Below are 569794 nucleotides of genomic sequence, written 5' to 3'. Positions count from 1 at the left end.
AAATAAATAAAAAACGTTGAAAAAAGATTTAAAAAAAAAAAAAATAAATAAAACCCTGCTTCTGTGGAGCTCGCCCACCGTCCCTGCTCTTCTGCCCCTGAAGGCCACGAGCCGTGGGGATGCCCCGGGGAACAGAGGGTTCCACCTCTAGGATTAAGTCCCCTTCGCGGGCCTTCAGGCTGTTCAACATGCCAGCAGCTCAGTGTCAAAGGGCTAACTGGCTAGAAGTCGCTTAGGAGAAGGGTACGACACTGGAAGAGCCGTCCCCAAGGACTCCGAGAAATGAATTAAAAGGTATCTGAACTAAAGGTAGCGTCCTGTCGGGCCCAAATGACTTGCTAAGTGAGGGAGCGGCGTATCTGCTTCCCAAATTGTCTCGTGCTGCCCGCGGCACTGATGTCCTTTGGCTAAACCGAGCTCCTCTTGGACACGAGAAGGCCGTGTGCTGCCACACGCACGGAGCGTGTCCTTCCCGGGTCCGAGGTCATCCGCTCTGTGTCCGCCTGCCAGTCCGGCCGTGCGTGCCTTCAGGGCGGCACAGCCCGGGCCTCCGCGGCTGCCCCGCACGGGGCCTGGCTTTTCCCTCCACAGCCCGGAGCCCGGGGCAGGGCCCGGCCGGGCACAGGGGCGCAGGCTGCCCTGGTGGGCGGGTGTCACGCGGGGCAGGTATACGTGCCGGAGCAGGGAGGAGTCCTCCGCCGGCCCGCGGGCACCACGCGAGGTGAGCAGCCACCCTGCCCCCGGCAACGCCCCCCAGCCTTCCCAGCGCCCCGGCCGTGGCAAGAGCGGCACCTACTTTTGCAGTGCGTGACGTTGGTGGAGCCGTCGAAGTCGGTGCTGGTGTTGCCCGGGCAGGTGATGCAGTGGTTCTGGCCGAACTCAGGCTGGTAGGTGCCCACGGGGCAGCGGATGCACCGGTGGGTGGTGGTGTTGTAGTGGTGGCCGGGGGAGCAGTGCACTGTGGGGCGGGGACGCCGGTGGGCAAGGGCAGGGCCTCCTGCCCTCGAGGCCTGTCTCGGCACAGAGTTCGAGGCCCTCCTCCACCACCCAGGGACGCCCCGCCACGTGCGCCCGGTCCCGACCCTGCCCACAGCCGTGCGTGTGTTCGGGGGCAGCAAATGGGACACGAGACGCTGTGAGGCCGGGCGTGGGGTGGCTCCAGAGGTGCAGGGATTTTGAGTGGGGACTCGAGTCGTGCGCAGCTGGCCGGGAGGCTCTCTGCGGGGAGGAGGCGGCAAAGCGCGGGCCCGGGGTGGGCTGCACGGCTGCCGGGTGTGGCCAGGGGGGAGGTCAGAGGCCACGGGGACGAGCTCCCGGGCCCAGGGGTCATGCTAGGCTTTGCTCTGAGTGAGGGCACCCGGGGCCCTGGCATGTTCCCGGCGGCCGCTCTGGGGGGAGGGGTGGCAGGACAGGCGGCAGGGGCCTGGCTCGGGTGGCAGTGGGGTGGCGAGAAGTCATCGGTCAGAGGAGCTGGCAGGGGCTGCGCACAGACTGGGCGTGAGGTCAGAGGCAGAGCACTCGAGGGCTCCCCGGGTCTCCCTGGAGCACCTGGCCAGGCGGAGCTGTTGTGAACTAGAGTGGGGGTTGCCGTGGGGCAAAATGAGGGGCTCTGGCCACGTGGGGTGACAGGTGCTTGCTGGACATGTCCGGGGCCGTCCCTTGGCAGGAGGGTATAGCATCGAGTTTGGGACAGAGGCTGGGCTGGGGACAGAAAGTGGGGTCACCGTGCAGATGCTCCTTCTGTCCAGACTCCGGAGTGAGTGCCCAGGCCGGGGACCCCGAGCACGACCGGGCGGGGGTTGGGTGAGGCCGAGGCGTGCTGGGGCCACCGGCACGTGGGAGGTGTGGGCTGGGAGTGGACTTGGCTCTGGCCTTGAGGGGAGCGGTGACCGGGGGGCAGCGGGGCAACAGACTGACTAGTGGGGTTCAGGAGAGGGCGCGCGAGAGAAATAGAGTCCACACGCTTTTGCTACAAGGTTCCCAGTAAGGAAGAGAAGTCCTGGCAGGAACTGGAGGGGGAGTGGGGCTAGAGAGTTACGACTTTTCCTTCCAGAAGGGAGGCTTCAGAGCAGTCTGTCTGTTCCCAAGAACACGGGGGTCAGTGAGCGGGCAGAGTTGTCCCAAAGGCCTTGGCGGGCCGGAGCGTGTGGACGGGGAGGCGGGCTCATCAGGGACACGTGGTGACGTGGAGGGGAAGGTGTGGCTGGACCGCAGGGTCCCCACGGCCCAGGTGAGCTGAGATGCCCGACCTCGCCCCACTGTCCCTGCTGCCCCCGCATTTCTTCACCTCCCCCAATCTTCCTTCTAGCCAGGCTCAAGGCTCCGTCTACAGCCACTGCGCCTCCTGCCCCTCCCATCTGAGACCCTCGGGCAGGCTTGTGTTGGGCCCTGTGTCCCTGTCCTAGCGTGCGGCATGGTGACGGTCACCAACGTCCGCTGCCTGACAGCTCCCGGCTCCTCCGCTGCCCTTGGAGGTCTGCCACCCAGGAAACGAGAGGGGTGGAGGGCAAACGTCCCCCAGCAGCCCAGCGCGCCTCACCTCTGGCCTCGCAGTCTTGGAAGGAGGCTGTGCCCTCGTGCTTGGTAAGTATCCCTCCTCCGCAGGGGAAGCAGCCCGTGCGCCCAGGCTCTGGCTGGTACGTGCCCACCGGGCAGGCTTGGCAGGGCCTGAAGCCATCCGGGGAGAAGAAGCCTGGGGAGCACTGACCTGGAAGTCAGAGGTCACGGCTCAGGCTGGCCGGAGGGGGCGCCTGGGTCCCAACCCTGCTCTCAGCCCTCCCCTGCCCTGGGGAAGGGCACTAAGGGGGTGGTGGGAGGGACCTGGCCCCAGTTTTGACGTTGCCAGTGGCTCAGGTGCTCTGGGACCTTGGCCGGGCCTGACTTGACCCTTCCCACTGTCAAGAAGGGCTACGGGTTAGAGAGCAGGTGGCCTTGCTGCTGAGCTGGGATGTGTGAGGTTGGAGGAGGTCACTTCCATCAGAGGGGCTTCCCCCAGGGGAAGGACCACACTGTGCCCTCGCGAGAGGAACGGGGGCTCCAGGCTGGCGCACCTTGTCTGTCTGCAGGGCTGGGCCGAGCAGAGGGAGGGGGCTTGTGAGGTCCCTGAGGGCCCCGCTGGGACAACGGGAGGGGACAGCACATCCAGCGGGAAGTCGGATGTAGAGGGCGCTCCAGCACTGAGTGAGGGGTGGGTGGGGGGCCCTCTCAGCCCAGACCCTGAAATCCCTGTTCCTACCAGTGGCTACTCTCTGCTCTCAAACAGTCACCTTCCTGCCAAGAGCAGAGGTCATACTCCTAGAGGGCACAGTCGGCCAGCCCGCAGAGACTCAGGGCTGGGCTCTGATCTCTCCTGTACCCCAGAGAAGGCTGGCTGTGGTCTCTGCTGTCCTAAGGATCTCACTCATCCACCCTCGGGGGCACACCTTTCCCCACCTGTTCTCTTGGGTGGTCCCCACGATGGCCTGGGAAGGGAGGCTGATGGGATGTGGGGTATGAACCCATTTCACAGATGTGGTCATGTGAGATGTAAGTGGAAAAGCTCTTTGTAAACCAAACTGTGCTTGGTAAATCAAAAAAGGGCTTTCCAAACCATCTACAGGGCAAACTGTAAAGTTCTTTATAGAGTACAGTTCTTGCCGAGTATATGGGGCGCCCCATAAAGCATTTCGACGATGAGGCAGTTCTCCGCACAACGTAATGTGTTTTGTCAACCGTGAAGCGCTATGTGCCTCTGCGACGGTAACTTGTCCTGTAAGTGACTGAGTATTTGTAAACTGTCAAATCCTTTCTGAACCGCACGCTGCAACTTTCAAGTGCGCTAAGTACAGCCCGTGCTCGCTGGCACACAGACGCTACGGGTCTGCAGCGTCCTTTGTGAGGGCAGCGACGTGGGAGTCATACCGGGCTCTGCGAACGGCAAAGAGCTTTACAGACTGTCACAAGGTACCAGGCCTTTGCTTTGGGGACCTCAGTGGAGACAGGAGGTACTCCCAGCACCCCCACCCCATCCCAACCCCTCCCTCCTGGGGGGGCCCGCACTCGCCTCCACATTCGGACACGTTGCGGGCACCAGCTAGGCCGAGCCCGTCGCTGCTGGGGCATGGCGTGCAGCTGAGTTGGCCGTCCCCGTCCTGGTAGGTCCCCGGGGCGCAGGGCACACACTGGCCCGGCTCTCCGCTGAAGTGGGTGCCAGGCCCGCAGGCCACTGCAAAGGCAGAGTGGAGAGATTGCTGGTGGCAGAGGTGGGAGTGGTGGCCGGGTGGTCTCTCGGGCTCTGTCCTACCAGATAGGGTGCATCCCTCGTCCCCGGGGCTCAAAGGGCCCGGAGGAGCCCAGACCCATCTCAGGAGAGAAGGAGCAAGGCGGCAACCATCTGTGAAGGCCCTGGAGGCCTGACCCTGGTCTCGTGCCCCATCGCGGCTGCTCCGCTCAGGGTCCTGGGCAGACCCTTCCTCCTTGTCCTGCCCTCCAGCCCTGACCCCTCGGCCTGCGTACCAACTGCTTCCTGGGCATCCCTCATCCAAACCCAGCTCTCCTCCCCTCCCCTTTCCTTCCTCACGTAGGGGGGTTGCCATCTGAGGAGATACGGGGTGGTGCAGAGGGCGTGGGGCGGGTGACAGAGGCAGGGGCAGGAAGGTCCGGTGGCTGAGGGTCGTCCAGGGATGGGGGGCTGAAGGGAGAGCAGTGTGGTTGGCTGCATTGAGCAAACAAGCAAACCGGTGAGTAAGCAAACTGACTGAGCAAATGAGAAAGGGAGTGAATGTTTCTCTGGAGAAGACATTTAGAGAGAGAGAAGGTTAGAAAGAACCCTGGGAAACTGGAGGTTCAATTGAACGGGTGTGAACTCATGGTTTTATAAAACACACACACGCACATGCACACACACACACGTGCACACACGTGCACTCTGGTGTATACATCTGTATCTATGTAAATGTATACATGTGCTAATGTACGTGTGTATTTGCACATAGATAGAAACCTATGCTTCCTAGTTCCGTCCGGTGGGAGGGCCTAGAAGCAATGAGTACCCCACCTTTGGCTTTTCCATATCCTCCTCCTCCTTTAGGGGTCCAGGGGCCCTGACCGATTCCAAAGGGGCAGGGGAAGTCCAGGTTTTGTGCCAGAGAATCCTCATTGAGTGACAGAGGCATGGGGCACGTCCCAAGGACGTGGGAGCCAGTCTGACGGGGCACCTACTGGCTACAATGGGGATGATCCGAGCACTGAGCTAAATAATGTTAGGAATGGATTACAACCCCTTGGGTAAAAGAAGAATGTCTAAGTCCGCACTGACATAAATACACAGCCACGCGGACACGCAGACAGATATATAAATGAGGGGGGAAGCAAAGCTCTTTCTTACGGGAGAACGCTAACTTATACACAGACAAGGGCCGGCAGGAATAGAGAATACCGCCCGGTAACCACTGTAGAGGAGGCTGATCTGGCAGGAGTTGCCACCGGGTGCGACGGCTGGTGGCTGGGGGGGATGTCTGATGGGGAGCAGGATGTTGGTGTAAACTCAGACTACATCCCCAGAAAAATCCTCATCAGTTACAGACGGAAGGAAAAGGGTGAATTAAGGTGGAGGCACCAGCCGTGGGCTGGGTCAGTATCCTGTGCCTCCTGATGGGGGCGCTGAAGAGCAGGCGTCCAGCGTGAATGGGGCTGGTCGCGGAAACGTGGGGGCGCGGCCCGGTAGCACTTGGGGACAGCGGGGGCAGGAGGCGCAGGGAAAGAGCAAGGAACTGGTCCAGAATGAAGGAATCTGGGGAGACAGGACGCTAAGTGTGGAGGACAGGGGCGTTGTGGGAAGAGCGGGTGAAAGGTAACGGGTGTGCGGCCCGGATGGTGGTGTAAGGGTCACACGCGCACACACCCCAGAGGGCGCAACACAGCACACGGGGGAATCGGGATGAGGAGAACACGGAAGTCCCTTGCTCTGCCTGGCGATATTTCTGAATGTGTGAATGGTTTCAGAATGAGCTATTAAAAATAAAAGAGTGACATCACGAAGGCCGTGGTCCTCCCTCCCTGTCCGCTCCTCCCTTCCCCCCACTAAGCCCCGCCTCTCCTCCACCGGCTCCCCAATTCATCTCTGTGGCCCAGCCTATGCTTCACCCTCCAGATTCCCCAGCTCCGACCACCCATTCGACGTCTTCGCGAGGACGACTCGGATGCGTCTGAGCACAGGAGGACAGACAGAACACCCTCCACCAGCCCCTCCACCCCCTCGAAGCCTCTCCCCTCCTCCCCCCCGCACAGCTGCCCCCCCAGAGTGCACTCACAATGCGCCTCATTCCTTCCTGGCCTGCTGCCAGCCCCGATCCCCGTTCAAGGCTCTGCCGGCTCCCACGGGGCCTCCCCTCTGTGGTCCTCCCACCGGGAAGCCTTCTCCTGATGAGAGAGCAGGTAAGGCTGCTCCCCTGCTTGGTCAGGTCACCTGCGGCCTGGGCCTGGGCCCCGGCTGGCTGCCCTGGCCGAGCTCCCGCTGGGGGCCTGGCCTCACCTGCTCCCCGCAGCTGGTGCCCCCTGAAGCCGATGCTCCCCGCAGCGGGTGCCGCACTCTGGGCAGCCTCGGCCTCCTGTGCATCCTTGCCCTGCTGCTCCTTTGCCCTCGGCTCCTACGTGGCCTCCGCTGGGAAGCCTTCTCTAGCCACATGGACTAGTCCTCACGCCCCCCACTGCCCCTTCACTGTGGCCGTGCCAGCCTGTGCTCTCCCTGTCCCACCCGTCCTCAGGATTATGGCGAGGGTCAGATGTACAAATGTCTGCCCGGCAAGAGCGTTGCCCAGGGGGCAGCACCAGGGGAACGTTCCTCAAACGACAGCCATGATGACGAGCACGACAGCGCTTCTCCCTGGCAGGCTTCTGCGTCTGACTGTCCCCTCCCGAGGCATCTGTTTACCCAGGCCACCCGTGGAAGGAAGGGCAGAGGGAGTTTGCCCAGTGGGCATCCCAGTGGCCGCGGGCAGGGACGCACCGCATTTCCCGTCCTGTAGCACCTGGCCCGTGCTGCACGCCCCCGGGCCCTCCGGGGCCTTGGCCGGCCACTGGGCCATCGCGTACTCTGTGCCTGCGACCTGGATGGAGAACTGCTGTCGGCCGATGGACCTCCGCAGAGTCTTGATGGCGGCCTGTAAGCTCTGCTCCGCGCGCTTCCGCATGCAGTCGGCCTCACAGGTGTCTGCAGGGGCGGGAGGGACGGTCACTCACAGCCCCTCGGGACTGCCTCTTCCCGAGCTGCCCCTCTGCCAGGCCTCTGCCGAGGGCACAGGCTCGCAGCGGCCGCAGGCCCCCTTGTTGCGTCCACCTGACAGATGAGGAGACCGAGGAGGATCCGACAGGCAGGACCTTCCCCAGGCCGCCCAGCAGGCCTCTGCCACCGCGACGCGTCACCTCCCTAGGGCACGGCTCACGGACGGGCGCCCCTCCCTGCCACTCAAACAGCCTTGAGGCCGCCACTGTTCCCAGGATGACAGCCAGCTCTCTGGCCTTGAACCCAAGGCCCCTCGTGGTGGGGCCCCCGCCCGCCGTGCCAGCCCTGGCCCCCAGTCCTCCGACACCCACCGTGGACTCCACTTTCCGCCCTGCCCTCCTGAACACACTCCGTTCTCTCTGACCTCTGTGCCTTTGCCCGTTCCATTCCCTCTGCCTGAAGGCCATTGCCTGCCACCTTTTCCACTGGATCTTTGATTTCAAGCCCTGATTCACACGGCACCTCTTCTGGGAGGACCTCCCGGGCTCCTCTCTCGGGGAGACGCCTCAGCTCTGTGCCCCCCACCCCGGGGGTCTCCCTTGGCACCGGGTAGTTTGTGTGCGCGTCGGCCTCCCCGTGGCTGGGGGTGCCGCCAGCGTGAGGACCCTGGTCTGGTCCCCTCTTTCCACGGTGCCCAGCGCTGGGCACACGCAGCACACGTCTGTTGACAGAGCTCAGAAAGCACGGACACGAAACACAAGCCGGCCACGTAAGCCCCCTTCTGGAACATGGGAAAGGCAGGCCAGTGGCTCAGTTGTTCCGGAAAGGCCACAGGCGTTAGGCCCTTCCGGGCCCCAGCGAGCGCACGGGGGACGGTTGGGAGAGGCCGTGTGGCCATCATGTGGGCCCCTGAGCCCCGTTCCTCTCACTGCCCTGGGCCTCCTCTCCCACCCCGGGCTACAGGCAGCTGTTTTAAGGACCCGGCGCCGACCCGCACCAGTCCCCCCATCTGCCTGGCTGGGCCTCTATGTCCAGGAGCCGTGGCTCGGGTGGGAGCCCGGACCCCGCCAGCCCCCCCCCCCCCCCCCGCATCCTGTGTCCTCCCTCCGGCCTTCAGGAGCCTCACCCACCTGAGGCCTCGTCCGTCTTTGCCTCCACCTCGAACTCCGCCGTGATGTGGGTCACCTCCTTGGATGGGGACTTCCGGCCACGGCGCCTCTTCTTGGAGGAGTCACACTTGAAGCTCACAAAGGTCACGTGGCAGTTTTCTGGACAGAGAAGGGACCGCTGTGGCGCAGGTGGCACAGGGCAGGAAGCAGGGTCCTCCCGAGCCCCGCGCACAGATCGCCACCGGCGGGGCTCCCGCTTCGCCTAACGGCCTGCGGTGCGGATGGGGAAACCGAGGCTGGAGAAGGCCAGGCTGGCTCCGGGTCTCACGCGGGGCTGGTGGCTGAGCCACGCCCCGCACCAGCCATTCTGAGTCCGTCAAACCGCTGCAGGCGGAGGCGCCTGGCGCGTACTCGCTTCGTGGAGCCGTGCCGCTCAGTTCCGTGGGGCCCGGCCCGGGTCGGGGCTGCTCGGGCGCCGGGCTCTGTTAGGTCTGGAAAAGGAGTCCTAAGGTGTCCGGGAATCTTGGTGGAAACAGAGCCGGGATGCTTTTCGCCCCGGCTCTTCTCATCGGGCTTTCCCTACGCTAACCCCTGACCCCCCTGGGGTCAGAAGCCTGGAACGTCCTTCTTGGCCTCCCTCATTCAAGGATGAGCCACTGCCCGACTCCCACGAGGCCTTCTGGACACAATCAGGCTGCACTTGCCCTGGGGGAGCTCATCTAACCCGCTCCAGGTGGGGCAGGGGCAACGGGCCCCGGGGATGCTGGGGGACCTGAATTTTCCACTCAAATGCCGGCCTTCCTCCCGAGGGACACCACCACTGTCTCTGGTGCTTCAGGCGTGGCTCCTGGGGCTCAGGGACCGTGATGGGGAGGACAAGGAGAGGCCCCCACGCTTGAAGCCCAGCCCCACTGGCCCCTGGGCTCCCAGCTCCCAGGCACGGGGACCCCCGCCACCCCCGTGTGGGTCAGTGCCACGGCCGCCCACTCACCCAGCAGCGGCTGCCTCGGGGCCTCCTTTGCTGGCTCCTGGCTGTGGGCCCAGAGGCGGCACCTGGCATCTCGGATCTTGAAACGGGCCTTCTGCCTGATGGAGGCAGGCGCACCTGGGGAAAGCCCAGACCCCCCCCCGGTGGCGGCCTCTCCTGCAGGCAGGGAGGTGGTGGGGCCGCGGGCTACACAGGGGGCCGCCAGTGGGACAGATCCACTGGGAGCTGGGGCCGGGGAGCCTCCACTGCCTCATTTCTCTCCCCGCAAGGCCTGAAGAAGGTGGGCGTGTGGACGGCGGGGTCAAACTCAAGCCAGGGGGCCACCCAGCCAGAGGTCTCCTGTGGAGGAGGAGAGGGAGGCCTCCCGCCTCCTCCCCCATCAGCGCGGCCGGGGCACGTGGCTCATGCTGCTGGGAAACGGGGTTAGAACAGAAAAGAGAGGGAAGCAACGGAGGGAAGGGGGTTTGAAATAACACAGGTGCTGTTATTCACTGTGTGTGTTAATCAACACACTGCTGATTCCTTTAAAGAGCCAACCACAGCTGCTGGTACTGAAGAATCCTACGATCGCAGATACTTAGACTCACATCCTGTGTGTGTGAAATGGACACAGATGCCCCCATATCATTGAATTCAACATCCCGAATGGGAAAAGCTGCTGGAGACAACCTCCTGCGTCTGCCGGGCCGCCTGGGACCTGGCTGGTGGGTCCCAAGGGGCGTGGGAGGGGGCTGGGCCTCCAGTACTGCCCGGACCTCGTGCTCACAGCACACGTGAGTCACTTCACCGAAACGGAGCCTGAGACCCACAGGCTCCTAGCACCTCGGGGTCACTGGAGCCGCGGCCCAGAGCCTCCGAGCTGGAAGGGCCCTTCCCTCCGCGGCTTGCTGCCCCTGGGCTGGGACTCAGCCCGCAGAGCAGTTGCTCGTAGGTCCCAGCACTGCTCTCAGCCCCCCAGGACCCTGGACCGTGCGGGGCAGGCCTCCGGCCAGGAAGCTCTTCCCCGGACAGCGCCCCTCCCTCTCGCCCCAGCAGGGCCCTGGACGCCAAGTCCAGGGCTCACCCGGGCACGGGCAGCACGGACAGGCCGGGGGTACCTGAGCAGCTGGGGCCAGCGCTGGAGCTGGTGCTGTTTCGCTTCTGTGGCGTCTTGCCCTGGAGACCCGGGACGCCGCAGCTCAGGCTGTAGCTGTTTTCCGAGTCTGCGGAGAGGCCGGTGGCCAGATGGACTTGGGTGCCCCCCACCTCCCCGCCAGGGGCCCCTGATCCTAGAGGTCTGAGAGAGATCGCTCTGGGTAAGTGGCTGGGCGGGAACGAGCCCGCCACACTTGTTGGGAGGGATGCCGTGGCCCGCGGAGAACCAGCCAGCGGGCCGGGATCACTTGGCGATCAAGGCCGGGGGCTGGGTGGGGGTGGGGGTGGGTGGGTGGGTTCATTCCTAGGTTGGGCTCTTTCCTGGAGAACGGAAGGGAGCAGGGGCTGCACCTCAGGGAAGGAGCCCCCCACTCCCTCATCCCCTCCCGGGGACGGCCTCAGGTTACCTGGCACGAAGAGTGAGTGGGCGGGGCAGAACAGGGAGCACCTCTCCACGCCGCCCACCCTGCTGCAGGACAGCTGGGCCCAGGTTGAGGCTTTGGCCCGGGAAAGGCACCTGCCGGTCTCTGAGGAGAGGGAAGACATAAGAGCAGGTCGGAGGGGGCCAGGGTGGAGGCTTTCTGGAGGCCCTGCCCTTGAACGTGGACCATCAGGGACTCCCACCACACCTCTGCCCCGTGGCCAGACCTCGGTGGGAAGGGGCTGGGGGATGGCAGGGTCCGTCCTCCCTCTGACCAGTCCAGGCCGTCTGTGGCAAGGGTCATGCCGCTGGCCTGGGCCGGAGGGCAGGGCTGGATTCTCTAGGGCAGGTGCCCATGCCCCTGTGAGTAAGGGAAGAACTGACAGTGGACACAGGCTTCGTGGCAGTGACTGACCTCGAAGCACGTGAGGTCGTGGTCACTGGGAGCCCCTCTCCGGGGCAGCCGCTGGACACGGCCATCAGGTGTCTAAAGACGTCCCCCAAATTAAGCCCCCCAGAGTTTCTCATGTGATTTTTAATCTTTTGAGGATGACAGAAGTCCCCAGACTCCCAGGAGACTGACAGGTCTGCGGCCATGGCAAAATCGGAACAGATTTCGTGGAAAAACAAACTGGCCGGTGACAACTGGCTGAGATGAACTCGCCTCTGGAAGCGTCGCACCCAGTGTCTGTCACCAGCGGTCGAGCTGCTCCAGCCGACGGGCTGAAACAGGGGACGTAGCCGGAAAAGCAAGCTGAGAGGGGAAGCTGCCCATCTGGATGGTCTCTGACATGTGGCTGAACATTTTCAAGGAGTCTTAGAAAGCAAATAATCTAGAAATGCAAACAAACCCCTGGCGCTCCAGGTAAAACCCCAGATAAACACAAGACCAAAGAATCAAGAACCTTCAAATAAAACCCCCTGCAGAAGAACCGACGTTCACGCTGGTTAACACGCAGCGGGACAAGCATCGGCAAACTTCCAGGGGAGACGTCAGCCCCCAACCGTTCCCCGGACTGTCTCTAAATTCCTAAAGGGGACTGTCACTGACTCTGGCGGACAGCAACACAGCCTTCTTGTCCTCACGGGGGTCGCTCGTTGGGAGAGGCAGACCCTCCTGGCCCCGAGCATCCTGTGTGCTCTTGCGGGGACGCTGAGGATGCACAGTCCCCGGACAATTTCTCAGGGTCGTGTTTGCCTCCAGCAGCCTCGGGGATGAGGGAACATCTCCCCCCTGGAGAAGCAGCAGGCTGGCTCTGTTCCCTCCCTCGGCTGCGATGCAAGGTCTCTACCTGCACGGCGTCAAGGGCGCAGATGGGACGTGGGGGTGGGCGAAGGGGAACCCGCACAAATGTGCTAGGTTGCCGTGCTGTGTACAGAAGTCCTTCGTCTCTGGCCCAAGGGCTCCAGGACTTCCAGAACTTTCCTGGCGCCCTGAAGCAGCAGCAGCCTAGCTCGCTAGCTGTATGTGGGCAGAATCTCTGACCCACCACGTGCACCGCTGAGTCCACCATCACGGAATGCCAAAGCCCAGAGAAAAGCTTAAAGTCACCACCTAACAAGCAAGAGGGAAGGCAAACCGACCGGTGGTAAGTGGGGGGGAAAAAAAAAGAAAGAAAAAGTATCGTTAAAGTAAGGATGTCAGGTTGTGGGAGAACACGAAAGTAGTAGTAAGAGGCAGCTCCGAAAGTGGGCGAGAAGTTGCAGAAGGCCTGGCGGCCGTGACCTTGATTTGCTCTGGTTTACTGCATCAACCACGCAAGTAGTGAGACTCTGACAAGCCTCGGCTCTTTCCCAACCTCCAACCTGCGACCGCTCCTTGGGGGCCGTTATCAGACGACAGCCCTCCCTTCTGTGGGTCAAAGCCCCTACCCAGGTAGTGGGGCAGGATCTCCTCCACAAATGGAACTGCCAGCTAAAAATATGCCTAAATATAATACACCTGAATAATACCTGTGAGGTTACTTTTACAAGTCCCTGAAAATCCTCCTACATAATTCAGATTATAGCTGATAGGAGCCTTAATATACCCGTATTACGTATAACTCACCAACAGGACCCCAGGGCGCCTGGGTGGCTCAGTTGGTTAAGTCTCTGACTTTGGCTCAGGTCACGATCTCGTGGTTCATGAGTTTGAGTCCTCTCTGCTGTCAGCATAGAGCCTGCTTCGTTCGGGTCCTCTGTCTCCCTCTCGCTACCCCTCCCTCTCTCAAAAATTAATAAACATTAAAACGATTTAGGGGCGCCTGGGTGGCTCAGTCGGTTGAGCGCCGACTTCGGGTCAGGTCACGATCTCGCGGTCCGTGAGTTCGAGCCCCACGTCGGGCTCTGGGCTGACCGCTCAGAGCCCGGAGCCTGTTTCAGATTCTGTGTCTCCCTCTTTCTCTGACCCTCCCCCATTCATGCTCTGTCTCTCTCTGTCTCAAAAATAAATAAACATTAAAAAAAAAAAATTAAAAGAAAAAAAAAAGATTTAAAAAACCAGGATCCCTGGGGCAAAGCTCCCACAACTTCAGTAGAACAAATGGAACGGAGTCCAGGAAGAGTCCAGACTGAGTGTTCCCGGACTGCCATACACATACATATTTTTTGGTAATGAACACACAAAAGTTAGGCCATGCTCTCAGGACGCAAGGTCAACAGCATGGCAAACATCCATGGCCAAGGCGTGTCCTCCCTGCCTCGGGGCAATGCCTTGGCTAAAGCAGTTGGAGCATCTTTAGGTCTTGTCCCAGAATCACCTTCAATCCAAGGGTACCACACGCAGTATGATCCCCACCGTGAACCGGGAGCACCCGGTATTTTTTCTGCTTGTCATTGAACTAATTATGGTATCTGGTTCCTTTATCCTTCTCATGTTACCACGGAGCAACTCCTACCCCTTCCTGAGGAGGAAACTCATCTTTGGGTGTCTGTACTTCAGAAGCGTTCATATCCAGAACAGATCTTTTGGACATTCCAAGCCAAATCCTGACTTAATACTGTTTGTTGAAGGCACCTGTCTTAAAAAATGAAGAGATTTAAAAATTCATATGGAAATTCAAGGTAAGTTTAAGAACAGCCAGATCAATCGTGAACACCAAAAGACTAAGTTGGAAGACTCTCACATCATGATTTAAAAACTTACTAGAAAGCTACATTAATCAAGACAGTGGGCTACAGACATAAGACAAACAGAACAATGGAAAAGACAGTCCAGAACTAGACCCACACATTTACAGCCAATCGATTTCAAGAGGATGGCAAGGTCATTCAGTGGGGAAAAAGAATGGTCTCAACGATTGGCATGGTGACATCTGGATATCCGGACACAAAAGAATGACGCTGGATCCCTATCTCACACCATACAAAAATTAATGCACCGTGGATCAAAGACCTAAGAGCTACAATGCTAAAGCTTTTTAGAAGAAAACAGGTGTAAATCTTTGGGATTTACGAAGATTGGATTATTCAGTGGTTTCTTAAAAATGACATCCAAAAGGAAACAAATAGGTAGATTGGACTTTATGAAAATTGTGCTTTATGAACCTTTGTGCTTCAAAAGACACCGCCAAGAGAATGAAAAGACAATTCACAGAATGGGGAAAATTCCTCGCTGACCCTGTATCTGGTGAGAATATACGTAGATTATATGTAGATGTCTCATAACCGAATAATAAAGACAAATAGCACAATTACAAAATGGGCAAAAGATCTGAATAGACATTTCTTGAAAGAAGATCTACAAACAGCCAACAAGCACACGAAAAGGTGCTCAACACCACTAGCCGTCAGGGAAATCCAAACTGCAATGAGAAAGCGTTTCGCCCCCACGGGGTCGGCTATAATCAAAAAGTCAGAAAATAACAAGTGTGGGTGAGGATGTGGAGAAAATGGAACCTTATCCACTGCTGGTGGGTGTCAAATGGTGAAGCTTCTTTGGAAAACAGGCTGGCAGCCCCTCAAAAGTTAAACCCAGCGTTACCGCACGACCCAGCCATTCTCCCCCTAGGCGTATACACAAGGAAAGCGAAAACATGTGGGCACACAGAAACGTGCACATGAGTATTTACAGCAGTATTGTTCATAACGGCCCCAAACTGGAAATAGCCCGAATGCCCTATTCGGATAGATAATGGATGAATGTTATCCATGAATGGGTAAATGATGAATGGATAAATAAAATGTGGTATAACCATACAATGGAGTGTAACTGGGCAATAAAAAGGAACAAAGCAGTGACGCGGGCTACAGCATGGGTGAACCTTGAAAACATGAGGCTAAATGAAATAACAAGCCAGTCACAAGAGGCCACATGGCACACGATTCCACTTATCCAGTGTCCAGAATTGGCGAATCCACAGAGACAAAAGTAGACGGTGGTTGCCTACGGCTGGGGGGTTGACTGCTATGGGCACAGGGTTTCCTTTCGGGACGGCGATGAAGACGTCCTAAAATGGCCTGTGGCTGCACAGCCCTGTGATTCTCCTAAACACCACTGAGCTGTGCGCTAAATGGGGGAATTGGATGGCATGGGAATGATATCTCAATAAAGCTGCCGATAAAAACAAAAAACAAAAGGAAGAGAGACAATACTAAGGCCGGATACACAGGAACGGTCCAGGCTGGAATCAAGCCCCAAGGGACTCACGCTGGCTCTGGCGGCCAAGCCTGTGGCCCGCTGTAGGGCCTGCGGAATTGTTACCGATAAAGGGCGGATAGGTAAACGGACAGCTGTGGCGTTCGACTTAGCAGTGCTTTGGAAACAGAGAGGTTTCCTGCCCGTAACTGAAATGCGGAGGCCCACACTACGAGGGATGAAAGTCAGAGGAGATGCTTCTGGGATCACCACGCTGAATGGGCTGCTCTGACCGTGATCCCTAGGCCAGGACTTCCGACAGTGCAGAGAGGCGCATCCGTGGAGAGGCGCGGGGATTCCAGCACAGGCACACGACGTCTGCCTGCCTGCTCTGGAAAGGGGCCAAGCGGGACAGTCGTGTGGCAAGCTCCCTGAGGGTGCCATCTGGCGAGCCAGGACGGCCCCCTGGAACCACCAGACGGCCTCATATGGACGTGCGCTAACGTTTTCTTCAAGATAGCTCGTCCCAGTAGGGACAAACCAACCGGCTGTGGTGGCAGACGACGTGGTGAGAAACTCTCCCAGGACAGCGCAGGACTGGAACCAAACCCTCGGGGACCCCTTGGGCATCCCCAAGTGGATTTTATGGGTTATACATGTGCGCTCATAATAACCACGTTTCCTTTCTGAGTGAACCAAAGCAGTTGCTTGTTGGAAAAAACCCCAGCACTCGTAGGAGCTAAAATATACTAGACCTTGTGTTCCTTATTTGGGACATTCCGACTCATTTATTTAGAAATATGCAGACACCCTTTTACTGGGAGGGTAATTCGTAAATCACTCGGAAGGTTCACTGTCTTTTTACCCCGTATCTTTGGGGGGAAAACAGAGGTGGCTTTTTCAGAACTTACTACAAAGTGCACAACTGACAGCTCTTGAACTGGGTGGGGTTCCTGAGAAGCTCCAGAAGCTGGTTGCACACAAACCAGCTACACCCCAAGATGCTCGGGACAGGTAGCAGCGGTTACGAAGCTCTCGCCTAAGACCACTGGGATGAATTCTCCCTGATGCTTGCAACCACTGTTTTCCACACACTCCGTTACACGCCTTTGGGCTTCATTCTTCGGGTCACGCTTTCCCACCTGATGCATTTAAGGTTATATACACTTTTGATTTACCCTATCACGCTTCCTTTGCCAATGATAACTGGCCTGGCTCCTGGCCTTGCTACTGACAGCCACCATCGTAATTCTTTAGATCCGTCCTCCCAAACTACAGCTGGGGAAATGGATACCGAAAAGCAGGATAAAGTGAGTTACGCATGCCTTATTAATTACGCCCCTCTTTGTAGACCATACAGAGAAGAGAAGGAGGACGCCCTTGTGCTGGGAGAGGTGGATTCTGCTATCTGGCAACATAACCGACTGGCTATCACAACCCAACACCCACAGACAGTATCCCTACAGCCCCCCGGAGGTGGAGCCCATCTCTTGTATGGGATCTGGCTCGTCAGCGCCACCCAGGACCGCAAGCTGACTGTTCTGCGGGGCTCTCGCACTGTCCCGAGTGGGTGGCTCTCCCCACCCCTCGGTGAACGCCGCCTTCTTGCGAATCATCTGAAGCTAGAACACCCTTCCGAGAGACACCAACAGCACCTGGTGGAACTGATCATGGAGGCCGTCGGTCCCACGCGTAGGAATCGGACAGCTCCAAGTGGTCATCGAAGACGTGCCCCTCGTGTTGGGTGACAATAACACAGTCACGGCATGGTGCGGGGGGGCAGGACGGACCAGTCTGTCTTCCTGGTGCAAGCGGTCGTGGGTAACAGGAAGACCCTGGATTTTCTTTTGGCCACCGTGGGGGTGTGTCACTGCCAGCCCTTCACTCTGAACCTGGACTCGCAGCAGAGGTGCTGGGACAACCCACATTGCGGTAATGAGGGAAAGCAACCTGAACGCCGAGGGTGGCCTCGGGGAGTTGGTGGAACCAGTTTTCTTGGTCAGCCCCGGGGAACTCTTAGATCACGGGTCTGGAGGGCCTTCCGGCACCTTCCAACAAGGTTACGCTTGTTCGTGTCAGTCACCCCACATCTAGCGTCCAGAATGCTAACTGCTTCTACGTCGTCACCGTGGTCCTGGCAGATGACTTAAGATACAGGAACGGGGTAAGATCCCGCGGACTGACAGTGACAGACAATCAGACCCCCGATGACCCTTTGTGGGGGGTGGGCGGCAGCGTGAGGACCTAGACAAGCCCCCGCGGCCTCTCCTGCAGCGCTGACGGAGGGCGGGGCGGCCGGAAGGGTGCTGAGAATAAAAATGCCCCTTCCCCCTTCCCTAGGGAAAGCCTGCTGGCCCGCAGCTTTGGTAACAAGTAAATGGCAGGCCTGGCAGGACCCTAACCAGTCAGTAGACACGTCTCTGAAAGCCAATCCATCCACGACAGCCCCAGGCTTGGAGATTCAGCCATCGGGTGGCAGATTCACTCAGCGATCAGTCTACCAAGGCTGGAGTCAACCCATTCTTCCTCGGTACGCAGCACAAGCCACACCCCGGGTCACATACCACCCAATCCTTTGTCTCCAGCACAGCCCCTAACGGGCTCCCCCCTGCAACTCAGGACGAGACCAGCGGTCTGCTTTGCTCACCAAGACTGCCTGAACAGCACAGCATTCCTTACTTAAGCGAGCAATACATTCAGCCTTTTGGTATCAGATGGCGAGTGACGGTATCCATTCTTTAATACGTTCACTCATTCGTTCAGCAAGTATTTACTGAGCGCTTACAACTGCCAGGCTCTGTTCTAGGCGCTGGGGATTCAGTGGCGAACAAGACAGGAATATGTGCTCAGCCGCGTAAAGCGCGCATACGTCTGGCGGTGGGAAGCCCAATGACAGAAAAAGCAAAGTGGGGAGGCAGGGGGGCGGGAGGGGGGCGGAGGTGCTCAGGGAAGGCCGCCCAGAGCAGACAGCTACAGGGGCGAGGAGACTCCAGGCCAAGAGGAGAGCACGGGCACAGTCACGTCAGTTGGGGGGGGTCGAGGTCACTGAGGCTGGCATGGGGCGAATGCGGGTGAGGGCAGAAGGCCACCAGGCCAGGGTGTAGAAGCCTCTGGGCCACCCTAAGAATTCTGGTTTTGCTTCCGCTTGGAGAGGGGTCCTGGAGGGCTCTGAGCAGGGAGGGACACACCCCGAGTCAGGTTTAAAAGGCTCGCTCTGACTACCCCGGGCATGTTAGAGCACCGCGGGGCAGGGATCCGAGAGCCCTTTCGGGGCCGTGGCCCCAGCACCCAGAACAGGCCTGGTGCCTGGTGGGCAATCATGTGCTCGTAAAACCAGAGAATGTGGGGGGTTGTCCAGAGTTCAGCCCAGAGCTGCCCCGTCTCCGGTGCAAGTCAGCGGAGGACACGGGAACCCCACGCTCTCTGGGAGCCCATCTCCCTACCTGTGTCGGACGCTGTGGGGCTGGTGGCCTGGGCAGGTGGCGGGGATGCCAAGACCCAGGGGCTCCCCTCCGGGCCCTGGTGCCGCTGCAGCCCGAGTAACCAGCCCCTCCCCTCTCCCAGCTTCCTGGGCAGGACAAGGGGGGGCCTCAAGCTGCACGCCCTGAGCCCCGGGCCTTCACCTCGGTGACCCCTCCCCCCCCACAGGTCCGCTTCTGTGCCTCTGACGCACCCCAAGTGTGCCCTCTTCCGCAAGCCCCGCTTCCCGTCAGCCGCATCCCAGGCGAGGTCGCCCCCGTGCCGCTCGCCCCGCCCTGACAGGCCCCTGCCCCTCCCGCCCAGGCCCCGGGTGGAAGGGGGGAAGCCAGCGCCCAGGCCCTCCTCGTGGGTCCCCACTCACCCACACAGTCCTTCCGGTTCCAGTGGAGCCGCCTCCCCGGGGGACAGACGCATTCGTAGCTGCCCTTGGTGTTGACGCAGCCCTGGTCGCAGCTCCCGTTGTTCACGCTGCACTCGTCCACGTCTGCAAGCGCAGGTGGGGGTGAGGGCGGGAGGCTGGCAGGGCAGGGCCGCCCAGGACGAGAGGGCCGAGGATCCCGACCCCGACGACAGCCCGACACCGTCCTCGGATGCAGACGTGCGGCCGCACGCGTCACACGCGGGAGCGCACACACACGCGGACGCCGGCCCACGTCCCTCCCCCGCCGGGGACCGTAGCGGTTTGCTGAACTTGAGCGGCTGTGCCCAGACTGGGGGGGAGGGCAGAGGCGGCACAAAATTAAAGTGCCAAGCAGGTCTCATGGGGCCCGGTCGTGAGGCTTCTCTTACCAGGGCCGCTCCCTCCTGGGCCCCGGGCCCCAGTGTCAAGGAAGCCGCCTCCGAGGCCCTTCCTTCGCTGACCACCAAGGAACCATGGCCCCCCCTGGAGATGGGGACGGGCTGGGCCACACTCACACTGGGGTGCCCGGCTCTGAGCATCTGGGTGGCCGGGATTTGGGCAGCGGCAGGCCCAGGGGAGCTAGTGCCCGGGTTTTGGGGGGGGTCCCTCCAGAAGAATCTGCAGCCCACCCCAGGAGCCACCCCCGTGCCCCACACCAGCTGTGCCCGATCATGTCGCTGTCTGACCCCATCCCACCCGCAGAGCCGCCCAGCAGAGGGAGTGTGGTCACAGGAAATGAGGCCCCTAGGACCTCGGGGCCATTCTGATCTCTTCCCACCTTCACCTGCCGCCCTGCGCCTCTCCAAGTCCCATCGTCTATAGCTAAGCACATCTAGAACCTTCCCCTTCTCTGGACGCCGCCCCCCCCCCCCTCCCCCCCGACTTCACCCGAGCTCTGGAGCTCTGGCTCCCATGCCTGGAGTTGCCTCCCTATTGGTGCCCCGGGTTCCTCTCTCCCAAACACGTGGCAGCTAGTGACCTCGTTACACGGACATGGCCATGTCACACCCCTACTCAAACCCTCCAACAGTCTCTCTTCGCCCTGGGGGTAAAACCCAAGTCACCTCCAGGGCTCACCAAGCCTTGCCTCCTCCCTGCCTGCATCTCCCACCACGTTCTCCTTCCCTCACGGGGCTCTACAGGCTGCTTCTTGGCCCCTCGGTGCTGCCTCGGTGACTTTGCACGTGCTGATCCTTCTGGCCTGCTTCCTTCACCTTGTGCCGGACACCTCTCCTTTAGGGTCCCCCCACTGTCTCCACACGCCTCCCTTCTCTGTCGTCACCCTCTCCCGCTGGCATGAGCCATCTGTGGGATTCTCTGTGTGGCAGTCATCCCCGATCCGGACCGAGGTCCTCTGGAGCTGCCGTCCGCAGGCCTGAGGCCACAGCCTGGCAGAGGCCGGGCCCCTTAGCAGACGCTTGCCGCTCCCTCCCCCATCCTCCACTCTGCTCTTGGCTGAGCCCCTCTGCCCACCAGCCCCCAGCCTTGCTTAGGTCCCCTCCCGGCCCTCCGGAGTCAAGGTCAGGGTGAGGGTGTGGGGCGCAGCGTGGGTGGCCGTGTGGCCAGGCGCGTGCCTCGGGGGGGAGGTGGCCCTGGCGGGCGGGCTGCAGACCTCCGCAGTGGGTTGTCCCGTAGAGTGTGTAGCCGCGGTGACACAGGCACTGGAAGCTGCCCGGGGAGTTGATGCAGATGTGGTCGCAGGTCCTCTCGAAGGAGCACTCGTCGATGTCTGTGTGGCCACAGGGAGACAAAGTGTGTTTTCCTATTCGCTTCAAGATGTCTCTTGAGGCAGTAAGGAAAACAGCCCAAACAGAAGGGGGTATGCCACTCACGAGGGTTAACAAGGTAGCCTTGACACTATGTGAAATTTGATCCTGAGCTTCCTGGTGGCCAGAGTAAAAAAGGAAAAAGGGTCACAGAGTGCTTGTTATCGGACAGAAAGGAAGAAATGAACCACATGCTCATAGGAGACAAGCCTGTCCTGGCCAAAAATTCTGAGGAAAATGGCTCTCGTGGGATAGCCGACGGGGCTCCTGAGGGCCAAACAGACACTGACCCACCTCTCCATGGGCACCGTTCGCTCTTGGAGTACACTGAATGTGACCACACATATTGACGATATACATGTGTTTGTAATAATTCCAGCACAAGCGAGGAATCGCACTGTGGGTGCTCCAAGGAGGATATGATCCCTCCCTGCAGCAGAATCTGGGAAGATCTCCTGGTACTTGTGGCATCTGGGCTAGGCCTGGAAGGATGGGACTAACTCGGCAGTTAGGAATGGAAGTGGGGGAAGGGCACTCCAAGCAGCGGCTGGGAGGGGGGAACGAGGCACCAGGGGACTATGTGGAACTCAGGGGGGTGGGGAGGGGTGTCTGAGGTCCCCATCCCAAGGGCCGGAGTGCCAGGCAAAGGAAGGCAGGCTCCTCCCTGCTGGAGCTGGGGAGCCCAGGCTGGTGCTGGAGCAGGGCTGGGAAGTGGCCAGAGCCCCAGGGCCTCAGAGAGGGGGGCCTGGTAGAGGGTGGAGGGGACTGGCTGGAACCCAGAGGCAGACGCCTCATCGCCTCCTCTCGGCAGCTGCCCACCTCTCTCGTGGGACAGCTGGGGGTACAAAGTCAAGGGCTCTCCCTGAGCCCTCCACAGACCTCGGCAAGGCAGGTGGAGAAGCTAAGTCCGAGCGTAGAGGAGCCTGGACAGGTGCTGTGCTCCCAACAGGCCTCACGCCCTGAGAGGAAGATAGAACCCGGAGATCCACCGAGGGATGAGGAGGCGGAGCCCGGGAGGGGACTTGCCGGGCTCAGGTCACATGACAGGCTGGCGGCAAGCCAGCCCCGGCCCCTCCCTCACGTAGGTGCCCTTGGGAGAGCACAGCCCTCGCCGCTCATGGCAGCGCGCTGCCCCAGGGCCAGCCTTGAGCCCCACTAACAGGCAGGAGATACAAGCCCTATGGCCCGACTCAGCGGTGTGCAGCCTGCCACAGAGGAAAGGACTCGTCTGCAAGAGTCACTGATGATGAAACTGAGCCACGCTCCTGCCACACAGGACACCCTGGCTACTGCCCCGGGACACCCCTGTCTTCTCAATGACCTCATACAGTTCCACGGGGCTCCTTACGGCTCCCCGAACTCTCCTTGGGTGGGTTTACCTCCCTGGCTTCTCCAGGAAAATGCCTATTCACCACTGTCCCCTCCACCAGGAAGTCTTCCCCGACTACTCTCTCCACTGCCCATCCTCTGGGCTCCTCCTGCAGCCCTGAAGTCTCCTGGACTTGTGCTGGGCTGTGATGCTTGGCTTCTGCCCAGGCCTGTCATCACCCCATTGGCTCCTTGCAGGCACCCGGGAACCCTAAGGAAGGACTGCAGGAAAGTGTAATGTGCCCTGCCTTCCAGCAGGTGGTAGCATCTCACCTCCGAAGCCTCCGAAGGAGGCCTGGGACCACAGGGATGGAGGGTGGAGCTTCTGAGCTCTGCCTGGACTCACTGTGACCCCCCTGCCCCCCTCCCATCCCCGGGCGCATGTGCAGATGCCTTTCCGGGCCTCACTTTCCCATCCATAAAGGGGCAGGTTGGCCTCGGTGGCTTCTGAGGGCCCCCAGAGTCCTGAAGGACAGAGAAGGCGGGGGCGGGGGGGGGGTGGGGCAGGTGCACATGCTGGGAATGGGAAATCCACAGCTGCTCTCTCACAACAGCAGGGCTGATGAACCTGGCCCTGGGCCTCTGCTCCTAGGAGCCTGCATAAGCCCGAGGTGGGCGGGACAAGGACGGGGTGTCCCGGGGTGCACGGGAGGCTCACCTTGGCACGTCCGCTCATCGGTCAGCAGCTTGTAGCCCTTCCGGCAGCCACACTCGAAGCTGCCCACGGTGTTGCGGCAGAAGTGGTCACAGCCTCCGTTGTTGGCCAGGCACTCGTTGATGTCTGCGGGGACCAAGCAGGCGGGGCAAGGCGAGTGGGCTTGGCCACCAGGTGGGGGGACAGTTCGTCTCTGCTCCTGACTGCCGATGGCCCCCCATCTGAGCACAGCGAGCAAGGGGCCTGGCTCACAGCAGTGGGGGTCAGGAGGATGAGTCATCCCGCCTCCCCCAGACTGGGCATTCGTGGCATAGAAGGGAGAGGAGTGACGTGTGCTGTGCCCGGCAAGATGACAGGGACAATGACGTCCACCGTGTCCTTCCACGTGCACATTTGGGGCGTCAGTGTGGCCTGGAGCAGGCTGGCTGCTTCCCGATGGCCGTGACCTTGGGCAAGCTACTGACCCTGGAGCCTTGGCTCCCCGGCTGTAAGACAAGGGTCAGAAGCACACCTTGGAAGGACACCATGAGGATTAAATGACAGTCCTGGGGGCTGGGGGCTGGTGCTTAGGGAGGGCTCAGTCAACAATTTGTCGCTTTAACGCCCCCGCTTTACTGATGGGAAACGGAGGCTTAGAAAGGTAACTGTGTTCTAGGGGGGTTGCTAACGTCCCCGGTTCTTGCCTGTTGGCCTAAGTGGATTCTTCACTCATCATTTAACCAGCTGTGGCTGTACCCTAAAGGTCACCGGGCCCAACCCCGTGCAATAAAGGGCCCTTCCCAAACATCCCTGCCAGTTGGCTTCTCCTTGCATACCTCTGGTGATGGAGGGCTTTCTCCTTCACAGCATGCCTGTTGGCTGATGCATCACCAGCTTCTCCCTGACTCCTGTGAGTTCCCTCCTGCCTCCCCTGCCCTGCTTCTCTGGGTTTTGCTCTCTGGACTCCAGGCCAGCCCGGCAGACCGTGTCATCAGAGACCTCATCCCTGAGGTCTCTTCTTGGTCCAAAGTTCCTCTTGGGCCCTGACCCCAAGGCTCCCCATGCTGACATGACCCAGCAAGCAGTAACAGATGACTTTCAGAATGGTGTTTTCACCCTGGATTGCGGGGGGTGAAAGGAAGCGATGGAAAACAGAAAGGACTTCTCTGTGTTGGCCAAAGGCCACATCTCTGCAGAGTGGCTGACTCAGACTCCAGCTATCGCTGAGCCTGTCCTGAATGTGAGGGCCCAGGTGCCCCTGTCCCATGAGCAAGGTCCATCTGCCCCCTTTGTGCCGAGCTCCATGGAGGAGACTCCGTCCCATCTCAGCGGCTCCAAATCTCAGATGGAGCCTCACTTCTTCTTCCTCAAACCAAACAAGCTGGACCTGACACGTGCAGAAAGTCCTAGAGCAGTGCTCCCGCAGAGTGCTCTCCAACAAGATAAAACCCAAGTGTGGCCCAGGACACTAGGAGAAGGAGGCTTTTATAGACAGCAAGGCTGAGGGGCCAGGCCTGGGGTGGGGGTGGGGGGCTCAGTCGGTTAGGCGTCTGACTCTTGATTTCGGCTCAGGTCACGATGGCACGATTCGTGGGATCGAGCCCCACGATGGGGCTCCGAGCTAATAGCACAGCACCCGCTTGAGATTCTCTCTTCCTCTCTCTCTCTGCCCCTCCCCTGCTCTCATGTGCTCACACACATACTCTCTCTCTCAAAATAAATAACCTTAAAAAAAAAAAAAAAGACGGCAAGGCTGCAACCCTCCCACCCCCGGCAGGCAGTTCTCAGAGCCTCTGGGAGGAGACTGGCACAACACCGGGGGCCCAGCGAGCCTGGCAGGGGCGGACCCCAGAGCTGCTTTTCTGGGGAGCCCCCGTGGGAACCGCCTCTGAGGAGTGCAGGACACCCAATGGGCGTGCCCCTGCATCTCCTCGCCCTTGGTTGCCCCCCTCTCCATGCACCCCCACCCCAAAGACCCATTCGGTTTGCAAAATCTGGTGACTCTGGCACGGGGAGGAGGCGGAGGAGGGGAACCGGAGGTGGTCCCCACTAAGTGAGGCCTGCGGTTCGGCCTGCCTGGCCCTGACTCCTGCTGTGCCACCTCCTGGGTGACTTCACCCCTCTAAGTACAGTAGGTGCTGTATATGTGCGCAGCGAGATGATCGCTCACGACAATCTCAGCTCTGGACAGCTCTGTACACGCCCATGTTCCAGGAGCAAAAATGCCCAAGGGTAAGGCTGCCCAGACCCCAAGGCAGGTAGTCGGACCCTCTGGGGGGTCCCTGCACCTACTGGGTACAACCTCATGCTGGCGACTGGGCCAAGCGCTTTGTGGCAAGGCCTTGTGTGATCGTCAAAATGACCGGGGGATCAGATTCCCCGTTTTACAGGGGGGGGGGGGGTCACAGCTACACGCAGGAGCCAGCTTGGAGCCCAGCTCCAGCTGTCTCCAAAGACGAGCCTTCTCCAGTGCACCCTGCTGGCCCTGCGGCCTCCAGAGAAAGCAGACATCAAGTCCAGTTGAGGGCCTGTCCAGGGCAGAGGCTTGGACATCTCTCTTGTCCTCTCCCCCTGGGGATTATGGGAAGATGGGGAAATTTCTTAAAAACATTTTTTAATGTTTACTTATTTTCGAGAGAAAGAGTCAGACTGTGAGCAGGGGAGAGGCAGAGGGACAGGGAGACACAGAATCTGAAGCAGGCTGCAGGCTCTGAGCAAGCCGTCAGCACAGAGCCCGATGCGGGGCTCGAACCCACAGACTGTGAGATCGTGACCTGAGCCGAAGTCGATGCTTAACCGACTGAGCCACCCAGGCACCCAGGAAGATGGCAGGAGAGTGGAGGCCCGTCTCGGCTCTGACCCAGGGAGCTGTGTGATCCTGGGCAGGGAAAGGCGCCTCTCTGAGCCTCAGGTCCCCCATCTGTGAACCGGGCTGCCAACAGGCACCTCTCACAGACTGAATCCGCAGACGGGGTCTGCCTCTTCAGGAATGCCTCAGGGCTTCTGGACCCCCCAGCCCCATCCCTATCCCCATGTGGGCCTGTCAGCTGAGGGACTGTCACAGCAGCCAGACAGGCCGTGGGAGGCATGCTTGCTTGAGGCCAGGCTGGTGGAGAGGCTGCCTGGGGGTCCGAGTGGGAGAAGTGCCCCCCGCTCTAGCCCGAGATGCAGTCACGCAGGCCCTGGACCTTCATTCTGACGGGCCTTGGCCCCTCTAAGGCTCCTCTCCCTCTTCACCCTGCCCCCACCTCCACCAGGCAGCCAGCAGTCCTGTACCTGCTTACAAGTCTTCTGTGGCCCCGGGTCATCCCAGGACGAAGGCCCAGCCCTGTTTGCAGGCCCTCCCCTTGGCCTCCTCGGCCCGGATGCTCTGCCCTCCTCTTTCTGTGTACTTGACTTCTGCCTTGGTGGCCCAGACTCCGGCTGCCTCACTCGGGGCAGCCCCCACCGCAGCTTGGGAACCACCACCTCTCTAGGAAGACTTTGCTGACGTTCCCTTCGTCAGCGTGGGCTGTCCCCTTGTCATGGGACCTGGCCTCAGCGGGGGGCGGCGAGAGGGCCCCGAGGACACAGATGGGGAATCTGGCTCCCGTCTGGAGCCCCAGGGCCCAGCAAGAGGCTGCACAGAGTGTATTCGCTGATGAATGACGAATGAATGAGTTACGGTGGCTAAGAGCAGGGCTCTTGAGGGCCTTGGGCCATCAAGGAGAACTTTCAGCCGTATCAGCAATGTTCAAGCATCAGTGGGAGGGGGCACAGCCTGGAAACCCAGGGGCCATGTGGGGGGCTTTTGGGTGGGAGTGGGCTGATGTCACCCTAGGGCAGCCTCGTGGGGAGGGCAAGCCGCTGGGCTGGGCTCGCTGGGCAGAGTGAGGGAGAAGAGGAAACAGGTGGTGGGTGGGCATTCTTCAGACTGTTCTGGAAGGTGTTGGGAGGAGGGCCTGGTGTCTCTGAGGAAATCCGGGCTCCAGCTCAGGGAGTTGAGGCTCCAGACCTCCCTCCTCTCAGAAGAGCCCATTAGCAAGGTGCCCCCCTTCCCAATATCAAACAGGTGCAGCACCAAACAGGGGGCCTTGAGATTGGACCCCTGCCGTGCCCACACTGTTGAAAACAAAGCTGGGGGCAAATCCTTCAGACAACTCCACAGCCCTCATGTTTCAGGCAGGACCCCCCCCTCCCCTCCCCTCTTCTATGCCGGTCTCCACATGCCCGTGTGACCCCTGTGTGCTCAGGGCTTTCAGCTCTGGATTTTCCAAGACCTCTGTTACCTTTACCCTCTAGTCACGGGTCTTGCTTCACCATGGCTTTTGGCTTCCAGAACATACTAAACCTTTGAAATCACTCCTTTGATATCCCCTTCTGGGCCCGGGCCAACGCCAGGGTGTGCACGCCCACCGAGGAGGCAAAGCCCCGGGGCCGGGGATTCCCAGCCGGCCGGTCCTGCCAGGTGCCCGCGCCCTGACCTGCACCTCACCGGCGGCCCCGGAGAACTCGGGCGGTGAGCACGAGGCTCTGGGACCCCAAATCCTGGGGTCTGGAGGTCAGCGTTTGTTCCCCAGTGTTCCCTGAGTTGAAGACGTCATGATGCTCATCACATCGGGCAGTTCTAGACCCATGCCAGTCCTGAAATGCCAACTTGTACGACAACATCCGGACTGCTCTGCTTACCGCCGCCTCCGCCTGGTCCAAGCCGGGTCGTCTCCAGCCCGGGTGACGACAGCAGCTGCCTCACTGCTCCTCCAGACCCCGCTCAGAGCCCCGTCCAAGCGGTGGTCAGGGACCGGCTCAAAATGCAACCCCGGGCCCGTGCTGCCCCTGTTCAGTGGTGTCTGGGGGCTCGCCAAGGCTCAAAGGGTACAGGGCCGAGACCTCCCCGGCACACAGGCCCCGCAGCATCTGGCCTGGCCTCCCCCGCATCTCACAGACCGGGGCGCACAAGATGTCTTTGGGGCCTTAAAGCCCTTGGCCTCTGCACGGCCGCCCCCATGCTGCTGGAAACGCGGCCCGGTAGTGCCTCTCCCCGCGCCCTCCCCGCCCCGGTGCGGGGCAGGCTCCGGTCCTCAGTCTTCTGCCGGGCGGTACGCCATCCAGCACCCAGCGGTCTGTAATACACGTCCATCTCGGTGATTTTAAAAGCTGAAAAGCTGTCTTTTGCATTCGCTAGAACGGGAGGCGGAGCGGCCTGACTTTACCCTCTTCGGCCCCAGCTCAAAGGGCACGGGGCCAGGCCTGCTGCGACGCCGCTGGCTGTGAGGACGGCCGGGACTGCGGGGAGCCCTGGCCGGTCCCCCCTACATCGAGTCCATGTGTCACAAGCGGGCACCGAGCGGGCAGAGCGGGGGCTACGGAAGGGCTTTCTTTTCAAACAAACAGGTGGAAGGACCTCTGCTTCTGTCAATAACCCCTCGGTTCTTCCCCACAAGGCAGCTCAGAAGGAGTCAGATGCTGTCTAGTTTTACAGGCTTAAGAGAAAAGCCCACCTCAGACTATTTAAAATCGCTAGAGGCCTCTGCTGTCCGTATTGTCACCCACTGGGCTCTGGAAGTTCACACTCCTCTGCCCTTCCGCTGCCTTCCAGCCAGGCCTGCTTCCTGGCAAGGCGGGGAGGCAGGTGGCCAGCGCTCCCAGGGATCCGAAGGGTCAGCTTGGGGCCTTGTGAGCAGCACTGAGGGAAGCTCTCCCTCCCCTGCAGGGGGCTCTGGTGCCTGGGGCTCCTTTGCGAGGGCTGCAGGGAGGCCCCTTCAGTCTCTGGACCTGCCAGCTCTCGCTTCTTGTTTCCTGATGGACCCCTAACACCACGAGCACCTCCGGGGGCACTCAGAACCCTGTGGGTTGAATCAGGGAGCGAGAGGGGGAGGGGCCGAGCAAGCTCCATCTGCTGTCACGTCCAGTGGCCAGGAAAGCGGTCCATTCCCGCAAGATTCTCATCCTCCCGGAACCTCATCTCTAACTGCAAGCGGAAGTCCTTCTGCACCCCTAGTCCCGAGAGCCCCCACAATTTCACTCCTCCAGCCACAAGAACACGCAGCGTTCTCTTTTTTCCAACGGTGACAAGAAGACAATCCCGTCTCTGTACAAGGAGACCTGCCCTCCCCAAACCTCCCCGGGTCGTGCCGATGCCCCAGCTCTGCCGGGTGCTCCCGCGAAGGGGAGGGGAAGGGACGGCCACAGCTCTCACCCCGGGTGTGTGTCTGTTGAGGGGACCACGATGTATCACTGTGGGCCTAGGAGGCCCTGCAGTGAAGACGCTGCTCGCCCAGCACAGCACAGCACACAGCCGGTTTCTTGGATCGCAGAGCGCCACTGTTTTGCTCAGGACCCTACCGATGCAGTGTTCTCTTGAACCCTGCTGGGGGGCACTGGTACCGACCCTCCCCCTTCTCGGCCTCTCCAGCAGAAGCCTCGGGGACCGCTGACCCCTGCCCTTGCAGTCACTCGTGGCCACACACCGGACCCGAGCGCGCGGCTCCGTCCCTGCCTGAGTGGCGAGCGCAGGGGAGTACCCGTGCCGCCGTGGCTTTGCGCTGACCTTTGCACGTCTTCCCATCCGGTTGCAGCGTGAATCCCACCGGGCAGCTGCATCGCACGCCAGTGGCTGTGTCCCTGCAGGTCCGGTCACAGCCTCCGTTGTTTACTGCACACGTCTCTGGGAGAGGGGAAAAGAGACAGAGATGCTCAGTCTCCCGGGATGGAAGCCACCATCGCCTTTCTCCATTCATGGGGGGGGGGGGGGAACCTCCTGAGAGAGGAGACCTGAATTTGAGTTCTGGCTGATGCCTTCTAGCTGTGGGCTTCCCTGAGCCTTGGGCTCCCCATCTGTAAAATGGGAGAATGACACCGTTTCCGTGGGATTGCTGGTGAGGACCCACTTCGATGATGGTGGATGGGAAACCATCTGCACACGACAGAGGGCTGTGCTTGTGTAAAGGTCTCCCCCCCACCGCACAACAGGATCAACACGGCCACGTGGAGCCATTGCTGAGATCAGCTTGGCTGGTATTTAACTGCCCAGCGCCGGATTCCTAAACCCTTGTCCTGCCTGGACTCAGACTCCAAACCCGGGGACTGGCAGTCCCTGGGGCTCTGGAACAGGTCTCAGCGTGGACTGGCTTGTGACCCTGGCCGTGGGGTTCCCAGGGGGTGGTTCCCCGAGCCCGCACACCATCCATCACCTTCATGAGGCACTCAGCTCAACATCTGTTCTCATTGAGCCATAAGCCAAAGGCATCTGGTTTTCGTCCACTTGAAACTTGTCTAGTGCGGTTTTTTTTTTTTTTCCTTCCTTTGCAAATTCAAAGGGCCTGGAGTGGCTGGGGCAGAGCCCCAGGTCATCCAACCCGTCGTGTGGTGAGAGTGATCCTCCCCAGGCCTGGAGAAGGGGCTGGCAGAGCTGGGTCACCAGGGTGCAGGTGGCCCGCACACGGAGGGGACCGTTCCTAAGGCCTCTGAGCTCTTTCTGAGCCTCTGTGTGCTTTGATTTTGTGGGAACCGTGCCTGAGTGGACTTCCCCTCTTCCCTTCCACGTTGGGAACTGAGGAGCCGAGGGCCCCATCTTTTATAACCCGAACCCCCCCTGCCTGTCTACCTTGGCTTCCTCCGCGCACCTGGCCCTGGGGGCTTTTTTCCCTGAAGCCTCCCCCTGACAGGTTTATTCCGTCTGTCCTTCTGTGGTGTCTGCATTCCTGCGGGAGTGATGACTGAATACATACCCCGATAGCCAGGAGTCCCTGCTGCTGATTCTACCAAACTCTGATGCCTTTCCTTTGAACTTCAACTCTGTGTGTGGGGGTGGGCAGGGCAGTGAGAGGCGGACATCCGGCTTTCCCTTCCGTGTGAGTGTGCAGATTCTGCGGGGGCCGTGGCGGGCCTTGTCCGGAATGTCCCGGACACAGGGGCCACCGGTGGCAGGGGACCACCGGCCCTTCTTCTCAAGGCTAATGCCTTCCCCGTGATGGGAGGAGCTGTGACTATTACTGAAAGGCAAGCATCCCGGCCCCCGACTCCTCCTGGTCTGTCTTTCCGAGGGTCTGCACAAACCCCAGCCCCGCAGCCTGGTGTGCCGGCCCAGGGGCTCGGAGGCCTCTGGCTTGCTCAGGTCCCAAGGCCCAGCTCAAAGACCACCTCCACGCAGAGCCTCCCCAGCCCCAGGCGCAGACAGGCCCCCGCCCTTCCCTGCACCAGGCTGGCCTCCGTCAGCACCAGCCACGCTCTGACCCGCACGTGGCCTGCTCTTAACCCGACTGTTAACTGGGGCAGTGGAGGTGCGCGGGCCGGGGTGTCACTCACCGAGTGACCGAAGAAGGCTACCCCTCGGGTTGGTCCTCGGCACCCTCGCCCGGCAAGCCTTCCCTCCCGAGAGAGCCGCGGTGAAGTTCAGACAAACTCCCCACTTCACAGCCACTGGTCTGGGGCCCCGCGGGGCGGGGGGGGGGGATTGCTTAACAAGCGTCAGTTTCCCCTCCTGGGGTTCTAACCAGAGAGGCCTCCCAGCCCCAAATCAAAGAGCCAGCGCAACCCTCAGGTGCCTTTTCGGCCTTTCATGTGGGACAGCCCTCTCTAGAGCGGGGCCGGAGGACCTGTCTGCTCTCCAGGTGCAGGTAATTAGGGCCCAGGCCTTGGAGAGCCGGGACGGGGGCACAGCCGGGACCTCACTCGTGACCGTGATGGCGCCTGGGGCTCCCCGTGGCAGTGGAGGCGGGGTGAGGCGGGGGCACTGAGGGCTGTGTCCCTGAGAAATGGACCTGACCAGGCAGGCTCCCGTGGGCCCTCCCCACCTCCGGAGGCCCCGATGGGGCTCGGAATCTTGGCCTTCCAGAGCGCTGGGGCCTCGGGACCCACTGGGCAGGCAGAGGCCGGGAGGAGGCTGGGGTCAGCTTGGAGGGTCACCCCCTCTCTGGCCTCTCCCCTGCTCTGGGTACACTTTTAATCTCTTATGTTGCTCTAGATGAGGTGTGGTGTCTAGACTTCAGGTCCTGAGCAAGGAGCTCTGGGCCCCCAAGAAAGGCCCTCAGGGGCTATTCTGGGTCCAGACCTCCTCATCCCATAGCACCTGGTTATGGTGGGTCACCTGCTCCGGACCCAACTCAGCCTTCCAAGCCTCGTGTGCCCCGGGCTCTTAGCAGCAAGGTGAGGCTCTCCTGCCCCCTCCACCTCCCTGGAGAGGAATCTGCCCGGGGCTGTGTGGCCGGCGAGTGGCCGAGCTGCTGGGCCCTGCTGGGTCTGACTCCAACCCACCTGACGGCCTGAAACCTCCAGCCCCGGCCCAGGACCCCACACAGCCGAGCAGGTACTATACTTTCCACATCCCTCCTGTTCCAGTGTTCTCTGTGCATCCTACCCCCACCCATCTGCCCCCTCGCCTGGGGCCCCCAGGCCTGGTCTTGCCACTTCTTTAACATCTGATTCCAGCCCCTGCCCTTACTGCTGCCATTCTGGGCCAGGCCACCAGTGTCTTCCTTTGTGACAATTACGGCCTCGCAAGGGTCCCTCTCCTCCAGACCACTGCCTTACTCTGGGAAGGACCCCGTGAGCCCTCTAGTCTCTCCCGGAACCCGCCTCTCCAAGACAGCTACTGGGTCTTTCCAAAGGCCTCTCCTCTCCCCCTGGAGAGATGAGGAGAGACCCTCCCGGGGCACAGCCCTCTACAGCCAACAGAGGATCTTCTCCTCCACTAACATCTGCTGGCCTCACAGCAGCCCCAGAGGCTGGCCTCTTTTGCAGGAAGAGAAACTGAGGCTCCAGGAAGTTAAATAGCTTGTCCAGGCAGAGGGCACCTCATATTATGAGACCCAGGGCAAAATCAAAACGAAGGGCCCTTGTTCAAAAATTAAGCATTTCAAGACAGACAACAGAGCACTCAACCAATGGGGGGGAGGCCCTTCTGAAGGCAGGGCCTGGGGCAAGCCCCCTCACTCCTGGAGCTCAGGCTTCCTGACGTGCGAAGTGGAGGTGATGGTGTTGACCACGGAGTTCGTACGGGGCCCGGACAGATGTGGATGTCATGGTGCTTTGTGAGTTGTCACAAAGCGTTTCTTGGGGGCCCAGAGCGGGTCGACCACACGCTCACTCTCAGCGCCACCTCTTACGACCTCCCGTGAGGGGTCTTAGCACCCAGTCGGTTGCTGACTCGGCTGACAGCTATTTCCTGAGCTCCTGCTCTGTGTGGGGCACGTGCGCCTCAGACAGTCCCTGGTCTTGTGGAGGCCTCAGCCTAGGGGGGCGGCAGATGGGCTCACTGCTCTGACCACCGGTTTGGGAAGGACTCCTTGGCACAAGGTGGCTGAGGACTGAGGGAGAGGAGCTCGAGAGGAGTCTGACGGCAACCAGGCCTCAGGGGTTAACGGTTTATCGGGGGAGACAGACTCCTGCTCTTCTCACAGGAGTCCGGGCCCACCGCCGCCCTCCACCCCATCAGGCCTCAGCCCTTGGCCCTGGCTCGCGTGCCCCTCACGACCCAGGAGGCCCCTCCGAGCTCTCCTGAGCCCTGCTGGCTCTCCCAGGCCCTGGCCTCGGTTTGGGTGGCGGTCTCCCCCAGGGACCACTCGCTCCCCAGGCAGGGCTGTGTCAGGGTGACCCCAAGCCCGGTGTGGGACTGATTTCTGCCGAATGGCCAGAGGAAAGAACAAGCCTCTGGAGGAATGGGATGAAGCGGAGAGACCGAGCCCCGGCCCCATGCTGGGCCTGGCAGGGGGAGGACCCGAGTCCAGCGGCACCAGCCTACGTCACGGGCCCTGGGCGAGGCGGGCGCCCACGTGGGCTGACTGCAGGGGGAGTGGCTTCACCTGGCTCAGAAGGCAGGGGGGCGTCTCAGGCCAAGGAGGGCGTCACCAAACGGCGCTGGGCACTGTAGCACAGGGTGGGGCCGAGGTGGCATGCCCTGATGAGAACCGGACGTGGGTCCAGAGGCCCGAATGCCACGCTCAGTTCCTGATGTGCCATGGGACGTTAGGCCACGGATGCTCCCGTCTCGGGGCTTCTCCCCTGTGGTGGGCCTGGAATCACAGGCTTGTCTACAGTGCAGGTGTCAGGCCCCGCCCCGGAGGCTTCGATCTGGTGGCTGAGATGTGAGCCCAGTGACCCACGGAGACCCTGTCAGCCCAGGGTCTGTCCCTTTAAGGCCCTTACCCTGGTGGCGGGAGCACCTGTCTAGTCAGGGCTGGTCCGCCTGCCCTTTTGCCACTAAGGTCAACTGAAGCCAGCTGGGAAGAGGGGCTAGCCACTGGCTCTCCCAGCCCAGCTGTGGACTGTCTGGCCTTTGAGCTCTCTTCCCTCAGCTGATTCCTGAGCCTTCCATGGCTCCCGTCACTTTGGGATGAGAGAACTCTTAAACGCTGGCCCGGCTCTCCTTCGCTGCCCGTGTCTTCGAGCAGACTCTACTGACCTCCGGGCGGGCCCGTGGCCCGTCATGGGCATTGTCAGCAGGCCGATGTCCCTCACTATGCTGGCACAGTGAGGTTGGTCACCTTCGTGAAGTCCCTCGGGCAAGTGAGAAGAGTCAGGCCTCAGGCCGACAGCAGAAGTCGCTTCCCCAGCCCCTCGGCAGGGACCGGGGGGAGTAGGGGTCGTCCCTGTCTGCCGCCTGCCGCCCCTGCTCCTTACCACACTGCCTCCTCACCTCTGCCCGGAAGCCCCGCTCTGCCGGCTCCCGGGAGCGGTCTGCGGAGGGGGGTCTTACCCATGTGGGGAGCAGCACCGTGAGGGCCGGGTGCCGGATGATCCCACCCCAGGAGCACCCCGGTCTCTGAGCTGGGCCCTGGGGGACACGCTGGTGGCAGTGTGATATGGGGGCTGTGGGGGAAGGGGGCGTGTGGAGCCGGGGGCGGGGCAGTTGTGGAGGCCGGGACCGCAGGCTCTTCAGGGAAGGGGCGCCGAGCCGGGGTTTGAGGGGAAGTGGGAGGGAACCTCGGAAGCTCCGCTTAGCACCCAGCACTGCTCTGTCACATCTGAGGCCAACGGACCCTTGGGCCCATGATTTTCAAAGAGCCGGCCAGCCCCGAGGCAGCCTGAGTGGGTTCTGGACTCTGCCCTTGTCGCACATAGGCAGGCGACTGTGGGACGCCCCCCCTCCCTGCCCCGGGCCCTGTGAGGGCTCTGGCCAGGCTGCGTGGAACAACCAGGCCCTCAGGCCCGCATCACCCCATGGGCTCCATCCACTTGGGCCCCGCCCCGGCTCAGGGCAGTTTGCTGCGAGTAAGTGTCCGTGAAACTGTCCTCTGGAGACACTGGGCAGGTGCATGATCTCAGGGACCACACCCTCTCACGGGCCTGCCTGGTGGGTGGCGTTTCCACTCCGGTGCTCGGAGCGCAGGGCCCTTCCGGACCTGAGGGACGGTGCCCGGCAGTCTGTGGCAATGGGGGTGGGGGCTGACGGCAGGGAAGAGGCCGACCAAGAGTGAGATGAACAGACCTTGGGGAAGTTTCTCCAACTGAGGTTTTATATTAATGCCGGGGGCAGGGGCAGAGCCGCGGCAAGCCTTTACCCTGGCCTCTGACTCCCGCCTTTACTCTGGTTCCTAAGGGGAGGGGTGCTAAGGGCAGATCGGGGGGGGCTCACACGCACCCTCTTGTTTGAGGCAGTCCTCACCGGGGAGGGGGTGGTCATTGTGCCCGTTCTACGGAGGGCTCCTGAAGGCCCGGCTGGTGACCCTTCCAACCACGTGTGGCCGTGGAGGTTTGGGGGTCGTCAGACCCTTCTTCCAGAACACCCGCCACCAGCAGCTAAGGCCCTCCGGCCGTGCGTCACCTGCCCGCCTTTCCCTGGAGGGGCTGTGGGAGGGTCAGGGGGCTCCTCGGCCGCTCACCCCTGTGCCTCGGTCTCACCTGTACCACGAAGGGCGCCCTGGTGATTGCTGGGAACATCTACGTGTCTACGTACACAAAGTCTCAGCCCAGAGGCTGCCCGGCAGAGGGGAGCCTTGTTCCAGATTCCTGATGGCTGCCGGGACTCGGGGACAGCCCGGTCCGAGCACGGTCCTGGGCTGAGGGAGGCACCGCCCGGCACCCGCACACCAACATCTGGCGCTCCCCCTCCGAGCCCGGGACTTCCTGGGGCCGGTGCAGCCGGCACACGGAGCCCGCCCTCCCGCTCCGGAGCTCCGGCCTGTGAGCTGGGTGGACCTCACGGAGGGCTCTAGACGGCAGGGGCCTGGCTGGCCTCTGAAAGGCGCCTGTTCACCCCGCTGGCTCTTCCGGCCCCCTTTCTTATGGCATCACCGCCCGTGACCCGACCGAGGTCCGGCAGGCCCGAGGCCTCTCGCCTCATGGCCTGGGCCCGGCATTCCGGGTGCCCTAGTACAGTGCCGAGGGCCTGGGGAGGAGAGGGTGGAAAGACCGGATGCAGCCGGGCGGCCGCCCTGTGCCCCACGTGGGCCAGGTGCTCCACATCAAGCACCTCATCCAAGCCGCTTCAGAGCAGAGACTACAACCCCCTCCTTGCAAAAGAGAACGCTAAGGCTCAGAGACGTGAGGTGACCCCAGTCACTGGGTCGCCAGGATGCAGCCCGGGTCTGGCTCCAGAGCCCGGGCCAGGACGACAAACTGGAAAGAGTCACCGTCAGCAGAACCCTAATCAAGAACGCGTGGTCCTTAAGACAGAGACACGGCCCGGCTGAGCAGCGTGACCCCCCCGACCCCTCCTTGGGACAGACCTGGAAATATGCAGGAAGCCCTGAGCTCTGGCTGTTCCTTGGTCGGTGGTCAGCCGGCCTGCAGCCGCCGCCGGGCCTGCTCCTGGTTGGTGCCGGCCCGGGAAGCCCCGAGCGAGGCCAGGGCGAGCAGCAAGGGAAGGCGGGGCAGCAAGGTGGCTGGGGCAGGAGGGGCGCAGGGGAGGGGGGGTGGCTGGGGCCCCGGGGGGAAGTTTCACTTGTTTCTCCCCGCTGGGGCTCCTCTGGAGAGCGCAGCTGAACAAAAGATCGTACTGGTAAAATAAAGATGCCCTGTGCTCCTTGGGGTGCCTTCCGTCTGCGGCCACCACGGACAATCAGTATCGCCCCTCCAGGGCCCTCCTGAGTGTGGCAGGGCAGGGGAGCCACGTCGACCAGCAAAAACCTCAGGAACTGGGCCATTAGGTGTGGGGGAGGGGCGTTGAGGTCACATCCCAAAGGGCTCTGGGACCCACTTGGACCAAATCTTGAGGGGCCAAGAAAACTAGGGAAGGGTTACGGCAGGACAGCGAGGGGCTGCGGGCAGGGAGCGTTGAGGCCCAGGAGTGTGCGGGGGTCAAGTGTGCCCGGCCGCCGGTGGCACGGAGCGGAGTGAGGAGCAGCGGGGCAGGCCGGGCGTTCCAATGCCCAGTTCATTGCCCCTCACCCCACGCCCAGCCCTCTGGTCCAAGCATGGATTCCCCCAGGGAAGCCACAAAACACCTGCCCCTGAAAAGCCAAGGGACCCTGGCTTAACCCTCACCTCCCTGAGCCTGGCCACCTCTGCCAGCGGAGGACGACTGTCTCCCTCAGTCCTCAGGGGTCATCCCACCTGGCGGTCTGACCACGTCACTCTCTTTTTGACACCATTCGGAGCTCCCCGCATGCTAGACCCCACCCCCCTCTGACCTCCAGCTTCACGAACACGCTCTGGCCTGTGCCGCGTCCACACCGCCATACGCCGGCTTCACGCTTTAGGATTCTCTGCCGCACGCCGTGTCTGCAAAACCCCCGTCTACCGCAGGGTCTGAAGCCCAACAACTGGGCCTCGGCCCACGTTTCCTGCCAGGTTCTCTCCGCCCCCCGCCCCATCTGCGGTCTCCCCTCACAGAACCCGCCCCCAGAGCCTGGGCCACGGCTCGCCCACACTGACCTGTACCCCCACATGTAGTTGGGGGGGAGAATGTCCGCAGCTCCCCGTACCCCGCCTTCGCCCCTACCCTCATTCTGGGGGCCGAGACAGGGGCGTGCGGGAGAGGTCTTGTGTTAGCTGTGCCCCCAGAAGGATCGTCTCTCACAGTTTTTATACTTTAGGAGACGGGCCTACAGACCGGCTAGAACCAGATTCAGATTTCACGTGGGGCCCGGAGAGAGGGGGAAGGCTGCAAGGCCTCAGGCTCCAAAGGCAGCCCAGGGACTTGAGGGCGAGTGCCCTGGGCCTCTGCAGGGTGGGGGCGGGCCCGCTCCCCCGGCGGGCCCGCTCCCCCCCCCCCCCCCCCCCCCCCCCCCCCCAAGCCAGGCTTGGTCCTTGCAAATGCAGGGCCCGGGCACCAGGAACCTGGTTCTGCCTGACCTACTGGGAGGCTGGGGGTGAGTCACGCCCCTCTAAGCCTCAGTCTCCCCTCTGGGTCAGGAACCTGCCCCGTGTCATCACCTCCCTTGCCTCACATCTGCCTGAGCCCCTCCCCACTGCCAGCCTTGCCCAGGATTCAGGATCCGGGTCTGCCCCTTCTCTCCCAGCCGGACACCTGCCTGTGTGAACAGCGAGCAGTGAGGCCCCACTCAACCCCGGTCCCCTCCTCCAGGAAGCCTTCATTCATGCTCTCGGCCAACCAGCCTACCCTGTGCTCCCGCTCTGGGCAAGGCCCCACGCTGTGCCCCCAGGGGCCATCAGAGCTGGCATAGTCTTGGCATCTGCCACACGTCAGGGAGTCCCAGGCTTATGACAAAAGAGGGTGCTGGTGGAGGAGGGGCAAGGAGTGGAGATGGGGGTGGCAAGGAAGGACCAGTTAGGTCTGGACGAGCCTCTGTCAGGTGGAACTCTCTAAGATGGCACCTGGGTAAAGAAAGGTGGGTGACAGGGCCCACTAGAGCAGGAAGCTGCAGGTGCAGGCCTGAGGGACAGGCAGAGGGTGGCTTCCAGGAGGTGACGGATGCCAGCCAGGTGGGTCTGGGGGGGAGGTGGCCTGGGAGGTTGGTGAGGCCTGGGAGGTGGTGGCCGCACAAAAGAGGTGGCAGGCGGGCGGCCCCTGGGTGGGCAGAGGGGCCGGGAGCTGGGGAGGAGGAGTGTGAGTATTCCCTTTGCGGGGCCTCATCTCCATCTGCAAAGTGGGGACGTCTGCCTCAGGGCTGCGGGAAGACTCCCTGGTGAGGAGCGCGAGTCAGCAGAGGGAGTGGGCTGAAGGGCACTGAGGCTGCCGGAAGGAGCGGTGGGTGCTCACCGTGGTGGGGGGGTGGGCGGCGGGGGCTCTAAGCCCACCTGCGGGGGCGGGGGCGGGGCTTCCTGCACCATCCACTGCATCCCGTGCTGCCAGCCTCGGGCTTGTGCCGGGAGAATGGTGGCCCTGGGATAAACCAGTAAAGAGGGCAGACGTGGGCTCTGCCTCTGGAGCTCACAGAGGCCAGACATCCCGGGAGGTCCCTCCGAGCCCAAGCGTGAACCCCCTGCGGTCAGTATAATAACAGCTCCCTGAAACGTCCTTAATTCCCCATGACCCTGCATGGCAGAGGCGACTCTGCAGATGCGATTAAATTAAGGCCCCTGAGATGGGAGCTTGTCCTGGATCATCTGGGTGGGCCCGATGTGGTCACAAGTTTCCTTAAAAGTGGAGGAGAGAGATCAGAAAAAGAGACGGGAGCAAGGTCAAGGAGATGCAATGCTACCGGCTTTGAAGACGGAGGAAGTGGCCAAAAATTCAAGAAATGTGGGTGGTTCTAGAAGTTTCTAGAGCTTCCAGAAAAAAAATGCAGCCCTTGCTGACACCTTGATTTTAGCCCGGTGAGTCCTGAGTCCGGTCTCTGGCCCGCGGGAGACAACGAATTGTGCTGTTTTAAGGCACTAAGACTGCGGTAGCTTGTTTGCAGCAACGGAAGCTAACACGGCATCCAACCCACGTACACTGTGGGGAAGGGACTGACCGAAGACCCGGGCTGACACGAACAACAAAACAGCGCCTCATCAGTCTTGCTGTGAGTGGGGCCCCAGGGGCCCCTGGCAAACTTAGCGGGGTGTTCAGGGGCTTTGCACAAGTCGGCCAGATATTTGAAATTTATCACTCCAACCCTCAAACCCAAATATTTCAATTGATTTTAATGTCAACAGAAAAATCTCCTACGTATTTGGAGCCTCTTGAAAGGAAATGTAACCGCCCCTGCTCTTCGCCTGTGCTCGGTGACTGGGGGTAACTACAGACAGCAACGGCTGGGTGCAGCCGGGACCCCAAGGGTGGGGCAGGGCTCTGTAGCCCTGAATGGCCCCAGGCTGTTCTGTTACAGACCATCACCCTCTCTGTGGCACAGAGAAGGGGGTGTCACCCCGAGGCTGCAGAACCAGTCTGTCGTTGACGTGGGGCACCATGGACAGGGCCGGGATGGCGCGTGCTCACGGGGCCTCACGGGGCCGCCAAGCACCGCCCTACCCCCCTAAAAACGAGCCCTGTTGACACAGGAAGGTCACTGGCATCTCAGCCACCGGGGGACTGCAGCACGCGTGCCCTGCTCTGGCGGAAGCCTGTACCGTGACTATAATGGGCACCGCTCATAGTAGACGGTTCCAGGGCATTCCGGCTCTGCCCTTCCTCGCTAGTCTCTGCCCTCTCAGGAGGATCCGGGTCAAGGGGGGCAGACTCTGGAGCTGGGTGGCCTCAAACCCTTGCCCTCAAACCCTTCAGTGTCTTGCCTCCCTCATCTGCTCCTGGGCCACAGAACAAGGTCCTTCCCTCTGCCTGTTCTACCGCATCCCCTCCAAAGACCCCAAAGGGGGCTCACGTGCCCACCAGCCACAGGCTCCGTCACACCGGCCAACGATGCTCATCCAACTCTGGTTCCCTTCACGGTCTACGCTGCTCTTTCCACACAGGGCCGGGCTCTGAGTGTGATGCCCCAGGCGTGCTCTGACCAGCACAGGGGACAACGGGGCTGGCGACCTCCCTCGTTCTCCATTGTTGTGCCTCCGTTCACACAGCCTGGGAGCAGCTGTCCTCGCCAAGTGCTGCTAGTTAGAGCCTGGAGTTCAGTAGGATCCCAAGTCTGTCCCACATGGGCTGCTCTCAGAGGAGACAGGTGCTAAGAATTATGGGCTCTCGAGGGAGGGGCTCACCAGTGCTCTAGACGGTGCCTTTCATGGAACCCTCAAGGATGGTTACTTAGCTCTGGGTCCTGGAGAGTCGTGGGCACGCCTGCTCGCTGGGGCCTTCAAGCCCGCCCCGTGGCCATTTCCAGCCCTTCCCAGGCCAGCCCAGACAGCCCAAGTCAACATGACAGTCCCGTCCAGAGAGCTTGTGGAGAGGGGACTTCCAGACAGAAGTCCCGTCTGCCCGTGTGACCAGAGGTGAATCCTCCAGACCCCCTGGACCCTAGTGTTCTTGTTTGAGAAAACAGGGCGACGCCTGTCCTGCCCGGCATGGACTTCAGGCTTCACAGAACACTGTCAGCCCGGCTCTCCTCTGCTCCTCGAAGCTCCACCAGGGAGGGGAGCCTCAAGCCTAGTTCCCAGCACGAAAGGCCCCATCCCTCCCGTGGCCCCATTTACGTTTCCCTTCTCCCTAGATGCCTGGACTCTTTTGAGGTCCATATGAGGACCATGAAACTAGGTGACCTCTCCGGGACCCCGAGGCTCTGACTTCCATGGCCCCGGGACCCTGACGCTTAGGATGGCCCACACAGCCGTGACCTTCGGGCTAAGCTCAGCTGCGCGGGGTAGTATGTGACTGCGGGCAAGCCAGAGGACCCCACGAACTTCAGTTTCCTCCTCTGGGACATAGGAAATGTACCACCTGACCCACAGCGCCCCAGGCTGGTGTGCCACAAGGAAGGGTGTGACAGTCCCAAGCGACCCTACGGTTGTGCTCCAGAGGCCCGGGCAGCTGGCACCACTCAGGGGCCAGCAAGCGCAGAACTGGAGAGCTGAGGGCAGGGGGATGGATGAATGAGGGGCAGACTTGCCCCGTGCTTCCGCAGCCTGAGCTCGATGGACGAGCAGCCAGCCGGGTCCTCCTCCTCCTCCTCCTCCCCCCTCCCCTGCTCAGGGTCAGCCACACCAGCAGGCCGCCCAGGCCACCCTGGGCAGCGCCAGCCGTTTCCGGGCGAGCCTCCCTAGAATCTGGGTCCAGCCCGGGGCCAGTGTCTGGAGCGCAGCCGCCATCACACCTGCCCCCTCAAGACAAGCGGGGGCCTGAAGCAGGACCAGCACAAAATGGGCCAAGGCTGTCCCCGTATGCCCACCTCAGGCTGGGTCGTTCACAGAGTCAGGAGCCTTGGGGCCGGAAGGGGCCGAGTGAGTCTTGCTTTGACCTTAACGGTCCTCTCCTCTCTGGGTAGCAGATTTCCCAACTATCAAGCAGGCCCCGGAGATCCCCCGGCCCCGAATCTAGACGGGTCTTTTTCGCCCTGAACGTGGTTTCCCTCCTCGGCAAGGAGACCGAGAGGCACGGTGCTGCCTGAATCGCTGCTCTGCGCTAATGCCCTCCTTTGCTTCTGTGTCTCAGTGTCGCTTTGCTGACCTCGGGGCTCCTGACAGCCAATGTGGGCATTTACGGTGGGTAGAGGGGTCTCCTTACCCGCGGAGGCCCCTAGACACCGGCTCTGGGTTCTTGGCTACAAACACACAGAGCAATACACGTGTTTGGTGAAGGGCAAACCCTTTAACAAGGGAGAAGCGAGTTCACATCTGGAGTGGAGCCCCCTCCCCCCCTCTCGGACACGGCACGCGCGGGCACACGCAGGGGGGCCCCCCCCCCCCACGCACGCACACCCCGCACGCCAGCACGCACTCCCAGCCCCACACCGCAGCACGCACGCACGCGCACGCACACGGACAAGGGTGCAAGTACAACAAAGGAAGTGGAAGAAAAGTGTTACCCATGAGTAGCCGCCGTTTCACCCGCTTGTCCACATCAGCTACTGACGTGGCATTGACCTGAGAGCGCTCAATTGCGGCCTCATCCTTCTCTAAAACACAAGTAAGGGACAAACACGGAGCCGCTGGTTAATGAGAGCCCACTTCCCGCGGCCCGAGACAGTCAGCCTCTCGGCGTGGCGCACACACAGCCAACACGGCGTGCCGGGCCGGCGCGGCGTCTGCGCCGAGGGGCCAATCCCGGGAACCTCCGAGGGCGTGTTCCCGGCAAGGGCGAGGAGGCAGCAGGGTGGGGGGGTGCGGAACGGGGGTGGGGGTGGGGGTGGGGGCGGGGGCGGGGGCGGGGCGACCACACGAGGGCACAGACGGGATGCGGGGCCCATCTGCCGACAGACAGAGGAGGCGGCTTGAGGTCAGAGTGGACGGACCCAGCCGCGGGGGGGCCGCCGAAGCAGACGGCACGGCCTCAGCGCTCGGGCAGACACACGTGACTGCAGACACCCCGGCTCAGGCTGGACGGGCAGGCACGGGCACAGGACGAGGCGCAGGACAAAGGGACAGACAGGGCCGCGAGGTCCGGTGATGGCTGTGCCTGGACAGCAGACGCCCCGTCTCGAGGGCACGGACGTGCGTCAGACACTCATGCAAAGTTAAGAACAAAACACCCGGGAGAACAAACACATGCACAACGATGGACCCAGTCCGACAGACAGACAGACAGACAGACAGACAGAACAGGGGCTCGATTGGGGCAGCGCTGGTTGCCTGCTTGTCTATAGAGGACTAGAGCGAGACATTCAAGTGCTTGACAGGGGCCGCGAGAGGGGCCAGTCATCTCAGGAGCGTGCGGAGAGAGAGGCGGGCCGGCCGGCAGCATCCTGGCCGTCGGGCAAGACGCTGTGCCCCGATGCTGCCCGTGGAGGCGCACGTGAGGTTAGCGGCCGGGCGGTCCTCGGCTGGGCCGGAGGTGCGTGGGGGGGACACGGGCTCCCGAGGGGGGGAGCCTGCGCGGTGGTGAGCGGAGGCACACGGGTGGTTCTCCTGGCCCGCGGGGGGCGATGGCCCAGGAGCTGGGTCCGGAGGAGGACCGCTAAGGGGAGGGGAGGGAAAGAGGGGGCGAGGGAGGTTACGTCAGAGAGGAGAGTTAGGCAGGGGCCTTGACATGCAGCAGACGCTGAAAGGTAAAAAAAATGAGGAACGACGAGTCAGGTGGACAGAGACAAGATGCGTGAGACCAGGCTGGGTGTGTGTCTGGCCGGCGGCTGAGTGCACTGGTCCCGTGGCCGGCGGGGGCCGCCGCGCTGCAGACACAAACAGGGAGGGCGACCCAGCAGACAGACAGGAAGGGGCTGGGGGGGCCTGGGGGGCCCCCCTGGCAGGACAGTGGAGACAGGGAGAGAGGCGGGAGAGGGGGTTCTAGATGGGATCAGGCTGCAATAGAGACACTAGTCTGAGACCAGGTTTTGCTTTGAAAAAAAAAATTTTTTTTTTTTTTTTTTCATTTTTTGGTTGTTTCGTTCGGTTTGGCTTTTGGCTCTGAAAATACTTAATGAACGTCGGTTATCAGACAAGACAGGCAATCAGGGACCATCACCAGAAAAGCAGGAGGAAGGAGATAGGATGAAACCAAAAAGGCCGTCTGAGAGGAGACCACACAGAGGAGGGGAGAACCACGCAGGTAGCAGCCCCTGGGAGACAGCCGGGACCAGGGTGAGACGCTGGGGGCCGGCCCCGGCCCCGGCGCCCCCGCTCGGCCCCTCACAGGACGAGGGAGCACTCATGGGGACAGAAGGCGACAGCAAACTCTGGCTCCCCGGCTCTGCCTGCTTGCCACCCCTTGTGTGTTACTGGAGAGTCCCTTCAGGAAAATCTTCAGAGTCAGTATGAAGAGATGCCCCCCACTCCCGCCCTTAAAAAGAACAGACGTGACCACCGACCGTGGGCTTCTAAGGGTGGCTGACGTTGAAGGGAAGGAAAACAGGATGAACAAAGTTGGGTGGGTGCCAACTTTGAATTCTTCTTTTTCTCAGCTGGAAGATGTGCTGTTATTTTTGGGTGGGAAAGAAGCGACTACTGATTACGGCAGGAGGCAACCCCAGATATTCTAGCTTCCTCTTGGAAATAAGGACCGGGGGGAAGGGGACTCCATGTGACGACAGGTGAGGTGACAGAAGGGGCAATGCTGACAAGAAGGGACTCTGGTTGGGAGAAGTCCAGCGAGAGCTCCGTTAGCTCAGGAGTGGAGGCAGTTAAAAACACCCAGAGTCCCCCCCGCCCTACCCCGGGATTCTTCCGTCCGTCTCCCCTGGTGTAGACGATGAAGACTTAAAGCCGCTTTCTGAGCAAACCCCTTGGCTTTCTAGACTGTGGCGGGCAGCTCACGTCGCTAATGGGGCCAAGATGCAGGTTAGGCGTATGTGCTGTGCGTCCCCGTATCGGGAGGGAAACCCCTGCGCTTTAAAGACAGAAGGTCCCCTCCTCGGGCGCACACACCTTCCTCCTCCCCACAGGCCACCCCCCTGTTGAGGAGGAGGACCCGCAGAGAGCCCACAGTGACACGAAGCAGAGGTGCTTGGTCCTGGGTGGCTGGATGGCCCTGTGTAAGTCTCTACAGAAGGCTTCCCTCGGGGACGTGTGCCGGCCCCCTAGGTGGGGACCTGTGTGCTCCCTCAGGCTCACTTCCTGGGAAGCGGGCCGCGGTGGGGTGCTGGCCAAAGGTAGGGCCACACGGTGCACCCTGGGGGGGCGGGGGGGGCGCACGGGTGCCAGTGCCCGGCACACTTACTTACCGATGCACGTCCGACCGTCTGAGTGGAGGGCGTACTTCTGGTGGCAGCCACACATGGGGCCCGTGTCTGTGTCCTCACAGCTGTGCTGGCAGCCTCCGTTTCCATAGTTACAGGTTACTAGTTAGGCCCAAAGCGTACATACGTGTGTATAAAAGGAAAAACAACAAAGAGGATTAGTTTATCGGTGCTGGTTGATTCTCTTAAGGGACGGGGCGGGGGGGGGGGGGGCGCAAAGTGACGGCATAAGATAAACAGCGAGTAAGCACACGTTTCCCTGGACTTCAGCCCCACCAGGGTCTTGGATGGGTTTGCTCGCTCCCCGGGCGTGAACTGGTGTAGGACGGGTGGACTTGGGTCATGTGGGCTTCAGGGCCGGCTCCAGCTGACAGACTCGGACGGTGTTTGGGGAAGAAAGCGCTAGGGGAGACAATTTTATCCTTCCTAGGTTCCAGGGGCACTTAGACACTGCCTGTCTGGACGGGACAAGTGTCTGTTAATGCCAGGCATGCCCTGCCAGGCGAGGGAGGGAGGTGGCGGGCCCGTGGCGAGGGGGACACTCATTCCGCGTGCGGGAGGGTGTCCCCACAGAAGTCTGCTCCCTCCTAGTCCCAGCGGCCGTCTCCACCTGTATGCCCTCAGAGCCCGGATCCCCCGGAGGCAGTGTTCAAACAGACAGAACATATGCACGTTAATGTCATCTCAGGTGCGCTTTTGAGAATGACCTGTTATGGAAACACGTCACGTAGTTTGCAGCGTCTAACAGAGTCTTAAAACGTTTCACGGCATCAGCGACCCGGGTCGGCTAAAAGGGGGCCGAACAAAACACAGCCAGTCTGAGGTAGGAGAAGATAAATTCCGGTTTATTTAAAAGAAAACCGCTTGTTATCCCGTCTCAGGGTGAGAAGTATGTGCGAGGGGTTCTCACAGCCCCCGCTTTACTCAGCTCGTAAGATGACAGGGTGCCCATCGCCTGTATGCAAACGGTGCCCCAGGGCCTTGAGGACGGGCTGTCTTCCTGGCACCTTAACCACTTATCTAGAATTCTATCTACACTCTTCATGTATTTGGCAGGACCCCAGTGATGATCAAATATGCAAAAGTAAATCTCAGGCCAACCACCGTCGGAGGGGCCGAAGATTCCGGAGCGGCAGTCTGGATTAACGACGCTCCTTCGGGTGGCAGATCCCCACGACGGGTCCCAAGCATTCCAGAACCGAGGCCCGCGGCCGCCTCTCCCAGGCACCCCTCTCACCCAGGGCACGGCACAGAGCCTCCATGGCGTCCGTCCCCAGTGATGGCGGGGACCCTGTCAGCCTGGACACGTGCCGTCTCCCTGCCGGCTGAGGAGGACACGAAGAGAGTGGCTTCTGCTCAGTGTCTCAGATGCCGTCCTTGCAACCAGAGACTGGCTCTGCCGGGCTGCCTCTGCCACAGGGGAGCTAACGTCCCATCTGGAGGAGGAACCCAACCTCCGGGGTGACATTTCGAGGACGTGCACAACTCTTCAGGAAGCACAACGGGGACTTAGGAGTGCGGAGCCCCTCTGGCCCCTTCTCCACAGGAGCATCTCTTCTCTCAGCTTTCCAGGGGAGCCCGGCAGCCTGCGGTCACAGTCTCCCGTCTCTGAAACAGCTCAGCTCTCTGCCTAGGAAGAGCCCCGGGGAAGCCAAGGACAGAGGCCACCACAGATTTCAGGTGAGGGCAGAGCCCCAGGCACAGCCCTGCCTCGGGCTGGACGTCACGCGTCTCCCAGATTGAGAGAAGCTTCGTTTCACAGGGGGCAGGGGTGCAGGCGTGAGGAGGCCGTGAGGACACCACAGACAGTTGTTTCCAAGCTCTGGGCTCCAGGAGATGGGCCGCGCCCTGCAAGCGACTCCGAGGGCGAGGGTCTGTCCGAGGCAAGCTGGGGGAGGGCCGTGCTGAGGGTCCCGTGCTCCCCTACACGGGCGTGCCCGCATCTCATGGACCGTGGGGGCCGAGCTAGCGGGCACCGAGAGCGCCCACAGCTTGTACGTGGAGGTGCGTGCTGGCACCTTGAGCTCCGGGACCACCAAGAAGGGATGGAAAAAGCCCCTCTGGACCCGGCGTGGGCCCCGCACTCTGGATAGAAGAGTTGGGTGCCGAGGCCCTGCGGTCCTGCTGGCCCACGGAGGCGGGCTAGGCCCCCAACCCAAATCCGGATGTAGAACTTCCTAGACCTCAGTCGGCCTCAAGGGCCAGGGGGAAAGCCTCAGAGCCAACTTTATGCTAACCCTTCACGTCCACCACATGGCAGGAGCCCGGGCCATCCGTGCGGGCCCTGCACGGGAGGGCTGTGGTCACCCACTCCTTGCCCCCAGGACCGGTATCCGATTCTATAAACACCTTGGCAATACGGAGCCCCCGCCAGCGGAGAGGGCGGGGCTTTTATTTCTTTAACCAGCAAACATGCGGGTTGAGGGCTTGAGTCTTCTCACTGAAGGGTGGGGAGGTGGGGGGGGGGGTTGCTTCCCTGCTCACAGAGGGCCCTGCCTTGTCCCCGACCTCTCAGATCAGCTCGGCCCCTCGGGAGATGTCCTCTGAGCAACCTGTTCCCTTGCAGTGCTCATCCCAGACGGTTCAGTGGGTCCCAGCCACCGCCTGTGGCTCGCAGAGCTCTCTCCCCAGCACCCAGCTCAAGGCTTGGCCAGTCTTGCTGTGGAAGGAACACTCTTTACTTCTGGCTGAGCCTGTCAACAAGCCTGCCCAGTCCACACGTGCTTGTCCCTGGCCTTGGTCCGGAGGACTGGGAAAGCTGCAATTCTGCACTCTCGGTTCTGAAGGGCACCAGGCGCAGCGGGTTTCTCTGTAGTTAAAGGAACTGTCCGATGCAGAGGACAGAGGGCCTGGCAAAGTCCTGGGGCTGGAGCTGGGCACTCGCCCGTGGTGACCACCCACACGCTCATCTGTGAGGCCCCACAGGAAAGGCCAGCAACAAGGAGGGAGGCTGCCCGCATCTCGGGACGTGCCTGGGGAGAAGGAAGCATCTCCACTTTGGGGAAAGGACGCATCACGAGTGGGGGCTGGAGCACAAGCTCCTTGGAGACAGGGACTGTGTCTAGTGCATGTGGGTCCCCAAGACCTTGGTGACTGAGGAGCATGGGCTGGGAAAGGTGTGGCGGCCACCCACAGAACAGCTGATGACAATCGTGGACTAAGGACGACAGGCCGGCAAGGGCCAGCTGTCTTCTCCACAGAACGAAGGATGGAAAGCAAGGCCAGTTTCTCTGTGAGCACTGGTCAGCTCAGTCTCCCGTTTCAGTGGCAAGGCTGGGGCTGCTTTCTCTACCGGGAATCGGATTCGGACTCCTCCACACCTTTCTCTGCATCACAGAGCGGGGCTGGAATGAAGCAGGCGTCTCTGGCCAGACGTGGGCAGCAGGCACACCGGCCTCCCTCAGCTCTTCGTACACACAGAGCAAACGCGGCACCACGGCGGGCATCCCAGCTGCCCAGTGAGCCGAGGCCGACCCCGCCACTCCCCACGCAGCTGCTGGGAGCTGGGTGGGTCTGACGCTCTTGGGGACTTGTGTTCGGCCACGGTCCTGCTTCGTTTGCGGGCTCCCAGTCCTCCCGGGGAGGACCACATTAAGGGGCTGAATGACACCTGTGCCCCGTGGGCTGACCCCCGAGCTGGTCCTGAATGGCACCTTTGGCCAGAGGCCTCATTCAACCCAGATCTCCCAGGGGATCACCATTTACAGTGGGCCCCGCGGGGGCAGCCTCCAAGTTCCGATCTGTGATCCTGGAAATAAGGTCAGCACGGGCTGGGCTGGGTCCCCTCCCCCCCAAGCTCCTTTCCTTCTTGATATCATCCTGTCACCAAGGGCCAAGCCCTGGCCCCAGGGAAGCCTGGGCTTGTAGGTCTCTGTGCCACAGCCCTCCATACCCGTGGGAGGGCTCGGCTCAGGGCCCATGGGTCTCTGGGGTCAGGGTCACAGCTCGCGCCGGCAGGGCTATTGTAGCAGGGTCCTGCCCCGGGGCTGTCAGTGATTCATGCCAGGTGGGGAAACTGCCGTGTCTAGCGATCACAGCCCTTATCCCTCATGCCTCCCCAGGCCTCTTCAGGGACCTTGCCCTCCTCTCGACCCCGAGGGGCGGAGAGCCCTCCCTGGGAAACGTCCAGCCAACTGGACAGATCCCCCCACCCCCCAATAAAGCAATGGCAGGAGACGCATGGGGATGTCTGACCCATTTGCCTCCATCTACCTACGTGTGCAGTCCTTCTGATTCTGGGCAAGGTCAAAGCCGGGCCTGCAGTCACAGGCCACCCCACCTTTGGGCGTCTCCCGGCAGATGTGGGCACAGCCGTGGTCTTTGTTCATGCAGTTCATACCCTCTGGGAAGAGACAGATGAGAGAGAGAGAGAGAGAGAGAGAGAGGGGACCGGAGGAGGGAAGAGAGAGAAAATTTCAGGCTGAAGAGAGGCAGCCTCTAAAACGTCACCATCAAGTACAGCGTTCTGGGGCCGCCGTTAGCACGTGTACCGTCCGCGCACGGCGGGGTGTGCACCTAGCCGTCCAGCTGGAGAGGTCTTGGGGAGAAACCAGGGGACCCATTGAAGAAGCGTTCCCGCCCTAGGTCGGATTACGGAACCGAGTTCAGGTCGGGGCTTCGGACCGCTTCCCTACTAAAGCAGGTGCGGCGGCATCTCAAACGATGGCGGCAGGCGGCTGGGCCCCGAGGGGACGCTGACGGGTCAGGGGACCGCGGGGGGGGGGGGGGGCAGCAGCAGTCAGGAGAGGTGTTGTGTGGCCTGGGAGGCGCCGTCGGCCCCGCGCGGCCACCCCTCACCGCGTTCCTGCACGAGTCAGAGGCAGCCATGCTGCTCTCTTGGACCTCAGGGTGGCAGAGGCTCGTCTTCACCAGCCACACGGCCACGCCCTGACCTACACACCACCCCCCAGCTGCCAGAGGGGGGTCTGTCTCTGTCCCCGGTCCCTGCAGTGCGCCCCAGGACCCAAGGAACCCTCACCCCCAAACGCAGAGCCCCATACAACCTCCGGCTCCGTCCGCACGCCCCTGTACCCCCCTGGAGCCTGTTCCGCGTCCCGGGGCACGTGGGTCACCATTGCCACAATCTCAGCCCGAGGCTCCTGCTGGTTGGCAGACGCTACTTTTTAAAGGCAAACGTTTGCAGACCTCAGGTGCCTTGCTCTGCGAAGACTCAGCCCCCCCCGCCTTGCTGGTTGGGAGGCATCAGAGAGGGGAGCCTGCCCCAGGGTGCTGGGGCCGGGCCACCCCACCGCCTGCTCGTGTCCCCATCCTGTAGCTGGAGCCCTGCCCCTGTCGCACCTGCTTGGCGGGCCCTTCCGACTCGTCCTCCTGGCTGGGCTCAGAAGCCCTGTCCCTCACGAGGCTAGCTGTGTTCCTGTCTCCTCTCTTTCCAGGCTCCCCGAGACTCTACTGGGGCTCCAAACCCTAGGCAGGAGCAATGTGCTCGGGCTCCTTGCCCCTATAAAGGCAAGCGCTCCCTTCAGAGGTGGGGAAACCATGCTTGAGACACCTGCCCAAAGGCCCACGGTACGCTGAGAGGCATCACAAGGACGTCGACCAGCACCTCAGACTCTAAACCTCTTTCCCACTCCTGGCCCAGAGGCCTTGTGGAGCGCAGAGAGCTGGGCCACCCTGAGTTTCCGGGGCAAGGACCATGGACCATTCACCTCGAGGCTCCAGAGGCCTGGCCTCCAGTCAGTGCTCACGGAGAGTTACATGGAAATGTTCCCTGAGGGCTCTGGCATAATGGGGACAACGAGGGGCGCCTGGGGTGGCCATGTGCCTCTCTCCTCAGTCACCCGTAGTTCTTGGGACATTCCCCCCACCCCGGGAGCCTGCCTGGAGTGGCTCGGACCCCCTCCGGTTGACCCCAGTTGATGTTTATCTTCCTGGTGATTTGTGAGGAGTTTCCAGGATTTATGAGGTCACTGGGGTCAAGTGAGAGGTTGTAGGTCACAAGTCCATCAAGAGGCTAAGGGCAGATGAAAGGAGGAGCTGCTGTCCGCCCACACAGTGCCCTGAGACCTTACTTCCGTGTCCTACCCGAGAGCAGCCAGCCTTGGACGGAGGGAAGGAACGCCACGGGCGGGGACACACGGGGGCCTCCCTTCCCCTAGGTGGCCCACGTGTGTGTCAGGACTGGCTCAGTCTTGACCCTGTCCACTTTAAGCATGGGTGGCGGCGGGGGGGGGGGGGCGGGCAACTGAGATCTGACATCTATTTAAAAACACAAACACCCTGGCAGCTACAACCAAGATGTATTTTTAAATGTTTATTTATTTTGGGGGGGGGGGTGGGCAGACAGCCCGATGCGGGGCTCAAACTCACGAACCCGGCGATCATGACCCGAGCCGAAGTCAGAAGCTCAACAGACTCAGCCACCCAGAGGCCCCACAACAGAGAGTTTTAAAAAGTCTAAATATCAGTAAAACGAAGAAACGGCCACGAGTAAAGCCTGCAGTTTGCTCAGCGCGCCGACCTCTGGTTTCACCTGACTTGACTACCCACGTTGTTCCTTCACCTCACTTTCCTTACTTATTCCAGGCACGCGGTTGGACAGACGCAGAGCGTGACCAACGACCCAGCAGCGGAACAAACAGGGCTCCTTGTAGGAAGCTTCAAGTTCATCCGGAGAGACAGCCCCTTCCTCTGGCCAAAGTCCACAACAGCACCCGTGCGCGCCTGGCGGACGGGGGCGCTGCGCGACGCGGAACCGGGAGTGGGGGTGCCGACGGGGCTCGGGGTGGGCGCGAGCGTCGGCCTGCTGCCGGGGTGCGAACGCCCTAGCACGGCTGACGCCCAGCGCCAGGAGAGGTCCCTGGAGGTGCAGCTGGGAAGCGGTGCACAGCCGGCCCTTGTGAGCCGGGGAGAGCCAGCCTCACCAAGGTGGCATGGCTCTCTTCGGTCACTGCCAGGGCAGCAGCTGTGCGCATGGGCCTGGCCTCCTTCCCGGTTGTGTGTCTCAGAAAAAATTGCTTCACTTCTTGAGTCTCTTCCGTAAAATGGGAATGATAATCTGTGCTCCACAGACAAGACAGCGTAGGTATTCCGACGCTAGGTCTTTCTACGGGGGCACAGAAGGCCGGGATCTTCTGTGGATCTGGAGAGAGGTCCTCACGGGGACCTTGTCTAGGCCCGGCAGCCCCCGCTCAGAGAAGGCTCTCAGTTGAGGGGATCTCACGGGCCACTGAGACATACGCAGTCTCTCATCAGGTCTTCCGAGAGACTCCCGCCTTGGCCAGGGGCCAGCCAGTGGGGGGTGGCCGCCAAGGGGCCTCCCTGACCACCACCACCCTGATGATGGCTCCCTGGCGCCCACGAGGTACAGGGGCTGGTGTTCGGGCTTCTTCCCAGCTTCGTCTCCCTCCGCCTCCTACTCGTACTCCAGCCTGCGATTTCACGCTGCCTGCTGACCGACCCCTGGCACCGCCCCCTCCACGCCCTCGCCCCTCCTGTCTTCCACAAACAAAATCCCAGGCCTGTCTCAAACTGCACCGGTTCCACAGGGCTTCCCGATGGCGACCCCACGCGACCCCCACACCACCACCCCCCGTATTAACCGCCCAGGGCTGTCCTGGGGCTGGCACAGGCAATCGATGCCACTCAAACGGATCCGTGCTTTCTCCCTAAACTGGGAAGAGCCTGAGGGCCCCTGTTTGCGCTCAGGCTCATCTGTGAAGAGAGAGATTCAATTTCCATTCCCAGCCAAAGAAACACAACTCACCAGAAACCCTGCTAATTATCACTAACCATAAATTTGTCACTGGGGAGCGGATGTGGCCTTGAACTTTGGCTGCTAAACCGAGTACAAGGCTTTAGAAGTCCCTCAGCTTTTTCTTCCACTGTGGCCTTGCAATCAGGCAGTCTTTCTTTCTGAGAATCCAGACTTAAAAATGAGCCACGCTGTTGTTGTTTCTCTGGCAAAGGATAATTTAGGGGGTAATCCGGAGTTCCAGTCTAAGTCGACGTGGAAGCAGTGACATTGGGGCCGGAAGGGCGGGCCCCAAGCCCCACCAGTGATGGGCTGACCTCAAACGTGTCCACTTCAGTGGCCTTGGCAGCCGTGGGAGAGGCAGGCGAGGCCCCCGTCTTCCGCCTAAAGTCCTGAGTGAGGTCAGGGGACCCACCGAGGACTCCCCACCCAGGCTCCGAAGCACGGGGCACTTTTCCTCCAGCCGAGCGCAGGGCCAGTGCTGGATCGTCAGCGGAGAGGGCTTTGGGACCGCTGTACGTTTCTGACCGTTACACGGGAGCCTGCGAGCTTCTGTTCACGTGTTGACGTGCTGTAGCTGCTAATATCTGCTATCCTGGAAACTAAATGGGGCGGTTTGTATTTGTAAAAATAGAAACTGAAAATCTATCACATGTTAACATTAACACATTTTTTAATTAAAAACGATACTTTCCAAGACAAGGGGAGAGTTGGCTGAGAGGAGAGTCATTGTGGAGGAGAATGGGGTGGGTGCTGACTCCTGACCTTGCTGTTGGAACCCCTGGGGGTGCAGGTGGGCCTGAAGCTAGGTCCCCATCCCCCATCCATTCTCAGGCACTCATCACCTCTCGCCTCTTGCCGGGGCAAGGGGGTGTCTCTGTCCCTGCACCTGCCACAGACTGGACGCTACAGGAAACGGTCAACCCGTGAGGTGTCCCATAAGGTGTTCGCTCCATAAGGCCAAATGCCACTGCGTCCCTTCCTCCAGGAAGCCTTCCTCGGTCCCCAGCCTCACTCGCAGCGCTGACACAGTGGCCAGATTTCTCCTCTCTGGGCTTAGCAGGACTCTCTGGCCGGGCCCTGCGGGCAGGCTGAGCTCTGAGCCTTCTCAGTGACCTCACTGTCCAATAGAAGTCCTGCCCGGGAGGGGATCCTCCACAAAGGGAGGGGAATGGAATAACCTTCCCCTCTTCCACGGGGGTCTGGGACACGGGTCTGGGCCTCACACCCAAGCAGCAACCGTGCTGGGAAACAGGCCGATACGGAGCAAGCCGCCGAGGAGAGCAGCCACCAACAGCTGGCTTCCCGTGAGGCTGGGCTCCTCTCGGCCTGAGGGCTTCTGGAGGCACCTCCTCCCCGCCATGGCGGCCCGCCGGGCATCACCATGGTGTCAGCGACCATTCCCCAGACGGCTACGACCGCCGGCCTGGGGCCTGGAAGGAACCTGGCCGCCTCTGTGCCCGTAATTCGGCTTCACCAGCTACAGACGCAGTAAGCACAGGACCTTCTCCTCGCTCGGGGGCACACCGGCTTCCGCAGCCCACGAGAAGAGGTGAGGCATGGCTGGCAGAGCCACAGATGGATCCCTGCGGCCCATCTCGTCCATCCATCCTGCAGAAGGGGAGAATGAGGCCCCCAGATGGGAAGTGTCTGTCCCAGATCACATGGCGGGACTGTAATCCAGGCTGCTGGGCTCCCAGCCAGACTCTCCCACCCCGGGGTCCCTGAGCTACACTTGTGGGACCCAGAAGGCAGACTGGCAGCATTTCGCGGCACCAGTGGTTGTCTTCGGAACTAAACACCTATTAAAATTCAAGGCCGGTTCAGACACCTCCTCCTCCGTGAAGCTCTCTGAGCAGCACCTCAACAAAGCACGTAACCCCTGGCTCCCGTGAGCTCGCACCGGCTACCACCGCGCGTGAGGGCGGAGCCTCAGCTCAGCTACAGGACCGTCAGGCTCGCACGAGGCCTCGACTCTTGTGCCTGCGTCACCCCTTTAGCCTTTCCGAGCAGCATGAGGTTCCCTGAGCAGCCTGCCCGCCCCCCCCCCCCCCCCACTCCTCGCCCGCTCGTCCTCGGAGTCCTGTTCTCCCTTGGCAGCCGTGCCGGCCTTCCCATCGGGCCGGAGGCACCAGGGCGGCCTCGGACAGGCCTGGCCCACACCCACCATGACCGCTCAGAAAGGTCGCGGGCTCTCAGCTGAGCGACGAGCCGACGCGCCAGCCCGTGAGACCGATGCCTCCGGGCAGCACTGGGCACAGCCCCCGCTACGTGACGGAGACGTGACCGAGTCTCCTGGCTCCGTGTCTCTTCCTTCCAGTCGGCAAAGTGCTGACGGGGTGGGAGGCAGGGACCGCTCCGTTTCTCCCCCGTGCACGTCGACCTGCGGCCACCTCTCCCACGAACCAGAGAGCTCCCGCAGGAAGGAAGGGGCCTCGTCCACCGCTACGTCCCGGTGCCCAGGACCCTGGCTGCACGTAGCGGGTCTTACCGAACGCGGAGAGCCAGAGGGAGGGGCCAGCTCCCGGGCCCAGAGGGTGGCCTGCCCGTGGGCTCGCCATCCTCTAGGCACCCCGAGGAAGGCTGTGCAGAGCTCAAGAGGGGCTGGGGCTGAGATGCGTTGTACCTGAGCCTCTGGTCAGATGCCTTCTTCTCCGGGTCTCTGTTTTCTAAGCTGGGAAATGGGTTGTCATGACCTTTACCTCCGAGGGTTGCCACGACACTCGAATGATAGAACTACGTGATGCGTGTGGCACAGAGCGGGTTCCTGCCTTTGTCTACCTTGTGCTACATGCACGTGGTTGCGAAGTCACCCTCCTCAGCCGCCATGGGGAACTTAGAGGGACATCTTTATCCTTGTCTGTGTCCTCAGTGCCCAGCACAGGGGTGAAAGAAATACAAGGAGAGCAAGGGTGGGAGAGGAGGAGGGAGGGAGGAAGGGAGAGACGAAGGCTGTCCCACCTGACAGCATCTCACAGAGAATCGTGACAGCGTTATGTGGCATTCGCAGCCATGTGTTCTCTGGGACGGCACCTCGGGAACTCCGCAGCACACATTAAAGGCTCTGACAAGTCCCGCGGTCACTCGTGGGACAGCCCCCTGCCTCTCCCTTAACACAGTCCAAACCTACGATGACCCACGTCAGTCCCTCACCTTACGGATGAGCTCGACCAAGGTGGCTCAGGCCTGGGCAGGGGATGGGGCTCTAGCTCCGTCTCCTGGAGCCTGGCGTGGGGCTTCCTCTGCCTCGGCCCCAGGGGTAAAGAAGGTGGCACTCCCTCTGCCCTCTCCCGGGGGGGCTGTCCTGAGGACAGTGAGCTGACGGGTAGTGTTACCAGCACAGCTACTGCCGAGGGTAAGTGAGTTTGAATAGGTGAACCCCACGGCATGTGAGGTGCTCCAGGGGAACGGTCCTGGGCTCCTTACCGGAAGAGGCCTCAGCGTCTTCCGCTCCACCCCCTGTGCTGCAGCCCCACCCCGGCTCCCCTGAGGGGGCCGGGGCACTCTGGCCAGTTCTAACCGGCACGCCGTCTCCACCGATGCCAGCCGGTAGGCTCCTTCAGGGCAGAGGCCAAGCCCGGGGCCGGGCACGGCGCGGCTCTCCGTGAGCCGCAGAACGGAAGGACCTTGGCCCAGACTCTGTCCTCCTGCGGCCCCTGCTTTGCACGGCATGTGCTCTTGGGAGCCGGACGACAAGACGGCATCCTTGGGCGGGGTGCAGCCTCCCTTGGCCCGGCTCCCCGTCCTGATATGGGGAGTAACCACAGTGCCAAGTTCAGCAGGAAGCCCTGTTTACCTCCCTGCCTAGAGGGGAAAGAAGATCGAATTTCAGAGTCGTTTCCAGAAATCCTGGTCTTCAGGGACCCGGTGCCAGTCAGGCCAGGCTGCCCGCCAGGTCGAATCTAATTTGATCTAACCCGTCCAAATCTAATGATGCTCTGCAAACTCCGACCGAGTGTCTCTTTGTGCCCAGGATGGGGCGGGGAGCGATGAGGAGACAGACGCTTCACAGCCGCGTCACGGGGTCCGATTTCAGACTCTGCCACTTGCCCTCAGGACCTTGGGCAACCGTGTCCCTCTGAGCCTTAGTTTCCATCCATATAAAAGTGGCTAAGTCACAGGCTGGGCCTCCCAGGCGCTCACTCAGTGTGCCCTCCCCTTCTTTGGGCCACTGAGGCTAAGGACACAGAAAAGAGCTTGAGGGACTGCGTCCCCAGGCTGGGAGGGGGGCGGGCACAGGAAGGTTGTAAATAGGGTAGGGGTGCACTTCCGTGGCAGAGAGCTGTGGATGCTGTCGGAGGGCAGCCAGCACGGGCCACAAGCACATGGGAGGCGCTATCACCCTGAAAGGGACAAAGGAGCCTAGGGGAGGGCAGTGGCCGTGGGAGAGGGAGAAAGGCTGGGTCTGGGACACAATCAGGAGCCCTTTCTCAGTCTTTCAGAACACGTGATATAGAGACGAGGGCTCTGACGACGCTCTCATGTGACTGAGCCCTCACCATGAGTCGAAGACATGGGTACGGCCATGCCCATCTCATGAGCAAGCACACGGAGGCTAGATCAGGGCGGGGAAGGACGTGCCAGGGCCGCGCCGTGCCTCGGGAGCAGGGCCGGGGTCCCGGGCCCTGCCTTCGGCTGCCCGGTGCCCAGGGCTTCCTCGCGATGGTCCCCTTCTCGATTCTTGCCTCCTCCGGGCCCTGGGACGGGCCCCGGCAGCCCTTCCCCGCCAGGGCCTAGTTTTCCCAAAGGCCTTCCGTCACGTCTGGATTCTCCACGAGAATGTGCACAGAGCTAAACCACTGCAGAATCTGCCTGCCCCAAGCCAGTGTGCACATCGCGTCTTCTCGGCAAAGCAAAGTTCACGGATGCATCTCAAGCAGGACGGGGCGGGGGGCGGGGGGGGGGGTGCGGGCCCAATCTGTTTGTCCTTAGGAGCTGGGCCTTTCTCTCTGCCCTGGCCCAGGATAACAAAGCCGGAATGCGTGCCTCCCGAGGGTCGTTGCTATGGCGACTTCATCAATAACATCATTTTCCGCACCCATGTCCCTTAAACACACGGGAAGGGAAGGCGAGCTGGGAACGGGAGAGAAGAACAATTACCCTGCTCCGCCCTTCCCCCCACCTCCGGAGGGAGGGATTCTCCTCCCCTTCGACCTCGTCGATAGAAAATTACGGAGCCCAGAAAGAGGCTGGAGCCTTCGGGGGTGGCAGGAAGACGCTACTGCCTTCCCCAACCCAGACGAGGCAAGCCGTCCAAGCGAGGCAGGCGAAAACCAGGGGGATGAAGGAAACATGGAAAGGCCGTGCCACGACGGAAAGGCACAGGAGCGGTGGCAGGGATGGGCCACTGGGGGAGCGGGGATTCGAACGACGACCACGACCGAGCCCGACTGCCCAGAGCTGCCCGTGTGCCGAGCTGTTCCACACACCAGGGTATTAGCCCCACTTAACAGACGGGAGCGCCGAGGCACAGAGAGGTGACCACTGAGGGGAGGCCTGGGGATCCAGGGGGCCAGATCTGGGGGCCCACCAGAAACTCGCTGCAGGCTGATGACAACCACGGCTACTGTCAGTGAGCGCGTGCTGTATACGCTAACTCTTTACATGAATAATCTCCTCAAAGCCTCCCGGGCACTTCTCCGAGTAACCTGTTCTCCCCACCTTGCAAGTGAAAAGGAGGACAGAGTGTAGAGAAGTTGGGTGGCTTGCCCAAGGGACACGGAGCAGGGCGCCCCCACCTGGGGAGTGGGAGTACAGGAGACCACAGACTCCCGCTTACCCAGAGCCCCTCAAGGCCAGGCCCCGTGCAATTTGCCTCTTTGCGAATGTCCCTAATTGACGGTCTGCACGACTCTGGGCACAGGTCCTGTCAGCAGGCCCACCTGAGGGGTGACGATGCTGAGGCTCAGAGAGAGATCTCCAACTGGTGTGGTGGAGCAGGGACAAGGTCCCCTTGGGCCCCTCTCCAGCAGCGGTCACACGCTCGCCCCACACCCTACCTACCCCCCTGGGGCCCCCTCGGCTGCCTCGGGGCCCTCAGGGGACTCTGCTCCCTCTTCCCCCCTGCCCGTGTCTCACTGCCTCGGTGGGTCTGATCTTCCCTCACTGCCCCCCGCCCCCACGCCCCCTAGGCAGGACCCTTCAGCCCTCCTACTACCGGCCGCCCTTCCTTCAGGCTCAGCGGCGCCCTGCCGGGGCGGACCGGCCCTTCTGAACTCGCACGCCGCCTCCTCTCGGCGCTTGCCGCCCAGGTGGGCCAGCCGTGGAGGTCCAACCCTCCTGCGACTGGACTCCTAACACCGTCCCTGTCATCTGCTCACTGGCCTACCTGCGCTTTCTTCCCGCGTATGTTTAGGCCGGGTCCCCTCTACACCAGACCGCTCCACAAGACCGGGCTGCTTCTCCTCTGTGCCTTTCGCGGGCTCCGCTCTCGCAGGGGCCGCGACCACAGTCGAGCCGCTCGCGGGTGTTCAACACACGCCCGCGGGGCGGTGGGTTCCAGGCGCAGCGGTTGTAGACGAGAGTCATGGCTCTAAAGTGAAGCGGTCTCGCTGTGGGACCAGTTTTCTGGAAAGCTAGAACTGGAAGGGACGTTGGAGACCATCTAGACAAAAGCCCTCCTTTTCCACTGGGTCACGCAGCAGTCAGCCCGGCGTCTACACACAACCTTTCAACTCTGTCCCCTGGGCTCCGCGTTCTTTCTGCCACGTCAGGAGGCGGCTCATGAGGCGCTCTTCGGCCCTCGCACATTCCATGAGCCTTCGCAGAGCACCACCTGTGCGAGCCTCCGTGCGGAAGCCGCGAGCCAGGCCAGCGGGATGCCCGGCCCACACGGTCACCGCTGCTCACCGTGTGGGCAGGCACCGCGTGCAACGCGCTGCTGAGACGTGGCTGGCTCCCGGCATCCCGGGTGACAGCAGGGGGGGTTGGGCCCGGCCTGCCCTCTCGGAAAGCAGGGACGGACACCAGCCTTCCTCCGGCGCCCCGCCGGTGCCTGGACCAGGTCCGACACCCGGGCCCCCGGAAAGCTGTCTCTGTGGGATGGGAGGGAGCCCGTCTAGCGGATGCGAGGACCACGCGGCGGTCTGGGCAGACACGCGTGGACAAACGTTTGCAGAGCTCCGTGGGCGTCGCTGAGGCGGGGTGGGCCTGGTTTCCGGGTTCTGCCTCACGCCTCCCATCCCGGCCCATTTGAAGGTGTGCGGCCCCGAACCGGCCCAGCCTCCTGCTCTGTGAAGCCCCTCGGGTCTCAGGTGCTCCGTGAAGGCGACCTGTCTCCCCCGTGTCCCCTCTTCCCCGGCCCCTGGGTCACCTCGCGGCCACCCCCCTCCCCTTCCGACCCCCTGAAGTTCCCCTGCTGACCACTAGGCGTCAGCACGAGCACGTCCAAGCCCGTCTGAGGCCCGGCAGGCTTTTCGCTCCGCCCAGGCTCGAGAGGCCTGAGGTCTGGGGTGTCCTTCTCCTCCTCCCAGGGCTGCCAGATTTACACACGTGCCTGACAGACACAGAGGATGCCCAGTTACGTGTGGATTTCAGAAAAACAACAGACACTTCCAGGTATCAGTATGTCCCAGACGGCACGTGGGTCATACCTACACTAACAAAGTATTCGTTGCTTACCTGAAACCCAAGTGGCAACAGCGTCCTCTCTTTCATCTGACAACCATATCCCTCCCTAGAGGAAGCCATGGGGGACAGTCAGCTCACAGCCCCCAGACCACGGGCCTGGCCGTGACCAGGGAACAAATCGTTTCTCTCTCGACAGGCGACTAGACGGAGGGGACCTGGGGGGGGGGGGTGCCCGGCCCCCACAGTGTTGCCACAGCAGCCCTGGGGCCCCTGGGAGGGGGAGCCGGTAAGAACGCTGGGGGACACGCTAGCAGGAGGTCCTCTGAGGACACAGAGCAGCCCCCCGGCCCCTGGCGCTTCTCCTCCGAGGCCTGCCGCGGCGCAGTTCAGAGCGGAGGCTCGAGAGACAGAGACACTTTGTGTGGCTCCGTCCCAAACCAGCGGTGCTGCGGTCCCTCCCGGCACCCCCATCCCCTGCTTTGTGCCCTGTGGTGGCGGCTGTCCCTGCCAAGCGTCCTCTGGGAAGTAAAGGGTATAAAGGGCTAGGTACACAGTAGGCACTCAACAAATGTTGAGTACGTCTCCCTTTCCCGCGAGCTCATATCAAAGGCAGGTATAACCACTTGTGGGAACTTAACGCAGATTCTCACCGTTGATTCTAACTTAGACGGCCTAGCTGTGGCTTCCCCGGATACATGTTTGGGTGCACGAGGGGGGAGGGGGGAGGGCGCCGGGAGGAACAGGGCAGGGTTGGGGCAGCAGGGAGGAAAGGTGCCCCGATGAAGAATCAGCGTAGGCAGAGAGGTGAGGAGGTGGCCGTGGCAGGGGAGAGTCTCCGAGCCTCTGGCAAACTTGGGCTCTCCCGCTGGAGGGGCCTCGGCCGACTGCACGCCGAACGCAGCCGGGGAGCCAGCCCAGGCGAGACCGGCAGCCGCGGCCCCCAGCCGAACCACGGCCCGGCTCCACGCGCGGGGCAAGTCCTCGCCGGGTGCCGCGCATCCTGCCCACGGGAGGGACCTGCCACCGAGGCCACACACGATTCAGACCTTTGTTCCCCCCACGAGGTCAATCCCATCCCGTTTCACTGCCACTCGGCACGTCTCCTCTGCTCCCCGCACTGGGTTCGGCGTAAGAAACATGTCTGTGCCCTTTCTAGGAGCTCACACACGGGTCTCCTGAGAGAGAGAGGGAGCGAGAGAGAGAGAGAGAGAGAGCGCGCGAGCGAGCTGAGCCGCTCAGAACCTTGTGGCACACACGGAGAGGAAGACGTGTCTGGCAAGAGTCAGAGGTGGCTTCACAGAGGAGGTGAAAGCGAGCCGGGTTCTGAAGGAGGACGACGAGTTCTCCAGGAAGCGAGGGGCTGGGGAATGGCATTTGAGGCAGAAAAAGAGCACCCTCCGAGGCCCGTATTGGGTAAAGGACACACATAGGAGGGCTCCATGGACAAATCTCTCTGGTTCTCAAGGTCCACTTCCTCGCCTGCAAGAGGGACTTAGCGGCACAAGACTGTTCTCGGGATCTGATCACTCGTGGCAAAGCACAGGCACGGGGCTGGGCACACAGCGGTGCCTAGGCACACTGTGTCCAGAGCAGGCCTCGTAAATATTAATTCGTGAGTATCAACGGATACCGATGTCTGCCCCACTTCACGGAACAGAAACTGAGGCCACGGGACTTGTGGCCGCCAAGGGGGCCAGGGCTTGGTGCCTCTCGGGCTGGGTCCACCGTCTGCCCTGCACGGTCCTCTCTGGGCGGCCTGAGGCGCTGCAGCACAGGGAGATCCCCACCGCCAGCGCCACAAAGTAAGTGCTGGGGTCCCGGTGCCCGGCCAGGGCTGGCTGGAGGCCAGGCCAGGAGAAGGGCGTGAAGCTGGGCTCACCAGCCAGAGGAGTTGTTTATGGGGTGGGAGGCTCGTAAAAAATAATGGGCTGGATTTATCGTGCCCGCCTCCGGGGCCGTTCCGGACTGCACAGGGCTGGGACGGGTCCCCTCCGGCGGCACCGTAAATCTTCCCGCTAAATGCGAGAGCTGTTTATTCTCCCGCCCACCTGGCCTGCAGCAGGCAGGGGGATCGAGGGGAACCTGTGCACAAGCCCTGCCCTGTGCTCTCGGCCCGGCTGGTTCACCCCGGGGAGAGCTGGCAGGGGTAGCCCTGAGGCCAGGGTGGGATCCGCTAGTGTGGCCAGGCCGTTTCCCCTCATTTACAACAGATACTTCCCAGCCCATACACCTGCGGGGTCCCAGCACCCACAGCTGATGATGGAAAGCTCCGGCACAGGGCAGGAGATGTCCCTGGCCCTGTAGGAGCCACGCTGGAGCCCCCTGGGTCAAGGCCTGGCCTTGGGCCAGGGGAACCACATCTTGGGAGCCCAGGGGAGCCCGCCAGCCAGGCACACTGATAAGATCCTAAGCTGTGCTTTGTGGCTGGGGTAGCTCAGAAGGGACTGTGGGTCTGTCCACAGGCTTGTTTACTGGAATCTGGAAGTAGATGGAGCAGGAGAAGGGAAATGGCTGTAGCATTAGAAGGTCGGCCCCTCCTCGTCCTGAGGACCGTCTCTTGGGGTGGCCCGGCTCAGTTCTCCCTCCAGGAGTGGGGATGACAGCACTCACCCAAAGTACCTCCCAGAGTGGATGCAAGTGTCAGAGTGATGGGGAGCGTGAGCTGAGCAACAGAGGGGTGGGGATGAGCCTAGCAAGGGAGGACACCTGCTCGCAGAGAAGGTGCTGGGGACGGAGTCCAGTCTGACTGCCGGCCAAGGTGAAGGCCAAGTCAGAGCAGGAAGGGCAGGGTAGAAGACAAAGTCCAGAGGAGGGCCAAGGACCGGCCTTGGAGGAACGCGGAAGGAGGGTCTAGGACGAGCGCAGGGACTGACAGAGAGGCTGCTCCTGGGGTCTCGGCAGGCGGCCCTCTGCTCTGGCCCAAACCCAGGGCCCTGTACCCGAAAACCCCCCAGTGGCTCTTGCTGGGGAGTTCCCCAGTCAGTGCCTGAGTGGTGTGGGCTTTAGCAGCGGGCTCAGATCCCGAGGACAAGGGTCCCGAGGACAGAGGCTTCTTGCTGTGGCTGACTGGGGGGGGTGTGGCCTGCAGGGCTGGAGTCTGCGTGCTGGCTGGAGGGACTTCATCTGAAGTGGAGCACTCGGTCTTCTCTGCTGACTGAGTGAGTGGGCCTGCTGGCACTCCCCCACAGCCCAGGACCCCTGTGCCGGAGCCTAGTCCCCCCTCCCCCCCGCGCCTTGCTGGCACCCCGACCCACAGCCCTCACCTTCCTGTCTGCCTCCCCTGCCGTCTGTGCGTCCTGGGAGTTCACGCCCCGGCTCAAAGGTGGGGCTCTGAGCACTGCCCCCCAAGCAGGACGGGGGAACCCAGACCCTTCCCATGCCCGGTCACAAGGTCACTCGGTGACATCGATGGCAATACGCCGTCCCCAAGCCCCCAGAACACGTGCAGGGAGACCAGAAACTCCACTTGAGTATCCCAGGCCCCTAAACCCCGATGAAGCCCTAGATTCTGGAGATTTCCCTCACATCCGTCAACGCCCAGAGAGTTGCTGAGGCTCCAGGCCGGGGCCAGGCCGGGGCTGACCAGGCGACGGGGGTGGCCACTTGCACTGGCCCCCAGCCTCTCCCCGGGTCAGGGTGCTGAGCACGTTCAGCCTCATGGGAAGCAGCGGTGGACTGGTCCTGCGTGGAGCCTGTGGGCTCCCCTCCCGGGCTCCTTGGGTGGCTGGAAGCCAGGCCCTGTCTCGTCCGGAGGCGGCTGCCGCTGAGATACCCTGCACCCACGTGACTCGGGCAACAGGCTCCCCAAAGTGCAGACCTGAGGGGGCGGGGCTCTGCAGAAAGTCCCATCTGCCCTGCCTCTCACCTTCCCTCGGCCACCTGTCACCTCCTTGACCGCTGTTCTGTCACCTTCCCTTCCTCTTGTCACCTTCCCCTCGGCTGCCCTTCTGTCTTCTTCCCCTCGGCTACCCTCCTCTCCGCCCACACTACCCACATGTGAGTTCTAGACCCTGACGCCCGCCAGCATCACTTGCCGGAAAACTGCTTTATCTCACTGCCCACCCCAAGGTGCTTAGTGACCGTCCCGAAGTGTGGACCCTGCCTCCGCCCCCCAGGACCGACAGGGTGCCCTGCAACATTCACAGCAAAGTCCAAAGTCCCACCGAGCACAGTGCCTTGACCCTCTCACTCGCATCCGCTTTGGGTCTGGTTTCAGGGTCTGGGATGCACTCTCTCCAACAGGCAAGAGGGGCTGCTGGGACACAGGCTCTCCTGGCCAACCAGAGCAGAGCTGACATCTTTTGTACAGAGGACCCCTGGCCAGACGCGAGGCCACGCCAGCCTGTGTGAAGGGCCAGGCAACGAAGGGCAGTTGGGTGACCCACGGGGAAGAGAAGAGTGCGGGGGGTGGGGGAGGGGGTGGGAGCGGCCAGAGACCCGGAGTCTAGGCTAGGTTGGAAACCAAATCAAAAGCAACCACATATGAGAAGCATCATGCACGTCGGAGGGGCTCAAATCGGAGACCCCTTCCCTGCACGGTACAGACGTGACCTGTCGTCACTGCAACCTGCCAGGCCCAGTCCGATGGCGCCAGGGGGTGGTGTCTGAGGGCCCTCCCCGCTCCAGATTATTCCAGAACTCAGGCCCATGAAGGGATGAGGTGGGCCCCCTGTGTCTCGGGTTTCTGCCTGTCTCCACGGCCCACTTCGAGTTGTTTTTCAAGGTTAGCTGCTTCTGACCCATTACTTTCAACCCAGGCCCAGACGCAGATGGTCCCAGCAGCCTCTCACCCTTCCCTTCCCACCGCAACCCCCACTGCCCCGCAATCTCCCAGGGGCCCCTCTGCCCGCCACCTGCCCTACTCACTACCAGCTGGCTCCCTCAGGGGCCACCCACTTTGAGGGACTTCCTCCGCCCGCTCCACCTCCCCCAGGCTCCCAGCCCCCAGACAGAACTGAGTTCCCTTTGGCCGAGCCCCTCAGCACTGCTGCTCCGGGCCCACGCTGACCACCCAGGATGCCACGCCATGCCACGCCATGCCACACCCAGGGTGCAGGCTTGGGCACCACAACCCCAGGCCAGGTTGGCAAGCACGCTGGACGAGAGAGTCCCTCCTCTCTTTAGAACCCAATTTCCATGCCTAGGAGAAGAGGTGATCCACGGGGTCGTGGTGGTTCCTTTCAACAGCGGTGGTCCGGATCCGCAGCCAGACCACCTGGGTGCTGGCTCGGCGCCCCACCCCCCCAGCCACGTGACCCTGGGCGCATCTGCGTGTGGGGGTAGCTGGTACCTACTTTGAAAGGTCCAATGAGTCACACGAGGAAATATTAGGGTGACCGTATGCCTGGCTGTGCCCAGGACAGTCCCAGTTTGTAGCTGCTGCCCTGTCGTACTTAACCATGCCTCTTTTGCTCTCGAAGCGAGCGGGCGTAGATACTAACTCATACAGCCCCCCGTGGAGAGAGGCGGAGAGGGCGCAGCGTGCCTGGCAGGACGTTCAGCTATTGAGTGATAATTCTAAGATTTATTGACTCATTTAAGTAATCTCCACACTCAACGTGGGGCTTGAACTCACTACGCCGAGAGCAAGAGTCGCAGGCTCCAGTGACTGGGCCAGCGAGGTGCCCCCACGATGTCAGTTCCTGATCGCTGAGGCGGTTACGCGAAATCGACATGAAATGGGATGGCCGAGAGCCGTACGCATACACAGTACGGCTGTCAGCTTCCCCGTGTAGATGCTGTTCTCCAGTGACGGGAGATGTGGCCGTGGGGGAAAACTGGGTGACGTGTACACGGGACCTCTCTTCACTGGTTTTTTTTTTTTTTTTTTTTGCACTTTATGAATCTGTAATTATTTCAAAATGGAAAGTTAAAAAAATCCTATCGTCTTGTCTCCAGTTACGCTTGGGTATGTACCCTCATAAGCCTACAGGAAAAAGGAACAGATTCTGACAGGCTTTCCTGTAGAGATCTAATGAGCAAAATAATTTTTAACTCAATCGAGGCCATCTTTGCATAACGCAGTCACCCAGAGTCGGGCTGTGACCTGGCAAATGCGTGAGAATGTTCCCACGGGGCAAACGGCTGGGGCAGAGCCCAGGCACGTCACCAACCGGTCGGGAGTCCCCAGCGTCCCACCTGCGTGTGCACGTGGAGCCCCCACCACAGTCTTTACAGCAAACCCGCCGTGAGGCAGCAGCACGGATCGGCTGACGGCAGCAAAGTCAAAAGGGAAGGGCTATTTCCGGCTCGGGTGTCTGGGGACATTCGGCACGGGGACAAACACTAACGAGCATTCTGTGGCCCTTAAGGGGAGTGGCTGTCTTGGTAACTGAAGTCCATAAAGGTTTTATGAAAAGAGGCCAGGCTGACTCAGGTTGTTTCCCCGAAGAGGAGAGGGAAATGGGTGTGCCATTTCGGGAAATTTCCACCACAAAGCGTGTTTGAAACTCTTGGCGCTCAATGAGGCATGTGTGGCGTAGGGAACGCTCATGTCTGGGGAACGCCGAGGAGGTGTCCTGGGTCTCACCCCCACTGGGCGGACTAGGCACAGGGGTCCAAGCCTTGTCAGAACCCTCCACGTAGTCTGCCTGGGCTTAGGGGCCAGACCAGCAGAGCAGTGGCTACGCAACCTTGGGCAGGTTCCCTAACCTCCCTGTGCCTCAGCTTCTGAATCTGGAAAATGGGGTCATGGCAAGGATGCGATGTGCGAGTGTGTGAAAACGTCCGGCGTGTGGTAGGCATACAGTAAATGCAGCTCGTGCTATCGTTCGTCATTTAACACAAAGGAAGCCAAGCTTCCCTGTTCCAGGCCCCACGTCTGATTCTCGCTGGAACCAGAGTCACCCCTGACGCCAAGTCTTGAGCTCTGTGAGAAAGTGCCACAGGGAACGCCGGTGGTGGGAGGGCAATGGGGTTTCCCACCCGTGTTTACATGTGCATTTAAACAGGCTCAGAGGGCGTTAAAGGGAACGGTAAATGTGCACGGGAAACCTGTGATGCCGCTGCCGGGACAGTGCCAGCCTGGCTCTGCAGGGGGCTCAGCCTCCCAGGGGCACAGATGCTCAGCTGCCCTGTGGCCTGTTCTGGGGCATCGGACGCGGGGAAAGGGGGCAGCACGGCCCGGCTTCCGTGCGCTCAGCCATGCGGCAGCCCAGCCTCTCCCCGGCGGCCTCACAGAGCCTCCGGGTCCCTCTCACTGGGCTCAGTGCCTGGCCCAGGCCACACCATTCCCTAGCTCGCACTGACCAGGAATCTGCCCGCACAACCCGAGGCTGAAGAGGGCCTGGGGGCCCAGGGAGCATCATTCTCTTTTCTCCCCTTGTCCTTTCCAAAGGGCCCGATGTTGGCACAGGACACAGGGCTGGAGCGAATACAGTCCCTGCCCACGTGGAGCTCCCAAGCTGCAGGGGCACAGGCACCAGGTAGAAGACAGTTTTGAGTAGCCAGCCAGAGACGGGGGGGGGGGGGGGGGGGGGAGACGGGCCGTCGCTGGAGCACAGAGGGGGCAGAATTCTCCCTGGGGTCGGCTCAGGCCGGGCTGCAGAGAGAGAGCGGGTGGGTGTTCTCACTGAGGACTGGGAAGGAGCGACAGTCAGCCGATGGTGGGTGGGGCACCCCAGGCCTGGGAACACTGTGTGTGACCGACACCCGCTGACCTCTTCATGCCGGGGTTCCCGACTGCCCGTGCCCGGCAGGGGCTCGGCACGCGGCTCAAACCTCAGCAGCAGGATAGGGGGCTGGTGTGACCTCCGCAGCCCTAGGCGGAACAGAGGGTGGATGCTGGCGAGCCTGTGCCGGCCGAACGAGTGAAGCCAGTCATCTCGACGGGCCCCAGGCGTTGGCACGTGCTGTCCTGTGTGCGGATAAATCCAGACGTGAGGGCGAGCGGTTCGCCCCTGGGAAGGGGGGGTCTCTTGAGGATGAGGACTTACTCCCTATCTCCCCTCCACCCTCAGCTGAAGCTCAGGCTTCAGCCAGTACCCAGCACACATCGGCAGAGCCTTGCCCAGGGTGCACCTGCTCTGCCCAGGCTTGCTGTGGGCCTGGGGTGAGGCCCCGTCCTCTCCGGGCCCGTTTCCTCATCTGTGACCAATTACCGTAATCGGAACCCACGTTTATCAAGTGATCTTTGCGGTATCTTTCCCACCCTATGAAGCAGGTACTGTGCTATCCCCATTTTATGGACCGGGCACGGAGGAGTTGAGGGACTTGCTCAAGGTCACGTGGATCATGACTGCTGGAGCTGGGATTCTGATCTAGGCAGCCAGGCCCCAGAACCCGTGCTCTTAATCGCGGTCTGACACAGGGATGACAGGTCTCCTTGGGTGTCTAAGGGCCCTCTGGGTTGGGCTGTAACATGTGCAGCCCCTCAAGCCCCCTCGCGAGCCTGTGGCTGTTTCCCACAACTGTGGGGACAACGTGACGCTTCTCTTGACCCTGGTGCCTACCGCCACCGCCAGAGATGAGACCGCGAAGGTCTGGCGAGGTTTCAGGGTGCAGGCGTGCAGGACGGCTTCCTGCTTAGAAGGGCGTGGACTTCTCCAGCCCACCGTGTCAGCACCCGTGGCAGCCGAGGACCAGTGCCGGGAAGGGGGCAATCCTCCACCAGGCTGGTGAAACCATTTTCTTCACCACCTCCCCTGCTCAGACCCGAACGCTAGACCCCTAGGAGCTCCAGATCCTTCCCTCCAGAACGTTTTTTTCTCAGCTCGTTATTCTACAGCAACTCCAACCCTTATTTAGCATTCAGTCTTTCTTCTAGACCGAACGCTTCACAGGGGACCATGTCTGCTTTCGCTCACACTGGGATCCTGAGGACCAGACAGACACCGGGCAACACGAACGAATGAAACGGTGGCCTGCCATCACACAGCTGGTTAGACCTACGCCTTCCTGAACACCTTCTTCTCCTAAACCCGTTCTACTCAGACCGAAGGAAAGAATTCTTCACCAGGAGGGAAGAGACAAGTTCATCCAGGAGGAAACACCTTCGTGGAACACAGACGTGACGTAGATTTAGGCAAAAAGGGCAGGCGTGGGAGAGGGGGAGAGCTAGAAGGTGCCGGCTCCTCGGTGGCCCATGGCCCATCCGCTCTGGGCTCCCAGGACGCGTGACCACAAAGGGGGCGGTGGAGGCTGGGACTGGCCTGGACCGGCTGCCCCCAGGCTGTTACCGCTTGCTGGGCCAGGGGCTGAGTGGGGGTGAACGTGGGCTGTGATGGCACCAGAACCAGCACCTGGAAGCACCGAGGAGAAGGAGATGGGCCCCAGATCCCAACAGCTCTTCATCACCCCCCGCCCAGTGCCGGGACAGAGCCTGGGTTCCTCACATCGAGCCTGGGTTCTAAACACCTAGAGAAGCTGCCTGCAAGTGGCCTCCCCTAGGGCAGGCGCTGCGCTCGACTGCTTCACGGGGTTTCCCTAACGGATCCCTCACTTGCCTGGGAGGGATCACCGGTCCCGATTTACAGAGGAGGAGACCCAGGCAGGCAGGAGTGGCTGTGCAGGGGCCACGGAGAAGAGCTGAAAGCCTAAAACTCCCAACCCCGGCCCGGCCAGATCCACATACCTCCGGCCAGGGTTTGCACCGGTGCCTAGGAAGCGGGGCCACTCAGAAGGGCTGAGTCCCAGGCGCTCGTTTCTCGGCCAGGAGCACAGACCGACCCTGGCTGACCTTGTGCGTGCATCCAGGCCCCTCTAATCAAAACCAGACCTCGTGCTCTCCTCCCTGCTCGGGGCAGGCTCCAAGGCGCCGACAGGCATTAGGAGAAGTCAGGTGACACGAGGAGTCTGATTTGCCAAATGGCCCTGGGCACATGGGCCCTCCCGGGAGGAACAGGGATCAGGGGGCATTTAGGTGCAAAACAAGCTGGGTCTCTGCACCCCGACACACTCTGAGTTTTGAGTGATGCTCCAACAAGCATCACTGTGGTCGGCATGCACTCGTGGCGGGCAGTTGTCACAACCGACGGAGGCTCAGGAGGGAGGCAACCTGCCGGGTCACCTGCGCCCGTCTCCGGCCACTGGCATTAACGAGCGGTCAGCAGACGTGCTGTGCACTTGGCCTGTCTTCTTCAGACCTTCCACACGGCCTGTGGGAGCCCTGGAAATGCTGCCACTCGCCCCCCGGGAGGTATCCCGGAAGTTGTCTGCTGCTTTTTGGATGGACTCGTTCCCCAGATTTAAAACTTGGGAGGTTGACACAAAAATCGTAATAAGAGAAGGGACTTCTTTCACCAACGTGCTGGTTGGTGCTGGTTAACAAAGACTGGGCTTGAGGCCCCCAAATCTGCACTCTGGCTAAATCTCAAGTCCTGGCGTCAGGATCCGGTCACCCCAGGGCCTTTGGGAAAGGTGAGGCGCGTGGGCTCAAGGCTCTGCTGCACGCTTGATTTGAGGCCCAGCCCCTGAAGTATCTGAGAGGCCCTGGAAGTCCTCCACTCTCCCCTCCAGCACGTTTCCCACCTCTGCCCAGCCAGCTTCCCACAGCTGCCCTCTCTGCACAGCCTCTAAACTCCCGCCCATGCCCTGGCGGCCTCACAGGGTCCGGGCCCTGCCAGGCTCCCCTCCTCCCGGGCTCCTCTCCCCTTGGCTCACTGTGCTCCACAGCCCTCGCCTTCGTTTTGCCTTTTGCCCGAGTCTGGTCCATTCCTGCCTCAGGGCCTTTGCGGACGTGCTGCCTGGCACGCTTCCCCCAACTCTTCCCGCGGCGGCTCTTGGCCATTCTGTTTCAGCTCACGTGTGGCTTCCGCAAAGAGGAAGCCCGCCTACTTCTGTCTGTTCTGCCACCTTCTTTCTTTCCTGACCGGCCTCATCACGTCACAGCTCAAGACGTGCGCTGGGATCCCGACTCCGCCCTTTCCCTCTGGTGTGACCTCGGGCGAGTCTCCTAACTTGACTGCTTTGGCTTCCTCCGCTGTCCCAGGGTCATAACATCCCCGCCTCACCGGGTTGCTGTGAGGGCCTCGCTCAGAGAGTAAGCACATGACCCCTCGGCAGCCAGCCGGCCGCTCTCCACGTTAATGTGTCCCCTGACCCTACTCCTCCGGCTGCTGCTGAGGTTTGTCCGGTGACATCCTTAGCCAGACGAGTGCCTCCGGGCCAAACCGGGTCCCGGTTACCGACAGAACGCGGCCGGGGTCTTGTATCCAGCGGCCGGGGTCTTGTATCCAGCCTCGCGTCGGCCCCCCCTTCCCACGCATCCTCCTTTTTTTTTTTTTTTTTTTTTCAACGTTTTTTTTTAAATTTATTTTTGGGACAGAGAGAGACAGAGCATGAACGGGGGAGGGGCAGAGAGAGAGGGAGACACAGAATGGGAAACAGGCTCCAGGCTCCGAGCCGTCAGCCCAGAGCCTGACGCAGGGCTCGAACTCACGGACTGCGAGATCGTGACCTGGCTGAAGTCGGACGCTTAACCGACTGCGCCCCCCAGGCGCCCCCCACGCATCCTCCTTTCAACCAGGGGCCTCACAGCTTCACCTGGACCCCGCTCGCGGGAAAGCTGCTCTTCAAAGGAACAGGGCAATACCGCCTGGCTGGAAAAGAGGCTCGGCCACCCCGGCCTCGGGGACTTCACGGCTTGCTCAGAGCCGTCACCCTGTAAACCCCCCCTCCGCGAGGAAAGCAGGAACTCCCTCCTCACCACCAACTTGCACTCGCTTCCCCATAAATCTGCTTCCTATAAAGCTCGGGTTGGGCCCCCGGTCCTCATCTGGGACAGCTGGACCGCGCAGCCCTGCAGCCCCACAGCCCCGGCCGCAGGCTCCCGGGGAAGTCCGCACGACACAGCGGCAGCGGGCACCAGGGCACGCAGAGCTTGGCGCCCACGTCCTTCTGGGGACACGGCAGAGTGGGGACCGCCGGACTTATCGCGTCCTTGAGGAAATCGCCTGAACAAGCACGGAGCATCGAAGGCATCCAGTGAAACGGCTCTGCTTCCCTATCCCGGGCTTTGTACTTTTAACTGTTTCCTTTTCTTTCTCAGGAATTGCTTCCAAATAACAAGCACACCCAGCGTCCCCCAGCCTCGCCTTGCAGCCCCTGTAGCTTTAGTGCACGCAGAACACTGCACACGCAGGGTCCCGTCCCCCCTTCCGGAGAGCCTGGCGGGGCACCACCACATCTCCACGCTGTGGACAAGGAGGCTGAGGTTCTCGCCTCACCGCCAGGGAACAGCAGCACCGGAGTCGTGCCCGGCAGGCTGAGCCGGAGCCCGGGGCCTGCCCTTCTGTCCCCACGTTTCAGTGTGAGCCACTCCCTGGTCTCCTGCTGGTGCCACGGACCCCGGGCTGGGCCCTCATAGGGGCCCCTCGAGGCCCCTCCGGTATCTCCGACGTGTCAGGGGTCAGCGATGGGGGAGGGGCTCAGGCCGGGGCCAGGCGGCTGTCCTGGCCTCCTTCCCCATCTACTCTCTTGACCGCACACGATGGCCGGGCCCCAGGAGCGCTGGTCCCCGCCCCTGCCCTCAGCCCACTCCATTGCAGCACACAGCCTGCCCCGAGATTCCAGACCTTGCCATTATCTTAAGCAAGATATGCCTCTGTGCCTTTGCAAATGCTGTTCCCTCTACCTAAAAGCCCCTCTCCTCTACGCATGTGGGTCCTGCCTTCTGGCCAGCTGTCCTACCTCACAGTCCCGCTTCTCTGGGCCCAAACTCTGACCACCCCTCCTCTGATACTGTGGACCTTCACTGCCAGGCTTGGCTGGAGGCCAGGCTCTCTCCCAGCCTGGGGCTGTCTCCAGGTTACTCTGGCTGGCCAGTGCTCCCCAGTCCCTCTATACTGCCCCGGGCCGGCCTGCCATCCCACCCAACAACCAGAGGGAGGCAGGCTCCCGACCACAGGGACCCTCTGCTGGCTGGTGACCCGGTGAACGTTTCAGAGACCAGGAAATTGGCACTCGGCCTGCTCAGGCCTCCAGCCCACCTCGGGGAAGGGGACCATGGAGAATGGGGCCCCACTCTTCCTGGCCACAGCCGGCCTTCAGCCCAGAAAGGAAAACAGCTTCTCTGGTCACATCTGCCCATTTGTGGCCCCACCTCGCCTCCACATAAAAACACCAGGAACACCAGCAGTCCCGGTGTAGCGGGCGGTGGGCGGGAGCCGGGAGGAGCTCCGCGCAGAACCGACACCAGGAGCACAAAACAGCCATTCAGGCCACCACCAAACCGCCCCCCGCCCCCCGCCTTGACCCTGAGGCCCCCGGAGTCAAGATGTGGAGAAGGGGGTTTCCAGGGGCCGCCGGATTCTGCGGGGCGGGGGCGGGGGCGGGGGCGGGTGCCTGGTCAGCACGGGCCGCACTCACCGTTGGAGCGGTGGATGCAGGTATGCTGGTTGTCGCTGAGGAAAAAGCCACTGTGGCACTGACACTCGTAGCTGCCCATGGCATTGACGCAGATCTGCTGGCAGCCACCGTTGTTGTCCTGACACTCGTCCACATCTGCAAGGAGAGACGGAGAGGGGGAGGGGAGAAATCGCACCTGGGGCCGGAAGTGAGACGCGACCAGCTTCCCAGCACACGGCAGCACTCTGGTGGCGCTCCACAGGGGGACCCCGCGGCTACACCCCGCAGGGGGGCCAGGTGCTCCGCAGAGACACTGCACAGGGCTACCAAGATACTCCGCGGAGTTGCTCCATGGAGGTAGTTACGATGCTTGTAAGGCCAGCTGCCTGTCGGTAACCTACGCGACCGGCGCTCCTCTAAGTATCCGACCCGTACTAACTCCTTTCATCCTCACGGCAGCCCTGTAGATCAGATCCGGGTATTAGCCCATTTGCTAGATGAGGAGACCGAGGCCCAGAGGGGCCAAGTCACCTGTCCCGGGCCCCACCTGATAGTCCGACTCCCAAACCGTGGTCTCACTGATCCTGTTGGACTCTCCCTCTCCGGGAAGACTGCAGCCTGCACTGCCCTTCCCCAACCCACGGAGCCTCGCCAAGCAAATTCTCCCGTCCCCTCCGTCTCCAAGCCTACCTCAGAGTTACAACCAGTAACACGAGACCCTGCAGCCTGCTTTCTGCCTCACAAATGGATTTCAAACGTCTAAGAATGGGGAATTTTTTAAAAGGCCCTGACCTCTGGCCACCAAGACGGCCGCAGAAGGCCTCTAAGCGGTCTTTCCTGCTCTCTAGGAGAGAGAGACCTCAGGGCTGACACTCGGCGTTGACCAGAGGCTGCTGGCACAAAGGCTGCTATTGGCTGAAAAGAGCCTTTATGGAGTTCTGGACTTGAACAGAACAGCATGTTTCAATTACCAAAGTCATAACCCCTAACACTGTCAGTTTGTGTAACGAAAGATGGGCTTCTTAAACCTTAACGCGCCGTGTCTGTATCGTCATTTTAACAGGCAAATGTATGAAACCACAAAGGCAAGGTGAGCTACCAGCCGCTTCTAGCCAATCCCCTGGCCCCCAACACACACACACACACACACACACACACACACACACACACACACTTTGGCCGTAAGCTTTTAATACAGTTGTCCTTCACACAGCCATCTCCCAGTACTGCAACCAGAGGGATGTGGACATGTAAAGAACCAAGAAGACTGACCTGCACTGAACCAGGAGAGGACTGAGCCCTGGAGCTGGGTCAGCTGGGTCCTACTGAGGCTTAGGGACAACAGGTCGCTTCACCACCCAGGAGACCACATGGCTGCCTCTGCGGCCGATGCTGAGGCAGGCCATTATTCTCTAGCAAGCTCAAATGTCAGCTGTGTGGCAGCCCGGAGGGAGGCAGGACTCTGAACTCTAAAAGCCACCAGCAGTTACAGCTGAAGTGGGGAAGGTGGCTCTTGCTGAGAGGAGACACAGTGGGGTCCCGGGGGAGCTGGAAATGACACAGAGGGATTATTCTGAAAACCTTTCTCCACTCAACGGAGTCTTACTTACTGATGGCTCCCTAAAGGGCCACTGCCAGTGCCCCCTTTGCGGGGGGCACCTCCCCTCCAGGGGTGGCTGCCTCTGGGGGTCTGTCCCTCGCCTGCACTAGACCCTGAGCAGCTCTAAGCCAGGGACCGAGTCCTGTTCATCCTACCGATAACGATGCGAAGCTGACATTCCTCGAGGGCTCCTTATGCGTCAGGCACGGGGCCTCACAAATATCCCCGCGCTCCACCCCTGCGGCAACCCTGAGCGACAGGCTGTGTTATGGCCTCCACTCTACAGGTGAGGGCACTGAGGCGCAGAGAGCCAAAGTAACTTAAGCAAAGTCACACGGCTGCTCAGAGCAGAGGCAGGACTTAGACCCGCCGTTCACCTCCTGAGCACGTGGCTTTGCCCCGCCGCTCAGCTGGCCATGCCAGAAAGTGTGTCAAGACCAATGCTACGAAGAGCCAGCTACTCTTAACATGAGCCTGAGCGGGGTGCCACCTTGAATGTGTTTGGGAACCCCAGATGCAAACGCAACGCCGTGGGTAACACGGGGCCTGTCCCAGCGTACGTGGGGTTAGTCCCGTCTCTGTCCCAAAGACACGCCACTGAGGCACTTGCACCCCGGTGCTGGCACACGTCTCACAGCGAAACCCGCTTCTGGGACTCGGTCCAGACCTCCTTCAAATCACATGCTTTGCTGTTCTTCCCATGGTTCTCAGCTTCTTTGCTCTGTACCTTGGCTTCTCCAGCCCTAGTGAAGGTTCAGTTGGTAAAACAAACCAGATACAGGCCCTCAAATGCTGCACTGGTGGCGAGAAAGCGCTGCTTTGACCCCACCGTGAACGAGCTCCCTGGAGCCCCCCGCCTGGCCCGGCCCATCTCCCTTCACTGGAAGCCAGGAACCCGAGGGCAGTTAAATCTGCACGCATCTACAGAAGTTCAGGGAGCTGGCAGAGTGGCTGTGCCTTGGGACAGCGCTGTTTACACTAGCAGGGAACAATGACTCTCAAACACTGATGAATAATTTGAAACAAATGCAAGGCCGTGTAAACATTTCTTTTCCCCGCTCCCAAATGACAAAGCCCCAAGATTAAGCAGGGAGGGAAGGGGGCGGCCCCCTCTGCGCCCTTTTTCCACTGTGGTCCCAACACAGGCCTCCCTGGAGCTGGGCAGGAAACCACAGCCTCACAATCCCTTTGGGGAGCCTGCGGTCGTCACCAGCTTCTCTAAGGGCTGGATCGGGGGCCTGATGCCCACCTCATGCCCCTCACACCCCCGTGGCTCAGCCCTCCACGCGGGGCTCACAGTCAAGTCTGAAGAGGGACCAGCTGGAGGAGCTGGGGCCGTGGGTTGGCCACCCACCGGCCTCGGGCAGACTGGGTTCACCTGGAGGCCCTGGCCAGGCCTAGCACAGCACTACGGGAGACACTAGGCCCCCGGGCCCTCCTGATGGGGGCAAGCCCAGCACACATCGTTCCTTGGCCCCCTCAGGACTTAGAAAACTCTGTCATGAGAGGTCCTGCAGGGCAAGGAGGGAGCCTACATCTGGGAATTCTGGCTCTGGCCTTTCCCCGCTCTCCTGCGATCTGGTTTCTCTCGACGAGGACGCCTCAAGCCCAATCACGGCGACGAGAGCCGGTTCCCCGAGTAGTTCTGCTTAACACACCACCCCCGACCTTACACGCTCATGTCTCCGACGCTCCTCCTCTCTGAAGTCTTCCCGGCGCCCGGAAGACTGCGCTCGTCCCCTGTGCCCAGGCTTGCTCTGCCCCGGACCTCGGGCTCGGTCATCCTGTCTCTGTTCTGGGCTGAAGAGAGCCCTGAGTCTTTATATCCCTGCGCTCCGCTGACGGTCAGACCGAGCAGGTGCTCAAGTGTCCGCAGGAAGAACCGAATGGCACACGTGTGTCTGCACTCGCCACCGATGGGGAGCTCCCGACCCACAAAGGCCAGTCCCCCGGAGCGGCGTGCTGTCCCGGTTCCTTCTGGGCACACGGAGGGGGCTCGTTCGGGGCTCCCCGCAGCTGCACTTACCTCCGCTGTTCTCTGAACAGCCCCCTGTTCACGCTTGCCTTCCTGTGATCACACCCACCTCCTCCTGGGATGCCCTCTCTCTCCTTGTCCAGATGGAAGTTCTTGCCTTTGAGAACCACCCAACAGGCTTTCGTTCATCAGTTCCCTCCACAAACACTGGGCGCCTGCTACGTGCCACGCTCCCCAAGGGCCACCAGGGCACCAAAGTGAACCCAGCTGCTGCCGTACTGGACCTGAGCAGAGGCGGGAGGCTTCGTGGAGGGCCGGGCCGAGGGCGGCAGGGAGGTCTGTGACCCGAGGCGTGGCAGGGCACAGATGGGGAAGGGCCCGCGACCACTGGGGCAGAGGAGGAGTTCTGGAAGCTGTGCAGCCTACACACCCCCCATCAAGGAGACCCCAAGGGCCCTCACAAACCCCGGCTCTGTCCGGGGCCCCCTGGCCCCCGTTCTCACCGGTGCTGCCGGGGGAGGGGACAGTCCTCGGGGAAGATGTCTGCGCAGCCCGACAAGCCACAGTAGCGCCACCGCCATGGCCTTGGGCAGAGGCTGAGCCCGTTGCGTGCAGTGAGGGCCCTGAGCAAGCCTGTTTCCGATCCAGGCTGCACGATGCCTGAGTGGGCTCTGGGTGGGATACAGGGGCTGCTCTGCCTCTGAATCCTGCCGGCAGCTCATGGTCCTTCATCTGCTTTTGCGGCCACCGTGGAATGTTCCCAGAAGGCAGGGAGCGCCCTGGCACGAGGACTTTGCGATAAAGCAGACAGGAGGCCCTGTGGGTTTGGGGGCAGACCTGAGGCTCCTAGTGGGAAACTCTCTTAACTGGCAATGGAAGAGCTGATAACTATACTATGCAGGAACGACCCCAGCAGCCGCAGTGCTGCGAGGGTCTCGGGTGGCCCTCTGTCAGGGGCTACCTGCCCCGGCCGGGTCACTCTCTGGAAGGCCCCAGCCCGCGGCACCCTTCCATTCCCGCCCCCCAGCCCCCAGCCTTAACACACAAACACACCTCTGTGCCACTGGGACTGGTAGAGCCCCTGACTCTTTTGGGCTGGGGTGGGGGCAGCAGGCGAAGGGTGCTGGGAGGGGAGGGGACACTGAGCCGCGGCTGGCCACGGCGGCAGGGGGCCCTTGGCCGGCGGGGCTGAGGGACACCCTCAGAAACAGACCATCCCAGTGCATTCTGGGATAAGACATGGGGCCGCCGCTCTGTGCAGGCTGCTCCCCAGCCTGAGGCCCAGCGTCTGGGGGTACGGTGAGCACTCACTCGTCCAGCCAACGGCTGAGGGAGGACCGAAGGCGGGAGGCAGACCAGGGTGCCAAGAGGGGCTTCACTCCAGCCCTGCCCTACCCCCGCCCACCTCCCCTGGCCTGAGCAGCCCCCTTCTGTCCCTCCCACCACCCGAGCAGTCACCAAGGATGCCGACTTCCTCACCACCCTGCCCATCTGTTTTGCCTCCACTACTGTGCCACAGCCCTGGGTCGGGCCTCGACTCCTGCCTGGAGGCACAGTCTGTGTGCTTCCCCTAGGCCTCCGGGCCCCCGGCCTCCCCTCCCAATCCCAGCGGCCACCGTGACCAGTTCTAGTCGGAAGAGGCCAGGGCACCTCGGCACCAAAGACGGAGTCCGAGCGGGGTCTCTGGGGTCAGGTGCCCCCACCTTACACCGTAGCGCCTGACGGGAGGTCTGGGTGCTGGGGTCGGGGGGGAGACAGCCCTCAGCTGGCTCTCCGGCCAGTGTCTGCTCGGTGGGCCCGCCGGTCCCGAGCACGAGAGTGCTGCGTCTGCGACGGGCTCACGGGCTGCGACGGACGGCTGCTCTCTAGCCGACGCCCACAGGCTGTAGGCTGAGCTGGTTCCGAAAGGCCTCTGCAGGCAGGGCTGCGGTTTGCCCATGAGGTCTGTTTATTTTTATTAATAGCTGGCTGTTTGTCCTCCTTTGGACCAAGAATCCAGGTTTGCAGTTATTTATAATAACTAAAAATTACTTCTGGACCCAGCTTTGCTTGCTTTGTGTTTCCCACGAACATTTCACGATTCGAAACAGAGACTCTGTGTTCTGCCCGGGCCCCACCCGTGTTCTCGTGGCTGCCAAGGGCCTACTATGTGTCAGACCCCGTGCCTGGCCCCGGCACCACAGGTCCCACCGAGGGTCCGAGGACAGAGGCAGAGGCCCCGGCCCATCGTAGGAACCGAACTTGACCTCCACCCCTGAGAGCTCCCTCCTGGTCCCTGAGGGCTGAGGCCCCAACCCTCCCCTGGCCCCTGTCAGAAGGGAGGCTTAGGCACAAAAGCCTCTTGGCCATCGAGCGGCTCTTGCAAAATTGCATTTGATGAGTTAAGTGTAAATAAATGAGAACCAGATGGATTAGATTTCGGGTAAAATACACACGGGTCTCAGAGCTTTGAGGCCTGGGTTCTGCCAGATCCAGAACATTCCCTGAGCTGTCAGAGGTGCTGGCAGAGGCAGGGGGGAGGTATGACGGGGCCTCCCGGGACCTCTCCGCTTCCTGGTCTGGGCATCAGCTGGGCCTTCTCTGGGGGGCCTGACTCTTAAGCAGGTCAGCCGTATGCAGAAGACACACGGTCCCCCACTGTAGCCCTGCTCTGACCCTGAGCCCCCCGGGTTGGGCCTGGAGGTTGCTGCCTGGTCCGACTGAGGACCACTCTCTTTACGCTGTCTCTGCGATGTCTCCCTGGGACCGCTGCCCACGGGTTCTAACTCTTGCCCTACACCAGCTGGTCACACCAGCTGGGGTGTAAGATTTGGTGAGTAACTTGCTGCGTGACCTTGGGCACGTCACTCACCCCTTTTGGGCCTTGGTCTCCTTCTTCACAAAACGGGGATAACAGGCACCTTAAGTTGTGTGGGGAACTAAAGGAAATAATGCAGTGAAGGACTCGGCTCGGTGCCTGGCACACACACACCACCAGTGAACGTTAACAACCGTTGGACAAAGCCGCTGCAAGGGCTTCGGGGAATCACAGGTGTGAATGTGCCCCAGGGGACGGTAAGGTCCCTGCCACACTGGAGAGTGACAACAAGCTGCGTCCAAGGGAGCCCCCAGTGTGGCCTCAGCAGAGCAGCTTCAGCTTCCGGAACCGCTCCTTCCTGACACAGGTTCTGGCTAGCTCCCCACCCTGTCACCCTTGTCTGGGGGACCGCAGTCTATCAGGGGCTTCACGTTGGCTCAGAACTGGACTCAGAGCCACGTGTGTGGCCTGCTCGGGCTGTGGGACAAGCCCCAGCCTCTGCACGTGCCACCTCTGTCTTCATTCATTGAGATACGACTCACGTTACATAAAATTCACCACCTTAAGGAGGACGGGTCAGTGGTTCTTGGCACATTCACGAGGTGGTGTGAACATCACCAAGATCCAATTCCAGAACGTTTCCCACCACCCCAAAGAGACGCCCCGTGCCCATTATCAGTCAATCCCAATTCTCCCCTCCCCCAGCCCCCGGCAACCATTAGTTTACTTTCTGACTCTACGAACGTGCCTGTTCTGGACCTTTCATACCACTGGGGCCATACAGCGCGCGTCCTCCGCGTCTGGCTTCTCTGACGCCCCATGGCGTCTTCAAGGTTCTCCCACGGCGGAGCACACGTCATTCGTTCTTATGCCTGAATAATATTCTATCGTACGGATAGACCACGTTTTGTCTACCCGTCCACCAGCTGCGGGACATTTGGGTGGCCTCCCCCTCCTTAGCTGTTAGGACACACGCTGCTGTGAACGTCACGTACGAGCTTTTCAGTGAACATGTTTAAACTCTCTCGGGTGGGTACCTAGGCGCGGCATCATCGGGTCATAAGGGGATTCCACGTTTCACTTCTGGAGGCACTGTCACACTGCTTCCCACGGTGGTGGCACCATTCCACGTTCCCATCGGCAAAATACGAGGGTTCCGATGTCTCCGTGTCCTTGCCAACACTTCCCGTTTTCCATTTTTTAAAATGATAGCCATCCTGGTGGGTGTGACATGGCACCTTATCGCGGCTTTGACTCGCGTTTCCCTAAGGACGCTGAGCACCTTTCCACGTGCTTGCCGTCGTCCGTTGGTACATCCTTTCTGGAGCAGTGTCTATTCAAATCCCTTGCCCACTTTTACACGGGGTTGTCTTTCTACCGTTGAGTTCTGAGAGTTCTTTGTGTGTCGCAGATACTAGACCCTTACCAGACATGTGGTTGGCAAACATGTTTGCGTTCTGTGGGCACAACCTCCTGTAAAGCAGCCTTGGGAGCACAGTGCCCTGGCCGCCGCGCCCCTGTGGGGCCCAGGTCCACGAGGCCTGCGCTCCTCTTGGGCTCCGATCTCGGGAGATGTCGCCCTGTCCCACGGCTTTAACTGCCACCTATTTGCCAATGCCGCTAAGCCCTCTAGGCCCGCTTGCTCCACTGTCCTCAGGCTGAGATGTCAACGGCTGACCCAGATGTCCAAAGCCATGACAAGCCTAACAGGGCCCTTGCTGGACCCCTGATCCGACCTCCTGTGACAACAGAACAGAACAGAACCGAGCGAAGCCTGGCCCCGCCCTCAGCCTTCCCCATCTCGGCCAATGGCAACACAGCTCACGGTGGCTTCTGTCATCCTGGAGCCCCCCGTTCCCTGCTCCCCGCCTCTAAGCCCTTAGCAGGTGTGGTCCTCAGCTCTGCCTGCAGATCCAGCTCCCCGCCCCCTCCCCTCAGGTGGCCGCCGGGTCCAGCTCCCCTCCTCTCCGGCCTGGATTACAGCGGTGGCATCCCAGGTCTCCCTCCTTCCACCCTGGTCTCACCACCCCGCTAAACCACCCTGGAGAGTGTCAACGAGCCGTGCTATCCCCTGCCTGAAAGCGTCCAGAGGATTCCTCGTGGGCTTCGAATAAAACACAAACTCCCCTCTCTGGCCGACGAGGCCCGAGCAAACTGCTCCGTCCTCGCCTGGGGAAACACCTCTGCCTGTGTCGCTCTCTCCCCAGGGAATGCAGAGTCCTCGAGACGGAGGACCACGGCTGTCTCGAGTGTTGCTGTATCTCAGGGTTTGACACACTGCCTGAGGCACATAATCCACGTCCGTGGGCCGAGTGACTGACTGACAACTACAAAACGTGGCTGGGGGCGGTGGCTCTGGCCCGGAGGCCCTGGTTCTCGGCCTGTCCCACAAGGGCTGCCCTGTGTGGCCCCGGAGGGGCTGCCTGGCGACACCCAGTTCCCGGGTCCAGCCAAGGAAGGAGCTCTGGGTGAGTGAGAAGCCTGAGTGCTGGCCGGGGGGTCCCGGGGGGCAGAGGCTGTGGGCCCGTCGGGAGGGCGAGTGAGGGCTGGTCAGAGAAGAGCTGTGCTCGTTTATTCACCCGCATCAGCCTTGCCTGGGAGTGAGCCCCGTCAAGGAGGGCGGCGGGGGGGGGGTGGGATCGGGGTGGAGGAGGAGCGGACGTCCTCAGATGCTGGCGGCCTGGGAGCTTTGCTGCTCGATGAACGAGTGAAGCCACACAGGGCTCTTGCCACGTCAGCCCTGCCCACAGTGTCCGGTGTCCTCCTCCCTCGCCAGTGCGTTCAGTGGTACAAGGACAAACGTCTTCGGCCAGAGAGAAGCCGTTCTAAGTGGGCAGCGCTTTAAGAAGCAGGGAGAGGGGACGGGGGTTTGGAGGCGGCGGGACGCGCTCCTGAGGGGCGCCGCCCTGGCCTCCGCCACACCGCCACGGCAAGACCAGCTCCTCCTTTAATGTCTCAAGCACGGGCGGGAGAGGGGGCTGCAGGAGGCGGCAGGGGAGCCGTGTGCCCTGAGCTCCTGCTCGGCGCCAGGCGCGCTCGTGACAGCGTCTCACCCAGGGCCTCAGCCCGAGGCAGCGGGGGCGTCACAACCAGGAGCTTCGAGGGGCGAACGGCCCGCCCTTGGTCACAGCACGTGCGCGCCGGTGCCAGGATGGGAACTGGACACTTTCATCCCTGCAGCCTCGGGCCTCTGACAGCCCAGCTGTGAACGCGATCCTGGCTGGACGTCTGTGGGAGGCACTCGAGTTTTAAAAACTTCTTTTGATGGGGAGAAGAACAGAGGACTGGGAAGGGGGAAGGGGAGGAAACCCAAACAAACAAATCCCAGAACCAAAGGGAGAAGCCGTGAGAAAAGAAAGGGGAAAGGCTCTGACGGATTCTTCGCGAACATCCTCAGAAATAAAACAGGCCCCGCTGGAGGCAGTTAGTTCCCCCTCGGGCCCGTGCGCGGGGCGGGCCGGGCACACGCACGGCCCACGGAACCCAGGAGGGCCCCGGAGCTCCCGAGGCCACCCGGCTGACACAGTCCTTCCTGCCGGACGCTGGCCACGGCACGTGACTTGCTCCCGGCATGTGCTTCCCAGCCTCGGTACTGCTTGGAATTCTGGACCAATTCTTCCCAATTAAAAACCAGTATAAAACCGGTATAAAAACCAGTGCCCTCCCCACGAGTGTCAGCACCGCCGGAAGTTCTCCGTGAAGGTGGGGCCCCCAGGCCCCGCGGGCTCCCGCCCCTGAACGGCCACGGTGCCTTAACTGGGCCTGCTGTGGACTAGTTGGTTCCTTCCCACACTAAGTGGTCCTTTGCTGACAGGCCCTCCTGTGGGCCACGGAGCTACAACGGGATGGGAAATGGTTTTGTGCCGACAGAGCTGACACTTAAGAAAATGGCAGAGGGGCCGTAAGGGGGCGGACGTGGAGGGGTGAGTGTGGGCACCAAGGGGCTCCCCGGAAAAGGGGGCACCGAGGGTGGCTGACGTGCTGGGAGACCACCACGGCTCCCCGTGGCCAAGCCCACCCTTTCTAGCCCATTTGTGGCCCTTCTCCCCTCAAGACACGCAGCACGGCTCCCTATCACTTGTCCAACAAAACTATTTAAGATCTTGAATTTACAAGGAATTCTGAAAAACAGTGGGAAAAAAAACGGGTCAACCGTCCTATGCTCTGGCTGCGACCGTAACCATAGGCGTCTATTTTGTTTCTGTCTTTTCTCATGGGCCGATGTTCTCCTAGTGCAAACGGGTCTCTCTGTATGTGACCTGCTCGTTCACCCTTCACTGAAAGCAGCGCTTTCCGGGGCTCAGCCCCGGTGCCCTCCTCACCTGCTGCCTGTCCAGCCGGCAGGCGACCCCCGCCCCACCACTTGGTGCACTTGTCTCTGTTCCGGACCCCGTTAGTCAACTCCCCTATGAGGGACACAGGGCACGTAGAGCCCTTTCCGTTTTAGGGTTTCTTTTCTTCAGACGGATTCCCAGAGGCGGAGTCCCAGCCAGAGACCGCCAGCTTTTCGCTTCTCATCCCTCCCCAGGGGACGCCCTTAATCTGCTGGTGTTGCCCCTTGGAGCCTGCCTGTGCCGGCCGCTGCCTCTTCCGAAGTCCCTTCCTAGTGCCCACGTCTTCCCGCAGAGAGCCTTCCGTGATCAGTCCCGTGTGTCGGTTCATTCACGCCCTCACTCAACGAGGGCGCAGTGAACGCCAAGGCAAGGCCTGCCCTCAGGGAGCTGCCCGGCCAGGGAGAGAGAGGTGGGGGAATCAGGAGGGATTAACTACTGTGGGGGTGGGGGGTGGGGGCTGGGGCGGAGGGCTGCAGGACAAAAGAGCGTGTGTGAGAGGGCTCAGAGGCCACGCTGACAGGCGGAGGGGTCTCTCTCTCTCTCTCTCTCTGCCGCGTGCGGACAAGCACGGGGAAAAGATGTGCTCGGTGGTGGGATGTGGTGGGATGCAGGTGTGCATGCGTGCACGTGTGTGTGTGTGTGTGTGTGTGTGTGCGCGCGTGTGCGGCTGCAGCAGCGGGTGGGGCCCCGGTGGCTGTGGAAGGGGGGTCGGGAGGCAGGCTTGAGTCTGGGATGTGCCCGACGCGCAGCCGAAGGGGAGCCCTGACATGCTCGCGCCTGCAGACACAAATCTCCAGGTCTCGGGCGTTTAGCCGACAGAAACTACCCTCTTACGTGTCACCGTACTCCGAGCCCACTCTCCTGCCTGGCTAGGCCTCTCCCACCTCTAGGCTTTGCACCTGTTACGCCTCCTCCCCTCACCCCATCCCTACCTGCCACCCGGTGCCCTGTCACTCGGTCCTGGTGGGGTGAGCTGCGTCCCATACTTGGTTTAGTATTAATTATGCCACGAAAATCATCTCAGGACCCCCTGACCTGGCAGATAAGGGCACACAGGAGGCATCTTTGGACCCAGAGGTCACAGATCCTTCCTCCCAGGCGTTTCTAACCAGCCCGCCACAGCAGCAGTGGCTCTCAGCGCCCACAGGCTGCCAGGCTCCCACATCCCGGGCTTTGATTACCGTCCCACCTCTTGGCCACATGATGATGTGTCAACAGCGAGGAAAGTTCTGACAGAACACCGGGAAAGCAGCCTAAAAACACCCGTGCGTGATCGTAACCGCGGAAAGTCAGGGCTGCGTGCAGACGACACGGGCAAGAAGCCGGGGACGCGGAGACCGCAGAGCGGGGCGGGTGGGGAGCTTGTGGGGGTTACCTTCCGTGCAGTCTGTACTCCCTTAATGTTTCTGTATAATCGGCACACAGGCGGAAGACGGCTGTGTGAACAGAACTTTTCAGCCCTGCGTGAGGGGCACTGTGACTCCTCAGTTCGAACGCAGGGTGGGAGGCGAGTCCCCTGAAGGCCGAACTGGAGTGCTTGGGACAGGAAGAGAGAGCGCCGGCCCCTTGGGCAGGGGGAGCACAGGGCTGCGAGGCGCCCCGGGACGGGCTCAATATGCACGCGGAGCAAAGGCGCTGCTGGCTGGCCTGGCCGGGGGAGCCCAGGCCACGAGGGGCTGGCTGCCAGGCCGAGGCGGCGACTCCCCGGCGGCAACGGGGGCCCCGGGAAGACCCCACTCAGGGGGGGACCTCCGCTAAAGCTTGTCCCAAATGACTGCACGGGCGTCTGGCCCCTCGGTGGCCAGCGAGCGGGTGCGCCAGGGGAGGGAAAGTCGGCCTGTGGGATGGGACCCTCTTCCCCCTGTTAAGGCAGCCCAGGAGGTTGCTGAAGACCCCGGCCGAGCAGCCGGGTGGCTGCCGTGGCTCCCCACGTCCCACAAGCAGGCGTCACAGCGGGGCACAGGGCGTCTCTATTAGCCGGTCTATTTCCAGCCGCGCGCGGTTGGGACGAGACGGGTGACGGGGAGGGATGGTGAAGCCGGCAATACACGGGGCTGGCTAGCGGCCACCGTAAACACGGGGCCAGGCCTGTGGTGCCGGGCGAGCAGGGTCACGGCAACATCTGTCCGGAGGCAGTCAGGCTCAACAAACGTCCAGGGTGACCCCAAACCCCGGCGAGGGCCCGGGCGGCTCCAAAGTAAGCGAGATGGTTGGCAGAGGTTCTGGAGGTTCTGGGACAACACACGTGTCGACTGATGCCCCCTTTTAGGCACATGGCTCATCTCTGGTTTGGGATGTCTGTTTTGGTTGGTAGAGTATTTTTAAAGAGTCTTCACAGGACCCTTAGTTTTTGTTGATTGCTCAGATTCTGACCGAGCCCCTGGCACATAGACCGCAAACAAGATGGAGGAAAGAGTCTGCCGGCCCGTCGCGTCCTCTGCAACTGGGCGTTTTTCTTTGCCGTTTATGGGCTTGGCATGTTCTGCCCTGGGACAGAGCAGGACTTCTTCCCCAAGCTCCCAAATCAAGACTTGGTCAACGGTGGGGCTGGCACAGGGGGAGTGACGATCGATTTCAGCCGGGTCCTACCAACGGGAAGGTTGGCCTCATACAGTGATGCGGTCCCTGCCCTGGCCCCCCAGCCAGAGGGAGCGCAGGAAGGAGGAGAAGGCAGCGCAGCTCCTGAGGCCTGCCGGGCGCCCCTGTGCTCACGGCATTTCCGTAGCCCCCTCCCTGGAGCGACAGCGGACAGCTGCCCCCCAACACGCTGCTAGGAAGGGAGCTGGGAGCCAGGCTCCGTGTGTCAACTCCCAGGTCCCCATCTCCCCTCGTCTGGAACAGAGACCAGCAGGGGCTGGGCGTGGGGTTGGGGACACGGGGCGCTGCAGTCCCACGGGCTGCGGGGGGCACCTCCGCAGCAGATCTCTGCAGCTCTGAGTGCACTGATGCTCTGCCCCCGTGGCAGGCTCGTGCACCCACCACTATCAAATCGTGCTCCTCTGGATGGTCAGAATCAAACATTCCGTCCCGTCTCCAGCCACCTGCCGTCCCCCCATCCCACAAATGAGCCTGTGCTGGGCCTGGGGAAAAGAGCAGAGCCATGCCGGAGTGTCGCCCTCCAGGGGCCTCCTGAGGCATCAGGGGAGGCCCCAGAGAGGTCCCGTGACAAGCCTGGGGGCTGCGGGCGCCCACGGGAGGAGTGTGTAACTTCTGGAGGGCCTGAGGCCCAAGCCGAGTCCTGAGGGACAAGTGGGAGTCAGCCCTGCATTCGTAAAGAGCAGGGGGAAGGCGGTTCGGGCAGAAGGGACCTCTGCTTATGGACTTGGCGGGCTCTGTCCGGGGACAGACAAGGTGCATCGGTGCAAGGATGCTGCTGGGCAGGATGGGGCCGTGTGTTTAGGGGAACGAAAGCTGTTTGGCCGGCTGGAGATGCCAGTTCTGGGAAAATCAGAGAGAGAGAGACGGACAGGGGCTGCGTCTGGCAGAGGCGGGAGGACACAGCAGTGGGCTCCACCCCTGTCCTCGAGGACATGCCATGCCACCGAGTCATCGAATCACAAGATGCTGGAGGGTGAGGAAGGGCTCTGACGCCACAGCCAGGCTAGGGGTTCCAAACAGTGCTCCAGCACCCCCCCCTTGCAGCGGTGCTCTGCAGAGAGCAGGGCTCTCACTCCTGCCGGCCCTGCCCTCCCACTGCAGCCAGGGCAGTGCCACCACTGCGGGAGTCGGCTCGCACTTAAGGGTTCTGCTGCTAGAAGTCTGAGAACTACCGGGCACATCCCACCCCTCCCTTTCACAGATGATGGGGAAACTGAGGCTCGGAGAGGTGGGGAGTTTTCCAGAGTCCCCAAACAAGTCCATGGTCCAAAGAGCCGGGCCCGAGACATTGCCTTTCCACCCCAGCACCGCCTGGCCCCCTCCGCTCTCCCACACTCCTCCCTGTCCCCATCCTGAGCTGGCTGTAGGCAGGAGGCCACACGAGCTCACTCTACCCCCAAAACGCCCCTGGGTCTGAATCAACCCCCCTCCCCACACCCCTAGCTCTACAGTGGTTTGGGGGGAAGAAGGAAGCCCGTTTATAATGATGCACAAGTTTCCAGCATTTTTCTTTTTCTCACGTTAAAGAACCTCCACCAGATGAACAGTTGTAAAAAGCTGGGGGGAGGAGCGGGCCTGACTCTGGCTGGTCCTGGCAGGGCAAGTCCCTCCAACCAGGCGTGTTCCCATCACCTGAATGTGGGCCAAGAGTAGGGAAGGGCGGGGCACAGATAAAAAGAACAGGAAGAGGCCTCTGGAGTTCACCTTAAAAAACACTGGTGTTTGTGACTGTGCGAAGCTCGTCAGTTTCACATTAAAGTGGGCGGCGTTTCTTTCCCAGCAAGAAATGCATTGGAGCTGTGGAAGTATAAAGACAAATAAACAGAGGCAACTGGAACCTTCTCCGTGAGGGGTGTGAGGGAGCAGCACATTGTCTCCAGCTGTCCTCCGGGATGAGAGGGGGTGCCTTCAAAAGGGCCCAGGCAGCGCGACCCTTTCATCCTGCCAGGGAAGGCCCAGCCGCCACCCGGAGCATCTGGCATCTGCAGTGACTTCCTCCCACGGGCGCAGCTGGGTTCCTGGGCCTCGTCAGCCTCCAGGACCCCTCTCCTCTTCCTCCTGAGCCTCTGCTTGGCAGCCCGCAGGGTCATCTGCACATCTAACTTCCCTTCGGATCCGAACGGGCAGGGATCATGCCCGTTTTGCAGAGAACAAAATTGAGCCTGAGAAGGAGGTGGCATGTGTCCAAGGTCACAAAAGGAGTACGTGGCCCAGAGCTGGGACTGGAAGCGCTGAGGCCACATGGCCCCGTGTCAGTAGACAGGGACAAGCATCAGTGCAAGAGGATGGGGGGAGCTTTCTGACCCCGGGAGGGCGGGGAGCAGCGGCTCATATGCGGCAGGAGCGCCGCGTGGAACGTGAGGCGTGGGCCCCGGCCAAGGGGCTTCACCCACGGCCCAGGGTCCAGCTCAGAAAGTCATCGGTTCTCTTTACAAAGTATGCTGGCTTCACACACCAGCGGTAAGTGAGAATTAGGTAATTCACACCCGTCGAGCCCTCGGTCACGTGCCAGGCACCGTGCTACGTGCTGTACGAAGCTCGCCTCATTCCGTGTCCCCATCATCCCTGTGCAGCAAGCGGTGCTCGCAGCCCCGCCCTACCGATGAGGATACGGAGGCCCAGAGAAGTGACGTTACTTGCTCAAGGTCACAAAGCAAGTAAGTGATCGATCCGGGATTCAAAGCTAGGCAGGCTCACTCCCTATACTTCTTGAGGGCTGGGACCATGACATCTACTTCCTGACAGTGAGCTCAGGACAGGTGCTCGTTGAGATCTCTACGAATCGAATCCAGCTTTCGCTGCCATCTAGGAGCTCCAGACTCTCATATACCGCCCCCCCACCCCGCCCCACCGCCCAGACCTGATTACTCCGCCGACTTCTGAACTCACACACCGTTTCCATCTGCACGGCTGTCGCGCGTCCCGACCGAACGTGGCCAGACTGACCCTCAAGTCCGCCCCTCCCAGCTCCAGCCTGACCTGCCCCCCAGGCTTCCGCACCTGAGCCGCTGCCCACAGTCGCCCGCAGACTCCAGGCAGTTGGTGGTGGTTACGCTTTTTCCCCTCACCTCTCACGTCAAACCCATAAGCGATTCCTGTGGGCTCTGCTTTCAAAATATGTTCTGAATTCAACCACCTCTCGTCACCCGCACCGCCGGCACCCTGGAGTGAGCCACCACCGTCTCAGACCCAGACGGCCACAGTGGTCTCTCCCTCTTCCTCCCTGGGACACATTTTCTACTTCGTAGCCAGAAAGCAAATCCCTTTAAGTTAACATGTCCATCAGATTATGTCAATCCCTAGCTAAAGTGTCCCATGGCTCCCAGCTAACTTAGAATAAAATCCCAAGGCCCTTCTAGAACCTATAAGGCCCTGCCTACCTCCTGAGCTCATCTCCGGTCCCTCTCCCTCACTCCCGGGCCTCCAGGCACATTGACCTGTTCCCAAACTCACCCAGCTTCTGCCCATTTCACTTGTCCTCTCCCTTCTGTTGGGTGGGAAGATCCTCCCTGTAATTTTCTAATGGTGGCTTCCTCCTCCTCACCGAGGCCCCCGCCCCCATGTCCCCTCTGCTCGAATGTGGGGACGAGGCCTTTGTAACTGCCTTGACCAGCAGAATTTCGCGGAAGTGCCCGCTGAGGCCAGACCGTCAAACTTCCATGCGCTCTCAGACCCGGCCGCCATGCTGCGAGGAAGGCCACCCCAACCCCTGTGGAGAGACCGCACGCAGGGGCCGCCCCCAGTGTTCTGGCCGACGGCCAACGTCAACCACTAGACAGCGGCCAAGGAAGCTCCAGAGGATTCTAGCCCGGCCACCGAGCCATCCCCAGCCTTCGTGACTTCCCAGCCGGGGCCCCAGACACCGTGGAGCAGACGAGCCGCCCCTGCTGTGCCCCATCTGAATTCCTGACCCAGAGGATCCAAAAGCCAAATTAAATGGTATTTTGTGCCACTAAGTGTGGGGTGGTTTTTCTGCGCAGCAGCAGTAACTAGGATTCTACCCTATCCGGTGCATCATCTCTCTCCCCATCACCCTCTATCACGTTATTTTGTTTTATTATTTTCAGTGGAGCTGACCTGCCTGAAGTTACCTTACTGACTTACACGTTCGCTTGTTTGCTGTCCCCCACCCCCCACCCACCTATGCAGGTTCAACTGGATGTGGGTGATTCTCCTTTTGTTCACTGCTTACTGGTTTCTCCAGCACCCGAAACCATGTCTGGCACACGGCAGGTGCTCCGAACAATTTTCTGGAATAAACAAATGGACGAACACTAGGCGGAGGGCTTTGGGGTCCCTGCCCTCACGGCCTTCCACCTGCCATTACAGTCGAGAACGTTTCTTTCTTATGATCCCGGGAGTCCCGAGAGAGATGGCCCTTGATCTTTGCCATGAGCCCAGCATGGAGGTCCGCTGAGTGAGAGGGCCCAGGTTATAAGGCACTTTTGCAAATGTGTTTATTTTTTCATTCTGCAAATACTTTTCGCATGCCTGTGATCTGCCAGACACGGCACTGGGCCCCGAGGAGGAAGGTGGAGGGTTAGAGGAGACAGCTTCTGCTTTCCTGGGGAGAAGAGAGGACCCCAGCCCACAGCCACAGTGGCCATGTATACAGCGTGGTCACAGGACTTCAGAGCAAAGGCAGAGGCAGGCTGGGTCTTGGGTGACAAGAAGGACCACACCAGGAACCCGCTGCGGGAAGGGCCGCAAGGGAGCAGCAGGGAGGTGCAGAAGGACTCTGTGGGCTTAAGGACGGCTGGGCCAGAGGGCGCAGGTTGGCACAGGTGAGGGGTGAGGGGGAACGGCTGACAGGGCCCTGATGAGGGGCCTCATGAGCCAGTGAGCAGAGGCACTGGGTGCTACTGTGGAAGCCATGGGAAGCACGAGAGAAAGCTCTGGAAGAACAGGGCTCTGCACAGTCACACAGGCTAAGGCAACATCCTGAGGGAAGCCCAAGGGGGACACGGGAGGCAGGCTCCTGCCTGGGCCAGGGGAGGCAGTACGGGCTTCGGGGGAGGAGGTGCCCTGGAAGCGAACTCTGGAGTCAGGGGTTCCTTCTTGCCCCCCAGCACGCCACCCACCGGCTGGGCTTGGCAGATGCTAGGATTTCTGGATGTCCTCAGTGACTCCCCAGCTCGCAGGGGGTGCATACCTATCAGCCCGCGGAAGGAAGCCCCTCCTTGAACCTGGCCAGCCTCCCAGAGCTGGTGCTGTTCGGGCACCAGGGGGGGCAGGGGGCGGTCGGTGACTTACAGGCCTGCGGGCTTGAGTGGCCAAATGGTCCCAGCTCTGCTGGGTGGCCTTGTGTGGGTCACTTTCCCTCCCTGAGCCTTGGTTTCGCCATTCATAAAAAGGGGATACTAATGGCTTCCGCTTGTGGATGCCACGAGGACCAAGTGACAGACGGGAACACCATATCCTGGACCACTCCGGGCGCGTGGTGGAGACTCATGCAAAGTTCCCTCATCCCGCCCAAGTGGAACTGCCTGCCTAGCACAAGGCTAGGCATAGAGTAGGTGCTCAATAAGCATTAATGGGAAAGGAGTGATGTCGTTAATGATGCTTTTCTGCGGAACCCGGCTACAGATGGCTTGTGTTCGGCAGGGGAAAAAGTGCTGAGAAGCAAGTTCAAAACTCAAACTGTGAGCAACCTGAGAAAGATATTTTTCAGTAAGTCAAGGTAAAGACCGGGGTCAAAGAAAACATCTGGCTAAGTGAACGAGTGGCTTTGGAGAAAAAGGGCCCTTGCTTTGCGGAGATGGGGAAAAATTATCCACTGCTGGTTTTAATTTAAGATGAAAAAAACATCTTATTCTATTAGCCTAAATATTGCTCTCATGTCCAACTGCATGGAGTTTGGAATAATATTTTTCAAACAGAACTACTGCTATTTCAAGTAATTACAATGCTAAAAGCAGGCATTTGGGGTTGAGCAAGGATCTCATCCTGGTTTCAAATCCCTCTGGTGTCATTTTCTGTTATATTTGAGAAATTCCTCAATAAAGATGTCAAATAGAGAGAGGGTTTTGCTCCCCAGAGGGCAGATTTGGCCACCCTCCCAGGCAAGCCATCTCCACAAAAAAATAACCTCGTTTGCTCAAAAGAAAAGGTTCAACTGTGAAAACGCAGGCGAGAAAGGAACCCGTAAGCCATCAGCCTCCTTTCTCCTAATGAAGTCGGAATGCTTTTCATACTCTGCTGATCAGGATTTAGTCCAGCCTTCATCCCCAAGGAGTTCAGTGGTGGTTGAGAGAGGAATGTTACGGCTGGACAAGACTCCTGACCCAGACTCCTAGACACCAAAAAACAGGAGGTGCAAACCAGCCTAACTGTCCCTGACGGCCGACGGGCCGTGAGTGGGGCTCACAGTGACGGACTAGAGACGGTCAGGACTACGCAAGGCAGTGAGAACGGACAACCTTCCAACAACTCTGTCAGCCCCCAGAACCACTGAGCACCCACCGGGCGCAGGCCCTGTGCTGGCGGCTTCACCGGGAAGCACAAGCACAATTCCCACTGAGACCAAGCAGGTAATTAAATGCCTAAAGCTGCTGATTGTCAGCAACAGGGCACGGTGAGGACTGTAGCAAACAGGAAGTACACTCCCCCTCCAAAGAGGGCAGCCGCAGCACAGCATCCGGGCTTCGGCTCTGGCAAATCTCGAGTGATGTACGGGCAAATCTCGCCACGCTGAGACGTGGGCAAGAGATGTCCCTGTGCTGGGCCTCGTGCTTTGCGGGGGGCGGGGGTAGGGGGGGCGGTCCCTGCTCTGCCCCTCCTGTGGCTGCAGCCCTCCCTACGGAGTAAGGAGTCCAGAGGGGGTCATGTGCACCTGGAACACACACACACCTTTCTAGACCACACTCTGGGTATTTGAGACCCTAAAATTCCCTGCCCAAATGGCCCCAAATCTTTTCTCAAAGGGACAGATGACACTTAGGACCAAGCAATGGAGAAAGGACAGGTGGTGTGGGAGCAAACGGCCAGAGCCTGAACATTCAGGTTAGCGTGTCTTCAGGCTCCCCGTGGTGTGGGGACGCAGCCAGCCATTCCACTGCCGCTCGATGACGTGAAGCTTCAAGGACTCCCGGATTCTAAACTCCAGTCTAGCCTTCCAAAGGTCATTAGGAAGGAGTATCGCTCAAGGCAGAAGACAGGGATTATATTCCAGCTTTGAAGCTTTGTAACTTTTACATACATAGCCATGTGGCATCCAGGCCTCCGTCTGTATTCCTGCCCAAGCCCCACAGTGTCAGGGGCTGGGTGAATGTGGCCGAGCAGGAACGATGCTGGAAATTACGACTTTTATGTGACATTCTTTGACTTTTTAATTTTTATTAGGTTGATTGGTTTCTAAGTTTTTATTTTAATAAGCTGGCGCTCATGACGGCAAGTGCACTCCTGAATCCCCCCCGTTTCACCCATCCCCTCCCCCCTCTGGTGACCATCAGTTTGTTCTCTATAGTTGAGTCTGTTTCTTGCTTTCTCTCTCTCATCCCCCCCCCCTTTGCTCATTTGTTTTGTTTCTTAAATTGCGCATATAAGTGAAATCATTTGGTATTTGTCCTTCTCTGACTGGCTTACTTCACTTAGCACAATTCTCTCTAGCTCCATCCATGTTGTTGCAAATGGCAGGATTTCATTCTTTTTAACGGCTGAATAATATTCCATTGTATATACATAATACATCTTCACCCATTCATCAATCGATGCACACTTGGGTTGCTTCCGTATCTTGGCTATTATAAACAATGCTGCTATAAACATAGGGGTGCTATAAACATTAGTGTTTCTGTATTTTTTGGGTACTCAGTCTGATTGCTGGACTGTAGGGTAGTTCTATTTAAAACAATTCTTTTTTAACGTTTATTTATTTTTTGAGAGACAGAGAGACAGAACATGAGCAGGGGAGGGGCGGAGAGAGAGGGAGTGATAGATTCCGAAGCAGGTTCCAGGCTCTGAGCTGTCAGCACAAAGCCCGACACGGGGCTCGAACTCACGAACCGCGAGATCATGACCTGAGCCGAAGTCAGACGCTTAACTGACTGAGCCACCCAGGCGCCCCAGGGTAGTTCTATTTTTAACTTTTGGAAACTCCACACTGTTTTTCACAGTGGCTGCACCAGTTTGCACTCCCACCAACAGTGCATGAGGGTTCCTTTTTCTCCACATCCTCATCCAACACCTGTGGTTTCTTGTGTTTATGATTTTAGCCATTCAGACTGGTGTGAGTGTATCTCATTGTGGTTTTGATTTGCATTTCCCTGATGATGAGTGATGTTGAACTTCTTTTCATGTGTCTGCTGGCCATCTGGCTGTCTTCCTTGGGAAAGTGTCTATTCATGTCTTCTGTCCATTTTTTAATTGGATTATTTGTTTTTTGGGTGTTGAGCTGTGTGAGTGCTTTATGTATTTTGGATACTAACCCTTTATCAAATGTGTCATTTGCAAATATCTTCTCACATTCTGTAGGATGCCTTTTAGTTTTGTTGATTGTTTCCTTTGTTGGGTAGGAGCTTTCTATTTTGATGGAGTCCCAAGAGTTTGTATTTGCTTTTTTTCCCCTTGCCCCAGGGGACCCATCTAGAAAACAGTTGCTACAGTCGATGCCAGAGACATTATTGCCTGTGCTCTCTTCTAGGATTTTTATGGTTTCAGGTTTCACATTTAGGTCTTTAACCCATCCTGAATTTATTTTTGTGTATGGTGTAATAAAGTGGTCCGGTTTTCCCAACGCCATTTGTTGAAGAGATGGCCTTTTTCCCATTGGATATTCTTTCCTGTTTTATCAAAGATTAATTTGCCATATAATTGTGGGTTTGTTTCTGGGTTTTCTATTCTGTTCTATTGATCTATGTGTCTATTTTTGTGCCGGTCCCATACTGTTTTGATGACTACAGCTTTGTAATAACTTGAAGTCTGGAATTGTGATGCCTCCAGGTTTCCTTCTCTTTTTCAAGATTGCTTTGGCTACTTGGGGTCTTCTGTGGCACCATACGAATTTTAGGATTGTTTGTTCTAGTTCCTGTGAAAAATGTTATTGGTATTCTGACAGGCACTGCATTAAATCGGTAGATTGCTTTGGGTAGTATAGCCATTTTGACAATATTTGTTCTTCCAACCCAGAAGGAGGAATGTCTTTCCATTCCATTGTGTCGTCTTCAATTCATTTCATCAGTGTTTTATAGTTTTCAGAGTACAGGTCTTTCACATCTTTGTTTAGGTTTATTCCTAGGTATCTTATTATTTTTGGTGCAACTGTAAACAGGATTGTTTTCTTAGTTTCTCTCTTTGCTGCTTCGTTATTAGTGTATTGAAATGCTATAGGCCTTTGTAGATTGATTTTGTATCCTGCAATGCTACTGAATTTGTTGATCAGTTCTAGCAGTTTTTTGGTGGAGCCTTTAGGGTTTTCTGTCTCTTGTATCATGTCATCTGTGAATAGTGATTTGGATTTGGGGTCCTTTTATATCTTTTTCTTGTCTGATTGCTGTAGCCAGGGCTCCCAGTGCTATGTCTAATAAAAGTGGTGACAGTGGACATCCCTGTCTTGTTCCTGATCTTAGGGGAAAGGCTCTCAGTTCTTCCCCACTGAGGATGATGTTAGCTGTGGGTTTTTCATATATCACCTTTATTATGATTTTTTTTTAATTTTTGAGAGAGAGAGAGAGAGCAAGCAGGAGAGGGGCAGCGAGAGAGAGGGAGACACAGAATCTGAAGCAGGCTCCAGGCTCTGAGCTGTCAGCACAGAGCCAAGATGTGGGGCTTGAACTCATGAACCTTGAGATCATGACCTGAGTCAAAGTTGGATGCTTAATTGACTGAGCCACCCCAGGTACCCCTGGCCTATATTATGTTGAAGTATGTTTCCTCTAAACTTTTGTTGAGGGTTTTTATCATGAATGGATGTTGTACTTTGTCAAATGCTTTTTCTGTGCCTACTGAAATGAGATGGTTCTTATACTCTCTTATTGACATGATGTATCATGTTGATTGATTTATGAATTTTTTTTAAAGCAGTGCCTTTTTAAAATGTTTGTTTATTTTGAGAGAGAAAGAAAGAGAGAGAGAGAGAGAGAGAGAGAGAGAGAGATGAGCAGGGAAGGACAAAGAGAGAAGGAGAGAGAGAATCCCAAGTCGCTTAACTGACAGAGACACCCAGGCACCCTGATTTATGAATACTGAGCCACTCTTGCAACTCAGGAATAAATCCCACTTGATCGCGGCGAATGCTTTTTTCTTTTTTTAATGTCATATTGGACTTGGTTTGCCAGTATTTTGATGAGGATTTTTACATCTATGTTCATCAGAGATGTTGGCCTGCTGTCCTCTTTTTTTGTGTGGTGGTGTCTTTACATGGTTTTGGTGTTAGGGTGACGATGGTCTCATAGAATGAATTTGGAAGTTTTCCTTCCTCTTCTATTTTTTTGGAATAGTTTTGAGAGGAATAGGTATTAACTCTTCTTTAAATGTTGGGTAGAATTTGCCTGTGAAGCCATCTGGCCCTGGACTTTTGTGTGTTGGCAGTTTTGTGATTACTGAATTGATTTCATTGCTGGTAATGGGTCTGTTCACATTTTCTATTTCTTCCTGCTCTCATTTTCATTAGGTTCTATGTTTCTAGGAATTTATCCATTTCTTCCAGATTGTCCAATTTGTCATAATATTCTCTTATAATTGTTTGTATTTCTGTGGTGTTTGTTACTTCTCCTTTTTATTTGTGATTTATTTAGGTCCTTTCTCTTTTTCTCTTGATAAGTATGGCTACAGGTTTATCAATTTTTACTATTTTTTCAAAGAACCAGCTCCTGGTTTCATTGATACGTTCTACTGAGTTTTTTTTTTTAGCTTCTATTTCATTTATTTCTGCTCTAATCTTCATTACTCTCTTCCTTCTGCTGGCTTTGTTTTTATTTGTTGTTCTTTTTCTAGCTCCTTTAGGTATAAGGCTAGGTTGTTTGAGATTTTTCTTGCTTCTTGAGGTAGACCACCTGTATTGCTATAAACTTCTCTCTTAGAACAACTTTCACTGCATCCCAAAGGTTTTGAATGGTTGTTATTTTTTTTAATGTTTATTTATTTTTGAGAGAGAGAGAGAGACAGAACATGAGCAGGGGAGGGGCAGAGAGAGAGGGAGACATAACATCCAAAGCAGGTTCCAGGCTGTGAGCTGTCAGCACAGAGCCTGACGTGGGGCTTGAACTCACAGACTGCAAGATCGTGACCTGAGCCAAAGTCAGGTGCTTAACTGACTGAGCCACCCAGGCGCCCCTGAACTGTTGTGTTTTCATTTTCATTTGTTTCCATGTACTTTTTCATTTCTTCTTTTATTTCCTGGTTGACCCATTCATTGTTTAGTAGCATTTTATTTAATGTCCAAGTACTTGTGGTCTTTTCAGAATTTGCTCTTGTGGTTGACTTCTAGTCTCATAGTGTTGTGGTCGGAAAACACGCATGGTATGACTTCCATCTTTTAGAATCTGTTGAGGCTTGTTCTGTGGCCTGATGTGTGATCTATTCTGTGACATCCCTCGATTTCTTTTCTAGTTTTTTTTATGTTTTATTTTTTATAGTTGAGAGAGAGACAGAGAGCGCATAGGGGAGGGGCAGAGAGACAGGAACAGAATCCGAAGCAGGCCCCAGGCTCCGAGCTGTCAGCACAGAGCCCGACGCGGGGCTCGAACTCACGAACCACGAGATCGTGACCTGAGCTGAAGTCGGACGCTTAACCGACTGAGCGCCCCAGGGACCCCGACAGCCCTCGTTTTTTAAACATTCACAAGCCATTCACTGATGATGGCGACAGTGGTGATTACAAAACCACTGGGAGGACGGACCAAACGTGCTTGCAGGCTGGATGGCGACTGCGGGCTGCCCGTTTGAAACCTCCACCGCGCCATGACGACAGCATGCAGCACCTGTGCAAAGTGTGACATCTGTACATGCAGCTCTCTGTATGTGCTTTTGCACGTGACTGTCAGGGTGACCCTCTGAGACGGGGACCTATGTTGTCGTTAGGGGAATGGGGCTTGCAGGGTTTGAGGAGCTGGTCTTAAACCGTTGACTCTTGAGCGGTGGTTCCGGAACTTGAGCCTGCATCTTCCAACTCCAAGCCCAGTTTCCTCTTGTAGTGTTCTGTGTTTCAGCCAACGTTCATCCCGACACACACCGGACACTTAACCCTCACGGCATGTTACGGATGAGGGATTTGAGGCTCTACAAGGTCACGTGATCAGTGTGGGATACAGCCGGTTGGAACCAAGGTCTGACTTCTCTAGAGCCAGAGTTTTGTCTTGAGAAGGAAAAAGCCCAAACAAAAACAAGTCTGTTGGGAAGGTTCCGCCCTCAGCCAGAAGGAGAGGAGCCACAGAGAGAGCCTTTTCTTGGTTGCCATATGTGTGAGAGCCGTATGAAGGTGCAATCTGTGCTCGGAGGTGGGGGCGGGGGGAGTCTTACCAGTTCTTGAAATTAACCAGCATGAAGAGAATATGTTGTAAAAATAAAAATAAACCCACCCAGACTTTGCCGTTAGATGGGAGGCACTGGGCGAACGTGCCGTCGTCCAGAACCAGGCTATTTACAGACACGTGGTCCCGCGCAGGTGCGAGCGCCGTGACCAGGAGGGGAGCCCCACGGGTCAGACACAGCCCGGGGAGTGCGTGTGGCTGGCTCTGGCCTCCACGGGCCCACCTCAATGAATCTCTTTCTGAAAGTCGGTCGGCGGATCGACGCCCGTGACGTCTGGAGTCCTCGGTGACAGGCACTCTGCTAGACGCTCTATAGCCACGATCCCGTTCATTCCTTACAAGACGGGGACTACGGATCCCATTTTACGGGTGAGGAAACTGAGGCAGGGGGGTGATGTGGCTGGCCAAAGGGCACACGGCTGGTAACTGGCAGAGCCAGGATCTGAGCCTGGAACTGGTGGTCCCCGAGGTCCATCACCTTGGCCACAGGGTGCTGTTCCCTGTTGTCTCGCAGAGATATCAGCTCTGCCTTCCCGGACTAGTCAATTACCGAAACCAGCCTGACTGTCATCTGAGAAAGTGGCAGACTACTGGTAAAAGTAAGGGCTTATGCTTTGGGAGGATTGAACGAGACAGCGCTCGGATGGTACTTAACTCGGGGTCTGGCACAATGAACGTCCTACAGGACAGCCCCGGTCTTTCCGATCTAACCGAATGCCCTGCATACCTCTGCAGCCTTCTGACGTGCCTGCCACCCACCCTGAGCCCAGCTACCCGCCCCCCCCCCCCCCAGCCCTCTGCCCAGGCTGGGCCCTCGTCCCAGCAAGTGGCCTTCTAACCTCTGCAGGACCTGCTTGAGGAGTCACCCCGTGTCCAACCCCACCCTCGCCCGATGCAGGGGAGGCCCCTCACAGGCCCCATCTGGGCTTCAACGGCCCGCTGTCCAGACTTCCACTTCACCACTTACTTTGGGTGTAATTACGTGTTCACAGATCTGTTTCCCATAACAAGTTTGTCTGAGATCCAGCATGCATTAAACAGAAACAGGCAGGGGAATCTACAGCTAATACGCCACGGAGAGGGAAAGTTCCAGGGCACCGGGGACGCCACACTTCCTGTGCCATGCATCACCACGCCCGCTGGCACAGGGGAAGGTCGGCTGGGCCCTTTCATCGAGTTCTGCATCGAAAGCCAAAAAAACATCCAAATGACCCTCTGACCCAGTGGTTCCGTTCCTGGGAAGACTTGTTAAAGGCAACAGTTAAACAAATAAGAAAAAAATAATTTCTTTCTTTCCTTATTTTGAGAGAGCGAGCGTGCGAGCAAGCCCCTAGCCGGGGAGGGGCAGAGGGAAGGAGAGACAGAATCTCAATCAGGCTCCGCATTGTTAGTGCAGAGCCTGACGTGGGGCTTGAACTTGCGAACCATGAGATCATGACCTGAGCTGAGACCGAGAGTTGGATGCTAAACTGACTGAGCCACCCAGGCGCCCAAGAAAATATAAATTTAAAGCCCAGAATCACCTCCAGCCTCGGTTGCTGAAAACAAGCAAACAAAATAAGCAAACGATCTTATTTGCCAAGCATAAAAGGGAGGTTGAGTCACCCAGAGGAATGGTAATGCCTGCTTGTTGATTATTTGCACGTGCTAAACGCCGATCACTCCACTTCACCGTGTCATTTCGTCCTTGCACACAACCTGCATAATTGTCCCTATTTCACAGTGGGGAAGACTGAGGCTCAGAGGTTGTGACGATAGTGACAGCGACTAGAATGGAGAACTCCGTGCTGGGCATGCTTCTCAGCATCAGGACATCATGTCAGCTCCTGCTCACCAGGGTCTGTGAGGAAGCCGCCCTTTGGAACCCCCGCCACCAACAAGTGACCGAGACCCAGAGACAGTAATAATGTATCCACAGCCACACTCCCGTCAAGTTCATGGTCTTACTTCCTCAGCTCTAGCAATTGTGCCCTGTGTCACTCCAGCGGCCAGTCGCAGAAGAGGGCCTGGGGGACAGGTACCTCTGCTTTGAGACCCTGTGCTTCCTGCCACGATGGTGTTCCTGCTGCAGACCGCAAGCCACCTCTGTGATGGGTTGAATTATGTCCCCCAAAAGATGCTTAAGTCCTAAAGACCAGCATCTGTGGAACTGTAACGGAGATAGGGTCTTTGCAGATGAGGTCATGGGAATATGACTGTGCCCGTATAAAGCAGGGAGGTTTGGACACAGAGACACGCATGGAACAGAGGCAATGTGCAAACACGGGGAGACCGTGACTGACTAGCACAGAATGCCCGAAGCGACCAGAAGCTAGGAGAGAGGCCTGGAGCAGATTCTCCTCGGAAGCCCTCAGAAGGAATCAACTCTGCTGACAGCCTGACTTCAGACTCCTGGCCTCCAGCCTGCGAGAGAACACATTTCTGTCGTCTCGGCCACTCAGCGTGGCACATCGTTATGGCAGCCCCGGGTTATTAGTCAATTTAGCAGATTATGAGGCAACCACAAAATGGTGAGCACAGGGGCCAGGCTGAGAATACCCGAGGTGCACATGATGTTAAAGGGGCCACCTGACTGCCACCAAAGGAAATCACAGCTGGGTGCAGAGAAGGCGGCAAGCAAACGCACCAGCACGACTAAGCTATTTTCCAATTCTTTCCGTTCTCTTCCATCTTCCCAATTTTATTGTATTACTCTTATAACTGGCTTAAACGTATGCGTCTGAACCAGGAGAATCTGGAGATACAGAAGAATTCCTTGTTACGGGCTGAATTGTGTTTCCCAAATCCACATGTTGGAGCCCTAACCCCCCAGTGCCTCAGAACGTGACCTATCTGGAGACACAGCCTTTAAAGTGGTAATTGAGTTACAAATGGGTTGTGAAGACAGGCCCCACTCCAGGAAGACCGGTGCCCTTATAAGAGGAGGTGAGGACACACACAGAAAAAGGAGAGACACAGAGAGACAGAAACCAGCTACGTGTATGCAGAGATGGCCTTGTGAACACAAGCAAGAAGGTGGCCGTCTGCAAGCCAAGGAGAGAGGCCTCAGAAAACCCAACCCCGCCAACGTCTTGACCTTGGACTTCCAACCTCCGGGACTGTAAGAAAATAAATTGCTGTTGTTTGAGCCTACCGGTCTATGCTATTCTGTTCTGGCGGCCGTAGCAAAGCAATACCAGGAACCAGGGCAGGGAGGGGGCGAGACTTCCCACGGCCCCCAGCACCGCACGCTGGAGCCGAAGAACAGGCGGGGCGAGCCTCGCACAGGCAGGGCACGGCGGCGTCACTCACCCAGGCAGTTGTGTCCATCGTGGGCCAACATGAAGCCGTCAAAGCAGGTGCACCTGTAGTTCCCCGGGATGTTGATACATTCGTGCACACAGCCCCCATTGTAGTGGTCATTCTCACACTCGTCGATGTCTGCAAAACGAGGGCCAGGAGAGGGATCAGAGGAAGGGCCTGGGGGTCTGGCCTCCCCACTACCACTGAGGCCCCCAGGGCATGACTGGTTTGGGCGTGGTGGGGGGAATGACTCAGTAGGTGTTTCACTAAAGTCCTTGCCGGGGGCCGGGGACCCACAGACGACAACGACAAGGCTCCTGGCTCTGCAGCGAGGCCGGCCACCTCCTCACAGGGCAGAGCCACGTGCCAAGCCACATGCAGGGGGCCTTCACCATAGCGAAGCAGACACGATTCACACCCACCCAGCGCTGCCTCCCTCAAAAGCCTCCCAATAGCTGCATGTGGGGACCCTGTTTAAAATCCCCCCACGCCGGCTGCCTTCAGTCTATCTGAAAGCCTCCCAGAGACAGAGCTCATTACGTGTGAAGCAGGGAGTACTGAGTAACGTGAACTTTGCGCACCGCCAAAAGCGTCGCCTCTGCAGTAAGAGGAAAGTCCGCACACTCTGCCGAAACAGTTTCCTTCCCCAGCAACGTCTGAAGCCTGGATTTCCACCGCTCCAGTTTCCTTGTTGTAACAAAGGCTTCTGTCTCATAAACAATGGCCAACAGCCTCTGTAAAGGTCACCCCCTTCGCTGTTTTAAGTCTTTTGCAACATTTCCCATTAGGGGTCAAAGGGCTATCAGTTCTAGAGTTCCAGAGAGATTTGAGAGACCTCAGAGAATAATAGGAACGCGCCTAGTTAACATTCAACGAGCCGCTTCTATCCCCAAGGCCTGCTGGCAACACCATATGTCATTACCTCCTCACACCGCCCAGTAACTTGGGAAGGGGGACACCGTTATCCTTATGCCAACTTTACAAGGGCACCAAAGAAAGTGAGGCACAGGGACGCCAGACCCCGGCCCGAGGTCACACACCTAGAAAGTGGTACCAGTGGGATTCGAACCGGGCAGCCTGGCCTGGGAGCCCCATGGGGCGCGAGCCCACCGCATCTCTGGGAGTAGCAAGCAGGGGGAGCTGGGGCCCAGGGAGAACCACCCCCAGCACCGCCTGGGGGCACCTGCCCTTCTCCCAGCTCTGCCTGGGCTTCGGCAACCCCTGCCCAAACACTCCCCGGATTCGCAGTCTCAGCCCCCACCCCGGCCGACTTCCACAGGCAACACAGGAAGGCCTGGAAAAGGGAGCCGGAAGTGCCCCAGGGGGAACCGGAAGTACTGTGCTCGGGGCAACCGGAAGCGCCCGAGCAAAGGAGAACCGGAAGTGTCTCTCGGGAAAAATCAGTCCCTCCCCTCCAGGGTCAAAATGGGATACTGGAAGCCAGGTTCCGGCTGCGGAAGCCGGTCCAAAGAAGAGAGCGTTCTGAAGGCAAGCCTGGCTGCTCCCTCAAAGGCCTGGCATAGAGAGACACCCAGCTCCATACTCTCCCCGTGCTGGTCCTGAGGGTAGAGCTGCACCCAGCGGAGGAAAGCCACGGGGGGGTGGGGGGGGCGAATTGGAGTTCGCAGGTAGGAATGTCCATTTGGTCAGAGGCTCTCTCAGGAGGTAGTGAGTTCCCCGACTCAGGAGATGACCAACCACTGTCTAGACGCCTGCCTGCCAGTGATGCTGCCAGCAGATGGGATAACTTCGGTGAAAATGGCGGCGCGAAAATGCCAGAAAACAGAGCCCGGACTGTGCCCACCGGTGCAGCTGTGACGAGGGAATAACAAAGGAGTCTGGATCCCCAAAGGGGTGGGAGACAGGAGCTCCCACCAAACCCGCCTGCCATGGCCGTCAGCGTCAGCTGGGAAGCCGACTCAGTTCTGCAAGTCAGTTGGATTGTTCTTAACCATTATATTTAATGCGCTGAGACATTTTAAATACCACTGAAGTTAGAGATAAGATTTCACGTTTGAAAGGGCACATGGGTTTCTAAGACGGAGACGTTGATTACTTCTCATTCTCTGCGGCCCTGACCTTTTGCCAGAGCCCCAGATAAACCAATCCAGCCACCTTTCCCCCTGAATCTTCCGGACACTCCAAAGGTAACACGGCCCGATTTTAATTCATCAGCCTGTACTTCCCTCGGGGTCCCTGTCCCCGTGGATACTGTAATCCTTCCACCTCTCCACCAACGTCACAGCAGCTTCCAAAGCATGGCTTTTCTACACCCTTAACATGGTTGCAGTCTGCCCACTGGTCACCCAACCCACCACCCGCTCAGCATCAGCACCGTCTCTCATCTGATCTGAACGCAGCAGCTCCCAAACCGTTCCCTTCCTCCTTTCCTTCGTGTAAACAGTGACTCAGGAGAAGATGGCCTGGTCCCAGCTCTGGGGGGGGGGGGGGGGGGGGGGCGGCCTGGTCAGTCCAACCCAGACAGTACCTGCAGCAGCTATTGGTTCCAGGGCGGGCATGCGACTTAGGTTGGATCAGTCAGATTGAGCGGAAGGACTTCTACCCCATGCTCGGGTAAAAGAATTCTCTCTCTCAAGTTGTACCCCAGAAGGAAGTGTGCAGATGTTTCCTCCTGAAACATACACCGGCTCATTGAATTCTCATAGCAACCCTCCGGAGCAGGTATTTTAACTTCATTTGAAGGTTGAGCAAACTGAAGTGCAGAGAGGCGAGGTAATTGCTCAAGGTCACACAGTACATGGTAGGGCAAGGGTCAGAAGGAAGGTCTTTCAGTCTGAAAAAGCGGTGTCCTTTCTAGTGAGTTAGAATGCCCATGACGTGCCAGGCATTGGCAAATTACTTTATGCCCCTTATTTCACCCTTGGCACATCTGCACCGTGTGCTGCGAGAGTGTTATCTCATCATCCAAACACCTATTTGTGCATCCATCCTTCCACGTGTCTATTCATGCTAACGTCTATTCATCTAAACAGCCGACCACCCTCCCATTCATCCAATCCTCTATTATTCACCCATCCAATTGTGCAGCCAGATATCTGCCCACGTGTCTAACTATGCATCCATCCATCTAAATATTAGGCTAGGCACCCATCGTTAACACCTAAACATCCATTCACTCATCCACCTACCCAAATGTCTAACCACCTATCCATCCATCAATCCACATCCATCGATCCAAACACCTATCCATCCCTCCGCACATGCACACACACACCACCCTTACCCACTCTTCCATTATCCAGCCATTCACCCACCCATCCATTTCTGCAAACGCAATCCATCTAAACAGCTTATGAAATACATACAATAAGATTTTCAAAAAGAATAAGGTGTTAGGAAGAAGAAGAAGAAGAAGAAGAAGAAGAAGAAGAAGAAGAAGAAGAAAAAGAGGAAGAAGGAGGTGGAGGAGGAGGAAATAATGAGGGTTGAAGAGTAAGAGAAAGCTGGTGAAACCCTGCAAAATTACGTTTGGTAATTTCCAGCACGATTTCAAAAAGTTGGCCACAAATACGGCTCTGAGCCTCCTGGAAGCTAAAGCAAAGAAGGAAACACTATCAGAGTCACCACGTCCATAAAATGCAAGGAAACCGGCTCTTTCAATGGCGGGAAGGTCTAAGAAAAACATCTCTTACCCTGGTTAACATAATCGTATGCCCCAATTTGCTTGGCATAGTCCCAGTTTATGCTGGAATCACTAAGAAAACACTCTGCACCCGCAAACTAACAAACTATTTGGTCACTATACCCATAATGCATTATAAAGAGATTGCTGAGTAATCAATAAAACAACTCTAGCCTTTCCTTCCTGGGACACCCGATAGTGTCGGCCACAGTCGATGCCAGTTTGGCAGAAGAGTGCAGGCATGTCTATGGCTCACTGTCTTCCCTTCATTTATCTCCGAAGGATTCCCCCACATCCAAGCATCTTAGAACCATCAGTTCCCCTTTAATCCCCGGGCCTGACGTGCTTCTGAGATCAGCCTGTAATACCTGCTCACAAACGAAGCCCCCCTCCCCTGAGGTCTGTGTCTGTGCGTTGAAGTTTTGTCTTTTGTAATCATGTTTGTTTTTTTTTTTTAATACATAAGAGATGAACACACAAACAAATCAGCTAAAATCATCTCTGCCGAAGCAAGTGGATTTATTACTGTGATAAATGTATCCGTGAGCTGCCAGCCCCGGAGAAGGCCACACAGGCTTCCAAGATGCCCCCTCGGGCTCTGACTACTTTTTCAGGACTGTTAAAGCCGGAGAGTGAGGGTGCCTGGGTGGCTCGGTCGGTTAAGCGTCTGACTCTTGGTACCGGCCCAGGTCACAGTCTCACAGTTCGTGGGATCAACCCCGCTTGGGACTCTCTCTCTCTCTCAAAATAAATCAATAAGCCTTGAAAAAAAAAAAAAGCCAGAGAATGAGAAACAGGCAGATGGGGCAGGGAGAGGGTGAAGGAATGGAGGGGAACAGAGCCAAGCTCTCTGGATGTTTATTCCAAAACGATTATTGTGGGTTGAACTGTGTCGTTCCAAAAGACGTCTCGGTGCCCTAACCCCCAGTATCTGTGAATGTGACCTGATTTGGAAATAGGGTCTTTGCAGATGTAAGCAAGTTAAGATGAGGTCATACTGGAGTGGGACGGGCCCTAATCTAATGACTGGTGTCCTTATAAGAAGAGGGAAATTTGGATACCCGCAGAGAGGATGCTGGGACAAAGAGGAGAACACCATGGAAGAACAACACACAGACACACAGAAGGAAGATGGCCAGGTGACAACGGAGGCAGACACTGGAGGGCGGAGGCTGTGTGAGAGCCAGGTGTCAGGGCTACTCCCATTTCACTGACATGGAGGCTGAGGCACGGCGTGGCTGAGCACCCTGTCTCCGAGCCCCTGGCCGGGGGCTGTGTTCAAAGGCAGATGCCGCACCTGTTGGAGCCATATCCTTAGGGTGCAAGAGGTGAAGACTTTTTAAAAGTGCTTCATGCTCCAAAAAGTTACTAGGGAGAAAGTGGGAAGGAGACGTCACATGCATCGTTATTTGTGTTTCCCACGTGCATACCTAGGCTTGAGGTTGAGGGGTGGTGATGGGGAGGGGTCACGTGAGTGGGAACCGCAGGGAAGTGGGGGGGGGGGAGATCTGACCTGAGTGCTCGCCCCAGCCATCCCTGCTCCTTCTCCAGCTTGCATTTTCTTTAAAATAAAAGAATTTTTGGGGCGCCTGGGTGGCGCAGTCGGTTAAGCGTCCGACTTCGGCCAGGTCACGATCTCGCGGTCCGTGAGTTCGAGCCCCGCGTCAGGCTCTGGGCCGATGGCTCGGAGCCTGGAGCCTGTTTCCGATTCTGTGTCTCCCTCTCTCTCTGCCCCTGCCCCGTTCATGCTTTGTCTCTCTCTGTCCCAAAAATAAATAAAAAACGTTGAAAAAAAATTTTTAAATAAAAGAATTTTTTTTAACGTTTGCTTATTTTCAGAGAGAGTGACAGAACGTGAGCGGGGGAGGGAGACCCAGAATCCGAAGCAGGTTCCAGGCTCTGAGGTGTCAGCATAAAGCCCGATGCGGGGTTTGGAGCCATGAGATCATGACCAGAGCCGAAGTCAGATGCTTAACCGACTGAGCCACCCAGGTGCCCCGCATTTTCTTTCTTTTTTTTTGTTTTTGTTTTTCCTTTTACATTTATTTAGTTCTGAGAGATAGAGACAGAGCACAAGTGGGGGGAGGGGCAGAGAGAGAGGGAGACCCAGAATCCGAAGCGGGCTCCAGGTTCCGAGCCGTCAGCACAGAGCCCGACGCGGGGCTCGAACCCACCGACCGTGAGATCATGACCTAAACTAAGTCGGACGCTTAATCGACTGAGCCCCCCACCAGGCGCCCCGCATTTTCTTTCTTTAGTGAAAATTCATTCCTCAACAGAAAACAGCTCCCAACATCTAACAGGGCAGAGCAAAGCGACACAGGAGCCACTCATTATGGGATTTTTAAAAGGACACAGAGTTCCATTTTTCCTGCATTAAAATGGCAGCGTGTGCGATCCCACAGCTCTGGTTATAGGCCAACAACACTGCAACTCGGATGAGAAGAGTAGAGTTTTGTTTTGTTTTTTTTCCATTTAATTCAAAATTGATTCTTGCTGCCCCATAAAATATATATTTATTCGGTGGTGCCTAGGTTCTAAAAGATTGTATTGCAATGAGTCAGAGCTCCTTCTCGTTTTATTTGAATCCTATTTCAGGGCATTTTTCCTAAGAATCAGGACTGACTGGAAAGGTTCTCGAAATGAGGATTTTTAAAGCACCCTGCTCTCTACTTTCAGAGATCATTACTGAAAAACGTCTTCTCATTCCTTCTTGAAACTGGCTTTTTTTTTTTTTTTTCCTTGACGTTCGTTGCAGGCAGTGGAGACCAAACGCTCTAACAAAGACCCCTTCCCTGGCTATAGCATGTCTTCTCCTTTGTCTGGGGGCTTTAGGAAAAACCATGCACCCCTCAGATCAGGCATCCATTCTGGGAGACATGTATGGCTTAGGAAGTTGAGTCCTTATTGGTGAATAAATCTTAATCCGGTTTGTTGGCTAATTACGCTCGAGGGAAGCTAGTTTTGCAGGGCGCCTAGCAGGAAGGATTAAGCCTCCTGTCTCCGGTGGCACAGGGTTAAGCTCTGGGTTTGTAATGATTGAGTAATGAGACCCGGCTCTCTGTGGACCCCTGGCATCCATTGATCAGGTTTCCCTTCTGGGGAGACAATGCCAGAAGTGGGCCCAGCAGTTAATTATGGGAAAGGTCAGAGGTCACGCAAAACCAACACAAATCTATATACGTTTTCATTCCTAACTGCACACAATGACCGTGGCTCAGCCGGAGGGTGGGAAGGCCCTCTCCACTGCCCAGTTCGAGATCCAAGATGACCATGGGGTTCAAGCTGCTTGCTGACCGCCCCCACCGTGGCCGGCATAGATTCAGGCCACCACACTTTTGCTCATGCTGTTCCCTAGCCTGGGGCTCCTTCCTGTTCATAGGACACCTACGAGCCCCAGTGTCATCTCCCTCTTGAAACCTCGACTGATCCCCTGGCGGACAGGGCTCCTCCTCCCCCTCTGGGCCCCAGAGCCCCGTGCATGGAGTCTACCACGGCTCTTGTTTGCTATGTATCTGTCCTTTGGGGCTGTGAGTTCCTTGGGGCACGAGCCGTGTTCTGTTCAGCGTAAGCCTCAGCACTAGCAGAGCCCTGCTCGACAAAAGTCTGCTCAACACAGAACAAATGAGCAATCGTCCCGAGCGTAGCTTCCGTTCACCGACCCCCACAACGTGTGGACGGTAGGCAGGCCCTTCACGTGTGCCCCCTCGGAGAGGTACATCCCAACATCTTTGTTTTGTAGCAGGGGAAACCAAGACTCAGAGAAGTTGCCTCCTCTGCCCAAGATCACACAGCTGCTACAAGTGGAGCGAGGCCACTTGACCTCAAAGTTAATGCCGTCCACGTCACGAAGGACCACGTATCATAAGATTCCATTTACATGAAGTCTCCAGAAAAGGCAAATCTATCGAGACAGAGAGTAGATGAGCGGTTTTCTTGGGCTGGAGGGCTGGGGAGTGACGGCTAAGAGGTGCAGCGTTTCTTTTTGGGGTGATAAAAAGGTCCTGTAGTTGACTGTGGCAATGGGTACACAATTCTGTAAGTGTACCAAAAGGCAACGAACTGTAGGTACACCTTAAAGGCATGGTGTGTGAATTATATCTCGATAAAGTTGTTTACAGTTAAAAAATTTTTTTAACATTTATTCATTTTCTGAGAGAGAGAGAGAGAGAGAGAGAGAGAGAGAGAGCAAGTGGGGGAAGGGCAGAGAGAGAGGGAGACACAGAATCCGAAGCAGGCTCCAGGCTCCGAGCTGTCGGCACAGAGCCTGACGTGGGGCTTAAACCCATGAACTGTGAAATCACGACCTGAACCGAAGTCGGATGCTTAACGGGCTGAGCCGCCCAGGCACCCCTGTTTACAATTTTTAAAACATTAATGCCGTCACCGCTGTCATCTGTTGTGCTGGCTGGGTCACTGGGGCTCTGCCTGGACACAGGAAAACCAGAAGGATGTTGTCCCGAACCAGCCTCAAATACCACCTGCCCGGTGTGGGCTCACAGCGGGTGTGTGGCTCCCAAGCCCCAGGAGGAATTTTCCTACCAAACCAAAGGACAAGGGGCAGTGGATTATTCCCCTTCTCCCCACCAAACACCCTGAACCCTTCGCCGGGGGCTCTTCCCAGGCTCTGGCATCCAGCCTAAAGGATACCGAACCTGGTCAAGGGAAAGCTGACCTGTCGGAATGTTCGAGATGGAAGCGACGAGGGGCCCCGGGCGGCCAGCTCAGAGCTGAGGCCCCCGTCGGTCCCCTCTGCCAAGTAGAGGCACGGTCATTCTCCTGTCCCCTTAGCAAAAGGCAGAGGAGAAGCCCTAAATCCCGCTAAACTGCGGGCGCTGAGGGACTGCTATGTGGGCCCAGCCACCTCTGAACTCAACAGGATGACAGTCAGAAACACGGAGCTGCCAGAAAGCCCGAGCCGCCCCTCAGAATGGGTAAGCCGGCACCCCGGAGCCCCTCTGATGCCCACTGGACTTTATAAAGGGCTAGCCGAGCCCACAGAGGGGAACTGAAGAGCTAATCTTATCAGCAAGTCAGGGGCGGACAGCACCTTGAACTCAAGACTCCAACCTCAGAGGCTCGGGCAGGGGGCAGCCCGCGCTGGCCTGGGGCAGTTCGTTTTCCTTCTTTCTCTCCAAATCCCCGGTGGGGTTTCTCTCCAACACAAACAGCAGCAGCAGTGGCAACTCCACACCAAACACCATCTTAATGGCAAGCGGCTCACCCCTCACTAGAGCCCAAGCAGGAAGGCTTAATTAGCTTCCCTCATCACAGACAAAGAAACTGAGGCTCAGAGGGTTTAGGCGACTCGCCTACGACCACCCGCTGGTAAGGGGCAAAGCCAGTGCTGGAACTCAGGCGGGCCGGTTCCAGACTCTGCCCCCCTAACCTTACCACGACCGTCTGGAGAATCTCCCGGTCTCAGTGACCGAGGAAGTCAGGGCCCACGGTCCTTACCGAGGATCAAGGCACCTCCCGCCTCCTCCTCTCCCTACCAATGCCTTCCCCAGGCTGGCGCCTCACCCTCAGCCCGGACCCTGGCCACAAGTCGCTGCCAGCCTGACGAGGGACGACGGCCCAGACACAGATGAACCCGTCTCATATGAGGAGAGCCTCCCCCACCAGCACACCGGCCAGGCCCGGGCCCGTCCCCAGGGCTGCCGGTGGGAAGGGACAGGGGACTGACAGTCCAGCCCAAGCCCATCGGCCAGCCCCAGAGACTAAGCCAACATTAGGTGCCGCCGTGGCAAGGGGCACCCTGAAGAAGGAGCTGCCCGCTACAGGGGTCCGAAGGGACCTGGGCTCGCCTAGCTCTGGCCCTAAACTTTGCAGTCAGCCCACTAGGGCCCAAGAGGGCCACAGACCTGCCCAAGGTCACCCAGGGCCGGCATCCAGTTCTCCATGGACCCATCCCTGGCTCCACTCCCCTTGACACAAGGGGCAGGACACCCACACGGAAGGATGGCCACTCCCAGAGAAAGTACATTCTGGAGCCTGGAGGAGAGTAGGGAGTGATCGATACCGGCGGCCAGAGTCCAAGCAGGCTGACTGGGGTTTTAAACTCTGTCCTCCCAGGGCTACAGCCCCGGCCCATCTGGAGGACCCCCCCGGAGTCCCTCCGAGGCCCCGTGACCTTGCCCGCGCACACACGAGCCCTCTGGCCCTCTTTGTCTCAAGGCCTTGGGGAAAGGCCATCATCCATTTCAGTAGCATCCAAAGGCCGACAGGCCCGCAGTTTATTTTCTTAGAAATAATGGTTTTTTCTGGTTAGCATTCCTCAGATGGAAAAACAAATACAGCCACTGTAATAAGAAGCAGCCAAGAGGAGGAGAGAGAGCCCAGAGGAAGGGGCAGAGAGGGGCTGCTGCCTGAGGGTGGGGGGCTGGGGCTCTGGGGGCGGAGGCGGGGGCAGAGACCCTCGAACCCTAGGAGAAATGGGGATTTAGAGGAAAAAGAAAGCACGAGACGCAGGCCCTGGGCTGCCTTCGACACACTCTCAGCCACAGCACAGAGGCCCTTACCTCTGCTCAAATGCTCTTCTGGGAGGCAGGTGCCACTGGTCTGACTGGTTGGATAAGGAACGAGGCCTCCGGAAGGTTAAGTCACTCACTGGACTTACTGAGTCAGCCAAGACCAAAAAAGGCCTCTGCATGCATGCTACGGATGCCTTCCTGGACCGTCAGAGCTGGAAGGAACGTCTGCGTTCCTAACTTAGCCTGCATAAACGCTTCTCCAAGGGAGCCTCTCTAACTTCTTCCCTCCCGAGGCGGAGATCCACACTGTCTCTTCTTTACCCCCCGAGTCAGGTCTGTATTTCCACTGCTGCCCTCCCCACACCCTGTTATGTTCCCGTCTTTCCCAGTCTGTCTCTCCCACTGACCAGTGAGGCCAGGAAAAAAACGTGTCCTGGCCCCAACACCAAGCCCGGCACAGAGTAGGCGCTCAGTGAACATTCTCAGTTGCAAACTGAATCCGGTCCAGCGGACACATTTTACAGATGGGCCAACTGAGGCTCACGGGGGCCAACTTGCCTCCGGTGCCTAAAGGCCAATGGTATGACATTGTCACTTTTCCTTCTCAACATGGATATGGGGCTCCGGGAAGCCTCAGCTCCGAGGCAGAGCTGGGACCGGTTGCAAAAGCAAGGCCATCTAATGGCTAGCTGACTTGGAATTTTAAGCAACTTGGAATTTTAAGTCACATCTGACTTCTTCCTGCCTGCTGGTCTGCTGGACTAGAGTACTTTCATGTTCAGTGGGACACACGTCAGCATCATAATTGCATGTTTTAAGACTTGAAGAAGAATTTCCCCTCCCCAAGCCTGCCCCCGCCCCCAGCCCACCTCCTACTGCCTTTCCTGGCCTCCCAAAAAGCAGAATTTTACCTGAAGTTCCAATAAAATGTGCAATAATGATCGATGAAAATGATTTAATAAGGTCATAGGCATTATTCCCTAAGGAGGCCAATTGGTTTTAAGATTTCTTTTTTTTTTTTTGCTGATGTTAAACTAAACGGATCGCCGGGTGTGTTATTAGGAGTTTTCTTAAAACGCTTAATAGCATGCCCTGTAATCTACCTGACTTCAGTGACTGACAAGTGGACCCTGGGGACATAAAATTCAGGAAATGGCTATTTATATTCATTACATACATGCTCATTTTGTGATCTCTGATGCCTATAGGGTTGTCGTCTTTTTTTTTCCTTCTCACACACAAAAAGGGGGAAAATAATAATATATTTGATTTTCTGTGGCCCAAACAAAAAGTTATTTCCCCTAAGAGTTTTAATTATAGCATTCTGGAAAAGGCCCGAGTTGGAACTTGCAAGTGGAATAAACGACTTGAATAAATAGTCTAAAAATTAAGTACCCATAGAAGGGGTGATGTGCACTGTTGGTCGAGACTAAACAGTGATTATCAAGAGGGTCTTAGTTATTTAAACAAGCCATTTGAGGGCGGTTTGCTCCTCGTTTGGGGTCTGGTCCTGATTATAAACGAGAGCTTTTAATTAAGATTAGTAAGACCCAATTCAAGCTATAATTTGGTCCTTTTCCTTAGCAAATGTCTATGAAAACAAAGCAATTAAGGTTAAATGAGTTGAAGCATTTAAAAGGGATGAAATGCCCCCTCCTCGCCCCTGGCCTGCCCCCTCAGCAGAACAAGCATAAACAGGCCCAACTAATTCAGACCAGGAGGCCAGTGCACAGGGGTCTGGTGAGCTGGGGAATGCGTGGGCTTAGCTAAATGAAAAGAGGCAGGGGAAGTAGAACGTGCAAAGGCCCTGGGGTAGGAAGGAGCTGGCAAGCGTGAGAAGTAAAAAAGTGAGTGATGCTGGGATGCGGTTCGGAAGGGAAGGGTTGAGAAGGGACAGCAGCTCAAGGCGAAGGGCTGAGTGCTTTCTCTCAGCTCTATGGATGGGTGGTGAGCTCAAGACCCTCGCATCCACAGAGCCTTGCTCAGATGAGCTGGTGGCAGCAAAGGGGGGATGTGAACATAAGAAAAGGTCTCCACAGCCTCCTCTAGCTAAGGAGCTCTTTCTGCTTTGTTCAGACAGGCTGCTAGGGGCCTGGCCTGCAACTGGGACCCCGTGGCTGACTCGGATTGGATCCAGGCCCTGCCACTTCTCAGCTGGGTGGCCTGCTAGAGACTGACCTCCCAGGGGCCATTTTCCCCAACCTTACTCCGTCTAGACTAACCTCTTCCCTTCTCGGTCCGCGGCTTCCTCACCTGTAAAACTCTCAGAGCGTGGAAGCTCTGGGAGGCCTTTCCTGGTATCCCTGGGATTTATAATGGTCACTTGTTGTCCACTGGCACCGGCTCTGGACCCAGCCCTGAATGAAGTCATCTGGGTCATTGCAACCCAGTGTCACAGGTGCTCTGCAGGGGGGATGCTCACAGGTGACATGGGCAGCCGGGAAGACTTCCCGGAGGAGGTGACTGCTAGAACTCATCTACCCACCCTTTTACTCAGCAGACGCCTTCCAAGCCCTGTGCCAGGCCCGGCACCAGCTTCCAGGGAACGGAGCAGAACAGGTCACGGACACTGCCCTTGTGGAGCCCACATCCCAGGAGGAGACACGGGGAAACATAAATTCAGGGTGACGTGGGCCAAAACTGAGGTGTGTATGGGCCTGGAGAGGGTAACAGAGACAGCTGGTCTTCTGCAAAACACGGGGGCTACCCTGGATGCCCGTTCTGCTCCCTTCCAACCGGGCACATCCGTGAGTGTGCCTCGAGTTACCTGAGGTTCTGGAAAGACGCAAATCATCCAGAAAACACAGATTTATCCTCAGCCTCGCCCAGAGCCCTTCTGAACCACCTGAGGCACCTCAGCCTGGCCTGGGCAAGCCCCCCTGCCAGGGTTCAGCTGACCACACAGGGCTCCCCACAACCTGGGTCCATTTCCCTCGAAGAACTAGTGAGAACGTGGCACGCTTTGCCGAGAATCTGCCCTCTCGCTCATCACCGTAAACAACAAAGTCCGCCAGATCCGTAGGAGAGGGTACCGATCGCCCCAAGGCTCCATCGCCAACCTCCGCGCAGCCCCATATCCGCTCAGGACCCGAGACGAAGGGGCCCAGGGAGAGGAACAGGTTTTATTTAAAGTGGAAACGGCCGTCTGGAGGGGGCCATGACTGATTACCGATGTCTGCTGTGGCAGAATGTGGTGGCCTCTTCGCCATCCCTGCGGTCGGTTTAGTGGAACAAAGGAGAGCTTTCTGTCACTTGTAATTTTCACTGCACATTCTCGGTGAATGGTCATCTGCGAATGGCACGTGTGTCTCTACATGTCTTTGAGGATATGGAGGCATGCGTGTGGTGTATCTGAACAGCCTGAGAGCCAGAATACCCCATTTCCCAGCCACGTCAGATCCTGGGGGCTGGCGGAAAGAGACAAAGTTTCACTCCTCTTCGTATATCGGACAACATGATGATCGGCGACGAGCGACAACATCGTCAGCGTGATGATGGTCAATGTCATCGCCAACATGGCCATCACCACCACCGTCATTATTACCAGCACTGTCACCAACACAGGCACCGTCACCATCGTCATCGTCAACATCACCATCACAGGAACAGCAGGTACGGCTCACCTGGTGTGCCTTTTGGACCAGGCCACGTCCAAATGCTCTGTGGACATTAACTCATCTCATTCGCACACGATCTCTCTGAAGCAGACACTATCCTTACCTCTACTATATACACAAACAAAGGGAGTCTCACCGAGGCTACCCAGGCAGGATCTGGACCCGAGAAGCGTGGCTCCAGAGTCTAGGCTTCAACCACTGTGCCCAACTGAATATTGACTGTTGATTCCCTCTTCTCAGAGCAGAGAGTCGCGGGTGGCAATAACCCCTTGCAGAACGCATTGAGAGAAATGAGCCCACCAAACCTGGACCCTGGTCCCAGCTCAGGCACGACCCCTGCCTCCTCGGGCCTCCATTTTCCCATCTGTAAATCGAGGAAGTGAACGCACATCTGGATGATCTCCAAGCTCCCTCAGGCCACCACCGCATGTGACCTGCCGGCCCCCTCCCCTCCCCACCAGATTCCAAAGCCTCCAGAAGTCCGCATGGTCCCTCCTGGGGAAGCTGGTGGGCCAGCTGATGGCCCCGGGGGAACACTCCAGCAGGCTCCGTCAACCCTGACTGATGACTCTCCTCAGGATGAGAAAACCTCAGTGCAAGGGGCACAGCGTCCACTCAGGTCCCCAGAGCCCCTGCCAGCACTCGCTCCCAGAGGTCTGGGGACTGAGCAGCCAAATGGCAATCCTCTTCTGGCAGCTCAACAGGTACCGATTTACCACCCGTGTGACCCTGTTCATTAAGAACTTCCACTGATCTAGGCACGCCTGGCTGTTAGCAGGGTCGTGAGTTCAAGCCCCGCGTTGGGCACGGAGCCTACTTAAAATAACAAGAAACCGAGCAGACAGAAGTTCCCCTTGATATGTAATTTCAGCTCATGCGGCCCAACCCAGATCAAAAGCTCCTTGAGGGGAGGGGCAAGATTGCACTATAATTAACACCCCCGAGGCAGGCAGCACGGAACCATCTTCACAAGTCTCCACCATTCAAGATGTCATTAAATGAGCCAGCTCACACCGCCTCTCACAGCCGGAACCGCTGAAAGGCGTTGAAGACAGATGATGGCGATGGTGACAAGGACAGTGATGGCACCGTCATCTGTGTCCCGAGCCCATGCTGTGTAGTGAGCGTCTGCCGTGAGCCAGGCAGTGTGACCGGCCCCCGGTGCCCTACACCGCATGTCGTTCGATCCTCAGGACAGCCTACGGCGGCGGGTATTTGGGGCCCATATAACCAGAGGGTAAACTAAGGCTCAAGAGGTCAAATGACCACCTAGACTTTCACATCAGCTGCAACGCTCCCATGCAGAGGCCAGGCCCACTCTCGCTCCCCTCCCTCATCAGACAGGGTGGAGGTGATACCATGGCAAAACCGAGTTCCCACGTGGACCCAGCACTCCACGCTTCCTGGCCGCCCGCACAGCCCCTCTGTGGGCATACCATCTGATGGGAACTCCAGTCTGGGCAAAAGACAGCCAACTTGGACTAAGCCTTTTCTGCGTCATGCCAGGCCCTGCCCCAGGAGCTGGGGAGATGGGGACAGACCTGGAAGGCAAACTAGGGGCTCACCGTGAGCCCAAGTGTGACAGCGTCAGTGTGGAGGCCCCAGTGCTGAGCCCATGGCCAGCCCTCAGTAAGTGAGCTCATAGTTGGGTGGGAGGACAAGACACTTAAGTATAATCCGAAGGCAGAAATGCTATGATGGAGAAAATCCCAGGGGCTTCTGGGGCCAGAGGAGATACACGATGGGGCCGTGTGTGTGTGTGTGTGTGTGTGTGTGTGTGTGTGTGTGTCTGGGTGTGTGTGTAATTGTGTAGGAGAGCTTCCCGGAGGAGGCAAATCTAAAGCCTGATTAGGAATTGGCCAGGACACAAAGGGTGGAAAAGGAACGCCTCGTAGGGGAAAGACTCAAGCTGGGGCTCAGAAACACGGAACGGCCTGCTGTGTGGATGTGTGCCCAGGACACAGGTGCTATTGAGGGTTTCAGGAGGTGAGGGGCAGAGGCTGGAGAGACAGCCAGGCCCCTGGCGGTTCCAGAAGCGCATTTCCAAGCCTCCTCCTTTTTCGTGCTTACATTGAGTCAGCGGGTCTAACTCCCAAGCTGGGCTCAAGCAAGTGGAGAGCTGAAGCCAGACTCTGAAGGGCTCCAGGGGAACAGGCAGGAGACAAGATGTGGGCCTCTAGGTTGGGGGATAGCAGGAGGGGGACCGCAGGAGCTGGGCTGGAGGAGGACAGGTCAGGTCAGCGGCTTACGCAAGCAGAGATGGGGGGTTGCCCCCGGCCCTCCCTTGCTAGAGCCCTGGACCCGGAGTGGGGAACGGAGGGTCAGGAAATGGTCACGCAGCGCCCCCACACGTGCCACTTGGAACCTCCAGGCACTGCCGGCAGGGGGGCCGCCCGTGCCACCAGGCTTCTTGCTCGTGACCTGCCCTATCTGCCTCCAGCCTGGCCTCCTTCCAGAGGTCTGTGGGTAGGCGCCAAGCTCCCCCCTCAGGCTTCTGGGCCCCAAGCAAGGCCGGAGGTCTGGCCAAACCAGGCAGGATCCAGAACGCTGTCAGCTGCCCGGCGCTCAGCCTTAAGCGGATGCCCAACAAGTGAGACGGGTGAACAGTGTGAGCATCCCAAGGAGGCACGGCCACATCGCAGAAAGCTCCCGCAAAGCCTTACACAGAACGGACATCTTATTCTCACGGGTTGCTTTCCCAACGCGAATCTTCCGCTTTGCGAAAGCAAGCTGGGAGGGCTTGGGGACAAGAAAGCGAGATGCTAGGGAGCCGTGGAATGGCAATTAAGAGACCTGGGGCTTAGTACTCGCCGTGCCCTGTGGGACCTGGGGACTTGTTTCTCTCTGAGCCTCAGCCTTCCTCATCTGTCAAGTGGGGACAGACAGGGAAGATTTGGATCAAGGGCTCTCATCTGGGTGTGCACGTGGGTCGTGGGGACAGCTGTTTCCAGCTCCCTGATGATGGGTTTCCCCAGAGCCACCCAGTCAGACCCTCCCTGACAGAGGCACCCACGGGTTCCATCCAGTTTGGAGAGTCCTGGCTCCAACGACAGCCAAAGCTGTTCATGTCTCTCCGACTTTCAGCTTTTTGGGGAGGCAGTTCCAGTGCCGAGCAGTCAAGCCAGCACTCTGGGTGCAGGGAAGGAAAGGCTGGACAGACAGATGGGCACAGCACACATTTACATCTTTGCCCAAGCTCTCGTACCTGAGCTAGCCCCCAAAGGCCAAGGCTGGCTACCACTCAGGTCTTTCAGGGAAGTTACAGGCCACACGGGGTGGTTTTGGTGGTCCTGAAGTTTGGGACCCAGTGGAGGGTTACCCCAGGCCTTTACCCGCCCCTCCCCCCCCCCCCCATCCAGTCAGGGACTGAAGGACAAATAGATCATTAGACACTTCACCTCACTTAATACACAGCAAAACAAAAGTTTCAATTCCAGGGTGAGTTAGGTACCCCATGACTCCAAATTCCTCCCTCCAGGGAGACAGTAGGTTCCCAAGAAGCCCCCAGCCTCCCTCCCAAGGCTGAGTGAGGCCTGTGACGCTGGCACCCGTGGGGTGCGGGTGCTGGAGAATCAGCCCCTGCTGGTGTCCACGGGGGCGGGCATCAGCCACGTATAGTGGCCGTGGCAGCCGCAGGGTCCAGCGGGGAGGGCTGGGCTGGGCTCACCTTCACACTGCCTGCCCTCTCCTTTGTAGCCCGGCTTGCAGAGGCATTTGTAGGACTTGGGCGTGTTCTGGCAGATGGCATCGATGTGGCAGTCATCTGTGCCCTCCGAGCACTCGTCCACGTCGACTGCCCCTGTGGGGGAGGGGGAAACACCTGGTCAAGTGTGGCCGCAGGGGCGGGGGGACAGGGAGCTCCTTCTGTCCCCCACCTTCCACGGATCACAGGGGTAATTAACAGTAATAGCCATCACATGACAGTGTGTGTGACAAGCGGCGACTGGCAGCATTTTGGGGAGAGCTACCAGGCACCATGCTACCTAAAGGCTGGCCCCCATTTATTTTCACAACAATCCCATTCCGAGGCGCAGGAGCACGGCCAGGAAAGCCTCTCTGTGCGTCTTGCTCTCCCCACAAGCACGGCTCCAGCCCTCCTCCACTCTCCTTATTCTAGAATTTGAAGCCAGAAGGCTCTTGGGAGAATTTGAGTCCATCTTCTTTAGGTTACAGGTGGGGAAACCAAGGCCAGGATAGAGCGATGAACAGAGGCCAAGCCAGGAGGCCCAGGTGGGTGACCTGCCCCCACTCAGCCCCCAGACTGTGAAAATAGATGGATCTTCACCCAGCTTCTGCCCCCAGGCTGCAGGAGCTGACCGTGGAGCCACGTCCTCAGTGGGGCTGAGCCGGCCTCTCCACGGTTCTGACCTGCCCATCCCCTCTCCCCTACATCTCAGAAACCAAGGGGCGAACCTGGTTCTTGGATCCCAACTCCTAAACTCAAGTTCAGTCTAGGTTTAAAAAAATTTTTTTTTTTTTTTACATTTATTGGTTTTTTTTGTTTGTTTTTTTGTTTTTTTTTTATTTATTTTTGGGACAGAGAGAGACAGAGCATGAACGGGGGAGGGGCAGAGAGAGAGGGAGACACAGAAGCGGAAACAGGCTCCAGGCTCCGAGCCATCAGCCCAGAGCCCGACGTGGGGCTCGAACTCACGGACCGCGAGATCGTGACCTGGCTGAAGTCGGACGCTTAACCGACTGCGCCACCCAGGCGCCCCGTACATTTATTTGTTTTTGAGAGACAGAGCGCTGGTCGGGGAGGGATAGAGAGAGAGGGAGGCAGAATCCGAAGCAGGCTCCAGGCTCTGAGCCGTCAGCCCAGAGCCCGACGCGGGGCCCAAACTCACAAACCGTGAGATCATGACCTGAGCCGAAGTCAGACGCTTAACTGACTGGGCCACGCAGGTGCCCCAAGTTCAGTCTAGGTTTTGAGGGCTCTCGACACTCCTCGCCTCCCTCCCCAACACACACATACACACCTTCCGTCTGAAATAGCTGTTGGCCAAAATAACGCAAAATAGATTCTGTGTATCTGTACATACATCCACCCCATTCCTCCCTCCCCACCAGCACAGAGCTCAGACAGGGAAAGGACCCTCGGGACCCAGGATAGCACAGCCAGAAGAACCTTAGCTATAATACTGGGGCAGGAAGCCAGAGGCCAGGGAGGGCCAGTCTGCATCCTTCCAGTGGGGAGGGCTGGGGCCACTTCTGAGTTAGGACCAGTGGGGAAATAGGGCCATGGATGCACATCCCAAGGGTCAGCGCACAGGAATGAGGGGGAGGGAAACTGCCTGCGGTTCTGGGACCCCTTTCGCCCTTGTCGCTAATCTCTGACCTAGGCAGGTATCCTCGTAGGGATGGAAGGGGATGAACCTTAGCCGAGGGGCTGGGGGGGGGGGCACTCCTAACACATCTTCGAAACATGTCTTTAGGTGGGGGCTGGGGAGAGGGACCATGTGTTCCCCCGGTTTGGGCCTTGCTCTGTGCTCAGGGCCGGGGACCCCCTCCGGAGGGCAGCCCAGCCCTTCCATCACCGGCTGTTTGCTTTGACTTTGGTTTGTCTCAGGCACAAGGCTTCCAGGGGTGGGACACAGAGACAGACACAGGGGAGGGACAGAGAGCGGGAGAGAGGCACCTACAAAAACAGGGAAACAGGGGGTGAAGGACCCGAAAGTCCGAGACAGACACCTACAGACACAGGGAGGGGGAGTGTAGGCAGCAGGGCCCAGCTTCCGTGGGCTCCAGCCGTGGACAGTTTAAATGGCCTGGCATCCTTATTCAGGGTACGACTCCCGTGCCAGCAAATACAGACTTCAGGGAGCCCAGCATGGCAGCCTGGGGGTGTCCGGAGATAGCCGAGGAGAGCGAGGAGAGAGCGGGAGCAGAAGCAGGCAGGATACCCCACCCTACCCCCTAAGGAGAGAGGGAGGAAGCTCCTCTAAAGTGGTGGGTGGAGAGGCTGTCCTTGTAGCTTTGCGGGAGCACCCCTTCCGGGAGCACCCCTTCCAGACAACCAAGAGAGCGGGAGGGGAAGGAGCGGGCACATGGGAGTTCCCTGCGGAATCCTGGGGCACCCCTCTGCTGTGTTAGCCTCTGCTGCCTGCCCCCAACCCATGCCCAAAGGCTCTGGATGCTGTTCCCTTCTTCGGTGCCTCCCGCCTCCCTTGCCTGGGCCTCCTCCCTGATGTCCCAAGTCTGGTCTCCCCTCCCTCTGGATCCTGTCCATCTCCTTCCCTCTGTGTCAGTCCCTCTGTACCCTCATTCCTGTCTGTGCGTCTGTCCATCGCTTTCCGCACACGTCCATCCTTCCGTCTTTCCCATCTGTCGGTCTTGCTCCCTCCCTCCCCTCCCACCCCTAGTCCTACGTCTCTTTCTCTGCTGTCCCCCGCCTCTACCTCTCCTCCTCTCTCTTCCTCCCCATCCCTCAGCCCGTCCCTTTATCTGTCTTTTTCTTTCCAGCTGCCCATTGCCTCCTCCTTCCTCCCTCGGGTTTCCTCCTTCCCCTCCGGTCTTCTGCTCTCCTCCCTGCTCTAAGCGTCCGTCTTTCCCTGGGATTCTTTCTGGGTCCTTTTGTGTGTTCCCTCTGTGCCTCTCTTTCTGTCGGTCCGTCCCTCTATCCACCACCTCCCCCACCCCCCTTCTCTTTAGGTCGGTCCTCGTCCCCGGCTCACCTCCTCTCCGTCTCCCCTCCGGGCCTCCTCGCTCCCGCGCGCCCCTCTCCCCTGGGTTGGGGGGGGGGGAGCGCCCGTCGGGCTCCGGGGTCCCCACTCCCTCCCGCCCGCGGTCCGAGAGCGCCGGGGCTCCCCTCGGCCTGTCGTCGCGCTTTCTTTCTTCCTCCCGCCCTCGCCCTCCCCTCCCCTCCCCTCCCCTCCCCTCCCCTCCCCTCCCCTCCCCTCCCCTCCCCTCCCCTCCCCTCCCCCGGGGCCCCAGCCCACCCCGCCCCTGCTGCGGCCCCCGCCGGGCTCCCGGCGTCCTCCTCCCCCCTCCCCCCCCCCACCCCGCTCGCCCGGGGCCGCTGGGGCTTCGGGGAGGGGGGCGCCCGGCGTCCGCCCCAGAAGTTACTCTGCAAAGAGGCGGGGCGGGGCGCGGGGCCGCGCGGGCTGCAGCCCTCCCGACGGCGCGGGGCGGCGGGGCCCACCCGGGACCCCGCCGCCCCGCGCCCGCCGCCCGCCGCCCGCCGGCTCCGGGCTTACCTGGGAGCCCGCTGCCCCCCGCCAGCCGCCCGCGCGCGCCCAGGGCGAGCAGCACGCACAAGTGCCAGCGCACGGCCGCCGCGCCCATGCTCGCTGCGAGCCTGGCCGGGCCGGCCGGGCGTGCGGGCGTGCGGGGCGCGGGGACCCCTCCGACCGGCCGCTCGGCGAGCGCTCCTCGCTGCTGGCTCCTCGGCCACCGCTCGGGCTCGCAGCCACCGAGCCGGCGCGGCTGACGAGCTGACAGCCGCGCGCTCATTGGCCCGCGGCCGCCGGGGGCGGGGCTCTGCGTGCGGCCGGCCAATGGGCGCCGGCCGCCGGGCCGCGGGGGGCGGGGGGAGGGGCGGGCGCGGGCGTCGGGGGCGCCCCCTCCGCTCCGGGCGGGCGGCAGGTTGCGGGGTGGGGGGCCGGGGCCCGCTCGTGCGGCCGCGGGGCGCGGGGTCGCCGCCGGGCTGGGGCTCGCTCGGAGGCCGCCCCCTCCCGCCGCCCGCCCTGGCCCCCGTCGTCGAGCGCGGCCGTCGCTCGGGGGGCAGCACCCCCACCTCTGCAACACGCACCCTCTAGGGAGAGCGGGGGGGGGGGAGGTGGGGGGGGGCTGCCAACCGGCCCTCGGGGGTTGAGAAAGGCCCGGCGACATCCATTCGTAGTGAAAGAAATGGGACCGCGCAAAGCAGCATTGCGCACTCATCCATTGGGTGAACGTTTATTGAGCACCTATTGTGTGCCCAGCGCGGGCGATGCAGCGGCGGCGAAGCCAGAAAGGAAGAAATCACGAGGATGCCTTCAAAACAAGTGAACTTTTCACCGCTCGCCAAAGGACAGTGGCTCATAAGTGCGCGCGGCATAGGACAGCCGCGGCAGCCGCATCCAGGAGGGGCGCCTAGAAAGCTCCTTGCCCGACAATGCCACTTTGCGGGCAGTCCCTGTCTGGGCGCAGCCCATCTGCGGGCCGACCTCTTAGCCAGCCAAGTTTGATGCCCTGAGAATTCGGGGCCTGGGGCCTCCGCGGTGGCAGACTCCGGCTGGGATGAGCTGGGGGGCAGGAGGAACATCACCGTTTTCCAGCCCAAGCCGTGCTCTGGCCTGACCTGGGATCTACACCTGACACTTGTCGGCCTTTGGGCCTCGACAGAGACCCCTGCCCAGGAGTCGCAGCTGGAAATAAATGGCCCCTCTCAGCCCGAGGCAGGACGCTTTAAGGAAAGAAAGTTCGGCAAACCCCAAGGCCCATCTCCTTGACAACCACCAATAGGAGCTCCTTTTTTCTTCTCCTGCTCTCCAGGCCAGACTCAAAGACAAGACTTTCCTCTTTTTGTCCACTCTGCCCGTCTCGGTCTGCGCCTAGCTTCCCTCTCCATACCGGCTCCCTTCCCTGCCCCCAACACACACACACACACACGCACACACACACACACACACACACACACACCTCCCAACACACTGCCCTCAGACATACAGACACATGCTCTCTTTCTCTCTCTCTCACACACCACACAATCACACGCACCCTCACGGACACACACCCTGCATGCACGCTCACACGGCCTTCTGTAGACAGTCACTGCAGTTCTGGAAATTGAACATGTGTGTCCAGGCACCCTTACTCTCAGTCTGACTTCATGTCACAAATAGCTCACGGCAGTGGCCTGGTGGCTGAGGCAAAGGGGGCCAGGAAGGGTCAGCTGTGGCTGTCCAGGAATGAGAGGGGAAGGCAGTGCTGCTCTCTGCCTCCTCTAAGCCTTAGCCCTGTGACTCCAGACATTTCCTTCTGCGTGGTTGCTCCTGGCTGGTGGCTTTATTTGGGAGACCCCATTATCTTTGCAGGCTTTATTTTGTCCTCCTCCCAACTGCGTGGTTTTGGGTTTCCGGGGGGGAGAAAGCTCCCTCAGAAATGCACACGGTCTTGTGCGTCAGTAACGGGGCAAGAAATGTGAGGTTGAGGGCGAGGTCCTTTTGGGGGGCGCTAACTGACCAGAAACAATGTCTTTCAAAGGGCCTGTTCATCAGGGGCCCCTCGCTTCTGGCCAGGTGGCTCCCAAGCTTGATGACAGCAGAGGAATTTTCTTCCAGGCTTTGTCCCCACTCCCCCCCCCCCCGCCGCCCTCCCCCGCAGATCAAGCAGTGAATGGAGGCAGGGCGACAGCTTTTTAGACTGTGATTCCACAACCCCGGGGCAGCTCTCACTCATACCAAGTTCTAGTCCCCAGCCTGACTGGTGGAAGGTGTGCAGATAGAGAAAACATGGTTCTTTCCAGGAGGAGATTGTGGTCTGTGCAGAGGAGTCAGGGAGCAGGGGACGGGAGTGGAGAGGAGAGACACTGGTAAGTCCCCACCAATGCACTAGAGGCGGTGGCAGAGAAACGGGTGGTCACTTCTGCTCCTGGGTTGGTCACGGAGGCACCCGAGACCCTAGTGCTGGGCACAAAACAGGAGAAGGATATTTTCCTGATAGTCAGGAGAATGTGCCAGCATCCACTGAAGAAGGCAGGGACCGAGGAGCGAATGCTCTCGAAGTGCCTCGAAACTGTAAAGCATTGCACGTCTGTGATGGTGACACGGTGGAGAGCTGCCCACGGAGACAGCAGCAACGGTGGGCGAGGACCAGTTGGCCGGGGTGAGAACACGTATGCCTGGACTCCAGCAAGGGGTATCTCACAGCTCTTGCAAACTGAGCCACGAGAGTGGAGGTCTAGGGATGAACCCGACAAGTCACTTTGGGAGGGAACACTCCATAGCTCCCTATCACCTTCCAAGCAAGCCCTGAATGCTTTGTGCCGCTAACAAGGCACCTGCAGCAGTCCCAGCCTCGCGGAACCACAGGCGAAGAGGGCCCCACAGACGTCCTGCTGTCACACCCCTGGGCCCTTGCCTGTGTGTCTCCCTCTGCCGGGAGCGCCCTTTATGCCCTTCTTCACAAAGCTCACCCTTCTCTTCTGCCCACACCTCTGCCCCACGCACCTGGGGGCTGCTGTCCTCATCGGAGTCTGGCTCACCTGGGGTTTCACAGCTCCCTCTTCCCAAACTGGGGGTTCCTGAAGGCGGGGTTCACGCCCCATCTGCGTCTGGGGCTGCAGCCCCCCCCTGACGTCTAAGCAAGGATTGGTGAATGAACGAACAAAGAAACAAGAACGAACGTCACGTAACCGAGAATTCACATTGCTCCAGGGAGCGGACAAAGATTCTTTGGCTGTTTGACGGGGTTTTGGGGAGTGAACCCCGCTGCCTGCTCGCCTGGCCACCCTCATCCCCTCTGCCCTGCGGGGGAAGCTGAGCAGGCTGGCAGGACTGCTGGCCTCCGGGGCCCTTTAGCTCCCCCTGGTGACGCCTCACAGAAGTTTGAGGAAGAGGGGGGCTTCCTTCCAACACACACACACACACACACACACACACACACACACACACACACACGCAGCCTCTGCTACCCGGCTGTCCCTGATGACCCCAGTCCTCAGCAAAAGAATACCTTACTTTAAAAAGAAAACTTCTTCAAGAAGAAGTCTCTTGATTAATAACAGTTGCAAAAGTTCTTTGAGGAAACAAAGTTCTCTGCCGGCATGAAATGTCATTCCATGAATTTAGAGGCTTTCTTGTCCTTTCCTATTAAAAATGGGGTTTTGTAATAATCCCCCTTATGCCACACACTTCTTTAGACCTTCAAGGAGAATCTCTCTTGCAATCCTTCCATGACCCTGGGCCCCGCCAGTTGGGTTTCTTGGCTTGAGCCCTGGCTGTCAAATGGGGGTCTCAGTCCCCAGGACCTTAGTCATCTCCTGCTCACATTCTAGCGACTTCTCTGAGATGACCCACCTGTGTTCAGGCACGCAGCATATCCTGACCTCCTTACTAATTCCTCCCCTGTGATTACAGTAGTTCCCATGTTCTAGTGTCCCTGTGTACCTGAGACATGTGCACACGCACGCTGTTTCATTACATCCTGAGGGGTTGAAACCGCCCTCCCTCCCCCACCCCCACCCCCCTCCCCCCCCACTAACCACCAGAGAAAACAGAGACTCAGGCCGCTTGTCTGGGACCACAGAGCTAACAAATGGCAGAGGTGGGATCTGAACCGAGGTCTGCCGGACTCCGATGACACTCTTCACCATTACCTGTTAATAAAACTCCCTCAAAGGCTCAAAGGGCACAAGAGTGCTCCTCTCTGGAAGGCACAAGGTTTTCCTCTTTTGGCTTTGCTATTGAGAAAAGTGGTTTCTACATAGTGGCCAGACAGACTGTAACAGTTCATAATTCATGGGGCTGATTTTAGGCACCACCCAACTTTATGTTGCCTCATCTTTCCAACAGGTGCAAAAAGAATTTTTCCCCCCACGTAGATGGCAGTCCCTCGCTTTTGGGAAGGGGCTGTATAGAAGTGAAAGCAAGGGGTCATATGACTCACATACACACTCCATACCCCGTGCAAATGAATCCTAGAGGTGGCCCAGCCCACACTCATTTGATAGACGAGGAAACTGAGGCCCAGCCTCACAGATCTGCTGCCCCCCTCAGGCACCTCTAACCGCACTGCCCAGGTCAGCTCCCCTTAGGGCTCCCTGCCTCTTCTCCTCACCACCCGCACCAAACCCTGTCAGCTCTGCATTCGTGACCTCTCCTCTCCATCCCTTCAGCCACTGGCTTGTTGAGACAACACCAGCTCTCACGCAAGTGACTCCACAGAGGCTCAAACTCGTCCCTCCGGGCTAGCTGGAGTCAGCTCTCCAAAGGCTGACCTGACCTCTCCACTCTGCTGCCTACAGGACAGAGTCCGCCCAAGACCCCGAGAGACAGGACCCTGTGGACCTGTTCATCCTCAGCCCCCTGCCTGGTAGACTTCCACGCTGCCTCACGCCTCTGGGCCACAGCATGCTTCCTTCCCTCCTCTCTCAATACCCTTCCCAACCCATAGATCTGGCACATTCAGACTCAATGCTCGGCTCAGATGCCCTGCCCTCAGAGGTGCCCTGTCCTACCTGGGGCTTTGGGGAGTCAATCCAACTGCCCACTTTCTCCTGGCTGTCTCCATCCTCTGTGCCCCACGGGGAAGCTGGACTGGCTGGTTGGACTACTGTCTTCAGGGGCTCAGAATGGGTGGTCTGGGGCCCTTGGGCCCTGCATGATCCCCCATCACGGGCACTGGTTCAGCTTTGAAACCTGAAATTTTTGGTTAATAGATCTGTCTCCTCTTCAGGTCAAGATGAGCAGGTTAGTTAGACTTCCCGGTCACCTAGTATCCTTTCCAGACCCAAGGCCCAGTGGTGGACAGGTGGCTCTGGATGGGCCATTTCTTGTATCCCATGCCCCCAGCCACATAGTTGGTCTAGGCGAGGACTTGTGGCTACGCCAAGCCAATCAGACGCCTTCCCTGGGAGTCTCTACATGGGCTGGTGGATGTGTCTACTCTCTATGTGGTCATGGAGCAGTGAGGATGGGTGTCCGGATAGGCTCTCGTCACTGTGGTTCTGCGATGATGTAGACAGCTGGCCTGAAAGAATGGATCCATCAGTCAGAGAGAAGCAGAAGGGTGAGATGGAGAGGGAGAGAGAAGAGAGAGAGCAGAGAAGGAGAGGGGAGGGGAAAGGAGGGACCTGACAGTGTTTGAGGCCCTGGTTGAGCCCTGCCTTCTGTTCTTAAGACAATTATGTTAGTTCCCATCTCTTGAAGCCATAAGTATCCTGCTTAATGGATGCGTAGGGTTGGGGATATCTCCATGAAATGACACCACCAATAAATGACCCTTTCCAGGCCTTGTTCTAAACCCTTGATATATATTAATTCATGTCATTCCACAATCACCGGTTGAGGTAGGCGCTGTTATCGTCATTTATAGGTATGCAGTGTAGCCCAGAGAAATTGAGTGCCTTGCCCAAGGTCACACAGGAATGAACGAATGAATGAATGAATGAATGGGAAATGTTGCCCTTGGTCGACCCAGCCAGTCAGAGTCAGGATGAGAAGGAGCTGGGGGCTCGTGACACCCTGTCCAGTTCCTGGACCCTCCCTCTGACCCACAGTCTGAAATGTTCAACGGCGGAGTGGAAGGAAAGAGCAGGGGGTTGGCAGATCAGGACTTGAATCCCTGCTCTGTCGCTTACTTGCTGTGTGGCCTTGGGCAAGCCACGGCACTTCTCTGTGACTCAGTATCTTCCCTGCTAAAAGCAAGAATGCCCACCTCACGGAGAAGGCGTGAGACTCTCCAAGGATCACATTTGTGAAGTGCCAGCCACGGGGTCAGCAGTGAGCCCACGGCGGCCAGGTAGTCTAGTGAGTCAAGGGATATTTACCGAGTACCTCCTTTGTTCCAGACGCTGTTCTGGGTCTTGGGGATACAGCAGTGAGCCCGCCAGGCTGGATCCCTGCCCTCGTGGAGCTCACAGTCCGCTGGAGGGGGGACAGACCACAAGAAACCAGAAACAAGAAAAGCCTAACAGAGTGACGAGGGCTGCGCAGAGAACTGAGACGGGGTGGTGGGATACAGCCGGCAGTGGGGCGAGGGCACCACAGTGGGGGGGGGGGCGGGGTGGGCAGCGAAGCTCTTTCCCAGGAGCTGATTCTTGCCCCAGGACCCGAATCTCAAAAGGAGCCACGATGCCAAGATGGGAAGTCTGTCTCAGAGAGCCATGGAGTGGCCTGGACCTTCAAATTCCCTTTCCACCACAGTGGAGCCTGTTCTGAGTCCCCTGCACCAGGGTGACCCATGCGGCCAGCAATATTTAAACAGCGTTGTGGGAGGTGCAGGGATGAGTGTGTTCTCACCACATGCTCTGCAAATGCTGATTTGTGCAAGAACACCTTTTACCTAAAATTAACACTTTTCCCAATTTTAGAAGTTATGTCTGCTCAACGTAGGAAATATCCAGAGAGGATGACAATGAACCTTTTGCTGTATTCCTTCCAGTCTTTTTTCTATGAGCGTATACACTTAAAACATGAAATTAAGGGGCGCCTGGGGGGCTCCGTCGGTGAAGCGTCCGACTTCGGCTCAGGTCACCAATCTCACAGTTTGTGGGTTTGAGCCCCGCATTGGGTTCTGTGCTGACAGCTCGGAGCCTGGAGCCTGCTTCGGTTTCTGTGTCTCCCTCTCCCTCTGCCCCTCCCCGACTCGTGCTCTGTCTCGCCCTCTCAAAAAGAAACATTAAAACAAAATATTTTTTAATGAAATTAAGATGATGTTATACATAAAGCATATTTTCTGACCTCCATGTTTGTCTTAAAATTTTCATAAATCCATTTTATACAGGCATACTTACCATAGAAGAGAGTGCACCAGTTTAAGTGCATGGTTTGTTGAGTTGAAAACAATTTTTTGTACTAAAATATACGTAACATAAAATTGACCATTTGAACCATTTTTAAGTCTGCAGATCAGTGGCATTAAGTACAATTTACGTACTTGCGTGACCATCACCACCATCCATCTCCAGAATGATTTCATCTTCCCAAACTCTGTCCCCATTAAACACTAACTCCCCTGGGGTGCCCGGGTGGCTCAGCGGGTTAAGCATCCGACCCTTGATTTCAGCTCAGGTCATGATCTCACAAACTGTGAGATCAAGCCCTGCGTCGGGCTCTGTGCTCACCATGCAGAGCCTGCTTGGGATTCTCTCTCTCTCTCTCTCTCTCTCTCTCTCTCTCTCTGCCTCTCTCTTCCACTCACGCTCGTTCTCTCTCTCTAAAATAAAAATTAAAAGTTAAAAAAAAGAAAGATTCATCTGTGTGGTATTATGATCAGAATTGTATTCCTTTTTAAGGCCGCATGATTTTTTTTTTGGTATCTATCACACTTGATTTATCTGTTCATCTGTGGATCGACATTTGGGATGCCGCCACCTTTCGCTACTGTGAGGAATGCTGCTAAGAACATGGGTGTGAAGCCCTGTTTTCAGTAATTTGGGGGAAATACCTAGTTGTGGAATTGCTGGATCGTATGGGAATTCTATGTTTAATTTTGAGAAACTGTTATTCGGTTCCAAAGACGCTGCACCATTCAGTGGGTTTTGATGAATGCACAGAGCTGCGTAATTTCCATCACAATCAAAATAAAGAACATTTACCACACCCCCCAAATCTCCACCTGCCTTTCCCATTAATTGCCCTAACTCCCCGGACTCGGGCAACGACTAGTCTGGTGCCCTTGACTATGGATTAGTTTTGCCTGGTCTTTCTTTTTTTTTTTTTTTTTTTTTTTTTTTTAATTTTTTTTTCAACGTTTTTTATTTATTTTTGGGACAGAGAGAGACAGAGCACGAACGGGGGAGGGGCAGAGAGAGAGGGAGACACAGAATCGGAAACAGGCTCCAGGCTCCGAGCCGTCGGCCCAGAGCCTGACGCGGGGCTCGAACTCACGGACCGCGAGATCGTGACCTGGCTGAAGTCGGACGCGTAACCGACTGCGCCACCCAGGCGCCCCATAGTTTTGCCTGTTCTAAAACTTCATGCAAATGGACTCCTGCCCAATGAGGTAGTCTCTTGCCTGCTTTCTTTTGCTCAGCATGCTTTTTGCGTTTCATTCTGCACATACAGCTTTGCAAACTGCTTTCTCTCATTTCATTCAGGACCATAAGCATTAAATCCTCTTTTAAAATATAATTTAAGGGGCACCTAGGTGGCTCAATCTGTTAAGCGTCTGACTTTGGCTCAGGTCATGGTCTCGCGGTTCATGGGTTCGAGCCCCGCGTCGGGCTCTGTGCTGACAGCTCAGAGCCCGCAGCCTGCTTTGGATTCTGTGTCTCCCTCCCTCTCCCGCTTGCGCTCTCTCTTTCTCCCTCAAAAATAAATAAATAAACTTTAAAATGTAATTAAAAAAAACTGGCTTTGTAGTATTCCGTTGCAAGGATGCGCGACAACTTACCTAACCAGCCTAAACGGATTCTAATTTTTTGCGTTATAAACCGCACTGAGCGGAACATCCTTGTACCCGAATCTGTGCCCACCTCTGATCGTCACTCTGAAATAAATCTGTGGAGGTGGAATAACTGGGTGGAAGGGAAGCAGCAGCTTTTGCCAAATTGCTTCTATACCTGTTGCTACGTTGCTTCTCAGAAAAGTGTTACCATGACCTGTCAGTCTTACCCCCTAAGTGTCTCTCGAACCTGTGGACCCTTCTCCGCATCCTCAATCTCTTCTGCCCTCTGGGGTCACTGCCTGGCACGCACAATGCTGCCTGCCTGAGTTGTAAGCAACCCTCAAAACCCAAGACCACACAGTCCTCCAAGGAGGCAGAACTATCAGGAAGCCAGGCAAGGACCTCATGGCTGTGGACAGGGCAGAAGCCATGATCCTCGGTACAGAGTGAGGATGCCACGAGTGAATTAGGGGTCACTAGTCCCTTTCCATGCCTCCCGTCACCAGTGCCCAGCAAGGGGTCTAGCAGAGGAGGCACAGAGAGTAGGCATGGCTCTGGAATCCCTCAGACATCTTCTTTGGGCTAATTGGTGGCAGTGGTGATATACACAATCAGGAGGCACCAGTGCTGGTCAGCGACATCCCAGGGTGGGTCTCCCGGGGACCAAAAAGAAGTCAAGGGCTCGTGGCCCAGAAACCCACCGCTTTCCCACCCTCGGGAGGCCTTGCCCTATTTGGCCATTTAACGGAAGGTGCCAGCCCTTCTCTGGTCCCAGGCCTGGACTCGTTCAACTTCAAGAATGCCCCTCACACCAAGGAGGAGGGGCTCGTGTGACCACGATAAAGGTCTCCCACAGCCGCCCACGGCCGGCTGGGGATGGACGCGCCCTCCCCCCCTCCTCCCCACACCCCATGCACAATGAGCCATTATGGCTTTCTTGCCTGGCAGCCTTATCTCCCAGGAATGTTGAGGGAGTGAAAAAAACTGGCCTAAGGGGGCTTGACCAGGGGACCTGGGCTCCCTGGCTCTGCCTCCAAGGTCAACTGAGCTCTTTGGTAACTAGTCTCACAGGGCAGGTCACGCTGGTAGTGACAATGGGTGTTTGTGCGGGACTTTACAGCTTACCATTCACGCCCATCGTCTTGTTTGATCCTCTTAGTCGAAGGCTGAGGTCAGGCGTTTCAAATCCTCCATTTTACAGAAGGAGAAACTGAGTCCCAGAAAATTAAGTAGCCCTCTCACCCCCACCCCTCCGAGCTGTGCTGGTCCCACTTAAATGGTGGGGAAAAAAAAGAGCTACTGAGTTGTATTAGTGCCCAACGAAGATGGAGGAAGATTTCCTTTTATTTGGAAAAAAGGATGCCAGATGCGAGGGACACAGACGCTAGGGACACGTCCCTGCCGGTGACGGAGGAGCCCAGGCTGGAGAGAAAGACTCTGGTACATGAACTTTGCAGGAAGCAGCCAAGACTCCAGCCAGAGGGCCCAGTTTCCCCAAACCACCCTTGTTTCTCTGCTATATTACAGGTCTCCTGCAACGGGCCGCACGATCTGGTTTTAGACCTGGGTGGACACGACCATGTAACCGGCTATGTGCCCTCGAGGAAATTCCAGAGCCTCTGAGCTTTTTAGCGTCACCATATGTGACACGAGAATAAAATGCTCTCATCGCGGGGGCTCAGTGCGGGACAGATGAGATGACACACGGAAAGTTCCTGGCACGGTTGTTGGCATACAGCTGGCGCTCAATAAATACGGATATAAAATTTGGGCAGGATAAAGTGCCAAGAAACATATGTAAACAAGAGGGGGGAGGATGCCAACCTGGGTGGGACAGGGAGCACCGCTTGCAGACGAGGAGCACGGTTGCAAGTGACAGAATGTGAGTCTGGATAACTTAAATTACGCAAGATCTTTCGCAAGGAGGTGGGTACCTTTGGGAGGAAAAAGGACAGCATAAAACATAGGCAGAACAGAAACCAAGGCAGAAGTTCAGGCAGAAGGAACCAAGGCCATGCTCTCCGGGCCCAGGATAAATCAGCTCCAAAGAGCCTCTGTCCTCGAGTCAAGATTCAAGTTCCTTGCAATGCAATGAGTCTAGTGGGTGAAGCTAGGGTCACACGCCCACCTGGGCCAGGGGGGTTTGAACTCCTTGTCTGGTGAACCCACCAGAATGCAGCCCATACGAGGCTGGGGAGTTCCCAAAGGAGGCGTCATAGCTGGAAGGGGCAAGGCAGATATCTGCTCTAGGAGAGAAGTAAGAAGAAAAAAAAAACACCTCGGCTGAGAGCACATAACTTCCTTTTTGAGGTTCTGGCCCTAGATAATCAATCCACCATGCTCAGTGAAAAGAAAGTCGCATCTTCAAACCACCATGCTTTTGTTTGGGTGCCATTCCGTTAGAGTTTTAACAAACATTTACCAAGCACTCCCTGTTCTTGCTGAGCTGAGCATAGCTGAGCTACGCTGAGCACTGTTCTTGGCAGTTTCTGCCCTGCGGGAGTTTCGAGTCCAGTCGGGGATAGGAATGAGTCGATAGTTACCTCTGAGAGAGGTATTTGAGGCCTGTGCAAGGTGCAGCTTTAAGGTGAAGGGAGGAGGCACCGAAGCGGCAGGCGTGGTGGCACGGGGCCGGGGGGGGGGGGGCGGGGGTGGGGAACGGCCCGCGCGAGGGTAAAATTTCACGGAAGAGGTAAGTCGGGTTTTGTCGGATGAATAGGAGTTCAGCAGGTGGTTGGTGGCTTGAAGAGCATTCCAAGTGGACGAACCGGTGCAAAACCTCCCGGGAAGCAGAGACAACCGTACACGGTTCCCGGGGGCCTGGAGGCAGAGACAAGGGAGGCCAGTCTGGCTCCCCAGGAGCTCCAGCTTTATCCTGAAGGTGCTGGGGCACCATGGGAGGGTTCTAGCCAAGGGAAGCAGCTGGCAGATTTGTGTTCTAGAAAGACCCCTCTGCCCTGGGTGGGGCACTGTGAATCGGGTTGAGGCATCCGTGTAACCGTCCCCTGAGTCCTCTTTGCAGGTGGCTCTCTCTGAGAGCGAAAGCCTGCTACTCTGGGAGTCCAGGGTCAAATCCACTTGGGAACCGCCTAACTTTGTACCCGCCTCGTCCTCTTGGAGAATCCTCCCAAATGGTGGCCGATGAAGGGCTCTCGGAGACCCTGCAGCAGACGGGTCCTGTGTCTTTGCCTGGCCCAGTGAGCATCACATTGATTTGACCACATTCCCTTCCCTCCTTTATGTATTTGTTTGTTTACTCTTTTTAAAGTTTATTTACTTGTTTATTTTAAAGTTTGTTTATTTATTTTAAAGTTTATTTATTTGTTTGTTTATTTTAAATTTCATTTATTTGTTTTGAGAGAGACAGAGTGTGTGCCAATGGGGGAGGGGCAGAGAGAGAGAGACAGGGAGAGAGAGAATTCCAAGTAGTTACCTGAGCCACCCAGGCGCCCTGCTTTCTTTGTTTAAAAATGTTTATTTATGGGGCGCCTGGGTGGCGCAGTCGGTTAAGCGTCCGACTTCAGCCAGGTCACGATCTCGCGGTCCGTGAGTTCGAGCCCCGCGTCAGGCTCTGGGCTGATGGCTCGGAGCCTGGAGCCTGTTTCCGATTCTGTGTCTCCCTCTCTCTCTGCCCCTCCCCCGTTCATGCTCTGTCTCTCTCTGTCCCAAAAATAAATAAAAAACGTTGAAAAAAAAAATTAAAAAAAAAATGTTTATTTATTTTTGAGAGGGAAAGAGAGAGACAGAGTGCAGGGGGGCGGGTGGTGGACGGGGAAAGGAGCAGAGAGAGAGAGGAAGACACAGAATCCGAAGCAGGCTCCAGGCTCCAAGCTCCAAGGTGTCAGCACAGGGCCCGACGCGGGGCTCGAACTCAACGAACTGAGATTGTGACCTGAGTGGAAGCCGGAGCTTAACCGACTGAGCCACCGAGGCGCCCCTCCTTTATTTTAATCATGTAGCTCCTACTAAACTTCTTTGGGACATTCTTTGAAGGACAGCCTAGACACTTTTTGGCCACAAAGATTTGAGCAAATTGCTTTCAAGTAAACTTTGGGATCCTCAGCACTGTGGACCTTGGAGTCTCTAAACCCCCAGTCATTCCGTGCCTTTTGGCAACAGGAATCCCATTCCAGGGGCTCCACTTTGAAACCTCGAAAGGGCTGGGAGAATGGGGAAAGGCTGGGGCCGGTCACCCTTCCTGCTGTTACCCTTCACTGACTGCATTCTCAATACAGGCCGACTGGCCACAGCCTCACTTCATTCACGGAACACCCTTGCCATGAAGGTGTGACTATCCCCATTTCTTAGATGGTGAAACCGAGGCCCAGTTAGGACTAAACGACACGTCCAAGGGGTTTCAAGGGAAAAACACCAGCAAGGTAGGTACCCAGAAGTAAACACAGCAGAACACGTAAACTCTTCTTTAACTTACAGGGTAAAGAATTTGGAAGTGTGAAGCCGAGTACGGGGCGGGGAGGCGCTCAGACCCATCCCAAGCTTCCAGATGGCCAAGAGAATGAATTCTTGAGGGACCAGAGTAAATGTGCCACGGAGGCAAAGTGGCAGTTTACAGAGGAGGAGTTTCTAAAGCAGAGGGTGCTCTTGGAGAAAAGGCAGTCCGGCTCCACTCCCATCAAAGGGGTCACCTAGGTCAAGGGGATTGGCCAAAAAGACAAAGGTCAATAACACCCAGGGCTGAACAGTGCTGGGTGCTGTCACAGGAGGTAAATTAGAGCAGCTTTTATGGAGCGCTCGTCTGTCAAAATGTGAAATTCTCCTTCCTTACCTCTAGAGTGGACGATTGACTGGGAGGGGGCACAAGGCCCGCTTCTGGGGGGTGCTGGAAGCATTCTGTATCTTAGCCTGGGTGGGGATAACACAGGTATACACCCGAGACAAGTGTATCGAGCTGAATAGTTAAGATCGGCCTGTGTTAGGCAACTTCACCCATGTGTTGCATAAAAAGGAAAAATAAAATAAAATGTAACAACCTTTGAGACAACAGTTGCCCATCCGGGGATCTCTACAGAAATGCGTGCCATATGGACCAAGAGAAGTCGAAAACAATCTAAAGAGCTTTCTAGAGGGGAATGGCTGAGTTATGACACGAACACAATAGAATATTAATAGGCAGGCATGGGTGGCTCGGTCGGTTGAGCGTCTGACTTCAGCTCAGGTCATGATCTCCTGGTTCGTGGGTTTGAGCCCCGTGTCGGGCTCTGTGCTGACAGCTCAGAGCCCGGAGCCTGCTTCGGATTCTGTGTCTCCCTCTCTCTCTGCCCCTCCCCCATTCATTCTCTCTCTCTCTCTCTCTCTTAAAAATAAAGAAACATTTAAAAAAACCCCAAGATCTGTATGTGAACCTGCTTGTAAAAGCACGACTGAAAATGGCTCTCTGCTTGTGTGTATTTGTATAAAGAAGTCTCAAAAAGCAACCTCCAAATGTGAATATGACTTTCCTTCTTGGAGGGCCCAGTGGGAACTTTTGCTTTCTACTGGGTACCCACAGTGGGGCATGGAAAAGTTTTGCAATTGGCATTCACTGCTTTTGCAATTAAAAAAAAAAATCCATAAAAATAAACTGAATTAGTAGAAACGTCTGGCACATAGTAGGTGCTCACTGAGTCTTTGTTGAGGACCGGGATTCAACCATCAATGGGCTCTTGTACTTTGTCCCTCAGATGGGGCCCACTCAGGGCGGCGGGGGGCAGCGGGCGGCCACACAGGATCCTGACTGGGTCCCCCATATCCCTCAGGGGAGGCTCTCAAGTTTCTGGAATGGATGCTAAGGAAGCTGGAATCTGGCCGCCACATTTCCGTGTGTGTGTGTGGGGGGGGGGGGGGCTCCTTGAAGGCCAGAGCTCTGTTTAGTTGGCCCCAATTGTTATTTGCGGGCAGACTAAGAAAAAATAAAATAAAACACTTAAAGCAACAGAGCCCCCCTTTCTCGTCCACTGAGGGTGAGTGAATGTGAGCTCTGCCTGCAGAATCGCGCCCCAGGGGACAGTCCCCGCTGTCTCCGTGCCCTCCCCTCCCTGGCCTGCCCGAGACCACCCCCGCCCCCGCCCCAAGGAAGACTTTTTGAAGTTGATCAATGAAACATGTTTTATTTAAGGACCCATTGGTGCGCAGGGGCTCTGTGAGGCGAGGCCTTCATTGGAGCCGCATAAAGAAAGAGTGGGCGAACTCGGGGCAGGAGAGAAAGGAGGGAAAATCAGAGTTCCGTCAGCTCCCTGGAAGATAAAGGGGCGGGGAGAGGAGGAGGAGGAGGGTAGAAATTGTGGATTTGCTCAATAAAGAGCCGGCCAGGGAGAGGTCCGCTCAATCCTCTTAGTCCAGACAATGTAGGGCCCCGGCCCCGCGGATTCCACCTCGAGATGGAAGGGCCATGGGCTGTTTAAATTGCTACTTAGGTTTCCAGCTGTTTTATCAGTGATTTGCCCAACTTAATAGCTCTTTAAGGCTTTAAACAAGAAAATAGCTCTTCTCACGACTCAAAGGAGCGGCCCTGGTTAGTTCAGACTGCCTCCATTGTCTGAGGCTTAACCCTTCCCTGCGCCCGATCCCCTCCCCCTCGGTCCCAGACTTTGTCCGGCGCTCTGAGACTATTTATCCTTTTAACATGCTGGTTTTCTGGGCCTCCGTCCAGAGGACTTCTAAACAAGTACTTATTTGAGGGGACTCCCTGTCTGCGGCCTTTCAGCATCCCCCAACATATTTATAACAACTAGCTAATAATTATTATTATGTAATGCCTAGCGCCCATTTAGTGAGCACCTACTATGTGTTAGACCTTGGGCTCAACGCTTTCTTTATGCATTCCATTCCATTCTCACTCTTGCCTGGGAAAGAGGCGGGTACTCTACTATGACGGCCATCTTAAGGATGGGGAAACTGAGGCACAGGGGAAGGAAATATTTAGCTGAGTTCACACAGGGGCATAGGGCAGGGTCAGGGCCGGTCTGATCTCCAGGGTCCAAACTCTCAACCACCATACTGCTGCCAGTTAGCTGTGGAGGCTTTGACTGGGCAGGAGAGGGGGATCCTGTGGTATGGGGGTCTAGCTTGGTGCTTCTTCTGGCCATGGGCGCTTAGAGACAGTGTTGGGCCCAGTTTTGCTGGGGGCGGGGAGTCAGCAGAAGGCGGGGGGCGGGGGGAGAACCGCCAGAAGGTGGGGAGAGGGGCCTGACCTCAGGCGCCTGCATCCAGAACCTGCCTTTAACTACATGAGACCAATTCTCCATCTATCGCGATTTGACTCTAATGTGCTAAAAACACAGCGGTTGTTTCTGCCACCATGAAAGTCACACGTGGAAATTGTAAATGGGAGCCACCATCATCATCACCATCTGGGTTATCATTATGGAGATACTTGCAGATAAGAGTATTTGGGCATCGTATTGGGAGTGTATTTCCTTCCAGTCTTATTTTTCATACATATATACATACTCAACCTTGACTGTAGTTACACTATGCCCTATCTTGGACATGTATGCTTTTTAAAAAATTTTTTTTAAATGTTTGTTTATTCTTGAGAGAAAGAGAGAGAAAGAGAGAGAGAGAGAGAGAGAGAGAGAGAAAGCGTGAGCAGGGGAGGGGCAGAGACAGAGGGAGACACAGAATCCGAAGCAGGCTCCAGGCTCTGAGCCGTCAGCACAGAGCCCGACGCGGGGCTCGACCTCATGGAACCATAAGATCATGACCTGAGCCCAAGTCAGACTCAGACGCTTAACCGACTGAGGCACCAGGCACCACTTGGGTATGTATGCTTTTATTTTTTCTTGGAGATTCACCAAGCCAGAAAGCTTTGATGACGGCTTGTCATCTTCCTTATTGACCTTGTGCCCTTTGATTCTTAACACCAGATTACGCACTATAGATTATGTGCAAGGGATTATCATTGGGCAAAGGAAGTCATTAGAGATGGACAGGAGAGATTTGCAGAACAAAGCTCAGAGGAAAGAAACCCCCCCCCCCCGCCCCCATAAGGTGCATGCTGAAGGCTCAGTTTTTTGGAAGTGGAGGCTGTGTGTCTGGCCAGACCCTAGAAGGACGTGGGGCTGGAACCTGAAGCCTGAAGGCCAGAATCAGCCCAAGGGTTTAGCTTTACTCCTTCAGGCAATGGGGAGCCATGGAAAGTTTCTGAGCAACAGCTGTGATCATCAGAACAGTGGTGGATGGCCCAAACCTAAGACACCGAGAAAGGCAGTCCCGGGGTCCAGCCTGCCTCCTGGCAGAAAAGCATCCACTTCTCCAGCAGACTGGAAATTGGCTTCCCCACCCTCCTGGGCCACAGGTGGGGAATAAGACCCAGCCCTGTCTTCCCTGGGCTGGGCCCTTCTGGAGCCCCTGGTGTGACGGTATCTCTGGTGGGTAGGAGGGATGGCTTCTCATCTGCCCCTGCCACTCCAGACACTCACAGTTAAGAGCAATTCCCTCCTTTGGTGGGTTGGTTTGAAATGGGTCCATCTATTTCATTCCTTTTATTTTACAGAGGGGGAAACTGAGGCCCAAAGGGGGGAGGGGGCGTGCCGAGTATCTCGTGGTCAGTAAATAGCAAAGGCAGAACTGAGAAACATTTTTTACATTTGTACCACAGTTTGTAATACCCATCCATTCCTATCTGGTTCCTCATTTTTTTTTTTTAAATGCTTATTTACTTATTTTTGAGGGGGCGGAGGAGCAGAGAGAGAATCCCAAGCAGGCTCGGTGCTGTCAGGACAGAGCTTGACGTGAGGCTCGATCCCATGAACCCGCAAGATCATGACGTGAGCCGAAATCAAGAGCCGGACTGAGCCATCCAGGCGCCCTCCGCTCGCTTGTAATAACACACTTAACAAAACAATGTTGATGTTATACTTGTTGCTGGAGAAGGTCCGGGGACACGGGAATTCTCACACACAACTGGTCAGGGTATGAACCGCCGTAACCTCGTGGGAAGGCAGCTTGGCTACGTCTGCCAACATTTTCACGCAAAGATCCATTCACTGAGCAATTGTGCTGCTGAGAATAGTTCCCACAAATATATTCACTTACGGACACATATATGTACAGACAAGGATATTCAGCACAGTGCTGCTTTTTGTACCTAAAACTGGAGGGGAAAAAAAAGACCAGCAACTCTGAATGTCTATAAATGAGCACTGGTTGGGGCACCTGGGTGGCTCAGTCGGTTAAGCGACCGACTTCGGCTCAGGTCACGATCTCGCGGTCCGTGGGTTCGAGCCCCGCGTCGGGCTCTCTGCTGACAGCTCGGAGCCTGGAGCCTGTTTCGGATTCTGTGTCTCCCTCTCTCTGCTCCTCCCCCATTTGTACTCTGTCTCTCTCCTTCTCCAAAATAAATAAACATTAAAAAAAAAAAAAAAAAAAAAAAAGACTGGACCAGACCAATATGTACCTCCGCTAACAGTGTTTGAGAATGAGTATTTCCCTAGAAGTTTGGGTATTTTGAAACTTAAAATCTTGGCTAATTAGACAAGTTAAAAAAAAAAAAAAAAGAGCATCCTATCATTTTTGCTCACATTTATTAATTCTGAGTGAGGTGGAACATTTTTCATGTCACTGTTGTTCATTTTTAAATCCTTTTTCTGGGGATTTCCTTTGCAGAGACAGCTTTTGCCCCTTTTCGTCTTAGGTTTTAAGTCTTTCCCTCACGCGTACGAGCATTTTCTAGATTAAAGCGGTTAATCCCATGAAATGTCACTCCCTTTTTAGTTTTTGGCATGGTTTTGTTTATATCTTTTTTTTTTCCACACAGAAACTTCAAATTTTTATGTGGTCTTCTCTTTTAACTTTGATTTTGAGGGGGGTATAGAGTATATATATATATATATTTTTTTTTTTTAATTTTTTTAACGTTTATTTATTTTTGAGACAGAGAGAGACAGAGCATGAACAGGGGAGGGTCAGAGAGAGGGAGACACAGAATCCAAAACAGGCTCTAGGCTCCGAGCTGTCAGCACAGAGCCCGACGCAGGGCTCGAACTCACGGACTGTGAGATCATGACCTGAGCGAAGTCGGACGCCCAACCGACCGAGCCACCCAGGCACCCCCTAGAGTATATTTTTAAAAACGAGTTGAATCAGTTCTCCTTCCCCACCACCCCCACCCCCTTTTTTTTATTCCCTTAACTCATTTTGAAGCCTGGAAGGCTCTCATCCCTCCAGAGAGCTGGTCAATATTCCCTTATATTTTTGGTCAGTCTTTTTTTAGAATTTGATTTGCTTTATAGATAATTTATTTGTCAGCCTATGTGAAAACGGGTTTAAACTTATATATTTCCTTACATGGTGCTCCAACTATCTTTAGTTAACATTCCTTTGATTGGTCATTAGGTGGAGAAGACACTGTTATCACGGTTTGAGCTATTTTTATGTAGGACTGTCTCTTTGCTCTCCATTAATCATGTATTTTAATGTTAGAGAGGGCTTGTCCTCATCTTTTTGAAAAGAATCTTTGGATTTCTCGCTCACTGAGTTCCTCCAATCAATTTTATTATGGCCTCTGGGTTTCCTGCTTAGAGAGATCTTTTTCTCCCTTAAGATTATAAATAACTTCACCTATGTTTTCTTTTAGAGTTTTTTTTTTTTTTTGGCCTTTTTTTTTTTTCTGTGTGTGCGTGTGTGTGTGTGTGCGTGTGTGTGTGTGTGTGGCTTAAATCTTGGATCTGTCCGGAATTTGTTGTGCTATAAGGGGTGAGGTAGGGATTCAACTCAATTTTTTCCAGGTGCCTGTGACTACCAGTTATCTTGATGCCCTGCTTTGGTTAGTGCACCCCTTCTCTCCGATATGAAATGCCTCCTTTTTTTCCCCTCACGTGCTGACTTCCCACATATGTTTCCATAGATTTCTGTACTCCGGGCAGGATGGAGTGTCTAGTTCTTTTCCTGTACTAGACTTTAAAAATTATTGTACTTTCATAATATGTTTTAACATCTGGTAAAGCCAGTCCTGCCTCATTACTTTTGTTTTTCCTTAGAATTTCCCTGGCTAGTCTCACGTGTTTATTTTTCCAGATGAAATTCGGTATCATTTTGTCAAGTTCCACAAAGTGAAGTATAATAAAAACCCAGTTGGCTTAAGGGTTTTCTTATTAATGGGCACAGTTTTGATCATGGATTATGTTTATTAACCCTTTGACGTTTCCTTGGTTATCAGTCCCTTTTTGTCCCTGTCAGCTTTTTTTTGTTTTTAATGTGGTACAGAAGATTTTGTTTTGTTTTGTTTTGTTTTTTATATGGTCAACCCTGTTCTCCTTTCCCTTAAAAACAAATCTCCTTAATAATTTTAAAGCCTGGAAACATCCCATTCCTCCAGAGATGTGGTCAATATTCACTTGTATTTTTGGCCTATCTTCCTAAAATCTGATTTGCTTTATAAATCATTCCTATTTTCAGCACACGTGACAGGAGAGAAGCATGAGCTTAAACTGATTGTTTTCTGTGCGGTCCCTTCACGGCTCCTTGTCCCCCAAAGATAACGTTATCAAATATCAAATCCTTTTACGTGAGAAGGCTTCTCCTCTCTCCATTCTGTTCCATCCATGCCTGCTCCGATATTTAACCCAGGGCTTAATCATCAGTTCTAACATCCGAGAGGGCTGATGGCTTGTGTTTCTCAGAATATTCTTTGGATTTCTCACCCTTCTAGTTCCCAAAATACCCCAGCCTGCGTGATTCATTTGGCCCCACGAGAACCCAGTGAAATAAGTAAGAAGCATTAATTATGCCAGCCGTGCGGCCGCTCGGGCTGAGGGGCTGAGGGACAGACCAGATGACACACACTTGTCATAGCTCTTGGGGCGGGGGGAGTGTTCCTTTGGGATCTGAAATTCCCCTCAGGAAGGGACTTGTCTGGTCAGCAGCAACTTTGGTTGTTGAGTTTGGCACAAACGGGAAGAGAGTGGGGATGTGTGTGCAGCCAGCCTCCGGTCCTCAGCCTCACGTGATCAGGGGCCGTCACCTGGGAGGCCTCAGGAAAAGCTGCCACCCACAAGAGTGAGTCAGCGTGGGGCGTCAGAGAAGGCGGCGGGGAGCCCCATCTGGGCTGGGGTGGGGGCGCGAGAAGGGATGAGGTCCCGCCGCATGCCTGAGGCGGTCCCCCCGACGGATTCTACTTTGTGTCTGTGACCTCAGGTGCTTGGAGTGTCTCTTGAGGGCCCGAAGCATCAGCCTGTGCCCGTGTCATTAGCCTGTGCCTGTGTGTGGTGACAGCCACAGCTGGCAACAGGGCTTAGGGACCTTGGTTCTGAGATGATGGGCCAGGCCGAGCATCCCTGGGACGATCCCTCACTAGCAACTGACATAGATTTGTCAATACCAGCGGCCCCTGAATGAACTGGGAGGTGGATGCCGATGGGGTCTCAACAGGCCAGTCCCTGCCAGGATCTTCAACCAATCCCCGGACGGCCGTAGCTCACAGGAGGGAGATGGCCCTGATGATGCTGGAGGGCCAGAGGGGCGTCTACCAGGTCAAGGGCAGAGTCACAGGGGTAACGAAATAAAGGGACTACATACATGTCCTGCCCCAGACCCCGCCCAGGCAGCCCTGGCTTGCTGCTCTGTGCAGGATCAGGGAGACGTTGTTTATTTCTGTTCTTTATTTTTAGCTTTTATTTTGATCAGATTTATACAGGCAAGTCTTTCTACGAGGTTTGTTAAGAAAAACAGCGGTTTCCTGCCTGTATTCCCCCCACTCTCCCCCGTATGCCCTTCCAGAGGCAACTATATCCCCTCCTTTAACTAACTGTTTTGGAGTTTACCTCTGACTCTGGGGCTGCAGGTTGATTTCTTTAAGGTTTATTTATTTATTTTGAGAGAGAGAGCAGGGGAGGGGCAGAGAGAGAGGGAGAGAGAGAGAGGATCCCAAGCAGGCTTCCCTCTGTCAGCCAGGAGCGCCACGCAGGGCTCCATCCCAGGAACAACCGTGAGATCAGGACCTGAGCGGAAACCCAGAGTCCGACCCTTAAGGGACCGAGCCGCCCAGGAGCCCCTGCAGGTTGATTCTCGAAGCTGTCAGCCTTTTCGGCTGGCTTCTCCCTCTGGAAGGTGAGGATTTCGCTGTCGCCTGCCTCACCCCTCACCGCCCACACCTTCCCCTGTCCTCACACCTTCTCCACAGAGTCTTAAAACTCCACTCGCTTCTGTGGCTGCTAATTAAGGGCGTGCACTCGAGAGCCACCTTCCCAAGTTCCCGTCTGCCGCCAGCCGCTTCCTAGCTGCGTGATCCTGGACAAGTTACTCAACCTCTGTGTTGACAGCTGCCCACCCAACCTTCCTGGGCTGTAGCTCTCCATGAGTGAATTCACACAACACGCTTGCTACAAGCAGAGTCTGATAGACCAGGAGCTCCATGGCACTGGGGACAAAAGGCTACGCTGTAACAACTTCTCTGCTCCGTGATCCCCCTGCAGCCTCTAGTAATGGTCTGTTTTCTCCTTTGCTTTGTTTTCCATGTTGTGAATTCAGTCCCGAACTTTCCCCACAGGACTTAGGGATGCTCCAGGCCTTCTCTTCTGGGGACCCCCAGGCCTGGAGCCCAGCTGCTGTCCTGGGGTCTCCCTTCCCTAACAGCAGGGCCGTCCTCTTGCCTTTTCCTCTTTCCTGTACCCGATACTTTCCTTTTCCTTGATTTACCCACTCATTCTGGTGAAGGATCTTCTCTAGTAATCTCCCGAGGAAGAGTATAAGGGTAAGTACCGTTGGTTCTCATTATTCGGAGTAGTTCTGTTCTAGAGAATGTATTTGATAGAACATAGAGACTCTGACTTTGCAAATAAGGAGTCTGTGAATAGTGATCAACTGTAAATGTCTCAAGATCCCGCGTGCTAAAAATATCTTCATTCTGTCCCCACATGGGGTTGATAGCTTGTCTGGGGAAAGAAATCTAGTTTGGAAAGACTTGTCTCCCAGCCCTTTGCAGGCATCTCTCCTGTGCCTGCCTGCTAGCAGCCCGTGTTGTCAAGAAGTCCAAGGCTATTCCCGACCATCATGGGTGGCTCTTTTCCGCTCCCTGGAAGCTTGTGGGACCTTTCCTTTGCCCCAGCATTTTCACCTTCAGGATGATGTGCCCTGACAGGTCTCCTGTTTATGCTTTGCCTAGAGAGGTACTGGATGGGTCCTCGTGATCTCGAAAGTTAGGTTCTTTGGTTTTGAAAAATTCCCCAAATCGTTAATGAATTATTTCCTGCCGTTTTCTCTGGTCTGTGTTTCTGCAACTGATTTTAATTGGATGTCAAACCTCTTGCTCTGTGTTTTCCTCCTGTATCACTGGTTGGGATTCTTTAGAGCAGTCTAGATTTATAATTGTACCTATGCCTATATCTATATTCTATTGGTTCTATCTAAATCATCTCTATCTATCTATATCTTATTGGTTGTCTGCCTATCTATCTATCTATCTATCATCTATCTATGTCTACTCACAAAATCATGGAGACCGAGAAGTCCCACAATCTGCCATCCATCAGCTGGAGACCCAGGGAAGCCAATACCTGTTAGTTCCAGAGGCTGATGGTGTAAGTTCTAGTCCAAGGGTGGGAGGTCGGTGTCTCAGCATAAGCAGTGAGGCAGAGAGAGTGCCTTCAGCCTTCCTCCACTTTTCTGCTCCACACAGGCCCTCCATGGATTGGAGAGTCCCACCCACATTGGGGAGGGCAATCTGCTTTACTCTGTCTACCGATTCCAATGCGAGTCTTCTCTGGAAACATCCTCACAGACACAGAAATAATATTTAGCAGAATACAGGGTGTGCTGTGATCCAGGCAAGTTGACATAAAATTAACTCTCACACCTCCTATATTCCATCCCTGTACTTTTGCTCTGCTTTCTGGAATATTTCTTCAAATTTATAATCCGACTCTTCTGTCAAGTGTTTAAATCTCCGCTATTTTTTTTTTTTTAATTTCCAAGAGCTCTTTTTCTTTATCTTTTTATTGAAGTAAAATGCTCAATGTTACATGAGTTTCAGGTGCACAACATAGTGATTTGACAAGTCTATACATTATGTTATGCTCCCCACAAGTCACCCAGGAGCTCTTTTTAAATTCTCAGAATGTTTTTTTTTTTTTAATTTTTCTAATGTTTATTTATTTTTGAGAGAGACAGAGACAGAGTGTGAGCAGGGGAGGGGCAGAGAGAGAGGGAGACACAGAATCCGAAGCAGGCTCCAGGCTCTGAGCTGTCATCACACAGCCCGATGTGGGGCTCACACTCACGGACAGTGAGATCATGACCTGAGCTGAAGTTGGACGCCCCACTGAGTGAACCACCAGGTGCTCCTGAATGTTCTTTTTTAATAGCATCCTGTTCTTGTTTCATGGCTACCGGATCTTCTCTTCTTTCTCCAAGGCTGTCATTGGGAGCTTATTTTTGTTTGTTTTTCAAGTTTTCCTCCCCTCAAATAGTCTCTATTTTCCCCACATTGTTTTTCCCTGATTGTTGTCTGTTTGGTCTTTATGGCTCATGTGCCTTGCTCTCCTCCCGTGTCTGGTCATTTTTGGTTGGGCGCTCACAGGAACTAAGAGCTGATTGGTCTTTCTGAGTGTGTGTGTGGGGCCTGGTGATGTGAGCTTCTCTGAGTCATTAGGCTGGACTGTTTAGTTTGGGAAATGTTAATACCTCTGTATCTGAAGATTTTTTCTCCTTGGGCTGGTCAAATTCCTCAGAGAAAACTCTCCTAATTTCTTGTCTGGCGGGTGGGGACTAGACTGCTGGTGTTCTAGGACATGAGTGAGGAAATACTAGGATTCTCAGTATCTTTTTTTTTAATGTTTTTATTTATTTTTGAAGGAGAGAGAGACAGAGAGAGAGAGAGAGACAGAGCATGAGTGGGGGAGGGGCAGAGAGGAAGACACAGAATCCAAAGCGGGCTCCAGGCTCTGAGCTGTCAGCACAGAGCCCGATGCGGGGCTCAAACCCACGAACTGTGAGATCATGACTTGAGCCAAAGTCCTATGCTTAACCGACTGAACCATCCAGGAGCCCCTCAGTATCTTGAATATACCTGTCCAGAGGGATTCTGTCCTACTCTCCCCAATGTATAACCTTCAGGCTTGCCTCTTGGTTGCCTGGGGTTGAGGAGAAGGCACTGGGTTAACTATTCCTTGGGCGGGTGATCAGTCAGTTCCCTCCTTGCGTTAGACAAGCCTAACATTCACTTCCTGGTCCAGCCTGTCCTCAAGCCTTTTAGGGATTTGTGATTTGGTCTATTGGGTCTTAACTTTCCTCATCATAGTTTGAAGAAGTCCCTTTACTGCGCTTTTCATAGGGCTTTGGGAGAGAAAAATTAGATGTAGGTATGACATATAGAGGAACGTGGCATCCCTACTGAAAGCCCCTGTTTATGTCTTTAAACGTCCTTCTGGCCCATTTGCGCGTGAGTTTCCTCAGGATAAGGAGTGGGTCCCGTTCATTTCCAGGTCCTCTGAGTGAGCCCAGAACCTAGCCTCAGTAAACCCTAGTTGGATGTTTTAGAAGAGAAAAGCAGCGTGGACCTCCCCATAAGACCTCAAGCCAGGAGATCTGAGTTCAAATCCCAGTTCTGCTACTGACCTGCTGGAACGGGACAAGTCATTTTCTTTCTCTGTGCCTCAGTTTCTCCATCGGCAAAATGGGTAGATCTAGGTTACCTCATGAAGCTGATACAAAAGAGAAGCAGGAGGGTATGTATGTGAGCACTGGGTGAGCATCGAACCACTTTGGAGGTTTAGTTGATGGTCACCTGGAAAGCAGGGAGACAGCATTGGAAATGACCAATAGTGAGGGAATACGGGATTGGAAATCAGGAGAACTGGGCTGTAATTCTTCTTCTGCTGCTGCTTTAAAAGTTTTTTTTAAATTTTTTACATTTCATTATGTTTTGAGAGGCAGAGAGAGACAGAGCACAAATGGGGGAGGGGCAGAGAGAGAAGGAGACACAGAGTCCAAAGCGGGCTCCGTCCAGGCCCCGAGCCGTCAGCACAGAGCTGGTCGTGGGGCTCAAACTCACAGACCGTGAGATCATGACCTGAGCTGAAGTCAGGTGCTTAACCAACTGAGCCACCCAGGCGCCCTTTTTTTTTTTTTTAAAATGACTTTAATTATGTCTTCTTTTTTCTTACATTCGATTTCTTCATCATCATCATCATCATCATCATCTTGTAAGTCCTGATACAACAATAGAAATGCAGCATCTGTGGGGCTCCTGGATGGCTGAGTCGGTGAAGTGTCCGACTTCGGCTCAGGTCATGATCTCACGATCCGTGAGTTCGAGCCCCGCGTCGGGCTCTGTGCTGACAGCTCAGAGCCTGGAGCCCGTTTCAGATTCTGTGTCTCCCTCTCTCTCTGCCCCTCCCCTGTTCATGCGTTGTCTCTCTCTGTCTCAAAAATAAATAAACGTTAAAAAAAAATAAAATCTTTAAGAAAATGTAGCTTCTGGGGTGCCTGGGTGGCTCATCCATTCAGCGTCCAGCTTTTAAGTTCAGCTCAGGTCATGATCTCACAGTATGTGAGTTTGGATCCCTCCTTGGGCTCCATACTGACAGTGTGGAGCCTGCTTAGGATTCCCTCTCTCCTTTTCTCTCTCTCTGCCCCTCCCTCTCTCTCTTTCAATGTTTTAAACAAACATTAAAAAAAAAATGCAGCTTCTGTCTTACAAGGAACACTTCGTATGCTCTAGGAACTTGCTAAACACTGTGATTCTATATAATGGCATGAATAATTTTATTCGATTATTATGACAACCTTAAGAGGAAGGTTAATTAGAATCACCTCCGTTTTATGTTCAGAAAGCGGAGATCCCAGGTGAGGCATGGGCCCAGGTCACACAGCTGGACAGAGGTGGGGAACGCTTCAGACCCAGTGTCATCCGACTCTCTAGCTCGCCTCCCTCCTCTGAACTTGGCCGCCCCAGGGGGCCCTCGGGGGCTCGCTTGCCTCCAGCGATTCTTTGCGAACCCCGAGGCCACACGTTCTGGGGCTGAGAGGCTGCCTCCGAAGATAACTCGGGACCGTTTCCTCGCTGACCCTCCTTCTCACCGGTTTCACATCGCAAGTGTTTTAAGGTGTTTTTTTGTAGAGTTAAAATACACTTTCACAAGGTTGGCGGATCTGATGCAGACTTTTAGACACTGTTTGGCTTGGCACAGCTTCCAAACGTCTCCCAGCCACTGTTGCTCTATATTTCTTTTTGCCAGGACCCAGATCAGAAATAACTCAACTGTGAAAAACATATATAAGCTGCCAGCAGCCCCTGAAGAAGACAAATTGCTGGTGGGTTATTTTTCCCCCTTGAGTCAGAAGTGTGAAGGTAGGTAGGAGAAGGAGCAAAGTTCTGAAAGACCCGTGTATATTTAGGTACCAGGATTCATTCCATTTTAAGAGAGATGAGCTCTCTCAGACAATCCGGCTTATTCTCTGCCAGGCTCTTGACGCCCGTCGGTCGGGCCTTCTGGTTGAGGCTGCTGTAACCCGCAGGCCCCAAATTTGGTTGGTGTGATTCCAACTGGCAAGACGTATTTTCATTTTGTGGCATTCAGACTTATTTTTTTACTGGTCATTTTTGAAGCTTTCTGTGACCATATCCTGCTTGAAGTGCGGCCCTCAGTACCAAGGTGGGGCTGTGACTAGCAGTGAGTGATGGCAATTATCCCGCACGAATGCCATCCTTTGTCCCGGCGTGCTGGGAGACTGTAAGACCAGACTAGGGCACGGGTTGTACTTGAAATTCAGAGAGTGTGCAGCTGAAGCAGGTTAGATGTTAGAGCGAGGATCCATCCATCCATTCATCCATCCATTCAACTGTCTGCACGCATTTCTCAGGAGACTTCATTGTTCTGTGTTCGCATCAGGATGGAGAACTCTGAACTTTCCTTCCTCCCGGCCCTCCTGTGCCATCGTTTAACAGAGAAGAGCAGGGGCACCTGGGTGGCTCAGTCGGTTGAGCGTCCAACTTCGGCTCAGGTCACGACCTCACGGTTCATGAGTTCGAGCTCCATGTCAGGCTCTGTGCTGACAGCTCAGAGCCTGGAGCCTGCTTTGGATTCTGTATCTCCCTCTCTCTCTGCTCCTCCCCTGCTCACGTTTTCTCTCTCTCTCTCTCTCTCTCTCTCTCTCTCTCTCTCAAAAATAAATAAAGATTAAAAAAAATTAAAAAAATAAGTAAATAAAAGAGAAGGCAGACTAAAGGCAAGTTCTGGAAAGTTCTCAGGGAGAACTTTTGTTTCTGGCATTCTGACAGGTTAGGTAACTTTTGTAACTCCCCTGATTATGATGAACATTCTGGATAAAATATTTTTTAACTTTCCTTTTCTTTTTTTTTAAACACTGCTGAGTTGATAGGAAAGTAAGTAAATGATAAATCCCCGAAATGAAGTGAGGCTGGGACCCTTTACCTCCTGCCCCTGTAGCCGCGTGAGATGCAAGGAACAGGAGATAGACACTGACATCACTCAAGGGGAGAATCCTCTAGGAGACCCTTTGGAGTTGGAGTCCAGGAGGGCCACATCCAGAGCATAGGAAAGAGTGACAAGTAAACCTCACCCTGCAGAACAGAACAGAAAGGAAATCTGCCTCTTCTGAACTTGACATTGAGTTAAGAGAAAAAATAGCTCCCTTGAGAATTTGTAATCACAAGCTGGCCCTCCCACGATTTTCAGTTTGCATCCATGCTCCTTGTGTGGTTCAAACAAACCCGAGCAGAGAATTTAATTTAAGGTGGCCCTGCTTGGTGGTGCCTCCCATCAACTGGTGGAGTGGACGGGAGCCCTAAAATCTCTCTTGAGGAATCCAACTACATGTCAGCCTTATAGAATGTCCACAAATAAAGCTCCAAAGAAAAGGCACAGGTCACAGTGGAAAGCAGTAGACTTCCCAAGGAGGTGAAGAAACCAGTGGAAACAAGAGACAGTAGAAAAAGATCCTTAAAGCCTTTAGATTTGGAACGATCATATGCAACCAAACAAATTTAAAGGAACTATTTTTGTGTTCCTAAAGACATCAAAGAGAGGCTCGAAAATAGGAGCAGGGAGTAAGAGACTGTGACGAATAGCCAGATTTGGGGGAAAAAAACAAAGAAAGCTTACAGAGATGAGAAATAGAATACTAGGAATTTGAAACTCAATGGACAGATTGAACTGCATATGAGATCCAGACAAAAGGAGGATTAGTAGATTATTAGAGCCAAGGGAGTGATCCAGAAGAATAGAGGGGGCCTGATGTACATCTCTTCAGAGTTCTGGAAGGAGATAGTAGAGTAGGGGAACAGACGGGATATGGAGGTAATGCCTGATACCTTTGTAGAATCCCTAGACCCAGGAAGCCCACTGATTCCAAAGGAAATAAAAAGACACTCACGTGTAGACACACAACAGTAAAATCGTGGAACATCAAGGGAAAAGGGAAGATGTTACAAGTGTCAGAGGGAAACAAGATTCTCTCCAAAGGCTCAAGAATTAGATTTACAGCTGATTTCTCACTCTCAATAATGGAACCCAGGAGACAGTGGAACTATATCTTCAATGCACTGAGAGAAACACATAACTGTCAAGTTAGAGCTTTGTCCTGTCCTTCAGGAATGACAGTACAATAAAGATGTATTCACACAAGAGCTGGGAGAGATCCTTCTGAAAGAACATTCCAAATGTAGCGTACGTAGGGCAGAATAAAAACCATTCCAGAGAGAAGAAACACATAAGAAAAAATGGGCAGAGATATTGGCAAATGTTTGGAGAGAAACTAAGAAAAATATGGGTGGTTTGACCCCATGATAATAATGTCTAGTTTAGGGATGCCTGGGTGGCTCAGTTGGTTAAGTGTCCGACTTCGGCTCAGGTTATGATCCCATGACTCATGGGTTTGAGCCCAACGTCGGGCTCTGTGCTGGCAGCTTGGGGCTTGGAGCCTGCTTCCGATTCTGTGTCTCCCTCTCTCTCTGCCCCTCCCCCGCTCACACTCTGTCTCTGTCAAAAATAAATAAACATTAAAAAAAGTAATGTCTAATTTATGGGAGGAAAAAACAGGCTAGTACTAAAATACTGGATGACACCATATAATTTTGGAGGAAGTGGTCAAAGTTAAAGTTTTCAAGTCTCTCCCATTATTTGGGAGGAGGGCAACTATATTGATTGCATTTAGACTTTGTTAGTGAACTGCTCAGTGTTAAAAATAGCAAGGAGAAGCACAAATAAGTGGTCATTGGATGTATAATTTCTAAACAGAAAGAAAAGAAAAATAAGATAAAAATCTCAAATGATTGAAAGGAAGGAAAAGAAGGGGGGGTGAGGACAGAAAACATTAGAATGAATAGAAAATACATTACGAAGCGTGCCTGGGTGGCTCAGTTGGTTGAGTGTCCGACTTGATTCCAGCCCAGGTTATGATCCCAGCATCATGGGATGGAGCCCCTCAGCGGGCTCCATGCTGAATCCTCTCTCTCTCTCCCTCTGCCCCTCTCCCCCACTTGGGCCCTCTCGCTCTCTCCCTAAAAATTAAAAATTAAAAAAAAGAAGAAAATATATTATGAGACCATAGAAATTAATCTAGATTTATATGATCAGCAATACACTCCAAAGGACTATACTCTTAAGTTAAGAGATAATTGTCAGATTGGATTTCTAAAATATCTAGGTTATGTTCTGTTTACAAGAGACTTGTCTCCGGCACGAGGACCCAGGACTGTTGAAGGTCCAAGTACAGAAGAAGTACGCTAAGCAAATACTAACTCAAAGAAAGTTGCTGTGGCTGTGGCTGCATTCATGCAAGATAAAAGTAGACTCTAAGAGAGACGAGCATTATCACAGATAAAATGGTCACTTAACGGAAGGTTCAAATCCACCTGGAAGCAGTAACGGTTCTTAATTTACATAGGACTCATATAGCTGCAAAAGAATAGAAACAAAGATGGAAAGAATAAGAATAAACATATCCACCTCTGTGATGGGGTATTTTTAGACCATCTCAGTGAAGATACGGAAGATTTGAGGAACACCACGGCAAGCTCAATAGAAACATATGGAAATTATGGAATCCCGAACACATTCTCTTCAGGCTTGCGTAGACCATGTGGAAAATATTGCCAGACTATCTAGCTAACCTGAATAGATTTCAAAGATTAGAGTTGCCGACTGGGTTTCCCGGGAACCGAGATGGATATTGGGGTGCAGGATGGTATTGGGGGACAGTCCTGGGCCTGGCAACAGCGGGAGGGAGCCTGGGGGGCTCAGTCGGTTGAGCAGCCAACCCTTGACTTCGGCTCAGGTCATGATCTCACGGTTCATGAGTTCAAGCCCCACATTGGGCTCTGCGTTGGCAGCACGGAGCCTTCTTGGGATTCTGCCTCCCCCCCTCTCTGCCCCTCCCTCACTTGCTCTCTATTTCTCTCGCAAAATAAATAAAGATTATGACTTGCTGAACGAGGAGGCACTAGCCGTCCACATGGGGTGAGCAGGTAGCTTCCGTGGCATCAGAGCTCCTACCTTGGGGAAGTGAAAACCCCAGGGTGGCTTTGATTGAAGGTGCAGTTTCAGGATGTTCACACAAAGGAAGGGGAGTTGCAAGATTTGTTACTTACCACTCTCAGAATGGGAGGGCAATGAGCTGGGGAAAGGCAGCCTCCAGCCCCAGGTCCCTAGCAAGTAGGAGACCTTATTTACAAGGTGATTGGGACAGGGCTCAGTAGTTTTCCCAGGCTGAGCTCTGTGTGGTCACTTTATTATTTTTTTTTAATGTTTTATTTTTTATTTTTGAGAGAAGGAGAGAGACAGAGCACGAATGAGGAAGGGGCAGAGAGAGATGCAGACACAGAATCGGAAGCAGGCTCCAGGCTCCGAGCTGTCGGCACAGAGCCCGACGCGGAGCTTGAACCCATGAACCGCAAGATCATGACCTGAGCGGAAGTCGGACGCTTAACCGACGGAGCCCCCCAGGCGCCCCTCTGAGTGGTCATTTAAAATTTTTTTTAAATGTTTATTTATTTTTGAGACAGAGACAGAGCATGAACGGGGGAGGGTCAGAGAGAGGGAGACACAGAATCTGAAACAGGCTCCAGGCTCCGAGCTGTCAGCACAGAACCTGACGTGGGGCTCGAACTCACGGACCGCGACATCATGACCTGAGCCGAAGTCAGCTGCTTAACCGACTGAGCCACCCAGGCGCCCCAGTGAGTAGTCATTTTAAAAGATGACCAGAGATGTTTAACCCACTGAGCCACCCAGGTGCAATACATACATACATACATACATACATACACAAATAAACAATCCCCAAGAAAAGCAAGGTGGGAACTTGGGCCAGAATCTTAAGCCCCAGTCTCTATCTGCATGTCCCGACTCAGGGTGAGAGCAGGGCTGTCACACTGTCAAATGCCTGGGCAACAACTTATCACAGCTGCCCTTAGACTGAGGTATGGCCTTGGTTGGGCCATTTCTTCAGCCCAGGCAACCCCCAAAGGCTGACCACCAAGGGCCACCTTCTGGCAGTTGCCCAACAGCTGGGAGAGTGAGTCCCTCTCTGCTGCAGGGACATCTCGGCACTAATTACAGCATCCAGCACAGTTTATACACAGACTGGATTTTCTGATTACAATCCAAAAATGTCTGAAGGGGGACAACCAAAAAGATAACTAAAAAAACAAAAACAAAAACAAAAACAACCCCTCAGACTTCTGGGAACTGGAGAAGAGACACCTAAAATAGACTCAGGGGCCAAAAAAGAACTCATGACCCAAATTAGAAAATACTTAGTACTGACCAATAACAAAAATATTTGTATCAAGCCTTGTGAAATGCAACAGGGGTGGTGTACTTAGAGGAGACTTTAGGACTTAAATGCTTGTATTAGCAAATAAGAAACGCCCAAAATTAACGTGCAAAGCAGCCAACTTACCAAGTTAGAGCAGGAACAAATAAACCCACAGGAATCAAGTGATTAGGATAAAAACAGAAACTGATGCAATAGAAAACAAACACGGAGAGGAGAATGGCTGGAAACAAAACATGATTCTCTGAGAAGACTAAAAATATCAGACAGGTGTCTTACAAGATTACTTAAGGTAAAAGAGAGTACGAACCAATAACCCTAGGAAGGAAAGAAGGACATAATAATAGATGCAGCATAAATCAAATGGATAATATAAGGATATTGTCAATTACCTCTATGCCATAAATGTGAAGTCTTAAAATAAATGGTCAGATTCCTACAAAATACCACGTATCAAAATTGACTCGAGAAGTAATAGAAAGCCTGAATGGTCCTATAATTTTCTTTTAACGTTATTTATTTATTTTGAGAGAGAGAGAGAGAGAGAGAGAGAAAGAGCATGAGCAGGGAGGGGCAGAGCTCTGAGAAGGAGAGACAGAATCCCAAGCAGAGCCCGATGCGGGGCTCGAACACATAAACCGTGAGATCATGACTTGACCTGAAACCACGAGTCGGATGCTTAACCAACTGAGCCACCTAGGTGCCCCGGTCTCATACTTATTAGGTAAATTAAATCAGTAAGTTAAAATCTTCCTATAAAGAAAATTTCAGTGCCAGATGGGTTCCCAGGTAAATTCTGCTAACCATTCAAAGCACTGATCATGTCACGCGTACCCAATTTCTATCCCAGGGTGGAGAACCCGGAGATCCATAGTCAGTCAACTTATTTTATCTTGATAATCAGGTAAAGACAGTACACTAAAGAATAATTTCAAGTTAATTTCACTCATGAACAGAGATTGAAAATTTATTTTGAAATATTAGCACAGCGAACCAAGATACAGACTGTCAGCTACAGAGAACACACTGATGGTTACGAGGGGAGGCGGGTGGGGGATGGGTGCAATCGGGGATGGGAATTAAGGCGGGCGCTCGTCATGATGAGTACCAGGTGATGTGTGAAAGTGTCGAATCACTACACTGCACACCTGAAACTAATATTACACTGTATGTTAACTAGTTGGAATTTAAATAAACCTGAAAAGAGAGGCGCCTGGGTGGCTCAGTTGGTTAAATGTCTGACTCTTGGTTCCCACTCAGGTCGTGATCTCACGGTTCGCGGGTTTGAGCTCCTGCACTGTTAGTGTAGGGCCTGCTTGGGATTCTGTCTCCTCTCTCTGCCCTCCCCCTGCTCTCTCTCTCTCTCTCTCTCTCTCTCTCTCTCTCTCTCTTTCAAAATAAATAAATAAATGTAAAGAAAACCTAAAAAAAATAATAGCACAGAAAATTCAACAATAATAGTTGAGAAAACCTAGTACATCATGATTAAGTTGTCTTTATCTTATGAACGCAAGGTTGACTAATTATTAGGGAATTATTTAACATAATTTATGACATTAACAGTTTTAAGGGAAAAACATGATCATTTCATTAGATGAAACTATTCAATATTCATTCATTATAAAAATTTCATACAAGTCAGGAATTGCAAGGACTGTCATTAACTTGATAAAGAGAAACATCTATCTAGGTATAGTTGCTATCTATATCTATAGATACCTAGATAGATATAGATCCTAGATAGATATAGATGCTATCATCAAGAATAATGAAATATTAAAAGTATTAACTTTAAGATCAGAAACTGGTCAATGATGCTAATTCTTTTCAACATTGTGATTAGGGTCTAGCCAGGGTTGTAATACAAGAAAAATGAATAAAAGGCATAAAGATTGAAAGGAAGCAATAAAACCAATACTATGAATAAGTGATAGGATCATCTATGAAGAAAACCCAGAGAAATCTACCAATAAATTATTAGAATTAAATATCTAACAATTTTGTCCAATATATAAAAACACAAAAAGCCAATTGTATTTGTAAATATCATTAACAATTAGTTAAAAATGTAATTAAAAAATACTATTTAGCAATAGTAAAAAAAGATAAAGTACCTTGGAATTAATCAACCAAATAATTTCTTATAAAGAACATTATAAACTAAATGGTGATGTTGGGATGAGCACTGGGTGTTGTATGGAAACCAATTTGACAATAAATTTCATTAAAAATTTAAAAAATAAAAGAAATTAATTAAAAAAATAAACTAAATGGTGAGATTTTAAAGAAAATCTCCACAAATGCAGAGATATCCCATGTTCTTGGATAAAAAGACTCAATATTTTAAAAACTCAATTCTTCCCTGGGGCGCCTGGGTGGCTCAGTCAGTTAAGTGGCTGACTTCAGCTCAGGTCATGGATCTCACAGTTTGGGAGTTCAAGCCCCATGTCGGGCTCTGTGCTGACAGCTTGGAGCCTGGATCCTGTTCAGATTCTGTGTCTCCCTGTCTCTCTGCCCCTGCCCTGCTCACACTCTGTCTCTCTCTCAAAAATAAATAAAACACTAGAAAAGAAAAAGAAAAACTCAATTCTCCCTAAATTATTATGAGCAATTTCAATGCAAACCCCAAGAGAAATTTTTTTATAGTATTGAAAAGCTGAGTTTAAAATGTATGTAGAAGAGAAAAGGTCTAGGGATAGCCAAGACTTTCCTGAAGAAGATGAACAAGAGAAAGACTTGCTCTGTGAGATACTGTAAAATAAAGTTATAAAAATTAAGAGCGTTATGGTGTTGTTTATTTATTTATTTATTTTTTTTTTTTAATTTTTTTTTCAACGTTTTTTATTTATTTTTGGGACAGAGAGAGACAGAGCATGAACGGGGGAGGGGCAGAGAGAGAGGGAGACACAGAATCGGAAACAGGCTCCAGGCTCCGAGCCATCGGCCCAGAGCCTGACGCGGGGCTCGAACTCACGGACCGCGAGATCGTGACCTGGCTGAAGTCGGACGCTTAACCGACTGCGCCACCCAGGCGCCCCGTTATGGTGTTGTTTAGACAGACTGAATACAGAGCCCAGAAATCAAGCCACCCCTATGTGGAAAGTTGATTCACGGCAGATCTGGCAATTCAGATCATTGAAGAAATGGCACCAGGACACTAGACATCCATATGCAAAAAAAAAAAAAAAAAAAAAAAAAAAAAAAGATCCTTTCCTCACACCATATCAGATCTGATGCATCATACTAACACATAGCAGACAACGCATATAAGAAGACAATAAAGGAGAATATTTTTATGACTTTGAGTAGAAAGGTAAAGGAAAAGTTGACAGATTTCACACCATGAAAATTAAGATTTTTGAAAAAAATCAAAAGACCGTAAATAGGTGGCAAAGACAAGTCACGGAGTTGGAGAGGTCTACAACGTGTATAACCAAGCAAGGGTTGTCCAGAGCATATCACGAATGCCTGAGAATCGAGAAGAAAAAGTAAGCAACTCGGGTTGCCTGGGTGGGTCAGTCAGTTGAGCCACCGACTCTTGATTTCGGCTCAGGTCATGATCTTGCAGTTCGTGGGTTCCAGCCCTGCGTCGGGCTCTGTGCCCACGGCTCACAACCTGGAGCCTTCTTCGGATTCTGCATCTCCCTCTCTCTGCCCCTTCCCCACTCACATTCTGTCTCTTTCTCTCTCTCTCAAGAATAAAATAAAACATTCAAAAAAATTTAAAAGAACTAAACAACCTGATAGAAAAATGGTCGAAAAATATGCAAGCATTTCACAGAAGTAGAAACCCGCACGGCCTGTAAACACATGAAAAAAACAATCAACTTCATCAGAAATCAGAGAGATAAAAAGTGAAGCCTCAGGAGACATGGCTGTAGGCTCACCATTTGGACAAAATCTAAGAAGCAAAACCAAGGGTTGGCAGAGACTGTAATGTGGTTCAATCACTTTGGAGGGCGTTTCGGCATTCCCTCCAAAAGCTGCAGGTGCAAATCCTCTGTGACCCAGCCGTGTTTCCTCTCCTGGGTGTGCACCGCGGGAAAACGCTTGCCCCTCTGCTCCAGGAGACGCGAAGAGAATGTTCACAGCAGGATTGATCCTCACACCCTGAACGGAAGCTACCCAAAATGTCCGCGGACCGTGGAATGAACCAACAGTGTGGACTATTCCACCACGGAATGCATACGTACAGCGGTGTCACTGACTCAACTACAGCCACGTGCGACAACACGAATGAGTTCCCGAGTTAGGAAAAGGACCAAGCCGTGGAAGGATACCACATGCTTCCATTTATATGAAGTTAAAAACAGGCCAGACCATCATGGGTAGTAGATCGTAAAAGAAAAGCGAGGGAGGGGCGCCCGGGTAGCTCAGTTGGCTGAGCATCTGACTCGTGATCTCTGCTCAGGTCATGATCTCAGGGTTCATGAGTTCAAACCCTGCATGGGCTCTGTGCTGATGGTGCAGAGCCTGCTGGGGATTCTGTCTCTCCTTCTCTCTGACCCTCCCCTGCTTGTGATCTCTCTCTCTCAAAATAAATAAATTAAATTAAAAAAAATTTTTTTAAAGCGAGGGAGGGGCGCCTGGCTGGCTCAGTTGGTTGAGCCTCTGACTCTTGATTTCGGCTCAGGTGATGATCCCAGGGTCATGGGATTGAACCCCATGTCAGGCTCCATGCTGAGTGTGGAGCCTGTTTAAGATTCTCTCCCCCCCCCCCCCCCCCCCCCCGCCCCTCTCCCCAGCTCACCTGCTCTCTCTTTACATATAAAAAGGAAAGAGAAGAAAAAAAAGAGAAGAGAAGAGAAACGTAAGGATTAACTTGAAGGTCAGGAAAGCAATAACTTCTGGGGAGAACAATACCCTATTTTCTTGATCCGAGCCGTGAGTATGTGGGAGAGCGTTTTATTATCGTGCCTTAACAGTTACGTATATTCCTTTTTATAATACAGTCTTAATTTTAAACATAGAAAAATAATGAACACACACCCAGGATCATCCTCATTTCTTTCAGGGGACAAGAATTAAAAGGGAAGAATGCAGAGGGGAGTCCCCACCGGGCCTACATCTAGGGAGTGGGGAAGGGACAAAACAAGATTGAGGTTTAAATATTAGTGATGCCCCATCTCAGGAGGAGCGTGGAATCGAAGGGTTGAACCCAGATTGAGCCTTCCGCCCTCCATGGATAACAAAGAGAGGTGGCATGAAAAACCGAAGCGGCTCGTTGTGATTCTGGAAGGTTCCCCAGCCGAGAAGGTGGGAGCTGACACAGTTCCGTTCCCGTACCACAGAGGGCAGCAGGGAACCGGGGGTGGGGGCGGTCATCAAATCCACTGCCCGAGGTGCAGAAGCGGTGCTTTCTTTGTAAGAGTTTAGACCAAACGACAAATAGTACCCACCCTGTGAGGTGCTAACTTCAGAGGTAGGGACCGGAAGCCCCCCCTTTGGACAGGATGGACTCCAAGATGTAAGCTGCACCCCAAGGGTTGCCAGCGCCAAAGACCGCAGGGGGCAGACAGGCGGCGACAAAGATAATGTGAGCGGAGTGTAAGAAATGTACAAACACATGTTGGTTTCGCGCTAACCCTTGGAACGCGCCTTTTCTCCCATGAAGAAAATTGCCTCTGATTTTCTTTTTTCTTTTTTCTTTAAAGAGGCAGCCTTCTCTGCCCGGCCGTCTTTCCTGCACTGTCAGGAGCACACGGTGCACCCTAATGCGGGATCAAAGCCGAGAAGGGGTCCCGAAGTCAGAGGTGCGGCAGGAAGTGGTGTGGCCTGTGTCCGTCCCAAAGGGACAGCTTTCACGAGGCTCCAGCCAATTTTGTCGTCCTAAAAGGTGGGCCTGGGGAGAATTGACAGGGCGTGGCGACAGCCTGGGTGTGGGATGTGGGGTTGGAGTGGGGTGGGGGGGTGATCAGAAAAGTTGAGTTTCAGGCTCGAAGGACTCTGTGCAGCGATGTCGCTCGCCGGGCGGGGAGGCAGGGGAGAGGTTTGGGACGGGCTGCGTCTGTGATCAGCTTGGGCATCCTGCAGGCGGTTGCTGGCGTGTCCAGTTCAGCCGGCAGCCCAGCTCTCCCTGAATCACGGTGGGACTTCAGAAATGGGGGCAAGGACCCAGTGCGGTGCCTGAGTCCTGGCTCTGCTCCTACCTCACACTGGACATGTGACCTCGGACAAGTCACGTCAGCCTTTTGCAATCTCCTCATCACCCTGGAGGCAGCGACACCTGTCAGGCCTCTACTTCCTTCACAAAATGAAAGGTCTGTGTGGTCTCCACGCCTGGGAGAAGCACGCGACGTCCGGAGCCCGGGCTGCCTCGCTGGGGTCGCGCATAGACAGACCCCGTGAAAACTTCAGACTGACGTGAGCACCCCTCCCAGGAGTTCCCTTATGGGCTTTTGCAGCTCATCTTAGGGGGAGCCGGGGACCAGAGGGTCAGACCCTGTTGTGCTGTCCCAGAGTCTGGGACCTGTCCCTCTGGACCTAACCCTCCGGCCCTCAGACAGCAAAGAATGATCTGACCCAAATTGTCAATTGCGAGGTTGAGAAATGCCGCCTTACAGGACATCGTTGCTGGGGAGTCCCCGGCGGCCTCCAATGCTAATGCCCCCCGACACCCAAGGGCCACAGGAATGAGTGTGTGGGGGTGGGGGACAGTGGTGTCCAGCTCCATTGTTGCTTGGGTAGGCACCCACTGTTGTCAGACTTTTTTGCCTGGAAATCTGAATTTGGGTATGAGATCTGATTTTTAAAAATGCTGGCAACCAGTTATAATTTTTTGAAAAACTCTATAGATCGAACAAAACCGTAGACGTCCCCCTCCCCCCCCCCCCCCCCCCCCCCCCCGCCATGGCCGCGATGCTGCTGCCCCCCTGTGGCCACGGTGGGGAGGTGCCAGCTGTCATGGGGATGAAGGAGCCTGGGACTTTCTGCAAGGACCCTGGCCCAGGGTCCAGGCTGCTCCCCTGGTGGGTGGGCGCTGACATAACCCTAGACCAGCTCTGATTCCAGAGCTGCCCCGCTTGAATCCGGCAAAGCGTGACGCTGGGAATGTCCCTCCTCTCTGGGCTGAAAAAGGTGGGTAGAAGCAGGACTTCCGTGAGGGTTCAGTGGGTGTCCAAGTGCCAAGCACCGTGCAGGTGATTGGTGTGTGTGCCGGCCGTCAGGTCTTCGTTCCGCATTTGGGGAGGATGCGCTCACAGGCGGGGTTGACTCGCTGTGCGCCAACGATGCCCAGGCGCCCTGCCCTCTGTGCAGAGGGCCATTTCAACTGTCCCGTCCGCCACCTGGGAGGCAGGTGCCACCATCATCTCCACCTCACCGGAGACGAGACGGGACACTAGCAGACAAGTTAGGTGACCTGCCCCGCGGCTGCTGGCTATAAAACAGCAGCCGGATGCCAGCCGGCCCCCTTCTCGCACCCTGTTTATGGAGGAGTGCATAATTTAGCCACTGGAGGGCTTTGGATTCCCGCTCAGGGAGGGTCTGCAGATACATGGAGGGACCAGAACACAGAGAGGGAGCGGACTTGGCCCGCGGGTCTGGCCTACTGAGCCCTCCTGGTGGCCTGGGGCTGCATCACTGTGCCGCCCTGTGGACAGGGAGTCTGATTTGCCTTTGCAATCTGAATCGTTTTGGCTCTGGTCTCGCGAAGATGGGTCGCCTGGGGGAAACTGAGGACGCCCAGCACTGCTAAGGGGTCAGTGCATCTCTGCGTGTGCTGATGAAGGGAGGTGGGTGAAGAGGGCATACTACTCAGATCGACCTAGCTCTTGATAACATCCGCTCTGACCTCTCGCTTGACGGGAAGGGAAACTGAGGCGGGGGAGGAGATGGCAATTCGCAGGTGGCTTGGGGACCGACACATCTTAGTGCAGGATCCTTTTCCCTCATGAAGGATGCTGGGCTCATTCGATGAAAACGGGATGGGGGTGGGAGAGCAGAAGGTGGTCTCGGACAGAATTCGAGGACTCCACGTTCTGTCCGCTCATCCCTTTCGATGGGACAGGAGCACATTTCCCGCAGGAGGTTTGGTCTAACTCCTAGCAACGGCAGAAACCCACTGAAACCGGCCTTTGGAGAAACAGTTGTTCCCTGGGGCCTTTCAGCGAAGGAGTTGGGGGCTGTCTCTGCAGCCCAGCAATGGGTCTGGCGGGGATCCCGAACCCTCCTGTTTCCAGGGGCCTGGCTCGCCTGGATGACTGCCTGAGCGCCTCCACCTTCCTGGGCTTCGTCTGTAGAACAGCAATCACATCCTCCCTGGCAGAACTGCCTGGGGGTTCGATGGAAACAATGCGCGCTCTCCCCTTCCCCGCTGTGCACGATTACCTTTGTAATTAAACGGGTTCGCGTGCAACAGGTTGTTTAATCTCGGTTTCCTGCCTTCAGGGCCTGCAGGGAAGGTGGCCGTCTTGTTGGTCACCATGGCATCAGTGCCCAGCATGGAAGCTGGCGCTGGGCGCACATCTGGGGAGTTAGTGGCTGACACACCCAAAGAGCGACACACTCCTGACATGTAAAAACGTCACCTCTGTGAAAGGCGTGTGAAATAGCTGTTGGGAGAAACTTCTGGGGAAGAGAATGCTGCGATCCCTCCCCCTCCCCGCCTTCCCCCCCTCACCCACCTCCCGCCGGAGCTCAGGGCACACCTGCCTGGGGCTGCGGTCCCCAGCACAGCCTCAGTCCCGAAGGACCAAAGGGGAGAGTGGCATCAGATGCACATCTCACCTGCGCCCAGCAGGTGGCGCCCGTCCCTGCCCGCAGCCCAGTGGGCGCCCGGCTGTAGCGTGGGTCGCGGCTGAGGGGCATCCGATCCCAATGTATTCGTTTTGCAGGGCGTGTCTACCCACAGCTCCCGGAGGGGGCGGGGGACTTTTGCCTCTCCTTCAAGGCCTAGCTCAGGGGTAGCTCCAGGTGGAGGGGACCTTTACGTAGTGCCCAGCCTGGGGCTTGTCTGGGGAAGGTGCTCAAATATTGTGACCCCAATGATGGAATGAGGCTAGAGAAGTCAGAAAGGAAGGCTCTGGTGGTGGGAAGGAGGGAGGCCCCCTGGGTCTCATGTTTCATTGGTTAGAAATGAATAGATGCCTACATCTATAAAATCTTGTTTTTGAATACGTAATGAGTGCCCAAGGAAGGAGGGAGGGAAAGAAAAAAGGGAGGGAAGAAACCCAAGCAGTACAAAAGGGCATAAAGTAAAAACTCGATCTCTCTCTTTCCCCCTCCCCCCGCCCTCCTACCCTAGCTCCCAACCCAGAGACCCCTTGTGGTTCTGGCTTCTTGAACATTCTTCCAGAAGCATCTTTCTGCCCAGATCTGTGTGTTTGTGTGCTGTATGTGTGTGAGTGCGCGGCAGGGGGGGGGGGGGCGCACAGAGCCACAACTGTGTGGGAAGAAATGGCCTTATCTCAAAAACCCCTTAGCCAGAAAGATTTGGGTCCGACTCGAGAAAGACCTTCTTGGCAGCTTGTGGGGGTGGGGAGGAGGGTAGAAAGCAGACCCCAAGTGGGTGCTTCAGAGCCTGACTCCCCAAGCTTGGGGACAGTGCTTCGTGGTTTGCAAACCCCCCCCCCCCCCGCATTTTTTAAAATTTTATGCTCAATATTGTGTTTAAGGATCCCAACAGCTCGTTTGGACCATACTGCAGTTTCCTCCTTTTACAAATGGGGACTAGGGCGAGAAGGGCAAAGGGACCGCCCCGTGCCACATAGCTGGTGACAGAGGACCTGACTGCCTCTCCCTCCCCATGATTTTCCAGCTACCAGGTGGTGGGGGAAGGGGCAGAGCACCTGGGAACTCTGACCTCTGGGACAGCGGCCCGGCGATGGGTGGGCAGATGGGCACCACAGCGGCTGACCACACCCAGGCCCTTCCAATGCGGGGGCTCCTAAAGCCACTTAGAGACCAGCCTTCAAAATATTTTCCTGTTCTCCCTCCTCCTCCGTCTCCCTCCTCCCTCTTCCCTGCCTTGTCAGGAATCTGTAAGAAGAGTGGAGAGCAGTTGATAATTGCCCCCCGCGGAACTCACCTGCCATGAAAGGGTGTTAAATAACACGTAATTTACATGTCTTCCCTGTAGGAAATTATAGAATCAGAGCTTTCAAATTAGCAATAGATTTTTCTAATTGAATCTATTTCCCGTACGGCAGGTGAAGTGAGAAATGATCAGGTAGTTCAGTTTCCCCTGTAAATGGACCACCAGACAATTGAAGGAATTAAATGCTTATTAAAAGTGCAGGTAAAATTGATATTATATTTCTGGGAAATGTGTCTGCAGAACGATATTGCAGGTGCATTTGTGTCCATATGATCAGTTCGTGACAAGACAAAGGGTGTCTGTGCTCACGGAGGAAAGGGAACGGATCTGGGAGAAAGAAAGGGAACTGGCTGGCTGTCCCTGGGCTCACTCCCCTTTCTCTGACCAATTCTTAGCACACAGCCGGGCTCTGGGATCTGGGCCTTGCTCTGGCGTGTCTTTTGGAGTTTGTGTTTTCATCCACAAATGATAACCACCGATGGTTACGCTGAGTGTCAGGAGATGTGCTTATTGTCTGTTGCTGCATAATTACCACCACGACATTGGCGGCTTCGAACAACACGCATTTATGATCTCGTGGTTTCCACGGGTCAGGAGGTTGAGTATGGCTTGACCGGGTCCTCCCAGCTTCTGGGGCTGCCCAGGTCACAATCGAGGCGTTGGCCCAGCGTCTACAGTGTCACCTCAAGGCTCAACCAGGGAAGGATATGCTTCCAGACACTCATGGTTGTTGGTTGGGCTTCAGTTCCTTGCTGGCTGTTGACTCCTTGCCATGTGGGCACCTCCCAAGATGGCGGCTGAAACACGGCAGCATGCTTCTCAAGGCCAGCGAGAGAGGGACCCTGCTAGCAAGACAGAAGTCACCATCTTGTGGAGCCTCATCGCAGAAGTGACATCTCACCCCCTTTCCCATAGTGTTTGGGTTCCATTCAAGTCACAGAATCTGCCCACACTCAAGGGAATCAGCGGTGGCCCTCGTAGAAGCTGTCCACAGCAACACTCCGCCCTGGGGCAGAGGTTTGGGCACAGAGGACAAGCACCTCAGCTGGCCGTGGGTCCTTGCCTGTGGGATGACCCCAACCCGCATTCTTTTTTCAATTAAAAAAATTTTTTTAATGTTTATTTATTTTTGAGAGAGAGAGAGGGAGAGAGAGGGAGAGAGAGAGAGAGAGAGCACGAGCATGCAGGTGAGGGGCAGACAGAGAGGGAGACACAGAATCTGAAGCAGGCTCCAGGTTCCAAGCTGTCAGCCCAGAGCTCGACCTAGGGCTCGAACTCATGGAGCATGAGATCATGACCTGAGTTGAAGTTGGACACTTAACCGACTGAGCCACCCAGGCGCTCCCACTTTTTTAAAGTTAATTTATGTATTTTGAGAGACAGAGAGAGAGAGACAGAGAGAGACAGAGACAGAATGAGCAGGGGAGGGGCAGAGAGAGAGAGGGAGAGAGAGAGAATCCTAAGCAGGCCCCACACTGTCAGCACAGAGCCTGATGCAGGGCTCGAACTCATGAACGGTGAGATCATGGCCTGAGCCAAAATCAAGAGTTGGGTGCTTAACTGACTGAGCCACCCAGGCGCCCCTGATCTCTAAAACGATTTAACACCAGGAGTCAACACAACCCTCCCGTGTTTTACCCAGCACAGGAAAAAAAAAAATCTCACTGGGGGAATCCCCAACCCCAAATGAGACTCCCACACCGTATTCATTTAGGGGTTGAAGGAAGAATCAGACCTTCCCAACCCAATTTCGAACTTGCAACAGCAGTCCTGCAAATATTGGCCTTGGCGGAAAGGAATTGCCACCAGAGGAAACCTGTGCGGCAGAAGCCGGAATGGTCCAGGGCAGCATATGGTTGAAGAAACCGTTTGAAAGACGGAACCCTCAGTGAAAATACCGCAGGGGGAGATACTGATCCCTTTGAGAAATAAGCCCAGTAAAATGAAAATGAAAACAAAAATCACAAAGTGGAAACAGGTTAACCACACCGGAGAAGCCCAACCAAGAAACGAAATTAACGTTGTTAGGAGCTTCAGTGTGGAAAACCGTAGTCTTGAAAATGATACGACGCCGATGAAATTCTGAAAGCGTGTGTCTTCATAAACCAGGGGGTCAGAAGGCTGGGCCAGACGTCCTGCTGTCTCTCATGGCTCACACTGTGTCCCCACCAGGCCTCGTGCTGATCCCCAGCGCGAGGGGCTCACAGACATGTGTGTGAGCCGTTTCTTCCATCCCACAGCGGCACCGACCCGGGCACTGTCTGCCTTCCCAGATAGAGGGACCTGACGGCAAAGAGAGGTGTGCCCTCCTCAGGGGCCCTCTGGGATGGGGACGGGTGTGGTACTCAGCGCTGGAGCAGTAACCAGGCAGCGCCCCAGGCAGAGATTCAGGTGCAGAGGCTAGACGGACCTATCGCGGGGCTCTCCCTTGAGGACGAACCTCGGCCCACCTGGTCCTGAGCTTAGGAGCCCAGAGCAGAAAGCATGCTGGTTCTCCGGGCCCAGGGGACAGTGGGGAGGGGGCCCTGCCAAGCTCTGGGTTCCTGGGGTCAGGCCTGGGATGGGCATCCTGGGGGGGTTTGTCAGTGAGCCTGGGAGATTGGACTGTAAGGAGTGAAGGCAGTCTAGGACTATTTACTGAGCACTTACTGTGTGCGTGGCACCGACATCTGTTGTCTCATACAGACTCGTAACAACCCGTGGGGAAGGCATGGCTATTTGTCCCTTTGACACAGGCTCGGGGTAAGGACGTCTCTGGTCTAAGGCTGCACGTTAGGCAGGTTTCAGGCCCACGTCTGTCTGTCTTCTGTGTCTCCCAAGTCCCCCTTAGGCACGTGGCCTCCTGGTCCAATCTTCCCTTGGGATCCTTTCTTGTGGATTAATCCCCCTCACCCCACACCCCCCAATTTTCCCTCTGATGAAAAGCACCCTTGTCTTTCCCCTGGAAACTCTCCTTCTCGGGAACGGCTTCGCTCCCCTCTGCCCCTTTGTCCTAGACCCCAGCCTCCGGGCTTTCCCAACCTGGGCCTGGCCGACCCCCAGCCCCCCCGCTCCCCTCCTGGGCCCCATCTCAGGAGGCCCCGGTGAGGTCATCCTTGCACAATAGAGCCAGGGTCTGCTTTCTGCTGAAGAGGGAGACTCGGGGTGGGGGAGACAGGCAGGAGGCTGCAATTACAGGGTCCACAATGGGGAGCTGTCAAGGGGGCCCCTGCCAATTAGAACTGCTGCAGGGAGCCGGGGGAGGGCGAGGGCGCAGGGGGGCAGGCAGGCCTCGAGGATCAGGTCAGGTAGGTTCCAGCACTCATTGTCCGATCGGGCATTCATTCATAGACACACACACACACACACACACACACGCACACACACACACACGCACACACACACACACACACATTCATTCATGCTGTTAATATTGTCTGGGCACCTGCTATGTGTTACGCACTGTGCTATAAACAACAGCGACACAGCAGTGACCCGGCAGATAAGGCTGGGCTCCACTGGAGCAAACCCTGGGGTAGACAAGACGAGCAGCAAACAGATAAATGCGCGTCACATTCACGAGTCAAGTGCCACGACGGAAATAAGATGGCACGAGACCACAGAAAGCAGCAGGGTGGGTGGGGGTGGGGGCGATATTGTCGACGTGGTCAGGGCAGGCTTCTTGGAGGAGGTGACACTTGAGCCGAGACCCGGAAAGCAAGACATGGTCAGCCATGCCACAACCAGAGGAGGAATGTTCCAGGCAAAGGACACCATAAGTACCTGAGTCGGGAGCATGCCTGGTCGGGTGGGGATCAGAAACATGGCCTGTGCGGTGGAAGGGCGGTGGGGGAGGGAGAAGGGAGGCTGTGCGGAGCCATAGGATTTTGGAGCTGGCTCCCCAGAGCCATTGCATGCAGCTGTTCCCAGCTCAGTGTGCAGGCCGTGAGCTTGAAATGGACCAGAGTGGGAGGGTGTACACCCTGGAAATCAGCAAATGCTGCAAATCAGGGCTTTTCCCCCCCGGGGGACCCACTGTTAAAGGTTCACCAGCACAGGATCTTGTCCCTGTGTATTGAATCTGATAACCACCCCGGGTGGCCAGGAGGCTTCTCCCCTTTGTGCATAAAGACTGAGGCCCAGGGGCGCCTGGGTGGCTCAGTCGGTTGAGCGTCCGACATCGGCTCGGGTCATGATCTCACGGTCTGTGAGTTCGAGCCCTGCGTCGGGCTGTGCCGGCAGCTCGGAGCCTGGAGCCCGCCTCGGATTCTGTGTCTCCCTCTCTGCCCCTCCCCATTCACATTCTGTCTCTCTCTCTCTCTCTCTCTCAAAAATAAATAAACATTAACAAAAAAAGATTGACATTAATTTAGCTCCTGCTGTTTGCAGACACGCCCTGGACCCCTTCATATACCTTTTCTCGTTTAATCCTTGCAAAGAGGTCTAGCAAGATTAAATGGCGTGACCAAGGTCACCCAGCTCTTACATGGTGGAAACATGTCTAGCTGACCCGTCGCCTGGGTTCTTCCCACTTTGCCAGGCCTCTGTCCCTCATGCCCACCCATCTTTGCAGCCCCCGTATACACCGCCCCATGACCATAGCACTCCACAAAGCATCTTCCCAGGAGGGCTCAGGGGGCAGATGACAGCAAGCACAGCACGTTTCAGCTGAGCACTTACTATGTGCTGTGTACCTGCCACGGGCCTGATGTCGCCAGCCCTGTTTGCCAGAAGAGGCTCACGGCGGTTCGTCAGGACCCTGGGTTTCCCGTGGATGCTGTGGCTCTTAGGGGGCGGGTGGCAGTGGCTCCCAGACTGTGGGCTTCTGCCAGCGGGCTGCCTCCTCGTTTCTGCTTATCCTGATATATCGTCCTTCCAGGTCCTGGGGCTCAAGACATTCAAGGGGACGTGAGACAGGCCTAAAGGGAATTCCGGGCACGAGACCCTGGCAGGGGCCCCTGAGAGAGGACAGAAATTCCTCAAGGCTTCTTCCCACCCCACCTGCTCTGTGTGAATGACAGAGGTGATTTTGGAGCGGACTGCATTTCACCAGCCTGGAAGGAAGGACCCGGAGGCGGCAGGGACCCATTGGAGCCGGGACCTTGGGGAGCTTGAAGGTCCCCGCCAGAGGGAGGGGACAGGTAGGCCAGCGTCCACGGCCCAGTGGGAGGGGTGGCTTCCCTAGCCCCACCTGAGATGCGGCCACAGGGCTGCTGGCTTCCTGGGGCGCACGGACACCGGGAGTTCTTGGGGAGCCTCTCTGACAGGCACTTTGCACATCCCCATCCCCCTGCCCCCCACCGCCCAGTTTGATGTCAGCTGCCTGGAGGCTTTGTGGTGACCTCGGTTTTCTCTTCTCTTCTATGGGTCTGACGAAGGCCAGCTGGCAGGGCTTACGAGGGCAGAGGTGACAAGTCCACGCATCATTGCTCCTCCTCCGGACCCACAGTGACACCTGCTGAACTCATGTGCCGCGCCAGGTACTTTTTAAACACTTTACCTGCCCCGACTTATCTAATACCCGTGATGGCCCTACAAGTGGAGCTCACGACTAGCATTGTTCCATTTTACCGGTGAAGAAATGAGGCCCAGGGCAGTGCGGTGACTTGTGGAAGCTCGCCCAGCTGGTGAGAGGCAGGTCTGGGAGTCCAGCTCCTGGACCGGTGAGCTCCCGTCTTCTTCTTACGGCTTCTGTTTGTCCCCTGGGCAAGAGCCCAGCTCCTTTGCGTCACCTGCTGGCATGAGCACAGCCCTTGGCACGAGAGCATCTTGGTAAAGGGGTGAGGGATGGAAATGAGTCTCTGGGGCACAGTGTTGACAGTGATTAGGGCGGGGGGGGTGTGTGTGGCGGGTAGCACGGGAGACGGGGAGTTGGGGCTGCCGAGGCCGGGCAGGGTAGGGAGCAGGGAGCTGGCCCGCTCTGTGTTTCTGCTACCCTGCTCACCAGGGCCAGGCTGCTCAGCTGGGAGGGAGCCAGCTCACTGAGGCACAGCACACGGGCTGCTCCCCCAACCATGTGGGGGTAAAGCGCATCCCTCCACCCCTACACGGCACACCGCACACCGGGACAGCAAATGGAGCTAATCAAGCTCTGGGGTGCGGGAGGCAGCGCGAACCCCCGGGGACCACGACAAACATGCCGCCAGGCACCCGGGCGTCTGCACCTCCCCGCCGCTGAATCCACAGTGCAATCTCTCCAAAGTCTCTGTTTGCCGTGTAAACACCTGGCTTCCTGTGTGAGGCTGCCCGGTCCTGCCTGCCTTCCCTCAGTGCCAGGCAAGAGCGGTGGGGGGTCCACTTGGCTTCCTCGGGCCTCCTGGGCCCCTGGGTGGCTGGTTGTTTTGAACGCGAGCTTCAAAGGGGCCATCCGTGTGACCCCGATGACCGCTGTCAAAGAGACAGGCCCAGCCAGGACTCAGCTGGGACCATGTGACCAGCTTCACGTTAAGACAGGTGAGCCCAGAGGCCTCAAAGGATGGGTGTGATGCAGGCACACCAAGTGAGGGCCCAGCACAGGCAAAGGGACCGGGGCACCGGGGGGGAAAGTACTGGATCACATTCACAGGAAATACTGGGACTGTGCAGGTCCCACAGCACTGCCAGACTGAGTCCCCTGCTGCTCTATCCCGTCAGCTACCTGAGGGCAGATCCTTTATCTCTACGACACTTCTATAATATCTATGTAGTTTTGGGAGGGAGGGAGAGAGAGAGAGAGAGAGAGAGAGAGAGAGAGAGAGAGAGAACAAGTGGGGGAAGGGCAGAGAGAGAGGGAGACACAGAATCCGAAGCAGGCTCCAGGCCCTGAGCTGTCAGCACAGAGCCCGACGCGGGGCTCGAACCCACGAACCGTGAGATCGTGACCTGAGCTGGAGTCGGACACTTAGCCAACTGAGCCACCCAGGCGCCTCCTTATGTCCCTTCTGATTCCTGTTGGTCAACACCCAGCATGAACAGGGCCCCTCCCTCTCCGTGCCAGACAACCGTTCAAAGGTCAACCCACTGAATCCCTATACCAGCCCTGGGAGACAAGCATATAAACCCTATTTTACAAATGACGAAACTAAGGCTCTGACAGGTGGTCCAGGCTTGGCCAAGGGCATTCGGGTAACAAATGGCAGACCCAGGAGCCGGTCTCCTGGCTGGTCTCAGGATGAGCCTGGTCTCATCAAGCTCCAAAGGTTGTGCTGGCTCTGGGAGGTCATGGCACCTCTGGAGTTGGCCCCCATCCGAGAGCTCCTCTGGCCTCATGCTTCCTTCCTGAAGCCACTGGTGTGTGTGGCAGCTTTTCCCCGGAGTCCAGACACTGGTGGCTGACCAGAGTGGAGGCGCTGGCTCACTCCTGGCTTCCCGGCGAGAGCTGGGAGACCTGTAGGATGGGGTTCTTCCCAGCCTCATCTGGTGAGTCTAGAGAGGGCACTGTGGCCAAGCAGAGGCCCAGTTCAGGCTCCCGGATGGTAGGGCTGAGGACTGGGGAGAGGAGTTCTAACCAGAGCTCTCCACCTCCCACTCCCATTTCATGGCCATGAACTTGACTCATAGCATCTCTTGGAGCATGGACGGGGTCAGGAGGAGCGCATGCTGGGTTGGGCACCAGGGTCTCTGGTCCTGGTCCCAGTTCTGCCTCTGACTGTGCGCCCTCAGATGGGCTGCTTCCATTTGTTTTCCCATCTGTAAAATGGGGACCACCTTGGCTTTGCTAGGAGGCCCTGGGAATGGAATGCTGCTATTTCCCAGCATGTTTCAGACACTGGCTCCTTCTAGCCAAAGAAATCTCTGCCCCTGATGGACGTCGTGGTCATTGTTCTCAACACAATGGAGAATTGCACCCAAATGTGAAGAATCGGGGGCACAGAGAAGTGTGGTCTCTTTGGGGGGAGCGTCTCTCTTCTCACTTCCACCATCCAGCCCCCTCGGGGACCCTCTCCTCAAGGTCTGCTGTGACCTTCTGGTTGTGAAGTCCGAGTTCTCCCACTGAGGCCCTCCGGGACTCGGTCTCATCCCTCCCGTTCTCTTTCAGCTTCCTTGCCCACTTCTCCCATTCCTTCCCGCGACCCTCTTTAGAATGCTGGGCTCTTCACACTCTGTCCTGACTTCCCTTCTTTTCTAGGCATCCCCCAGCTGATCTGGAGCACTCTCCTGACCGTTCAGGCGACCTCTGCCCATGCCAGTCACCCCCCAATCCCTGATGGCAGCCCAGGCCCCCTCCTCCGTGGCCACCACCCTCCCGTCTTCTCTCCCTCAGGCTCAGGGTGTTTCAGACCGACCTCTCCAACCTCCCCCCGAGCTGGCTTCCCTCCCTCGCTCCATTCGCCCTCTCACCCAGAAAGCCCACCATGCACCCTGGAACCCTGGCCACAGCGTCCTCTCCTCTTCCACCTGCCCCCAGTGGCTTGGGTCACAGTATACTCTCCTATTCCTGTCTGCATCCACGCCCCCTCCTCCTGGATCACGTGCTGGCCCCTCATTACCAGCGTCAATGCTTAAAACAGGGACCTCCTCTTGTCTGTCCTGCCCCATGTCCGGAAGTCCACCCCCTGCCGTCAGGGTCTCCCTCCCATCTCAAGGTTTTTGGGTTGGTCCAAGAATGCTGGGACACACTACCGAGGGGCGTCTGGACCCGGGGAGGCCGGCCAACCTCCCACCGGTGAAATGAGAAGACACCTGCCCACGGCTGCCCCGCCCACAGATTCTCCTCTCTCTGATTGGCCAGGCTCACTCTGCGCTATGGGACCACGCCCTCCCCGCCACAGCTGATTGGTCCAGGCTGGACGCCGGACCCAAGAGCGGCCCAATGGGATTCTTGCCCATGAGCATGAAGGTGGAACCCGCAGACCCGGGGCCTGGAGTGGGCAGGCGGCTGGGCGCTGACGGTGTGGGGGCCGGGGCCTCAGGGCTGCGTGGGTCTTGCCCTTCCACATGCTTGTGTCTCGACCTTTTGTCAACTCACCGTCCCCCGCAGGTATCAGCCCTTTTCCTTACCCTCCTCAGACGTGGTTCCAGTCGCGGAAGCTCTTCTCCCTCGCTGCGGGGCCCTTGCCTGCAGCAGGCATCCCGTGTCCTGCAGGCCTGGTCTGTGCTTCTCCACGGCACCCCGAGGGGGCAGACGGAGGCCCCAGACGGGCCGGGCCGCTGCCTTTGCCTCTCTGCAGGGGCCCTTCACCACTCACAGCTGTCTCACGGAAGGGAGGGCAGCAGCAGGACAGGCGAGGGCAGGCCGCGTCTGTCACCCCCTTTCACCTGTCACCGGCCTGACCACGAAGAATCCATTTGGCAGAGGAGGAAGTGAAGTGTCAGAGAACCAGCAGGGATTTGAAGGAGCTGATCCTGGAGCCAGAGCCGGGCTCTCGTCCAAAGCTCACTGCCAAAGATGTGGGACAGAGTTTCCTAAGGTCACGGGCCTCTCTGTGGGGTCAGGTGTCCCTGCCCAGCTCTCAGCTGCGCCTGGGGGCTCAGAGTCAGGATGGGGACAGAGGTCCAGCCTGTAGGAGCCAAGCCCAGCTGTCCTGAAAGGCCGGCCAGGTGCCCGCACACCTGGATGGTGGAGCCCCGAGTTTCCTTAGTCATCAGATGCCCCTTGGGCTGACCACCCGCCAGGCGTCTGGGGTGGGGGCTACGAACGCTGCGGGGGCGCTTGTACCCGGATGACAGGCAGGACCCTCTGAGGAAGTGCCCACCCTTGCTGAGCTCCCAGGCGCCCACGGCGGCGGGTCGAATGGAGAGCATCCAGCAGAGGGAACTGCCTTCCACAGATTGTCGCTCAGTGGGTTGACTTGACAAATTCAGACAATTTCAGAAGAGGCAGACCGATCGATCCCCAGCCTCAGTTTCCTGGTTTGTAAATGGGGAGGGCTGGATCCCCCCCGCGCTGACCCCCTCCCCCCCTTCTGCCGCCACGGGCCTGGGGCCAGGTGCCCGCCCTGCCGGCCTGACGTCTGTGCCTGAGAACGCGTGGCGGGTGGCCGGAGGCGGGTCTGTGCCAAAGAAGCTGCTGGCGCTCCCGCCGGCTGCCTCGGGGTGATGAAAGGAGCTGACGGCTTGGCAGTGGCTCCCGGGGAGGAGGCAGCAGCCAGGCTGGCGGCTAGGTGGTGGGGATGGTGGGAGGGGGCTCCCAGGGAGGAGAACAAAGAGCCGAGGGTGCTGGACCCCGGGGGCAAAGGAGGGGAGGGGGCGGGGTGGGCAGGATTCCGGGTCCCATTCGGAGGGGAGGCGTGACGTGGGGGGCTGGGTGGGTGTAAGGTGCTAGGGTCTGCCTCATGGCTGTGTGAGCCCAGACAGGCCTGTTAGCCTCTGTGAGACTCAGTTTCCCCACCTGCACACAATTGGACCAAAAATACCGGCATCACAACTCACCGCCCTACCCTTGTGCTTACAAAAGAGTGCGGCACATAGTAGGTGCACAAGTCAGTGTTTTTGGAGTCAGTGAGTAAAATAGACTTGACGGAGGACGGGGTTAGCTGATCTGTTTCTGCACGATGCTGGGTGCAGGGTAGTTCTGAATAAGCGACAGTTTTGTTATTGCTGCTGTCATTATTCGCCACGGGCAGAGGATTGAGCCAGAGTGGAGTCCCAGAGCCAACCAGAAGGAAGTTGGTCAGGGTGTCTGGAGGGTAGGGTGGAGGGTGGGGCACAGGGCGAGACCGGAGATGTCCCCAGGACCAGGACATGCAGAGCTGAAGGCCATGGCTGGGAAGCTGGACCTGTCCCGATCGCAGGGGGAGAGGCCTACATGGCTGGGGATGAGCTGGACCATCGTGGGCACCAGGAGGCTGTTGGCGGCCATGCTCTGGCCTGAGGAGAGGGCAGGTGGGGCAGGGAAGGGGAGAGGGCACGTGTGGAGGCCCTTTTTTGGGAAACTTGGCTAAGAAGCGGGAAGAGATGTGTAGTAGCTGGAGGGTGACGTGGGAGGGACAGAAGTCTTATTTCCTGAGTTGGGAGACATGAGCAGGTATAAAGGCAGGTGGAGAGGAACCAATCTCCTGGGAATGCTCAAAGATGTGGCAAAGGACATATTGGCGTATTGGCTATATGGGTCCCAGAGGCTATAGGGGTCCCAGAGGCTGGAGGGGAAGTCTGAGAGGGGGTTTCGGGAAGGGCTGCAGCTTTGGGTTGGGGGGGGGGGTGGTTCAAGGCTCAATGGTGCAAAAAAAATGGCCATCTTCAAGGTTGGGGTGGTTAGAGGCCCCGGCGAGCTATGGGGAAGGGGCAGGTCTGTGGGGAGAGAGGGTGTTGTGCACGGCTGGGGAGCTCTGCACAACCACCGTGAGTCCCTGGTCAGCTCCAGGCCTGACGTGGCAAGGAAGAGACGGCCTCTGTTACACATGGCGGGGCACGATGAGGCCCCACAGGCAGCTAGGAGATCAGCCGGTCCAGCAGGTCCTCTGGCGGAGGCAAGTCGATGTTTCTAGGGTCAGTTCTTCACAGAGGCTGCCTTCAGCCCTGTGCAAGGAGTCTGAGGCTGCATCCCAGGGGACACAGGAGCACCGTAATCGATTAGCGATGTCTGCTCTGGGCACACGATGGAACGCGTAGGGCTCGAGCTGTTCCGGTGCTGCCCCTCTGGCCCAGGCCGCAGCAGAGAGCCAGAGGCCCGGGATGGAATGGGGCCGGAACTGGGTGTCACTGCAGCCCTCCCAGGGGTTCGAGGTGCGACCTTGGGCAAGTCCATTCCCTCAGCCCCAGCTTGTCATCTGTAACCTGGAAATAACAGTGCCATGTTTCCAGGTGGTTTGAGGACTAAAAGCATAATGCGTCTGGATGTGCTACAGCGGCAGGGCGTGCGGTGTGTGTGTGTGTGTGTGTGTGTGTGTGTGTGTGAGAACGGGAGTCAGCAAGGAGGCTCAATGAGTGATGTTCCATCAGGGGTGGCCTGGGGATGGTCCAGGCACACCCATCTTTCCCTTTCCCTCGGCTGCCTGCAGGGCACTGTCACCTGGAAGCACGTGGAGGTTGAGGTCAGGAAGATCCGGGCAGTTGCAATGCCTTTTTTGGCAAGTCTCTCAAAGGCTCCCACCTCACTTTCCTCATCTGTAGAATGGGTGACTATCCTGATGAATTCGAGCAATAAGGTTTATCAGCAGCCCCTATGGCCTCAGGCATCGTCAGTCCCAGATGGGGAGATCACAAGTCTGTTTTCAGCCCCCGCCCCCCTCCCTTGACCCTCCTCTTCAGGAGCTGTTTATCCTTCCCTCTAAGCTGGAGACAGAGTATTCCCTCTCCCAGGTTTCTTTTGTAATCCGGACCTCAGTTTCCTATTTGTAGACCTGGGGAGTTAAGATGACGTTGGAACAGAAGGGCAATGAGAGCTCTTCCTACCCACCTTTGATGATTCTGACTCAACTCTTCTGTTAGAAAAGGGCTGGAAACATTCAGACTAGGGTGTGAATGACTGCTACAGTGCTGATTTGGATGTCACACCTGGAGGTGAGAGAGAACCTGGAGAAGAGGACCAAGATGGGCAGGGGGTCCATGGCCAGGTTAGCTGAGGGACAGTCGCTGAGGGATGGCGCTGTGAGTCTGGGGAGGAGCAGATTCGGGGAGTTGTGCTGGTGGGCCCAGGGCCCCTCACGGATTCCATGCAGCCCTGGAAGCTGGGCGGGGAGCAAGGCGGGGAAGGAGCTACGAGCTCAACATAAGGAAGAACTTCTGATAGGAAATGACCTCTGGGGAAGCAGGGCATGGTGGCCATCTGGGACATGCCAAATAGAGGCATGATTCCCTGTGGGAGTGTGGGGGGGCTTCCTTTCCGAAGGAGGGGGCTGGGGGCCATCTGCTTGAGGAGGCTGGCTCGGCCTCCCCCAGCTCTGCTGTTCCCCCACCTACTGTAATGCCGCCCTGGGATTTTTGTCTTTCACCAAGGATAACAGCTCCCCGGTGCGGAGATTTCAGGCATCAGCAAAAGTGGGGGTGCCTCCTGGGGTTCCTCTCATACCTCTGGCGCATTTAGTGTTTGCCGAGAGCCTGCTGGGTGGCAGGAATGGAGCTGGGGCCTGGCAGTGAGTAGCCTGGGGACACGAGTATCCAGGAGGGGCTCGGGCAGGGGCCTCCTGGGTCTCCTGGGGACCGTTACGGATTTGTACTTCCTGAGAGTCACAGCCAGCACTCAGCAGCCCACTATCCTTATCCCATGTGATCAGCGCAAGCTAACAAGGCGGGTGACTTTACCCTCGTCTTCCAAGTGAGGCGACAGGTCAAGCACCCTGCCCAGGCCCCCAGCCCAGGCCCAGGCCTGCCGGCTGCCCCCTTGGCTCTTGATCCCACCCGAGGTTCACAGGCTCAGGGCCTCGCTGCTTACCGGCCACGGGCGGAGGGAGGCAGACTAGCACAGCTCCATTCCGGTGGGGGGGCCCAGGAGGGGTAGGTTGCCTGAGCAGGCGTATCCTGGGTGGGAGGGGCAGGATGCAGACATAGAGGCAGTGGGGAGACACCGAGGGTCTCCACGCAGGGCAGGGCACCACGACTGCAGTGTGGGGAGCAGGAACCCCATGGAAGGACGTGAGGATGTGAGGGACTGGATTTGGGGGGACAGGTGGACCGGGCTTGGGGTGCGGCGCAATGCAGGAGTGACAGATATGAGGTGGGGCACAGGGATGGCCAGCTTTCAGCTCTCATTGCCTTTGAAGGAGTTGCCCTCTCTGAATGGGTGCCTAGTGCCTTCGCCTCCCCAGGGCACTCGTTCCAGGGTCTGGCCCACCCTGGGGGCCCTGCTGTCTGCTGGGTCCTGGTCAGGTGTCTGTGTGGGGACCCAAGCCTGTGTCCCAGGCATCTTATCTGAGCCTCCCACAGGCCTCCCAGTTGGAGCAGCAAGGGTCTGGGTTTGGGCTTCTACAGCCAGAGAGCCAAGAACCGCCCCCCACCCCCACCCCCATTCATTCCTTTCCTGGGTCCCAGGAGCAAGCCCAAATTTCCTCCCTTCTTCTCCGTATTTGGCTCTGGCCCCAACATTGACCTGGCCCTGGGGCCAGACAGTCTGACTCAAACCAGTACTCTTGCTACTAGCCGTGGCACCTGGGCCCTCTGTGAGGTCCTCGTGTGGATGGGGTCACCTGTGTCCCGGTGCCCACAAATCCAAGCTGGGTTTGGACAGAGTTATTGGTGTAGGGCAGCTCTTAGGTGGCTGTCATGAGTTCCAGCAGCGTGAGCCAAGGACAGACAGCCCGATTTTCAGGTCCGGTCGACAGTTGACTTGATCCTCACCAGGACCGGGTCAGGAGGTACTTTTATTATTCGGATAGGACGCAGAGCTCAGGGATGTTGGGGAAATCATGAGTTCAGCTGGAGGGGACAGTAGCAGCCTGTGGAGCCCACTGGGTCCCGGTCCCTGCCCACCGCTTCACACTGAGCTGGCGGGGCCACGAAGACTGAAGGAGACATGTGTCAAGTCGCTGGGACGAGCTACTGTGACTGTATCTGCAAGTCACGGAGCCTTGGCCTTCCTACCTCTTCACCATCCCTCTGTCCCAAGGGATCTGACCAGGCTTGCCAGGCCTGCCCTTCCCTGGGGCTCTGCTCTGGACTCCGGAGGTGCTGGGACAGGTGCCACCCCTTCCCGGGTCCCTCCCTCCTCTAGCCCAGGCTCCCCTTTGACTCTTGCCTCCAGGTCTTGGCTTATTCCATCCCTACCCCAGAATGTCCTCTCGTATTTGCCCTTGTCACACAGCACTCCCCAAGCACCTCCCCTTTCTGCCCCTGGGAGGGGTGGGAAGTCCCTTGTGCTCCCTCAGCCTGTGTTCCCCTCTGCTCATCAGTGTGTGGCCCTTGTTGGCTTCCAGCCCCCACATTTGCTCAAGGGCAGGGCCGGGTCCAGTCTCTCCACAGCTCTGGCTTTGCCTGGCCCCGAGGAGGCGGCTGTTATATCCATGGAAATGTATTGAATATGGACCCCCTCCCGTTCTGCCCCACGTTGTACCCATTCTCTGGAAGAGGAAAACAGCTGCGAGTTGCGTGTGGTATCCCGGGGCTCACAGGGAGTGCAGGCAGTGCAGGGGCGGAGCTGGGGGGCAGGGGCAACTTCCCCCGTTCTTGCTTCTTTGATATCCAAGAGGTGGGAAGAAGTGATAGCCTGGGAGGGATCAGAGTAGACTTCAGGGCAAGGCTGGGCCTGGCCAGGACCCTGGACAGCTCAGCAGAGCCCAGGAGGCCCTGGCGTGCTGGGATGGTAACTGAGATGTGTGGGGGCCTTTACAGAGGTTGGAAGGGGCCTGCCTGACACCTGAGGGGGGACAGAATGGTCAGAGGGGACAGCAGGTGTCCTGAAGTCTGAAGATTGGCCTTGCAGTCCCAAGTGTAACGGATACTTGCTGGACAGGTCTTGAAACCTCTTGGGCCTCAGTTTCTTCATCTGTAAAATGGGCCTCTTAGTCTTCCTTCACAGGGCAGGTTGCCCCTAGCTGAGGTCCCAGCCAGGCTGTTGTGAGAAATAAATCAGTTACCAGGCAACTGGAAAAGTTCCCTAAAAATGAAAAGGGGCTCACAGGCAGCATGAGGGCTCACAGCCCAGGCCACCCACAGAGGGAAGCTTGGGAGGGGTGACCGGAGGGTTGGCGGGGGTGCCTGGCGGTGACACCCAGAACTTCCCCCACCCTTCCTGCTCCAAGAGAGCGGCGAGCTGCAGCCTGCAGAGGGTGGCTGGCCCTGCCTGGGTGTGGCCTCTGTCCAGCTCCTGGGGACTCCAAACCTAGAGCGGCATCACCTGGGGCAGAGGCCATCATTCCTGAGGCATATCTTGGGCATGTTTTCTAGTGACAAATGGCTCCCCCTCCCAGCTGGCCTCCCTGGAGCCGTCCCCTGTGGCATAATCAGCTAGCTAGCATCCTGAAGTTCGCTTTTACAAGGCTCCTCCCATACCTGGCTGTCTGGGTGATGGCCCGAGTCATATGGGGGAGTGTCCTGGAATGAATGGGATGGGGGGGGGACTCATTTGGGCAGCGGTCTGGCTGGACCCTCAGTCAAGGGCAAGAAGAGGGGGCTCCTGGGGTCTTTCCGCGTCTCCTTGCTTCATCTTTGGTCAAGGGTGGGAGTGAGAGACTACATCGTTTCCCCCCTCAAGTTGAGAAAGTTGAGGCTCAGGGAGACACGAGAATGTGCCAAGGTCTCAAGCCGGTTGGCAGAACTGGGTTAGAATCCATATCCCTAGACTTGGGATCTGGAACCCTGACAGCATTAGCAAACACCACTAGTGAGTGCCAGTTGTATACCAGGCTCTCCACAGGCACTGCCCCTCCCTCCCCGGGGTTGAGATTATTGGGGCAGCTTCACAACAGGAAAGGTCAGGAGGCTGGGTTTCCGAGTCACAGGCTGTGAGTGGCAGAGGCAGGATTTGAACCAACGGTCAGGGCCTGGCTCAGGAGTTGGGGCAGTCACTGGAGTCTGACCAGAGGTGGGCAGGGCCTTGGGTCCCTGACAGGGCATGGCTTTTCCACCCTGGGCCTGGAGGAAGGTCCTGGATGAGGCCGTGTCAGACAGCTGCTTTGAAATAAATCGACCTCCCTCTGGGCTGTGTCAGGATTCGGACAGACCTGGGCTGGCAGGTGGAGACCTTGGAGATTATAATGGGGCATAGGTGGGGGTGCAGAGCCAGGCTTCATCCTCCCAACCCCAGAGAGCTTCTCCCCACCCCTCCAGCACATACTGATGTCCCCTCTCTGAACTGCCCCGGCCTCCCCTGCCAGGGTGACTGCTGGGGGCCTGACACAGCTCTGGCTGTTGTGGGAGCCCAGTGACCATTTGCCAAAAGATTCACCATAGCTTGCACGTTGGCTGTGTGCCAGGCACCACGGAGGACCTAAGCAGGTCCTGAAAACCTAAGCTCCTTTGCCACTGGGGCATGAGAGGTCGTGTGTGGCATTGGCCTTGCCCATGCTTCCAGCCCCTCCCAGCCCTTGCCCTACATGCCCCCTTCATGGTGCTCACACCCCTCCCTGAATGCCCCCCGCTCTCCTTTCTTCACCATATTCCGACGGCCGTGGACAAGTTGGAGACCACAAGGCGTCCCATCAATAAAAGCAAAAAAAAAAAAATCACCTATAATCTTATCCCCAGGGTCGTCTTGCTGTACTGTGCTCCCTATGTTCTTCCCCCACTGCCTTTCTTTTTTCACGACACAGACTCAGGTGCCTACTTTGTGTAGCCTACTTCGCTGGCTCGTGGGATGTGTGCAGAGCACGGACATCATTTTCCTGCCATGTCACGTGCTGGCAAGTGGTTGCTTGAAATTCTCTGGACATACCATAATTTTTTAAACCGATCCCCTCTTGCTGGGCTTTTAGCTTGCTTCCGATGTGGGACTATTGCAAGCAATTGCAGAAGGTGGATTCTTGGCCAGTGGATACCATAGCATGCTCTTTCGAGACTCTTGTGCCTTTGTACAGGCTGGTCCCTCCGCTGGGCGGTCTCTCTGTCATTTATCGTCATCCCGAAGTCTTACTCCTCTGATGTGCACCCACAGCCTTCTTCCCAGGTGTCCCTGGGCTGCCGAATCTGCTGCCCTTTTCCCTGTCCTCAGCTGTCCTTTTTGTCCCTGGTGTCATGAGCGTCTGTCGACCTCCTGCCTCTCTGAGGCCAGACAGCCTGGCATCTTCTCCTTCTGTCCCCGACACATAGGAGGCTCGTGGGAAATGCCTCCCAGATGAACAAGCCATCCCCTGGCTGGCTTAGCAGTGTGGGATTGTGTGGTGTTTCTATTAGTCTCCATGAACAAGTGCCACTGTGTTATTAAATTTTTCCAAAAGCAGAATGTCTGCTGTGTTTGCTAGTTGGTTGCTCTTTTAGGAGTGGGTCTAGCCTGCCCGTCCTGTACTCCTCAATCCATCTTTCAGAGCCCGCTCTCCGGACACCCACTGAGCTACAGGCCCCGAGGGCTGCCGTGCTGGGGACCGAGGCGAAGCAAGAGGCCACCCGGACCAAGGCAGGTGTGGGTCAAACTCCGAGCTCGGTGCCTGCGACTGGGTGGTGCAGGTAACGGCGGGCCCTTTAGGTGGGGAGCTCACGCTTGGCTCCAAAAGAAGCGCTGAGCGTCAGGCATACAGCAAGTGCTCAATAAATGCGCGTCACAGGCAGGTTAAGAGATGGTGTCTGGGAGCTGAAGGGCGGGCTGGGGGGATTGGAGGTGGTGAGGAAGCCAGCTTTAGAGAATGAGCGTCACAGGAACTTCTCTGCTCTGCCCCCCAGGGACCAAGACTGACAGTTCTCCGCTATCCCGGACCATATGTCCTCCAGGGTCTCCTGAGGCCACTACCAAGCTGTGGCTCTGTCTTTGGCAGGCAGCAGGTGGAGTCTGTTGGGCTGTTGAGCCCAAGCCCTGTCTCTCAGGCAAGCACGACCGTTTCCTCATCGTCTCCCTTGGAGATGCTGTGCTGGAGAAGCCTGCGGCCCTAGGGCGAGAAAGATGCTCCCTGCCCATTTGTGATGCCCCCTCATGCTCCACAGGGCTGGGCAGCACGGCTGGAGGAGCTGGGAGGCTCCGTGTGCCAAGAGGAGTTGAGGTCAGGGGGTCTCACCCTTCACATGCCCACTCACTCACTCAGGAGACACTGGCCTTGCCCTGGGCGCTGGTCACAAGGCACCATAGGGCATTTGGCCTCCTGTGGCCTGCTGAGCGTGGCACTCAAGGCCCCGCATGGCCTGCCTCAGGGCCTGCTCCCGTCCTTAGGGAGTCCTCGCCTTCCCGATCTTCCTTCACATCTCCTCCTGGGTATCTGCAGTTCCTGCCGTCGGGAACCCCCATCGAGCCACCTCCCCTGTTCACCTTCTGTACTTTCTTCCAGGCCCAGTCCTCGTGCCCTCTTCCGTGGGAAGCCGGCCCCCTCTCCCAGGGTGGGTATCTCTCCCTCCCCAGCCCACACTCGGTCCGGGCTGGTCTCTGGGCATGTCTGCCCCGTGGCTTTTCACTGGCCACGGCTGGATGGCAGGGGCCGCATCCGGGTGCCCCCTGCGTCCTCGGCCCCCCGGCACAGCCTGGCACACACAGGTTTCCGGGATGACACAGGTGGCAAATGGATGTTGTGGCCACCTGAGCAGTGGAGGTGACCGTGGATTTGGGCCACTGAACAAACCTCCTCCTGGGCAGCAGGCCTGTGTGTTTATCTGGGGTTTCTTCCCCGAATTCCCAGGTGACTGCTCTCCCACTCCTCTCTTCCTGGCTTGGGAAGAGCCCGCCTTGGGGCTCTGACCTTCACTAGGCAGGCAGACTTGAGCTGGGCCTCTGCAAAGGTCAACGTGGCCCCGGGGGTCAGAGCGGGTAATCATGGTGGGGGCACCTGCCTGGTGGCTCGAGGGCACTGGGGAACCCACCTCCCAGAACGGACCCTGGGAGGCGACCGTGTGGCAGCTTCCTGCTCCCTAGGAAAAGCGTAGGGGCTGCTGGCACTGTGCTCACCACCCGGAGGGTTTTGCCCTCTGTCGGACCATCCTTCCCCCTTGCCTGGCTGAGACTGTATTTCTAGCCTGGCCTCTTCACTCTGCCCCAGAATCGCCCCAGCCCAGGGTGGGAGAATTCAGGACTACAGACAAGGAAGAGGAGGCCCGGTGCCCACCTGTGGCCCCCTCGGCCAGTCTCTGCCCCCCTCGTTGGCCTCAGGGCCCCAGCCAGGCCTCCATCGTCTCCCTGAGCAGCCCCTCTCACTCCTCTGTCCGGGCTGCCGGAGCGATCTCTGCAAAGATAAACCAGACCAAGGCATGCCCCTGCTCAGAACCTTCTATGGCTCCCCACTGTCCCTGATAAAGTCCACCCCCTTAGGCAGGCATCCAAGGCTCTTCCTGCTCTGGCTCCTGTCTGTCCCCCTCCCCCACCTCATCTTCCCTTCTCCCCCCCCCCCCCCACTTCCTCTTTCTCTAGACCCATCCAAGCTGCCATTCCAAACATGCCAAGGCCTTTGCATGCACTGTTCCCTCTGCCTGGAAGGCCTTTTCCCTACCTTCTCTCCTGGGCATACACTTTTCAGCTGGGGTGTGTCCACCTCCAAGAAGCCACACCAGGTAGCCGGCCCCGCTTCTGCTCTGGCACTTGTGCGGGGAATTTTTCTGTGTTCCTGTCTGCCTCCCTACCAGCCTGGGCTGTCCCCAAGGGCAGGCCAGGCCTGAGGCGCCCACACGGAGTGTCCTCAGACTGAGTCTGAAGCCGTGGAGAATGCAGGAGTGGGAGCCACCTTGCCATGTGAGTGTGGTGGGGGAGGAACCCACAAACATTATCGAGGTGCCCTCCGCGGGCTTCTGAGGGGCCACACCCCCTTCTCACCTTGCTCCCAGCCTGGGAGGCCCAGGCCCGGCCCGTGCCCTGGCTGCAGGCCCTGTGGACGCGGCCTCTCACCCGGGGCAGGGGGCTGGAGGTCGTCAGGGGCCCCTCAAGCTCCCCAGGGTGGGACCACGGCCTCTGGGGGTGTTGCTCTCCCCGACCAGGCAGGACTTTCTTCAGACCAGGGGCCTGGCTCTCTGTGGCCCCGACCTGCTTACCTGCCCCGCTCCGGGTCAGGCCTCCGCCGGCCACCCTCTGTCCCCTGGGATTAGGGACCTGGGACCCCGGGGAGGAAGTGATGGGGGCGCAGGAGGCGCACCCGGGGCCTCTGCAGCCTCGGAGCCGGGGTCCGCGTCTCCCCGGAGGACTGGGGGGGAGGCGGGGGGAAGGGGTCCGGAGCGGGGTGCCCTCGCGGCCCCGGGAGGGGGTCCGGGCCGGAGGCGGGGGGCCCGCAGCGCCCCGGAAGGAGCCGCGCACGCCCCGGCACGCGGTCCCCGCCGCGGCGGCCGCGGATCCGGAGGTGAGAGCGCCCCCGCCCCGCTCCCCGCCCACCCCGCGCGCGGCCCCGGCCCCGGGGGGAGGAGGGGTGCGGGCCGGAGAGGGGCGCGGGGCGCGGCGGGGCGGCCGCCCGCTCTTTTCCGCAGCGCGGGCCCGCTCCGCCTCCCCGCGTCCGGCCGGCTCCCCGCTCCCCTCCCCGCGGCGGCGGGATGCGGGCTCCGGGCCCGGGCGGGGGCCGAGGGCCGAGGCCTGGGCGGCGCGGCAGGGGCCCCGGCGGGCGGCCGCGCGGGGCCGGGGACCCGGGGCGCGAGCGCGGCCCTCCCGGCGCCGGGGCGGGGGAGGCGGGCGGGCGGGAGCGAGCGAGGGAGGGAGGGCGGCGGCGGGAGGGGGAGCCGGGGAGGCTCGGAGCCGCGCGGCGGGCGAGGGAGGGGGCGGCGGGGAGCCCCCCGCCCCCCGAAGGAGGAGTCTGGCTCCCACTTGCTGCCTCGGACGCGCGGCGAGGCGGCCGCCGCCGGAGGAGCCCCCGCCCCTGCGCGCCTCCCTCCCCGGAGCCGGGCCCCTGCCTCCCTCCGTGCGCGCTGCTGCTCGCGGCCGCCGCGGCCGCCGAAGAGGAGCCCGGGGCCAGGTAGGGCCGGGGGCGGCCGGGGCGCGGGCCGGGGCGCGGCGGGCGCGGGAGGGGGCGCGGCCGGGACCCTCCCCGGGCGCCAGATGACGCCCGCGGCGCGGCGCAGGGGCGCCCGCAAAGTTACTTTGGCCGCCTTTGCCGGGTGCCGGCGCCCCGGCCGGGGACCCCCGCCGCCCGGCCCGCCGAGCGGGTGACGCCGAGAGGGGCCTCGGCCGGGGCGCTGGACTCTGACTGGGGCCGAGGGGTCAGCGAAACTTTTCCCCGGCTCGCCGGTCTTGGCTGGCTGCTGGCGGAGTTGCTGGGGGAGGAAGCGGACTGGCGGGGCACTGGTGACGGTGATGGTAGTAACAATAGCCGCCCCTGGTCGCTGAGAGCCTACTGTGCGCAGCGAAGCCCCTGCTGGTACTTGGGGGGCGAGGGAGGGGGCGGCTGGTGCCGGCCTAGTGGCCGCTTTTGCAAGGCATGGCTGGAAACTTCATCCGTCCGTCCGTCCGACCGTCCATCCATCCATCCATCCTTCCTTCCATCCATCCACTGACTCATTCCACGCGTATTTATTACTACCCGCTGTGTGCCTTGCCCAGAGGATTCAGTGGCTAACCAGGCAGGTCCCAGCCCTCACAGGTAATACTTCCATGCTAAGGAGCAGTTCTGGCTCTTGTGTGTTTATTCTGGAACTTGTTACAGGAGAGCGAATTCACACACAGCCTCCCCTGATCCAGGTGGAGACAGAGGAGGGTCAGTCTGAGAGCTGATGTGTCCAGGAGCGGGGGGCAGACCGTGGCTTGGGGTCTAAGACCCACCACCCTCCATTCCCTCCCGTCCCTCTCTCCACTCAGGCCAGATGGTGGGATCGGGAGGCCCCACGCTGGACCCGGCCCCCAAGTCTGTCCAGCTGACCTCTCTGAGATGCATTTCCCCCCAGCACTGGGTCAGACCTCTCCGGTTCCCCTCCAAGAGCTTGGTTGCCTTCCCTTTCCATTCCCAAGGCCCCAGAGGAGAGCTTGTTAAGTAGCAGACAATTATGAAATTAAACTGGGGAACGAAAGTGGGTGGGCTGGTGGATGTTTGAGCCGGCTGGACAGGACTTGAATGGTGGTGGGAGACTTGTTAGCACAGACCAGCCACATGGGGGTGGAGGTGGGGGGTGACTCAGGCAGGCACTACCAGCCTCAATACCCTGGCCGGTCTTTGCAAAAAAAAAATTACACCAACTTCATGAATAATTTGTCACATTGGCTAAAATGCTCTGGGGAATGTTGGTGAGGCCACCAGCTGACTGCCACATCCAAGTTGGAAGCCAGGCCTTGGTCCGTGGGAACCAAGGCACTAGGAGACCATTCTGGGGGGGGGGGGGGCGGGGGGAGTGTTTGGCAGCGCTGAAGCAGGCTTCTGGCCGTGGGGAGCACCCCGGGGCTTGAGAGCCAGCCGGTGGTGATCGGAAGGCATTCTGGAGCTGGGCTCTGTGTACAGGGGCCTGTGGTGCGGGAGCCGTGCATAATCAACTGTGCCTCACGAGGCTCGGCTCCCCGCAAATTGGCTTTCCAAGTGGCAGGCCCCACAACACTTGTAAAATCTTTTTTCTCAGGATGGGTTTCTGCGAAATGGTTACATCTATTTGAGTACTCAGTCGGTCGAGGTACAGTAATTGGCCAATGGCTGGTCAAAAAGCGATAATCCATTCACAGAGGTTGCATCCTGTGTTTGGGAGCGGTTCAACATGGGGCTGCCTTTCTATTTATTTCTTCACCCTAGAAATTTCCAAAGACCTGGATTGGGGTAGATCCCTTTAATGTTGATGTAGGCAGGCTCAGGGTCATCTGCATGTGGGATGCCGTATGTCTGATGTGCCTACTGTGTGTGTGTCCTTAGCGTCCCTTACACACACCCTAGCTGATGCCCCGTGGGCCATGTTTATGGACAGAACATGTCTAAGTTTAGGTAAAAGACCCAGACTTTGGGGTCTTTCTGCCAGTGTCTGAACTGTGTCAGGAATGCATAGACCAACGTCTAGAATGAGCTTTCAAAAAAGCCTGCTTTGGAAAAATTTCCCCGTCCACCCCTGAGACTGTGAAGTCTTCATCCGATGGAAGTAATTTAAGTTCATTAGTTTTCCTTGAACTTGCTACATTCCCTGGCAGGGATAGCCCCTCGCGTGCTCATGTAACGTAGGACACAGGAGAGAGAATTTGCTCTCGTCTGAGGAATGGAGGATGGGAGCAGGATTTCACTCAAGGAGAAAAATCAGCATTCCGGGTCCAGACTAGGGGGAGAAGGAAAGCCGTCCCCCACATGCCATCATCTTTCAGTCTATCAAAATGATTTTGTTTTTCTAGTTTCGGGCCTGTGAACTGATCCTGAATAGCGGGGCAGAGGAAAATAATCGGCCAGGCAAAGACTTTTAACAAGTAAATATTACGCACAGAAAAACATGCAATTAAGTGGAGGTTAGTTAATGCCTTTCAAGTTGAGGCCGAGCTGCAGTTAAGGGCGGAATTTCTGCGTTATCCCTGAATTGTCTGTCAAAATCTTTAATGTGACAATGTGACACGTCTCTCCCGTCGCCCCTCCCTCGCCGCGAACAGAAAAAGGGTCTTTTCAAGCTTCCCCCCACCCCATTCTTCTTTTCCCTGAGATCTCTCAGTTCGGCAATTGGTACCTTTGTCTGCCTGCCCCTCTGGAGCCTGGGACCCTGGGGGAAGGGCCTCCCCAGGTGCAGGGGCCGGAGAATGGGTTCTCAGGCTCACTCTGTGCCCACGGATCACGGTTAATGGCATCTCGGATGAGACAGGCTGCTTGTGGGGTCTTCCTTGTGGCCAAAAGCCTCACCCTCTGGGATCAGACATGCCAAACGCTTGCGGGGCAGGTGACAGAGGGGTGAAGGGCATGCTTCACACAGTAAGGGCCGTGTAGATGATGCTGGGTCACTCTGAAAGCAGTTCTCTGTCGCTGCGGTTCCTGGGGTGTGGCTATCCCCATGGCATGAGACCCCAGCTAGCATCCTCTCCAGACTGCCACTGAAATTGTTTGCCTTGAGTCTGGAGAAGTGAAGAAAATGTAAAAAGCAAAAGCAACCCCAAGGGAAAGGAAAAAAAAAAAAGGAGAGATCCCTTTTTTGGGGGTGGTGTTGGAGGGAAGGTATAAATAGTTCCTCAGTTAATTTGATTCACTGTGGTTCTCTCCCTGGTGATCTGGCCGTTCTGCCGCCAACTTTATTTTGACTTTTTTTTGGTCCCAATGAGACGAGATTTAGTTTATATCTTATTTCCACTTAAAATATCCATGGCAGAGGAGGACAGCCCAATCTCATGGAAAAAAAAAATCATAACAAATTGAGATTATATGTTTTATTTAAAAAATTTTTTTAATGTTTATTTATTTATTTATTTATTTTTTTTATTTTTTTTATTTTTTTTTATTTTTTAATGTTTATTTATTTTTGAGAGAGAGAGAGAGAGAGAGAGAGAGAGAGAGAGAGAGAGAGCATGAGCAGGGGAGGGGCAGAGAGAGAGGGAGACACAGAACCCGAAGCAGGCTCCGGGCTCCGAGCTGTCGGCACAGAGCCCAACGCGGGGCTCGAACCCACGGACGGTGAGATCGTGACCTGAGCCGAAGTCGGACGCCCAACCGACTGAGCCACCCAGGCGCCCCTGTATGTTTTAATGTTGACCTCAGATACAAGCTTGAGATAGTCTTTGGTCTTTTCATGCCTTTCTGTCCATTACTCTTTGGGGGTTTTCTTGGACGTGAATTTGGCCAGCTTGATGTCACAACCTGGTCGCAAATAGAAGCAGCTGCAGTGAAAAAAAGAACTCTCCCCTCTGGCTGATGGTGATACTCCTTGAGCTCAGAGCCAAGGATGGAGGGAGGTCCCTCCCTCCACCTCCCCCCGCCCAAATCCACACCTGAGAGTTTGCTTGTTTTGAATGCCTTCATATTTCCATCCGCGCCTTCCCTTCCGAGGAGGATTTGAGACTCGGCATTGATGCACACCAAAGGCTTTTGGCATGGCCCGTGCTAATTCCATCACTTTAAGGAGCAAATGATGCCTATTTGCAATTTCTCACACACCCATTGCTTCCCCTTCATTTCATTCCTTTGCATTTTCCGACAGTGCTGCAGCCTGGAAGGCTGCAAAATATATATTGCACCGGCTACCTGAGAAGCGTGAGCCCTTCCCCGTGCCTCGTCCTTCCCCCTTCACGACGAAGTGCTCTTTGCATTGCAGCCTTCGTGGAAAAGGCAAATGTTCCCTCCCCCACCCTAGGCTCTCTGCACAAAGGGGGTGTGGGGGAAGAGCATTGAGTTTTGCTGTTTTTTTTTTGTTTTTTTTTTTTGTCGTTCAGACACATTAGTTAATTGATCATACTTTGGAGGCTTAATCCTTAGTTGCCAATTCCCGCATGATCGCAAAAAAAAAACCCCCGCACTGAAACTGATCGTAAAAATGGCAAAACCTCGATCTCAGACTTAAGTGTAGCATTACCATAGTGCCGATTTGATTATGCTTCATGACATCTGCTTAATAGATTTCCACGAGAACTGTAAATCCACATTCACTTTCTTTGCAAATTGTATTTCGATGGTGAGCAACCAGGACCCTCTCGCTTCCCCCCTCCCCAACCGCGTGTGTCCCAAACCCCCACGACTGTTGAGTGGGACTTGACGAGCTACAAAATGCTGGTTTTTACACATTTACCTCTCGTTTCCTTTTGTGTGTGGGTATGTCTGTGTGCACGTTTGAAACGGATCTGAGCAGCTTTTCCTGTGTCAACTCCGCAGATACGTGAGTCTCCAAATGCTTTATTTTGAAAACTAGGACATAGCACTTTGCAGAAGAAAAATCATTCCATTCACTATTATTTATGTGATTGCTGATCTGCTAGATGGAGAGAGAAAGCACCAAGAATTATAATAATTTATGGAGCGGAGCGCTGGTTTACAAACATATTTCCCAGCCCGAGCTTTGTGGGTTTTTCTTTGCGTCTTGGGCCTCGTTTGGTGCTGTGGGGATGGAGAATATTCGGAATTTGAAGACCGGCCCGATGAACGGACTGCGTTCGTGTCTGAAAGGAATAAGTGAGCAGCTATTTGTGGCAGACAGGACACGATCCAGTAAGCAGCACTCTTGATCATTCTGAAATAAAAGTACATAATTGGAAAATGAAACGGCAGCCACCGCTTGGGGGTGGGCGGCGAGGAATTAGAAAGTGTAATTTAAAATCATGTAGTCATAATTCAAAATGGGCCCAGCTAAAAGGTTTTTAAGTGGTAAATGCTTTAAAGGCACTCGTGGTTGATCCTTTTTCAAGGAATATGTGTAATTTTCACGATATTCGTGCACTCCTTCGTCGGCTCGGCCCGTCACTCATTCATCATTTGGCGTGGCCGTGGGGACCAGCCGTGGGCTGGCGCTCTCCGTCCTGGACCCGCGGCTGACAGAGGGGGAGGGTCAGATGTGAGGGCTGTCATTTTCGGGACGTGCTGGATTAGGTCTGATCCCTGCCCTCTCCCACCGCCCCCCCCTCACCCCCAACTCCCTCCGCTGGGCTATATGCTCTTTTCCCTTTAAGTTTCTGTTTCTTTTCATTTTTTTTTTTTTTTTTTTTTACCCTTTATGACATTTTCAACTATTGACTGATCAATTGCATATTTTCAGGCACGAGCCAAACAAGGAAGAACAAAACCACTTAGAAGTGATTTTTGAGCTTGTGTGGAAGGGTGGCTTGTGAAAGAGTTCTTCCCACCCCTCCCCCCAACCTTGGTATTTTCCTGTTCAATATTATTTCGCCTGCATGTTGCTTAGGGAGGACTACTTAGGTGCTCGCGCGGTTTCTCTGTGACATTTCGCCACATTGCAGTGAGATCTCAACAAAAGCCTCAGTGAGCAGTGACTTCCGCTGAGCTGGCTTTCTCCCAGCATGGCTGTGGCTGATCGGTGGGGACAGTCGCCTGTGCACTGGGCTGACCTGTGGAGATGCCCCCCAACTCGTCGTTGAAGAAGACGAGGTGTGGGGTAAGGATGCCCTGAGAACCCCGGAGAAGGCTTTCTAGGTGGGGACAGTGACTGGTGGGGACAGGTGTTTCTCTGGGCTTTCTTCTGTTCCTGTGTGGTCACTGTCACCTGATTTCCGACCCAGGACCACACAGTGTTGTCCTGGCCTCACCCTTGTGGCTGCAAACACGCCGATGTTTGAGAAACACGGGTGCCTTTTGGGGATGGTTGCCTTAACAGGGTGGCTTTGATGATGGAGACCTTTACCCTTTGTGACGTTTCCAGTATTGGGAGTGGAAGAAACACTTAGTGAGCGCCTACTGTGTGCTGGGCCCTCAGCCAGGTGCTCTTACAGGTACTGTGTCCTGTAATCCTCCCAGTGGTTCTGGGGAAGGAGGATTTAGCGTCCGTGTGGTTGTAGGGGAGACACCTGAGCTTTGGGAGGCGAACGCTGCTTTTGAATCCGGGTTGTGAGTTGTGAGGGCCTGTGCGGCGTCCCTCTCCCACTCCTGGGATCACCTATCGTTTTATCCTTTGGCTTCTCATTCAGCTCAGACGGGGGCTTTGCTGAGAGATGTCTGGGGCAGTTGTAGGTGGCGGGTGGCAGTGCCTGGCCCAGCCTGGGGAGGTCGAGGACACGTCTGGGAAGCAGGTGTGTGTGCACAGAGGCAGGGTAGCATGCAGAGCCTTTCAGCAGAGGGAACAGCACGTGTGAAGGCTCAGAGGCGGGACTGCCGGTGTGCTGGGGGAAACCCGGAGTGGTGAGCTTGGCCTGAGTGGTGAGAGGGAGGCCGGGGACCCAGCCTGGGCTTCTGAGCTCATCTAAGGACGTGGGGCTTTAGCCCAGAGCAGCAGGATGGCCCCTGAGGACATTTGGTGCACCGGAGGGAATGGCTTAGTCAAAAGTGCATTTTAGGACATTCATTCTGGAGGCTGGCTTGGCACTGGCCTTGACCGTTCAGCAGGAGAAGGCCAGACAAGGCTGTGGGGGCAGTCAGAGAGCACAGGGCCTGGAGCTGGCCTCTTTCCTACATGCGACCTTGCAATACAGCTGGTGCCTAATAGCTCCTTGCTACTTCCTGCCTCGGCTGATGTCCAGGTTCCTCTTCGAGAACCCTGGCTTGACTTGATTCGTGGCATCTGAGGACCAACAAGTACATGTCTATGAGAGGGAAACAGAAAGACAGATCGCTCTGTGAAAGAAGGACTAGAAAAGGGAGCCCTGGGAAATGGAGGCACTTTTTCTTTCTTTTTTTACATTTTCTTTTTGCTTTTTAATTTTTTAAATTATTTTTGAGAGATGCAGACAGAGCATGAATGGGGGGAGGGGCAGAGAGAGAGAGGGAGACGCAGAATCCGAAGCAGGCTCTGGGCTCCGAGCTGTCGGCACAGAGCCCGACGCGGGGCTCGAACTCACAGACCACAAGATCATGACCTGAGCCGAAGTCGGACGCTTAACCGACTGAGCCCCCCAGGCGCCCCTGGAGGCGCTTTTTCAACAAGAAGTTTTCGACCCAGAAATTTCAAGAATTTTCAACCCTCCTAACTGGGCTGATTGGACCTTTATGGAGAAGCAGGCACAAGGCTCCCTTCTCCTCTGTTACCCGGCGAGGGGACTCGTGCGGCAGTGGAAGCACAGAGAGGTTAAGTGACTTGCCCGGGGTCCCACAGCTAAGCAGCACTGGAGACCAAATTTGAACCCGCTGCCCCTGACTTCAAAGTTCAGGCTCTTCTCCACTGCAGAAGCACACCAGTGGTCAAGAACAAAGACAGTAAGAGAGAGACCATTTCTTGATGCTTCCCCTGCCTCAGGACCTTTACACTGGCTGCTCCTGCATTGCGCAGGGCTCGCCTTTCCCCGGGTCTGGGTGTGGCTGGCTCCCTCTCAGCCCTCGCTTTTGAGGTGACGTCACCTCCTCAGACAGGCCTTTCTTGATCACCCAAGTTTAAGTAACAGTCCCCTTTTCCCCATTACTCATTATTACATCACTCCGTTCTTCTTCCAGGCACATGATTATCTTGTGTGTATCTTGCGTGTTTACTTTGTTGCCCCCTGCCCTTTCCTTGAGGGCAGTGACCTGTTTGCTTTCTCCTTGCTCTTTCTGGCACCTGGAACAATGACTGTGGTAAATGTTTATTGAATAAGTAAATGCATTAATGAATTCACCCCACCCTCCTCCTCCTGGGTGCGTTTTCTTCCCACTCACTGGCACGGAGGAGGCACCTGCTGCCGGGCCAGGATGTGTATGTGTGGCTCAAGGTCGCTCTGCTGGATGGAGAGAGTCAGGACACAAGCCCAAGCCCGCTCCACGCAGCAGGACCCAGTGGGGTCCCAGCGGCCCCGTCGCACTGCCCACATGCTGTGCTGTTTTGTGGACCAGGTGTAAACGCTCCCCAGCTAAAAGCCGTTTGTTTGGGCAACGCCGCTCCCCTCCGTGGATCGGCTGTGTTCTCCGCATGCTGGCTGACGCGCTGCTGTGGCTCCATAAATATTAAACGGGTATTAAAAGAAGGCTCTGCGTTCCCAGTTTCCCTGATTCCTTCAAGCAGGGCCCGTTGCGAACCCCCTTTATGTGAAACGCAGCGTTTCACTGCAGAGCGCCTCCCGGGATGCCTTGCCGCCCGCTTTTCTGGCCGAGTCCCCTGGTGCAGAGCCACCCTCCCCCTGCCGCCGGCCTGAAGGCGGGCCATGGAGGTGCGGGCCCCTTGGGGCAGGGACAGGCGGAAGTGCCCGAGACCTCGCCTTTCAGAGGGTGGTGCCCAGCCTGGCCAGCCTCCTTGCAGGGCTGTGCGGCGGGTCAGGGGGGGAGGGGCCGTGAGTCCTCAACCTTTAGCTGAGGCCTCTTGGCACTCAGTCCCTGCCAGGCCTGTGCCGGGCGCTGGGGAAAGAGACTGGCAAGACACGAACTCTGTCCCTCCATCCGTCTGTTCTTCCCCCCAACGTTCCCTCCATCCGTCCATGCATCCATCCATCCTTCCGGCCAGCCAGCCAGCCAGCCACACCTCCCTGGGGTGACAATGATAATAATGGCATAACAATAGCTGACATTTGTTGGGCGCTTATTATGTGCCGGGTCCTGTGACAAGAAGTGTACATGTGTCACCCCAATTAATCTTCGCGACTGCTGCTTTTCTCTCCGTGTCATGGATGAGCAAATTGAGCTTCCTGGAAGTTAAGCCACTGGCTCAGGACTACAGAGCTGGTGAGGGCTGGCGCTGACGTACGGGGGGTGGGGGGGGGGTGCGGAGTGAGTGAGACCCAGGCCCTGCCTCCAGGAGGCGTCTGGCCCTTCGTGGCGCCCTGGAACCAGGGCCCCCGATCTCTGAGAAGATGCCAGCTTGGTCGAGGGGTAACGGGCGAGTCGGGTTTTGCCAGCCAGAGAGGAAGGCAAAGAGGCCCGGGGGGAAGGAGCCAGAGCCCTGGGGTCAGGCTGCTAACAGCTAGCCCTCAGTGGTGCCCACTGTCTGTGCTGAGCTGGGCAGCTGTCCCCTCTCGGAGACAGGCCTCTCTCCTCTGTAGGATGGGAGGCGTAGGGATGGCCATCTTGTAGGTCGGCGGCGAGCCTGTGAAGCGTTGGACGGGGCAGCTCTGAACACGAGCACGGCACCTCGTAGCCGAGGGCCTCCGGGCACTGGAGCCCACTGGGCATGGGGTGGCGTGGCTGAAGTGTGGGCAGGGCCAGGCCGTGCAGGGCCTGCGGACATGGGCCCTCATCGGAGGAGCCAGGCAAAGACGTGACAGGCAGGGGTGTGATCTTAGGTAGGCTTGGCTTTGAGAAAATTCAGGTTCTCCAGGGCTCCTGGGGCTCCCCCTTGACAGCCTTGTGCCACAGACGCCCCGATACCTGGGCGGCATCTGCTCACAGCAGGCCCTCCATGGGCAGGTGTCACACTGAAGGGAATAGTGATTACATAGTAACCCAGAGTATTGGCTGGGCACTTCATACCTGCCAGGCACTGTGCTTAGGACCCCCATTTGTTTAACCTGCCCAGCTGCCCTGGGAGGTGGTGTTACTGTTGTCATACCGGTTTTCCAGAAGAGGAAGCTGAGGCTCAGAGAGGTTAAGACATCAGCCTGAGGTCACACAGTCAGTGCAATGCTGGGGCTCAAACCCCTGTCCAGATCTGGGCCCTTGGAGGCCTGGGCCACAGCATCTGCTGCCCCCAGGCCTCTCCCAGGGTCGCAGATGGACCAGGGCCAGCTCCCACAGAGATTTTGTGAGTCCCACAGCCAGGAACCCCCACTTGCCCACCTCAGAGGCCTGCCCGGAGGTATCTGCTGGGAGAACCGAATCACAGAGAAACAATCAGCAGGACAAAGGACAGGAACAAGTGTTGTCCTGAGGGAAGGGCAGATTTTTCTCCTTGCCTCCCCAAGTGGAGAAGAGGGAGGGACATGTGTTGTGAATCAGGATGCGTTTCTTTTTTTGGGGGGGGGGAGGAGGAGGATATTGCTGTTTATTACACCTTGTATGGGCATGATTGTTGAGATTTTTAAAAAATTAATAATCCATTTCTCCTTCGCACGTAATTAAAATGTTCTCCAGTCTCTAATTTTTGTCATTTTCCTAATCTAATTTGGTTTCTGACGGTGGTGACTCCCCTTTGCTTTGCACGGGGATTTTTCTCCATTTAACGTGACTGGGATATGACTGACCAAGAACAGTTTAAGTGACGTTATTTTCCCCTTGGTTCGGTGCCGTGGACACGGAATCCTCGGAGGGTCTTAATGACCCCGCGTTGAAACAAGACACGACAGAATATCTTCAAGGCCTGATCTGTTTACACAGTTTAAAAGGATAATCACGGCAAAGAACGAGAACGCTGGCCGGTCTCAGGAAAGGAGGCGCTGGCCGATACGGGAAGTGCGTGAGCGGGTCCGGGTAGGATGGAGACTTAGCCGCCTCCACCCCCCAACCCCGTTCCCAGGATTCCACCTTGGAATCAGTCAAAAGGACATTAAAACCCAGTAGCTGCAGGCGCAGACCGCACTTTCCAGAGGATGACATTTGCAAGCTGCGGTTCTGTATGGATTCGAGGTTTGACGGGAACACCAGAATTCCCGAGATCCTTGCAAGGCATTCGGGAAGACTTTTGTTTTTCAAGGAGATCCTCCCCTGCCCTCCCTCCCCCCACCCCGGGCCACCTCCTGAGCTGAGTTGGTGTATGGCAAATCTGTCTGGGAAAATCCCTTCTCCAAGCCCTGCTCAGAGATATCTTCAGGCGACGTTGATGTTGAGGAAGGAATTTTCGCACGGTGCTCTGCACCTGCTCGGGCTTGCAGGGGGGCGGGGGTGTGGGTGCGGTGTGTTTCGGGGGGCTCTGTGGGGAGGGGGTGGGGTTGGAGGGGAATCCTCCCGATTCCCCCGCTCCGAAAAGTAAAACTTACCTTCCCTGGTTACAGAACACCAGCCATCGTGTGGCCCCATCTCACGGTCACCCTGTGGGTTCTGGAGGATTTTTGTCGAAGAGAAAAAAAAAAAAAAAAAAAAAGTCTTAAGTATTTAAACATGTCGGACCACGCATGCATCCGTTCCCAGCGTTGTGGGTTTTGTTTTTTGGGGTGTTTTTTTTTTTTTGTTTTTTTTTTTTTGGTCTCTTCCCTCCCTTTCCCTTTTCTTTTTACCAAAGTATATTCATCAAACTGCTGAGTTGGAAAGATCTGTAATGAGTTTTTGAGCTGTATGACTGTGTTTTTTTTTTTTTCTCTCCCCCCCCCCCCTTCCTCTTTCTAAATCTTCATCTGACATTAAATAAAGCAAATCCCAAACAGATTCACTGCCTCACGGTTCTGCTCTGTCTCCTCAGTCTGTTCCCAGGTCTGGCTCGGGGCCGGGCGGCGGCGGTGGCTGCGGGAGATGCCCGGGCGGCCAGTGGAGGCCCATGTGGCGCGCTAGGTGGGACCCCGGTGTCCTGAAGGCCGAGGCCCTGGCCCTGCTGCCCTGCGGCCTGGGCATGGCGTTCTCCCAGTCCCACGTGATGGCCGCTCGGAGGCACCAGCACAGCCGGCTCATCATCGAGGTGGACGAGTACAGCTCCAACCCGACCCAGGCCTTCACCTTCTACAACATCAACCAGGGCCGCTTCCAGCCCCCGCACGTGCAGATGTAAGTAGCAGCTCTCGGCGGGCCCGGCTGCCCGGGGCCGGGGAGGGGGGGGGGGGCGGGAAGGGGCTTGCTACAGGCTCCAAGCAGGTTCGGACCCTAGTTTTAGGCCGCCTGTCTTCCCTCACCTCTGCCCCTCCCTCCCTCCCTTTCGTCCAGACCCCTTTGCCTCTACTGAGATAACAGAGATGCTTTTTCCAGTCCCGCTCCCTGCCCCTTGAGGCCGATGGAAAAGGCCAGCGATGTCCCAGCAGTAAGGCCAAGGCGAGGGCACAGACTCGAGAGCCCCCGCGACCGGTGGGGGGAACCTCTCCCCTCCCTGGATTGTTTTCTGAGGTCTGGAGAGGAGAGGGGGCCCAGGGAGGAAACGGATGAACTCCTTGCTCTGCCCCAGGCAGCTAGCTCCTTGCGTTCCCGGGAGACCCTCCTCCTCGTTTATCCCCCACTTCCTCCAGGGCTGCGAGCACCGTCTCTAGGGAGCCCCGGTTCCGTGGGGGCCGGGCGGCTGTTCCTTTGGGGAGACTGGAGAATCTGGCACGTGGACCGCTTTGGAGAAGGAGCCCGGGGGGGTTTCCAGTCCCAGGCCGGGAGGTGGGGGCGGGCGGGTTGTGGTTCCCTCGAGAGCCGTCCTCTGCTGTGAAGGGTGGGTGCGGGGAGCTTCTTCACGGGAGGAAGGGCTGAGGGAGGCAGGCGGGCACCGGGCCTGGGGTGGGCTCCAGCCCATCTTCCCTCCGTGCTTGCTTGGAAAAATGCTCATTTCTGTAGGGACTGAGGCCTGGCGTTGTCTGTAGCTGCCTACTTTATCTGTTTGGGAGACGGCCTCCTGTTTCCATTTTGGGGCCAGATCGGCAGGTTGGGGCAGGAAGGTCTCAGCATTCTTAGTATCCGGGACCTGGAGGTCCGGCAGGGCTGCTGCAGGGAGGGGGACCTTCCCCAGGCCGGGTTTTCTCTTTCGTCGATGGGGTTAGTCTTCCCGGGCCGGATGGGACCCGGCCTGAGGTCCCTGGATGCTGGGCTGGACTCCTGCCCATGTGGGCAGAGCGGGTGGGGTTCGCGTGGCCAGTGCCCCCTGTGCGTCCCCACTTAGAAGGGTCCCCAGGATGGGGTGCCTGAGTGGCTCCAGCGGTTGAGCGTCCGCCTCTCGGTTTTGGTTCGGGTCACGATCTCACGGCTGTCATGGGTTCGAGCCCCGCGTCGGGCTCTGTGCTGACAGCACAGAGCCTGCTTGGGATTCTCTGCCTCCCTCTCCGTCTGTCTCTTCTCTGCTCTCTCTCTCTCTCAAAATAAGTAAACATTAAAAAAAAAAAGGAGGAAGGGTCCCCCGGGTGCCAGAGCTAATTCCCCGTGGCACCGTGCTGTCACCTACGGTGCCCCTGCCCGGGGCCCAGCAGACACCCAGGCAGGCCTCTGCCCCAGGACAGAGCCAGGGAAACAGGAGGTCGGAGGAGAGGAGGGCCAGGGGGCGGAGGAAGGACCCTCTGGGGAAGATGACTTCTAGGTTGAGACCCCAAGGAAGATGAGCGAGGGCAGCAGCTGGGAGAGGGTTGGGAAAAGGGGACACGTGAGGAATGCAGAAAACGCCCGGCTGGGGGCTGGGGGCTGGGGGCTGGGGGCTGGGGGCTGGGGGAAGCCTTCCCGTGCGGACCCCTGCAGGCCAGGCTGCATCCTGAGGAAGGGCAGTGAGCGACCACGTGAGAGAGGGGCCATCTCCCCCTTTAACCCCCGAGCAGCCGCGGGGTCGGGATGTTTGTGAACAGGTGCATAGCATGCCCGTTAGAAGTGCGCGCCCTGAGCCCGCCTGCCTGGCTCTGAGCCCCTGGCTCTGCTACTGCCCTGTGAGGGGGATCTGGGTGCCTCGGTCTCCCCATCTGGAAAACGCTGAGGATTCAGTAGCTAGATCCACCCAGAGCGGGGCCAGGGAGCAAATGTTCCATGCCGTTAGTCCACACTGGGCTGGGCCAGGTGCTTGATACAGCAGCGATCAAAGACACGTCCCTGCCATGCCGAGCTGACTTTCCCACGAGTGTGTCAGAGCATAAGGCACTGGTGCAGTGGGGAAAATGCTTCCTGGCTTTCCTGTGGTCACCCAGCTAGAGCAGACAGAGTGGATTCACCCTGGCCTGCTCCGAGCTGCCACCACCTGACATGGGGCTCCCGGCTCCCACTGGCCGCGGGGCTCAGGGGGTTCGGGCACTGCCTCGGGGAGGGCGTGTGCTGAGCCCTGCCTGCTCAGACCAGCCCGGCTGTGAAACAGAGCTTTGCATAAAGCTGGGTGAAGCCAGGGCCATGCAGGGACCCGGGGGGACTGCTTCGTCCCGCCCCCTCCTTTCAGACCGCAGCCCCCAAGCCCGAGGGAAGCATGCAGGCTGCTGGAGGCGGCTGTTTGGATTTCCATGACGAGTTTCCATCGAGGGGGAGACAGGGAGGATGGATGCCGCTTCCCCACACGTGATTTATCACCACCCTGGGCTTTGTCTCCGGGGTGAGGGAGCGAGGGGGCCTTATTTAATAAATCCACAATTTATATTTAATAACAGCAGTGACAACCCAAACATGGCCTCCGATTGAGCTGTGTGATTTATGCGATTGCCCCCAGAGACCCTGGTGGTGGCGAGGCTGCCTTTGCCTCAGTAATGAATGTCTGGATCTGGGCCTCCCGGTTTGGGGCCCTGAGGCCCAGGACCCCTCACTCTGAGGGCCTAGAAACCCTGCGGTGGCCTCGGGAGAGCCCCTCCAGGCACCAGCCCTTCTGACCTGGGTGGGTGGGCGGGCACCGGGCCCGGTGGCCGGTGAGAAGACTTGACCGCCAGGCCAGGGTCATCCTGGGGGGTCTGCCCTAGAGGTGCCCTGGGGGTTGGTGCCAGGCATAACAACTCTTTTCTCTGGCCTTTAAAAGGAGTCCTGTTGGTGGGGACTTGAGTCATCCTGTGTAAAGACCCTCCAAGCATGTCTTGAAGAAGACAGCAGAGTCAGGGGAGCGGCGCTGTGTGTCAGGCCTGGGGAGGCCCCCTCCCGGCCACACTTCCCGGTCCCGGCGCTGACCTCCCTCTCCCGTGGGCTTGGGCTTCAGAAGGGATCCTGTGGCCCCAGTCCGTCCATGCACTGAGAGGCCCCCGGGAGACAATGAGGGTCCGCTGTGAGCCCAGGGAGCGTGAAGGGGCAAGGCAGGAGGAGAGGACTAAGCCTGGAACATTCCGTGCCTCCTTCTGCCTCGGGTCTCTGCACATGGTGTCCTTTGTGCCTCCTCCATGCTTTGCCCTGCTAACACGGTCTCATTCTTCAGATCTCACCCAGATGTCACTTCCTTGGGAAGGCCCTCTGACCGCTCCCCAGACCAAATCTCCCCTTCCCTTGACCCTACCCCCTACCGCCCGGCTCTAGGGTCTGTCCCTGCCACCAGCATGGGGCTGGTCCCTCGAGCCTGGCACAGCAGAGAGATGGAAAGAAGAAAGAAAAGGGAGTGAGGATAAGGCAGGGAGTATGGCCCCGGAAGAGTGGGGGAGATCAGGGGGGGGCTTCCCGGGGGCAGTGGCATAGCCCCTGGGGTTGGGGGACCAGCAAAAGCAAAGGCTGAGAGGTGGGAAGGGAAAAGGGAGGGCAGCGGAGGACTCAGAACGAGGGCCTCGTGAAAAGAGCACTGGGCAGTGGACACCAAGCTAACCAGTCACTGCCCTCCTCTGGGCCTCAGTTTCCTCACGGTAGAATGAGGGGATTGGCAGACTCTCCCATTGGGAACCGCCGTGGCTGCTGCCCAGTCACATGTCCGGACGGGGTCCGAGCCTCACTGAAGGGAGGAGTCCTCTGGCCCCAGCCCCCTGGCCTTCAGAGCTTCCCATTTCCCCAGAAGTAGAGATGACGGGGGAGATGGCCTCTGCTTCTGACGTCGGGGAGCTGGTGGCTGACGGGAGAGGGAGGCCGAGGAGGGGGCCGGGGCCCAGGGAACGGCTGCAGGGGGCACTCACATCCAGGCTTCCAGCTGCGAGGGTCCTTGAGCTCTCCCGCCTTGTCCAAGAGTGAGTGGGTGGCTCCCACCTTCCAGAGCTGGCCTGGGGGCTGGGAGGGTCCAGGGCACGGCGAGGAGGTGGCCGGATTGGGGTGCCGGCCGAGGCCTGGGTGCCAGAGGGCGTGCTCTCTATTCTGCACCCTTCCTGCTGCCGTGATTCTTGTGGGAACACCCCTTGTTAGGCTGGGGACAGGTGGCAACAGGTTTCAGGTCTCGGTGAGAGAGCCGCGGCCGTCCCCTGTTCTCTGAGGCCCGCAGAATGTCGCTGGAAAATAACCATTTTGCTTTGTTAGCCTCAACAGGTTAGATGCCCAGATCCCTGTTGTGGAGACCCAGGTGCCAATCCACTCTGTAACTTACTAGCCAGGGCCTTGGATATGGGACTAACTTTTCCAGCCTCGGTGACTCCAGTCTCGCTGTGACTCAGGTGTCAGCCAGGGTGTTGCATTACGAGTGTCAGAAACTCAGTGTCAATTGCCTGAAGGATAAAAGAGTTTACTGGCTTACTTAGTTAGTAAGAAAGCCCGTGTTTGGACCCAGCTTCAGGTACAGCTGGATCTAGGGATCAACTTATGCTGTTAAGTTCTCCCACCTTCTTGTCTGCTCTCTCTTTCTCTTTCTCCATATCTTGACTCTCCTTGTTCTTTTCCTCACTCCCAAACACTTCCAGGCTGGGTTTTTGGGGACTCCACGAGGTGACCTCAGGGGGTATCCTGTCCACAGGTATATCCCTTGTGCCTGGCGGATGCCCGGCCTTTAGGAGGCCTTTAGGAAGCATTTGCGCGTAGATTGAATGAATGAAATGAGCTGGGTCTAGAAACAGTCCAGTCCGGTGGGGGTTTTGGAACCAAAGACTGGCTTCAAATTGCAGCTTTACCGGCCTGCATAGCTGAGATCCCGGACAAGCCTTTCCTGAGCCTCAGTTCTCTCATCTGTAATATGGGCATACCCATAATACTCTGCCCAGACGGTCACGGTGCGAAGACAGTGGATGCATGTAACGTGCTTAGCACAGGATGAGCTCCCGTCCGTGGGGAGCACCCAGCATCGGTGTCATTACTGTTGCTGTTATTTCAAGTTGAGCATTTGTTACAATCTAAATAGCCGGAGGACAGTGCAGAGAAGCAAGAGTCTTTATTTTTTCCTCAGGGGATTATTAGGTTTGCATCCTCACTGAGCTCAGTAGCCTCGGGGTGGAGGGAAATAAGAATAGTTAATTAAAGAGCCCAGGCTCCAACAGCCCGACTGGAGCCCTCGGAACTGGTCCTGCTTTTGGCTGGCTGATGGTGGGCGGGGCTGAGGCCTGCTCAGGCTCCATGCTAAGGGTTCACAGGAGGAGAGGTTGTTGGGACCAGAGGTGGCTCTGGAGGTGGCCTCTCGCTCCCTGTCTCTCTCTCCCTTCATCATCCCTCTCTGTCTCTTTGACTTGGCCTCTGTCACCTTTGACATGCTTATGACCTCGGTATGTGTAGGGGTGAAGGAGGGAAGGAAAGCAGGAAGGAAGAAAGGAAAGAAGAAAGGAAAAAAGGAAGGAGGGAAGGGAGGAAGGAAGGAAGGAAAGAATGAAGGAAAGAAGGAAGGAAGGAAGGAAGGAAGGAAGGAAGGAAGGAAGGAAGGAAAGAAGGAAGGAAAGAAGGAAGGAGGGAAGGGAGGAAGGAAGGAAAGAAGGAAGGAAAGAAGGAAGGAGGGAGGGGAGGAAGGAAGGAAGGAAGGAAAGAAGGAAGGAAAGAAGAAAGGAAAAAAGGAAGGAGGGAAGGGAGGAAGGAAGGAAGGAAGGAAAGAAGGAAGGAAAAAAGGAAGGAGGGAAGGGAGGAGGGAAGGGAGGAGGGAAGGGAGGAGGGAAGGGAGGAGGGAAGGGAGGAGGGAGGGAGGAGGGAGGGAGGGTGGAAGGAAGGAATTTGATTGGCTCACTCATGTTCCTGTGCCAGGACAAGAGCCCAGTAGCAACCATCTGCCCCTTGTCCAATCGGCTGCACTGGGGGCAGGCAGGATGTACAGGTGACCCAGAGGCCTAGCTCCCTGCCAGACCGTCTGTCAAAGGGTTGGGGGCAGGGGAAGAGGGCAGGGACTCTGAGGACACAGGGATGGGAGGGAGTCTTTAGCTCCCAGACCAGCTCAGGTCCCGCCTCCTCCTGGAAGCTTCTAGGGAGCCCCTTGCTGGATTAGGGCCTTCTCTGGCCCCCAGCTTCTCCGTTGCCCGGTCAAGGCCGGTGGCCTTATTGTCACTGCCTAGCCAAGTCTGCCTCCACCATCAGTCTGTGGTCTCCTGGTCTGGGTTTAGGCCCGGTTCATCCCCGGGGCCCCGGCACTGAGCTCGGGGCCGGCCCACAGTGAGTGGGCAGGATGTGCTTGGCTGAATGAATGAGTGACTGACTGAATGGATGGAGGCAGAAGGAAGGCGGGGCGGGGGGGGGGGCGTGCCAGGGCCTTCTTGTTGGTCATCATCAGACTCTGGGGGTTTTCCTCTTCTCCCCGGTCATGCCCCACTCTGACCTGCCGGGAGTCTAACTCACCTTGACCGGCCCCGGAAAGGCCCGAGCGTGCTCCCTCCCGGGACGAGGGGAGGCTGGCTTGGTGCCTCCCACTGTGGTAGATAGAGCGCACTAACGCTCCCCGCACATTAGCACGCTGAACCCACGTCTCTCGTAAGGTTGTTAATTAAATTTCTTCGAAGTATATTGTCTGGAAAAAAAAAAAAAAGGATAATTAGAAAGATGTCTTTAAAAGTATTTATGTAACTGATATGGTACCGCTTTTGGTTTGCCGCATAATTAGATTTAAACACAACTCCTCGAGTGGCATACTCGTTTGGAGAGAGCCGCTCGTTGAAATGTCATTGCGTTGTTTTTAAGAGTTTTGAGCCTGGCAGAATCATTCAGCTGAGGAGGCTGAGCGTGGTTTGGGGAGCACCGGACCGGCAGCCACGCGGGGCCACTTAACTCAGCCCTGGCGTCCTCGAAACCAGAGGGCTGTGACGGGCTTCGCGGAGCAAGAACTTACCTTTCTGCAGCTCTTTTTCATTTCCCGATGGTTTTTGCTTCGTGAGGTGGCTCCATGTTCCAGGCGAGCGGAACGAGGCCACGTGTTTTGCTGAAGGTCACACGTCAGCGAGAAATGGCGGAGCTGGGATCCGAAGCCCCGGTCTGATTCGGGGACCCTTTGCCCGCACAACCCTGGAAAGCCCTTGTTTTAAAAATGAGGAGACCGGGGCGCCTGGGTGGCGCAGTCGGTTAAGCGTCCGACTTCAGCTCAGGTCACGATCTCGCGCGGTCCGTGAGTTCGAGCCCCGCGTCGGGCTCTGGGCTGATGGCTCGAGAGCCTGGAGCGCCTGTTTCCGATTCTGTGTCTCCCTCTCTCTCTGCCCCTCCCCCGTTCATGCTCTGTCTCTCTCTCTGTCCCAAAAATAAATAAAAAACGTTGAGAAAAAAAAAATTAAAAAAAAAAAAAATGAGGAGACCATCTCACGGTTTTGAAAACCTGCTGCCTATCTTTCGTGCTTTGATTTCCCGCGCTTCCTGTGAGATTCCCCCCCACCCCTGCTTTTGCACCCCTCTTTCCCTGGATGCTGCGTGCCCCCCCGCACGGTGCCTGGGGCTGGTTCTTCCACTCGGACCAGAGGCCGTAGAACTTACAATTCTCGATGGGGTTAATGTAATGTATGTAATGTAATGTAAGAGAACTTACATTCTCTGGAGGGGGGCGAGACTCGTTTTTAGGGGGTGAAGAAAGCTTATTCTTCTTAGAGAGCCCAGATATGCATACATACACGAACAGTTATCTGTGGGGTTAAAAACCTCACGGGAGGGGAGCGAGGTAGGGGAAAAACTCATCTAAAGAGGGTCGATGATGGAAAGGGCCGCGGCAGCCAAAGAGCAGGTCGTAATCGCACCGTGCCCACAGGTGCTCTCCACTCCGTAGTTACCTCCTTTAACCCCTGAGGGCCCATGTTACTGAGGGGAAACTGAGGCCTCAGGGGGACACACGTTTTGCTCAGCCAGCAAGCGGGAGAGTCGGGACTCGGAGCCCCCGAGGGGCCCACCCGGGAAGTCGGGGCGCGCCGTCTGTGTCCGTGGCTGGTGGGGCCGTGAGCTGTGCTCGGGCCTCGTGCTGGTCGCACACCGCCTGCAGTGTCTTCTCTCCCCGCAGGGTGGACCCCGTGCCTCACGATGCCCCCAAGCCGCCCGGCTACACCCGCTTTGTCTGTGTGTCTGACACCCACTCGAGGACGGACCCCATCCAGATGCCTTACGGCGATGTGCTCATCCACGCCGGGGACTTCACGGAGCTGGGGCTCCCGAGCGAGGTGAAGAAGTTCAACGAGTGGCTTGGTAGGTGCCGGGCCGGAGGTGGCCTTCCTGCGCTGCCAGGGCCCCCCTCTCAGGCCTCGCTTTGCCTGCCCACCTCCCCTGGGCAGCCTTCCCTGACTGCCCGCTCTCGGCCACGCCTCCATGTCTCCCACCCCAGCTTTTGCCTCCCGCTGTGACTTAGTTTGTGCGATTCTTTTGGCCTGGGAGACGCCCTCCAGAAGGGATTTTGTCGAGGTTTGTTTATGTCCATTTGCATGTCTAGCCCCCGGCGCCTGAGACAGGTAGGTGCTCAATATATAATTGGTGAATGAATGAAGGCATGAGTGGGCGAATGAATGGATCAGTCTCTACGAGCGGTGATACCAGGGCAGGCACCCAGCTGGTCTGTACCGGCTCAGCCACCACCACCGGCGTGAAGGCTTCCCCAGTGAGGGGATCCCCAGGCAGGGGACCCGTGCGGACTCCTCCCCGGGGGCAGCTGTTGGGAGAAGGAGTGGAGCTCGATGGGCGATGGTGGACGATGATTTATAAGCGTGCCCCCCCGGGGTTTGTCTTCAGCTTTTTGCTTTCTTCCCCAAACAAACAAACAAACAAACAAACAAACAAACAAAAAACATAAATGTGGAGTGCCTCCTGGGAAAAACAACCTGCCCAGAATCCAGAGAAACCGCACAGCGAGCCGTCTCTGCCGTGGCCTGGGGGACACATGGACGGCCCCTGGGCGGCCCAGCGTGCAAGTGCACTGGCTTGGAGGTGTGGGTGCAGAGCAGTCCCACCTCCGTGCCCAGCGCTGCTCGGCCGCCAGACGGTCCCCACCCCCCCCGAGCCCCCCCAACTCCCCCCCCCCCACCCCCGCCGCGCACTTGGCTGGGAGCTCCGTGAGCAGAGGGCCAGGAGCGAGGCGGGGGGAGCCGCAGGAGCGAGAGGCCCAGCTTTGCCAGTCGAGACAAATATTTACAAGCAAGGCCTTCCCTCCGCTTGGCAGGCTTGGAGCTTTAAATATTGATTTTTCAAACGGGAGATTCTGGTCAAGCGCCCCGTTTGGGCTGGAATGTGTGGAGGCCGAGGTGGGAGAGGGCTCCCGCAGGGCGGGTCTGTCTCACGGCTCCTTGCCTTGTCGCGTGCCGCCTCCTGGCCCCAGGCTGCCCCCCCTAGGGTGGGGTCCCCGCTGGCTTCCTGTCCCCCCCCCCCCCCCCCCCCACACGGCTGCGGGTGTCCAAAGATGTGAGGCTGAGCCAAGCCTGTGTCCCAGGCAGGTGCCAGGCTCCCGCTTTGGGCCAGACTCCTCTCCGTCACTGCCTACTTGACTTTTGGGAACCAGGTGAATTTGAGGACCAGTGCTGTTTTTGTCCCAATTAGAAGGAGAGTTAGCCCGAGGGTCTCAAGGGTGGGGACTGATTCCAATGAGGTCCGTCACTGAGGAGGGGATGAGTGAAGCAAACGGCCGCCCGTGCAGCCGGGATGGTGCCACGTGCTCCAGGAGCACAGGTCAAGGCTGACGATGGCCTTCTGCTGGCAGGGGAGGCTTCCTGGGGAAGCTGACTCCGGGCCAGGCCCTGACTTAGCAGTTGCGAGTCAGTGCAGGGAAGGGGCAGCTGAGGTCAGGGGTGCTGGTGGGCACTGGAGAGGAGTGGCCGGGTGCTGTGGCCGGGGTGAGGGGATTTGGGGCGTTGAGGGTGAGGGCCCCGGAAGGAGGGCTGGGCTGACCGTGACTCTGAACGTGAGGGGAATTGGGGACCCCAGAGGGCCAGCATGGCGAGCCGGCCATTTTTAGAAAGATGGTTCTAGCTGCCCTTTCATAGAAGTCAGAACAACGTGCTGTGGGAATTTGGGAGGGGGGCGTGGCGGGGTCTTCATGTGACCCGGAGCTGGATCGATTTATCTGCCTGGGTTGTTGCAGGTGGAAGGATGAGCTTACACAGGGGGTCCCCCAGGCGTCTCCCCTTTGCTGCCTCGAAGTGTTTGCCGACGTCAGTGCCCGTCACTCAAGTGGGATAGGGTGGGGTCGGGGGGGGGGCTCCAGACTCCAGACTCCAGAATGAGAAGCCCCTCCCCTACTTGACTGAGCGGCAGGGAATTTGCGCGTGAGTGAACACGTATATAGGAGCAGGCTCCTAGAGGTCCGCCTGCAGCGGGCTTTTAGGGAGCCTGCCTGTCGCCCAAAGTGAGAAGTGAGACTCCGCCTCTGTGGGCTGGCAGTTCGGGGCCCCGGGAGGTGGCGACTGTGGCTGAGAGCCGGGCTGGGGGCTCATTAGGCCCAAGTGCATGGTCAGGACAGGTGCGCTCTCACAGACGCCGAGCGGTTAGTGAGTGTTGATGCGTGCGGGGCACTATTCTCTGCGCTTGGTGTGTCTTATCAAATCCTTTCATCCTCCTGGCGACAGAATGAGGCAGGAGCCGTTGTCACCCCCACTTCACAGAGGAGAAAGCCGAGACCCACCGCCGTGACGTGACTTGCCCAAGGCGTGTGGCAGAGCTACTTGGATTCGAACCCAGGCAGTTGGGTTCTGGAGCTGAGCTCCTCCTCAGCCGTTGTCTCCTTTCTTGTTCTTCGTACGGTGAAACCTCTCTGACTCAACGTAAACGTGTGCACTTTGCCATCTTGGGTCTGCTTCCTGCCCGGGTAATTACAGCAGCCACGCGACCTGTCTGGGCTTCAGCGGCCTCCTTTTAGAGGCAGGCGGTCAGGCTCCCCTTGCCCTGCCTACCTCTTTGGAAGTAGGTTGTTTTGAGCCTCCATTAGGATAGAGGAATGATCGGCTTCTGTGAAGTATTGTGTATGTGGCATTGTCGCCCCCCCCCCCCCCCCGCCCCGAGCTGGCGTTTGCCAGATCAGGTCTCCCCTTGGGGTAGAGGTAGGTGTCATGGGCGGGTCCCCCAGGAGAGGGGAACATCTGATCTGAGCCATGGGGGTGAGTAGCAGGAGACAGAGAAAGTGGTAGAACAATGTGTGGGCAAAAGTGTGTGCAGCTCCTGAGAAGTGTTGATGTATGATCTTAGCTATGTCTGCAGTTACACACACACGCACGGAGAAAAGACTGGAAGGAAGTACTCATTCATCCATTTGGTCTGTCTCACTGGGAACCTCCCACGTGCCATGTGTGTCCCAGGCACCGGGGTGACAGCGCGGTGGGAGGGACGGGGCATGCTTGCCTTCTGGTGATGGGGACACAGTGCATCTGAGGAGCGGGGGGCGGGGGGCTCCTGTTCGCAGGCCTGTGGGCCAAGGATGGGATTTGGGGGTTGGTTCCAAGTGCAAAGGGTATTTGGGGGAGGTTTGTGTAGTGTAGGGGAGTGACCTTTAAAAAGGTATTCAAAGGCCTGAATTATGGAGTTAGAGTGAGGGCAAAGTCTCCGAAATGTTCCAGAATTGATGTCTGGGTGGTGGGTCATGGCATATTTTCTTCTTTATGGTTTTCTCTCTCCTCTACCTGGATTTTCTGTACGGAGCATGTGCATCATATAAAGGCAACAGTAAAATCTTACCGTTTTTCAAGAAATCTTGGCCTCTCTGGTATCTGGTACAGAACGTGTCCCAAGATGGCGGTGAGGGCAGCCCTGGCCTTAGGTCAGGCCTGGTGTCATCCATCTACTCAGAATGCCACCTGGAGCCCTTCCCTAGGACAGCAGGGCTTCCCCCTCACTCCCCATCCCTGGAAGGGCCAGGCTCTTCTCCTTGGATAAGAAAGTTATGGATTTGAAATCTACAGTAGCCTGCTTCTTCCCCGTTCATTGATCTCACAGAAAGCATTTAAAATCATATTCTAGGGGTCACCTCCAGGCAGTCAAGAGGGGATTTAAGAAATTAATAAAGACCTTCTTTGCAAGTCAAGATTGGACACCTAACTGCGGTGTGTGTGGCTAAATTCAAGCTGACTCTAATTGGCTGGCAGGTGCGCTGCTCTGGGCTTGGCTGTGAGTGGTGACCGTGTTTTGCCCATTTGCAGGGTTTTGTCTGGGTCTGTCTGTTGGAGGGGGCAGGTTTGGGGGCGACAGGGTTCTCCTGAGAAGACCGTTAATACCTTTCCCGTCGCCCATTAATATCCCAGATATATTCATGAAATAGAAATGCCAGCTTGGTTTGTAAATGTTCCAGGAACAGCTAAAAAATCACTAAGGACAGGCTTTTCAGCTAGAAAGGGTGAAAGGAACAGCAAAACTTGCTGAAAATGGAAAGGAATGTGCTGGAAGCTCCTTGTTTTTCCATAGCTAATGACCTCAGTGTCGGCCGAACCGGCTGACGCTGTGCTCCTCCGTCCCCACTCTTGGCCTTGGCTCCTGCTCTCCCCACAGTGGGGAATGTTCTTCCTCCTGTCGTGCCGAGTCCTGCCCGCCCTCCAGTCGCTGCGCGTGAAGGCTGCCCCGCCCAGTAGGGCAGCGTTGGCCTCTCTTCCCTCTGCACCCAGAGCTCCCCGTTCAGATCCTGGTGGTGGCAGGGCATTATCTGTGGCTTCATGCCCCTGTTTCCCACCTAGACCATCAGCGCCTGGAGGGCAGGGCTGAGCCTCATCCCCAGCACCAGGCAGCACTTGGCCCGGGGTGGGGGTGGGGGGCGGCCAGAGGCTGTGGGCTTGGGATGGACGAGTGGGCAGCACACTGATGTGCTGTGAGCCGGTCACTGTGTCCCCAGCAGGGCTGTGCACAGCTGACTGTCGTTGGGTGGAAGCAGCTATAAGTGGGGGCTCTGGGGAGGGCAGGGCGGTCTGCAGGAGGGTGTGAGCTGTGGCTGTTGCAACTCGGAACTTGGGGTGGGTCTGAGAAGACCGAGGGTTGGAGGCTGAGTTGGGGTCTCCACGATGAGGCCAGGAGCTGAGGCCAGCAGGGATCTGGACCCAACCAAGGAGGGCCTGGTGTTTCAGGTGGCTGTTTGGGGTCCACCTTGGAGGCCAGGGGTGCCGAGAACAGGAGGAGACGCTGAGCCCCAGCAGCACCCACCTCCCAAGATGCTGGCTGCCGAGGCTGCCGCTGACCCGGGGTCTCGACACCACACGCATCGCGCCCCAGGCGTGAGCACCAGGCTGCTGGCTTCCATTGGCGACCTTGCCTTGAAGGACTGATTCACATAGGGTCACCAGGCTCGCTCTCTGTGACCAGCAGGTGCCAGGCTGGCCTCCTCAGCCCTGGCCCCTGCAGCCCTCACTCCCACCCCCTAGCTTTGGTGGCCTCAGACCCCTGCACGGGCCCCAGAGGCCACAGGCCAGTTGTTCCCTCCCCTCCCCTCCCCTCCCCTCCCCTCCCCTCCCCTCCCCTCCTGGCTTCTCCACCCTCCCCCCTGCCCCCACCGCCCCGGGCTGGACACCGCCCATCTAACTTGGGTTCTCCCGCAGCAGTCTCCACACCACCGTCCTCTCCGCACCGTCCCATGCCCGTCTCCTTTTGCTCCTTGTTTTGCCCCTGCCTGCTGAAGCCTTGGTTCTTTCCAGATGACAGTCACTCCGGCCCCGTCTTTCCACACTTAGCTTTCCCTTTGAGATCCAGCTGGTGTATTATTGTTCACTCTTCTCAGAAGACACTTCCTCCTGGCTGTCCGCCAGAATTTCAGACTCGTTCTGTCCCAAACCTGCGTGCATCCCTCCAGCGTGCCCTCTCCCTTCCCTGAGGCCCGTATCAGCTGTCACTGTTATTCTGACCTTGCTGCTGTCTGCCTGCCCCCTTCACCTGCTTATATTACCTGCTGAGCCACCGTGAGCCCCCAGGCGGGCCGGCCAGCCAGGCTCGCCTTCCCCCTGCGGGATCCTGTGAACCCCTAGAGCGTGGAGATAGTGCCCCGGTCAGCGAGGGTCCTCAGAGCCCCGCCCCCGCTGGCCCTGAGGGCTGCCGGGCAGGTGTTGGTTGAATAAAGCGTGGAGACGTCTGACAAGCATAAGATGTGCCAGTTAATTAAGTGGCACTACCCTTAGCAGAATCAGGCAGGGGAGGAAGATGGGGGCCTGGTAATGGAGTATTTGGAAGTTATAATTAACTTTTTACTGGGGCCCTAGCATGAAACGAGATATAAGACAATATAAAAGGGGTCCAAGGATTTAGTTAAATAGAGCTGGGTCTCCTGCAAGGAAACCCTTAATTAAAGTCTGTGAGGGAGGAAGGGAGAGGAAGGGAAATGGGGAAATCATTCCACGGCAGTGTTTTTGGTTCTCGCCTCATCTGCCACAGTGTTGAAGGCCCGAGGGCCGCAGGGGTTCGGCCGCAGAAGTGGGCCGCCCGCAGCCTTGTGCCTCTTTGCGATGTAGCCCAGGAGCCCGCGGGATGGCTGCAGGTGGAGGTGAGGGGCCCCGGAACGCGCAGGGCGCCGGCCCTCCCCACGCAGGAGCTGGAGGGTGCCCCCAGGCACAGGGATTGTTAGGGCCTGCGGGAAAAGATGGGCTCCCGTGCGGCTGGAGGGTCCCCACCCCCAACCCTGCCAACACCGCTCAACCACTTGCCTTCCCGCGGCAGCCACGTCCCAGGTTCTGACTGTTCCCTGATCTCCGGTCTGCCCTTCCTGGCGGGGTAGCCGCCCTTCACGTGGAAGGCTGAGCTGTCCCCATCCGCCGCCCTCAGCTCTGTCCCCGGCAGCGTGTGTGAGCACGAGACCCTGCTTTTGTCTTATCCCTTTAACTTTTTGACCTCCGTCCTTCCCGCCTCTCCCCACCAAACATTTCTCATTTGTGTGCGTGTCACCTGCTTGCCACGCCTGGGCCGTGACCGTGGCGCGTCTCATGTTTTGCGTGCAAGGCTGCAGAGACGGCCCCTGCAGAGATAGTACATGGAGCCCCTGCACCGTCCCCGGTCCCGGGGCACCCCGCTGCAGAGCAGGACCCTTCCTGGGTCCCCTCGGCATCGGCAGCGTGCTCTCCAGGCAGCAGAGCTCTCCCACTGTCCAGCACTGTGCGGACAGGGCACAGGCGAGGAGCTCTGCCGGTGTGGCCGGGATCCCCAGGGGTGCAAGCAGCTCAGCTCCTCGGGGACGGGCCTCACCCTGATCTGTGGACAGGACCCGCAGCCTCTTCAACCAGAGCAGGGGATAGAGAACGGCAGTCGGGGCTCCTGGGGCCCGCCTCTGGCTCTGCCCTGCACCAATCGGGTGACCTCGCTTTCCCCCCGCTGAGTGTCCGACCTCCATAAAATGTGACATGTGGACCATGTGTTAACGAGGGCCTCCCCAGTGCTCTTGCTTGGCTGTGCGGGCGCTGTCCGGGGAGCAGTGCCCCAGGCCCACTTTCCTCCTGGCCTCTGGGCCCCGGTGGGTTGGGCGAGGGTCTGCTTCTCCTGCTGGGCTGTGACCGTGGGAGCATGGGGGAGGGGTCCACACTCACCCCACTCAATACAGGTGTCAGGAGCCCACTACATTCGCTGGCTCGGTGTTGGGGGTTCAGGGATGTCCACCGCGGGTGTGGTTCCTGCCTGAGGGGCCTGAGGCAGGGATGAGTTATAAAGATAAAACAGAGTAAATAGACAAGATCGTTTTGGTGATTAGATCAGTAAATCAGGTCAGTAAACAGGGCAAGGTGAGAGTGACTGGGGCAGGGGTTTATCTGACATAAGGTGGTCCAGGAAGCCCCCTCCGAGAGGGTCCTGCGCTGAGAAGAACCCAGTTCTGAATTACCTGGAGGGTAGCCAGAGGCCCTCAGGGCTGAGCACAGTGGCCCTGGAGGCCAGGGAGGAGGCCCGGTCCTGCTGGCCAGCAGCTGGGGAGAGGACGTGGGTTTTATTCTAAGTGTTAAAGTGGCCGGTGGGGCAGAGGCAGGGGAAGGACATGGTCTGACTCAGTGTTTTGAAAGACTCCTTTGGCTGCTGGGTGAGCTGGGCTGCGGCTACTGGGGCACCAGAAGAGACTTTACAGGTGTCCTTGAGAGGCGAGGGGAGCCGGGACTGGACCTGGGGGTGGCCGAGGGCACAGTGCAAAGTGCAGGGTTCGGCCGCATTTTGGAGATGACATCAACAGGGTTTGCTGATGGGAGGTGGGGGTGGAGGGTGAGGCGGGTCACTGACCTGGTGTCCACGGAGCCCGGCAGGCCTGGCTTAGGAGGGCGCTCAACCCGTATTTGTTAAGCAAAGGAAGAAAAAGAAAGAGAAATTTTATCATGTGGTCACATCAGTCAAAATGTGCAGGGGCGCCTGAGTGGCTCAGGTGGTTGAGCTGTTGTCTGAAGTCAGTTGTCTGACTTCAGCTCGGGTCACGATCTCGCGGTTTGTGAGTTCGAGCCCCGCATCGGGCTCTGTGCTGACAGCTCGGAGCCTGGAGCCTGCTTCAGATTCTGTGTCTCCCTCTCTCTCTGCCCCTCCCCCGCTCTGTCCCTCTCTTTCTCTCTCTGTCAAAAATAAATACACATTAAGAAGAAAGAGTCCTTTTTTTTTTTCTTTTAAAGATCTTACAGGGATTATCACCGAATAGTAGATCTAATGTGGATTCCGGTTCCTTTCCTCATTAGTTGGATATAATGGCCCGATTCAGACATTTCCAGAAACCTGTTATTCTTGCAAAGACTCAAGACTGAATTTTTTTTTTTAACGTTTATTTATTTTTGAGACAGAGAGAGACAGAGCATGAATGGGGGAGGGTCAGAGAGAGGGAGACACAGAATCCGAAACAGGCTCCGGTTCCGAGCCGTCAGCACAGAGCCCAACGCGGGGCTCGAACTCACGGACCGCGAGATCGTGACCCGAGCCGAAGTCGGCGCTCAACCCACTGAGCCACCCAGGTGCCCCAAGACTGAATATTTAATGCAAAATTTTTCTTTGACTTCGGTCCCTATTTCTGGCAGCTCCCTCCCTGGTCGGGAGCCTGGATGGTGCCCGAGGAATTTGGTTGTAGATAGCACAGTGGCCAAAGTGAGGGATGAGCAGGTGCTTTCCCAGGGGCAAGATTGATGCCTAGATTTTAAAAAATGGGTGAACAGTGCAGCACAAATTTGGTGTTCATTTAAAAAATTAATTTTTTATACTCATCAAAAAAAAAAAATCTTCACAAAGCCAAAGCGTGTTTTAGGGGCTAAAAGAGAGAAAATTAACTTCTAATGAAAGGGAAAGAATCTAGAATTTCTAGCTGTGGTCAAATGATCTTGGCTAGGCATAATTGCAGTGTTTTCGTATTAACATATAACCAACCCCCTTGAGAAGTGTGGTTAAGTGCGAATTATCTATTTGCAACAGAATGGCTTTGGAAATGAATGAGACCCACTGGGGTGTGTGTGTGTGTGTGTGTGTGTGTGTGTGTGTGTGTGTGTTTGTGTGTGTGTGTATTGTTTTTTAAAATGTTTATTTGTTTATTTGGAGAGAGAGAGAGAGAGAGAGGAAAAGGGAGAGAGAGGGGAAGAGAGAATCCCAAGCAGGCTCTGTACCATTACTGCAGAACCCGATTTGGGGCTCGAACCTCATGAACAGGAAGCTCATGACCTGAACTGAAGTCAGATGCTTAACCGACTGAGCCACCCAAGTGCCCCGCATGTGTATATTTCAAACATGTTTTGCAAGACCATCATCCTAAAAATCTCTGCCTTAAGTTAAAAACAACAACAAAAAATTTATGCTTAAACAAGGTATAGAAGCACATCTCTGAAAGGCCTGGGGTCTCTGAGATTTCTTCCTTCGTTTCATTTTGTTATTCTGGGGGATTTTATGCTTGCTTATTTATATCCCAGTTTGTGCCGAAAGATTTGAGATGATTTATAGAAGCAGTAAGGATAGTAAAATGGTAACACATTACTGATAAATGAAAAGCCAAGATTTAAAAAAAGAAAGAAATTAGAGTAGTTCAAAAGGAGGGCCTAGAATATCAACACTAAGGGCTAGATGGACCCTGTGAGCTGGAAGTAGGAGCCTGAGCTTCCTGAGGGCCAAAGTGAAAAGGGTGATGCATTTGGTAAATGGCTTTGATAATTGGAAGGAGGAAATCTTCAAGCCACTCTGACTGATCCACACTCTGTGTCATGTCAGGCATCCGTCTCACTCAGCTGTGAGTGTCTTGAAGGCCAGACTTGTGTCCCTGTCATTTCTATGTAGGAGGATCTTGGTAAAGATTTTTGTATTTGAATAATACCAATGAATATTTGTTTGGTGTTTCCTGTATATTAAACCTGTCCGTTTCTGCCATTCATTGTATGCCCCAGCCCCTGCTTGGGATTGATTGAAGTTTGTTTTTTTCCCCTCTACTGGTTTGGAAATTCTACATTCTTTTTCAATTTGTTTAGTGGCTGCTCATAAATTTTTAATATGCATATCTGACTTAACTCAATCTGAAATTAATCGATGTCTGCATTCTTCCCTGAAGGTCCCTGGAACGCACCCACCCCATCCCCTCTTGCTGCGATCTTATGTATCTTTGTTGTCTGGTGTCTCACTTCTGATGTGTTTATAAGCCTGCCCTGAAGTATTCGTCATCATGATTATTAATAATAATCTTTTCCAGTTTACACTCAACGTATGTTTGCTGAGCACTTGGTATGTGCTGGGCATGATCCTGGACACTGGGGATGCTGCAGTGAACAAACAGAAGACAGGCCATGGATAAAGAGAGCTGTAGTGTGTTGGAGAGTCAGAATAAGGGGTCAGGGCAGGACCCGATGAAGTGACATTTGAGCAAAGTGCCGAACGGGGGGAAGCCAGTTAGGGAGAGCATTCTGGGCAGAGGCAGCAGCTTCGAGTCAGCAGTGCTGGTGGCACCTTTGAGGGCCACTGGGCAGGCATGGCTGGGTTGCCACGGAGGGCCCGAGGGAGTGAGTGAGTGGGAGAAGCGGAGGCTGGATAGGGGACGCGAACCAAGTAGGAAGGTCAGGAGGCTTCACGTAGGAAGTGGGCGTTGAGGGAGACCTTGGCATCTGAGCGATGTTTGGTCAGGTGAAGGGTGGGTTCAGGCCTTCCAGCTTGAAGGAGCAGGCCAACCAAGGGTCTGAGTCTGGAGCTCTGACTTGCCATTGGTTTGCAGTCATTCACTCCCTCAAGAAACATGTATTGAGCACTTGTGTTGTCCTAGACCCTGTGCTAGACGCTGAGGATACAGTGGGTGGCAAAACAAACAAGATTTCTACTGAAGAGACATGTAAATGAGAAAACACCATGACATGATGCCTGACATGGTAACCTGTGATCAAGTTAGACCCATGGAGGTTTAATTCACAGCTCACCTGCCTGCCAGGTATGGGACCATGGGCAACGGACTTACCTGGGTCTCAGGTCCCCATCTGTACAATGGATCCTCCCAGACTGGAGGAAGTGTGGAGGAAGGATGATGTGTTAATAACCACATGGGCTCAGAGGCTTTGCTGGGTTTCCTCCATGACCCTTCGCTTCACCCTGCGGTGTATCTTCACTCCTTAGTGCCCGTTCGAGGCTGCAGAACCATTGGAGGGAATTGTTGGTTAGTAGAGAAATACCGGCTTGGTCATTCAAAAGCTGAGGAGGCAAGATTTTCTTGCTGGTATGCTTCTTTCCTTTTTTTCTACCAGCTTGGAGCGATGTGTTTGGATGTGAAATAAGCCTGTGGGTTTTTTAAAATGTCATTTTCATGCTGGACTTCATTCCAAAACAGGAATAGTCCACCGCTCGAACATCCTGGCTAGCACAGAAATGAAATATTCTGTCCCCGTGTGCACACAAACCTCTGAAATGTCTGGAAGATCCCACCATTTCTCTGTCCGCACCTTCCCCCGCATGCCTCCTGCACCTGGGCTCAGCATAGACTTTGTCGGAAGCTCTGTGTCTGGTTTCGTTTGGAGACTGTGATCACCACTTAGAGAGGGCGTGGAAACTGCCCTGCCCCACTGCTGTCGTTATCACAGAGCTGCCCCTTCTCATGGGGCATCTCCCTGCCGGGTCTCTCACAGAATCCTGACAGCCAGCCCTTCCCAGACTTCAGGTGCGTGAGAAGCTCCTGGAGGGCGAGTCTGGGTAAAATGTGGGTCCCAGCTTGGCAGATGTGGATGGGCTGGAGATTCCACATTTCTTACAAGCTCCCAGGTGGTGAGTAGTCAGGCCCTAGACCAGTGCAGTCCAGTATGGTAGCCACTTGGCCTCATGTGGGTATTGAGCACTAGAAATGTGGCTAGTGTGACCGAGAAGCTGACTGTTGTGTTTTATTTCATTGTGATTAATTCGAACTTAAATAGCTATGGGGGGTTCATCACCATCGTACGGGACAACACAACTAGACAGCCCCTTGAGGTGTTAGTGTCTCTACAGATGGAGAAACTGAGCTCAAGGAAGTGAAGAGCTTGCCCAAGACCTTAACAGCAAATAAAAGTGGGATCAGGATTCTCACTCAAGGTCTGTTCTCTTTCTTAAATTTGTAGTATTTTTCAGTACCTAAGGTGACCTTTTTTTTTTTTTTAAATATGGGAACTTCTCCTGTGTATCCAGAAAACCCTGGCCTTTTCAATTAGCAAATCACTCCTTTTCAAGACTGTTTTGATATTCGTGGTCATGAGTAACACTTTATAGCATCGGGGCCAGCCAAATAAAGTCATGTTTAAGTTGCTGACAGGATGTGAGAATTTGTCCGACACCCTACGTGTCATATTCGGAAAAACACATTTTGCTACAAAGACTCATTTCCAAGTCTCATGGGGGCTTACCAATAATGCCTTCCTCTGGATGGCACTTTACAGTTCAAAAACACTTTACAGTCTAAAGGTGTTTTCATGTTGTTTGCTCACTTCTCCCCCGCGACAAAAAGCCCACGTTCTTTGTAATGTTGTCCCCACTTTGCAGATGAGGAGACAGAGACCCAGTGCGGGGATGTGGTTTCCTGGAGGTCGCCCCAAGTCTTGGCTTTCAGAGGTCAGCTTCTCAGACCTTCCCTGGATTGGTCAGCTTCCCCACCCTGATGCTTTCTGTCCAGCTCGCCTGCCTGGCTTTATTTTTTTCATATCAAGTATCCCCACCTGACCTGGTACTTACTTGTTTATTCCTTTGTTGCCAACATCGCACGGGGCCCACCACTCAAAGGCGGGGATCTTGTTGGTCTCATGCATGCCTGAACTTCAGCACCACAGACAGCACCCCCAGTTGGCACTTCATATTTATTATTTATAAATTAAATCAAATTCCTAACAGGAGAAAGGAGCCAGTGGGAAGGATGCCGCCTTTGGAGCAGGCGGATCCCCTCCCTGGCCCTGACCAGCCACATGCCTGCTGGGCAACCTTGACGTAGTTATTCCTCTTATGCCTCAGTGTATTCATCCAAAAGTGAGGTACCAGGTAGGACGATGCCCTTTCTTTGTAGAGCTATTGTGAGGATTGAGTAAGGCATTGCAGTTGGGATCCTGCTTAGTTAAGCATGTGGGTCCATAGAGATCCCATGGGTTTGGATCCTGGCTCCATTCTTCCCATGGGCATGTTATGTCTTCTCTCTGAGCCTCAGTTTGCTCATGTGTAAAAGGGATCTAATATTGACAGAGCTCAGTAAGGCAGGGGGTGATCTGGGCTCAACATGGGACCTGGCACAGGATAATCACATCATATATTCAGCTACTTTTTTTTTTTTTTACTTCGAGAGAGAGAGGAGAGGGGGGAGAATCTTAAGCAGCTACACGCTCAGCACAGAGTCCCACATAGGGCTCAATCTGATGACCCTGGGATCATGACCTGAGCCGAAATCAAGAGTCAGACACTCAACCGACTGAGCCACCCAAGTGGTCTTCAGCTACTATTTTTGTTGTAGCTATTTTATGAATGCATCTAAAGTGCCTGGCACAAAGTAGATACTAAGCTGATGGGAGCCTTAATTGTTATTATTAATATCTCCAAGGATGCCGCCTTTTTTTTTTTTTTTTTTTACAATCAGATGTTTAAGAGTTAGGATTTAGTTCTTTGAAATTTGTTTTAAAAGGAAAGCAGATTTTTTTTTAAGCGTATAGGTTTGTTTTTTTGATTTCTCTTAAGAAGAAGACGAATTTCACACCTTTCTGAGTGTGCACGATGCAAATGAAGATCTGAGACTCACCGAAGGCCGTTTGGAGCTAATTCTGGGCTGGTTTGACAGCCATGACACTGAAGGGGAAGCATCGAGCTGACAAAACGGGGCTTTCTTTGGTAATGTCCCAACCTCTCCAAATAGTCACTTTCCAGACTAACATTTGTCAGATTGGTGTTCTAAAGAATAGTTTGTGTTCATTGATCCGGCTCTGTCCCCTTCCTGCTCAGCACTCTTCACTGATTCCTTGCTGTGTCCTGGGTAAAGTCCAGACTTTTGCCTCGTAGGGGAGGCCCACTGTGGTTGTGATCCCAGTTGTCCCTCCCAGGCCTGCTTCCACCCACTTTGCCCGCCCTGGGCTTCTGAGCAATTGACAAACACCTAGCAGGTGGATTTTGTCACCTCCAAGCATTTGCTTGTGTGAGGGGCTCTTCCTAGGATGCCCTTCTACCCTGGGAACCTATTCATTCTACTCTATTCATCTGTGATACCTGTTTCTATGATTATCTCTCTCACCCACCGTTTCAGAGCCCCTCCCTTGCTCCTAGTCAGGGAAAGGAAAACTTAGTGCTGTATCGTGCCCTATGACTTGGTATCACCCCTACTACAGATCCCAAATTATTTGCCTGTATCTTTCCCACACTGGAGGGCAGGAGAAGGGGCTGTGTTGCGACGTCTCTGTTCCCAGTCCCCAGCACTTATTGGGGCCAAGGAAAAGGATTGTGGAATCCAAGAATGAATAAACTGATTCTACTTTAGTGCATCTTAACAACCAAAATGTCTTTTTAGCTTCAAAATGCTTGGTTTTATGAAGAAATACTTTAAAACTAGGAACCTCAGTCTTCGTCATTTTCGAATACCTATTTCAGTGGCTACAGCAAAGAACATTGCTTTGGGCCATATTTTCCCCGCTTTAAAAGGGTTCTTTATAGCCAGAAGGCACCTGTGGAACCTTTTGGAAAGGACCAGGTATCTGACCCGGTAGCCATGCCTTTAATCCAGGCTGTCAAAACCCTAGGTGAAATCTGTGCTGGGAATGGTTACGCAGGTAAGGCGGGGGCTTCTTGTACCAAAACTTCTCAGCTAGGACTTTTTGATGCGGGGAGAGAGGGGGTGATGATGAGGGGGCCAAGGTTATGGATGGCCACTTAGCCTTTTCACCTCTAAACCATGATGACCTCTGAAATTCTAAAATTGTTTGTATCTAAGATTAGAATGATTGGGTTCTAAAGTTCTGAAAGCCCCATTTCTAGCATTCTGAGTTCCCAAGAACCTACGGTTCTACTGCTCATAATTCTAGTTGTTTGGGATTCAGCGTCCTTGGCATTTTTCTTCTGAGATTAAAAAAAATTGTGGTAAAATATACATAATACTTATCATTTTAACATTTTTTAAAGAACGTGTGCAGTTCAGTGGCATTAAGGACATTCACACTGCTGTGCAACCATGACCACCATCCGTTTCCAGAACTTTCTCATTTTGTAAAATTGAAACTCCATACCTATTAGACTATAAATCCCCATATTCCCTTCCCTCCCCCAGCCTCAGGCAGCTACCATTCGACTTTCTGTCTCTATGAATTCGATTACTCTAGGTACCTCATATAAGTAGAATCACACAGTGTTTGCCCTTTGGTGACCACCTTATTTCACTGAACATGTCTTCAAGGTTCACGCATGTGTCGGAATGAACATCCTTCCTTTTTAAGGCTGAACAGTATTCCGTGGTGTGGATATACCATATTGTACTTGTCTGTTCGTCTATCAATGGACACTTGAGTTGTATCCACATTTTGGCTACTGTGAATAATGCTGTTACGAACGTGGGTAAGCAAATATCTCTCTGAGACCCTGATTTCAGTTCTTTGGGGCATATGCCCAGAAGTGGAATTGCTGAACCGTATGCTGGTTCTGTGATCTTTAATTTTTCAGGGAATCACCATCCTGTTTTCCATAGTGGCTGCTCCATTTTATATTCCCGCCAACAGTGCCCAATGGTTCCCATTTCTCCACATCTTCACCCATACCTGTTGTTTTCTGTTGTGTGTGTGTGTGTGTGTGTGTGTGTGTGTGTGTATTTTGTAATAGCCATCCTAACAGATGTGCTCATTGGCCATTTGTATGTCTTCCTTGGAGAAGTGTTTTTTTCAAGTCCTTTGCGCACGTTTTTCTTGCTGTTGAGTTCCAGAGTTCTTTATATGTTCTAGATATCATCCCCTTATCAGAAGTATAATTTGTGGGGTGCCTGCGTGGCTCAGTTGGTGAAGCATCCGACTTTGGCTCAGGTCATGTTCTCACAGCTTGTGAGTTCAAGCCCCACGTTGGGCTCTGTGCTGACAGTTCAGAGCCTGGAGCCTGCTCCCTCTCCCTCTTTGCCCCTCCTCTCTCTCTCTCAAAAATAAATAAACATTAAAAAAATTTAGAAATATAATTTGCAAATATTCAACCCCCCCATTTTGTGGGCTGCCTTTTCACTCTGTTGATGGTGTCCTGTGATATACAGAAGTTTTTAATTTAGAAGTTATTTTTTTTCTTGTTGTCTGTACCTTTGGTGTTGTATTCAAGAAATCAATTGGCAAATCTGATGTCATGAAGCATTGCCCTGTTTTCTTTTGAGGATTTTGTAATTTTAGCTCTTATAGGTTTTTGTTGCATTTTGATTAATTTGATTAATTTTTGATTAATTTGATTAATTTTTGTACGTAGTGTAAGGTAAGAGTCCACCTTGGTTCTTTTGCATGCAGATAGCCAGTTTTCCCAGAACCACATGTTGGGAAGACTGTTGTTTCCCCCGATTGAGTGGTCTTGGCACATTTGTTGAAAATCATTTGACCATATATGTGAAGATTTATTTCTGGGCTGTCTATTCTATTCCATTGATAGATGTCTGTATTTATGTTGGTACCATACTGTTTAATCGCCGTAGCTTTTTAGTCAGTTATGAAATCAGGAAATGTTTGACTTCCAACTTTGTTTTTCTTTTTCAAGATTATTTTGGCTATTCAGGGTCCCTTGAGATTCCATATGAATTTTAGGATGGGTTTTCTACTTCTGCAAGAAATGTCATTGGGATTTTGGTAGGGATTGCGTTGAGTCTGTAGATTGCTTTGGGTAGTATTGATATCTTAACAATATGAAGCTTTCCAATTCATGAACATGGGATGCCTTTTTATCTCTTGGTGACTTCTTAAGTCTCTTTCACCAAATGCTTTGTAGTTTTCAACATACAAATCTTTTTCCTCTGGTTAAGCTAATTCCTAAGTATTTTGTTCTTTTGGATGCTATTGCAAATGGGATTATTTTTGGATTGATTATTAGTGTATAGAAAGACAACTGAGTTTTTGCACCTGGTTTTTGTATCCTGCATCTTTACTGCGTTCATTTAATTTGTTCTAACGTCTATACTGCTTTTTAAAATTGTCCTCAAAGGCTGTTTACAGTGTCCACAAGATCTTCTCCAAAGCATTGTGCTATTTGAAATAAAGTCATTCAGAGCTCCTCATAACAGGAGCGACCTTGTGAGGACTTAAATATATGGCAGTAGTCTTTTTTTTGAGGAATATTTGATTTAAAAAACTCTGGCACATGTAATACGTGTTGATTGTGACAGAGAGGGGGACGTTCACTTCTCTGCTTATCAATTGTGTAGTTTTGTAACCGCACTGAGCCCCAGTTTCTATATCTGTCAAACACGGTGCCCGTTTTGTGAGGCTGTTATTGTGAGTGACAAACAGGGATGAGGGGGCTTGTCTCAGGCTCTCAGCAGGTGACATCTGTGACGTCATTAATGGCTGCCTGACCTGCCCGGGGAAGGAGCTGCTTGGCCAGATCACCTGCTGTGGAACCTGCTGCCAGAATCATCCCAGCACTTAGATGCTCAGAATATCAGAGGAATCAACCAGTTAAGATTTTCTGCCTGTTTTGTCTTGTTTTTTTTGTTTTTTAATGCCTTTTTGTTTTTTTATTTTTTTCCTTTACGTCCACGTTAGTTAGCATACAGCGCAACAATGGCTTCACGACTTTGTGTGTCGTCCTTGCCCGGGGGCCGCGCTAATCTTCCCCGTGTCGTTGCAGTTTTAGTGTATGTGCTGCCGAAGCGAGCACCTGTTTTGTCTTTTAGTTGGTCTTAACTATGTTTTGGTTTGATTTGGTTCTAGGTTTGGAACAACAGGCAGAGCAACTGAGAGGCCAGGCTGCCCCTGGGGAGAACTAGGAAGTGGTCAAGGGGTGCCCGGCCTCCTGTTGCCTTCTTATTTAATTAAAGTCGTATTTGTGTTAAGGCAATACGCACACACAGTTAGTCACAGTGTGCCGTGAGGCTGACCAGCAGTCTTGATTTCCATTTCCCATATAGATCTGGTGGCTTTTATTGCCAGGTGCCTCTAAGTAACAACTTTTATTGCTATTTTTTATTTTTTAATTTATATATATATATATATATATATATATATATATTTATTTATGCTTATTTATTTTTGAGAGAGACAGAGACGGAGTGTGAGTGGGGGAGGGGCAGAGAGAAAGGGAGACAGAATCCGAAGCAGGCTCCAGGCTCCGAGCTGTCAGCCCAGAGCCCGATGCCGGGCTCGAACTCGCAAACTGTGAGATCATGACCTGAGCCCAAGTCGGACGCTTAACCACTGAGCCACCCAGGCGCCCCTCCTTTTTCAATTTTTTGATGTTACTTTTTAATTTCTTAAAATTAAAAAATGGCGATTTAGACTTAGCCTCTCCACCCGTATACACACATCTCTTCTGTCCTTTTTTAAGTTTATTTACTTATTTTGAGAGAGAGAGAGAGAGAGAGAGAGCACGTGAGTGGGGGAAGAGCAGACAGAGAGAGGGAGAGAGAGAATCCCAAGTAGGCTCTGCACCATCAGCACAGGGCTGGACGTGGGGCTTGAATTCATGAGCTGTGAGATCACGACTTGAGCTGAAATCAAGAGTTGGTCACTTAACTGAGCCACCGAGGCGCCCCTCTTCTCTTGTCCTTTTAATAGCGTTTTAAGACAGTTTTAGGTTCACTATTTGTTGTGCAACTTACTGTTTTTCCTAAAGTCGTTAATTGTTTTGTTTTCTTGCTTGTTTTCCTGTGTCCCCACCGTGGGTCATCCCCGTGTCCTGCCGAGTTTTAAATGCCCCTCAGCTGAGGAGCGGGCCCGCCTTGGATTCTGTTGTCTCCCTCTCTCTCTGCCCCTCCCCCGCTTATGCTCTCTCTTTCTCTCTCAAAAATAAAAAAAAAAACATTAATTAAAAAAAAAATTTATTTTATTTTTTTAAATTTTGAGCCAGAGGAAGACACAGAATCTAAAGCAGGCTCCAGGTTCCAAGCTATCAGCACAGAGCCCGCTGCAGGGCTTGAACCCATGAACCGCGAGATCTCGGCCTGAGCCGAAGTCGGACGCTTAACCGACTGAGCCACCCAGGCGCCCCTTGTGCAGCCTTTTTAATGGAACAAACTTTGTCCTCTAATCTGGGACATTTTCTTGTATTATTATATTTTTTAAAATTTCCCTCTTCCCTTTTATCTCTGATGTGTCCCTCTACAACTCAAACAACTGATTTTTGTATCTTTTCTCGCCTGGTACTCAGGTCCCTGTCTTTCTGTTTCTGTCTCTGGGAGAGTTTCTCAAATTTAGCTTCCCACTCTTTGCCCAAATTTGAGAAACTCTGCTAAGATTTTCTTTCTTCTGTGAAGAACACCCCAGTAGAATTTCACGGGTGCCCTATCTTCTATTATCTTACCAAGGGCGTTAATTATATACTAAGTCATTTCTCCCGTGTCAGCCCCATTTTCCCCAATTTCCTTTCTCCGGTCGTTTTGGTCTCTAGCTGTGTTCAGCCTGAAGGTTTTCCTCCGAGGTCTGGCGGTCCTGTGTGTTTATGCGTCTGAAAGCTGTGCGTGCAGGGCAGTGGCTTGCCGTGACGGGGACCCGGCCATCTCTTTGGGGGAACCCCCTATGCCCTGTCTTTTTCCCCAGAGAGGGGTTCCCTCTTTGCAAGCCTGGCTCCCGGAATTTGAGAGCTGAGTGGGGAAGGGGCCTGGGCTCTCCAAAGTCCCCACGTTTATGCTTTCAGTGTTCAGCCCCTACCTTGCTGTCCATCTTCCCTGGGGCCTGATGGTCCCTAAATGAGATTCTTCTGAGCTGTTTATTTTCCCTTGAGACTAAACTCCCTCCTTCTGTGGAGATTGGGAGGGAGGGGCGGGTTGGCTGAACGCGTGTGTTAAGAGAGAGCCCCAGCCCCACCTGCTCCCACGGGTGCTAGGTCAGACCACACACCTGGGTCTGCATCCCTGAGCCGCCTGGGACTCTGGCCACAGCCGGGTCTGCTTCCTGGGGTCCCCTCCCCTCCCCTCCCCTCCCCGCCTCTCCCCAACCCCCTCCCAAGACTTTGGTTTCAGTTTTGTCTGCTCAGCCAGGCCAGTCCACTCGTCCGTCCCTCCAACTCCCAAACCTTTGGAGGGTCGTGCCTTTTTGATTCCTTTACCGTTGATTTCATGGGATGTCAGCAGCAAGGAGAGGAACGTGGGCCTTGCAAATGCCCGTGCTGTGCAATTGCCCGTTTGGTCCTGCCGTCTTACCCTGTGACACCCCCCTGGGGAGCTCCCACCCCAGCCTCGCTCCCACACCCGCCTGGCAGGTCTCAGCTGAAAGGGCTCGCAGGGTTCATGACCTGCACGTCACGTCGTCATGGAAGAGAAGGCGTATCAGGCCTCAGCCCGGGTCTGGTGAGGTTGAGGCAGAGCTGAGGCCGAACCTAGGCCTCCTGGCCTCCAGTCCAGGGCCCTTCCCACGGCCCCGCCCTGGGCCTTGGTGCCCACGGACTCCTGACGTCTGTTGAGTGAACACCACGACTTGTGGAGGCCGCCACGTGATAGGCTGGTCTGCGCCTTAACGACCGTTAGTCCCATTCACGGTAATTAGCTTAGCCTTCTAGAACATCCTTAGAGGATTGGTTGGGAGGCCTTAGGCGAGCCATTGACCCCTCTGAGCCTCATCATCTGCCCTACGTGGATGATGATACCTTGTGGGTTCAGTGAATGTGTGTGACGACCTACCTGCCTGTACTAGTCCCGTGCCGGGCAGGTCCCCGGCAGGGTGCCCAGGCTGGTGGGGGATACGAGAGCACCGGCTGAACAGGGCTGGGAGCCCTGGGCGTTGGGGAACCCCCATCCCCCTGCCCTGGTTGGGAGCAAGAGGGTGTTCCTGGCAGGCCTCTTGGAGGAAGCGGCACTTGGGCTGACTGTGTAGGGTGAGCGGGATTGGGGTGGCCTCAGAAGGAAGGGCGAGAAGGGGGTCCTGGGTGGATGGGACAGCAGGAGCAAATGTCAGGAAGCCTTCGGCAGCCCAGGGGCGCTGGGGCAGGGCAGGGCAGGGCAGGGCTGGGGGTGTTGCACAAGGTGAGGTCAGAGCACTGACAGGGCCTGGCCTGGAGGGGGTGCCATAGCCTCAAGCGCCAGGCCTTACCAGCTTGGTCCCCGGCTGAGGCCCGGGCGTTTGCTGAACACCTTTGTGCAAGTGTGTTCTTCCGGGCTGGGACTTCCGGGGAGGTTCCTGTGAGACCTTTCTGGCTGCGTTCGCTCTCGTTCTGGGGAGGAGAAACAAGAAACTCTTCGGTTGTCCTTTCCAGTCTCAAGTCACCTGTGCTCTGCAGTAACAGTGCCAACAAGCACTTAAAGAGGATTAGGACCGAATATTCCCGTTTTTAAAACATCTCCCAGGAAAAACAAATGTTTGGAAGTTAAGCATTTTGGCTGTTAGGATGGAACAGAGGAAAAATTGCATTTGCCTTTTAAATATGGGGGCCAGTGCTGAGTTGTGGATCCAGAACCCTCGCAAACGCTGGACCACGCGGGCCGGGCAGGCTGGGGTCCGCCTGAGGGTCCGCGCGGCGCCTGCGGTCCTGGGACGCGTCCTTCCCGCCCTGGGTGTCTCCACACCCAGCTCTGGGCAGGCCGGCCTGCTAGTGTGACCCCAGGCAGGGGACCTGACCTCCCTAGCCTCCTTTTTTCATCTTGACCTTCCCGGCGAACATTTCTGGACCGCGTCGTAGAACACAGTGTTTGTTCCTCCTAACGGCCCTGGAAGGCAGTGGTCATGCTGTTATCCGGGTTGTATTCACGTGCCTGTAATCTTCTGTATTCTGATGCTTTGACATCTTGGGGCCTTGCTGAGCCCGGAGGGAGGGTCCTCCCAGAGGTAAGGACCCACTTTTGAGTGTGCCTTTCTTTTTCCTTTTTTAAAAAAAATTTCTTTTAATGTTTATTCATTTTTGAGAGAGAGAGAGAGAGAGAGAGAGGGAGCATGAGTAGGGGAAGGGCAGAGAGAGAGGGAGACACAGAATGTGAAGTAGGCTCCAGGCTCTGAGCTGTCAGCACAGAGCCCGACGCGGGGCTCGAACCCACAAACCGTGAGATCATGACCTGAGCTGAAATTGGACGCTTAATCGACTGAGCCCCCAGGCACCCCTGAGCGTGCCTTTCATATACAAACCAACCAACCCAGAGCTCCTGCCCACCCCCCACTGCCTCCTTTATAGGCCCTCATGCTCTCAGCCCCCTATCCCCTGACCAGTCACCCTAGGGGCAGCCCCTGTCCCCCCGGGCCTGCCAGAATTGTTCAAACTAGCCAATCCTAAACTTGCTTCCCCTGCTTCCCCTGTCTTTTCCCTTGGAAACCACAACAAAGGCTCCGGTCCAGGTTTCTTTTTTACTTCCTCTGCCTCCTGACCGGCCCTGGCTTCCCCGTGTGGCCGGGTGTGGTGGCCCTGAACGCCACCTGTGTCTAGGGATCTGCGAGTATAGACTTCCTTACTCACGACAGTCATTTCCACGTGTGCGTGTCTTACTATACCTGATTAAAACAAACCTTTACGTGCCTTCCTACTGTGATTGTTGCAAGAATCCTAAGCATTCTTCTTATAGATGAGGATACTGAGGCTCCAAGAAGTAAGAGTTTTCACCCCAGGCCAGACAGCCAGTAGGTGGAAAAGGGATTCAGGCGTTTTTGGCTCTGCGGCGTGCACCCCTAACCACTGTGCTTTACTGCCTCTCACCTGGGGAGGTAGGAGCGTCTAGAAGCACTGAAGTAAATTGCCTATTACACTGCCTAGCACCGGAAAATGCTCACAGCAGGGCAGCAAGAAACAAATTTTGCAGGCACAGCCCATGTGTGTGTTCCTGTGCCTCGGCTCTGGCCACTGGCCCAGGCCCGCGTCTGCAGACCTCTCCAGTCAGTTCTGGAGAATTCCCCGTCTCCTCGAACTGCCAGCCCGCGTCCTCCGTGTGTTCTTGGCTGTGTGATTCCATCACCGGCATTAACGCGCCCGAGCTGTGTCGAGACCCACGGGGGGCTCAAAGCTGAGTTGGGGAGCCTGCCCCATCCCGGTGTTATTCTAGACCGGGCGCCATACCGAGAAGCCTGCTAACGTGAGTCTCCCAGACATTGGCAAGTGTTTAAACACAGAACTGACAAGGATGCGCTGAAAATGCAATCAGAGATCGTTACGCCGTCTCTTTATTCCATCCCCCTCTGCTGTGTTCCGTGAGATGGGAATGGGCGGGAAAAGCCGTAAGTGGGCATTTTCCTGATTGTTGCCGCATTTAGAGCGCACTAAAACTCCGCCGGGCTCAATGCGCCACTCCGGGAATGGCATAGATTACAGAGAAGCGTGCACAGATCTTGTTGAATTTAACAGATGACGCAGTTTGGAGGCAACACTTTCTGTTCAACGGGATGGGTAAGTGTTAGCGATAAAGAATCGTAACCTTTCGGAAGGAGCGTAATCTTGGAAGCGCAAGAAGCAGAGGTTTTGATGCGTGTCCCTCCGCGAGCCCCAGACGCCGCGCACACTTGCTCCGTGTGGCTTCTGTACGCGGATGCGTTTCTATTTGGGTATATACGGCAAATGGAAAGTTAAAACAGGATGGTCGTCCACTGGTGCTCAGCTGATTCGTAACCTAATGGTCTTTTTACCCCCATGACTAGCAAATGCCAGGGTCTTAAATCATCTGGCCGGAGGAAAGGAAGCATTTGGGGAAGATGGTCGAACGTTGTTGTGCAGGATATAAAGGTATGACAATGTCCCCCAGTCCTGGAGGCGGGGGAAATAGGGCTGGTTTCCAGGAGGACTTGGGGCTTCTCAGAGATCAGGTTGGCCCCCGATCTAACCTGCCCCTCGAGGCCACGCTCCGCTTCTCTCAAAGTCCACAGCTTATCGGGCACGTGGCCCCAGAGGCTGGTTTGGCTGCTGATTGGCAGTCTCGAGGTGCAAACCCCGGCCGTCCGCTGTCTCGCTGCGTGACCTCAGGCAGTCGCCTTCCCCTCTCTGAGCTTCAGTCGCCTCCTCTGTCCACTAAGCGGTGTGGACTGGAACGTCCGTGTGTCACTACTGGGACCGACCTCGTGACTCAGTCTTGTTCCCCAGAGTGTCCCCGACGGTGTCTCACCAGGGTCTAGAACAGGGCTCCTGCTGGATCAGAGCTTGTGGACAGCTGACCAGGGCATGGGGTGGTGTTACAACAGGCCCCAGGGAAGGAAGCGAGTGTGTGGCCTGATGGGCTTTTGGGATAGGCTGACTGGATTCTTTGCTTCTGTTGGGCTGATGAGGGGAGGTGAGTAGGGAAAAGCACTTGGACCCATCTGTCCCCTCTCTTCACCAGGCCAGCACGGCCGCCCCGACACCTGCCCGGAGGACACCTCCCTCTCCTGCGGTTCAGGCACCTCTGGCACCTTGTCAGGCGCTGGGGAGGCCCCCCTGCATGCCAGCCCGCTTCTTTGCTGCCAGGAAGGACAGCAGCAAGAAGGGACAAAGGGAAGAGCATTAATTTCCTCTGTGTGCTGACGACTTTGTATTCATCACGTCTTTTTACCCACAAAGCCCCTGCAAATTAATCAGTCCCTAAACACCCCCCTCCTTCACTGCACAGATAAAGAGCGGGGAGCTGACGCCACGCAAGAAAGCCTGTCATGATTGGTCATTGGGCGTTTTATCCGGTCAGGTTGTGAGAGCTGCAGGATGATGTGGCCACCTGAAAGCTAATGCAGCCTCAGGCTGTAACAACAGAGGTAGCAGTTCCAGAACAGAGGAGGGGACTTCTCCACACTCCTCCAGGATGGTCAGGCTGTTCCAGAGCCTTGGTTCTGGCTCCCCTAGCGAGAGAGCAGGTCCATCTGGAGAAGGCAGTGCTCACGATAGTTTGGGGGGCCAGGTCAAGATGAGTTTTGATGAGGCCGAGCCACAGGGTCTATCACGTGTCCAGCGTCCTCTGTGGTGACGAGTCACTTTATTATTGATTTGTGTAAACTTAGGCAACCTCGCCGAGCCCGGCTTTTCCCAGATGCAAAATGGGGATACCTACACTTGAGCGTCTGTGAATGTCATACACAGCTGGCGAATTGCCAGGTTCAGGTGGCCATCCAGACAGATGTGTCTGTGGCTGGCCCTCCAGCTCAGAGGGGCACGGCGCCCACTTTGCAGGGAAGGGAGAGCCCGGACGGGATTTGAAGGTATCGTGCAGCCTCTCGTGGCTCCTTTCCCCACCTGGCTTTGTGTACAGGAGCCTTGTCCCCCCATCTCCCACCCACTCTTCCCTGGGAGGGGAGAAGCCTCAGTTCCCTCCTCTGCTGAGGTGGGAGGACGAGGGGAGAGCTGACAGCTTCGTGCTCACTCCCCGATCCCCGGTAGTCGGGAGCCGCGGAGATAAATGAAACCGTGCAGTTGGAGTAATTTGTTAATTTGCTTAAGGAACACCCCCAAGTCGGAGACATGACATAAATACGTGAGTGTGGCTCGGGCTCCCCCGGCCGGGGCGACGCCGAGGTGGGACGGTGGGATGGACGGGTGACGTGAAGCGGAAACGTAGAGAATCCGAGCTTGAAGGCGGCAGGCTGAGTCCACCTCTTGTCCCCCGACTGCAGGGTGGGGAGGGGGTCCGTGAGGGCCCCCAGCTGACTCTGCGGCCTGGTGGCCTTGAAGGACTCAGGAGCCGCTGACCCAGAGGTGTGGGGTCAGCTGGACCGACACCCGGTGTCACCTCCCCTGCTCACCTGCTGTGGGACCTGGGCAGGTTCTTGGCCTCAGAGCCGTAGCTACAGAGTGTATCTCGGAAGGTTCCGGGGAATCAGAGGGACCAGCCTTTCCCCAGCTGCTCAGGCCCCTGCGAACCTCCTCCCTCCCTGCTGGCAGCTGGAGCAGGGCCACTGAGGTTCTCTGCTCCCTGTCACCCTGTGGTGCTTCCTTTGCCAGACTTCTACTGGGACCCGCCGGGCACGAGGGGAGTGAGGCCAGCACGTCTACTCCTGTGCTCCTGGGGCTCTCCGGCTTTGGGGAACAAGCAGATACTCGGCACCCCTGGGCCGGCCCAGCAGGGTGGGCCGTGATAAAAGTAGGTGGGGAGGCAGAGGGCCTGGAGAGCCCATCCCCCGCCTGACTGGTGGCACTGAGGGACAAGGGCCAGGCCTGTTCCCTGCAAGTCTCCAGGGATGCGGCGAGGGCCAGAAGCCAGGTGCCTGCCGGGAGTGGGCAGGACTTCCAGTGAGTGACGTGGGCTGAGTGTAGGGACTGGGGCAAACTGACATCTACTTTCTGCCTAAGGGAGGCACAGATCCGCAGCATTTGACTGGGCCAGGATCATGAAATGTGCAAATCGGTTGATCGACTGTTAGAAAACAAAGAATGGCATTTTACTGGGAATTTTTCGAGGGGTGTGTGTGTGTGTGTGTGTGTGTGTGTGTGTGTGTTTTATGTTGGCAACAAATTCAGGTAAAAAAGTTACGGCAAACAACATGTGTCTGTGGGCAGGTCTGGCCTGCAAACTCTGGCCCCGGGAAGGCTGCCTGTGAATATCATGTGAGTATCCTGTGTTGTGATCTCTGTTCCGTCCCTTCTGAAATCCCAGAACAGTTTTGCGAGGTCGGCATTCTTCTTCCCACCGTACAGGTGAGGAAACTGAGGCACACAGCTGGTTAGTGACAGAGCTGGTCTGTCATCGTCTCGGGGCCTCCCCGAGTTGAGAAACACCGAAGAGGAGAAAACACTCTTTTCTCAAGCTTGTGAAGAATTCTGGGGTGGCTGGTGAGAAGTGTGAGCAGATTGTGGTTTTCTGCCAGTTTTTCAGAAGACACTTCTGGCTTCCCCTCTTCCCGCCCCCCGTGGCTGTGCTGGGAATCAGGCGGCCTTCGAACAGCCACAGAGCTCAAGGCTAGACAGGATTTGTGTGTCCCAGTTTCCGGGGTGGGGTGGGGATGTGGAGAAGGAAGTTTCTAACCGGGTTCTGGACTGTTCTGTTTCCTCGCGATTAGAATATAATAATTGTAGGTACAGTACCTGAAACATTGTTATTGTTCATTATGATGGTGATTTATTGTTTGCCATGAGACTCACTCTGCCGCTTCCTGGACCTCACACAGGCCTGGGCAGACACACTTCTCCCTAAAAGGCCTATGGGAAGTCGGGTCTGACCACAGGTCGACCACATGTGATCCAACATTGTGGGTGTCAGTTCTCAAGGCAAATAGTCCTTAGGATTTGGGGCATTTTTTGGAACTGGGTTCATGATAAAGCACTCAGACAGCAGAGGCCATAGAGTTTCATGTCACAGTCAAGGGGGGGAAGGCCCTGCTGTTCCTGGACTGTGGTCCCCCCTGGAGAGCCAGTCACAGGGAAGGAACTCTGTGGAGCCTGGGGTGGGGGGGGGGGGGGAGGCACAGAGATCCTTAGCCCCCAGGAAGGGGCATTCCCCAGGCACACCCACCTTGATCAGAGGGGAAACTGAGGCTCAGAGAGGTTAAGTGACTTGCTCAGATGATGGTTGATGGAGCCGGGATTTGAGCCGAGGTCAGCTGGCCCCAAAACTAAGCACTTTACCCTGTGTCTGCTCTTGTGGGGGGTCACGGTCACCCGGGATCAGAGAAGATGCACTGTGAGGGAGGGGTCTCCACCAGCCAGACAGTCTTCTCCGTGTGCCAGGAGCCAGGGGGGGTTGAGGACCCCCGGGAGGGTGCCCTTTCACATCACCTTGGGGCGCCAGGACAGAAGGCCAGAGCCAGAGGCGTGGCCGTGGCCTTTGGTGTGCTGGGACACAGCTCTGTGACCTGGGCTTGTTGGGGCACTCTCCTGGGCTCTCCCCAAGCAGGTGGAAAGTGTCAGGGGCCACGCGGGGCTGGCTCAGAGTCCAGCTCTGCCACCCCCAGGCCACACGTCCTCCACACCACCGCACCCGGGTGTCCCCTGCGCCTCAGTTTCTACATCGGCACTGTGGACGTGGTGGGTGCCTGGCACAATGTATGTGCTCCAGCGGCCCTCTGGGATCACGTGAGCTAGTCATTCATGCTGAGGAATTCGGGGCAAGTGAAGTGACTCTCTTGCTGACACAGGTGATGGTAAAGCTTAGTGCCCCTGTTGTCGCTGTGGCTCCTTCAGAAACCAGAGTCAGGTCATTTAGAAGTTCCTTCCGATGGCCACGACTGCTTCTCTGTGGAACGGCCATGGAATGTCACCACTTGCCTGCCTGGACACTCCTATCCGAGGCCCCGAGCTGGGCTGCTGTGTTCACGAACCCCTAGTACTCGCCTGACCCACAGGACCCGCCCCGCCGGGAGGGGCCGCGAGAAGGGCTTGGGCCCCCGGGTTGGTTCACCTTCAGCTTTTCATTTTTCATCCAAATCAGGGCCCACAGGTGCCATCACGACTCTTTCTCCAGGCCCGGCGAGCCCGGCAGCTGAGGCTGGTGGGAGATGGGGAGTCAGGGGCCCCCTGAGCTTGGGGCCAGGCTGGCTCTGGGGAGCGGTCGGGGCTGGGGGTGGGTGGCGGTTTACTGAGTCCACGGGGTTGTGCTGGTTGGGGGGGCAGCTGCGCTGGAAGCATCTGGGAGGCAGCCCCCACAGCTGCTTAGGGCATCTGCCAGGTGGGGCCCCAGAGGACAGGCAGGAGGTATGGCGTGGGCTTCTGCCTGGGCTTCTGCACAGAGCGAGGCCAGAAGGACCCTGTTACTGGTTCAATGTATGCTACGCATAGCCAGCTTTGTTTTGGTTGCACTTGGACTTCATGGTGGGCCCTGGGACAGTGAGGCGGGGGGCGTAGGCCTGGGGGTCCAGGTCAGGGTCTCCTCTCCGGGGAAAAGTTTCCCAGACACAGAAAACAGAGGCGGGCAAGTCCTGAGCGTGGGGCGAGGCACGCTGCAGCTCAGAGGCCTGGAGGAAGCTGCACGGGCCCCTCCCGCCGGCCTGGGGTCTGGTGGCCTGTCCCCTAACGGCCGCCTGGGCGGACGGGCTGCAGGGATGATGATGGGGCTGATCCGAGGGCACCCGCTGGGAGCGTGCGGCCGGAGCTGCTCTGCCCGGGACGCCGGTGGCTGTCGTCTGTCCCTCCCCGCTGCAACCCCCCCCCTCCCCCGGGCCTTGTCGTGGCTTTCAGAAGGCCGACAGCGATGTGCTGTGTGTCTGTCTGCGTCCGCCTCTGCAGGGAGCCTGCCCTACGAGTACAAGATCGTGATTGCTGGCAACCACGAGCTGACCTTTGACCAGGAGTTCATGGCTGACCTCATCAAGCAGGACTTTTACTACTTCCCGTCCGTGTCGAAGCTGAAGCCAGAGAACTACGAGAACGTGCAGTCCCTCCTGACCAACTGCATCTACCTGCAGGACTCGGAGGTCACCGTGCGGGGCTTCCGGATCTACGGCTCCCCGTGGTGAGTGCGCCGGGCGCCTTCCCGACCTCGGCTGGGGGCGCTGGAGGAGCTGAGGCTGAACACGCAGAGGGAGGTGGGGCGCGGACAAGCACCGGGGAGCCCCGGATCCCTGCTGGGCACTGGATCTGGGCTCTCCCCTCACCCGCTGTGTGACCCCTGGCAGGTCACGGCTGCTCTCTGAGCCTCGGTTTCCCCGTATCTAGCTGGCAAGTAGTCATATCAGCTGTGTCCTCCGTGCGGTACTGTCTCACATACAGGTGGGTACTGTCATCAACCCCGTTTTCCAGGTGAGAGTGTGAGGCACAGAGAGGGTGAGGACCTTGCCAAGTGTCACACAGCTAGGGAGGGGGCAAAGCTGGCACTCCGGTTCCAGAACCCATGCTTTCAACCATCATTCTATATGCCAGGAGCCTCCCTATCGCCATGTCCCCTGACAAGAGGCATAGGTGAGGGGGGACGATTGATCAGCCAGGCCAAGGAAAGGCAGCTGGAATTTTCGTGGAAGGCCAGAGACCTGGTGTACTGTGTCGTTTTAATCACAAGTCCACATCAGACCCTTACCCTCTGCCGGGCATGCAGAACAATCAGGCCTCATCCCTGTCTTGGTGGGGATCAAGGTGAGAACAAGTTGTGACTCTTCTGTGTATGGTCTGTGGGTCCATCGGGGCCCTGGTGATAATGATGGTGGTGATGGTCATGTTGATGATGGTGGTGATGATGACGATGGTGGTGATGGTGGTGATGATGGTGATGGTGGTGATGGTGGTGATGATGGTGATGGTGGTGATGGTGATGATGGTGATGGTGGTGATGATGGTGATGGTGATGGTGATGATGGTGGTGATGATGGTGATGGTGATGGTGATGATGGTGGTGATGATGGTGATGGTGATGGTGATGATGGTGGTGATGATGGTAATGAAGGTGATGATGGTCATGTTGATGAGGGTGGTGATGATAGTGATGGTGATGTTGATGATGGTGGTGATGATGGTCATGATGGCCATGTTGATGATGGTGATGGTGATGGTGGTGATGGTGATGATGGTCATGTTGATGATGGTGGTGATGAGGACGATGGTGGTGATGGTGGTGATGATGATGGTCATGTTGATGATGGTGGTGATGATGATGGGGATGGCCGTTATAGTGGTGATGATGGTGATGGGGATGGTGATGGTGGTGATGGTGATGGTGATGATGGTGGTGATGATGGTGATGAAGGTCATGGTGATGATGGTGATGATGGTGATGGTGATGATGGTCATGTTGATGAGGGTGGTGATGATGGTGATGGTGATGTTGATGATGGTGGTGATGATGGTCATGATGGCCATGTTGATGATGGTGATGGTGATGGTGATGGTGGTGATGGTGATGATGGTCATGTTGATGATGGTGGTGATGATGACGATGGTGGTGATGTTGGTGATGATGATGGTCATGTTGATGATGGTGGTGATGATGATGGGGATGGCCATTATAGTGGTGATGATGGTGATGGGGATGGTGATGGTGGTGATGGTGATGGTGATGATGGTCATGTTGATGGTGGTGATGACGATGGGGATGGCCGTTATAGTGGTGATGATGGGGATGGTGGTAGTGGCAGCAACAAATCATTCCCGAGCAAATTCTGTTAGCTGGTCCCTGGGCTAAAGTCTCATAAGCATTGTTTCTAATTCGTACTCAGCCCTGAGAGGACCGATTCACTGTCCCCATTCTACAGGTGGACAGATCAAGTGTTCCCTAGAGGCCCAGCTGGCAATAGCCACAGGGTGCCAAGTGCCGGCAGGGTGAGGAGGGTACCATACACGGTGGAGAGAGACCACGTGTCCTTGAAAGTGTGGCATGATCCCAGAAGGCTGCTTGGAGGAGGTGAGGTGACCTGAGTTATGAGGGAGGAGAAGGGCCTCCCCAGTTATGGAGGGGTAACAGGGCCCGAAGCCGTCAGAGTAGTACACGCAGGGAGGCTGAGGGACGATCTGGGGGCACACGGGGACTGTAGGGTGCAGGGACTTCAGGGAGAGCTGCTACCAACACAGTGTCTGGGAAACCCCTGGGCTGTCTGCTGGACGCCACACCGTGACACCTGGTGGCCAGAGGCTGCGGGTGGGTTTAGGACCTTGTCCCGTCCTGCCAAGGCCTCCTCGTGGGGCAGAGGGATCATGTGGCTGTCCTACCGTCCCCGAGCCCCAGGAGGTGCCTGCTGTCACCTCTCTGGTCCTCACCGTGTCCGCGGTTGGTCTCCATGAGCTCCCCGCAGCCTCTGAGGTCTCAGATGAGGACTGCTGGGGCACTGGAGGACGTGGTGAGCTCAGTGCCCAGGACAGGAGCAGAGGGGAGGTGGCTGAATCTGCCTGGCAGGCCGCCGGAGCCCAGACTTGGAGAAGAAGTCTGGCTGGGCACGGCAGAAGGACTGGAGCGGGAGGCCCGCGAGGGAGTCAGGAGGGCCAATGGGAAGGCCTTCAGGTACCAGACCAGCCAATCTGGACAGCATCTCTGTGCCCCGTGTTTCCCACACCCCCTTGCCCCTACACACCCGCATACACACACACCCCTTCTTAAAAATGTCATGTTCTGTAGGAATTAATAGTGTGGCTTTGGAACCAGACTGCCTGGGCTGAAACCTGGGCCTCACCCTTGATGGGCTGTGTGACCCTGGGCAAGTCACTTAACCTCTCTGTGCCCCACTTCCCTTCCCTGCAAAACGGGAGTGGCAGCACACCTCTTGCAGAGGGTGGTCGTGAAGGTGTTGGGGGGTCCAGCCGGGCCTGGTGCCCGCACCATCAAGCTCTCCGCGAACGGAGACACCATTGCTGTTCTTTGCTCCAGAGGCCAACCTTCCGACACCGCTTGGCCAGAACCCAGTAGGTGGGACGGAGGACAGGCAGGGGGTGGGGACTGGCCGGTGTCACCCAGCGCCCACCCACTTCCCCCCAGAGCAGCTGTGTGCACCCCCAGGGCTGGGCACTGAAGAACCCCTTTGGCAGCCTGCTCTTAGGGCTCATGGGTGAGTGGAGGGCCAGGGCCAGGGCCCCGTGGTCCCCTGTGCCAGCTGGAGGCCAAATCCTGGTGCTTCCGAGGCCAGAGTGAGGCCAGCGGTTGGTGCGAGTGCTCTGTGCTTGGGCCGCCAGTGGTTCCTGCGTTTGGCTTTTGTGACTTCCAGCACGGACAGTTCTAGACTCTTTAGTTCTGGTTCTCCTGGGGCCTTACTGCTTTCTCCTTGACGTCCTTACCTGTCGTCCTGACTGTCTGTGGGAGTGGGAGGGGCGCAGGACAGAGAAGGGACCCAAGGAGGCCTTGGTGAAATCCAGGAGGGCTCCCTGTGGGAGGGGGGATTTGAAGTGGGGTTTCCACAGGTGGAAGAGGCAGGAGAGGAGCCATGTCTCTGAGCCCCGTTCTGTGCTGGGCTCCACCAGACTCTTTGGGGTGCTGTTTCATAGCGCTCGATGCTGAGGGCTAAATGGTACCTCCTCTGTGCTCCCCGTGCAGGCTGGGAGCTGGCGTTCTAGCAGCTGCCCTGGTTTCCCGTGGGCCCCATCTGGGGCTGGGAGCAGGTGGCGGGAATCGTAGCAGCAGCAGTGGCCGGGCAGTTGGTTGGTAAGGGAAAGGCCGTTCAGATCGGGGCACCGTGACTATGTAGCTGTGTGACTTTGGGCAAGTGCCTTAACCTCTCTGATCCCTCTGTAGAGTGGGGAAATGACACCACCCACGTTACAGGCAGTTGTGAGGTCTGTGTGGGCCCATCCAGAGGAAGGCCTGGCCCAGAGCGAGGCCCTGGAGGTTGGTTGTAATTACTGTTACCCGGGAGACCCTGGGGTGGAGGCCGGGATGGTAACTCTCCTCTGGCTGATACCTCAACAGCCCCCAGGGCAGGGCCAGGACTCTAATGATCCCATTTCACAGAAGGGCAAATAGAGGACCTGGCCTGCCCAGCTTGTCTGTAATGACTGGCTGTCTATATAATGACTGGTTGTCTAGACTCCTAGTTGGGCTCTTTCTGCTCCAGGTTAGAGGCCATTCGGTGTCCTCGTATGAACACCTACTACGTGCCAGGCCCAGAACCACGGGCTCTATGTGTGTTCCTTGGTTCTCCAAAAAGCCTTCTGATGCGCCTACGCCTTATTGGCCCCGTGAGGATATGGCGGCCAGGGCACCCGACTGATGCTCTCAGGGTGACCTGTTAATTGCCTACTTCATTTGTCAGGGCTTTATTGAGTGCCACACACTGATCTGGGTCCCGGGGACATGCTGGGAACCAGACGGGTGCAGCTCTTGCCTTCACGGGATTTGTGTCCCCCGTGGGAGGCACATCAGCCACCAAGTCCTTGATTCCACAAAGGCCAGGGGGCCAGGGCCTGGGAGCTGGGCTCCGGGCAGGCTTCCCATGGGAGGGGCAGGGGCTGAAGAGGCACAGGTGGCTACGGAGGGTGGGGGGCCGGGGAAGGGTGTGACGGTCAGAGGGAACAGCTTGAGGGGCCGTGGGCGTTCTGGGCGCCGAGCGTGGCCTCCAGCCTGGGGGTGGGTCGCGGTGGGAGAGCAGAGGCCCTCACCCTGGGCGCTCAGCTCTCAGTGAGTCACAGCTCCCTCTGCCTGTCGCCCTGTGTTATCAACCCATGGGGACCCAGCACATCACAGCTGAGCTGAGTCCCGGAAGGGAGACCGCGCTCAGAGGCGCAGGCCCGGCTGTCAGTCAAGTGCTCATTCCCTGGGCCCAGACACGGCAGACGCATCCCTAGGCTCTGCCTCTCGCTCCGTGTCTGACCTGGGGAGTCACGCCTCTCCGAGCCTCGGGGTCCCAACTGCACCAGGGGCACCGTGGGAAACGGCACGAACCTGTCCCTGGAAGGCTATTCACAGCCGGGGCCGATTCTGCCTGGTGCAGGGCTCATGCACCGACTCCCCCCAACTGTCTGTCGAGGCTCAGCCCCCAGCCCCCGCCACCTGGGCACAAGGCAAAGCTCATGGCAATTGTTACTAAATTCGGATGTTCAGGTTTTCCTTTCCTTTCCCTGCTCTTCACGTGCGGACTCACCCGGACACTACCAGGAGACGTTCTCTCCAGCTTTAGATGCCTAGTTATACCAGCGGGGAGATCAGAGACTGAATAAAGCACCACTAGCCACGAGGACCTCATGGCATAGGCGTCGGAAGCACGTGGGCGAGGCTGACCCAGGTGGAGACACAGACCTATTTAGTGTGACCCTAGCAGGCACGGGGGGGGCACAGAAGGCAGAGAAAAAGGCAGGCTCTCATCCTCGAGGGAAGAATATCCTGCAGGCAGGAACCCAGAAGAGAGGTGGTGAGACCGTCCTGAGTGGTGAGCTGCCCATCACAAGGGGCGTGCAAGCACAGACCCTCTGTGTTTGGGCCTGGTGTCCTCCCGGCCCCTCCCGCATCTGCCTGCACTGATGATCCCCACGCAGAGGGACGTACTGGCATGCTCTGCACTTGGTCCTGCACGCGGAGGGAGGGCAGTGTGCCCAGGCTGGCCTTGACATTGGGGACTCTCCAGAACCAGCTGGGAAGGGGACGCAGAGAGCAAACTCGTGGTCACCGCGATCGGCTCTTCTTCTAAGTGGTGCCACCAGGAGATAGATGCTGTGCTTGGGAGAGAGAATCGTTCCAATTTTTTGTGGGGCCACATACCCTGAAGGCCACAAGGCCGTCATGTGCCCAGCCCCCTGCAGGGCTCTGGGGACCCCGAAATGGACCAGGCCTGGCTCTGCCCTCTGGGAGCTCAGATGAGGTGGGGGATGTCCGTAACCGCTGACACCCCGTGCTGACCCAGGCCGTCCCTGGCCCCGGGCTTGCCTTCAGGTTCCCATCGGCCCTTGATGTGCCCCCCCCCACCCCATGACAGGGCACCATTACCTGCAGCAGGTGATGAGCCAGACAGAATAATTTATGAGTATGTCCCATGCAATCTTTGGGACATACTTACACTAAGAAATTCTTTGTTGTTTATCTGAAGTTCACGATGAACACGCTGGCCTGAGACAGTCTGGTTCTTTGTGAAAAGGGCTGGTACACTGGGCATTGTGTGGTGTCTTGTTTTCCACTCAGTATTATATCGTGCTGTGTTTTCTTTATTTATTTTTAAGTTTATTTATTTAGTTTGGAAGAGAGAGGGAGCGCATGAGCACAAGTGGGGGAGGGGCAGAGAGCGAGGGAGAGAGAGAATCCCGAGCAGGCTCTTGACGGTCAGTGCAGAGCTTGACGCGGGGCTCGAACCCACGGACTGCGAGATCACGACCTGAGCCGAAGTCGGACGCTGAACGGACGGAGCCCCCCAGGCGCCCCGGTGTTGTAAGGGCTTATTACGTCCATTCTGCTGTGCTGGTGCCTCAGGCCGACTTTCCTGCGCGGTCCCCCGATGGCCAGTGAGGCTGAGACTCTTATGTCAGACCCTTGGATCTCTTCTTTTGAGAAGTGCTCACGTCTTTTGCCCATTTACAAAAAAAAAATAATTGGGTTGTCTGTCTCTTTCTTATTGGTCCGTAGAGATTCTTCAGGGGTTCCGAACAGGAGCCCTTTGTCAGCTGTAACACGTTACAAGTGGCTTTTCCTCCTCTGTGATTTTCTCTCTCTTTGCGGTGCCTTCAGATGGCCAGAAGTTCTGAATTTTGGTGTCGTCAGCCGTATTGGTGTTTTGCTTTCCGTGCTCTGTTCGAGAAATCTCCGCCTCCCTGGAATCGTGAAGATACGTCTCTATTGTCTTCCGGAAGCTTTGCCGTGTAGCCCTTTCTGCCCTTTCTGCTCTGGCTCAGTACTGCCACTTTCCCCTTACGCGTGGGGTCTGTGTGTGGGCCTCTGCTGCTCCCTCCGTCCACTTAGGGCCGCACCGTCCACGACAGGGCCACCCTGTCGTAATGACTCTGGCGACGGTTTTCTTTCCTACTGGAACGCTTGGGGCTTCCTGAGAACAGGGACCTGAATCTCTGTTTGGTGGTCCTCGCCTGGCTTAGCAGAATAAATGTTTGTTGGATGGATGGATGGATGGATGGATGGACAGGTGACAGATAACGGGCCGTGGGGACTCAGTTAAAAGTCAGACCTGGCGTGGCGTTCCTGCGTCTGTCTTTCTGGGGCGTCTTTCAAGTGCACCCTCAGCCTCCTTGCCTGCAGCGTCCTTCCTCCTCTCCCTCCTCCTCCTCCTCCTCCTCCATGCTGGTCTCTCTAAATCAGGGCCCGTCCATGCCGTCTCTCAACTTACCCCCAGGCTGGAGGCCAGATCCCTGCCCCCCCACCGCCGCACCCCGTTCCCTCCCTACCCCGGCAGAGGCTCCGTCACTGAGGCCCGCAGTCCAGAGTCTCGCCAGGGCTGTGTGTGTTTGGGCCGCTGTCCCTGGGGCACCGCGACTTTCCAGGCCTCAGGGGAGCCACGTCCGGGCCCCTCGGGAACAGACTCTGCGCTGAGCCCTCACCAGCCCGGCTTAGAGGAAGGGGTGGGAACCAACCGCCGAAGAGAGGAAGAACTCAGCTGTTACAGAATCTTAAGCGTTGGGAAAAAATTCTGTATACATACCGTATTCATTTATGGGTCTTGGATACATTTTTTTGTTCTCATTTAACTGAAAACGGCCTTGATTTGAAAAAAAAAAAAAAAAAAGAGGAGCGCGGGAGGGAGTGAAATTGGCATGCAGCTTGTCCATCTGGTCTAATTACTTCTGGTATTTTGAAAGAAGGAATGTAAACCTGCTGAGACATTAAACTTTGAGAAGTGGCTGCCGGCCGTTGCTGGGCGTCTGGGCGCGGATCCTGGTTCTCAGCTTGGCGGCCTGGCACTGCCTCCTCCAGGCAGGTGCCCTGCCCCTCTCCCAGGGAGCCAGGGGCCCGGGGGACTGGCTGTCTTTACACGCCAGGCCACGCTCGAACGCTCGTGCTGCTGGGCGGGTCCCGGCCGGGGGATCTGGGGTCCGAATCCAGGCTTTCTGTGAGATGACAGCATGGGGAGAGCCCCTGTGGCATTGTTCTCGGGATTCTGGGAGGTCACGGGTGTAAAGTGCTTGGCACAGAGTAGGCAGTCGGCACACGGTGGTCCCGCCCACCCCCTAACCGTCTACAGCTCGCTGCCTGGATTGCCCAGAGATCAAGGTTTCCTGTACAGCCAGGGGCTGCCCACTGAGCCACCCCGGGGGACGGGGTGCGGGCAGGGGCTGAACCTTCCATGTCCTTCCCTCCCTGTGTGTGCAGGACAGGCCGCCGGGAGCGGTGGGGGCAGGAACTGAGCCGTCTGGGCATTTTAAGGAGCAAAGGTCTGCTTGTTGGTGGATGATCCCGATGGCACCTGTTCTCACCGCTGCCCTGGAGGCCCCGCGCTCAGCCGCTTCTAACCGTCTTAGCCGTCAGTGGGGTCTGGACCCTTGTCCCCACTGGAGAGCTGAGGAGGCTGAGACCCAAGAAGGGAAGGGACTTGCTTCGGGTGCCCCATTGCCTGAGAGGCGGGTTCCACCCGGACGGAGAATGGTTCCCCCCCCCACCGCCAGAACTGGGTATAGAGAGGTGCTAAAAGGTTTCTTTTTTAACTTCATTAGATAAGTCTTTTGGAGAAAAAAAGAATAGAGGCTAATATAGTGAAGTCCTGGCTTCTTCCTTGCCCCGGAGGCTCCCGCCAGGATGTGGTTGAGGTCCTGGGACCCTCCAGGCCTGAGGCCTGTGGTCGCCCATGGCCCGCTGTGCCCGGCTGTAGCCAGAGGCTGCTGGGGGCACAGGGAAGCCCCCCTGCCCCGTGGCCACGGCCCCCCGGACTTCGGGGACACCGCCCTTCCCAGGAGCACTGCGGAGTCCGTTTGCCACTGGTGCCCTCTCCACCGCGCTCCGGGGAAGGCACAGGGAAGGTGCCGCTGTGGCTCAGCTCCAAGCCGCTTACCCAGAATGCTTTGCTCTTTCTCTTAAGAAAACCGTTTCAATCTTTCAAAAAAACATTTATTTTTTTTTTTAGTCTCCCTCTAATAATTGCCCAAGCTGTTCGGGGCGTTGGCCAGTGGGATTGCATACTGGTGTTCTATGAAGCTCTGCCCGGGGACGTCCCGGGCAGCCCAGTTTGGGGGTGTAGCCTGGTTTGGGGGTGCCCATAAGACAGAAGTGTGCCCGCCTCGGTCTGTGGGTGCACGTGGCTGGGGATGGTTTACTTTTGCTTCTTGACCGAGGGCTTCCTGGCCGTGTGGACCCGCCTGCTGGAGGACAAGCCCTGGCCCGGGGGTCAAGGGCATCTTCCATCTGGTGGAATCGTCCTGCCTCTGTGTGGTCACGGGGTGGCCTTTTCTGCTGCACTTCCCTGCCTGCCCCCCGAAGCCCTCTGGGGTCCCAGCTTTACAGAGGGAGGGTGGCAGGCTCAGCTCCCTCCCCTTAAGCCCCTGAGGCCTCCTGCTTGTTACTTCCGGGCCAGGAAGACCCACCTTCCCTGGTTCAAAGGCTGCTGGTCTCTGTGTACCTACTGCTGTGTTTCTTAGAATTCGTCTCATGTTTCTAGGTGGTGTTAGCACGGGGCTGTGGCCTTCCTCTCCCGGCTTTGCTCCCTCTTCTGCAGCACGAACCCTGAGACCCCTCACTCAGCAAGCTCCCCAGGGCCTGCTCCGCCTGCCTAGCAACCGGGGCGAGTCAGGATTGTTTTCATCCCCATTTTGCAGATGGGGAAGGTGAGGCTTGGGTAGCCGAGGAACTGGCCTGAGATCTCAGCCCTAGGCAGAGCTGCTCGGGGGTCCAGCCCAGGCAAGTGGGCTTGGTCAGCTTTGGGAGTGACCGGCCTGGACCGGCCAGCAGGCAACCTCGTCAGCTGCTCCTTCCCTTCCGCCCTGGCCCCCTGGCCCCGTCCCGCTGGCGGGATGCAGAGCCCCGACGGCGCTTCCTGGATCCCTGGGCCCAGCATGTTCTCCCTGAGCTCCGGGTCCTGCTTCTGTGAAATCAGACTCGGATTCTCCCCTCCCAGGGCCGGCCAAGGGCGGGATGAGGGCGGCACGCAGAGCCGCTGGGGGGGCATCGCTGTGACCTCGACCTCGGTGCTATTGCCCCGCCTGCCCCCTCGGGTCGGGGACGGGCTGTGCTCAGTGGAAGCCACGGGGCCCGCCGCCGGCCCCTGGGACTGGCCGCAAGCCCCACCCGAGCCTGATGCCGGCCTGTGACAGTGCGAAGGGGGTCGGGAGCCAGTCGACACAGGCGTGCCCGCCACCAAGGGTCTGGCTGCTGCTCACGTCCTGTCTCCTCCCTCCGCTGGATTCCGGCGGCCGCCAGCCCCACATGCCACAGGCAGCCGGCGAACTCTGGTGTCGGGAAGAAATTCCTCATGGTCCCTGGTCCTATGCTGTGCTGCCTCCGCTCACACACACGCGCACACACACACACGCACACACACACGCACGCACACATGCACGCGCACACACGCACGCACGCACGCACACACATGCACACACGCACACACACATGCACACACGCACACACATGCGCGCACACACATGCACACACACGCGCACACATGCACGCACACACGCACCCCCGCTCCTCTCTCTCTCGCAGAATTCCTCCTTTGCCCCTTTCCCGTCCTTATCTTTGTCGCTTCCACGTTGTTGTTATTTTCTTTACAGAGGGCCCCTCAACACGTATGCGCACGATTCTACAGGAGATTAATGTTTGAAACGAATTGTCTGCCTTCTGAGTCCCAGCGAAACAAAAGATGAATGGTCCGCACCTCCGAAGGGTGGGGGAAATTAATTAGGAATGACAAAGGACCCCATTCTTCGGTTCCACTTATCTTGCTGCTGACTTGCGGTAACTGCTGTGTGCCAGGGCAAGGTGTGTGATTGACAGTCCTTGGGGACGTGTTGCCAGCCCGCGTGGCCCTGCCCCCTCGCTGGCAGCCGCTGCCCCTGCCGCTGCGAGGTGGCTCCCTCAGCCTCGCCCTTGCCCTCGGGGAGGGCAGAGGAGAAAGGCCAACCCCTCTATCAGAGCTGGGCAGGTGGGAGCGGCAGCCCGCACTGTGGGATGTCCCCAGGGGTCAGGGGACCGCCTGTGGGGTGAGGGGTCAGCATGAACCCTCTCGGGGAACCCTGGCGTGTCACTGACCTCTGAGCCTCGGTTTCCCCTGCTGCCGAATGGGAGCACAACCTCCCTGGAGTGCCGAGAGTGTCCCGGGCAGCACTTGGGGACAGTGACACGGGGCAGCCTCATCTGAGATGCTCTCCATACTGGCCATCTCTGAGAGAAGGCAGAAGCTTCCTCTCTGTGGGGAGTGGGGCCACTGCCTTCCTCAGACCGCAGCCTCTGCCTCCGTAGCATGAGGGGTGGCAGTGAAAATGTGTGGCCCCGCGGGGTCCACTGTGACAGGCTGTCCCCTCAACCTGGCAGGGCAGCCGTCCTCAACCCCCAACCCAGGAGTGGGCGGCCTGGGGAGGCAGGGGTTCCCCCAAAGGAGGTGAGTCAGACGCAGCAGAGGGTGTGAGCACACTGAGCCTGCTTCACCTCTGAGGCCTCATCTGTGAAATGGGCACATGAGCCCCCCGGGCAGGTCATGGGAGGCGGGATGCCCAGTGGAGGCTGAGTGTCTGTTCTCGTGCTGGTTTCTGCTGCAGCTCTCGGGGCTTCGGGACTCCGGGGGCTCTGGGGGGGGGGGCGGGGCTCCCACTGGGAGCGTGCGCAGAAGAGGGGGCCGATGCTTGGTTCTTCCCACCTGCCTGCCTTCCAGATCGAGCACCTGCTGTTAGTTCTATCCTACATTCATTCATTCCTGCATCCCAGGAGCAAACCCTCCTTGAGGCCGCCTGGGCTCTGCCATCCAGGAGGGATTTTGACCTCGGCCTGCCCTGCGGGAGCCACCATGAGGGCACGCAGAGAAGGGAGGGTCACCTGTGCTTGGGGGATGATGTGACCAGGGGAAGCCTCCTGGAAGAGGGGGCCTTTAAGCCAAGCCTGAACAAATAATGGGTCATGGACTCTGAGGGGAGGCTAGGAAGGGCCTTTCAGATGGCTGGAACAGCAGGTGCAAAAACCCAGAGGTGGGGCAAGGCTGGGCTGTGTTCAGGAAACAGAGGGGCTTGTCGTGGCTGGCGAGTGGTGAGGTCAACAGGAAATCTGAGCAGGACAGTTCGAAAGGTGGGCTGGGACAGAGCCCAAGGGCCGGTGTGCCAGGCCGTGAGGTCTGGGCTTGTCCTGCAGGCATAGGGAGCCATGGAAGGCTTTGGAGTAGAGGAGTCACATAGGGGAACAGTTGAGAGGTGGGGCACCAAGGGCCAGAATCACAGGCTACTTCCTCTCTGTCCAGCCAGGCCAGGCTCAGAGGGGATCTGGCATGGCCAGGGGTGGGGCTGGGACCTGGCAGGGGAGACTGGGAGCTGCTCAGAGGGACAGGCAGGCAGTTGCCATTGAAGAGGGGGGAACCTGTGGCCTGAGCACCCCAGCAGGATCCTCTTTGGGCCAGTCGCCCATTGGGCACAGGAGATGGGAACCGGGAATCCCCGGAATCTCTCTTGCCTCCTGTGTGTCCTCTTAACCTCTCTGTGCCATTGTTTCCTTGACTTTAAAGTGAGAGCCTCCCCGGACTTTGTCCTGAGGGTTGCTGATTTGAGATGGGGAAGTGGCCGGTAAAGTAGGGGTTTGCTGAGGAAGGGGAGGCAGGATTCCTGGTCCTATTTGCATAATTCTGGCTTGAAGGCAGAGAGCCCAGGCTCTGGAATCCGCTCTCTGGGTTTGAGCCCTGGTTGCGTCACTTGGTCACCAGGTAACCCTGAGCAAGTCTCTGTTCCTCCCCACACCTCGGTTTCTGCATCTGTAAAATGGAGCAGTGATGGCAGCTGCCTCCCAGAGTGGGTGTGAGGACTGGGGGCTCATGGAACCCCCCTGGAGGTGTGCTGGTGTGGGTGCCCTCTTGGGGTCCCCGCAGCGCCCCTCGGCATTGGCCGAGGGAACCCCCGATGCCTGCCCTTGGGCATCGTACCCTGGCCTGGGTGTGCCCCTGGGCCCAGCCCCACTCCGGGGCACCCTGGGGCCTCCTCTGTCCACACACCCCAGCATCCCCGGGAAATGGGTGGCCACCCCTCAGGCTACCTGAATGGCCCCAGGGGACACCCCCGCCCGGGGGCTGCACGCCTTACCTGGCAAAGCGGAGCGGCTCTAGGCGAGCACCGTCCCCCTCCCTTCTGCCGTCGGGGACCCGGGATTCACACTTCGGGGGGAAATCATTTAATGATTGGCCACGAGGAGGTCATTTATATTGGCTAAGCGAGCTTAATTAGACTGGATTCGAAGGTTACCATAAGCGCACAAAAAAGCTGTTAAGGGGTTAACCTCTGAGAGATTACATTGTATTCAGCGCTCTGTTAAAGTTTGAATTAATTTTTCCCATGGGTTTGTTCACATTCTAATTTTCAACTAAATGAGACATCTGTTTCAGAAAAGGAAAATTTGCTCTGGTTGTCATGGCAACTATCATTCTGTAAGAAAATTATTCCAATGGTTACTTTAGAACAGAAAGACAGAAATTCAGGACATAAAGCCGCTTCCCATCGCTCAGTCGGGTTTCTGATTCATCCGACCTCCTTGGGGTCTGGGACGTGTCCTGGAAGGCATGCAGACGCTGCGTTCCTGGCCCTCCGCGTGGCGAGGCTGGGTCCCAGGGCTAGGTCACACTGGAGACGGGGAATGTTCTTTTGCAGGGTCCCGGGATCCTGTCTTGGGCATTCGCAGTCCCAGACCACTGGCTGCTCCCGATGTGGGTGGGCCAGTAGCGGGGGCGGGTGGGGGTGCTGGACCCCGGCTGCTTAGGCGGGAGGCCTTTGGGCCTCTGCCTGCCCTGTCGTCAGCCTGGAAACCCGGGCAGCCTTGCGCTTCACCTCTGGCCCCTAAGGGGCCTGACCGGATGAGGAGGAGGTCGATGGACCATCTGGGGCTGACTTCACCTTGAACTGGCACCACCTCTTCCCGTGGCAGAAACCCAAATGCGCGTCATCTGGGAGGGGCTGGAGAGTTTTCCGGGCCCCATGGGCTGGTCTAAGGCCTCTGGGGAGGGCGCTCACCCTGAAGAGGCTGTCTCTCCAAGTGCTCTGGTCCTGCTCCTGGCCACCCTGGAGAAAGCCCCTGGCCCCACAAGGGTGCTCCCCAACCCATGGGCCGTCCTGGGAAATGTCTCCTGTGGATGTCTGCCTGTGTGATTTGACCCTTCCTGTTCCCCCTAAAATTTTGGTAACAGCTAAAACACCCCCTTTTCCCATTGACAGAGCTCCTGGGTACTTAGAAAGCGTTTTCCTAATGGAAGTACAACTTCGTCCTTTTAAACCTCCTCCCTCTCTTCTTTTCCTCCCCCCTGTGTCAGGGGTACAGCACTGAACAAGAAGGACCCCCACCCCTGCCCTCATGGGGTAACGTCTGGGGACACAGGCATCATTGTCCTGCTGGGAGAGGTAAAGTGAGCGGCCCCGGGGGCAGAACCAGGAAGGATGTCTGATGCCAACTTCAGGGCCTTGAGCAGCCTCTCAGGGCATCCCCGGGGGCAGGGTGGATTCCACCATCCCAGGACTTGAGGTGGTGAATCTCCCAAGAACTCGGCAGGTGCATCTATGGGGAGATGCCACCCCCAGGGGAAGGCTCCGTGGTGCTGGGCGAGGAGAAGCTGGGCAGGCGGAGGCAAGCGTGGGTTGGCTTCTGGGGGTCTGTGGGGTCTCTGATGGATTTCTAAGCGTCTCTTTCAAAAAGCCACCCCTTGCTGTGGCTCACAGGAACTAACAGATGCCTTCTCTCCATGCAGATGAGGCCTCGTCCCGTCTTGTAAATATTTGATTAGAGTTTTGAAGAATGGATCCTGTATTTGGAAGGCAGCACCAGAAACACGTTGCTCCTTTCCCCGGAGGCTGACGGGCTTTGGGCTCCTGGGAGGACCCCTAGGCTTGGCTTTCTGAGTGGCTTCCAGAATGCTGCTGCCTTCCCTGCAGTGCCTGAACCCTGGCTCAGCCAAAGCGGGGCTTTGCGTGCGCTCAGGGTTCTAGGGCCTCAGAAACTGCGGAGCCAGGAGCTCAGCGTATTAGGGCAGGAGCCTGGGCTGGCCCCTGGAGCGGGACTGTCAACCGTTTCTGACCAGGAACTGTGGTAGGAGAAGTATTTTACGTTGTGATTCAGTACATCCATCCGTGGGTGTCTATTTAAATATAAATATATTTAACTGAAGAATCCTTTCCCTGCTAGGAGGTACCTTTTTCTGTGATGTTTTCTTTTCTTTTTTAAAAAAATGTTGGGACCCATCAAAATGCCGTTTGAAAAACCCAGCCCTAGGTCAAAGGTTTTTCATGCAGGCTCCGTGGATGGATTTCAGGAGGGGCCCACAACAATGATGGTGAGAGTGATGGGGACAAGGACGATGGTGATGGGGGTGATTATGGCGGCTGTAATGCATTGAACTAGATGCTGTTTGAAGCACTTTGGGTGGATTTACTGGTTTACTCCTCCCACCAGCCTTATTGAGATGGTATTATTATTCCCGTGTCCAGATGGGGAAATTAAGGCCCAGAGAGAAGTTGAGTCACTTGCCCATGGTCACACAGGTAGTAAGAGGTGTACCCATTGTCACTCAGCTCGGTCTGACCCCAAGGTTGCCATGAAGTTGGGTATAAAATTGTGTGCGTGCAGGGGTGCATCTTCTGTGGAGAGAGCTCTCACCTTTGTTCAGATGTGCAAGGGCAGCCCTATGTGGATGTGCCAGTGATAGGAGGTGTCTTCTGAGGGCACTGTCCCCAAGGCCAACCCACCCAGATGCTATTCCCCAGCCCTGGCCACCTGGTCTTGTCACCTGGCAGGTGCTTCCGGTGGTTGGGGGTTCCTTGGGCAGCCCAAACCTGGGGACCCAGTCCCTCTGTGCCTGCTTCTCACCATCTATCCCTCCTTAGGCTCAGAGTGCAGATCCCAGACCCCACCGGTCCAGGTGGTTCTCCTGGGGCCCATTCATCTCTTGGTATGAGGAACCCTCCTTGGCTCCCCCTACAGAACAAGACAGGAGCTACAACCCTTCCCTTCGAGGCCAAAACTTGGGCTGGCAGGGGCTTGGGGAGATGGTGGCCCGGTAGGTTCTGCCCACTTTTGTAGGTTTTCCTGAGTGGCACCTGGGGGCTGTCTTTTGGATACGGGGCATCATTTTCAGTTTTGAAGCTTCGGCTTCAATCCCAAGGCAACAGGAAAAGGCCTATTTGACAGCCGTTAACAGATTGATTTATTCACTTAGGCCTCACTCAACACCATTTGTCAACCCGCCGTTTATTCCCTGCCCCTGGGCTGGTCCCGGATGTGCAAGGGAAGAGGAGGAATGGAATAGACGGGGCTTTGAAGGCCGAGGGGAGAGAGTGTCCGATCCGGCTCAGCAATGACTTCTCCACTCACGAGCTGTGTGACCCTGGGCCCCTGGGCCCATCACCGAACCTCAGTCTCCTTGTCCGGAACCTGCCGTGAGCAGATCAGGGTTTTCAAAGTGTGTTCTCTGAGACCCCCAGGGTTCCAGAGAGGTGCTTTGGGTGGTTGCCAAAAGGTAGAGCTGTTGGGTCAACCGCCAGAGGCCTGTCTCACCGTGGAAGGGCATGTGGGCCGTGAGAGGCATTTTAGTGGCAGCTTTGGGCATGGGAGAGACTTGGAAGTCAGAAGGCCAGCTCCGCTGCTGACTTAAATGGTCTGTGCTGGCCGGGCGAGCGGTAGTGAGGTGCCCAGCCCGGGAGTCAGCACATGCTGGGGCCCAAATCCCCAGGCTAGCTCACCTCTCTGAGCCTCTGGTTTCTCATCTGTAAAATGGGGATCGTCTTTAGTCCTTAATTCACAGGGTTCTTGTGACAGGTAAACCATCCCTGTGATGTGCTTAGATGGCACCTGGCCAAAAAAAGAGTAGGTATCCAGGAAACGCAGGTGACAGGTTCTATTTCCCGCTCCCTTCTTCTCAGTTTCCTCATCCATAAAACAGGAGGAGACCCGGCTGCCCACCGTTGCCGTGGGTGCGAAAGTCCCTGGGGTAACAGGTGGGGAGGTGGCGGCGGCAGGGTGCTTAAAACAACAGGAATTTACTCTCTCGCGGTCCGGAGGCTGGAGTCTGAGATCAAGGTGTCACCGGGGTTTGTTCTTTTCGAGAGTCCTGAGGAAGAATCCGTCCTCTCCCAGCTTCTGGTGGTGGCTCGGGGTACTCGGCACTCCTTCGCTTGGAGACAACGTCGCTCTAATCTCTAAGCCCATTGTCGACGGCCCTTTTCTCTCTGTGTCTCTGTTTTCACATGACCTTGTAAGGGCGCCCGTCATCGGACGAGGGGCACGCCCTAATCTGGTATCACCTCATCTTAACTTGATGATATCTGCAAGGACCCTATTTCTTTTTTTTTTTTTTTTTAAGGGTTTTTTTTTTTTTTTCAACATTTTTAATTTATTTTTGGGACAGAGAGAGACAGAGCATGAACGGGGGAGGGGCAGAGAGAGAGGGAGACAGAATCGGAAACAGGCTCCAGGCTCCGAGCCATCAGCCCAGAGCCCGACGCGGGGCTCGAACTCACGGACCGTGAGATCGTGACCTGGCTGAAGTCGGACGCTTAACCGACTGCGCCACCCAGGCGCCCCAAGGACCCTATTTCTGAATAGAGCCCCATTCTCAGGTGCTGGGGGTTAATACTTCAACATATGTTTTTGGAGGACACGATTCGGCCCCATAACTGGCGATGCTGACGGCCTTGTAAACACCAAAAGGCTATGCTCACGTGGGAACTTATAACGACTTAATGTTTAAGGGATGTTTCTTAGCAGGGATGCTTTTGTTAGAAATGAAAACCCAATCAAATGGCTTCCTGTTGGCCCATGTAATTGAGAAGCGCAGAGGTATGGGGGGTGTCTGGTGTGACTTTGATCTGGCGGGCTCCCTTGGGCCCTGTGGTCCAGCCGTCGCCCTTTGGGACAGCTTAATAGCTGCTGATGGCTTCCAGGGCAAGGAGCTCACTGACTGATACACAGGGATGACAGTATCCTAGGTCCACGGGGAGGGACCCAGGTTACATGTTCACCGTGGAGCCAACCCAAGGGAATGACTTGTATCGCTCAGTCTACGTGTGACGTTGAGATTCCATTCTTTGGCCTAGGTCCCTCTGGCCTTGTCCTTAGAGCTGGGATGGAGTCAGCCTGGCTGGGAGCTTCAGGGGAAAGCAGGAACGAGCATCCTCCACTTGGAACCCGTTCTCTCTGGGTTGAGTCTCCCTCTGCCCCAACTGTGGGGGTGGGGGGGTGTCGGGAGAGCATTTTCCCGGGGAGGGGTAGGTGAGTGCGTTCTCTGTGAAATTTCCTCGGAAGGGCTTGGAACAAGAGGGGCCTTTGGCAGAAGCTGGTTCTTTTTAAACTTTCGTTTTTAAAAATGATATAAATAGGGGCGCCTGGGTGGCTCAGTCGGTTAAGCTGCCGACTTCAGCTCAGGTCACGATCTCGCGGTCCGTGAGTTCTATCCCCGAGTCGGGCTCTGTGCTGACCGCTCAGAGCCTGGAGCCTGCTTCGGATTCTGTGTCTCCCTCTCTCTCTGACCCTCCCCCGTTCATGCTCTGTCTCTCTCTGTCTCAAAAAGAAATAAACGTTAAAAATAAATAAATAAAAATGATATAAATAATATTTATTCATCGTAGAAAACCAGAAACTGTGTTGAAGGAAGGGAAAAGGGAAGAGAATGCTCGGGATATCGCACGGCCCACAAGTTGGTCAGGATTCTGACTAAGTACAGGCGATACCCATCTTTACTTTGGGTTTCTGGCATCGGGCCAGCCCCGAAGGTTCTTGGGAGCTGTGGCCTGCTTCCCCTTCCCGTGATCGCCCCACGCGCTCACTGGTCCCCTCCGAACTGCCTGTTCTTCTTCCGTAGGCAGCCCTGGTTTTACGGCTGGGGCTTTAACCTCCCGCGAGGCCAAGCGCTGCTTGAGAAATGGAACCTCATCCCCGAAGGCGTAGACATCCTGATAACCCACGGACCACCACTGGGTAAGAGTCAGCTGTCGCCTCCTCGGCTGGCCTGGCCAGCGGACGCAGAGGGTCGGGGTGTGGCCCGGCCTGGGCGCCGAGATCAGGGATCTGTCGGGCCTGTCGAGAGGAATCCCGGGTGAGCTCTGTTCTGAGTCTGAGCTGCCGTGGCGCTGGGGACAACTGCCCCCAGCGCCCCCCTTATTTCCCAAGCACCTACTATGTGCTGGGGGTTCCACTTGTTACCTCGCGACTCCTCACGGCCACCCAGGGAGGTCGGATCGCTGCCCGTTTTACGCATGGGGCTCATTGGAGCTTAGGGAGGTCAAAAGGCAGGGCTGGGGCCTTGACTCTCCAGACCTGGATCCTGGGGGCCGGATACCTTCAAGGTCGCTCTCTAGGCTTCGTCCTGTGCACCTCCCACCCCATCAGACACCTGGGGGGCCTCACCCCCACCCACCCCCACGGTCTCCAGGGCCTGTGGGTTCCACCCTCCACAGCTCCCCTCCCGGCCCCCACTGCCACCACCTTGGTCCGAGCTGATGTCACCACTCACCCACTCGTCCGGCCCTGTGTTAGTCTGCTAACCACCTCTGGGCCCCCTCTGGCTGCCCCACGAGGGGCTCTCTCAGGCCTCCCGTCCCCCTTTCCTCACACACACTTCCTGTCTGTCTGCACGCCCCTCCGATTCCACCTCTACAGCTCCACCACTGCCGTCCCCCCCCCCCCCCCCCCCCCGCCGGGTCCAGGCCAGCGTCTTCTGTCTCTTTGATGACTGCCACGACCTTCTCGCTGGTCCCCCAGCCCCGGAGTCTTGTCCCTTCCGCTCCAGTCTCCTCACAGCAGCAGGAGGGGGTTCTCTGAATCGGCAGCTATGCCGTGCTATCCCTCTACAGCCCTCCATAGCTCCCCTAGTCCTTAGAATGCTGTCCAAACTCCCAGCAGTCCGGCCGCTACCGGCCTCCTCTTCCTCCCGGTGCCTCCAAAGAACCTGCCATCACCCCTGCAGTGTGTGGGGCCGGGGCAGGTGACACTGGATGGGGCGGGCGACGCTGGACAGCGGGCCAGCCTGGGCGGTGCTCGCTAACCAGGGCCTGCAGGCTGCCGGGTAGAGGGGCACAGAATGGCCAGGCCGGAGGCACCCTTGTCTCCCTCCCTCTGTCTCTGTCTCTCTCTTTCTCTCTGTCTCCCTCTCCCTTTCTCTCCTTGCCTCTCTCTCCTTCCCTCCCTCCCTTCCTTTCCCTTTGTCTGTCTGTCTCCCTCCCTCCCTCCGTTATCCCCCCGGGCAGTGTCAGTTGCCAGTTGCCGCCTTCCTGATTGGGGACTCGGAGGATCCCCCTTCCCCTCCCCAGCATGCGCAAACCCGTCTCACCCACCCAGACAGCGAGGGGCCGAGGGGCCGAGAAGGACCCGAGCCGCTCGCTTGGAGTCATTAATTATTCTTCGTTTGTGCAGCCATGTGAGGATAATAAGCGGCCGCCATATGGGGCGGCTCCGGGAGGCCGGCGGCGTGGGCCACGCCGTGCGGAATGGGGTTCACGCTCGTGAGTCTGTGATGTTTGTTCGGGAAGGTTCCGACATGGAAACCTCGCTCCTGGTGCTGCCCCGCTGCCAGCCGGGGGGGTGGGGTGGGGTGGTGTGTGTGCCCTGGGGCCTCACCCGTCCCTTTCAGGCCTCGGTTTGCTCATCTCTGTAATGGGTGGATGCCGCCCTTGAGGCCGCTGGGGGCGGGGGCCGGGGGGGGGCCGGCCTCCGGGCCCCGTCATCGCCCTCCCGTTGTCTCCTCGCTCAGGCTTCCTGGACTGGGTCCCCAAGAAGATGCAGAGGGTGGGCTGCGTGGAGCTGCTCAACACGGTGCAGAGGCGCGTCCAGCCGCGGCTGCACGTCTTCGGCCACATCCACGAAGGTCGGTGGGGGGCGGGGGGAGGGAGGGGGGGGAGGGGGGGCCCCTCACCGGCCCTTTCCAGGGGCCGCCTCGTCCCCCTGCAGCCCCGTCACCTCCTCCCCGTCTCAGCCCTTGCTGACACGGGCTGTGCCAACATGCTGGCTCCCGCCGAGATGTTTGCATGAGGGGAAGACGGTTCCAAAATCTGGCGGGACTTAGGGGTGAGTTTGCTGACCGGGAGCCCCCGCCTCCAGCCCGCGAAGTCTTGGGGTCACGGGCTCTTGGGAGGAGCGGCCGTCGGATGGGGCACGGAGGACGGGTCAGGTTCGGCAGGTGCGCTGTGCGCGCCCTCAGGCTGGCGGCCCGGTCCTGTCGCCTACGTCCCTAGAGCCTGTGGAGGGCCGTCTGCTCGCCTGAGGCGCTCTGGCGCCCCCCTCGCCCCCCCCCCCCCACATGGACGTGGCGTTCTGGCTCTGTCCCCGGGGGGGGGGGAGGGGGCTGGGGGCACGCGTCGTGTCCACATCGTTGGGATGGCGGGGGACGGCCACTTCACCTGGAGGGGCGGCGGGCGGGGCGGCCGTGAGGTGACGGGTGAGGTCAGCCCCAGCCCCGGCTGCCCGCACGCCCGCACCCTACGCACGGCATCCGAGTTACCAGCTGGGCAGACCCCTCCTTTTGTTCCTCTCGAGCCCTCGTCCCACCTGTCCAAGGCCTCCCTGTCCACCCCACCCCCCACCCCCGCCAGAGAGCACACGGGCTCCCACGGGGCAGGGGGCCTGACGTGTTGTCCCCAGAGCCGTGTCTGCGTGGGGCCAGGGCCGCTGGGCCTCACAAGAGCCCGGTCCACATCAGATCGCTTTCCAGCCCAGAAGCAAACAAGCCTCAGCCCTTTCCCTGAGGGCCACGGCCGGGCGTTGTCAGAGGGCAGGAGAGAGCAGACCCCCCCTCCCCTGGGCCCGAGGAGCTCACTGGTGACGTGTATGGATTATTATCCCATGTAGTGCTCACAGCAGACTTGGAAGGAACATCTGTCTCCATCGCCTCCGTTTATAGACGAAGAGGCGAAGCCGGGTGTGGGGGGGGGGGGGGGTTGGCAGCTTGCCCCAGACCTGTTCAGCCCACCGTGGCCGAGCGCCCTCTGAGCACCACACCCACTGGACCCCCTCACTGCTCTGGGTCCTGGCCTTACCCCTCGGCCCTGACAGGCGTGTGCTTACTTTCCAGGGTACGGTGTCATGGCAGATGGGACGACCACCTATGTGAACGCGTCTGTGTGCACCGTGAACTACCAGCCTGTGAACCCGCCCATAGTCATTGACCTCCCCACACCCCGGAACTCCTGACTGCCCCTGCCTTCTCCGCCCTTCCTGCCCACATCAGCTATGTACGCCTGACCGAGAGCACGGACCCCCAACCACCCTTCCTTCCATGCAGACAACCTGTCTGGTCGAGGGGACCAGCCCAACGGATGGGTTGAGGCCTTGGAATGAAGAAAATCACCCCTGACTCTTCAGCCTCGGTCACCTGGAGCCAGGAGCCTGCGGGTCCCTGTCAGGGGTTCCGCACTCATTATTCTGCGTGTACATTCCCGCGTGTACCTTGTCAGAGGACCTAACGAGCTTGTGGTCCCGTCCCGCTCGGGAGTTGACGGCCTCTTCGTCCTTCTCAGTCGGACACCCTCGTGGGTTTGGGAAGCTGCTGCTTCTGGACGGATTTTGGAAGTTCTAGCACAAAAGCTCCCTCTAACCGAGGGTCTGTGTGGCTGCAAGCCCCAGGGCTGGGGGTGGGTGGGAGGTTTTGTAGCCGGGGTGCGAACAGCCCGCCCTCTCCTCCCGGGCTGGAGAGGAGACGGGCCTGCTTCACAGCCGAGGCCCTCGAGGGAGCGATCAGGGACGTCTCAGGAATTCGGACCGCACCCGGCCAGGCCAATAAGCCGTCTGCCTCGCCTTGTGGCCCTGCTTTCTTCCTGTGGGCATCTTTGCTGACTTGCACAGTGGCCTCAACCTCCAGGTACTTGCTCGGAGCCTGGATCTGGGGGGTCGGTTCTACAGAACGAGCCATGTCAGTGCCCAGGACCGGCTGGAGGGTTCCCGAGTCATGGACGGCCCCTGGTCCCGTGCTCCGCAGAGCTCAACAGGCTGGAGGCTCCTCTGCAGACTGAGGCCACGCTGCCGCGTGTATGTGCCCACGCGAGTGTGTGTGCACCTACACGCACACACACACACACACGCGCACTTCTTAACTCGATAAAGTGGATCCCGTGTTTCTCACTACTGTCCTTGAATGGGGTTCCATCCCTCGGTGCAATTTCCCGAGCACCCTTTGGGTTCTGTCTGGCGGGCCCACAGCTGAAGAAGGCTGAATGGTTCCCGGTCCTTGTCAGTGTCAGTCTGTCCTGTTAACGGGAGGGCGGCACGGTGGCGGAGGGGCCCTGGGCTCTGGCAGCTGCCCGCAGGGGGCTTCTCTTTTCTTTAAATTAGGCCTGGGGGGTTTGGGCTGAGTCTCGGAGGGAGAGGGAGCCAGCAGGGTCTCGTTAGGGTGAGGCCAGAGAGGCAGGGTCCCCGTGTGCAGGGTCAGATCCTGTCTTTATTTCCAGTTTTGATGTTTTGTCCATCCTGGCTATTTTTCTGAATCGATTTGGATTTTTAAAAGACGTTGGGTTCAATAGCATCACATTTATCTCTCTTGCCGAGCTTTTTGGGACCCCCCCCACCCCCGCCGCCTCGCGCCTCTGGGAGGAGGGCCTTACTCACCTCACCCCAGGCCCAGCCCTTCACAAGCCCTTTGCAGATACAATCTCATTTAATCCTCAGGCAGTCCGGCAAAGGTTAGCCCTGCTGGCCCCATTTTGGAGATGAGGAGATGGAGATCAGAGAGGTGAGGTCACTTGCCTGAGGGTGCACAGCTCAAAAGGGGCAGAGGCAGGCCTTGAGCCTTGGTCTCTGGCTTCATGACCCCTGCTTTGCCACCACCCAAAGCTCTACCCCTACAAGGCACTTATGTTTTAAGGGTCCGGTTCGGGACCCCTCCAGCTCGTTCCTCATAGAGACCCCCTGGGGCCCACAGAGGGATCCTGATCTCTGAGCCCAGCACCCGGCATCCCTGGAGACCACGACTCCTTCCTTACTCACGTGGGGCTCCCCACGGGGCATCGTCCACAACGGGAGCCTAGCAGCTCTGCCCTGACCGAGGCCGGCTGGGCTCCGTGGGGCACAGGACTTCGGGAGTCCGTTCGGGCAAGTGGTTCCTGGCAGCCGAGGATGTTTACAAGGTCTCTGGGGAAACCCCGGATGCATGACCCATGTGCACGCGTGGGGCGGAGAAGACACAAGGCCCTTTCAGACACCTCTACCGAATTTCTATGTGGACCAAGAACTATAAACTTGAAAAAAAATTTTTTTCCTAAGGTATCTTCAGAATATGGTGTATTTTTATGTGGAAAAGAAAAGTTATGAAGGCAGCTGTTACTTTGAAAGAAAATTCATTAAAAGTCCTTGAGGTATGAAAGACGATGGCGTGCTCCTCAATCATTTTGGCATAACTTGATTGTGGCTGTAATTTTTTTTGTCAAGCATGTCAGACAATAAAGTCTTTGTAAAAAGAAGGAGATGTCCACGTGGCGCCTCTTCCTGTGTGCGTCTTTGGGTGTCGTGTGAGGCACGTGGGGGAGGACTGGCATCCTCTCGGCCCGGTCCTGAGTCCTGGGCAGAGTTCAGAGGCCAAAGACCGTCCACACGGCAGCCGCAGGCATCCTTTTGCTTGCTCCAGTGTCCCCAGGGGCGGGCCAGTCTCAGGGGCGGTTGGCATGGGCCGTTCTGTGCCTTATCGTGTTCGTTTTGACTGATTCCTCAAAACAGAGGACCTCAGGATGGTCTTAGCTCTGGGCCCTTCCCGGAAGCAGTATGTCCAACCCAGTCCTTATCAAACCAAGGGTCCAGGTCTTGCCTAAGAAGAGCACTGACAGGTCTAATGACACCAGACACTGAGCTACCTAAGCTGTAAAAGTCCTGCCATTTCCTTCCATCCATCCATCCATCCATCCACACACCCATCCATCCATCCATGCACCCATCTGTCCATCCATCCAACCATCCACACATCCATCCATCCATCCGTCTGTCCATCTGTCCATCTGTCTATCCAGCCAGCCATCCACACATCCATCCATCCATCCGTCTGTCCATCTGTCCATCTGTCTATCCAGCCAGCCATCCACACATCCATCCATCCATCCACACATCCATCCATCCATACGCTCATCCATCCATCCATCCATCCACACATCCATCCATCCATTCATCCATCCACCAACCCACATACCCATTCATAGATCCATCCACCCAGGCCCACAAACCTTCACTGAGCACTTCCCATGGGCCTGACTCGGACTAGGGAGGTGGTGGTAGATTAAGGAGGTAGGATTTCTGAGGGATGGATGTGGGGGTGAGAGTGAGGGAGAGCCAAGGATGACAATGGATGTTGGCTGCCAGTCATGGAAGGGACAATGGGAGCTGGAGGGTTTGAGGAAGGACCTGAGTTCTTTCTGGGACTGGAGCCGGAAGTGCCCTTGGGATATGCAGGGGGAGGAGTTCAGTGGCTGGAGGGATAAATGGCCCTGGATGGAGAGGAGCCTCTGTGGAGATCTACATTTGTGGGTCACAACCACAGCCACGGGTCTGGAAGAGGCCTCCCAGAGGGGTGTGGGGAGGGCAAGAGGAGAAGCCTGGGGCCGACTTCTCAGCTTCTCCATGACCATTTCGTGTCCTCAGAATACCCCACCTGTAAACTGCCCCTCCACCGGGGCCTCAAAGGTTCCTGCAACAACTCCCCATCAGTGGGCAACGAGGAGCCACTTGACTCTGGGTAGTCTCGGCTGCTGTCCTTGGCCAATGTGAGTCCGAGCAGTGCTTCTGGGCATGAGGCAGGGAACCCTGTGGTGGCTGCTGCCTCCTGTAGGCCCTGCTCTAGTGCACGGGTCCCCGAGTTGTGCTGAGACTCCAGATGCAGCCGCTGCTGAGCCATGGGCTCCTGCTGCCCTCAGTGTAGACGGGTGCTGATTGGGCTTTGGACAAGTGGTGGAGGGGGGCCCACAGCAAGGGTGCCAGGGCCTCTAGCCCCTCGCCTCTTAGTGCTTCAGTACCTGGGGCTCATGCACACTTAGCCATTTTTGCCATACAAGATGGCGTCTCAGACAACCCTCTTGTTGTCCATGGGAGTCTAGTGGGCAAATGCAGCAAGCCGTCTCCCCTCCCGAAGTTCACTGTCCAGGAGAGACCCCTGCCCAAGCCCCCTGAGTAAACCAGTGGAGGTGACAAGCTCTACAGACAAGGGCTTCATCCCGTGCTCTCCCCTAATGCCACCCCCAGCTCCCCGCTGGGCCCGACCCTGCCTGGGGGCCCTCAGTCCTACCCTCCCATTGAAGGCGCAGACCGTGAAGATCTCCAAGATGTGGGAGTCGGACTCTGATGTCTGGAAGCTCGCGGTGTACTTTGGGAGGCTCATCTGATCCCAGAAAAGAAGGAGAAGCCTCAAGTCTTCCATGCTTGGGGCCCAGAGAGCAAAGAGGGGATGGGCTTGGGGCCCCCGAGGAAGAGCAAGCCCAGCGTACAGGGAGCTCAGGGAAAACTGTTCTGGAGGAAGGAACTGAGCTGGGCCCTGAACCATAGAATATGATTTTCCCATTTAAAAAAAAAACCCTTTTTATTTGGAAATAATTGTAGATTTACAGAAGAGTTGTGAGGTGGTGTCCCCTGGCGTGAACATCTTGTATAACTGTGATGCATTTACCAGAACCAAGGAATGAACGTTGATACGACACTATTAAACTATAATCTTGATTTGGATTCCAACAGTTTTTGATTAACGTCCTTTCTCTGTTCCAGAACCCAGTCCACACTACCACATCGCATATGGTTGTCATGTCTCTTTAGGGATGGTCTCTCAGTCTATTCTCGCTTTGCCTGACCTTGAAGGTTTTGAATACTGGCTGAATGCTCCGGAGAATGTCCATCAAGCTGGGTGGGCCTGGTGTTTTCTCATGATTAGTCTGGGGTTATGTATGGTGAAAATACAACAGAGCTGATGGGTCCTCAAGGCATCTTCTCTGGGGTAACATGATACGGCCGTGACTTATCACTGCTGATGTCAATCTTGAGCACACAGCGGAGGGGATGTCTGCTGGGTTTCTCCACCATAAAGATGCTAGCCTTCGTTTTCCATACTCTGTTAGAACTGAGACACCAGTCTGGCTCATGGTCAAGGGGAGGTGAATCGAGCTCTCCCTTCCAGAGGGAAGAGCAGCAAAGAATTTGAGGACACAGTTAAAATCACCACATCAATTAATAAATATTTGGGGGAGGTATTTTCAGGCCATGCAAATGTCTTATTTCTCCTTCAGATTTTGCCTGCTCATTTTAGCATCGGCTGTGGAGGGATCTTGTCTGGAACAATGATTACTGAGGTGCTCTCATGGTGATTTTCTAGTTCTTTCCTCAGACATTTCTTATTTGGAATTGTTCTGTAAGGATGGCTTGTCTCTTCTCTGCCATTTATTTTCTATCAGCACAGGCTCATGGTTATTTTATCCATTAGGTTAAAATCTAGTACGAGCATTATTTATTTTGTTGCTCAGATTGTTTTCATTTTGTCCACTGGGAGCTCTTTCAAGTTGGCTCCTGTGTTCTTTTCACATGTTCCTATCTTTCGTTTGCCTCGACTTCCTCGATTTCTAGCACTACCAGATGCTCCAAATCCATCTTGCATTTTCCTTGCCCCTGCCACAGAATCAGCCATTTCTCCAGAGAGTTCTAACTGCTTTTAGAAACTAAGATCTAGGTGGTAGATGTGCTAGCTGCTACTGGGGTATTTCTACTTCTAGGTCCTCACAGTGGACAGAATGAGGAAATGTATGTAGTATATTAACCCATCTATATGCTCATGTATCTCTCCAATATGTATATCTATATCCATCCATCCATCTTTCCATCCATCATCCATCTTTCTATCCATCTTTCCATCCATCCATCTATCCATCTATCTATCCATCCTTCTTTCCATCCAACCATCGATCCATCCATCCATCCATCCATCCTTCCATCCATCCAACCATCCATCCATCCATCCATCCATCCTTCCATCCTTCCATCCATCCATCCATCCATCCACCTACTCACCTATCATCTATTTATCTTAAAATAAGCATTAATTCACGCTGATACAGCAATGCACAATGCAGCATGCATAATTTATTCTTGCCTTTCACCTTGCTTATTTGTGACTTGTTCCTTTGACAAGGAGGAGCCCAGCTCCCATGTCTGCAATCATGTGTGTGTTCTATCCTAGTATACCCACAGAGCAGTTTCAGAACGGTTGATCTGTAGCCCCGTCAGAAACACAGTGACACGGTACAGGGTTCCCATAGAATCCTTTTCATCTTCAGTTTGACAATCGAAACTCTGTTTTCCAAGGGTAAATTGATCAGGTCCTTTCTCCCAACCCAGTTTGGTGAGGTAATGTCACACGCGGTGCAATTCAATTCCGCTGTTGCAGTCTGCATTATATCCTGAGATTCCCTGACATCCTGGTTGACTGTTTTAAATATGCATACTGCCAAGTCGCTCTTTGTCGTGTGTGGTTCTAAGGGTTTTCAGAAATGCAGAGTCAGGTATCCACCACCCCAGGACCCTGGGGAACAGTTCCATCACTCAAAAAATTCCCCTTGTTTGACCCCTTTTGAACCATACTGTTTTCCAAAATGGCCGCCTGTTTCCATAATCCCACTGGCAATGAGTGAATGTTCTTGCTGGTCCACATTCTCATCACAATTTGGTATTTGTTCATTTAAAAAATTTTGGCCCTTTGAGTAGGTGTGTCTTGTATTTCATTGTAGTTTCAATTTCCATTTCCCCAATGACTAATGACGTTGAGCATCTTTTTACGTGCTTATTTGCCATTCATGTACATTCTTTTCAGATTTTTTTGTCCTCTTCCTTAAAAACTGGGTTGTTTTGTTTTGTTTTGTTTTGTTTTCCTGTTTGTTTTAAATGTTCTTTATGCTCTGGATACAAGTCCTTTTTTTAAAAATTTTTTTTATGTTTATTTCTGAGACAGAGAGAGACAGAGCATGAGTGGGGGAGGGGCAGAGAGAGAGGGAGACACAGAATCCGAAGCAGGCTCCAGGCTCTGAGCTCTCAGCACAGAGCCCGATGTGGGGCTCGAACCCACGAACTGTGAGATCATGACCTGATCCGAAGTCAGACACTCAACCGACTGAGCCACCCAGGCGCCCCTGGATACAAGCCCTTAATTGAATATGTGACTCGCAAACCTTTTCTTCTAGTCTGTGGGTTGTCTTTTCATTATCTTCACAGTTTCTCAGAGCAAAAGTTTCTAATTGTGCTGAACTCCAATTTACCCATATTTTCTTTTAGGAGTTATGTTTTTGGTGTAGTATCTAAACACTCAGTGCCAGACTCAAGGTCCTACAGATTTTCTCTGATGTTTTCTTGTAGAAGGTATATAGTCTTTTGTTTTACATTCAGGTCTATGATGCATTTTCAGTTAATTTTGGTGTAAGGTGTGAGGTTTGTGGAAGTTTCATGTTTTTACATATGGATGTTCTTTCTCCATTGAATTGCCTCTGTGCATTTGTCAAAAATCAGTTGACTGTATTTGTCTGGGCATACTTCTGAGCTATTTTCTTCCACTGATCGCTATGTCTGTCCTGTTGCCAGTATCTTCTCTCTTGTGATGACTGTAACTTTATGGGTAAATCTTGAAATTGGATAGGGGCGCCTAGGTGGCGCAGTCGGTTAAGCGTCCGACTTCAGCCAGGTCACGATCTCGCGGTCCGTGAGTTCGAGCCCCGCGTCAGGCTCTGGGCTGATGGCTCGGAGCCTGGAGCCTGTTTCCGATTCTGTGTCTCCCTCTCTCTCTGCCCCTCCCCCGTTCATGCTCTGTCTCTCTCTGTCCCAAAAATAAATAAAAAAAAAAAAAAAAAAGAAATTGGATAGCGTAAGAGGTCCAGTTTTGTTCTTTTTCAGAATTAGTTTGGGCTCTTCTGGTTCCTTTACCTTTCCATGTACATCTTTTTTTTTTTTTCTTGAGAGAGAGGGTGCAAGTGAGTGAGGGGCAGAGAGGGAGAGAGAGAGAATTCCATGAGGAACAGAGAGAGAGGAGGGAGCGAGGGGGGCAGGGGAGAGAGAGGAGAAAGAGAGAGAATCCCATGAGGGACAGAGTGGGGGAGGGGGGGAGAGGGAGAAAGAATCCCGCAGAGTCCAAAGCAGAGCTTGAGCCCATCCGAAGAGGGGCTTGGGCTCACCCGATGTGAGGCTCAAACTCATGAACCGTGAGATCATGACCTGAGCCACAGTCAAATGCTTAACCAACTGAGCCCCCCAGGCGCCCTTCCATATACATTTTTGAATGAACTTGTTGACATATAAAACAGATCTTGTGGAGATATTGAGATTCTAAGGGATTTATAATGAAATTGGAGAGAAGTGATATTTTAACAATGGTGAGCCTCGTTTCATGAAAAACATTTCTCTCTCCATTTGTGTAGATCTTTGATTTCTTTCATCCATGTCCTACAGTTTTCATCATACAGATCCTTCACACATTTTGTTAGATTTATTTCTAAGTACTTCATTGGGGGGAATATTACAAATAGTACTGTTTTTAAAGTTTTAATTTCCTGTTGCTCACTGTGGGTACATAGGCATACGATTGACTTTTGCATAATGACTTTGTAATTCACTTAGCTTAGTTAGCCTTTTCGGTGGGTTCTTTGGAATTTCCTATTAGGCGATCATGTCATTTGCAACTAGAGACAATTTTATTTCTTCCTTTCCATTTTTGATTTTTCCTTTTAGTTTTTCTTGCTTTTGTGCACTGGCTAGGACTAGAAAGTATGATGTTGAATACGTGATGAGTGTTGGCTGTAGTTTTTGGTACATGTCTTTTACTCAGTTGAAGGAATTCCCTTCTGCTCTAGTTTGCTAAGAGTTGTCCCTATGAATCCATGCTGAATTTTGTCAAATGCTTTTTCTGCATTGAGATGATCCTGTGTTTGACACGATAGGTCTAAGTGCGGCTCTCCTTGAGAATCTGTCCTCTTGAGGGTTCACTGAACTTGGATACATAGATTCATATTTTCCTTCGAATTTGGGGAGTTTTTGGCTACTGTTTCTCCAACTATTCTTGCTGACACCTGCTTTCTCCTCTCCCTTTGGGCCTCCCATCGTGTTTATGCTGGTATGTCTGATGATACTCCACAGGTCTCTGAGGCTTTGTTCATTTTCCCTCTTTATTTTCTTCTTTCTGTTCTTCAGACTGGATGGTCTCAATTTACTTATCTTCAAGTTTCCTGATTATTTCTTTTGCATGCTCAAATCTGCTGTTAAGTTCCTCTAGTGAATTAAAAAATTTTTTTTTCAATGTTTATTTTTGAGAGAGAGAGCAGTGGAGGGGCACAGAGAGAGAGAGGGAAACACAGAATCCGAAGCAGGTTCCAGGCTCTGAGTTGTCAGCACAGAGCCCGACGTGGGGCTTGAACTCATGAACCGTGAGATCATGACCTGAGCTGAAGTCAGATGCTTAAATGACTGAGCCACCCAGGTGCCCCGCCTCCAGTGAATTTTTAGTATGTTATAGTTTTCAAACTCCAGAATTTCTATTTGATTATTTTTAATGCGTTAAATCTCTTTATTTAATACTTGTAATATTTTCAATCTGGTGAGATGTTATTCTGATATGCATCCCTTTAGCTATGTGAATATATTTAAAATAGTCAACGTAAAGATCTGTCTACTAAATCCAACATCTGGGCTTCCTCAGGGATAGTTTTGTTTATTTTTATTTTTGTTAAGTTTATTCATTTTGAGAGAGACAGAACAAGAGAGGGAGGGGCAGAGAGGAAGAGAAAGAAAATCCCAAGCAGGCTCTGCACTATCAGCACAGAGTACCGACATGGGGCTCGAACCCACGAAACGCAAGACCATGACCTGAGCCGAAACCAAGTCAGATGCTTAACAGACTGAGCCACCTAGGCGCCCCACCCTCGGGGACAGTTTTTATTGATTACTTTTGCCCCTGTGTATGGGCCATACTTTCTTCTTTTTATGTCTTGTGATTCATTGTTAAGCACTGGACATTTTAAATAACATAACGCGGCAACTTTGGAAATTAGATTCTAGCTCCCTCCAAAGGTTTGTTATTGTTGCCTGTTGTAGTTGTTGTTTGTTTCGTTACCTTTCTGAACTAATTCTGTAACGTCTATATTCTTTGTTCCTGTGTGGCCACTGAGGTCTCTTCTGTTAGCTTAGTGGTCAGCTAAACATTGGACAGAGATTCCCTTAAGCACTTGGAATCAGTGACTCAGACTTTGCTGACGAGCTCTGCGTGTATGCGGAGTCACATCTTCAACACGCAGCCAGGTAGCTGAAAACTCTGCCTTAGCTTTTATTTCCTGCTAGTGAGGGGCCTCAAGGTCACTCAAAGGTGCGAACATAGGTCCTTCTCACATCTTTTCTGAGCATGCGCGCATCCCTGGACATGTGCCAGCCCTGTGCACACACATGGCCTTCTAGAATGCCGAGGAAAATCTTGGGAACCTTTCAAAGTCTCTGTGAACATCTTATTTTTAAGTTTTCTTAAATTGGTTGGCCCAAGTTTATCCACTACCTCAAGCAGCCGCAAAGTTAAGATACTTGCTGGTAATTGTTTTTGACAAACGTGCCCTTTGGACTCTTGGGAAAAAGATTTTTTGTACCTGAGCGATCTCTGAGTTCAGTACAGACAGTCTCCCAGGGAATCACCAGGCGAATCAAATGTGACAACTCTTTGGGAATGAGGCTTTCAAAGTGTTCCGGCTCTATTCTACTCCCTTGGGGACCGCCACTGCACACGGAGAGGGTAGGCTGTTACTTTCCTGAGCCATCGTGGAGCTGGAGAATGGCTGACGGGACTAGAACAAGTTAAAATGTCACAAAGCTTGTTCTTTTTTTTTTTTTTTTTTTTCCTCTAAAACTCAGCTGCTTTTCTTGAATAAATGCTCCTTGGGTTCCTATGTAAATACTTGGTTAATGTCCAGAATTTTGAAAACGTTGATTCTGACGCTTTTTGTCCCCTGCGGACGTACTGCTGGCTAGCATGAATTTCTGCCTCTCCCCCAGGAACAGGGCCTTCTCTGTTCATGTGCTCCCTCACCCACACTGGGTTCCAGTTGGTGCCCTCGGGCTACAGCTTTGTCGTCCTTCTACACCTTACTTTTCCTGCTCCCTCTGAGCGACGAGAGGTGGGTTCGGGCAGTTTCTGCAGCGGCTGAGGCTCTCTTCTCCCAGCCGGCATCACTGGGGAAACAGGAGAGAAGCAGCATTCTCTGGATTCTCCCTGACTTCTGAGAGCTCCCGGTGACGTTTCCAAAGGATGCGCACGCCCCTGGGCCAACAGCCCCCAGAGACTTCACATCCTCAGGCTGGCCTTTAGCAACTCGTTAACATTTTCCAGCTGAATCCTCTTACTGGCTTGTGTGGTGTTTGGTGGTACAATTTCACCCAAGCAAGCGCTTTGGGCCCTGCTGCTTGCTCCCTGCAGGCACCTGCCTCCCCCAGGATTGTGGCGGGTGGTTTTGGCGAACTCTGTTCTCAGACGGATTGAAGAAAAGTCATTGGTCTGCATTAGTGATGCTCTTTCCAGCTCCCCGCCTCGAAGAAGCTGAAAAGCACCGGTGTTTCTCGAGAGTAAGAGTAAGCCAGAGTAAGTCATGTGGCTGAGCTTGGATTCAGGGAGCGGGGAAATGGACATCGCTTCTTCAGAGACAGGAACTTCCAGATAAAATGCAAGGGGCACAGACACATGAAAGGGAGACGAATGGGGCCATTTGTTCTGATAGGAGGAGCTCCACCAGGGGTGGAGAGATGGGGACTTGAAATTTTTAACATGATAGGATTCAGAGGGGACACTGCACTTAGCTGGGTGGAGCTCAGGGAAGGCTGTCCAGAGCCCAAGACACCTGATCGGGGATGCAGGGCCCAGGGAAGGGGTGGAGGGGGATGGCAGTCCCATCTGGGACTTATCCCCCTTTAGGTAACAGTCCAGGCCTCTCAGCCTCCCGTCTTTGATTCCGACCTCCCTCTCGGCCCCTTGCTGAAATCCTGTCCTGAGGTCTAGCTCCAGGCTTTGTGCTTAGGGCTGGGGCCCTTTGGGGTCCCATAGACCAAGGGCTTCCCCCACCAGAGCCCTAACTCTCCTCTCTTTCGATTGCTTGTGACCTACCATTTTGGGAGCTCTAGGGGCCAGGCACAGGGTGAACTGGCCAGCTGGCCGGGCCCACGGATAGATGGTTCCAGAGGAAGGCAGAGAGGGGTTATTACCTTCATTTTGCAGACACGGAACTAGAGGCTCAGTCCAGAGGGGTAAGTGGCACAGAGGCCAGGGGATGGGCAGGGGGAGGCCGGACACCCTCTCAGTCCAGCGCTGTTCTCCTGACTCAGGCTTGAAGGGTCCAGGCATCAGGAAAGTGGCTGGCCTACCTCTTCTGGGGCTGAGGGAGGAGATGGCTGGTAGCCCACTCGCCCGCAACCCTCAGCTCGGGAACTCTGCCAGCTCCCCAGGAAACCCCACCGCTGAGCCAAGCCCATGGACGGCCCACACTGGCTTGAGGAGGAGAAGACGTGTGGGCACTTCCTGGTGCCAAGCTACGTGCTAGATCTTTCCACCTTCGGCCCTCCCGATGTCCTCTGAGTTGATCACTCATTTACAAGAGTGGAAACTGAGGCTCAGAGGAGCCTGGGTTTCCTGGTAGAGCTCGAATTCGAACCCAGTCTCACGAACAGCAGAGCCGCCCTGAAAACGCTGCCCGTGTGCTTACCTGGCCTTGGCCAGCTGTGACCGCACACAGAGTCCTGTTTTTGTCAGGATGAGCCATATGCCTCTTGAAGCCCCTCCTTGACCTGGAGGCTCCCCAAACCCCTCAACGACGGACCCACAAGGCCGCTGAACGGCATGAGACTAAAGGTCTGGCTCGGCCTTGGGAGGTCAGGAAGGCTTCCTGCAAGAGGGGGCTCTGAGATGAGCTCTGAAGGACACGTCGGCATTTCCTGAGGAGCAGGTGGGAGAAACAGCAGGTGTGGAATGTGAGGCTGGGAGCAAGCCCGCTGGGGGAAGACTGCAGCTGGGCACGTAGGCAGGGCCTTGAACAATAGGGCAGGGGCACCCGGGAAGGGTATCCACCCGCCTGTCACTCCTAGGAAGAGCTGCTGGGGCCGGGGCCAGGGCCATCCTCACGACACGACACCCACTTGGGGTCAGCAGGGGCCATGGCCCTCTCTCCTGCTCCCTGCACTCAGGCCGCCTGGGCACCCCTTCCCTGCAGCGGGCAACTTCCTCCCCGAGATTCCTCTGGGCTCCCAGGTTCTCTGGGATCTTGGGGCATCCCCTGCCCTGGCCAGAGCCCCCGTAGCCTCACCCTCGATGCCCCCTTGCCAGGCTGGGGAAGTCTCACTCTCCAGGGCCAACCTGCCAATGCCTTCGCCTGCCACGGGGGCCTCCCTGCCTCTCTCAGCACTGGCCTCAGTGTTGCCATATCTCCAGTGGGGGTGGGACCCCATCTTGCCAGGGGGGTGTGGCCAGGGGGTCGGAGTGCCCTCAGGACAGTTAGCTCTGGCCCCTACTTCCCGAGAACTGGGTGAAGGCCACAGGAAAGGGAGGAGAATCAAGGCCGCTGGCCAGGGCCCTGTGAAGCCGCCCTCCTGGTGGCTGGGCCTCCCTCACAAGGAAACTAAGTCCTGTGTGTTTCTTCAGGCCCCATCTTGGTGAGGCCCTCAGACCCACAGAGTCTGGCTGAGAGTGAATTTCCACAGCTGCACCAGTTTAGGTCGATTAGCGAGAAAAACCAAACGCAGTGAAGCCAAGAGAGGATTCTCCCCGCCTCCGATTCCAGCCTGGGGGTCCGGGGCTACCCGAGGCTGGGCCGGAGCAGAGCCGGCGCTCCGGGGCCTGTGACTACCCCCAAGGCGAGCATCTGGCAGAGGGGGCCTCCTCCTGGCTCCGGGCTGACGGGGCAGCCTCCAGCGTGAGCTCACCCCGCTGGGCCTGGGGGTCCTGGCCGAGCTGAGGCTGGGACCCAGCACACGGGGAGACCAAGGTGTCCGCAAAACACCTTCATGGAAAGAGAGGGCCTGTGGTGGGCGTGGCTCTTCTCCCCACACCTCACTGGCTTCCGGCGGGGAGGCCGAGACCCGCCCCGCCTCGAAATTCTGCGTACTTCGAGCTGCTGCCTCCCTGGGCCCCCGGTGGGGAGGGGTCTTGGACCTGAGGTTCTGGCGCTGCTTCTCCTCTGGAGCCACCTGGGGTGGGGTGACAGAGGGGACTCCTTGCTCCCACCCCTCCCTGATGGCCAGTGGCCACACGACTCGGGGGCACCTCCTCCCAGTTCCTTCTAGAACCTTCCAGAAGGCAGCAAACTCTACGTCTCTCTTCCATTTGCTTCACAAAAGGTGGTAAGGGTCGCCGGGATTGGAAAGTTCTCTTGGCTTGTCAGACCCGTCATGTCTGAGGAAGGGTCTCTCCCCAAAAGGTCACTGGTGGGTGCTTCTAATCAGCTGCCCGCTGGGCGGGGCCCTGGAAAGGCTGAACAGGGATGAGGCCTTAGACGTGGGCTGCCCCACCGTGAAGTCAGGCTGGCGCCCGCGTCCCTAGGGACAGAGCAACAGCCATGCAGACAAGCCCAGCAGAGACACAGATCCGATCCGGGAGGCAGGAAGGCCTCTGGTCTCCCCTAGGCAACCATGCAGGCTCTCATGAATGAAACCTCCAGAAATCTAAGTTTCTAAGCATTTTATCATTGGTGCTTCTTTTGAAGTCTTACGAATCATTTCTGCAAAGACTAGCATTTTATTTGCTTCAACTGAGTGAAGGGTCCCGTGGCTCTGTGGGGCGGAGCTGTGGCTGAAGCTACGGCCGTGGGGCAGTGCAAAGCCTTAACCGCCGGGAAAGACACGGGGCTGCGTGTGTTTCTGGAGCCGCCCCCCCCCCCCCCCCCCCCCCGCTCCCGATTCTGTGATCTCATTCGTCTTAGGGACAGGCCGCGTGGTCCCCACCCGTCTGCACTGGAGGCCCCCGTCGGCCGCCTACTGGAGGAAGGCCCGCAGGAAGTCGTTGTAGGAGATTTTGGAAGACAGTGTCTTGTCATAATACTCCAGGATGTGGAAGAACTCCTCCTCCGAGAGGTTGATGCTGTGCTGTCTCAGGACCTGTGGGAGAGGAGAGCAGCCCCCGCTGGTGTCGGTGACACTCGAGGGGGCGGGCAGCCAGGAAGGGGCTGGGACCCACCCGCCTCTCCTCCTCGGACCCTGAAAGGCCCACCTCCAAAGTTGCCCCGAGCAGCCCTCCCCCTCGGTGCACACCCCCCTCCCTCTCCCTCCCTCTGCCCCCTCTCTTCCCTCCTTCCCTCCCACCTCCTCTCTCCTAGGCCCTCGCCCTCCCAAGGGCCAGCGGGTGTGACAATGGAAGACTTCCAGAACAGGGGAAGGTGCTGGTTCCCCCCCGTCCCAGCCCCCCCCGCCCCCAGCCCTCCCAGAACAGGTTAATAACCGTTGCCTCCCTGCAGGGTAGTGAGGCTGGTCCATGCGTTCAGACAAGGCCTGGACGGAGAGTAGAGAGGGCTGGAAGGGAGACCTGGCCACAGGGCCTTAGCTAGGGTTGGGCTGGGGAGGAGGGCAGGGCTGCAGGTGCAGGGCGCGGGGCGTGGCGGATCCCGCAGCGCCACAGCCCCCGGCAGAGCTAGCTGCCCACCCGACAGCAACTGCCCCTTCCTCCTCAGGGAGCAGACCCCTGTGTCTCCAGCTAAAAGGCAACACTTCTCGGCCTCTTTTGGGGCTAGGCGCGTCCTGGCCAGTGACACCTGAGCGGGAATGTGATGTGGGACTTGTGGGAAGCCTCCTCTAGAGAGGAGGCCCTTCCCCTTCCCCTCTCCTCCTTTTCTCTGCTGCCGGGAATATGGAGGCGATGCTAGAGCCCCAGCAGCCACCAGAGACCATGAGGCGACTTCGTGGACGGAAGCCAGGTGCTGAGGGTGGCAGAGGAAAAAAAATGAAGGCCCCGGTGGCTGTCCGGCCCCGTGCTGGCTCTGGCTTCCTAGCTCGTGACTTGTTTCAAGTGAGAGGGAAACGGACTTTCAGCCGCCGGGTCCCCGCTGCTACCCGCAGCTGAGACAGATCCCTTACATGCGTTCTCCCGCCGGGAGCAAAGGCGGAGACTAAGTTGCAACTTAATTTCCTACCGATGCTTTGTGTTGTGCTTTGTTTCTAAGAGGGGACTAGAACGTGGGGCTGGAAGGTCCCGGGGTTCCTCCGGGCAGCGGGCGACGGGCCCCGTCTGTGGGGCTGAGGGCTGGCAGCAGACGAGGAAGCCGAGCCTGGGTGTCTGAGGAGGGTCCTCGGCACCCAGCTGGCCTCTGGCTCAGGCTCTGCTGAGGCCCGCCTGCCCCTCCAGTGCCCCCCCTCCCTCTGCCGCCCACCCCCGGTTCCTGGGACGCAGACGGGACCCCGGCCGCCTCCTTCCTCTTTGCTGGAGACTGAAGGGGAACCCGGGGCTGAGAGCTGACTTGAGCCCAAAGACAAGACAGACAGTGTGAACTGGAAAGTCACGGGGGAGGGAGCCCTGAGGGCAGGTGTCCCTGGGGGCTGCGGGGACCGGCCCTCCTCCTTCCTGCAGCCCTGCCCGCCCACCCTGTGCTACTCATCTTCCCGGCTTAAAACAAGAGGGTTTCACTTTTTTTGTTTAGCTGAAGCAGAGATGAAACTAAGGGACAATTTTTTTGTAAGTGCATTTCAAGGTCATAACCCTTCGTGTCTGTCTGACGTTGTGACTGTTCTTTTCTGACTGTAATATGTGATTTTGAATCTAATGTCTGGACCTCAATCATTTGCTGGACCGGCCGGCTGCTGTGCGGGGTGGCCAGCAGCACACGGGGGGCAAGAGGCAGAGAGGAGTGAGTGACCGGCTCTCGGGAGGCAGTGCTGGGCTCTGCTGCCTCGGCGGCCACAGCGGGGACCCTGCTTTGTTTAGCTCCTCGATGTGGCCGCCTGCTCTGTGGGTCTTGCGGGGCGGACGCAGGCCCCGGCTCCCCCATGCAGCCAGTCTGGGCTCCAAGGAGCACTGGCACCTGTGGTGGTGACCTGAGCCCTCAAGTCATGTCCCCACGGGGTTCTAGAAACCTTCAGGGAGGAGAACCTGGGGTCTGCAGGTGCGGGGCAGGGGGACGTAGCCCTCGATAACTTGGGGGTCCCAAGGAAGTGAGGTCCGGGACAGCCGCTCACACCGGGGCCTCTGCCGGGGGGCGGGGGGTGAGGGGTCCTCTTTTGAGGTCTTCTGGCCGCTGCTCCCCGTTCGGACGCCGCAGGTGCCCAACAGCTGAGCTCACCTTCCGGAAATCAGCCACGCTCAAGAGCCCCGTCCCGCCCTCATCGTAGGCTTTGAAGGTACGTCGCATCGGCCTCCAGCAGTGCACAATTTGGGGCTGAATCCGCAGTAAAGCCGAGTAAAAGGAAGAGGTCTCAGCACCAGCTTCTTTCTGGGGGAGAACAAACCCCACAGAAACCGAGAGGTGGTGAGAAAGGAGCTTTCGAATGGGCAGCATGGGGTAGACAGGCACAGCCCAGCGGCCGTGCGCTCCCCTCCCGGGCCTTAGCCCTGCTTTTGCCCCTGCTCACCCCTGCCTTGGGCTCCCCCCGGCCCACTCCCCTGTGGAATGGGGCCTGCCGGCCGGACTCACGAGGATAATGGGAGATCGCTAACCCTGCTGTTGGTACAAGGCAGCCCCCGCCTCCCCTGGCCCCTCCAACCTGGGAGGAAGGTCACTCCCTTGACCCCCGTCATCTCCTGGACTGGGAAACGGGAGGCTTGGGGACTTGAAGTGGCAGGTTCAGGACCGATCTGGGCTCTGTTCCTCCCAGGTGAAAGAGGAGAGAGAGGGCCAGACAGAGATAGCCGGCCGGTTTTAAAACACTTTGAAGGAAAAAGAGATTTCAGACTGGGTCTCCTAGTAGGTTTATCATAATGAACAGAGTTTTCTCAAAAATTACAAGGTTGTAATTATATCTTGTAATTAGACAGCACACTACCCTGTGATTATTTCATTTAGGTGCTATTAGATAGAAAACAAGATATTTTAGCACGATTTAACCCTAACGCATGTCTGAATATCAGAGGTGAACCATAGGCAATAACGTGTTAACACGTTTTGGGAAAGTTTAATTTTAATGAGGCACTACGTAAAACCAATTAGCGCAAGTTTGAATTGCTTTCGATTTTTACATCCTTTAGCACCTAGGATGGAAACTCACCAGATACCCTATAGCTTCAATTAGCTGCCAATTTACCCAATCTGCTGATCTGCACGGGGGAAAAAGCAAGGATTCTGTCGGCTCCTCCCACACCCATGCGCCATCTGAGAGAGCCTCTTCCCGTCCTCGCACAGTACAGCCAATCGCTCTGGAAGGCCTCTGCCCCCAGCTCCAGCGTGGCCGCAAAGCAGAGTCCCAGGTGGCCTCCCCAGGGGGGCGTCTCTGCTGGCCTGGGCGCCTTACTCGTGTGGTGGGGGCCTTGGCGGCCTGCAGAGGGGACAAGTCACCAGGGCCAGGCGGGGCTGGCCCCGCTCTTTCCTCGGAAAGGCCGCTGGGGAGAAGTCTCCTGCCGTCACTCACAACGCAGAGTGGGACGGGATGGAAGGCAGGACCCTTTCTGAGTGGCAGCCGTCGTCCGTCGGGGTGTGAACACCAGAGCTGGGGGGCGGGATAGAGCACACAGGGCGCGTGCCGGGACCTCTGCCCAGGGGCCCGGCTCCCAGTGGGGCCGGACTGGAGCACCTATCACCTCACTGAATACAATCTCAGTCTGACACTCCTACGAGTTCCCGGCACCTCGGTGTGGATGGGTGGAGGGTCTGGAAGCCTCACAGTCTCTGTATGGGGCAGGGCTCGGAAGGGCTCACCCTTCGCAGGCCTTAGAACCCAGCGGATCGCCCCCTCGTTTCCAGAAGGGGAAACTGAGGCCCAGAGAGGCAGAGGAAGGCCAGAGCTGGCAGGGGGCCTGGCAGGCTGTGTGGCCTCCAGCGTTCCCCACCTGTGCTCCTGGGTCCCATGAAGATCTAAGGAAGGCGGGCCTCTCTCTGCTCACAGAGGAACCGAGTTTAGAGGAACAAGTGTCTCAACTTTAACTTTTTCTTCCGTAACTCGGCCAAAGCCTTTGATGCCAGCTCGTGCTTGTCTAAAGTGGAAATTCCACTCGGATGGGACCTGATCTTGCGCAAAACTACCTACAAATTTAGCTGCCTAGAAATTTTCTGCAAGGGATCCACTGTTTGCTGGGCTGACCCGTCATGACCCTGTGGCTGCCGGGCGCGGGCGGGGACCGGCTGGGGCTGGCCAGGTCTGCCCCACACCCTGGTCCCCGGCGCTGAGCCCTCAGGGGCCTGGGAGCCGCTGTTGGTTCCCCAGATGGACAATCCCAGCTGTACTTGACTTGCTCTTTAATTCGACAGAATGGAATTCACTGTTACAGATGATGGAATATGAGCAGGAAAAAGGGGTTTGTTTGTTTTCCTTCATAGTTTGGAAAAGACCGGAGAGAGGCGAGTCTGGGCAAACACTGGCTGGACTGTGTGTGGGTCCAAATCATTGAGAACAATGGTAAAAATCCTCCAGCTGCTATGTAAGCACCTTTAGGTTCCCAGTCCTCTTAAAAGAAAGAAAGAAAGAAAGAGAGAGAGAGAGAGAGAGAGAGAGAGAGAGAGAGAGAAAGAAAGAAAGAAAGAAAGAAAGAAAGAAAGAAAGAAAGAAAGAAAGAAAGAAAGAAAGAAAGAAAACCACAGTCCGTGCATCGTGGGTGCAGTTTATACAGAAAGATGATGAGTCTCCAACCTCTACCACTGTGCACCCGGAGGAAAGGGTCTGGCCTGCTTCAGATGGTTGATGAATGAATACACTTCGATGTGTCCGTTCAAAATGTTTCACTTTGCTATGAACCGCCCCCCCCCCCGCCCCCGCCCCCGGCTTCGCCTTTTCCGTTAACTGACTGATTACTGTTCCCTGTGCCTCGTATGAACAGCCGTGCTGTCCCTGACTGTCCGCCATACAGATGTCTCCAGGTGCTGGGGGAAGAGTCACCATAACCGGGTGTCAGCCACCCGGGGAGTCTGAGGACCTGAGATCCAGTCTTGGGTTCCCAGTCTTGGGTCTCCAGACCCGTACGGGGCTCCAGAAGGAGAGAAAGAAAATGTCTGAACTATTTCCAAGAAAGGAAATTCTGAGCTGTCTGCAAGGTTCTGGAAGCCTGGCGGAGGCCTTACCTTCAGCTACACCTCTTGCCTCCCAGGCAAAAGCTCCCCGAAGTACCTGCCAGCTCGCTGGCTTTGGGCCCGCCAGGCAGACCCTGGCGGTCGGGTGCTCACCTGAAAAGTGCCCCGTGCTGTATAGGCCTTTAAGTAATGGAGGAGATCGGGCAACAAAGAATTGCGTGACAAGTGTATATACACACGCCTTATACGTGTGCAAACACGGGCCACATAAGCATCACACACACACACATCACACGTGTACACGCACATATCCTGTAAGTGTGGTGTACACACATATCACATGTGCACACACAAGTATCATGTGATATACATACATATCACACGTGTATATCATACCCTGTGATATACATGTATCATTTATGTCACACACACGCGATATACACATATATGTGCATAGAGAACATCTCAGCCAATTTTCTGGGTCCACGTGGAGGTGGCAGTGAGACTGGAGACATTTGACAAGTGGGTCCTCACTGGCCAGCGGCCCCCCGGAGCCTCTGTGTCCACTTCATCCACCTTTTCTTTCTTTCTTCTTCTTCTTCTTTTTTTTTTAGTTTTTAAAAAAGTTTAATAAACATTAAAAAAATTTTTTTAAAAAAGGGGGGTGCCTGGGTGGCTCAGTCGGTTAAGCATCCAACCTCGGCTCAGGTCGTGCTCTCACAGTTTGTGGGTTCGAGCCCCACATCGGGCTCTGTGCTGACAGCTCGGAGCCCGGAACCTGCTTCGGATTCTGTGTCTCTGTCTGTTTCTGCCCCTCCCCTGCTCATGCTCTGTCTCTCTCTTTCAAAAATAAATAAACATTAAAAAAAAATTTTTTTAAGTTTATTTATCTCGAGGGGGGTGGTGGTGGCAGAGAGAGGGAGCGAGAGAGAATTGCAAGCAGGCTCCACGCGGTCAGGGCAGAGCCCCACGTGGGGCTCAAGCTCACGAACCGGGAGATCATGGCCTGAGCTGAAATCCAGGGTCGGACCCTTAACCGACTGAGCTGCCCGGGCGCCCCGCGTCCACCATTTCTATGGACTTACGACAAACTGAGACAGAGGGGCGGCCCACGCCCACACTTCCCAAGAGTCAGTCTACGCACCATCTTGTTGGCGTTCCGGATCTTCATTCTCTGCATCAGCGAGGTTTCCTTCGCTTTCAGCAGGAGGACACAGCTCTGAATGAAGTCACAGTAAGCAAATTTCCCGCTGCTCTTTACATCGTACTTCACGGCGAGCCGCTGAGATTCCTCTTTGCTTATGTCCAGACTGAACTTCTCCACGAGAGCTAGAGACAAAAACGTCAATTCAGTTGGTGGCAAACTGTTCACTCACTCGTTTGTTCACGCACGCATTCATGCCGTAGGCCCTGGCTTGGGTCCTTGCTACAAAGGCAGACTTTGCATAAGTGATGCCTTCCAGCCAAGCGCAGCCCGTGAGATGCTGCTGTGTGTGATGGGCACACGGAGGTCCCTCTGCCTTGGCACCGGGGAAACAGCAGAAGCAGCGTCACCGGCGTTCGCCGGGCAGGGTGACGCTGGGCTGGGGAGCCCACAGGAGTGGCCTGAAAATGCCTTTGATGTTCCAACTTGCAGGGGGTCCACGGCAGGGCACGGAAAATACAGAATAACTTCTGAGAATTAATACATACTTTTTTTTTTTTTTTTTTTTTTTTTTTTTGCAGAATTGAATTTTCGATGTACCACTCAAGTCGGACCAGCTGAGCAGAGTAAGATCTGGTGGCTTCGGTGGGTTCATGGTTAAAAACTAAACACAGCAAGCATGCTGCCAGCAGGGCCAGCTAAGGTTCATCAGTCTCAAAACCAAGAGGGTTAACTAAAACACGAGTGCAAATTGAAACATGCGTTAAAACCGACGTTGCTGATTTGGTGTCGGTGAAACACGTCACGTTAACACAGGGGAGCAACGTTGGACTATCAGTGGTTCCACACTGTGTGTTTCATTTGGAAGTGGCTACTTTTTGTAGGAGCTGTTCACTTGAGAGAGTTCACACGTTGTTTCGTTTGCACGTTGGGAAGCCATGATTGTCATAAAAGTGATTTACTAATACTGGAGATTCTCAAGAAAAAACTTCCCTTAAAAAGGGATCTAAAGATTAGGCCAGAGGAGGGGGCGGTCCGACTTCAGGGGGCTACCAAGCAGGGGGGCGACAAGGCCAGATCGATCGTGTAAAATGTTGCACAAACAAGACTCGACCATCAGTGCAAGTGTAAGTCCAACTGATAGAATTTGAAGAGCTCATCGAAGTGACACGTGGTGACAGCTGGATCAGTGGGACACAAGCAATGGGGTGGATGGGCCTGCAGGTCCCCGGCCACCGCCCTCCTCCACCTGTCCCACCCTGGAGCTCTCCAAGTCTGTTAACAGAGACCACAACCAAGTCTGTGATTCCTAAGGCGGAGAGTCACGGCTTGCTGACTTGGTCACCCAGGCATGAACGTGCCCTGCAGTGGGTTGAGAGGCATTAGGAATTCTTTTTCTTTTTTTTAACGTTTATTTTTGAGAGAGCGAGCGAGAGAGACAGAGACAGAACATGAGCGGGGGAGGCGCAGAGAGAGGAGGAGACACAGAACGTGAATCAGGCTCCAGGCTCCGAGCCGTCAGCACAGAGCCCGACGCGGGGCTCGAACTCACGGACCGCGAGATCATGACCTGAGCCGAAGTCGGACGCTCAACCGACTGAGCCGCCCAGGCGCCCCATTTTTTTTTTTAATTTTTTTTTTTTTCAACATTTTTTTATTTATTTTTGGGACAGAGAGAGACAGAGCATGAACGGGGGAGGGGCAGAGAGAGAGGGAGACACAGAATCGGAAACAGGCTCCAGGCTCCGAGCCATCAGCCCAGAGCCTGACGCGGGGCTCGAACTCACGGACCGCGAGATCGTGACCTGGCTGAAGTCGGACGCTTAACCGACGGCGCCACCCAGGCGCCCCTAAATGTAATTTCTTGTCAAGTTGGCTAACGTACAGTGTGTGCGGTGTGCTCTTGGTTTTCGGGGTCGATTCCCCTGATTCCCCGCTTACGTACAACACCCAGCGCTCATCCCAACAAGTGCCCTCCTCAATGCCCATCACCCATTTTCCCCTCTCCCCCACCCCCCATCCACCCTCAGTCTGTTCTCTGTATTTGAGAGTCTCTCATGGTTTGCCTCCCTCCCTCTCTGTTTGTAACTATGTCTTATCCCTCGAGCCTGGCGTTTATGGAGGTGCTTGGTAGCCACGGCGAGGGAGATGCTCCCGCCCGTTCCCTGTGGATTTGTGCCGCCAGGGCGACCCCATTGTGAGAACGTACCTAGGAACTCAGCCGTGGTGATCTCCCCCTGCTTGGTCACGTCCTTCTCTTTGCATTCCTTCAGGAACTCCCGCCAGCAGCCCTGAATTCTCCTCCGGAGCTTGCTCTCTATGGGCTCACAGTTCTGCAGGGGCAGGGTGCCTGCTGTGCTTGTACTGGCCGGGGTCTAGCGAGAGAGAGAAAAGGAGGGGGTCTTGCAGCGTGAGGTTCAAAACGAAGAAATAATACAAGCTATCACAGACAGGCCTCGGGTTGAGGTTCACAACTGCGCCGGCAGGATTAGTTCAGAAATAAGGGAAAAGCAAAGCGTAGATGGTAATTCTGCCATTTAACTTCCATTTCCACCAGCGGGCCATATTTGTGCCGAAACACAGTAACCAACGTGGTTTTGGAAATAACCATATAGCCAAGATTCAAGTTTAGGGAGATGTTATTTAACTATATTAATTACTGGGGTGTGTGTGTGTGTGTGTGACAATATTTTTCACCAGAGGAAGAGTCTTATCAAAGACAGGGAGTCACCTGTCATTTTCATGGATGTCCAACCCTGTACTCCCTTCCAGAATGTCCTGTATTGTGAAATCACATGGACCAACTATAAGGCTGTCTAGCTTATTGCATTTTCCGTTTAAATATGGGGAATGAATTGAATGGAGCCCAGGCATTGCCCCTGAACACATCCTGTCGTTATCTAATACAGTAATGAACCTGGGGCGCCTGGGTGGCTCAGTTGGTTACGCGTCCGACTTTGGCTCGGGTCATGAGTTCGAGCCCCACATCGGACCGTCTGCTGTCAGCGCAAAGCCCGCTTCGGGTCCTCTCTCTTTTCCTCTCTCTCTCAAAAATAAAATAAACATTAAAAAAAAAAAAAAAGTCCAATACAGGAACAAACTCCATTGAATTCCTGGTCTTTCTCCCAAATTCTGTACCACCCGAGCCTTCCCCCTCTGGGTTGATGTAACGCCCTTCTCCCAGGTGTTCAAGTCAAACCCTTAGAGGCTCTCCTGGACTCTCTCCCTCTCCACCCCACACCGAATCCACTGGGAAATCCTGTTGGCTTTACCTGACTGCCGGCCACCGGCTCCCCACTGCCCATCTCACTCAGAGCCACCGGGCCTCTCCCCTGGACCACTGGAGCCTCCTCCCCACCTGCTCGCTTCTGCCCACCCCCCTCCAGCACCCACTCCACCCACAGCCTCTATTCAACACACAGAATCCACAGGAGGCTTTTTAAAGACGCTGCAGCCCACATCACTCCTCTGTTTAAACACCTGCAAGGACTCCAGCCTCTGGAGTGAAAGCCAGAGTCGCCCCACACCGCCCGCCTGTCCCCCCCGCACCGCCTCAGCATGTTTTCCGCGGCTTCCCTGACATATCTAGACTCAGTGGCTTAAGACAGCACAGTTATTCTCTTACAGTTCTGAAGGCCAGAAGCCTGAGGTGGGTCCTACTGAGCTAAAACCAAGGTGTCAGCAGGACTGTGTTCTTTCTGAGGTTCTAAGAGAGAATCTGTTTCTTACCTTTTCTGGCATCGAGAGGCGCCCACACGTTTTAGCCTGTGGCCCCTTCCCGCACCTTCCAAGTCAGGAGCAACAGTGGAGACTTTCTCAAATGGCGTCTCTCCAACACGGACCTTTCTGCCTCTGCGTCCCCCGTTTACAGGCCCTCGTGATTGCCTCCGGCCCACCCGGACACTTAGGGATCTTCCCTTGTTAAGTCGGCTGATTAGCACCTTTAATTCCACCTGCAACCTTGATCCCCCCGTGCCATGTGAGGTGACATATTACAGGTCCTAGAGATTAGGACGCCGACATCTTTGGGGTGCTCCTGACCCCACCCCTTCATTCTGCTCTACTCAGCGTCTCCAACTCGCTAAATACGTGACGTGCCCATCATCCCCGACAAGAACGTAAACTCTGCCAGGGCAGGGACGCTTGTTCACTCTCAGCTCTCGAAAAGACCCAGCACAGAGTAGATGCGCAATAAATTCTGCACACGGTTGGGATCCTCTCAACCACCCTTTCTCGGGGCTGCTGCCCTCCGGCTTGCAGACGAGGCGAGCGCCTCAGTGAGGCCGGCCCCCTTCCCGCACCCCAGACCGGGCGGCTCAGCCCGGGGCCAGAGCCGCAGAGTTAGACAGGCCTGGGTTGGAAACTGGATCTCCCCGGGTCTAACTGAGGGACCCTGAGCACATGAGGACACCTCTTAGAGCCTCGTATCTTCAACCGTAAAATGGGGGTGATGACACGTTGCGGTTGGGCGCGTGTAGGGCCCTTGCACAAAGCGGACGCCTACCATGGGGTGTCCGCCTTCCTGCCCGATGAATGCCCAGCTCGCTGATCGAGAGTCTTCTGTCCCCGCTCCCGTACCCATTTCCTACCCTGAATCCTTATTCCTCCTTCCAGCCCTCACGCCTTCCTTCCACCCAAGCCTCCCCCAGCCCCTCCCCACACCTCCCTCCCCCCTCCAGGCAGGTGAATGCTAAGGACCCACCTTGGGCTCCTCTCCTGTGCCCCGCCCCAGGCTCACCCTATGGCACCTTGTCGGTCACCTGCCACTCAGGACCACTGGGGTTTGGGGATCTGGGGACCCGGGGCGCAGTGGCGCCGCGAGACGAGGACTCACACAGGGGTGGCTCTGCGTTTTCAACCCTGCTTTGAGGTGGGGAGCAGGCGTTGATGAAGCTGCGGATGTGCTTCTCTCCGAGACTTCGGGAACACTGCTGCCTTTCTGGGCCTTGGTGGAACTGCCAGTGGCTGGCGGTGTGGCCCCTCTCTCGGAGCTGAACATGCTCAGGAAGTCCAGATACTTGAGCCTCCCCTTGGCGTTGACCGGCATCTCGCTCCACAGTCTGTCAAACTGGCAAAGAAGCAGAAGTCGTTCCCAGGGGTTAGTGTAAAAGCCCAGCAGGGTCCCTGCAGCGTCCACGAGAGTGGACAGAAGCCAGTGGAGGCCAGCGCTCACGTCGGCAGGGGGGGCCGAGGCCTGCGGCAATGAAAACAAATTGAAAAAGAAAAAGGAAAAAAATCCGCTCAGCCTCCACTTGATGGAGGCATCCGTAAGACAGGAAGAGCAAAGACAAGAGGATTATTCACGGCTTCCACAGGACAATTTTTTAATTGAATTGGGCCCTTAGTGAGCAGTTGAACGCCATTAAATGTTGTGATTAGTCACAGAGACTGAGCGGCATTCTATGAGAACACTTTAGGAGAAAATGCAAATCAAGGCCCTGGCCCACCTTGGTCCCGGGGAAGCCCGGCCGGACTCATTTCTCTTCCTCGTGGGCGCCTGAGTTCTGCCAACAGCTGGCCAGGCACCGCGGCCCTCAGCCGCTGTGTTCACGGCCAGGTGCCTGTCCCCAAAGGGCCAGCCCTGTCCTCTCACAAGGTGGAAAGGGAGGCGTCTGGGAAACCAGAGAGAAGGGTATGGCTTTGGGCTGGTACCGTCTGACGTCACAGGCCATGTTGGAACCACACCGGTGGAGCAAAATGACTCCAGCAACCTAAATGAGCCACTTTGGATGACTGAGCGTTTTCAGGAAGCTGAGAAGAGGGGTAACTTATTCAGAACCAGTGGGGTCCCAGCCTCCTGTGCCCAGCCAGGAGAGCAGCGGCCTCTAGGGGCAAGGGGAATGGTGTTTCCCGTCCGTCCCTCGGGCCTGACCTTGACTGGAGGCCAGCATCGCTTCTGGCCTCCGCTGGGGTTTCCAAAAGGCAAATTATGAGAGACTGTACCGGTTGAGTTTGAAATTCTGGAAATGAAGTACTGGGGGGTGGGGAAGAGAGGAGGAATGTTCTAGGCCCTGAGAAGGGAAGAAGGTTTAGTTTGGGACAATATTCTTTTTTCTTTTTTTTTTTTTTTTTTTTTTAACATTTATTCATTATTGAAAGATAGAGAGAGACAGAGCGTGAGCAGGGCAGGGGCAGAGAGAGGGGGAGACACAGAATCCGCAACAGGCTCCAGGCTCCGAGCTGGCGGCACAGAGCCCGACGTGGGGCTTGAACTCATGAGCCGTGAGATCATGACCTGAGCCCAAGTCGGAGGCCCAACCGACTGAGCCACCCGGGCGCCCCATAGTTTGGGACAATATTCTTGATTCGTGTTTTAAACTTTTTATTTCAAAAGAATTGTGGACTTGCGGGAAGTTGCGATGACGACACAGAGAGAACCCTGGTACCATCCCCTAAAGGTTACGTCTTCGGAACAACTTCAAAACCAGGTTGTGGATGGTGCCGTGTGAGGACGGGTCACCGTCATTTGTGACGTACGCAGAAGCGCGTTGCTTTAATTTTGATCGGTGAGGTCAAACCAGCTGGTGGAGGGGGAAGTGAGAGACCTCGAGAAAGTGACCACGTGTCTGTCTCAGACAGACCTCACCGTCACCAATGGCGGTCATCACCCCCAGTCAGGAGGAGGCTCGCCACCCGTCTCCTTCCAGGAAAGTTCTCCCAACCCCCCGGAGCAGGCGTCCGGCGCTCTTCTCCACCTTCCCGCCTGTGCTGAAGCCACCTCTGCAGGTGACGCCAACCTGCCTGGTCCTGCAGCTCTCTGAAGGTTGTCTGAGATTCACCTTTAAATGTCCTACATCTCCCGAAGGGGCCGGCACATGGCAGGTGCTCTAGAAATGTTTGCTCGGCTGCTGAAAGTCCTGAAAAACTCACCTAAGACCGATCAGACAAGGGCAAGACCCTTTAACAATGAAGGGGACAGACGGTGCTAAGCCACATCGTGATCGCATTCATCACGAAAGGCCTTCGGGAGGCAGAGCAGGATGCGGCCTGGAAGAGGAAGTGGGCGCCACGGGCTCTCGTGCACTCCTACGTTAGCCACGTTGGGGAGGAAGGAGGAGGAAGGTCACGTTATCGAGGGGAGATACAAAGAAGGGTGCCGGTGTTAAGGACCCCGTGGAAACCTGAAGCATGGGAGTGAGGACGTTTCTAAAGCCGCTAAGGACAACAGTGGCGTCTCCTGTAATCTTCTGGTGCAAACGAAGTCCAGGAGGGAGCCCGGAAATCCTCTCTTCGCCAAAGGAGCCTCACCATGAAGGCAGAATGAACGTGGCCAGGAGGACACCGAAGCGGGTGGGTGGGAAAGGGAAACCCACACGTGGCTCCTCGCTCCTGACAGATCGCGCCCCAGAATGCTGATGAAACCCCACAGATGCTGCAGGGGATGGAGGCGGGTGGGGCTGGGGGGACAGGAGAGGCATCAAGAAGCCTGCAAACAGGGCACCACACAAGGGGATTCTGACCCGTGAGCTGGGCGTGAAACCCGCGCAAAATTCTGATGGTTCGTGAGCGAGTTGGGAGTAAGTTTCCGCGGCCTGGCGGCGGAAGGTGTGCTTCCTGAAACGTCCCCCTCAGATGCAGAGAAGCCGTTATTAACTACCTTCCGAACGCCTAAAGATCTCTGACTTTGGGCCCCACTTCTGCAGGGAGGCAAGCTGCCGGAGATCGCCACTCGCATCCAACAGCAAGAGAAAGCCGAGTATCTACACCGTCAGAAGCGTTCGGGGCGCCCGGGTGGCTCAGTCGGTGAAGCGTCCAACGCTTGGTTTCGGCTCAGGTCACGATCCCACGTTTGTCGGTTCGAGCCCCGTGTCGGGCTCTGCGCTGACAGTGTGGGGCCTGCCTGGGATTCTCTCTCTCCCTCTCTCCGCCCACCTCTCTCTCTCCTTCAAAAAAATAAATACATAAACTTAAAACAAAACGAAATCAGAGCTGTTTTAGAGCCCATCAGAGAGCTGAGGTTCCAGGGAGCCGAGGGGACCGAATGCCACGGAGCCCCAAGTCTCCGAGGAGAGCCAGACACGCCAGCTCTCACGCCTCGCAGCACTCGGGAAGAAGCCAGCCAGCGCGTTCCAGGCCGAGCGTGTGCCGGCACGTGAGGCTGGGATGATGGAGAGGCCCAGAGACAGGGAACGCTCGCGCTCACAAGCTCCCCTCCACCCGCCTCTGCTGCTGCTCCGGAGAGAGAGAGCACGGGAGGGGACAGACTCGCAACACCGCACGCTTCTCCAGACCCTCCTCTCACGGGAAGCGAAAGCCTTAAGCCACTGGGGGAGGCGTAGCAAGCCCACTCAAGACCAGGACCCCTGGGGGAGGGAAGGAAGCAAACCCTTGAGTCTCTAGGAAGGGTAGATCCACAGATCCACAGCCCTAGGGGGAAGGGTGCGGGCAAAAGCCCCGTGCTTCTGGAGGAGGGGCAGCGACCCTAGGATCTGTACCTCTACCAAGCAAAGGCCAGAGGTCGGCTACCTCCTCTCCCGCCCAAGACCCACCCACCACGGAGACCGGGCAGAGTCTGACCGCCACAGAAGGGGGTGTGGAGGGGCAGGAATGCGGAGAGGGCGCCACCCTGGCCTAAACCAGGCCGGACCAGGAACGCCTAGACAGAGCCACCCTGCGTAAGCCTGGCCCTGAGCACGGGGGACCCTGTCCTGTGGCCCGGACGTGTAGGAGGAATACTCAGCAGCGTCCTGGCACCCCTCCCTGCTGGAGGGTCTGACGCCCGTGCACCACGCACCCCTAGGGTGGGGGCAGCAATGGTAACACTCGAACGCAGCTCAACTGCCGACCAGACTGATTCCGGAACGCCCTCCCGTCCGTGGTCAGCCAGACGAGGCATGTCCACGTTCAGGCATAAATACTATTGATATCTCTGTCTCAGCTCTTCTGTACATGACGTCTGGCTTTCAATAAAAAGAAAGGAAATCTAGACCTGTCGACAAAAGATGAACTGACCCATCGCCAAGAGATACAGCAATCACCCGACGAGAGTCAGAGGAGGCTCCTTTTGTGGGGTCATCAGACAAGGACTTTCCAACAACTGTGGTTACCACGTCAGCGGACCGAGTAGAAAAGGTATGTAACTTGCACGAACAGAAGGGGTAGAGAGATGGAAGGCAGTTTTGGAAGATGCATGTCCTGGGGCGCCTGGGGGGCTCAGTTGGTTAAGCATCTGACTTCGGCTCAGGTCACGATCCCCTGGTTCGTGGGTTCGAGCTCTGCATCGGGCTCTGCGCTGACAGCTCAGCACCTGCTCGGGAGCCTCTCTCTCTCCCTCCCTCCCCCGCTTCCTCTCTCTCTCTCAAAATAAAATAAAAAAAAAAAATAACAACAATAAAAATGCACCGTCTTGTTCAAGCACAACGGGGAAATCGGGCTGAATAGAAATGGAGCCGTGACACCAGAGGCCCGTGGGTGTGTGGCCCACAGGAGCCGGGGTCAGCTGCAGGTAGTGGGGGCGGCACCCCTTCCAGGAACAGGGACAAGATGCCCCGTGTGAGGTGGGCCATTAGAGGCAAGCCACCGACCTGCTACCTGAGGGGGAAACAGAGGCAGCCAGGCAGAGCTGGGACGGGCCTGTGCTGCCAATGGGCAGCCTTTCTAGAGTCACCGAGGACAAGACCCCGAGGCCGAGGTGGGAGGCGTCCAGCCCCCACAACCAGGCCGAGCCACGGCGAACCGCCTGGCCGTGGGGCCGTGTGGAAGGGCCACGCCGGGCAAGCTGCGTGTGGAGGTGTCAGGGACTTCGAACAGCCTCCTGGCTCCGTCCCTCCTCCTCCCGTGTCTCTGACGGGGTGCTTTCTTCCTCTTCGGGGTCGGGCGCCCGGAGAAAGCGTGCACAAACTAGCAGATACCAGCACCGAGAGACGCTGGAAGACAGGTTAGCGCTCTCTTCGCAGTGTCGGGGGGGGGAAACGTCAGACGTAGAATCCCGTCCCCAGACTATCTCCTAAGGAGAAGGCTGAAGCAAGCGAGCTTCACGGAAGAAGAGTGAGCGGGAAGCAGGAGTGCATGGAGGATGTGGCTGCGGGCAGAGACCCAGGAGACCCCAACATCGCCCCCGCCCAGCCCCTCCACCCGCAGCACCCCACCCCTGTCCACGGCTCCCCTGCCCTTCGGGCTCCTGTGGTCCACTCACCCTTCTCCCGCACACCCGACCTCCTCTGCTCCCAGGCCCCGAGCCGCCTCCTCAGGGAGCCTTCCCTGACTGCCCCACGCAAAGGCTCCCTCCGCACCACCCTGGTTCCCACTCCCGGGGCCTCTGCGGCATTTATCACCAGCCAACACGCACGTCTCACTCACTCCCCCGCCCCTGAAAAAGCGCAGACCACGAGGGCAGATCTGCGGTGCCCACAGCAGCTCATCTAATGCAACATGCTCGCCGCTCCTGCTTCCGGAATGTTCCCTCCACCTGCATTGCTCTCTCCTGTCTCCTCTCAGTGGCAACTCCCACGACCCCAACGTCACGCCCTTAGGGAAACTGCCTTGACCCCTGGGTCCAGGCCCCCACTGCCGGCCCATCCTAGCGGGGAGCAGCTTGTAACGACATAAAGGACGCACAGCTCCCCCCTCTGTGGATCCAAGCTCAAAGGAAGCAGGGAGCAGGCCCCCCTTCGTTGCTCAGGACCTAACATCACCACTGTGCACAGAGGGCCCCCAGTAAGTGAACGAGCAGATGCGTGCCGCCTTCAGCCACTCAGTGCATCGTCAGGACAGACAGCTTTGTGCCGAACAACAGGCAGACGTGTCCTGTGAGCCAGGCCAGGGGATCGGGAGCTCAGGGTAGAGGCGGGGAGGCCAAAGTGGGGCATGGCCAGTTCCTCCAGCTACAGGTACGGTCAGGAAAGGCTTCGCTCGGCTTGGAGCCAGTCCTGAAGGAGGAGCTGGCGTGGCTAGATGTGAGGGGGCAGGGGTAGGGAGACAGCAGTGAGCGGGAGAGGCTGAACAGCCCGGCTGGAGGGGAAGGCATCGAGCTTAGGGAGTGTTGTGTGCTCCCATTTCATAGGGAGGGACAATGAAGCTCAGAGAGGTTGTGTAACTTGTCCAAGGTCACACAGCTGGACAAGCACAGAGGCAGAACTGAAACCCCCGCCTGTCTGCCTGAGAGACTGTTGGTTCTTTGCCTGTGTTCTTCTAGTGTCCCAGAGGTGTCTAAGAAACACCACGCTTGAGGGGTGTCTGGGGGGCTCAGTCAGTTAAGCGTCAGACTCTTGATTTCAGCTCAGGCCATGATCTCGTGGATCATGAGATCAGATTGAGCCCCACATTGGGCTCTGCCCTGACAGCACAGAGCCTGTTTGGGATTCTCTGTCTCCTGCCTCTGCCCCCTTGCATGCACTGTCTCTCTCTCTCTCTCAAAAATAAATAATAAAAAAAAAAAGAAAAAAGAAACACCACACCTGAAATGGTTGGAAATGTCTGATCCTTCCTTTCCCTAACGTAGCTGTAAATATAGCTAAATCCTCACGCAATTACCAAGACTGACCGAAACTGCCTGACCGGAAGAGGCTCTCTCTGTGGGTCTCTCTTTTCTTAAGCAACACCCAAGTGGACCCAGTTCCCAGGCCTTTATACCACGCTTTCTGGGGAGCCACAAAGCCCCATCAGTTCCCAACTCCACCAGCTCAGAAAGTTGCTCTCCTTTTCTGAAAGGTTAATTACACCGCAAGTTTTCAAAGGAGCTGGTACTTCCCTGCTTACGGAGTTCGGTCATCCAAGAAAGCTGACCTCTCGGATTCACGATGGTTGGATGTTTTTCTTAGGATGAGATCGTTTTTAGAAGACATGAGATCTGTACTCAGATGCTGGTTAACACGGCTGGAACTGTCCCAGAATCTTCGGGGAACCCTTCTGAGTGGTGGCAGTTGGGGTCTAGACATGTTAAGGAGCCAAACTACTTCTGTGTCTCCCTGTACCACACCTTGTCCCATTGAACCAAGAAGGTCATGGCCCACGGGTCACACAAGGATCTTTGCGTCCTGCTTGCCAGCCTGTGTCCAGAAGCTCCCTTCTCAAACAGTACACAAGTTTTGCTAATCATCACCCAACTTAAACCATGGTTCTTATGCCAGATTTTGATGTCCTCGGTGATGCAGACTGTATTTGCGATGTGTCTGCGTATTTTTAGAAGGCAGAATATAAAAAAAAGTATTTGATTTTGTTGCAGAGGCGGGGGGTTGGGTGTGCCGGGGATGGTGAAGCTTTCTTGGTGGACGATTAAAATCAGATTCTCTGGTACAGGTGTTTGATATGCTAACACATTACTAATTTATATCTATAATGAGAGTAACAGTTTACTCATTTAGATGAAATGAAAAATCTTCATTACTAAAACCTTAGTTAGTTCGCCCCATAGAACCATAAACACAACTGGGTGAATCGTAAAGGTTCCCATCCATGTATAGTAATGGGGACGAGCGTTTGCAAACAGCGATCTCGCTCAGCTCTGACGATCTACGAGACCGAACTGGGGAAAAGCACTTTGATTCGGCTTAGCAAAAATTATCATGATGCTTTAAAAAGGTGATATTTTAGGAAAGTGAAATCTGATGCTCAAATTCTTCATGTTAGTGAATTCGTTCTTTAGGGTGGGGAGTCCTGAGGCCTGGGTGGCGAGGGGCATCGAATGTGATGGTCTCCCTTCCATGTGAATACTCTTAGTTCTCATCTGGGACCCCCTGAGAAAATGAGGCCTGAGGGTAGAGCGCCCCATCTTGGGGGGCGGAGGGTGACCTCTCCACCGGGAGCTGCAGGAAGCTACCCGGGCTGAGCCGGGGAAGGAGGGCGGTGGAGTACTTTCCGAAGTAGTTTGGATCTTGGTTTCCACCTGAGTGACTCTGTGGCGCTAGGGCACCGGCTTGTTTGACAAGTGGGGAGGGCTTGCAGCAGTGTGTCTGCTGTCGGGGGCGGGGGGAGCTCTGCTTCCGTGCTCTGTGTCGCCCCAGCTGTTCGGCCACTGGACGGTGGGGGTGGGGAACGTGCACGCTAAACCCGCCACGCTATCTGTTCACCGGGACTTGCTGAACACCCGTTCTGTGCCGGGCTCTGTTTTGGCGTTTGGGCCACAGCGAGGAGCAAGCCACCCGGGGAACCGTCCCCCGGCACTAGCATTTAGTGTTACTATCGACCGAAGTCGGGAAACTGCAAGGCAGGTCCTCCGGATGCCATCCTGCTGGCAGGCCCTGGGAGGCAAAGAAGCCCAGGGTGGCAGGTTGCCAGAGCTAAAAAGAGCACCACTGGTTTTTGAGGAGGCAGCCGCAGAGAATCCCTTCTGGGGGTTCTGTGTGGGGCAGCAGGGCCTCAGAGAGGGTGGCCTTGTCCAGCCTGTGCGGTGGGCACGTCACCAGCATGCCTGGGGTGGGATCCCCAGAGCATCCGGAAGTGCTAGCAACAGAACCAGGGAGAGGGAAGGGGAGGGGAGGCAGGGTGGCGGGAGGCCCAGAGCAACTCACAGGCTCTGAGCTGCCCCGTTCAGGTGTTGGGGGAAGACCGGCTGCCTCTTGGGGTCACACAAGCTCTGGGATTATCCAGGGAAGGAGAGGGAGAGTGGCCGCTGGAACTGAGTTTAATTTGATTTAAAAAAACAAAAGTGACTGGGGCACTTGGGCAGTTCAGTTGGTTAAGCATCCAAATCTTGATTTTGGCTCAGGTCCCGATCTCATGGTTCATGAGATCAAGCCCCGTGTCAGGCTCTGTGCTGACAGTGCAGAGCCTGCTTGGGATTCTCTCTCTCTCTCTCTGTCTCTCTCTGTCACTCTCTCTCCCTCCCTCCCTCCCTCTCTGCCCCTCCCCTGCTTGCACACACACTCTCGTGCGCTCGCTCGCTCTCTCAATAAACTTTAAAAAATAAAGAAAAAAAGTGACGTAATTTGCACCCCGATCGAAAAGTTGCAAGTCTTACTTGTCAAACAGAAAACTCCTTCAATGAGATTGAAAACAAAACAGTAACGACAACACCCCCTGCTCCGCCCCCAAGCCTTCAAGTATTCTAAACTCTCCATGCCCTGGGGAGCTGTTGGCCGGGCACTCATACGTTAGATGAGGAACCAAATGCATTTCTTACTTGCTCCTCGGTCAGAACTTGCACGTGGCGAGCACAAAGAGCCCTGAATTCGTCCCTGGAGGCGGTGTTCGTTTTCATGGTGTCGAAGTTGTCAAACTCCTGAGCAATCGCACAGTAACAGGAGCCCACTGCCCTGTGGATCCGAGCCAGGAGCTCCTGGTGTGCTGTTTCCTTGGGAGTCGTGGGTGGTGGGCCTTGGGGCATTTTCTCGGCCCACTCGGCAGCAGTCTGGGCAAAGCAGAAAGGAAGATTGATTCGCTTAATAAATTATAAATCATCTCGTGGCTCTGGGCCCCGGGGGAGCCCCAACCAGAGGTTCGGACCTGGCTGACGGGGAAGCCTGGGCTCACCGACCATGGAAGAAGGAGCAAAAGTGAGTCAGTGCCACCAGGCAGGCTGCATGCAGAGTGGGCCCGGGGAGGGCGGGACTTTGTCCTCATCCGTTCACTCACTCGGTCTGTCTTTTGGTCCATTTCACAAACACACAGCGAGTGTCTGCTCTGAGGTAAGGGGCGGAACAGGGGGTATGTCTCTGGACTGCTTTTATTTCCCGACATTAGTGCAGTGGATTTATACTTACAGCGGTTAGAATCTGAAAGGCAGGTTTCGATGGCCGTTACTACGTGATGCTGCAGCGCCACTGTGGGCTAAGTGTTCCCTTAAGCCCCAGATTTCTCAAGGCTCACAGAGATTGAGTCACGGGGAGGGCAGAATTTGTGGGATCGGAGGCAGAGGCGGGCAGAGGACCAGACCCCTAGCATTCTACATCTCTCCCTGGGCAGCGCGCCTGCGGGTTGGGGGCCTCAGGACGCTGTCCATGGTGCCAGGGAGCCCCGAGGAAGGGCTAGCGGCAACCTGGGCTCGGGGACCCCCTTCTGGAGGGAGGAGGAATGGGCTCTGGGGAAAGAGGGGCAGAGGAGGACCTTCTTAGTGTATGTTTAGGCTTCTGGGCTGGCAAGAGGGCTTGGGCAAGGTGAGCGGGAGGGGTCTGGGGAAGACCACAGCCCACGTTCTGCACATGCTGATGCCCACAATGGTGGACAGGCGGGACAGCAGGTGCGCCAGTCAGGAGCACAGACTGAGCTCACAATGAAGCCAGACTTGGGGGACCGGGGCTCAGAGGGCAGCTGCGTCCCGAGCCTCCTGAGAGGGGACAGCGCTCAGGGATGCAGTCCTCGCATCACCGACTTGCTGCAGTCAGAAAAAAGCCCCCCACAACCAGACCTGTGGCCCCTGCATCGGCAGCTCAGCTCTTCGGGTTTGAGGAAGGGGTGAGGCTGGAGGTGGGAGGGGACACCGGGCTCCGTGAGAACCCACAGGTGGCGACGCACAAGAGCTGTGCCCGGAACCAGGGTGGACTCTGAAATACGCTGCACTGCCTCCCTCAAACCCTGCCGTGCCTGTCAGCTGCGGCACCTCTCATGACGCACGGCGCTGCGCTGAGACCTTTACGAGATTTTCACGACTAATCCCCCCCAAACGGTCATGTCTCATTTTCAGCAACAGATGTATCATGCGTTACTATCCTTCAGGACAGATCATAATGTTACTTTATGAAGTCGGGTCAAACACAGAGCGCTGCTGCAAATGTCTTCAAAAATGTACCCACACTACACTCGGACCACAGCCTGTCTCATCTTCAACCGCCGAAAGGTTAAAAGGAGCTTTTAAATACGCCCTCTTGGAGACATTCAAAGCAAATGAATGCCTTTCCTTTTTCATTCTAGAAACTAAGAGTGATGTTACTGATGCAGATGATACACGTTCCAACAGTTAAAGTTCACCTCCCATAGCTAAGCACGTGGCTAGCCCCCCAAACGTCCCAAGGGGTGCTGGTGTTCAGATTGCAAAGGGAGCCCCCCCCCCCGCCCCGACGGAGGGTCACGCTCAGACTGCATCCTGACACTTGTCACTCCTTTGTGTCCCGAGAAGGATGGGCCCCAGGTGGACGTAACTGGAAAGAACACGGGTGGACAATCTACAACCTAGCACCAGAAGGTGGGAGCCCTGAGTCTGACGCTAGACTCTCCCTCTAACACACTGTGTGGCCCCATGCAAGCCACTAGCCCCTTCTGCCTCGGTCTCCTCATCCATCAGGGCAGAGTACAGGTGACATGAGATGTATATGTGAGTGCTCTCTGAAAGTGTTAAAACGCACAGCAAATGGGAAGTACTACTCTTCTAGCAACAGGTATAGAAGAATTCTCACCAGGCGGATTACGCAACCTTAGGTTAATATGGTTTTAGCTCCAGAGGAAACTGAATCGTTTTTAAGCAAAATATAGATTACTAAATTTAACTTGAGTATTAGAAAGGTCTGAATAGACAGGTAACCATAAAAGAAACTGAAAAGGCTCTTATAAGATCTCCCATCTATTATTAAAAAGGTGCCAAGCCTAGCTGATTTTAAGGGCAAGCTGAATCTCACTTTTATGCAATAGATAATTTTTATGTAAGTCAAATTGTTCCAGCACACGGACAGGAATACATAGTATTCCAGCTCGTTATATATCTCCCTAAATACCTAAATATGGTAAACACTTGAAATAAAAAATGTGAACCAACCTAATTTGTGGACATTAATGTGAAGACATTAAAACATTTTTTAAAAGACCATTAGAGATATTTAGCACCATTGTCCTTTTTTTAAATAAAAAATCAACTAGGATTTATTCCAAGTGTACGAGTCCTCTAAGAATTAGTAAATCTTGCGACACCTGGGTAGCTCAGTCGGTTGAATGTCCGACTTCTGCTGAGGTCATGATCTCGCAGTTTGAGTTCAAGCCCCACGTCGGGCTCTGTGCTGACAGCTCGGAGCCTGGAGCCTGCTTCGGATTCTGTCTCTCTCTCTCTCTCTCTCTGCCCCACCCCCACTTGCCTTCTGTCGGTCTGTCTCTCTCTCAAAAATAAAAATTAAAAACATTTTAAAGAATTAGCAAATCTTTCAATTCCTTACATTAGGTCACATACTGACAGATGGCAAAAAGGCATTAACAAAATTCAGCAGCTCTTCCTGATAGAAATGGTATAGAATACAATGGATAAACCACATAGAAATAAAACGAAGACTTTATGTGTAATACTCCCTCCCTATAAGAGAATATTGGCCAGATGCCATCTGCAAACATATTAAATGGGTGACAAAGTGTTAAAGTCAGAAACATGATAGGCATGCTCACTGTCAGTTCTATGATTCACATTTTTAGAGACTCCAGCTTTTGAAATAAGACAAGAAGATGAAATAAACGGCATAAATGTTGGAAGACAAGATTCATCCTTATTTGTGGATGTGACTGCACAAGTAGGAAGTTCAAGACAACGAGGAAAGTGCCTGCAATGAAGCCAAAAATGCAAAAAAGCAAGACCATTTTGGGGGCAGTAGTTATAACTCATTAGAAATTGTGTTGTGAAAACAACACATGTTTACATTAGTGACAAGCTCTTGAGTATCTTGGGAGAAATTTCATATGCAAGAGTAAGGTACATATACAGAAACAGCGGTGCACGTTCTGGGGGGGGAGGGCTAGAAAGCAAGGATGGAATGGCAAAGGGACGTGCACTGTGATCCCAGATGTGAAGACTGCATTTCAAAAGGTCTTCTCAAATTATAAATACAAGTTAATAAAATCCTAAGAAACATCTCAATGGATGGGGCGCCTGGGTGGCTCGGTGGGTTGAGCGTCGGACTTCGGCTCAGGTCATGATCTCATGGTTTGTGAGTTTGAGTCCCGCGTCGGGCTCTGTGCTGACGGCTCAGAGCCTGGAGCCTGCTTCCGATTCTGTGTGTCTCTCTCTCTCTCTCTCTGCCCCTCCCCCGCTCATGCTCTGTCTCTCTCTCTCTCTCTCTCTCTCTGTCAAAAATGAATAAACATAAAAAAATGTTTAAACCATTAGACACGGGGCGCCTGGGTGGCTCAGTCGGTTAAGCCTCCGACTTTGGCTCAGGTCACGATCTCACGGTCCGCGAGTTCGAGCCCCGCATCGGGCTCTGGGCTGATGGCTCGGAGCCTGGAGCCTGCTTCAGATTCTGTGTCTCCCTCTCTCTCTGCCCCTCCCCCGTTCATGCTCTGTTTCTCTCTGTTTCAAAAATAAATAAACGTTAAAAAAATTAAAAAAAAAATAAACCATTAGACACATGGACATTAAAGTTGATATGGAAAAATAAATATAGAGAATAGCTGCGACATTTTTGGGAAAAGCAAGTAATCAAGCCTTTGACCTGCTGGATATTAAAATGTCATAAACGTGCTATGATCAGAGTAGTGTAGCTGGTCTCGGACCATGCCAGTAAATCCGTGGCCACCTGCTCGGGCCGTTGATGGGTGGGAAACAGGCCTCTGCTGTGTCTGGGCCATGACGTCAAGGCTACTGAAGGAGCGGGGAACGGCGTGGCTGACCCCAAGTCAGCTCTGGGTTAAGAGCGGTCCTCGCAAGCAAGAAAGAACATCCGAGCTTCACGAAGGAAAGTTCCTTCTTCTCTCCTGACTCGTCAACTTCAAACCATCGGCCTCCCGAGGTCTCCACCTCCGCAAATGGAGCATGTGCTCTCCGAGGAGCTCAGGCCCGGAGTCACCTGCGAAAGACCTACCCCCACTCCCTAACCGCCCACGATCCCAATGGAAGTTGACTCTCCATTCTCACCTCCTGGTCCAAGCCACCATCATCTCTTGCACAGATTACTGCAACTGTCTCCCTGCTTCCACACGCAGCCATCGCCCTCTGTGGATGACCTTTTTAAAGTGCACACACACCTGTACACACCCCCCCCCCCCCCAAGTATTAACACTTGTTCCCTCGACGGAGTGGTAGGCGAGGGCAGAGCCATCATTAAAAAGCCATCGTCCTTCTCTTCTGAGAATGATCTTTTTAAGGTGTACATCAGGTCAAGCAAAACTCTCAAAAGGCTTCACCTGTTGCCAAGAGTAACAGGCAGAGCTTCACAATGGCCCTCCCTGACTTGCCCTCATTACCCTCTGACCTCGCCTCTGTGACTGTCTTCCTTGCTCACTCTGCTCAGAGCCACCAGGCCTCTTGCTTTGCTTCAAACACAGCCCGCGCCTTTCTGCCTCAGGGCCTTTGCACTTGGCATTTGCAGACTTCCTTCAAGGTCTTTAGAACATGTTTAGAACCACACTCCACACTCCCTCTCCCCTGTCCTCGCTGGTGTTCTGTGGTGCTTTTTGTTCTCCGATCCCCTGTGTGTTTATTCCCTAATTGTCTTCTTCACCCTAACAGAAGATAAACCTCATGAAGGCAAGGGCTCTAGTCTTGTTCACTGCTGAATCCCCCACTGACTTGGCACACAGCAGGGTCTTATACTTGTTCAAAGAAAGAACGGATAAGCAATGCGCCCATAGAACGGAAAATGTCACGACCAATGCAACGAATGAACTGGTGGGATCCTTGTGGGCCACTCGGGGCAGTGGCCCTGAACCTACGGTTAAAAGTCTCTGACCTTGTCACGATGCAAAGCAGTGGAAATGAAAATGAGATCCGACTGTTTTCTTTTAACAAACTGGCACATTTTTTGACTGATGAGCTCAATGCTGGAACAGGCGGAATAAGGGATCTAAAGCCGTAACAAGTTCCTGTGACCCAGTACCTCTCCTTTCAGGACTCTCCTTAAGGAAAGAAACACAGTGAGCTCATGGAATTATGATCATTACAGGATTATTTACAAAATTTACGAGACAGAGAAAAAAACTGGCGACAATTTGGATGTCTGACATCAGGGCAACAGTTAAATAAGATATGATATTTCTATAGGATGGATTACAATGCCGCTATTTGCAGTCTTTTAAGGAATTATTTAACAATACGGTAAAACGTCTGTGACGTACTAAGTGGAAAAGAACCATAAAATGGTCCAAGTGATCACATAAACACAGACACAAGACACAGACACACGAATATTAGTGCTTGTTCTCTGGGTGGAGAGGTAAGGGAAGACAAAGTCAGGAGGATGACGGGAACTCCCCAGCCAGGAGTCCTGCCGCCCCCGGGGGTCAGGGGTCCTGAAGTCCGGGGCTTGGGACAGTCTGGTTGTGAACGGTGCTGCTGAGAGCCTGGGCAGGGAGCCCTGCTCAGTATGACAGCCGTGGATGTGAATGGAACCCCTGCTCTCCACCTGTGCACGCGTCTGAGTGACGCCTGACTCCCAGAGCCCTGTGCTCACACGGGTGAGCACCTGTGCTGGTGCACTCGCAGAGAATGAACGTGGAATGCACGCCCTCGAGTACTGTACGGAGTCTCACCAACACCCGTGGGACATCTGCTGTGTGCCAGGCGCTCTTCCGGATACTGGGGAGGCGGAGGTTAAGAAGTAATCCTTTGAAAAAGTCTCTGCCCAGGGGGAGTGTCGAGGGGGGGATAGAGAGAGACCGGGGCGAAGTCTCAGGGGCGAGCGGAGATCCTAAGCGGGTCGTGTGCTCTGAGAAGGGGGCACCCTGCCAGGGACGTAGCTGGGCCTCCCTGAGGAGGAGGGACTGACCTGGGAGGCAAGGAAAGGCAGGGGCAAGTCAGCCAAAGACCCGGAGCTGGAGGCCACGTCCTCACACGGCAAGGTCGGGAGGCTGGGGAATGCCCGGGGTCGGAAAGAGACAAAGGCGCTGGCCCGCAGATTCTGGGCTCTTTGCACACATGCCCCCCCCCCCAGCCCTCCCCCAGGCCGGGGACACACGCGGGCACTTCCCAAGGAGAACAGAAGCGGCACAATTTCGTGGCCAACACACAAGAGTGTGGGTGACTGAAACTTCTCACCAAGGTGGATTTGCTGCCCGAGGGAAATACTCTTTTCCTGCCTGCAGCAATAATTACTGTGTGTTCACTGTCGAAAACTTAGCAACGACAAAAAGGGTACGAAGAACACACGAGGATCACCAATAACGCCACCCCCAGCGGCACCACCGTCATCACCTCGGTGCCCAGGGATGTGCCACGGACCTGGAGGTCCCCGGGCCCGCGGCCGCTCCGCACGCCACGCTGCCCAGGGCACCCACCGGCCTCTGAAGGGCAGAGCCTCCTGGCTCTTCCGTCAGGGCGCTTAGGAGCCGAATCCGTTAGGCACCCGCATTCTGGTTCCCATCCCTGCTTTTTAACAAAGCCGCTCAGCCACCGCCAGCCTCGCTCCGAGGGACTGAAGACGCCAGGGAAGAACAGATGGCTGTTGGTCTGGCGCGTCTGTGTCCTGGCGCTTCTCACGTGATCATTATATCTGAATGGGGGAAAGAAATGGTGCTTTTTCTATAACTAGAAGGAATGTGTCTCCTAATCAGAAAGGACACCGCTATCTTGAGATGCAAATGTCACTTTCCGATACTAGCTACGCTTCCCATAAAAGGCACCCTCACCCGGCACAGCAATCGTAGCCGCAGCACCAAGAGCTACACAGGGAAGGAATCGGGTGCCGGGTGACCACCTTCGTCCGCACCGTTGTCTGGAACGGGAGCCGCGGGGCCCGCACCTTGGTGCTCCAGCCCTCGACGGCTCATCTGACAACTGTATGCATGCCTGGCTGTGCCGGGTACTGTTTAAATGCAAAGAAGAAAAAGAAAAAAAAAAAGTGGAATCCTGTACACCATAGGTCTGACCCTGCTGGAGAATGATTTATATGTTTCGAAGGAATTTTCCCTCATTTACCCAAGGGTACTCATGGAGCCTTGTTTTACCCATTGTCCCTCTTGATGTTGCAGAGAAAAACCGTCCCCCACTGCCACAAAGAAAATTCCTGGTCCCTGTTGGCGAAACATATAAAAGAAATAACGTCCCAATACATGAAGTATACAATCCTCACAGAGCCTGCAAATAACTTGGAGTGCTTCAGTTTCAAACATATCCACATATCTCACTTAGTAAAAACCAAGTCCCGGCTTTACAACATAAACCTGTGGTTCCAAATCCAGCCATTGCTCAGGATCCCCCAAGAGCTGCCCAGTGGGTGGGAGGCAGAGGGAAGCAGTGTGTGCGGGCAGGTCGGAGGGAGGAAGTCTAGGGCGGTCCGAGGGAGGCAGCCTGGGTGGGGGAGACCAGAGGGAAGAAGTCTAAGTTGAGGGGGTCAAAGAGAAGCGAGCGTGGACCTACGCAGAATTCATTCGGAGCCCATCCCTTTGGCCCAGCTTCAGGGCTCCTCTCCCTCTTCCAGGCTGATGTCTCTGCCACTGTCTTGGGCCCTCACACAGCCATTGGCTGAAGACATGGGGAGAGCCTCGTAGGCACAGCGCTGGGATCCCCAGCCCGTGGCTCATCCTCCCCGCTCAGGCCAGGGCCATCTCTGGGCCCCTGCACGAGCACACTAAGAAGGGGCCCGCCTGGCCGCTGCAGGAGCACAGTAATCCGACAAGGGTGTGCCAACCGGATGGAGTGCGCCTGCCGGGGCCAGACCTTCAGGCGGAGGGTGCTGGGCCTGGAGGGCGGGGACGTGAACCAAGGGCTTTGGGGCTGCTGAATGGAGCTGAGCTCTGCCTTTTTCTTATGGCCTTGAGCAAGACATACAGCCCTCTCTGCCTCATTTTCCTCACCGGGATAAAAACAGAACCATCACAAAGGGCGGGCCTGGGATTTCAGCAAAATAAAACCGTGCAGTGTTTGGCTCAGTGCCTGGCAAACGCGGGCTGCCATTCTCGCTGCTGTTGCTGCTGCTGTTGGGGGGTGTTATTACAGATATTTTTGCCTGAGTCTGCCAGACCTGGGTTTGAGTCTCAGCTCCCGGTTAACACCGTTTCTATCCTGAGTAATCGGAGGCATTCTGGTGCATTCTATACCTGTAGGTCAGGCCACCTGCCAGGGAGGTGGAAGCCAGGTCTGAGGTGTGGCCACGCACCCCAGGAGCCGGGGCATGAGCCCAGGTACCCCGTGACTGTTCCACAGGACCCGGGTCTCCTGAGCAGCTGCCCCAGGGCCCTGGGCGGCAGGGGTGCCGGAGGTCAGGTCATGGGCTCAGATTCAGGATGGCTAAGCCAGCGCCTTGGTCGGACATCGTGTGGCTGGCGACTTCACGCGAGTCACTTCACCTCTCTGGGTGTAGGCTCTCCGTCTGTAAAGTAGTGACAGCCACAGCAGTCGAAGAGAACCATCCAGCGGAACGCAGACACAATCAAGGAGCACACCATCCATTTCAGGAAGGCACTGTACCGGCCCTCCTGAGATAAAGATGAATTAGCCTGTCTCTGCTGCGGGAAACTCACATTTGAAGTGGCGGGGGAAGCTCCAGGCGAGGGGCTGGCTGACCTGCCTCTAACCCAGGAGAGGGAGCAGCACTTGAGGAGGGGGTTAAGCCGGCGGCAAGAACCAGGGTGTGTGCTCCAGAAGGGTTAACTGAACCCGGAATTTTGTTAGCTCCCATGCAGTCTATCGTACGCTTCTTGCAACAGCTCGAATAGGGGAATGGTTCCCGAAAAGAACCTTCCAGCATCCTGTCACTAAGTTATGTCCAGCCACGGTCTTGGCTGACTTAGGAAATCGATTTTGCACTACATTGTATCCCAAACAACTTCTCTAGATATAACAGGGAAGAGGGAATGTAATAGGGAAGAGGTGGACTGAATTGTCAACTAACCCAATAGAGCTGGAAACGGAGACACACGTGTATTTGTTCCCTTGTGGGATATTGCATTCAAGGCTCTATTTTTCTCAACTCTCCCTGTATCCACGTCCTCTGTCTGCCACGTGGCTTTGGATTCAGCCATACGACTTGCTTTGGGCAAGGGAATGTTGGCAAGTATAACATGAACAAAGAATATAAAAAGCACTTGTGTGACTGGGCAAATCTTCCTGTGCCAGCGACACTGTCTTGAGAAGAACAGGCCTGGGGCACAGCACTGGTCCGAGGAGGAGGGTGAGAACACGTGGAACAGAGACGACCCAGGCATGCCACCCAGAGCTGAGCCAGCCTAGATCGGTCACAATACAGATGGAAAAACGAAATAAATGCTGCTGTTGTGGAGATGTCGTGGTTGTTTGTTACTTAGCAGTAGCTGACCAACACAGTTCTGAATGTCTAGTTAGTAAGAAATAGACGAGAGTGGGCGCAGAGTACAAAGAAAAGGAGTTAAGTTGTTTGGTGTGGATGGTTTTTTGCGCTCAGTGTTCCTTGACGATGGGCACGCTGCAAGGGAACTTTGGGACCCTCCTCCTGAGGGTGTCCCAGGTGGCGGTCACCTGGCTGGGAGCAACAGGCTTGACAGTGTGGTGTATCCAGGCATCACATTAGAAATATGTTGGTGGAGGGGCGTCTGGGTGGCTCAGTCGGTTGAGCGTCCGACTTTGGCTCAGGTCATGATCTCACGGTTCGTGGGTTAGAGCCCCGCCTCGGGCTCTGTGCCAACAGCTCGGAGCCTGGAGCCTGCTTCTGATTCTGCGTCTCCCTCTCTCTCTACCCCTCCCTTGCTCATGCTCTGTCTCTCTCTGTCTCAAAAATAAATATAAGCATTAAAAAAATTTTTTTAAAGAAATATGTTGGTGTATTAATTTAACTATTACGAAGGTTATAATTAGCTAATCAGATAGCACAATTCTCCTACTAAGTTTTGTTCTAAATACTTAGGGACACAATTGTATAGTTTCTCAAGGATTCCTTACAGGAGGAAAAAAAAAAACAACACAACCTCGAAACTTCATACAGAATAAGAACACAGCAGGTAGCAAAACTCCTAATTAGAAATACTCTGTAAAGAATTCCTCCACTTCCTTTTAAAGAACAGTATAATTACTTCTAAGAATTGAAAAACTGCTTCATTTGATCAAATATTTTGATTAGCAAAGAAAATTAATCGTACTGTATCTTCATTTGTATTTACAGTGAATAAATGAATGTTAAAAATAACAACATAAGCGAGACTGCCTGTCAAAAAACAAGAAAAAAAGATAAAACGTTAAAAAATCCAGATGAACATAAAGTGGAAGCTCTGTGCACAAGCGCACTGCTGTAGACCCTTACCACCGTATCGTGACCCAGACTCTTGCCACTCTGAGAGTCCCCCAAGCCCCCCCCCCCACCGAGGGTGGACTCTCGTCCACTAGGAGGTCTCGAGATCTGAGTGACCAGCGAATTGGTGTCCATGACCCAGTGCACTGTTTGCGGAAGTGGGGGAGTGACAGTAGGGTTCCAGGCATAACCCAGGTTTCATGGCGCCATGACCACTGCCTAGACCTGAGATCTCTTCCATGCAAGAATTCCTTCTGGGCAATGAGTAATGGTCGGTCTAAAGGTTCCCAGAACTCCTTTGGAAAGGCTGTAACCAAGACATGCTTCCAGTCAACTGAACCAAGGTACTGAGACCCAGTTCCGGAGGCCACCTTTCAATGCGCCTCCATCATGCAGGTGCTGGGCTAGGGTGTTATGGAAGTTCCTCCAATCCTTGAATCGCCCCCTGAGGCAGCCATGGTTCTTCCTGTTGTTTAGACAAAGGAAGAGGGGCTGAGCTTCGAGGGGTGAGGACTCCCCTGCGGTTGGACCCCAGGCTACTCCCCTCAACTGACAATAGAGCTCGAGATGGTCTGATGTCAGGGCTACGCTCCTCCCACGCAGCATGACTACAGCCGCCTACCACACGCATGAGAATATAAGTACCTACCAGTCATAAGGACGTGACAACTCATACATAGGACGAGGACCTACCCACTGTGTATCGCGCGCTGGCCCAGGCACTGGGAACAGAGGCCTGGATGGCAGGCTGACCCCCTGCCCTGGAGGAGCAGAAGCTTTTGCAGATGGCTGGGGGAGCCAGGCGGGGAAGGGAGACCCACCCTGACAGCCCCGCCCTGGGCCTGCCTCCCTGAGCCCTTCCCTCTCTGGCCTCACCCCCACTGCTCTTGCCCTCTCCCCTCACCCCAACCCATGCGAGTCATGCCCACAGTGAGGAGCCGTCCCCACGCGGGTCTCTGCACGCGCGGGTGCCCACCCGGGAAGCCCCATCTCCCAACATCCCGGCTTGGCACAAGCTCATCAAAGCTGCTGGCTCTCCTCTCTGCCCTGATGATGCAGGGCAAGTCCTCCCTCCTCTGGTTCCAAGCTCACCTCCATCAGACAGCTCGACACTCACAAAGGATCTCTCCAAGATGCCTTTGCAAACGCCCAATTCACAACCCCTTCGCCAGCGTGAAATTGCCATAAAATGCAGGGAAATAAAGGAAACATTTGAGCCACCCCTTCAACCCTTTAATGAGTCAATAAACTCATGGCTGAAGTCGTTTATGAAACTATTAAAATAAATTCTTCCACTCAAATAAATCCCACACCATATAATCACATCATTACTAAACATTAAACATTAAACACACACTCACCGAAGGAGGAGAGAATAAAAAAAAGAATAGCGAATGCAAATATTTGGGGTTCGCTGTGCTCGGTACCAGGCAAAGCTCTTTCCGCATTAACCCACTAATCCAAGTAACAGTCGCACAGGGTGGACGTGAGGACGTGGGGTCCCATCTGACGGGAGGACTCTGAGAGCACGAGCCTGCTGGCTCTTCACTTCTAGCCGTGTGACCGGGAATGGATGCCTTGACCTCTCTGTACCTCAGTTTCCTCAACTGCAAAATAGGGATAATGATAGTGCCCGCACCTTCAAAGGCTGCTGTCAGGAGGTTGGCTGGGTTAATTTACGTACAGGCTTAGACCAGCACCTGCACAATGTGTACATCTGTCGGGATGCTGGAGTCTGACTGTGGGCGACAAGATAGATGGTGTTGGTAACTGGCCAGGTACGATCATTAGGGGGGTGGGCGACTTGCTCCTTCCTCTTAATCTCTCAGCATGGACCACCCAAATTCAGGCCTCCGTAGAACTCAAGAGATGGAACTTTCCAGTTTGCATGCCAGTGGTCACAGCTATTTCTGCCAGAGCAGGAGACACTCGGAGGGAAGTGGGAGTATGTCTACCTGTCTTCCCGTCTGCCCGGCCCCCAAGATGGGTCCAGTGCCTGGCACACATTCTCATCCACCTTTGATGAATGTTGGAAGCTCAGATTCTTGGGGAGCCCGGGTGGCTCAGTCAGTTAAGTGTCTGACTCTTGATTTAGGCTCAGGTCATGATCTCATGGTTTGTCAGTTTGAGCCCTGGGTCGGGCTCTGAGCCGACAGAGCAGAGCCTGCTTGGGATTTTCTCTCTCTCTCTCTCTTCTCAAAATAAGTAAGTAAACTTAAAAAATATTTTTTTTTAAAAAAAAGAAAGTTAAGATTCTTCCAGGAGAATACTGCATCTGAGCCAGAACACAGATAGCTCACCTACAAGTTAGACACCAAGGCATATGACAATAAACAAGACACCAGCCCTATCCGTATTCTGGATTTTCTCTGCAAGACTTATTTGGGACAATGACTCCTTGGGTTGATTCCCGGCTTCCTGATACACTCATGACCTTGTACAGCCAATGGTACAGCACAACTCTGGTCCTTAATTGACCACAAATTATAATTAACTTACACTGTCCTGGCTCCAGAGGGATCAATGAATGGGGACCTGCCTGGCCCGGCCACGCCACAGTCCATTTATTTTGAACATCTAGGTAGCATCTCACTGAGGCTAGGAATCAAGAAAGGATGCCAAGGCGTATTGGAGAGGGCGTGCTTGTGAGAGTGTTTTGAGAATGCCAGAGCGAGTGACAGACACAGGGTGCAGCGTCGGAGGAGCTGGGACACGGAGGTGGACGAAAGCCCGTCCCCGCCCACCCCCTCCCACCAAGCACGGAATGTTTGGGTTTGAGAAAATTCACTCACTCAGATTCATAGTAACTACTTGACTAGAAATTCAACATGCATATGCTTTCTTGCAAACCCTGTTGACTGGACAGGATCACCTCCCTGTCTGCCTGAAACGACTGTGTCTGAGAAGGGATCCCTCAGATGGAGAAGTGGTGGGAGGGCAACGTGACCTCCCTGCACAGGTGGAAGCCAGCCTGCTGCGGCCCCCTTCACACTTCTGCCAGGGGCATCAGAATCCAGCCTACGCTCCCTTTGGCGGCAGCCCCTGTCCTGCCTCCAGGGCGTCCTCACTGGCAGCTGCTAGGGCAGCGGGCGCCTGGCCCCTAATCCTTCCTCGGAGGCGGCTCCAGGCGCAGGTGGGACCCGGGATGCGCGGCACAGGAGCTGTAACCGAGCCGATCTGGGAGAGTTTTTAACCTTGAAACTTGAAAGAGTGACTTTGCCCAGGCTAAGTGGCAGCCACGTAAGTTTACCAGGTTGTACACCGAATTATTCATCTTCCGGGACGACGGTATTTTCATTCTGCGGCTTTTTTTTTTTTTTTTTTTTTTTTTTTATTTATTTTTGGGACAGAGAGAGACAGAGCATGAACGGGGGAGGGGCAGAGAGAGAGGGAGACACAGAATCGGAAACAGGCTCCAGGCTCCGAGCCGTCAGCCCAGAGCCTGACGCGGGGCTCGAACTCACGGACCGCGAGATCGTGACCTGGCTGAAGTCGGACGCTTAACCGACTGCGCCACCCAGGCGCCCCCATTCTGCGGCTTTTATCGCTACGGTTGGCTTCAAGCGGGCTGTCTGTATTGTGCAAATGCTGGGTCAGCGCTAGGACCAGTGCAGACGCTGATGCCCAGAGGGAACAGACATTTGGTCGTGCCAAGGTGCTGGCAGTGACCACCAGCAAGGTAGCCGGCTCACCCAGCCCAAAGGGCCAGAGCGGGGAGGTGGATGTGTCCTGTCTGCCGGACTCCCACGGGGAGCCACCCAACGCCTGGAGGCCCCGCCGGGCACCTGCTGCCAATATCCAAGGCTATGGGTGACAATACTCCTCTTTCTCACTTTAGGCACGGTCAACCCAAGAGCCCTTCCCCTGGCCGGTCACCAGGGCCACCCCACGCGTCCAAGTCGGCCTGCGCTGTCCCTCACAACCTGCCACGTCCTCAGCGGTCTCGAAGACAGTAGGTAGTAAATGTTGGCTAGCAAGTAGAGAGTGAGTGAAATTTAGGGGAAATGTGTAAAAAAATCATGGCGATCATATCAAGAGGACTTTGCCTTTCTTGCCATCGGGAGCAAGAGTAAATAACAGTAATGATACATCTTAATAATTTACTTAATTTATCCCCAATAATCTTAGCACTGTTTCCTGAAAAGAGAACCCCTCGTTCTTCATCCATTCATTAAAAATACATGGACACCATTATATTTACAATAAAAAGAAAGATAAATCCAAGTAATGCTGTTAGCAACTAACATAAATACAATGTTCATAAAAGATTACAAACATTTCGATGTGCTTTACGGTTCCTTCTTCGGCTAAAAACTACAAGCTTAAATGCTCTCTCGGAAAAACCCGTCTTCAGGTTATTTAACATCTCGCTGAATGACTTTAAAGACCATATATTATGAACACAAAGTATGGGAGGATCTCATTGGCTCTCCGTGTGCTCCAATGTGACAAAATAATTACTCTGCATTAAATAAGGATGCGTTTTGTTAAAAAATTCCATTATTTCCATGGTAATAAAGTAGAGAGATTTTATATGGGTTTCTGGTATGTCTTTTAAAACTTCTATCTCTGCTCTGAGCGATATTTTTCTATTCACCGAAGGTACTAAAAGTGCACTTTAAGACTTAAAAGAAATGTTAAGCGGGGACGATTTTCTAAAAACAAGGTGATACTCTCTATTTTGCACGTGGCGTTTTGAATGTAAAATGCTTTTCCCAGAAGTGAAAAAGAGCTATTTGCAGAGGACGGGAATTCAGGTAATGTTTTCACCCAGTCTGTGGGAATCTTGTGAAAAAGGCACCGACACTGTGGTTCAGTACTTGTCTTTTTTCTGCTTTTGAACTAAGCCACCGGGTAGCATTTCGGTTTCAGTACTCCGTCCCCCCTTCCTTCATGCCACACTGGTTCGTGCTTCTCATCTTGAATCGGGGTGTGACGGTCTGGCAGGAGGGAGGAGGCATGCAAAGACGGGGGCCCCTCTGGGTTCCCCGGCTCACAAGTCTCCGGGCCCCCAGGAAACCCTGCGTGTGGCTCCCGGAGCCGAGCGGGGTGCGCGAGAATGACGCGTCGCCACGGAGGCCCCGCCCGGGCTGGGGCGTGTCGATCCGCCCTGGCCCGAGGCCCGTGACCTGCGCTTTGAGAAGTGCTGTCTGACTTTGGCGGGGCGTAATGAGGCGGCAGAAGGAGCACGGAGGAGACGCTGCTGCGCCATGCCAGAGTTGCATACCAGGATCTGAAAATAATGCGGCATCTGTTCTGAAAAGCGCTCGGATGATTTTCACATGTCATGTGTGACAGGCATACGAGACAGGAGATCAATAGAAGTTTCGGAGGACAGATTTAGCAGGGTATCCAATATAAGAAACGGGTTGTGAGTAGGTGTAAAATTCTCGTCTCTACTCTCTGCATACTTTCAGTCTATTCGAGGCCTTACAAAGCGTGTTGAAAAGTTGCTCCTTCTCCAAGAACGGATTCGGTTTGGCGAGGGATTATTCAGGGTGAACCTCCTTTGCAGGGAGCGGTACCGGCTGTCTTAATTACATTTTGGTAATCTGCTTTTAATTACTTGTCTCCCATGTGGCCCCTACAGGGGAGGGATGACTGGTATCATATTTAATGAGCTTGAGGACGATGCATTAACTATTCCCATTATTTGTTACTTCTTTTCCTTCTATTAAAAATGCCAGCCCAGGACTGAACTTTAGAAAGAGGCTCGGCTCTCCCACAGCCTCCTCCCCGTTCCAGCCACCTGACTAAGCTAACTCACGCCCTTGCTCAGAGGTCTCAGTGATCTCCAAGGGACTGAACTCTGGGGCAGGGAACAAAGGGCAGGGGTGGCCCCTGCCCCTCTCGCCCTCTGCAGAGAAACAGGAAGAAGGAAAACCCCCACAATGCTTGCTCTGATTCGAACCGCCTATGGTCACCGCACATCGAGGCCACGCACCCTGGCTTCGTGCCGGGCTTTCAGCCTACAAGTCCCTCGATCTGCTTGTTCTCCTGGTCGACGCGCCTCTGCCCAAGTTCGGGCCTCTCAACAACGCCAGGAACAGCGGGAAGAGGGCTGTGCGGGGGTCCGGGCGAGGCCGTCTCCGTGTCCCCAGCCCCGGCCACTTCCGGCCCAGCACGCTCACTCCTGTCCCTGAGCACATTTCGCATCAACACTTTTTTTTGCGCTTCATCCGGAAACCTCTCCGCGAGAAAATTCGGCAAAGTGTTTCCGGAGGCGAGGGAGACTCTGGGAAGGAAAATCAGGGTCAACTAACGTTCGCGAAGCAAGCTGGTCACATTGGAAGCTTCACCCTCGGTCCGGGAATTCCCGAGTGGACAGAGATGCTCACGGTGAGCCGTGAGGGAGGATGGCCGTGGCCGCACTGAGGCTTGAGCCCTGCCTCCCCTGCTGGTGGGCCGGCTGCCCCCTGGCACTGGGCTGTTGGGAGGGCTCAAGGCGGTCAGGCACTATGCCGCTGGAAGGGTTTGGGCTCATACTCCTAAGTGCTCAACAGAGGCATGCTATTGCACTAGAATGCCGAGCACTGGAGGCACCTGCAGGACCAACGCCAGGGGATCGGCCAAGTCCGTTAGGACACCTGTCCCAGCAGACCCCTCCGCCCTTTTTCCTCCCCCTAGAGGCCAGAAAGCTGCGGCCGTTCCTGCCTCTCATTCCTTCACGGAGCATGGATCAGTGAAGCCTGTCTGTTCCACTTTCCAAATGTTTCTAGAACAGAGCCACGCCAGCAGCATCCCTCCCGGAGCCGTGAGCCTCCCGCCACGCTCTGGTCCTTGGCCCCACTGTCTCTTCTCCAGACAGCAGCCACAGTGAGTTTTCTGACTTTCTAACCGACGCTCCTCTGCCCCAGGTCAGCGCACTCCTCCAGCCGCCGCTTCCGTACGTCGCTTACAGTCAAAGCATTGCAGCCTGCACCCTGACCCCAGGCGACAAGGCCGCCTGCCCCATCCCTCCCTGGCTGTATGTCCTCTCTCACGCCCAGGGAAGACACGCCGCAAGCTGATGGGACACCTTCCTGCCGAGTCCTTGAACCAGCTGTGCCCCTAACGCCCCTCCCCTAGAGGTCACCTCCTCTAGACTCTTCAGACACGCCCTCCTTCTGTCCCGCTTTATTTTCCTCGGCAGCATGTTCTGGAATCTGACGTAGGATACATTTCTCATTTCTCATCTCCCCATCTCACAAGCCCCTGGAAGGCAGGGACCGCATCAGTCTGGGTCACTGCCGGCCCAGCACCAGCTGATCGCCGGCACGTAGGAAACGTTGGCGGATGGAGGGGTGAGTGAGTCCACACCGTGGGAGGGCACGCGTCAAAGGAAATCCAGGTTCTGGAGAAAAATCAACAGCCTGGAAGATGCCAGTGACACCACAGTAAGTGAAATGGCAGTTCTGGGGGAGACAGTGCGGGGCAGCGAGAAGCTGGGAGGTGGAATGAGAAAGCGAGGCCTCACCTCTCGTACCCACAGTCCCGAAAAAGGCCCAGGAGGGTTGTTTTAAGAAATCCAAGGGTGACCAAGAGGGGAGAAGGTATGCCGCAGGAACAAGTCTCAGTGACTGCTCTTGGGGGGCAGAGGGGTGAAGAGTTGGTCCAGTAGTCTCTGCTTTTAACGCTCTCGCCACCGTTCAATTTCCTCTCCACGGGGCATATATTACTTCGATACAAATACGAAACGATTGTTGAAAAAGAGCCTCTTAAGAGCTGAGAAAATCCGCCAACAACCCCCAAATCAGCAGTGTATGCGCGCTGTCCTACACATACCCCCAAAGGATACTCGCACAGAAAACAGGATTGGAAGTGAACACACCAAAATGTTAACAGTGGTTGTCCCTAGGGATAACTTTAATTCTCTCCTTCAAAATTACCAGAATATTCCAGATCGTGTAAAGTGGGCATAAATGACTTCTACAGATATTAGCTTAGGCCACATCAAATTGTCAGTATTCGGTCACTTCTGGCTCTAAAAACGGCGATTTCATGTGATTCCACCCAATAGAAAAAGTTACTTTAAAAAGTACGGGGCTGCTCTCGAGACCAATAAAAATATTCCTATCTTTTGACTTCAGTTATTTATTTCTTTGGATTCTTTTCTCTAGGAAAGAATCCAAAACGCAGATATAGATTTACATATGAAGTGTTCATGGCGGAGTAACTTACAACGGCAAAAGCTGGAAAAAAAATTGAGACGCTTAAAAAGCGGGGAGGAGATGGAGTGCTACAAAGGCGTTTTGGCCCATGTTTGGAAAACCTTCCAGCGACGTGGTGCAATTTAACCTGAAGGAGAAAAGAAGCAAGATCCACGATCACATAGCCAGTGTCACCTCCATTCTGTAAAACAAGGGAGCATATCTGCACACTGTGCTCACGGCATTATTCGTAACCGCTAAGTCATGGAAGCAACCACCGATAGATGAACGGATAAGCAAAACCTGGCGTATCCCTACAGTGGACTATTATTTAGACTGAAAAAGGAAGGACATTCGGACACAGGCTACAACATGCACGAACCTCGAGGACACTATGCTGAGCCGAAATAAGCTAGCCGCAGAAAGACAAAGGCCGTACGGTTCCACTTCGACGAGCGGTCAAGATCACAGCGACACAAAGCGGAGCGGTGGTCACCAAGGGCTGGGGCAAAGGGGTTGGGGGGTTAATTAGTGTCTAGTTTCGGTTTTGCAAGATGAAAAGAGTTCTGGAGGGGGTGGTGGTGATGGTTGCACAGCCGTGTGTACGGATCTTAATACCACTCAACTGCGCACGTAACAACGATTAAGAAGGTAAGTTTTACGGTAAGAGTGTTTTGTCACAATAAAAGGACTAGGGAAAAGATGCATTAAGAAGGGGGTGGGGGGAAGATCTCCAAGGCAGTGTGGCACATCGAGAGAATGTCTGCTCCGGAGCTGAACCTGCCTGGTCTCCTCTGCTAGTTGGCCCGGCGGGAGTCTGACTCCCGGAGAGCTTCGCTGGGGTAAGAGCCTGGTGAGACCGTGTGGGGAGAACGGCCCAGCACACGGCGGGGGTTGCTCTCGCCAACACGGCATCAGCATGGGGTTTCGAGCCCCGTTTTCTTTTTCGCACTTTCCTGGATCTGCCAGGATTCCCACAGTGAATATCTAAAGTCGGGAAAAAAGTGCACTCGTTAAAAATAGTGAGCATCACCATAAACAGAGACAGAAGACGAGTCACAGGCCAGGAGGAGGTATTTGCTGCTCACGTACCAGCAAAGGACAGGAACCCTTCTCAGATAATGAAACCTGAATGGCTCATAACACAAGAAAACGCGCAGGCTTACTGATATTCAGATGGGCAGGAATGAAAACATCTGCCAATACCCAGGACTCCTGGAGACCTGGAGCGTTCGCAGCTCTCACCCAAGGCTGGTGGGAGCGTGCACTGATCAGTGTGCAGCCACAGCGGCGGCCCCTGGGATGCTGCCCATGCACGTGCCCTCCGATCCCACGCAGGGTAACTCCGAGTGTCACGAGGGGACCGACGCAGGAGGCTGGCTGGTGCTCTGCTTGTAATGGAGAGAACTGTAAACAGCCTACACGGTCATTAGCGGGAGGCTGATAACCGAACAGGGTGCGTCCATTTAACAGAATGTATTCGTTTGATGGATTCATTTTATGGCAGCCTAATAAGGGAATGCACTAAGACCAAAGGGATAACACGGCTAAGTCCTGAAGTTGCGTGAGAGCAAACAAAAAAAAGTAAGCGCAGAACACAGTATTCGATGGAGTACCACTGGCATGCAGTTTGAAAACGTGCAACCCGACAGCATCCATTGTTTAGGGATGTCCGTCTAAACGGCAACGAGGAAAGAAGTCACAGCCCACACGGGAGACACGGCACAGCATCGAGGGGCCTGGAGCTGGGAGAGACCTCTTGCTCACAGACCGGCTCTGCCGCCTGCCATCAGGGGGGCTGTGCGCAAATTAATGTCTCTGTGCCCTAGGGTCCCCATCTATAAAAAGGGACATTAATAGCACATGCCAAGTATTGGTATTAAAGGACTGGGCGGGTTCATGTATGTAAAGGACCAGGAAGAGTGGCCCTCGGAAGGCACTGTGTAGCGTTTGCTGTTGTTAGCATCGCAAAGAACCTCGGACCTTAAAAATGTTCACGCTGTCTGCTCGAGTATGTGAATGTCCAAGGGTCCGTCCTGGATCAGTGATCAAGGATTTGTGAACGTAGGTGTTCGTCACACATAAGAGCATATGCCATTGGAAATGACGTAGGTATCCGGCTGCAGAGGGACAGTTCAATATACGGCAGGACAGGCCCCCTGTGATTTGACCGCACAGAATGGCGATCAGAGAAATCCGTGTTGGCTGAAACCGGACTGTGATTGTTGCTAACGATTCGGGTCCGTTTCCGGTTAGAGATCAAGAAACAGCCTCAGGGTAAATACCTGGTGCGGCCAGAAATGCAGTCTGGGGGGGAGGAGCGAGAGCCCTGCAGTCAGTCACACACCCTCCTCCCGGGAGCCCTCCCTGACTTTCCCAGCAATCTCTCCTCCTGCTGATCATGTCTCTGTTAAGGCCCACCCTCTCCACGCTCATCTCCAGCCCAGATTTGGCTGATACACGCCCCAGGGACCGGCACATAGGGTGTCCTCAACAAACATCTCCCAAGTGAGACCCGGTTCCCTCACTTCCGCCTCCGGGCCCGACACACTGTGGGCCTCACTTCTGTGGACACCAGGTCATCTTCAGGGATCTAAGATTCCGGAGAATTCTGAAGCAACCAGACAAAAGCAAGCTCCCAAGTTTCTTTGAAAACAAAACAAAACCAAAACAAAACAAAATAAAAAGGTTTTCAATAAAGTATACACACTTACCTTTTAACACTCTATGTAGAATTTATACCAAATTTTCATTCGGAGTTAGCTAATTACATGAGGCGATCGCCCTTTTACCTGATGTGATTTTAATCAATTACCCATTTGGCAAAAACTACTTTTAACCCGGTTTCAAAGAGAGGTGCTCAGGTAATGCCAACCTCCTTACCTCTTCGGAGAAAGAGTCGAAGTTCTGGAGAAAATATTTCCAATTTATATGGGGGCTTAGATGAATTTTTAGTTTTCTCAAAAAATAATGATACTGGTTATCTGTGAGTTTGTGACAGAAATCCTTAAGAACTTGTCCAAAATCTGAAGCCTTTACAAACCCAGTGTCCTCTTTATCCAATGCAGAAAATGCCTACAAAGAGACAGAGAGAGAGAAAGAGAGAGAAGGCAGATGTTACCATCCAGTGAATATTTAAAAAAATTTTTTTTATGTATTACTTTCTGACTGCGAGTGAAGTCAAGCGTGTTCGAGGCCACCGTAAATCCTACCTTACTGATCAAAGGCACCATGACTAAAACACTGAGACAGGTAAAGGAAGCATGGGCCTGGTGTGAGAGCTTCTGTGCTGCAGGGAAGGGTCGCTTCACTGGCCCCCCACCGTGTGGCTATGGAGAGGCAGGGGAGTGAGGAGCCCTGGCCCCTTTCCCATAGGGCTTTGAAGCCACCCGAGCTCCAAAGAGGCCTGCTTGGCAGAGGAGGAGAGAGGCTCTGGGGGGGGGGGGGGAAACATGCCCAAAGTGACTGTCACAGGGGGTTCAGATGCAATCCTGCCACAGTAGGGGTGGGGCGGGGGTCCCAAGGTGCAGCCTGATTGAGAAGTGGCCAGGAGGAGCAGTTAAGGGACCACCCTATCCCCACTCCCACCCCGAGGCTTCTACTGGGAGGCTGCTGCCCTTTCCGCGACCCAGGGCCAGTGACCGTGTGGCCTCGGCTCATGGGTGGATCCCCGTGGCCACGAGCCGGTGTTGGAGGGGCGGGGGTGGGGGGCGGCCAGGGCCAGCCCAGCCGTACTCCATTCAAACTGAAAAAGTGCAAAAACGTGCTATAAAAAGAAAGCACATTTTTTTTCCATCTGTCGGAAAAAAATCATTCATTTTTATTGCACTAGGAAATCTGTATCAAGTGGTGGGTTAGGATCTTTTTTTTTTTTTTTTTTTAAGTGAGAATTGAATGTGCGTGCAGACCCCAAACCACATTCCCTGCTGGTTAATTCTCATTCAGGGCTAATTAAGCCCATCCCATCCGTCCATGGGGTTGGTGATAAGTGTGTAACCAAATTAACCTTAAAATACCGTCTAGCGTCAAGTTTTTATTTAGCGTGTGGTAACGGGACAAAGCCGTGGGTGGTGGAAAAACCCGGGACACCCCCCTCCGCCCCACCTCTGCTCAGAAGTGGACTTTGAATTCCACCTCTGCTTTCCTACCATGAGATCTTAACCTCCATGACCTTAGCTTCTGTGGTAGGAAAAGACGGACTTTGCAACTCACACTGTTGTTTTACTATGGCCCGAAAACAGCTGTACGTGTACTGGACACATAGTTGATCTCAACAAATGTGGAGGATGACCATAAAAATGAGCCCAGTCAGCTGAACATCTGTGTTACGAGGACGTTAGAAGGCAGTACGCTGAGGGGCGCCTGGGTGGCTCAGTCGGTTAAGCGTCCGACTTCGGCTCAGGTCATGATCTCGCGGTTCGTGAGTTCGAGCTCCAGGTCGGGCTCTGTGCTGACAGCTCGGAGCCTGGAACCTGCTTCGGACTCTGTGTCTCCTCTCTCTCTGCCCCACCCCCTGCTTGCATCCTGTCTCTGTCTCTATCTCTCAAAAATAAACAAACATTAACCAAAAGACAGAAGGCAGTGTGCTGGGCAATCTATAAACTCTATAGAAATATAAGTCATTGTGATGTCGTTTCAGAAACAAGATGCATGTGAGACACATCTCCAGTGATATGCAAAGACGCACAAACGTGCCCGGTATCCTCGCTGATGGCTGTCCTCAGACCTCGCCATTCCTTCTGTGCCTCGCTGCCCCAGATGCCCTCTCTCCCTTCCATCTGCCGCTCTCTTGGCCCGACCTCACTGTCTCGCTTAAAACATCACTGCCTAAGGAGTGTTTCTCAGAGGTGAGAATCATGGTTCCCCCTAGAGGTTCCACGAACCTCAGTGTGAGAAACATCCTGATGGATGTTAATAGTGCCACTTTACGTCAGAAAGAGGCAAAACCATCCTGCAAATGGACTTGTTTGGTCTGGAGAGTGCTTTAAAAACCTGAAGTATGTCCTGACATTTAGAAACCAGGAGGTTTCAGAGCGTCTCATGAAAAATGGAAAGCTCTAGCAAAGTGGGGCCAGTTTTCAGCTCAGCAACAGTCGGCTGAGACTGAGGAGAAGCTGTCCTTTCAACAGGGCTGGGTCTCCAGCCTGCTGCGGCCACTGCCTGGGCCCCTTCATCGTCTCTATGACCCTCATCCCGGTGGACATCCGTGTTCGCAATGCTCATGGGGTGACCGCTGGGCCCAGCGCCATCTCACACACGGGCGCTGGAAGGTGCGTAGAAGATGGCCTGTGTGCTTTCCAGATGACCCACGTGTTCAGACTAATTTTTATCTTTGCAGAATCATTAAAATAAAGACATAAAAATCTTAAATCCTCACAGAGAACTCCTAGATGTGAAAAATGTCTGCTCACCAGCACAAAGGTCAAGTTGGCTGACATTCTAGAACTTTCACAGGCTGGCTGCGTGGCACTTGCCTTTCTCCTTCTCTCTAGTCCCTTATGCTTGGACCCCAGAGCCCACCTTGCCGCCATACCCTAGGGGATTATTCACTCGGGGGATTTAGTGAGCATGGTCCTAGGTTTTTGACAGTGTCTGAAGGACAGTCTTGTTCTGATTGTGTCCAGCATGGCCCCGGCTGCTTTGAACCTTCGATCTCATTAAACTGCGAGGCCTGCCCTCTGCACACAGCATTTTCTCTTCTTGCTGCTGCTGTAGGGGAAATGGAGGTATGGACCAGTCTCGGGGACCGCCGCCCCACCACGGGCACGGCCACAGCACTGTTTTCCAAGGACTCCAGCACGGGCCACAGCATCATCCCTACACGCTCTGCAGTGTCATACAGATGTCAGCGGTCAAGTATCTGTCACTGTACTTGGGGGAGCACCTTGCACGTCGCCTGGCTCCCGGTGTCCTTCCCGATGAGTCTTTGTGCCACAGCCGGGCCCCGGGCAACCTCTCCAAGGCCACCTGGTGCTATGGGCCCAGTGCTCACGGGACACACTGGGCCTGCTCTCCCCTCGGGACCTCTGTGCTCTGCCCTCTCTGCCCAGAGCCCCTTGCCCTTGCAGACACAGCACCTGCTAAACACTGAGCACTCCTACCTCAGAGAGCACACGCTGGGCACAATCCTGGCAGCTCCTTGCAGAGCAAACACGGGTACACATGTGCTCAAAGGCACAAGCTGATCTTGCCTGACCCATCTGAGTTCTGACACCCCACGAGAGTGAAGAGAGGGGCGGGGGGCCGGGAGGAGGGGAGGGCTGACAGCAGCTCTTCGTGAATTCACATGAGCACCGGGACTTCAGTTTCTAAAGTAAAACTACGTTTCGCTCTGTCATACCGTTGACAAAGCCGCATTGGAGGAGTCGACCATTTCCTGGATACTCTTCACAACCTCCGCCGGGTCTAGTGTCGCAAAACTGAGGGGCACGCCCTCTTTTTCTTTTGGCGGAGGTCTTGTTGGCTTGCTGTTCTCCACCGCCTTCAAGAAGTCAAGGTAATTGAAGGAGTTATCGTGCCAGCTGATTCCCCAACTTGTCCCCAAAGAAAGAAAGGAATATATTAATTACAAAAAGCAACCCCACCGCTTATTCATTCAACAAAGAGCTGCTGAGCACAGAACAGTGTGCAGAACAGGAATAACGTTAGGACGCTGTGCTCTGGCCCGCAGGTGCTCACCTGTCAGTTAGCTATGAGAGCAGACGGGCACACACCGACACTGCAATATGACAGAGTGAGGTGAGGGCTGCGGGGGCCACAGACTTAAAGCCTGGACAGCGGGGCTCACAGCTTTGGACAGCAGAAGAAGGGAAAAGGAGGCCCAGCTTAGGAACCTGATGCACTGACTGGGGCAAACAAAGATGCCTCCGCAGAGACGAGGAGGGGCAGGGCAGTGTTATGGGAAGATACACCCGACAGTGGCAGCAGGGGCGGTCAGGAAATAAGACTGGAGGGTGTGCGGGCTCAGGGCTGTGGTCATCGAGACCTCGGCTCATGAGGGCTGGACTGAGAAACGGTTGGGGGAGGTGGAAAAAAAGAGAAACATGTCAAACAAAGGCAGTGGAAAGGGCAAGAGGAACTGAGTAAAATGTATGTCAAGTTCTTTTTCAAGACTGGTCGGAACTGAGTGGTCAAGCTGAAAGCATTCAGAGGACAGTTTCACAAAACCTACACAGCTTAGTATTTTCTCAGCTAGAAATTCTGAGCGCATGTCTCAATGAGGACAGCCATGTGGAGACTCCTCCCTGCCCTCCACTCTGACACACAAGAAAATACCTTTACATTCGAGAAGAAAATACGGCGAGAGAAAATCCCAAAGTTTCATGAGAACATAGATCCTACTTAAAGATGTAAACTGATGCAAAATAAGGTTTAATTGCATTCAAAGTTCACATTTTCTGGTCACTTAAATTCTCTGGGGGAATACTGGCACTTTAACACCTAAGCTTTCTTTCCGTGGGATGGAGTCCACGTCAGAGAAGAACAGTGTGGAATGTTGGTAAGCCAGATAGAGAAGTTTCTAGTGACTCAGATATCTGCTTCTCAAGAAAATGAGCCCAGAGCTGTGCTTTTCCAACCCACAGCTGCAGAGCGGCCTTCCACAGGCCCCGCGTCGCTGGCTCCTATGATGGAGACATGGGGGAAAAGGCTAATCAACTCTATTTTATCAGCAGGATAAATTGCCAACTTGGTATTAACATTTAGTAATAAAATCAAATGCATATGCTAATCGCAGTATTATTTAGAAAAGTCTATTTTGGATCTAGAAATGAGTAATCTACATATAATTACAAATAACAGAGATGTTTATCATCAAGAGGTCTTTGAGAAGAAACAATTGAGCGATGGATGCTTATTAAGGTTTCAATTTGTAAAAAAAAAGTTGATCACCCCCATTGAAAGGTGGACTACAGAAATTCCACAGTCTTTTTGTTGTTATTTATAAAAGTACCAAGCCTAACTATATTTTAACAAGATTCTCTTACAATCATTTAGTTAATTATTTATCTGGTGCCGTTTTCTATGATTTATTCATTGAACGCATACGAATTCTTGTTCAGCTGGAAATACATTTAGTGAGAGGAGATCCTGTTTAAGGAAGAAGAGAACGTATAGGCATACTTGAGGATGAAATGATTCTTCTTCCGTTACACACGCACACACGCACGCACGCACGCACACACACACACACTGCATTGAACTTCTCTCAGCTCAAACACACTTGAGTAATGGTTTCAACATTTTAAGAAAAAATTATTTTCTCCTTAGGATTCTATGCTCAGACAGGCCAGCAATCTGTGTGAAGGAGATTAAATAATTTTTTTCAGACAAAGAACTCAGAAAATTTATTTCTTGTCTGCCTTTTCTTAGAAAGTTACTTCAGGAAGTACTCCAACAAAACAAGGATGGAAATTAAGAAATAAAAACGGGGAGGGGGGGGCGCCTGGGTGGCTCAGTGGGTTAAGCGTCTGACTTCAGCTCGGGTCATGATCTCGTGATTCGTGAGTTCGAGCCTCACGTCGGGCTGTATGCTGACAGCTCAGAGCCTGGAGCCTGCTTTGGATTCTGTGTCTCCCTCTCTCTCTGCCCCTCCCCTTCTCAAGCCCTGTCTGTCTGTCTCTCTCTCAAAAATAAGGAAACATTTTAAATAAATAAATAAATAAATAAACAAATAAATAAATAAATAAAAAGGTATGTGATACAGGAAATGGGAATGGGATCCAACCTTGCTGGGGAATGGTAGGGACACACCTGGGACAGGACAATGTGGGGGCCCGGCTCCAGAGTGGAGGGTACCAAGGAACACCTGGGAGAACTGTAAGTGGGGTGGAGTGTTGGGGAAAGCGGAAGGGTGACAATGTTCAATTTTAACTGAGCCCCGAGTTCCTAGAAAACAGCTCATCGCGTTCCTGGAAACAGCTTACACAAAGAACCACCTTCCCCCATGTGACCTAGAAAAGACACATGGGTACCCAGGTTTGCCTACAACAAGGTGGACACAGAGGCTCAGGGATGGTGCCGTCGGGAGCAAAGCTAGTTTTCGTTCACGCTGTGGGCACTGAACACATAATCATAATTGTGAAATGCTGGTCAACGGTTTTTGAGTTTTAGAATCAACCTGTGAACCAAGCACAGAAGGCCTGGTTGTGGCTGCAGGATAGAAGGTTAACTTTAACTTCCTTTTCCCCAAATTAAAACCGCACCTGGCAAAAGACGGGACATGGAAGAGTCAGAGAGGGACGGTGGTAGAAAGAGGAGGGGAGGCTGGCACGAGCAGAAACGGGAGGTGTCGCTCTGTCCTGACAGTAAGAAAAAAAGTCCAACAGACTGAAAGCCAACAGCTTTCCCTTGTCCCCCAAGAGAACTGAGGTCACAGGGCAAAACGTCTCCCCCAAATCTGGAGGGATCCGGGCAAATACAGAGGATTACAGCTAAGATCTGCTTTCCTAGACTGAAAGCCTTTGGAGCCGGAAGCTGGAAGGAACACTTAAAAGACACCGCGGAAAACCGGTCGGGGCCGTGAATGGACTGTGTGCGGGCAAGAGACTCACGGGGGCCCCTCTCCAGCTAGAAGTAGGCATCAACGTGGGGTTAAAAATAGAAGGACCAGATGCTCCCCATCCCTCATCCTCAGGGAAACGCAAATCAAAACCACCATGGGATGTCACCTCACACCCGTCAGCATGGCTAAAATCAGTAACACAGGAAACCACGGGTGTCAGCGAGGACGCGGAGAAGAGGGAACCCTCGGGCACTGTTGGTGGGAGCGCACGTTGGTGCCGCCACTGTGGAAACTAGCATGGAGCTTCCTCAAAAAGTTACCAATAGACCCAGCCCACCATACGGTAGTCGCACTGGGTATTTACCCCCAAGGTACAAAGACACGCATTCGGTGGGATCCATGCACTCGGATGTTCATAGCAGCGTTATCGACAAGAGCCAAATTATGGCAGCAGCCCAAGTGCCCGTCAACAGGCGAATGGATAAAGGACAGGTGGTGCGTGCGCACAATGGAATATTACTCAGCCGTCACAGAGAATGAAATCTCGCCACTGGCAAAGACATGGATGGAATTAGAGACCACAACGCTAAGTGACAGGAGGCAGAGAGAGAAAGACAAATGCCGTATGATTTCACTCATAAGTGGAATTTAGGAAACAAGACAAACGAGCAGAGGGAAAAAAAAAAAGACAAAACAAACCAAGAAACAAACTCTTAACTATGGAGAACACAATGCTGGTTACCAGAGGGGAGCTGGAGGGGGGATGGGGGATACTTACCGTGATGAACAAAATAAAGAGAAGGAAAAAAAGAAAACAATTACGTCATATAAAAAGGAAAAGAAAACCAGAAGGACTGGTTAAAAGTGTGTGCAGGAAGCACTTGGGCCCCATGTCCCTCCCCAAATTCCAAGCGTCTGGGTACCTGTGCCCCTCCCCCAGCACTCGCAAGGGGGGCTCTAGAATTCGTGCTCTCTGGAGTCAGTGTTTCTCAACTGAAAAGCATGCGTCCCTAGTGCAAGATAGGGAGGGTTCTTAATGCAAAGAGGGATTAAGCCGAAGTTTATATCCTGATTGTACTAAATAGTTTTCTATGGCTCTGCAACAAAACACCAGAGTAGCGGGTGGCTCAAAGCATCACACATTTCTTTTCTTACGGTTCTGGACACCAGAAGTCAGAAATCGGTTTTATTGGACCAAGATCAAGGTGTCGGCAGGGCCGTGTTCCCTCCAGAGGCTATGGGAGAATCTGTTCTGCACCTCCAGCCTCTGGTGGCTGCTGGAGATCCTTGGCTGGTGGCCACGCTATGCCGATTTCTCCCCCTGTGCTCACCTCTGGGCGAAGTTCTCCCCCTGTGCTCATGTCTGGGTGATGCCTCTCCCTGACTCACTTTCATAAGGACACTGGTGATCTGAGGCCCACCCGGATGATCCAGGATCATCTCCCCACCTCAAGACCCCTAATCACACCTGCAAGGACTCATTTTCCATCTCACATCACATTCACAGGTTCTAGGAATTAGGACCAGGGTATCTTTGGGGGGCGTTATTCAGCCTATCACACCGACTGCTGAAACTTCCAGGCTTCCCCTCCCAATCAGCTCCCAGACTGCCGGCAGCAGGGGACCAGAGAATCTTCTCTGGTTGGGCTGCCAGATTTAGAAAAACAGACCAACGATAATCTAGCAGGGCACCCAGTTAAATTGGAATTTCAGACAAACAAAATAATTTTAACATAAATGTATCCCAAATATTGCATGGCTCATCCTTAAACTGAAAATATTATTGTTTCTCTGGAATTCAAATGTAACGGGGCATCCCTATATGTTACATGTCAACACCAGTCTCTGGGAAATCTGACCAGCACTGCCCCCCTCTCCAAATTTTAAAGATCCTGACACTGGGGGTCCTCCAAAGAAACCGCATGCCAGACTGCCCTGCCACAGTAGTCCACACTGAAAGTTCAAAGCAAAGTCAGTAAGTTCTACCCCTCTGCACGGAACTTCTAACCTGCTTCTTAGGACCTCACTCTTAATGTGGAGACTTTTGAATAAGGAAACTAGTAGAAAAAAGCAACACAGAGGAGAGACTCCTCAGGCAAAGAAAACTTAAAAAAAAACAACTCATCATTAACACCTTCAGAGAAATGAGATCACACATCCAGGACACGAGAAGGTGATGCTCCAAAAGAGGAACACCCTGGGAACAAAGACAAGGTTCTGGTCATTAGAAATATGGTTAAGTGTGATGGCAGAAACAAAAGTCCCAAAAGAAAGGGTTGAGAGTGAAATTGAAGAAATCTTCCGGACGGGGAAGCAGGAAGGAAAAGATGGAAGATGGGAAAGACTTGAAAATATAATGAAACATAAATAAACTGTAACAAAGAGGGAGAGGGGGTGCCTGGGTGGCTCAGTCGGTTGAGCGTCCAACCTCGGCTCAGGTCATGATCTCGCGGTCCGTGAGTTCGAGCCCCGCGTCGGGCTCTGTGCTGACGGTGTGGAGGCTGCTTGGGATTCTCTCTCTCTCTGCCCCTCCCTGCTCACTCTTTCTCTCAAAGTAAATAAATAAACTTAAAGATGTATATAAGGAAACATCCTACGTGGTTGAATGTCCAATAAAAATAGGAGTTTCCCAAAGAACGGGAGAGGAAGTCAATGAAATCATCAAGAAACTTTCTCAGAATTAAAGGACATGGCAAAGGCCATCCAGGAAGATGAGTGTGAACACTGTAGAAAAAGATTTTACAACCGGAGGTGAGTTGGGGGTTTAATTACTGATCGTAAGTACGCAGGAAACGAAGCAAACAGGAAAGAAAGAAAAGATAATTATTAATTCCGGGGAAAACAAAATGCTACGCAGGAGGGGAAAAGCGATCCGTGAAACAAGTCATGATGTTGCAAACCCCGAATACTGATCTACCCGAAACTGTGATGCAGCGGCACGGTGGCCCGTGGAGGGAAGTGTGTGTGGGTTCCACAGAGAGGCGGGGGGCGGAGTGGGTGAGGCGGTGGGTGCCGGTTAAACCCACAGCTTCCGGGTACAGAGTCAACAGACAGACACCGTCTAAAAGTTAAAAACCGGGAAGCAGCTATAGAAGCTTGTCACTTAGACATTCGACTCAAGGACCAGAAGGGATCAGTGAAGCCGTCAGACTTGTTGACTCTGGGGACGGGGAAATTCGGAGGTTGCATTCTCCTTGCGCTGGGGGTTGACTCAAGCTGCTTACAACGGAGCCACGGGGATGCCTGGGCGTCACCTCGGTGGCGAAAGGCTGTCGGAACGGGCAGGGAGGGAGAAGCGAAAGCAATGCGCCGGCCCGTTTTCCCGTCCCGTCTATGTGAGAGGCACAGTGAACCCAGTGGAAGAAAACCTGTTCAGAAGATCGGTCAGGTCCTCTTCCTTCAGGTAACAGCCGCATCCCCGCATCGCTTCCTGCATCTTGCTTACGGGTATGTAGCCACTTGGGGATGGATCGACTTTGGTGAGTGCTTTGCTGATATCTTGATAGTGGTCTTTAAGCTTGTCCCTGAAAGAGAATACGTTTGAGGCGTCCCCAAACCAGGAAAACAGATCATTTCTTTAAAGCAAGGGTTGGTGATTGTTCTAATGTGATGATTTGCTGGGTCGTCGAGGAACTGATCTGGAAGGCGTCTTGCAGCCTTGGTGTAACTTTTGCATTAAAAGGTGTTCTGGAAAAAATAGTGAGTTTGTACCGTTATCATCTTATTATTATTATCTTTAGCAGAACTATATTATAGAAATTACAGCCTTGTTGTTTTTTTTTTTTTTTTACTAGAGTTTGTTACTTTAAAAATAGAACAAGGAATTAAAAACTACAGAGAGCGATGCTCCTCGATGCGCTCGGTGAAAACTGGGGGAGCACCTCTTACATGCCAGCTACGGCTCTGGGCATCGGGACGCGTCTAGGGGCTCAAACAGGCATCCCCAGAAGAACTTTCATCCCAGTGGGGCGAGGCCGGCTTGAGACAGAAGACATCGGGAACGCTGCGCAGGGGGTCAGTGGAGATTGCGGAGCAGGACTGAGGACCCCGCCTGGGAGCAGGCTGCAATTCCCATGGGGAGGTGCAGGTACGCCTCTCGGGGAGAGAGGCACTCGAGCAGATATGGGTGTCACCCCCCATCCCCAGAGAGCTCTCCTGGGTTCAGGGGCAGAGACCCCTAGGCATTTGGCATTTTATTAGTTTTATTAGGTACTGTGTTGTTAAGAAACACAGCCACCAGGGGCGCCTGGGTGGCTCAGTCAGTTAAGAGTCTGACTCTTTGTTTTAAATGTATTTTTGACAGAGAGAAAGACAGAGCATGAGCGAGGGAGGGGCAGAGAGAGAGGGAGACACAGAATCCGAAGCAGGCTCCCGGCTCCGAGCTGTCAGCACAGAGCCCGACGCGGGGCTCGAACTCACCGACCGCGAGATCCTGACCTGAGCCGAAGTTGGACGCTTAACTGACTGAGCCACCCAGGCGCCCCAAGTGTCTGACTCTTGATTTCGGCTCAGGTCATGATCTTGCAGTTGGTGAGTTCGAGCCCCGCGTCGGGCTCTGCGCTGACAGCATGAAGCCTGCTTGGGATTCTTGGTCTCCGTCTCTCTCTGCCCCCTCCCCTGCTGGCTCTTTCTCTCTCTCTCTCGAAAGAAAGAAAGAAAGAGAGAGAGAGAGAGAGAGAGAGAGAGAGAGAGAGAGAGAGAAAGAAAGAAAGAAAGAAAGAAAGAAAGAAAGAAAGAAAGAAAGAAAGAAAGAAAGAGAAGGAAACGCAGCCACCATTTGTGTGCGTCGATGGGCAAAGCTGGAGCTGTGTGGGCTTCATGTACGTTCTCCCACTGACTCTTTTCAACAACCCTGCAAGGGAGGTGGGTAACTATCTCCTCACTTTACAGACGAGGGACAAGAGTGCCGTCTGTAAAGTGGGCCCATCCAGGCCTGCCTCTTGCAGGGACAGAGGCGGCGCCTGGCCACAGCCCCTGCGGGAGGGCTGTTCTCCTTAGAGAACATGTTCAAGAACGTATGACTCCATCTGTCAAGAAAATTCTTCCCCGGTGGGGGGAAAAATACAAATATTGTTAAGGGACTAAAACAAGTGTAGAAACCTTTCAGCATGAACAATCTTGCACCTGGCCTTGGTGAACTGATTGTAAATTCCATGACCTCGGCTCACCCAGGTCTCTAAGAAGAGCGACATGCTTGTCTGGCAGGCTCGGGCTCGGGCTGGGCTGTGGGGTTCTTATTCAGGGAAGAGACTGTGCTATAAATTCCAAACCCGGAATCTTTGCCGGTAATTGTCTGCCACCCCAGATATGTATTTGTGGAGACAGCAGTTCCTTCAGCATGCCTAGAAAAAAGAATCCACCCAGACAGGAGAGTCGGGGGGAAGCTGAGCGGGAGCGTGCAGGTCAGATGGGGACAGTGGCACTGACTTGGAAGCTACGTGGGTCATCATCTGCCCCCTTCCCTCCCTGGCCTCCAGTTTGGAGCTGGCCAACTGAGGACTGAGCTCGTTTGAGCCACAGATACAAATGAGTTGCGTTAACCGTTCGGCAAATGTATACCAACAGCGGCAACATTCTGGATTCCCTTACAGGTGTGTGCTGAATTCAGTCCCGCATTACAGAATGATTACTCGTCATCACAACTATTATATTCCACTTAATCCTTCAAAATGAAGGCAAATGAAGGTATAAAAAAATCAAAACATTTTTTGAGATACATATTTTTAGAAAATTGAGGCATTCAGCATTTCTTGGACTGGTTTCTAGGCAGTAATTACTTCCCTTGCAGAGTAAATATGCGCACAGAGTAAATGAGGGTTTCGGGCACAGATCACACCATACCGCTGAACTGAACGAGTGTGGGCCGACACTCTGGGACAGGCTGCCACTGCTCCGGGCCCGTGGCTGGCTCCTGGTCCGGACAACGAGTCAGAGTCTGAAGAGGGCACAGTCATGGCCAGTGGGATGGCCACAGAGCCCTCCCCGACACCACCTTGCCGGGCCCGGCTCTGCTGGTTTTGTTCACACACCTCCCGATCTGATTTTCGAACAGGCCACGGCTTCCGTGGCTGGTTCACTCTTTCTGCTCTGATTCAAATCTTCAACTCAGACTTGGGCAAAATAGAGCAAGGCGTGGAAAACAAGCATGAGTTTGAAAAAGGATTTTCCATAATTTTTTAAGATGTATTTCTGGCACGCCAAACAAGTTCTCTCGGATTTAAGAGGCAAATCAAAATTTCGGTCACTGTAACAGACCTGTCTCCTCATTTCTCATCCGAGGAGCTAGAAGATCCTGGAAACACCAGGAAGACTCACTGTCCCCAAATTTGAAAGCGGGCCATTCTGAAGGGCAAAGTTACTCGACAATTTTATAACCTGACGTCTTTGAGGAAACAGAAGTCGGTCATGCATTTTCATGAAATCAGGCTTGCCTTCTTTGGTCAGAAAGTGTGCTGGTGGCAGAGAGGGCAGGGTGAGTGTGAATCAGTTAACTGAGCTCGGGGATCTGAGAGACACTGTTTGGTGGCTCCCAGTTCTTTCCGCTGCGATCCATGTTTGCACAATAAACGGAAACTCAAGAAGAGGAAGAATGCGGCGTGAGCCCGCCGAGGATGTGAGATTTCTCTTGGAGCCTCATTACTCACAAGTGGCAGGAGGGAAGACACGAGTGGGTAATGAGGCCAGCCCTGTCTGGTAAAGATAAATTCCACTTTCTCATTAGTTTTATGGCGTATTTGATTTATACCAATCTTGAGCATAGTTTTACTTCAAATCTCACAAATTCGATTCTCTTGCTTCAGGCTTCATAACTCAGTGAACTTGGGACCTCATTCAGAGGTGAGTTTGAACTGCTTTTCTCGGAAACCCCATTTAGCCATTACGTTTCTTCCCCGTGTCCTTGGGGGTTCTTATTTCCTTTGGGGATTCTTCAGCAACAACCCATTCGCTCATTCCGGTGCCATTTGAGGTGGTGGTGGTGACAGCTGAAGTGACAGGCAACAGACAGAAACACAGATGAGAACAGCATGGAGCTAGAGACCCAGCCTTGGTGGGTGCTGACGGGAGACCACCAGGGCCTGGGACTGATCAGGGACATCTGTCCCATGGGTTGATAGTTACATCGAATGCAGCAAAATTTTCTCCTGTTATAAATTAAAAAAATCTTTTTCATGTTTATTTATTTTTGAGAGAAAGAGAGACAGAGTGCGAGCGAGCAGAGGAGGGGCAGAGAGAGAGAGGGAGACACAGAATCCGAAGCAGGCTCCAGGCTCCGAGCCATCAGCACAGAGCCCGACGCGGGGTTCGAACTCACGGACCGCGAGATCATGACCGGAGCCAACATTGGACACTTAAGTGACTGAGCCACCCAGGCACCCCATCCTGTGTTATAATTTTTTTCAAGTAGTACATTAGTAACTGGTTTTAAACTTTGAAGATAGTAATATACAGTCCCATCATCCAAATACAACACACTACCCCTCGCACATCATCTTCTGGTCCTTGTGAACAGGTACCCACGTTTGACGTGGTTCCAGTCGTGATACACTTACTGGTTAAAACGTCATTTCCAATCAGCCTTTGATCACAAACATTTTCCAGTCTTCAAAATGCTAACTGAATAGGCATGTAGTTTTCCATATTCCTGGGGCCATACTTTATAAGGCAGCACACTCACTGTGACTGGCAGGTGTCCCTTTTAGTTGTTGTTGAAGACATGCTAGAAATCGTATCTTCCAACCACTAAACGGTTGGCTTCTACATTATTTCTCTGGGATAAAGTTCCCCAAGTGGAAGTACTGAGCTAAGGAATATGTCTTGTTCATTCACTCATTCATTCATTCATTCATTCATCCATGCATCCATTCATTCATCCATCCATTCATTCATTCATCCATCCATTCATTCATTCATTATGAATCCATTCATCCATCCATTCATCCATCCATCCATCCATTCATTCATCCATTCATTCATTCATTCATCCATTCACCAACAGAGGTTCATGGGGTGTCTACGAGGAGTCAGGCAGTGTTCTGCACTACACGAAGACGGGCATGTCCTTCTGGAACTTGCCATCTGGTTGGGCGAGGGGTGGGTCCCGGGTGTGTAGGTTAGTAAACACCTGAAAAGTTCTCAAAGGTGACCTACAAAACAGGAATGATGTGAGGCCGTGACTGAAGACGGCTCACAGCTCTTTAACTCCTTTATAACTCTGCGACCTCGCACCCATTTGGAGAACCTATAGCAGCGAGTAGAATTTCATGACGACTTTGCCAGCACTGGGAGGTACCACTTCAAACCCACTTTGGCTGCAAGGGTACGCGTCGAACAGGTGGCCAGCTCACGGTCCCGCGATACTTACGCACTCACCTGGCCAGCGCGGCCCTGTCTGGGCTCTGCTGCGGCTGTCGGGCCTCCTCGTGCACCTGCTGTGGCTTCGTGAAATGGCCCATGAAGTTGAAGTAGTCCTCGGCATAGGGCCGATGAATGTCTGCCGAGTAGTTAATCCCCAATTTCTGTAAAAATTCTTGGTAAGTTATGTGTCCTCTTCCGTCGGCGTCATAGCTTCAGAAACAAACAGGACCCTCGTCAGTAGCCACCACGGTGTGTGGGTGCTCAGTGTTCTGACAATATCTGCACTGTTCGGGGGCAAGGTGGGGGCTCGTCTGGTTCCTTGCCACGCGGTGCGCCCTGCAGATGGGCAGCACCGCTCAACGGGGGGGAGCCGGAAATGCAGAGTCTCTGGGGTCACCCAGACCTGACCTGAATCTGCATTTAACAAGATCCCTAGGTGATTCACAGGCACATCAAACTAGGAAACCTCTTATCAACAGAACGATCACACCTCACGTGAGGTGAGCTTGGCCACCCCGAGAGGGCGTCCGAATTCATGCACTTGTCATGCTGTGAGAAAGATGTCCGTGGCCACAGAAAATGAAAATCAAGCTTTCCATTCATTCAGCAGTGTGGGTTTTTTTTTTTTTTTTTCATTGAGCACCTACATGTAAGGACTATGTTAAGGTTTAGAAGAAAGTCCTTCAAAAAACATACTCAATCTTCAAACTCAAATAAATGAAGGCCATTTGATTCAAATTCCCCATTTTCTCTTTGAAGAGATGCCAATTACATACGACCAACGAGCGAGACCAGTAAGGAAAACAAGATAAGAATTATGCTACGTACCTTTTATGTCATTTTCTATTAGTGAGATGTTTCTGAATTATAATTCATTAAAAAAGGCGTAATGGAGGGTTTTTATCTCCCAGCATTATTCAAATAGAATAGAATTACTTCAATAAAAATTTTAAGGCAAATTGCCAATTTTCTTTAAAGGAAAAAAAAAGCATTTATTTTTACCAAAAGATCTTGGTCCTCATCTAACCGATAAAAATGCCATTTGCGGATGTGAGTTTTTCCCAGACGAACTCAAGAGTTACAAGAACCAAGCCTATATTTAAACGGCGTTGTGGGCATAATCCTCTGGCAGGCTGTTTGGACGTTTGTCTGAGCATAAGGGCGGACGGCTTTCCTTTGTGAGGCCGAGCTTCCCTCTGCTCGTTAACTGACAAGACGAGGAAAAATCTGCCGAACCCCACGCTCGCTCGCCTCTGACACACGGAGACCTTTCCACCGGCTTCAGTTGAGCAGCAATGAAGGAGATGTATTTATTCACCTGACTCTCTTGTCCTCGAGGGGTGGGGTGGTGGGTGGGGGGTGAGGGGTGGGAAGTCCAGGCAAACACTCCATGCCCCTGTGCTAAATCCTGCAGCGCGTTCCAGGCGTGGGAATGCTGTCCACCCTTCCCCAAGGCCAAGGGGGCTGTTCCCCCGAGGCGTCCACAGAACCGGAGGCCTCTCCCCCTCCCCACTCTTGCTTCTGTGCCCTACACGCTTGTAGCTTCCTTCCCTAGTGTCTGACTCTACTTGCCTTATCGGCACCCGGACCTACTTTTGTCATGTAGTATCTTACAAAGGAAGGAGCTTCACCCCCCCCCACCCCCCCCCCACCCCCCCCCCCAGTGATCACGAGGTGGCCCAGGGCAGAGAACTCCAAGTCAAACACAAGCTCCCGGGCCCGGAGACCCTGGCAAGGCGCTCAGCCGTTCTGGAGCTCTGTGCCCTCATCTGGGAGCCGCCAAAGGCCTTCCCAGACCTGACGTCTCAGATCGGCACCCGGACCGCCCCTCCGACTAGATTCACGAAAGCCTCTGAGGCCTTTGCAGGTGTCTGTTATTGGTACAACCTTCGTAATTGCAACCCCCCCCCACCCCCCCAGATACCATTCTACCTGCATTCAGTGGATTTTGTTTCTAAAACAAAACAAAGTGCCACACCCACCAAAGGGGGCCGGTGGGGTATCTCCTTGCCAAGGCTCGTCCTGTGATTCTTGTAGGGTAGTGACGCTCAGGCGGCACAAGGCCTCTAGCAAACAGCTCTTCCTGCTACTGGGGGTAAAATTCTGGCTGCAGAAAGGGCAGTGGGGTTTTCCATCGATGGACCTAGGGAGGGGTGCCGCTCCTTGAGCCCCTAGGGTGATCCCAGGGCCGCGCGTCTCTCCCTGAACTGCATCGGGCCCGACCGGCCTTGGGCCAGCAGAGCGACAGAATAATGCAACTCTGGTCAAGACCCCCCTTGGATAAAGCCCCCAAGGGCTCCCCACTCCTGCAGGAGGGCTCCGGAAAGAATGGTGCGGAGCCCACCCGCTGACAAGCGACCCCTCTCTCCTCCTAAGTCGCAGCAAGTGCTGTGTTTCCACCCGCCCCTGGATTCCTCCGGGGTCTGGTGAGGGTCGGTGGGTGAACGCTTAGACCAGGGCCTGGCACCCAGGGAGCACACGCCGGTGTCCTGTGGCTGCTTGACTCCCACAGGCTCGACCACGTCCTTCTTTTTGCCTCTGCATCTGTAGCACTTGCCTTCCTCCCCCGCCAGACGGCAAGTTCCTCGAGGAGCAACCACGCGTCTTTATCTTACAAACAGACTCCCAGCGCCCGGCAACAGGCCTCCCAAAGCTTCATTATCAATACTTGTCTGTTGAGCTAACGAAGGCAGGGGACGCGTGTTCCCCAGGAAGCACTGCCATCCTGGCGTGTTGTGCACAAGAGACTACTGACAACAAACTCTGAATCGTGACACTTGAACTGAATGAAAAGACGCTTCTTAATTACTTCATTAATAAAGATCATAAACATTCTATTCTCATCGCAGGGGAACGGAAGACCAGATTGCACAATTGCGACTAAAATATTGTTGTGAACGTGAATAATAAGAGAGTTAATTCAGCTTACATAACCTCGCCCTTCATTATATAATCCTTTGCGTAACATTTTAAAAAATCAACTTGCCTATAAAGGTTGAATTTTAAAACGGTTCGGCAGCAGATGTGCTAGGAAAAATGTGCACATAAACAGAGGACCCATAAAAGCCTGCATTTGCATGTGGCAATGGCCACTAATTTATGATATGATCAGATTACCCTGCCCATTTATTGTACACACAGCAGTTCAGTCGCACTCATGATTCGAATAGCTTCGCACTGATTGCTTTGCTGGAAAGTCTTAGTCCTTCGTGCTCAGTTTAGGTGCTCGACTCTTGCGTCAGTGACAGGTCTACCCCCTAACACCGACCCCAGAGTCAGGGGGTCTGGGGTAAGCCCCACTGATGACTCAGGCCAGGCAGCCTGGGACACACGGAATCCTCTCCGGTGTCGCCTGTGAGGGTGGTCTGATGGCCACGGCATTCAGCAAGTCCTGGTGGAATCACGGGTTCTGGAGCCATCTGGGGCCACGATCCCTCCTCTGTGCCCCCCAGCAAGTAGTGGTCTGGCCTTGGGTAAAGCCACGCCAGGGATGGGAAATGCACCCCTTCAAAGACCGCCCGCTGGAGTGCCAGACAACCTGAATCATAAATAGTTCTTCATGCTGAGCTAGGAGCCTATGTGGCCAGTCATCTCCAAGCGCTTCCAAAACTCCTTCCCTGCCATTGTGTCCCATTCAGTCTCCTCCTTCCTAATCTCTACAGACCTTGCTCATTGGACCCCTTCAAGTCCTTTCCCACCTTGGGGCCCTCCGTGTCCAGGTGTCCCACAGCCCGATGCTCCCAGGTTCCAGCCAGGAGGCTGCCGTGGCTGAGCCGATGCCGAGGACCCAGCTTCTTGGGAACCTGAGAGTCCGGGCTGCTCCCAGGGAGCTGGTACCTTTGGCACAGGCATCTTGGCACCGTCTCTTCTTTTGATGCCGGAATACCAATATATAACTTTCTACGAAATTATGAAATGTGCAAAAATGGGGCACCAGTGATCCCCAAAGCTTTCCATCAAGTCCACTTGGTCGGCTGGCTTTATACAACTAATCATCTCTACTGTTCATCCTGAGACTTGCTTTCCTGCTTTAGTCTTCTGTGAATTTTTACGGTGTGTTTTTTTCATGGTTGTTCAGCAAAGTCTGTTTTAGATCCAAAATAGATGAATTCTGTCTGGCGAAACGAGGCTAGAGAATGTACTCAGCACGGTGCGCATGTCCCACAGTGGGTCCTGGGCAGTCCTCTCGGTGGTCCCCGTGCTGGACAGGCTCTGCCGAGACAGGCAGGGCCCTTCCTCTCCCGTCTCAGACCTGCCCCTCCCCCGGGCCCCGGGCCTCTGCTCACCGGCATGCCCTTCCCCACCCCTGGCTAATGACTGTTTATTAAGACTCAGCTCAGGTGTCCTCGCGTCTCCTGGGGTCCCTCCCCTGAACACACCGCCCCGCCACCGCCACCGTCGGGTTCCTTGTCTGCCCTCCCTGCTGAGCTGTGAGCCGCCTGAGAGTGAGGGCTGCCTCATCTCTGGAACCCCAGAAGCTAGCACAAGGCCTACAACGCAGGAAGTTTCAGAAACGCCCTGCTTCATGATTGTTCAGATGAATGAAGGCATGAATGAAGACGCTTCCATCTTGTGATTTATTCTTAGCGGGCTCTCCAAAACCAAAGCAAACACACTGCTCCTTACAGATCCTAATTTGGCTTCAGTTAGCAGGTTTCCTTTCACACCAGCCTCCTCCAGGCTCGAACATTTTGTTCCTTTAATCCCCGGTAAGCCAGTCCACGGTATGGCTCGTTTAACTCCCAGGTGCTCCCCGATCTGTCCGGCCCCTGTGCCCGAGCAGGGCAGTGGACCAGCCCCAGGCCGCAGGCAGGAGGGTGTCACCTGGGGCTGAAGCCCGCCAAAGCCCGTGTGATCCTGTGGTTCCGCAGACGCCCCCCGCTGAGACAAGGCAGCCACAGGCTGGAAGCTGGCCAAATCCCCAAATCACCGCTTGGGAGAGAAGCGTCCAGAAGAGATGCTACACGTGCTACAGACGTAGGATGAGTAAGAAACAAAACGGAGAAACAAAACTTCGATGTGCTGCGCCACTGCGATTTGGGGGTTAATTCATTAATTTACTTCCACAGCATAAACGAGACCCTCCAGACTCATCTGAGGCTCTAAACTAATGTACTTCACAGGTGCTTAATAAATGTTGAGTGAATAATGGATGCTGTTTTTTTTTTCCTTGTCTGTATTCTACCCTATTTTTAAATTTTGTATTTTTGAAAGAGCAGATGTTATTTGTCCGCTCACGTCCACCTACCCATGTCGGGGGGCTTTCCTATTCTGACAGTCGGACCCCCCGGGCTGACAGAGCGTGTCACAGCGGTCCCAGCTCCCTCTGGGTGGGGGAGAACGCCCCTCCCATTGTTCGGGCGACCGCAGGAGGCTCCTGGTGCCTAGACAACCCATGGCTGGCCAGCCCCCTGTCGCCGGCTCAGCGCCTCCTGCCCTGTGGTCCAGAGCCGGACCAGGGGCGCGAAGCAGGGCGGGGAAACTGCCATTGCCAGCAAAGACCGAGCGGTTGAGAGGAACAGGCCAGAAGGGTGAGTGAGGGTGAGGACGACCAGCTGAGACCACGATGGGTGGAAAAGTCACACTACCAGGTCACCATTTATCATTACAGCTGCTTTGCTGTTGTCTTGTCTTTTCCTTTACGCTCTTCCGGATTTTCTGAGACTTCTAAAACGAGTGTTGCATTAACAGTGCAATCAGAAAAGAGTCTCAAATCTGTATCATCTTTTTGCGACCACTTTTTACGCTTATGTACGCCAGGTATTCCACATATATTATTTGGTCCCCATTGCCATCCCATTTGATAGATGACTGAAGCCCGGAGAAGGCGAGCCACGGGCCCGGGGTCACACAGCTCAGTCTGGGGCACCACGGGACAAGGTGCAGCCCTCGCTAGACCACAGCCCTTAGCCGCAGGCTACCCAGCCACCTAGGTTGTCTTCCCAACTTCCGCAGGAGCATCCGATCTCCTCACACAGCCTCTCCCTCCGGGCCGCTAAGGCTCACTTCTCTTCCTAAATCTCCCTCACACCTGTCACTTCCTCCCCAGTCCTCCCTCCACTGCCAGGAAAGCTCACCACGTCCTCTCACTTGGCCCGCTGACCTCTGTGCTGCCCACCCAGTCTCCTGTAATCATCCTCCCCACTATGGCCAGAGTGATCTTTCTAGAACGCAGGGCTGCCTAGGTCTTTCCCTGCTAGCCACCTGGCCTTACGACAGCGTCCCTACCTCATCCTGCCCTTCGTAGTCCGGTCCAGTGGACGAGCAGGCCCACTCTCCTGCACAGCCCAGGCTGCCTACGTCCCGGCCGCTCAGGTCAATCCGCGGTCCTGGGATGTGAAGCCCTCCTTGGCCCGTCAGCTGGATGTTCATCTGGTGGCATTCAACCTCGTGCCCATCCTTCGGCACATCTTCCAAGTTACCCGCCGGCTGCTCCCAGGGAGGTGGGCCCAGTCAGAAGGCAGGAAGAGGGCAGTCCCGGCTGTGTCCGGTGTGCCTCCCGCCGTGGCCGTGGTTCCTGCTCCGCACAGTGGCTGAGATTCTAGCAGATTCGGAGGCAGCCTTGGGGTGAGATGCCTCCAGAAATGCCCGTTTCCCGTTTGTCCTCCAGTCCCAGGTTAGAGAGCGGTTTCCTGATCTCTGGTTCACCCCCTTCCTCTTCCTCTTCTAGCCCAGGGGGGCGGCAGCCTCTGGCCTGTAATACCACAATCCACCCCCCACCCCCTCGCCCAGGCTTCCGGTCCTTTGACCTCTTTGTCGTCCGTCACTGCCTTAGGCCCCACTTGGCCAGAAATAGTAGAGTGGTTTCTGCTTTCCTGCCCAGATACTGGTGTCTAACATTCCTGAAGTTTCCTTTGTCTCGAATGCCCCTCTTCCTCATCCCTCGGGGGTAGTTCCACCTGTGGCAGACGTCACCACTGAGTTCCCCTGTCACCGTTTCTTTTTGCCCGGGACACAACTCCAGACCGCTTCTCCCAGCCTGCCCCGTAGTGGGCGCGGCCGCGTGAAAGGACTCTGGCCAACAGAACTCGGGGAAAGTGACGGCCGCGTTCCCAGGCCTGGTGTCACGACAGCTCCAGGGGGTGGTGGGGCTCCTGGTCCACTCAGCAGCTTGTGGGCAGACCCCCCACGACGCCCACGCTAGATCAGGACACCCTTGTCTGTCACCGCGGCTGGCCTCCCCTGACCGACACATGCAGCAAACTTAGCGGAGCAGAGCGAGGCCCAGAGAAGTTAAGTAACTTGACAGAGGCCCCGCAGCTGTGAGGACGGAGGCAGGAGCCATGGCCACCCGTCTGGCAGCGGGGCGCCCTCCCTTTGGGTCCCTCAGCACCCGTGGCGGGCAGTCGGCGGACAAATGCAGAAGCAGTTCTGACTTCATCAGTTGTCAGGGCAGACGTGTGTACGTTTAATCATACGTATACGTATAAAGAAACTCGAGCCGGAAGCGGCAGGGAGTGTCTCACTCCCACTGCGACGGACACGTGCTCTATCCCCCCTTCAGGAAGACGAGTGAGCGTGCCCTTCTTCTCCCCCTCGAGGGGGACACTTGGCCCCAACACCCCTCTTTCCCGTGGCCCACGCCCAGCCCGGGAACTCGTCCCGCCCCACTGGGATGCAGGCGACAGTCTCTGGGCCCACCCATCCCTTCTCTGAACGTTCCCTGACCCATCTTCCTGAAGCGTGGCTGGGTGATCAGCCTTCGCTAGTCCCGAATGCCCGGCTGATATAATGCCTGAAGACCAGGGCTTTGGGGCCCTGATGGCCTCACCCCTCCTTTCTCACCCTGGGAGCCCTGGGCCAGCACGCATGGAACGTCTCACCGACATCCCATGGGTGAGGGGATCCCCCTTCTCCTCTGACCCCCGGGAGCTATTTCAACCTCCCTCCGACCGCGACAGCTTCCTGTTCCTCCACACACCCTCCCCGCCCCCACCTGCCGCTCCCGCTTTTACTCCCTCTTTCCTCCACACGTTTCCTCCTCTGGCATTTATCATAGGCGACACTGTGCCCCCGCATATGGGCGACTGCTTGTATCCCCTGACAGGTCCTCGAGTATTGAGACCACACAGTCGTCTTTGGATCATCCAAAAGACTGGGGAGCCCAATCTTCTGGTTACTCAGTGGGACCCACTCATTTAATCTACTGAAAGAGAATATGAATAAGGAGAGCCTCAATTGGCCCTGTGTTGGAGCTGATCTAAAAAAGAATAAGGATTTTATAAGAACTTCAAGTTGCTTTTCTAAATTAGACACAAAACAGCCCACCTCATTCTAAACTCGGCCAACATTTCAGCCTTCCACTTTGAACAGATGAAAAGCTAAAAAATTACATGAGCTGCTCCGTGCGCTTGCCCCTGGGGGGATGCACAATAGTGTGCACCGTCCTGCGGGGACGGGAGCGGCAACCAACACACGACGAGGACGGAGGTAATTCAAAGATGGATCTGGAACTCGGAAATTGACCTCATTGTTAGTGCACCCGGAAACTCAGGCCCCCACGCGGGGGATACTGCAACTGGGGGCCTGATTCAAGAACAGCTGAATCTAAAATACTTTTTGAAATATGTAACCGATATTAGATATTATTTTCCGTCTAAGACACCCTCGGGAAACTACCCCAAGTTGCCAAAAGTTTGGTTATTTTCTTTCAACGAATTCCTTATCTACAAAAAACAGTTGTGCGACATTGATTTCCGTCTGCAGGCGATGGGGAGAGACTGCTTCTCCCCACACCCGTGGCAGGACTGTCTGCTGAGCTAGTTGCGTTAGGATTGCGTTTGGGGAGTGACGTCGCTTTCTAAAGCGATATAAGGATGGGCTTGAACTCCTGGTTCCCTGGAAATGCAAACATCTTAAGTCTGGTATCGATGATGAGGGTTTACCCGGATTCTCCATGTTCCCGGAGACCAGCCTCTATGGGGAGGAAGGGCAGCAGACAGACACAACCAGAGGAAACCATTCCTAGCTGAGCACCTTGCCCCCTAGCACAGAGCAAGGCTGGTGCTGAATTTGCAGCAGCCGGCAACCTGGGACCCTCGGGATGGAAGGGGGTCGACTGGTGGATCCCACTTACCTCATCCAGAGCTTTTCAAATTCCCTCGGTGTTAGAGGAATATCAAAACCGTACAGCGCGTTCTTTATATCCCGCCGCCGAAGAATGCCGTTGCCCTCACTGTCGGTTTCTATAAAATTCTACAATATTACAAGACGACAATTAGTAACCTACACAGTGTGTTCGTGGTAGTTTAGAGGATTGTCCACAGCCAATACCTGGAACAACAGAAGACGTGTCTCTCCCCTCTCTACCTGCTTAATTACTTTTCAGTCAAAGCTCCAGATACCCTCACCATTTCGGTAAAGAAGGTGACCGAGCAAAACTTGCGTTCAAGTGTCATGAACTGGAAGGGGCTGGTTTCTGGGTGATGAGTGGTCTCAGGTGTATGACCCGGCCAACAACTTGGGCTCAAGAGCTATTAGAAATGAGGGTCCCAGAGCCTGGGGATTGAGACAGTAGCCCACGCTGCTGGAGGTGGTCATCTTGACAACGCAGCAGACTTGGTCCTCTGGTTGTAAGACAGGGATGAGGCACGTGAGACCCCAGCTCTGATGACGCGATGATACGGTAGCTTTATTTTTTTAAGTTTAATTATTTATGTTGGGGGGGAGGGGCAGAGAGAGAGAGGAAGAGAGAGACTCGAAAGCAGGCTCCACGCCTCTGAGCAGAGCCCGACGTGGGGCTCGAACTCACGAACCGTGAGATCGTGACCTGAGCCGAAATCAAGAGCCGCACGCTTAACCCGCCGAGCCACCCAGGCGCCCCAATACGGTACCTTTTTAATGTCCCCGAGGGATGCAAAAGGTATCTGGGGAATTTTCGGCCTGTTAAGAGGGCCACAGACTAGCAGGTAATGTGTGGCACTCGGCACTGACTTGAACTGTTTGGAAGTAATAGCTCCTCTGACCCTCTTCCTCACAACACCGTGAGGTAGATGCAGGGGCACGTCTAGAAAGTCCTCTGCAAGCATCACAATCCATGGTGAAGGCAGAGACATTCCCTTTAAGACCAGGAACAGGCAAGGTCTCCGCTGCCCTCTTTTCCACGTCGTACTGGAGGTATCAGCCAGGGTAGTCAAGCAAGAAAAAGGAATAAAAGGTAAAAAACAGGACAGGAAGAAATACAGCTGTCGTTATTCACAGACGACGTGGCTGGATACGTAGGAAAGATCCACAAATGAATTACTATGCTAAGAGAATTTAGCAAGAAATCTGGATTTCAGGTCAATAGGCAAGATCATTCATGTTCTTACATATCAGGCACAGAGAACAAATTTTAAAAAATATTTATAATAGCATCAAAAATAGAAAGTCTTAGGAATAAACCTTTTTCTAAGTTTATTTATTTTGAGAAAGAGAGAGAGAGAGAGAGAGAGAGAGAGAGAGAGAGAGGGAGAGAACAAGTGGGGGAGGGACAGAGAGAAGGAGAGAGAGAATCCCAAGTGCGCTCTATGCTGACAGGTTTAAACTCACAAACCGTGAGATCTTGACCCGAGCCAAAGTCAGACACTCAACTGACTGAGCCACACAGGTGCCCCATCCCAGGGAATAAACCTTACGAGTGATCGTAAGACCGCTACACAGAAAAGTCTAAAAATTTATCGAAAGATATTTAAAGATATCAGAATAAATGGAGACGCACCATGCTCGTGAACTGGAAGACTCAAAATTGTAACGACGGCATTTCTCTCGAAACGCTTTGTTGCCTTGTGGAACTTGACAAACTGATTCATAAACTCTCAAAGGACAGGAGGAGGGACTTGCCTACCAGCTGATCAAGACGTATTACCGAGTTACTGTGATTACAGTGATGTGGTAAAGGTACCAAGACAGACAAACTGACCCGGGGAACAGAGTGAGGAGCCCAGAGATACCCGCAGGCCTCGAGGCAGGACAGCGGTGATGCCATACGTCAGGGGGAGAAGGATGGGCTTTACGGGGGCCAGACAACCGGGTCTCCATATGGAAGAGTGGGAGTGAACCCCTGCCTCCCAACACATAGGTGACACGTGGTGTGGATCTCAAGACCAGGATGGGAAAGGCTTCACTGGAGAGCTGCTGAAAGGTCTTCATGACTTCAGATGAAACACAGATTCTTGGGCGAGACCTACAGGAAATGTTAACACATTTCACATTTGACTCTATCAACAAGAAGAACCCGGGGCGCCTGGATGGTTCAGGCAGTCAGGTGTTGGACTTCGGCTCGGGTCACGATCTCACGGTTCGTGGGCTCGACCCCCGCGTCGGGCTCTGTGCTGACAGCTCGGATCCAGATTCTGTGTCTCCTTCTCTCTCTGCCCCTCCCCTGCTTACTCCCTGGTCTCTGTCTCTTAAAAGCGAATAAACATTAAAAAAAATTTTTTTTAACGAACTTATATTTACCAAAAGATATCATATGAAAAGGGTGCAAACACAGAACACAAACTGGGATTAGCGACTCGCACCACGTATCATTGACAAAAGACTAGCAGCCAAACCGTGGTACGAGTTCCTATCGACCAATGAGAAATCACCAGAGAGCCCAGTGAGAAAACCAACGAGCAGGCCCTTCATGGAGAAAGGAAACCCGCCTCAGGAATAAACGAAAAGATACCGCACGCGAGTAACCAACACACGCTACCTAAAACTAGAATGACACGCTGTTACGCATCCACTGGGGAGGAGGAAGCGGAGTGTGACAGCACCGAGGGCCACACGGTAGAGCTGAGTGGCTGTGTCTGAAGCCCCTGCCTCACAAAGCCAAGGCCGGTCACCACCTGGCCCTTGATGCAAAGTGTGTGCGGCGCTAAGACATTGAGAGTGTTCTCCTCCTTCGTCTGGATGGCGGGTTACACGGTGGGATACAACTTGGGATACGCGGTGACTACCTTAAACGTACCTAAGCTACGCACGTATATTGTTATTGTACGTATTACTACATACACTATATGCATTCATGCATATTATACACATACAAATACACACGTTATATATATATATAATATATATAATATGTATTACTATTACATTGCACTGTAGAGTGACAACTTGAAGAATGAGCTTTAAAAAAAGCTCCTTCAATTATAATACAATTCTTTAGCACTCTTATTGGTGCTTATACCACAAGTCTCTTGGGAACAGAGACCGTGTCTTTTTTTTTTTTTTTTTTGGTCGCTGTGTCTTTAATATCTTGCAACGGTGCATAGTTAATTCATAATAATGTTTGCTGAAGAAATCGATGAACTTATTTTCTAAACATACTTAGACGGAAGTGAGCCTGTTAAGCTGCCCAGGATAGGCGGATTGCGGGTGCGTCCAAGAGATCGGCCGGTGGTGTCCTTGGCCGAGCCCGGCTGAGTGGCCAGCCGGGGACCCTCGCTGAGGACAGCTAGAGGACGCAGTACCTGACTTGTTCAAGTTCCAAATGCAGTTTTACTGGGGACCACATCCTTTCCGACATTCGCGGGTCTTTTTGGCGAACCCACAGAAGTGCCCAGAGAGGAGACAAATGCCGCGTGTCTGCCACGACCCGGAAGGCAAGAGCAAGGCTGTGCTGGATGGTAGGAGAACACCCGCCTCGTCACCAGGCGTCCGTCATTAATGCGTCTTATCTATGCGTCACCCTACTTTCTGCAGGTTTGGGATTCAGAACGAATCCCAAAAAGCTTTAGAGCTTTTTTCAAGATAAATTGAGAGAGTGGGAGAAATGTCCGATCGAATACTAATAAAACACACAGGGGCACGCAGTCCCGCGGGGGGGGCCGAGAGAGGTGTGAGGCCCGGCACGAAGTGACGCTTGATCCCCTACAAAGTGGCTCCACATGCCCCTGCTGATTCCTCTTCCTCCGTAAGCCTCCAAGTCTTCTTCCCTTCCCACACTTCCACCAGGCTCCCTTCTAGAAGGGACTGACCCGAGGCTGCTGGCTTAGCAGCAGAGCACTCCAGGGTCTCCACACCTCCCCTTAAACACACTTGGGGTTCTGCAGAACATCAGGGATAAAGATGGTTATGAGAGGCCACGGGAATCGGTGTGGAGAGGAGGGGCGCCTGGGGGGCTCAGTCGGTTGAGCTCAGGTCATGATCTCACAGTTTTGTGAGTTCGAGCCCCGCATCGGGTTCTGTGCTGGCAGCACGGAGCCTGCTTGGGATTCTCTCTCTCCTCTCTCTCTCCCCCCGCCCCACTCTCCCTCTCTCTAAATAAAAACAAAAACAAAGTATGGAGAGGTAAGTGCAGAGGACGTGCTCAAGGGAGTGAACACACACAGAGAGGGTCACCGAGCCCGAGAGCGGGCAGGTCCAGACAGGGAGTGGAGGAGGCCCGACAGAGCCATGGTAGGGCCAGGGGAGGAAGCATTCCGGGAAGTACGGATGCAACAAGGCAGAAACAAAGGCCTCCGGCAGCCTGTTCATTTTCCCCACGGCGCCCACCTGCTTTGTTAATAAGCTGCCTTTGTTTCTTAACCGCCACCTCTCCTGGTCTGTGAGCTCTGAAGGCTGGAAGAAGATGGGTCTTCGTTACCACTGAACCCCCAGCACAAACCCACGTACCCCGGAGATGTGCTGCGCGACATTCATCAGAGCAGGGCAGGACGAATCCAGGAAGGGCCTGGAAGGGGCCGTGGGAGCCCCTGGGTCCACGGAGGGCAGCATCAGCAGAGGGGGCATTATAGGGGCAGGAGGAAGAGTGGACAGAAATAGCAGGGAGGAGGGGAGAGGCAGGCCCAGAGAAGCTGGGGTGCAGGGTGTGGAGGATGATGTCACACAGTGAGCTCGGCCCTCTCCCGGCTGCCATGCCCATGTGGTCGCAGAGTACAGCCCAGGGCTGGCCCCGCACTCCCGCCGGGCGGCTCGGGAAGGCCAGCCCTACCCGTGGGAGCGGGAGGACTCCGTGTGATTTGCCACCCTGAGCCGCACAGTCAACTCTGACGGCAGGGGACTGGGGAGAGGCAGCCCAGGGGCGGCACAGGACTGACAAGACAGAACTTCACATCGGACACACGCCAAGAGAGGCAAACATTGAAAGAAAATGACCAGATGAAACCAAGTGGAGGCGTTCTTCACAACAATGTGAAAATCCTTCTGGGAGCGTCGGCGTGGCTCCATCGGTTAAGTGTCCGACCCGATTTCGTCTCAGGTCATGATCTCGCGGTTCGTGAGATCAATCGAGAGCCCCACGTCGGGCTCTGCGCTGACAGTGCGGGACCTGCTTAGGATTCTTGCTTTCTCTGACCCTCCCCTACTTGTGCTCTCTTTCTCTCTCAAAGTAAATAAACTTAAAAAAAAAAAAAGAAAGAAAATTCTTCCACAGTACAGTTTTAAAGACATTTCCCAAGGTGAAGGTGTTGTGTCCTTGTTGCGTTATGAAATGATCACCCACTCCTGGATGAACTCAGTCCCGCAGGCTCCGTTCTACTGCCCTGTGGGTACAACTGTCATTAGATTATGCGCCCATCTCAACACCAAATTGGTTTACACGATTGCCCATCTACAGCATTCACCTTCAAAATGTGCTTTCTATCGTTTTGGAAGACAGGAAGAAATCCCACCTACCCAGAAATGCAGGTTTTGAATGGGGTAAAAATAATATGACAGGGTTCTTTTTTTTTTCTTTAAAATTTTTAATTCATATCAAACCTGAGATACATCTAGGAATTTCTGTCCACATAACTCCTACAAATACTCCTTTTTCTAAACGTCAGTTGACCTCGGATGGGACAATTTATGCTGAAAAAGTATTTTAGGAATAAAAGGAGTCACCAGTTGGGTATAGAACATTGTTTTCCCATCTCAGCGACGGGATCTAAACAGCTTGATTATCCCAATGATCTGAGAACACTGAAATAGATTTCCTTTCCTTTTAAGGAAATAATCGTTTTCTTACCTTAGATAAGTCTGACCATCTGGTTTTTGCTTTGGTAGCAAGATACTGATGAGCCTGCTCACAAGCTAGTTCTGAATCTGCAACCTTCTGTTTTGGTCTTAAAAGAAAAATAAATAAATAAGTAAATAAATAAGTAAGTAAGTAAATAAATAAATAAATAAATAAATAAATAAATAAATAAATAACTGTGTTTAAATTTAATGGACTCATTAATCTCCCAAGGGGTTCCCCATCCCCGTTTGTTTCAAAGATACCGTTAAAGTCTGTTATTTCACATCTGGTCTAACTTAATTCTCAAAATACGGTCTTATTTCCCCAGCTGCATGTTAGGGAAGTCTTCTTAAATTTTATAAGTCCTTGTTTATTTTCAGATAAATGCTGTTCAACTTTCTCTGCCACTCACAAAACAAACAGGGCTCATTTCTTCTCAGAAGGGGGAAAAAACACCATAGAACAGTGAAGCCTCTTCAGAAGAAAACAACCACAAACTTTTATTTCTGAATTGGCGAATTGGAATAACAATGCAGACTAAGAAACGGTTCAGGAACACGGGGCGGGGGTGGGGGGGGCACCGCTTTCTCGGTCCCAGCTACTGTTCAAAGGTTGGGCTCAAGTATGTAAAATGATCAAAATTCTGTTTATTTCCTCCTAGGATGATGGACGCCAAAGACACTTTAAAAAAATGCCCCACGCTTAACACCGTGGCTAAGCCCTGGATTCCTCCACTCGAAGGACGGGGGCGGATAAAACCTGTAAAACCCCTCCCCACTTCTTTTTCTGTAATTGCTCTGCTCCTCGGAGCACCTATCCCTCCCTTTCTGGCAACTTGAGCTGTTTTCCACATCCAGATATGCATCTGAAATATTTTCCCTGCAGATATCAGGGCGCTCAGCACATTCCCCTGGCAAAACTGACCATATCCACATCACCCGACAGTTTCCTGAAATGGGACCACATCTGAGACCCCCCACCTGGGACCTGCTCTTACTCACAGGCATGTTGGGTGCTAAGCGCATCTTGCCACCGGACCGAGGCCCATAGAGACCCCAATATAAATTTCTCCTGAAGGGTCCCCAGAAGACCAGTGTGGGGGATGGACAGCAAGCAAGCCCCACAGAGCTCCTTTAAAGAAGCATTATTTACGCTTCTGCAAATGAACCGCATATAAGAAAAAAAGTCTAAGGTCAACCAGTATGCTGCCAGTTGAGAAAATGCAGGGATTTGTGTGTTGCAAACAATGGAGGTCAAAGGCTTACACAATCCCCCTAGAAGGGCCGCTCTGAACGTGACCCTCTGTATGTGACACTCAGGTCGGCAGCACCGTGTGGGTTTCTCAGGTGCTGATGGCCACCACGAGGTCAGTGACCAGCGGGTGCTGAGCACAGCCAGTCAAGTGACACATGCTGGCATTACCATCCCACTCTGCGAAAGAGGAAGCTGTGTTTTCGGGAAATTAACCAACCTGCCAAATGACACAGCCAGGACCTGGAAACCATTCAGACTCAGGTCTCCGATGCCATGGCTAGCTTTCTCGTGACCATTTGGTTTTTATCCGAAGCTACAGGTTTGCTGCCCCTGTAAGTTCACTCTTCGTAGGAAAAGATCCCTGAAATCTTACACTTCACAGAGGTGAGGGACACCTCTGGTTTTTACGCACTGGGGGTCTTCTTTCCACTTAGCATTTCTGTTTCTGTTCAACAAACGCAGCATTGCCCAGTGCGTGGCTGGAGCGCCGGGCTCGGTGTGAAGGCTGGAAAAGTGGAGCTGCGGCTCCCGCCCACCAGACAAGGCTCCCCTGGAAGTTCCACCCTGGCACGCATTTCAGAAGCAGACGGCAAGCCAGGTCACGGTAACCCGAATCAACAAAGCAAGCAGCAATCAGTGTTCTTCATGTGGCTTCTTCAAATCCCTTCCAACACGCTCTGCTGCCCCCGGACAGCTGTCCTGGACCGCTCCTCAAGTTCCTTGATGACTGACCGTGCCCAGAGCCCACGAGTCACCAGGTGCATTGGTATCCATGATTACCCCCAAAACCTACACTGGGCTATACTGGGCCACAAAGCGTCTTATTTTAAGCAGCTCTTCTTTGGCGAATTACGTAAACTGTGACCCCCACAGTTTGGCGAGCACAAACTCCTACATTGCTACTGTTGAACCAGACCAAATGAGGGCTTTCCCAGTTTCATTTTCCCTCCTGGAAAATGCCAGCTCATGGGGGTACACGGTAAACTATGGCGGGCACGCCTCCCTTTATTAAGAACCCACCCTGGTCTTCAAATTCACCAATTACTTCTATATTGCTGAATCCAGGAGCCTTCGCTGACTTGTGTGTTCCATGTGCCCCTATTAACCATCTCTCCCCTCTCTGGTTGCCTTCATTATGCTGCGCTTTAAGGGACACCACGTGTTGGAATACCAATCCTGGGGCCGGGTGAACGTGTGCCTTCAGTGAGTGTGGTTTTCCCTCCCCACCTGGCTCCCCCAAACCTTGACCACTCCTCTCTCTTTCCACCCCTAAGTTTATTTACTCTTCTGAAAGGTCATCCCTTCTCATGTCCCCAGCCATGCCTTCCTGCCATTTATCCACACATCTGTACCGCTGGGGCTGTAATCTCCTCACCTACTTTTCTGTTCCATCTCTCTCCAACTGACTACTGGACTTCACAGAATCATGGAATTTCCAGGGTGGAAAGGGATCCAAAGGTCAACCAATCTAATCCTCTGTCACTAGTTCACCACTAAACGTTTGGGAAGGTTGGGGGGACTAGGTTGCATTTTCACAATTATTGCTTACGAGGACTGTAGGTCCTAATAATGATGCCTACTCCCCTGTCTTCACCTTAAGTTCCTCCTAAATCCAACCTGCACCCACAGGACTCACCTGAACTCTCCCCAAAGGATAGAGATTCTGAGGGGCACGTTCTATGTCTGCAAAGTCAGCAAACCCAAACTGATCTCGCTATCTAAACACATATCTGAACGGCTTCCACCAAACCAATTTCTTTTCTAGGCTGTAAGTCTTGAATGTTTTCTCAGTGAGCCAGGCTCAAACCAGGGACACCTATGATTTTCCCATCCATTTCTCCCCGTCCCATTTTATATACTTGTCTCCTCAAGAGATCAGAAGGTTTTTCTATGGCCTTTTCCAAAAGTTACTGATTTCCTCTATTGCCTGACTCTTTAGATCTTGATAGTCAGGGAGACCCAGCCTTGTTATCAGCCAGTCTGTCCGATGCAAACATATATGACCTCTTACTCTGTGCTGCTCTGGGTTCTGTAGACACCCTGACCAGCGATGTGGACAGAGCCCACATCCTCAAGGAGCTCATACCATGATTGTGGGAACTTACAGCAACATGTGGAAAATGAATGAATCAGATAACTTGGGATATGAATGTGACCAAGAGTGATGGGTGAGAGGGGAGGCTTCAGCTAAGAAGGCCAGGGAGCGGCTCTCTGAGGCATGAGTGGTGATGAGGCAGCTGTGTGATCACAGGGACCAGCACTCCAGGCAGGGCAAGAGTCCTTGTCCCTCTTGTCCAGCTAAGATGGAGAAGGCACACACTGCACCCTCTCCCCCCCACTGATTACAACTAAAAGCTCTCGACAGAATACAAGAAGTAATTCTGAGGACACCAAAAAGTAAATAATAGAAAGATGATGGAGGGGTGCCTCGGTGGCTCAGTTGGTGAAGCGTCCGACTTCGCCTCAGGTCATGATCTCACGGCTCGTGGGTTCAAGCCCCATGTCAAGCTCTGTGCTGACACCTCGGAGCCTGGAGCTTGCTTTGGGTTCTGTGCCTCTCTCTCTCTCTGCCCCTCCCCTGCTCACGCTCTGCCTCTCTCTCAAAAATAAGCAAACATTAAAAAAAAAAAAAAGAAGGATGATGGAGAGGGAAATCAAAACTTGAAGAATGACTGATATGAGTTTCATGGGTTCTTTATCGCCCATATTCCCAGCTTAGGCTTAAGGACAGTCCTACTTCTGGAACTATGCAGCGGGCATGGGCCAAAAAAGCTCCACAAGAAAGCCTGTATTTCTGACCAAAGAACCAGAAAGGATAGCCCTGAAGTACAAAGTATGTGGGGGATATAATGCCCCCTTTGTCTCTTTTCACCCTCCCTGTTCTGATCCAAAGACTCTGAGTTACACACCTACACTTTTGTGACATAGCCAGCAACAGTAGTGGCCAAGTAAGTGCCTAAAACTAAAACTCTTCCCTTTCACCAGAAGGCACACTCTGTGCTCAGGGAATACTGAAGGTATCCACATTATTGTTTTCCTCTCACTGTGTTGCACTGGGGGCAGGCCCAGTCATAGGAAGTACATAACCATACAGATAGGCCCAAACCTAAGGGTTTCCAGCAAGAAGGCCAAAAAAAAAAAAAAAAAAAAAAAAAAAAAAAAAAAAAAAAACAACAACAAAACAAAACAAAAACAAAAAAAGAGAGAAAATAGGTGGGTGGGGGGACTCTCTGGGGGCTGGAAAGTATGGGGAGAAATCATACGAGAGGGCTGAAAAACAGGATGCCTAAATCTGTGCGGGAAGTTCCAGATTCACTTCTGCTGTGCTCTTGTGTGAAACTAATCCAAAGCAGCACAACAGAAGCTCTGAGAACTTCACTACTGTGTACTGAAGACTTGCTCCCTCCACAACTCCCCACCTGGGGGGCTGCGCACATGGGCTGGCCTCACAGTGCTGCAGTGGCCTTGAAACTCAACTGACATAGAAACCACAGAAGGCAGGTTAGGACTTGCAGTCTGAACCTAACTGGATTGACTGTTTGCTTACAAAATAAATAAAACACAAATCAACACACAACTGAGGATTTTAACTGGGCCAGAGTATCATAATATAATACTTAAAAAGCCCATGATACAATCCAAAATAACTCAATATACAGAGAACCAGGAAAATCTCAACAATTTTCAAGGTAAAAGACAACAGACTCCACGATGACCCAGCTGTTGAAATTATAATATTTTAAAGCAGCTATTAGAAACATGAAGTAAAAGTAAATGTCCTCAAAATACGTGGAAAGGCAGATAATCTGAGCCAAGAAATAGAAGGCTGGGGGAAGACAAGAACCAAATGAAAACTTTAGAAATGAAAAGTACAAATGAAATAAAATTTTTACTGGATTGGCTCAATGACAGAATGCAGATGACAGAGGAATGAGTCAGTGAACCTGAAGACAGATGAACAGAATTAATCCAATCTGATCAATGGGGGAAAAAAGAGAAGAATATAGCTTCAGGGATTAATACAGGGACCAGTGGTACAAAATCAGCAAGTCTACATTCATGTCATTGGGATACCACAAGAGGTGGATGGAGGCAGAGATTGATACCAAAATAAAAATTTTTTTAAACATGAGGAAATAATAGCTGGACCCTTCCCAAAGTCGATGAAGAACATAAATTTACAAATTCAAGAAGTTCAGTAAACCAAAGAATGATAAACAAAGAAAGTCATGCCCAAACACATCATACTAAAACTAATGAAAACCAAAGATAAAGAAAAAACATCCTGAAAGTAACCTGAGGAAAATGACACAGGCCATCTAGGGGGCAAGACCATTTGAATTCTTGCAGACTTCTCACCACAAACCATGAAGGCCTGAAAACAACGGAGTAACATTTTTAAAGTGCTGTGAAAAGAACTGTTAACCCAGAATTCTATACCCAGCAAAAATGTCTGTTAGGAATGAAGGAGCAAGAGAAATTTTCTCAGTGAAGGGTTAGGGTTAGGGTTAGACATGCTCTAAAAGACCTGCTGAAGAAAGCTTCTCTGAGGAAGGAACATGATAGCAGAGAGAAACAGAACTTCAGAAATAAGGGAAGAGAAGCAGAAATGGCAAGTATAAACACACTCTTTTTCTCGGTTTCAAAATTCATGAAGCACAAATGGATAGAACTGGAAAGAGGTATAGACAAGTGCTTAACTATTGTCGGGGACTTCATCACTCCTCTCTAGGAAGTGATAGAACAAACAAACAAGCAAGAACACTGAAGACCTGAACACTATCAACTAACTTGATCTCATCAGCACACTCCACCCAACGACAGCCAAATACACGTTCTCACCAAGCATCCATGGAATACTCACCAACACAGACCATCTCTAGGGTCATAAAATAACGCTGAACAAATCTAAAGGAATTAAAATCATACAAAGTATGTTTCCTGACCACAACAGAATTAAACTAGAAATCAATAACAGAAAGATAGTTGGAAACCATGGACATATTTTAAAATTGACAGAACCAGGGGCGCCTGGGTGGCGCAGTCAGTTAAGCGTCCGACTTCAGCCAGGTCACGATCTCGCGGTCCGTGAGTTCGAGCCCCGTGTCAGGCTCTGGGCTGACGGCTCAGAGCCTGGAGCCTGTTTCCGATTCTGTGTCTCCCTCTCTCTCTGCCCCTTCCCCCGTTCATGCTCTGTCTCTCTCTGTCCCAAAAATAAATAAACGTTGAAAAAAAAATTAAAATTGACAGAACCACACTTTAAATAATTGTGGATCCAAAAGAAAGTCTCAAGGGAAATTAGAAAATATTCTTAAGTGAATGAAACTTAAAACTGTAATAGATCGAGGTTTGCATAATGTAGCCAGCTCAGTGCCTACAAGGAAACTGATAGCATTCAGGGTCTCTGTTAGAAAAGAAAGAACTCAAATTAAAAAATCTGAGTTTCCAAACTTAAGAGAATAAAAAAGAAGAGTAAACTATATTCAAAGCAAGAAGAAAGTAGGAAGTAATAAAGAAGAGAAATCAATAAACAGAAATTTGTTTCTATTACACAGAAAACAATAGAGCAAAATCAATGAAACAAAAAGGTGGTTCTTTGAAAATATCAATCAAATGATAAATCTCTAGCAAAACATATCAAGAAAAAAGAAGAGAAGACATTACCTACCAAGTATCAGAAATGATAAAAGGGATAACACTAAAGACCCTACAGATATTAAAAGAATATAAGGGAGGAATATTTTGAAGAACTTTATTCTCATAAATTTAACAACTTAGATGAAATGGACCAAAAACACAAACTCCAAACACTCATTCAAGAAGGAATAGAAACCCTGAATGATCTATTAAATTAATGAGATTCATAGTTAAAATCTTCCCAACAAAGGAAACTCCAGGACCTGATCAGTTCTTTGGTGAATTATATCAAATATTTAAGAAAGAAATAACAATTCTATATAATCCGGAAACTGGAAGAGAATTGGCATTCCTGACTTTCAGTTTTTCTTACAGGGCTTTCAAAGAACAACAAAAAAAAATTATTTATTTTCTTTATGAGATAACACTCATTCTATCTTGCAATACCACCTGGGTCCATTGATGGGGTCAATGGGGTCTTACATACATGGGGCCTTAGTGATCTTGATTTCAATTTTACTAGATCAATTTCATTATCCCAAGAAATGATCAATCATTTATTCTTTAATTATTTCCAACTATGCTAAAAGAGAGAGAGAGAGAGAGAGAGAGAGAGAGAGAGAGAGAGAGAGAGACTAAAGCAGTAAGAAGAAAACAGAAAATGAGGGAATTACTTAGCCAATGACAGGAACTTGAAATGAATCACTCCCTAGTTTCCTGACTGTACTGCCCAAAGTATAACAGCATCTTTAGAGAAGGTGAAAAGAACACAGCAACACCATCTTTGTAGTCTTATGTCAGTTTTCATCGAACATAGTTAAAAATTCAGAATTCTTATTTCATGTTCAAATGGCAAAGGGAAGAAAATTGAGATAAGAAGACATCTCCCAATGATCAGATGAACCAGAAGAGGAATCCACACAGAACAGGACTCTGGATTCCAGAGATGATGACGAGACTGATCATACAAGCCAAATTTTTTTTTTTTTAATTTTTTTTCAACATTTTTTATTTATTTTTGGGACAGACAGAGACAGAGCATGAACGGGGGGGGGGGCAGAGAGAGAGGGAGACACAGAATCGGAAACAGGCTCCAGGCTCCGAGCCATCAGCCCAGAGCCTGACGCGGGGCTCAAACTCACGGACCGCGAGATCGTGACCTGGCTGAAGTCGGACGCTTAACCGACTGCGCCACCCAGGCGCCCCACAAGCCAAATTTTTTGACAAACAAATGATGTATTTCTAAGAACGAAGGGAAATTTGGCCTTTCGATTCAGCTAGCCATTCAACATGAAGGACCTGATCATACAATATTTTGTGACAAGAGGCTGAAGCATCAAATTTTGCTAAAAGGGCATGTGACAGTGTTGTTTCATCTTTTATGATGTACATGAACCAAAATGGACTTGATGTGGGTTGTCAGTAGATAAATGGACAGGCAGGTGTGTTTTAAACAAGGGAACAGACTGGAAGGGAATAGATGATGGAGAAATGAAACAGGCCATTGGACTGATCGTTCTAATCGGCATTTATACATCTAAAAATGAAAATGTGTTGCGGTTATGAAACAAACAAGGTGGTCTTACTCTCTTCAACAAAATTATGAGCCCTCAAATTTTCCAAAAGTATTGTGTTTGATGATGCTGGTGGAAAGGGAAGGCCCTGAAGGTAGAGGGGCCCAAATAAGAGGGCAGGATGGCTTCCAGAAAGGGATGGTGTCTAGGTGTGGCCGGTGGCTAAAAGTGAGGCTGGTGTGACAGGCGGGTGAAGGAGGGTGAGGCCTCCAGGCAGAGAAAGGGGTCCCTCCAAACAGGCACCCTGCATTCACATCTCTGCCCACCACCCATCACCTGGGTCCTTCACCTGGCAAGTCAAGTGATAGGGCCTCCTTGTAGAGTACTAAAGGATACATCTTCTCGAAGCAGAGGCATGGGGTCTGGCCATGGGAGGCCTTCTAAAGCAGTGGCTTTCTAAGGCAGTGCCTTGGTTGAGGTCTCTCCACCAGACCCTTGGACGCCATGCTGGGTCTCCCTGGACTGCAGGGACTGTCCTCCTTTACATCTATCCTCCGCTCTAGGACTGCCCAAGGGTCTTCCTGCAGCACAATGCGACCCTCTGCCTCCACAGCATAAAACCCTCTCCTGTCTGCTGGTAAAGGATGGAGTCCTCAGCCTGGCTCTCCAGCCCCTTCTCAGCTGGCCCTCCTGCCTCTCCAGGGCTCTCCTCCCACCATGCCCCCACGGGGCATGCCACTTCTGCACACACATCCTCTCCCCGTTTCCTGAATGTGCTCGACATCTCCACCTCTGAGGTGTTGTACATGCTGTTCTCTGGCCTCGAACCACCATCTGGTAGCCTGCACCTGAGAAACTCCTACTCACACCTCAAGATGCAACTCAGATGTCCCACTTTTCCTGTGCACCTCAAGCAGGCTTAGCTGTTCCCATCTCGGAGGCACTTCAGACATCCTTATGTTTCACTACAGCTCTTTATTTTTGTACCTGTTCCACATTCACCCAGGAGCCCCCTCAAAGGCGGTCTTCTTCATCTTTGGACCACCTCGTCCTGGGGCCACATCTAGCCCGGAGCAGACCCTCAGTAAACACTTGATGAGCGAAGGAATGAATACAAATAAGAAGGCTGAGTCATTTGAATGGGAAGATTGCACTTTGTGGTTGAAATTTTCTAGGTTCATTCTGCACACATTCTCCAGAAAATTCTTTCTGAAGGATATTTTTGTATTGTTTCAATGGTAAGCAATCAAGTCTCATATTACAGCTCCTCAGAACTTGAGCATTTGGAAGCAGGTGTCCAATTCACGTGTTATGTGATCATTTCTTTCACTTAGAAAGAGACCACAGTTGTTTTCTTTCTGGCCGGCTTTTCTTAAAGTACAGGCAAAACAAAACCAGCGAATTCAGAGAGAAAAATTAAAGAGCGATATCAGAGGGCCTCTGCAGCCTAGCCAAGTATCGCGTAATCTGGCCCAGTAATGGGGGCTTCTGGGAGTTCTTGGCTCCAGGGAGCTCCCCAGCCTGGCGGAAGGGAAGGGGTGGGGCCGCCGGTACCTCCGGGGCAAAACAGCCTAGTGAATGTTACTATGGTGCAGAGAACACATCTCTGTATTATCATAGTGGATGGGAGGGTTTCAGAAAAATAGTACTATTCCACTTATAATAATTGGTCAAGGAGGGGCTGAAGGGCTACTTCATTCATGCCTGTTGGCATCAACAGATCTCAATGGGGTGGATGTACTGGCATTGCTGTTCCTGCTTGAAGGGGCGTAGGCGCTTACTGAGAGAAATGGAGGAGACGAATCACGGCCCAGCTGACACGCAGACTCGCCTCCTCGACCCAAGGGAGGCTGGCATGGAGTAGACAGAGGTCGGGGGAGGAACACTGCCTGGGAAGGGGTGGCGGGGGCATCGTCCTTGTAGCTCCCCAAACAGTTGGCTCAGCTGACCCCAGATTCATAGAAAGTAAAAGACGTATACTTGACCCTTGAACGAGGCCCGGGTTGGGAGCGCCAACCCCCCCACAGTCAAAAATCCCCATATAACTTTTGACTCCCCCCAAAATTAATTAGTAGTAGCCTACTGTTGACCGGAAGCCCTGCTGGTAACACGATCGATTAACCCATATTTTGAACGTTATATGTGTAATACACCGTGTTCTTACTATAAAGTAAGCGAGGGAAGAGGACGTGTGAAGAAAATCGTAAGAGAAAACACATGTACATAATCACACTGTATTTATCCCCTCCCCCCCCCAATCCACATACAAGTCAAGCTGCAGGGTTGAAGCATCCTGTGGTTATTCAAGGGCCCCGCGTATGTACGTGTTTACACTCATAGAAAAAAGCCTGACGTGAAACTCAGTTTCCATCAATTACCAGAAGGTGCTCTGTGGCTCCCCAAGTCATGTGATTGCCTGGGCTGACATGTTAGTGCCTGGACCAGTGCTCTCTAGACAAGCGTTAGCTTGCACAGCTCAAAGGCAGGGCGCCGACAGGTCTCGCAAGGCTGGGCAACACCCATAAATCTGACCCCAGCTTTATAAAAGAAAAAACACAGAAGTGCCTGCACGTAGTTGTTGCGTGCCTAGGAGGAAGGCCGGCATGATTCACAGTGACACGCGAAACCCACGCTCACGGGTGGCTAGATCGGGTTGTACCTTCCAATCCGCACCCGGTATCTTTCAGGCTTTCTGCATTGAAGGCTATTCCTTGCGTGGTTTTTCTCGAGCCCCCCAAAAGGCAAAACGATCGCTCCCCCGGGCGGGGCAATTCCGTTCCTCCCCCTCCTCCGTGGGCCCGGCGGGAGCAGCGGACCCCATGGGGGCAAAGGTGCTGAGCCGCGTGCGCTCTTACCTAACGAGTCTTTGAGGCGGGTCATCTGTTCTCAAAGACGTCTTCTCACACAGATTTCGAAATTCCCGAAAATTTAGCGTGACGCTGAGTCGCAGGCCAAGAAGGCCCAGGAAACGCTCAAACTCGTCGTCTTTAAGGTTGAACAGTAAGAGCCGTAGCAGTCTGTGGACATCGCGCATGTGGATGATGCCATCCCTGTCACTGTCTATTTTAAAGAAGGCGGAGTAGGGGTCCTAGAAACAAAACGCACGCGTCAAAGCGCTTCCTTCTGAACCCCCGCGACAACACACTTACAACCCCGCGCGGGTGGGCTCCTCTCCAAAACGAGGAAGGGGCGGTGTCCCCGCCACGGCTCCGTTGGCAAGTTCCCTCCTCCAGGAACATCCTTGCCGCCATATGCTTTTCCCAAGGAACCACGCACCGCGTTCTCCCGTGCCCTCTTGTAATGCGGGGAGGCCTGGGCAAGGGACAAGGAAGGCTTTTCTCTTTCCCTTCCACTCTCCGCCTTTATGGTAAGAGGATGCTAAAAATCTCGCCCTCGATGTTCCTATAGAAGCTTCATGATGTGTGGCAGCTTCTGTCTACAGGAAAACAAGGGCGGTCCTGGATGTCACCTCCAGGGGCCATCCGGGGGCCAGTACCCGGTTTTGGGTGACGGTGCTGGCGAGCTGGCCCTGTCTGCTGAGCCAGAGGGGCTTCGCACGGGTGCTCTGCTCCGTCGGTGACGCCACACGAGGGCACCACAATCCCCATCTTGCGGATGAGCAGATGGAGGCTGGGAGGGAGCCTGTGACTCAGAGGCCACGCGGCACGCCGAGGGCCACTCGCCGGCAGGTTGCCCGCTTTCAAACCTCAGCTCTGCCGGTCAATACTGGCGAAACCGTAGGCAAGATATTTAGCCTGGCCGTGCTTCCATTTTCTCATCTGTAAAATGGGGATTACGGAAGTCCCTCTCTCCTGGGGTGGTTGTGAGGGGTGAATGTGCCGTTTTCTAAGTGCCCTAACGTGTTGTTTGTTACTATTGCTGTCGCCTGAGGCCGCACAGCAAGTGCCCGGTCTGTCCCTTGTTGTACCTGCAGCTCAGAGCAGCGCATAGTAAACACCTGCGGAACGGAGCTGGTGGGTATGGAGAGGGCAACAAGTGTTTCCTGAGCACCTACAGTGTGCCGAGCACTCTGCTCAGCACAGAGACACAAGCTCGCCACGACGTGGTCCCCGACACCAAGGTTCCCACAGTCTAGTGGGGAAGAAAGGCCTGTCCGCTCATGTAACAGCAAATCAGTGTGGCCGGGACGGGAAGATGGGTGTGAAGGCCGTGCTCACTGCCAGCCTGGACTGCCGGACGACAGGGACAGTCCAGATGCCATGGAATGCACGTTTATAACCCTCACAAATGTAAAAACCTTCGTCATTCCCCTCATCTCGGTCTTTGGCCTCCCAGAATGAAGACTCCTACTTTTATTGGAGTCAGGTAGATGTTGTTGCAATTCCTGGCTCCAACCTCTGCGAGACATGTGGCTTTGGGTAAGTTTCTCCCTGTCTCAGACCTTCAGTTTCTCCATCTGTGAAATGGGAACACGAATGCCTACCTGAGCGGGTCCTGTGAGGGTTTAAACAAAGGAGGCCACGGATGTAATCCCTCCGGTTCACTGCCTACACGTAACGTGAAGTCTTTTGTTCACTCAGCAAATACATATTGATCACCGATTACATGTCAAGCACTGTGGTGGACGTTTGAGTTATTTGGATGATTTGGGAACAACTCAGCCCTACGGTCTCCTAGGATCACAAGTCCGCACACGCTTGTACCGGGAGGGGAACGGGCCGGCGGCAGATCTCCCCGCAGATCTGAAGGCGTGTGGAAGGCCCGAGTGCTTAAGAAAGACCAGAGCCTGGGTAGGAGTTAACTGGTCAAAGGGCCTGGACTGGCAGTCCGGGCAAAGGAACAGAATGTGCAAAGACATGAAGGCGAGGAAGAACACTGGCTGGAGTGTGAAGGGAGGAGGAGAGGTGGGCACAGCCAGTGTGGAGCCGGGGCCCGCAGGCCGGGCAGGCAGGACGGGCGCTGGTTCTAAGAACGGAGAGGACGCTCTGATCAGGCTGCATGCTGAGATCACCACGCAGGGTCAGACGTCGAGGACAGACAGTGAGGTGAAAAGTACAGTTGCAGAAATGTATGTAGAGAATGATCCCATTTCGGGGGGGGGGGGGTTGGTTCCAGATTCTGATGGCTTTGAAATAAATACCTGAACCCGGGGACACATGCCTGACCCTGCAGAGACGGTGTCTGGAGGGGGAGCCCTTGGCCGAAGGAGAACCGGTCCTCAGGTCATGCCCCTGCATCACCCGGGGGCGTCTGTGCCTGCTTTCCTCACCACGGTCGGGGAGACAAGATGTCTCTTATTGGGTCATGATGAATTATTTCCTCAATTCTTCATGGTCTTGGACCTGAGCCGTGGGGGCACAACTCACCTGGCTTTGTTGTTGTCTGTAAACCTGAGCTGAGTGCTGAGACGACCTCGCGTGGCTACAAAATTGCCAGGCAAACAACAGCAGCGGCTGTAATAGTATTTTAGGCTAACCCAAGGTGGGTTTTCCATTATTGATGAGGAGAGATGCTCAGGAATTTCTCACGAATGGGAACTCAATAAAATAAGTAAGGTGACTGTCCCTCCCCGCTCAAAAATCAAGGCACACACTTGGTCTCATTACCATACACCTGTGAGGACGACAAGCAAATCCCCCGTGATCCCAGAACTAACCTGCATCCTAGTACGGATCATGTAAACCCTGGCAATTAGAGATTCACTTCTTTGTCTCACCCCTAGATTACAAAGTCTTGGCAGGATAGAGTGGGTGGCAGTGAATGTTCATTGACTCAGATCATTATGTAATTATTTAAAGTAAAGATCATCAGGAAATATGGCACGTGTGTGCACCGTAACCAAGCTGCACGGGTTCCAAAGACAGGCGAACAGGGGTGCCAGCGCAGAGCCCGGCTCCCCCTACGTCCCCTCGCTGGGAAAGGTGAGCAGAGGGGAGAGGTGGAGGCAGAGGCCAGAGAAAGGAGGCTGGCTTGCGACGGAATGGGTGAGTTGGCCCCCTGGGTGAAGACAGCAGAGGGGTGCTGGCCGTGAACCCCTCCGGGCCACCCCGGTGACAGGCAGGGAACGCTTGCTCCCAGTGACCCTCTGCTTCCCCTCCTGCCCTCTCACCCCCTCACCCTCTCGCCTACCTGTTCCTGCACACCCTGCGGCCTCCACCCTGCCTTGCAGCTGCTACAGTCGGCTTGTTGAATTGACCTTCCCCCTTTAACTGCTCTTCTACTTCGCAACACAGAAACAGCTTAGGTCATTCTCTGCCTGCCTCTGTGTTTAAATGGCTGCTGTTTCTCCCGTCTTACCCATTACAGCTTCCACATGCAACCCGCCCTAGCAATCTGTGAGCTTTTCCCTAAAGCCCATGACCATGACCCGTCCACCGCCTGCCTGGGGCGAGCTCCCTCCCCTAGTGTTTGCGCCTTCCTTTCTCTGGCCAGCACTTGCTGGGGGTTTAAGATTCGGTGCAGGGGCCACCTCCTCCAGGAAGTCCTCCTTAGTGGGGTCTTTTCCCTGTGCCCCCATGGCATGCTACCGTTCCTTCTACAACAGGCCATCCCATGTGTCTGAACTACCTGTTTGCCATCTGTTTACCAATCCCATCTGCGTCTGAGACTGGACTGGGGCCCCCTCTTTCATCTCTAGCCTTTAGCAGAAGTCCCAGCGGATCGTAAGGGCGTGCTACTTGTCTGCCGAGCGAACGGGTGGCGTGGATAGGATGGACGAATGCGCATCCCGAATTCCTCGTTAACTCCCTGACCCGCCCCTCTCCTTCCACATTTCTCCAAAGTCTTCGAGAGGCAGAAGGCAGACCCGGCAGAGCGGGAGCAGGGGAGGACCTCAGGGCTGGGAGGGGATGGCAGAGTTAAGCCCGAGCCACCCTCCCCAGGAAGGGGAGAAGGGGTGAACCTGAGTCTACGGCGAGGGGCGCTGGGTCCCGTGAAGCGCAGGGCATGACGGGGCTCCAGGAGTCCCAGCCGGTGGGGCTGGATGGCTGGGAGCAAGGTGCGGTGGGGGGGGTGTCCAGATAAGCCAAGCAGTACATAGGTCATAATTTACCCGGAAGACTTCCTTCAGTCTCTGGGGGAAGTGCTTCACGCACTCTTCAGCGGTTACAAAGTAGCCGTCCAAGTTACTCTTCGAGAGAACCGGAGTCTGCGATGGAGCCCCTTGTGGCCCATTCCTCGTAGCGTCTGAAACAATGACAAACCAGAGGACTTCCGTTAATGGCGCGCCCACCTCTTTCGATTTGGGCACTGGATTTCTTTCTGTCCCAAATCCTGTCGGGATACTCGACAGCGGTAAGCCTTGCGATGCGAACGTAGCACTAACTTTGTGATGGTCTGGGTTCTTTTCCTTCAGTTTCTTAGAAATTCTACCCTTGCAGGAAGAAGGTGCTGTCTAGACTGCGGGGCCAGGCTCTTGCCCAGCACACGGCGCCCGCCTCGCCTCGCACACTCCTTCGTCTCCCTGCCCTGCCCTCCCTACAGGACCGGGCTGTATCTCACTGATCTCTCCGTTCTCGGGGGAAGAGGAGGAGAATTCCCTGCCTGGCTTCGGTTCCCAGAATCGTGTCCTAAACAGAGCAACGTGGAAGTCGGTCAATGTTTGTTAATTCACAGGCCACATGCCTGCTGGACACTGTAGGAGGAGCCTTCAGGTATGCGTTGGTCCTCTCAACAAACAACCCTAAGAGGTAGATTCTCTTCTTGTGCCTCGTTTATACACAAGGAAATCCGTTATTACGTCCATCTTACATACGAGGAGATGGGGGCTCGGGGGCTCCCCGGCTTCCCCAAGGTCACAGAGCTCATGGAGCCCGTCAGGCTCCAGAGCCCAGCGGCTTAACTACTGCGTTATGGCCTCTCTCCCCTAAAACTGAGGAAGACACTGTAATCTCTACTTTAAAACCAACCCAGGGGCGCCCGGGGGGCCCTGTCGGTACGCAAGTTGCACCCATGGGTCTGCGGGATGGATGGTGGGCGGGGCACCTGCAGCTCGTGGGCACCCTATGGCCCAGTCTTGAACCTGGCTTCTGCCTCGCCTCCACCTTGGCCTGGAGTGGCCTCCCTCAGGTTCACTACAAGTGCAGGAAACACTTCTCCTGCTGCTTACCTCCCCCTCCGCCACCCCGGGTCCCTGGCCTGGGGCCGGCCCAGAGCCGAGGTCTCTACCCCCACCCCTGCCAGCATCTGGCCATGTGGGGAGACAGGCAGTGGTGCGGGACAGATGCAGGGAAGAGGAGGAGGGGGACAGTGGGGGGAAAGGAGCGGGGCAGGGAGGAAGCCAAGAGCATTCAGTGACTACTGAGTCAAATTCCCACTCAGCCACCGACTTACTGCTCTGGGACCACGGGCAAGTGACTGACTCACCCTGCGCCCCAGTTTCCTCACCTGAAAAACAAGTTCAGCCGGCACACTGGGAGCGCTAAGATAAATGTGAAAACTTTTCCTTCTTTTTATCTTCCTTCAAAAGTGTCAAAACGTATACCCAAGGGGTCAAAACGGTAAATTCTATGGCTTCTCGAATTGCCTGTTTCTCATGTGGGCGCGCCCTCTCTCCCCTAGGACAGGCCTGTCAACTGATACTCTGGTGTGGCCAGATAGATGGTTGACCTTCTCATTTTCCTGGCGAGGAGTCCCGGCTGCCAGTTTCTCTCGGGGAGGCCCACTGCACCGCCCTGTCATCTCCCAGACCGAACGCGGGGGAGATGGCAAAATGCAAACAGGGCTTCTGGGTTCTGCCCTGTCCAGGCTGCGCTGCATTTGCAGCAAAAAAGGAAGCGTATTCTGTCAATGTATTTGTGGGATTACTGTGGCCTTTCTAGAGGGCTTCTCTGTCCATCTAAACTCTAGCAAGAGGGGATGCGAGGGGGAGGATGACCCAGCTGCTCGTCCTCTCCCTGCCAGGTGCGTGGACCGGAGAGCAGAATCCGAGCAGGTGGCAAACAGGAGGACCCAGCCTCCAGGCTTGACTGCACCGTGTAAGACAGATTTCCTGGCAACCGCTGGGGGCAGGGCGAGGGGAGGGACAGCAGCTCAGCGATCCTGGGCATGTCCCCGGATCTCTTAGGGTCTCTGTGTCCTTATCTACCAAAAAGGAGGAGGAATGCCCGCCTTGCTGATGCCTGGGTGTCACTAATCACAGAGAGGCAGCATCTGTTTTTAGGAGGAAAATCTTAAAGGACATGAAGCGTGATTGAAGGAGCATAGGCTCTGGAGCAAATTTTAGAAGCCGTTTGTGCTCTGAGTTTGTAGAAGGCTCCGTCAGGCAAAATTCTGCACTCACAGTTTGGTTTAGTGCAAAGAAAAAGGCCGAAACACAGTCAGATGAAGCTAAACAAGAATGTCTGTTTCCAGTCTTAGAACACACGCTGTCTCGGCACCTCAGCTCACACTACCTCACCCCGGTGGCCTCGCGGCCGCGCTCACAAAGACTGGCGTCGCCACCGGTGGGAAACGTGTCCCAGCAGGGCGTGTGCCGGCGATTAGCTACCTCCAAGGCCTGCCGCCAAGTCCAGGTAGCTCGTCCCTCCTTTCTCATGTCCTACTTCTGCAGTGAGCGGAGCATACTGGTCATCATCCACGGGCATTCCGCGATTTCCCAGTACCTGGCGAGGAAGGAAGCGAGGAGAAAGGCAGTCGAGCGATCCCGGGGTCCCGGCTGACCGAGGCCCTCCAGACCCACGGTGGGCTCGGCCCCATGGCCCCTGCGCTCTGGCCTGTGATTGTTACTCGTGTGTCTCCGCCCACAGGCTCCCTACAGGCGGGGCCCAGGTGTCCTGACTCCCTGGGCGAGATGTGTTTGTTGAGCGAGCCAGCGAGCGAACAAAGGGGTAAGTGGGCTCACAGCCTTGGGCTCAGCGGGCCTGGCCCCGGAGGCTGCAGTCAGCACTGCAAACCTTTCCAAAGGCCATGCCATCCAAGGTATCCAAGCTCGCATCTGCTGTGACTGCGGTGGTTTCGGGTCTCATTAGTTAGATTTATATTCACACACATCCTAGGAAACACAGACCGAATAAAGCAGGGTGGCTGCATTCTGTGGAGAAAGCTGAGGGGGGAAAGGAATAGGGGATGGGATGAGATAGTACTCATCATCACCACCATCATCACCACCATCATCATCAATATCACCACCATCATCAATATCACCACCATCATCATCAATATCACCACCACCATCATCAATATCACCACCATCATCGCCATCACCATCACCACCACCACCATCACCACCATCATCAATATCACCACCACCATCACCACCATCATCATCAATATCACCACCATCACCGCCATCACCATCACCACCATCGTCATCACCACCATCATCATCAATATCAACACCATCATCACCATCACCATCACCACCACCACCATCACCACCATCATCAATATCACCACCATCGTCATCATCACCATCATCATCATCACCACCATCATCATCACCATCATCATCAATATCACCACCATCATCATCACCATCATCAATATCACCACCATCATCATCATCACCATCACCACCACCACCATCACCACCATCATCAATATCACCACCATCATCGCCATCACCATCACCACCACCACCATCACCACCATCATGAATATCACCACCACCATCATCACCACCATCATCATCAATATCACCACCATCGTCGCCATCACCATCACCACCACCACCATCACCACCATCATCACCACCATCATGCTTATTGCCTGCTACGTGCCAGGACTGTGCTGAGCTCTTTACAGACGCAGAGCCTTCTGCCCCGGCCTCTTCACACTAGAGCTGCAGAGTGTAAACCCACTTGGCTGCAGCAGGGTGCCTACAACTTGTGTGTAGTGCTTGGCTCCTTCTGTCTGGGTGCCGTCCTTCTGGGTGTGTGGCACTAGGACCCAGGGAGCTGGCACCATTGCCTTGTTCTTATTCTCACCATCAGTGTCAGTAATGAACTGAACGGGACCGTGGCTCGCTGTACCTGCACCAGCCCAGTTGGTCAGGCCCTGGCCGTGGCTTGGCTCGTGTGTGTGGCTTCAAGTAAACAAGCCGCAGGGTGTATTTGGTGCGGCATTGGAAGCAGAGTGGAAAGGGCAGGGAATGCAGGTGCTGTGGTATTGTCTGCAGGGGCCCGGTGGAGAGCGGCGCCGGATGCCAAGACCGTCCCCGAAGGCCTGCCTGGGGACCTGGGCAGGCAGTGCTGGCCGGGAAATCTGACAGCTCCGCGCCACCTGCACAGGCACCCCGTCCCAGCTCTGCGGAGGAGACTGGCCCAGCACAGGACGACACGAGGGTTTCGATGGAAAGCTGCAGCCCACGCAGAAGCACCCAAGCGGCAGGGGGACTCTGAAACGGATAGACTGGTTGCTTTCTTTGAAAAATAACTTTATATTTTGAAAACAATTACACATGAATTATTCATTGCAAATTCCTCCTGCTCAGTCCTTTCATAAAAACATATGTAGCGGATAGTAAGGAAATGTCTGTAGGCAAATGTTTCGCAGCCTGGAGGCTTGTGAGGCACCAGGGAGGCTGGGCACGCCTTCAGCAGCCTGTCCTGGGGTTGTAGGCGTGCCCTCCCCTGCGGGCACAGAGCATCACAGAGGACGGGAAACCCGGAGGGTGTGATCACTAGAAGAGGCACTAAGCACTTTCCAAACATGCGTGTCTCTAGAGCCTCCCCTTTGCACACTCTCATTTCTGGGAGGAACACAGCAGCAAATCAGCTAGACTTATCATGACGCTCGGAGGCAATTTACCAAACAGCGTAAGCCCAAACTGCAGCATCTACAAGGCAGGTTTCAAAACGTTTAACCATTCAAGCCAAGTCCTTTGGTCTTTTCTAGGAGGCATCTCATGAAGTGAGTTCCTCAAAGAGTGACAAGCCATGGTCTGGTACATTCTGATTCACAGAATTGTCACTTCTGCTGTCCCTGGGATGTCCCTTAGATCTCAGACTGGTTCTTCCACAGGAGGCCATGTCGTTGCACAGGACCCCTGCTGGCTCTCTCGGTGAAGACAGGGGCTCCCCAAGGGGTGCCCACAACAAGAAGCGGGGTGAGGGACTTGGTCTTTCCAAGCCCGGCCACTGCAGAGCATCCGGGGATAGAAACATCACCAGTCTCACGGGGCGCCTGGGTGGCTCAGTCGGTTAAGCGTCCGACTTCAGCCAGGTCACGATCTCGCGGTCTGTGAGTTCGAGCCCCGCGTCGGGCTCTGGGCTGACGGCTCAGAGCCTGGAGCCTGCTTCCGATTCTGTGTCTCCCTCTCTCTCTGCCCCTCCCCCGTTCATGCTGTGTCTCTCTCTGTCTCAAAAATAAATGAACGTTAAAAAAAAATTAAAAAAAAAAAGAAACATCACCAGTCTCTCCATGTGAGTCACGCTGGTCTGCTATGGCTCTCTGCACCCTCTTCTTGGTGGTTGCTCCGGGGAGAATATATACCGCTAACTTTTCTTTTTTTTTTTTAAATTTTTTTTTCAACGTTTTTTATTTATTTTTGGGACAGAGAGAGACAGAGCATGAACGGGGAGGGGCAGAGAGAGAGGGAGACACAGAATCAGAAACAGGCTCCAGGCTCCGAGCCATCAGCCCAGAGCCTGACGCGGGGCTCGAACTCACGGACCGCGAGATCGTGACCTGGCGGAAGTCGGACGCTTAACCGACTGCGCCACCCAGGCGCCCCATACCGCTAACTTTTCACAGTCTATTTGGAGCTCGTAGCGAACCACCTCACATAAAATGAAGAACCCTAGCAACCATACAGGCCCTACCCTGCCCCCTGTCCTCTAAGCTACAGGTCTACATATGTTATTAACCCAAGACAATGTTATAATGTTTGCTTGAAGCACTCGGGTGCATTTTTTTTAACGATGAAAAACCAGGCTTCTATATTTCATCGGCTAAGTACCATTTCCAACATTCCTTATTCCTTCTTGGTCATCTGAGCTCCACCCAGCATCAGACTCCTTCAGCATTTCTTACAGCCAGGATCTGCCTGCAGTGAATCACCGTAGTCCGGAGCGGCTCAGATAAAAGTCCCCGGCAAGAGAACACTGCTGGCGGGAGGTGTTCCGGAGACGGTGGCTCAGGTGCGAGAGTTCAGGCTGGCGAGCGTCTGGAACAGAGACTCAGCACTGACGGTCTGACGACAAGGGCAAGGGCTGGCCTCACCGCCCTACACACGCCTTCCTGATGCCAGGTAGTAAGGGAAGCTTCACAGGCTTCCGTCGAGAAAGAGAAGCCGGGCTTTCTCTCTCGTTGAGAAGGAGAATTTGACTGACGAGCTACCGGGCGCCGGCCACCGTGCCAAGCGACTTTCGCGCGTTATTTCATTTAAACTTCACAACGCTCCGTCTCACAAATGAGGAGGTCAAAGTTCAGGGGGAAGGCTAAATAAGCCATCTGTTTCCTGAAAAGACACAGCTACAGCTGCTAGAGCCAAGGTGTCGCACGGGAGAGCCTGGACAGCATCAGCTTCAGCCTCGCCTTTTACAGACGAGGAGCCCGGAGCCCGGGGACGCCTGGGAATAGTGTGCAGAAACTCCACTGGGGTGACTGCCCAGGGACGCTTGGTGGCCAGTGGCAACAGCCCAGCACTGGCGACTGAGTCTGGACTCACGGTTGAGGCTTCCGGCTCTGTCAATGACGAGCAGTGGTGGTTTCTGCCGCACAGCCACACGCTGGCCAGTGTGTCACTCCCTATTCAAATGACACAGCCTGGGCAGTCTGCAGAGGATGCCACTGAGGCTGGGTTTGAGAGTCCCCCAGCCTAGACGTACTACATGTTTGGAACAAGGTTGCAACGGGAACAGGGGCTCCATGAGCCAGCTTCTGCATGACAAACGTCCAAAGCCCGGCGGCTGACAAGGAAACAAGCATTTATTCTCACGCTCACGGCTCTGCAGGTCAAGTCCAGTCTGGCGGATGTAAGATGGATTTGGCTAGGTGTTTCTGATTCAGGCTGCGCGTCGACTGGCTTGGCATCGGGCCGCAGGTTGGATTCCGGCCTGTTCCGCGTGCATTCATTCTGGGGATCAAACTGAAGGGACACAGCTGCCCCGGGCAGGCCCTTCCACTGGCAGATCGCTGGAGCACCGGGCCAAGCAAAAGCACGCAGCAGATCTGAGGCTGCTGCTCAGGTCACATCTGCCACACGCCAGGTCAAGGAAAGCCACACGACCAAGCCCGACACCCCTGGGTGAGGGAAGCATCCACTGAGATGGTGAACAACGGAGGAGCCGGGGTGAAGAGAGGGTAACGATAGGTGCACCAGCTCTGAGGGCCTTTCCAGCTCTTTGCACCTATGAAATTCTATCAATTTGGTGGCAACGCTGTGACCACCGGAAACACGCCATGATCACAGTCCGACCACATCCCTGATCTAGAAATTTCTAGTCCATAAGGCTAGCTCTGTCTGGTCCACCTGATGTAACCCTACCCGTTCCCCCAGCGATGGGAATGCACTGCTTTTTCAACAACAATCCTTCCTCCAACCTAGGGCCCGACCGCGGACCTTCAAGACAGAGCAATGGCTTGTCAACAGCGACCCCAAGTTGTGAAGCCGTAGTTTTTTTCTCTTTTGCTGCGGGCATGATGATGACAATGATGATTTCGTTTAGATTTTTTAAAATATGTTATTCCTGTAGAATCCAACAAGACTAGAATTGTGTTCCAATGGCTCAGAAGGACAAGATGCTGAACCAACACTAACCTTCAAAAACCGTGAAATGAGATGGCCTCCGTCTGAGAATAGAAGATAAGGTGCTCTGATAGGTTTTCAACGTCAAGAGGAATTCCAGGCGTGATGAGTAAATCGACCAGACACGTACTTCTAGTGGCAAATACCCAGAACCCGGCTCATTTTTGCACACATGTGTAAAACCTTAGAGAGTTCTGTGGGCGGATGAGTAACAAATTGTGAAGACTGAAGACAGGAGCAGACAAGCCACTCCCCCCTTAGAGGAGGCTGTTCTCAAGTCCTAGGGCCTGATCTGTTGTCCAAGGGGCAAGTGGACACAAGCTGTGAAACCCAGAGCTGAGGGTCGAGTGCAGTGGGCAGAGTCGACTCTGAATGACTGCACTCCCTTAGGCAACAAAAGGCCCTCCGTTCTCCCCTTCTGCACATCCTGGTATGCTCTCTCTCCATGATTCCAAAGGAGATACATTTCTAATACATAAATTTAATGTAAGTCCAATTGTGATTATAATAATGCATTTGGGGGACAAATGGGTAAAATTTATATGGAAAAATACAAACATAGCCTCAGAATAGCCTAAAAAACATAAAAAGGAAGAAAAAGGAGGAAAAATCAGTTTCACTAAGTTAAAAAAAAAAAAAACATATTGCATTGATACAGAAAAGATGTAAGACCAGTATAACAGAATGGAAATTTCCAGACTTAGACTCTGGTATAATGAGAATTTCACAAGTGACAATCCAGTGGGAAAATACAGAAGAGCCCCATCTTACACCAAAAACAAACATTAATTCCATATAGACTAAGCATTTCATTAAAAAATAAAATGTAAAAATTCTTGTAAGAAAGTCTAGGACATTATCTATAAAATATGGGAGGGAAACCTGGGGGCTAGAGGCATGACAACTTATTAACCAAGACTACAAACCCAGCATTTATTTTTAAAAAAAGAAAAAAAGGAAGCCAGGAAGGAAGACAAATATATTTGGTTGTACAAAACTTAAAACATTTTAATGGCAAAAGATATAATAAAACAAAAAGACAAATGATAGATTTTGAAAATATATTTGTAGGCCAGAGGACAAAGCATTGGTCCATTAATTAATTCACCAGATTATTTTGGACACCTGTAGGCCAGGAATTATCGAAGGCACTAAGGATACAAGAATGAACCCAAGGGCCAAGCCCTACTGAAAGGGTTTACATATGGTACTGAGTCGAATTATGTCCCCTCAAAAGATGTGCTAAAGTCTTTATAAAAAAATTGTTTTTAATGTTTATTTTTTAGAGAGAGAGAGAGAGAGAGAGAGAGACAGAGACAGAGACAGAGTGTGAGTAGGGGAGGGGAAGAGAGAGAGGGAGACACAGAATCCGAAACAGGCTCCAGGCTCTGAGCTGTCAGCACAGAACCAAACATGGGGCTCGAACTCACGAACCGCAAGATCATGACATGAGCCAAAGTCGGACACCCAACCAACTGAGCCATGCAGGCGCCCCAAGATATGTTCAAGTCTTAACCCAGGTTCTCGTGAATGGACCTTGAATGGAAATAGGGTCTTTGCAGATGTAATCAAGCTATGATGAGGTCATACTGGACTAGGGTGGGCCCCCAAACCAGTGAATGGAATCCTTACTAGAAGGAACTCTGGACACAGACACACAGAGAGGAGACAGCATGTAAAGACACAGAGAGACAAAAGGAAGCAGTCAGATAATGGAGTAATGGCAGCTTCAAAGCCAAGGAATGCCAAGGAATGCCAGCAACCATCAGAGGCTGGAACAGTCAAGGAAGGGAAGGATCCTCTTCTACAACCATCAGAGGGAGCCTGACTCTGTGGACACCTTGATTTCGGACATCTTGCTTCCAGGAGTATTCTCTGCGAGAGAATAAATTTCTGTTGTACTGAGCCATCTAGTTTGTGGTAATTTGTTACAAATCCCTAGGAAACTAACACACATATATGTGCTCATTTATTCTAATAACAATCCTATGGTGTAGCTACTCCTATGATTTCCATCTTAGGGATGAGGAAACTGAGGCATAACGAGGTTTGCCCAAGGTCCCACAGGGATTTTTTTAAAGAATTTTCCATTTTAAATGGAAAATAAATAAATAAATATTTATTGGGGGGTGGAGGGGCAGCGAAAGGGAGAGAGAGAATACCAAGCAGGCTCTGCACTGTCAGCAGAGAGCCCAACTTAGGTCTTGATCTCATGAAGCGGGAGATCATGACCTGAGCTGAAATCAAGAGTCAGATGCTTAACTGACTGAGCCACCCGGGCACCTGGGTCACACAAGTATTAAATAACAGAGCTGTGATTCCAGCTCCAGCAGTCTGGATCCAGAGTCTACATTTTAAACCATGATACTGTAATGCTTTCCAAAATTGACTGGGTTCATTTAAAAAATATCTATTGAGCACTTTTTTTTTTAATGTTTATTTATTTTTGACAGAGAGAGAGCGCGAGCGCACGAGTGGGGGAGGGGCAGAGAGAGAGGGAGACGCAGAATCCGAAGCAGGCTCCAGGCTCCGAGCTGTCAGCACAGAGCCCGATGCGGGGCTCGAACTCAGAATGGTGAGATTATGACCTGAGCCAAAGCCAGACACTTAACCGACTGAGCCACCCAGGCGCCCCAATCTATTGAGCACTTTTATGCTGGCCCCTGTTTTAGATGTTGAGGATAAGGTAGAGAATGAAAAAGACACAGATAACTGCCCTTGTTGAGCCCACAGTTGAGTGAGGGAGATGGGGCTACCAGTAAGCAGTGCCCTAGGAGAGAACCGGGCTGGAACTGGCCAGAGAAGTGTCAGAGAAGAGTGGTAGGAGCTGGGAGAGCAGAGGCTGGGTTCTAATTAAGAGGCATACAGGGGTACCTCAGTGGCTCAGTCATTTAAGCATCTGACTCTGATCTTGGCTCAGGTCATGATCTCACAGTTTGTGAGTTCAAGCCCCACATGGGGCTTGCGCTGACAGTGTGGAGCCAGCTTGGGATTCATCTCTCCTTCTCTCTGCCCCTTCCCCACTTGTACTCTCTCTCTCTCTCAAAATAAATAAATAAACTTTAAAAAGACAGAGAGAGAGAGAGAGAGAGAGAGAGACTTGCAGGGAAGAGAGTCGCAAGGGTGAGAATCCAGAGAATAGGGGTAAACTGGAAATTCAAAGCATCTTATGAACACAGGATAAATAAGGATATCTATAATAAACATCTCTTAAACATTAAGAAGAGGGCAAAGGATGTAAATAGGCAACTCACAGGAGAACAAATCCTAATATCAAGAAAATCATACATTTACTAGTAGTCAGGGAAATAAATACAAATTAAAGTTAAACTGAACTATTACTTTAAAACTATCAGACCAGCAAAAATTTAAAAGAGCTATAATGACTACTTCTAATAGAGGCTGGAGAAAAATATACTCTCATACATAGCTATTAGAAATAGGAAACGCTATAGTGTGGCTTTATTTTATTTTATTTTTTTAAATTTTTTTTTTTCAACGCTTTTTTATTTATTTTTGGGACAGAGAGAGACAGAACATGAACGGGGGAGGGGCAGAGAGAGAGGGAGACACAGAATCGGAAACAGGCTCCAGGCTCCGAGCCATCAGCCCAGAGCCTGACGCGGGGCTCGAACTCACGGGCCGCGAGATCGTGACCTGGCTGAAGTCGGACGCTTAACCGACTGCGCCACCCAGGCGCCCCTTTTTTTTTTTTTTTTTTTTTAATTTTTTTTTTCAACGCTTTTTTATTTATTTTTGGGACAGAGAGAGACAGAACATGAACGGGGGAGGGGCGGAGAGAGAGGGTATAGTGTGGCTTTAGAAAGCAGACAACGCGCGCGCGCGTGCGTGCGTGTAATGTTAGATCAAGCAATCCTACTCCTGGGAATCTGCTCCACAGAAATAAAAACATCAGTATTAGAGACACATAAAGAAAGATAGTTTAAAGGGATTTTAAAAAGAAAAGGAGAAGCGAATGCCCATCAGAAAGGGAATGGTTGATGTTCAGTGTGTTGGAGCGCCTCGTAGAAGGTCTATACTTCCATTGAGAACAAATAGAAAAGCCAGATAAAATACAGAAAAACATCTGTTTGAAGTACAGAGAGCTGCTGAGGCAACCAGGACTCCAAGGGACAACAGTCTGAGAGGAGGGGGCCCTCACTCAAGCATTCTGGGAGCAGGACAAGAGACTCAGGGCTGGATGTGGCTGGTGACCCAGGCAGACAGTCACTACCAGCAGGTAGAGAAGCCAACAGAACTTGTGATGAGCCCATGGGACCCCTGATACCAAAACCAGAGACTTGAATAGATTCCTCGTGAGAAGGGGTAGCAGAGAACTGAGCCCAACACTACTGGTTTCCCCCTCAAGGTGTTTGCTGAGTTCAGAAGTTATGTGGAACAGAAAACTAAGTATCAAGGTAGAAAGCTTCTAAAAAGCAGATGTGATTTTTTTTTTTTTGTCACTTTGTGGTCCTGACAAACAAAAGTTTAAAGTTCAGGATTTCTCAGAAGCAAAGGCTCAGAGAATAACCCAGATTCTGGGTTGCAAACTTTGGAGGCTATACTCTAGGAATAGAAATTTAAAAATCAAATCAAATGGAGCCTTTAATCCAGCCTCAAATAGACTCAGTCCCTAACTAGATTAAGGTCATCAGTTTCCACTCTATGTGCCTAGCAAAGGAAATGGTACCACTATCTAGAGCCTCTCAATTTTCTTAACACAATATCTGGCGTTTAATAAAAATCTGTCTGGCACTCCCAGAGACAGAGCCATCTGACTCAAAATCAAGGGATAAAACAGACAATAGAAGAAGATCCATAGGTGACACAGATACTGAATTAGCAGGAAAAAAGTTCTTTAAATAGCTATAATATGTTCAAGAAAATACAGGTATATGTTGAGACAACAGAAGAAAAGACACAAATATGGAATATATTAAAAATAACCAAATGGAAATCCCACAACTGAAAAAATACTAAAATTAAGAACTTATATGAATAAAATTAACCACAGATCAGAAAAAGCTGAACACAAGATTAATGAACTAGAAGACAGTGGAAAATTCTGGGGCTGACGCCCTGAAAGAAAAATAGTGGAAAATGCATAAAAGAGTGAGATACAAGTGAGATATTGTCAAAGGGTCTAACATCCGTAATTGGAATCTAAGAAAGACAGAGAAAACTGGCATAAGTAGAAGGAAAAGAAATAATGGGTGGGAATTTTCCACAATTTATTTATCAAACACATCCACCTAAAGATTCAAGAAGACTTGCAAACTCCAGCAGAACGCATTCAAAGAAAGTAACACCTTGACACATCTAGAAAACTGCTAAAACCCAAAGACCAAAAGAAAAATGCTAAAAACCTTCTAGAGAAATAAAAAGACACATTGCATTCAAATGTACAGCAGTAAGACTGATGGTTTATTTATCAACACAACTGATAGAAGGCAGAAGACAGTGGAATGATATCTTAAACATGCCAGGAGAGAGTAATTGCCAACCTAAAATGCTATTATCCCCAGCTAAAATATCTTTAAAATGTAAGTGTGAACTTCTGCTTCCAGGTTTAACACGTGAAGAGTTTAGAAGTCATCACTTCCATTGTTACAACAAGAAAAAGGATGAACATACTGAAAATCAGTAACTTTCTTAGAGCCATCAGAGAAATCTGACATCTGGAGAGACAGGTGAACACACACAATCACAGCCAAGATCAGCTAACCTGGAGCAGAAGCCACTATAGCCACAAACTGGTAAAAACATTTACGTGGTAATTTTGACAATCTGCTGCAGGCTAAGTGAGCATTAGCTTGAGACTGAGAAACTCGGGGGTGGGGGGGTGGGGGGAGGGTCCAGTCTTTTTGGGGGGGGGGGCACACTTTCATGGATTTTACCACCAGGAATTCTACCAGGTTCTCAAGGTGAACCTTCCAAGAAAAAATCCCCTTCTGTGTCAGGTAAATTAAATCCAAAAGAAGTAAAAATAAGTAAGTAAAGTAAGTATAAAAAAAAGAAATGAGACATAAGAGTAGAAATGAATGAAATAGAATATAGACAAATAGAGAAAATCAGTGAAAACACAGCTTGTTTTATAAAAACAATCAATCAGGGTGCCTGGGTGGCTCAGTCGGTTAAGTGTCCGACTTCAGCTCAGGTCATGATCTCACGGTTCATGAGTTCGAGCCCCATGTCAGGCTCTGTGCTGACAGCTCGGAGCATGGAGCCTGCTTTGGATTCTGGATCTCTCTCTCTCTCTCTCTCTCTCTCTCTCTGCCCCTCCCTGCTTGTGCTCTGTCTCTCTCTTGCAAAAATAAATAAACATTACAAAATTTTAAAAATAAATAAAAATAAAAACGATCAATCAAATAAACAATAAACCTCCAGCTAAACTATTTGAGAAACAAAGAAAAGATTAAAGAATTATCAATACCAGTAGAAAAGGAAGCCCTATAAGGATCATACAGACATTTAAAGGATAATGAAGCATGAATCCATACTGATATAAATAAATGAGTAAGTTAATACATGGGACAGAAGATACAACTCTCCCACACAGAAGCATTCCAAATAGTCTCTGTAGATATTCTGCCCTTAAAGATATGGAGCATAATAATTCCCCACTCCTTCACTGTGGGCTGTGCATAGTGACTTTTTCCCAAAGAGTGCAGTATGGAAAGAGAAGGAAACAAGAGTACATTTACAGTGGAAAAGCCTGACAGACACCTCAGCGAGGTGATCAAGGTCAATATCAACAGTGATCGGTCATGTTGATGGCGTATCCTCTGATTGGATGCGATCAGAGGGTACTTTACCTCTATGGTCTTCCTTCCAAAAACATTACCCTGCTCTAATCATGAGGAAAATATCAGACAAATCCCAACAGAGTGACATTCTCAAAATATCTGGCCAGTAATCTCAAAACTGTCAAGGTCATCAAAAACAAGTCTGAGAGAGAAACTGTCACAGACAAGAGGAGCTAAGGAGATGTGACAATTAACTGTATGTGGGATCCTGGGTGGGGTCCTAGGCCAGAAAACGGACCTGAGGTACCAACTAAGGAAAATGGAGTAAACCATGGAAACAGAGTTAGTTTCCACCACACTCATGTTAGCAGAAGGACAAAAAGGAGGTCTTTAGGCAGAATAAAAAGACGCACAGGTGCAAGCACAAAAACGTACGATGGAAGAACAAGAGAAGACTAGACCTGTAGATACATGTGACAGCTTATTAGTAATAATAATAATAATAATAATAATAATAATAATAATAACAATGTCTTATGGGATTTAACTCACATATAAATTTAAATGTGTGACAACAATAACTCACAAAAGACAGGGACACCTGAAGTTGGGGCACTTTTTAAGTTTATTTATTTATTTTGAGAGAGACAGAGACATCATAAGTAGGGGAGGGGCTGAGAGAGAGGGAGAGGGGGAGAATCCCAAGCAGGCTCTGCACTGCAGGGCTTGAACCCATGAAGCCATGAGATTATGACCTGATCCAAAACCAAGAGCTGGATGCTTAACTGACTGAGCCACCCAGGCACCCTGAAATGAAAGCATTTTGAAATCCAGCATTGTTAGGGAAGTGGTAAACATAATAACCTATAGTTAACTACAAACTATAAGATAAGGATGCATGTTGAAATTACTGGTGTAGCCTCTGTCTGAATGACAGAAGAATGTTCTCACCAATAAGCTAACAGAGGGGGAAATGGACTAAAAGAAATAGCTGAATACTCTTCAAAAAAGGTAAGAAGCTCCATGAGACAGCTGGTCAAATAGAAAAAAAAAAAAAACTCAGATGATAGATATAAAACCAACAATATTAGTAAGTAAATATAAAACAGGCAGGATACTTGAAATAGAAGACTGTCACACCACATCTTCTAAAATATCAACTATATGCTGCCTATAAGAGACTTACTTTTATTTCTTTTTTTTTAAAGATTTTATTTTTAAGTAATCTCTATACCCAACATGGGGCTCAAACTTACAACCCTGAGATTAAGAGTCACACATTGCACCAACTGAGGCAGCCAGGTACCACAAGAGACTTACTTTAAATTAGGCACCCAGAGGGGCGCCTGGGTGGCTCAGTCAGTTAAGCGTCCAACTTCAGCTCAGGTCACGATCTCGTGGTCCGTGAGTTCGAGCCCCACGTCGGGCTCTGGGCTGATGGCTCAGAGCCTGGAGCCTGCTTCCGATTCTGTGTCTCCCTCTCTCTCTGCCCCTCCCCCGTTCATGCTCTGTCTCTCTCTGTCTCAAAAATAAATAAACGTTAAAAAAAAATTTTTTTAATAAAAAAATAAATAAATAAATTAGGCACCCAGAACGTTTGAATTGAAAGGGCAGAAAAGCTTACATTGTGCAAACATGAATCAAAAGAAAGTCAAAGTAACTATATCATTATCAGACAAAAATAGCCTTGAAGGCAAGTAGCATTGCTCTGTATCAAGAGTCATGTCATAATGATAAGGGAGATAATTCACAGGAAGGTGCGGCAATTCTAAATCTATGTGTACCCAGTAATTTAGTGTCAACTGAATAAAGTAAAAATCAACAGAATAAAGAAGGATCTCACTAGACAAATCCAAAATGAGATGAGTGACTTTAACATACTTCTCACAATAGCTGATGGAATGAGCAGGCAACAATTTGATAAGGATACAGAAGGTCTGAAACACAATTAATGAAATCAACCTAATTGACATACTTAGAAAACTGAAGGACCACAATGGAGTACACATTCTTTTCATGGATGTATGGAACATTTACCAAAATTGTCTATGTGTTGGGTCCTAATACAAGCCTCGATATATCTCAAAGGATTGGTTGAAGTCATTTAGGCTTTAGAATTTATTCTCTGATCACAATGGAATTGACTTTAGAATCAGTAATAGGGGCACCAGGGTGGCTCAGTCAGTTGAGCCTCCGACTTCGGCTCAGGTCACGATCTCATGGTCTGTGAGTTTGAGCCCCACGTTGGGCACTGTGCTGACAGCTGAGAGCCTGGAGCCTGCTTGGGATTCTGTGTCTCCCTCTCTCTCTGATCCTTGCCGTTCATGCTCTGTTTCTCTCTGTCTCAAAAATAAATAAGCATTAAAAAAATTTTTTTAATAAATAATAAAATAAAGTCAGTAATAAAAGGTAAATTAGAAAATCCCAACTGTGTGGAAATTAAACAATACACTTTTTTAATGCTCATTTTTGGGAGAGAGAGAGAGAGAGAGAGAGAGAGCGCACAGGGAAGGGGCAGAGAGAGAGGGAGAGTGAGAATCCTAAGCAGGTTCTGTACTGTCGGTGCAAAGCCTGACTCAGGGCTCAAACCCGTAACTGTGAGATCATGACTTGAGCTGAAGTTGGACACTCAACTGACAGAGCCACTCAGGCGTCCCTAAACAACACACTCCTTAAATAAACCGTTGGAAGAAGAAGAAATCACAAGGGAAGCTATAACATATTTTAAACTGAATGACAATGAATGGTATACCCAAACCTGTGGATGTAGCTAAGCCTGTACCTACAGGGCAATGTGTAGCCAACAATTCATACACGAGAGAAATGAAGGCTAAAAAGCAATGATTTCACATTCTATCTCAAGAAACGAGAAAAAGAAAAGCAAATTAAATCCCAATCAAGGAGAAGGAAAAAAAAGATCATTGACCTCACAGCAGAAATAAACAAATATAGAACAAATACATGAGAAAAGAATGACAGTACGAGGTTGTTACTTTGGGAAGACTAACAAAACTGACAGGCTCCAACCGCTTCAGGGTGGGATGGAGTAATTCCTAGTGCCCTAGCAGACACCCTGACTGGGTTCCCTTTCCAGACTAGCGCCCAGCTCCGGACCTGCATGCAAGTCCCCACACTGCGGGATTTAGGAGACCAAGGCCCTCCAAGGGAGCCAGGCCCTGAGAACACGTGGCAAAACGGAAGCCCGGGAGGCGTGGTCTGTTGAACAGTGGGCGTCTGCAACGAACGAACGGCTCCTGCCCTGGAGGATCCGGCCAATTTGGGCGCAGCCAGATGCTGAAAGAATCCAGCTGTGGCCTCTGGCAGGGCAGCCGCTGCCAGAAGGTGGAGAAATACAGACTTGTGATGATGGTGTGCTGGGCGTGGTACAGCGAAAGTGAGCATGTGAGGGACTCTGAACACACAGCCGTCACCCCTTAAAACATGGGCACCGTTGGGAAGCTGTTTGGAGCAAAGCTAAAGAACCAGGTCTACTCACCCTACCCCTGCCACCGCTCCTCAAGAGCACGGCACTTCCTCTGCTCCTCCCCAAGCGTTTTCTTACCTGAGTCATGAGCCCCCTCTCCCCCAACAAGGACAGACAGCCTGGGCTCCGTGCACTGAATCTGACTGGGCCGGCAGATCGAGCATCGAGAACTTCTCTCTGTCCGCGCAACAGTCACAATGCAACGTGGTATCAGAAGCCTTTAGCAGCAATACCCTTAAAAGGGCACATGTGGGGAGATGACCCCATAGAGATCAGCTCTCAGGGTCTCTGACTCTGTGGGTGTATCTGTGTCTTTTACTATAAGAGCTTCAGTTTGCCCTTTTATAACTTCTTATTTATTTATTAAAAATTTTTTTCAAAGTTTATTTATCTTTGAGAGACAGAGACAGAGCTTGAGTAGGAACGGGCAGAGAGAGAGGGAGACACAGAATCTGAAGCAAGCTCAAGGCTCTGAGCTGTCAGCACAGAGCCAGATGTAGGACTTGAACCCAAGAACCGTGAGATCACGACCTGAGCCGAAGTCGGATGCTCAACCGACTGAGCCACCCAGGAGCCCCTAAACTTTTTAAAACCAAAGTATGATTGACATACAATATCCTATTAGTTTTCGGTATACATCATAGTGATTCAATGTTTTTATACGTTACAAAATGATCCCTGCGATAAGTTTAGTTACCACCTGTCACCATGCAAAGTTATTACAGTATTATTGACTGTATTCCCTATGCTGTACATAACATCCCCATGACTTATGTATTTTATAACTGGAAGTCTGGAGCTCGTAATCCCCTTCACCTACGTCACCTATATCACCTATCCCCCTTCACCTATGTCACCAGGCCTTCCCACCTCCGGGAACCCACACTTTCCCGTACCTATGAGTCTCTTCCTTTCTTTTGCTTGTTCCTTTGTTTTGTTTTTTAGATTCCACATGTAAGTGAAATCACATGGTATTGGTCTTTGTCTGACTTACTTCACTGAGCATAATGCCCCCGGGATACATCCATGTGGTCGAAAATGGCAAGAATTCATTCTATGTTTGTACTTGTTATTGTTCCCTTATTTTCACTTTTCCCCCTCACGAAACTGACCGTAATATACAACCAAGAGCTTTTACATATCTGTTTTATTTACCGGAGTCGTATGCTCCCAATGGAAGGTTTAAAACCAGACAAAGGAAAATATTTAATACTCAACTTGAAAACAAAATCGACTTCTCCACGAGTCACCATACTCGTTTAATTTGCTCATCCACACCCGAGGCCCTTGCGAGGCTCGATGGTGTTTGTGAAGCTTGGTTTATATTCAGGCCCCTGACCCCCAAGTGGGAAAGGCTGTGTGATTAGGAAGTGATGGTTAGGGGTGGCAAGGGGCCAGTTCCCGGACACGTGAGTCTGACCAGCACCCAAAGGGCGTGGGGTGCTCTGCTGGAACGAGAGCTCACCTCCTCCTAAGTAAGGCAGGTGAGAAGCCAGAAGGCATAGGCAGCAAGAATCTGGGGCGCTCGGGGTGCGGGGCGGCTGCTACAGACTCTCGCTTTGCTAATATAGGCCTCAGGGGCTGTGTAGGCTTGCTGGTGAGCTCTGCAGCCCTACGTCTGTCTCCAGAGGCCTCAGCTGGGACTCCGGGGATGGGACTAAGGAGAACAGTGAACCGAACAACATACAGTGTATTTACTGTGGGCGAAGAGTAACAATGTCCCGTCAGGAACAGCCAATTACACGGAACTGTAATTGTAAAGCTGCCCTCAAATTCCTGATGGATGGAACAGCTCCATTAGTCTAATTATACACAATTAGACGAATGTCAACTCACGTGTCCTTGGATGTTTTGTCATTTCATGTTCCCCATGGGTCACTGGCCCCAAGCAACAAAACCCCTGCCTTTTCCACATCCCCATGGGGTTTAGTCCCATACCAAGTGTGAGCAGGCAGCCTCGAAATGTTTACCGAGAGAAACGATGGCAGAGACCATTATGTTGGCCTGCCCGATGTATACTCTCTCCTTCTCCCTTAGGAACGGAACCTTGCTTTTTCTAAAGGTAGTTATGTACCCAGCAAAAAATCACATATATCTGCTTATAAGTCCTCTGCATAACATAGCCTGGTCCATAATATGAAGCTGCTGAGAGAAGCTTCCAAGAGAGTGAAGAAAGAAAGAGGGAAAGAGAGGAAGGAAGGAAGGAAGGAAGGAAGGAAGGAAGGAAGGAAGGAAGGAAGGAAGAGAGAGAGAGAAAGAGAGGAAGGGAGGGAGGAAGGAAGAGAGAGAGAAAGAGAGGAAGGGAGGAAGGAAGGAAGGGAGGGAGAGAGAGAGAGAAAGAGAGGAAGGAAGGAAGGAAGAAAGAGAGAGAGAGAAAGAGAGGAAGGGAGGGAGGGAGGGAGGGAGGGAGGAAGGAAGGAAGGAAGGAAGGAAGGAAGAAAGGGAAAGAGAGAAAGAGGAAGGAAGAAAGAGAGAGAAAGAGAGGAAGGGAGGAAGGGAGGAAGGAAGGAAGAAAGAGAGAGAGAGAAAGAGAGGAAGAGAGGAAGGGAGGAAGGAAGGAAGAAAGAGAGAGAGAGAAAGAGAGGAAGGGAGGGAGGGAGGGAGGGAGGAAGGAAGGAAGGAAGGAAGGAAGGAAGAAAGAGAAAGAGAGAAAGAGGAAGGAAGAAAGAGAGAGAGAGAAAAAGAGGAAGGGAGGAAGGAAGGGAGGAAGGAAGGAAGGAAGGAAGGAAGGAAGGAAGGGAGAGAGAGAGAGAAAGAGAGGAAGGGAGGAAGGAAGAAAGAGAGAGAGAGAAAGAGAGGAAGGGAGGGAGGAAGGAAGGAAGGAAGGAAGAAAGAAAGAGAAAGAGAGAAAGAGGAAGGAAGGAAGAGAGAGAGAGAAAGAGAGGAAGGGAGGAAGGGAGGGAGGGAGGAAGGAAGAGAGAAAGAGAGGAAGAAAGAAAGAGAGAGAGAAAGGAAGAAAGAAAGAAAGAAAGAGAAAGAAAAGAAAAGAAGAAAAGAAAAAGAAAAAAAAAAGGAAGGAAGGAAGGCAGGCAGGCAGACTTGTGTGGCTCAAGCCTTTTGCCTTCACCTGCCCCTTCTTTATGGTTGAGAGGTGTGTGTGATGGCTGGTGCTCCAGCAGCTGTGTTCCATGCACGGGCAGGAGGCTGAAAGAGGAGAAAGCTAGACGCGGCCTGGACCTCTGAGACCCTGCAGAGCTGATACCCTGGCCTGTCCAGATAGCATCTGGGCCCCCTGTTACGTGACGGAAAAGTAACCACCTCTCTTACATAAGACACGGTTTGGGGGTTTTTCTGCTAACTCAGCATGTGCAGGAGAGGGCAAGAAGAAAAGAAAAGCACCCAGAGAGGGAACATAAAGATTCTAGATCACCCTGGAGTTCAATGCCAGTTTTCCTGCACCACTGCTGGTTCTCAACTTGTCATCTAAATAAAACGACACGTTACGAAGTATGAGAAAGTCACAGGCCATGCGGTACAGCAGCCAAAGCAAACAATGATCAGGGAGAGGGGCATTTCCTGGGAGACAGATACGCCTTCAGGGCTGCCGTGAGAGATGGTTTAACGTCGGGTGCAACGTGCCCAGACCAGATCTAGTGGCGTTCCAGAAAGAATAGCCCCCCCACCGTCCCCAGAGGAAACGACCCATTTAACCACAGAAAGCACACCGAGGTCATTAAGACCCCCACAGCTCTGCCACTGGCAGGACTGTCGACTCCGTGTGCTGTCGCTGGTCACCTCGCTCTCCAGAAACTCTGAAATCTTTTATATTAAAGAGAGAAAAAAGAGGGGGAGACAGGCTATTAGTTAACAAATGAATCCTACTGTAGACAAAATCTTCCTGACCGAGGTGGTGAAACGTGAAACGGTGTTCCCAGCAATGACAACAACAGGGGCTCCCAGGATTTGGTGACCCCTAAGTTCCCACCCGGTTGGAGATTCTATTACACCTTTCCCTCGCTGAACCTGTACGGGCGGCCACTGGTTAGGCAATGGCTGGTGAGAATAAATAATCAGCACTTCTCATTTAGAGGACAAGGTATCTGGACCAAGGCTAAGCGCTGCCTACGTTCAAATTATGAACAACCGCATGCAGGCATAATTGGGCAAGCAGGTGCATGTGACTGAGAGCCTCACTCCCAAGTCCTCTGGGATGAAAATCGGCAACCACCGTATCAAACTAATTGGGGCAGTACAGATCTGGGGGGAAAGGAGGGCAAGAACATTGCATATCCATGACCAAAATGATAGCAAGAAATTACAGAACACTGTTAGTAAAATGAATGTTCGTCTTCCAAAATCCTGAGGCCAGATACAACCTCAAAGCTGCCAGCAATTATATCCAGCAACGCCATCTTACACCCAGCAAACCCACCCAGCAAGGGTCTGAGGCTGAGAGAGACTGACGTGGATTCCAGTCCAAGTGCCCGAACGGCTTACCAGCTGAACAACACTGAGCCACTGTCCTAACTCCGAGCTTCGGTCCCCTCAACTTGTGGAACGGGCACAGCGTCACGTCCACCCCACAGTGTCTCTCTGAGGATTAGGGATCAGATGCGCGAAGCAACAGGGTGCAATGTGGGCGCACAGGAGGGGCTGGACCTCTGGTGGCCGTGGTGATGAGCACGCTCAGCATTGTCACTTTCCAGGGGCGGCCGTCATTGTCATCGCGGCTATTACTGCTGTTACTACGATTACACACTTGCTATTGTCATTTATCCTTGAAGACCTCAGAGGAGTCGATTCCAAAGGTTTCCTTACCGTTACCACTGAAGTTCGACATTCCCAAGCCTTCAATGTCCAGATGCCCTGCATTATGTCTAATCTAAACTCTTGTTTCTTTCTGTGGTGTAAGACCTTTTCTCCAGCTCCGACCTCCCTGGTAGGAGAAGCGCCTTGATCTAGAAACAAGCTCTTCGATTAACAATGGAGTTTATATTTACATAATGCTTTGAAGTTATTAGCTTTTGAAGTTCAAACCTAGGTCCCAGGTGGACTGTTTAAAATCACCCCATGGTTGTTGACCTTTGGGCTAAAAGGTTGGTCAACGACAGGATGCTTCCCAAAGGTTAAACCCCACAAGTCACCAGGGGGGACATCAGCCGATAATCTGCCTCATCGGGTTCACAGCGAATTGCTCGTTAAAACACCCATCAACTTTTCTCCCGGCATGTTGGCCCTGTCCTTTTGTGGTTTCTCCTTCCCTGTCCCCTCACCGTGGGCACACCTTCAGGAGGCAGGGGAGTCTTGGGGAAGCCAGGAGATCCGAGAGGGAGAAGGAGAGGCACTCAGGCACTGCCAGGAATCAGGCAAAAGAACAAGTGTTCTAGTAGGTGCCCCTCAAGGTCAGCAAGAATGCACGGAAACTCAGGGGGCGGAGGAGGGGGCTTGGGTGGGCTTGGGCATCGCCACGGGCGGTGTGGGAGCCAGCCTCATGCCTAGAAATCCTGGTGGGTTTTCGACACACCCGTCTCCCTCAGTCCCCAAGCGGCGTCCGTCCTGGGCTCCCCTGGGGACTCTATAGTTACTCTTCAATCCCATCCACTCATTCAGTAAATGTAGGGCCCTGCTTCACGCCAAGCATCTGGGATGCATCACTGTCCCAAAGACACAAAAATGTCCACCTTCGGAGCACACGTTTTAATGGAGGAAATCGAGCAAACAGCAGAGCGAAGGAATGAACGGAAGGGTTCTAAGCACAAGATGTGTGGTAGTGGGTGGTAACATCGCGAGAAGAAAAATGGGGTAAAGGAGATCGAGGTGGGAGAGCAGGTTGTATTTGCCATAGGAATGACAGTCCTCCAGGTGGAGGGGACAGCCCGTGCCAAGGCGGAGCGGTCTGCGGGAGAGCAGGAGGCTGGCGTGGCCCGAGCGAAGTGAGCAGTGGGGAGGGCGGGAAGAGTGGAAATCAGAGAGATAGTGAGGGGCTGGGCAGCGCAGGAGCCTCTAGGCCCTGTGAGGACTCTGGTTTGTATGCGAGCGAGGTGGGGGGCCGTGGGAGGGTTCCGAGCAGGAGTGGCCCCTTCTGTCGGACCTGTTGGAGTGTGACTCTGGCTGCTGGGTTGAGAACACACAAAGCCCGTTGGCTCTGTTCATGCACCGGCAGTGGGTGTGAGACAAAGAGGAGAGTCAAGGAAGACCCCAGACTGGAGCCCCCGGCAACTGGGAAGAGGTCGTCCTTGAGCATGGCCAGGCTGCCAGCAGAACGGCCTTGGCGAGAACACGGGCGTTTCTAGACACCCGCGTGAAGAAGTCCAGCAGGCAGGCGGGGAGCAGAGACTGAAGTTTTAGGACAGTGCTCCGGGATGCGAACTAGAGGTGCCCGCAAGGGGGTCGCTGGCCTAGCGATGGCGCAGAAGCCCTGGGATGGAAGAACCCGCCGCTGAGCTTACTGGCCTGTTCTCGGGCGAGCAGTGGAAAGAGCTGTGCGGGGGGTCTGCGGTCTGGGCGGGCGTCCCCGCTCTGCCGCCACCCACCGCCCTTCTCTAAGGGAAGCACCGTCCCTCTGAACAACCAGCGGCAGCCTGGTGGGTTCCTGGTCTCCTGTGAACCTGTGAACCGACTCCATAATCGAGAGCATTGAGCACATATATGGTCGTTCTAGACTGTGGGGCGTGAGGGGTCAGGACTGTGCCAGGGGACTTGGGGACAAAGGAGTCTAGGACAAGGCACCCTGGGAGCGTCAGGTGATTCGCACCCACATACCACCATCCGTCCCGCTCGCCGGAGTTATCGACGACTGATTATCAGCCAGCCGGTCCCTCAACCCAGAGATCGAGGAACTATCCTTGCCCATTTGCCTCTTTCTTATCCATTACCCATTCTCCCCAAATATTTCTTGAATCTGTCCCCCTCACCATGCCCCATGTCTGCACATCATCCAGTCTTGGGAGGGTGGCGGGAAGTCTGGGCTGTTTCAGTAGCTGCCCACCCCACCCCCAGGCAGATAAATAGTAGCTACTGATATAATTATTCTCTTCTTGGAAATACATTTCATTGCCTTCTTCTAAATTTGTCCACACAGACACTGCTACATATTAACTGCAATGCTTTTCTTAAAAATAGCTGGAGATGATTAGCTGGAGGGGTCGTAACAGGAATTTTAAGCAATCATTGAAATTAATTCCTGAGAAGTCTGTGCAGAACCCTTCAAGCTGAGTCCTTTCTGGCAGAACCTTCCAGCTCCCACAAGCGCATGCAAATCAGCACTCTGAGCTTCCCAGCTTTTCCTGCCAGATTTTTTTTTTTTTTCACTTTCTCGAGGCACAAACCCCAGCTCTGTGACCACAGCATCACCAAACTCCTCGCTGGCAGGGAAGGGGCCTCAGAAGTTTTTGTTCCCAGCACCGCCGTTCTGCCCCAGGATGCGTTCCACACGCAACGCATGGAGCCAGGCACCCCGCAGCCGTCCAGAGCGACACTTCAGTGAATGCTTTGTTCGAAAGTTTAAATATCCCAAACTAGCCACGTCCATACATATCCTCTGAAGGAAGTTGCCAAGGACATTTTTGGCCAAAAGAATCCTTTTACGTTGTTGAACGATGCCTAGAAATGAATGTGCTTTGCCGGTAAGGGAATGAACCCTCACTGAAAATGTAAGGCCTACTCTTTAAAGCCTGTTCGTATGAACCTCTCCAGGAGCAAAAGAAAACCCAGAAACACAGAGAAACCCATCCCCCTACCTTCTTGAAGTCATGCACATTAATTTTGCCATCCGGCTCCTTGCTGAAGTCAGGAAATATTTTTTGGAATGCTGGGTCCTGCTGCTGTATGCATCTTTTGAGTTTTTCGATCACTTCCTCCTTAGTCATTTTCTTGGTCAGGGTGCTTTTGTCCCCAGTGGGCTTGGTTCTAAAATCACAATCGGGAATTTAGCAGAGTGCTTCCTACAGACCTCACCCAATTTCGATTCAACCCAAGGCAACAGGAGGCCTACCAGCCCCTTCTCACAAACAAGGAACCAGATTCTCAGATAGATGGAGTGGCTGGGGAACTTCTTACCCGCCCATGGCTTGTGGGTTCCAGAGAGGTCCGCAGCACTGTGTCAGGTGAAAACTCTTCCCGTGTGGCGAGTATGTGGCCACAGGCCGGAGCAGGGAGCTCCAGGAAATTGTTCTCCTTGTGCTAAGGTTCTCAACTGTGCTTTGAGCTGGCTCAATAGGGCATGTGACTGGCCGACATGGCGGGGGAAAGTAAATATTTGTGTGAAGTCGGGAGATGAAAAGTCACAGCCCTTTACAAAGCTTTAAATTAAATAGGCCATTTAGAGATAGCCAGGTCCAAAAAGTCATCAAACAGCCATGGGAAGGAAGGGAAGTTTGCAATTATTCCAAGTTGATTTATACAGTCAACTGGATTTATCAAATCCAGATTTTATGCCACGTGCTATGTGGGGAAGAGAGTGTGCAGTTGAGGATAATGAATTCTTCAGCTCTCCAGAAGTCTCTGGGACCCCACTGGAGTCGGGGAAGGGGAAGAGCTGAGCCTTTCTCTTGGAGAAAGGACTTCTCCTCTCCTGCTGCTTCCATCAGCTTTGAAGAGCTCTCCGGGAATGCCCACATTTTATAAAACACATAATTATCACTACTTCTTCCATTGGTTTTAGGAGGCAGACATATCTTATCACAGACTATTTAACCTTTCCCTTAAAATACCATCCTTCTGCCCATTTATAAAGCTACCACTGAAATGTCCAGATATTCAAATTTCATTAGCACAGCATTAAAATATTCCCACTGCTCTATACTTAAGAACTTTTTAAAGGGAAATGACAGAGCGAAGTCTGCTGAATAGGTCTACGTTTTAACTTTCCTTGTGGATTTATTATAAGCTATGAACCAGCAAGTTAAAATAGTATCTTTTCATTAGACTAAACCTATATTTTTCAAAATGAGGAAGGGCTAGAATATTCATCAGTCTGATGTTTAATAGATTTGCTAAGCATGTTTTATTGTTACAATTCAATTTGGTGATCATTTGAATAATTCTATCATTCATGTCAGAAAACGTTAACTGGTTTAATGGGTATATTTTACCATAAATATTAAACAGTCGTAAGAGGTCTACGTTTCTGGAAAAGAACAAATGTGAACGCAGGCATGTAATGGTTGTGTGGCAGACAGGTTCTCTGGGAGTTGAAGGTCCTGGGTTCTTGACCCAGGGTGGCCACTAAGTTTGCGAGTAACCTGAGGTCAGTCCCCAGACCTTGCAGACCTAAATGCTTTCATTTCCAGAATTAATAGGTCAACCCACTAATCCCTAAGATCTCTGCTTGCTCTCAACTCCCCTGACTCTACTCGCTGTATGTATGGTTTGCCACTTTTCTCATTTAAGTAATAAAATACTAAGACACGCGTTTAGTTAATGAGTATTTACGAACCACCTCCCCTCCAACAGACACTGTGGTTTTGATACGCGCCTTCCTTTTGTTCCGTTTTACCTCTCAGGAAGGTCTGGCTGCTGCTGTTCCCCTTCATGAAAATGGTCACTGAACACTTGATCCTTCGGAACAAGAGCTGGAGAGATGGTGGGTGGGCCGCTAATTCCGACGCGTGCCAAAAGTTTCTTGTAAAGGATTCTTCCTGAAGTGGTATCCTGAAACCTACTGCAGAGTCTGAATTTTTAAAATGATGAGAACACACCCATTAGGATGGCGGAAATGAAAAAGACCGACCCGACCCAGTGCTGACGAGGATGGGAATCCCTGTGGCTGGTGAGGTACAAAATGGTGCGACCATTCTGGGAGACACCTTGAACACTCACCTGGCACATACACCTTGAACATACACCTCGCATACACACCTTAAATACATACTCATCCAGAGGAACCAGCCCCTCTGCCCTCGGGTGTCTACCCAAGAGAAATAGAGATGTAGGTCAATAGAAAGACCTGTACGAATCTATTGAGCTTTATATGCAGGAGCCAAACGCTGGAAACAACCCAAATGTCCCCCATGTGAGTGGCTCCACAAGCTGTGGGAAGCAATGGAATACTACTCAGCAATAAAAAGAGACCAGCTGCACATACACATAACAACGTGAATGAATCTCAGAATCATGATGCTTGGGGAACGGGGCCTGACCAAAAGGAGAGCATCCCACATGCTTTCATTTATATGCAACCCTAGAGAATTCAAAGTCATGTGCAGTGACGGAACGCAGATCAGAGGTTGCTAGGGCCGCAGAAGAGATGACTCACAGAAGGGCATGAGGAAGCTTTGCGGGGCGGGGCGGGGGAGGGATGGAAACGTTCGATATCTTGACTGATGGCTTGTGAAGGCTTCATAGATATGTGCACATGATGGAGGTCCTCGACCTGTATCATTTAAATACGCGCAGTTTATAGTTTGTGGAGAATGCTGCAATAAAGATATAACACATACAAAAAGAATAACTTTTTTTAATTGCAAGCTCTGGTGTGGAATCATGGAAGTACCTATAGTGGAAATTTGGCATAGGCAAATATTTTAGAAAAATGGAGGAACCCACCAATAGGGCAAGGACTACTTTTCTCCCCCCACATTTTATTTGTTAATATTTTTCTAATCATAAAAGTTGTACACGCTCATTGTGGCAAGCTTGGTAAAGCCTAGAGACCAAAACAACATTCCACGTATTTGTTAAAATACAAAAGGCAACAGAGCGCAGTGACTCCGGGTGCGGGCCCTGGAATCTGCCTCCCTGGGCTTGAATATCAGCTCTGGACTTAACAGTCCCATGACTGGGGGCAGCGGGCAGGAGGTGTGGTGGGTGGGCACTTCCAGGGCAAGCGGGGGGGGGAGGGATCCGAACTATTTTCATACAAGCACTACCCCGCGCCTCTCGTGCACAGTGGGTTTATCGGAGGCCACATGACGTGTGACAAGCGCCAGAATGTGTGGTCAGGCAGGTTGTGTCCTCTAACGTTTTCAAAGGGCTGTACAAATGTTTTGGGTATAAATGAGGAGCCAGAGGGAGTTTTCAGAGGTTAGCTTAGTTTCTTGACAGCCTTTTACCAGCTCATTACCAGCTACCTGTGCCTACACCTGCTCTAATCCCTGTACCCTCCTCATCACCCAATATGTCATTATTTTGAAACCCCCAGGTTTCTCCGGAGCCTACAGGGAAACGCAACGGGGAAATACACGTTGATCTTCTGCAGTAACGTTTTCCAAAGGTCTCGGTCTGAATTTCTAATACAGTCATACTGAGAGATCTATTCCACGTAACGAAAACTCTGAGGCCCTCAAGAACTTTTAAGCCTATCAGAGGGTAGAGAATCGCCGACCTGGGGCACATCACCTTTTCTACGCCTCAGTTTCCTCGTCTATAAAAGGCACCTACCTCAGAGGACTACGATAAGCATTAAGTAACACGATCCACAGAAGGCTCCTAGCACTACACGGATGTGTGCATGCGCTCAAGAAACTGTAGCTGTAATAACAGCATCGCGATTATCACGATGATGCTTTACACACAACCAGGGGCACCGCACGAGCTCGGAGGCCATCCTCGGTTCAGGAAGCTCCGGCCATGGATAGAACCGCTTCGAGAAATATTTATGCGGCCAGGTAAATGACGCCGTGCTAAGCGTCACAGCGACAACTGTGAACAGACAAAACAGTCCGCACCTCATGGGGCCAAGTGGCCGGGAAAGTGGGCATTTGGAACTGAGGGAAGAGGCCATCTAGAAGCCCAGACGTGAGAGAGCTGCGTGTTTTCAGGAAACAGAAAGCAGCTCAGTCCGGGCTGGATGGAGAGCAGCGGAAGTAAACGTTTCTTAAGTTCAGCGCTGGATGGAGGGCTCTGCGTCTAGGAGCTCCCTTGACCCTTACCACATTCTCCTAAGTAACATCTGAGCAAGGAAATTGAGGCTCAGAGAGGTTAAGGAGCTTGCCCAAGTGCACAGCTAGTTCAGGGCTGAGCCGGGATGTGAACCCAGGCAGTCTGGCTGCAGAGCCCGGGCTCTGGGGGTGCGACGATCATGAGGGGCCTGGGAAGTCATTCTTAAAAGCGTCTGGATGTCTTCCTAACAGCGACAGGATGCAAGTGTTTTAAGCAGGGATTAGCATGAACAGATCTGTAGTTGTGACTGGAGACTGGAGAATGGATCAGACACACTCCCATCTCGAAGACCCAACTACCTGCATGACCAATCCACTGGATTTCATTCATTCATTCTTTCTTTCTTTCCTTCTTTCTTTCTTTTTTTTTTAATTTGAGAGACAGAGAGCTAGGAGAGGGACAGAGGGACAGAGGGACAGAGGGAGAGGGAGAGGGAGAGGGAATCTTAAGCCCAGATGTGGGGCTCAATCCTATGACCCTGGGATTATGACCTGAGCTGAAATCAAGAGTCAGAGGCTCAACTGACTGAGCCACCCAGGTGCCCCAGCTTATTTATTTTTCTTTCTTCCTTCTTCCCTTCCCCCTTCCTCCCTCCCTCCCTTCTTCCCTCCTTTTCTTCTTTCCTCTTCCCTTCCTCCTTCCCTCTTCCTTCCTCCCTCCCTTCCTCCCTTCTTTTCTTCTTTCCTCCTCCCTCCTTCCCCCTTCCTTCCTCCCTTCCCCCTTCCTTCCTCCCTTCTTCCCTCCTTTTCTTCTTTCCTCCTCCCCCCTCCCTTCCCCCCTCCCTCCCTCCTTCCCCCTTTCTTCCTTCCTCCCTGCCTCCCTCCCTTCCTCCCTTCTTTCCCCCTTTTCTTCTTTCCTCCCTCCCTTCCTTCCTTTCATCCTTCACTCAACACTTACTAAGCCCTGACCACACGCGGACGCTGTTCCACCCCGGGTACTGGAGCTTCGGGAGTCAATCACTTCTCAACGCTGCATTCTCCACCCTCCTTGCAAGCTCACTGCACCTGCTGGGTCCACCTCGCCCCTTCCAGCCACACGGGTCCTGCATCTCTCCTGAAGCCTAGTCTGCTAAGGCAACAGCCACTGTGTGTGAGTGCTCACCCCGTGCTTCCGTCCCACGTGCCCCCTGACCCACAGACTTCCTCCGGCTTCCTGAGCACCCCGCACCAGAGGCTCTGGACCGTCACCCTGACCAGAATTCTCCGCCTCCCTTGCTGGCTGTGCCAGCCAGGTCACTGGTGAGTGGGTGGTATTCTGCCAGGTCCTACCCGCACCCTCTCACCTCGGACGGTCTGCTATGTGCTCCCAGATGAACCCCTGCCGAACAGATGCTCAGGCCGTCCGTGCAAGGAAGACTCCAGAACCGTGCTGCAGCCCAGGCCGCTCTGTGCACCCACACCCTCTGGGAGTCTCCTTCCGGAGTGTCACTCCGTGTTTCCTAACTGGCCGACGACACTGCCTCCGGCCGGCATCGGGCCCCCCTCCCCCGCCCCGTCCACCTCCACGTCCAGTCACCGGGTCTCGTCCTTCTGTCAAGCTTACCACCCGCAGCCGCCCCTCTGCGGTGCCACCGCCACCGCCGCGTCACCCACCCGTCCTCCTCTCGCCCTGCGCTTTCTCCACGGTAATCCTTGCAAAGCACAAATCTGAAATTGTCACCTGACCCCTGGGCTGTGCTTGTCCACCACGGCTGCACGTGAGAGCCAGTGGGGGCTTCAATATAACGGTGCCCTGGACAGGGCATGGGCACTGGGGGTTTCAGAGCTCTCCAGATGATTCTAAGATGCTGCTAGGGAACCAGATGACCTGTCAAGACGCCCTGCCGGCTGACCCGTCCCCTGGTTGGGCTGGGTCATTCCTGCCTGGCCCTCGGCAGCAGCCCTGCTGTTCCTCCCTGTATAACTTCCTGCCCCGACAGCCCCACGTGACTCGCCAGCCGCCCAATGTGCCTCCACTCCTCTGCACACTCGCTTCTTCCCCTGCCCGGGCCCCACCCAGTCCCCCCTGAGCTCCCTCTAGAATCTTCTCTGGACTTGCTGCCACCTGTCTCTCCCCTTTCCCATGTTTCCCACCCTCCAGCAAACCGGCCTTTCTGCAAACGTCCAATAAACTCAGATGAACGCAAACACCGAGCTCTGCGAGCCCCTCCTGCTCGGGAAAGCCTCGGCCTCACCCTCTTCCCGTAAACCCTTCTTTTCCTACAAAAACCAACCCCAGGGAAAATGGGTCATGAAACAGGAATGTTCACAGAGAGGAGACTCAAGCGGCCAACAGCTACCAGGAGACCGACTGTTTTGGGTCACCTGAAATCGATGTAATGCAATCAAAAGCGACAAATACAAGATTTTAAACTTTCCACACGAGAGGACTGAAAGGGAATTAGAGTAACTTCCTTCCCCCCGACTCCATTGGATTTCCACCGAAAGTAATCTCCCAGATCACCGTCCACAGCAGGACACATGCACCAGTCTCTAAGGTCATGCAGCTCCAAGTCCTACAGCAACAAGCTTCAGCAGACAGTGGGACGTTCGGGTAGTGATGTGGGAAGCGCCACCCCCTGCAGAATGGCAAGATTCGGGCCGTAGGTTCTCGAGGTCACTGCAGAGAGGGAGGCAAGGGGCCCCACGCCCCAAGGGCAGCCGTGGGCAGGGTGAACGAGACACAGGGGCAGGAGACCCTCAGGGGCCCTCTTCTCTCTCTTAAGTTCCCTGCCCCCCTCCAGCTTCGCTCAGCCACCACAAGGCAAGTTTTAAACTCAAGTGAGATAGAACCACAATCCCGGCGTCTCTCCACAGGATGGCTGATCGTAGCCAGACGCCCCGGGAGGGAAAAATGGTGTCACGATTGAGAGCAGAGAAGTCACAGAGACCGGGAAGGAACGAGGCTGCACACAGCCTCCGGGCTACACGACTCTGAATAGCTACGTGGCTTCTCCAGACCTTGGCTTCCTTACCCACGAAAAGGAGTAGCAGCCACCTTCCGTGGTTGTCGCGAGGACTAAATCATAGAGCACATGCCCAACTCTCGACCAGTGTCCTACGTTAGTAAGCACCCAGTAACCAGCAGTTATTATCAGTCCTCCCTATCGGTACTGCAAACATATGTAGGAAAAGGTTGAGGATTATAAACGGGCTTGATGAAAACACAACACGGATTAATTTTGTTACCAAGAAACTTACTTCAGTAAACGCTCAGCTGTTAAAAAGGGGCAGAATATGTGCATGATTTTCTTGAAATTATTTTGACCAATGAGCCCTGTGTCTCCGAGGTCATATGCCTGTAGCATTTTATAGAAGGCTTGTAGATTCCTAGTAATTGAGTCATGGACGATCTCTTCCACCTATCATAAAAAAAGCAAACAAACACATCTACCAAGCGGCACATTTGTAACCTGGGGTGGTGGCACCCTGGGACCACGTGGGAAGTGTTACTTACTGAATCCCAAGCCAGGAAGAGAGGCGTTTTGGGGTCTGCAACTTGTTTTCCTGTCTAATTGGGAAAGAGAAAAGTATATAAACACACATCACTCATAAAGGCAGGAGGACCTTTGGAGGCAGACAGACTTGGACTGTCAGCCCTGCTCCTGATTTGCCAATTCACTTTGAGTTCGTGAGCAAATGAGTTTGCCCACTAATCCCCACCTGGAAATGGGGATAATAGCATTTAACCTGAACTTATTTAAAAAAAAAAAAAAAAAGTACAATCAACGTAAAAGAAGTCTATCACCTAGTAAGTAAATGCAACATAAAACAACAAATGGGATGGCATTTCTGCCTTTCAGAATAGTAAAAATGAGAAAGGAGGTCTATTGCCAGTATCGACACGGGATAATCGTGGACAGTCTGCTAATCCACAGGCCGTGGGGCGGCAGCAACCACCTGTGGGGTGGCGAGGGAACAGAGGTGGAAGAAACACTCGACTGTCACCGTGTTCCCGCTTGCACGTTTTGCATTTTGTACTTCACACATATATTCCCCTTCTCAAATAATTAAGCTAACTTAAAGAATGAAATGTATCCTTTGACCCAATAGTGCCATTTCTAGAAATCTATACTAAAAGAATACTCATAGGGTGGTTAAAAAAGCAGGCACCACAATATTCACTGTAGCAAAATTTATAAAAGGGGAAAAACCAAACACCTGGATTGCAACAGGGAATCGTTACTCTGTATCTTTTAAGATCATACAGAATTTTTATGAACAGTGTTAACAGCATGTTAATAAGGGACAGCATGGACTGAAAAGTCATTAATTATAGGATCTCATTTCATTTTATTTTATTTTAAGTTTATTTATTTATTTTGAGAGAGAAAGTGTGTGAGTGGGGGAAGGACAGGGAGAGAAGGAGAGGGAGAGAATCCCAGGCAGGCTCCACACCGTCAGCACAGAGGCTCAAACTCATGAACTGTGAGATCATGCCCTGAGCTGAAATCAAGAGGCAGATGCTTAACCAACTGAGCCACCCAGGTGCCCCTATAGTATCTCATTTTAAAATAGAATAGATATCATATATCGAAGTATGTATCTAACTCATAAAATTGCATAAATTAAATATGCGCAGCTTTTGTATAATAACGGCAACAAAGCTGAAAACAACGTGTGTGTGGGTGTACGGGTTCATAAGCACATACAACAAAGGGTAACAGTGAGTGGGTAACAACTCCTCACCGTTAGAATTAGTGGTGTTTTTCTTTTCCTTCTATGTGCGTACCTGTGTTTTCTAATTTTTCTGGTTCGTTCGTATATGTTCATTCATCCACTCACCGCACTGTTTTGTGAGTGTGCCCGGCACCGGGCTAGCCCCCGTGGCCACGATGGGCCTCCGTCTTTGTGGAGACGTGACCACATAATGACAAAGTTGTGACACCACGATTGGGCAGGTATGTGAGGTCGGTGGCTGCCAGAGGTGCCACAGAGGGACCCTGGGAAGGCACCGGTGCCCCAAGACCTACAGAATGGCCCCAGCAGGGGAGAGCAGCATGGATGGAATCCTGGCAGGAGCTGCAGCACCCCAAGAATGGAGGAGGGACCTGGGGGCGCCCGAGGACCCGAGCCAGTGTGGCCTATGAGGCTTCTGGGAGCTGGGCAGCAAGGCTGGACCATGTGGGCCCCTTACCAACCAGGGTAGGAACTTCACCTTTTACCTAGGAGCCCTGACACCCATCTGAGGCTTTTAAGCATGGAAGCTGATGGGTGTGGTTCATATTAAGCAAAGACCATGCCACTTGCCGCGTGGAGAGCAGATGGTTTCCATGTCCATGTTTTGTTTTTAATTTTTTATGTTTATTTATTTTCGAGAGAAACACAGTGAGAGCAGGGGAGGGGCAGAGAGAGAGAGACACACAGAATCCGAGCAGGCTCCAGCCTCCGAGCTGTCGGCACAGATCCCCACACAGTGCTTGAACTCACAAATTGTGAGATTATGACCTGAGACGAAATTGGATGCACCCCCCCCCCTTTATTTTGTTTTTCGAGAAAGATGCTGTGTGTGGGGTTGCTGTGATGGTCAGAAGCCACAATTCTCAGCAGCTAACACAGGAGCCACACAGCAGAGTTCAGGAAAAGGTGCAATTACTCTCTCCTGTGTGAGGGCCCCGGGACTTACTTTTGAACTAGGACTCAAGAAGGACCAACCGACGTTGGTTTAGGATGCGGTCACCACCTTGCACAAGGTGGGTGCTCAGGAAATCGCAATATTGATGAAAAGCTAATTTGCACCTGCTAAAAGAAGTCTGTAACAAACACTTCAACAAGAATCTCCCAATGCCTATCCAAGCATTGCCTGACACTAATCTAATTTTTTAAAGTTCTTAAAATTTTTAAGCGCTAATAGCTATTAAAATTACAAAACAACATTTCTAATAATAAAATTCTGTCAGCCTTTCCGTCAAAGGAAAAGCAAGTATTGGGGGCGCCTGGGTGGCTCAGCCGGTTGAGCGTCCGACTTCGGCTCAGGCCACGATCTCACGGTTCCTGAGTTCCAGCCCCTCGTCGGGCTCTGTGCTGACAGCTCGGAGTCTGGAGCCTGTTTCAGATTCTGTCTCCCTCTCTCTCTGCCCCTCCCTCCGCTCGTGCTCTGTCTCTCTCTCTCTCTCTCTCTCTCTCAAAAATAAATAAACATTAAAAAATTAAAAAAAAAAAGCAAGTATTGGTCACTAGAGGCAATAAACAGTTACTGTTTAAAATGGGAAACCGTGTAAGACGTGGTTGCAGGAGGGGTGTCACTGGCACGCTGTGAAAAGAAGGTTACATCCTGCATATATAGGTGCCCTCATTCTAGGATGGCTTCCCAGAAAACGTCAAACATCACCCTTGGATAAGGTTTAGACATCAAGAGTTAAAATCAAACAACTCAAACACTTAACTCTTCCTTAAAATGAAAATCAACTCAGCTGAAAAACGTGTAGTCATTTATTTAAGACCAATTTCACCTGCATCCCGTATTTCACTAAAAACACTTAATTTCCTGCCATAAAGAGAAAATCAAACATGGAGTTGTCGTAAAACTCACCTTAGGGTTCTCTTCAAGCAGTTGGATGAACGTGTTGACGTTGACCCATCCAGTGCCCCCAGGGTCAAGGGTCTGCATTAGTTCTTTGAATTCTGAATCGCTGATTTTTACAGCCTCGCAATTTAGAATATGTCGCAATTCTTCCCCTGTTATTCGTCTGCCGGGTTTCTGAGCATGAGAATGTATATAAGGGAATTTTCTTTTAAAAAAGGAAAAAGGAAGGAAAGCATTGTATAACATGCAATAACGTATATAACATATATATACCATATATATGTAACATATATACAACATATGTAACATATATATTTTAAATGTTATATATATTTTTTAAAAAGGCATTTTTTTTAAAAAAGGAAAAAGGAAGGAAAGCATTATATATATATATAACATATATAACATAAACATATATATATAACATATATAACATATATATAACGTCAAACATTGTATGTATATATATATACATACACACATTGTGTATATGTATGTGTGTGTGTGTGTGTGTATATATATATATATGTGTGTATATATATATATATATATACATATATATATATATGACATCACTGAGTAAAGAGTGGGCTCTGGCCAAAGAGAATTATGACAAAGCAATAATCCCTCAGTTGGTGGTCACTATGTAACACTGGGAGCCAAGGGCAGTGTGTGGGGTGGGGCAGGGGTCGGGGGACGCTGGGACCCTGCAGGGGCTGCTCCCACAATGCTGTCTGTCAGGGCACGGGCAGGAGAGGGCCCCAAGAGAGGAGGGAGACCCATCTCGCAGGCACAGGCTGATCCCCTCCCCAGGACAGGCTGAGCGCTGGCAGTGACAGTTCCTCCTACCCTGTCCCCACCTGAGGGCTATGTGGCTCCGTCATACAGGGCACACAACTTCCCGGCAATTCAATTAACAACTTGCCGATTTACTAAAAATATTAATGATGCTTATTTTCACTACCACCAACCTCATCAATTACATAAATGGACAATTACTTAGCAAGAAAAATCTCAGCCATGCTGCATAAAGAAAACATATTATCAGCAAAATACTGTGAGGCAAATTCTTCCGCCAGAATAAAAAATTACCAATAAGTAAATTAAGTATCAAAAGGAAGAGATACTGTTTACCGGAAAAAAACAGGGGGAATAAAGAACCCCTACCTCCTCATAGAGAGTGTGAATATTAACGTGGCAGAGGGGCTTACTAAGTGACAAAGTGGTGTGCAAATGTCAACCGTTACTTTGGGGTCCAAAGCCAGAAAAGGATACAAGGTTGTCTCCGGGAAAATTAGATAATTTAGAGGAATGTATGCCTGCTTACTTTTTAGCTTGGGAGTGACAATCAACTATTTATTGTCCAAGTAGGACAATTATGGTTTTCAGTAAGCGTATAGCATTGTGCAACCATCAACCACCATCTGGTTCCGGAACATTTCCGTCACAAGAGAAACCTCGCGTCTACTCGCAGCCACTCCTCACTTCCGTCCCTGACCCAAGGCAACCGATCTATTTGTTGTCTCTCGGTGTTTGCTTTGGTCTGGATATTTCGTGTATACAGAAGCATACAGTTAATGCACCAGTATGCATTCTGCATCTGGCTTCTATCACCTGCCATAACATTTTCGCGGTTCAATCCAGGATGCGCCATGGATCGGTACTTCGTTCCTTTTCATCCTTGTTATTATTCCACTGTATGGATATGCCACATTTTGTTTCTCTTACCGCAAGCAGATAAACACTTGGATCGCCTCGTTTAGAGATTATGAATAACGTGGGTACGAACATCTGCACACAAGTCTTCGTGTGGACAAAATGTTTTTACTTCCCTTGGGCAGCTACCTGCGAGTGGAATTGCTGGGTCAGGTGGTAAATTTCTGTTTAAATTTTAAAGAAACGACCATGTTGTTTCAACGGCAGCTGTACCATTTTCTATTTCCACCAGTAGGAGAGTAAATTCCATGTCCACATCCCTGACGTGGTCCACTGACTGCTGCCTTTGTGACTTCGTCACCATAAACTGGCAAGTGGTGCACCAGCATGCTTCTGACTCACATCCCTGGTGTCTAAGGATGTTGACCATCTTTTCATGTGCTCATTGGCCATTCATATGTCTTCTTTTTTTTTTTTTTAATTTTTTAATGTTTAGTTTTGAGAGAGAGAGAAAGACAGAGTGCGAGTGGGGGAGGGGCAGAGAGAGAGAGAGGGAGACACAGAATCCGAAGCAGGCTCCAGGCTCTGAGCTGTCAGCACAGAGCCTGACGCGGGGCTCGAACTCATGAACCACGAGATCGTGACCTGAGCCGAAGCTGGACACTCAACTGGCTGAGCCCCCCAGGTGCCCCTCGTGTATCTTCTTTGATGAAATGTCTATTCAGATATTTTGCCCATTTTTTACATTGGGTTGTCCTCTTACTGAGTTCGAAGAGTTCTTACATAGTCTCCATGCAAGTCCCTTACCCAATATATAATTTGCATTTATTTTCTCCCAGAATGTGACTTAATGGTATCATTTGGAGCACAATTTTTTAATTGTGATGATTCCAGTTTATGGGGTTTTTTCCCCCTTTATGGATCATGCTTTTAGTGTCCTAAGAAATACTTGCCCAACACAGGTCACAAAGATTTACGCACATGCCTTCTTCTAAGAGTTTTGTCATTTTAACTCTTATATTTAGGTTTATGGTCCATTTTTAGTTGCGTATGGGGTAAGGCATTTCCTCTTTTTTGCATATGGCTATCCAAAAGTCTCAGGACCATTTGTTGGAAAGATGATCCTCTCTCCCACTGATCTTGTCAAAGATGGATTGACCATAAACATTAAGGTCTATTTCTGGACTCTCGGTTCTGTTCCATTGAGCAATCTGTCTATCCTCCTGCCATTGCCACACTGTTCTGACGCCATAGCTCTGTACTAAGATCCCAAAGTGCTCTAACTTCGTTCTTTTTTTCCAAGATTGGTTTTGGCTATTTGGCAATCTTTTCATTTCCATATGAATTTTAAAATCGATTTTTAATTTCTGCAAAAAAAAAAAAGACAGTTGAAAAAAATTGGGGTGCCTGGGTGGCTCAGTCGGTTGAGCGTCTGACTTTGGCTCAGGTCATGATCTCAAAGGTTCGTGAGTTCATGCCCCACGTTGGGCTCTGGGCTGACAGCTCAGAGCCTGGAGCCTGCTTTCGATTCTGTGTCTCCCTCTTTCTCTGCCCCTCTCCTGCTTATGCACTCTCTCTCTCTCTCTCTCTCTCTCTCTCTCTCTCTCTCAAAAATAAATAAACATTAAAAAAATAGACAGTTGGCATTTCAACAGGGTTTGCATTGAACTGTTGAATCTATAGATCAATTTGGAGAGAACTGCCACCTTAATACTATCGAATCTTCCAATCCATGACCGTGGAATGTTTCTTCATTAATTTACATTTTATTTAATTTCTTTTAATAGTGTTTTGTAATTTGCAGTGTACAAGTCTGGCACTTTTGTTAAATTTACTACTAGGTATTTTATACTTGTTGATGCTATTGTGAGTGGCACTGCTTCCTTAAGTTCCTTTTCAGGTTGTTCATTGCTAGTCGATGGAAATGTAACTGATTTGGGTATATTGGTCTTATATTCTACAACCTTGATGAACACACTTATTATTTGTAGAAGTCTGTGTGTGTCCACTGTGTTGTCTGTAAGTAAGGGCAGTTTTACTTCTTCCTCTCCAATCTGGATGCCTTCTATTTCTTTTCTTCCAGGATTGCACTGTCTAGAACTTCAGTACAATGTTGCAGAGAAGTAGCAAAAGTTGACATTTTGTGTTTTCCATCATCCTGGGGGAAAGTATTCAGTCTCTTACCGTTAACTGTGCTGTTAGCTATGGGTTCGTTGTAGATGCCCTTCATCAGTTTAAGGAATTTCGCTGTTCTTGGTCTGTTGAAAGTTATCACGAAACAGGGCTGGATTTTGCAAATCCTTTTTCTGCATCTTTCAAGACGATCATGTGGTTTTTTTCCCTTAATTCGATTAACACTGTGTACTATATTGATTTTTTGGAAGTCAAACCAAGCCTGCAATCCCGGGATAAATCCCACATGGTCATAGCATTTAATCTTTTGTTTGTGTTGCTGGATTTGGTTTACTTATGTCTTGCTGAGAATTTCTACAACAATATTCATGAAGGATATTGGTTGTTCATTTTCTTGTGATCTCTTTGTCTGGCTTTAGTATTAAAGTGGCATCAGCCTCAGAGAATGAATTGGGAGGCATTCCTTCCTCTGATATTTACTGGAGGTTTGTGAAGGACTTGTTATTATTTCTATAATCAATCTTTGTAGTCTTCAATGTAGAGAATTTTCTTTTTTTTTTTTTGTTAGGTTATGTTTCTAGGCATTTGATTTTTTTAAATAAAATTATTAGAAATGATATTTTAAAGTTTACTTTTCTAATTGATTACTGCAGCTTATAGAAATACTATTGATCTTTGAACACTGACCTTCTAGCTTCTGTTATTAATTTTAGTATGTTCTGGAAGATTCTTTTGGACTTTCTACCGAGAAAATCACATGGGCTGCAAACAACACTGAAAAGAAGGGTGGATAAACACGTAGGGCACAAATAGTTTTTGGGTGACAGAAAGTGAGCCACACCAGGTTTCAATATAAGTGATCGAGGTGACTGGGTCACTCAGAGGGAAGGTGGTGGTGTGTGGAAAGAGCACACATAGCTACTTGGGAGGCATGAGTCGGAGCAGACGTAAAGCTGCCTTTCTTTCTGTAACAATTCTGCATCCCTCTCTACAGCAGGAGAGGGACGTGCTTCCCACCGCTGTCCTCTGCAGCCAGGCAAAAATGCCCTCTCCTGCCTACTCCTGGCTCTCTCCCTCTGCCTGCCTCCTTCCGGGTTCCAGAGCGTGCCCAAGACCACGGCAAATGGCGGTCGGGGGTCGGAGGGGGGGGGGGGTCGGAAATCCCACTTGGCATCTGGCAACTCTAAGCATCAGATGCTCACTGCTGTCATGTGTCACTCCAGAGTGTGAGCTCATCATTGGCCAGGCCTTTGCGTCACTCATCTGTGCGTTCAGCGCCAGGGCCCACGGCACGCACGGCCCAGCGTGGGGCAGGCACTCGATTCCTCACCCCTGCGTGTTCGTTGATCGGTTCTGTTTGTGAAACAGCACATCAATGACCGCTAAATAGTCCCGTATTTGGAGCGGCTGGCGTTATTACAGCCCTCCATTAACGGAGATGAGATTTCCCTATTTTTAATTAAATTACGTCAATGGACCACTAGGCGCTGAGGCGGGTAAACACACAAAAGCCTTCACTTGCGTCCGAGAGGAGGCCCAGCCGACACACTCACAGGCGGCTCTGCCCAAGGCTGCAGTGGGCCTCCCTCTGGAGCAGCTGGTTTGAGTCAAGCTCCGCCACTCACGAGCTGGGAGCCTCAGGCTGGATACTTAACACTGCCGTTCCCTTTCCTCGGCGGATGAGGGCAAAGGGAAAGGCTTAAACGGAGATCGTGATAGTGTCTACCTCACAGAGGTGTGGAGAGGCAGAAGCGAGTGAAGACGGGTAAGTCACAGGAGACAGTCCCTGGCACGTCGTAAGCACGCATTATCATCGTTCACTCAGTGTAAGAGACCAGGTCATCTAGTTCTAAAGATTACTTAGGCAGGCCAGCTAAAATGCTCCCCTCCCCCAGGAAAACAGAACCCCAAATCTCTGCGTCTACACTAGGGTCAGAAACCATAAGCAACGGCATTCTAGATCAACGGAGACGAGGAACTACAGTCTCCAGTACAGACAGCAAACCTCTGAACCTTGAGGTCCGCCTCCAGGCCACATGGGCTCCTCCCCAGAACGCTGCCCTACAGCCGCCCTGCAGGAAGGCTCGCGCCGAGGCCAAGTGTCTCCTCTTCTGCACACAGTCAGATCTGAGTCTGAGGCAAAGCAAGTCACTGGACTCCTCCATATTTACCAGATTCGGCTGTTGAATGTGCTTGGTCAGCAGCCAACTTGGGAAAATGTTGCATGTTTCCAAAGTATCCAAGTGCTGCTTTCTAAATACACATTAGGGGCGCCTGGGTGGCGCAGTCGGTTAAGCGTCCGACTTCAGCCAGGTCACGATCTCGCGGTCTGTGAGTTCGAGCCCCGCGTCAAGCTCTGGGCTGATGGCTCGGAGCCTGGAGCCTGTTTCTGATTCTGTGTCTCCCTCTCTCTCTGCCCCTCCCCGTTCATGCTCTGTCTCTCTCTGTCCCAAAAATAAATAAAAAACGTTGAAAAAAAAATTAAAAAAAAAAATAAATAAATAAATACACATTAAGGTGGGACAGGAGCTAATATTTAAAGCAAGTTACAAATTCATGAATTGGCCTCCTTCCGCAGCATAATTAAAGCATTAAATAGGCTCTTTAGAACTAAGAAAACGTTCCTGTGATGGGCCACACGTTGTTATGAACCCACACCCTCTGGGCTGGGGTGAGCAAGGCTCAACAGGTCCGGCTTACTCGTTAGGCAGTGAGTGCTGAGCAGACAGTGCACCCTCAGCGACCTTGCCATGTGCTGTTCTCATCCCCTGGCATCTCCCTCACCTCGGTGCAGGACATTTTATGTTATCTGACCTCCCAATCCCAGCCAGCTCCTGAGGTCAGGAGTGAGGTTATATCCCTAAGCACTCGGGACAATTGCTAGCTTACAGCAGGAGCTCAAAACATGTGTGTCGGTTGGGTAAATGGATGAAAATACAGTTTTTGTTAGCCTGGGTCTGAGTGTTCTCGTTCTGAGAAACAGTGAGGTTTTCACCAGGGAAGGGGTTCGAGATCTTACGGTCTTGGCATTCAGTAGTGCTTTCTTCAGTGACGCAGAGTGACCCTTGTGTCTAGATAACTTGGGGATAATGTTTTCCTCGCAAGATTGATTTTTAGAAGTGATGCTACAAGAGGATGAAGAGAAAAACAGGAATAAGGTTACGCTCTTGAACTCTGTTCTTCCTTAATGCAAAAAAAAAAAAAAAAAAAAAAAGTACCTTACAACCATCACAATGCTTTATTAGTGGATGGCTTTTCTTCCTGAAAGTGTACTGTGCTTACGTGTGGGCCCACTGGTCGCTCAGGCAGTGCAGTACCTGATATGGGAGACAGTGGGGATGCCCCATCATTCTCCGTTTCCCATGCCAGCTAACCGTGGCTAGCTGTCTCGCCAGTCTGCGCCCCTGGTCCCATCATCCTCCGTTTCCCATGCCAGCTAACCGTGGCTAGCTGTCTCGCCAGTCTGTGCCCCTGGTCTCAAAAGAGGCCAGGAAAGAGATCACGATCACCGCCGAGACTGTCACCTCCCTGTGTATAGGGGGAGTGCGTCGAGGCACACTCACCCACACGGTAAGTGAGGGCACACGCTTCCCGTGTTAAAACGGTGGGAATGTCAACCTTAACAACATCCCCCTCCCTGTTGACAATGGCCACGGCCACCGACATCATCAGAGCCCTCTCCTCTCCCTTTCTTGCCCCTCGCAACCGTCTCCTGAGCGCAGGTCCATCAGTCTGGACGTGTGTTCCTGAAGGCCTATGACCACCCCACTCAGAAATCAAAGCCAACTTCACCTTGGACTCTGATCAGAAGGGGGCTGCAGAATCTCATAATACAAATCTACAGATAACCCTGTCGGCCTCTGCTTTTCAGTGTTCAGTTAGACGGGATGATGTTTCCCACTAAAAAAAGAATGAGGGGCACCTGGGTAGTTCAGTCAGTTAAGTGACCCACTCTTCATTTTGGCTCAGGTCACAATCCCAGGGTCGTGGGATTGAACCCTGAGCTGGGGGCTCTGTGTGAGCATGGAGGCTGCTTAGCAGACACATAGATCAAGGGAACAGAATAGAGAACCCAGAAATGGACTCACAAATGTATGGTCAACTCATCTTCAACAAAGCAGGAAAGAGTATCCAATGAAAAAAAGACAGTCTCTTTAGCAAATGGCCTGGGAAAACTGGACAGCAACTTGCAGAAGAATGAACCTGGACCACTTTCTTACACCATCCACAAAAAGAAACTCAAAATGGATAGAAGACCTAAACGTGAGGCAGCAAACCATCAAAATCCTACACGAGAAAACAGGCAGCAACCTCTTTGACCTCGGCCACAGCAACTTCATATTTGACATGTCTCCAGAGGCAAGGGAAATAAAAGCAAAAATGAACTATTGGGACCTCATCAAGATAAAAAGCTTCTGCACAGCAAAGGAAACAATCAACAAACTGAAAGGCAGCCAATGGAATGGGAGAAGATATTTGCAAATGACATGTCAGATAAAGGGTTAGTATCCAAAATCTATAAAGAACTTATCAAACTCAACACCCAAAAAACAAATAATCCAGTGAAGAAATGGGCAAAAGACATGAATAGACACTTTTCCAAAGAAGACATCTAGATGGCTAACAGACGCATGAAAAAATGTTCAACATCACTCAGCAACAGGAGAATACAGATCAAAACCACAATGAGATACCACCTCATGCCAGTCAGAATAGCTAAAACTAATAGATAGATGTTGGCGAGGATGTGGAGAAAGAGGAACCCTTTCGTACCGTTGGTATGACTGTAAACTGGTGCAGCCACTCTGGAAAACAGTATGGGGGTTCCTCAAAAAATTCAAAATAGAACTACCCTGTGACCCAATCATTGCACTACTAGGAATTTATCCAAAGGATACAAAAATGCTGATTTGAAGGGGCACAGGCACCCCAATGTTTACAGACGCACTATCAACAATAGCCAAACTATGGAAAGAGCCCAAATGTCCATCAATTGATGAATGGATAAAGAAGACACGGTATACATATTCAATGGAATATTACTCGGTGAGGAAAAAGAATGAAATCTTGCCATTTGCAACAATGTGGGTGGAACTGAAGGATATTATGCTCAATGAAATAGGTCAGTCAGAGAAAGACTGATATCATATGATTTCACTCATACGTGGCATTTGAAAAACTCAACAGACGACCATAGGAGAAGGAAAGGAAAAGTAAGATAAAAACAGAGAGGAAGGCAAACCACAAGAGGCTCTTAAATACAGAGAACAAACTGAGGGTTGATGGGGGTGGGCTGGGGTGGGGGAGAGAGGTTCAATGGGTGACGGGCATGAAGGAGGGCACTTTTCGGGACAAGCACTGGTGTTGTGTGTAACAGATGGATCACTGGGTTCTTCTCCTGAAGCCAAGACCACACTGTATGTTAGCTAACTTGAAAATAAATAAATAAATAAATAAATAAATAAATAAATAAATAAATAAATAAATAAATAAGAAAAAAGATTCTCCCTCTCTCTTTGCCCTTCTCCCCCACTTGTGATCTTTCCCTCTTTCTAAATTAAAAAAAAAAAATGAGAGTGAATCAGCTCAACAATTCTCACATCCGTTTGGGGCAGGGGGTTTATTGCTGCATCTACAGCCATCTTAGCTTTCTCCAGCTGTACAAAAACACAGAAACACACACACACCTACGACCATTTCTAAGAAATATATACAGTAGGGGCGCCCCGGTGGCTCAGTCGGTTGGGCGTCCGACTTCGGCTCAGGTCATGATCTCGTGCTTCGTGGGTCCGAGCCCCACGTCGGGCTCCGTGCGGACGGCTCGGAGCCTGGAGCCTGCTTCGGAGTCTGCGTCTCCCTCTCTTTCTGCCCCTCCCCAGCTCGCACTCTGTCTCTCTCTCCAAAATAAACACTAAAAAAAATTTTTTTTTAAGAAATATATAAAGTGGCAGAATTCCTGAGTCTGGTTGCTCATGTGACTACTGCAACCTGGTTTTTCGAAAGATCACTGGCACAGGAATGAATGGATACTTCTGCAATAATCATCACCGTATACAGTACCACCGACAAGGGGGCCCAGTAGTTCCCTGGTGTGTGTTGGGGGTGGGACAGGGGGTACCGTGCTAGGCACTGTGGGATGTTTAGAGCAAACCTGGCCACCGCCCACTAGATATCATTAGCGCCCCCACCCCACCTGTGACAACCAAAAACGTCTCTGGGTGGCTGGGATTGCCCCTAGTCGAGAATCACTATTTAAACTTTATGTTGAGAGAGAGAAGCAGGGAGACAGAGAGAGAGAGAGAGAGAGAGCACATCCCAAGCAGATTCTTCACTGTCAGCGCAGAACGTGATGTGGGGCTTGATCCCGTGACCTTGAGATAGTGACCCGAGCCGAAATCAAGAGGTGTGTCAGACACTTAACCAATCGAGTCACCCAGGTGCCCTGAGAATCACTGTTTTAAAGTAAATGAAACTCACATTTTAATTCTTTCCTATCTTTCAGTTAAGAAAATCGCAAAAAAACAGAAGCAACTTCACTGAAGAAATAGGCTCACGGAGTTGCATCCCAGGAACGGGGTGGGGGGTGGAGGGGTGGGGTGGGAGCTCTAAATAGCTGGAAGGCCAGTAACCAGGGCAGTTCATCAAATATTCATAAATCCCTGAGACACAGAGCGGACCTGGTGAAATGGGAATTAACTCTGTGGCCCCATGACTTGGGCCCAGGGGTTCGGAAAGGCAAGATGCCAGCGGGAGCCGCCTGACGGGAAGCAGACGCGCCAGACAGCAGGTCCTGGCTCCTTCACTCCTTACTTGTGTGGCCTCCGACATGTTGCTCACTATTCTGATGCTCTATTTTTCTCATATTTTACTTTACAACAGAGCATAGTGCTTTCGATGAACGTGCCGAGGTTATAAAGCCTGTTTTTTTCCCTTAAAATTTATATAGGGCGATCAATACAGGATACACATTCACGTAAACAAAATAGTTCTTAGAGCCAAAGCCTAAACTTTAAAATGTCATACTATTGGGCGCCTGGGTGGCGCAGTCGGTTGAGCGTCCGACTTCAGCCAGGTCACGATCTCGCGGTCGGTGAGTTCGAGCCCCGCGTCAGGCTCTGGGCTGATGGCTCGGAGCCTGGAGCCTGTTTCCGATTCTGTGTCTCCCTCTCTCTCTGCCCCTCCCCCGTTCATGCTCTGTCTCTCTCTGTCCCAAAAAAAATAAATAAAAAACGTTGAAAAAAAAAATTAAAAAAAAATAAAATAAAATGTCATACTATTAAGTGCTTGTTTTACATTTTCGGCCCCATCACAATTTACGTGATACGTAAATCTGAAGTTGTAATAGACGCTAGAATGAAAACAGAAATAATGGCGCTCGGGGCAAAAAATCCCCCTGACCCACGATCACTGCACCACGCATAGTGGTCAGGAGACAAATGAATGTGGATTGTTCCTTTCTGTGTAACGCTTAACGCGACATGCTTCTACACAATTTCCCAAGAACACACGCAAAGCCCAGTGTGGCGCTGGCGGCGTTGATGTGCGCACGTCCAAAACTCAGTCTCCATTTCTGCCTCCACCGCGCTCACTAAGCGGCAGGTCTAGTTAAGACCCTTACGCTCTCAGGTTTTCATCTAGAAACTGGAATAATAATTATACCCATCTTATAGTTTAAGGCCATCTGAAATAAGAATGCCTGTGTGGGAAACAGTTGATGAACGGTAAATCGCTATGTCAAGTTCATAATTATCCCATGAAGACTAATTTCTCATTCAAAACCTGAAGAAAAAGTCATGCAGATATTCTCATAGATTATAACAGGTGTAACTGAAATTTGGTTCTTCTGTTTTTGTTTTTGTTTTCCCACATACCTGTTTCTTTTGGTCGGGGAAACTGTGTTGTTGACTTCCAACCACTGGGACTCATAAAATGAGGTTAGAAATTGTTTCCAATTGACTCTAGCGGTGGTTTTAAGTCCAAATCTGGATTTAAAAAAGTAAAAATATTACTTTAAATATTTTTCCTATAATGTTTCATGGATCAGATGTTTAATATTGAAGAGTGCAGCAATGAATTTAGGTGAAGTTTCAAATCTAAGGCAAACAAGATAATTTAGTAAAATAGTACTACCAATTGACTTTTAAAAAAGCAAGGAAAACCAAACTGACGCTCCAGCTCCTTGTTCCTGTATTCCCTTAGCGGTAGGTAGCATACAGTTGAAGGAAGAAACAAAGGAATTTGATTCTCCTGTTCATGAGATAATTCTTTCAAAGTCACTATTTGGAGAGTTCAGTCACCGCGGGAGGCAGAGTAAAGGCCCCGGACGCATCCACTTCCTAATCCCCGGGATCTGTGAGTGTGGTCTCAGGTGGCAAAAAGGGACTGTGCAGATGTGATTAAGGCACAGGTGCAGAGACGGGAGGGTACCCAGGCTAACCAGGGATCCGGTGGGCCGGTCTTATCACAGGAGTTCTCCATATCAGAGAGTTTCTCCGAGCTGTAGCCAGAAAAAGACGTGAGGACAGGAGAAGGGCCAAGGAGGTGACTGGAGATGCAGGAAGGGCCACGCGCCCAGGAAGCAGGCGCCTCTAGGAGGCCGCAAAGGCGAGAAACAGACTCTGCATTTCCCCACTCGGCTTGTGCTGCTTTGTCACGGCAGCAACTGAAAACAAGTACAGATGCGAAATCACGGCGGGAACGAGTAACTGGAAAATTGTTAAAAAGGAAACTACCAAAGCCAGCGTGGCCCCGTGACTCGGGCCCAGGGGTTTCGGAAAGGCAAGGTGCCAGTGGGGGCCGCCTGACGGGAACGCAGACACACCCGACAGCCGGTCCTGGCTCCTTCACTCCCTACCCGTGTGGCCTCCGACACGTTGCTCACTATTCTGATGCTCTATTTTTCTCATCTATAAAATGAGCATAATGTCCTCCTCGGGGAGGGTTGCTCTAAGGATTAAAGCTACTAGATCGGAAAGCCCCCACTGCAGTATTGGATCACCAGCAGGTGTCCCATCACACACGCCACCCTACTGTCTATGTGACCCAGCCGCTAAGCATCACCCACGCTTCCATAACGGGGGGACGAAAAGAATTTGGGCTAAGATTCTTCAACGGCAGATACGAGATGCAAAAGTGGGGAACGCCGCAAGACAGACTACCCTGTTTTGATGGCCAAAACTGGTCTCCGGTGGATCAGACGCGGGCCACGTGAGAAAGCACCAGCGTGCATGTGTGCACACGCAAACACACACGGAGTTGTGTGGCCCTTCAGTTCAGGGTTATGCTCTTCCTTGCCCAAGGTCCCTTATATTTGCTGCTTCCTTTGACAAATGCCACACTCCTCATCGTACGTCCCGTTCTTAATTCTACTCCTCTTTTGAGCTCAACTTAATCATGACTTTCTCAGGGAAGCCTTCTCTGATGTCCATAACCAGGGCTCTTTGCCCTGTTAGCCTGCCCCATAGCACTCTGCCTCCTTCCTTTATAGCGTTTATCATGAAGAATTAGTATTATTAGCATCTGTCACTAAGGATTAATATTATGAGCATTTATCACTAAGAATTAGTATTATTAGCATTTAACACTTGCATAGCACCTGGGTCATGTTATGATTATAGCACCCAATGCTTGATAAATGGTTATTATTTATGCTTCTGCTATTAGGACCATAGATGTTTTCACGAGAACGGGAGATACTGATGGATTGATTTTCATTGTGTATACATGACAACATCTAAGAAGGAGACTGCGACAGTGGTCTAATGCCTTGCTGTTCACATACAAAACAAAGTTTCGCCTTTCATTCTTGGCCTTCCTTCCTCACGTTGCCCACAACCTGGATAGAGTTTGTTAATGCTATATATTTCCACCTTAGATTTCAGCAGGTTAGAAATTAATTTTCTATAATGGAAACACTGGGTCTACTGTTAAACGCAATCAGCTTCATATGCTATGTGTAGGAAATTACTTGCTCTTTGGGAAAAATATCAGATTAGATATTTGGGAAAAATATCAGATTCACCCCATTCTCTATACTAAAATAAATTCAAAATAAGTGAAGAAGTGAAACGTAAAAACAAGGACCACTAGCAAAGGAAAATCTAGGTCTATATTCAACTGGTATTTGAATAGGAATGGGTTTTTAAGTAACATTTAAGAAGGGAAATCACAAATTTCCCTAGTCAATGCCATCAGCATAAAAAAGTTCCGTACGCCAGAAATAGTGAAATAAAACTTAAGAGCCAAAAACCAGAGGCGCCTGGGTGGCTCAGTCAGTTGAGCATCTGACTCTAGATCTCAACTCAGTTCTTGATCTCAGGGTCATGAGTTCAAGCACCACAATGGACGCCCCCCACCCAAAAAAAGGCCAAAAAAAACAGACTTGTAAAGTTATGTAACATAAATATGCATAACAAATTGCAGATTTTCTTAAAACATAAAGCACTTATACAAATTAATATAAAAATACTAAAACCTGATTTCTTCTTCCAGTAATGGAGGAGTCCAATCCTACTGGACTGATCCTCCTACAGACAGTCACAACAAGCTCTGGGCATAATACCAAAAGCAGTTACCTAAAAGCACTACAGGGTGAACAGATGACGGGATGGCAAAACCCAACTCCGGTTGGGACTCCGTGCTGAGAGGAGTCGAGTTGTGAAGAGGATGTTCAATGCTTTCAGCCTGGTGCTAGGTGCTGTAGCATGAGGGTTGCCAAGGGTACCAGTACCCCCCCCCCAAAAAAAAAAAGTAGCCTTTATGGCCTGGAACACTAGAAGACCAAACCCAGGTGAGCCAAGACCCCTAGAGAGAAGGGGGAAATCCTGGAAGAAAAAGAGCCAGAGAGGGATTCCCCAAGCTCTGTCCTACCACATTTCTGACTTGCTCTGAATCTCACATGATCAGAACCTTCTCGTAATACTTAGCTAAACACAAAAGATCTGAACTAAGATCAGAACTGCCACCCAAGAAACAGAATATGAAGTTTGAGTCCAACCAAGACAAACACCTAGCGAAAACGAAAGAAACAATACTCATCGAAAAAAAAATAACAAAAGTTAGAGTCTTCATGATTTAATATTCAAAAAGTTGAGGACAGAATCTGCAATTATAGAACATATTAAAAAACCCAGGAAGATGGAACATTCTAGGGAGAAAAGTCTGACATACACGCAATTGGAATCACAGGAGGAGAGGAGAGAAATAATGGGGCAGAAAAGAATATTTGGAGACGACAGGCCAAAATGTCCCCAAATTTGATTAAAGATATCCATTTACAGATTAAGATGCTGAACAAACACCAAGTAGAATACCATGAAAAAGGCTATGCCAAGGCACATGACGAAGTCCAATTCAAAGAGTAAATCCTGAAAGCAACAAGAGAAAAATTACTCATTACATTCAGGGGACATTTTAACAGATGGCTTTTCATCCAAAATCATGGAAGCTGAAAGAAGTGGAACGACATCCAGAAGGGCCAAGAGAGAAAAAGAACTCACCCAAGACTTTTTCATCTAAGAAAATATCCTTCAAAAATGAAGGGTACAAGAAGACATTTCTAAATAAAAGAAAGCTAAGGGAATCCATCTTTAGCACACCGGTGCCTCGATAAAGGAAGTTCTTCGGGCTGCTGGGAAATGATAGCAGATGGAGACCTCGACTCTTCAGAAAAGAGTGAGAAAAGGGTCAGAAATGGTAAATATCTGAAAAAAAATACAAAAGGCTATTTTGTTTTGGCTTTTTATCTTCTGAATTTATTTCTAGTTCTTTAAAGCGAAACTAATAACATTGTTTTGTGGCATTTGTAATATGGATAATTCATATAATACCCACGGTCTAAAGGGCACAGTGGGGCAGGACAGCGACCTATATGCTCACGCGGGTTCTGCATTTTATGTGAAGTGATACAGTGTCAACTGGATGCAGGCTAACGATGAGCAGGTAAATATGTATGCTACAATCCCCATGAAAAATTATGTAAAAAAGCATAACTAAAAAGACTATAAGAAAATTAAAATGGAATTCCAAAAAATGTTCCAAATATCTGAGGAGAAGGAAGAAAAAGAGAAAACAAAACAAAAAACAAAAAAGGGAGATCCAAATCCAAATATATCAACAATATATAAATATATATATAACAATCCTTTAAATATTAACGGACTAAACAACCACTTCAATTGGATCTTCTTTATGACCCCAATGTATGCTGTCACAAAAAAGGGCACAATTAATATGAAGACACAGATAGGTTGACAAAAAGGACATTACCTTAAACCACATGATCAAGGGCAACCTCAACAGTGCAAGTCATATTAATACTCTACACCCTAAAAACGATGGAATGAGAATGGGACTTTGCCCCTGTGGTCTTCCTTCCAAAAACACATCACGCCAGTCCAATCAGCCAAATCCCAGTTGAGGGACATTCTGTAAAATATCTGACCAATAATCCCCAAAACAGGCAAGGTTGTTCAAAAACAAGGAAAGTCTGAGCCACTGTCAGAACCAAGAGGAGCCTAAGGACACACGACTACTAAATGTAATGGCGGATGTATCCTACGTGATATCCTGGAACAGAAAAAGGATATTAGGGGAAAACTGAGGAGATGTAAATAAAGTACAGACTAACTAGTTAACAATAATACATCAATATTAGTTCATCAATTGGGAAAAATCTACCATACCAATGTAAGATGTTAATAACAGGGGAAGCTGAGTGTGGGGCACGTGAAAATTCTCTGCACTATCTCCACAATAGTTATATAAATGTAAAACTTCCGAAATAAAAGGTTATGTTTAAGAAGGATAATGAGGGACTATTATATATACCTTTATGTCAACCCATTTGACAATTAAGATGAAATGGAATGTGTTGAAAACACAAATTACCAAAAATGACGCAAGAAGAAATAGAAAATTTGAATAATTCTCTATTTAAAATTTTTTTTTATCTTAAAACAGTCCTAAAAAGAAAAATTCAGGCCTACATGGCTTCTCAGGTGAATTATATCAAACATTTAAGGAAAATAAATAATGTTGGCCAGAAAGTAGAGAGGAAGGAAACATTTCTCAACAGATTTTCCCATGTTAACCTGATCCCAAACTAAGAGAAATATTTTACAAGCAAGGGCAACTTTAGACAAATGTCACTCATGAAAAAAGATGCAAAAAAATTTTTAACAAAGTTTTAGCAAATAAAATTAAATATATAAAAAGGATACTATATATTATGACCAAGCGGGATTTAATCCCAGGATGTAAATTGGCTTAACTAAAAGTTGATCAATATAATTCACTATGTTAATAGAATAATGGAGGGAAATTACATAATATCAGAACAGATGCAGAAAATTGAATTGCGAAATTTGAATTTCGCAAAATTCAACACATATGATAAAAAAAGAATTCATCAAAATAGGAATAGAAAGGAACTCCCTTAACCTAATAAAGGGCATCTAGAGGACACCCATGGCTAACATCACACTATGTTACAAGATGGAATGCTTTCTACCTAAGATCAGGTCAGAACAAGAGAAAGATGTCCAATTTTGCCATTTCAGCTCAGCATTGCACTTAATGTCCTACTTAGTAAAATAAAGCAAGAAAAAGAAACAAAAGGCATACAGACTGCAAAGGAAGATGTAAGCTTGCTTTTATTTGTAGGCAACATGATTATATTCAGAAACACTAGAAAATCTACAATAAAAATATTTGAACTAATTAGCCAGTGAATTTAGTAAGGTCACAGTGTTCTAAGTAAATATACAAAAATCAGTGTATTTCTAATTACTGGCCATGAATAGTTGGAAAATGAAATTTTAAAAATTCATTTACGATTGAATAAAAAATACTTAGAAATAAACACAGTATGTGTAAGATTTGAGAATTATAAGCAACAAAATCTTGCCTAGGAAAATTAAACACCAAAACAAGTGGAAAGCTATACCATGTCCATGAAGTAGAAAACCGAATATAGTTAAAGTGGCAATTCTCCCCAATTGCTAGTATTTGCAATTAAAATCCTAGCAGGTTTTTTTCCTTTGATATATTGACAAACTGATTCTAAAACACAAAGACCCTAGAATAGTCATACAATTGTGAAAGAGAAGAACAAGTCTAGAGGACTTGCACAATCTAATTTCAAGACTAAACTATTTAGCTACAGTAATCAAGACAGTGTGGTATTGATGTGAGAATAATCCTATAGATTAATGGAAGAGCCTAGAGTCCAGAAACCTACTTATACTTATATAGTCAATTGATTTCCAACAAAGGTGCAAAGTAATTCATCAGAGAAATAGTAGCCTTTTCAACAAAGACTCCTGGAACAACTGGATACCTGGATAGAAACAAAATGAACCTCCAACCTTACCTCACACCATACTCAAAAACCATCCAGAAATGGATCTCCCCTAAAAACTACCCATAACAAATTTTTAAATAGATAAAACAGGCTTTATCAAAATTAAAAACTTTTGTACTTCAAAATACAAAGAGACAAGCAAGCCACACTGAGAAAATATGTGAAAATAGGTAGCAAACAAAAAAACTCATATCTAGAATATATAAAGAACACTTGCAAATCAATAGGGAAATAAACAAACCAGTAAAGCATGCAAAAGATTTGTACATATACTTTTTAAAAGAATATATATGAATGGCTAATAATCACATGAAAATAGTCTCAACATCATTAGTCATCAGGGAAATGCAAATTAAAAGCAGAATGAGGAGTGCCTGGGTGGCTCAGTCGGTTAAGCGTCTGACTTCGGCATAGGTCACGATCTCGTGGTTCACGAGTTTGAGCCCCACGTCAGGCTCTGTGCTGACAGCTTAGAGCCTGGAGCCTGCTTCCGATTCTGTGTCTCCCTCTCTCTCTGGCCCTCCCCCACCCATGCTCTGTCTCTCTCTGTCCCAAAAATAAACATTAAGAAAAAATTTTCAATCAGAATGAAATACCTTTACACACCACCAGAATGGGTAAAAGTCAGACTGGCAATACTAAGCATTGATGAGGATGTCGAGCAGCTGGAGTTCTTACGTGTCACCGACGGAATTACAAAATGGGAGTTACTTTGGAAAAGGGTTTGACAGTGTCTTATAAATTTCAACATACACTCATACAACCCAGCAATTTTACTACGAGGTATTTACCCAAGAGAAATGAAAACATGTATCCACACAAAGAATTGTATGTAAATGTTCACAGAAGTATCTTGCATAATGACCCCAAACTGAAAACAACCCAAACGTCTCTTAACTGTTGACAGGATTAACAAATTGTGGTAAACAAACACTGAGTCGGTCAAGCATCTGACTTTTGATTTTGGTTCAGGTCACGATCTCACAGTTTGTGAGATGGAGCCCTGAGTTGGGCTCTGCGCTGACAGCATGCAGCCTGCTTGGGATTCTCTCTCTCCCTCTCTCTCTGCCCCTTCCCTGCTCTCTCTCTCTCTCTCTCTCTCTCTTAAAATAAATAAAAACATTAAAAAAGAAATCCAGAGGGAGAGCTGCCTAAGGCAAAAAAAAAAAAAAAAAAAAAAGAGCCACTGGGACATTTTAAAAAAATGTTTATTTTTGAGAGAGAGAGAGAGAGAGAGAGAGAGAGAGCAGGGGAGGGGCAGAGAGAGAGGGAGACACAGAATTGGAAGCAGGCTCCAGGCTCCAAGCTGTCAGCACAGGGCCCAACGCGAGGCTCAAACTCGCGAGCCGTGAGATCGTGACCTGAGCCAAAGTCAGACGCTTCACCGACTGAGCCACTCAGGTGCCCCGGGACATTTTTAAGAGTGAAAAAACTTGGCTATATCTTTGTGACTTTGGATAATGGTTGCTCATGTGATTTCTGGCAAAATGTGTGCTGATTTATTGAAAATTGTTTCATTCATGTGTTTATTCATGTTGATTATAAGACGTGTACAGTCTCAAACTGGAAAACAGGGGAAGCCATGAAGAAAAAAATAAATTACTCATAATTATGACCGCCAGAGATAACTGCTACTGATATTTTAGTATATTTCCTTCCAGAATTTCTTTGTGTGCACAGGCATGCACACTCCATGCATACTTAACATCATTGAGATCATATGAGGTATCAGTTACGGTCTGTTTTCTCACAGTATTTATCAGGAGCATTTTTTATGTCATTAAAAACCCTTTGAAATTAACTTTTAATGGCTGCCACGTGTTTTGTCAACTCTGGAGTCAAAAGTCTGGACGTGTCTAAGGTTTTCACCGCATATTGCTCAAATGTACTTCATAAAGGTGTTAATTTATTCTGTTTTTAAAAATTTTTTTTAATTTATTTTTGAAGGAGAGAGAGAGACAGAGCACGGGCGGGAGAGGGGCAGAGAGAGAGGGAGACACAGAATCCGCAGCGGGCTCCGGGCTCCGAGCTGTCGGCACAGAGCCCGACGCGGGGCTCGAACCCACAAACTGTGAGATCGTGACCCGGGCCGAAGCCGGACCCTCCACCGACTGAGCCTCCCAGGAGCCCCGGTGTTAATTTATTCTTATGAGGGAGGTCCGTGAGAGGCTTTTTGCCACATTTCCCACCGCCACTTCCAGATCCTTGCCAATCTGATAGGCGAAGGCACAGTGCCTCGTTGCTGTTTTGATTTGCGTGTCCTTTGCTGTTGCACTCACACGTTTTTCATGTTTAAAAGTTTTATGTACTTTCTCTGTGAATGATTCATTCGTGTCCTTTGACGATCTTCTGTGTTTTAAAAATGTTTGCTTTTACCCCAGTATAAGTTGCATAAAATAAAATTCATTCCTAAGTGTATAGTTTCATGAGTTTTGGCAGTGGTATACATTATCTAACCACTGCCGCAGCCAGTATTAAGGAATACCTCCACGACCCTAAAATTCTACTCTCGGCCTTTGGAAACAACCCCTCCCCTGACCTCAGCTCCGGCAACCAATGATCGCTCTTTGTCACGGTCACTCCGGTTTTGGCTTTTCTAGGAGTTCCCGTAAATGGAATAATCATACAGCGCGTACTCTTTTGTGCTCGACTACTTCCTTCATTTACCATGTTTTTAAGATGCATCCGTGTTGTTGTAGATCCCAAGGTTTCTAATTGTTATTGCTGGGTTAAGCAATAACAATTAACCGACTGAGCCACCCAGGCGCCCCTAGTATTAAACTCTTCATTTCTGTCCCCTAATCTGTTCTCCTTCCTCCCGTCTTCAAATATATTAAGTTCCCATTCCATGCCGGCCTCTGTCGGCCTGGGATGCTCTTCGTCCCACAGCAAGTACAATGTGACTGGCTTGCTCTGAATGTATGTGACACGGCAGACTTCCTTTCTTTGTGCCCGATGCTTTCGTAAAGGACCCGTCTTAAATGCCATCTCCCCCAGAAGTCTTCCCTGATGCCTCATCTGGGGTAGGCTTGCCCCCATGCATCGCGATTTGCCTTGGTTTGTTTATTTCTGATGCAACAATACGTGTTGGTATGAAAAAGCCCTTTCAGTGACTTTCGTATCCTCTTTCCCAAGCCCACCAACACTGCATTGCTAAGGATCCTCTGAAGGGAGATTATGGGCGCCCCACCAGAGGCCACAGAGAGGACGACAACGACAGGGTCAAGATTTAGAGGTCACTGAAGAGAAAGGGACCACATGGTACACCAGCCAAGGTAATCAAACTCCACCAGAAAGCCAAAGAAACTCTGGAGGAGGGAGGGAAGCTGATGGACCAAGCAAAGTACATGAGATACAGGCTCGAACTGTCTTGTGGACGAAAGGAGATCATAGCCAGGGCCTTGCCAAGTCCCAATCCACACTGCTGCTGCCAGTGTCCTGGACAAATGCCCCCACCCACCTCCCGGCTCACCAGCCAGAAGTACTCACTCTCCCCTCTGTTCCCACAGAACAATCGGTGCATCTCACCAACTCAGTGTGAGTTGTGCGCGCGCACACACCCTGCCAAGGTACGGGCACGTGCTAACATTAGCTGTAACCTGCCCCTTTCTCTCTTCAAAGACAAGGCCATGCAAGTAACTGAAGGCGGTGTTAGCTCAGGGACAACCGCTGTACTTTGCCAGAAAACAAAGTCACTTTATTATTTTAACTTTATTAGGTAGTAGTCACTAACACATCACTCGCAACACATTCCACACTGCACAGCCTATCGCCCCATTCCAGCGTGCCATCATACCGAAAATCAGAACCACAGGTCTAGGAGAGGGGAATGGGGGCCTGAGACGGACAGGCCTGACTGGCAGAGGAGCACAGAGGTGGCCCATGCACAGTGCCACTACGACCACCTAGGGCGGCATCATTCTGCAAACAAGGCAAGTGTAGGAAATCCCACATATTCCCCTCATGGATATTCATGACGTTAAGTGAAACACACTCACAGCTAGGAGATGTCCTATCGTTGGGAGCTGGGAAACTTTCTTCTGGAGCTACACCTGGGGAGTGCTTACCACAGGAAGTCATGGCATCATTCGGGTGTTTCAGGGCACAAGGATTTCTGGCACTAGCGTACTGAACACAAGGTCCTTGGGAAAGACTAAGGTGCTGCCTGATATATACAGAATGCACAGAAAATTCCAGGTCTGATGGGCAGAAGCCTGAATTCGGTCATGAAAGTGGGAATTCATGACCTCTTCCCCAGGTCACGGACCAAAACCAATTCACAGATACAGAGCCCCTTAACTAAGGGGCCATCTGGATACCTTTGAGGAGCAACCCTGCAATACAGCCATACACATATACTGAGAATTTTCCTTTAAACCTTGCCCAGAGGGTCCAGAGAATCTTCCTTCAAATCCTGCCCAGAAGATCCTTCAGCCAATTACCACAATGGCTATGCATTAAGGGAAAGAAAATACCTAGACCACTCACGGTTATTACATAGTGGCTCTGAACTAATGATAATCCATGGAGAACCAAAGTGCCAACATGGTCTGCTGGGTCAGACTGGAGGCTATGGAGGATAGAGGAAGCCCAAGTCCATGTCCTAGTGGGTCCAGTAAGGTGACAGACCCCCTGTGGTTACTTCTCGAGACTCAGAATAGATAACAGAAATAAATATTCTTGGTCACTGCAAATCCTCACATCTGTTCTTTGATCCATGAAATAAGGGGCTATGATGGCAGGAAGGACCAAGTAGAAGATCCAACTCTTCAGCAGAGAGTTTAAAAAGTATACAACTTCCCTGGGGTGCATCAAAGAGTAAAAGACAGGGCAAGGGGTTGATTTCTACCATATGCCATCCAAATCACTGTGTCCCAATGCAAGAACTACTTGGATATTTGAAAATGATTATGGATGACTGCAAATTTAATCAAGTGATGATGCCAATCACCCATGCAAATCAACACAGCCCCTGGCAGCTGGTATGGAGCTACGGACATATCAAATGCTAATTTTTCAATTCCCTTTTCAACAGTTTTCCTTTACATGGCAGGGAGATCACTATACCTTCAACCTTATCTCAGGACTATGTCAACTCACCTGCTTCCTGCCATAATATAATGTGAAGGAACTCTGAGCAGGGCTTGCCCAGAGGGTCCTATAGATATTTACCAAGTCTCTGTATTGTTCTGATGTGCAATAGACACCACACTGGCCCACTGCATGATGATATCTTATTAACTGCACCTACTAAGAAGGAAATAACAAATATCCCAGAGGCCTCAGAAAGGGGGAGAAGATAAACCCCAAGAAACTTTAAGGGTCTGCCATTCTGGTAACATTTTTAGGGATCCAGATGTCTGAGGCATGTTGGAATAGTCCCTCTAAAGTGAAAGACCATTTATAGCAGCACTCTCAACAATAGCCAAATTATGTAAAGAGCCTAGATGTCCATCAACTGAAGAACGGATAAAGAAATTGTGGTTTATATACACAGGGGAATACTACCTGGCAATGAGAAAGAATGAAACATGGCCTTTTGTAGCAACATGGATGGAACTGGAGAGTGTTATGCTAAGTGCAATAAGTCAGGCAGAGAAAGACAGATACCATATGTTTTCACTCTTATGTGGATCCTGAGAAACTTAGAAGACCACAGGGTAGGGGAAGAAAAAAAAAAAAGAGGTTAGAGTGGGAGAGAGCCAAAGCATAAGAGACTCTTAAAAACTGAGAACAAACTGAGGGTTGATGGGGGGTGGGTGATGGGTATTGAGGAGGGCACCTGTTGGGATGAGCACTGGGTGTTGTATGGAAACCAATTTGACAATACATTTCATATTAAAAAAATTAAAAAATAAAAACAAATAAAGTGAGAGACCAATTGATAAGTCTCTTACCACCCATCACACAAAAAAGACTCATATGCTTGAAGGGTGTCTCTGGATTTCGGAGACAATTTTGTCCTGCTATTCTGATCTGTTCTGCTGTTCTTGGGCAACCCAGCAGTTCTGAGTGGGGCGTCGAGTAAGAAAAAGTGATTGCAGAAGGCCCAGGCTGTAGTATAAATTGTTGACTCATCAAAGAAAAGCAGCACAGCTTGTAAAGGTATTTATGGCCCACGTAAGTGCCCCACTGGGAGGCACCCACATGGATTCTTAGGAGGAAAGTTGACCTGTTCCTGCAGGTGACAGTCAGTCGCTTTGCCCAGGCAACAGGTGCTTGTTCATGGACTTCCATACAAATGTGCTCGTGGAGACAGGAATAGGGGCTGTGCCTTGGTCTGGAAATATGGACTTCTCATCATAAAGCTGAGTTGGCTACTGCCCAGCTAAGTACTCAGCCTGCCAACAACAGCAGAGGCCAGCGCTGAACCCTCATATGGTCCCTTTCTCCAGGTGGGCTTTCTAGTCACCTGGCAAAGATTACATTGGGCCCCTTCATCGTGGAGGGAGCAGTGATTTGTCTCCATACATCTCCTAGATACAAATTTGCCTTCCCTGCCTGAAATGTTTTTTCCATTACCATCATCCACGGACCTCCAGAATGTTTTATCCATCACCGTGATGTCCCATGCATCAGAGTAACTAAGGGACTCATTTGATGGTGGTGACGGGATGGCAGTAACCTCAGCTCCACAGAATACACTTGTCTTGTCACATAACCCATCGCCAGAACAGACTTGATACAACGGTTGGTACCTTGCTGGTGATTCAACTACAGAGTCAGCTGGGAGGAAATCCCTAGGGGTTAGGGTGCTTTTTCTATAGACCACATTCTGTGCAGTAAGCCAGCTGAGGCAGCCCAATAAAGAGATGGCCACCAAGGACTGAGATCCTGTGAAATGAAGGTTGGGGACCCTAGCAGGTGAGCAGCGCTGTCCAGCAAAGATGTTGGCAGAGAAAGTAGGGGGGACAGAGAATGGATGATGGAAGGAGGACACTATAATTATCAACTCAGATCTCATGACCAGTTACAGTAATGTGAGTTTAGAGACTCTTTTATATGTTGTTCGTGTCTTCCCATTTCCCTCACTTCCTTATGTGAGGGACTAACTAACACTAACAGTAGCTAACATTTTAGATTTCAGGTAGGAAGCGGGACTTTGAGTAGCTCCTGCTTTGGAGATACAAGGTTTTCATCCCTACAGAGGACAAGGTGTGTTTTGTTTTGTTTTGCTTTTTTATCCCTGAAAGTCTGCTGAGGCTCAGACCGGTAGTTGGCACTGGATATTCTTCCTCTGACCATCCCCACCCTTCTCAGCTCCCTTGCCCTAAAACCTCCCTTGTGTTGCCCCCTGGAGTCACACCCTCCTCTCCTCCAGTCCTGGCAACCACTGATCTCTCTTCTGTTCCTATTGTTTTGCCTTTTCCAGAATGGCCCACAGGCGGAAGAGATCCTAGACGTGTGGGTTAAAGAGGTTGGGGTGATAACTGAAAATATACCACTGGGTATTGTTTCACTTGACCTTAGCCAAAAGGCCGAGAAGCAATACTGGGTGTTGCTTCTACATTTAATGTGATTTGGGCTAAATGGCTTATTGTGTCTGCTTCTATGGCTTCCGTCAGGCCAGTAATGTTACCAGAGTGAATGGGAAAATTCTCACCAGATGTTTCTGAGCGAGAACCTGCTCGCGTGTTGGATGGAGGAAGCATCTGGTGAATAGGAAAGTTATAGCAAGTCAGCGCATTTATTCCACCCTCTCGGCTCTCCCTCAAACCTCACTCTTCATATTTAAACACCTTTTACCAGCTGTGTCTTATATAAAAGCCTAGGTGACATTGAAAACACAGCATGTTAGCAATAAAGGTCAAGTGAGCTGTTCAATTAAAGCCTACCATTACGTTAAAAAAAAAAAAATATATATATATATATACACACACACACATATATGTGTATATATATACATATATATGTATATATGTATATATACACGTGTGTATATATACATATATACATGTATATGTATATATGTATATATACACACATATATATGTATATATATGCATATATACGTATAAGGAAAACAGCTTTTTAAAAATCTCTAAAATATTATTTGGATCAAGATTTTATGTCTTATTACCAAGATGTTAGAGGTTTTAATTTAGGCCCTAGATCTTGAGTATTTTTTTTAAAAAACAACAAACTCAAAAAGATGACTTTTTCCCCCTATACTATCCATTCTTGAATTGGATAGTAAGAATAATTTTTCGAACTATTTTAGTATGAGGGTTTAGATCTTATTTTACTTCCTGCCTTATTCTTTACTGTGTTGTTTGCCTTTTTTGTTTAAAAGGACATATTTTAAAATTTTATTCAGCCAATTAAAATGCACTGAAATGGACTTTTTCCTTTGGTGTATATACTTTTAGGAGTTTTAACATGTACAGATTCACACAACCACCGCCACACCCAGGATGCAGAAAGGCCCCACCACCCCAAAACCTCCCTCGCGCTGCCCTTCTGGAGTCAGGCCTCCCCCGCCTTGAGTCCTGGAAACCACTGACCCCTTCTCCGATCCTCTCGTCCCGCCTTTTCCACAATGTCACCTAGACAGGATCCTAGAGTAGCAACCTTCGAGACCAGTTCCCTTCGAATGCCTCTGAGATTCATCCACTCCCTCCTATTGCTGAGAAATACGCCAGCGTATAGATGAACCGGACTGCCTACCCCATCACCTGCTCAGGGACATGTGGGCTGGTTCCAGTTTGGGGCAATGAGGAATAGAGCTGCTGTGAACACTTGTGTACCGATTTTTTAGTAAACTTTTCACTCGTTTTTTAGATACGAAAGCCATACAGAATTGGCCCAACACAATCATGGACTCGTCGTGGTAAGTAAACAGTGTCACTCACTGCAGGTCCCCAGTCCCACCTCTAAAGCCGGTTTTGTGAGGGCCAATGCTTTCATGGTAGAATCCTGCAGATTCTCTCTTTCTAGGAGGTGACATAATGATGAAATTCAAGAAATAACTGTGACAGTGCAGGGAACCCAATGTCCTTTCTAAAGGTAAAACAGAAAATAAAAGGGCAGTTGGATGGGTCCGTGTAGACAGAGCACTGTATAGAAACGTCCACATACAAGAGAAAGCTAGACTGATAGAACACACTAGAAGGACACATTAAACCAAATTGTGGAGAGAATCGAATGCCTGACAAAGCAGACATTAGAAACAATGGGGAAAGAATTATTTCACAAGTGGTGGTGGTAAAATAGATTATCTATTCGGGAAAAAAAATTTAATTTGGATACCCACCTTATGTCAAGATGGATTAGAGTATTTTGTTTTCAAAGAATAAAAAAAAAAAAAAAGCAAGCAGAGTAGAAAGCGTTTTTCTCAAGGCTGAGTAAGAATGATGAATTTATAGATTAAGCAACAGAAGACATCCCCAAAGAAGATTAATGTATTTGATTATATTAAAATGTAAACTTCTAAACAATGAGGTATCACATAAATGAAAGGGAAGCGGCAAGCTGGGAAAAATATCTACAAGAAAATATTCTGCTTATGAGAGAAAAGGGTTCTCTCTTAATAATTAATTAATTATAAAAAATTGTTAAACAAAAAGGTGATAAAATTGACTTAAAAAACCATCAGTGGGGGCATTAACCAATCAGGACATGAGGAGAATTCACGTCAAGGGAGATACAATCAGCACACAGGCTCGTGGAAATGTCCAAGCTCAATATCGCTCCAAGAAATATAAATTAAAACGATAACGAGGCACCATTTTATACCTCTTAAGCTATCAATATTTTAAAACAATGTTAATATTCAATGCTGGGAAGAGTAGGAAACTAGAAAATCCACACGATGTTGACAATATAAATCATGACTATCGTTTCAGAGAGTAATTTGGCAATCCTTATAAAAATGCACCAAAGTATTCACACTGTAGCCTTGAATCTGACTCAAAGCCTGTCCTCGACCCCCTCAGCAATGATCACGACCCCAGTCCCCTCCCAGGCCCTTGCCTTCCCTCTACCTCACCTCTCGCTCCCTCTTGCCAACTCCTGCCAGGCCCCAGAACATCGTCCATGGGTTAGCCCTTCCCAGGGCTCTCCTCCTGACGTTACAGGTCTTTGTTGAAACTTCACCTTTGGGGGCGCCTGGGTGGCGCAGTCGGTTAAGCTTCCGACTTCAGCCAGGTCACGATCTCGCAGTCCGTGAGTTCGAGCCCCGCGTCAGGCTCTGGGCTGATGGCTCGGAGCCTGGAGCCTGTTTCCGATTCTGTGTCTCCCTCTCTCTTTGACCCTCCCCCGTTCATGCTCTGTCTCTCTCTGTCCCAAAAATAAATAAAAAAAAAAAAAAAAAAAAAAAAAAAAAAAAAAAGAAACTTCACCTTTGCAGAGAGGCCTTTCCAGAGCCCTCCCAGAGGGTCCAAGGTTCTCCCCATCACTCTCAGCACAGCCCTGTCACCCTGCGCCCTTCCTTTCACTACTGGTAGGTCTCCACATGTTGTCTCACCCGCCAGCAAGTAACATTCTTTGAGGGCAGGGGTCATATCCTCCTCTCCATTGGGCCCCTAGTGAGCACAGTGCCGGGTTACACAGTACAGGCTCCAGAACGATCTGTGGGCTGGCTGAGCAAATGAACAAACAAACATATGCAAAACTAAAAAGAGACTAAAGACTCAAATGCAGTGAAATGGTTAAAAACATGTTGGTATATAAATTTAAAGAGCCCTAACAAGGGATCGTGACCCCATCAAACCAGTCCCTGTGACGTGCTGTTTGATTCCTCTGGATGGAATGTCTTTCTCCGGCCACCCATGTGGGAAACTCCTCTTAACCTCTCAAAGCTCCCATTCAGTTCTGTTGACTCTCTGGAGACTTTTCTAACTTCCCAGCCAGCATGAACACATTAAGGTAAGATTTCTGGCAACACAGTGGATCTCTCCCCAAGCCTCCTGGTCTCATCACAGAAATGTGTCAACAGACACATCAAAAATTTCAATGACTACTGGAATAAATACACCAACAAGATGATTTTAAAACATACGGCGGAAGTTGAAAACAAGAAGGGGAAATGCACAGGTGCTAGAGGCGTGGAAGGAACAGACTCTGGTGCAGTGGGACTGTGAGTTATGGCCACGAGAGCCCAGGGAGTGCATCAGACCCGGACAGAGCAGGCTGTGCTACAGGAAGCCCTGGGATCTCATGCTGGCACTAAGAGGCTGGGTTTAGTGCTCATTTGGGCATAGGAGACCTGGACTGTGCAAGACCGGGAGGAGATCTGGCATGGCAGAGAGTTAGTGAACCAAAATAGATTCTAGGAAAAGAGTCAGAATGGCGCCCAGACAGATAAAGACATGAGAAGTGCCAAAGAGTCTAGGAGACGAGGAAAAAATAGAAGGAGGAGGTTCAACAAATATTTAATGAGACTTCCAGAAGAAAAGACCAGTGAGAAAAGGGCAGAGGCAATCCTCAAAGAACAACAGCCGCGAATGTTCTAGAATTCATGAAAAATACTCATCCTCACCATGAGACAGCACGTGGCTGGGAAGGTTAAATAAACAGACATCGCTAGCAAGACACATCATGGGGAAACCGTAAAGCAACAACAACAGAAAATCTTGAAGGCAACCAGAAAAAGGAAAAAACAGATCACTTAGAAAGTACTGGTAATTAGACAGCAGACTCTCGACAACAACACTAGAGGCCAGAGGACCGGGAAGAATGTCTCTGAAGTGCTACAAGAAAATAGCTCTCAGACAAGGATTGTATTCCCTGCAAAATCTTCATTAAAGAGTAAGTAGGAAATAGACATTTTTGAAAACAAGACTGAACCCACCACTCACAGCACCTCACTTAAAGGACTACTACAGGATATACTTCAGGAAATTGAATTCTGAAGGAGGGGTGAGATTTAAGAAGCAGGGAGGAGCAAACAGACTGGCAAACATGGGAAAGCCTAAACAAACATGGATGGTATAAAAAAATACAATAATAATGTCTAATTTGGGTGTTGTCAGAACAAGGCTGCACGAAAACACTAGCCATTGGTAACATGTAAGTTGAAGCTGCTCGTTATATTCAGGACGGTAGAAATATTGTGAACTTTGGGCTTTATAAGTTGAGAACACATGTTACAAATTTAAGGGTCACCTCCTCTGTAAGGGTAGAAATAAAATATTTAATTCTCAAGACAGCAGAGGGGAGAACAAGTGTGAGAAGGAAAACTTGGACGGAGACAAACACGATGGAGGAGAGAAAGAGAAAAACACAGGGCCAAGAAATCAGAGACAGTAAACAATACAGTGGGAGAGGGAAAAAATCCAACCATGCCCGTCACAATAAATGGAAACAGACTACACTTGACCACTAAAGAGGGCAAGGGGTTCATTTTGGAATTTTTAAGATTCAGATATGCTATTTTACAAGAAACACACCTAAAACACAAAGAGTGACAACAAGAGTGAGACAAGATATACTGGACAAATACTAATCCAAAGAAAACTGTTATGGATATTTTAGTACCAGATAAGATAGACCATGAAAGCCAGAGGGATAGAAAGATACCTACATAATTATAAAGGGAACAGTTGATCAGGAAGACAGGACAAACCTTTACTGGCAGACAGGTGCACCAGAAGACAAACCTAACTTATAATTCAAAATATCAGTACTAGGGGGCGCCTGCGTAGCTCAGTCGGTTGAGCGTCAGACTTGGGATCAGATCATGATCTCACCGTCCGTGGGTTCGAGCCCCGCGTCGGGCTCTGTGCTGACAGCTCGGAGCCTGGAGCCTGCTTGGGATTCTGCGTCTCCCTCTCTCTCTGCTCCTCCCCCGCTCGTGCTCTGTCTCTGTCTCTCGAAAATGAAGAAACGTTAAAACGATATTCAAAATATCGTACTTGGGTATTCGCTTGCTGTTGTTCCCTTGTGCCCGGTTCTACTGGGAATTCGGGGTGAATGTGACAGGGGGCACAACTCAGAAATCCCTGGGTCCCTGGCCAGAACAGGTTGTCACAACAGTGCAAACCTGGCTGCCCTTAGCATCCTGACAAGTACACTCTGAGCGTCCACGGTGGTCTTCATAGCTGCCATTCCTCTGCTGAACCCCGTGGCTGTGCGACTACTTGGTATTTATTTCCATATTCCTAGCACCTCCCACGATATCTGGCAGAGAAAGGGACTCAATAGGCATCCATTCAAATGGTAAGTTGGGAGACTATGAACCCAACGGGATGAGTGTCTACGATTGGCATTCCCACTGAAAAAGCACAATGTAAAACTGTAGAGGTACTTTCATTGCAAACACGTAAAAACGATACACGTATGTGGATACAGGTGAAGGGAATGTGGAAACATGAACACGGTAAATTTGTTACAGAAGGTGTATTGTGACTTCCTGCTCCTCGGTTTCATTATTGCTATTAAAGTATGACTTGTGGGGCGCCTGGGTGGCGCAGTCGGTTAAGCGTCCGACTTCAGCCAGGTCACGATCTCGCGGTCCGTGAGTTCGAGCCCCGCGTCAGGCTCTGGGCTGATGGCTCAGAGCCTGGAGCCTGTTTCCGATTCTGTGTCTCCCTCTCTCTCTGCCCCTCCCCCGTTCATGCTCTGTCTCTCTCTGTCCCAAAATAAATTAAAAAAACGTTGAAAAAAAATTTAAAAAAAATAAAAAATAAAAAAAAATAAAGTATGACTTGTGTAATTTTGAAAACGAAATACAAAGAAATGACTATATGGCTTTTAGTTATTCAGCAGAGCAATTCCTAAAAATTGTCACCATGTACAGGCAGAAAAACAGCTGTTTTCTGAGCCATGGGAATACTCACTCCTAGGGCCAAACCTTGCTTTTTACTCTAGAAGCCAGAGTCAATACACAGGGCTCACCTCTGAGAAGGAAAGAGGAGGCTGCGGAGAATGGGTCTAGCTGGCCTCACTTAATAGTATTTCTCCCTTCTCCTCCTCTCTTGCCTCTCCTTTCCAGAGAACCCGAGGTGTCCGCCAATTATCCCGATCCTTAGAGAAATGGCTGATTCCAGGTTGAGGGCAAGAGATGTCCCCGAAGAGCCAGGAGCATTTTGCCATGTCGGAAAGGAAGAGACCTATTGGGGACGATCAGGGTCGCACCAACAGGTCTCGGGAGCCAACTGAGGAGGTCCCGCTGGCCAAGATGGAACGACTGAGTATCAGTGAGAACAATGATGAACTGCAACACATCCAATATGTTTCCATTCATGAGTTTGTGGTAACTTAGGAAAAACCACTCACTGCTCGCTTACGGAGTATGCTAAGGAACCAATTCACTATTTTGGAAGGTGGTAAGTGAAAGGGAAGGACCAAGGACATTGTGCCTTTCTTAGACCAGCTGTGTCTCATTGTCGCCAAGTAGTTGAAGAGGGAAAGCTTTCATTACAGAAGCGCTGCAACCAATAAAAGAAGAAAGGATAGATGTGAAAATATCACCACCTTATAATCCCCAGTGAATTCGTGGAGAGAAGAACTTTCAACCATGGCTGCTAACCCCACGAAAAGAGAGACAACCAGTCCACATTCGCTGCCACTGCCTATGAAGTATTGTTGCCAGAACAACTGAACAGATATCTGTGTATCTATCCATTTAGGGGCAGGAGAGGGTGGGAGAGGGAGACAGGAGAACATGTTAATGTCACTGTAGGTGTCGGTTGTCAGATGTCAGTTGCAAGAAACTCCACGTAATAAACAATCCAGACTTCTATAAATGCGTCATAAGGGAACAAATTAACAAATGGAGAGAGACCCTACAGACCAAAAAAAAAGAATTGTGGCAAATCAATCTATTGTAATGTACAGACCTCATTTGGATCCTGACTCAAACTGTAAATCAATCTATTGTAATGTATAGACCTCATTTGGATCCTGACTCAAACTGTAAAAGAAAATCTGGGACAATCTGTTAGATTTGAACCCTGGCTGGATATGTATTACTATTATTGCTAATTCTATTAGGTGTGAAACTAGTATTTCCACCATGTTCTTAAAAAGACTTCTTGGGGCGCCTGGGTGGCTCAGTCAGTTAAGCGTCTGGCTTCGGCTCAGGGTCATGATCTCACGGTTCACAAGTTTGAGCCCCACGTCGGGCTCTGTGCTAACAGCTCAGAGCCTGGAGCCTGCTTTGGATTCTGTCTCTCTCTCTCTCTCTCTCTCTCTCTCTCTCTCTCACCTGCTTTGGATTTTGTCTCTCTCTCTCTCTCTCGCCTGCTTTGGATTCTGTCTCTCTTTCTCTCTCTCTTTCTGTCCCTTCCCCTGCTTGTACTCTCTCTCTCTCAAAAATAAAACATTAAAATTTTTTTTAAAAAAAACTTCTTATCTTTTAGAAAGACATAGTGAGATCTTTTCAATGAAATATGATGTCTGGTATTTGTTTCAAAAATATCCAGGGTTAAGGAAAAATGGGCAAGAAGATAAATGATTGACCATGAGTTGAATGTTGAAGCTGAGTACCTTAGTGGATTCATTATATTATTCTCTTTACTTTTGCATGTGTTTGAAATTTTCACTAAAAAAAAGTAGAAGACATTAATAAAAAATAAATGAGGCTGTGCCGTATTCTCCTGGCTGACGTTTGGGGGGGAAAAAAAGTGTCAAGGAAACAATGGGACTCTTACCTCTTCATTAACTGGATAAAAATCCTCCTTGGTAATCGGTACACAAAGGTGTCGAAGACAATCTTTAGGTAATTCAAAGACACACAGCCACTTTTGGAGGGGTCCCCTGCACTCAGGGCTTTTTCAACCTTTCCATAGGACTTGGAAAGCTGCAGGGAATAAAAATTCGAGCATTGCATTCACAGAAACCCACTTCAAGCGCTATTCAACCAGCTTATTTTTACCAAAACCTCGTCACATTTTTCCCCTCCAAAAACTGATCAAAAAGGTTATGGTGGCATGTACTGAACTTCAAATGTTTAATTGATGAGCTCGCTACAGAACACTATCCCCAGTCACCGCTACTCAACTGACAGGGTAGACAAGTTTCTCCGGGAAAAACAGCACATATAATAGCTCCACCTCAAATTTCAGAGCTAAAAATACTCGCTGGATGTGCCAGTTTGATACATCTTTCTTAATATACTTGCAAGCCATTCCTACTGTGAGCCCACGCTCCGTGTCTCTTGATTAAATCAGGTCAATCAAACAAAAAAGGCGGCAACATTGTATTAAGAACAGGAGTAGCTTTCAGAGTAAAGAAACTCATTAATATAAAGGCTGCATAAACAGAGTACACGTTGTGCATGTCTTTAATTCTTCTTCTTCTTTTTTTACATGGGGAATCACAAAGAATCAGGGTCAATGAGTTTTGCTTTACGGAACTTGTAAAATTCAGTAGAGCCGGTTAACCGCTGATTTTTATAGGACTCATAAAAATACTATGAAGATGGGTTTTATTTCCAGAGGTTTTTCCTGCTGTTTATTATTGAGTAATAACAATATTCTCCAATATTTCCAACCCTCTTCACTTTGTCTGAATTCGGTCTTTCCTGACTTCAATGAGGAACAAAATAACCATCAACTTGGGGTATAAGGTGACTTTCTTAGAAAAACAAACAAACGGGGGCGCCTGGGTGGCGCAGTCGGTTAAGCGTCCGACTTCAGCCAGGTCACGATCTCGCGGTCCGTGAGTTCGAGCCCCGCGTCGGGCTCTGGGCTGATGGCTCGGAGCCTGGAGCCTGTTTCCGATTCTGTGTCTCCCTCTCTCTCTGCCCCTCCCCCGTTCATGCTCTGTCTCTCTCTGTCCCAAAAAGTAAATAAAAAACGTTGAAAAAAAAAAAAAAAAAAGAAGAAAAACAAACAAACAAACAAACATGAAACCTGCTGGAGCATGGAAATACACATACAAGAATCTGTACCCACTATAGGAATAAGAAGCAGATTTATTGACATTCCCATAGCTTGCACAGGAACGTCAGAAATCTAACGGGAAAATCTCTAAAAATATTTAGAGAATCTCAGGGCCTAGACCTCTTCGAAAGTTGCACAGAACCCACCCAAAACGTGCCTGCATCTGCCCCTCTCTCTCTTGGGGAGGTGGGTTGACAGAGAGAAGCCAGAGCCAGATGTGGGGTATAGTCTCAGTGTATTTACTGGATTAATGAAATCCACTTTTAACATCTTGATGACATTGGTCTCCAATGAGATTTTTTTCAGGAGAGTGTTTCTGGCACCATCAAGAGCTTTTAGGAAAAAAGCGGGGTAGGAAACAGAAATAGTGTGTTGGTGACAGGATACCAAGGAATTTTCAATGGTTACTCTTTATAAAAGGAAAAAAAAAAAAACCAAGCAATTCAGCAAAGTTAAAAAGAAGGACATAAAGATACTTGGAAGTCTCTCCATCCAATTTTTTTTACATAGTGTTCCAGAAACTCTCGTAACGATCATATAAACATACTACTTTATAAAATTGGGATCATGGCTATACATCCAGATTTGACAGATGGTTTTTTTCATTTAACAATATATCATGAAATGTTTTTCTGTAAGCACTAATACATATCCACATCATGCTTTTATTTTTTATGAAATTTTTAACGTTTATTTTAAAGTTTATTTATTTATTTATTTATTTATTTATTTATTTATTTATTTATTTATTTATTTATTTTGAGAGAAAGGGAGAGCAGAGGAGGGGCAGAGAGAGAGGGAGGCACAGAATCCGAAGCAGGCTCCAGGCTCCGAGCTGCCAGCACAGAGCCCGATGCAGGGCTCAAACTCAGGAACCATGAGATCATGACCTGAGCCGAAGTCGGACACTTAACTGAGCCACCCAGGTGCCCCTCTACATCATGCTTTTAAATGATGCATGGCACACCATCACATTATTGATAGACCAGTAAAAGGGACACCCATTTCGTTTGTACATTTAATTTCTACAAATGCTTCCCTGATCCCCAATCCAGATGAGGTCCCCCTTGTTATTCTCTGTTGTAACACCCTGTCCTTTTCTTTATTTATCGTGTTTGTGAATGTGTTTGTGTAACACCTCTCCCCCTGATGTAAGTTTGTACAATCTCCATGAGAGCTGGGTGTGTCTGTTTTGTTCACTCATAATTACCTAGAATAAAGCACAATTTGGCATGCTGGAGGCATTCAATAAACATTTGTTTTAAATGAATATATTTTCACCAAAACTGTTAATTTTTTTGATGTTTATTTTTGAGAGAGAGAGAGAGAGAGAAAGAGACAGAGTGCGAGTGGGGGAGGGCAGAGAGAGGGGGAGACACAGAATCAGAAGCAGGCTCCAGGCTCTGAGCTCTCAGCACAGTGCGCACACGGGGCTCAAACTCACAAACTGCGAGATCACGACCTGAGCCGAAATCGCACGCTTAACTGACTCAGCCACCCAGGCGCCCCTTTACCAAAAATGTTCTAAAGAAGGGTTGCAAAATGTCAAAAGCTTTGACACATCAGTAGGAAGGCACATAAAGATTAAAATGATAGCTCGGACGTCATTCTAGCCACATCAGAATGTAAAAAGGTTAAAGTCTAACATTAAGCGTTGGTGACTAGGCAGAACGACAGGAATTCTTTCTCATATGCTTCCGGTGGGACTGTATGTTGGTATTTTGAAACGCAATTTGCAACTGCAGGGAGCCTTGGTGGCTCAGTCAGTTAAGCATCTGACTCTGACTTCGGCTCAGGTCGTGAGCTCACAGTTCCTGAGTATGAGCCCCGCATCCGGTGAGCGTGAGTCCCACTTTGGGTGAGCTCCACTTCTCTCGCTCCCTCTCTCTCTCTCTCTCTCTGCCCTTCACTTGTGCCTCCCCCCTCTCTCTCAAAAAAAAAAAAAAAAAAAGGAATATAGAGTGGACTGATGATACACACGTATAACTCCAGAAAGTGATACAAAAACTCATTCCACTGTGGAGGGAAATTGAACAGTCAGAGCACATAGACAAAACAATAACAGTTCGATACTGCCAGTTAAAGCTGAGGTGCACGTCCCTTACAACCGAGCAGGTAATTCCACTCCTAGGTGTAAGCTATTCCTAGACAGATGTCTGTGCACACGCCCCAAAACATACGTATGTAACCACTCACAGCGGCATCATTGGGATCGGCACAAACCGGGAAGCACTCTAAACATCCCTCTGTAAGAGAATGCATCATTTGTGTATTTGCAGATGATGGAAAACTGTAGAGAAGTGAGAATAATAATACAGCTCTATCAAGAATGGGGGAGGGGCGCCTGGGTGGCTAAGTCAGTTGAGCGTCTGACTCTTGATTTCGGTTCAGTTGATTTTGGCTCAGGTCATGATCTTGCAGTTTGTGGGTTCAAGTCCCACATCAGGCTCTGCGCTGACAGCGTGGAGCCTGCTTGGGATTCTCTATCTCCCGCTCTTTGCCTCTTTCCTGCTCGCTCTCTCTCTCTCTCTCTCTCAAAATAAATAAACTTAAAACCTAAGCACAAGCAGGATGAAAATAAGTGGGTTTGCAACTATAGAAATTTGGAAAGAAAGGAAGGAGAGAAGGAGGGAAGGAAGGAAGGAAGGAAGGAAGGAAGGAAGGAAGGAAGGAAGGAAGACAGATCAGGCAAAAGACAAAGAACCCAGTCTGTAAGGAAACATAATACAAAAAAATATAAACACGTGATCACCTACAAAGGTTTCGTGCCATAAAAAGAAACTAAGACTATGAATTCATTATAAGAAAAGCTTGAAGTCAAGATGATAAAACAATGAAAAAGAAGGGATATTGCAAAGCTAGGAAAATTGAGAACAAAAATAGTATCATTACAGGACCTAATAAAGAAATTAGAAATAACAGCATAAGACGCAAGTCTGAATTAAAATTAATAATAAAGGAAAGGCTTGAAAGACTCCGAACGAAGGCAGGGGAAAAAGGCTGAAGGCAAGCTGGGAGAAGGCGGCAGCTGTCGAGGACAACGATGACCCAGTGTGAGGGTAACTGGGAATAACACTGAAGGGAGGAAAGATGCTGCGAAGGCAGAGGGACAGAGAGCAGGAGAGGATTTTAGTGACACAGGAGAAGTTTTCTGGAAATGACGGACTGAATCTGTACCTCAAAAGAACACACTGTGTTCCAGGAAACTTTGACATAAAATGCTCCGTGCCAGTATGGCTTAGTTTTGCTTTTTAATTTGAAGGATTAAAGAGAATATATACTTTAGGCATCCAGGTAGAAAAAAGGAATTACCTATAAGGGGAAAAAAAAAATCAGTGAGCTCAGGCTTCTTCAGGACACCCAATGCCAGGGGCGCCTGGGTGGCTCAGTCAGTTGAGCAACCAACTCTTGACTTCAGCTCAGGTCATGATCTCACAGTCATGAGTTTGAGCCCCTCACTGGACTCCGTGCTGGTGGAGCCTACTTGGGATTCTCTCTCTCCCTCTCTCTCTCTTTCCTCTCCCCTCCCCCGCCCACACACACACTCTGTCTCTGTTAAAATAAATAACTAAACTTAATAAAACAAGAACAGAAGACAACGGAACAATGCTTACAACATCTTGAGGAAAAGAAAGCAAGATGGAAGAATTACACCCAGCCAAGTGTTTCTGGTAGAAAAGTAAGAGGCAGACAGTCTCAAATATGAAAAAAACAAAGGGAATAAAGCCCCCATGAGCCTTTCTTAAGGAAATTACTTGGCTATGAAATCCAGCCAGCCAAAAAATAAATCAAAATAATGAACTCAGAAAGGGATTAACTACGGTAAACGCTGGAGAATAGTCATGTGTCTTAAACCCACGTAAACACACAACGAAGGCCAAACAACCAGGGAAATTATAGGGCCGGAATAGAATGTAAATATCATGGTAAACCCCGGCTAAGAACAAAATAGAAACAACGAAACTCGTGAGGCGGGAAGGAACACCGGGAAGCGAGAGCCCGCCCGTACTGCCTGCGATCAAAAGATCCTTCAAAAACACAGTTAATTTCTGCAACTCTTAATGGCTTTCTTAATTCTCTTCTTGTCTCAAAGTCCCTTTTGGGACCTGGTATTATCTTGTGGTAAAGAAATATTTATCCAAAGTACAGAAATATCTTCAGCTTCGCTTGAAGACAGCACTGTCAGCAAGGACTTGGATTTAAACTTGGCCCAGGCCTTACTGGCAGGGGAACTCTAGACCCGTCATTAAAGCTCTCCGTGCCTCAGTTTCCTCAAGTTGAAGCCGGGATGATAACAGGGCCTGGCTCACGGGGCTACTGTGAAGACTGAGGAGGACCCTGCCTCGCACCCAGCGGGCCCCACAAAAGGGTTAATTACGAGGGTGGAGAGGGTGGTGATGTCTCCTTTGCTTCTGGTAAATTCAAAGACATTTACGTTAAAAACATCTTATTTGTAAAAGGAGCATGATTCTCTTCTTATAAAATTATTTCTATCTATGTATCCACCCACCCACCGAGGCAGTCATCCTTCTATATATATGAATAAAGACGGGCCGAGAATTATGTTCACCAAATGTTGCCTTTGATTATTTCTGGGCGGTGGATTTTGAATAATTTATACTTTCTTCTTTGTACTTTTCAGAATCGCTTGCTTTTTTTGTAACACTAATGTATTTTGTAATGGTTCTGTTTTTATGAAAACAATAAATTTATTAACCACAATAAGAGAAAACAAAGCTTTACTAATTTACCAACACAATATTACAGACTCGCTTCTCCAACACCTTGATCAACACTGGCTTCTGTTAATTTTTTCCTCATTGACATTTTTCTACTGAACACCTTACATTCGTTTTTAAAAGCTCGATGCACCTTAGTCTGCGTTTACATGGCACGTACTTTGTCAAGTTTATCATTTGCTTACACAAAGTTTTGCTGTACAAAAGCTTTTCATTTTAATGTAATCAGATGTAGCATCTTTTTCTTTATGGTTTCTGGGCTTTGCATCATGCTTGAAAGGTAGTCTCGATTTCAAGATTAAAAAATTTTCACCCACAGTACTTTTAAATTTAAATAGTTGATTCATACAGAGTTTTGGTGTGAAGAATGGCAGGTTACAAGCTTTTTTCCCCCCCGCACGGCTGGCTAGTGAATTTTTCCAATAATAATTACCCAATGAGCCACTCCGCATCCCTGCCACACTTTACTGGAATGCCTGATATCATATGCTGAACTCACAGACACAGACTGATCCATGACCCAGCTATTATCTTAAGTCAATTTGAATGTCAGATGGTTGTACCAGTGCCATACAGGCTTAACATACCTTTATATTTTTATGTGATATATTGTTATGCGGCCCTCTATTACTCCTTTTCAAAAATATATATATATATATACGTATATCCATCCAGATATAGGGAGAGCAGACATGAATTTTGAATCTTCCAATCCAAGAACCAAAAAAGACCTCTTCATTTACTCAAGTGTTCCTTTATTTTGCTCAATAAAGATGCCTCACGTCCTCACAGGAGTCTGGAATCTTCTTCACCAGATTGAGTGCGTGAGCAGCACAAAGGAGATATGTCGGAACCAGCCTCTCAGCACCAGTACCGTTACCGACAGGCTGTCAGGACAGGTTGGAGGAGGTTTCAGGGCCCCAGGAGGTGGAGGCAGGCTCCACACGATGCCTAGAAATAGCGTCCAGACCTGATGGTTTTCCATGGCTGTCAATCTCCTGTGCTCGCACTTTAGAGAACCTGGGTGTTAGGGAGACACTCTTACCTCCTGGCAGAAGGCCGTCTCAACTTCTTCCAGCGAGCAGTTTTTCCAGACCTCTTCGGATGAAACGGAGCTGTGAGGGCACTCCTTTTTGGAATTTTTGACAGATTGACTCTCCCAGGAGACCTCTGTTCAGACAAAAGAATTTTCGTTTATTGACGGTGTCAAAGATCCGTTTGAATATTCAGTGTTTCCTGTTCATCTTCACCTGCCTGGCAAAAATTTAAGACTTGAATGAACCACAAGCACGACGAACTATGTACTAAATGGTGTTGAAATGACTGGCGGAACATTTTAGAAAAAAAGTTAAATTAATCTACCTGCTCGCTTGTGCTGGGATAAACCTTAGGTAAACAGTACATCAAGTCGAAGAATCAAACCGTAAAAGCAGAAGAAAGTTAAGATGAATATTACACAGAACACGGTCTCTGGGTGGGAAGTCCTTTCCAAGACACACATTACAGCCCCGATCGCTTAAATAATGGATCTGCCTGACGACATCAATATTTTTCTTGGTTTGGTTAAAAACACACACTCGCAAATCACAATGAAAGAAACGTTGAGTGAGAAAAACTATAGGTTAATTACCACGATGCATGAGTAGCTCTTACAAATCACTAAAATAAATACTCAGTAGAACACAGACCAAGGTTGTAAACAGGTAATTCACATAAAAAGAATGAAAAATTCCAACAAATGCACAAAAAAGTACTGAACTCATTGGTAACCCAAACTCTAATTAAAACAAGTTAACGATATGTTTCCACTTGTCAAATAGGCATGGATAAAAGAGAATGATAGAGAAAGAAATCAGTCCTGGCCTGTGCATAGAAAACTTGGTAACTGAATACTTTTAAATCTCCTTTTAGAATTTTACACGAATGGAATTATAGGACGGTCCAACAAATGTATGTGGGTAAGGATATTTTCTGCACTGTTTAAAGACTTACAAAACCGAAACAATTTAAATCCCCACTAATTGAGGATTGGTTTTATGAATCATGGTTCACCAAGCCTATAAAATACCACACAGACATTAAAAACAAAGGTGCCTGCCTAAGTTAATGAACATGGAAAATTTTCCTTCATATATATTGTATCATGATTGAAAGAAATATTCTTAGCATAATTTAATTTTCATTTTAATACTTATGTTGTGTATTTGCCTGTCTATCCAGCCACCCAGCCACCCATCCACCCATCCACCCACCCAGCCATCCAGCCACCCAGCCATCCATCCATCCATCCGAAAGGAAATCTAAGAGGATAGTACACCAAAAAGAATACAGTGGGAGGATTCAGGGGGTAGGATTACGGGGATGGTTATTCGTATTCTTGTGTTTTCTGCCTTTTTTGCAGGAAACGTGTATTACTTTTATAATAAAAGAATAAAATAAATCTACAATATAGCCATTTTCTTTCTCAAAGTCGACTGCAAAGAATCACAAATGGTTTCCCAGATTTATTTCCTAAACTGTCTGCAAATACGCTTCACTCAAATTAAGCACACTTACAACGACTCAGCTGTAGTTAACAAACTGCCAGTCTTCTGGAATCCCACTGCCTACCTCAAAAAAAAAAAAGAAAGAAAGAAAGAAAAGAAAAGAAAACAAGGGAAAAAGAAAAAGAAAAAGAAAAGCAGCCTCCCCCATCTGGCTGTGTAATGAAATACAAAGCCATTCTTCCAGAACGTGGTCTGGAATTCTGTGGCATCAGTGAGCCAAGCCCTTGAAACTGGGATCTCAGAACGCACACACCGCAAGAGCCTCGTCAAGAGACGGGGAAGCCGACCCACAGAACCAGGGTCTGACTCGGCTGGGCACACAGAGGTCTCCAGTCGGGCTTTCGGACACTGCGCCCTGGTGCGGGCTCCACTCTGGGACAGTTCTCAGGGACGCAGGGCACATCAAGGGAAACCCATCCACGCTCTGTAAACAGGATGCCAGGTTCTGGAGGATGGGGGCAGGAGGGGGGGTTGGGGTGTGAGGCCTGCCCTCGGGGAGCTCACAGTCCAGGGACCCGTGCAGCTATACTGCCACCATAAGCTGGCTACGAAGCTCAACCAAGCCACGTTCAAGGGCACCTCTCCCGTCACAGTTATGCCAGGCCTCACTCTTCAGCCGGGCATAACAATTCCCACCACCTGTTAATGTCCCCAGATTTCCTCTGAAGGGTTCTTGCTGATTTGAAATGGGGTAAAGAGGAAATCCAAAGCTTAAGGGGGGCATTTACGCATGTCATAGACGCAGCAGAAGGAAACCCACCCCCGAATGTCACTTCTTCAGGTGCCAGATAGATAGTGCCCTTGATAAGCAAGATGATGATGGCTCGTTAAGAACACCAACATAGCAAAACCAGAAATATGCAAAATCAACAGGAAACATAGTTCTACACATTTAGAAAAGTCAAAGGTCACGATGCCTGCAAATATATGACATACTGCGTCCCTGATAAGAGGTAGCAACAGCATCAAACCCACCAGCAGCTCTTGGTAATAAGTCCTTATAGGACCCATTTTCCCCAAAAATGAACCTACAGAAGCAGATTTGATTCTTACCATTTGTAGTTCATAGATAAGAGAAAAAAGCAGGAGTTCATATGAGAAACAAGAACAGATATAAAGAAGTATGTGGAATTATGTGCTTACTTAAGAGAGTGAAATTTTAGGAAAAATGCACTAGGGGACACATTATTTTAAAATGACTGCTCCCTTGAGACTATTTCCCCCAAACCACCATGTAGAAAACAAACATTACTAAAACACTAGTAAAGATTTCACTCTAGAAAAATCAGACACAGTCTAGAATTTACTTATCCGTCCATGTGCTTCACGGCTGGAGTGCCAAGAAAAGCATTTCTGAGTGGAAGCTCCAAAGTAAGATTCAGAAAAACCCTGAAAACGGTACAAAGGTGAGGAGGACTCACTTTGGATCCAACCACTGACTCTGCAACCTTCCGGTACTACCTACACAGGCTTGTGCTTCTGGGTCCCCATTTGCAAGAAGAAATGGACAGAAATGCCACAGAGTTTGCCCACAAGATGCTCAGTACACATTAGCTACCTATTGGTTGACGGGAAATGTTTTAAATGATAGGAGACAAGAAAGGACTTGTATCAATCAGAGCTAGAAAAATTCTGAAATTCAATGATAGAGCCCCCAAGCAAATTCGAAATAAAATCATTTCAGAAATAAAGGCTGAGCTAAAAGGAACAGAAGAGCAAATAAACAAAAGTCACAGGAGGGGAAAAAGGGGAAAAAAAAATGTATCAAGGAAGCAAAAAGGTTGGGGCGCCTGGGTGGCGCAGTCGGTTAAGCGTCCGACTTCAGCCAGGTCACGATCTCGCGGTCCGTGAGTTCGAGCCCCGCGTCAGGCTCTGGGCTGATGGCTCGGAGCCTGGAGCCTGTTTCCGATTCTGTGTCTCCCTCTCTCTCTGCCCCTCCCCCGTTCATGCTCTGTCTCTCTCTGTCCCAAAAAATAAAATAAAAACGTTGAAAAAAAATTTAAAAAAAAAAAAGGAAGCAAAAAGGAAAGAAGGCAGGAAGGAACATGTGCAAGAAGGTCTAAAACAGAAGCTAGGAAAAGAAATCCAAGATACCTGCAAAATGTGCCACTGGAAAGAAAACCTAACAGTGGAATGGTTCAGATGCTAAGAAATTACCATGCCAGAAGTCTTCCCGAAATAAAAGAGACTCCAACCTAGCAATTCAAATAGTACCTAAATACTTACAAAATCAGTCACAAGTGTCCAACATCATGACTTGTAGCAAAATTACTGGGTTTTAAATAAAAAGCGAAAAATGTGCTGGCTATCTGAACAAAAAGACCAAGGCACTAATGAGGGAAAGAAAGTCAGTCTGTCATTAAACTTTTCTTCGGCAAAACTTTACATCACTAGGCACTGGGTAAAGATATTCAAGATCCTTAAGGAATGAAAATCTGAGCTAAGGGTTTTGTCAAATGATTTTTTATATAGGCCACATACAAACTGTAAGAAATCAGAGAATATCATTTCCATGGGCACTTCACAAGAAGTCTACTGGAGGACAAGCTTCAAATAACCAAAATGACTTGAGAGACAAGTAAGAGAGATAGAAGCAAGCAAGCAGGTGTGATAAAGACCTCGCTCCTAGTGCGGCAATCTTACGGAAGCTGGGTCAGTGAGACAGGAAGACCTACTTCTTTATGACTCACACAGAGACACGTTAGAAGATAAATCAAAACCTAGAAATGACCTTTGAACTGTTCCATTTAACGTCTCTCTGTTTGATCGCTACCCTGAGCAACCTGTCTGATGTCTTGGCTTTTCCCGAAACCAGCTGGGAAGGTTGGGATTCAAATTAGCCAAGCCATGGGCCAGATAAAATAAATTCCATTAGGAGCCAACCAGAAAGGATGTGCTGGTGGCCATAAGATTCAGACTTTGGTCCTGAGGATTTGGAACTGATAGGATGGCAATGTGAACGATGACCAGTTGGTGTCAGCGATTTGTCCCTTCCCACCACATACCAACAAACAGGCCTCCGCTCACAACCTCGGTGTAGAGCTTTAATATAATGCAGCCCATAGCCCCAAATTACGACAGCTGACCCTTGAACAACACGAGGATTAGGCGTGGCAACCCGAACACAGTCGGAAATCTGCATGTAACTTCTGACCCCCCAAAACTTAACTACAAATAGCCTGCCGTTGACTAGGTAACTTCCTGATAACATGAACAGTTGATTAACACATAGTCTGCATGTCGTATGTATCATATGCTGTATTCTCACAACAAAGTAAGAAAGAGAAAAGATGTCAAGAAAATCATAAGAGGAAATACAGTTGCCGTACTATGCTATAAGAGCTCTGTGTACATATGGAGCCATGCATTGTTTGGGTCCAGCGTGTATCTTTAAGTTAGAACATCCGCAAAAAAGAGTCTGTCTTCTAACTGAAGAACTTAAACTTCAATTATGAAGGTTATAGAGGAAAACGTGGCATGGATGAGACTTTAAGATGGTCTCTGCGACTGGGGTGTAGAAGACAGGTCGGAACAGGCCCATGCTGCTGACGATGGCACCAGTGAAGAGGCAGCAATGAGAACTTGACCTAGCACTACAGGAACAAGGACATACAGAACAGCCAGATATACATCTCATATCGAATCAGATAAAAATTGCCTTTCCTTGTGAGATGCATCGTGATTTTACGCACCCCTAACAAACAAAAATGTTGCCAGTTGTCGGTAACAAAATGCGAGAAAACCTGAGATGCCCATGCTGGAACTGAAATTGTATTACAGAACTCACCTTCTTACAATACCCGGTGAAATCAGCAAAAGAAAAAAATAGCAAAAATCAGAAAAATCAATAAATTACCAGCATAGACGGACACAAGAAGAAACTCTTAACACGGGCAACCAGAAAGCTTTGCTTCCAGTTATGGTAGATTGGCTCACATTGAACCTATCTTCTCAGCAGATAACAAGTATAAGCCCTGGCCAAAATATAAACAAAAAACTGTCTGAAGGCACTAGAGAGCAACTGACATAAACTGGAGTTGACACTTGGAAAAAGAGAGTAACTCTCGATGCATTTCTTATTATTTGGCTTTTTTCCAGCATCCTGCTGGCTTTAGGAATCAGAAGACAGAGTTCAGGACTACACAGTATCTGGAAAGTACGAAAGTGAGGAAAGACCGAAAAGAAGGGCTTGGGGGAGGATTTCCAACGTCTGTGCATAACGTCTGCCAAAATCTTTGGCTAATCCCTGAACAAGATATATAGAGCAGACAATAAGATGCCCAGCTAAGGCTAAAACAGCAGAACAAAGATTTCAAGTGTTAAAGCCCTCAGAGAGGACAAAGACTAGAGTCTGAGTGTAGGTAAACAAACTGGCTGCTAAAACAAATACTTACATTCTTCAGAGGAACATAACAGAATCTAAAGTCTCTACAATGCAAAATTTACTGTATCCAGGCTAAATTCCAAAGTTGCTAGACATAGCAAAACAAAACAAGACAGAAAACTGTGATCCCTCATATTTAAGCAAAAAAAGTAATCCATAAAGAACCAGACTTGGAGATGACCTAACGGCTGGAAATAGCGGATAAAAATTTTAAAGCTTTCGAGAGTTTTAATTTCAACACAAGTGCTTGAGAACAAAAGGGAAAACATACTCTTAATGAGTGAACAGACAGCAAATCTCAGCAGAACAACAGAAACTATAGCAATGCCTTCTGTGTTTCTAGTGTACATAAAAGTACAACATATAGCAGCACTGTAGCAAAAGACAGGAAAGAAGAATGGGCAAATACTGTTGTAAAGCCCTTATACTTCATGAGAATTAGTATAATATTAGATTGAGGTAGACTCTAATTAAAGACATAGAATAAAAAAATCATCAGTTTACCCCATGTTCTCAAAATTATGAAAACAATACTGGAAAAGTGTGGGAGGCTGGTGTAGGTGGACTGACAAAGAAGGAGAGGAGCATAATGCAAAACGGCAAAGATCTCATCTTGGAATAAAATATGAAAGGTGCAAAATTGCTTTAAAGAACATCCTCAGGGGCGCCTGGGTGGCTCAGTCGGTTAAGTGTCCAACTTCGGCTCAGGCCTGATCTCATGGTTCGTGAGTTTGAGCCCTGCGTCAGGCTCTGGGCTGACGGCTCGGGGCTTGGAGCTTGCTTCGGATTCTGTGTCTCCCTCTCTCTTTCTGCCCCTCCCCCACTTGAGCGCGTGCGCACACGCTCTCTCAAAAATAAATAAACATAAATTTAAAAAAGAACATCTTCATAAGAACACAAGTTCAGGGGTGCCTGGGTGGCTCAGTCAGTTAAACACCTGACTCTTGATTTTGGCTCAGGTCATGATCTCACGAACTATGAGATCAAGCCCTGTGATGGAGCTGACAGCACACATCCTGCTTGGAATTCTCTCTCTCCTTCTCTCTCTGTCCCTTCCTCACTCACACACACACACACATGCTCTCTCTCTCTCTCTCTCAAAATAAACAAGTAAACATGATAAAAGCACAGAAACTCAGTCAAACAAGATGGTAAGACAACAAAACGAGAGGGAAAGTAATATCGTAAACCAAAGGCAATGCCATGATAGAAGTAATAAATAAGGTAGAAATCACATGGAACAAAAAAAAGACCTTGGCAAAAATCAGATCACAAGTGTAGATAAAAGACTGAGATGTCACTGTGACCTCAGAGGAAAAAGGCAAAGAAATAAAAAGGCACTTTAAGATAACTTAACAGACACAAAAGACAAAGATGGTCCAACATAAGGATAATCTGCAACAGCGAAGTTAAAAATCAGGAAAATGAAACCAAAGATTTATTCCAAGATGTAATATTACTTAAAAAAAATGTTGAAAAAGTAATTGGACTTGCAGATTAAAAACACACTGTGCAAAAGGCTCAACAGCATGACCTATCCTAGCTATGTTTCTGAAACTCAGGACCAAGTAACTCCTTTGGGAAGCCAGCTAGGAGGAGCACGTCGTGGATAAGGGGGAAACTAGGCAAGCATCAGACTTCTGCACAGCCCCATCAGTATCAGAGGCAGTGGGTCAAAGTCTCTGACGTTGGGAACGCGTGACCCACGGGTATTACCTCCAGCCAAGACATAGTCAGGATTTTCTTTAGTTTCGTTGCAATTCCTGTGCTTCTGATATGCTCAAGTAAAAGTCAAAACTGATATAAAAGGCCATCTCTAGGAACCCCTTTCTACAAAGCTATTTCTGTCTGTCTGTCTTGCTTCTCCTTTCCACAGATCTGCACGGAAAGATGCCAGGCATCACGCTGACAGTGGTTAATTCTGCGTGGTAGGATTGGCTTGACTGTTTACTTCAATCTTTTTACTTAATCTGCCAAAGTGTCTGCTTCACAGGGCTGCAGAGAATATGAAGAGAGACAGTCCAGGAGTGTGCTTAGCCTCAGGCCTGGCATGGGACAAATGTTCGGTAAGCACGGTGGAATGTTATGGTTCTCAAGTTAGGACTCTAAACTTACTTGTGATGAAAAGTCTCTATGATCAAGGGAGACCACCACCTTATATCTCCCTTGGACAAAGTTCACAGCCCATGCTCCGGCCAAACACGTTCCCCCTTTGGGGGGAAACTCTCATTCCCTCCACGCTTGTCATGTGCATCCCGTGAACTCTGGGCCTGCAAAAGTGCCTCCCGGCTCCTCCCTGGACCGCCCTCCTCCTCCTGTGCACACCCCACGACATTCTGTTCTTCCCTCTCAGGCATTTGTACAGTTTGTTTTGGAGCTAAACAGCTCAAATCTCAACTCCACCAAAAACTAGCTCTATGACTTTGGGAGCTTCATCTAGCACCCTTGAGTCTGAGTTTTCTCATCTAAAAAATGGGATAATAATACCCATCTCACAAAGGTGTTCAGAGAAATAAAAATTAAAATTAAGGCTCATGAAGTATCTATACAGAGCACAACAAATTAGTGCTTTATATTATTATTTCTTTTTCATGTGACTTGTTTTATGCCTTACCTGCCCCATTTAAAACACACACACACACACACACACACACACACACACACACACTCCTTAAAGACAGAGTACGTAGGGAAGCCTGGGTGGCTCAGTCGGTTAAGCGTCCGACTTCAGCTCAGGTCATGATCTCACAGTCCGTGAGTTCGAGCCCCCCGTCGGGCTCTGTGCTGACGGCTCAGAGCCTGGAGCCTGCTTCGGATTCTGTGTCTCCCTCTCTCTCTGCCCCTCCCCTGCTCATGCTCTCTCTCTGTCTCAAAAATATATATAAAAAAAAAACATTAAAAAAAATTAAAAAATAAATAAATAAAGACAGAGTATGTTACTTGGCTCCGAAGCCAATGAAGGGCCCAGTGCTGTGCCCATGAACTAACAAAACATAAGGGATGAACAGGTTCTTGGAAGAGCATCTGGTCTAGTTATTCCTAAAACTCGAGAGGTGTTAACAAGGAGACCCCCTAAGGAGTCTGCTATCAGTGATCTTAGAGGAACCGAGCTAAAATCTGAGAATTTGTCATTGTTAAGCTTGCCAGTGTGGCAAATCTGAGAATCACAGAAGGTGCTCGATGAGTATTTGTTGTACTGAATTAAATTGAAACCAGACAGTGACAGCACGTCTCGAGGCAAGAAACCACTTGCCTTCAAATGACCAAAGGCTCCCAAGGGAGAATCTCCAGTTGCATTCTTCATAAATTCATCCTCGGGGGACTGGACTCTGCTCTCTCCAGAACTATCCAGCAGGTCAACAACTCTGGGCACTTTGTTGATGAGGCTGGGATAAACGCCATCAGTGCAAGGAGAAAATGTTCCGTCTCAAGGCTACATGCCTGTGTGAGCCTGGCTTTACGTGTCTAAGAGAATGCATAAACTACTCAGCTATTTGCCCTTTTATATTAAGATTTTTTTCCCATCACTAAAGGGATAATGTGTTCATTACAAATTTTTGAATATGGGGCACCTGGGTGGCTCAGTCGGTTAAGCATCCGACTTCAGCTCAGGTCTCACGGTCTGTGAGTTCGAGCCCCACATCGGGCTCTGTGCTGACAGCTCAGAGCCTGGAGCCTACTTCCGATTCTGTGTCTCCCTCTCTCTCTGCCCCTCCCCTGCTCATGCTCTGTCTCTCGCTGTCTCATAAATAAACAAACAAACAAACAAACAAATAAATAAATAACATTAAAAAAATTTTTTTTTTAATATATAGAAGCAGCAGAAAGAAGAATGAGACAACACCCAGGCACATATCACTTAAAGACGATCTGTGTCTTAGAATTTTCTTTCTAATCATCTACGGATAACACCCCATCCATTTTCCACGTTTACCATTAATTTCATGGAAATCGCTGCTCATGGCTGTGCATGGATACTCTGTGACTCACTTAACCCTTTTTCTGCTGTTAGACATTTATGTTATTCTTCTAAACAATGATGCCATGGCTATCTTTGCACCTAAGGCATTTTCCATATTTGTAAGTATTCCTTAGAATAGGTCCTAGAAGAGGAATCATTGTGCCAAAGGATATTGAAATCTTTAGCTATGTACTTTCAAAACACTCACCTGGATTTCCCATTTTATATCTAAGATTCAAGTCATTATTTACACTGAGGTTCTTCAAAAAAACATTATAGTCCACTGTGGTGTCTTTATCAATGTTGTAGTGTTTTGCAAACCTGAAATAGAAATGTTCTTTGGTAATCAGAAATTACGATACAGAGAATCTAAAACGAGGCAAGGTATCCTTCAGCCCTGGGGTTGGCATTCATTTTAATGTATTTCTAGCTAGAGCTGGAATTAAAAAGTCAATGCTAAGAATGGTTAACATAAGATTCAAACACACAGATACTCGAAGGAGATCATTCTCCTTGGCCTACCGACGTGTTGCGTGAGGATTCGAACAGTACAGGTGCATCTCAGGACCCGTCTTCTCCCTTCTCTGGAAGGAGGAGGGAGCAGCCAGGACTCAGGCTGCACTCAGACAGCAAAAGCAGGTCCTACTTTCCTTTAATAAATAGGGGGCAATGGATCTGGGCCATGAGTCAATTAGCAGAAAGCCACTGTAACCAGAGAAATCCAGAGCTGGGTGTAGGGGAGAACCCAGCCCATCCTCTTGACCCAGCACAGCATTTCACAGAGACAAACAGAGGCCCAGTTCACTGGGGTGAGGGGCAAAACCAATGATCTCTCCCTGAAACATACTGAGACACTCTTTCTTTCTAAGTTCAGATAAACAGGATGTTTGAATATTTTTTTCTTTTCAAAATGAATCTTCTATTATTCAAATCTGCCACTTGATAAATGGCTTCCTAGATGATTTCTGCATTATTACATTGAGAAAAAATTGACAGTTTTTAAATGTTTGGTTATATTATCTCCATATGTGTTGGTTTCTATAATTATCTAATTTCATGCTGCTTTCTAAAAATTTAGCAATTATCACTTAAAGTATTTGTTATTTTTCTGTTTTCCAAATTTAACAAAGAGTAACGTCATGTGTTCATCTCAACGCATACCTTTTCTCACCCACTTTGACGAATCTTTCCCATTGTTCTAATAAGAAAAAATATCTGGAGATAGGATAGCTGCTAGATGTTAACACTGAAACTCCCAGAGTAGCTGCGTCTTTCATCCACAGTCTCTGTCTTGTGAAAATACGGCTGTGGGCTCAAGGACCCAGAAGGGTGACCTACTGTGCTCCCATTTGAGTTACTGTCCTATAGAAAGCGTTGGCTACTCTGATGCTCCAGGAAAATGTCCAGATATTGATAAATATCTCATCACCAACTTCCCTGTTTTCCGGAAAACTCCAGCATTCCTTCAGACTGGTATTTCCTTCTAAGAGAATCCTGACCTTTCCTAATACCCAGCCCATCCGCATTCATAATCCCTGCTGCAGATTCATCAAGGACAGACAGACAGAATCCCATGATAATATTTCCTACAGATAAAAATCTCAAAAACCAAGTCTCAGTAGTGCCCAGGCATACAGCTTCTCCAAGGGCTTTTTTTTTTTTTTTTTTAATGTTTATTTATTTTTGACAGAGAGAGAGAGAGCGCGCGCATGAGCGGGGTAGGGGCAGAGAGAGAGGGAGACACAGAATCGGAAGCAGGCCCCAGGCTCTGAGCTGTCAGCACAGAGCCCGACGCAGGGCTCAAACTCACAGACCGGGAGATCATGACCTGAGCCGAAGTCGGACGCTCAACCGACTGAGCCACCCAGGCGCCCCTCCAAGGGTTTTTTTTTTTTTTTTTTTTTACAAGAATGCAGGCAGGGGAGACAGGATCATTCCTGAGATAAAACAGCCGGGGCCGTTTTCCCAGGGAGCTGCACTCAGGGCAGGAGAGCTCACGTGTCTGCACAGACCTGCAGGCGAGTGGGTCACACAGGAAGGCCAACTGCAGGGTCAAGGGAACGACACCATCGACCCATGAACCTCTCCGGCATCACCACCTACAACCAGCCTTGGGCTTCACTCCTCTGCACAGGCAGTGGGCTGACCTCGAGTGAGTTTGTTTGCTTTTCAGGCTGGCCATTCATTGTTTTACTGGGATCCAAATGCTTGGGCCTGTGGGGCTACGGACGGTAGGGTGTGTGAGATGGGAAAGGAAAAGCATAACCCAATGGGTCTCAGGGGGGTCTGATCAAGTGTAACACTGGCGAGGATAGTCTCTCTCGCCTCTTCTGCACACACACTGGACGGTATTTTGCAGCCTAAAGAGACCTGTCGTCTAGGGAACGGAGTGCGTTCCTGGAATCTTTATGACCGTGACAGAGTCGCTGGGAAAAGTGGCACCTACTATGCGCCAGGAGCATCCCAGACCCGCTTTATACACTCTGGAGCATCTTGGCGTCAGTCTGCAAGGGGTTTCTGGCTAGAAACTTCTTTAAGGGGAAGCTGGGTCTCGGAGGGGCCCAGGAGCTTCCCAAAGCCCTAGAACCGGGGAGGGTGCAGCATAGATAGACCTGACCCCAAGCGGAGCCTGACTTCAAAGCCCAGGTTGTTACCGCCTGGTAAACCTAAAATAGCCAAGTTAATACTGAAGCAGCTTCTCAGGGAAAGAGTATATTCTTGAGCTTCTATAAGAAAAGCATTAAAGCCATTGAAGAAATGGTCTGCTTTTGATCCTTTGCGTTTCTGTTCTAAAGAAAAGGAATTCTATTATGTTAAGTTTCCCGAGCCTTATCACGAAAACAGTATTGTTCTCGAGGCTTAGGGAAAAAAACTCAAATAAAAATTTGTGGAGTTCTTTATTATTCAATACTTACGAGATGGGGAAACAGGCAGTAACATTTTTTATAGATTTACTAGGTTGGAGACCGCAGTGCCAAACACAAGGTTTATTGTCAAATAAAACACTGTTTTGTTTTTTGATTGCCTGTTTTAGAAGGGTGTTGCTTTTGTTCTATAATTGCGTGCACAAAATTATTTAATTTGTTTTGTTTGGATCTTACTCTGGACACTTTCCCAGTCGGAAAGATGTAAAAATTAAAACATCTATTACGTCCTTTTATATTCTGAGGTGGGTGAGGAAGAGGAAAACAGGAAGAACATATTCAAAAGACCAGGCAATGCCCATTTCTATAAAGTCTCCCTGAGTTTCAGACCCCGCAGCGCCCCTGCCACGCTCACAGGCCCCCTACGCTTCCTTGCTACAATAGCAGGTTCCTCTTCTCCGGACAGAAGCAACATCGTCTTTATGACATTACGCAAGCAGGCACAGCCGCCATTGTCACAGCGATTTATAACTGCAGTGTGATGTGAGGCTCTTCAGCGCGGAGGGAAATAATAAGGCTTGGTACTTCTGTTAACAGCCTGGGGGATGCTGAGTAGAGTGGGTAAAGGCAGGAAGAGAAAGAGAGCTTCTTGGCGGAGTCCCACAGAAATGAAGTTCAACGGGGGCCCCCTTCTAGTGGCTTCCATTCAAAACTCAGGTAGCCACGGAAGCCAAGCGTTTGGCTTCTTCTAAATGATCTGGAGTTTATTGGAGGCTCAAAAAAAAAAACAAAAAACAAAAACAAAAACAAAAAAAACAAAAACAAGATGCCCGTGCAGGCTTCCACACGCTGCCCTCGAGTCAGGAGCAGGTGGCGGCGGCTTTGGAGAGCCGTGAGGCGGCTAAACGTTCGGTTATTCGCGGTCCCCCTGCCGCGGTGCCCTCCCCCAACCCCAGCAACAACAGTCCTCGGAGGAAAATTAAGTTTCTGTTATGATATCACGATGGAGAGCCAACAGGGAGCACACCAGCTAATGAATAAATCCTGGAATTGGTTCTTCTCTAACCCCGGGCCTTGAGTAAAAAGTCAACTGTGAACGGGAAACACGGGGGATGGCGGGCGCGGTGCCAACCAGAGAGGCGAGACAACTGGGTGATGGATCGCTTAAATAATCGAGATGTGTTCAGGCCTGCAGGCCAGATAGATGACTGTCACCCTGGGGACTCTCGGAATTAGAACCATTAGCTCTCGAGCATGAGCATTTGCGGGGAGCATCACGGGCCCAGGAGGAAGGCCGTGAGCGCCTCTTTTAAAAAGCCAAGATGGAGACAGCAGGAGGGGATGATGTCGGACCCCAGGGCACCTGCCAGGTCCCACTTTGAAACCGGGTTAAGTTCTACCGCACAATCTCTCACCACACCTTCGTTTACTCACTTTTTGTATTCATCGTCTTTCATCTTCAAACAGAAGGTCTCCAGAACCTTCCTCAGCTCGTGGGGCTGGACCAGACCGGTCTTGTTAACATCAATGAGCTTGAAGGCTTTGATAACGGTTTTCATGTTTTTGAAAATCTGTGTAGAGAAAGTGATTTAGGAGAAGTCAAAAGACCCGGTGTTAAAAACCAAAATGGTCATAAAAAATGTGAACGGTTTAAAATACTTCTTGTAAAATAAAATGTTTTCAAAGACTCACAGTCGTAGGTATTGCGAAATGACAGGTCTATGGGAAAAAAGAACACTTTGCATTTATTGAATGTTTGGAAAGCAATTTTCTCTGTAAATGGTCTTAGTAAGTTTTTAAAAAGTCTTTCTGATGTAAAGCAGTAAGTCTCATACACAATTCATTCCCTTTTAGAGCCATACGAAAAATCTTTTTTTTTTTTTTTTTTGTTAATTGATACTTAAAAACTATAGTTCAGGTAAGGCTGGACTTGTACAATCTTTTTCATAGCCATTTGCAAACTGTCTTTACTAGCAGCTGCAAAGCATGACTGTAGATTTCAACCCCCTTGAATTTTTAAATTTTTTTAATGTTTGTTACTTTTGAGAGAGAGCGAGCGCACGAGCAGGGGAGGGGCAGAGGGAGACGGAGACACAGGATCCGAAGCAGGCTCCAGGCTCCGAGCCGTCAGCGCAGAGCCCGACGCGGGGCTCAGACTCACGAACCTCAAGATCACGACCTGAGCCGAAGTCGGACGCTTAACCGACTGACCCACCTAGGCGCCCCAACCCCTCTGAATTTTTCAAAACTATTCTAGAAAATCTGTATAGAGATCTTTCCCAAATTCAGCAAATGCATATTTGTTGGGCACACAGACGTGAAAGGCATTTGGATAAGCCCTACGGAGACGCAGGATACTAAGCTGTGGGCTTATCCCGAGGCTACTTGTGCTTGGAGGACGACATCTGCTGGGGCTCACGTGTGGGGCTGGGTGATTGAATCCCCCCGGCCCACGGGGAGGAAGCACCATTCTCCATTTTGCGGGGATTCTAACGTAAGCCAACCCATCAGCCGCACTACCCGAAGAGCAGACAAGACATGAGATAAGTATTCGCTGAAGCTGGGCTGTGGGAACAAGAGCCAGATAACGGAGACAGCGTGGAGCTGTAGGCCCTCACAGAGAGCTCCCGAGCCGTCCAGGAGGCCTCCTGCAGGAGGAGGCATCCGAGCTGAGGGGTGACTAGGGCAGGGCGGGAAGGCATTCTGCACGGTGGAGCGTGAAGGCTGGAGTTCGGACTGCGGACGAAAAGCGATGAATGTCTGTCTGGTACAGCCTCAGAAGGTCTGATTCAACCGTCCTGCACTGGGTCAAGTCTGTGGCCAGCCCAGAGTCGGGTGATCGGTCCCCCTCAAGGAAGGGGTTTGGGAAAAACTCTAAGACGAGCAGGCCTCTTCTCTCATTAACATCTCCTAGTTCCCCAACACTTCCTCCAGTGGGTCCCTCCCAGGGATGGGAATGGGTCCCTTCCTGGTGACCCTCTTCTGCGGTGGCCGCGCTCGTGCTCACACCCGAGGAACCGCTGGGCTGAGGAACCCGCTCCCTCTCCTCCCTGGCTGCTTGGACCTACAAATGCCAGGCCCTCCTAGCTGGGCTGTTAGCCCCGGCCAGGCCTGCCCTGCCTCAAGGACCACTCGTGGCTTCCCAAAGACTACCTCTGACCCCAGATCTCTCAGCTCCTGGCCCTCCCCCCCCGACCCGGCCTGAGGTCACCGCTGCCTGCTGAGACTCCGGCCCCGTCATCCCCAGTGACGGCCACTCTCCAGAATCAGGCCCCGTGCTCCCACCACCCCCGCCCTGCTCCAGCTCCCTCCCTCGAGTGCAGGACCCCACGGCCTTCTCCCCACGAGGGCCCCCGTCTGCCACTCCAACTCCTGTGCACAGTCCTCGCTCCCTCCCAGCCAGTCTCTGTCATCACCACTGCATACGTGCCCCCCACTCCCGCCTCAGCCTTGGCAAGCCCCCATCCCTGATTAAATCCAACTCCCCGCCTATTCCAGGCACCTGATGTGGCTGCAGGGGGCGGCCCATCCACCACTCAGCTGGGTCCCCTCACTCGAGGGCGGTCGCCGTGGGATCCTGCTCTGCTGCGTTAGTCACTCACCACCCCCACCAGACTCTGTCCACCTTCCCCATCCTCGCACCTCCCTTCCCATCCCTGGCCTTCCTTCCCGCTGAGAGCCTCGCTCCTCATTCATGCAGGAAAACAGAAGTGGCTCTAAGACGACGGCCCCGTGCTCTCCGGTGTCCAAGTCCGTCTGACTCCAAACCCACGTGAGAGGCCTCCCCCACCCCCCGTTCCGCGACGCCACCCACCGGACACTCGCGACCCCGTCCCCCACACCACATCGCCCCGCTCACGTCTCCCCACAAACCCTGACCCGCCAGGCCCCACAGACCGGCCCCAGGCGGCTCTGCCACCTCAGCCGCCCCCCTCCCCGTCCCCCGCCACCTGTCCCCTGGCTCGCCGCTTTCCGGGCCCCGGACTCTATGCTGCTCCTCCCGAGTTCCAGGCTCCTCCCGCCTCAAGGCGTCTGCATTTGCTGTTCTTTCTGCCTGGAACATTCTTCCCCAGACACCCACTGTCTCACTCCCTCGCTCCATCCGGATCCCGGCCCACATGGCGTCTCGTCAGAAAGGCCTTCCTGGGGCGCCTGGGTGGCGCAGTCGGTTAAGCGTCCGACTTCAGCCAGGTCACGATCTCGCGGTCCGTGAGTTCGAGCCCCGCGTCAGGCTCCGGGCTGATGGCTCGGAGCCTGGAGCCTGTTTCCGATTCTGTGTCTCCCTCTCTCTCTGCCCCTCCCCCGTTCATGCTCTGTCTCTCTCTGTCCCAAAAATAAATAAAAAATGTTGAAAAAAAAAAAAAATTTAAAAAAAAAAAAGAAAGGCCTTCCTGACCGCGAGTGTTAAGTCAGGACCCCATCCCCGATACGCAGGTTCTCGTCTCCAGGGCACTTCTCACCAGCTGATTTTTTTTTGAACGTTTTACTTTTGAGAGAGAGAGACCGTTAGCAGGGGAGGGGCAGAGAGGGGCGGGGGGACAGAGGATCCAAAGCGGGCTCTGCGCTGACGGCAGAGAGCTGGAACTCACGAACCGTGAGATCACGACCCGAGCTGGAGTCGGACGCTTAACCCACTGGGCCACCCAGGTGCCCCCTCACCAGCTGATTTAATGCCCATCTTTACTGTCTGCTTCTCCTTCTGGAGCGTCAGCTCCCCAGACAGGGCTCAGGGCTTCGGCTCTGGGGTCCGGCTCAGTAGGTGTCTGAGCGAATGAATGAAGGAACGACCTGCCTTCTCTTTCTCCTGCTTGGGAAAAAGCCACCCTCTGAGGAAGCTCTGTTATGCGTCTGCAAATACCTCCTCGGGCCGATCCTGAATGTCAGAATGATTCCGTCTACTATGTAATAATGGTTACGGTCATATGATAACTGAACAAATATTAATTGGATGTCTGTTCTGTGCCCAGCCCCACGCTAAGTTCCATACACATGTCCCGCTTCTAACACTGGCTAAGACCAGCTTAATATCCCAAACGGGGACTGCCCAGCGAGGAGGAGCGGGAACCGCATCCGCTCAGGTGAGGCCGCGGCTCGCAGGCGTCCTCCCTCAGCCCCACCGCGTTGTCTAAAAGAACGGAGCCCCGGCCACGGACCGCACTTGCTCTGCGGTCAGACAGAAACCTCGGCACCGCGTCTGCCGCCAAATTCTCGCTTCACCTCTTCGGGTAAAACGGAGGACATGAGGCGATGTGCTTTTTTGAAACCCCGAAGCGGCCCATATGGGTCTCCAGCGTGGAAAGCCAGGAAGCAGCCAGTCTGGCACAGAACTCACACCCACCAGAGGTATGTCTCCAAGTTTCTTATCATCTGTCAGACTGAAGTTTGGCAGGATCTGAACCGAGCTGCAGATGGGCGAGACGCTTATCAAAGCCGCGGAGTTAGGGCCACGGCGTAGCAGCCTCGTCCCATACGCGACACGAAGGAAGAAAAGAGTATCAAGGGACAAAATGGCCGGGGGCACAACAGTGGCCGTGGCCGTGCCCCATCCCGTGTCCCGGCTCCCTTGAAAAGAGAGGGCGGGGGGAGGCAGGGGAGGAGAAGGTAGAGACAGAAAAATAGGACGGTGTGGGCAGCATCTAGCTCCTTTCTAGGCCAGCTCGACGTGGGCCGTTTTGGTATAAGTGGGACACGTCTGCATTAAGAGCCACTGTCTCTGAGCCTCCTGCTTACCCCCCACGCCAGCTCCAAATCCCACAATCTCGCCCCCTCCCACAGTCCCTGGGCTCCAGCCACAGCGAACTGCTCAAATTCCCAAGCCCGGCAGGCTCTCTGGCACAGGCTGGAAGGCCCCTCACCAGACCTGCGAAGCCCTAGTCGTCTGACCCCCACTCCCTCTCCACCCCGCCCCTCCTGCCCTCCCCGGCTCTCTCTGCTCCAGCTGCCCGGCCGCCTTGCTTTCTCCGGCCCGTACCAAGCATGCTCAACCTTCAAGACTTTTGCACGTTCGGTCTCCTCCTCCTGAAGCTCCCTCCTGGCCTTCCTTCAGGTCTGTCACCCGCCGCCTGCTCCTGGGAAGCCCTCCTCGATGGCCCGCACAGAAGCCTGCGCTCGCATCCTTTCCTGACCTCTCGCTTTCTTTTTCTCTTGGCGTTCATCTACACCCGGGCCCCTTCCATATTTCCTTTCTGTATCTGTTTATCGTTTCCCTTCCTCCACTGAAGCGTAAACTCCGAGGAGGAGGACGTGGTTTTATTTGCCGCTATACCCGCCGGGCTTAGAATGGCACCTGGACAGCGTGGATGTTCATAAATATTTGCAGAGCGAGTTAGCAAGCTGGGTCTGCTGCCCTGAGCCCTTCCCCTGGCCCCGCCACAGTTCCTCGGGGGGCAGGACCCCGTGCCCTCCCGCTGGCTTTCCTAATTACACTTCCACCCGGCCGCTGGCTCCCTAGCTTCGATCTTGTCATCGGGGGGGTGTTCCTGCCTGAAACGGGCACCCAGCTCCCTGTCTGGCCTCTGCTCCCCAGGGCTCCGTCCCTCCATTCCCACCGCTCTGAAGGAGGGGTGATCCAGAGGGCCAAACCCACGGAGAGAGGCAAACACTGGTCCACTGTCAGCAAAAGGAGAAGAGCCCCTTACTTCCTCCCTCCACACCCGGCAAGTTTCCCAGAAAAGAACCCGTGGCCTTGCCCTCCTTACTGCCCAGAGATGGGCCCGGAAAGGGGTGCTCTCCTAGCCTGGCGTCCCCGACCACAGAGGCCCGACTCCCTTCCCTGTATTCCAGGCGCGGCAAACTCTTGCCTACCACCTATTTGTGTCGCTTACAAGCTAGGAACGATGTTTACATTTGTTAATGGTCGACTTAAAACAAATTCAAAAGAAGGCTCTTCGGTGACACGTGAAAGATGAATTTCACATTTCAGAGTCCACAGGCAACTTTTACGCTGCCCGGCCATGCCCGCTCATTTGCACGTTGCCCCTTGGCTGCCTCCCCCTACAAACAGGGGCACAGATGAGTACTTGGGCAGAACACCTGGCCCATAAAGACAGCATTCCTTACTGTCTTTACAGAACAAGTTCACGACCCCTGTCCCACTCCCACCCATGGACTCCCACCTACCTCTATCCGAAGTCGAGGAGCTTTATGTGCACAAACACAGGAGAAGCCCTGAGGATTCAAAAGAAAACCAGAACAGTAGCTACTTATGGCTTTAAAGACTTGGAGCCATGGGGCGCCTGGGTGGCTCAGACAATTAAGTGTCCGGCCCTTGATCTCGGCTCAGGTCATGATCTCACGGTCGTGGGATCGAGCCTCGCGTCAGGCTTTATGCTGAGCATGGACCCTACTTGGGATTCTCTCTCTCCCTCCCTCTCTCTCTCTCTCTCTCTCTCTCTCTCTCTCTCTGCACCTTCTCTGCTTGCTCTCTCTCTCTCTCTTTCTCTCCCAAAAACCTTTAAAATAATAATAATAATAATAATAATAATAATAATAATAATAAAGACTTGGAGCCAGGAAATGGGTCTGAGGCTACGGGGACGGCGTTTCAAGTCTTCTCTTCCCAACCATCTTCCCCATGCCCTGCACCAGACTAGTCCCGGCCCACCCTGGGCAGCCCGGGCCCAGACACGAGCTGCTTCCCATGGCTCTCTGAGCGAGCCCCGCACCAGGCTGTGTGCTGGCCACCGCAGACACAGGCCCTCTACCCTCCCCCGCTAATGCCAGCTGGCATTAGCTCCCCCTGTACCCTGGAGCCCGCCCCTGCCTTCCCCCTCGCTGGTCCCCAGTGCACCCAGCACCCCGGGCCTCCAGAGCAGGGCAGCATGTGGCCCTCTCCACGTCCTTGGAGCCCCAGGCTGGGGAGACAGCCAAGAACAAGGGGGATGATGGGTGGTGACCCACAGCGAGGACAGACTAGAAAGCCCAGATTCTGCCGCCTGGACGGCAGGACTGGAGAAAGGCAGATGGAAAGCTTTAAGTTCTGCCGTGTGGGCCACACAGACCGGGACTCGTTCACCTAACATTTCCAGGAAAGAAATGAAGCCCTATTTCACATAGGAGTGAAGTGAAAAGAGAAAGTGATTACTGAAGGGGGAGACGGGTGGGTATGGGGGCAACGACAGGAGCAAAATTAAAATATTCAAAATAAGATTTAGATGAATTTACGGAGGGCAGACTCATTTACAAGAAGTAGAGAACATCTGACCTTTAAGAGAAAAGCAGGGAGGGGCGCCCGGGTGGCTCAGTCGCTTGAGCGTCTGACTTGGGCTCAGGTCACGATCTCACGGTCCGTGGGTTCCAGCCCCGCGTCGGGCTCTGGGCTGATGGCTCGGAGCCCGGAGCCTCCTTCAGACTCTGTGTCTCCCTCTCTCTCTGCCCCTCCCCCATTTGCACCCTGTCTCTCTCTGCCTTTCAAAAATGAATAAATGTTTAAAAAAAAAAAAAAAAGAGAGAGTAAAGCGGGGAGATGGGAGGAGAGAAAACTCCCCCAGGCATGGTGGTGAACCGCACTGAAAACCGCATCAACTGCTCTGGGCTGCAGCAGTGGGGGCCCCACCCCGACCACAAAGCCAGTGCTCCAACGCTTCCTTCTCTCCCTCTCCACAAGGGACCTCCAGGCAACGTAGTACACCAGAGGCAGGCTCTGAAGCAAGACTCTGAATCCCAGCTCTGCACTAGTTTTCAAGTAACCTTGAAACAGTAACCTGACCACTAAACTTCAGTTTCCTCATCTGTGAAATGGGAATGAATAAAGACATTCTATCAGTGTGTGGTTGAGATGAAATGAGCTCATGTGTGCAGGTACCTCATGTGGAACATATTCAATAAACGGTGGTGGGATGGGAATTATGGATTGGGACCAAAGGCCGAGGACAGAGTTCCAAACAACCAAATAACTACATACCCACGTTAAAGAATACTGAGCAGCTGAAGTATTACTACTCCCTCATACCCCAGCCAACTCCTCTAACCCTTTCACTGCCCCCACTTCCCAGTCCAAGTTAACAGCAGCTTGAGAAAGTGTAAGGTCTTCTTCAGTAGGCAAGGGTCCAGGACCAAGAAGAGGGCCTGGATCAATGAATATTTGTTGAATGGGTGAATGTATATACATATAATGGATGGATAGATGGATAAATGAATGGGTGATGGACGGAAGGACGGATGGATGATGGATGGATGGATAAAGGAATGGATGAATGGATTATGCATGGATGATGGATGGATGGATGGATAAAAGAATGGATGATGGGTGGAATATGGATGGATAGATGGATAATGGATGGATGGATGGATGGATGGATAGAAGAATAGATGGATAGATGGATGGATAAATAGATAAAAGAATGGATGATAGATGATTATGGATGGATGGATGACGGATAGATGGATAAAAGGATGATGGATAGATTATGGATGGACAGATAGATGGATGGATGGGGTGACTACAGCATTTATGGGGGGAAAGAGACATTAATAGGCCAAGTAAATCCTTGTACAGATAGGACAGGTAACTACAAGAAGGATGTGTAGGGATCTCATTTCCCAGTGGACTCAGTGATCTGCTGTATATCATCCTGGGGTAAGCTGAACGGGACAGAGACAGCAGAGTGGGAGGGGCAGGTCAGAGCAGCCTGCAAGCCTACTCTTGGTATGGATGGAACGTGTAAGTTTTCCTCGGGTTAAGTGGAGACCAAGAAAGGCAGGGCTTGAGTTGTCCCGCTCCCAGGGGCTGCTCCTCAGGTAAGGGACCCACGCACCTGAGGATGTGCACTGGACCACCAGGAGTAGAGCTGAGGAGGTCCAGAGGGTGTTAAGCCAGGACTGAACCTCTGCATCAGGGAACCACATGGTTTGAAGGCCCACACAGCACGGTCCTCATAACTGCCCCTGTGCCCTATAAGGGAGGAGCCTTTATATGCTGCCCACAGAGGACACCAGGACACCAGCGCAGAGAGAGAAAGACATGTTCCCTTTCCTCGACCCTCATCACAGACCCCAACGGTCACAGGGGGAGAGGGAGAGAAGGACCAGAGGGTAAGCAGGTCGTGCACCGCTCGCGCAGCGGGAAGGGGAGGAGGTGGCCAGCTGAGCTGGGCCTGAGCTCAAGGTTGAAACCGGACTAGGCCGTGCGAGACGTGTGCGTAAGTAAATGTGGCCAGAGAGCCAGGAGACCTGCCTGAGATACGCTTAAGGGACGAAAAGGCAAATTTGCTAGCGGCTGCTTAAGAACAGTGAGAAGAAGCAATCAAGCTGCTTCATATTTGTACCCCACCGAGTTCAGATGGTTCAATAAACTGCTAACAGTGGCTGTTATTTGTACTCTACGGTTCTTTGTTGAAAATTCTTTTTATGGCACTTCGGGCTCCGGGAAGGAAAGCTGTGAACCCAAATAAATATGACCACCCAGACATTAAAGGAGGTGAGAAAAGGCCTAATGTTCCCTCCCAGAAGCCCAGAAGCCCCAGCTAGGCTGCAAAATAATCCTTCTCTAGACCCGGCTCCGATGTGGCCCTTCCCGGAGGAAGGCCAAGCTTCTTCATGCCGGAGCACAACCCGAACAGTAAATTGACTTGAAGCGGCCACAGTGGTATCTTACTGGCTCCCGTTTAGCTATTTTCTGTGCGGTTCCTCCCCCGGAATCACCCTTCCTTGCCCGGTTTCTAGCACAAGGGGGTCAGCCCGGCATTCTCCCCGCCTGCCTGGGGACAGAGCCCCAAGGGGAGGGGGCTTCTAGCAGCTTCTAAGTCTTGGCTCTGCAGCCAAAATGGAAGGGTTCAGCATCCACGGCTGTCAGTCTGGCACCTTTCTGTCACCACGACTACATTCATTTTAAATTTAAGGAGTAAATTTTTTTAAATGAAACCGTGCAAGAGGATTTTTCTTACAATAAACACATCAGTGCTCATTTTCCTTATTATTCTACTTTTGGCTATTTCGTATAAAATCTTTAATTAAAGTTTTTCTTTGAAATTGTCATTATCAACCCAGAAGAAAGAAAGAGGGAAAAAAAAGAACAACACAGCTGTGCAGATATGAGGCGCTATTCAGGACTAAATGAACTGGAACGGAATAAGTAGCTTGACTGTTATGTTCTTACTTTTGGCTCTGTATTCTCAATAGCACAGTCTAGCTTGTCACTTTATATCGATTCCATCTGTTTACACTCTGCAGAGTATTGGCTTCCTACCGTGAACATTTCCTATTTACCAGCTGGTAGAGATGAGCCAAACCAGATAGGAAAAAATTAGACTACATTCAGAACCCCATAAATGCAAACTTTCAATTTGGGGACATGTGGGAGGGGCAGCGGCCGGGCGTTGTTTACCTTTAACAAAGGCTTCGCCTCGGTGCCCAGGGCTGACGCTTCCTCTCGCCGCTCTGACGCTCGCCCCCACGGGCCCAGAACGATGCATTTACTCACTGAACGCAGACAAATCTTGCCTTTACCGAAAACTGAACAAGCTTCCACAAAAAGACAGTTAAATGAGATCCACGGGAACAGAGAAGAGGGTGCTGAAAAAAGAGCTAAAGCAACCAAAGAGTCAAGAGTTGCTACGATGGAACAAAACTCCAAAAACCTGGCTTTGGGTTTCCTTGCGGCCAGAATGAAGAGGGAAACTCGTCGCTACATACACCATAGGCCAGGTAAACCTTCTCCCACCTTTGATTTTTATTTGCAGAAGGTTTACCTGCAACACATAAAGACTTCCAATAAGAGGTTTTAGCTACCACGGAACTTCTGACACAGCCATGAAAATAAGCCCCATGTCTAAACAACAAGGGGTTTTAAAAGTCCCAAATCTAGGGGTTCCCCAGGTGGGGCAGTCAGTTAAGCGACTGACTCTTGATCTCGACTCAGGTTGTTATCTCAAAGTTTGTGAGTTCAAGCCCCTCATCGGGCTCTGTGCTGATAGTGCGGAGCCGGCTTGGGATTCTCTCTCTCTCTCTCTCTCTCTCTCTCTCTCTCTCTCTCTCTCTCTCTCCTTCTCTCTGCCCCTCCCCCTCCTGAACACACCCTCTCCCCCCCCCCACCAAAATAAATAAACTTAAAAAATTTTCGGGGCGCCTGGGTGGCTCAGTCGGTTAAACGTCCGACTTCAGCTCAGGTCACGATCTCGCGGTCCGTGAGTTCGGGCCCCGCGTCGGGCTCTGGGCTGACGGCTCGGAGCCTGGAGCCTGTTTCCGATTCTGTGTCTCCCTCTCTCTCTGCCCCTCCCCAGTTCATGCTCTGTCTCTCTCTGTCTCAAAAATAAATAAAATGTTAAAAAAAAATTTTTTTTAATAAACTTAAAAAATTTTCTTTTAATCTGTATATATTTTTTTAAAGGTGCCAAATCTATATAGCTACCCCACATCCCATTTCTTGCTCTGTCCTCAGCACACTGAAACCCCATCAAAGGCCCACCTTGACCACCAGTCTCACCTGTCCCATGCAGTGTTTCCCAGCTACTCTAATTACTGGGAACCTTTCCTACAGAACTATTTATCCATTTAGTAAATGTTTGCTGAGGTCACCCTAAGTGCCAGGATCAGCTCAAGGCACTAAAGTTACAACAGTGAGCAAGACAGAGAAGGCACCCGCTCCCCGGGGAACATCTATCTTAGTGATAAACACGTAAACACACCAAAACCTCAGAATGTTCTAAGTGTTGGGGGAAATATGGAATTTTAGATAGGCTGGTCCAAAAAAATCTCCCTGGGGGCACCTGGGTGGCTCAATCAGGTAAGCGTCTGACTTCGGCTCAGGTCATGATCTCACGGTCTATGAGTTCGAGCCCCGTGTCAGGCTCTGTACTGACAGCTCAGGGCCTGGAGCCTGCTTTGGAGTCTGTGTCTCCCTCTCTGCCTCTGTCCCTCCCCTGCTCACGCTTTGTCTCTCTGTCTCTCTCAAAAATGAACATTAAAAAAAAAAATCTCCCTGGAGAGAGCTCCCATGCTGAGCACTATAAGCCGGGATACTTGGGGGATGTTTCCTCGATGGGCAACCAAAAGCCACAGGACATCTTAACCAGAGGGGTCTGGTGAGATCTGACATCTGTTTTGAACAGATAACTCTGGGTGTCCTGCAGAATAGTGTAAGGGGCCCGGGCAAGAACAGGAAAAGCAGTTCCTGACAAAGCACAGGGTGGGGACATCGGTGGCGGCGGGGACGGAAGAGGTGGATGAGTTCCAGATACGGCACAAGGACACAGCAGACAGACTTGCTGATGGACTGGACGTGGACGAAGGGCCAGTAAGGAAAAATTGCAAATAAGATATAAGGAAAAGTTGCCATTTGCTCTGCACACAGTGGTGAGTCCGGAGCCCAGACGTGCCTGGGGCACAGAGCTCTCTTTGTGGCCTAAAACCACAAGTGACCACATGCCATCATTTCACTTTCCACGTGACAACTCACGTCTTCTCTCCTCCAAATGCAGACTCACGATTTTTTGAGTAACTTCTATGGCCCCAGCACTACAGCAAGTTCATTTCATGTGTATTGCCACCAAGAATCTCGACAATATTGGAAAAACTTCGCAGTATCGTTTCTCCATTTCACAGCCGAGGAAACAGCCTGCAGAGACGCTGGCTTGCACGGGGTGTTTGGACAGTGAGTGGTGGCCCGAGGTCCCCAGCCCATCTCCCCTACAATCTTGACTGAAGTATTGATTTTGCCACATGCAAGAAGATTAAAAAAACAAAAACAAAAACAAAAACGAAAACGGGGCGCCTGGGTGGCTCAGTCGGTTGGGCTTCCGAAATCAGCTCAGGTCACGATCTGGCGGTCCGTGGGTTCGAGCCCCGCGTCGGGCTCTGGGCTGACGGCTCGGAGCCCGGAGCCCGCCTCGGATTCTGTGTCTCCCTCTCTCTCTGACCCTCCCCCTGCTCACCCTCTGCCTCTCTCGCTCTCAAAAATAAATAACCTAATGAGAAAAAAACAGAAAACCGTAAACTTAGTCTGAAATGATACAAATTCTGATGTCACAGAATCTTTGTGTTAGCTTCCTGACAGAGCCTTTAGTGAATTAATAATAGAGCAACCAAAAATAGGTCCTGGGAGAGAAGCATCTTCAATCCAATTTTTTTTGAAAATGGCAACCGATGATTTTGTTATGTGAGATTCTCCAGATCAGAATGTAAGCATTCTACTTCATTTAGTTGTGCACAGACACACGAATAAGAGATGTGACATTATTAATCACTATATTCAGTTATGATTGATAGGCTTTTCTGCGGGGAGGAAAAAGTGGCTCGGATACAATCTGTCCCAACAGCTCTACGATATGCTAATATTTTCTTCAGACGAAAGAGGAGATGTGTTCAAATACCTGCTGTAATAGGCAATTAATACCAAGTGCACCGAAGGACAGGTGATAAAAGTGGGATTAGGAGAATATTATAAATTAACCAAGAGCTTGTATGTTTTAGTAAATGGCCTCATTTTGAGTTTGACACAGTCTTTTTATTAGGCCAACAGACTGCATTCTGGTACATTCGTTCATGCTAATGTGGTGGTATAATGTGAAGGTACGTTTATGAAATGGTTGTGATTCTAATGACTGTTGCTTTATTTCTCAAGCAATAATTTTTTTAATTTCTTTTCTTTTCTTTTTTTTTTAGGAAAACTCACCTACTTGAGAAAATGAATCGACCCATTACTTTTGTCTCTTCCGCACGAGGATATAACAAACCAAGCAAGCAGCTCAGGGCCCCTCATTATTTACTAATTGCTTCGGAAATGACTCGGGCTGCATCCTCCAACTCCAAGGCACCAGGGTAATCCCATAAAAACTTGTGTCAGATCACTTGGTGTCCAACAGACGCACTGGTCACGGCTGACTGGGTGGACCAGATGTTCTGACATCATGGCGCCCAGGCTTAAAAAAAGCGTCCCTGAGTTGGGTGGTGACGTGGTCGAGAGCAAACAGCCTGGGGCGCTGGATGTGTCTGGGTTTTGTTTTTTTGTTTTCTTCTTTTGTGTCTTTAACTGAATTATACAGGTTTGTTTTGTTTTGTTTTGTTTTTGTAGATGGGGCCGTGGGGAAGGGTCATGACGTCTCCAGACATACCCTGCGTTCTTATATGGCTCAGAACAGCTTCCTGTGTCTCAGGAGCTCCCTGGTCCCGGCCCATAATGAGCACCCGCCCCACCTCAAGTAGCAGCATGAGATTTTCCGGCATTTCCACCTCACCCTTGGTGGGGCGAGTTGGTAAGAGATAAGACGGAGTACAAAGACCAAAACTTGGTTGGCCCGGCCGCGCTGAAGCTTTGCCTTGGTCCTTTCTTTCCCGGGAGATTCTTCCCCCGAAGAATGTCCTAGGCCTTGACCCCTGCCACCGGCGCAGGATGAAGCTGGAGACGTGCAGGACAGGCGCGGAGCAGAATGAGGATGTAGGGCAGAAGGGCGACAAAGGCAGGACGTCAGAGTGCGGACAGGAAGAAAAGTCCCAAATGCCCCTGGAAGTAGACGTCACTTGTACAAAAAGATGGCTCCCGGCCAAGGTGAGCGAGACACTTCTCTGTGCTGGCCTGGTCTACCCGCGGGCGTAACAAAGAGTCACAAAGGAAGCATCAATACCTTTTCTTTTCTAACCGGGCCTCCGAGAGGCCGGGGGGGGGGGGGGGGGGGGGGGGGGGAGGGGGGGGGTTGCCTACTGGTTAAGGGCGAGGACTCTGCAGCCAAGCGGCCACGGCGGGAACTGCAGCTGCTCCGCCCGCCAGCGCCACAGCCTTGGTCACAATGCTCACCCTCTGTCGTTTCCCTCCATATCAGTGTGGGGCAGGGATGGCACCTGCCTTGTGGGGCTCCCCTCGAATGAAGTAATTTTAAAAATATTTTTAAATATTTTTCATGTTTATTTATTTTTGAGAGAGAGAGAGAGAGAGAGAGAGAGAGAGAGAGCATGCGCACAAGCAGGGGAGGGGCAGAGAGCCAAGGAGACACAGAATCCGAAGCGGGGCCCCAGGCTCTGCGCTGTCAGCACACAGCCCGACGCGGGGCTGGAACTCACGGACCGCGAGATCGCGACCTGAGCTGAAGTCGGACACTTCACTGACTGAGCCACCCAGGCACACCTTGAACGAAATAATTTAACACCATATGATATTTAGAGCAGCTCCAGTAAGTGCTCAATCAGTGCTATTATTCATAGAGCTGGTAAAATTCAAAAATTACATAGCGTCCAAAGGATTAAGGCCCGGGGGCGGCGGGATCCTTTCGGCAGGAGGCTGAAGCGGGTGCTGTTGGTCCCCTTCTGCAAATCCCCTTGCCCCTATTCCCTTCTCCTTCTAACAAAACCCTCCATTTTCCATTTCTGTTCCGAGAGCTACCCTCTGGTGGCCCCGTGCTTCAGGGGAGGGAGTCAGGCCACAACCCCAGGAAGTAACCAAGGTTGGTTCAGGCCAGGTGTGCCTGATTCCCGCTAAATGCCTCTGCTTCCCTAGGAGACTATGAGAGCAGGGAACTGAATAGACCAGAGACCTCAAGGACCCGTCAAGCAGACGCCAAGTCACGGCACAGAAGAGGCACAAAGGAAAGAACGTATCTGTGACCAAATGAAAAGCAAGGAATCGAGGGAGTGAGAGCAAGAAAGGAAAGCACAGGACTCAGAGCCCCTACCGAGTAGGACCCAGTGCAGCGCCATCAGGGGACCAGGACCAGCCGGAGCCAGAATGTGATGCCCTGAGGACTACCTGGGCTAACACAGCTTCTCTTCTCCCACACACAGGGCCCGCCGCGATCAGACGGCAACCTCTTCCCGTGAAGCCATGGGTCACACTCACCAGAAGACGGAGAGACGGGACCTGGGGATCATCCGGTCTGGCCCGCCCTATCCCACCCCGTGACTGATGGAGAAAACAGGGCTCAGAGAGCCCAAGGGTTCAACTCGACAACGAGCGGGAATGTAAACACCTGTTGCAGGGTCAGAGTGCCCATGAAGAAGGGAAAGGCCGAGGAACCAGCCATCAGACCAAGCTCACTGCAGGGGAAACGATGAGGAAACACAAGCACTGGGGTTCAGTCAGTTTGGGGCCCTGACTGCTAACTATCTGTCGGCTCAGGAAGGCTAGACCACACACACAGTTAGCAAAATTTTGGCTCCCAAAATTCAGAGACACTTACTTGCACACATTCTCGGCTCTGGCAAGCCACGCGGACTTATATTTAAAACAAAATAATGAGCTCTCCCAAACCATATAGATCACCCGGCAGTGACAACACATGTCTAAAGAGACCCTGTTTTTAATAACTCCCAGGTAGTTGGGATGAGCACTGGGTGTTGCATGGAAACCAATTTGACAATAAGTTATATATAAAAATAAAAATAAAAAAAACCTCCCAGGCATTCGTCGCAGCCACCAGCGCTCCTGTGGGGGCCGTTCGCAGGACAATAGCCTTAACTGGAAATACGCTATTGCACATAGCTAACAGGTGAGGATATTTGGTTCTGTTTATTTTGGGAGTGGGTGGGAAGGGAGGAGATCCATTGGCGTTCCTGTCTATCCTTCAAAGGCAGCTGCCGTAATAATGAGACAGTGATAGCTGGCATTGTCCAACTGTTCCAGGTGCTTTACACACCGGGTATTTGTAAGGCACACAACAGCGCTTCTGGGAACCAGGATGCCACGGGAAGTGACTCAAATAGGAGGGAGAAAAGCTACCAGCAGAAGGGAAGAGGGGAAGGATGTGTTTTGTTCTGCGGAGCCGACAGGTCCGGCCAAGAAGACATCCAGCTAGACGCTTCACCAGAGAGCCCCCTGCTAGAGCCAGTATGAGCCGGACTGGAGCTGAGGACCCGTGCAGAAGCCCCCCCCCCCCCCCCCCCCCCCCCCCCCCGCCGAGTTGCCCTGAAGTTACCCTTCGCTCCTTAGAATACTGAGAGCGCCTCCCACAGGCAGGGCTTTCCGCCATTTTTTTAAACATACGATGTATGCGCCCCAGCACGCTGACACGCTGGCATGTCCCACTGAACCAAAAGTGCCTCCGTCAGCTCCTGCCCCTGTCCGCGACACACGGAATGAAAGCTTCCTGTACTAACCCCACAGGGAGACGGCGCTTTGAGAACTGTCTCCCCGTCTCCTTACTTGTAACAGGTAACGCAAAGTTCTCTGCTTTCAACATTTCCTTGGGCTGTGTTCAGTTTGACGCACCCCAAGTGGCGAACCCCTTGAGCTCAGTTATACTTCAAGGTGGTGCTATTATCCCCACTAAGGGAAAGCCAGTGATAAAGACTTGTCAAGGCCGCTGGTGAGTGGCAAAGCTCCAAGACGGAAACCCAGAGCCGACCGGTCCTGTTCAAAAGAAAGCCACAGGCACTCAGTGGAGTCCCTTGTCCTCAGCAGAGCAAACCAAGACTTATTTGAAGTTTCAGCTTCTCCAGGACTGGAGTTTGAAGCCAATCAATCTGGAATTTACCAGCCAGCACGGTTGAGGTCATCTGTCTCGTGGGCCCTCCCTATTCCTCCCTCTCCCAAAGACAGGTGAGGTGATCCACCTAAAAAGACCCTTGTCCTTCGCCCCAGGGAAGGTGACCTGGCCTGAAACTTAGATCTTCACATTTACTCGGTTGAGTTTTTTTTGTTGTTTTTTTTTTTTTAACAGTCCCCAGGTCGGTCTTGTCCTACTCCACCTGCCTGCCCAGAGTCGGGGCCCCAGGTAGAACTGGGGTGCGGTGGACGCTGGCCGGCATGCATGGCAGAGAACTCCCCGAGCCACCCAGGGATTTAGCGCTTCTGCAATCACCCCTCCTCGGCCTTTTCCCCAGAAGTTGCTTGAAAGCTGCACTGTGCAAGCCCACTGATTAACTCGCTCCTAACCAGTGGGAGGGCTCCCTCCACTGTTAGGATAAGAGGGAGGGGGCTGAGATAACAGAGGAATTGGATCAAGGGTCCCTTGTGGCTTTCCTCGGCGAGGCCTTATTGTTGGTAATTTCCAATTCCGGCCCAGGTCCATACGCGCTGCGCTCGCTGAAATGCTGTATTTTTTTTTTTTAATGTTTATTTATTTATTTTCTCACCAACAGTGAGATCATGACCTGAGCTGAAATCAAGAGTCGGACGCTCAACCAACTGAGCCACCCAGGCGCCCCTGAAATGCTGCATTTTTGATCCATGATGGTGTTTATGTTGATATGATGATTCTGACAAACGGTTGACTTTCCCAGGAGTATTTCATGATTAACACAGCTTATGAAGAGACAAATTAAAGGCGTGCCATAAATGATACCAATCATATTATGTATCTCTTACAGAATAACAAATGAACCACAATAGCAGAAGCAGATAATTACACCAGGGTTCTTACTAATACAGACTATAGTGAAACCAGATTTTTAGGAGTATGTCATGCTAAAAAATGTCACATTAAGATGAATTTTCTGGTGTCAGTGGCTTCAGCCAGGGAAATTCAGACAAACATTTTGTGGATTTCTGGCGATTTTTAAATTTTGAAATGTATGAAAATCCCAGAAGGTTCAAAAAGGAAAGAAGATTGGTCACATTTCAAAGCAACATATTGAACCGGGTGAATTAAATCATGATTCTCAAACTGCTTGTGTAACTGACAGGCTCAAATGCATTTTAAAAGGGGTCTGATTCCAACCCCGGGAAGCCACGCACATCTCCTCCCTCCCTGGCCGTACGCGACGGTGTCCAACCATAATCAGCAAACGGGAAGGAGCAAAGCTATATGCTCCTCTCCTAAACACATGTAGTAGCTTCTGTGGCAAAGTTACTCAGTACTTAAATATATGCCACGTTGGGTTTCACCAGTTATCTTTGCCATGCTGCTCTTAATTGGCATTTGCCGCTGAAAAGCAGTAGTTTTCTCTTTCCAAAGAGATCCTTGCTTCAGTCTTGGACAAATCCAGAAAGGGCAGCCCTAATACCGAGGACCTAAAGTTACTACAAAAGTGACTCCTATTCCAGGACTCCCTGTTGGTGTCACTCATCCGAAGAGACGCCATCCGAGGCCGTCTGAATGCAAGCTGTCACACGGGCTTGTTATCGGATCTATTTGTCAGACGGCCCTGACGGGAGAGTGCAGACCGCAAGATGTGGCCCATTCTGCCGCATCTACCTCTGCTGACGATGCTTTTGACAAAGGGTCGGGGGAAGAATTTTAAAAGATCTCTGTTACCTTTTCTCCTACTTGGATTTCAAGTTCTTTTACTGTCCGACTGCAGTTCATTTCATTCCCACCTCCCCTGAAAAATAAAAATAAAGACTTTTTGTTAACATGTTTTAACCAAATAAATGCTTATGTAGGGCCTGCAGAGATCAAAATTATAAGGATTTCTAAATTATATATTTACAAGCACGAGGTATCCCTTACACACTGCCATCTGCCAGCAGTATAGACCTGGACCAAGTCCCTAGCTTCTCCGTGCCTCAGTTTCCTCATCCGTAAAATGAAATCTAACATTTATTCCTCCCAGGTAGTGTGGGACCTGAGCAGTTACAGCTGACACTTCATGCATGAGCACTTCCTACGGCGAGCCCCATCTGATTTAATCCTCACGACGACTGTGGGTCAGGGGCCATGATCGTCCTGGTTTGCAGACAAAGAGACTGAGGGAGACGGAGGTCGTGGCTGGAGAAGTGGAGGTGCCGGGTCACACCCCACACCGCGCCCCTCTGCTGCAGTCCTGTGTTCTGACCTCTAAGGGGTCCCCAGTCCACTCCAGGGGCACTCTTTGCCACGCGGTAAAGGACTCCGTGGTGGATGTATGTCTGTACCATCCCCGTGGCTCCATCTGCTTTTATTAACTGTTTTCTATCTCACATTATCCACGTATCTATCAACTACTTCAGAGCCCCTCTGGAACAATCCGAAGCAGAGAAGCCAGGAACGATCCACTTGAAGGAAAAGCTCTCTGGACAAAGCAAAGGGAGGACACAGCGGCACGAGGCCGAGGGGGCCGGAACTCAGCACGTCCCAGCTTTGCTACTGGCGGTGGCCACGGAGACCAGAGCCCGCCCGGCAAGGGCAGGGGACACGGGTGAGTGCAGGGATGGAAATGGATGCCAGCTCTGCGGTGCTGTGGCCATGACAAGGAAGCTGGACTTCATACTGGGGTAAGCGGAAGACGTTGGAGCGTTTCCAGCAGAAATTAACTTCATTTTACGTTGGAGGAAACTGAGGCTGGGAGGGGTAAGTGCCCAACTTCAACAGGGAAACTCGCCAGGAATCCAGACTTGTGGTTCTATATCAAATGTAATATTTTTCATGTCTTAATCATGTATCGGAAGAGACACAAAACACTATTTTGAAGATACGTTTCAGACTTAAAGAACAAAAACAGACAAATGCCTGTGTACCCACCGTCAGCTGGAGAAATGGAGCAGCGGGGGTGTCCCCGGAGCCCGGTGTCCCCGGAGCCCGGTGTCCCTGGAGCCAGGTGCAAACTCGCTCCCCATCTCCCCCTTCCTCTCTCCCTCCCTCTCCAGTCCGCAGGGCGGCTCCTGGGCCCAACTCCCCTGTGGCCCTCTTCCCTTCACAGCTGTCTCCCCTACACTGCGTCTTGCACCCCTGAACTCCATCTTTCTGTCTGCTTCAGGAGAACACAGCTTATTATCAGTTATTAACTTAGCGGCGCCCTCTTTCTTTAGTGTTTCTTGGAATGGTAGGTCTTGAAACCCTTTCACTTTTTAACCTTTCTGTAAGCCTGTATAGGTTTTTCTCTTAGTGGAGTTTACTATTTGTTACCTAGTCAGACAATCTTTGCCTTTTAAGTGGAACATTTATTACAATCACCAATACATTTGGAATTTCTATTGGTTCCGCCCTATTCTGCGGGCTTCTTGCCTTCTTTCGGTTAATCCCATTTTTAGGATTCCATCAACTTGTTTGCCTCTAAACACTCCATGTTTAATCTTATGGCAGTTGTTCTGGAAATTATAACCTGCATATTTTTCAAAGTCTAAAGTTAATCAAGATTTCTCATCTTCCTGCTGGACAAGGTAACAACTCGAGGACATTTTATGCCAGTCCCTCCTCTCCGTGTATATATTGCTACTGTCGTGTATTTTAATTCTCTTCTATTTTTAAATTCCCAAAGCCATCGTTACTCTCAGCCCTTAGTGCTTCCTGAGGTCAGCGGGTGTTTGGATCCAACTGCACACTCACTGTCCTTTTTGCCCTTCACTCTTTCCTGCATCGCCTCTAACTGTCCATCCAGGAGCGTTTTCCTTCCACCTAAAAAGTCCATCCTTTAAAGTTCTGTCACTGGATCTAATGGGGGGCCAAATCCATTTTTGTTTTACAAGGTCTTTATTTCAATTCTGAAAATACTGCAAGATATGTTCTTTATATATAATTCTAAGATGGCAATGATTTTCTTTCCAGACACTGTGATCGTCAATTCACTCCCCTGGCATCCCTGTTGCTATTCAGAAGTCACTTTTGTCTAGATGTTGCCCTCTGGCTTCTTGGCAGATCTCTCGGTCTGGGGGTAGTTGCGCCCCCACCCCCATCTTTAATCCTGCTCGGGACTTCTTTGGCTTTCTGAGTCAGCGGGATGGAACCCTCCCTCAGTTCTGGAAAGTCCTCCGCCATTGCTCCTTCAGGTATCACCCCATCCCATCTCTCATTACCAGCTTCATAGAGTTCCAGTTTCATTTCTGTGACTCTGTGCTGCCTTCTGGCTAAGTTTTTTTCTGGCCGGTCTTCCAGTCCACTTATTTCTTCTGCTATAGCTAATCTGTTTCTTGAACTTACTGAGTTTTACATTGTGTTTATGAAATATGACTTATAGATAGAAAAGAATATGTATTTTCATAGTTTAGTTATTATTAAGGCAAATGCCTACTTAACAATCACCCAAATCAAGAGTGAGAGCCAAACACAAAGGCCCCCAACTTGCCCTTCTCCAATTGTAGGGGTTCCTTCATACTACATGTGTGTATAAAAATAAGAGGCATGCTTTGTAGTACAAAGAAAGGATCTAGTTGAAAGGTGACCTTGAACACCACAGGCAGAGGGGACACGTTTCTCCCTTTTCCACATGACCTGACATCAGTGCTTGAGTTTATGCTACGGCAAGAAGCTAAAAGGGCACCGGTGTTCCCACAGAAAGAGACCTTACAGATTCTGGGCTGGCAAATACTTTATTCCCCGTGCATGGGAGAGGCCTTCCCACTGTTTCAAACCAGGGACACCAGTCTCAGTCTATGGTTGGTCCCCTAGGCCAGTCTGGTTTCTCCTCTTGCTGCCTTTCCTCTCCTCTCTCTGATTCTGCTGCTCTGCAGTTTCACTGGGACATGTCTACATAGGCGTTTCTTTTCATTTGGCTGGCGTAAGCTTCTCAGCCATCATCCTTTTCAATATCTCTCTTCCCTATCTTTTCCCTGTATATCTGGAAATCCAGTAAGAAATCTCTTGGCCTACTCTTTCTCCCCACCATGTCTCTTACGCGTGTCCTCCATACTTTATCTGTCTTTGTCTTTCTGGGTGGCCTTCGTGGATAACTGCTTTGGAACTACTTTCCACTCCACTAATGCTCCCTTCGACTATGTTTAATCCACGACTTTCACCCAGCCACTGAATTTTATAGCTACAATTGTTATTGCATCTTTCAAGTACCAGAAGTTCTGCTCCGTACTTTTCCAAATCTTTTTTTTTTTTTCCCCTTTTGGCCTCTTCTTTCGTATTTATATGTTGAGTCCATTCTTTCATTGTTCTGAACATTCTAAAATAGTTTTAGATTCTATATTTGATACTTCCAGTATTTCGAGCACTTGGATATCTGATCCTAGGGGACATTGCTTCTATTGGTTTGCCAACCTCATTCTTTGTCTCTTCATATGTTTTCAATATTGTGTGTGTGTGGTCTGATATTACTTGGCACTTTGTGGAAATTCTTTAAGGGCTAGGTTGAAAATGTATTCCTCTACAGAAGGCCACACCCAGGCCAGGACCAGTTTTAAGTGAACTACTAGCCTGAGACGTCTCAGACCACACAGGTAGCATTATTTCAGGCACGGACTTACTTGCATAAATACTGACTTACTGTCCTTTGCCCAAATGCAGCATGGAAAGAGGTAGGTTTCCTTGTTGTGCCCTTCTGTGATGCAAATTTATATTTACAACTTACCCTTACGTGAGGGTTTAGGTGTCCTAACTTTATATGTACTGGTCTTCTGTTGGGTCCCTCCACCTCAGCGTCTGTCTCCTGTCCCCTCCACTCTAAAGAGCCAACCAAGCTGAAACACACATCCACCAGCATTTAGCTAATACTCTCAGGGCAAAAGCTGGCTTTCGTCTCATTTCATGTTGGCCTCTAAGGAGTCCTCGCTTTCTGGCTAGCTCACTAATGAATGAAAATGCACATATATGTTTTACCTTATGTCAGTCAGTTTAGTAGTTTCCAGTGGAAGTGCGTTCATGGATATACCCTACCATATTAACAGAGGGAGCATCTCTGTTAGCTACGATTCACTGTCTCCAACAGCAAAAAAAAATTCAGCCCCACGGGTTAAGTCAGTTTTCAGCTAAACCTTTCAAACTTCGTTTAAACATTTAGCCTTTTATATTTAAGGAAGTAACTTGTGATCCTTTTCATCTCAAGCTAATTATTAGACTGATGTTTCACAATTAAAGGAACAAAAACAAAAGAAAAAAAAAGAACTCTCCTGCTTTCGGGTTTTCTAGTTGTTTAGCTTTTCCAACAACTAACATTCAAATGAGGGGACTGTCTACCCAGCAACCTTATCACAGATGGGGACTGCTTTAGGTTAGGAGCATCAAAATACAGTTTATAAAGCAAATAGTCGTTCTTTTGAATAAATCTGGAGATGATCTCAGCCCAACACTTACGGACCATTAACTACACAGAGCACAGAGCAGTCCCCGGCTACCTAGGGATTAATACTTCGTCACTCGTGTTGGCGTTGCTGCACGGATTTTTTTTTTTTAATTGTGATAAAAAATCAAAAGAAACAAACCAAAAAACACGCACAACATAAAATTTCCCACCTTAATCATTTGTAAGCGTGCAGTTCATCAGTGTGAAGTATATGCACACTGTTGTGCACGTCTCTGAAACTCGCGCCCATTGAACAATCCCTGCCCTGCCTCCCCTCTGCTGCATGATTTCTTACACCTACGCTTGCATCCACGACCGATTCCGTCAGGAAAGCCACCACACCCAAACTTGCTAATGCTTCAGGATCAGAGTTAACTCTTGCGACTGCACAACTCCTGAGAAAATGAGGTTTATTCATTTAGAGTCAGATAATCCGAGGAATTTGTTTACTAAAATGGCCTTTCCTGAATCACATGCTAGAATCAAAGAACCTGCCAGCTGATAGAGACATGAGAGTTCATACTCTAACACTCCCCTTTTGCAGGCAAAGTGAGCGAGCCCCAAGCGCGTGCTACCGTTACAGAAGCCAAGGGACCTCTTTAAAAAAATATTTCATTTCTACCTCCTAAAACATGATCGCTTTTGAATGAGAGACATTAGAAAGAAAATAAAAATGAACAAATTTAAATTTTGCATCTTAACATTTTCACTTCAAAATTAAAATGTATTATTTCCAAACCTGAAGTACACTGCACATAATACGTGTTAGCACTGTCTTAATTTGTTACGTTTCCATTTCCAACACAGTATTATTTCTTTTGTTCTAAAATGCATCCTACATTGAGGCTACTAAAGACTTGTCTACATATGCGTTTGACTGGGGATTAACTCCATTAAATTCTATATGGACAAGCTCTGCCAACTCATCTTCCACACATATCTGTTGACCTGATTAGCTCTCATGACCTCATAGCCTCTCTCTTGTCATTCCATAATTCGCATTTTCGTATGAGCAAACGAAACCACTTACCTCTTTATAACGTTTATACGTAGGTCCATCCCACCGAACCTGGACAGGAATTCGAGGTAAGGAATGGCACCAGAGCTGGTGAGGGGGATCTACATTCAAACAAGAATGACAGCCCGTTAGAGGATTCAGATCCAAGTAGTAGACCGCACAGGAGTTCTCATGGTGTAGGACAGGATGCCAACAGAGGGGTGGGTATTCTAGGAGGCACAGCTACTTCACCTAGGTGTCTGAGTTGACACACATCCTCAATAATCCGGGTACAAATAGCATAAATGCCAGGCCAATCTGTGATCAGTTAAAAGTCAACAGTTGTCTACAAACTTATCTGAAATCTAGTTCTATCTAAAACATAGAGTAAAATTAGGGGTGCCTGGGTGGCTCCGTTGGTTGAGTGTCCCACTCCTGATTTGCGCTCAGGTCATGGTCCCGGGGTCATGGGGTCAAGCCCCTCCTCAGACTCCACACTGAGAGTGGAGCCCGCTTAGGATTCCCTCTCTCGCCCTCTCCCCCGCTCACAGGATCTCTCTGGAAAATAAAAATAAATAGGGGTGCCTGGGTGGCTCGGTCAGTAGAGCATCTGACTTCGGCTCAGGTCATGATCTCACGATTTGTGAATTCGAGCCCCACGTCGGGCTCTGTGCTGACAGTCAGCTTGGGGCGTGGCGCATGCTTCGGATTCTGTGTCTCCCTCTCTCTCTGCCCCTCCCCCCACTTGCGCGCGCGCGCTCTCTCTCTCTCTCTCAAAAATAAACATTAAAAAAAAATAAAGAAAATTTTAAAAATAGAGTAAAATTAGTAGAAATATGTTCTACTATACATTTTATATGTACTTATATATGTATATATGTATAAACGTATATATTATATATATATATATATATTTTTTTTTTTTTTTTTCCCCAAAAGGGTGAGGCCACAGCACAGGTTTACCGTCTGAGGGTCATGTGAACTTTCCGTACATTCATATACTTTTAAGGTAGAAAAAAAGCCATTTTTAAAGTAAAAATTCTATAAAGGACATTATTGGGTCAAGTGGGTCAATACGGGCTATAGATTAAAGTAGCATCTCAGTGTTTCATTTACTAACGTTGATTACTGTGATTATGTAAGAGAATAGTTCTTCTTTTTAGGAAATACACAGTGAAGTTTTTACAAGTAAATAACCATAACATAAGCGGCTGCCTCTCAACGAGTTCAGAAAAAAATTACGTACACCGTGTGTATGTCTTGTACACCGTTTGCGTCTCCATACAGACCACACATAGATAACAAAAGATCACAGGAGAAGCAAATGAGAGTAGATGTTCCCAACTGGCAAATCTGGGTAAAAGGTCTATGGGTACTATTTGCACTATTCTCATTCTTCCAGATTTTCTGGAGGTTTGAAATTACTTCTAAAGAAAGAGTCTAATTGTTTAAAAAGTGAAAATAATTATCTCCCCCAAAAAAGGATTCGGAAACTAAAGTTAAGACGTGTAATCAGGGGTGCCTGGGTGGCTCAGTCGGTTGAGCGGCCGACTTCGGCTCAGGTCATGATCTCACATGATCTCGCGTGAGTTCGAGCCCCGCGTGGGGCTCTGTGCTGACGGCTCAGAGCCTGGAGCCTGTTTCGGATTCTGTGTCTCCCTCTCTCTGACCCTCCCCCGTTCATGCTCTGTCTCTCTCTGTCTCAAAAATAAATAAACGTTAAAAAATAAAAATTAAAAAAAAAAAAAGACGTGTAACCAATACAGATACATTTTATGAAGCCTCATACAAACACACAAAGTACAATTTCCCATACAGCTGAGCGGCTCCCACGTCTATACAGTCAAGTTTGATGTTCACTTAGCCCTTCAAATTCCAGCCTCAAAGCCTACACGGCTACCTCAGTCTTCCCCAAAGGACAAATTTCTCTTTTCTATTTAAAACATGTGTGACTAGAAAATGGGACCAGAGGGAGAGTGGCTCACGGTGTGGGCCTTCGTGAAGACGTTTCCTGAAAAGCACATGCGTGATTTCTATTTCAGATAGAGTATTTATTAGGAGATGTAATTTTGGGGCAGACACCTCAGAGTTTGCCTAACCCCACAGAAGAAGGGCGAGAACAGGGTGTGTGTGCTGCTCCAAGACAGGAGGCCTCATGGTTTGGGGAGTAAGGCTTCATGACAAGGGGGGAAACGTACAATTGCAGAGCTCATACCCAACAGATGGGCGCAAGCACTACCCTTGGTGTTTTACAGGAGTTAACTCCTCTAGTCCCAAAACCAGCTTCTGAGGGTGTGGTCGTTTTCCACATTTCACAGAACAGGGATGTGACCTCCCTGCACGGCACTACCATTAAGTGCCAGAACTCTCTGTGACTCCAGAGCCCAAGTTCCTGTCACTGTGCTAACCACCCTGCCAAGAAGGAAGGAAGGAAGGAAGGAAGGAAGGAAGGAAGGAAGGAAAGGAGGAAGGAAGGAAAGGAGGAAGGAAGGAAAGGAGGAAGGAAGGAAAGGAGGAAGGAAGGGAGGGAGGGAGGGAGGGAGGGAGGGAGGGAGGGAGGGAGGAAGGAAGGAAGGAAAGAAGGAAGGGAGGAAAGAAGGAAGGGAGGAAAGGAGGAGGAGGAGGGAGGGAGGAAGGAAGGAAGGAAGGACAGAAGGAAGGAAGGAAAGAAGGAGGAGGAGGGAGGGAGGAAGGAAGGAAAGAAGGAAGGAAGGAAGGAAGGAAGGAAGGAAGGAAGGAAGGAAGGAGGAGGGAGGGAGGAAGACGGAGGGAGGGAGGGAGGGAGGGAGGGAGGGAGGAAGGAAGGAAGGAAGGAAGGGAGGAAGGAAGGAAGGGAGGAAGGAAGGAAGGAAGGAAGGAAGGAGGAAAAAAAGGAGGAAGGAAGGAAAGGAGGAAGGAAGGAAGGAAGGAAAAGGAAGGAAGGAAAAGGAAGGAAGGAAGGAAGGAAGGAAGGAAGGAAGGAAGGAAGGAAGGAAGGAAGGAGGGAGGGAGGGAGGGAGGAAGGGAGGAAGGGAGGGAGGGAGGGAGAAAGTCCATTAACCTATTGAAGCTTTTGTCACATTTCACATTGTTACTTATGGTCTAATGAAAAGTCTAATGTGGCAGATACATTTTTGCATTATGTCCAGCCTCCAAAGCTCAGTCCATTAAACAAACCGAAGAATCTAGTCTAGAAGGAGAGGCTCTTTGCTAAGAATTCACTTTTTCAGTATTTGTGATTCTGGCAAACATGTTTAAGAATCGTAACCACCCAACGATGAATCACTAAAAGTAAACTCTCAGACTGGGGTGGGGGAGGGTAGTGTTTAAATCCACATCCATCATGTCGACAAGTGTCTTCAGAGACATCTCTTTCCCCAACACAGCACGACCTCTGGGACCAGACCACAGCTGTGGTTTTCTTCTCTGGAATCTCTTTGCCAATTCAACTTCTTTCATAAAATTTTTATTAACGTTTAGAGACTGGGGCCACCTTCGTAAAAAGATTCACTCTACCGTTAGTGGAAACTAAGGTACAGGGCGATGCCCTGCCAGCAATGCCACACCGTTCTTGCCCTGATCAGTCTCCAAAACTGTCCGACATTTAAACATTCTCGACGTGGTTCTTAAAATAAAATTGAAGCTGAAGTGAATTCACTGTAACTGGAAAACTCTTACCTAATGTTGACAGTGAAATCCCCCTGAAATATTTTACCGGTTTCTATGTTTCCGGTTAGGCTTACATTCACTATTGGAAAAGAGATTCGCTGGTAAAAAATCTAGAAAAGTCACCCGCCCTGTGAACTCCAGTGACTGGAAAGAGAAACCCTGCTCTTCATTCCCAGTGGACTTGGCCTCCTAAAAATGCACCCCATTCCAGCCTCCTCGGTTTACACGCGGTCACGGGAGCTCGAGGTTCTAGAAAAGCCATGCTTATTCTTTCAGCTAGACTACCAGGGCCTGGTTTTTAAAGTCTCTGAATCTCTACAGCTCTCAGTGACTTCTCTTAAAAACAGATGTAGCTTTTAAAAACGGATACACATTTCACATTTTCTGTACTTTTCCTCTTCCTGCATAGCTGATTAGCTTGGGAAGGTTGTCAAAATTTTAAATTAACATTAGATCATGAATATAGGGAGACATTAGCAGGAAAAATATCTTAACTCTCCATTTGGTATAAATAAAGTATCAGTCAAATCAAGCTTATGAGGAAACTGATACCGGGTTTGCAAGGACAAATGTTCCTTAAAAACAAGAGAACGGTACCAGTTGCCCTCACCCTTGGGGGTGCAAATCCAAACCACAGCGAGTTACCACCGCCCACCTGTCAGAAGGGCGGAAATCAACAACACAGGGAATAACAGGTGTTGGCGAGGATGCGGAGAAAGGGAAACCCTCCCGCACTGTTGGTGGAAATGCACACTGGTGCGGCCGCTCTGGAGAACAGTATGGAGGTTCCTCAGAAAGTCAAAGAGCTACCCTACGATTCAGCAACTGCACTACTAGGTATTTACCCAAAGGACACAAAAATACTGATTTGAAGGGATACACACACCCCGATGTTTACAGCAGCACTATCCACAACAGCCAAACTATGGAAACAGCCCAACTGATGAATGGATAAAGAAGATGTGGGGTGTGTGTGTGTGTGTGTGTGTGTGTGTGTGATCGAATATTGCTCAGCCATCAAAAAGAATGAAATCTTGCCTTTTTCAATGATGTGGATGGAGCTGAGAGTATCATGCTAAGCGAAATCAGTCAGTCAGAGAAGGACAAATAACCATATGATTTCACTTGTATGTGGAATTTAAGACACAAAACAAACGAGCAGAGGGAAAAAAACCAGAGGGGGGCAAACCATGAAACAGACTCTTCACTGTGCAGAACAAACTGATGGTCGCCAGAGTGGGGGAGGGTGTGTGTGAAACAGGTGATGGCGATTAAGGAGTACACGTGTCATGATAAACAGCGAGTGCTGAATGGAAGTGTTGAATCACTATATATTGCACACTTGAACTGAGATTACACTGTGTGTTAACTGCCTGGGGTTTAAATAAAAACTTAAAAACCGAGAGAGAACATGACCACATGACACGGCAATTCTACTCCTAGGCACGTACCTTGGAGAAGTTAAAACATATGTCCGCACAAAAACTTGTACGTGAATTTTTTTAAGTTCATTTATTTATTTGGAGAGAGAGAGAGAGGGCACATGTGGAGGAGGGGCAGACAGAGAGAGAGAGAGAATCCCAAGCAGGCTCCACGCTGTCAGCGTGGAGCCCAATGTGGGGCTCGAACTCGCAAACTGTGAGATCGCGACCTGAGCCAAAATCAACAGACGGACCCTCAACCGGCTGAGCCACCCAGGTACCCCTGTACGTGAATTTTCATAGCAACGTTGTTCACAAAGGCCAAAAAGTGGAAGCAACCCGAAGGTCCATCAGCCAACGATAAACAAAAGGTGGTCTATGCATATGATGGATCACGATTCGGCCATAAGAAGGAAGTGAGTACTGATTCATGCTACAACACGGATGAACTTTGAACACATGATGGTAAGTGAAAGAAGCCAGACACAAAAGATCATGGATTATATTACTCCATTTATAGTAAATGTCCAGAAGAAGCAGATCTACTGTGACACAAAATATATTAATGGTTATCAGGGACTAGGGGAGGGGAAATGGGGAGTGACTACTAATGAGTACGGGGCTTCTTTTGGGGGTGATGAAAATTTCTAGAACTAGACAGTAGTGATGCTTGTATAACCCTGAATATACAGAAAACAAGTACCTTGTAAATTTTTAAATGGTGAATTTTATTATAATATAAATTATATCTTAGTAAAGTTTTTAATAAAAATATAGATACATGAGTGCCTGGGTGGCTCAGTCAACTAAGCATCTGACTCTTGGTCTCCGCTCAGGTCATGATCTCATGGTTCCTGCGATCGAGCCCCACATCAGGCTCTGCGCTGACAGCGTGGAGCCGGCTTGGGGTTCTCTCTCTCCCTCCCTCTCTGCCCGTCCCTGCTTGCACTTTTTTTTCTATCTCTCAAAATAAACAGATTTTTAAAACTGTGGGTACAGTCAAAAGTGACACATGAAATCATTGATACGTATTATTTGTGAAATTTTTAGTTAAAGTGAATAAAGGGGAAACTTTTTTTTTAAGGAGAAAAGGTTTTCATCTTTCTTCTCTCTTTCCTGCTTTCCTGTTCCCTCCCTAATAAGTCAGTCCTAGAGTCTGATAGGGCAGAGAAAAAACAACGTCTGCCATGCTGGGGGGACCATGGGAGTCCAGAGCAGGACATGACCCAAGTGGGGTGAAGAGAGCATCCACACGCAAGGGCGAGGCTCTGGGGATGGGAGATGATCACACACCAGGGAGACTGATCGAATAAGGAAATATACTAAGAATAACAAAATCCAAGCTTCTCGTCGTGTGAAAAGGCAATTGCAAATATGAAAAAGCAAGAAAATTAGAAAGAACCCTGAGAGGTAGGATTAGAATTGGCATTACTTGTGTAGACTCGTGGTTTTCAATAGAGAGAGAGGTTGGTACAGAAATGAACAGAGATGTAAATGCACGTATACATGTGTATTGGGGGGAAATGTACCCTTAGAGCTCTGCCCACCGAGAGGCCTGGAGTGCCGTTCCAGTGGCAATGAGCAGCCCCAGTGCCCAGATTCTGGATTCTGAATTTCGTTTCCATTGAAAGGACCAAAGCTATTTAGGGAAATGGATAATTCCAGGACTGAGGCAAGGAAAGTACAGATGAGTTTGGAATATTTTATATCGGAAACGAAGGAAGTGCTCTGAGAATGATAGGGGCATGCCAAAAGGACACAAACCAGCAGGAGGGGGCTCCTACTGGTCAAAGTGGAGGCAATTTAAAAATCAAAATAGGGGCGCCTGGGTGGCGCAGTCGGTTAAGCATCCGACTTCAGCCAGGTCACGATCTCGCGGTCTGTGAGTTCGAGCCCCGCATCAGGCTCTGGGCTGATGGCTCGGAGCCTGGAGCCTGTTTCCGATTCTGTGTCTCCCTCTCTCTCTGCCCCTCCCCCGTTCATGCTCTGTCTCTCTCTGTCCCAAAAATAAATAAAAAACGTTGAAAAAAAATTTTTTTAAATAAAAATCAAAATAAATGAAGAACGTAATGGATCATAACCACTTGATAAAAGAGGAAATCTTGAGTCCTTGCAAATATAAAAACAGTAAATGAATAAATGAAAGTTAGGTAAGGAATGGAATATTTACATAGTTTCAAATTTTCCCCACAAAATGCTTATTAATTACAAAGTGGATAAAGAGTACCTTACCACGAAAAAGCCTGACAGATCCCAGTATCCCACAGATACTCAAGTGATCAAAGTGAACATAACAGTAACAGGACAAAGTAGGATCACAGCGCAACCTAATAAAACACAGTGAGAACACAGCAGCATTTCTGCAGTACTCCTGCCCAAAGATGCAAGCCTTGATCTAGTCATAAGGAGACAGGAGATAAACTCACACCGGGACATGCTACATGCTGTAATCTTCAGTGTTAAGGTCCGGAAAGCTAAGGAAAGACTGAGGAACTGTTCTAGACTGAAGGACACTGGAGAGATACGACAACCAAATGCAATTCGTGATTCTGACCTGGATCATACAAGACCTACATGGAATGACTGGCAAAACCAGGCTGGGTCCTGGGGCTGAGACGGTAGTCATGAGCTCATGTTAATATCCATGTTTCGGTGGTCAGATTGCAGTTATGTAGAACGCTACCCTTGTTTTGATTTTTTTTTTGTTTTGTTTTGAGAAAGAGAGAGACAGAGAGCGAATGGGAGAGGGGAAGAGAGAGGAGACGCAGAATCCGAAGCAGGCTCCAAGCTCTGGGTGTCAGCACAGAGCTTGACTCAGGGCTCTAACCGATGAGCGGTGAGATCATGACCTAAGCTGAAGTCGGATGCTTAAGGGACTGAGCCACCCAGGCGCCCCAGGCTATCCTTGTTTTGAAGGACACACACACTGAAATATTTGGGGTGATGGGGCTGCTTACTCCCAAATGGGTCAGGGAAAGAAAAAAAAAAACTGCTCTTCCCACTAAACTTCCAATTTCTCTGTAAATTTGTGACTGCTTTTAAAATCTGATAAAGCAGAAGTTGTGGTAGATACAGCTCATAACAGATCAATCTCCCGCACAAAACAACTATAAACTGGCAAATACGAAAGCAGGAAGACTTTGGAGAAATTCAAAACTCAGGAAAAGGGACAAGTATGGAGGGAGTTTCCCATTCATAAAGGCTTTGAGCCTAAGAGTAAGCCACAGTCACTCCCCAGCACAGCAGCTAAAACCCCAAAAGAAAACCCAGTCCCTCTGGCCTGAAGAACCGGTGTGCAGAACCTGAAGCAACCACGGCCACTAAAAATGTGAGGGAAGTCTCAAACAGGAGAGAGGAGGAGACCCACTTGCTGTTCTAAGTTCTGTCCAAGTTTCCAACGGATGCCCGAACCAGGCATGTGCAAGCCGGACGCAGAGACCCACCGAGAAACAAAAGGGCCAAACTCAGATGCAAGCAAATGCTCACTGCCGGCGAGACAGAGTTTGCAGGTTAACTGCCGCCAGAGCAGGAGCATCGACAGTCTTCAGAGAAATGTAACAGAATCCAGTCTCCACAGCACAGTATTTATAGTGTTCAGCCCTATACTGTCTGATGTGCAGCCACAGTCACATGTGGCTGTCGAGCACTTGAACCGAGGCTAGGGCAGCTGATGAACTGAAGCTTTTTATTCATGCTCATTAATTTAAATTTTAAAATTAATTCAATGAGGAGCACCCGGGTGGCTCACAGTTAAGCGTCTGACTCCGGCTCAGGTCACGATCTCGCGGTCCGTGGGTTTGAGCCCCGCGTCGGGCTCTGTGCTGACAGCTTGGAGCCTGGAGCCTGGAACCTGCTTCGGATTCTGTGTGTCTCTCTCTCTCTCTCTCTCTCTGCCTCTCCCCTGCTCATGACTGGAAAACTTTGAAGTACGTTTGCAACGACTAAGTATATTAAACTTGTATTTTAATTATAAATTTTATGAAATCTAAATATAGATCAAATATTTCCAATGGAAACTTAAGTGTGTAGACTGAAGTCGGCTGTGAGTATAAAGTGTATAGCAGGTTTTGAAGGCTTCGTACACAGAAAAGAATGCAAAATAACTACTGATTGTCGATTTTTAATAGTGATAACATGTTGAAATGATACATTTTGGACACGTTCATTAAATTAAAATATTCAAATTAATTTCACCTATTTCTTTTCAGGTGGCCATTAAAACATTTTAAGTTACATGTGTGAGTCACTCTATATGTATATGTGTATACATATATATACATATGTGTATACATATATACATATATATATATACTATGTATTAAATTTTTTTTTAATTTTAATTTGAAGTAATCTCTACACCCAGTGTGGAGCGTGAACACAATCCTGAGATCAAGAGCTGCGTGCTCCGCCGACTGAGCCAGCCAGGCACCTCTCACGCTGCATTTCTATTGGGTAACACGGGTCTGGGATGTGATCCAAATACAGTAAAACCTTGAATTGTGAGTAATTTGTTCTGTGAGTGTTCCGCAAGATGAGCAAACATTTCTAATAAAATTTTAACTTGATAAATGAGTGATGCCTTGCAATATGAGTAGTACGTGACATCGAAAGTCACATGATCACAACTGAGCCAATGGTTTCTCTCTCTCTCTCTCTCTCTCTCTGTGGGATTGTGGGTGATTGTCTCCCATGCTCAGATGCTCAGTCTCAGGCCGTGGTGTCTGGCAGAAATCAGTGATTTTTCAGAACGTTGGAAGGTGCCCACAACTGGCACCAGTGTATTTTTGGTCACTTCGAGGCACCTACAGACAGTCCTTTGCTTTTCCAGACAAGAGCAAGCTTAGGAATGCTTTGCTTCCTTCTAGGTCAGGCTGTCTGCAGATAGAGACCCTTTCCTCTGCTGCCTAATTGCCAGTCACGTTATGTATGGTATATGATAAGAGTTTATTAATGCTCTACTATAGTCAACATCCGTGTGAGCATATACAATGGCCCCCACACAGAAAATGATTGAAAAGAAGGGTGCGAAGAAGAAGAAGATGATTACTATGGAAGTTAAGACGGAAATCAAGAAGTATGAACAAAGTACATGAGTGGCCGAAATTGCAAGATATTATAAGAAGTCTGCGTCTACATCTTGTTACAGAAGAGGAGGAGGAAAAGGCAGAGGAATCCTCACTTCAACTGAGATTATGGATACGTGTAAAATGGGGGAAACAGCACAAAATTTTGTAGAAAAGCATCACCCAAATAAGGCTATAGCAGTGCGAGTGACGAATCTGTTGAATGACAACGCAATGTCACATTTCTGTGAAACCCTCAAAAGAAGGCAAAAGCAAGTGTTATCGGATATATTCCTTGTTAAAGTTGCATGAAATGAAAAAGATTCCATTGAGCCAATAGATATTAGTGATTCCGTTAGTGATAGTGAAAGTCGTCCTACACAATAACCCTCCTCTCTCTTGTCTCCTCATACCAGCCAAGAAGGTTTTCAAAGGCAAGTGCAGGGTAATTTGTTTATTTTGCTTTGTTTTTTCTTTATTATTTTGTATTATATTACAGTATTGTCATCATTTTTATGTGAATATTTTTGGGTTGTGGAACAAATCATCTGAGTTTCCATTATTCCTTACGGGGAAATTTGCTTTGATATATCAGTGCTTTGGATTGCAAGCATGTTTCCTGAACGAATTATGCTCACAAACCACAGTTTAACTATACACTCAAGTACAAAGAACTAGAAAAATGTGACCCTCGTTAAGGGAAAAAAAACAATGCAGGCCAACCCTGAGACAATCCAGATACTAGAATTATCATTCAAGGACTTTCTTAATTTTTATTTGAGAGAGAGAGAGCACAAGTGGAGGAAAAGGGCAGAGGGAGAGAGAGAAAGAGAATCTCGAGCAGGCTGTGTGCTCAGCATGGAGCCCAACGTGGGGCTTGATCCCACAACTCTGGGATCATGAGCTAAGCCGAAATCAAGACTTGGATGTGCAACCAACTGAGCCACCCAGGTGCCCCTCACTCAAGGACTTTAAAACAGCTATTTTAACCTTGCTTAATGAGTTAAAAGAAATACGCCCATAATTGAAGAAAAAAATGTAAGCATATGAATAGAAATTATAAAAAAAGAACCAAATGGAAATTCTAGAACTGAAAAACACTATGTCTAATATTCAATATTCACTGGATGAGCTTATGAGCAGAACAGAGATGTAAAGAAAGAGCCACTGAACTTGAAGACAGATCAACAGATCTTATCTCATCTGAAAAATAGGGAAAAAAAGATTTTAAAATGAACAGAGCCTCAAGGGTCTGGGGACAATACCAAAATGTCTCAGAGAAGATAAAGGAAAAATATATGTATTTGAAAAGAATGGCTACAAACCCCACATTCAGTGAAAAACAAAATTAAAGGAAGAGAAATCCTTGAAACAGTACCATGGTATGCTCAAGAAGAAACAACAAATAGGTCTACAGTTTCATTTTAAATCAGCCAAAGGAAGAAGAGCCAGTCCCTGAGATTAAGACTAGAATTCAGGAACACCCGAAATTCTCTGGGCTGTTTGTTTTCCTAACACATAATTCCCCTGTAAAAGAAAGCAAACTGAGTTGGGTGGAGGTAGTCACCAAATTCTAGAAGGAAATAGGCTTTTAAATACTATAAAATGCCAGACTCTGATGAAGAAGTAATAAATGAGTAAAAACATGTATATTTGTGTGTGTGTGTGTGTGTGTGTGTGCGCGCGCGTGCGTGTGCCTGTGTGTGTGTGTGTACGAATTAATAATTGGGTTATTGGGTTAGAAGTCACACTACTGATATTCCCAGCCAACTTTTCTACTTTATATTATGACATCGCTCCCTATGGATTTATTTTGAGAGTGTTTAATTACTATTGTATTGTGCATTCCTTTTTTAAAGGCCCTGAGGGCTCACCCACCAAATGTTGACTATTTACAGCCCCCTGGTATGGTACCCCACCGGAAGGCCCAAAGGCCTGTTCTCCATCTTCCCTGCTGCAAACCCTTGGCCCCCTACGGTTTCCAGGACAGAAGCCGAACTCCTTTGCATGGTACTTTTCAGGACTGGCCCCCCTGTCCACAACTTGACACGTATCCCTTTGCTTCTGATACAAACAGCACTACCCAGTTCTCTGAATAGACATGCCATGCTGAGTCTGACATGCATGATTTCACCTGGGCTATTATTCTCTCTGCCTAGAATGCCCTTCCGTTTTTTCATCTGGCTAATATCCACCCCTCCATCACAATGCGACCAAAAACACTGCTTCCTCCCCAAAGCCTTCTTGGACAACCCCCCCATTTTTAGGTAACTCTCCTGCCTGTGATGCCCACGCTGAGCAACACTTGCAAATACGTCTCATGGGACCGGGACCCCCTCAAGGGCAGGCCTGTGTCTGATTGCTCTGCACTGGGTCCAGCATACAGTAGGTGCTCAATAACCATTCATTCAATGCAAGAACAAATGTCAAAATACTAACTTCCAAAATATGAGTTGACCAAATACTCTTTATGTGGAAGCCTTAAAAAAAAAAAAAAAAACTAAAGGAAACAGCTGTACCAGTGGTCCACACAAAACATGACTCGCGTCCATGTTGATCACCCCACATCCGCCAGATTTAAACTGAATTGTGAAAAATAAACAAAACTTGAACCACTCACTTGGAACCGTGGGGGGAAAAAACCAGAACACAATGCCCGCTGCAGTAACCAACCCCATCTTTTCCAGAACTGGGTTATTCTAAGTCGCTTGTGCATACAGTACCTGAGCCAGGACATCTTGAAACTGTTCTCTTGTGAGAGGCATCAGGAAGGTTGTGATAATTCTTTTCAGCTCACTCTTCGACACTGTCATGTTGTGATTGGTATCGAGCAGCTGAAAGGCCTTTCTCAACTCGTCTCCCTTATCGGTAATTTTTTGAAATAAAATCCGTTTGACATCTAAGAAGGACAGTATCGGATTTGCAATAGCAGTGGCTGTCAAAGAGATACAGTTGTTTATTAGACGTGCTTAAAGCAAAGATCTCCAAAACCACTTCACTGCGGACTAGGATCCCACAAACTTCTAAAACACTCTTTCTTCTACTGTAGCTCACTTTACGCATCTAAGCATTGCTTGACTTGCAACAGCGAATCTACGGCCATTTTTTACCTCTGAAATCTGGTCAATATAAAATAACAGTAATCACGTTAAAGAGAAAAAGCAAAGCAAAGATAATCTTCCCTGTCCAGGACATGTATCATTATAAGCAAAGAAGATGGTCTTCAGAAGAAAATTCAATTAGAACAGTATCATTTCAAATAAATCTTCAAAATATCATATTCACTTCTCACCCCCTTGCCACTTTTTTGAGGGGAAAACGTGTAACTCTCAAATCTAGATCATTTCCCTTTCCAAGACAAGGAAGGCATGAGAATGGCTGGTTCCCTGGAAGGTAACGAAAGAATATCAGAAGGTGCTAAATAAGTTCCCGGAGGCGGGGGGGGGGGGGGGGGGGACTGCCCTTCCTGGGAGGAAAAGCAGCCACGTGGGGCCCGTGGCGCTGTAGATCCCAGGGGTCCCCGTGTCACCAGAGGAGAGCTGACACACCCCAGCCTCCATCCTCTCTGTCTAAGATGGAAACGGCCGTGGGAACAAGTAAATACAGTAAGTACAAATCCACTCATGGTATCAGTCAGTTTCATAAGCATGAGCACGTGATTGTTCCCTTTTGATAGTTTACAACCTACTCAAGAAAGAGGAGCCTAAAACGAAAGGTAGTTTGCTAAATCTGTTCTATTGACTTATGAGACTGCAAAGGCTTGGTGACTACAGTTCACTTAGTAGCTTTGCTTTACATAGTAAATTCTGGATGTGTGTTAAATGTCTTTAACGTCATTTCTTCTTTTATAAACTCATTCACAAGCAGGAGCCAGGGAAGGATGATTCTAGTTATTTCCCTTCAAATGAGAATTTCTTATCCAGGTATCATGCCTCTCTGGCATGAGCTTTCACCAATGTTCACCTTCCCTGATGCTCACCGAGCACCCAGGAAGCCTATGCCAGGTACTGGGATGCCTTTCGCTCACCATGCCCACTGCCTCCTTGGGGAGGGGCACACATTACCAGGACCCACTGGAGACCTAGAAAAGAGGGTGGCTGGTTTGGGGTGACAGGCTGAAGGTCTCAGGAAAAGCTGCTTACAAGAAAGAGGTGACAACTTCAACTGGAACTTGGTGCTCCCAAGAGTGAGAGAGGCTAGAAGCAGGGGGGTGCTGTGGAGGACAGCCAGTTGAGGCAAACGGAGGGACAAGCCTAGGAGGCATCAGCCCGGAGACGAGACTACGAAAGTCAGCAGGAGCCAAATCCCAGTGGCTCCCATCCAGCTTCATGCTCTGGTCATGGGACACCAAGCTGGAACTTCCATCGAGAGAATGACATCACCCAATTTTCATTCTTAAACTGAATTCTGACATCACATGTAGGAGGGACAGAAAGGGGAGGACCCAGTGACAGTATGGAGACACGTCGTTAACTAACAGCATGCTCAGGCACGTATTAATGGAGGTCTACACTAAGATGATGGGCACGGAGGGAAAAGTAGGAGTGAATGAACGAGAAGTTGAAATAGACCAGGTAAAGTCCCTAGTGCTCCAATGGCAGATCTGTGAGCAAAATAAATGATCACTGCTATTCCAAGCTTCTACATTTACAGGAGTTCGTATATAGCAATACATACTGGAACGGATGAGAAAAAAGTTTATGGGAAAACTAATGAATTCATTTTGGGATCTCTGAGTGGGAATGTCCACTTGAAAGCTGAACACAAACATTTAGAGATCAGAAGTGGGGGAACTGGCCACGTAGAAGCCATGGGGGAAGCACGCCACGAAGAGAAGAAGGGAGCCCTGAGAAACACTGACTTTTAAGGAAGTATAATTCAGTCATTCAAAAAATATGTATTGAGCACCCATCATATTTCAGCCAATGCTCTAGGCACTGAGGTATTACAGTGAACCAGACGGAGGAGATCAGCTCTTGTAAAGCTTAGAATCTGGAGGAAAGAGTAAAGACAAGGAACAGATAATCAATAAGCGATAAAATAATGGTAGGCAGAAGTGCCACAAAGACGGTGAGAAAGAACACGGCGAAGAGCCAGGGGGGAGCCGTTTTAGGTGCAGTAGTCAGGGAAGTCCTCTCTAGGTGTGTGATGAGCTGAACCACAACGATGAAATGAGCCAGCCAGACGAGGAGCTAGAGGGGACACAGCAACAGGTAAAGCGCCTGCGCAGGAATGAGTTTGATGTGTCCAGGAAAGCAAAGGGCCAGCGTGGACACAGCATGCGTGTGTCGCGTGAGACGGAGGGCAGAAATTGCTGAGATCGGGGTGGGTGGTGCTTCAGTGTCTGCACAAGAACCTGGGGTTGTCTCCAAAGGCAACGGGAAAGCTCGGGAGAGTTCAAGCAGGGCGGTGATCCCCTCTAACCTATGTTGTCTTCAAAAATCACGCCGGCTGCTGCGTAGAGAGTAGATTACACAAGGGCAAGAAATGAGGAAGAAGACCAGAGAGCAGGCGACTGCAAGGGTCCGAGAAGAGGTATCTGTGGCTTAAACCAGGTGGTGGCCCTGGATGTGGGGCAGGGGGGGAAAGTAGACAGATGGGAGGTATAGTCAAGAGACAGAGTGGACGGGGTTTTGCTGACTGATCGGCTCAGCAGGGCAGAGCCTGAAGAAACCAAGGATAACTGGGGGCCGGGCTCGAAGAACCACATAAATGATGGTGCTATTCACCGAGATGGAGAACGCCAGGAACGAAGAGCTCTGCTTGGCCGGCTCACGGTTGAGATGCCCATCAGATGAACCCAGGCAGAAAGGTCAGAGAGGCACCTGGAGATTCGATCTGGAGCTCAGGAGGGAAGTCAGAACGGGGCTATCGCTCTGGTTATGCGTGAGGCGTAGAGATGCGGGGACGTGGAGTCAGAGGCTCACCTGGGAGGGAGCAGATGCGGGGAAGAGGACTGAGTAGGAGCCCCCAGCGTGAAGAGACCTAAACGTCCCAGATTTCCAGGGGCCCCGCCGGCACCCCCCCCAACTCCATTTCAGTCCCCGGAATCTCAGAAGCAGCCGATCCACAGGGAGGGGCTGCATGGCTCCACGTGGGCTGGTGAACCTGGTTTCGCCCTCTGCCCGCCCAGCCCCGAACTCCTCCTCCGGCCCCAGGGTCACGGAGGAGCCTCTCTTGTCAATTTCTGTCTCCACCTTGAAACCTTTTTTTGGGCTTTTCACGTCTAGTTTTAGTTGCTTCCCAAGAAGCACCACCTTTGCAATCAACAATTCTAATTTAAAAGTCATCAGAAATATTGGCTTGAAATTAGGGGACAGTAAAAGGAAAACTCTTTCACGTGCCTAACGCGCCTCCCAAGGTTTGAAAGGAAAGCAGTAACGACACTCACATAATCGGCTGGTGGGAGTACAAACTGATATCATCTTTCCGAAGGGCAAGTTGACAACCTTTTCTGCATCCGTTTAGAATATACAAATGTGTGCCATTAAGTCTTTTTAAAACTGCGAGACAAGTGAAATGAGAAAAGGTGACCTAACCAAGGCCGAAACCAGAAGAGCCACAGAGAGAACAGATGGAGAAATGATCAGGTGTGTAAAGCAGGAACGGTGAACACGTTCAAGAGATCACAGGCAAACCTAACAACACGCTGAATATACAGGGGATTTCAGCGGGGAAACGCAAAACTGTTCTTGAAAGCACACCGCAAAGCTGGAAATTAAAAGTATAAGATCAGAAGTAAAAAGAAAAAACTCATTTGATCTGCTTAACCGCAGACTGCACACGACAGAAGAAGAGCCTCATGAATATAAAGTCAGGTCCAGAGCAATCCTTCAGATTTGAACATAAAGCAAAAAAACTGTTTTAAAAGGAAACAGGGGTCCCAGGTCTGTGGTTTGCCCCATGAACAGCGCTCATTTAATATGAATTATGCAAGTACGTCACCTCCATGTGCACCACCACGCAGGAGACAGAGGGCAGCCAAACACTTCGCGGTCCCCACCTTCGGGGAGGCAAAAGGTGCTAGGAGACTTTTACTTTAAACAAGAAAAAGGAATTCAGTACTGAGAATTACCACCAGTAAAAACGGAAGGCAAGTGGCCAAAGGGAAAAGCAGGCACTGACGGCACTTAAGGCAGGCGAAGGACTAGTACCTTCCATACAGAGAGAGCGCCCACGAGTCACCCGAAGACCAACCCACAGCAGGGGAACGGGCAAAGGATATCAACAGGCGGCTCACAAAAGGGGGACAGAAAGCGGGCAAACTGGACAATCAAAGCTCACCTCCCCGTTCAGGAAAGGCAAGTGGACACGACAGAATACTGCTTGTGCGTGAGGCGACGTAAGAGGCGAAGTTCTGGGTTAGGATACTTCGAGGTCAACACTTTCCAGTGTTCCTTGCGGGAATGTCCAGGCACACACTTCCGAAGGCCAATGTGGCAGAGGGTAAGAGGCTCAGCAGGAACGCCCCTCGATCCACGCTGCTCTGCAGGATCAGAAAGGTCAGCTAAGACGCGTCCGGAGGGCACCGGACACGTGGGGCTGCTGAACGGTGTTGGCAGCTGCTGGCCGACCCCCACCTATTCTCCCCTTTTCCCTTGGAAACAGAAATGCTCAAATTTTGGCAGACATTCGGCCACCTAGAGATCTGTATTTCCAGACTCCCGGGTAGATGCCTGTGACCCTGTGATTCACTGTGAGGAAGCACAGCGTCCAGTCCGACTTGACAGGAATTCCTTTCCCCCCTCACAAGGCAGAATTCAGTGCATCCGTGCCTTTGTCCCCTCTGAGGCCTCCTGGCACCTCGGGTTGTGTGCTCACTATGCTTTCCGCACACGCACTTCCGTTCTGGTAGTGTTTGCCTCAAGCCACTAAAATTCTTTACCCCCCCCCCCCCACCGGACTGTGAGTGCCATCAGGGCAGGACCTCTGCTGGGCCCACCTCTTTATCCTCAGTACCTATGACAGTTCTTGTCATATGTCAGGGCTTAGAAAATGTTCAGGAAAGAAGGAAGGGGAGGGAGAGGGGGGAGAGATGAAAAGATATCTACTTTGGGGAAATGATTACGTTGAATTTTACTGCTTTAACACTGAGAGATGCAAACGAGTTTAAAACTTACATCCACACAAAAACCTGCATGGAAACGTTTACAGCAGCTTTATTCATGAGTGCCAAGATGTCTTTCAGTAGTGAACAGATAAGCTAACCGTGGTACATCCATGTAAGAGCATATTTTTCAGAGGTTAAAAACTGGGCTACTGCCTCATCAAAAGACAGGAAGGACCTTAAGTGCGTACTGCTAAGGGAAAGAAGCCCGTCTCAAAAGGCTCTATACGATATGATCCCAACTTGATGACATTCCGAGAAGGCAAAACTATGGAGACAGTAAGAAGACCAGTGGTTGCCCCGACTAGGGGCAGGGAGGGATGAATGCGTGGACCACAGGGGATTTTGTGGCGCAGTGAAATGATTCCATGTGATATCGTCATGCTGGACACGTGCCATTATATGTTTATTAAAACCCAGAGGATGCACAACACAAAGAACAACTCGACTGTAAACTGCAGACTTCGGTCACTAACAACGTATCAATAACGGCACATCAATCGTAGCAAATGCACCTCACTAATGCAAGATGTCAACAGTAGGGAATGGGGATGAGGAGTAAAGGCGTGTACGGAACTCTCTGGACTTCAGCTACATTTCTCTGTAACCCTAAAACTACTAAAATAAAGAGTCCCTAATGAAGAAAAACTAAGTAAGGAGATATACTAGGGAACACGGTAGTTTTGGAATCACACTGTCTGGGTTCAAATCTTGATCCTGCCACTTTAAAACTATATAACTTCTAGGCAAGTGAGTTGATCGAGCTGTATCTCCGTTTCCCCATAAAGAATATAGGGACAGTAAGAGAGTCTACTTCATAGCTCTGTTGCATGTGGTTAAATGATATGTGAGGCTTTTGTACAGAATCTGGTACATACTAAACACACTTAAGTAATATCTACCGTTAGCATTATTTCTTCACGAATACTCACTTGAAGAAGGTCTAAACACACGTTGGAAACCATTCCTTGAATACACTCTACACGGTGAAGAGTGAGGTCTTAAATTCATGAACTTGTGTGTGGGAGGATACGAAATATGCCAGTCCCGTATAACCGCCATTTTGCACATTAAATCCCTGTGACATAAAAGAAAGCAGAGTACATTACTTTTGAGCACACATTACAAATGTGGCCAACCTCCTCCCTATTCCTCTTCCAAAAGGACAGCTGGAGACTCTAACAATGCTAGTCATGACCTTCTTGCCAATGTTTCAAAAACTCTTCTTAAAACGAACACAAGATCATGATTTTAGACTCATTGATTTTAGTAGATCCAATAATTTTCAAAAATGGGGAAATAAGGAAGTTCTTGGGTAGGAAGATCCACCCGCATCTTGACTACCACTGACTCATTCCTTTGGTGGGAGTAAGGATGGAAAGTTTGGATTCCCCATGCTCGCCTCAAGTGCCTCACTGCATATCCATCCCAGAGGCAGAGCAGACGGCAAGAGCACCAAGAATGGTTCAGTAAGAACCTCTGAAAATCCTCTCCTCCATCAAGACAATAAGAAAACTGGCAAAACTCGTCAGAACCCACTTTTTCAGAGCCCTGGAAATTAACCAAAGGTTTGCAGAAGTCTAGGGAGCCCTTATTCATAAACACTGGCAGAATCTCAGTATGAACACCACGTTTTGTGGCCCTTCAACTTCCCCTGCTCCCGTCCACCCCTGCCCCCAAATAGGCAGTAGCCTTGAAACCAACAGCCTGCAATTTCAGTGAAAATCCGGCAGTCTGCCAATCGCTGGAAAGGGGAGAATGGGGTTGGTGCTCCTTCGAGCACCATTACAAGAAATTGTCAAAAGGCATTTGCTGAAAAAAATCAGAGGCAACTGTTGTCTAGGCTTCTAGCTGCCTAAAGGATCAGATAAGAGATGGAGCAAATAATAGACTAACAAAAAAACCTTAAAGGGAAATCTAGGGAATGAGATGTCCATAGGGAAGCTCCCACATAATCTTGGGAGTCTAGAAAGCCACTCACACATATAGAGCTGTGAGCAAGCCCAGGGCTGTGTGCTTGCTCAGGAAAGAATGGAGCAGGCCCTAAACTCTTACCTTGGGGCTGACCTTGGGGCTCTGCACAAGCAGGAAATGAAGCCTAAGGTAGGTCTCTAAACTGCCCATCAGAGTATTATAGGAACACTCAAATACTCACAAAGAGCCCCTCAGCAAAGACTGGAAGACTATTATTTGCAGGCATTTAAGGAAATCTCTGTCCAATCATGAGCTGATCACTAAACTAACCAATCAGACACTTCAATGGTCATATGTGACAAAAAATACAGACTTTACAAAGTCAGTTTAGAAAAGTCACTATACAGGGGCTCCTGGGCGGCTCAGTGGGTTGCTGTTGATTTCAGCTAGGTCTTGATCTCCTGGCTTGAGTTCAAGCTCTGCACTGGGCTCTGTGCTGAGTGTGAAGCTTACAAGAGGAGAGGAGAGGAGAGGAGAGGAGAGGAGAGGAGAGGAGAGGAGAGGAGAGGAGAGGAGAGGAGAGGAGAGGAGTCACTAAACAAAAACAAAAATTTAACAAGTGGAAAGAATATGTTTTCAAAAATTGCCACATTATTTAAAATGTCTAATTTTCAATAAAAAAAATTATGAAACGTGAAGAAAGAAAGAAAGAAAGAAGAAAGAAAGAAAGAAAGAGAAAGAAAGAAAGAAAAAAGAAAGACTCATACATACATACCTTTAGAAACCATGCAAGCTAGGAAACAGTGAGGTGAAACATTTAGTGTAGAAAGGGAAAAAAACCTACCAACCTAGAATTCTGTATCCAGAAAAATTATCCTTCAAAAGTTAAAGGCAAATAATACTTTCTTACACAAACAAAAACTGAGGCTAAGTCACCAGCAAGCCTGCTTTAAAAAAAAAAAGGTTAAATTCTTCAGAAAGAAGGAAGAATTATACAAGTCAGAAACTTAAAGTTACATAAAAAAGAGGAGCATTAGAAAAAGCATAAATTAAGGTAACATAAACACATATGCACCCAATAATAGAGCCCCAATATACATGAAGCAAAAACTGATAAAACTGAAAGGAGAAACTGACATCTGAACAATAATAGCTGAAGACTTCAACAGCCACTTTTAATAGTGGATAGAACAACTGTACAAATCAACAATAGAGGACTTGAACAACGCTATAAACCAATTAGACCTAACGGGCATGTAAAGAACACTCCACCCAACAATGGTAGAATATACACTCTTCTCAAGTGCACATGGAACATTATTCAATCATGTTAGCACATAAAACAAGTCTTGAAAAATTTTTAAATATACGAATAATCAAAGGATGTCCTTTAACTACACTGGAATGAAATTAGAAATCCATAACAGAAAGAAATTGAGTAATTCACAGATATGTCAAAACTAAATAACACACTCTTAAATAACCCCAACGGATCAAAGGGGAAAAAAAAACACAAGTGAAATTAGCAAATACTTTTGGATGGATGAAAATGAAGGCACACATGCCAAAAATTATGGGATGTAGTGCTTAAGAGGGGAATTGACAGCTGTAAATGCCTGCATTATTTTTTAAAAGAAGAAAACCTCAAATCAATAACTTAATCTTGTTCTTTAAGAAACTAGAAAAATAAGAGTAAACTAATCCCAAATAAACAGAATAAAGGAAATAATAAAGATTAGAGCAGAAATAAATGAAATTGAAAAGAGAGAACAGAGTTCTTTGAAAAGATTAGCAAAATTGACACATTTCTGGCTAGATTTTCTAAGAAAAAATGATAAGGATAAAAACAAAAAGGATAAGGGAATGCTAGAACAATTGTATGCCAATGAATTAGCTAATCTACACAAAATAGAAAGACACAAGCTACTGAAACTGACTGAAGAAGAAATAGAAAATCTGAATAGACCTATACCAAGTAAAGAAATTAAATGAGAAATCAAAAACTTCCTGCAAAAAAAAAAAAAAAAAAAAAAGCCCAGGACCAAATGGGTTCACTGGTATGTTCTAGCAAACATTTAAAGAATAATTAAAACCAATTAATCCCTCACAAACTCTTCCAAAACAAACAAACAGAAAAAAAAAAAAACAGATAAGAGGGAACACTTCCCAACACAATTCTGTGAGGCTAGCATTACCAAATCCAGACAGAGGCATAAGAAAACAAAGCTAAAGACCAATATTCCGTAGGAATACAGGAAAAATCTTCAACAAAATACAGTGACATTAAAAAAGAATTAGATGTCATGAACAGGTGAGATTATCCCAGGCACTCAAGGGTGATTGAACATATAGAAAGCAGTCACTGTAATACACCACATTAATGCAATTTTAAAAAAATTATCACCTCAATAGATGCAGAAAAAGTATTTCACAAAATCTTATGCCTTTTCTTGATAAACACACTCAACAAGCTAGGAATAGAAGGGAACTTCCTTGACCCAACAAAGAGCATGAGTAAAAAACCAACAGCTACCATAGTATAGAATGGTAAAAGAACAAAACTTGAAAGCCTTCCCCCTAAAATCAGGAACAAGGCAAGGATGTCTGCTCTCACCACTTCTATTCAACATTGTACTGAAGGTCCTAGCCAGAGCAATTAGGTAAAAAAAGGAAATAAAAGGCATCCAGCTCTAGTGGCACAAGTAAGTTTTATAACATCACTTGTCTGAGGCTCCTAACTTAGCAAACCTTCAAAGGGAAGGGGAGGGAGGAAGTTTTCTCTATTAGACTTCACCTTTAAATGCAAGTGCACAATTATTTAATATTCAAAAATAGATATATGTGTGTGGCACTATCTGAGAATGAAGAACCAGACTAGACAATACATCTAAAGCCCTAGATTTTAAGAATCTCAAGTTTACAGGATTGAAGAAATGAATCAGAATTTTTTTTAATGTTAAAGAAATACACACTGGCTGGTGCTCTGGTTTACCTCTCTTTGGGCAGCCCCTGACTTCCTAGCATGGTATTGGTCTAGACCTGCCTTATTTACACAGGTCCCTGTGAGCCAGGACAATACCAGGGCTTGAAGCCATGTGAGGCTGACAGCAGAGTCCCACATACATCTTTATTCAACTAGTTAACTTCAACTGAAACCTAGAATCATAGCATGGGTAAATTTACAGAAGAACATGGTTTGGTATGTGTTCATACAGCCAAAATATATTTAATGAGCTTCCTTCTAGAAGTCTGGGGTTCAATGAACAAAACACAATCATGGACATCGTGGGCCTTATATTCTAGTCCTGGAAGACAAACAATAAATAAGTGAATGATACAAGTGGTTAAGTACTGTGAAGACAAATGGAGCGGGGGGGTGCGGGGGACTAGGTAACACTGATCTGACAGGAACCAGGAAGAGAACAATGCCATTGGGAGGACAAAGAGACAACAGGAGGTCAGACAGAGGAAAACCACATAGGCTTCTGTGATGGCTGGGCTCTCTCCATGAGTGATATGTGAAGCCACTTGAGGGCTATATACAGAGAAGAGAAATATGTACAGGGTTATGATCTGGGCTTTGCATTTAAAGGATCCCTCTGACTACATGTCAAGAACAGACTTACAGAGGGAGGGGAGGAAACAGGGGGATCAATTATAAGTCTACTGAAATAATGCATGCAAGAAAAGATGGTGGCCTGGACCAGGGTCGTTTTGGTAAAAGTGTTGAGAAATGGTCATATTCTAAATATATTCTGAAGGCAAGGTCAATTGTATTATCTTATAGATTTGATTTGGCATGCAAGACAAAGGCTGAAAGAAGTGGCCATTAACTGAGATGGGAAAGATTACAGGCAGGACAGCTTTTGAGGGGAAGATCAAAAGTTTCATTCTGCACATGATGAGTTGGAGATACCTGTTCAGTCTCCCAGGGGAGATACTGAATAGGCAGTTGGATATTTGAGCTTGAGTCTGGGGAAGAGTCTGGGACTGGAGATACAAGTGTGAGGACTGTCAGCATATAATGGAAATAAGGCATGATGTCAGATCAGCCCACCATGAAAGCACATGTAAAAAGAGAAAACATGTCAGAGCTGAGCTTTGGGGTATTCCAACATTCAGAGTTCAAGAAGATGAGGAGGAACCAGCAAAAGATGAAAAAGAGCAGCCAATGAGAAATGAGAAAAACCAGGAGACTGAAGTGTCCTGGAAATTGAGTGAGGAACATATTTCAAGGAGGGAGTCATGGATCATGTCAAATGCTACAGTGATCATCACTGAAGATGACCAAAAATTGCCCTTCGGATCAAGCCATGCGACAGTACTGATCAATCCAAGAGGTACCATGCTGGTGGAACTGGGAAGTTAGAGGGGGAGCCTAAGCAAGGTACACATAAACTCAGAGTAAAAGAATCTCTGCTTTAAAGCAGAGAAACAGTGTGGTAACTGAAGGAGGTATGAAGGTCAAAGAAGAAATGTCTTTAAGACAGGAGAACTGGGAAGCAGCTATAAAGACTTCTGGTAGTGATCCAGTGGCAAGGCAAAGAATAATGAAGCAGGACTGAAAGGAGGGGTGACCAGTTCCCATGGGTTCACCAGTGGAGGCAGGATCTCATCCCATGGATGAGTCTTCTTAGGAGCACACTCAGTTCATCACTTGTGACGAAGGAGAAGACAGTAGACACAGATGTGGTGAGGAGAGTGCATGTTGCTTCCCTCCAGCTCGTGTCTATGTCTTCTGTGAAATGGGAAACTGGGCCATCAGCATCAAGTGAGGATGGGATAGGCATCCAGGATTCAAAAGAGAGGACAAAAAGTAAAAAGTGGTCCAGAAGAGATGGCAAGGGGGCGTGAGGTGGGAGATGAAGAATGACGGGCAAGGAGTTGTAATAGCCCATCCAAGGTCCATGGACATGAACTCAAGAACCAGACCCAGGGAAGTGGAGAGCTGGATTTAATTGGGGTCAAAGTTTTAAAAAGCAAGTGCTATACAGCAAGGGGCATCACGTGCACATATTGTCCAGAAAGGGGCCCCAAGAATGATGGGAATTCTTGGTGTCTCTGAAATAATTGCACAAAACTAAGGAAGTGAAGAGACCAGAAACTCAAGTTCATGAAGAATTTTAAGAAGGAAAAAAAAAAAGGTTTCAGAATATGGCAGCACAGCACGGAGACCCTGAGCTTGTCTTGTCCCCGAAATGCAGCCAGATAAGCACCAAACCATTTTAAGCACCTAGGAAATTGATCTGAGGATTAATACAACAATCTGCATAACTTGAGACACAGAACTTGGCAGGTATGCATTACAGAGAGGTGAACTGGAGGAGAGAAAAGCTGTGGAGGGTAGGGAGTTGTTTTGCAGAGAGGACAGAGAATGGGAAAGGCAGAGACTGTGGCACATCAGGATTGTTCAAGAAAAGCACTCCCCATAAGTGGCTGGAGAGAAGAAGAGAGAAAGAGTGAAAACACTTGCAGGGGGCTGAGCAAATCTGTCCCCTAAAACCATTGGCATAGAAAGAGAAAAATTTATTTTTTTTTTGCTTTATTTTTAAAATGTTTTATTTTATTTCATTTTATTCTATTTTATTATATAAGTTTTTTTTTAATTTTTTCTTTTCTTTTCCTTTTTTCTTTATTCTATCAAGCTTCTTTCAACAAGCTTGACCAAACACACCCACCTAGGATCTAGCTTCATTTCTTTAATTTTTTTGTTTTGTTTTTAATTTTTTAATTTTTATTTTAATTTTTTTCTTCCTCCAAAATGACAAAATGAAGGAATTCACCCAAAAACAAAGCAGAGGAAGAAATGACAGCAAGGGGCTTAATCAACACAGATATAAGCAAGATGTTTGAGCTAGAATTGAGAACCATGATAATAAGAATACTAGCTGGGGTTGAAAAAAAGCAGAGTCCCTTTCTGCGGAGATGCAAGAAATAAGATCTAGTCTAGATGAAATTAAAAATGCTATAACCGAATTATGCTAAGTGAAATAAGTCAGTCAGAGAAGGACAGATATCATATGTTTTCACACATATGTGGATCTTGAGAAACTTAACAGAAGACCATGGGGGAAGGGAAGGGGAAAAAATAGTTATAAACAGAGATGGAGGGAGGCAAACCATAAGGGACTCTTAAATACAGAGAACAAACTGAGAGTGGATGGGGGGGGGGGGGGTAGGGGAGAGGGGAAAATGGGTGTTGGGCATTGAGGAGGGCACTTGTTGGGATGAGCACTGGGTGTCGTATGTAAGCGATGAACCAAGGGAATCGACCCCAAAAACCAAGAGCACACTTTACACACTGTATGTTAGCCAGTTTGACAATAAATTATATTTTTAAAAAATTGCTATAAACAAGACGCAATCCAGAATGGATACCACGATGGCAAGGATGGATGAAGTAGAGCAGCAAATCAGTGATTTAGAAGATAAAATTATGGAGAATAATGAAGCAGAAAAAAAGTGGGAAACAAAGGCAAAAGATCAGGATACAAGACTTAGAGAACTCAGTGACTTATTAAAAATGAATAACATTAGGGGCGCCTGGGTGGCTCAGTCGGTTAAGCATCCGACTTCGGCTCAGGTCACGATCTCACGGTCCATGAGTTCGAGCCCCGCGTCGGGCTCTGGGCTGATGGCTCAAAGCCTGGAGCCTGCTTCCGATTCTGTGTCTCCTTCTCTCTCTGCCCCTCCCCCGTTCCTGCTCTGTCTCTCTCTGTCTCAAAAATAAATAAAAACGTTAAAAGAAAATTAAAAAAAAAAAATGAACAACATCCAAATCATAGGAGTCCCAGAAAATGAAGAGAGAGAAAAAGAGACAGAAGGTTTATGTGAGCAAATTATAGTGGAAAACTTTCCTAGTCTGGTGAAGGAAACAGACATTAAAATCCAAGAAGCACAGAGAGCTCCCATTGGATTCAACAAAAACTGACCATCACCAAGGCAAATCACAGTCTAATTCTCAAGATACACAGACAAGGAAAGAATTATGAAAACAGCAAGGGGAAAAAAAGTCCTTAACCTATAAGGGAGGATAGATCAGATTCACAGCAGACCTAGCCACAGAAACTTGGCAGGCCGGAAAGGAGTAGCAGGATATATTCAAGGAGCTGAATTGGAAAAATATGCAGCCAAGAATTCTTTATCCAGCAAGGCTGTCATTAAAAATAGAAGGAGAGATAAAGAGTTTCCCAGACAAACAAAAACTAAATGAATTCGTGACCACTAAACCTGCCCTGCAAGAAATTTTAAGGGGGACACTTTGAGTGGAGAAAAGACAAAACAAAACAAAACAGACCAAAAGCAACAAAGACTAGAAAGGACCAGAGAACAGCATCAGAAACACGAACTCAACAGGCAACACAACGGCGCTAAATTCGTATCTTTCACCCTAAATGTCAATGGACTAAACACTCCAATCAAAAGACACAGGGTATCAGAACAGATAAGAAAATAAGACCGATCTACATGCTGCTTACAAGAGACTCATTTTAGACCTAAAGACACCTGCAGGTTGAAAGTAAGGGGATGGAGAACCATCTATCATGCTAATGGTCATCAAAAGAAAGGTGGAGTAGTCATATTTATATCAGACAAACTAGATTTTAAAATAAAGACTGAAGAAGGGCATTATATCATAATTAAAGGGTCTATCGAACAATAATATCTAACCATTGTAAACACTTATGCCCCAATGTGAAAGCACCCAAATACATAAATCAATTAATCACAAACATAAAGAAACTCATTGATAATAATGACATAATAGTAGGGGACTTCAACACCCCGTTTACAACAGTGGATAGATCATCTACGCAGAAACTCAACAAGGAAACAATGGCTCTGAATAACAACCGGACCAGATGGACTCAACAGATACATTCAGAATGTTTCATCCTAAAACAGCAGAATACACATTCTTCTCAAGTGCACATGGAACATTCTCCAGACGAGATCACATACTGGATCACAAATCAGCCCTCAACAGATACAAAAAGATCGAGACCATACCTTGCATATTTTCAGACCACAATGCTACGAAACTCGAAATCAATCACAAGAAAAAAAATCTGGAAAGACCATGAATCATTGGAGATTAAAGAACATCCTGCTAAAGAATGAAAGGGTTAACCAAGAAATTACAGAGGAAATTAAAAAGTACATGGAAGCCAATGAAAATGAAAACACAACAGCCCAAGCCTCTGGGATGCAGTGAAGGTGGTCATAAGAGGGCAGCATATAGCATACCAGGACTTCCTAAAGAAGGAAGAAAGGTCTCAAATACACAACCTAACCTTACACCTAAAAGAGCTGGGGGGAAAAAAAAACAGCAAATAAAGCCCAAAACCAGCAGAAGAAGGGAAATAATAAAGATTAGAGCAGAAATCGGTGATATTGAAATCAAAAAAACAGTAGAAGAGAACAATGAAACCAGGAACTGGTTCTTTGAAAGAATTAACAAAATTGATAAACCTCTAGCCAGATTGATCAAAAAGAAAATTGAAAGGACCCAAATAAATAAAATCACGAATGAAAGAGGAGAGATCACAACCACCACTGCAGAAATACACATAATGGTAAGAGAATATTAGGAGCAACTATATGCCAACAAATTAGGTAATCTGGACGAAATGGACAAATTCCTAGAAACATATAAACTACCAAAGCTGAAACAGGAAGAAAGAGAAAATTTGAACAGCCCCATAACCAGTAAAGAAATTGAATCAGTAATCAAAAACCTCCCAACAAACAAAAGTCCAGGGCCAGATGGCTTTCCAGGGGAATTCTACCAAACATTTAAAGAAGAGTTAACACCTATTCTTTTGAAGCTGTTCCAAAAAATAGAAATGGAAGGAAAACCTCCCAACTCCTTCTACAAGGCCAGCATTACCTGGATTCCAAAATCAGATAAAGACTCTACTAAACAAGAGAACTACAGACCGATTTCCCTGAGGAACATGGATGCAAAAATTCCCAGCAAGATACTAGCAAACTGGATCCAAGAATACATTAAAAGAATTATTCACCACAATCAAGTGGGATTTATTCCTGGGATGCAGGCCTAGTTCAAAATCCACAAATCAATCAATGTGATACATCATATTAACAAAAGAAAGGGTAAGAACCACATGATCCTCTCAATAGATGCTGAAAAAGCATGTGATAAAATACAGCAACCTTTCTTGAAAAAAACAAACCCTCAAGAAAATAGGGATATAAGGATCACACCTCGAGATCATAAGGGCCGTATACAAAAGACTCACCACTAATATCATTCTCAATGGGGAAAAACGGACAGCGTTCCCCCTAAGGTCAGGAACACGACAAAGATGTCCACTCTCGCCACAGTTATTCAACATAGTGTTGGAAGTCCTAGCCTCAACAATCAAACAACACGAAGAAATAAAAGGCATCCAAATTGACAAGGAGGAAGTCAGACTTTCACTCTTTGCAGACAACATATTCTATGTGGAAAACCCAAAGACTCCATCAAAATACTGCCAGAACTAATTCATGAATTCAGCAAAGTTGCGGGATATAAAATCAATGTTCAGAAATCAGCTGCATTTCTATACACCAATGATAAAGCAGAAGAAAGAGAAATCAAGGAATCAATCCCATTTACAACGTATCAAAAACCATAAAATACCTAGGAATAAACCTAACCAAAGAGGTGAAAACTCTGTACACAGGAAACTATAGAAAGCTTATGAAAGAAATTGAAGAAGACGCAAAAAAACAGAAAAATATTCCATGCTCATAGATTGGAGGAACAAATATTATTAATATGTTAATACTACCCAAAGAAATCTACATATCCAATGCAATCTGTATCAAAATAACACGAGCATTCTTTACAAAGCTAGAACAAACAATCGTAAAATTTGTATGGAACCAGAAGAGACGCTGAATAGCCAAAGCCATCCTGAAAAAGAAAACCAAAGATGGAGGCATCACAATTTCAGACTTCAACACCTGTCAGAATGGCTAAAACTAACAACTCAGGCAACAACAGATGTTGGCGAGGATGCGGAGAAAGAGGAACCCTTTTGCACTGCTGGTGGGAATGCAAACTGGTCCGGTCACTCTGGAAAATGGTATGGAGTTTCCTCACAAAATTCAAAATAGAACTCCCCACGACTCCGCAATTGCACACGACTAGGTCATTATCCAAAGGATACAGGAATGCTGATTCAAAGGGGGCACAAGCACCCCAATGTTTATAGCAGCGCCGTCGACAAGAGCTGAAGTATAGAAAGAGCCCAAATGTCCATCAACCGATGAATGGATAAAGAAGATGAGATACACATACATATTTATATGTGTATATACCTATACATACAAGGGACTATCACTTGGCGATCAAAAAGAATGAAACCTGGCCATTCGCGACAACGTGTGCTAAGTGAAATAAGTCAGTCAGAGAAAGACAAATACATGACTTCACTCATATGGGGAATTTAAGATACAGGACAGATGAACATAAGGGAAGGGAAGCAAAAATAATGCAAGAACAGAGAAGAAGACAAACCATAAGAGATTCTTAAATACACAGAACAAACTGAAGGTTGCTGGCGGGGTGTTGGGTAGGGGGAAAGGCTAAAGGGGTGAGGAGCATTAAGGAGGGCACCTGCTGGGATGAGCACTGGGCGTTATACGTAAGTGATGAATCGCTACATTCTATTCCTGAAATTATTGGTACACTGTGTGTTAACTAACTTGGAATTAAATTTTCTAAAAAATTTTTAAAAAGAAGGAAAAAAATTCTAATTCAATTAGCATTTATTGGGGGCTTACTCTGAGCCAGGAAACGTGCTTAAGATTCATGAAAACCCACCACTGAACCCTCCTCATGCCCAACCACTGGCTGCACTCCCCATTTCATCAGTGGGGACGCCGACACTCAGGATAGGCCCGCAAGGTGTCCAGGACGACGCAGGTGCTAAGCCCAGAGCGGGTCCGGGGGAGAGCTCATCCCAGGTACCAAGTTCGTACGGCTGTCTGTGGCCAAGGCCTTCCTGTTGTTTTTCACACAATTCCTAACAAGCTCCTTGCAGGAGGGGGCAAATCTCTGGTTACCCGAGCTGTACGGCTGGTTAGGGAGCACTCACCGCACCCCCCGCCCCCCGCCCCGCCTCACCCTGCTCTGCACACACGTGAGGAGGACCTGCCATAATTGCATTCCTTGTTGTGGTTACTGCTGATGCAAATAACCGCTCGCTTTATTTTACCCATAAATTCCCTTCCTAATAACAATAAGGCATGCCAGGGCCTTGGCCTCATGCCTTATTACACCACCTGAGGAGTGAGATAATCACCCAGAAATGTACTGCCTGTTGTGCATTTTATTACTTGAATACAAAGCGATTCAATTCAAGAAACACTTAGTTGAAGACAGCAGGAAAAAAAAATAATAATCATATGAAAAGTAATTCTTCCTAATGCCACTGAGCACACCGCAGGGAATAATCCTCTTCCAGCAGGAGAATGGTCTGTGACCTGTTGGGTCTTCTCTGGTTCCAGTTTCTACCAATTGCAGGATCATAAAAGCCAGAGAGACGTCACTTACTATACGGATATTCCAAAGAGCCAGATCCAGGTAGCTGTGACCATGGAGCCTGTCTGGTGTTCAGCATGAACATTCGCGGTATCAGCATTTTCCAAGCAACTACCCCCTCAGCGATTCATTCTTGAGCAAATGCTGCAGGCCGCACATGGGTGAGGGTGGAGGGACGGAAGGGGAAGTATGAACAGCCCAACCTCCAACCGCTCACCATCTAACTCAGGATTTTAGGAAAACGCAGAATGTTTTTCAAGCACAGGAGCGGGCCTACCCACAGCAAGTGCAATAGCACTGAGGCGGCATGTAGAAACTTAGCAACTTCCTGTCCTCGAGTTGCTCAGGATGTGCACTGAATCACTCTTGCTCTGGGGTTAGATTAAAGACCTTTCCCAAGAGATGCCACTGTCAGTTCATGTCAAGGTGGGGGGAAAGCTAGTTCATTTGTAGATTCCTTATGCAGAAATGCCACGGTTTTAAAAGGCTGTTGCATGGGCGCCGGGGTGGCCAGTCGGTTGAGCGCCCAACTCTTGATTTCAGCTCAGGTCATGATCTCGTGGTTCATGGGATCGAGCCCCACGTCGGGCTCTGCAGTGACAGCGCAGAACCTGCTTGAATTGTCTCTCTCCCTCTCTCTCTGCTCCTCCCCCGCTCATGCACATGCATGCCCTCTCTCTCTCTCTCTCAAAATAAATTAAAAAATTTTTTAAAAAGGCTGTTGAAGCAGACACACAGGCAGATAGGTAGCTTTAAACGAGTAGCTCTCAAAATGTGGCCCCTGAACCAACAATATCAGCATCACCTAGAACCTTTTCAGAGAGGCATTTTATCAGGCCCCACCCAGACCAACCAATCGGAAACTCGGGGGTTGGGGCTGACCCAGCCATGTGTGTGTTAACAAGCTGAAACCGTTGGGTCAGAAGACCCTGAAGCCGATTTATGAGTCTATAGTTTTTGAAGGGGGCTCCGTAAAGTTCCCTGCTTAATATCAAAATGAAGTAAAAGACCACAAACATTACACCGAGGCGATTCCATGTAGACCCGCCTAGCAATAACTGAGCACCTATTTTGCTGGCGGTCGGTGAATCCAGAGAGAAAAGCCAAATTGACTCATGAGGCCAAGACTTGAACTCTCCTGAATTTAACGTTAGGCTTTTTGCCCACTTGAGCCAGGGCTGTGTGTGTGTGTGTGTGTGTGTGTGTGTGTGTGTGTATGCACTTGCATTTGTGCATGAGTGATTTGTGTGTCTTCTCATAGAAACGCACAGATGAGAAAATCTGTCAATACTCAAGAAGGGGTACCTTGCATTGCCCAAAGTGTCCCACAATTCTGCAACCTACTTTAAAAGAACATGTGGAAAATTAAAAGTGAGTCGTCTACATAATAATCTAATCAAGTATTAGGATTCCGGGGCTTGTGCTGCCTCCTCCATCCCAGCCTCACACCCCCCTCACTCTCTTAGACTCAGCTGGCAACCCCTTGTCTACTGTTCTAAACACAGGGATTACAAGAATGCAAGCTGATTTACAAATATATTCCAAATGATAGGGTATCGTAAAAAACAATTTAGCCAGTCAACCGAATTCAATTTAGCAGAAAGAATCCGTGGTTATTAAGTGACCTGCCTCCAGGGCCTGTGGCTCCACATGTCTGAGCCACGGGCTTCCTCCACCAAGGGTCCCCCCTGCTCATGCTCTCCCCAGAACCCCATACAGGCTCTCACCTTCCTCCCAAATCTCATTTTTTTTAATGTTTATTTTTGAGAGAGAGAGAGAGAGAGACAGAGCTCAAGATGGGAAGGGCCAGAGAGAGAGGGAGACACAGAATCTGAAACAGGCTCCAGGCTCTGAGCTGTTACCGCAGAGCCCGATGCGGGGCTCGAACTCACGGACCGTGAGATCATGACCTGAGCCCAAGTCGGATGCTTAACCAAATGAGCCACCCAGGCGCCCCCTCCCCAAACCTCATTTTTAACCAATACCTCCCCTTACAGCATGAATTCCAAGCCTACCCCCACCCACACTACAAGACACATCCACACAAACTCAGAAATCAAACTCAAAATATAACACAAACCTCTCAACGTTAACATGCTTTAATGGAGTAGCATAAATAACGATTATAAGTATGTCGAAACATAAAAACGTGTTTAGAACAATGTGAAGAGAAAAAGTACTAAGAACACAATGATATAAAAACGTGTTTTCACAAGGGCGCCCGGGGGGGCTCAGCCGGTTGAGCGTCCGACTCTCATTTCCGCTCAGGCCACGATCTCATGATTCATGGGATCCAGCCCCGCGTCGAACTCTGCACTGACAGTGCAGAGCCTGCTTGAGAGTCTCTCTTTCCTCTCTCTCTGCCCCTCCCCTGCACGCATGTGTGTGCTCTCTCTGTCTCCAAAATAAACAAATTAAAAAAAAAATGAATGAAAAATGTGTTTTCACATGTGGATAGAGTCTACAAGATGTGACAAAAATAGCTATGTTGGCATGTGGGGGGGAGGGAGGGAATCAGTGATCTTTTTTATTTTAAATGTTCTTTAACAAATGTCTCGCAGCCTGTTAGAAAGAACATGCCTACCAGGGCCCCCCCAGGCAGCCCGTGACCTAGCTCCGGCCCCCTCCCTCGCCCCTCCTGGCCTCCCATGGCCTGGGGGTCCCTCTCCCCACCCAGCCAACTCCTGTCACCCGCAGATATGGGTGTGACTGTCACCTCCTGGGAGGGGTTTCCCTGATTACCCCAACGGCATCGTCCTCCACACCCTCTCATCAAAGCCCGTCCTTCCCCTGAGCCGCACTCACCGCGGCCGGGAGTCACGCTTGCATTTGAGAAATGACAACCTCCGTTATAGGCTCCATGAAATAAAACAGAACTTCTACACCACTGAACTCCCAGCCCCGGAGTACCCAACACATGACTGTGGTTCCAGAAGTGTTTCTCAAATTAATGAGTGAAGGATTTTCACAGCCCTGTCATTCAACGGCACTCTCCTCCCAACACATAGTGACACGCACACACTTGCACACTCACACGCATGCACGCACACACACGCACCTCTTCCCACTTCTGGGTCCCGTTTAGGGTCGTCACCCTCTTTCCCACCACGCAACACAGCAGTTTCAGTATCACCCATGATTTCTCACTCTGGGCCCTTCCCCGAGCACTGGTGACCAGGGTCAAAAAGGTCTCAATTAACCCCCAAGACCCTTCTGACTGTTCCACGTCTCCCTTCCCTGCTAGGCTCTTAACTTCATGACAGCAGGGGCCACGTCTGATTCCGGCGTCCAAAAAACAACGCATGTTGAGTTTAACTGAGCCGAGTGCTGTGGTTGTGTGGTAACTTCTATCAGCACGAATGCCTTGCTGCTCCTGAACACAGATCTAAAGAAAAAGCTTACACCATTTTGTTTGTAATGTGCTTTCTCGATCGCGAGCCCCAAAATCTCATTTCAGACGGTGGCTCAGAAATCCACTCTCACCTAATGACCGTTCTCAGACTCCCCAACACCTAACGCGACGACACAGCTACGGCAACAGGCCACAGCCAAGTTGTGTCAGAAGACCTGCCCGCTCGCTGGCTGTCAAACAGCTGTTCCCAGCTCAAAACCTGTTTTGCTGGCAGCCTTTTCGAATGCACGAGCTGGAAACTAGTACGCTCTCTCCTCCAGCTCCCGGGAGCAGAGAAGGAGCGGTTAACATATCCTATTTTTATAGTGCTGCCGGGCCCAAGCAAGTCCTCAGATGCTGGCAAAGGCCCGCCGCGCTGGTTTCCCGCTTGAGCTCTCGGCAAGGGAAAGTTTTGCTTCTGCCGCCACCTATGGGGGAAACCGAGCGCGTGGCCACCAGCAAACCTGCACCCACGGCCCCCGTGGCAAGGCAGGCTCCATGGTGCTCCATGGTTTTCCGATGGCCCCAGACTCGTCAAATATTTGTAGTCGTGTTGAGCACCAAATTAAGGGCCTTCGGCTTTAAAACGCATAAGCCGAGGAGCGCCCGGTGGCTCGGTCGGTGGAGCATCCGACTTGGGCTCAGGTCACGATCTTGTGGTTTGTGAGTTCGAGCCCCGCGTCGGGCTCCGTTTTGACAGCTCAGAGCCCGGAGCCTGCTTCCGATTCTGCGTCTCCCTCTCTCTCTGCCCCTTGCCTGCTCATGCTCTGTCTCTGTCTCTCAAAAATAAATAAACATTAAAAAAATTTTTTTAAATAAAATGAATAAGCTGATACTTGCTGATATGACAAATATGCGAGTCCCTAGACAATTTCGGCACAGAAGTCAGCATTTGGTATGTGCCTGCTGCATGAATGACTGGCCCCAACCAGACGGGACTGATAACGGTATCATTAACAGCCAGTAAAGCACCCTTCTCTCGAGGCCTTACGCCCGGCACGGTACTGTGAACTTGAGCCACACGCCCGAGCCGCGTCTCACCTGGCCTTGGTACCGCAGGACTTGGTGCTGTTGACCGTGGCAACATTCGTCCGGGGGCTATTTCGTCTCATTTCCTTCGAAATTAACTACTTCGGAAACTGTGGATTCTGAAACATTCGAGAGCAAGGAGTTAGCACAGATTGGCAGGCAGATTTTCTCGTTTAGCTTATCGAGCCACAAGAGTGGATGGAGCCTGTGGGCCCAAAATCATCAGCTGATTTTGCAGGTTACTGGAGAATCGTGTCAAGAGCCTCAGGCAGCTCCTCCGCGTGAATTCATACTAAACTGTAGGCTTCCCGGGGGAGCTATGTCAGCCCTGTAGGCGCATCGCTAACCTGCCTGTGTCCAGATCACACACGCGCCCCACACGCACCACAATCACACACCCTCTAGTTTCCTCACAGCAGCCAGAATAAACTTTTTAAAGTGCCGACATCCTCGTGTTTCCTCCTTGCTGGAAAAACTCCCAACTGCTTCCGGGGTGCTGGGGTGGCTCAGCTGGTCAAGCATTCGACTCTTGGTTTCGGATCGGCCCGAGACCTCACGGTTCATGGGCTCAAGCCCGGCATCGGGCTCTGCACTGACGGTACACAGCCTGCTTGGGATTCTCTCTCTCTGCCCGCCCCCGCTCATGCTCGCTCGCTCGCTCGCTCTCTCCCTCTCTTAAAATAAAACTTAAAGAAACAAAAACGACAGAGCTGCAACTGTCTCCTGTTGTCCTTAGGATTAAAACCAAAGCCCTCAATGGCGTCGCAAGGCCCCGTGGGACAGCCCTTGCCTGCTCCTCCATCGGTCTCCCTCTCCCCAGTTCCTTGAGCCTCAGCCACAGAACCCTTTGGCCGTCTGTGTGATGTGGCCTATCCTGCATGGAAGCTCTGTTTTCAGAGCCATAGCCCCCCACCTAGACCACTCGCCCTTCGCACTAGGGTCTGCCTAATGCTCTCCTCCTCCTCCCAAAGATCAGTGGTTCTCAAACTCCAGTGACCGTCAGAACCGCTTGGAGGGCTTGTTAGGAACCGATCGCCGGGCGCCAGCTCCAGATCCTGATCCCAGATCTAGATCCTGGGGAGGGTGGGGCCGGAGAATTCACCTCACTGGAAAGTTCCCAGGGGCCGCTGCTGCCCAAGACCAAGGCCACAGATGCAGTCTTCCTTGGCACCCCCACACTAGGCCACACCCCCCCTTACACACACACACACGACCTCTGTTGTCCTTCACAGCCCTTAGCCCAGTTTGTCATGAGTACTCAGTTAATGCTTGTCTCGTAGACTTTAAGTTCCAAAAAAAGCAAGGGCCGGGTTAATTTGTGTGATCGGTACAGCCTCAGGTCCCAGTCTAGGCACTAGCGGTCAGGGGTGTTCAGATTCACTGAGTGAACACATGAATTTGCTTCCACTCCTGAACCTTGGTAAGTTACGGCAGAAATCCCTGCCTTTGACTCTGGCCTCCAGCTCTCTTTCTGAGCGGCTGGCGAGGACGGTCAAGTTTACTTGCAAAACACTCTTCGGTCTTTTCCTTGCCCCATTCCATCCCTCCATCACTGCTCCATTCATCCTCGCTCATCTGGGTTACAGAAATAGCCCCGCACATCACTTCCAGATCCCACCTTCTCCCTCCAACCCGTCTCCTCTGTTGCCAGGATTTCTCTCTCTAGCGCACTGATATAGTTGTGTGGCTCTCTGGCTTAAAAATGTACAATGTGAGGGGCGCCTGGGTGGCGCAGTCGGTTAAGCGTCCGACTTCAGCCAGGTCACGATCTCGCAGTCCGTGAGTTCGAGCCCCGCGTCAGGCTCTGGGCTGATGGCTCGGAGCCTGGAGCCTGTTTCCGATTCTGTGTCTCCCTCTCTCTCTGCCCCTCCCCCGTTCATGCTCTGTCTCTCTCTGTCCCAAAAATAAATAAAAAACGTTGAAAAAAAAAATTTAAAAAAAAAAAAAAAAAAAAAATGTACAATGTGAAACTATACGTGTGTTAGAATCTCATAGAACTACGTACCGAGAGAAAACACGTCAAACTAGCGAGACCCGAATACAACCCATAGTTTAGTCACTAGTACACTCCCAATGGCGTTATCCTGATTTTGATCACTGTACTACGACTACTTGGTAAGGTGTTATCACGGTGCGGCGGGTTAGGGGGGCACCGGGGTGCACAGAGGAACTCTCCGTACTGATTCTGTAACAGATTTGTGAGTCTAAAATTATGAAGTTTAAAAAAGAAAAAAAAAAAAAAGTCTACACTACTTCTCCAGGGTTATCTGAGCTGAAACCAAACTCCTAACTGTGGGGACAGGATCATTCCCATCATTAATAAGCTGGCCCCCCGCGACCAGCAGATCCCAGCGCTCCACGCGGGCAGCATCATCAGGCAGCACTCGGAACGCGCCGTGTCGTTCCTCACCTCTGAGTTCTGGTTCATGCTTTTGCTAGGATTTCCTTCCACCTCTCCTGCCTGCACGCTGCGATTCATCTTTCAAGATTGAGGGTGCAGCCCCTCCTTCGTGAGGCCTTCCTTCCTGTCTTCCTTAAACAAAACTACTCGTGCTTTTACGGAGAATCTGGTCTCACAGTTTTGTTTTACCAATTGTTTTATTTACTCAAGGACAGGGGCGCTGGGTGGCTCAGTCAGTTAAGTGTCAGACTCTTGACTTCGGCTCAGGTCATGGTCTCACGGTTCATGGACTTGAGCCCCGCGTCGGGCTCGGCACTGGCAGCATAGAGACTACTTAGGATTCTCTCTCTCTGCCTCTCCCCCACTCGTGATCTCTGTCTCTCAAAATACATAAAGAAACTTGAAATAAACATAAAGAAAAGGACACAAAGGTCAAAGGCACCATAATTCCATTCCTTTGCTGTGGGGCCAGATGGGACCAAAACTATAAAGTATTATCGCCTCCCGGGCCATCACTCTGGCCCTAACTCTATGTTCACTCTCATCCTCTGCTTCGGGGATCTTCTGTTGGCTGCTCACCTGTGGCCCCTGCCGGCTAGTGAGCCTCCCCAGTGGCGGGATTGGCCAACCTCCCGGCTTGACACCCAGACGCCTACCACGCAGCCTGGTACACGGTGAGCTTCGTTCGCGATGGACCGCGGTGGACGCCTAGTGCCGCGAGGGCAAGAAAGCTAAGCTAATTTGACCCTTGATTCTGAAAGCTGAACAGGGCCCTCCCTGAGTCCGAGCACGGCACTCTGATGAGGCCTGTGTAGGTCGCCTCTGGCTCCATGCCACCCTCAGTTTGGGCTCTCAACAGAGAGCTCTGAGGCATTAATGAATGACTTCAGGACTCGGTGAGGTGGAGATTAACATGCATTACGAGACCAATGCGCCCACACAAGCACCAAGTGACGGGCCATCGAATACACTCCTGACCGCTGGCACACACAATCAGAGGGCGGTTTCACTGATGCGTGTGTTTATTTGCCAGACAAGTATTAATGTCCAGTTTTTAACAGATGCTATTTATATCTGAATCATAACAAAAGTGCCATCCATCTGCCTTGGCACCCGAAGAAAACATAATTCAACACAAGAGTAAGAAATGTGCACAGCCAAACAGAAATGGCATCAGAGGCAAAAACTGTTGGAACTGGTATCATGGGGAGGAGTGGCGGCGGGAGGAGGAGATTGTCACTTGGAAAAAGTTGCAAGCAACACAAAAGATTTTGGCAGTTAAATCCGAATACTTGAGAAAAATCTTCTTGTCTAATCTGATTATCATATGGATGGTTTATTATATTTTGGAACACATACCCTAGAAAGTTCCCTTTTTAGCCTTCCACACACTCAGTTATTTACTGAGCATCTATACTTTTGGGCAATGGGAAAAACAAAGAGTTTAGAGTCGAGAGCACTTAGGGTCAAGGTCGTTCCACTATCCACCATCCAACTTGCAAGTTAATTAACCTCCTCCTGACCCGGTTTCCTCCTCTGAAACATGGAAGTCACACATCTCTTGAAAGGAAATATTCTTTTTTCTCCAAAGTTTTTAATGTTTCTTTATTTTTGAGAGAGGGGGAGAACGAGCAGGGGAGGGGCAGAGGATTTGAAGCAGGCTCTAGGCTCTGAGCTGTCGGCACAGAGTCCGACGCGGGGCTCGAACCCACGAACCGCGAGATCATGACCTGAGCTAAAGTAGGACACTTAACTGCCTGAGCCACCCAGGTGCCCCTTTAAAGCAGGTATTCTTAACCTAGGATCTAGGGAAGCGGTCCACCTGTGTGCTTTGGTAGCTCTTCAAACCCTCAGAGATTAAACGTGAAAGTGTTATGAGATGATTTTTCTAGGGGATATGTTACTTTCACCAGCTTCTTAAGAGGCAGGTGAACCAACAATGCTCAAATGTCGCCGCTCTACAAGCTGTGGAAGCGTCACGGGAAACGTATCTAAAGCACCTGACACACAGTAGGTTGTGTTCCCTATTTGGCAGCTGCTATTATTTTTAGGTCTTGGAAACGTACAGCAACCTGAATCAGAGACAGCACAGGGCAGAAGACGTAGACAGTTACAGCGTAAGGTGCTGAGTGTCTTCTCGGGGTTTTATAAAACCACGAAAGGAGGGTAAACCGAAGTCAGTCCAGAAAAAAAACCCAATAGTAGACAGTGACAGGGTGGAGGCACCAAAGGTTTCAGGGTGGTGACATGACCCTCACCGCGGGGTCCTCGATGCCTAGACAGGCCCTGGCATACGGCAGGGGCTCAATGAATAACTGTTAAGAGCAAACAAAGACTGGAACCACCCCAGGGGACAGGACAGCAGCGTTTACAAAGTCCCGGAGCGGGGGGAGGGCGGGGGGACATTCGGAAGGTGTTACTGGAAACTGTTACCGTTCAGAGTACTTTCATTCCAAATATTCCTTCACATGTGAGAGTCCCTACTCTCTCCCTAGCTGGTTAGGACCCCGGGCCTGCACCTGAACCATCTGGTCGCAATCGAGCCCTGCCCAGGTTTTACGACGAAGACCTACATGTTAGAAAAGCTTTAGTTTTCCAGAGGAATGAAAATGTTTTCTTTGGCCAAAATGAATTCAACTTCTCTTTTTTTTTTTTAATTCTCTTTTCTCTTGAGTCGACAAGAAGTTCACGACTAAATCCGCAGCCCAACTGTATTAACCAGTACGGACAATCGGAGTATTTTCTCTCCTCCAGATGTTACTTTACTATTCTATTTGTATTCTTCATGATCCTGACTCACGTGTTTTTAGTTTACCGTATCACATGTATTCTTACAAATCATCTCAAAGCCTTAGGGGATTTACGGAGTATATAAATATTTGAGGGCTAGAGCACTGGTCAGGAACACACAGGTCCTACCGTCAGGCAATCCTGGAGTAGAAGGCACACTCCACCATTTATGTGCTTGGAAGGCCCTTAACTTGTCTGAGTTCCTATTGCTTTATCCATAAAATGGGAAAAGTTAACCGTGCCCTTTTGTAAGCAGGTGGTAAGAAGTAAATTTAAAAATGGGTGTGAGGCCCCCAGGCTGTGCCTGGAACACAGTAAGTGCTCAATAAGTATTAGCCAGGAGTACCAGCACTTTAGGGCCAGTAGTAGGAGAAGTCATGAAAGTACAGGGACGCCTGGGTGGCTCAGTTGGCGAAGCATCTGACTCTTGATTTCGTTTCAGGTCAAGATCTCACGGTTCCTGGGATGGAGCCCCGCATCAGGCTCTGCGCTGACAGCATGGAACCTGCTTGAGATTCTATCTCTCTGCCCCCTCCCTACTCTCAAAAATAAATAAACTTTAAAAAAAAAAAAAAAGAAAGAAGAAGGCGTAAAACTGCTAATAAATGGAGAGAGAAAAAATAATAACAGTAGCACCCGCAACAAAGCAAACAAAAAAAGAGAGCAGTAAAAGGCCAAAACCAAGAGAAAAAAGAGAAAAAAGGTGGAAAAAGAAGCTCTTTAGACCTGAAAAAATAACATATTTATATGTTGTCTCTAATGCCAGACTTTTCTCAAACAGATCCCTTTTCTTTACAGCTCCTCTTCCCAACGACATGCATATCCTGGAGAGTATCTTATTGAAGGTGAATTAATACTGAAAAATTATATGGGCCCCTGGGTGGCTCAGTCGGTTGAGCGCCCAACTTCAGCTCAGGTCACGATCTCGCAGTTCGTGAGTTCGAGCCCCGCGTCGGGCTCTGTGCTGACAGCTCAGAACCTGGAGCCTGCCTCGCATTCTGAGTCTCCCTCTCTCTCTCTCTCTGCCCCCCCCCCCCCCACTGCTCAATGCTCCCTCTCGCTATGTCTCAAAAATAAATACAAACATTAAAAAACATTTTTTTTAAAAAAAGGAAAAATTACAAGAATCCCACCTCTATGAGCCTACATTTAAATATACTTCACAGAAAGGCCAGCTCGCTCCTGGTATTTAAAGGAAGAAAGCAGCCAACCAACCGTTAGCTTGTCTCACGTTTTCCCATGCACGTTATGCGGCTGACTTTACGGTCCTGGCAGGCGACGGGGCATCCAGGAGGACCTCCGGTGACCCCCGGCGACCACCGACCTTAAACGTTCGCTCTCGATACACACCTGGAGAGAAGCTTTCTTAAAGCAATTGTCTTGTCAACAGCCAGGGGCCTCCCAGTGGCGTCCCACGCTGGGTGGGCACCCGACCTCGAAACATCTTCCTGCAGCTGGTTCTGTCTCCGCGTGCCCGTCGGCTTGTCGGGGTCACAGCGTGGGCGCTGTGGACATCTCTGCGCTCGGGGAAGCGGTGGGTGGCTGGAAAAGGGCGGGGGAAGGGGAGCAAATTTAAAGTCTCGAGTGAGCATTTCTTGGCCAATTTCTGCAAGCACCAAAAGGAGAGGAAAGGGAGAGCACGGCGAAAATAACACCCTTGCCCTCAAGGGGATTGCAGTGAGCTTGAGCGGGAGGCAAATATGCTCGCAGATAACCCACGGGCTCATGCCTGATTCACTTTCGAACCCTGCGCCCCCATCCCCCAACTTAGCCAAGTAAACGTTTGTTGAATGGAAGACGACAGATGAAAGAAAGCGATGAAGGGACGGCGCTGTGTGAAAGTGGAATTTACTTACAGCATTTCTGAAAGCCCACCCATTTAGGGGCACACAGGACTCGAGAAACATTATTAAATTATTAAATTACTCTTTTTTTTTTTTAACGTTTATTTATTTTTGAGACAGAGAGAGAGACAGAACATGAACAGGGGAGGGGCAGAGAGAGAGGGAGACACAGAATCTGAAACAGGCTCCAGGCTCTGAGCTGTCAGCACAGAGCCCGACGCGGGGCTCGAACTCACGGAACGCGAGATCGTGACCTGAGCCGAAGTCGGCCGCTTAACCAACTGAGCCACCCAGGCGCCCCTTAAATTACTCTTTTGAAAGACAAGTAAGAGTCCTCTTAACGGGCAAGGCATTCTGCGAGGCAAAGACTTTTAGGAGGGAAGGAAACGGGAGACGGAGAAGGAAAGGATCGGGGCGCCCCAGACGGTGACCTTAAACGTGCTCTTTGCAACAGGACGTTTCACAAAGTGCTTTCCGGACAAAATTCCTGACGGAGGCAGGGATAACTGTGGGCGGGGTAAGGGGGAAAAAGAATGTTCTAGAAAGAGTTGGGTTTTTTTGTTTGTTTGTTTGTTTGTTTGTTTGTTTGTTTGTTTTTTAACATGAGGCAAGTGCTGGGTTTGAGTTCGGGGTCCGCGACTTCCTAGTTGTGCGAAGTCTGGACAATCCCCTTCACTGCACAGGGTCCAAGTCGCCCTCTACAGGGGGCAGGCAATGACACTCAAGAGCGCTGTGCGGACAAATGACATAAGGGACACGAAACATTTTGTAAGCCGGGGTGACCGAAGGCAGTGCCACACACTTCCCGTGTGACCCACACACATCCGGGGTGGGGGAAGATGTCACTACCTTCCGCGTGGTGGTCCGTCTTCCCCAAATATGACGTCAGCCCACGGGGAGAGGACCGCGCTAGTCACCGCAGTAGCGCCAGGGCCGGCGACGGCGGCTGACACACGTGCCGAACGGGGTAAGCGAGTCACCAGCCCAAGGTCACGTTTGCGGGAGGGAGGCTAGGCGTCTCGGAGGCGGGCAGCAGCCGTCTCAGGGCTGTGGGACCCTCGGAGCCGCCCGCCCCGGCCCTCCTCTCGCCCTCCGCTCGCGCGCGGGGTCCGGACGCCGTGGCCGCGCCGCCTTACCCGAGCCCCCTTCTCGATTCTCCGCCTCGCGGGGCCACAGCAGGGCGCGGGGACCCCAGGCCGCTCGGCCACAGAAGCCCAGCCCACTCGCCGGCTCTGGGACGCTGTTGCCCGAGCAACGGCGACACTCGTTGATTGGAATATAAGTCTGCGCACCCGACAAGGAGAGCAGCTCCGATTGGCTGAGCCGGTAAGTGGAGGGGCGTGACCAGATCTGCCCGGTGCTCCGCCCCCGCGGGAGGAACTTCCGCCGGAAGCCTGAGGCTTCTGGGCGCGGGAACCCGCGGAGCGCCGGGGCGAGGGTTTCTGCGTCAGGGGAGAGGGTTTCTGCGACGTGGCCTTCGCGCGAGCTGGCGATCGGACTGGTCCCTCGGAACCGCTTCGAAGCGCGTGGCCGGAGAGAAGCCCGGCCCCACACGAGAGGCAGACTCCCGTGCCTGGAAGAGCGCAGCGTAGCCGCGCGGGGCCTGGGTCACGACGGAGGGAGGAGCGTCGGTGCGCGGCCCCAAGCACGTGCTGCGGCCTTGCCCAAAGGCAGTGCGCATGCGTGGTTGCGCCCCGCGGGCCCCCCAGGAGCCCGAGAGCCGCGAGGAGGCGGGACCAGCTTGCCCCTCCCTCCGCATTCTCCGCCCCGGGGCCGTGTGACCTGCACGGTCCCCCTGATTATTTCCAGTTTGCAGATACGAAGCCGAGGCTCAGAGCGGGGTCTTCTGTCCCGGGACACGCAGCTGGTCTACGGCAGAACCGGAGTTAGAACCAAGGCAGGCCAGGCCCTGCTCTCCGTTGTCGGGGAGAAGGGACCAGAGGGGCAGCCTTGCTGAGGAGCCCCCTGCACCCATTTCTGGCGGCGGCGGCGAAGCGATCGTCTGCTGTCACGCTGGGCAACCTGACTGCACATCGCGGGGAAGCTGGTCTTCCTTCTCACCGAGGGGCACTGCCATGTTCTCTCGCTCAGACCTCCCGCACCCTCCCTCCCCATCCCCGGCGCCTGGCCTCACCTCCAGTCCCCTCGACTCCAAACGACTGGAGCACACTGTAGTCTCGCAGCCTCTTAGACGCCCATCTCTTCTGCTCTTCTTCCTCAATCCCACCCCCCCCCACCCCCACCCCCCCAATGGCCTTCTCAGAGACTTCATTGCTTAGGTCAGCCAGTGCTCAAGAATGTGCCCTGGGAACCGCTGGTGGTCCTGAGACCCTTTCAGGGAGTCCATAATCGTCCAAACTGTTCCCATACTAATACGAAGATGGGACTCGCCTTTTCACTCTTACTTTCTCTTGAGGGGGGCAGTAGGGTTTTCTAGAAGCTACACGATGTGTGACACTGCAACAGATTGAATGCAGACGGAGATGGGAGATTCCAGCTGTCTTCTCTTAAGTCAGACATTAAAGAGATTTGCAAAAATATAAAACTGCCTCTCTTTTCACACACTTTGTTTTGGAAAGCATAATAATTTTTCATTAAAAAAAAGTTCATACGTAATGGGTTTCTTGCTATTTTAAATGAATTGGTAAACAAAATTCAAAATTTGTATCTGTTTTGTTTCTGATGTGGTAAATATTGATAGAACTCACAAAAACCAAAGCACTTTGGGGTCTTCAATTCTTTTAAGAGTGTAAATAGATCTGAGGCCAAAAGGTTTGGTCCTGAGAGCAAAAGGGCTTAGGTCATTGCCTCTCCCATAAAGGCCAGCCGTCTCATTCCTCCTCCCTCCCTTCCTCCCTCCCCCCCCCACCTCCTTCCCTCATAAAATATGCTCTAGTATCTGACATCTTAAAAAAAAAAAAATTATCTTCTAGCTTCTACCCCAACTCTCTGTAGAGTTATCTGTCCACACGGGTCTCTCAGTTACTATTCACTCTTGATCGGTTTTTCCAGAGGCATAGCTCCATGACTCCCCGGTACCTGGTCAGTTTTCATGAATATTTCATCTGTCCCCGACTTTGCCTCCCTCGACCTCTCAGGAGCATTCAGCCCAGTGGATCACCTTTCTACCTGAAACACTCTCTTACGGTTCCTCTGAAGCCATACAACCCTAGTTTCGTCCTAAACCACCAACTACTCAGTTCTCAGGCCCCACTCGTGATTTTTCCCCCTCTGGCTCTGACTTAGGTGGTGCTCTCACACTTATCCCCAGCTGTGACCCCTCCACTGGTATGAATCAGAGACTCCTCTGACTTCAGCCATCCACACAGCCCTTGGTCCTCTGACCTCCCTGACTCTGGCCAACGTCAGTAAATGGCACCACTCAAAGCAGGAAACCTTGTCTTCCCTCGGCAAGATCATTGCCTCACCACCACCCCCCCCAACCCTGCCACATCTAGTCCTTCAGCAAAGTCTTCTTGGTTCCATTGCCAGAATGTGTACACTGTGATCTCACTCATCCATTGTCACAGCCTCACCAGCACAACCCCGCCTAATGAGGACAAAATGTAGACAGAGCCTTTCCTGTGGTTCCCAAGGGAAAGGCAAGGTAGGGTCAGCAGGCTTAACATTGGCTACTTGGAGTAATTTTGGCAAGATCTTTACTACCTGTAGAAATTGGCTAACCTTGGGAGGGACAGTCACTCCAGTGTGAGCAAGGCCCCGAGATGGCAAAGCATCAGGAAACAGAAAAATTTTTAAAACGGAAAAAAAAACATGTCTAACCATTCATCTGTTGATGGGCACTATCAACTTGTTTCTTTTGGCTACAGTCAATAATGCTGCTATGAACATTGGCATACGAGTCTCTGAGTCCGTCTTTTCAATTTTTAGGGGTGTATTTCTCGGAGTGGAATTACTGGGTTACGTGGCAATTCTCAGTTTAACTTTTACAGGAATCATGAAATTTTTTCCACAATGGCTACAGCATTTTACATTCCCATCAGCAGTGCACGAGGATTACGGTTTCTCCACATCCTCACCAACATTTGTCATTTTCTGGTTTGGGGGTTTGGTTTTATTACGGTGACAGCCATCCTTAATAGCCTGAGGCAGTATCTCGCTGTGCTTTTGACTTGCATTTCCCTAACGACCAGTGATGTTGACCCATCTTTTCACATGCTCATTGGCCATTTGTAGGTCTTCTTTGTAGAAATATTTATTCAAGTCCTTTACCTATTCTTAATGAGGTTGTCTTTTCATTGAGTTCTGGGAGTTACGTGTTCTGGATATTAAACCCTTATCAGCTGTGTCATTTGCAAACATTTTCTCCCATTCTGTGGGTTTTCTTTTCATTCTCTCGATAGGGTCTTTTCACGCACAGAAGTCTGTAACTGTGCTGAAGTGTATTGATTTTTTGAATTCCCTTTCTCATTGTGTATTGTTCATATATAGGAAGATCGTTGCCGCTCTGTATGCTGACTTTATAGCCAGTGACTCTCCTGGATCAGTTCCAGTTAATACTAAGCATCTTTGGTATTTTTAACTTGCACAATCTTGTGTGTGTGACCTGCAAATGAGTTTTATTTTTTCTTCTCTCACCCTTGTATTTTAGATTTCTTTTTTTTTTATTTTTTTAATGTTTTAGTTATTTTTGAGACAGAGAGACAGAGCACGAGCAGAGAAGGGGCAGAGAGAGAGGGAGACACAGAATCGGGAGCAGGCTCTAGGCTCTGAGCTGTCAGCACAGAGCCCGACGCAGAGCTCGAACTCACGAACCGCGAGATCATGACCTGAGCCGAAGTCGGATGCTTAACCGACTGAGCCAGCCAGGCGCCCCTAGATTTGCTTTCTTGACGGATGGTCCTGACTAGGCTCTCCAGCATAGTGATGAATAGGAGTGGTGACTGCAGGCAGCTTTGTCTGGTTACCATGCTTTCAGTGTTTCCCCACGGGACGTGCTCTTTGCTTTGGGGTTTTGTTTGTAGATTAAGATCAGATTTTAAAAGTCTCCTCCTCGTCCTAGTTCACGGAGAATTTTTATTTTAAACAGGTGTTGAGTTTTGCCAAACTTTTCTCTACACTTACTGAAACGATCCTATGGTTTTTCTCCCTTATTCTGTTAATGTGATGAATTTTTCATTCTTTTTAAATTTTTTTAATGTTTATTTTTGAGAGAGAGAGAGAGAGAGCATGAGCAGGGGAGGGGCAGCGGGTGAAAGAGACACAGAATCCGAAGCAGGCTCCAGGCTTCAAGCTGTCAGCACAGAGCTCCACACGGGGCTTGAACCCACAAACTGTGAGATCATGACCCGAGCTGGAGTCGGATACTTAGCCGACTGAGCCACCCAGGTGACCCTAATGTGATGAATTTTTAATGTTGAAATTTCTTTGAATTCCAGGGGTAACTCTTTACTATTTTATATATCACTGGATTAAATTGGCTAATGTTTATTTAGGATGTTTGTCTATTTGACACCCCAGGTTTTATTGGGTTCACGGCCACACACACATTCATTTACGTGCCACCCGGGGGCTACTTCTGCTCTACGGTGCGGAGTGTAGCCGGTGAAGCACAGACCGTGTGGCACACACGTTGACTCTCTGGCCCTTTGCAAAAAGTAGTTTGCCAGTCTTTGGTCATTGTCACGAGAGGCAGTGACCAGCGACTTCCCTTTCTCTGTGATGCTCTGGCCAGATTTTAATACTGAGGTTATACTGGCCTCGGAGTAAGTTGGAAAGTGCTTCCACTTTCCCGGCTCTCCCAAAGCTCATGTGATATTTGCGTTTGGCTTCAATGTTGGGGGAAATTCACTGGCGAAGGTATTTTGCCCTAGAGTTTTCTTCGTGGGAGGTTTTTTTTTTTTTTTTTTTTTAATTTTTTTTTTCAACGTTTTTTATTTATTTTTGGGACAGAGAGAGACAGAGCATGAACGGGGGAGGGGCAGAGAGAGAGGGAGACACAGAATCGGAAACAGGCTCCAGGCTCCGAGCCATCAGCCCAGAGCCTGACGCGGGGCTCGAACTCACGGACCGCGAGATCGTGACCTGGCTGAAGTCGGACGCTTAACCGACTGCGCCACCCAGGCGCCCCTTCGTGGGAGGTTTTTAATAATTGGTTTAAGTTCTATGTTACTTATAAGACTATTCAGATTTTCTGTTTCTTCTTGTGTCTATTTTGGCAACTTATGTTCTCCAAATACTTTGTCTAGATCATCTTAATTGTCAAGCTTATTAGCATAACATTGTTTATAACGTCCCCTTAGTACAGGGTCTGTAGGATCTAGGGTGGCCAACCACCTTGCTTGCCAGGGGGTGGAGGGGTTTCCTGAGACATGAGTCTTTCAGTGTAGACCTGAACAGTCCAGGCAGATTGGGACGGTCAGATCCAAAGAGATACCTTATCTTTTTTTGGTTTATCAATTTTATTAGCCTTTTCAAAGAAAATCACGTCATTCATTTTTTGCTCGTTATTTTTCCTTCTTTCTTTCCTTTGGATTTAATTTGCTGCTCTCCTTTTCCTAGCATCTTGATATGAATATTTAAATCACTGGTTTTCACCCTTGTTTCTTTTCTAGGTCGTGTTTAAGGCTCTAAATCCCCCTCTAAGCATGAATGTACCTGCATCCTCCAAACTCTGATAGGATAGATTTTAATTAGCATTCAATTCAAAATCTGGCTTGAATTTCCATGGCGATGTCTCTGTTGACCCATGGTAGTACAGAGCTATATTAAATTGGAGACATTTGGGCATTTTCTAGCTGTATTTTTGTTATTGATTTCCGGCTTAATTCCACTGTGGTCCAAGAAACACAAAGGTAAGATTTTGGTTTATTGAAATTGTTTGAGACTGACTTTCTGGCTCACCATATGACCAATTGTGGTAAATGTTAACACTCTTTTCTGAGAGAAAATTATAGGTGAAAAACGGGTAGCTGGCTGTGTGAGCAAACTGTTTAGTAGGGACTTAATAAATGTCCTTTGAGCTGGTCTGAACTCAATTGTGAAGCATATGATTGGGGGCAACATAGCCAAGAATCAGGAAACTGAAAATCCTTATTTCCTTGAATACAAGGATGATTTTTTTTTTTTTCATGTATTTAAGTGACTAAATCAATCTGACATGAGGGGCACCTGGGTGTCTCAGTTGGTTAAGCATCCGACTTCGGCTCAGGTCATGATCTCGCGGCTGGTGAGTTTGAGCCCCACATGGGGCTCTGTGCTGACAGCCCAGAGCCCGGAGCCGGCTTCAGATTCTGTCTCCCTCTCTCTCTGCCCCTCTCCTGCTCATACTCTGTCTCTGTCTCTGTCTCTCTCTCTCTCTCTCTCAAAAATAAACATTAAAAAAAATCTGACATGAGGTTTTGTCATATAATTCTCTTTTCTTTTCCTTTTTTTCTTAAGAGCATCTTCACTCCAGAGCTTTTTCCCTGCTCCTGGAAACTCTTCACTTCCATGCAAAGAGTTAACTTAGGTGTTTTGTTTTTAACAAGATCTCAATTCACCTCATTTGTTTATTGTCCTGATAAGCCCATAAAATCCTTTAGATTGCGTGTGATCTTTGTTCACACAGACCAGAGTTCTGTAAAGTGATGGTGGCCCCAAGGAGTTTGTTGGAGATTTTCGGTCTTCCTTGACCATACCCTCCAAAGAATGCTGCCAACTCCCTTAGATGTCCTACAGCGGGTCTCCTTTCAACAGGGCCGAACCTATCACCTTGTCCGTGATACCTTCCAGCATCATTTAAATGTATAACGCTCCCTGCCCAAGAAACTGCTACAGTCTCCACTACTCATTCCCATGCAGGAGTCTGCTGCTCAAAACCTTTCGTGATAATCTGGAGAAGCAAGCCATGGGAAGTTGTGGCGAAAATATTTTCACACTTACAACACCCAGCAGACAGCTCATTCCGTGAGCAATCAGGAGGAAACCTGGGATCGTGGAGAGCTGTGTGGCAACAATCCTCTGTCCCTCCCTCCAGGTTTTGAGTGCTCATCACAATGACGTACGCCTTGGAGACTGGGCACTAAGACCGAGCCTGGAATTATTTCACAGTCATCAATCATGAGGTTATAAACGGAGGTTACGCCTTCAAGAGGAGAAATACACAGCAGGAGCTGATTAACCCCTAAGAAGTTAAGTACTATTTTCCGCCTGGTCTATTAATAAAGAAGGAGGGAACAGCAAACACAGGGCATAGATACGTGATGCATCTAAATGGGGGCTGAGGACATCCCTGGGAAATCTGCTACGAGAGATTTCTCTGACTACTGTCCTTTTCACGGCCTTGTAAGATGGACACCAGAGTCTCCTGAGCTGCCCTTCAAAGAAAAATAAATAAAGAAAAACAAATGAGGGTGTAAGTAGCTCCTTTGGAAAAGCTACCGTGGTTCTTTTTTTCCTTTACTAAAATAGATGCTTTCTCTCTGATATTTACCTTGACAGCTGATACAGCTTCTCATTTTAGTACAACCAGCCAGAAACTAAATTGTATTTTCTTTTCTCTTTCTTTCTTTCTTTCTTTTTTTTTTTTTTTTTTTGGGAGAGCATGCGTCGGGGAAAGAGGCCGAGGGAGAGAGAGAAAATCTTAAGCAGGCTCTCTGCTCAGCGCAGAGCCTGATGGGGGCTCGATCCCACGACCCTGGGATCATGCCCTGAGCCGAAATCAAGAGTCAGATGCTCACCCGACTGAGCCACGCAGGCGCCCCTAAATTTTACATTTTAGATACTGTCACTACAGATAATTGATCACTCTTTGTAAACAGGGGGTCATTCTCGTACCTACTCTAGGGTTGCACGTGGAGAAAGACTGTGCAGGCCCCGTGTAGCCTTTTTGCCTGCTTTCGTTCCCCTCCGGTGCGCTGATCCACTCGTGAGCTCAGTTACGGGCTGTCTCCTTTCACGGAAACAGGGATCGAAATCCACTTACCTTGCTCCTGAACGAGATTCCGCGGTGTAGAACCCCGGCACTTAGAATCTTAACGCATCCCGCCCCCCGAACATTCCGTGACAGTAACGGCCCACCCTCCGGAATAAAGCAGCAGCCCGAAGCTAATTTCATGTCCCATACATCTGGGCAACCTGCAACCCCCCGCCAATCACAGGTAATTCTCTTCACTAAGAGCCAGGGTCTTGCGGCAGCTTGTAATTAGTGCTGCTTAGCATTTAATTTGCCTTTCGTTCGGGAACAAGCACGTGTGGATGATGTGCTAGGAACGGAGCGCCGCACTCAGCCGAGCGGTGAGAAGACGAACGGGCACCGTCCCTCCTTCCCTCCACTTGGGGCTGTGAATGGAGTCTTTGGCCAGGAAACCTGAGAAGTTACTCAGATGTTTTCTTAACAAATGCAAACCAATATACGATCACAAGGGATTATCACTCCTTCGGAATTCAAGGCTCTAACGCCTGGCACGCTCCCTTCTGAGAATTCTTCTGAGAATGGTGGACATGGGACATAGCAGTCCCCCATGCTCCGGGCTGAGGGTGCTTCTGGCCTTCTCCCCTGGGGGGGGGGGGCCCAAGTGGCGTAGAGACCCCGGACAGAGGCAGCCACCGGCCACTGAAAGTCAGTCCGTCTGACATGACCAGCAGCCCTCCTGATGTCTCTGGTAAAATCGGAGGGGGGGCGCCTGGGTGGCTCAGCCGGTGAAGCATCTGACTTCGGCTCAGGCCATGATCCCACGGTTCGAGTTCGAGCCCCGCACCAGGCTCTGCGCCGACAGCTCAGAGCCTGGAGCCTGCTTCGGAGTCTGCGTCTGCCTCTCTGTGCCTCTCTCTCTCTCTCGAAAAATAAACATTAAAAATTTTTTTAAAAGAAATGGCAGGAAAGGCTTTTCCATGAGGCTAAATGGTCCATGAGAAGAGACCGTTGGAGAAGAGAGCGTTGGGCGTGTAGGTCAGAGCCCCTGAGCAGCACGGCCGGGCCAGAGGGGGCCTGTGCGGCGAGTAACAAATGACGTGCTTGCAGAACAAGGACCTGTGGAGGGGCGGCTGAATTCCGCAGACAGTGGGAACGTTCCAGTCATCAAGGTTTCACTGACCGACCACCTCTTAGGAAGCTAACTTCTTTACCCCCAGGAAGAGACATGACCAGCCTCAAGAAGCAGATGGTCACTGGGCACCAGGGAGGGCAAAGCAGCAGCCCGGGAAGTGGTGGGAGAGGGACATGGGGGTCCTTGGATTAGGACCCCACCTGTACTGAGCTCAAAGCCTAAATCGGCGTCACCCACGTTGAGGAATGGCAATCCGGGCAGAGGGGAACGGCCTAAGTGGACACAGAGGTCCAAACGGCCGGTCGTTCTTGAGCACAGTGAGACGGGTTCCTAGCTACTAATTGTATTTGGGATTTGTTTTTTCTGGAAATCACACATACCATGGAGTATAAAAGGGGAGAACTGAGAGACAGGAACACTAGGGGGAAAACAAGATTTCAACCAATCCACTTAAAAGTTTTTTGAGGATGCATAAATTGGAGGAGAGAGAGAGTCTTGCTGGGTCCGTCGAGAGTCTCTCCTTCTGCAGAGATGGCCTCGCTTGGGTATTTTAGGACTTCTGTTCCCAGCTGGCGCTCAACGCCATGGAGATATGCAAAGATGACAACTGTGAAGAGAAGAAAAATGCATTTTCTGGTTGATTTTTATATTTTAAACACATTTCGCATTCTCTGGTGCTTGAAGAATGCTTTTAATAGAGCACAGACTCCTTCCGTCAATGGTGAGGGACAGATTTAGGGACTGTGGCTCAGACATCCGGTGCCAACTAGCTTACAGGGATCCAAGCGTGAGAATCAAGTTGTCATCTGATGTGTAGATTTGGCAAAGGCTCAGCGCGCCTTGGCGATGGCGCCCGTGGGCCCAAGCTTGTGTGGCAGGTGCACCGTGACGGGTTCTCTCTGCCCTCGCTGCAGAGTCCATGGCTGGCTCAGAGTTCACGGTCTCCCCCACTCGTCAGCTCCTCCTGGGTGGAGTCGACAGGCGGTTTGACCGCCTAAGAGTCACAGACTGTTCGCACCGGGTGGAGTGTCGAGACCCCTGGGCTGAGACCTCCCCGTTAGGAGGTGACAAGGGGCTTCCCCCCGTGGTCCCGGCGACACCCGGAATCGGAACCGGGTGCCCAACCCGGCCTAGCGTATCTTATTTCTTCCCACCTGCCGTGCCTCCCGCTGGCCCCTGCCCTACCTACTCCCACCTGGTTCCAGACCCAGCCCGCGGCCCTCCTCTTACATTAAGCAGTCCCCCTGCTGTCCTTGGTGTCACCTCTCCGTAGCGCCAGCTCTCCGCACCACGCCTTTGTTTCCCGTTTGCCGAGGCGACGTGCGTGTAAACTGGGCTGGGTTCCGCTGCGTGTACCAGGCAAGCTCGCTGAGCCCTGAACAAGCAGAAGAAACCTTAGAGACTGTTTACGACAAAACATCCATTTGGGAGAGACGGATCCTGAGGCTGAGAGAAGGCAGGTGGCTCGCCTGGGTCACGCAGCCAAACACAACTAAACCAGGACTCTAGCTAGAGCCGGGGTCCTCAGATCCCCCACCAGGCGTCTCTCTGTAGGTATCTATCTGGGTGGGAATGAGAGCAGGGTCCCCCGAGAACGTAACAGTGGGGTGCTAAATTTGCAGGGGAGAGGCACTGACATCGGGTGTGTCTCCGGGACCCCCACCGGGGCACAGAGTAGATGCTCAAAAAACACCAAGGAGGGAGAGAAAGGAAGAGGGAGAAGCGTGGCCACCGAAGGGTCGACGCAGTTCTCAGGGGTCCTGTGTTTCCGGGCTTTGGGACAGAGGGAGGACAGGGGAAGTATGGGCACCAGACAGTCCATCCCCCAGTTACACCGACATTTGGGAAGCCAGTGAGTGGTCGGGAAGGATGTTCTGGAAGAGGAGAACACGGATAACCAGGGCACGGCCCGTTGGCAGTAAAGAAAGAAGTGTATAGAGGTCGGGGCAGTGGCCCAGTGGGGTAGTTCGGGGTCAGGAGGCCAGCCTCGTTCTTGTTTGGGAAGACACAGCCTCTGAGGGCACAGCCAGGAAGGTACGGGGCAGATGGCTCTCAGAAAAAGCAAAATCCACTCTGACCATGAAAGATGCCACTCCCTTAGCAATTACTAGGCGCTGATTATATGTCAAACTCCAACCTAGGGAAAGACACAGCACGGCCCTGCTTTCGGGGTGTCACCGTCCATGGGGGGGTGGGGGAGACAGCTGTAGAGCAGTGAGGTGGGCGGGATGAGAGAGGAAAGCAGGGGGCACCAGGGAGCAGCGGGGATGCTCACAGGCGAAGGCAGGGCTGGGGGTCCCAGCAGGCGGGGCCAGGCCAGGGCAGGGGCCGGAGGACGTGGCTGGACAGCACTGCCAGCAACAGAACGGCTGTCCCCAGAGGTGGCCAGCTTGTCAGGGACGGGAGGTCCGGCTGTCAGAGACGTCAGTGTCGGTGGGTAAGGCTGGATCCTCTGACCGACGAAAGTGCCACCCCAGTCTGAAAATGCTCGTTCTACAATGAAGGGTGGGCAATGATGCTGCACGGGAGGGGCTGGGGCCAAACGCTACAGGAGAGCGATGGGCACCCGAGGACCTGACCTCCACCCATTTCAAACAGCAGTCACCGCTCAGGTGGTGGGAAAACTGTCCCACACTTGGGGCCCCCCAGGACACACACTGGGCGCCCGGCCTGTATCCCCAGGGCTGAGGCCACAGGAGGGAGGGAGGGAGGGACCTCGAAGTCGGCTGGCGGAGGGGGCGTGGCGACCAGGGGGGCGGTGCTGATGCTCCATCCCGTGGCCTGAGAAGGGGCGTGGTGGAGGGGGCGTGGCCACCAGGGGGGCGGTGCTGATGCTCCATCCCTGGTCCGAAGCCACCGCCTCCTGTTAGGTCCCCGCCATGAAGGGGACATGGACAAAGATGGTCTCCACTGTGTACATTGCGACACCGGGTCAAACCAGTCACGTGGCTGACCTGCTCCGATGGGAGGGCCAGTGAATCTGTGCTGGGAAGCCCTTCCTGGTCCCCCCTCGGATGAAGTGATGGGGGCGCGTGGAGGGAAAACAGATGGCGTGTCCCAGGTGGCCCAGTGCCGAGCCAGGCCAGCACACACACTGCCGCGGGGCTGCGGCCAAACGCTACTGCTTGGGAGTAAAGCCCTCTCTGCTGGTCCCCCAAATGCTTGTCGCGATCTTGTTGGTCTGTGACCCTGCCGTTCGGGAATCCCGCGGCAGCTGTCCGGTCAAGTCCGCAGTCTTCCCCGGCCGCTCTCACCTCCTCCACCCGTCCGGGGCCTCGTCGCAAGCTGCACGGCACCTGTGCCTCGAATCATTTTGCCCTCGTCTTAGCTCCGAGGGCACCAGGCGGGAACTGTAGGTAATGTGCAGACCCTCGCACACGCTGCCCACGAACGCTTAGAGCCAACTATTGGGTCAGAAGGGCCCTTGGGATCATTTAAAACAGCCCCCCACCCCTCATTTTGTGACTGAGTGAATCACACAGCCAGGAGAAAGGCCTTGTAATCCATTTGCTGTCAGGGGGCTTTTAAAAATGCAAACCGGTCAGTGTCCCTTTGATTAAACCCTCCTGTGGCTTCCTAGTTCTTAGGACAAAATCCAAACTCCCGTGACCTGTAAGGCCCTCGGTGAGCTGGCTCCTGGCTACCCTCCAAAACTGAGTTCCTGCCACACCAGCCTCTTCTCACTGCCCAACCCCCTCCCTGCCCTCCCCACCCACTCCTGGGCCCCCCACCCCAGAGGGCCTCAAGCCTGGTCCCCTCACTTCCTCCTGATCTCGGCTATCACCGGGTCCCTTGGAGTCCTCTCGAGCTTGACCTCACACAGGTTTTGTGACAGGGGCGTCATCTCCTCCCCAGAGAGGAACACCATGCAGGCCAGGCCCTTCTGTGCTCACGGCCGTACCCCCAGCGCCTACAGCAGGCCCGAGGCATCGTAGGTGCTCAAGTGTTTACTGAATAAACGAGTCCAGGAAAGGAAGTGAAAGCAAGTCTGCAGGGATGGGGAGACACTTGGTAAATCAGCACTTCGCTTACACAGTCCCGCCCTGCTGCTTGATTCGCCCACTTTGCCTTCATTTGCTGCTTTATTTCAGGTGCTTGACAAATGGGCTGGGGGCAGACCCTCTGGGGCAGCAGACCGGATACTCCACTGACTAACTTGGGGCCTGGGATCCAGGGTAATTTCAGAGACCAACATCAATTCTGGGGTTCCACCCGAGTCCTAAAGGAAAGGGCCCGTTTGAAAAGAAATGTGCTTTCCAGAAAGCCCCAGCTTCATCAGGTAAAACGGTGTCCTGGATTTTCCTGCCACCAGGAATCAGGAAGGCAGGCTCTGGAATTCAAAGCAGTCGAGTGTGGTCGAGTGCAATCAGCCGGGTTGGTCTCAACACACCGCCGTGCACCGCGTGAGACACGGGGTCTCCCCGGGCAGGCCCCACACACCCGGATCTCCTTTTCCCCAGCCCTCCTTTCGGCCCGTAAGTAATGCCAAAGGTGACCGGACAAATAGCCAGGGGGGATTCACCGCCTGGAAGGTCTAGAGCAGAGAGAAAGAGCCAAACCAGCGTGGGTCTGAGACCCTCGGCGGCCAACCCCGGCGACCGGGTGTCAGCGGGGCTCACAGTCGCGACTGCCCTGGAAGGCTACCCCTCGGCACTCATCAGCACGCGCTCACACGAGGCATGGGACGTGTCTTTATTAAAGATGCAAGCAAGCACAGACAGATCATGTGTGGTGCTCAGTAATATCCATACAGTACTAAAAATAGAAAAATAGAAAAGAAATTTCACAGAAAGCAGCCTCCCTCACAGATACACAGAAAAGGTGCAGCCAAGCCCACCATGCAATGCCGCATAAAACACCGGCGTGTGTCTGCACCTCTTCCAAGACAGCAACACAGCACAGAGACCCTTACATGTGGTGGCGACCCTCCAGCCGCCACCGGGGGCGCCTGCCGGCCACGTAAACTTCCAAGACGACCCCAGTCCCGCCGCGGCGGCAACACGCACGCTGGCGGCCGGCCTGGCCGCGTCTCATTGCTTCCCCAGCCAAATGCGGGCCAGACGACAAAGCAAGGGGTGGGGCGGTGAAGACATCACCTGTGCTCCCGCAGATACACTGGGGTGCAAAGGCCGTGCGCCCGCAGGTATACTGGGGTGCAAAGGCGAGACGGCCAACCAGTCTGAGTGAAACAGGGCGTTGAACCTGCAAAGTGGCTCTCCCGTGGCCGGGAGCCTCGGGTGCACACAGAACAGACTGACCCATGAGCGAGTCTGAGGAATTTACTATGGAGCATCTGCTCGCCAGCATAAAGAGGTCTCTGCCTCAGGAAACGAGAGTTCGTGGAAGGACAACTCAGACTCCACGTACGCTCGGTCTCTGCGGCAGGTTCTCCGGTCACCGCGTGAGAGCCCGTCGGCCGGCCTCCCCGGCAAGTTCCCTCAAGGAACGTTCTGCGGGTTCCTCCGTATCGGGTGTCTGAGGCCACCCGCTGGGAGTCCCTGGCAGGGGGCCATCCTCCCTGCAGATGCCGAGCGGACGGTCTCTGCTTTGTTTCAGGAAGGTTACAGAGCACTGAACTCATCGAAAGGAACAGCGGCCCCCACACACCCAACTCCTCCTGTGTCATCACCTCCAAACCGGGTGAGAACAGAACGGCTGTGCCATACAGAACAGAACTACAAAAATAAAGAGTCAACCCTGAGATCTTCCTACCATTTGGGTGTGGCTCGCTCCTGAGTCCCCTCGGAAATGAACTTCTATTTGGTTTACTGACATTTATTTAGATTTCCAAGTGAAAAGCTCTATAAAATACAATAAATAATGTGGGGTTGTAAAAGGTAGACGTTCTAGCTGCGTATGTTACAGACTCTATACTTATGATACAGGCCGTCAGAACCGCCATCTTTACAACGCTTGTGGTCGGACACGGAGAGACTTCAAAGCCCAAAGGCGACACGGCTGCTCCGGAGGGGAAGCAGGGCCCCCTCTTCCTCCGGCGTCTCCGCCGTTCCCTCCCTCCCCCGGGCCTCACGCTGCTTCCGGAGTTCGTCCAGCAAGGAACAAATGAGTGCATACGGGACTTTTAGCTAGTAGAGTGTCTGGGTGCTGTGAGCATGCAAGTTTGCCGTCGCCGTGATTATAAATAAAAGTCAAACGTCAGGTCACACTTCCCCATCTTCTGTTTGTACACCAAGTCAAACTTCTCGTTCATGGAGACAGTGAAGATGTCCTTCCACAGCCCGACTCTTCCTGCAACACAAACGAGAGCAGAATGTGCTGAATTCACTCGCCGCCGGGCCAGATACCGAACCAAAGGGAGCCTTGGAAATGGTTCTGGAAGGTTCCAGATCTATTTCTGGACCCTTCTGAGCTTGGCCTAGCGGGGGCAGGCCAGGCCACCTGAACCCGTTTCCCTGAGGCTGGTCATCCTGATGTCCCTTCCCTGCTGGGTGGGGCCCACGGGCACAGATACGCAGAGCTGAGGCTCGCAAGCAAGGCCTCTGCCCCTGTTCCCTGGCGGATGCCTAGCACCCAGGCACAGGGCGGGGGATTCACAACACCCTGGAGGACAGACAGTCTCCGGGGAGCAGATCTGCTGCTCTAGGCATCGTGTGGACTTGGGTCCTCTGTGCCAGCATTATTCACTCGACTCAACAGCTCCGCCAAGGTGGCATTTGCTTGTGGATAATTTAAAAAGGAAAAAAAAAAGAATCATCCAAAAAGACAGAACATTTCATGGTGAGCAGGAGGCCTCCTGGCTGGGTCAAGGGTGAAGATTTTGAGAAGCCCGCCCTTGCAACCTTGGGGAGGAACTTAAAGGGAACAGAAGACCCCACTGGAAACGCACTTTCACAACTAGACGCTGAGTGTGTGCTTCACCCACTCAGCCCCGCGTGGGTCGCGGGCGATCTCCAGCCGCTCTTTGCAGCTCCGGCTCAGGCAGGGGCTCGATCAAAACACAAGACCTTTCCTGGCAGGCGTGCAGGGGCATGGAGCCCGCTGACCAACGAGCAGGTACGGGCTACCCGTTCACTCATGAAGGCTTTGGGGAAAGAGAGCTCAAAATGCATGCCTCCCCGAAGCCACTGAACTCACTTTCCTCGTGAACTGCAAAATCTGCGGTTGGTCTGGTCAAATGTGAACGGTGACCGGGAGGGCGGCAGGAGTGGGGGCTTCTAAGCCCCCATCTCCAGGGGCCGTGAAGGCCGTCACCGGGGCACTGCCATCATGCTTTGGAGTAACACAGCCTCGGGGGACAGAAATGCTCATTTCGAATTCCTTGCCGCGTCAGCATCTCTGAGATCGGAGTCCGACCGTCTCTAGCAAACAGACTTCGTTAGCTCCGTTATAACAGAAGCCCCTGTCCCGGCAGGACCTCAAGTATGAAACTGCAAGCCCGCAAACGCTGGGCCAATAGGTCTGCCACGACGAGGATTTTTCTCGTCAGTAATGCAAAATCAGACATCAGTGTCGGCGAGGAAAAAAAAAAAAACCAAACGGGAGAGGCTGTTCTCGCTACCCTCTAATGATACCTAAGGGACAAAATTAGAAGCTTCTAGACCAGCCACACTGTAAATATATTTTTCCACGATTATTTTTCTCAGCTGAGGCAGCTGAGAGCTCATCAAAGGAGTCACCCACCTGGTTTAGGGTTTGGAATCAAGACAGTGCAATATATGCTGTGATATGAATCAAATTTAAGCAACGCAGCTGTCTGCTCAAGCCCTACGTTCTCACCAACGCAAGGAGGTCTTCTGAGCAAAGAGGCAATGTGCTAAAAGAAAACAAAATCAAAGAACTGAAATAAAGCAAAACCAAGGTAAACAATGATAAAGCAAACACATCAGAAGGAGCATATGGGCACGCAGTATGTTCTCGACACTTCGTTACCACGCCAACGAACCAAAAGGGGTATTCTGGAGAAGGTCACATCCAAGGATAACAAAACACAGCAAAAGCAAAACTAAAAAAAGAGCAAATAAATTTTAAATAATAAATATTTGTGAAGATGCAGCCAGGGAAATAATCTGCGAGGCACTGCGGTTTCGGTCGACTGCTCTGCCTTTACAGGAGGGCACTCCCCGCCCGACCTTGAGAACGGCCGCCTCGGGCCGCCCCGGTCTGGAGGAAGGGCACAAAGCGGGAGGGGCCTCTCCGCAGGACGCGCCGCGGCGCCAGCCCAGGTAGGCCTGCGCGTCCAAGACGCACAGCCGGCTCCAGCCGCGCTTCCGGGCCGGCCCCTGGAACGTTCCGTCACCTGCGGACGCTCTGAATTCACCCAGCTGGGAACGAGAGGCAGGTCTGCGGCACCCGGTGTCACCGGCAATTCACACTTGCCAAGAGGGTGACCGCCGTGGCCACGGCCACCAGCCGGGGGACAGGGCATTTATTTTAACGCCCGAGTTCTCCACGGTCAGGTGGCTTCAAATATCATGAGCCTTGAAGGACAGACAGCAGCCGGGGCGGACCCGTAGAGGGCTCCTGCCTGGACCGTGTCCTCCGCCTCAAGGTGCTTCAGGCCCGAGAGCCAGCTCTGTGCCAGGAGCGAGCGCCGGCCTCCGAGAAGCCCGCGCGGCACCAGCACCCACCGCGGGGACGGAGGGCCCATCCGCAGGCCCCGTGCTTCGAAACTTCACAGCCCCGAGCCCTTCCCGGGCTCTGCCGGGCGGGGTGTCTGGGAAGGCGTCTGCCCGAAACGTCCGCCCACAAAGCCCGGGACATCCCGGCCTTCTCCCCGTGACCTAAAAGGCCACCCGCACGGCTCCGAGGCAAACGCCAGCGGAGGGCCCCGCGGGGCTCCATCCGCAGCAGCCGGCTTTCGGATGGCCTTCTGGCCCTCACGGAGCAGAGGGCTCCGGAGGGCAGAGGACGCTGACGTGGGGGGCAGGGGGGAGGGGCCGCGTGCGTACCCCGGCCCACGGGCAGGGCCTCGGCGTTGCAGCACTGGTCCACCAGCTGGTGGCAGTGCTCGCTCAGGGCCTCCAGCTGCGCCTTGTCGCAGGACACCCCCAGGAATCTGGCCAGCTGGTCCACCATCGTCACCAGGTCCTGGAACACAAGAGCAGAGAGCAGGGGGCCCGTCAGAGGCAGCGCCTTTGCTGACCGAGCGCTCTGGGCCGGTCCCTCGCCAGGTGCTCTGTTGCCACTTCCTAACTTAGCCCTCGAGACAAACCCGACGTTGGCCTGGTCCGGAAGTTAAAGCCAGGTTAAGAGATTGCCCGAGGGTGCCTGGCTCTCAAGGGGCCGAGCCGGAACTCAAACCCCAGTCGTCTGGGGCACCTGGAGCGGACGTGAGGTCCTGGTATCGCGGTGGTCATTTTGAAACAGCGGCAAGACAGGAAAACTCAGCTCAGAACCGTGCCAGGAGCCAGACCAGCAGACTCTCCCCTTCCCCTTCCGTCCACGCAATCAGCTGGAATCAGCTGGGAGAACAAGGTGGCACCTATGGCCCCCGGACAGGCCCCAGGGCCAGCCCCCCTCGCCAGGCAGGAGGAGCTGGCTTGGAGTGAAGATTCAGTTACGCTCGACTCCATGGACGGAAGCCCATCTCTGGCCCCAACGCTCCTCGCTTCTGGACAGTGACACTGTTAGCGACACAGCCTGGGTCTCCGGAGGGGCACGCAGAGCCCCTCCCCACCACTGCCACTGTCTCCCTGGGAAATACCAAGGCACCGCATAGTCTCAGTCTGTGCATGGCCAAATGCACCCAGAACCCTGACCTGTCACCAGGCAGTCTCCAGACTCCGCCAGCGTCCAGGTCCCGAGTTAGGAAAATGCTGGAGGCTGTTGCCTCCTTGATGGTTTATAAAGCATCACCACATTAAGGCCTCTGAGAAGGCCTGGATAAAGAAACCCATTAAATTTCTTTGACGTGGTATTTTGTAAACCTTAAAGAAAGAAAGGGTTCTGGGAGAGCTGGATTGAGTGTCAGCTCCTCTCTGGATTCCCAGGGTATTCCCCACCGGGCCCTGCGTCCTGCCCTCCCAGCTGACCCCCGGGGAAGGGGCTCCAACCAGGCAGGGGCTCCGACGCTCAGCTCCAAGCCCCGTGTGCAGGGCTCGGCCAGGATCGGAGCACACGAGACGAGAGAAGGAAACGGACTAGAAAGAGCTCCCCTCACTTGCCCTGCCACGCGGTAGTTCTAACTAAAAGGAAAAAAACAACAGAGATTAGAGACAGCAGGCCCTCAGGGGAGACACCACAGGAGAGGGACTCGACAGAATCCCGGTGGGGACAACATCCACCCGGTGGAGGAAGGTGCGGCTGCCTGCCACGAGCCTGCTCCCCGGTTATGAGACCGAACCGTGCGGGCAGGCAGCGTCCCCACCGTGGGCCAGCTCTGGACGGCTGGCAGGGCTTCCCGAGCTCACTGCCCGTCTGTGAATTAGCGTGTCTGGTCCGCCGGTCACAGTCGAGACTCCTCACTTGTGGCTGGTGAGACCACCCCACAGATGACGACGGCAGGATTTGTGGGTTGACACGCTGGGGCAGCCAGCTGGGCGTCCGGCTCACGGGCACAGCCCCCAGCGCCGGGGGGAGACGCAGAAGCCCCTGGGGGAGCGCACAGGGCAGAGAGAGCTCGGCTGCTAAGTATTCCCACCCAAGACGAGAACACGCCAGGCCCGTCCACACTCCTGGAGCCCGATGATGTGCACCTGGGGCTATTTTTTTGGCGTAAGATGCAAGCAACGTAAATTCCTAAAAATGTGACAGTTCGCTAATCTCTATTAAAGACATCCAGACCCTTACTGAGGTTTCTGAAAAAAGAATAAACGGTAGAAGTGAGGCCCTTGGGGGGCGCCCGGGGGGCTCAGTCGGTTGAGCGTCCAGCTTCACCTCAGGTCATGATCTCACAGCTCGTGAGTTCGAGCCCCGCGTCGGGCTCTGTGCTGACAGCTCGGAGCCTGGAGCCTGGCTTTGGATTCTGTGTCTCCCTCTCTCTGCCCCATCCCCACTCATGCTCTGTCTCAAAAATAAAATAAAAACATTAAAAAAAAAAAAAAGTGAGGCCCTTGGACACAGTAAATGCCATTTGGTTCCTCTGGCATTGGGAATGTGAGTCCCAGCTGAGAGGGGCGCAGGCAGGGCTGGGGGTCTGAGCTTCTTGCTGAGGAGGCCAGTAAGGCACGGCAGGAACCCTCACCTTTCAGGGCCTGGAACGAAGCCAGAGAAGCCAGGCACAGGTCTGTGGTGTAGCTGCTAAGTTTATGTACGTGCTACATCCCATTCCGTCATGGTTTAGTAACTAAAATAATGGTCAAGTTACTCATTGCGGAGTCACCTGAGGCTCCGGGAGGCCGCTGTCCGGGCCTTTGTGCGTTTGCACGCAGCTGAACAGGCTCGGGGTTTCTCCTTGCACACCAGGCCTGTGGTGTGGGAGCGCACGCCCATGGTATAGGCGGGTGTGAAACACTCCGTGGAACCGGCATGCCTAGTGCCCGCCCCCCTCCCCCCCCCCCCCCCCCGCCCCGGTCAGTGCCCAGGGGAAAAGAAAGCTTATGTCTGCCGAGACACAAGCACGTTCACAGGACGTTATTATTCCTGACCACTGCAAATGGAAGCAACCCGAATGCCCGGCAACACTGGATGGCGAAACGAGTTGTGGCGTCTGGCGTGTCCCTGCCGCAACGGAAAACCACACCAACGGAGAACCAGCCTGCCCCACGAGGCACTGCCGAAGCTCAAAGCGTTACGCTGAGCAAAAGAAGGCAGACACCCGCGTATGTGCCACAGGACTCCGTTCATGGGAGGCTCGAAAACAAGCAGAATTAACCGGAACCAACAGAGATCAGAAGACTGGTCACCAACGGGAAGCAGAGGTGTTGACTGGAGAAACCTAGAATGTTCTGGATCCCGATCTAGGTGATGATTACACAGATGTATGTGCGTAAAAAAATCTATCAAGCTGTGGACATATGATTTGTATACTGGACCGTATGCACTACACCTCCCTAAGATGTGAAAGAAGAACAATGACGGACATTCGCCGAGTGTTACTGACCTCCCGTGCGTTAGGCCCTGCTCGAAGATGATGCCACCTGTGATCCTCTTACAACCCTGCGACGGAGGAGCGGTCTCATCTCCCGGCTTACGGGGCCCGGACAGGCCTCGACAAGAGCGGGTCCCACGCCCACACCCAGGTCGGCACCCGGGAGAGGAGGGACTTGGCTCCCGGAGGCCCCCCTCCCGGGCCTGCAGCCATCCGTAGACCCCTGGGCCTGGGAGACGCGTGACGGCCTTGCTCACGCCTGGTGGTCAGGCAGGGCTGGCGGCTGGGCCACCATTCTTCTCCCCCGGCGTCGCCAGTGGGACACTCGGGCATCCCACACGAAGTCTACGAGGGCCAGCCCAGCACGTGAGCCCTCCCCCAGCTCCTGAGAGCGGCGTGCCCATCCAGGCCTCCAAATTCACATGGGCCGGCCCGGTGTCGGCATGGGAGGCTGCAGGAGGGCACAGACGCTGGAGGCAGGACTCACGAGGGCCCCACACCACCTGTTCCCCTTCTTGAGCTCGAGTCACGGGGCCTCCTGCTCGTGGCATCCCTGCTGGCCGTCCTGCGGTCCCCTCAAGTTCAACAAGGCCAAAAGCGAGCTCCCCTCTTCCTGCAGAGCCTGCTCCTCCTTCCGTGTTTCCAGTCAGATCTCTGTAGGATAGAGGCCAAATTCCACACCGTGCCCTGCCTACTTTACCTAGTGTCACTGAGTCCCCTCCCGGTGCCTGTCCCCATCCCCACCACCAGGAACCACGTGGACTCTCCACATGAACTCTTTCGCCTGAGCCATGGCCTTGGTCAGGACGCCGGGCTGCTCTGCCTGGAGCCGCCCTCCCAGGCTCGCTCGCTCGCTCGCCGTCCCCTCACGGAGCCTGCGGCAGCCCACCCCAGGCGAGCCCCTCGATCCCTGGGCCTCCGGCTTCTTAACAAGGAGGAAGGGCTTCTGCCGTGAAGGCCACGTTTCCATCCACAAATGCGTCCTGAGAACTGTCACGCATCAGGCACGGACGTACAAGCAGAAATAGGCACCGAAACTCCCAGCCCCGGTGGAGCTTACTCTGGTGGGGGAGACGGTGAGCAAAACACAGACACAGATGACAAAGCACGGGGCGAAAGGGCGGACGCTCTGGATGGGGAGGGGCCGATTCAAGCGGGCATCGGGGGAAGTGTCACCAATGGCAACAGAGACCCAAAGAAGTGAGGGAGCGACCCACGCAGGTGGGGCATCGGACAACGTTCCAGGCGGGGCCACAGCAAACAAAGCCCCTGAAACAGAAGCCGGCCCCGCAGGTGGCAAGAACAACAAGCAGCCAGTGCGGAGCCAGACGCCCAGGCACCGGGCCGCTGAGTGAGACCTGACCTGCACCCAGAGCGACGGGCGGCCGGAGGAGCACAATCCGACCGGCGTGCGCACCGTCAGAGCAGCCGCCGTGCTGCAGTCACACAGGGCGCGGGCCCTGGGGGACACAGGGAGGCCGCCCGGGAGGCCGCCCGAGTGATGACCTAGGCTGGAAGTGATGCTGACCCGGACCACGGAGACTGGGGGCCGCGTGGTCACATAGGGGCATATTGGGAAAAGAGAGGCCACGGGATTGGGAAGAGGGACACGGGGTGTGAGAGGAAGTCAGAAGTTAAGGGTGACTCACGACTTTCACCTCGGGGACACAGATGGACCTGGCCGCCACGATCTCGCACAGAGGAGCTGCGGAGGATTTGAGGGGAAACCTGCAGTCTGGTGAGACTCCCCAGGCAGCCCTTCAGGGAGAAAGGTGCAGGGGCGGCCAGTGGAGAGCGAGGGCGGGGAGGGTCCACGTCTGGCGGGCGGTCACCAGGGGAGGGAGCAGGGATGGCAAGAGACGAGAGCCCGGCCTGAGGCCCGAGGCCCGGGCGTACCACCGAGCACCCGGGAAGACAGCAGCCAGGGACGCGGGACCGTGGGGCGTCCTGAGTGCCAGGGGGAGGGGGCGATCGCCTGTCACCTGCTGCCAGGAGGTCGCGCGGGACGACGTGGACAGAGACCGTGGGACTGAGCCGTGTGGCGGCCACAGGTGACCCTGACACAGCAGCGTGGGGGTACAGGGGCGAGCCCAGCCAGAGCGGGCTCAGGAGGGGTGACCACTGTGAGGGGACCTGCGGCAAAGCGGAGCAGAGGAGCCAGAGAGGGAAGGGGCTTAGGGCAGGCTCGCCTTTCGTCCGTCCTAAAAAAGGGGAACCGTCCAAACGTCCCTCCAGAGACGACGCGGCCCCAGCAGAGAGGATAACGGCGTTCTAGAATTAAGTGAGCCAACGCAGGTGCAAAGAACTTTCGATAAAACTCAGCACGCGGTAAGGCCATTAAAAATGCTAACGGCAGCGATGACGCGACACATGACTACGTGACGCGTGACCCGGCAGGCCCTCCTTCCTTCCGGCGAGCCCTCCAGGGCACAGGCACATCTCGCCTTCAACTGTTCCCACACCACGGCGGAGCCCGGAACGTTCAGGCAACAACCACCTAGTGCCACTTCCTCCTCCACACCCGGTGTCGGGCACTCAGAAGCCCTCGCCCTGGGAGCCGCCGTGTCAGCCATCTGAGCGCTGCCCCTCTGAGGCAATCAGGCCACGAGAGACGAGAAATTCGGGCTCTGCCGTCTCAGCCCTTCTCCCCCAGTCACCTGTGGAGCCGGTGCCAGGAGGCAGCAGGGCGAGTCTGGCCGTCACCCTGCTCCCCCGGCCACGGCAGGCAAATCACGGACGGGGCTTTCTGAAGTGCACACCGTCCAACCCGGAAACTGCCCCTGGGGCCCGGGCCTGGGGGACGAGGGCAGGGTCCCACGTGCCAGCGCAGCCCGGAGACCGGCCGCCAGGATTTCGGGCACACCTGGAACACGGGAGTCCCTTCGCCCACAAGCTGGGGGTCTCGGAGAGGCCGGGCCGCACGCTCCGGTCACGGCCGCCACGGCATTCAAGGGGCAGGAGGGCTCCTGCGGCAGGAGCCCAGGGGCGGAAGGCGCCAAGCCCGCGGCAGCTGCCCGCCCAGCACTCACCCGGTGCATGTCTTCATACTTGAGGAAAAGCACGTTCGAGTCCATGCGGTGCTCCCAGAACTCCTGCACGTGCTCAAACCAGGAGCCGTAACCCACTGCGGAGACAAGGGGACAGGTGAAATCACAGCCCAGGGGGAACCAACGTGCACAAGTGGGGTGGCCTGGCTCCCTGCCTTCCGGAAGGTTCTGCTCTTACTGGCCAACAGCTGTGGTCCAGGAAGGGGAGAACGAGCTCTCAGCTCCGGGGGCAGTCCCCCAGGTGAGCCCCTTCTCGAGTCCCAGACCCCCGGCTTTGTGTGCCAGTCTCTCCTGCCAACGGTCCTCGGCCCCTCCCCTCCCCCACCCCCGGACGCCCTGAAGACCTGACCACCAGGGGCAAAGCCTCTGCTCAGCAGGGGGAAGGACGCTACCGGGCTCCCACGAGTTTCTGTTTAACACGAGGTCACCAGGAAGGGAGCCACGCCCGGCGCGACGGAGACACGGGGCCGGTCGGTTCCGCCGGGGGCAGGACAAAGTACAGGCCAGGCCAGAGGGCCACGGGCACAATGCCGGGCAGAACCAGGAGGTCGCCGGGAGGAGGAGGGGCGGTGTGTGCTGACACACGAGGCCCACGCCCCACATCACAGCCCCCGCACTTTCCACACCCCTCAGGGCTTTGGTTTGCCACATGGGCAGGTGGGGGGGCGGCTGCCAGTCCGTGCGGCCCCACTGCTCTGAAACGTTCTGTATAAACACCACGGACCCTCACCCGCTCCCTCAGCAAGATGAGTCTTCCCGGGGGCCTTCCGTGTTAAATGGAGGAAGGCCTCAGCCAGAGAACGCGGGGCCCTGCCAGGCACCAAGGAGCAGCCCGGCCGGGCGCTAGGCGCCAGCCAGGAGCGCTGGCCACACTGCCCGTAGCCCTGCTCTCCCCCCCCCCCCCCCCCCCGGGTGCCCATCCATCCCACAAACACCGGGCCCGTGGATCCCGCTTCTTGGGCTCAAATTGCTCCCAGCCTGTCTGGAGTCACCAAGACGACTGGCGGTGAAGACACGGGTGACCGACGCTGGGAGGGAGGCACCGTGACACGAGGGGCCCCGTCCCCCGTGGGGACAGACCCGGAAGGGTGCATCAGGGCTGTGAATGGACTTAAAGGTGTAAGGACAGGAGGGCCATCAAGGTGGCGCAGAGCACAAGGTCAGACGGGACAGAGGGGGCACAGCGGAATGGCAAAGGACACGCCCCGGGTGAGGCGGCCCGGCCTCTCAGATCCCGCGCCGGCTGTGTGACCGGGGCAGGCCGCTTAGCCTTTCTGAGCCTCGTCCTCCACAAGCGGGGTGACAACAGGACCTGCAGGGCAGCCAGCAGCCAGCACGGCGAGAACACCCACGTAATGCTCGCGGCCCCAGGGCCTGTTGGGGGGAAAGCACCGACTTGTTCCCTCTGGTCGGACACACACCCAGTCCTGCGCAGACTGGGACTGCCGAGGGACACGGAGGCCAGGGGGCGGCAGGGGACTGCTCCTGTCCCTGTCAGAGTCACGCCTCAAGCAGGAACGTAGCCTCCACCCCCCACGTTGCAGAGAACCTCGCGGATTTAAATGCGTGACAGGCTGGGAAAACCCATTGCTGCCATGCCCAGCCAGCCCGGGGCCATGACGTCAGTCTGCCGTCTCGCCAGCAGGTGGCAGCACAGCAGCAGCCTGGCCCCACAGCTTAAGGAGCGTCCTGAGGGAGCTGGAGTCCATCAGGGGTCACTGAGGGGTGGCCCGAAGGACCAGATCCCAAGGGAGAAGCTTGGGCTTTTCCCAGGGGCTCCGGCAGGGGTCGGGGGAAGAGGCAGAGATGACAGAACAAAGCGAACATGGATTCAGCCAAGAGGCCTTGTTAGGGACCCACCGCGGGTTGCATCCTAGCCCGCTAGGGCCTCGGTCTCCTCACTGCAGAGGTCTAGCTGCTGGGCCCGGGGTCCCCCCGGCATGCCTCCCACGGCCAGCCCGGCACGTCCCGCCCACCCCATACACAGCAGGCCGGCCTTAAAAGGCAGGCCAGCCTTCCCACTTGAGAGGACGAGGCAGAGTCCAGAGAAGGGAACAAGGACCAACTCACCAACGGGCTAATAATAAGCACGGGGGCCCCGAGAGGAGAACCCGCCTCCCGGGTCACTGCCCGCGCTGGCACACAGTTCAGGTGACCTGAGTCCGGGGACAGAGCAGGAGTCGAACAGTCATGAACAGAGAAGGCAAGAAAACTCCCTGTCATCCCAAGGGGCTGTGTGAGAAAAGTTGCAAAACAGGCAAGCAATGCCCATGGGGGGTGACGTGGGGACTGAACAGGAGGGGTGATGTGGGGACGGTGAGGACAGTGGTCACTGCACATAAGAACAGGCAGCGGGGACAGTGAGAGATGGGGACAGCGGTCATTCGCACGGGGCCGATGATCACAAGGACAGCACATGCCTGTGTCTCTCCCAGCCCCGGTTAGCAGGTGCAGAGAGGGGACAGACCCTGACGGCGGGGACACTGCTTTTCCCACTCGGGCTGTGCCACCCTGGGAAGGAAGCTCCACCAGGGCACCTCTCTGCCTCTCCCCACCGTGTTCCCTCCGTTCTTGGAAGTCAACGTGCTCATCCAAGCAGATCACCTGGGAGAAGAGCAGCTCACTCTCCCCCCTCTGCGTGAGTGACCCTGCCCGCGGGACGGGCCTCCACGCTCCGTCACCTGGCATGCGGCCCCAGGCACCCCCACCCCGAGTGCACAAGCCGCAACACCCGTACGCAGGGCCCTGGGAGCAGGTCCTCTAAGGTCACTCTATTAGCAAACGGTGCCCGGCCACTGCTTCTGCTGCACTGTGTTCTTCGAATTCTTTGGAACCTCACACAGAGAGGACAGCGCAAGCCTCCAAGGGCCCCAGATGAGGTGCGCTGGCTGCCAGCACTGGGAGAACAGAGAGAGGACGTTGGGGGGCTAAGTACACGCGGCGGGAGACTCTGGTGGGATCGCAGCAACTGTGTGTGGCCTTGAACTGCAGTGTCGGGCCGTGCCGTGACCTTTAAAACTCGGGAACACCTGTATCGGGGTAACTTTTAACCACCCTGGCCCAAGCAGGAGCTAATTTAAGACCGACACCAGGTGGCAGTCAGAAGCTGGTGGCCGCCTGTCTACGGGACGCTGTCGCCATGCGGGTGGCTGCTTCTCTAGAGGCAGCGGAACATGCTGGCACTTAAGGACGTGGTCTGGAAACCACATTAAATGGCTTACTCCAAACGCCTGGCAGACTGTAAGGACCTGAGCCAGACGGCAGGCAGGCCGGGGGGGTGGGGGAGGAGGCTGGGCAGAGGGTCTTTCGTGGACTCCAGGGACTTTGGGGCAAGTGCAGTGGCCACCTCCCCCGCGTCCACCCGCAGCGGAGCTGGAGCAGATTCCGAGCAGCTCCGGGCTCCAGGCTCCGGGCTCCGGGCACCGAGGGCCACGTGTGCTCCACTGCACCCGTGAGGGGCCGGCCTTCCAAGAGGCTTGGGAGGGAGCTCCGGTTCAGCTGCCCGGGACTTATTTGGGACACGACATTCCTGATTTCCCCCGTGCACCTCACCCTGGTCCTGTCCCATAATCTCAGTGCGGAACCTCCGACTGGGCCACACAAGCGGACAGCGAGGCTGAGCGCTGAGACGGGAGACGGGAAATAAAATGCGAAGTGTATCTTCAGACTCAGGTATGGAATCGTCTGGGCCCGGATCTACCTAAAGTACTGATGTGGCCCATCTCCAGCTTTCCGGGTGCAAACCCGCACTGAACTCCCGCTCTTGGTCCCGGAAGGGTCCCCCGAGAGGCCATGGATGGCAACAGGAGAGCCACCTCGGGCAGGGGCTGCCGACTCCACGGACAAGGCCCCAGTGCAGTGGGTGTGGCCCGGGCTCTCCCGCCCCGGGGAGTGGGGGAGGGGGGGACATATGGAAGGGCCCCTGGCAAGCTGGGCCCCCCAGCTTGACTCCTCCCTCCCCAGACGAGCTCCTGTACAGAGCACGGCCTGTCCTTAACCCAAAGCAGGCCCCGGTCACACAGCCGGGAGCTGGGGGCCCAAGCCTGCCTGCCCCATCCTCCAGGGCAGCTGAAGGCCCACGAAGCCACAGTCCCCACTCGGGCCTCTGTCCCCGACAGCAGGACTATCTGGGCCTCCGTTTCTACTGTTCAAAATCCCAGCAGGAAGAGAAACGCTTTTACCTGGGGAACTTCTCAGGATGCCGACGACGTGCTGAGAGAGACGGGGTTCTGAGCTGGAAGCCCCGGCTGCCGCCCTGGTGAGCTTCCCCCACCCCGGCCCCGCTCCTCCGCCCGTGGGCAGGACAGCAGGCCCAACCCACGCGGTTGTCGTGGGGACCGGGGGCATCGTGCACGAGGCACACGCATGCGCGGGCAACGAGGGAGCCACTCGTAAGCCGACACACTTACGCTTGTCGTTCATGAACCTCCGGCAGAACTCCTGGAAAGTGCCCCGGTAGCTCATGGTCCGCAGGGAGCGGTGGAACTGGTAGTAGGACACCACCAGGTCCTTGGGGTTCCGAGCCATGTATATGACCTGGGGCGGGAGGGAGGGACGGCTCGGTCGCTGCTCCCCGGAGCCACCGCACAGACGCCCCACCCCCCACCCCAAGATCAGCCCCGCTCCAGCCGAGGACACCCTCCCCCTGCGACGGCATCTGTGTTACATTTCCGTCCTGCACCATGACTTCAAAGGGACTGGAGGACAGAAACAGGCCGGTCCGGACGCTGCCGATGAGAATCAGAAGCGTCACGAACCGAGCACGTCGAGAAAGTGAGGAAAGTCAGAGACCGCGAACGCGACCGTGGGTCCACAGGACCAAGGCCGGACCCAGGCTGGTCAAGCCCACGTTCTGCTGCGACGAAAAGCCTAAATTAGAACCACGGATAAAACGCTAGGGACAAGAGCTCAAGGCTGGCCTTCACCGCGTCATAGCACGCCTAGGCCTCTGGGAACTCAGGACTGGGACCTGAGCCCCACGGGACAGTCTCTGCTTGTTGGGGGCTCCGCCAGGGAGCGGGGGCAGGAAGGTTACCTTAGAATCACCATTGTGGAGATCGGAGGGCAGGAAACGGTAGGGGAGGTGACTCTTGATGAGGCGAGGCGACGTCAGCTCCTGCAGAGGGTCAGAGGGAATGGCGTTCAGAGGACACACGGCTGCTCGCCCGCCTCAGGACCAGCAGCGCACCTGACAAACTTCTCACCCAACATCTGGCCACCCTCCCGACCGGACAAGACGTGGTCCCTGTCCTTGGGCACCCACAGTGTGAACCAAGCTATCACGGGCACAGGGGTCTGCTCAGAGGGCCTGCCCGGGCCGTGAAGGGCAGAGAGGAAGCAGGAGGCCGAGGTGCCCAGGGGCGTCTGCTGGACCAATCACATCGACATCGGGCCTTCCTGCTGCTCCCGGAATGTGCCAGGCCCACGCTCCCTGCTGCCCGTCCCAGCGTGCCCGCGTGGCTCCTCTCTTGGGACCTTACTCAGCCATCCCCCAGAGGCGCCTGCCGTCCTGTGTGCTGTCCCACCTTGTGCCCTATACGGTATCGCCACTAAACCCCAGGTTCTTGCTCTTCCTCCCCTGCTGGTCTCCCTCGCTAGAATGCAAATTCTCGGAGGGTCACGACAGCCTTGTCCGTTTTGTCCTCGGCTGCACGCCAGGGTCAAAGGCAGGGCCCCGCAGGTGGTGGGCACGGCGCTACAGAAGGGCTCCGTGGAGGAGTCGACACGGGTTGGATCCACGTGGCCAACACTGGGGTGCAGACGCCCCGGGGCAGCTGCGTGAGCACTGGAGGCCGGGGTGCAGGCGGAGACCGGCTCCCACAGGACTCTGGACTTCACTCGGAGAGCAGTGAGAGGAGGGCGGGGCGCACCCTCGGAGCTGTATTTCAGAATGCTCGTCTAGAGGGAGAACGGACGGGCAGTCCACGCAGGAACCGTGGTCTGGGCTGAGAGGTGACGGACAGGAAGGGAGGCTCCATCGGAGCACTAGGATGGACTGGACTTCGGGCTACCTCCTCCACTCCCCCGACAGACGGGGTGAGCCACGCTGGGGAGCCCCCTTTCTACCTCGAAGTCACCCACGACACCCACCGCTCCAACCTCACCGTCACTGCCTACCTCGGGCGCGGGCCTCAGTCTGTCCTGGCTGTCCCCTCTCCCCCCAGCCATGGGCCCCCTGAGCCCCTCAGGAGCCACTGTCACTCGGGGACCCCAGGGAGCCCCAGGGCCTGGGCGCTGCTGGCCCAGAGAGTACCTTGATGATGTCCAGGCCCGGCTGTGGGTACTCCAGGACCGGGAGCTGCTCATCGATGTTCATCAAGCCGATCTCATCAGGGTCGGCCCCCTGGCTCACCAAGTAGACCACCTCCTGCAGCAAGCTGGTGCCTGGAGGGAGAGAAGCCCAGGGAGCGGTGCTCAGAGGAAGCCCGAGGGCCAGCCCCGCTCCCCAGGCCGCACCTGCTGCCCAAGACCGCACCCGTGGCCACCGAGGGCAGAGCCCCGGTGAGCAGGACGCCCAGGAACAGGCAGGACAGGCAAGCAAGAGCGCCAGCACGGACGGGGTGACCCCTGGGAGAGAGGTGGCTCCGGGTACCTCTTCTGGCCCCTGTGTGCGGACCCCACTCTGCACAGGCTTTCAGCTCCGGGTCCCCGGCGAGCCCAAGGCTATCCCATCACGATCCCACCTGACCTCTCAGAAGAAACAAACACAGCGGGCCGGTGCCTCTCCTCAAGACCTTGATCGTCTTACTCTGGCGGAATCGGCCTGCTGCCCGTTCCCCATCCCCACACCCTGAAACGCTGACTGCCGAGAGCACTGCCTCACACCCCTGTCTGCACTCCCCAGAGGGCCTCATGCCGTCCCCCCACCGAAGCCAGCCCCACACGCACCCCCATGCCCGTCTGTCAACCCAGGAACCCCCGCTGCCCGTCGCTTCCCCGGGACAGGCGGCCCCGCAGCAGACGGCCAGCCCGCCTGTGGCCCCTGCTCGGGGCTCTGCGCCCCTCGGGTTCTGCCACCAAGGTGAGTGAAGAGCTGGCCCTTCGCCCCCGGGGGCACCTCCAGAGCCCCCATCGCTCTCTGCTTCGGCCCCACTCACCTGGGCCAGCTCCCACCCTCCCCCTGCTCAACAAAGGAGAACGAACATTCCAGCCCGGATGTCAGCCGGCACCCCCCCCCCCCCCACCGCCAAGGCCCTCCGGGGGGGCCTCCCATCTCCTCGGGGTAAAGTCTTCCCCACGGCCTGCAGGCCTGCCCTCGGCACTCTGTGCCCCCTCCCACCCCCTCTCTTGGTCCACTGAGCTCCTACTGGCCTCCTGGAAGGTCGGAGCGTGCCAAGCCCACGCCCCTGTCTGCACCTGCAGGCACCTGCCTGCGGCCCCTTCCTCCCTCCCGCAGGTCCTCCGGGGGTGAGGGCTCCCTGACTGGCCACGTCTAACGCTCCCACATGGCCCCTGTCCCCGTGCCACGCCACAACCCGGGACAGTCTGTGCGTTCCTTTAAGGGCCCGCCCCCCGCCACCATAAAGACACAGGAGCTTTGCTGCACCAGGAGAGCCGGCACCTGGCCGTGCTGAATTCACATCTTCTGAAGGGACGGACAAACGCTGGCTGCTGAGTGATCAGAAGAGGACAGCTTGGTCAAGGAAGACTTCCCAGAGGAAGCAGCTTCAGAGCAAAGGCACTGAAGAAAATAGCGCGGTGGCTTTTTAAATTCACACAGAAATAACTTTACCTCTTAACCCACAGGATCCTCCCACCAACCCGAAAGGGGGGGGGACCATCACCCCCACCTACAGATGAGGAACCTGAGGCCAAACCGTGCCCCGGGTCACACAGCTGGTGTGTGGCACCCACCCCATTCCTCCTGGTGAGGCCCGTTCACCCGACAGCCCAGGGCACCTGCACCGGGGAGTCCACGCCCTTAGAAATCAGTGTGGGCAGAGTTCCCAAAACGGGCCTCTCCCAGTGACATCTTCAGGACCCATTTTTAGTGCCCCCAGAGGCCAGGGCCCGGACAGACGTTCTCCGCACGTTAACACTGACGAATCAGTCCCCGAAGCCCCATCCCTGCCTCCGTAAATACCAACTCGGGAAGGCTGGCCACCTCGGAGCCGGAGGAGGCCCTGCACCTGCCTCCCCGCTGGCCTGTCCCCAGGGGCCCCTCCAGCCCCTCCTCGTCCACTTCCCGGTCAAGCAACTGGGCCTGGCCTTTCCTAGGCCTCAGCACCAGCTACGGGGGGCCACGCTGCGTGCCTCCCGGCACATAGGACACGGTCAGCGGGCAGACCCTGGCCTCTCCGGGGCCAGAGCCAGCTGGCAAGAGGGGACGGAATGGTCACAGGAAACCCCAGCTAGAGAGGACGGCAACGACGACACTGGCCAGTCATACGTGGTTCCAGACACCCTTCTCATAAGCCCCTTCCCGAAGACCAAACTCAGGCTCTACCGTCCACAAGGGTCCGGCCGGGCACCAGTGGCACGCACGCCTCTCCCTGCTGTCCGTCCTCTCCATGTCCACTGCCACCGCCGGAGGTCCCACCACCCAGCAGGGCCCCGGACGTCAGCAGGAGCCCAGCAGGCCCCTCCACCCACTTTCGTGGCCACCACGGCTGCAGTGACCCTTCCACCTGCCGTGTCCCCGTGGCTCTCGGCTCCTGGGGAGCGGCCCCCCTGGGCCCTTCTCCTCCCTCTACCCCCTGGCACTCCGGGCTGTGGCCGAGCCTTCCAGCCCCCCCCAGAGCTCAGCGCCCTCGTGGCCCCAGCTTCACCAGGCTGCCCTTCTGCCTGACCAGCCTAGACTTGGTCTTCGTTTGGGCCACTGGTCCCAGAAGCCTTCTCGGACACCCCTGTCTCATCTGCAGCACTCCCCCAACCCCACAGCGCCCTGTCCCTCTTGTCCTACTACACCTGGTGCCCTGGTGCGACCGGCGGTCTTGCGAGGACAGAGAAAACGTCTTAGTTATGTATTAGTTTCTACAGCCGCCGTGGCTTCAAACGACAGTTACCGTCCTGCGGCTCCAGAGGTGAGAAGGCCAACGCAGGCCTCGCTGGGCTCAAATCAGGACGTCGGCGTTCCCCCTGTCCAGCTGGAGCCACACTGCTTAACCCCGCCTCCTGCCTCCTCTGCCAGGAACCCCTGTGCACACACGGAGCTCCCTCAGATAATCCAGAACAATCTCCCACCCGAAGGGCAGTTCTGGCAACCTCCGTCCTCCCCCTCCACGTAAGACAAAATACCCACAGGTTCGCGGATTAGGACGTGGACACCTCGGGGGTCGTTACTCCACCGACCACACTCCCATCACACTCCTAACACGGCTCCCGGCACAGGCGAGGTGCCGAGTAAGCACACGGGCCTGGATGACGGAACGAAGCCATCTAAAGTCGCCCCCACCCACCTGGGAAACGGGACTGGTCTTCACCCACACATCCTCCAGACCCAGGTGGGTTCTCCCCTGAGACCCTCCCGGCCTGGGCACCCCAGCTCGGAGCGCCTTCCCCCGCTCTGGGACACCCCCTCAGTGGAGGCACGTGTCTCCCACAAGGGATTAGCCCACAGTCCTCACTTGGGATCTGGTGGTGGCCACCCGAGGGCTATTCCCCCACATGTCCCTCTATTCATTCAAGAAGCCTGCACGGAGAGCCGGCCCGGGGAGTCCCCACCCCTCCCCACTAGAAAAACACGGCAACACCCCTCTCTTCTTCACGGGGTTGTCGGGGTCAGGGCCACAAGGTGACCTCCTCCAGGCCAGAGAACCTCAAGGCAAATGAAGATCTCTCCGAGCTCCCAGCACCACGACAGGCTCCACTCACCAGGGCCACTCACACACGAGCACACTGCACGGCCTCCTGCCCACCCAGGCCACCCTCGTCCCAAGGGACACAAGCTGTCAGGCCCCTCTTGTCGAAACCACGCCCTGGGCCACAGCTACAGCTGACTCCTGCACCAATAAGGCCACGGAATCCCCCCCTCCACCACCGTGGCCTCCGAGCACGTCCAGCAGACACGAGGGCAAAGCCAGCCCTGTTGAAGCCCAGCCTGTAGCCTGCAGGGAAATGGGGGGGAAGGCACTGCTCCGCTCCAGCAGCCACCGGGCCAAAATGGACGAGTGCAGGCAGGGGTGGGGTGGGGCCTCGGCACCCCCAACCATCCTCCTGTGGTCTGAGGCCTGTGAGGGAGGCGAGCACGGGAGGAGCCCCGTAGCAGGGGCAGGCTGACGGCCAGCAGATCCAAGGTGAGGCAGAGGAGAGGCAGGCTTCCAGACCAGACACCCGGGAGGGCCGGCCGGGCAGCGCGGCCTTCCGGGGGAGTGACACGAGCCACACGCTTTCCAACAGCTCCATTTTCGAGTCAACTGGATGGGATCCTTTCCAGAAGCGCTTCTGCTGATCCCAGCCAAACCGCGGCTCGCACAGCGGAGATGCACTCTGACGCTGGACCTCTGGGGCCAGACCCCTAGGAAGTGTCTGGCATTGTGGGCGGGACTCCCCAGGAATCGAGGGCCCGCCTGTCACCACGCGGGGGATGGAGCCCATCAAAATTCCCACCCAAACTCTGGGGACAGAAGGAACCAGCACTCTGGTGAGAACCAATCGGGCCTGGGCCCCAAACCACCGGGGCCTTCTTTTATTGTCACTTTTGTCACTTCCGAAGGTCAGACACACACTGGTCTAAAAAGCCACAGGACACCGGAAGACGAGTAACAGAAAACCCAGTTCTCCTCCCGGCCCCAGTCCCACCGAGAGCAAACCCTCCGCTGGTCTTTTACCCTCAAATGTCCAATGTGCTTAGAGAGTTCTTTCACGATCTGTGTGATTTCCAGGGTCTACCGATTTTCAACTGATGAAGACAGGCCCTGGCCAAGTTCACTCACAAGCTTCCCTCCTGCCAGTGTGGCCGCAGCATGATTTTTGGTCTTCCCTAGAGTTTAACTGAGTGTTTTGCTCGACATACACCGTGTCATGGTGACACTTACTTTCTTACACAAGACGTCGACTTTCCCAGAGTAAATCACTGCCTTTGCTTGCTTGCTTCGCTTTCCCCGTAGCCATTAGCGACTCTTTCCGGGACTCTGCGGCAAGCCCTCTGGGACGCTCTCAGTCCTGCCAATTCCGCTGCCCCCTCCGCTCTCCACGAGCGTCCTCCTGGATCTCCTCGGGCCGGTGCACCTCGTCCTTAATCCGTGTGCCCTCACTGCGGTCTTCCCACGCGCTGGCTGAGCCCGCCTCCGGCTGCTGCCTGAGTTGGGGACCGAGCAGGACAAGCAACCGTGCCCACCTTGCTCGTGACCGGAAGCTTGGCTGCGCACAGAATTCCGGGCTGGAGAGCGTTTGCCCCAGGCGTGCGACAGCACGGTGAGAACGCTGAGTTCCTAGGTCCCACGCCTTTGAACGTGGCCTGTTCTGCCTCTGGAGACTAAGGCCTCCTCTTCCTGCTGAGACTCCACAGGGCCTCCAGCCTGCTTTCACCCACTCGTCGTATCAGACACTCGGGGGCTCTCCAGCTCATGCCCTCTAGCTCTGGACATCCCAGTTTCTGTAGTCTTCTCTCTTACATACTCTGTTCTCTTTCTGGAACTCCAAGATCTTCCCTTTTTTTTTTTTGGTTTATTTATTTTGAGAGACATAGAGCGTGAGAGAGAGACAGAGAGAGAGAGGGAGAGAGAGAGAGAATCCCAAGCAGACTCCGCGCTGTCGGTGGGGAGCCCAACATGGGGTTTGAACGCACAAATCATGAGACCATGACCTGAGCCAAAATCAAGAGTCGGATGCTTAACCAACTGAGCCACCCAGGCAGCCCTGAGAACTTCCAATTTTCTTATTTTCTGCTCCTATTTGCCATCATTCTGCAAAAATGTTTCTTCTACTTCCCGGGCTACTTCCTCTGCTTGACCATCCAGAGCTCACAACTGAGTTTTCAAAATCTCAGCTTCCTAAGAGCCCCTTAGTGATCTGTCCTTGCTGCCTCCTGGTGCCGTCGCTTTCTTCGGGGAAGGCTCATCTGTCTCCGCTCTCCAGGGTGGCTCTGGAGGGTCACGATGCGGGTGGGGCTCTGCTGTTTTAGGTTTTCTACTGCTCTATACATCGCCCTGGATTCCTCCAAGCTCCTTTTCCTGCTGTCGGTTTTTACAGGTCTCTGTCCTTCGTTCTGGAGACTTGAAGACCCGGTGAGCTCGAGTCCAACGGCAGGTAAGAATGATCCAGACGCGGCCGTGCGGGGGGCAGGGCCTGCTGGTGGGGATTCCTGTGTCTGCGGCGGCAGCCCCACCCGGGGACTCTCCCAGCTGAGCACATGCAGATTCTCACGGTCGTCTGTGGGGTCAATGGCTCCAGAGGAGATGCCTCTACTCTCTGTCCCGGGGGGACCATCTGCATGCCGGGAGCCAAGCAGGGGTGGGGGCGGGGAACCTCCATTTCAAGGGCGTGGCTTTCACGGGACCCTCGTTTCCCATAGGGCACCGCAGCCCAGCCTACGCTGTGCTCGGCGCGCCCACATCCACAGCCTCCCCGATCAAGTTCCCCCAAGAAACACGTCTCTGCAACGGCCTCCTGCCGTCTATCCCCCCATCGTGGCTGCCACCCTCTGCGGGGTGCACCCCACGGCCGGAGCCCTGCGGCTGGAACCGGTTTGTGCACCCGCGGCCCTCCCGCTGCCGGCACTCGGGCTCTCCCGCCAGCGAAGCCAGCGGACGACACTCAACCACCGCACCCGATCACCGGGAATCCGCGGGCACCTGCGACCCCAGGTCTACTCCTTGGTCTGCGGTCTACCCCGTGTCTACCCCGGGATCGTCACGCAGCGAGGTCGTGAGAGGAAGCAGAGGAGAGCGCGTGCGTTCAACCCACCCCCCTCTGTCCGATGCGTCCTGGGTGTCCTGGAGCCGGGAGCATCGACACGTTACGGCGGGACCCGTCCAGAAACTGCAAGAGCCCAGCGTCCGAAGCCGCGCCTCGCGGAGCTGGCCCAGGCGACCCAGGACCTGGGGCTCCCGCGGGCCGCTCGCCAGCCTTCGGACCCGCTCTCCCGACAGAGGCTGACGTGGCCTCCAGGTCCTCGCTGGGAAAGCACCTGTCCCCATCCGGGAGTCGGCTCTCGGGAGATGACGGGCGCTGGCCGGTCCCACGCCTGCAGCGGGAAGGGGAACCGAGGCGAGAAGCCCGCAGCGACTCACGCGGGCGCCCAGCAGTCACCTCCGTGACAGCGACGGCCGTGCTCAGCATCCCAGGCGCTGCCGCAGAAACTCAGCCCCGTCCTCGGTGGATTCGCACAAGCCCCCAGGTGGCTTCTGTCATCACACCTCACACACACGAAGAGCCACAGCTCAGAGGTGAACTGGCCAAGGCCACAGATGCGACACCGTGAGCCCAGAACCCAAAACTGTGACTCTGGAGCCGAGAGCTTCTTCACGTGCACCACACGCACACACATACACACCACACCACGCCCAGGAACACGCACGGTGCACACGTCCCACGTCCCAACATTCATACGCATCTCACACACACACACACACACACACACAAATGACACATACACACCACACCACGCCCAGGAACACGCACGGTGCACACACCCCACGTCCCAACATTCATACGCATCACACACACACACACACACACACACACACACAAATGACACACACACACCACACACACCCCCACTCTTACCGAGCAAGCGGGCAGCAAGACCAAGGCCTCGAGCCACACGTTCTCACTTGCAGCTACGGCTCGAACCCTCAACCCCGGCACAGCAAGGACGGAACGAGGCTGAGGCAGAGGGAGGGAGGGGCCGGGAGGCCTCCCCAGCCAGCACTGCGGGAGCTCAGCTTCTAGGCCCGCTGAGCCCACCAGGCAGAGCATGCGGCTCTTCCCCGAGAGAGAGGCCCTGTCGCCAGGAGGGCCCAGGAAAGTCAGGAGAGGCTCCACTTAAAAAAGCAGCATTTGGGGCGCCTGGGGGGCTCAGTCGGTTAAGCGTCCGACTTTGGCTCAGGTCATGATCTCACAGTCCGTGGGTTCAAGCCCCGCATCGGGCTCTGTGCCGACGGCTCGGAGCCTGGAGCCTGCTTCCGATTCTGTGTCTCCCTCTCTCTCTGTCCCTCCCCTGCCTGTGTGAACTTTCTCTCAAAAATAATAAACAGTAAAACAAATTTTTTTTAAAAGCAGCATTTGACACAGGAGCCTCAGGACAGGACAAGCCAGTGAGCTGCAGGGTGGCCGTGGCATACGGCAGAGGGAACCCCGCTCCCCACCGGGCCCCCAGGTCCCAACCGCCCTCCTCGCCACGTGGGTTCACAGCCCCTCCCGGAAGAAGGGGACGCTGGGCTGGGCACAGCCAGGAGACCGGCCACGGCCCAGGCGGGAAGGCAAAGCCTCACGACCCCGCGTGCTTCCGCTTGCCCTTCTGTGCTCTGCTCCATCACCGAGAGGGACAGTCCCTGGACGAGGGAAGAGACCCCCACAGCAGAGCTGCCCAGCCAAGCCCAGCCTCAGCCTCCTGTTGACCCGCAGACACATGGCGGGTTGGGCCAAGTTCCGTGACAACAGACACCGAGTCGTTTCAAGGCACGAGTCCGGACGGGCTCTTACGCAGCAACCGGCACAGAACGTTCCAGGTGGAGCTGACACGAAAGAGGGGACAAAGAAAACAGCGGCTAATAAAGTGCGAGGCCCGAGCACGGCACCACAGGCACATCAGCACGGTCAGTCCCCTCCCAAAAGCCCCTGCGAAACAGAGCGTGTCACCTCCACCCGAAACAGCAGGACACTTAGAAAGGGTGAGGGCCTCGCCCCCAAGAGGCCCAGGTGTTGGTAACCCGCCCCTCCCCCAGCGGACCCTCTCAGTGTCCGGGCCACCCGCCTCAACCGCCCTGAACGTCACCCGCAGCCCGAGTGGACTGCCTGCTTCCCGCTCAGCCACTGGAGGAGCAGGCCAGGAAGCCCCAGGAGCCAAGGCCCTGGGCGCCCTCACCCGCTGAGGGACAGGAGCTGGCAGGTGAGCGCCGGCCTCCTGTCCCTCGAGGGAGCCCCCTGAGCCCTACCCACACCGTCTCTGGAGCTCCCGGCAGGCAGAGCCCCAGCACCCGCAAGAGTACCAGGCCTCAGAGTACCTCCTCCCCTCACCTCCTGTGACCACCTCGCCCCACCCCTCCACTCCAGCCCTTGCTTCGGGCTCTCCAGGGCCCAGACATGCCCGCTCATGTGCTGGCCTTATCCCCTCCACGGGAGAGGCAAACCGGCCAAAGGCAAGGCCACACGGGCACTGGCTTCTAGAGGCCGTGTCTGAAATCCTGGTTCGGCCGCTTCCGAACACTCGATGCTGAGCCACGATGAGCCCCTCTCGGTCTGTCTCCCCACCTGGAAGGTGAAGATCACCATGCGGGTTAAATGCTATCGCCTGGCTACCAAAGGCGTCAGCGGTGGTGACCGTGGGGCTGACCATGGTGATGGAGGAGGTTAACCTACCCAACACGCGCCCCCGGGGGCTGATCCGGCCAGAGCCACGCCCACTGCTGCCAGCACCCGGGCCAGCTTCTCCTCGGGCCTCGGTTCCTCACCTGCAAGAGGGCCCCCTGCCCGGCAAAGCAGTGAGGACGGCAACACCACAGACGTGGGGCGTGCTCGCACCTCCTGGTCTGCTCGGGGCTTAAGAAAGACAGACACGGCCACCACCCAGTCTGCTGCCCGGCCGCTCCGGGGCAGGGGCCCAGGGGAACCTGGCTCATTCCAGGCTGAGCTGGGCCTCACGAGAGCTACCGGTGAGCCACGGAACACACACAACGCCCAAGCTGGGGGTCTCTGGCTTTCTAGCGGAAATGACTTCAGCTTCCGAAAAACTCCAGTCCTTAGGGAAACTTCCACCTCCCAACGGCCCGGCCCCTCTGCTTGCCTTAACGCGCTGCGGAAGCCCATGCTGGGTCCCCTCGCTCCCTGCCGACGGCAGAGGACCGTGCTGTACTGCACACTGTCTGACATTCCGGAAGCTGTAGGCAGGCCCACTGCCTCACCCGACTTTCAAGGTACCGGGAAGCAGGGCCACCTCCCCCAGGGTGCAGGGAGCCGGAAAAAGGGTGGCTCCCACACTGACAAGGAAAGGCTGTGTGAACAAGACCCCCAGCTGAGTCCAAGGCCGTCGGAGCTGAAACCCCAGAAAGACAGGCCCTCCGGAGAGTCAGAAGAGAAGCAAGGCGCCACGCAAGTGGGACAGAAGAATTCAGGTAAAACTTTCGCAAATTGTGGTGCATCGTGGGCTTGCGGAGCCAGACACAGGAGAGGGCTGGCACCAAACGGACTCACCTCTGCAGACCTACGCAGGTGCACATAAGAGAGACGGGATGGCAGCCTAGAGACACTTCCCCAGTTGCTGGGGCTGCAGACAAAGGGAAAACCCTGCCAGGATCCTTTTCCCTCTAGGGAAAAATGCTTTCAGACACGGGGGGGGGGGGGGGGGGGGCAGAAGAGCAAACCCTGCTGTCCCAAGGGCCCTGGTGAAGAACCAATATGGCTTTAGAATGGGTGAAAGCTGCCCTTGGGGAGGGGCAGATACCATTCCTGGGCTCTATCAGAGACCCCTAAACGCTGGAAGAGAGGTGTAAGATTTTCCTGTACAAGATCCACCATCAAGGCAGAGTTGGCCGCCACTGGGGTGGGGGGTGGGGGTGGGGGGGCAGGATCACTGGGAGAGCCCCACCAAAACCCAGGGACTCAGAGATGCCTGGGGCAGAAACCTTAAGGTGCAGCTGGGCCAGACAACAGAGGGCCTCCCCGTGGAAAGCTTTCCTCTCTAAGCCAGTGAATCAGAGCCACAAGTAACCAGTCTACCCCCGGAGGAGGGACAAGGATGTGCGGAGAGACCCTTCCAAGGCTCCGACCCAAAGGTGAAAGTGGGCCAGGAACGGTGAGGAAAGGTCCTTTGGAAACTCAGCCCCCATGCTAAGCACAAGGCGATGCTACAGGAATTAAAACCAGCGGTCATTCAAGTGACCAGAGCAACAACAGAGCCCAAACACGGCCCAACTCACACCAGACCAACTCCCCTCCAACACTAATGGCCTGGCAGAAAAAGGCAGGCCTGTTTCCAAGCATAAACACAAACGACCTTCATCTCCAAAGTCAGTACATTATGTCCAGCATTCAACTGAAAAAGTACTACTCGTTAAAAAAGGCAAGGAAAAGGAATTATCTCATGTCAAGAGACCAAATAATCAGTAGAATCAGACTCAGAGATTCTAAAGTAAGTCTGGTTAATATGTTAAAGGACTTCACGGAAAACGTGGACAGCATGCCTGAACAGACAGGATATTTTGGCAGTGAGACGGAAACCAGAAGTGGAAACGCTAGAGGAAAAACAAAAACACAGAAACAGAAATGGACGATGCTTCCGAATGGCTCACAGACCTGACTTTGTGGATCTGACACAGCAGAAGAAAAAATCAGTTAACCTGAAGGAAATTTCAGAAAGAAATTTCAGAAGGAAACAGAAATTTCCCAAGCTGAAACATGCAGAGAGTTAATAAACACGACATCCAAGAGTAGTAAGACAGTTATCAATCTGGCACACGTGGAACTGGAATCTCAGAAGCAGAGAGACAGAGAATGGGACAGAAGAGATCTCTGACGAGACGACAGCAGAGAATTCCTCCAAAATAACGAAGGGCAACGAACCACAGATCGGAGAAGCTCAGGGAACCCCAAGCAGGATCAGTATCCACTTCCACCAGGCCAAAAACCACATGCCCGGACGCATCATATTCCAAGTGCTGAAAATCAACGATAAAGAGAAAATCTCGAAGGCGCTCAGGGAAAAAAAAGACCCATTCCACAAAGGGACAGAGAATTGTAACTGACCGCTCGTCAGAAACCATGGAAACCACGGGACAATGGGGTGACACATCTGGTGTGCCCAACGATACAAGGAGGGGGACCCAGGAACGATGTTTACTCCCACGCTTAGCAGATGAGTGGCATCTTGAAGATGAGAAGTCCTCATCAGGTAATCGGAGGGAAGGGAACGGGGGAGGTGGGAGGGGAAGAGTACGCCAGAGAGAGGGGGCGAAGCCAAGAGGGAAAGAGCCGACGGGTCCCGACAGTTCCATGCGGCTGGCAAGTAAGGACACAGAACAGGTGAAATCCAGATCACAGGAGGACAGACTACGGAGTTTAATGTTGCCGGAGGGCAAAGAAGGGCCAGTGAAGGGGTCTAATGAGGGAGAGACCCAGGTCAGAGTTGTTTCTAAGAGGTCACTTTAGCTGCAGAGTGAAAGGTAAACTAGGCGGGGAGGGAAGGGAAAAGACTCCAGGTGCGAGAGGAAGAACTCCCGAGAATGCGGCCGGGGCAGAGAGGGGCGGACGGATGCGAGCGCTCACTGGCTGCAGTCCTCTGTGACAGCTCCGTTATACTCTCAGCAGTAGAGCGCTGAAATCCCCAGGTCCCAGGAGCCCGTTCCCCACCAGCGGGGCAGCCAGGGGACAAACGAGCGAGCGGACACCAGTAACGAAGTGCGTGTGGGAGGAGAGGCAGGAGAAGTCGTCCCTGTCGAGGACGAAAGAGACATGAGGCATCAGGGTGAGACGCTGGAGCTCAGAGAGGGCCCGGAGTCTCTTCCTGTTCCGCTGGGGTCAGAAAGACGCTCCTCCCAGAGGCCCCGCCTCCTTTCTCTCTCCAGAACCCCGAGAGCGGTTCTCCGGGCTTTCTCTTCCAAGCCCAAGCGGCGATGAGGGGAGAGGCTCCCTTCGCCGAGCCAGGAACCTGGACGTGCCGCCCTCTTCCCTGATCCCAAGCCCTCCTGACCGCGTGCAGGTAGCCGGAGTGAGAGCGAAGGGAAGGAGCAGGGAGAGGAGCAGAAAAGAGAAGGGGGGAGAGGAAGGAGAAACAGCACAGCCACCTCGGAACGAAACCTCCTGTTACGCTCTTCAAGCCTCTGCCCTCGCCCCCGGAAGGTGGGTAACTAGCCGCCGTGTGGTGTCACTGAAAGGGACACGGGTGCACGCTGGCCTCGGAACAAACGTGAGCTCCAGGTGGGGGGGGCGGTTCCCCCGCTTCCTGGCGCACGCACAAGGCGCTCAACGGCCCCCTCCCCAGGCTGTGGGAAAAGCAAACGAGATGCCGCATGTGAACACCCGGGACGCACCTGGCACGGAACGGGTGCTGGCCAAATGCGAGTTCCCACCCCCGTGACCTCTCCCCAACTCTTCCGGGGCTTGGTCAGCTCCGATGTCCAAACGCTCAGATGCCGGTTCCACCCTCTCCCCGCCTTTCCCCTCTCCGGACCTGTATCCATCTACAAAAAGGAAACAATCCCAAGAACACAAGACTGTAGTCGGTAATCCCACCCGGCTTCACATCCAGGTCCCACATACGGCCACCCCCTCCATGCAGTCCTCCAGGGATCCTCCTTCCCGGGCCCCTGACCTGACCTTGAGAACAACCACCCTGTCCGGTCAGTCGGCTTTCAGCATCAGGAGCCTGACTTCCCAATGTCACCGCCAGCTCCCCGAGAAGAGCGTCCCCACATTCACAACACTCCCCAATCGGCCTCTCCTAGGCCCGGTGGCGTGCGTACACAAAGAAAAGTCATCTGCCTGGCCTGGGACCTAGGACCTCCCCCCGGCCTCCCCAGCTGTCTTAAGATTTAAGACTCAACTGAATCCATCAGGCCCCATCCCCTCACTTTTCATGGGCTTCAGCCGAGGAGCCTCTCCCAGAGCTGATGCTCCGTGACTTCAGGGACCAGCTCGCACGGTCACAAGACGCTTCCGCAGACAATCGAATTTAACACGTGGCATCGAAGAGGTGCTAAAAATGAAGGACTGTAACCGAGGACGGAGATAAAGAGAACAGTCCTCTGCAGAAGGCACAGTGGGCTCCCCATACCTGGATCACGGATGAACTGGGGCCATCCCAGAGAGCTTCCGGCCACGATGGCAGTTTCGGACCCCCGTGCAGACCAGTATGACAGCCACAAGCTACCTGTGGCTACTGGGCACCCGAGACATGACGAGTGCTTCTGAGGAACCGAGTTTCTACTTTTATGCCCTTTCGATTCATCGAATCCAAAGAGCCGCACATGGCTACAGGCCACTGAACCGGGCAGCACAGTCCTACCCTGCCACCTGAGCTAAAACGTCAGAAACACAGAAACACTCCCGGAGCATGCTGGAGTGCAGAGGGAAAAGCCAGGATTAATTACCACCAGAAACCCCCGGCCCCGTGAACCCCTGTTCTGCATCGGTGTGGGGGGGGGGAGGGGACAAGGACTCCACAAGCCCTTCCAGCTCTGACCAATTCCACGTTCACCACGATCTCCCAGACGTGGGCTCTGGAAACCCAAGTGGCCCTGTGGTTTCTCTCAGGGGCCTCTGCTAGTTCTGGCTTCTTGCCCAAGCCTGGCACCGGCCACCCTGTAGCTACCTGTCCCCCAGCAGACAGTGTGCTCACGGAGGGCAGGCAGCAGATGGGATGGCTCTCGGCAGCCCAGCACCTGATCCCCCAGCACCTAGAAAAGCGCCAGGGCACATCAGGTGCCGGGGAGCGAAGGCCCGCATCAGCAGCACGACCCTTCCTCGCGCTTACCGTGCATCTGGCTCGGGGAGGGGTGCTCACGCCTCATCCCCCTCTTCCTCACAGCCGCCCATCAAGATGGTAAGGTGGTCTCCCCCACCCCTGCGGAAACCACAGCTCCGAGGGCTGAGCACCTGACATGTGGGACTGGGTAAGCGGCCGCTCACCTATTCCTAAAGCATTCCAGGTGTATCCTAAGCCACAACCGGCCTGTGCTCAAGATAATGGCCTCCAAGACCCCAGGGCCAGGGCCACCCCGCAATTGCCCAGTTTAAGCTGCAGATTCCATGGCAGAGGAAACCAAGGCTCCGACGTGCCCCAGGGTAGTGGCTTCCTGGAACCAGATCTTCCTGTTACCAGAGGCCACTGGCAATGACTTCCAGAGCCCTTTCCTCTGGTTGGCAGGGAATCTTCATGGCACCCTTTGGGGACCAGTTTTTCCACCCCCTTGATCATTTCATGTCACAAACTTCACGAACGGTGGGGTGGGGGGAGCGAAAGCCTTCAGAGGCACGGGTGAGAGCCTGGAGAGGCCATAAGGACTGCTGGAATTTTTTCTTTTTTTTTTTAAGTTTTAAAGAGGTGGCTCTCTGGGGTTCTGTGTGAAGGGGTCTCACACAAGGCATAAGGGTCTCAAGGCCACCACTGGGTTTTCTGTCACCAAGGGAAAGAGCTCTATGTTTATTCTCCTTATTAAAAGTCCACGATGTGCTTCCATCTGTCTTTGAACGATGCAAGTTCAAACAAGATTTGAGTCTGGATTATCTAGAAAACTACCTTAAACTAACGCTTCATTCCCCATCAAGGTGCCTGGAAAGGTCCCCGCAGAAACCCACCAGACCCCCGATGCAGGGTCCCTCTAAAGCATCCCCCACAAGCTCCAAGGGCACAGCTTTCCAAGTGGGCCTCCTGGTCCGTGCCTCCTCCCACACCAGCTTCTTAACTTCATAAAATGGAGGAAAGAACACAAAAGCACAACCTCTCATCTGCAATTCAAAAATTGTAACGCACTCCCCAAACCAAGTTTTTCACAATTCATTTTGAGGCAAACCCTGTCCGAAACCGACATGAGATGATTTTTTAGTCTCTATTGGTCCCACTTTTAACGTGGGGGTCCAAAGTACAGCCCCACATCTGGCCGGGGGACTTCCAGCCATATGATATCGATGGCCCTAAAATCTGAAAAATGCTGAGCCCCCATACCCACGGGGCCGTGGGGCTGCAGCAGAAGGAAAGCCCTTGGCCATGGCAAGCACAGTGTGTGTGTCTTCTTCCTTTCCCCCTTCCCAAGGACAGCCTGGCAGCACCTCCAGACTTCTTCAAGCTCCCCCAACCAACAAGATTCCCCACCCCCTCCACGGACAGCCCCTTCCCCAACCTTCCTCAGAGGATCAGGCCTACCTCTCAGGTGGCTGGGACCCTGCACAGCTACGAGAGCCAGGCATACAGGTCTTTCAGCAAGCTGTACCGCTGCTGGTCCGACATGACCTCCAGGCTGGCCACCTTCTACACCAGGCTACAGACACACTGCACAGTCTGGATCCAGGGGTCTCCCTCCGTCTCCAACACAGTGGCAATAAGGGAAACCCTTGGTATGTTCAAAGAACGGGAAAGCTGCCTCTTTTCCCTACAGACCTCAGGAGAGACACTACGTGATAATCTCTTAACATCAAGTCCTGGGCAGACGAGCCTGGCTTTAAATCCCAGCTGGGCCACTTACCAGCTGTGTGACCTTGGGCAAGCCACTGCCCCTCTCTGAGCTTCACTGCCTAGACCGTAAAGTGAAGATGACCGTCTCTACCTTCCGTGAATACGAGATTAGTTAATGCTAGGAAATATGATGCCCTGGGTCCTGACTGATGATTCCTGGGTGATGGAGGCGGCCCTAAAACAAGGGAAAGCCGGGCATGCACTCCGAGCATGGCTGGTCCCATCCCCCACCCAGTGCCCACGCAGGAAATGAGGGACGCCCTTACATCCGTTTCATCCCCCCCTCCCCAAATAACCACCAGGACTTTGCACTCATCAAAGGCTGAACAGGGCCCAAGAACAGAGAGGTTAAGTGACTGTCCAAGGTCACACAGCCGGCTGGGTAGGGCTGGGTAACGGGCGGGGGAAGCTTGGAGGGGTGGCGGCCCTGGGCCTGTCCTCCTTTCAGCTCCGACCGAACGGGCTCTATCCCCAGCGGACGCTGTCCAGCCGTGGACACCCGGGCCCACCTCCAAAGGTCTCCGGCCTCGGTTTCCCCAAACGCCGGCCGACCCCCCCCCCCACCCACCCCGCCCTGTAGTGCTCCGACCCCCGCCCTCCCCGCCCCCAACGGGAAGCCCCCTCTTCCCCCACCCCCTCCCACGGCGCGGATTGCGCCGCAGAGCCGGGCGGGCGGGGTCTGCGCGGGGCTCACCGGACTTGGGGTAGGTGACGATCCACACGTCGCTGGGCCGCACCGGGAAGTTGGCGATCTCCTCCATCTTCCCGCGGCAGAAGGGCGGCAGCCGCACGCCGTGGAACTCGAAGTACTTGCTCTCGAACTCGCCCGGGGTGCTGGGGGTCTCGGCCTCGCTCTCCGCCATGCCGCCGCCGCCGCCCGGCCCCGCAGCCGCGCCGCCCGCTCCCGGCCCGCCCCGCGCCCGCGCCCCGCACGCGCCCGCGCCCGCCGCCCCGGCCGCCGCGCCGCGCTCCGCAGGCGTGACGTCACGGCGCCGCCCGGCCCGCGCCCCGCCCCGCCCGCCGCCGGCGAAGGCGCTCCGCAGGCGTGACGTCACGGCGCCGCCCGGCCCGCGCCGCGTCCCGCCCCGCCCGCCGCCAGCGAAGGCGCTCCGCGGGCGTGACGTCACGGCGCCGCCGCACCGTAGCCGGCCCGGAGGCTGCGCTCCGCGGTCTGACGTCACGGCCCCGCCCGCCGCGCGCCGGCCGCCCTCCACCGACGTGACGTCGTAGGGCCGCGGGGCCGGGCTGCGTTCGCCCCGGATGGGCCAGACCCCTGCCCACCTCCAACCCGCAG

General features: G+C 52.9%; 4 protein-coding genes, 3 long non-coding RNA genes and 1 pseudogene across 17 annotated transcripts in view; 2 read left to right on the top strand and 6 right to left on the bottom strand.

Moving 5' to 3' along the window:
• SCUBE1 (signal peptide, CUB domain and EGF like domain containing 1) overlaps positions 1-124326 on the bottom strand; it is a 130633-nt gene extending 6307 nt beyond the window's left edge. Inside the window, exons 1-19 of one of the 2 annotated variants that reach the window (XM_058741094.1) lie at positions 124126-124326; positions 120597-120728; positions 103206-103334; positions 74165-74299; positions 49796-49921; positions 45565-45681; positions 42778-42867; positions 29589-29705; positions 23084-23206; positions 20904-21020; positions 19253-19375; positions 10840-10959; positions 10396-10500; positions 9302-9415; positions 8332-8469; positions 6986-7189; positions 4043-4204; positions 2540-2707; positions 797-958 (exon numbers count right to left, since the gene is read on the bottom strand). In XM_058741094.1, coding sequence (XP_058597077.1) covers positions 797-958; positions 2540-2707; positions 4043-4204; positions 6986-7189; positions 8332-8469; positions 9302-9415; positions 10396-10500; positions 10840-10959; positions 19253-19375; positions 20904-21020; positions 23084-23206; positions 29589-29705; positions 42778-42867; positions 45565-45681; positions 49796-49921; positions 74165-74299; positions 103206-103334; positions 120597-120728; positions 124126-124213 — 2470 coding nt within the window. In that variant the 5' untranslated portion in view covers positions 124214-124326. The remainder of the gene's footprint in view (positions 1-796; positions 959-2539; positions 2708-4042; positions 4205-6985; positions 7190-8331; positions 8470-9301; positions 9416-10395; positions 10501-10839; positions 10960-19252; positions 19376-20903; positions 21021-23083; positions 23207-29588; positions 29706-42777; positions 42868-45564; positions 45682-49795; positions 49922-74164; positions 74300-103205; positions 103335-120596; positions 120729-124125) is intronic. The other variant, XM_058741095.1, reaches the window with a different exon arrangement.
• Positions 124327-173419: 49093 nt separating this feature from the next.
• LOC131483929 (uncharacterized) lies at positions 173420-176547 on the bottom strand. The gene is made up of 2 exons (XR_009247938.1): positions 175689-176547; positions 173420-174075 (listed from the first exon to the last, which is right to left on the bottom strand). It is a non-coding gene; the product is annotated as an uncharacterized LOC131483929 (long non-coding RNA).
• Positions 176548-187951: 11404 nt separating this feature from the next.
• Positions 187952-262471, top strand: MPPED1 (metallophosphoesterase domain containing 1). Its single transcript, XM_058741093.1, has 7 exons — positions 187952-188059; positions 199863-200161; positions 208308-208489; positions 237821-238046; positions 256888-257003; positions 258775-258888; positions 260092-262471. Exons 2-7 carry the CDS (start codon positions 199938-199940, stop codon positions 260208-260210), a joined length of 981 nt encoding a protein of 326 aa, XP_058597076.1. The 5' UTR covers positions 187952-188059; positions 199863-199937; the 3' UTR covers positions 260211-262471.
• On the bottom strand, positions 226359-226459 carry LOC131484167 (U6 spliceosomal RNA; annotated as a pseudogene).
• Positions 262472-274687: 12216 nt separating the features above from the next.
• Positions 274688-522439, bottom strand: EFCAB6 (EF-hand calcium binding domain 6). 10 transcript variants are annotated; one of them, XM_058741083.1, is made up of 33 exons: positions 522345-522437; positions 520715-520906; positions 514186-514292; positions 497215-497360; positions 490899-491110; positions 478077-478165; positions 472381-472447; positions 453698-453834; positions 449608-449720; positions 439554-439678; positions 432537-432685; positions 410453-410563; positions 405601-405706; positions 398799-398966; positions 395724-395777; positions 395468-395628; positions 389905-390078; positions 388148-388316; positions 365037-365151; positions 362601-362734; positions 358444-358676; positions 347193-347289; positions 341352-341470; positions 332291-332485; positions 327289-327444; positions 320759-320951; positions 317302-317493; positions 295369-295596; positions 286144-286377; positions 283519-283684; positions 281310-281494; positions 277292-277441; positions 274688-275120 (listed from the first exon to the last, which is right to left on the bottom strand). In XM_058741083.1, exons 3-33 carry the CDS (start codon positions 514254-514256, stop codon positions 274998-275000), a joined length of 4572 nt encoding a protein of 1523 aa, XP_058597066.1. In that variant the 5' UTR covers positions 514257-514292; positions 520715-520906; positions 522345-522437; the 3' UTR covers positions 274688-274997. The 10 variants fall into 10 exon arrangements, with proteins under 10 accessions (XP_058597066.1, XP_058597067.1, XP_058597069.1 ...); XM_058741084.1 differs by lacking the exon at positions 522345-522437 and adding an exon at positions 522058-522309; XM_058741086.1 differs by lacking the exon at positions 520715-520906 and having other exon boundaries at positions 522345-522439.
• On the top strand, positions 522100-523419 carry LOC131518730 (uncharacterized). The gene is made up of 3 exons (XR_009265262.1): positions 522100-522175; positions 522385-522534; positions 523025-523419. It is a non-coding gene; the product is annotated as an uncharacterized LOC131518730 (long non-coding RNA).
• Positions 523420-531524: 8105 nt separating this feature from the next.
• LOC131483928 (uncharacterized) lies at positions 531525-533350 on the bottom strand. Its single transcript, XR_009247937.1, has 2 exons — positions 532428-533350; positions 531525-531804 (listed from the first exon to the last, which is right to left on the bottom strand). It is a non-coding gene; the product is annotated as an uncharacterized LOC131483928 (long non-coding RNA).
• Positions 533351-535875: 2525 nt separating this feature from the next.
• On the bottom strand, positions 535876-569432 carry SULT4A1 (sulfotransferase family 4A member 1). Its single transcript, XM_058741082.1, has 7 exons — positions 569195-569432; positions 552487-552617; positions 551269-551349; positions 550643-550769; positions 546216-546310; positions 540107-540245; positions 535876-537446 (listed from the first exon to the last, which is right to left on the bottom strand). Exons 1-7 carry the CDS (start codon positions 569361-569363, stop codon positions 537334-537336), a joined length of 855 nt encoding a protein of 284 aa, XP_058597065.1. The 5' UTR covers positions 569364-569432; the 3' UTR covers positions 535876-537333.
• Between the last annotated feature and the right edge of the window lie 362 nt (positions 569433-569794).

Source organism: Neofelis nebulosa, chromosome 8 (genome assembly GCF_028018385.1).
Source record: "Neofelis nebulosa isolate mNeoNeb1 chromosome 8, mNeoNeb1.pri, whole genome shotgun sequence".
In the NCBI taxonomy this organism is placed as follows: Eukaryota; Metazoa; Chordata; class Mammalia; order Carnivora; family Felidae; genus Neofelis; species Neofelis nebulosa.
Note: the sequence above shows the minus strand (reverse complement) of the source record. Positions and strands in the feature narration are given on the sequence as shown.

Excerpts from the sequence above, each read along its gene's own strand:
- MPPED1 (XM_058741093.1), top strand. The coding sequence starts at position 199,938 with ATGTGGCGCGCTAGGTGGGACCCCGGTGTCCTGAAGGCCGAGGCCCTG. Across the intron at positions 200,162-208,307 it reads CAGCCCCCGCACGTGCAGAT|GGTGGACCCCGTGCCTCACG; the intron begins GTAAGTAGCAGC and ends CTCTCCCCGCAG. Across the intron at positions 257,004-258,774 it reads AACCCACGGACCACCACTGG|GCTTCCTGGACTGGGTCCCC; the intron begins GTAAGAGTCAGC and ends CTCCTCGCTCAG.
- EFCAB6 (XM_058741086.1), bottom strand. The coding sequence starts at position 514,256 with ATGAGACGAAATAGCCCCCGGACGAATGTTGCCACGGTCAACAGCACC. Across the intron at positions 472,448-478,076 it reads CGTATAAACGTTATAAAGAG|GGGAGGTGGGAATGAAATGA; the intron begins GTAAGTGGTTTC and ends TTTATTTTTCAG. Across the intron at positions 453,835-472,380 it reads AAATCCAAGTAGGAGAAAAG|ATTTTCAAAAACATGAAAAC; the intron begins GTAACAGAGATC and ends TTCTCTACACAG.
- SULT4A1 (XM_058741082.1), bottom strand. The coding sequence starts at position 569,363 with ATGGCGGAGAGCGAGGCCGAGACCCCCAGCACCCCGGGCGAGTTCGAG. Across the intron at positions 550,770-551,268 it reads TCCACAATGGTGATTCTAAG|GTCATATACATGGCTCGGAA; the intron begins GTAACCTTCCTG and ends CTCCCGCCCCAG. Across the intron at positions 546,311-550,642 it reads GAGGTTCATGAACGACAAGC|TGGGTTACGGCTCCTGGTTT; the intron begins GTAAGTGTGTCG and ends TTGTCTCCGCAG.